The sequence below is a fragment of the Platalea leucorodia genome (assembly GCF_965183815.1).
Source record: "Platalea leucorodia genome assembly, chromosome: 1".
Taxonomy (NCBI): Eukaryota; Metazoa; Chordata; class Aves; order Pelecaniformes; family Threskiornithidae; genus Platalea; species Platalea leucorodia.
This window is the reverse complement of record NC_138823.1, coordinates 94,323,680-94,900,395: the sequence shown is the minus strand read 5'-3', so window position 1 is coordinate 94,900,395 and position 576,716 is coordinate 94,323,680. Positions and strand designations below refer to the sequence as shown.

General features: G+C 42.0%; 5 protein-coding genes across 7 annotated transcripts; 3 read left to right on the top strand and 2 right to left on the bottom strand.

The window, feature by feature from the left end:
- The first annotated feature begins 9,324 nt into the window (after positions 1 to 9,324).
- F13A1 (coagulation factor XIII A chain) lies at positions 9,325 to 70,043 on the top strand. Its single transcript, XM_082324779.1, has 15 exons — positions 9,325 to 9,465; positions 10,386 to 10,537; positions 16,305 to 16,493; positions 27,758 to 28,009; positions 34,696 to 34,814; positions 40,331 to 40,438; positions 42,922 to 43,096; positions 46,830 to 46,968; positions 53,522 to 53,625; positions 54,420 to 54,508; positions 55,465 to 55,618; positions 56,197 to 56,484; positions 60,537 to 60,697; positions 63,709 to 63,845; positions 67,814 to 70,043. Exons 2-15 carry the CDS (start codon positions 10,387 to 10,389, stop codon positions 67,956 to 67,958), a joined length of 2,211 nt encoding a protein of 736 aa, XP_082180905.1. The 5' UTR covers positions 9,325 to 9,465; position 10,386; the 3' UTR covers positions 67,959 to 70,043.
- A 42,617-nt stretch (positions 70,044 to 112,660) lies between these two features.
- On the top strand, positions 112,661 to 120,355 carry NRN1 (neuritin 1; the record flags this gene model as incomplete). Its single annotated transcript, XM_082307026.1, has 3 exons — positions 112,661 to 112,715; positions 116,809 to 116,953; positions 120,124 to 120,355. 3 exons carry the CDS (start codon positions 112,661 to 112,663, stop codon positions 120,353 to 120,355), a joined length of 432 nt encoding a protein of 143 aa, XP_082163152.1.
- An 89,043-nt stretch (positions 120,356 to 209,398) lies between these two features.
- Positions 209,399 to 460,082, bottom strand: FARS2 (phenylalanyl-tRNA synthetase 2, mitochondrial). 3 transcript variants are annotated; one of them, XM_082325108.1, is made up of 9 exons: positions 460,051 to 460,082; positions 454,284 to 454,350; positions 453,636 to 453,722; positions 401,315 to 401,950; positions 390,013 to 390,172; positions 383,104 to 383,235; positions 311,231 to 311,391; positions 288,517 to 288,668; positions 209,399 to 209,608 (listed from the first exon to the last, which is right to left on the bottom strand). In XM_082325108.1, the coding sequence occupies exons 4-9, from the start codon at positions 401,930 to 401,932 to the stop codon at positions 209,470 to 209,472; spliced, it is 1,362 nt and encodes a 453-aa protein (XP_082181234.1). In that variant the 5' UTR covers positions 401,933 to 401,950; positions 453,636 to 453,722; positions 454,284 to 454,350; positions 460,051 to 460,082; the 3' UTR covers positions 209,399 to 209,469. The 3 variants fall into 3 exon arrangements, with proteins under 3 accessions (XP_082181234.1, XP_082181235.1, XP_082181236.1); XM_082325109.1 differs by lacking the exon at positions 460,051 to 460,082 and adding an exon at positions 459,849 to 459,924; XM_082325110.1 differs by lacking the exons at positions 453,636 to 453,722; positions 454,284 to 454,350; positions 460,051 to 460,082 and adding an exon at positions 426,212 to 426,232.
- LYRM4 (LYR motif containing 4) lies at positions 459,855 to 560,019 on the top strand. Its single transcript, XM_082325136.1, is given in 5 exon segments — positions 459,855 to 460,322; positions 483,735 to 483,855; positions 554,907 to 554,957; positions 554,959 to 554,979; positions 554,982 to 560,019. Coding segments are annotated over 5 exon segments (342 nt in total). The 5' UTR covers positions 459,855 to 460,236; the 3' UTR covers positions 555,045 to 560,019.
- A 3,726-nt stretch (positions 560,020 to 563,745) lies between these two features.
- On the bottom strand, positions 563,746 to 564,643 carry PPP1R3G (protein phosphatase 1 regulatory subunit 3G; the record flags this gene model as incomplete). Its single annotated transcript, XM_082329237.1, has 1 exon — positions 563,746 to 564,643. Exon 1 carries the CDS (start codon positions 564,604 to 564,606, stop codon positions 563,746 to 563,748), a length of 861 nt encoding a protein of 286 aa, XP_082185363.1. The 5' UTR covers positions 564,607 to 564,643.
- Positions 564,644 to 576,716: the final 12,073 nt, after the last annotated feature.

Sequence of the window (576,716 nt, the reverse complement as noted above, 5' to 3'; positions counted from 1 at the left end):
CTCAACAAGCCCTGAAACATAGGAAGGAGAAGAAATCTGCACAAATGAAGAGGTGCCCAGCAGACCCTGCTGTCTTACTGGAGAATCCAGCGGTAAAAATTCTCCATAAAATTATAGGTATCTGCTTCTATGGGCTTATTTTTATTAGTGGAAGATTAGACGGGGTAAGGCAAGTAATCAGGGATTCCATAAATGACTACAAGTGTTTCCGTTGCCTGTTTGGCATTGTATTAGTTGTTACAACAAACAGCACAAGATGATGAAAAATGACCACCTTTCTACTCAGAAGATAAACTGCCTTTAAAAAGAAAGGAATGAAACCCAGCTCTATGACTTCTAGGATCCCAATTAATTAAAATGGAAACGACTGGAGACGTGTAAACACCTGAGCAGCTTTCAAGACATTTCTCCAGCATGTTCTTACTGACTCTGAGCCCTTATTTCCAACCACAGTGTCTGCTCATCCTGCAGCACCCTTCAAACCAGCCTCCCCCGAAGGATCCAGCAGACATGGTCTGAGAGAAGAGCTGAGCATAAGCTGGTAAGCATTCACTGCAGGGAGTTCCAAGTGCTGTGAGATTTAGTCAAACAGCAAAGTACAAGCTTCTACTGTGACTCATCTGGTGTAAAACTAGTGCTAAGTATTGTACATAATTAAGACAACATTATTACAGTGAGATAGCACTTCTTTTTTTGGCAGGTTAAAGTCTTGAAAATGTGTAATGTTTTCAGCCTTCAGAGCTGTGAAGAAGATGAAGAGTTCTGATGGGAGTTCATTCGAAAAGATATCATGGCTACAGTGAGTTTAGATCATAATTTGTGTTATTCCTGAAGCTCTGTCTGTATATTTCAGTCATCTTCATGAAAGGCTGTGGTTTTTGTGAGAATAAACACAACCTTAAAGTAGTATTCATTAGATAAGACTTGCAACAATGGCCTCTCTAGACATTCCAAGGGTTTGCTGATTTTTATGACCATAAATCATGTATTTTATTTTGAGCCACATTTCTTAAGGAGGTGCTATTGGTATTTCAAGTAACAGACACAAAAAATTATATTTATCATTGAATGCAATAGAAATTGTTAGCAACAGCGGTGTTAGAGAGCTATAGATTCAACATTTGAACACTGACTGTCAGCCGGTACAGAACAGAAGTATCAGTCAGCCAATGGCCCTACCAATAGGAAAAGTTAAACAAGTAGGTCATTACAATTTGCCTACTTGCCCCAGATTTTTCCTTCAGAGGTCCACAAATCAACTTTGTTTTTTATGAATGCAGGTTCTTGATTAAAATTTATTGTGCTGTAACGCAAACAAATTCAGCTTATTGGTTGCTCAAAAGCCATTTATTCAGGTTGCTTGCTTCTCATTATCCTTAACTAGTAACTGTTCTTTATGGTATTATGGTATTGTTTCTGTTCATTTATCAGCTGTCTGACTTGCAAGCAAGAGGTGGGAAATCAGACTACAAGATGGTAACATGGACCATTTTAAGGGACAGGACTTTGAATGAACCCATTTTCATCTGTGTATTCCAGTGGATGTCTTCAAAGCATGTTTATGCTCTTACTTGAAAATATATTGGCTACTTCTTCAACCTAATGTTACTGCCACTTTCCTTATAATTTCCTAACATGCTGCTTGTATCCCATTTTCATTCATATCTCCAAGGAATTATCCAAGTAAGTCACAGGGACTACAGAGTTTCAAGAGGAATCCCAGGCAGGCAAGGCACTTGGGTAAAGACATCCGAGTCACAGCCAGTGAGCCCCTTCTTTTTTGTATGAGTTGAACAAACTATAATTTTTTGCAAGTCTGAAGATTATGAATTCCAGGGACCTTTCTGACAAAATGATCGTGTAATATAAAAGACAGATCAATTCCTGTTTTGTTTGTACTGCTGTTTTCCGGATGAGTTTCTAATCTATTAGCGAAGTAGTAAATGCTCCCTCAGCAACCAACCGTTGATGTTTTGAAAGGAAATCAAAAGCAGTGTAAGAAAATGGCTTGAAAGGAAAAGAGTGAAAGATCATACCATTCCTATGACACCTGCAAAAGTTTGTGAAGATGATAACTGGGAGAGAGATGGGCCAGAGAGAGATCAATGAGTCAAAGAGAAGATATCTGCCTGCAGAGCTTTGTCCTACCGTGCCTTCTTGCAGGCTCACAGCCTAAAACTTTGTAGAGGTTGATCTGTTAGGGGCACACAACCAGAGGTGGAATTGCGGTAGAGGATGGATAAGCCTCAAATGGAGACAGCACCTGTTGACTGTGGTTATTACTTTGGACTTTGTACGGCTTTGACAGGATTTACACAGCTTCTGAACACGAGAGATCCTGTGTGCACCTATTCTTCATAACATAGCGTTTTAACATTAGCTGAGCAGCCAGGGACGATGCTGTGGGTGCGTGCTGGAGTTGCCATCCTGATGCAGTGTCTCCCAGCTGATCTGACTTTTGTCTTTACTCCAACCACGAGTTCACTACGAGCACAAAAGGAAAGGTATTTGTATTCCACTGTGCAGATTGACAGTAATTCTGTGGATGCAGCACAGCACTATAGAAAGAGACAGGTATGTGGAGCATTTAGAAGGCATTAATTTCTTCTTCATTTCTTCTTAAGTTCTTTTTCGAACCATACTGCAAAAAGTTACAATGGGAATAGCAAAGGAAAGAACTTGCAGACTTCACAAAAATCAAAGCCTACAGCTCGTGCTGGATGGGTATATTTGGCACACATCTGTGATTATGAAATGACTTTTAAATTGCTTTTGAACTTTATCTGGATAATGATTCATCCTTTCAATTTCCTTTGTCCTTCCAGAACATCCGCCATTAACAAACAAACCAGTTGCGATGTTTTACAATCCACATTTGAACCTACTTCTCAAAACATTGCACACTTCCTTAAAAAAGCAATTACTCAGCTCATTTGCACAAAGATAAGGTCGCTCTTGGGACTGAAAGACAGATCAACAACCCACTTTGGCAACCATCTTTGAAACGACTCAAGAAGCAGTTGCACTAGAGACTTGTTAAACTGCAACATCATGTTGCAGAAATGCACCATCAACAGGCAGCTTAAGTGTTTCTGTACAAACAGATATTGTACAGCCTTGATTTGGTTGAGCTGTACCCATTATAGGATTTAGGCATATGCCTAAAGATGGAATTACTTACACAACTGAAGTTAAGATGTGCTTAAGTGTTTTGTTGTGTATAGGCCTACACACTACATCTGTGTTTGTATTAAGAGGAAAAGCTGTTCTACAAGACACTTGAGCATTTCAAAACGTATTTTTGTTCTGAACTGGAACAGGAAGTTTTACCCTGAAATGAAATTTAGGAAATCTTTAGTTCCAGAAATCTTGTAATTGAGCGTACTTGAAACATTGTGTGTCAGTAATGTTGAAACGCTTTGTGACATTAAGATTGAAACATTGCATGTCCACATATGCTACTAAATTAATTAGAACCAACTGTCAGCTAAGCATGCTGGGATTGCCTGGGTTGTGTATTACACCCCCACCCCACCCCCCCCGGATGCAGGAAGAGCTCTGGTCTGATCTAGCTTCTTGGCTGAGGTGCTATGCTGCATAAACACTGTTGTTCAACCTAGCACTGAAAGAAGGATATTATCTGTGCATGATGTAGAGCTAGACCTACTAAACCCTGCTCAGCCCAAATGGCTTTTTGTAGGGATATCTCAAGTGTCTCGTACCAGGTCTTTGACACGAGTGCTTTAGGGACACAGGGCACAGATCCTGCGCCTGTACTTGTAGGTGGTTTGGGTCTTCTTTGGCTTGTCAGTTCTGTCTTGGATATATCCAAGATGACTCTACACTGTCTGGGAGCTGTGCTAGTTTGGGCACAGCACAGATGGATGACCCTCATTTGCATCTGATGCTGTATGTGGCAAGTAAGCCCCTCTGGAGCTGAGGGCTGTCGCTCTGCAGCAGTCTGGGTGCAGGACTGAGCTGCAACTATTTAAACTCAAGCTGGGTCTTTGCAGAAACTTTAAGGTTCCCTTCCCTGAGCTCCCCAAGCCTGTCCTGCTGTAGACAACCCAGCATCCAGGGCCTGGGGACTGCAACCTGGCTGCAAACTTAAAGAGTTGAAATGATCAAATCAAAGCTAAGTATGTTTTGGTGTCTTCTTACTAACTAGTTTACCACAATCAATTGTCATTTTCTTGCAAAATGTTTCAGTGTTGTGGAATCAGCATTCACTAAAAGGAGGCCGATGCATTGGAAAAAATTCAAGCAGCTCTGTGAGTATATAGCAAGAATGATAGAAAAAGTCTTACCAGACTTAATATATAGTTCTCTCTCCCTGTCTCTAGATGCAGTGGCTGTTCAAAAGGGAGTAGGTATCTGTCGGTAGTCTCTGAAAGGGGATCATACAAATCATCTGTTTCCCCTGCTCTTCAAGTACAGTCCCTCTTCTCAGTCTCATTGCCTGATGGACCAAGTATGGTTGATCCCTAGGCCAAGAGCTTCTCTTTGGGTATGCAGGATTGAGAAGACAAAGTGGTGCTGAAGTGGTTGCTTTAGAAAAGTCTCTTTCTTTGGCCCAAACATATGGTACATGTGGTGAAATTTATTCAAACAAATGGTTTGTCTAAAATGGCTTTCCCTGCTTAAGTTTCTAGATAGTTATGGCTTTGCTTTGATGTCCTGTCCTTTTTTTGGGGGTTGAAATAAAAATCTAAGGTCCACAGCCTTTGTGTCTCTATCAGCTTCTGGGTCAGCTGGCCACAGCACAGAAGTTGTCCACTCCCATTTTTGGTAGATGTTCTTTCGTCCTTTAGGGCCTCAACTCCAACAAAACATAAGCCAGTAAAGTTAGCTGGAGCCTGTGAATATCATGTCTTATGAAAGACCCCTTTGCCCTAGCTTGGCTTCTCTCTTACTCTTTCTGTGAGAAACTGGGGCAGCCCCTAGTACCAAACCAACTGAATGCTTTGGATTCAGATGTCAGGAAGAATAGGAGTGGGAACCTGGATTGTATGTTCATAACAGACAATACAATTTTTTTCTTATTTTGCTGCAGTGACTACATGTACAGTTATATTTCTGTCTGAGGAAGCAAAATGCCTTCACAGATGAGTACAAAAAGATGCATGTGTATTCCCAAGCCTGAAGTCATGAGCTTGTATGTGCTTTACTGTAATCTGACACTTACTGTAAGAAATACATTTTACATAATTGGCAGTGGCAGCCACATATTCTGAGAGAAAAAAGTGTATTGAACTGTATATTGTGTATCACCGATAATGATTTGCAGCAGTATCTTCCATGAAAGTATAGGATAATTTAGCACTTAGAAGCCAGGCCTCAAAACAAAAATAAAATCCTTTTCTTTTTCTGTGCCTAGGCTAGGATTTATCTCGCCTCACCGTAGACATTGGCAGTGTAGACACATATGGTGGGACCCATCACCCCAGGCCCTCTTTGCAGTCAATACAGGGAACAGGCACTTTTAGGCCATGATTCATCTGACCTATTTACGTGTCTGCTGTAGGAGGAGATGAATCACTGCCTAGACTAGATCTGTGTGGAGGATAAAGGGAGCCTAAGATGGCCAGCTCAGACGTGGATGCTTATATGGGTCCACAGTTTGAATTTAGACTTGCAGTTTGGAACAACAATTTTTCAGAGAAGAGTTAAATTTCCTAAGCCACATTTTCCTAGCAGAACGTGTGTACCTATATATATATATATATATGGTTTTTTTTCTTCCTGCAACAGAAACATTTGCAACAATATCTTTTGAAAACTGGCCCTATCTCCCCTTCTCCAAATGTTCCACCATCTGAAGAGCTGCCATTTTCTCTCTGTCTGTCTCTGCCCCTCTTTCACACATACAGACGTGTGTACACATGCCATGTTTCAGAGCTGGGCCTTCTGAATTTTCAGCATTAACTCAAAATATACTCCACTGTGTGTCGTAGCCAGAGCTGTTACACGCAGCGAGATATATTAGCTTGTTTTGTTATTTAAAAAGCCCAAAGCAAAATATGCAAACAAAACCACCAAATGAACATTTCTGAAATTTGCTTCTGTTTAAAAATAGAATTTTTTTTCATATTTTCTGTTAGAATCTGCTCTACTCTTCCTGCAGCCTTGGTGTGGCAGGGCATCGCAGGAAGAGGAACGTCAGTTTCTAGGAGACAAGTACTGATGCAGAGGGAGAGGGAAGCCAGACTTGATCATCTAAGAAAGGGTGCGAATTCCTGAGTGAAGCTCTGAGAAGACAAGAGAGAGGCAATGTTTTATTATTATGTATAGAAGATCAGAGTTGAAAGAGTCTGGGTTATGGGCAGTGAAGATGATGTCCTCGCAGGTATACTGGTGCACATGCTGTAGTATAATGTCCCAGTGCATCTGAACAGCTATCTAGACTGCAAATGGCATGAGGGTAATATTTAAAACAGAAAGAAAGGAAGTCACCCTGTTGCAGAGCTTTACAATGCTCAGCTGCTGCCAAGGAGTGCTTGGTGTAGCTACAGTAGTGGTAGGCAAAATATCCCTCCCATCCAGCCGTTGGCACGCAGCACAGCAACCCATTTATGTGAGCACCTGGTTGATCAGTTTGCTTGTGACAGATCTTGGCACGCCCTCTCCTCTGGCTGTAAAGCTTTACTGACTCTTGTGTTTTGAGGGATTTTTTCCCCGCAAACTCTTGTCTGGTATGGGAGGACTTGGAACAGAGTGACACTGGCTCTAGCGACTACAGGAAACTGCATTTTGGATAACCCTTTACAGTGCAAGCTTTCCAGCCATTTAAGGGCTTTTCTGTGGGGATCGGAAGGAAAGGCTGTCCATCATCCAAAGTCCATTGCAGTGGGAAGGGTGCCCGTGACCGCAAAGGTCTTTGGCAAAGGCCACGAGCATCTGAAGGCTGCCTCTGAGAAATGGGCACGGGCTCCTGCTTCCCCACAGGGTGCAGCGCAGAAGCGGCTTCAGGAAGAGAGAATGCTCTTTCACTGGTCACACCAGTGCATCATTCATTAAATATAAGGCCCTACAGGAAAACCAGGGCTTCGTGTTCTCCGTGCCCCCTCCTGCATCAGCCCTGACGTCAGTAGTTTCGAACCACGGAAGTTAAATTAAGGCCAGCGCAGTCTAATAGGCAAGGGAGAGCAAATGCTAAGAAGTCAAGGTAATGAGAAAATACCTGCCATCTGGAGCTGTCATAAGCACAAATTTACATCACTCCCCACAAAATAAATAAATTACAGCCTGCGGAACATTACTCTCCCTGGATGCAAAGCCCCACTCCTGCTGCCACCGCCAAAAATTTTGGCCTCCCCGCTTTCCGCGTGATTATCGGCTTCTGCCGAAAGCCCCGGAGAGGCGCGCATGGGCGCGGGGAGACATCTGCAACCGCTGGCTGTTTGAGCGCAATGGCTGGAGCGGGATCTGTTCAGCTGCATCCGCTCGCTCCCTTCCTCGCTCTGACGGAAAGTTTTCCTCCCGGCTCTGACAGCGCCGCAGCCACTCGGGGAAGCACATGACTTCCTCGGGAGACGGCGCTTCTTATTTGTGTTGCAGGCCTCCAGCAGGCATGGCACCGAGGCAGTATTTATATCAGTTTTTGTAACATCGTTGCAGCAGCTGCAATTTTGGGAAATGAAGCGCTGGCTGGAAGTGGAGAGAGAGGCATGCCATGTTGAAATCAGGGTGGAATGTAAAGAAAAAAAGAAAAAAAAAGAAAATCGGCAACCAGCCTCCTCCCTCAGAAAGCTCGTTGTGTTCCCGGGTGCCAGGGGTGCTGCTTGCCCTCCAGATGGTTACTGCAGGGCCCATCTGCCTGAAAGCGAGTCAATTGAAACTGCAGCTCAGGATGCCAGCGAGGGGACCAGATCTCTTCTTGCGGGGCGCCTGTGCTCCTGGGGGAGCAGGGCAGGTGAAGGGGAGTCCCCAGGCTCGGTGGCTTTCTATGCTACGTGCCTAACAGCCTGCTGGGGGAGGTGGGGGAGAGCTTGAGCCCTTTGGCTATGAGACAGCATAGCGCAACACTTGTGTGCAGATAGCAAGGCTGCCTCCAAAACCGCTGCAGCTTGGTGCCGTGCCTTGGCAATCAGCCCTAGCAGGCTCGTTAGCCTGGCTACAAGGCCATGCTGGTGCAGCCACACTGCTCCCCGGTCCCCAGCTGGCATCTCTGCCCCATGCTGTGCAGGTGTCCTGGCTTGGGTGGAGCTACCTTGCTGTGGCTGTGGCCTCTACTGGGAAATCCCCAGGGAACTGGGATGGGGGTCCTGTCTTCCAGATGATTTACTTGCTGCTTCCTGTTACAGGAATGTGACCCGATTCTCTCCTCTTCTGCCTCCTGGCTTGATTTCAGTGGTGTTAAGCCAGCAGAGGTTTGAGGCTTCACTGATATTAGGGGCCTGGAAGCCATAGCTGGCTGAAAGAGAGTGAAGTCCTCTGCTCTATATCTCCTTACTCTTTCGTTTACCCTGCAACTGAGGCAAATAAGTGCCCATGGCTTGTCCCATGTGTGTAAGAGGGGCTCTCCACTGCCCATCCACGCTCTTAGTAGGTGACTTATACCTTTACTACCAAACAGCAGCAGCTGGCAGGACAGTGGGACTGAATTCTTCCCTGTACACTGCTTTTTCTCTACGTAACTCTACTGGTCTGTGGAGTTATGTCTGACAGAGGAGGTGTCATACAGTCCCCAGTTATCTTAGAGCTTAGTGGAACCAAACAAAGTCGATGTGGAGCTAAAATGCTTCTACCAGGTATGGCCCCAGACACTGGTTGTTAGGTGATATGCATTTTGTCACGGACAAGAGCTGAAGGTCATTTGCCCCAAACATAGCTGTTTGGTGCAAAATACCTTCACTCTCCTGAGCTGCACCGGGTCTCAAGAAAAAGGTCCTCTCTGCTGGGCCACCAGCGAGCTCTCCATGTCCACGTTCCTGCCAGTCCTCTGAAAGGACTGCCGTGAGGCACCAAGCAGGGGAACCGTCAATGTATCTGCCTGGGAGTACTCTGAAAACCAGCACCTGAAGTTGCATTGCAGGCACCATGAGATAGAGACACCATTAAAGACTGGCAACATAGTGAGCACAGCTTTTTGGGCTGCATCCCTCAGAAAATCCTCTCCGGTCTCCCACTTTATATGCCCTTGTGCCACGAGCAGCTCTACTCCGTCTCACTAAGAACTGAAACTTCAGTACTCAAGCTGTTTCCTTAGCCCAAGTGCCCTGAAATTGTTGGGGTGAGACAGGCAGAGAGAGGGAGTGAGTAAGCAAAGACACGCCAGCAGCGGTGGTACATCCTCGGAGGTGGTGTGGGGAGGGCTTGGCAACTCTTTCAGTACTGTCCTATTGCAACAGGAGGGAGGAGGATATACAGAGGTTACTTAAAAGCCCCCAACTTTTTCCAGGCTTCTATTGCACTTCAGAAATTCTGCAAGGGAGAAGAAAAAAAAAAAGACTATCTGAAAAGAAGGTACCCTTGCTAACTAAAAATCTTCCTTTAAGAGCTTACTGCTATTAAGTTGCTACACTTTGAATTGCTGTTTTCAGGAGCTTTGGGAAGAAGTTCTGTTCTCAGCCACACGTATTTTCTTAGGAGGATGGTTTTGCTTTTTCACTGCTACATGCTTACACTGAAATAGATGTGAAAGCAGTTTTGACTAGCTCCAAGAGAAGTCTCTGATCAGCCTACATCTGAGATTTCCCTTAAGGTCATTAGTGGGAGAGAAATAAGTGGAGAAGTGCTCTTTTCTGTTCTTCCCCCCCCTTTTTTTTTTCCCTCTCCCTGTCTTTCTCAAAAGAGGATTTTCTGGGTGCAGGAGTTAGCCCTTTAGATACTGAGCGTTCGTGTGCATAGGGACAAAAATACAATTCTCCAGTAATCATCCATAGACTGTTGTAGGCTGTAGTATTTGGGATGATTGCAGTATAACTTAGAATGTCATTTTTATTAGGGAGAGGTAGTGTGTGATGCACTTTCTGGAAATATAATTTGCTATTTTGGATTCAATAATGCTGTTTTGGAGGGTGGGAGAGTGGATGATTTTCTAGTTCTTTTACCTGAAACTCCCTAATGTTTTTAATGCCCTGCTTCTCCTAGGCAAATACTTCTGTTAGACTTCCCTCTCCTTCTCCCGCCCCCCTTCTTCTCTTATTCATGTGTTTTGACAAACATAAAATGCCTTCCAATCCTTAGAGAGCTGTACTCCATCATTAGACTGATGTTTTCTGCCTCTCAGTTTTTATTTATGTGAGTTTAAAAATGTGTAGCTCGCTGGCACCCCACAATGTTTTTGGTTTCTCCCATCTTATATGTGCCACGCTGGCTCATGTTTGCTTTTTCCTTGTGCTCTTTTTTTTTTCTTTCATGGTATTACAATGTTTTTAACACAGGATGTCTGAAACAACAAACACCAACGAAGAGAAGAAGAAACCTCCTCTGAATGGGAGAAGAGCCCTCCCACCAAACAACTCTAATGATGAAGAAAATGAGGTCCCTGAGATGGAGGCTTTTGGATTGATACCTAGAGGATTTAATCCAAAAGGTACAGTGTACAATTAAGACATGAGTCTATTTTTATGTCTTCCATACTCACTTCTACCTAGGTCTGTGAATTAAAACCAAAACACTTTTTTCCTTACGTGTTTTGATCTTATGTAGCTTTTATTGCTGCTCATGAAAAAACTTGCTAAAAACACCCGTGTGCATGGAAATATTACCACAGGTTACAGGTAGGGAAAGTGAGGAGTGGAGAAGCTGAGTGACCAGTTTTCAGCTTGAACTGTGGGAATGGTTAGAAAAAGGCAAGAAAGGGTTTTCCCGGTTTGATCACAATCACAGAGCCACTTTAGGACCTGCTGGCTTCAGGCATGGCTGTGGCAGCACTTGGGTGAAGGGGGCAGGAGGAGCCTCCCCTCTTAATGGCCCTGCTGGTTTGTATGGCCTTAAACTGACTGTGAAACTACTGCAAAATTTCAGCTGGCAGGGAAAACTTTTGCTAGATGTTCAGCTCACTCATAAAAATGACTGCAAAACTAAAAGGAATCCCCATATTTTTAATTATTCTCCTGCAAAAAGTGTATCATTGTTTGGCTGGGGAGACAAAGCAATATCATGGTAAGGGATGGGCAAATCAAACCGCATTCTCAGTGCCAGCTTTTTGGAGTGAACCTGAAAAAAATAGGTAAGATTTGGTTTAAAAGAAATCAGGTTTGGTTCCTGAATGAGTCACCAACCAAATGACGTTAATTTTTTGGCCTGTTTGAAATGAGTAGCAGAACTTGTTGAACGTGGTAACTCAGGGTAGCCAGATGTAATAATACTTAATGCTCATATGGGGCTTTTCATCCAGGTTTGAAAGAACGCTTAATAAATGTGGATAAGCATTAATTACTGCATTTTACATATTGGGAAACAGGGAAAGAGATTTTAAGTGACAAATTGAAATTTTTATTGCAAAGCATTATTTCTGTAATCCTAATTATATGCCTTAGCCACACATCCCCCCCCCCCCCCCATTTTAATACACACATATTTCTTTAAAAAGCATTTATTTTAAAAAAAGCCTGAGCAAACCAACTGGCATGTTAAGACTGTAGAAACTTTGCTTGAACCTTTTCAACCAACCCTGTAGCTCTGGGGCAAGTATGTGTGTTTAAATTGTCAAATGTAATGCAATACAGGTCCTGACTAGATATTGTTTCAAACCCAATATGCTCATAGAAGCTGGAGAAGTGTAAGGGTGTGGGATATCTTAGAAGGAATGCAGCCTGTAGCTAAAGCCCACCAGTACCAGGAGAAAGATTCCTATTGCTTTTTGATGTGCTTCACATCAGGCTCTGAATAAAGTGCGGTGCTGGTGGGTGGGAGCCTCTTGCTTTTCAGAAATGCAATGGAAACTTAGGAATGTCAGGTCAAGTGAGTTGAGGCAGGAACCCAACATGTGCCTAAAGTGATGCTGCTGGTGAGAAAAACAGCCCTTGTCCAAAGCGAGAGTTTGTGTGGCCATAGGATAAACCTGGCTATGGGACTGGTATGGCTGAAAGATAAATTTGTGTGTAAGAGCAAAACTCTTTTTGTACAGCTCAATCAGCTCTGCTGTGCAGTTCAGCTCTGCAATGCTTGTAGCAACAACATGCAAGGGGTGACCTTGAAGGCAAGGGACTGCAGCAGTGCACATCAGCTGTGGTCTAAGCCTGTGACACCAGCTGATGGAAACGTGGTCCCTAGACACACTGCTTTGGGGCAGGATGCTTAAGTCACCTGTCAGACCGCATGAAAGGTTTATAGCCCAATGGAGCTCAGACTGGGACTTACATTCAGGAGCTGAGCCTGCCCAGAGCACTCGCAGAGTTGTGCTTGGGGGATAAAGTGAGGGATAAAGTCTGCAAGCAGAGCAGGAGCGGCAGAGTGCCACAGGGCTCTAGCACCGTGAGTACATCCTTGTGCCACCTCCTTCCCTTTCTCCTGCACACCTCTACGCTTCTGGGTTGTCCAAATTTTTTGTAGTGGTTCCCACATTTCATTGCCATAACACACTGAAAAAAACATGCAAATGCTTTTAACTCTGCTGTTACAACTGAGGTGTTTTCTAGCCCTTGGGGTAGGATTGGACACCTGCTATAAACATCTAAATGTCAGTGTCTTCACCTGTGCCAGATCATAGTCAACACAGAGCCATCCAGTGTGTAAAGGTGAGGGCACAGGCTGTCCAGAGAGGCAGCGGGTGTCACTTCCCAGATGATCTGTATCCTTCTCTCAGCTCCACTGGCAGCAGCAACTGGCCATAATAAGAGGTTACATATCAGGCTCACATCGTTTAGATGCCTAAATTTAACTGAATCTTGCCCTTCATCTGTGCAGCGTAGGTGTCTACAGCTGAGCTAGTCACCCTCGTTTCCCTTGACAGCCAACAGAGAGAAACAGGCATTTTTAGGGTGTGATTCATTTGACCTATTTTAGCTACTACTCTAGGATGAGGTAAAACCTTGTGCTTGACTAGCTCTCTGCTGACACCCACTTCTACTCTGCTGAATCACAGCCGGAGCAAGTGGCAGAGGCTGCCAGGGACGGCTGCCTCCCCAGCCCGGTCAGTGGGCTGCCTGCTGCGGGAGGAGATGCTCAGTGAGGAGGATGCGCAGCCCCCGAGTGTTTCTCCAGCAAGAAGCCTGTGTCTCCGTGAACACGCCTGTGCTGTGTCCTCCGCCTGGCTCTTCCTAGCCAGCTCATCTCACCGCCATGTGTTACGAGTGGGCCTGGCGCTTTCAGCCGCTCGGTGGGAGGACACAGCCCTGCGGCCCCACGGTCTGCAAGCTCCCCACGCACCCTCCTTTGCAAAGTTCGTCGACGCGCCAGGGAATCATGCTTCCCCTGTTAGCAGAGCGATGGGCGTCTTCTTTGGAAACTCACACTATTCCATTTGTAATCCAGAGCCCTCTCTAGTCCTGCACGAAAGCCTGATGTTTGAAGGTTATTCTTGTTATTCACAAAACAGCTCCAGCTTGTGCTTATTTATTTCCATGCAAGCTTAATGTTGCAAAAGCTTTAAGAAAACATCAGACTGCTGCCTCTCATGCAGCAAACCTGCTTGTACTAAACAGCAGACCAGGCTACAGGCAAACCATCAAATGGACCTGACTTCAAAGGAGCCCTCGATGGCCACCTGCCCCTCACAAAGAGATGAGCAGTGACATGCGCAGCGCCTGGACCTTTCCTTTTGATCGTACTCTGGTGGTGGCGTTAGCACATCCCGTTACCCTGCTCGTGTTTTGTCCTCCGTAATTACCATTGCTGTAATTAGCACAGGCTCGGTCACAGGTTATCTTCATCTGGCAAGCTCAATGTACGTTTTACCACTGACAGTGAAAGTGGAATGTGTTTTCTGCAGATGTGTATAGCTGTTTTGACAGGAGTAAGTCCTGAGATGAAATGAAGCAAACGCTGAACTGATGGCCCAGGGTGGCTTAGCTTTGCAGTTCCTTGAAGGGGCTAACATGTGAAGAAAGGGAAGGGTCACTGTTGCCTTTTATTTCAGAACATGAGATAAAAACACAACAAACCCTCAACTCCATTTTTTATGCCTCCTTGGAAGGAGGGAGAAGCTGAGCCAAACTTACTGGTAGCTTCGTCCCTCACAGAGCCCCAAGATATGCAGCTTTTACATGCAGTGCTTTCAGCCTGGGAGGTGTTGGGAGACATAACGGGAAAGACTCTTCCCCGCCCCTTCTTTACCCCCCCCCCAGGAAATTTCTACCTAGCGTAATTTAATTGTGAGCTTTGTCAGTATTATTGTGAGTGAGCATTGGTAAATTTTGCAGAAAGGAAGGCAAAGACATGCCTCACTTCACAGAGGGGCAATGAGAATGGTTTCTGAGCAAAATGCATTAAATATTTCACACAAAAACCATCTCTGTAACTTCAGCCAGTGCTAAAGCCAGTGGGGATCTACAGAAGTTACTCCAGAAGCCTGGCGAATTGAGAGGAGAATAACAATAACATTGCCATGGGACTTTAAGCCTGCCTTAGTATTGAACAGGGTATTCCAGCCTCTCCATGGATTAGGGTTAGCAGGAGGTGGATGGTATTGAGTTCAGTTGTCCAGGGCTTTTCCATCAAAGGATCCTTATCTTGCTGTGTCCTCGGACAGTTTCCTTTCCTTCTGTTTCGCTCAGGGCAGGGCTAGGCAGCTGGTGGCGACAATGCAATGCAGGAGTGGGACCTGCTCCTGCTGCCCTGATTTCCCCCTCTCCCGTTAGCTGTCACCCAGAGCCCAGTCTGGGTGGCTTGGCCAGGGCAGGAGAAGGGCCATGCTGGCACCTGGGGAGTTGCTGCCTGCGGGGCTCTGCTGGTGTCTTGAACACATCACTGTAGAAGGGCAGGGCTAATGCACACACCGTTGTAGTCTGGAGGCTACACACCCGAGAGGGAGCTGCTCTACTCCTTGTCCAGAGCCGGCCACTATGCGGTGTCTCCCTGCCTTCAAGGAAAAGCAGTGTGCGAAGCTGTTGTCTGAGCTTCTGTGAAATGGGCTGCATTCAGCCCTCAGTGACTTGAATATTTGACTCATTTGCTGAGCGCATCATTCCTGCTCACAGTGTACTCAGTAGCAGGCCAAATTAGCCACCATCGCGAGTACACACAGCTCCACCAGCTGCTGTAAATGTGCACCTCTTTTTGCCAAGCATGAGTTTGGCTCTGTCATTGTCAGTATAAAATGCAGAAATTAGCTAGTTTCTAACTGTCAGCACCTGGAAAGACAAGCTGAGAGCTGCAAGTCAAGCTTTACTCTTCTGTCTCTCCTGGTGGCAAGCAGTAATGGTCCTCCTGGCAGAGATTTCGTGACTATCTGCCCAAGCATGTAGGCGAAAGAATGATGTCCAGTTCGTTTTCATGTGGTTGTTCGTTGTGTGAGAAGACTCCCATTGTGAAGATTCCTGGTATGGTACAGTCACATAGCTTGTGGTGACTGCAATTGCCTTTGCCACCCCACACTGGTCATTAGCTGAGCAGACTAACTTCTAGCAGTGGTAGGCTATAACCCTTTAGACAGCCCTAATTTGAAGCGAGTGAAGCTTTGCCTGTGCATGTTATAGATACGTACTGCTGTTTGCCTATAACTCTATGCTGTAATTATATATTGTAATGTTATATTTAGTTTTCACAAGAAGACACTAATAGCAGTGGAGGTGTACTGAGAAGCTGAGTCTAGACACATACAGTACACCAAAACCTTATTTAATACAGACAATCCAAGTTCTCAGCTGAATGCAAGATCGTTTACTGCCTCTCAGGCTCTTCAGCGCTCGATAGCAGTAGCGCTTTGCAAACATTAATGTATTTAAGCATCACAAAACTCCTGTGAATTAGCATTTTACAAATGAAGGGCTGCAAGAATGGAGACAAGAAGCCACAGCCGTCAAAGGCCCACTGAGTGCACTGGTAAACTTGTGACAGCGATGCCCAGACTTGCAGAAAGCCAATGCCAAAGGGAAGATGGAGCCCAGCTCTCCTTGGGGACATTCAGCTTTCCACCCGTAGCAATCTGCTCTTTCTGCAATTGCTTTCACCATTCACCAGAAGCCTTGCAGCCTCTGTGAAAATGGCAGGTGAACAGAGAAGTGTCAGTCCATAAGTCCCTGCTCAGCCAGGAGGATGTAAGCCCCGAACAGATCCCGCATGCTCCATTACATGGTGTTCCTCGATGAGGCAACACTGGGGAAGTGGAGGATAGGGCCTCTAATGATGTTGATATTAATATTGATATTCTAACATACTGACTCCTTCCTTCTCTGTTCATTTACGTGTCTCTGCAGATTATCTCCGTGTTGTGGACATTCATATGTTCAAGGAGCCCCACGAGATTAACAAGCAGCAGCACCACACTGACAAGTACTACAGCCCCAAGCTGATAGTGCGCCGGGGACAGCCTTTCCAAATCCAGATTGACTTTAACCGACCCTACAAGCCAGAGACGGACCAATTCTGGCTGGAGTATTTGATAGGTAAGTGCCTGGCAAAGGCTGTGTCATATTAGCAAAGTAAGGTTGAAGAGTCTCATAAACAGGAACACAGCAGTACTTAATGGCTGGGCCTTTTCCTGTTACGATTGATAAACCATAAAAATAGGCTTAACCATAGGCAAGGAAGTGCTTTTCTAAACAGGGTCTGAATCCTTACTTGAGAAAGTCAGCAGAATTGCTTGTGAGAAAAGGAGTAGTACTTGGGGCTTTCTGTTTAGCAAGAAGCTGTACTTTATTGAGCTTTCAAAGTTCTCTCTGATTAATGCTGTATGGCAATGCTGAAAGGTAGGTGGAATGGGAAACACCTTTTATTAGTGTTTAGGAGATGCAGGGAGGAGGAGCCTGTTGTTGAAGGTGCGAGAGATGACTATGCATGAACTGGGATAACAAAACGTTGAGTACGCAAGGGGGAAAAATTACGCAGGGCGGAAGAACAGGAGGCCTTGCAGCTTTGCAGCCTGCATTTACAGCCAACCTGGTAACAAGCAAGAAGGTTCAGAGATTGTAGCTTTGGACCAGGGACTTGCTCAGGGCCACATCAGATGCTTTCTTGATTTACTGCAAAAAGAGCAAGAAAGCATTTTTCCTCTTACTGAGAGATCTTCATCAGAGACCCAGGTCCTAAGGTACTTCTTGGCTTATTGAAGGTACAGGGCTAGAGAAGGGGAAAGCAAACAACAGAGTGGGGCTTCTTGCTGTGCTCCAGAGGTGGCCCCACCAAACACTATTCCCTACATCACAGCTCTGGGAAAGCCCCAGCTTCATCTAGAGTGATCTGGGAGTTTCTGTGTTAAGATGTCAATGTTCCCTTTATAAACCCTTTAAAGTAGGTTTGAATTGATGTTTTAATTTACTTTCCTGAGAGATGCAGTTCCGAAATTTGTAACATTGATTTTTTTCCACCGTTGAATTATTATGATGTGGCCATTTATTAGATTTGTTGCCTTTTAAAGCTAGATGGGCGTTTATCTCTTAAACATATGTGCAGTGAAAAGGTTACTGTCTGCACATTTTTTTTCATGAGTCTCTTCTTTCTAATTTAAATTAGGGTTGGGAGGCATGTTATGACAGTCCAGTGAATGATTGGCTGAACTGCCACAAGTGCCTTTAAAAATTTAATATGCATAAATATCATTAGTTCTTTTGGGATTTAATTAAATTCAAGACTGTTCCCTTAATCTTTATATGTTTAAAACAAACAGCTGTAGCAAGAAGAAGTGGAAAATGGAACATTTGTTTTTTATTGCATTGTGTGCAGTTTGTATTTGTTTTAATCAGACATTCTATATTGGAAGAAGAAATTTAACACTTCTTTTGACGTTGCACAGTCCACTTAAGAGAACATATTCACTTATTTTCCTGTTTCTCTTTCCTAACACATCTGTCCATGATTTGTACCTTGAATCTCTAAGCATGGATAAAAATCCCTTCATCCTCAGCCATGGTAGGAATGGGGTTAAACGCAGCCCGAGCCAGGGGAGACTTTGCAACAAACTCAGCTCTGAATGATGACTTTGGAGTCAGCCTTGAATCTGTGGTTGACTTCCCTTCCCCGTTCTTCACTGTTGCTGTCCTTTCTGTGAAACGGGAATGGTAATGCTGATGTCCCATGTGTGGGGGCTGGCAGTCAGCTGAAGGAAATGCTATCGCCCTCCTCTGCTTTTTAAGTGTCTGCTGCTGTGAGCACCACTGCCCTCTTGCTACAAGGAATTTACCTCACGGAGATTCAACTGGGAGAAATGTTCAAGCTCCTCTTCTAGGAACCGGTTAATGCTCAGTGCTCCACAAATGTTTCTCTCTATGCACATGTGGTGAAAACACAGTACATTTGTTCTCAGAGCCTAGCAACAAAAACAGTCCACAAAGGAGAAGGAAATTATCCAGAGACAAGCTGCTTGACTCTTGTTACTTCTCCTTTTAGTGGCAAGTCCAAAGTTTAATGCCCTGAAGGGGAGAAAGAGGAGATTTTTTGTACTTGGGAAAGAGCACTGAGTGCTCAAGGTTTCAGTGCTGTGCTCTCCAACCGTTTGTCATAGGGAGACGTGGCCATTTACATCCAGTTTTTTTCTGTTCGTCTGGCGGAAGAGCAGGCATTCACCTCTCGTAATGCCAGCTGCCTGAAAACCAGAGCCCAGTCCAAAAGCTGTCGCCTAGGCTGCCTCTGTGAGCAGAGGAGGGAGGCAGGCTCCTCCAGGTGGCAGTTTAGCCCTGCTGTCTTAAAGTGGGATGAACTCTCTTCTGGGTTTTTTTGTCTTCCTCTGTTGACTCTCCCCGGTAGACCAGCTCTGACTTCAAGATCACCAAAGACAGGGGAGGCGAATCCTACGCTTTGGTACGGCCAGGCAGGAGCTACACCTAGGGACTGGCTCAGGCAATAGCCATACAGCAGAGGCAGCTTGAGCTCAGAGAAGCTTTTTGCACTGAAACAAGGGATATACCTCCTAGGAAAGTGCTGAGTTTGAGAGATTAAGTGATGGACACAAAGAAATATCAGCAGGTTGTTGTGAAATGACATTACCAAGGAGCTCTCTGTGTGCCTGAGCAGTGGATTTCAAATGCTGCAGCAGAACTGTAGAATAACCTAGGTTGGAGGGAAGTCCGTAGGTCTCACATCCAATCCCTTGCTCAAAGCAGGTCCAGCGTGCCCAGGTTGCTCAAGACCTTGCCCTGGGGACAGGCTTTGAGTATCTCCAAGGGTGGGAAGGTTACGCCAATCAGTGTTGACCAGGCTGTCCATGAGCTGTGGAATCTTTTGGGTGTTTCAAGGTGCTATTCTCATAAGGTGCAAAGACACTTTTGGTAGGGATGGCTGGCCTTGGCTCCCAGGGAATTCAGCTGGAGCTGGGAAAATTCAACATCTCTTTTTGTAGGGCTGTGCCTACAGTGAGGGCTGTTTATACAACAGCACCGTATAAAGCTATTCAGAAATTATTAGTTCCCAGCACTGGAAATTTCCCAGCATTGACATTAATCCATCACAGAATTTTTGTCCATTAAAGACTAATTTTGCTCCTGAAAAATGTGACAATGCTAATAACTTGATCCTCTGTGTGTGCAGAACTATTCTATTTCCTTTATTCCCTAAAATTTAGTTTTACTTCTCTTTTTTTTTTGCTCCTATTTTTGCTTCTTTTGCATCATTAAAAAGATGATTAATGAAGCAAGTAAAGCAAGGAGAGACTGCTTAATCCTTCTAATTGATAATGAATCAAGCGTACCTGGGACAAATGCTTCTTGCGTCATGTGAAACTAGGTCTGAAGCACTCACAGAACAATCTTTAGTAACAATTTTTTTTACTCCACAGTCCATTTAAAGACCATTCACACAGAGTCTAGAATTCATGGGCTAACTTGTATAAAAATATATATATATATATATATGTAAATATATAAAAAATTCGCCCCAATTTTACTGATATTCTTCTGAGATGGTTCCTTATGACTAAAGCCCTTTTTGCTTTAACAGACTGTTTTCCGTAGAGTCATCATCAGTGAAAATGGGTGAAGTGCTAACATGTGAATTATTATAATTCAGTTTTGCACGTTCATTAAATTAGGACCATACTTGTCTGCCAAAGTATGGAAAACAATGAATGTGCCAAAAATCCACATGGAAAAATATCCACTTATGAAGAGTAATGGGATGTTATTCCAGTTCTCGTGCTGGACTGCAGCCCTGCCTCAGTACCTGCGGTTTGGGAGCTGCTCCATCACCACATATTTCCTTCCTCGCAGCCCACTTCCCGGCTTTAATGAGAGGAAAGGTGAACATCACCCCTTGGGAAATATTCATTTTATTGGTCTGGGGTTGAGATGAAAGAGCCACCAGAGAAGTGTAGATGCTGTGCTTACACCCCATTCCCCATAGCAGGAACAATTTCAGTTTTCTTGGAGCCCCAGGGAGCCCAGAGGAGCCAATGACTCCTTCACCCATCTTGATCTCTCCTGACTACCGCCTTCGTGGTGATGGGGATACTTTGTGCTGCTCTTGACTTTCCACGGTGCGGGGCTCAGCCTACCTGAGCATGGCTCCTACACGTGGGGCAGCCAGTTTGGCATGAGGGCTGCAAAGTTTCCACAGTCACTGCTGCACTGGCAGTGATTTCTCTGAAAAGAAGATGTATGATTAGGTAGGCTTATACAGCCTTCAATCTTGCTTTTAGTAGTAGTTTCCTGTACATGGCTGTAAATCCTAGAGTGGTTGATGAGTTCATATGGTGCATCCTTACTCTAATAGTATATTTCCCCATACCCTCATAAATTGTTGTATATTTGTATTTTCCTTAAATGGCTTCATAAATCCATATATATTGATCTAGCCCTAAATATTATTATGAACGTTTTATTCATTGGCATACTTCTGGAATGATCATAAATCCCAGTCCTCCAGGCTACTATCACCTTTCCACATGTGTGCACGCGTGGACACCCACGCACCCGCCCATATGCACTCCTCAGGCTTCTATAAATCATTGGATTTTGGCCTGAGACAAGAGCAGAGACTTGCTGCTCCTTTTTTCTACAGTCTTCTCAGGCCTGCTCCAGAGGAATAGTTATAAACACATGAAAGCAGCTAAGAAAAACATGTTAGAGCTGATCCCATAGGGCTTATTTAGATGGCACGAAATTCCCACCTATAGTCAGAGGGATATCTGAGTACAACTAAATAACCAGGGGTGTGACGCAGGACCCACCCCAGAATCAGTGGAGCTCTTCATACTATCCTACAGTGTCCACAGCCTTTCCCTAATTTCACAGCAATGTTGGGACATGGGTTATTCCAGGAGGGTTGAGGTTTTGTCCCTTTTGTCAGACGGTAAATCTGTCTTAGTGGGAAGTATTGCTACCCCTGCTGTCACCTGTCCTCCTCAGCAGCCCTGGGGCAGGGCAGGTGGTAGCTAATGGAGTGGCCGGGACATGAGGTGTCACCCAGCACCTCGGATGGGATGTTGAGCTGAGTTCTGCCTCTTGGAAAAAGCTGGGTCTTGATTTTTTTATAGCCTTCTCAGCATTATACAAGAGAAACTAATGCTGGTACTGGGGACAAACTCTGTTGGTGCTGGTACATAACCCAGTGCTGAGAGTTTGTTAAATAACTATATCCACATTTAACAAAGAACTACAGAAATGGAACAAAGATACAGAAACACCGGATGGTCTGAAGATGGAGTCCCGTTTTGAGGAAGAATGAATAATGTATTAGTAGTGGAACACTTTTCCTAGAAATTGACTCCAGACAGAGAAGAGACCTGTTTGCCAGCTCTTAGCAAAGAACAACAAAATTCACTTTCTGAATGAAGGCATTGGGGTATTTTTTTTCCTCCCCTCTGGAATTCCCAGCCAGGCCCCGGAGAAGCAGAGGGGAGGGAGTCCCTCAAGGTGCTCCATGAATGCAATATTTCATGCAAAGGAATCTTTATCTTTATTATACTCTCCTTTTGCACTACTCCAGCAGCATCAAGTGGCACATAAACTCTCGCCATATTTTTTATTGGTTTTAATAGCTAAGGTGCGTGACTGCAATGTGTGGTTTATGACTGTAAAGGACTAGAAACATTCACTCCTGGGACAGAGTGGTCAGATGTTAAGGATTCCTAACTGGAGCCGTAAGCAAAAAATTATTTCAAGATATTTGGGTTTCCTATATTTCCAAGTTTGTATGCAGCTCTTCTGAAGGCAATGGGTTTTGAGGGTGGGAGGAACCCAGATGTGATATTAAAGCAGTGGCTTAAACACACTACTGTTTTTCACAAAAAATGATTTCTTGCTTCTTTTGCTTTTGTTTGGGATTTTATTAGAGCATCTCTCTTCTTTCTTTTCCTTTGTTTTACTTCTTTTCTTTCCCCTGTTGTTTTTTCTCCTCTCTTCCTTCCTTCTCTTCTCCTCCTCCTTCTTTCTCTTCTTCTTCTTTCCCTTTTTTCTTTTCCCTTTTTCCTTTTCCATTTTCCCTTTTTCCTTTTCTGATATGTGTTGTAGTTATTCATAGTGATTAATAAGACATGGTCCCAGTATGCTAACACCCATCCCCAGGCTGCTTGCTGCAATAAGGCTTACCTCTGCTACACAGCTACTGTATTTGTGGCTTCCAGCTCAAATTTATTTATCAACCTGTCACAATTACTATACTTCCAGGGCTGGCATTGAAATAGATCCTTTACCCTTTGTATGAAAGAGTGTATCTAGGTAAAACAAATGAACCTCACAGGAAAACAGTTACCCTTACTATGTGTCATGTATGTCCCAAAGGGAGACAGATTCCTCGACTCCTTTAAAAAACCAGTCTTCTAAGGAGGGTTCCTAAAAAGACTATTGAGAAATAGCTTTGTTCACCTCCTCTCTTCTGAGGTATCCTACTTCCATCAGGGAGGAAACGTCCTCTGAAGCTCACTATATCTCTAATCTCTGTGCTATTAAATTTTCCCTCCTCCCTGTCGAAAGTAAAACACCTACTCACTTGTGTAGGGCCTATCCAAGAGCACCCATCAGTCCCTCCGCTGGCTGTGCTAACACCACGGTGCTAACTCAGCAATGGCATTTAGGAGCTGTTTAATGTATGCACATGTACAGCAATGTGTATGTCCACTGGGGATCAAGGGAAAAACTAAACTAGGTGGAGACAGGGGCTTCCAGGCACTGGGCAGGGGAAGAGGAGGAGTGTGGTTTGAGCAAGGCCTGGTCCCTGTTAGGCACTTGGAAGGAACATCTGCAGACTTAGATAGCCGGAGGAGCAGCGCTCGTGTTCTGCTGACTGAACTTGCTGTACCTATCTCTCGCTCTCCCTCTGTTGCTGTAAATCCCTCTCTGCTGCGGCCATTTTACCCAGAATTAAACACAGCTTGCCTCTGTGCCTGACAGGCCCAGAGCTGACATGCTAAGGAGCTGAGGCGTATGTTAAAAATAACTCACTTTAAATGCATGTGTCTGTGGCCACATTTCCGTGTTTTAGGCGGCTCATTCTTGTGCTACTGCGTAAATAAGACTTTGGCAAGTTTTAACAAACACCGCACTCTGCTTTTGCCCCTGTAAAGTGTGTGTGGGTGTGGTGGGGGGCATCCCATACATGCCCACATTCACATATGCTTCAGTCATGATGCATGTCACCATGTAGACTTTCACTCATGCTTACTTACTTTCAAAGCCTTGTGATGCAGCACTGAGGGAGACCTGAGCTCCTTTAATAGCAACAACAGCTATTTTGCTCCTCTTTTCCTGGGTGCCTAGAAAGCCCAGGAGGTGTAGAGCAGAGCTGAGCTGCAACTGAAGTGAGCAGGAGCTTTAGGAGCCCAGCTTGGATAGCTACAGAAACCAAGGTGGGATAAGAAAGAAGTACCAAAGGGTTGCAGGCCTGTGCACTGTGAAGCAGGTGAAATAGATATGTTTGAGCCATTAAACCTTCTGTAAAAGGGAAGTTTCTGTAAAAATAACATCTTCTGGCAGTACCATAGCTCAGCACCTAGCAAAGAAATGCAGAGAGTTGGAGGCCCGTGAAAGAGGGCCACCGTGAATTCTCTCCTGTCTTCTCCTGCCTCGAAGGCAAGACAGTCAGCAGCCCCCATTCAGTGCCTCAGTGCCTTTATAGGCTGCAAAGGAAGCCTATAAAAAATACACCCTGTGCCTGGTGGTAACAGTGCAGCAGCCTCCAGGCTTTCTGAATTCTCAGGCTGGATTTTCCCATGTCCACGTGCTGTTAGAGAGAGCGGACAGGGACATCCCAACAGTGTGATGTCACACAATGACTTTGTCTTTCACAGAGCAATTGGCTGTGAAATGTCCTCGTGTGAGGGCCAGGGCCTCCTACGCCCAAAGCACACGTGAGCATCGGGGAGTGAGGCAACCACAAAGAACTGGCTGCAGAGCGTGGTTCAGGCTGCCAGCTCCTGGAGCAAATCAGAGTGAGAGGGATCCTGAGCCAGCTGATGCTGCTGGCAGAAGCACCCTTCTGTCAACATAAAAAGAGTTTCTCTTCTCTACATGGCTCCTGGTCCTGACATGCACCCAAACACCCTCCTGCCTCTCCGAGGGTTGGGTTAGCACCAGAGATCCTGTAGAGAGTGCTCTGCCAGGCGTTCACAGGCTTTTGGTAATGAGTCTTTGGATAACATTGAATCTTCTTCCTTAGAGACTCTAACCCAGAGAATGAAATCACCATTGCACATTATCCCTTCTGAGAAATGGCTGACATTACAGATTAACAACAACAACAAGAAAAAACACTGTATTTACATGTGGGCCTGCAGTAAATCACAGAATCTTAGAATCATAGAATCGTTATCCCAACCTGGAGCCAAAGTTAGCCCTACTTTTCTACTGCAGCCAGAAATGTGTGCTCAAGATGTAGATAAAAGTCAAATGGCCAAGTCATCCTGAGAGGACTTCCCTATGATATTGATAAACATAGTACTGAACCTACATAAGGATTGTTTTGCTAGCAACCTTAGCATGTAATGCCAAAGTTGCTCAGCTTTATAGTGCTCTAGTATCAAGACAACAGATGTGTGTAAATGAGACTAGTGTGGCTGGTGCTGTCAGGTGTCTAGATGTGTGATTACGATTCAGCTCCACAAGCTCCTGTCAGAAGTAACAATTCCCTTGCTCTTCCATTTGCATTTAGGGTTTTTTTTCAGAAGTTTAGGGAACCTGTCCTCTCTTCAAAGAAAACATCGGAAATTGCTCACTGTGCTCTTGAGGGCTCTGCCCATCTTCCCAGGCTTCCTTGTGGGTTCAGGATTTGTGCAACCATTAGTGAGCACCAAACCCTGCTCGTCTGTCAGAAGCAAACGATGTTCTCTTGTATTTACTGTTTATAACGTCTGCAAATTATCCTGACTTCTAGGACACCCCTTCCCTGGTATCCCTGCTACGTCTGCAGGGATGCAGACAATACCCTAGAGCACCTTCTCCTTATGGGTGAGGAAGATAGTGCTTACTGTGTGGGAGCAGCTGCATGGGTCATGCACAGGCTCTGGGCTGAAAGGACCTTGCATACTCCTCAACAGCAACTACAGGTGCTCCCTTGTCAAGTAATAGGTAGATTAGGGTGTCTTGTGGCTTTATATGCGAGAGGGATCTTTGGAAGGGCAAATGGAGTTGTGTGTGTTGAGATTTCAGAAAAGTGAGAATACCAGAGGCTTGGTGCTTTGCCAAAACTGCTGTGAGGTGCCAGTGAGGGGGTTTCCATACGGATGTCTTGCAAAGGCCCCGTGGCCTCTTGGGAATCCTATCTGGTTCCTATAGGCAGATTTACTGGGGAGTGATTCTGCAGCCTCCTCACGTGCACATGGCGCACAGCGACATGGTGGTGCAAAGTCTCCACCACAGCACAGCTTCCTCTGTCCCCAGTGAGCTCCTACACTGACGTGCAGCTTCCAGGGAAGATGACAGCGTCAGTTCCTAACCACGTTAAAATAGTAATCTCTTTCTGCTCCCAACTTCTGAAGGAGGTAAAGGAGGTATTTTAAAAAGTAGCACTTGTTAACAGTTTTCAAGGATGTCAGTTCAATTACTTGGTTTGCTCTGCTGCTTTGTTTGCGTGGACTGCTTTTTTAAAAAAACAATTATGTCAAAACTAGAAGCAAAATATCAACTGTAGAGGCAAGCTGGGTCATACCCAGTTGCACTACAAAGAACAAGAATATGTTCAGCTCTCAGATCGCAGTTGTTAGCAGGCACAAGACTCTCATCTCTGTTACCTCTATAGGCTCTTCTCTCTAGACTGGCTTTCCTTTGATGGCTTGTATTTGAAGTGTCCAGTGCTTTATCTTCTAGTGTTTTCTATTGATTTTGCTCTCTTATTCTAGTCCTTTTTTCTTCTGTAGGTCTTTCCCTTCTGGTGTGTCCCTCGCTGATCTGAATGGGTTTCATGGGTTACAGCATCCCTAGCCGACAGGGCAAAATGGGCTATTTATGTGCACTGAACATCTGCAAAATGGAAATTGATGTGCACCGAATAATCTCTTGGATGAAGCACAGTAGCCCAGATTTCTTAGAAACGCGGATGTCGTGGCAGCTCACAAGCTTCAGATTCAAAGATGGAGTTGTCCTTTCCCAGAATGTAGCAGTGTTCAGATCTAGGATTATTTCTACATCAGCTGTGTAAAAATAAGCAAGCAGGAAAATCAACGCCCTTGTGAGTTTAATTTTGAAGTTCTTAAATAGTAGGAATGAAAAATATAGAAGTCTGTCTCTCTGTCTGCCATCGTTGCTTTTCATTACCCTGTTTTTGAATGAGAGAGTCTGAATTTCAGCCTAAAATATAAAATGAAGAATAGATTTGAGAATGAGACAAGGAACTCAGCCTTCTCACAAGTGTCTTTTCTGTCTATGCTGCTGGTTGGCTTCCAGATATAGTTTGGCTCTACCTCAGGCTCAAAGGGTGGATCCTCACACAACTTTGAATCCTGGCAGTGTACATGTTTACATGTAGCCTATCTGTCTAGATGCTTTTTAAAGTTGGCAGACTAAAACAGACTTCTCTGGGGTGTGATTTGTCTTACTATGAGGTAGACTATCACGTGCGGTACTTTGGAGGCGTGTCATTCTTTGGAGGCATGTCATACTTTGGGACCCATTGCTTGCAGAGAAGGTTTGGCTATCCAGCCCAGATTTGCTCATCTATATTCTGGGTGTCCAGAGTTGGTTCCTACTCTGTCCGTGAGGAGTGGACGCTCAGGAGGAACTGAGCATTGGGTATCTGCTGGTGGACTGACTTGTATTTCCTCCATCTGCGCGGACTTGCATGAAAGAGCATTTGGTCTCTGCTTATCAGCGCAGTAGTGCCGTGAGAAGAACGAGGTTCTGCCCTGCTAAAAAGCCCCAAAGCCCAGAAGGGGCTCATCTAAACTTACCAACAGTGTAGCTGACACCAAGGCAAGGAGCAAGCTGGAGTGCAGCTTGCTGCATTAGGATAAGCAGTGGTGAGCAGGAAAGCCTGGCACAGCCCCTGCTCATGCTGCCAGACCTACACTCCTGTCAGTGCTTGAGCCAGCAAGGCTGAAGCTTGCTGGAGCGAGATGGGTGGGGGTGTCTGCACAGGCTGCCTGCTGGGAGGTGTTGCATGTGTTCGTGCGGCTGTACTGCCCAGTGACTGGTCACTCTGTGAAGCTCTAAGGGAGGTAGGTAGTTTCCACCCACTAAAACTTGCCGCCTCCGTTGAAAATAAACAAAAGGATAGAGAACCGCCAGGAAAATAAGAGACTGTCAAAACAAGGTGAACCTCTTCATGGAGTTATCTCCTCCTCTTTCTCCAGGTCGCTACCCACAGCAAAACAAAGGCACCTACATCCCGATCCTAGTAGGTGATGTGCTGCAACCTGGCAAATGGGGAGCCAAGATTACCCACAAGGAGAACAACTCCATTCGCCTGTCCATCATGTCCTCTGCCACCTGCATCGTTGGGAAGTTTCGCCTGTACGTTGCTGTCTGGACTCCCTTTGGCATCCTCCGGACACACAGAAACTCGACAACTGACACTTACATCCTGTTTAACCCCTGGTGCCAGCGTAAGTACCTTATCAGAGTCAAAGGTTCACCCTTTCTGCTGCCGGGCTCATCAGTTTTTGGGAGGGTGTGGTCCAGGAAGGGGAGCTTGGTACCAAGGTGGTTGGAGACAAGCCAGTTTGGGTTTGGAAATGACATAGTAACTCTGCTAAGAGGCAAGTCTTTCAGGCTGGGGAATAGCCCTGTGTCAGCGGGGCTCCATGCTGGAGACCTGTACCTGCGGTGTAGCTGCACTCTGCAGTTTTATGAGGCCAAGCCTGTGTTTACCAGCTTGGGCAGCGCGATGATGCTCTGTTTCTCGTGGTCAATACACCCCAAGACTTTGCTATGACTTTAGTAGGCATCAGCGTGAGCCTCCTGCCTGCCTGTGTGTGCCTTAAACTGAAGAGTCAATACGGGCATGTTTTTTCCAGGATTTGGTGTGGGGCAGGATCCCATACTCTGTTGAGCTACATCGCCGATTACCACATTTAGGATCAAACATCTGCAGCTGAAAGCCTGCAGGAATTCAATGGGAGCTGCTGCTCCTGCACAGGTTGGATGCAGCCAACCTGCTGTGGTATCGCTGGTGGTGCCTTCCCGCTGCTACACGACATTTGCCCTTATAACTTCCCCTTTAGTGGTGACTAATTACCAGTAACTGTCCTCTGTGAGGAACAGAGCATTTTGCAAATGAGCCTTTTTTATAATCCAGTGGGCTGAAGAACAATTTTTTTTTTTTTAATCTCCATGGATCCCACTTAAAATCAGCCCTTATGCTGACAGAATTGTATTTTACCTAATGAACTCCAAGTGTGGCTTTAAGGAGAGGGCAAGGAGGGCTAGAGAGGTTTGGCTCAGCCTTCTGACAGGCTATAGCACTGTGTCTCAGCTTCCGACACTTGTAAGGCTCCAAGTCTGGCATACATATCACTATGTATTTAGGTCACCGGTGAACTTTAATATTCTCCCGTCACCCTTCCTTCATCTTTCAATGTTTTTACCAGAGTATTTACATCAAATAATCCCGTACCAAACAAGGGCCATCCTACTGAGTGACGAGTAAGTTTAGTGTTATTAATAGAGTCCATTATTCAGCTGTACTACTGTCAGTACATCGAATGATTTGTGCTGAATTCATTACTTACCCCTGGTCCAAGGGAATATAAGCAATGATTAGCTTATGCATTATTTAGGAAGATATATGTTAATGCTGAGTAAAGCAGAGTTAGCTAAGCGGGAACAGGAGGGAAGGGCAGGGCCCAAGGTCCCATGACACCATGACATGCTTCTGAAAGCAGCGTAGAGGTAGATACCTCTTAGCAGCAAGCTACAGGTTTGTTCTGGGAGAGGAGGGAGAGTGTTGAACAGAAAGAGAGGAACGATTGCCAAAGTTATGACCCACTGTGAGCAGACAAAACTGCTCAAGGTTTGCGAAGGCATCATCAGCCTGTCACAGCTCCAGGTAGGGAGGTACAATTCTCCACCCCAAGGTAGAGCATCCCTTGGCTTTAGTCATGAGTGTCATAACAGCCAGTTTTTTAGCCAACGCGGTGACTATGCAGTGGCTCAGCACCTCCTTGAAAGGGATAAACCCCAAAGAACAAGCTTCTTAAATTACATCAGGTTGCCTCATGACTAGCATACAACCAGCTAGGGCTGCATGCAGCCATAATGTGGAGAAAAAATATCATGTGGGGGGCTTGGCTGGCCCACTGTGGTGTGACTGGGACCACACAGGCTGATTCAAGGTACTAGTCAGGGGGTGGAAGGGGAAAATCAATCCCTTCTTCTTACCTCTTTCCCCAACCAGCTCTGTGTGCTGACTGGTCCACATCTGTTCGTGGCACATGGGCGCTTTGCTTTCCTATGCCCTCCCTCCCTCACACCTGAGCTGAATGGGGCCAAAAGCCAGCAAGATTAAAACCACAGAGTGGGAACAAACCCGTAGGGAGCAAGACACGCAGCAGTTGCCTCCAGCGGCAGCCATTGGCAAAGCTGACAGAAAAGCTCTGCTTCAGGAAAGCAGAAAGAGTCTCCGGGCAGCAAGGATGTGCTGCGTGCCTTCAGACCCAGGGGAGGCAACTCGGGGTCACCCCTGGATGACCACATTTTCATCTCCCACTTACATGTTCAAGTGTGTCTCAATGACTTCAGGTCCTGTCCCTTGCTGACTATTGTAGTTTTCGTTTTCTGAATGTTTCATTTGGATTTGGATTTATTCTCATTTCTTACCCCTACTTTTACTCCTAGGTAGTTTGGACTAATTGGGTCCTATATCTGCCTTTTCCCCCTTGCCTTGTGTTAGAAAACCAGGGACTGTTTCTCCACGCTTTATCCCCTGGCTGGAAAAGATTGTTTAGTGGAATGACAAAAGGGTATAAAAACTCAGGCAGTTAAAGTACAGAGGAAACAATAGTTTGAAAATCTCCTAGACTTGTTTGCTGGGTTAATAGCAAAGCAGAAAAGTCTGAGTGAAAAGCCTCATTAAAAAGAGAGAAGACTGATGCCAGGAATGAATGGAGATTGTTATAATAGGAAGCAGAGTATGGGCTCTGTCAGTGTCTAGCACAGCTTTCCAACTCATCATTTTGGAGAAATATCAATGTGTTGGTATGAGCTTTTCTTTAAGACAGAGGCATTTGTGCCCTTTCTTATTACTCTTTTTCTCGCTGTAGTTCAGTTTTGACATATCTTCCCAGCCAGGGATGCGATTTTTTCCCTGCTGTTTCAGAACAAGTTTGAATACTTTACCAGCCAAGCTAGAGTACTTTGCTTCCAAAATCATCAGATGCTTTTATATGTTTTAATCTCCTTATCTACATTTAAAGCCGATCACCAAGAATAGTTTACAGATGCAGATGCAGGGCCTGATACTGCAAAATTATATACATCAACCCCAAACATCTGGGAATTCAGCAAGCTAGTGGATTGAGATTTCAGATACTCAGGTGAATTTGCATTACTTAATAAGCAAGGTAAAGCCTTCGAGGAGAGGCAGCATCCTTTCTTCAGCCAGCTGACATAGCTGGCAAAAACAGATGTGCTTTTGGGCATGCCGAGCCCTCAGATCTGAAACAGGAGATACAAATGGCAAGTAGTTAAGGATAACTTCTAGGAGTTTAACTTAATTCTTAGCAGTATCAGACTATGTGAAATCAGAGAAGGGCTCCTTTGATCTGAATACTGTGAGCTCTTTCCAAGGAGGTGCTGAGCCCCAGCAACTTACTGCTGAGGAGCATTCAGTGTTTATCAGGAAAAGACCTTGCGTTGACTTGTGTGGCGCTCTCACAGGTGGAGATGCATAGTGTATGTGAATAAGTTGCAGACTCTGTGGGCTGAGGGTGTGCATTTCATTCACCCAAGCCTTCTGCAAAGTACATTATATTTAAGCAATTAAATATATTGTAACTTTATTGAGTCAACTGCATATTTCTTCTGCTTATCTGTTTCAAGTGTCCTTACACAGTTTGAGGATTAGTAACATGTGGTTGACTTTGGACTCCTCTTATGTGTTATCTGTTAGCCAAATTTGACCCAATAATATTTTCTGGCATTTGTAGCTAGATCTTAAATTTGATCTCCTGTATCATAGATTCCACATGGGCAAAATTGACACAGGGCTTCCTCTCTCTGATACATTAATGTAGGCAAGCACTAGCGGTTGCAGGGCAGCATACTGAGCTTGGTCCTTGGTGGAGCAGGTTTTGCAGATAACTGTATTTAGGTCTTGCAACTCCATTTTTGCCACAGCACTGTCATCTTCCCAGCAAGAGCCCTGGGAGCTTTCTGGTTCCAGTGAAGCCCAGCCTTGCACTCCTGAGTTCCCACGGGAGTGCACTGAAGGGAGGCTGGGTGCTCAGGGCAAGCCTGCCGCCTCCACCTCCACCTGTCTGCTGGTGCTGCTGTGCTCAGCGGTCACTGTCTGCATGAAGAAATAGCATTTCCAACTCCAGCCAGTTGTGCTGGCGGAGGAGGTCCCCTTGTACTGGGTAGTGTCCTCCCATGACCAGTCACCTTCCCAAAGGGAAAGAGCTGCTCTGCACTCCTCATTTCTTTTATTACAGAGAACCTGTGTTCAGCGGGATTCCTCACCTGCAGTACTGTCTTCACATGGAGTGTATTTTCACCTTATCCATCTTCAAACAGAGAAGCATAGAGGCTAATTTGCTTCTTTGTAGCATTGCTAGTGTCTTAGTAATTTCCCAGGATAAAAGAAGTGAGTAAAAAAAACCCTAAACTGCTAGAGGAAAAGACCAAACAAACCCAGCACATTTCTGTGGAATTCTTCTGTTTGTCAGATGTGAGCCTCCACTTGCACAAAATAATTAGGAGTTGTACTATGTAGAGCACGCTTAGCATCAAAGTAGTCACAAATGCCTCGTATTTTCTTCTAAACAGTCTCAAGGGTAGTGAAAGCTGTCAAAAATCAAAGCAGCTGGCTTCTCTGTGAAACACAGAAGCCCTTTTGCCTTACCAAAAACCACAAATATTTTAAAATAATTGACAGAGAAGTTAATCAATTTTCATCTGATTTAGCAAAGATCACGCAGTCTCAAAATAACACAAGCATCTCAATTGATACCAACGAGATCAATATTGATATTTTTAATCCCTGAAAGAAAACAACAGCTGTCAGGAAGGCGTATGCGCACACTCCACTGAATGCGTAACTGTACAGAAGAAGGTGTGAGTTCTCCTTCTTTAAACATGTTCTATGTATGGAATTGTTTTAATAAAATCCAAAGCTCAGTGAGTGAATACATGTAAATGTTCAATCAGCAAATCAGGCAGATCCAGCCTAATGAAACAGCCTAGATGATCTGTAACATCTGCAATATTTTGGTGGGACGTTATGCAGAACTTGTTTAGAGCTGGGAGTTGGACCTCAAAAAAGTCACGTAATACACAGTTTCATAAGTACGAGAGTCCTTGCTGGCATAAATGACTACAGCTTTTTGATTCACTGTCAAGTTTTAACACTCTTTCACCTGGTAGCCTCTGGATATAATAAACCCATGATCTTCTGCTTTGTGCCTGGGTGCAGGTCGACTAGGTCATGGGTAGTGACAACCTTATAAAGAAACTTCTTGACGACCCAGCCCTTAGAAGCTGGGTGAATACCACCACCCCACCAAATGCAAGAGCGGGTCTCAGACCTGCCCGCCTTAGGGAAACCCCGATAAAACCTGCCACTTCCCCGCTTGCTCGGATTCGGATGTGGTCTGCAGAGCCCCTACAGCAATCCTGTCAAAAGCATAATGGCAAGCGCTGATCTCCTCAAATGCAACAAAGGCTTCTTATATCTAACACCTGCTTCCCTATCATTCCTCGCACACCAGTGTGGAGGTCATTATGTTACATATCTCTGCATAATCCCTTCTGTACATATAGGCATAGAAATATAATATATCTTCAGAGAAAACAAAACTTCCAGCAGGGTCAGGTGTGTAGACTAGCAAAACCCTTCACCTAGCTGAAGCCAGTGTGAGTTTTGCCATTGATTTTTTCAGAGGGCTCAGGTTTTAGCTTATTTTCAGCTAAATGGCAGTTTTATGGGCAAATGAAGAAGCTTTTGAGGATGAGGTTTACAAAGAAGTACAACTCCGATTTGCATTTCAACAAAATACAACAAATCAATAGGCTTTTAAAAGCGAAATGATCTTCTAGTAATTTGTAGTGGGATGCTGAAGAAATCCACGATGGCAGTAGTGAGTGGGAGTTTTGTACTCACCCATATCAAACTATCAATCAGAGGTTATTGCTTCCCTTTAATTTGCTATCTGGTACCACATTACTGATTTTCTCTAATTAATTAATTCCCATACTATTAATTGTTAAGCTGTATCTCTTAGTCTCAAAATACAAGCATTGGCACAGGAAAGAAATCCTTAACTATTCTAGCATCACAGAATCACAACCTGCTTCCTGCTTACCTGTGAACATCTAAATGGTTTCATGTCATTCAGGGTTATTTATGAATGTTAATAATGGGTTATTTACCTATGTGAATCATGTTTGCAGGGTGAGGGTCCACACATATGCTCTTGACTCTTAATATAAGATCAATCTAGGATATACCCTTTGTATATGTTTTGATAAAGATCTCTTCCAATTACTTCCAGTTTTCACTCGGACACTTGAATTTCTCCTCATATTAGCTGGTCAGTCAAGCTACACAGGGGAGGGACACTCCAGTCAATAACTTACATACAGAAAAAGCGATCAAACCCTTCTGTTAATACACTATAAAAACTGTATTCCAATTTTTTTAATGCACTACAGATTTTTCTTTAGATCTCTTGACTTGAGCTGTTTTCCATTAACATTAATATGTTTGAAATTGTTCTTTGATCTGTTTGTACAGATGCAGAATTGCGTCATCGTGCTCCAACTTTTAAATTAGTGGTACACAGTAATCATAAAATTCTTGATAAGATGTGACATTTTAATCGTACTTTACAGATCCTGAGAAAACAGGAAGGAGTTGCCAGCATTTTTGCATCTTGCGTGCTTTTGTGTGTCATATTCCTAACTGGGGTCACTACCTCCTTAGTCTTGTACTCTGTTGAAGCAAGTAATGCTTTGTTTGATGGAAGAGGGGTACTTTTCATCAAAGATGACTGTATTATATGCTAAGATTTTTTATCTGTCCTATATAAAAACTTAGGTGATTGTGTTAACATTTGTTTTCGGTAAACTGATGCAGAGGATGCCGTGTATCTGGATGACGAGAAGGAAAGGGAAGAATACGTCCTGAATGATGTTGGTATTGTTTTCCATGGAAACATCAACGAGATAAAATTAAGAAGCTGGAGTTACGGTCAGGTGAGCTATTTAGACCTTCTCTGGCTGCACCCAGCAGAACAGCAAGTGAATTTAATTGACGCCAGACTGTGGTTGAGACTGTGGGCTCTGGAATGCATTATTGGTCTCTCCTTCAGAAAGACAAGGGGCATAATTTTAAAATTGTATGAAGTGGGTATATGCCTAATCCAGAAAAGCAATGTTATAATAGCTAATATTTAAAGATCTTGTTTTAGGGGTATATTTCAGATACTAAGAGGCTGCCTGTTGAAAGTTATAGTCATTAGCTGAGGTTTCCATAGTGCAGGTGTATTTTTGCTGCTACGTTATTGCTTCAGGATCAAACTGATTTGGTGAAAGAGTAGAGAGATTTTTTTTTTTTTCATTTTTCAGCAACAGGTTTTATTGCTTTTTTACTCCTCCTTTTAGTTCTAGTGACTTGATGGAAATTATTCTCATTTGCTCAGAGGGGGATCAGCTTGTCACAGGGTTCCTATGGTAAACTGGGATGTAATCCCAGAGTTTTAAATTTCCTTGCCACAGTGACAAAGGCGGGGAACCTCTTCCTTTGCTGCCTGGACTTGACAACATCAGTCTCCAGTGGCCTCTTGCGGCCTGTGGGCAATACCCCCTGCCAGGCTGGTGTGCAGTATTGGTGTGCCTTCCATAACATCAGACTCCCATTGCTTGCTTGCCTATTTTACCTCAATCTGTTTTTAAGCACTAGCCAGCCTGAAAGTGCCTATGGGATGAAAGAGTTAAGCTATTGTTTGAGAAGAGGGAAAAGGCATTAATGACCAGAATCAAAACGAGCAAAACTAACCCTAGCTGTCACTCAGAGGGCCTCCAAAGGACAATTATTGGACATGGTGAACTCTGCTTATCTCACCTCCTGGATTTTCACAACAGCACGACTAAGAAAGTATTGAAGTATTTCCTTAATGCTATGGTGACGGACCCATTCAGTTTTTGTGGCACCTCCCCAGCACAGCCTTGCAGAAGGGGCCTTCTTGCTTTGCTTTCTTTCCCTCAGCCAAAGACAATCTCAAAGCTTGAGCTGGACGGATTGCCAGCGTACTCACCCTGGAGAGCTCTTTGAACTCACATCTCTCTTGTTTCCTTACTTAAGGGTACAATTTCATCTTTTTTTCCTGCGGCAGCACTGCCTTAGGGAGTTGCCTCTGCACTGTTCCTTTGGTTGTGTCAGCGCCGTTGTTCGCGGAGTCTGTCTGTCATCCTGACTGAGATAAAAATAACCCTTAAATAAGGGGGGGGGGGAGCAATTCCATAAGCTGGTGGTGCCTCTGATATAAAAGATGTGGAACCAGATCCTGAGGCCAAAGCTGGGTGTGCATTTAAGTTGACCAAAAATGCCCCCTCCTGGCCCTTCCTTCCCCCTGCAAGTGCTTGCACAGCGGTGCAGTGATTCAGAGTGGAGAGATGATCTAGCTGAATAAGCATCTCCTTGATTTTTTACTTTTTTTCCCCTGGGTTATTTTTGGGGCTTGCTCTATTCCTAGATTTGGGATTCACTCTGTGACAGATGTAAGGGGGAGGGAGAGAGGGAATGAGTGGCTGGAGGTGGACAGTGCTGCTTAAACCAACTGCTGGGTTTATGTCCTAAGATGCTAAATTTATGGCCTACGGTGGCTTGGCCTGAGGTGCTTATATTCTGCAAATCTGGCACCTTCCTGACACAAACAGCAGCCTCCCTAGAGAAACTGCATTATTTATTTGGTTTTGCTAGGAGGTAGTTCTGTCTGGGAGGTTAGGGCTGTTCCATATCCCTTTGTCACGTACTTTCATTCCTGTGTTGTCTGAAATCAGAGGACCTGATTTCCACACTGTGCTGTGGTCCACCTTTTGCTATCACTTGCCCATATGAAAACTAAGTGTGGCAGATGCATCTAAGGGGGCCCAAGACGAGTTTTAATGGGATCAATCATTTTGTATGGCTGTAACAGACATCTCAAAGTGCAAAGCAATGGAGAAACATTCTTCTGGTTCCCTCACTTTCAGTGAGATGGAGGAGGTAATGTTCCTGATCTTACCCTGACAATTTCCAGCCATTAAAAACATGCATCTTCCTCATTTTCCTCAATCCTGGGCCTTAAGAATAAGAGCATTGCTCTGAGTGAGTAAAAGTACTAGCAGCAAGGCCTGTATTATGGGTATATCATACATGTATGCCTCTTGTATTTATGACATATAGCCCTGTACAACAATGTAAGTAAAAAGCATAAGGCCACATACAGTGATAGAAGTGAAAGGTATTTGTTCATATATAAAAATACAGATAGACTCGTGCATGGTAATATTCTTAGGCTAAAAAATGGCTTTGAACAATGACAGCTGGAAGCTTTAACTCAGGTTGTAAATTAAAAAGGAACATACAGTTCAAAACTGGGTTACTGGTGGGAGATGATTCTCACAGCTGCTGTCTTTAATGAGCAGCACCAACATGAGAGGAGGAAAGGCAAGAAAAATGGACCAAGGAAGAAAAAACAACAGACCAGTTGAAATATGGTTATAATGCATGAGGATGGAGGTATTCCTTGTAACATGACTGTGATTCCTTTCTTCTAAGAAAGCATAAATAGCCAGTCATTCAGAAAAGCCCGCAGGGGATTCAGGTGAAATTTGGCTTTGGAAGAAATCTAGGAACATAGGAATTCTCTGGCTGAGCAATGACAGAAATTGGATGCTATATTAATCATTTAACGTTGCTTTTTTGTGAGAAAAATAAAATAAAACAGGTGGGCATAGAGTTCTTGTTGCCATCCTGAGTTGTCTCCTGTCCACACGTTAAGCTGCATTAGCTTTGCGGCCCACTGTGCACGTGTAATTTTACAGCACGTGCATTTGGTCAGATCAGACCACAGGCAATGTGAGATCACATCTGCCTGCAACTGACTGTGAGAAATACAGCCCTAATTCAACCAGTGCAAAAGGTGATACAGCCCCTCTTACTTTGATTTAAATGGAAGGTCATCTCTTAGAAACAGGTTAGCATGAGAGAGGAGGCCCACTGAAGGCCAGCCTGACTAAATGCACTGCTCTGTAACACAACGCATATCTGCATGCAGACAGAACCCCTTCGCCTATGTGCTTTCTCACGCCTTGTTTTCCATCTGCAGTCTTTCCCAGGTAGCTCTGCCAAAGTTCCTTGGTCCTGAATTTGGTTTATCTCCATTTCAGCTTGTGTTGAGCAGGCAGTGCCTGTGCCTGGCCCAAGTTCACTCACCTCTCCTGGCTACCTGCCGCTGCTCTGGTTCCTCTGACATTTCAGGGGTGTTCAGCCTTACAACTGCTATGTTTCTATTCCTTTTCCCTCTAGATAGCATCTTCATGCCAAGAGTGAGAGCAGGGAACTGATTTAGTTTGATTTAATGATTTTAAATCCCTGGATAGAGAAGAAGGGAAGAACTGGGTTTAGAGTTAAGGCTACACTGTATCCTGCACTACTGCAACAGTGTAAGGCAGCTAGACTTTACAGTTTGTCCTATCTCTTCTCCTGTTAATCCAGTTATTTCACAAACATTCATGTCATTTTGTAAATGCTAAGGTGGAAGGCAACAACCCTGATAGCAATTTCTTTCCTCTTTATTCTTCCTGTATATGCTGGCAAGATTGACAGTGTCTCATAAACTGTAGATGAGGAAGATTTAATTTGCAGGGTAAACTTCTTATTGATTTAACTCAGGTCTTAGGCACTGCTGATGACTTGAAGTGCAGAAAGCAGATTTTGATCCTGGTGAGAGTGATAAATCATTGGGCCAGACCAGAAGAAAATTGAACTTGAAGCAGGAAGGATGGCTATGAGTTTACATTATCTGTTGTGAGGATTCTTCTTGGGAAGGAGGGTCTCTACAGCGTGGTGATTCACCCGAGATTATTTACTTCACATACCAGTGGAGTGGACTGGAGACTCTACTGTGCAATTATTCAGCTTCCCAGGGATGATACAATATTAGGAATAGGTCCCTGGGAAACACTAATCTCTCTTTCCCTATTTGCCCAAACATTATGAATTCAGTTTTGCTCAGACTATAAGGTGTTACTCACTCGTGAACGTCTGCTCCAGAGAAAGTAATTCAATGCAGATGTGGGTGGTGATGAGAGAGGTGTGCTGCCTTGGAGGATGTTTGCTGAAAAGGATCCATACGGCAGTGGTACCCTGAGCAATGAGAACCAGGAGGCCCAAGGCAGAGGCAAAGAAAAGGACTTTCCTTGGCCAGGAAATGGCTGAGGGTAGTGAAACATGGTGGTGCTTCCACTTTCTTGGCTTATGCCAGAGCTTGGCTGCTGCCTGACATGCCCCCCCCCATACCTCCCATCTTCCCTGGAGCATCAGCAGCCCTCTTGACTCTTTGGGGCTTCCTTTTCAGCTGTCTGGCCTCACCCTTCCTTCTCCTCTGCCTCTCCCCGGGCTGCTGAAGAAACAGGTTGGCCTGGGCTCTTGCTCACTTTCTTCAGAAGGCAAAACTCAGATCGTCCTTATCTGCCAAGGAGCCCTAAGCCAGGCTGGAGACAGTTGCAAAATCAATCCAGCTCTAGCAGCAGCATGAGAGCAAAAACCCTGTTAGCATGAATAATATCTTTAAGAATGCAATCATTGAACATAAAGCCTAACACGGCAAGGGGAAGAAGGTCTGTGGACTTCCTGTAACAGCCTTGAATGTTAATACAAGATTGTGTATCTAGAAGATATTTGTTTCATTAATGTGCATTTCCGTCTCCTACCGTTTTCCAGGGGACAGAGGTATTTTCCTTTGCTATGCAGTTTCTCCTAAGGAAAATGAAATACATCACAGGGCAAGTTCTGTGACAAATGGTTTCTGGTCTATTTAGGCACCTCTGCCCTCAATTCATTCTTGTGCTTGTTCATGCTGGATTGAAGAAACTGTACCTTTTCACTCTATTTTTGAAGAAGACTACTTTAGGTCACTTGGTATTTTTGATGTCTAAGTTTCATAGACCAGGATTAATCTATAAAATCAGCTTTTGGCTTGTCAATTTTGAACATATTTAAAAATTAATTTTAAAATTTAAGTGTCTTCAAATTAATTTTGGCAAACCATTTATTGTTCAGCTTCCCAGCATTGCATTGGCTGGGTCAGAGAGGTCCTAAAATTAACAGGTCTGGAATCTGTGAAGGACATGAAGTCCTTTGCAAGCAGACTACCTTCTTGTAGTTATTATTATAATATCTTCCTATTATATACTTGTTAGCACTTAAAATTTTATGTCCTGTCAGAAAGGCTGTGTTGTCATTTTAACCTTCTGGAAACTGGACTGCAATTGAATTGAAAATGACAGTCTTGTTTCCCTCACAGCATCTCACATTTTTTTGCTATACATGGGTGATTATTCTAGAAGAAAACTTGTATTTTTAGCACAGAACTTTGCCTTGACCAGCTAATTTTGAAGCTGATCAGCTATTATAACAACAATGAAAGATAACTTTTCCTTTGCTTTCCAGAATAAAAAGTGACTCGATTTTCCCTCTGTTTCCTTTTTTATTTTCTTTTATCTAGTTTGAAGAGAACATTCTGGATGCTTGCCTGTTTCTGATGGACAAGGCAGAACTGGAGCTCTCTGGGCGCGGAAACCCGATCAAAATCTGCCGTGTTGCCTCTGCAGTGGTATGTAATGGATGCCTAAGATGTGTCAGAATCGACTCATAAATCAAAGCCAGGCTGGTTTAACGGGCCTTTGTGCCCTTGATGTATTCACTCCAAGGGGTGCCAGATCAATTGTCCATTCTGACCTCCGGGATCTGGCATTTTATTTTGCTCCACTAAAGGTGAAATATTTATGTCAGCTCATCACCTTTTCCTGAGAATGGTACCTCACTAGTAGGAAAGCCACTTTTAGACATTGCACTCCAGGCATGATAGCATTTCTTGTGACACTGTGCTCTCTTTCTGGTAGCTGAGATAACCGAGAAAGCTATTTCTGCCATGGATGGTAAGGTGGCCTGATGGGTGGAATTTGGGATGGAGAATTGAGAGACTTTATGTGGACTCCAGCACCAACCTCAAAGGGGTCTTAAGATACTGCCATGGTGGATGTCACTGTGTCTGATTTTTAAGCCTCAGATGGCCTAGTCAAGCTGGTGACATTTTCGTAAGATACCTTGGCCCCAGAAGTAAGCACTGTGAGAGCTGTGCTCTTAAACATGGGGCGCACAAAACTTACTGTATTCAGAATGCAGGTTCCTAAAATAATCGGAAGCAAAGAGTAAGCAGAAGACTTCCCACATCTCCGTTCTTACCAGCTGCTAGGCACCAGGAGTCATGCTGTGCGTACAACAGCAGTCCCACCGCTGGTATGCAAGGTAAAAGACTCATCCAGGATGTGGAAGACAGAGGCTGCATCCTCTCCTCTGCCTTATAGAGGTCTGAACAGATGCTTTCTGCTTCCCAGAAGAATACTCTAGTCATCGAGCTTGCGTCATTAGATGTTCTCCAAAGTCAACTACTAAAATAGACTGTCTGCAAAACGTGGCTGCTGGAGATGGATAATCCTCTAATCCACTTGTTGCAGCATTTGCCCAAGCTTTAAGAGAATGAGCTCTTTGTCTTAGACAACATTGAAATGGGATCTCCAGCCTCGCAGCGCCACACGCTGACTTTTGCATCCCACTTCTCTTTCTCTTTTAACCTTTTGGTTAGTTCTTTCACCACAGACATCAGAAATACGGCTTCAGACCTTCAGACAGAAGTAAGAATTGAATGTGGTTCCCTCATCACTGGGCTAGTAGACGTACAGGGTCCCTCATGCAGGGACCCTGGAAGCCCTGTGGGCAGAATAGCACAAAGTTTATGAACCCAAAGGGAGCTTGGATATTACTTAGGTTTTGAGCCACTCAATCATTTTAGGGAGGTGGAGAAGTTCACCATTGGAAATCCAGGAGTCAATGGACTTTAGGTCTAATCTGCAGGATTAGGCCATAGCTGGGTGGGAGTTTTGGCTGTCTGAAATCTGGACCTCAGTAAGAAGTGGCCAAGAGGTGTTGAAGTCCTGCCCATGTTTCTTACCCTCATTCTTGCTTAAGGTGTGATGTAGCGGAGCTGAGTTCATCTGAGGAGGTGCCTCATGCTGGGGTCCTTCTGAGGCTTCCTGACATTGCAGAGCAGGTAGAGTCGCCCCCTTCTTTGTCTCCTTACAGCCAGAGGAGAGCCTGAAGATCAACACGCTGCCCTGTCCTTGAAGTGCCTCTTTTCTTGGCGTGTTTCCCACAACAGTGAGATGGGCACAACCCCTTAACCCTTTGGCTATGACTCTGAATACTTATCTTTATTCAGTCCTAGGGTTCACAGGAAGTCGATTTCCTAATTATAAAACAGTAGTTAATCCAGCCAAAAGCTTTTAAATGAGAATTGTGATTTATTTGTCTGGCGTGTAGCTGTTCCACATTAGCATAATTAAAAGGTACAGAGCGAATGAGCTTTTTGCACAGCCTCAACTGGTTTGGTTCAAATTGCAGCTAGGAGATGTATTGCTCGTTAATGCCTATCAGTATAGCCATTAGTCAGCAAAACTCCTTGCTTTGTATAATCTTACCAGGGGAAAACTTATACAGCAAATTCCTTCTTGTTTTCATGTGTGCTGGACTGAAGAAATTAGTTTCTACTCTAAAAATAACAGTGGACTGGTTCTCTTCTCAAGCTGCTGTAAATCAGGAGTGATTTTATTAAAATCTCTGGGCTGATATGGACAGAAAAAACAGATGATGTTAAGAAAGAATCCAGCTTATTATTTCTGAGGCTTGATTATCAACTTATAACTGATCACATTTATTATAAATACATAGCAGTAAACATGTTTAATGTTAATAAAGCTTACTGACCAGGCAACATGGATACTCAGTGTGGTGATTTAATTTCGCTATGATTTTTAAGTGTCTGACCTTCATTCAAAATTGTTCAGTGATGGAGAATCCATGGCCTCTAGCAAGATTGTTCTATTCATCTCCTACCTTCATAATTAAACATTTCTGTCTTACTTCTAGCCTAAACTTGGGTATATTCAGTCTCTCCCATCCTATCTTTGTCTGCTGGGTTAAAGAGCTCTTTATTATTCAGTCTCTGACATCCCTAATGCTCATTTCCTTTGTCTTTAGATCAACTCCAGGGATGATAATGGTGTGATCGCTGGATCCTGGGACAATACGTACACTTACGGGGTTGCACCTTCAGCCTGGACGGGAAGCGTGGACATTCTCTTGGAGTATTACAGTTCTAAGCAACCAGTGCGATACGGCCAGTGCTGGGTCTTTGCCGGTGTCTTCAACACATGTAGGTATCAGTTAGAAAAGCTCCACCCTGCTATATGATTCTTGCGTAACAGAGAGAGCTTTTAGGTTAAACTACCTAAAATACTTCCTGGCTCTGTGGTGTTCAGGAGTAAATAGTAGAGATACTTAAAAATACACGGCTAAAATAGATGCTCTTTAAAGAAACTTTTGGCATCTCCTTCAGTTCTGCTGCTCTTGCACACAAATCTGTTAACTATTTATTTGTTCAGTAAAATGTATTCAGTAACTCACAGAGGGCAAGTTTGGGACAGAGGAAGTTAGTCTTTTGGCATACTTCACATTTCTGTTAGGAAATCTGAGACGAACAGGGGGCTTCTAATCTAGACCTGCAACATGAAACCATTACCCAATATGGGATATGTGACAGTGTCTCTGCTCCAGAAAGGCTAAATCTCACCTACTGAGGATTGTTCCTAGCAAGACTCATGTGCACTATCCCAGCACCTGTCTACTGAGCACTGTTAACATTTTCTATGGAGTTTGTGAGTGAGAACAATGAGGAAAATGCTGGCCTGGTCTATGAATTGTCTAGCATTATAAGGTTAAGCCTAAACACACTTGCTCAAACTAGAGTTCCAATGTTGCAGCAAATGGGGTGTTGAAGGTTGTAAACCCAGTAGGGAAAGTGGTGTTGGATAGGTCCCATTTTTTACTCTCTAGCACTTGCTAACAGCAGCATCCTAGATGAACACTACTAATACACTGGAACACACTGCAGTGTATTAGGAGTCAAGAAAGACTCTGGGAGTGTAAAAAATGTGCATTATACAGATAATGGGGACCAGACATTGGAAGCAATGCTTACGTCAAGTGCCAACGTAGAGCCAGTCAAGCAGTTCCTATGCTTATGGCACTGGCCAATAGAAGAAGCTGAACAGAAACTAAAAGTAAGTGTCTTAAGCCCAGATGATCTTCCTTAGAGGCACTTACAACATATGCATTTAAGTATCAAACTGGGAGGGACCAGATCAGCTTAGGACTAGGGGGACACAATGGGTGTTTCTGCAGGCTTGGTGCCTACTTTGCATCAAGTACTTTTCAGCCACGGCTGAAGGTCTGAGCTTTGGTCCTTATATTTAAGATGTGAAAAGGAAATTACAGAAAAACTCTCCGTGAAACCTTTCCCTTTTTCATCTCTCTCAATACAGTCACATGTTGCTGTCTCAAGGAATAGCATTATACTTCTCTTTACATTATACTTTTATCAAAAATGAAGGATATTAATCACCCATCTTCTGCAGCAAATATGGAAATTGAATAATTAATGACAAGTTACAAGACTGGTTCTTCGCCCTCAGGCAGCCCTGGACATCTCTGCATTTTCCACTTTGTTTTTGCCTGTTCTGTACGTGTATGTTTCACTTTGTACATAATTTTCCTCCAATCTGGATAATTGAATTTCGTAACTCACTTTGGTTACCTGACGTAGTTCAAACGCTATTCAAAATAGTAAGGACCTCGGAAATAAAGCTGTCTGCTGACCAACTAGCCTTCTGCTGGCACACGCTTCTCACAGCTGCGGTGGGAGAAGGAGTTTCAGGTTTCTCTGCTTCTCTGTCATATATCCGGAGAGGTTCCTGTTTTGATTTGGGGAGGCGCTGGCAGGTGCTCTGTCCTTCGACACATGAAATGGCTCATTTTATTCCTGGTGCAATGGGATAATCAGCAATTACCCACATCCAAAGAACCTGAGAGATGTCTACTTCCTTCACCGCCTGAGGTTGCATGGTCTGTACTTCATGCTCCTCAGCCTTTGCACAATGCAATGGGTTTGAAAAGGCACTTGCAAATGTTTCTTATGGATGAGGTTGCTCACAGTGGCTTCCACCTGTTGTCTCACCTGGATTTCTCTAGATCACAGACACACACACCAGCTCTCCCACCTTAACCCCCCACCCTGCACTGGCCCTGAATCATCACTACACAGTATTTTGCCTGCAGGCCACTGTGAAACTGGGGCAACGCAGTGTAGGCCTGGAGCCTGCCGGGTTAAATGGAGAGGCGTATTTATCTGGGGCAAAACTAGACTCAGTTTGCTGACTAAGTTAGGCAAGTCAGAGACCTGGTACTTCGTACTGCTGCAAGGATTGCTGAAGCATAAAGTTTGTTGAGCATTATGAAATGAAAATGTTGTCCAGTGGCTGATCTGATACATAGTCACTGACATGTCCAGCTGCTGACCGCTGCACAGAGAAGACAGCAAAGGACTGAGTAGCCATGTGCAACTAAAAGGGTTGTTTTGAGCTGATTTTGTGTCTTTCTCAGCTGCCAATGTTTTATCATTGTGACCAGTCCAGCTTTCCAAGGTTACTGTATTGTACACTCTGGAGACTCATCCGCTAAAAATGCTAAAACATTCTGAAAAATGGTCATTAATCTTGAAATTGTCAGACAAATTATTTTCAATGAGCCCTGATGGCTCATGTGCTGGAAGCCTGGGAGGGTGCTTGAATTAAGTTTAATCAATAGGTACATATGGTATTGGATGCATCCAGGTAATTTGTCATCCAGGAACTTGAAATGAATGTGCAGCGTTACACTTTATTGGGAGTCACAGTAGTGACACTAATGAATATACAAAACCCAGCAGTAGCAGCAAGGGTCATTCAACATTGCAGTATCAGAACTATTTTTAAATAAGATTTTCAATAAAAATGTTTTCCCTTTCCAGAAAAAAACCCTGTTTTCTGCAGAACCATGTTGGCTCCTAAATCAGAAAACAGGAACTTTTTTTGGCCAAGAGACAAAATATTTCATCTGGAGAAACTGAGATGATGTGTCACCCTGCAGCCCCACTCCCACCTCGGGGCCATGCTGCATGCCTATTTATCAGCCAGGGTGCACCACACACAGAAGCCTAATGATGCACATGGCCATAGATAGCATTTCCACATATCCCAAATTTACCACTTGTCAAATGGGAAGAAGAGCCGAAGAAGAGCCATCAGTGCTACATTGTGATGGTCTGAGATTTAGGGGTAGGGGCTGCTTTTTTTTTTTTTTTTTTTATTTTGGATGCTCCTTATAAGATCCTGTAAGGGAAGGGACTATTGACTCCAAAATACTATTGCTTAGCAATCAATACAAATTATGTAATGCATTTTGTTCAGACTCTCTAACTCTGACATTTCACTTGCAAATAATGCAGCTTTTCCCTCTTGTTAGCAATAATTTTCTGCCTTATTCTTTGTGTTCCTCAGATCCCTTCTGATGGCAAATGTCAAACAGGAAAACTCCAAATCAACCAAAAGGAGACACTTTCTATTAATTTTCTTTTTAGCACAGTCTCATGATTCTCCTGGGTACTAGGACGCTAGGATACTAGGAGACCTAATATATTTTGCATTTCTTGCAAGCTCAAACTTATTTTTCTTTATACCACCTTAGGTCATGCAGTGGACCCACTGCACCCAGATTTGCCCTGGAAAGCTACAGTGTGGTCACTATGCAAGACTATTCTAAAACTATCAGTAATCAGCTACTTAGGTTATAACCATTGTACCATTGCATATCTTGAATGCTCATTGTTTTGGGACCGAATAAAATATTTAACATATTCTATATAAAGGCAGATAGGAGGAATTATTTGGGTTGATTTAGCTGAGTTTTCCCATTTTATTCCAGTTATTAATAGTTTCTCCCTATTCATCCTGTCATCCATGAGCACAGTCTTCATATTTGTCCTTCTCATCACACTTATCTCTTTGCCACAGTTCTGAGGTGCTTGGGGATACCTGCAAGACTCGTTACCAACTATTCTTCTGCCCATGATAACAACGGCAATTTACAGTTGGACTTCTTTCTGGATGATGAAGGGAAAGTGGACACCAAACTTACAAAAGACTCTGTCTGGTGAGTTCTCCTGGCAAATGTCTTTAATGTGTCGACTATGTAAGTAGTAAAAAACATGACAGCAAAGCCTGTGGTTTATTTTTTTTTTCTGTGCATTAAAGAATACTGTTAGCTTATGTAAAACAGAATGAATGGGTTGTTAATAGGCTGACTAAGATGAAGTGCTTGTAAAGCGACATACCCTAGGGGATCCAACTACTAATGTTACCATTCTGTATAGTACACATTTAAGCACACTGGAGGAGAGCTGGAATGGGTTTGTGCTCCTTAGGGCCAGGCCATTTCTAAAAATGGAAAGGGGTAGGATGGGCACTTCCATCAGTCTGGAGCCAGGCTCAAAGGAATACCTCAAAATATATGGAAAAACACCCTTCTTGTCCTGCTTCTGCCCAGTCCCTTATGTTTGTAGGCTAGTTTTACGTTTTGTACATGAAGTCACTGTCACAAATAGGTACTTTCCAAAATAAATCCAGTTCAGCTGAAAAAGAAACAAGCTAAGGTATCATACAAGTTACTGAATTGCTATCACCAGATTTATAAAAAGAAAACTCCCTAGGAAGAAGAAATGCAGTCTAGGTATTCTTTTGGTGAAGACAGTGCTCTAATTTCCTCCTCGAACTCTTACTGTCTCCTGTCTGACAGGAGAAGTGTAGCATATATTGATTATATGCTCTGTTCAGTAGAAATTATGTGTGGGTTATTGGGCCTCAAGCTTCTCCTCCTCAGAGTGAAGCAGTGAATGTGACCTCTATATATATTCCTATATTCAGGAGGTACTTGTCCTATTCAGTGTTAATATACCTGATTTGTGTCAATGATATCTTCAACTCATCAGTGTAGCTGCTCATCAGCATGTTTCATTAACAACTTAGTCTCTGGAAGTCTTTATATTAAAACTGTAATAAACCCATTCTGTGGTGAAGAAAATGACTGAACCTGTTGCTGTAACCTTTTTTACGCAATTTCCATAATCTGCTACCAAGAGGGAATCTAAGGAAAACAATTAGATTCATTTATATCTGAAGCTTGTATCACAGCATCACAGAATAGTTGAGACTGGAAGGGACCCCTGGAAGTCATCCAACCCCCCTGCTCAAAGCAGGGTCAGCTAGAGAAGGTTGCTCAGGGCTGTGTTCAGTTCGGTTTTGAACATCTCCAAGGACGGACAGTCCACAACCTCTCTGGGAAACTTGTGCCAGTGCTCAACCACTCTCACAGTAAAAAAGTGTTTCCTGATGTTCAGACGGTATTTCCTGTGTTTTAGTTTGCGCCCATTTCTTCTTGTGCTGACACTGGGGGCCACTGAGAAGAGTCTGGCTCTGTCTTCTTCCCCCCCAACTCCCTAACCAGGCATTTATACACATGGATGAGATCCTGTTGAGCCTTCCCATCTTCAGGCTGAACAGTCCCAGCTCTCTCAGCCTCTCCTCATGTACAGCCTCTAGTGTATCAGCCATTCCTTCCAGTTTTCTATATCAGCAAACTTGCTGAGGGTGTAGTAGGTCTTGTCATCCAGGTCATTCATGAGGATGTTAAACGCTGTTGGACCCAGTATCGACCCCAGGGTACACAACTAGTGACTAGGCTCCAGCTGGACTTCACACCAGTGATCACAATCCTCTGATCCCAGCAGTTTAGCCAGTTTTCAATAAACCTTACTGTCCACTTATCTAGTCTATACTTCAATGGTTTGTCTATGAGGATGTTTGGGGAGATGGTGCTAAAGTCAAAAGAGAAAACAAACCCCATGTTCTGGTCTCCCCTTGCACACTTAGTCATTCATTTCATCACAGAAGGCTATCGGGTTGGTCAGGCATAGCTGGCCTCTTGTAAATCCATGCTGACTACTGCCAATCACCTTGTCCTTAATATGTTCGGAAATGTTTTTGAGAAGAATTTGCTCTATAACCTTCCCAGGGATCATAGAATCATAGAATCATTAAGGTTGGGAAACACCTCTGGGATCATCGAGTCCAACTGTTAACCTAACTGCCAGGTCCACCTCTAAACCATGTCCCTAAGCACCACACCCACACGTGGTTAAGGTGAGGCTGACAATTCTGTAGTTCTCTGGGTACTCCTTCTCTTTCTTGAAGAAAGGAGTGACACTTGCTTTCTTCCAGTCCTCAGGAACCTCCCCCAATCAGCATGACTTTTCGAAGATAGATATGAGTAGTCTTACAATGACATCAGCCAGCTCCCCCAGCACTTTTGGGTCCATCCCATCAGATCCATTGGAATTCTGTGTGTCCAGTTTGTTTAAATGTTCTCTAACTTGTTCCTCCTCTACAGATAGTAAATTTTCATTACTCCAAACTTCCACACTGGTCTCAAGGGTCATGATTCCGGAGGGCAAATATTAGTAGTAAAAAACAAGGCAAAGAAGACTTTGAATACTTTGGCCTTTTCTTAGTCCTTTGCCATCAGGTCCCCTGCCCCATTCAGCAGCAGATGCACATTTTCCATAGTCTTCCTTTTGATACTGATGTACTTGCCTTTCTTACTGCTCTTCAAGGCCCTTGATATACTCTGTTTGATCTGGGTTTTGGTTTTCCTAAACCTGTCTCTGTATGCTCAGACAATGTCTCTATATTCCTCCTGGCCACCTGTCCCTGCTTCCACCTCTTGTGCATTTTTTTTTTTTATGTTTGAGGTTAGTTGGGACCACCTTGTTCACCATGCGGGCCTTGTGCCACTTTCAGTTGATTTCCTGTGCATAGGGATGGAGCATTCTTAAGCTTGGAGGAGGTGACCTTTGAAAAACAACTAGTTCTCTTGGGCCCATCTTCTATTCAGAAATGCCTCCCATGGGATTCTTCCAAGCAGGACTTTAAATAGTCCAAAGCCTACTCTCCTGAAGTCCAGGGTTGTGGTCCTGCTATTTTCCTTGCTCCCTCCTGTTAGAATCCTTGGGGGTTCCCAGTTTGCTAAGCTGCATCTGGTCTATGTGACAGCAGGACCTCAGTACATCTCACGGGGGCAGGTGGCTGGTCCTTCTATGGCTCACAGAGCAGTAAAGGAAGAGTCACTCTTCTGAAACCTCCTCTGCCTATAAATAATGTGAAACAAGACTCAATGACTGGCCACCTCACTGCTCAGTCCACATACACCCAGTAATGGATCATTGCCATGCTTCAGACTTTCCACCATCTCATCTTTTCTCTCCTTCTCCGAACCTGATCTGTGAAATAACTTTCACCCACTTTTGACATTTCCTTTTACTTTCCTACCTCTCCTTTTCCCAGCTGTTTCCCTAGACTTCTTAATTCAGTCCTGTTTTTTTTTCCATTCTTTTGGGACAGGGCCAGATCATCCAAAATCATCCTTACTCCACTGAAATCTATATGCAACTTCACACTAGCATTTCATTCTCCCATCCTACGTTTGCTTTTCTTCAGCTTGATTACTTTTTGAGCTGCCTTGTTCATCCTTCCGTCCTCCTGGTGCATTTATTAGTACATGGTGCACATAACCCTTTGGGCATGACTTTAATATATTACACACTTCTTTTCATTTCTCCTCTGTGTCCTTTCTCTTCATTACTCTGTAACACTTCATGGTAGCCCGCATGCCGACTTTAAATGGCTTGTGTCTTAACCTTGATTTTATTTTTAATGTCTCTTTTATTTCTTTTATTTTCTTTTTTTTCTTTCTTTTTTTTTAAGAGGACAAGCTCAAGGTATTTATAATGATTTTTTAAAATGTATTTCTCACTTTTATTTATAATCTCCTGAAAACTGGAAGCAAAGCTCTTTTTCTTTATTAATATATCATTTCTATTGCCTTGTACTGCTGGAGCTGATCTGTCTTCAGGTTTTAAATACTCTCAGACTTCAGGGATACTTGGAGCCAGGATTTTTAGTCCAATCAATCTCTGAGTGTGGGGCTCCCTCTGAATGTTATCTGACGTTTATTTATTTTTATTAAAGATCATCTTCTCCCTCAGGATAGGAAACAACGACAACAACAGAACACATATACAAAATTACACAGACTTTGCAAAAAGTTATTTTTATAAACCTGGCCGGATTTGGGCCCATCAGTACTGCCTCTGTCCCCTTACTTTGTTCTCCTTGTCTTTCTTAATGATGATATAGAGACACTTAAAGAATATTTGTCTTGGATGGGAATCAAGACTCACTCTTACTGTGAGGTCCAAGCAGAACAATGTCAGTACATCAGCAGAAACTTGCTCAAAGTCACCTGGCCCCACAGGGGTTCATCCATGTCTAGGCCCACGGAGAAAGCTCTTCTGAGGCCTCTGCTCTCCCATTCACTTCCAGCTCACTTTTCTCTGATTTCTCAATAACGTTATCAGTGTCTCTCTCAACCCCAATGCCTGAGCTTATTAGCTAATGAAAGGGCAGAAGCTGTTTCCAGCATGTGCTTGTCTCATAAGCAATACGAAGTACCCGTCTTAAATTGTCTTCCAGGCATATAACCCACCTGATCATCTTTTATTAATTTCCCCATCGCTTTGTTTAGTCTATTCGTAATTATCTCTGTAAATATTTAATGGTCACTGCATTGATCTGTATAGCCATTCTTGCTTTCTTTAATGTCTCAGGCTTGCTGTAGAATACAAGAACTACAGAATCAGTTTAACAAATTATGGCTGGCAAGGCAGCGCCTCAGCTGTGCTCATTTCTACCACAGAGAAGTTTCTGCTACATTTTGGAGAAGGAAATGTTCCCCTCATCCTCCTTTCCTCAATGCTCATGTGCTTTACAAACAATGTATTTCTGTCCATTCACATTCCATATCCTTAAGTGTATTTGTTATTTGCATGGCAGCAGACCTAAAAAAATTGCCATCCTGTTGCGCCCAACACTACACCAATAGAAACCAGGAAGAAAGGTCCTGTCCCCTAGGATGAATATAGAAAAAAAAAAAAAATTAGAAAAAACCTGCATTACCTAATTACAGAATTGAAGCAGAGCTGCCATTTTCTGCGCTGTTATCCCCCACTTGGTTTTATCATCCTTTCCTCCTGCCTGCTCTTCAGGTTCTTCTTTCGCAGAACACAAAGCCAGTGACACATCTGAGTTTGATTCAAAGTGAATCAGTGAAGGTTTCAGGGCAGGGATTGTCTCTCTCACATATTGGCATAACAGTTTTCAAAAACCCACCTACCGCAAGTGCGTCCCCATTCTCTGGTAGCCTTCAGCAAAGCTCTGCGAGCATGATTCAGCATTGACTGCTCTCAGCAGCATCAAAAATTCTTTGAGTGTGCGTCATTTTCCTTCAATAATTCCTTTTTCTGTAGTGCTGCTTCATTAACTCTCCTAACTGACAAGTTTTACCCTGATTCAAGCTTTCATTTCCACTTTGAAACGTCTTGTTAGACAAGCCTCAGATCCTTCCGACTCTGCTCCATGGCTGGTTTTCACCTATTATTAATGAAACGGAAGAGTTTAACAATCCCCATTTTGGTTGCTAATATCATTGCATGTACTAGGGGCTATATCAGCAGCTACACAGATGTAATTTTATTCATATCTGCTGTAGGATATGTATAATTTGCAAGCAAAATTGCCCCTTTCTCTACTCCTTCCTTCCTTTATTTTTTACAGTAATGAAATTCAAACACTTTGCTGGCTTTATTGCAAGACCCTCTTCCTAGATTGTCGTCTTTTCTTGCTTGTGCTCTCCCTTGAGCGCCAGTAGCATTGCAGGAAGTTACAAGATCTGCCTTTCTTTTCTGCCCGTCTCCAAAACATTCTGGGCAGACTGTGATGGTGCTGTAGTGTTTTTTTCTTTTCCTGAGCATCCAAGCCAAGTGAGGGCATTTCAACCCTGAGCGCCTAGATGAACCACTCTCAGAAATTCACCTTTCAGCATATTGTCCGGGGCCCTAAAGGCAAGACTTGGCCCACAGTGGTTGTACGTGGGTTTTATGGAAAGCTGTCTGTTCTAGGAGATCTGACCTCCCTCACTGGTATGACACATTGGGAAGACCTCATAAGGAATCCACAATGAGGATAATCTTATATCTTATAGTCTTTTTCTCAACCAACATTGAAACCAGCTAAGCATGTTTGTTTTGAACCATGAAAACAAAGCTACACACTGTACATTGTAGAGCTGATCCTGAAATCTCTTCAGAAGAGGCACCAAAGCTTCAGTCTTAATAGTTATAAACCAGACCATGCTTCAATGGCTTGAAGAAGATTCAAAGCTTGCTTTAGCAGGCACACTTAAGTGGAAGTGTCTGGCAGGAAAGGCATTGTAGTTTGTGTAGCTCTTCATATACCCAACGATCTCCAAGCACTGGAAATTTTTCTGAGACATTTGCATTCAAAACACATTAGAAGAATCAAAAAGCTTCTTCAACTTGCAGTCAAGAAACTACAATGAAGGATTGTGGCCTTCAGGTTTTAACAGATAGGTAGCAAACTTTTAGACCTAAAAATCTGTTCTCTAGAACTATCCAACTTTTTCACCCCTAAATTGGCAAATGTTGTTATTGAAGCAATGGCAGGACATAAATATGCAGGTTTGTTTTTGTCTTCTTTCCAAGAATTTAATATTCTGGTCTCATCTCTTGTCTAAGGAACTATCATTGCTGGAATGAAGCGTGGATGACCAGACCTGATCTTCCTGTTGGTTTTGGAGGATGGCAGGTTGTTGATGGGACACCTCAAGAAACCAGTGATGGTAATATTGCCTGAAGTCCTCCTTAGCTCTCTTTCCAGCGCTTGGGTTCTGAGCTGATGATAGGTGAGCCAGTGGCACCATATAGCTGGTGACAAATTCCTGCACCAGATAACCACACTCACCTGTGCTCAGGGCCTTCTCCTGATTTGTTTTGAGCTCTGAAATAAATCTGTCCTTATTATAACACTGCTCATGATGCATGTGCACAAAATCCTGCATGAGAAGGGCCCTGCTTGGTACAGAAGAGGTGTAGTCCTGTTGCCAAAAGATGGCTTCTAAAATTTTAGAGAACCTATACCTGAGCCTGATGCAACTCTTTCTCCTTCGTTTTATGTCTGCAGTCCTTACTAAACTTCCTGAGCAAGCAGTAGGCAGGAGAGAAAAAGTGAAAAGTCACTATTGTTTCTTCCCAGTCCTTAATTTTCCAGTTCTTAAAAGACAGTCTTAGCAAATTTGCAGTGAGATCTCTCTCAGTCTGTGGTATAACTGAGACCTCCCAAAAATATCTGCTTTAACCAAAACCACCTGTAACTGTGTTTCAAGCACTTGAGACTTGCAGTGGACTTTACAGTGCCATTAAGGTACCAAACCATTAGGTTGTTTCAGACTTCAGTCTGTGTTGTTTAGAGGGCTGGTAACAGAAATAAAGCTTTTCACTTCTTGGTTAAGAGTTCCTGTAAACTATTAAAAGAGTTCACCAAACCCCAAGAATTCTTTTTCTTTGAGAAAATATAACGTTTTGACATGTTTTTTAATTAATTTGATTTCTCACTTTATCTCTCTTCTCCCTGTAGGTATGTACAGGTGTGGCCCAGCCTCAGTACAAGCCATTAAACATGGTCACGTTTGCTTCCAATTTGATGCTCCTTTTGTCTATGCTGAGGTACATACCTGAAAATTTTTAGTGCGTTGAGTGATATCAGTGGGACCACCGGTGAGACAGAAGATAAGGCTCCACTACCATTTATGGATTGAGAAGTTACTTCACATATACTCCACATCAAAGAAAAATCTCATAATTATATTTTGACATGCTGGCCAGTAGGTGTGATATGGCTCTAATGAATGACAGAGATTTCTGTAATGTCTGCTCACCAATATAATAAGCAGAAAAAGCTACTCTGGCTCTGATGAAACTTCAGGCTGTGGTCATTTATCCTTCCCAGATTCCAGCTATGCTGGCAAATGAGTCACTAGCTCTAGCGGCTCATCTTCATCCCTTGTTAGCTGTTACCTCCTTCTCAAGCTTGCCAGCAAAGCTGCTTATGTTAAGGCTCCCTTACTTATTTCCGTCAAAATGGATGCAGTGATTTTAAAGAGGCCTTTGCTCACCATGTTCATTTTGGCTGCGGTCGGTCAAGGAGAGCTCACATGGGTGGTTTGACTGGCAGATCTGAGAGGGAAATATCTCCATGAGGGGCGAGAGAGCCCTGTCTGGAGTTTTAACCTCTTGCACCACCAGAGGTGTGCCCAGAATTGCAGCAGCTGTAGAGCCAAGTCTCTCTCTAATTGAATTGTATATAGCTTAGGACAGAAAAGAATAAAGATATTCTATCAATGAAGCATTCCCCTCTCTGTAGTCTAAAGCTTTTTGTTGCAAGAAATGTGTAATCATGCTCCCCAAGTCCGAACAGTATCTCTGTAGCCTGCTCAAGTTTACACTGTCCTTTGTTCTGGAGCTGCAAATAGTAAAATTAACCTAGTCATTATTGTAGCATATGACTAATTTTAAACATGGGACTTCAAGTCAACATGTCATTGTTTTGAGGGGAGATAGGCTGGCTACCCTTCCTCTCTCTACTTCCATATGCCTCAATCCTTTTTCATTTAATTTTATAGGTGAATAGTGATATTGTTTACTCAAGAAGGGAGAAAAATGGAACCCAAGTGATAGAAAAAATTGACACAACGCACATTGGGCAGTTGATTGTGACCAAGGAAGTTGGGGGTGATGGAATGATGGAGATTACTGAGGAGTACAAGTTCCAAGAAGGTAACCTGAAATGGGGTAGGACCATACTGATGTAGGTTTACCTCAGTCAGATCTTGGATGGTGGATTTACAGACCTCTGGCACTGAAGGAGCTGCATGAAAAGCTGCCAAGGTGCCCTCTGGAATCCTTTATTTGTAACTCCATCTCAGAAACACTGCAGATGCCTTGATAACAACACAGACTTTGCTACTCAGAAATGCTTTGCACTGAGTAAGCTGTAGTGAAAACAAAGGGTAGTCATGGAGTAACTCAAAGCATTCAAAACAATTCAAGGCTTTTTGTGCAGCTGTTTAGACATTTCTTACTCAGGACCGATGTTTGCACAGAGTAAATCAGCATAGCTCCATTAATATCAGTTAAGCTAGGTCAATTTATCTGATATGGCTTGAATCTTTAAGACCAGCTCATTTGGAAGTTGTGAAGTTCTCGTAACATTAACTTCACCAGAGGAAGGTTTACTGTCCTCATCCATTCATTTCAGCTACCACAAACTATGGAAGATGCACCCTTGTGATAGGTGAGTGGGCTAATGCAGTACCCCTGTTTCTCTTCTAAATTTGATTTTCATTCATTTCTAGGCTCACAGGAGGAGAGACTGGCTCTTGAGACTGCTGTGATGTACGGCGTTGAAAAGCAAACTACCCAAAATATTGCATATCAGCCACAGACGGATGTTGACATGGACTTCCAAGTGCAAAAAGCAGTCCTTGGCAGTGACTTTAAAGTCACTATAACTTTCAGGAACAAAAGTCGCAACTACTACACTGCTACTACATACCTTTCAGGCAACATTGTGTTTTATACAGGAGTCACAAAAAATGAATTCAAGAAACACTCTTTCAGTGCAAAACTGGAACCCTCTTCATGTAAGAGTTGCATAGTTGTTTTCAAACCTGCTAGCTTTTTTTCTCTGTGTCATTAACTGTCACCAATGTCTCTACCCATGGGTAGAGCCAATTCTAGTAGCTAGGGATAGGATACTCTATTGGGTATCAGGAGGCTCCACTCCCAACTCTTGCCCTGCCACCTGTGTCATTTAGAGCTGAGGCTGTTTTCTTCAGGCTGTTACTCCCTGCATAATGCTCTCTTACACCAAGCTGCATGTTTGGGAACTGTTCATTTTTCTTATTTAGTACAAAAGAAAGCAAAGGAGTGCAGATATTAAGCTGCAAGGTATCATTTTTCATACCTTTAGTCTCCTAGCAGTATCTCAGCAAGTGAAGGAAAGTTCTGGTTCCCCAGGGTGTCATTTACAGGGACGAAAAGGTGCCTATCTTGCCTTACCTGAAAGAAGCTGACAAGCTCTGAGTGGGTCCAAGTGCACATCTGGCTTTGGAGGACTGGGTGGTTCAGGATTTTATATTCTCAGCAATCTAAAAAGTTGATCTGTGACTAGAATGTGCCACTATAGAGCAGGGGCATTTATCAGCTTGGCCAGCACCCAAAGGCGAGTTATCTCTACAGATACAGTGTTTGCTTTTCCTAGTGCCCTCTGGACTGCGGTGGGGAGATTCTGTCTCCCTCTTCTCATGAGAAAAGCGGTTCCTGGCAGCCTAGCTCACACGGCTGAGAGCAGGATTTTGCACTGCTCGAAGTAGGGAAGAGGAATGTTCTCTTTTTTTATTTTGGACATAATGAATTTATTTCCTGTCAGCCATGGCAGCCCCATTTGGAAAACACTCAGGAAGTGTTGAGGACCTGCTTTACTCCAAAGCACTATGGAGCAGGCTGGTTGCAGATCCCAGCAAGAACTGACTGCCAATCGCTTGTTCTTCTGACAGGCTTGTGCTCTTGGGTCAGTGCCTCCAGCTCAGCAAAAGTGATGAGAACATGCTGTTACGGAGGCTAAGTCAGAGGATCCTCTACTTGACTTCCCTATTGAGAAAGTCAGAAGCAATGATTTTTCCTTCTTGATGCTGCTACTGGGCAAAGGCAATCTCTGCTGAGTGCAGCAGGAGTGGCAGGACTTTGGGAGGCCAAAGGATGGGCTTCCTGATCCGGGTCTGGTGCTGAATCGCAGCAACCCTGGCTGACCTCAGAGCTTTCTCATCTGCCTTGTCTGTCTCATTCCAGCTCAGGAGACACTGTGAGCCCTCTCTCCTCAAAGAGGATAGGTTTTGTCTCAGTGAGAAGCCTCCATGAAATCACGGTTCCTGCCGTGCTGTGAAAAAAAATCCTCCAATTTGAGCATCATCTAAAACTGCACATTTTGATTTGAAGCTGATTAATCTCCATAAAGTAGGAGTCCAGTTACAGGGATCTACAGGTGAAGGTTAATAAAAATTCTATCTCCGGTCTATAACAAAGCCCTGACAGCTGCTTTCTGGCTCTTTCTAACTCCCTGACTCATTTGCAAGGGGTCTGGTAATGGGTTGACTCTGGGTTGCATTGGGTTGTTCCAACACAGCCTATCAAAACACAGTGTGGGTTTTTATATTGGCTTGCATCAGTTACTAAATAATTGATCTGAAATACTGCAAAACTTTTTGGAGATTTGGCTAGGTACAGTAAAAAAATCAATTTCAACTGCTCAGTCTAAAGTCTGTGCCACTTCTTTGACAAGGGAAAATTCAGTCTTACATCTGCTCTTGCATCAAAGGTCTGTGTAAGGTATTATTACCTGAAACACAGCTTCTGCAGTGCTTTGAGGCTCATCTATCTCTTCTGTGCAAGAAATGAAATGAATAGATGCTGTTTAAGCATCACTGAGCCTCATAATTCATTTTTTCTAAGTTAAGTAAATGGTTTGTAAAAAGCTTCTTGAAACAGTGCTGGAAACTCTGAATTGACTGATGGCGAGTAAACACAGACTAGAAAGAGAAGCACCAGAGAGAACAGGACATGAATTTTTTGCATGTGTACCAAAAGTGTGTCCCCATCACTGCTTCTGGTCAAGGAGACATGTTTTAAAGTATTACCACCTTTCAAAGTGGAAATTAGCTTATAGCTGAGCTATAGTCATCGACTTGTGGAGCACTTTGTCCCACAACAGGAAAAAAAAAACCTCACCACTTATGCCATCTCTGAAGGTGATACATAAAACTTGAACATTAATTCTTTCAGCTTTACCTTGGAAAGGAGTGTGCATGCAATCAGGAACGGTGTCTGAGCAGATGGGCAGTGTGAAAGGAGGCAGCGTGATCATTTGCAACAGTGTGAGAATACTCTGTCAGGGGTGTGATGGTAGCATACCTTCCAAGGCACTCAGGCAGAATTTGTAGGCTTTGTTCATGGCAAGAAGTGTATATATACATATATATGGAGGTAAGAAAAAATTACAATATAATACAGACGTATCAAAGGCATTCTTCCAGCTCATGCCACTGAAAGAATGAAACGAACTAAGTTTCCAAACAGGAAGTGAACGCATGATTTTCAGAATAATGATTAAAGGAATTGTGTGGGTTGAAAACATCTTTGAGGATTTGAATAGCTTAAACCTTCCAGTGCCTTCAAAGGTGCTCTTGCATCTACTAGGTTATATTTAGGGTTTTTTGGTTTTTTTTTTTTTTTTTTTGAACGGCTGTAAGGCAGCTTGGTGTTGTGTCTCCCTTGGCTTTCCCAGGTGCAGTAAGTGGTACTGGCAACTTCCCAGCACAGCCAGTGCTAAGGAAATGGAAGTCTATTATTCTTTTTTTTTCCTGTTGTTATTAAATTTAAACAGAAAAGTTCATCTTTCTTTCCACTGTAAAGTAAATTTCTCTTTGATTGTAACTAATTTGTTTATTTATTTACTTACTTTACACAGATGAGAAATACCTTGCCTGATGTGTAATTTGCAGTTTGGGGCATTATGGGAAATTCTTTTACAAGAGATGCAGAGTGAGAGGGAGGGAGGGAGGGGGAGCACATCAAGTAAATTTAAGGCTGGCCTGGTAAATCCAGGTCAGGTGGTCACCAAGGGAATAACTTGGAAACCAAATCAAGGAACTGGTTTTGATGTGAGCGGATCAAAAGAGTGAGAAGGGGTGAATGTCATTTACCCAACTGAGTTCAGTTATCTCAGTGTGTACAGTGTATATCACAAATACAATACAAATAATGGATAACAGTAATAACCATAATTAACAGATGGGAGATTTTGATATGTTTACTAGGGTTATAATGAATGTTTATAGAGGCAAGAGCTCCAGATCTATATATTCTGCCTGGTCATTTAGTTAGCAGGTCTGCTTCTCTGCATCACATTCTCACACCATTGTTGGCCTGGGAATTGCAGTTCAATACGGTTAAAATTAATGATTCCCTGCATCTCAACCATCTAGCTTACGGGGACTTGTTCCTTCCAATAATTATTGTCAGGGAGCACGTGAAATCTCTCTGGAGGGCATGCTGGTGACAGGAGGACCTTCTTGCTAAATTTTGCAGGCAAGTCCAGTCTAGGACAAAGGAAGATATCCAGATATACCCTGGAGAGCAGGTGGTCTCCCAGGTAGCCTGCATGGGCTCACAACCCCCAGTGGCTGCTCTGGTGGCATCCTTCTGCCAGAAAGAGAGGCAGAGAAAGCACAGGAATAAAGTGAAAGAGCAAACATTTACAGGGGTGACACTCAAAAGCTGGTTTGGACCTTTGTGCCCAATAGCTATTTATTGCCAGTCTTCCTTCTCACTTATTTTGTGGTAGTGCCTAGAAACCTTCAACAGTGACCTGGGCCCGTGCTGACGGGCGCTGGGCAGAGGCTGTGCACAAACCCAGCCCTTGCCCCAGGGAGCTCACAGCCTAAATGGAAAGAGGAAAGATATGAGGGGGAATGGTGAGGTAAGGAAATGAAGATAGTTTGGGCAAACAAATCATTCTTTGGTGGTGGGCCACCTTTTCTCCAAGGTGCTTGTGTAACTGGTGCTAGCCATGATGGGAGGAGCAATTAGCCATTAGATTGCTTCAGATGCCTTTTTCCTTTCCTGTTTCTCCCCTCAGCTACATCTTTTGATGTTGTGATCAAATCAAGCGAGTACCTGAGTGACCTGCTGGACCAAGCCTCCTTTCATTTCTTTGTGACGGCACGGATCAATGAAACGGGGAAGATTCTGGCCACACAGAAGGCGACAGTCCTGGAAATTCCCACCCTGAGGATCAAGGTAGCTCAGGGCTGGGGTGGAGGGGGAGCGACCACCATGCTGCATACAGGCTGTCACATTGACTTCTGGGATGGTGGGGTGTATCTGTGCGTGTGCATGTTAGACCTTCAGTCTAATGTGGACCTCATAAAGCAGCAGCTGGCTGGAGTGTATGAGGGTGTATAGGTATGTTAGGTATAGGTATGTTATATATTGTACTGAGCATCCCTACATTGAAGTCTGAGGCTGACAACATCACTGGTAGTAAAGTAGAGGGGAAAAGATCTGAGAAAGCTGGAGAAACTCAAAGAGTAAGAGAGATTACTCACTCAAGTCACTCAAGCCTTTAACTACTTCAGAAGTCTATTATATTTAAAGCAACACAGCACAGAGGCCTCTTGCTGAAGAATGAAGGACCCTGCTGTTGAGGTGAATTTGCTTGGAAAGCTCCTGCAGGTGTTGTGGGAAGTTTCTCCCAACTTGGATGGGCAGCATCCATTTGGGATGACGCTTTCAGGATTTCAGTGCTTTGCTGCCACTCTGTGAATGTACTGTTGGCGGAGTTCCCTGAAAGTTCAAGCATTTCTGCAGACGGTGGCATGATACCTATGAAAACGTAAAAGTGTAATGTTTTTGATAGGACAAGGACCCTATGTCATATGGCAAAGGCAGGGCTGAGATTGAGAGTTCTCAGTTCATACCTGGGCATCCAAATAAATTGCCTCCTTTTCAAAAGCGCTGAGCCTTCATCTGCTTTGAATGATGTCATTTGGATCTGCTTTTTTCCTAATACTAAAAAAAAAAATCAGAACACCTGTTCAGGAAGCTTTACATGAACATGAATGCAGCTCCCTAAAATTCAGGACCTTGAAAAAAATCTAAGTTTATAGACCTTTTCCTCCCTGTGTATTTATTTGAACCAATGTTCATGTTCCCATATAATAATATATGTAGTAAGCTGAAACAGCAGCCTTCTGCAGAAAAAGCTTTTTAAAAAATGTAGATCAAAACTACAGTGAAGTTTGGAAAATATTTCGTGGTCTGCAGAAATGTCACTATGATCTGATCAGTTTATTGGTATTTTCAAATAAAAGTTTTTTTGTTTTACTGAGCATTCTAGAGAGGAGGTAAACAAGACAGATAAAATCTACTTCAAACACCTGTCTTCAATAACCAAATTTTGAAAGTAGAGAGTTCTTTCAATTCAATACTTAAACAGAACATCTTATACAGGATCCCAAATTTCAGCTTCAAAATAGTTTATCCTCCCTGCTGTTATGAAGAAAGGATGTTTAGTATATGAGATAGGTTGTTGTCCAATAACCATGTCTTCTAGTAAAACTGAGTTTGTCTCTTCTCTGCTTCTTTGTGATGTGTAAAAATAAGCTGAAATTTTAATAGCTGGATTTTTTTTAAGAGCATGTGTGTGTGTGCGTGTGTATATACACCTATGTATTTATATAGGAAACTTTGTTTTATTGTTTTTTTTTAAGAAATCTAAAGAAGCTTATCTCCCTAGATTTCTTGTCAGATTTCTTCATTGAATTTGACTGGTAGATTGGAGTTCTTAATGTGAGAGTAAGGGAGAAGAATGAAAAAATATATTTCCCCTCTTGTCTTCAGATACACCTTTGATCTTTCTCTGTTGGTCTAAGGAGATTGCCAGAGTTAACAGTGTAGGAAATTACACCTTATTCGAATTTAGCTTGAGACAGGTTACAAAAATAAGCTCGGCAAATACAGGTCATGGTCTCAGTTGCATGTGTGGAAGTTCAGGATGATTTTGAGTCCCCCCATGTAACAGTGATCTTAAATGGGCAATTGAAATAAGAAGGAGATAAGACCTCTAATTGGGCTGGGAATTCTGAAAATGTCATCAATGTCTTTTTGCAAAGTCAGGTGGTCAAATGCTGTTGAGAGCTTAGCTGTGAGTATCTCATTCTTTATTCCAGTCAATATATTGGTATTTGGTGCAGAGTGATCCTTTAGACCAGAGTCTTTCCAGTTTTTTGTAACTGTCATACTCCTTAAAAATTTGCAGTAGAGCTGCAGACCCCAGCATAGCACTTTAAATGTATTGACAAGAGACTTGTTTTTCTTAGTTACCTTCCTCAAGGCCCTTTAAGTAGTCCATGGACCAGCTGGGATCTGCCAGCCATAAGTTGAAAACCCTTGCCTGAGCCTTTTATATTCTGTGAGAAATGTTGTGTTTCTAGGGGAAAAAAACCAAAATCCCCATGCATGTAGTCTTTTTTTAAAAACACATTCATTTGGAAGTGTTTTCCAGGCAGCTGTACTACCGGCGCTGATCTGAAGGGACAGACAGATCCCTTCAGCTGTGTACCATAACACACATGGAACTCAATGCGATCACTGTTCATTAGTCTCGCAGTTTAATATTTTCCAGTGCAAAATGTATTGCTTTTTTGCTATGTGAGGGTTTTGGAGGGCAACTGGCTCTCGGGTCTATGTAGAGCACGTGCACAGGGTTAGAAACCCTTCAGAGCACAAGAGGTGGTTGCAAGGCAGGAGGAAGACTGGCACAACACTTTTGGGGGGTGCAAGCAGTATGACCTGGTGTTTCTAATTTAGGGTAATAAGACCTGCCCTTCTCTTCCGGAGCTTACGTCTTGAGCAGGCCATGCACTTCAGTGCTGGTGGGGAGCGTGGGGAGGGGGGGAGAATCTGGGTGAGAGGCCCCCTCAGCTGGACTCGCCCTCAGTTGGACACTCAGCTTCAGGACTGTGCATGCAGATTTCTGTTTTTTGTGTGGAAATGAGGGCCTGCCTCTTGACCTGCCATGTGGCTTGAGGGAAAATTGCAATGGGTAGAAAAATCTGCAGTGGTACCTATGGACCCATCCAAGAATTTTCTTCTGACTAGGTTTTCTCTGCCTCATGCTGTTTTGCTGTGTGCTCCATTCCCCCTCCTCTCCTTCCTTGCAAGTACTGTGTGTTTAACCCTACGTCTTTCACCATGGGGCATTTTATTATTATCAGTTTGTGCAGCATTATCCTTTCCTTGTCTTGCAGACCCAAGGTGAGACGGTAGCTGGTAAAGAAATGTCTGTGACTGTGGAATTCACCAATCCTCTGAAACAAACCCTGGAGAATGTCACGCTCCGCCTTGAGGGACCCGGTGTGCTGAGAACGATGAAAAAGGAGTTCAGGTAGGGAAGAAAGCGCAACTGGCTGGGAGCTCATCCCTTGCTTGCTCACAGGAGCAAGCTCACAAGAGACACTTAACTAATGCTGCACTGAGTAATTCAATTCAGACACTCTGTCCTTACTTTAAAATTCAATCCACAGGGGAGCTATAGGTCTCAATAGTCAGAAGTCAGGCTGTCCAGAGAGACTGTGAGAGCATTTCATCTGTTCAGTACCAGTGTTGGAGGAAGGAGTAGTCGTCGTGGGTAGCTGCTAATGCAGCCTGAGTTTACTTTTTCACTGTATTACATTATTTTTAGCGCTTGACAATAGCACCTATGAGCCGCTACCACAGAAAGAAAGACAGATTTATCCTACACATGAAGTGTTTACGGCTACTTGCTCAGTATGTGCAAATCAAGTCCTGTGCTGTTTTTCAAAAAGGGCTTTTCTCCGCTCATGTTAATCATGATTATACAAGACATTCAGGTACCTCAGATGCTCTTTGCAAGCTTATATCAGGACACAAAATGTGTGTCGGATGCAGCAGAGCCCGCTGGGATGGCTGCAGCCGGTACGCGAGCACACAGCTCCCCCCGGTAGCACCTCTGCGTGGGGCTGCCCCGGCAGAGAGGCGTGTTCCCAACACAGGGTGCTCCCAAGCCTGAGGAAAAGGAAAGCCACCTTCATTATACTCAGACTTGCACCTCATGCTGACACAGTGGTACCTGTACACTAAGCAAGTTGTTTCCTAAACCCTCTTTTCATTTGAGTTCAGTGTTATAAGCTCAGCACTAGCCAGTTCCAGGATACATAACTGAGAGCCTTGGAATATTTTGCAGCCATTGCTTAGTCTTGGGCAGCCAAAGCAGTGTTATCTATCATTACCTGAGCTGATGGTCCCCAGGTGTGTGCAAAAGGAGTTTGAAAAATTGCCTGTGCTTCAGCAGCTGCATAAATTGTCAGCGTTATCTGCAGCTAGTAGGGGAGGTCTGAGCCTGATTGCACCTGGGGCAGGGATAAAAAGATCTAAAACCAGTCTCCAGAGTGGAGCTGGATAGAAAAATGACTGTGAAAGGGCATCATACTGTGCTTGCTTTGTGCATGTGGTATGTCACAGATGCTGCTGAACATGACTCAGCATAGTCCACATGACTTACACAAATTGTGGCAATAGCCCTCGTTGCTGCCCAGCCGTGCCAGCCTCCCCTGTTGTTCTGCATCCTTCTCAATCCAAAAGCTGCTGTGGGCTGCTCTCACCTTCAAGGATGCAGTTGTTGTCAGGTGCATCAAAGGCACAGGAGTTAGGGAGAAAAATGACTCACGGAACAGACGTCATTCTCCTTCAAGTCATCATGTTTTCCTCTTTTCAGTAGTGCTCCTGGCATCATTTAAAATGGAAATGGATCAGCTTAGTCATTTTAAGATTTAACTTCTCTGAGGTGAATGAAGACTGCAGGTTATACACACAGAGGACAGAGCAAGGGGCAGTTGTAGTTTATTTAAATAATAATCCCATTTGCCTCCATACATTCAGAGTGATAAATGGCTCCAGTGTGGTGATGGCTCAGCATATTACGCAGAACAATTCATCACTGAATTCTCTCCCAAGAAAATCAGATTAGGGTAGCTTTACTCCATTTGCAAAGGGAATTAAACCTATTCCAGGCTTTCCCCACCCTTCCACTGCTTCCCTGTCCACCAGGGACTGTCACATATGGGATGTGGCTTTTGCAGTTCTTTGTGGGGATGAGACTTTTGACCTCTCTGTATTTTTAAGGTAACTTTTCTGTATCACTTGGGTGACTCCACAAAACAAGTATGTGTGTTCCAGCTGATAAAACATTATTCTGGGAATGAAGTGGCTTAGGGACTTCAGTCTTGACCATTCATAAAGACTAGATAGATAGATAGATAGATAGATATTTAGCTATTAGCCTCAGACAGATGAGGAGCATGACTTATGGAAAAGCCTTTAGCAGCAGCAATTCCTACATCGCGCGTAGCCTTTGCATGACAAATGAGAATTAACCAGGCAGTGATGGATAGTGTTAAAAGGATTTTAGCCAAGCATGCGTTCACACTACCAGGTAAGTTGCTTTAGATGTTTCTACATGTCAAAGCTCAGCTAGTATTAGCATCTGTAGAGAGAAGCAAGTTGTTTCAGAAGTAGGACAGTAGAGAAACATGAAAAGGTGAGTTTGGTTTCCCAGCACAGCTGTTGTCTTGCTGCATACACACACACATATATATATAAATATATATACATGCAGAGATGATAGTACTATAAATCAGAGATGGTAGTGCTACCCTCTCTCACTGGGGCACTGTGAAGAAGTGGTCTGAAAACCTTCATCCTTGGAGAATCCGGCCCCCAAGTGATCAAGAAAGTAGACTGAACCTTGCTGCACAGCAGACTTGTATAATATCTTCTTCACTTCCCATACAGATAATCCGTTGCAGATCATTCCCATAAACTCTAAATTTAAAAAGGTGTTTAACCTTGTGCAGCAATTGAAGTCATTGCTTTATCATGTTACCACTTTAGTGGGCATTTGATGGAGCAGGCAGGCCACCTGAGGGGAACACAATATCTCTTATTAAGAACAAAGATAAAAAGAGGGAAAACACTTGCTGGAAGTGGTCTGCACATGCTCACACCAGAAATACGATCTTCCTCTGCTTTTTCTTTTCTAAAACTGGGTACATGCCCCAGGGTACCTATGACTGTATATGCAAAATGCAATGCAGTGCCACATAGAGATACCTAAGCTAACCTCTAAGGAGCTAGAATACCTCTCATTTTAGCAGGGGCAGACTTGCACTGAAAGAAATATTCAGGTGGGAGGATCCCAGGCTAGCTCATTTAGAGCTAATTAAGGTTTCTTGGCTTGTGGCAACTTGTGCTAAGCCTGGGCAGTCATTTCTATCCTGACCCTAGCACAGGACATGGCATCTGAGAGCCAAATCCTACCAGATGAGAATCTGAAACAGTGACTAAAGTTTAGCCTTACTTTACTCTCACTTTATTCGGTTGTTTGCAGAATATCATAGCCATGTGAGATAAGAACACTGGCTAAATTCATAATCATCTTGCTTAATGCTGAGGAAAAGAACATTCATTTTTACAAATAGCTCCCCACTATGCTACCTTCTCCATTGGTAGTTCCTTTGGAGCACCTGTATCCTGACATCCCCCAAACATAATCAATCAATTTCAGCCTTCAAAATCTGCACACATAACATAGTGAAAGCACTGAGAAAACACAGAAACCCAATATTTGTGGCTCTCCGTGCATCTTAATTGTAGCAAAAATTGAAAATCGAGAGTAGCACAGACTACAGTTGCTTTATAGTGTGAGTTATCAAGAGTCATACGTAACCTAAAAGAGTAACTGCTAACAGCAGGACTCCCAAGAACACTTTGACTTATTTGTATGGGCATGAAGAATTCATCTGATGTGGCCAATGAGGAGATCTGCTGATGTTACAACCATGGCAGGCTGGTTCAGGGTAGGAGCTTGCGGAGGGGCTCAGCATCTCAGCAGCACTGCATCGGGTTTGCATGGGAATGCCCTGGGCACTTCAAAACAAGGACTTCTCATTTAACCATTTCAGGAATCACCAACAGGCTATAGGCTATAATAAACAGGTAAAATGGAATTATAAAGTAGAAAATGTATATCTTAGCTATAAAGAAGATAATTCTGAAAGTGATCATGAGAGGAAGTGACAGGAGGCAGAAGAAAATGGATTAATTTTTGAAATTTAAAATTAGCCTGGAGGAAAGGCTAGAAAAGGCTTTGACAGAGTCAGTTCTGAGAGGCATAGAAGATGGAGGGAATAATTTATAGTACACTTACGAGAATGAGTGAAACATAAAAAATTTTAAACGTGTTATACTGTCCACCTTCAGTTTCTCCAGTTGTGGGTCAGGTTGAGAGCACTGGCTGACTGATCACAATATTGTTGCTTTCCTTTTTCCCTGCAGGCAAATCCCAACAAACTCTACCTTGATCTGGGAAGTAAAATGCATCCCAAAACGACCAGGGTTACGAAAGCTGATTGCAAGCCTGAATTGTGATGCTTTGAGGCATGTGTATGGTGAGCTGAATGTCCAGATTCAGAAACCATGAACCAAGGTGCTTCCTTCATCTCTCATTTAGCTATATTTGAAAATATCATGTTGTGGGGGTCGGGGGGGAAGAGGTAGAAATCTGCGTATTGTTATTTTGGTCATCCTTGTGCTGAACAAAATTTGATAAAGAAAACTAATTGGTAAGACTGGGGAGAGCATGAAAAAGCACCTGGATAGTGAATGATTTAACATTAGATACATGTAATTAAAGGCAATTTTAGGCCATATTATTCCTATAGTTCACTTGTATTTATGGTCTTTTACATTAGTGCTGCAAGAGAATCTGAAAAGCTCCATTCACCAAAGTAGTCTGAACTTTACTTTTAATTAAGACCTGATATTTCACTGAAAAGAGGAAAAAAAAAAAAAGAACTCAGTGTTATAAATTCTAAGACTGAATTACACAACCCTATGGTAAATCATTCAGGCTGCAATAAAAACAGGTATTTCTAGCTAAAGGGACTGCTTTACCTTACAATGTTATAATTGTCAAGTTCATGGAGAGTTTGCTTTGCTGGAAGCATCTCCCAGGATGTGTTATCTCCAGAATATTCCCAGCTCCTTGTTTCCTCTTGCTGCTTCCCTATGCTTTTTCTCCTACTCTTTCATGCGTGCAGGCACGCACACATACTCACTCTTGTATTTCATGCCCTCATCCCATCCCATATGCTGCTGATACACTGTTCCTCTCCTTTGCATGATGAAAATCCAGAGTTTTTCATGCCCCTGCTCAGAGTTCATCACACCAAACTTGCATTTCCTGGTCACATCTCTGGCGTATGATGTGTTCTCTCTTCATCCTCTTCTGCCTTTTCTTCTCTCCTGAACCCACCCTGCACCCCCATTTCCCACGTGTGTGTGTGTCGGCAGGGTTCGCTGCCCCAGAGCAGTCCAGGCTCTGCCAGCTGGTAAATGGGGTGAAAGAGAGAGGATCGGAGGGGGCAGCCTGAGAGTCATCTTCTGCCAGCCTCACAAGCCTAGCAAATATCCTGCGCTGGAGCTGGGGGTGAGTTTAGATTAAACACCTGAGGATGAGTTTAGATTAAACCATGCCTGAAAGTTCCCAGGAATCACGGCTACTGCAGAATGAAGTCCTGTTACATGAGCAACCCCAGAATACACAGGGACAGAAGCTCAGCTGGAAAAGGAATAAAGATGTATCCTGAGATTCAGAAACTCCACAAGCTGGATCTGCTTCCTGCCTTTCTCACAGCATATTCCTCTGTCAGGTGCAGTCCTCCTGCCCTGAGGGCATCGCTCTTCCCCTGAGGACCTTCTGGCCCAGAAGCTGCATTGAATATGTAGTTTCCATTAGTCTTCCATGCAGGGTACCACTCCACCCTAAGCCATGTACCCCATTGTGCTAGGGCAGCGGGGGCTGTGTGTGTTCATTTCTCATCTCCCCTGAAATCCTTCTTAGGATCTTTTTCCAAGAGGCAAAGATGCACATGCCACAAGCTGCAGGAACTGCTCTCCACTGGCGACAGTGTGTAAGAGCATGTCCCATACTAACAGCACAGGTGAGCTAATTGAGCTTCCAAAGAAGTTAAAAGGAGCCTCATGCTCATTAAAGACTGGGGCTTCATTGTGTTGTGTATGGCCATGTCATTTTGTGGTCTCATTAGTGAGAAAGCAAAGGAGATGACTTGCCTTCTGCTCCTCTTCTTGTCACACATTGCCTCCTGCAAAACCTGTGACCAGCTGTTAAATATAAGCAAGTCCTGGGAGGGGAGAAATGCAGGCTGCTCTTTTGCTAAAGGATGAGGAACAAAGCAAAGGCATCCAGGATCCTGGATCCAGGAACACCAGACTTTTGGGGGCTTTCACTTCAGGCATGGGCACACACTCATTTTGTACAGCTTATGTGACCACGTTAGAAACTCTGCAATGTCAAAGTCTCCCAAATAAGCCCTCTGGGGTACAAGGGACTGAACAGTGTGTTGTAAATGCAAGGTGACAATCATCTCTGTTAAGTAATAAAGCAGTCTTACCAGAGTCTACATCAGCTAACAAAATTAGCCATTTTTTGCTCTTGCATATAAACCTGCTTTCCATTCCAGACTTTTTATAACCACAGTGTAATAAGAATTTGAAATAAAGCATGTCTGATTGCACTTGTGTCTTGTGTTCTGTATTTCGATAAATCCCTTGTATGTAGTAACATTATAGACACCACCTGCTGCCTCTGAATTGTAAAAGTTAAAAAATTTGCTTCTAAGCCATGCTAATAAAGGTGCCTTTTTTGGTGCTGAGGCAAAAACCCTACCTTTATTACAAAAAAAAAAACCAAAACAAAACACAACCATTTACAGGCTCAGTTTAACTATTTGCCTTTGTTTTTTCTTTCTGTTTTAACAACTGACTACCTGATGCATTGGAAAAGGGGACAACTTCCAGAGCATATCACGGTGCCAGCAAAGAGAATTCCCAGATTCCCCTGGAAATTGCTTTAACATGTCAAATCCATTAAGTGGCTGGTATACTCCTAATGAAACTTCACCTACATCCCACTTCTGAAGTGTGTTTCTCTCGGCTAAATATTTCAAGGCATTTTACCAACAGTCATTAAGATGAACAATGTTCACTAGGAGATAGGAAATATTTTTATTGATAGTTTACAGAGGGATATATTGAAGTAAAGATAAGTTCAGTGATGACTAGGAATAGAGGCCAGGGATGTCAACAATCCTTGGCATCACCCACTGTATGGGATTGCTCACAAAAAACTAAGGACAAAATGAGGGTGGCCTTCAGGATTTCAGCCACTCATCACCCTGTGGGTGGGATCTCGCATGAATCATGGGTAAAATCTGACTGAAGAAGCAGTGAGTGCTGTGATAGCACTATACATACGCATAGGAAATAATCGATCAATAATACGGTCAGATTGGCAACCCCAGATCTGGAGGATCTTTGAACCTGAAAAGAGTTGGAGTTCAAACTCATCGGCTGAGCGTCTCTTTTGAGCGGGGTGAACTTGTGTCCTCAACGCAACCGTCACATCTCTGAGATGGACTGGGGTGGAAAAAGTCCAAAGCCAAACCCCTGCCTCTCCAGATCCCACACTGTGGCAGCTCAGAGAAGCCAAGCACAAACAAGTGCCTGCGCACTCCTGAAAGCACACCTTATTTGTTACCAGCTTGTTACCTTCAAGCTCCGGAGCAGGTTGCTTCAATTCCCAGCAATTTGTCAGTTTCAAAATATTGTTATGTGCAAAAGGAAACACACCTTACATGCAAACCTATGAAGAATACATTGTTAATCTTATTAAAAATAGTCTGATCAAAGAATTATTATTAGCTGAGATAATTAGGTGATGAGATTATATTCTTGTATTTTTCTTACAATGATACTAACACTTATAGTCCAAATTAGATCAGGTAAAACTGATACACATCATAAACTTTCTAGCATAATCCCCTTTCTCTGCTGTTGTGTGCACCACTACACTTCCCCTCTGATGTCTTCAGTCTGGGGTGGGAGCATGTGTAACAGCAAGTCATCAATGTCCCAGGTCCTCTATCAAGCAGAGTCTGACATCAGTGGGGAGAGTTTCTCTTCCTCTTTGCTGGGATAAGCACAACTGAAAATGTCTTCCTTTTCACTGTATGATCCACCAGAGGTCATTTCTACATGCTTACTACCACATTCTACATCTTGTTCTTTCTTCATTGGTTCACAACTGCACAGTAGATCCAAATTTGCTATATGTGGTGCATTTTAAATGTGTTGGGTACTCATTGTTTGTTCTCCTTTGTTACATCTAACATTTGTCTTACCCACCTGCTAAGGTTGCACCCTTTAATGACCAGTAATTAACCACTGGTGAGCTATTTCTAGCCTGGGGCCTCCAACATCATTCTACACCTGTACTGCCAGGGCCCCTGTTATCATCCGATGTTACTGATCCTTTATGCTGCATTTTATTTTGGGGTCATAAATAGTTCATTCTACACAGAATAACTAGCTGCTATTACTGTCTATTAGTTACAAAAAGTACATATAACAGTAAACATTTCACCATGCAATTGGATAAAGCAAAGCAAAAGCTAAAACAAAGTCAGTAGTAGACATCAGGTCATTAGATAATTGCTCTTGTAGCTAAACAAAGCACAGAAAAAGCTTGACGAGTCCTGATGCCTGTGCTGCTAGCTTATCAGCAAGCTGTGACCTTTCACAAGCAATGGCAGCATCTTATTTGTGGAACAGAATCAGAGAATGTGACTGAGCATTGGCTTTTCTAATGACTAGTGCTGCCAGTGATAATTTGTTTGAACTGAAACTAATCAATAAATGCTCTGCCAAATGGGTGACACCCCCAGCCCCCCACCCTTTTCTCCTGCTGGGGATTTATATACTGCCCTTTCCTCATTATATTGCTTTCATGTTTGTTTCCCCTGAGGAGGAAGTGGAGGCTACTGGTGCTAGCCTCTGAACTTGAGTGATGGTGCAATGGAGGAAGATGACCAGGTCAGAGGGGGTTGTTCAAACTAAAATTAATAGTCCCATTATGAAAGAGGAAAGTCAAAGTATATTGTGAGTCTTGATGGAAGGAGAGGGATTGCCCTCTATATCGGAGCTGGCATGATAACTGGTACTGAGTAGGGGTGTGATATGTACATTGGAGTAGCACCTGTAATGGAAGATAGTGCCTGAGAGAAGCTAGGAGGTTTTGACATGCAGGTGAGAGGGATTTACTCAGTGCTTTAAGGCAAAGTTGAAAAGGCCGAGTTGAAGATTGAAGAAAGAAAACAAGGACTGAATGCTAAAGAGGGGAAAACATGGCCAAAATGATGCAAAGGAAAGATTCCTGGTGGGGAGATGTGGGGGGGGAAGAGAAAGCTGTAAGAGAGAAAGGCCCCAAGGCTGTGTTGCCTAATGTAGGGAATCAACAGGTGAGACTGGCAGTGGTGGCAGAAGGCAGACCTCCTGGCAGTCACTGGAGCTGGATGTGGGCTGGCAGCACGTGGATTCACCCCCTCTGCAGGTGGGTCTGTAAGCCTATGCTGAGGGCCGGGGCTAAGCTCAGGAGCAAGCTTTGTCTGCAAGGCTGGTAAATCTTGGGGAAGGGAAAGTCAGAATGTGGGCTGGGTGCTGGAAACATGGGCACTGTGAGACAGTCAGCAGTTGCAAACCAACTGCATGGCTGAGTGTGCACTACGAGGAGATCCAGGCTGGGCTCGGCATTTTCCTTAAGTCACCCACAGCCCAGCCCAAACATGGTTGTATTTATCTGGCCTCTGCAGTATTAGTCTGGGAATAAAAGGGACCCCTTGCAACTGCTCACTCAACTCCTGCTCAGGTTTTGGCTAATATGCAGCTCATGCTAGGGTCTGACGTATGCTGGGAGCAGTGCCATTAGGTCAAAGCGAGAGCAACACGTAGGGAGGATAGTACGGACAGGGAGGGCTAGAGGTCATTATGCAGCTGTTATCACCTGCAGATTGCTGTCTCCTGCAGCCATAATCTTTGTGTATTCATTGTATGACAGTTTCTTCTGAATTCAGTAACTTATGGAAGTGGTGTAGATCAAACTTCCAAGCTGGAAGGTATAAATATGTCAGCTTACCCAAAAATCTTTTGAAGCAGATACAACAGTAGCCAGACTGCTGAAGCTTTCGTGCTTCCAGATGTGATACAGGGGACACCCACAAGGTGATGGAGGAGGAAGAGTGAGCACTCTCACTGTCAACTAGGTAACTACTTTGCTCATAGGTGCTTGAGTTGTGAGTTATGAATCAGAAAACTTGCAAGTTAGAAACATCGTGAATTAAGTGACGAATCAGTGAATTCATATGTTACACTAGTCTGTATAAAGGGAATCTAGCCCTTGTTTGAAGTGTTTGTTTTCTTTCCTAGTGTGTTCACAAAATAAAGTTTAATTTACAGAGTACATTGTCCTGTAAATTAGAGCGATCCAAATGGATCATAACACCCCTGATCATAAGAAATAGGAAATGTTTGGTCTAGTGAAAACTGTAGTAGCAATGAGTGGCATTGCAGATGCAGGTACTTTGTTTATGCTACAATAGCATCCTTATTGGGCCCAAAAGCAATGTGGTCTCTCTGTTTGGTAGCTTTGGTGGCTTTTTCTTTTGAGCTTTTGCAGCTTTGTTAGCTTTTGGCATCTACCACATGTTTGGGAAAGGAGTTCCCCAGGTGTGCTACCAACAGATATGAAGAACCATCTCATATTTAATTTGAATGTCATTCTCCTACTGACCTCCTTTGACACCATATATCTCTGGTACTGGAAGAGTCAGGGAAAACTTCTTCCCTCTCCAACATGCAGTCTATAATTTCATAGGCTTCTGTACTGTATTTCCCCCAAATAATTTCTTTTTTCAGACTTAGGAGTCCTACCTTAGCCACTTTCAGCATGGAAACTGTTCCACACCTGTGATCATTCTTGTTTCTCTCCTCTGGACTTCTCCTAATAGTACGTCATTTTAAGTGTCGTTTAAAAACAAAACAGCAGTTTTAAGCATCTGTATTTTGAAAGGACACTGTTAATGAGTGAATGGCCTACCTGTGCAGGGAGAATGTGGGTCTGTTGGGATCCAGGTTCATTATGTTAAACCTGGACTCAACTTCGGCTGAAACAAATAGATTCAAAACCTGCCCTGGTTGCAATCTCTGTATGGTCAAGGCTGGACACATTCTGTTGCATGGAGTATTTCATGAAATGCTCCACTGACTCATGCAACCACCGGTGTGACTGCCCTTGAAAAGACCATGGATCAGCTTTCTACAACAATTTAGTGATGAGTAGGGCATTAACATTTGAAAACCAGCTGATTTTTCATCACTGTGTAGATCCATAGGGTCCTGAGATGCTCTTAAATGTTATCTGCATTCTGCTCTTCTTCAAAGTACATGTCTCAGTATCACAGTGGTTATGTGTTGCCCTTCAGGTTGTTTTATCAGATTACAAAATTCCTCTGTTTGGAAATAGCCTGCCGAATACTAGTGAAACGCTGCTGTGAACTTCAGACAACTGAACAGCCAAAACCTTGTGGAGTGAGGGGTAAATCTAGTGAGCTGTAACTCAGTTTTAGTATTCTTCAGCTATATTTGCATAAGTAAGTTTAACAGGAGCAGATCTGTAGAGTGAAGCAGCTGGTGCCAAGTACCCAATAGCTGCACTGTATTTTGGAGGGTTCATATTGGACTTGCCCCTCCTGGTCCGAATGGCTATGGGCACTTGAAGAGCCTTTGGTGCACCCTTCAATCCCCTCTCTCAGACAAAACTGAGCTGAAAAAAATGTGTGCTCCAAGACCACTCTGATGCAAACCAAAGCACTGTAAGCTGTTGTTTCAAAAACATGTTCCTGGTCAGAAGTTGTGAAGGATGGCCAAGAGCTCAGCATCTGTGACAGCTGCATGGCAAATATCTGCTTGGGCAGTGTGATCTGAGAGCATCAAAGCAGTCAATATTTCCCTGTGTAGGTGTACTGGTACAAAAATACTCACACCACTACTGCTTACTCCTATAATAGGAGGCACAAACAGCATGTACGCTGTAAGAAACATTCAAAATGCACCTTCAAAAGTAATGGTATGAACTCTTAATAGCCCAACTTCAAGGAAAAATTCTCTAGTCTCTCACAGGTCTGGTTTCTTATCAGCAGGAATTCCTGGTGCCCTCTACAGAGTGGCACACTCTGATCCAGTTTGGCCATTGAAAGTATCTTTACACTAATCTAGCTGTATCTGTGCTTGTGATTGTACCAAGATGCATGTTTTGGGAGCTTGTACATTGCATTTGGTTAAAAGGAGACATCTTTAGTGATGTATGCTCACTCCAAATCCCCTTTGCAGCTGTAAAAGTTTACCCTGATGTTTGCTTAAAAGTTTGTTAGGTTTGTTGTCCTTTATAAAACAAACAACTTGAGCTAATTTAGGGACTGTTATAAAGATGATGTTCCAAAGCCTCTGCTGCCTAAACAGTTTAGTTTATCTTAGTAGAGGAAAATGTCTTATTGTAAGCTTTGCACAGGGTCATTATAAATCCCACTGCAACATGCTAGTGAATTATTTTCTGCCTTTCAACTGGTTAAGTAAGGTAGCCACAGTTTTTGCGTTATACAACAATACTTTGTGCTCCAATCAGCTGGCTCTGGTAGAGCTTTTAACTAATAAAACCTATTCCCAAAGCTCAGTTGGCCTCATCAGCATTACTGGTGCCCAAGAAAAAAATGCTTTTGCGTTCAGAGACACTTAGCATTCGGGAAATGTCATCATCAAACTGCAAATTAACTTGCATCCAACTGTGGTTACAATTGAAGGTGTGAGGTTAGGCAAATGGGAAAAGCCATCCTTTTGAGGAAAAGGAGAGGAAAAAAAAAAAAACAAAACAAAACAAAAAAACCCCACCAGACTTCAGACTGTGGGGGGTCAGCAATATAAGAAAGTAAAAAAGTAAAATAAATATTAAGTGTCTTATTGCTGTCTTTCTACTGAAATTCTGTAACATCAGGATGTTCTTATAAGCCATCAGTTTTTCTGGGAAACAACGTTTAGTTCAGCCTTTTGTTAGCTGGACTTCTAAAAACCCACTGAGCTAATGGACCAGGTTAAGACACTGCATTCATCTTTGCAGTACTTTGACTCCTTACTAGTGCAGACAAAGATACCAGCTTCTTCTCTCTCCCTCATCATGTTTTCCACAGCTCCCTTCATCTTTAGTTTGCCTCTTCAGAGTGACCCTGAGGCCACTCCAGTATTACGTGCCCTGTGCCATGTTTGCCCTGGAGCACAGTGGGCTGTGCATGCTGGGGGTGTCCTGGGTGCTAGTACACCTACCTACGCTTCCTCACACATTTTACAGCTATTCTTAGAGATGCATGACCTCAATGTCTCATAGAAGGAGATCCTTCTCGCGGCCTTTTTGTCAGCAATCAATTTCTGACTGTCACCACGTGCTAACCTATAGTCCCAACCAGATCCCTCCATGACCAGCCAATTATTAAAGTCCCAAGAAAATAGTTTGTGTTGTAGGCTAGTTGTTGACATGTATGTTTCTTGCATTTGGCAGTTTAGCTGTTTCGTCCTATAGGGCACAATGCTGAAAATCCCTGCATGTGATTTTTAAGTTTTAGACGCTGATTGCCAGAGAATACTTAGAACAACTAGGGACAATAATGAGGGAGAGGGGCAGAAGAGGCTATATCTAGAACAACATAGATATGCCAGCAGGCAAACTGGTTATGCAGTTTTCTTTCTGACATCTGTAATTCCTCTCACCGAGTGGGTCTTGGTTCCTTTATGCCACTGCTCAAGCAAACAGTGGTCAAATACCTCTCTCCCTGGAGCAGGAAAGGGACTTTATGGCTCACACGCCTTCTTGTGTGGCAAGAATATCTCTGTTGCCTTCTGCCCCATTCAGTCCATCCTTTCTTCAAAATGCTGTAATAAGTGCTTTATACAGATGACATTGTGGGTTTGGACTGGGAATGATGAGGAGCTCTGTCTTTCCCTCCAGTCTTCTGGAAATGCCTAGGAAGTTATCCACCCTGGCACTATCATTCTTCTCCTTGGTCAGAGCTGGAGCTCCCCTTTAAGGAGAGGTACTAGGCAGCTGCCAGGACAAAAGCTCTGATATTGGGAATTTATTGGATTCGTAATTCTAGTCATCAGTGTGGGAATTAGCTTCGATGGCTCTACAGTCATTGGAGCTGCCCAGACTCCTCTACAGAGATATTTTCCTCTCCTGGGAAGGGCTGGTATAGGTTCATTACAGCCAGAAGTGAGTTATGCTTTGGGAAGTCCCAAATCAGGCATCCAAGTTGCCAGCTGTGCAATATTTGGGACAGATGCAGAAATCCTATTTCACCCATTTCAGAAGATGCAACTTCTGGCCATCCTAAATTAAATGCAAATCTTTTAAGAACAATTTTCTCTAAGTAACTTGTATGGGGATGACTTGTATTAAGGTGAATGCTGTTTCATTTTATTTCAGGTTTTTTGTACTTTGTGTGGAACCAATGCCATAACAGTGACAATATTACAGCAGAGTAGCAAAACCCATGGAATGGGCTTGCTTTGCTTTCAAGCAGATCAGCTGCAAACTCTTGGGCAGATACCATTACCAATAGCTTAAGTATTTTAGTGTGTTAGAGCAGCATGAATTTGTTCTGTCACATCTTCCATATTGAACACGGGATGGATATTACCCGGCCTCTAAGCAAAAACTGCCAAGAGAGGCCACTCTGGCTTTTAGAGCAAGTGCAGCACTACACAATTAATGAGAAGCACACACAGCAGTACCTGCAGTATCGCATCTCAGTAGGTCAGTCTGGATTGAAAAGAAAGTGGAGTTTATTGTTCTTCTTTTGTCTATATGAATGCCTTTCCTTGACAACAATAATTTTACATAGCTTTTCTTTACCTACTTTTCATGATTCTAAGCAGGCCTGTGTTTGGGAACTTCTGTAACAAATTGTATAATTTCTGCTTCTGATTTTTTTTCTGGGTTTTCTGCTTCTGATCTGGTTTTGCCACTGTTTCAAAGAAACTGATGAGAGCCCAACTTGTACCTGCTGATCAGGATGCCACTGTGCAATTTACTCAGTGGGTTGATTTGTCAAATAAGCTGCTGCTTGATCAGATCCTGAACAATTATGCAATTATGAAAAGCAACATTTAATGGTATTTGAAGAAAGAATGAGCTAAGACCTCATAGAAAAAAATGAGTGTCTGGAGGAAAAGTATTGCATTTGACTTATTCGCTTTGATGGCACTGCTGTCTGAAACATTGTTCACATCTGTGTATCTCCCACTGTCCCAAAGGGCCTGATGCTATGAACACTACTCAACAGAAACACAGTAAACAGTATTTTTCCAAGCTGGACTGCAAGCCTTGGGAAAAGTGTTCTCCCTGAACGTGCTCATGGCAACTTAGAGCAGTGGTGGCCAAGATGGGAAGGTGACACATGTCCTTGCAGTGCCAGAGGAGGGCTGGGTACAAGGTGACCCCCCTCCTTCCCACACCACCCAAAAGCCTTCTGTCCTCTCCGCTGCCTCAGACGTGCTTCACATGAGCTTAGTGCCAGAACTGAAAAGCCTTGGAAAAGGTGATATTTGAAGAGGTTTTCAGCCACTACAAGTTATTCAGCCTGTAAGTCTCTTCTGCACAAAACTTGTCCCTAGAAAAGAGGCACTTAGAAACAAACCATGGACTAAAATGATAGTGCTGGTGGGCCACATACATGCTGCCCATTCAGCTGCAGGCTAAAGCTCCAATCTTTCCAAGATTTTAGCAGCTGTGTTCCCCCTGATTCTGTCTGGTTTGTGCACAGTTGGCAGCTCTGACCTGGCAGGTCCAAGCATATAAAGACAGTCTGCGGAATTTGCTCTTCCTAGGTACTTGCCTTAACCTACTCTTGCTGGGACTGCATAGAAGACATTAACAGGTCACAAAGTCAAGTGCTCAGAAACAGGAGTGCATGACTGATACTAAGTCAGCCCCTTTGCAGGGCAGTCATCACCATTATATACCAATTACACACTTTTTTCCACAAGAATAGTCCCTCCCTTGGCCAGAATGGATGGTGCGGTGGGGCAGGGAGGAGGCCTGTGAAGCGCGTGCAACCCCTGCCTGCTGGATCCTAGTCTCATCTCCTGCAGGAGTAGGGGAAAATGTAGTGGATAAAGGAAGGGATTAGCAGAAGAACAAGGTGAGGGTCATGACTGTTTAGGCTGTGTATGCCTTCACTGGCACCGCACTCCTCTGGTGGTGGGCTGGTGGGTCTGTCTGGGATGAGTGATTGATTGGTGTTTGCAGCTCTGGATGATTAATTGCAGGCACAGGGCTCCTGTGTGCAGAGGTAGCGTACTCATTGCTGCGGGAGAAGTTAATGAGGGTCACACACCGAATCCATAAAATGCGGCAGGAAGTTTAACTCCTCTCAAAAATCAGCTGTTAATTGAGTATCCCGATTTTCCAGGTAACTTTTGGCTTCTCACCGCTCTGTGCATTACAGGGCTTATCGGGAAAATGCAGTCATGGTGTACAACAGAAAGCCCGTAAAGAAAGAGTAAATATTCTCCCTGAGCAGGGCTTGAATAGCTGCTGGGGAGGAAAAGCAGGGCAAGCTCGGGCTTGTGGTGCCCCTTGACCCCTTCCCCCAGGCCTTGTTGAGGCTCCCTCTCTCCTTCCTTGGCCTTACTGAATTAAAGGGCAGAAACTTCAGACACATTGCAGTGCCCTCAAAGAACAAAAGGAAGGGGTGTCATAGAGCTGAAGGGCAGAAGGCAAAATTCCTGGCCAAGGTGCAGGGTATCTGGACATCGTACCGGTGGTGAGATACCCCCATTCAGCCCTCAAAGTCTGCAGCAACACATGCTTGGGGTAGGCTGGCTGTACTAGCAGCTTGAGAGTGGGAGTATCCCATGCTGCTTTCAGTGTGACAACAGTGGCTGAAATGATGGGCCGCTGTAATAACTAACTTTACAAGGACTTCATTGTCCAGTTCTTATGTTGTTTTTTTTTTTTATTTTAATGAGTTATTATATTAATTGATGTTACATATCCAGATAGTTGAACATTTTTATCTTCCAGTAGGATCAGGGCTTTCAGGCAAATCCCGGCCTGGTGACCTTCCCTAGGGAAAGTCATCACCAACAAGGCTGCTGGACTTGCATGGTCTGGATGAGCATGTGTGACACCATCCAGAGGCTGTCAGTTCTTCAGCTGCACAGTGAGCCTACTAGCTTGGGGCTTTGGTGCAACACAAACCCAGAGTGATGGAGTTGAAGCCTGAACTTAAAGGTTGATGTGACTGAGAGGTAACAGATTAGTTTGGCAAGTGCCTGTAGCAGTAGAGATCAGAAATCCGTTCCTCTCCCCTTTGCTTGGCCATGAAGACCCATCATAGTGATTGGTGAGGGGAGAGAGATATTTGACTTTGTGCTTCCCTCTCTGTCCCTTGAAAATAAAACAAGAAACATGTGAAAACACCAAATAGTTAAAAAACAACAGTGTTTCTCCTCTGCCATTTTTTATTTCTTGTGCTTCATGAATTTTGAGGCAAACTGTTGATAACTGGCTGTGCTACAGTAGATCCATTCACTATTGCAATCCACCCTGATTGATAGGCTCCTAGTAAAGGACATGGGGCGATGAAGTCAGCTCCAGGAGCAGCACTACTCTTCCTAGTCCACACCAGAAAAGATAAGCAATAGCACAAAGAATCATAGAAAGCTTTGGGATGAAAGGGACCTTTAAAGGTCATCTAGTCCATCCCCCCTGCAATTGGCAGGGACATCTACAACTAGATTGGGTTGCTCAGAGCCCCATCCAGCCTGGCCTTGAATGTTTCCAAGGATGGGGCATCTACCACCTCTCTGGGCAACCCGTTCCAGTATTTCACTACCCTCATTGTAAAAAATTTCTTCCTTATATGCAGTCTGAATCTACCCTCTTTTGGTTAAAAACCGTTACCCCTTGTCCTATCGCTACTGGCCCTGCTAAAAAGTCGATCCCCATCTTTCTTATAAGCCCCCTTTAAGTACTGAAAGGGTGCAATAAGGTCACCCTGCAGCCTTCTCTTCTCCAGGCTGAACAATCCCAGCTCTTTCAGCTTTTCCTCATAAGAAAGGTGTTCCATCCCTCTGATCATTTTTGTGGCCCTTCTCTGGACCCACTCCAACAGGTCTATGTCCTTCTTGTACTGAGAACCCCAGAGCTGGATGCAGTACTCCAGGTGGGGTTGGTGACCCCGACATGAAGAGCTGGTAAATCTTCTTCAGAAGTCTGGCTGTTGCTTCTCTTGTTGTCACATATATTGACTTCAGGGGATTTCCAAAAATTAACAGGAAAATCAAGGGGAATAATGGGAATAAAATCAGAGAACCTGAACAGGGACCATAGCTCTGGACTATAGGAAAGAACTGAACCCCCTGCTAAAGCCAGAGAAAGGAGGAAACATTTCTGCTGGTAAGTCATTTGCCAAGGGAGGCAATGAGGCCAACCAGACAGAGCTGAAAGGTGATTCAGGATAAATTAGCTCTGCAGCTGATTTTTGGGCATCCTTGTGCAAGTTGGTTCTCTGTTTCATGTCCTGGTTTCACAGCCGGGAAGGGGTCATACTACTTTCAAGCATTGCCTGGAGCCAAGGACCAATGCTGAGCCACAGGCTCCAGAAAGTGATCCTCAGAGCAACGACTGCTGTTTGTTTGTTTTTTTTTTTTTATAGAAACTTCACATTCGCAGGGAAACAAAAAATGGGGAGAAATAATAAGAATAAACAAACTTTTAAAGCATGGGCTAACTCCTACTTGGCTTCAAATGAAAAACTGTGTGATGGTCAGAAAGTTGCTTTTGTTTTTTCCCAAAGACTTACATGGGCTGTGGATTTTAAAAAGTCTTAGAAACATGGTATTATTACACTAGATCATTATAAATCCTGTATATAATTTAGAAGTAGGTAGCGGAGTTAAAGTTATCCTATATGTAACATCTCCAGCAACAAATGCCCCAGGTGGTTGCTTTTGGTGAGGGTTGATTTGCAGAGAGGTACAGGGCTGTTTTTTAAAGGTACTGAGTAAAAAGCGCTTGGCTCCCACTGACTTCAATGAAAGCACATGGCCCCTCTCAGGAAGAGATGTCTTACCAGAACACATACAAAAGCATTGATAATGTGCCAGCTTTTAAACGAATCAATATTAACTATGTTTTGTTGTGTTGTAAAGACAGGTAAAAGTAATAACAAAAACAGCTGTTGTGTCAGAGATGGACTAGCTTACATCAGGCCTTGGTTTGGCTTTGTGCTCTTTATTGACTAAGAGGTAGTATTTGATTGCAACAGAGAGATCTACTTTTAATTAGCCCAGGTTGGATGCTTGTATCCTGAGTCTTTGATAAATTTAATTTGATACTAGTGCAAACATTGAACTTGACACAGCTGTGTCACCTTTGACTCAGAAATTTCTCTTGAGAAGTACAACAATTGAGTATTGCTGTGTGACAAGCACAGCGAAACAACATCTCCATACTTCAGCCACGTTTTCTTTTTTCTTCAGACACCAAAATTTTTACTACTGTGTCAGCCTTGGAAACACTTTTTCACCTGTTTCCGCTCTCAACGCATTTGTAAGTCATCTTAAGTGTCTCAATACACTGAAGGCTGGTCCAGAGTGGCTCAGAGCGATATGGAGCAACACAGTAATACAATTTTTTTAGCACCCTAGAAGAACATCCAGTGATGTTCTGATGTCTTTCATTCAAAATTAGCCACAGCTATGTCTCCGTAAAAGCTTGTTTCATTCTATTGCTACAGCCTTGATGGTTTTCTACTGCCTTTGAGTCAGTCGCTTCAGCTGATATTGATTTTAAAGCATTACCAATTGTTTTCCCTTTAAACTGACCTACTGGTTTTTGAAATATTAACACATACAGACTGTTGACGTGAAAATGAATCAACTTTGTGGTGAAGTACGTTATATATCCTGTAGCTTCAATGTTAGCCTGGTCCACTGGAGGTTTGACAGGAAGATTTGTAATACCTTTGAACTCTGAGCCTGGCTCTGTTTGACTCAGTAGCCTTAAGTATGTTCTTGAGCTCCCAAACAGCTCAGAAATCAGGCACTGAGATGGGAGGGCAAGAGCACCAGAAGCCCAAGGGTCAGTGCTTCTCGCTTGCTGTCTGTCCCTTGCCAAAACTGTTTCCCTGCATTCATTTTATCTTTCTTAGGCAGTCTTTCAAGTCATTCTGGTTAAATGGTTGGACACCATCTACCAAAATGCCCTCAAGGTCTCCACACACATACAGTACGCATGCATACATGCCTGCCCATCTTCAGGCATCCCCGAAGCACTCAGATGTCCAGCAATGTTAAGCCCTGGCCTTTAGGATGTCTCAAGTTGGTAAGAAAGCAGCTTACTTTTTTTTTTTTTTTTTTTTTGTGTCTCTTCATGAACATGTAAAGGGCTATTCAAGAGCTACTGCTAAGAAATAATCTAATTTAACACATGGCAATAATCAGGCCAAGTGCTATTAGAAGCAATAACAGGATCTGACCACTTACTGCAGGGTTAAATTTATTCTGTTAACTCCAGTCTATACCACAAGCTTTGCTGATCATTCCTCCTCTTTCTCTGCAGTGCAATTGTCACAGAGGCCCCTGTCCAATCTTTCCATGTGGCCCCAGGGGTACACTTAAATACCCCTTGCATGATAATTATCATCTGGGATGGAGCTCTTTGGGTTTGGTGCTCATTTGCTGGATTTCCTGTGCTAGTGAATGTAAAATGCAGAATGCGTGCCTGTGTTTTAAAGACCTGCTTACATCTTAAAAATAACTTTTTAGAAAACAATTCCCCTTTACCTTCTCCCCTAAGCCAGACAATTCACTCACGTCCTGAGTTATATATATCACTTTTCCTCATGCTTTCCTAATAATGGCAATGGCATTTTTCTGGGAAAAGCTCCTTGCTTATTAACCATTCCTCTTCTCCTGCAGCTTATTTCCTCATTGGGATCATACTTCTCTGCAATATCTTCATTGATTTCTTCTGGAAATGTTAATAAAACTTAGTTCTTTATACACAGTGATCTGTAAATGTAAACTGTCAGGATTTTCGAGACTAGCAATTTTTGCAAGTTCAAACTGAGATGCTGCAAGAAAGCTTGTTTTTCCAGAGAATGTTCCTCTGCCTTCTGAAAATAAGTTTTGCCCCTCTAAAGTGGTTCAGGTTGGATGCCCATAATGAAGTGACCAAGAAAATGGATGCCTGATACCAAGTAACTACCACTCACTGGCCTATGGGCCTGACTGTGGAGCCTCGTGTCCAACTCAGCACATTGGAAATATCCACAGCGGTCTCTACCAAGGCTGTGCCCCCAGTCCCTTCCACTGCTGGAGTGATTGCTGCATGAGTCCTTGCAAGGCTACCACCCCAACCTGCCTCCCCCCACACACATCCACCTTCTCATCATCCCATACAAAGCTTTTAACACTTAACTTTCAGCCGGTGAACCTGCCAGCAAGGTTCCCAAACAGATGGCAAGTCTCGCACATGAGAAAAATTTCTATTTCTAGCCCCATTTTGCAGAACACAAGAGCTCTGGAAGAGGCTTGTTCACAGCCTTACGATGAAATCACAGAGCTGTGATGAGCAGCTTGGACCTCCTGAGCACCTTCCTCCAGCCTCAAGGCCAGGTTGAGACCTGCCTTCTTGCCAAGAGCACTGCTGCTCTTTCAACCACTGCTAGCCGGCTACCCCAGGAGCACAGGGCTTCGGGCAAGCCAATGGTCATGCCTTAAAAAATTGAGTGGCCATTGGCCATGAGAGATGAATTTTCAGGCTGTGTTTGACCTTCAAGCTCTGGGTTTCCTATCCCTGCATTAGACTACAAACATGCAGCGTAAAGGTATAAAGGGTGACTGGAGAGTACAACCAAGCACGTGTTGTCTGAAGTGGAGAGCTGGGCTCTCCTCAGATTTTCAGGTTTTTCTTTTGTTTTATTCTGGCTCTCTGAGACATTGAGAGGGTCTTGCTGTCAGGAGCAGTGGTCTCCTTCCCTCTTGGAAAGGGAAAGGTTGTGGGTACTGCACAGCAGGGTGACAGCTTCATGCTGTCTCCATTGCCTGGAAAGTTGTTTTGTGGGTGGAGCTGGGCAGGTGATGGTCAACTTTGACAGCCAGGCTGGAAACCAGTGAGAGGAGGTCCTTGGTCCAAGGTACCACTGAGACCCTCAAGAGAAAAGTTGATGTCCTTAGCCTCTCTGTACAGCCTGAGTGGGGTGAGAGAGAGGGAAATGCCACACCAGAGCTGGTAGACTGTCCTACAGACCAACTGAGACATCTTCCATTTCTTCAGACACAGAGCACAGCAATGTAGATCTGGAAAGGAGGGTGGATTTAGAGTTGCAGGTGCAAGAAGCTGCTGAGAGAGCCTAGGACTGAGCTGTTAAAGATCTGGGTAAGACACGCACACTGTTGATTGCTTTGGCCACCACAGGTGAATGGGTCTAATGGTTGGACAGTCCAAGCGTGGGAACTGTTCCCATGTGTGCAAAGCAACACACCTGTACCATGGTGGTTTTGAAGCAGGTGTCTCGTGGGAGTGGATCCTTCACAAATGAGTTTTTCCTAGGCTGTTTTAATAAATCAAGAAAGAAAGCATATTCTGACCAGCAATTCCTTGTTATTATTTCAGCTAACTGCGAACTCTGCTACTATTTTGGCTCAGCCACCTGCTCACAAAGCTTAGTTTGTTGCTAAGTGTCAAAATACCCTAAATCAGAACTGGTGTCTCAGCTAGCAACCAAGCAGCAGTAACACTAATGAGTCTGCAACATGATTTACATACAGGATCTCAGTGCTTACCACTATAAGAAGAGCAACTATAGAGACTAGTAGGTCTGCATGAGCATAGACTTAAAAATCTATCATGATTCTGGTCACTTTAAAAAAAAAAACCAAACAAAAACCCCAACATATTTAGGGGATTTAGAACATTTTTGCATCATATATCCCCTCCTCAATTACCGAAACTTTATATTCATGCTATGTCCTAACTCAAGTCAGTATTTTTCAGACATTTTTTCAGACATTAAACAGAAGTAGTTTTTGGACTTTGTAGGGTGTTTTATTTTTCTGGTTTTGACTAGAAATTAGTATTTTGACACAGGACAAAGCAAAGGTACAGGTAATTTTGAAGTATTTGACTCTAGAAATGTTACAGTCAGCAGGTCAGAATTTGGCTGTCAAGATGTTTGGATTATGGCAGCCTGCTACTTTGCTCCCGCTTGGTTTACTCTGCTTGGCTCTGGGTGTGCTCTAGTCAACCATGATTGGTTGTGAAGCTCATTAACATTGCTGAAAAATGTTCATGCACGCAAGGGGATGAGGCTCCAAACATCTGAATACTCATCAGCAGTGACTCAGAGACCAGAAGACATTAACTCATGACAACGCAAACCGTGAGGCTGATGCTCCCAAATGCAATTTGAAGCCTGGGGTGGCTGGGGGAATTCATTACATAAACTAGCCACAGTGGGCCAGCACCGCTGAGAGTTGAGCAGTGGGACCAGCAGGGTGCATGGGACATCCACAGATTCTCACCTGGGGTTCCTGTCCCTGGTGAGACTTGCTAATGAACACAGGAAACACCGGCATTCAGTTTTGACCTTCGCTATTTGAAAGCACAGAGGGAGAAGTGGGGGGAAAAAAATGAATAATAATCTCTTTCCCTTTCTTTTCCTTTTTAAACCAACAGGCTTGACCCAGCAGGCTGCCAAACAGTACAGGCCTGCTTTTCCTCTTCTCTCTCCGCCCCAGCGGGAACCATCAATACCTCAAACTGTGTCGTGGTGGGAGCCCTGTCTGGTAAGTCAGCTGCTCAGCAGTGGTGAAGTTGCAGGCATTTGCCACCAATGGGCCTGATTCAGAGAGGCTGGCAGAGCTGCAGGAGGCTGGCAGGATCAGGGCAGAAGGGGCAGAGGGTCTCAATCTAGGAAGGAGGGATGACAGATCAGAGCAGGGGAGAGTAATTTGCAGCACCCAGAATCGGCATGCTGGTACTCTAGCAGAGGGAAAACTACACTTCATAGGGACACTTGATGCTCCAGTTGTAAAACTACATCTGCTTCTAGTTCAGTAAAGCATGAGAGCACTCAGTGATGTCTACATATGAAGTAACCACATGCATGCCAACAAGGTGAAGCATGTTCATCACGCCGGTGTATACTGAAAAAGCAAGACCTCCTAGGAGGAAAACTTGACATCTCCAATAATGACTCTGCTATTTGCCTGCTGGATGGGAAAAGAAAGGGAAGAAAGGAAAGGAAGGAAGGAAGGAAGGGAGGGAGGGAAGGAGGGAGGGAGGAAAAGAAGGAAGGAAGGGAGGGAGGGAAGGAGGAAGGAAAAGAAAGAGAGAGAGAGAGAGAGGAAGGAAGAAAGGAAGGAAGGAAGAAAAAGGATTCCTTCCTTCCTTCCTTTGCAGTGGAAAAGCAGTTTCAAGAACTGGAAACAGTGTGACTTTCATCTGAGAATGGCTTTTGTGGAGGTTCTCCCAGTCTGAGATCATTTCCCACAAAGGAATCAAAAGAAGGCCAACACATTGTTTAAATCCATTAAAGGTGGTGGAAGTAAGCCACACATCAGTATTGCACTTACTCTCTGCACAGAGGAAAGGGAGATGCATAGCCGGGCAAATTAAAGCCTAGATGCAGTTTGTCTTCACGTTTAGGAAAGCAAAAAAACCCAAAACAATTAAACAAAAAAAAAAGGCCAAATCATAAAGCTGTGGAGGAGAAAAAGAAGGAAGGGGGAGAGAAACCTAGAGTCACTCTCCTAGGAAAGCTGCGTCCTTGCACAGAGCGCCCAGAAGGTTTAGCTCCTCTAAGCAGTACTGATCAACATAAGGAGATACTCAAGGAGAAATCCTGTTCCCACTGAAGTCAACTTCACTGCTGCTTTGGACTTCAATGATGCCACAATTTCATGTGTTCTGTTGCAAATGAAGTGCATGAAAACTCAGTGTATAAATCCTACCACAAAAGAATGGGCCAAGAGTATGGCGGGCCTATTCCTCAACCCTTTTTAAAACCGGGCACGCTCTGCACTGCAGAAACACAGATAAGCACATTTTTGGCATGGTGCTCAGAAAGATAGCTTCAGATATAGCTATCAGTGAAATAAAGAATATTAATAATGCCAACTCTCTTATCCATAAAAAGCCTTACTGTAAGAACAGGAAGCTAAATAAAATACATCTACTACCTCGTTTTTCCAGCACCACATGATGTACAGTACAAAGGCATTTAAAACAGCTATAATTGGATAGAGTGTAGCTTGAAAAGTCCTGAAAGGGCATAATTACAATAATCAATGCAATAATGTGGGATGAGACCTTGTATTATAACTAGACCTGCACCTTAATTCAAAGGATTTTCTCTCTAAAGCAGAGCCCTGAAATCCAGGTTGTTTTGCTTTCTGAAGCTATGGCTGATAAGCAAGTGAAGCAGCGGTTTCTCCATCACTGCTCCATTTCAGGTGTTGAAGTCTGCCTCCCTGTCAGACCCACACACAGCCTCATGTGTTCTGATGAGGAGCTGGAGAAAGTGCATGGACTTCCTCAACAGAGTACTGTTCATTCATAACAAAGTCATCTGTACTACCCACATCCATTAGACAGAGTTTGTAACACTAGGCAGAAAAGCAACTGCCTAAAATTTCCATGAACTGAGGTATTGGTCCTTGAGACATGAATGGAAAGAGAATCAGAAATGTGCTTGTGACAATGAGTCATGGGTTTAAAGGGATGCTGCCAGGTAAATATTTCTTTTCAGCCTTCCCCATTCTGTTACTGGCACAACAGCTTGTCTTGCTACACCTGTGAAAATATGCAGGGCTAGATCCTTGCCTGGTAAATGCCAGCTGAGTGCCCTAAGACACCATTCCCTGTTTAAGTGTTTTAAACAGGCAGAAGAGCCTCCCTGTTGCTCTCGGTCAGGCCCTGGTCCAGCCACATTGGTCAGCCATAGCGAGTCACCAGTCATCCTCACAGGACAGTCTTCAAGTTCTGGGGGAGTGAGGAAAGTGAGGCATTCACTGGCACAAAGCCTAAATGGTCACACCAGGATCGAGACCACAGCACTGCTTTTAATGAAAAGGATACTTCACCACCAGTCAAGTGGTGCTCAGCTGTTCTGGCCAGGCACACCATAGACTTTGTTCCAGTGGTGGCAGAAGGGCACCCATCCACCAGCTACCCAAAGACTGGATAACATGTAGGCATCATGGCCCATGAAGGGTGTGCATTTTAAAGAGGGACTTCTACATCAAAGCATGGGGTGGGCCTGCAAGCACTCGTCTCCTGGCATGAGCTTCTAGCAAAGCAAGGAATGCTTCAACAAAGGTCCAAAAGAGCAAATTACATGTAAAACTGCCAAGGTTTCTGGAAGTATCTGTATTAAAACATATACAGAAATCCATGCAATTGTCTAATCAGCTACCCACCAGTGATGGAGGCTATATGAAGGAGCCAAACTGCCCGGTTTCCTGCTCATCCTTATGCTAGAGTAGCTACATGAAGAGGACCAAACCTACATTTGGAAGTGTTGACTGGCGAGAGAGATCTTTGGATGTCCCAGTCAGTCAACAGTAAGAGCTTTCTAAAGGTGAGGCGATGTGTGATCCCCTAAGCTTAGTGCAATGAGAGTGCCGACAAGAAAGCTGCAGCTAACATTTCCTTTGTGGCCTGCAACGGCCAGAGGGACCTTCCTCCCACAACAAGTGCAGAGATCTTTAGAAATATCTCACCCCTCCCCTCATCGTGGCATCCGTGCAGGTCTTGATAGCAAACAAGTTTCATTATTTTGGAGTTCTGTGGTAATTCAAGGGAAAAGATTTTGTCGCACCCTTTGCATGAGTGCCGGTACCACTGTGTTCTCCAAAACATTGTGTATAGCTGTGTGAATGTCCAGCTATGTCCAGTTCAACAAACAATCCATTGAACAACATCATCTATGTGCTGGGCGCCACCAACGTTGTGTAGCATAAAGGCCTATTCTCTGAGAGTTGTTGGACCATGGCATGATCAAGGGACCCTGGGGCACTGTACAGCAGTCAGGCTGTGGCTGACAGGGGGACATGAGATTTACAAGGCTGCTACTTGAGTTAAACTGTGAAGACTCTGCTACAACTCACACCTGTCTCCAGACGATGCGCAGAAGATGGTAGAAAGTAGAAAAGCACATTAACTAGGGCTGCTGAGCAGGCCTTCAAATCTGGGAGGTATGTGAGGCAAGAATTTATATTCTATTATACTGTTGCTGAGCTAGTGCCTCCCCTCACCACATTCAGCCTTGATCAAGCCAAAAAAGCTCAGTTGTGACCTGATTATACCAGCTTGAGGTAGAAGGTCAGATCACATTTGATTATGTTTGGATGATTCAAGCAGATTCTGTCTCTCTTGACATGGACCTTTATGTGGCAGAGAAATACATCCAGATCATGGGAAACTGTAATGCATGTCCTCCAGGATGGGTACCATGAAGACTTTTTTGACGGAGTGTGAGGGAGGGGAGGACAGCTGGTCCTCACAGAGTGGAGCTACTCCTCCTGCTTCAGACAATTAAGAGTATGAAAGAGAATTAACATTTTTTTTCTCATAGAAGATTTCAGTGAGGGAAGCTGGCGAATCCAGACAGGTTGGTGGGGCAAGGACAGGAGAGTCTGCCACATGAAAAGAGAGGGGGCAGAGAAGGGAAACCTATTAGAAGGGATGGAGTTGGAAGTGACGGAAAGACAGAGTGGCATCTCAGGGGTAGGCAGTGGCATAGCTCTTACTAGTCATGGCGCAGAGTGACAGAGAAGGTTGTGGAGACAGAGGACTCTGCCAGTGTATGCACAGACAGCATCGTGTGCTGCTTGTCCCTTGTGGGAATTGCATTCACCAAGAGCAAGGGCCTGCTGGCTTCTGCTGCTTGGGTTGTCAGGCTCCCTACTACCTTGGCACAGATTGGGTGAAGGACCTGGATGGCCTCAGGAGTACTACTGGCCTCCTCCAACCTAGCATCAAGCCCACCATCAAGGTAGGCAGCACTGAGATACACCAAGGGTACGATGTGCATGGCCAGTATGGCCAAGGTGTGTGCATAAATTTCCTGCACCCATCAGTGGTGTCCCAGTGGGCGATGGAGGGGTGATCACCACTGCAGAGGACAGTGTGCCCCACTGGTGGTCCCAGCACAATGGGGTATGTCATACCTCCTGCATGCTGTAGTGTCACTCTAGACATCTTTAACAGCCACAACTTGTGGCTTGACCAGCCAGTGCAGGCTTTGCAGATCTCTGCAAAGTTCACCTGCCCTTGGACCCAGAAGAAGACAGGAACACACATACTTATTTCCCAAAGTGGAGACCACAAGAACCTCTGAAGGCAACCTTTCACATCCAGATATCAGTGGGCCACTGTTAGGACACATGCTGCTACAGATGCAAGGTACCTGTTACTGAATATCAGGGTGGCGTAGCAGGTGATAACCAAGGTCTAGATGCCCCCATGTCGTATCTCCAGCTGTGACCCACAGATGCCTAAGGAATGCATATTGCCAGGGCAAATGTATATGATATTTTCTACTGACACCTCCCCAGGATTCAACTATTTTTTGCTCATGGTCTTTCTGAGCTGGAGGTTTCTATGTGTATTCAGTAACTTCCAACAGTTATTAAATGGTTACCTCAATCTTTCATGAACCCATGTAAACCATAAGGAGCTTCAGTTTCCCTTGGCAGAGGGTCCCCCAGGTCTAGTCACTGTTGCATGAAGAACTGCCTCTGCTGCTTGGTTTGACTCTGATTCCCACCTGCTTCACTGGTGCATCCTCACATGTCTCAGGAGGAGTCTGCATGATGTAGGCACAAAGCTGTCAAGGTATGGAGGGTATCAGCCACCTAACGCCAAGCAGACACCATCCAGATGCCACATGTTACGGGTCCCTTCCAACTTGAAATATTCTATGTTTCTATGATTCTATATTAACACAGTGGTAGCAGTCGATGTGTTGAGGGGCAACATCCAGGCCCGGTACTATAGGGAGCTTTCCAGAGGTGGTGTAGCATAGGGCAGGGGCCTCCTCAGCAGGTGTATCTTGTGACGTGCAGCGTGGATGCACTTGGGGCAGACAGCTCATGAGGGGTGAGGACACAGGCAGAGTGGTGTCAGTGGGCAGCCCTGTGTAGCACAGTGTCAAGATGGTTACATTGACCCCTGTAGTCATTTAGTTCACTGTTCCCTGCCTGCCATCAATCATGCATTATCTCTCATCTTCTATTGAGACAGCAGGTTCCTGGGGTTGGGACTCCCTTCATGAACGGTAATTTGTTCAATATACAGCACTACCATGTTGTGGTCCTTCACTTCTTCCTGGGAAATGAGTGGAGTTGCAAGACTCCATCACTGAATGATAACTCAGCATAGACTAAGGGCCAGGACGGAGGAGAAGCATTTGAAAATATTGATGTCACAGCCCTCCCCTCTTCCTCAGGTTCCGTTTTCACTCTAGCTCCCTAATAAAAACATTAGTCTAAAAATAATATAATAAAGAAGCCTTCCACACTGACATGTGAAACAATCTTTGCTCAAAAGCTGCAAGATATCACCAGCTTGTGGAGCCTGTCAGCAGGTCAGCACTGTGACTGAAGTTTATTAGCAGGGCTGACAAGGTTGTGCCGGTCTGTCTGTGCCAGCAGCAAATCACAAGGTTTCTAATTCAGAGCCTCTTATTAACAACAGTCCCTGTTCCTTGTTTTTATTTGCAGGACGATTGAGGGCACTGTAAATCTGTAAGTGAGCAGTCCAAGGACTTGAGTTAGAGTCCGGGGGTCAGTCTCAGAGGAGAACAGCTTTATAAGTGTGTGCACTGCCTGTGATTCCCCTGGTTTACTGAGACAGAAGCTCCGATAAAAGGGGCATGCAAGCTAACACACAAGAGAAGTGGGTTGCCCACAAGTTACTGGTATTCTTATGCTTTCCTGCCTCTAGAGAGTGGCACTCTTGGAAATACACAGCTGTCATGCAGACCTTTTATCAGATAAAAGGCAGTTTGCCTGAAAAAAAAAAAAAAAAATTTGCTTTATTTATTGAATCCTGGTGCTTTGTACCAGATGACTCATTGTCACACTTCTTTTCCCTCTTCTCACTGAACTAGAATCGTGTAGCACGTTACTTTCATCCATTGTGGCTTGTTGATAAGATGAAAGGACAAATTTTACACTTTAAGATTTTTCTTATCCTATCAGAGATCTGGAACATTAAACTTTTCCCTCTGGTCAGCTGGTTGGGATTTGGAGCTGAGGAGTGCTGTTTAGTACTAGTGGCCTCATACATGAAATTTAAATATTTTATAGAGTTCTTTGCATTGGTTCTGGGACCTTCAAGGTGGGGGAATGAAGGTCGTTTGAAGTCACAAGCTCTGCTTGTTGGATTTTAGCCAAGGATGTTTGCATAAATATCTTACTTGGGTATGGTATTAAAAAAATCACACAAATTACAGTTTTGCCCATTGTTTCCTAGAGCCTGATCTAACTCTCTAGGAAGCTGGCAAGAGTATTCTTTGATTTTAATGAGAATTGGATAAAGACTCAAAGTACACTGGACCAGCTATTCATTTAGCGTGAAGTCAACAGAGCACAACTGGCGTCAATAAAGATGTGCCAATTTACAGCATGTGAGGAACTGGCAACATATTGTTCCTTAACAGCTAAAAAATACATTAACTTTACAATCACAGGTTGATGTCAGGATTTTGGTGTCAAAACATTTGGATTGGAGCCATTTGGGATGACAGGTGGGGTGAATAATGAAAACCAAGTGAATATTTTTTCTTAATAAGTCGTTCCACCTCTGTTATTCTTTCAGGTTAAGTGTCAAAATCCCAAATATTTGCATATGAGACATTTTGGTGTGTGCTAATCTGAAAGCAACACAATCTAGCACAGACCTTCTGGTAGAGCACATCCCTCAGCTTTTAGGCCAGAAGCAGTAATATAAGTGTATTTGGCGGATTATGAAAGCTAGGCAGACAAATAGACCAAGCCCTTAATTACCTGTCCTGGAGAATTTCTGGATCCTGTTAAATTGCTTTACTCTATTTTTACTAAATGAGAAAAAGGTCCACATGTGGGAGGCTGAATTTGTATAGAAATAAGATGGAAGATTAAGACAAGAGCACTACTTTATTACGTATAGATGTTTTCCTTATGAAAAAAATGTAATTAGTTAAATTAATTACTTTCATTATACAGACCCATTATAACAGCTTTTGATCATGTTAAATAATGACACAACGCTTATGAGGTAAAGTTCACCTAAGAAGAGTCAACACAGGTAGCCATTTGGGCTCAAAGGGGTAGCTGCAGTTGGCACACAGCAGGATTTTATGTAGATAGAATTAGGATAAAGAAAATTGATTTTTAACCAACCATGAGGACCACAGAAAGAAATTATAATGCTCCTTGAGGGAACAGAAGTGCAGTCACCCCATGGGAAAAAGAACTAGACTTCATTTCTCAATGAAGCTGAATTTCACCAAGATTCAGTAATTAAGCTGCTTTCTTTAACAGTCAGGATATTTGCAGCCAAATGAATGTTTCTTGCTGCTTAATTGATAGGAAGGCACATTTGCATTCAATGCTCGCCGGGGCTAAATTACAGCTGCATCATGCCATTGTCTACTTAGAGGCCGAAGACTGCAGAGCTGAATCTGAGCACTCAATAGAAGCCACAGGTCAAACCCCACCACCTCCACTCGTGTTGAACCCTAGTCCCTGTTCCTCAAACAACGCTGTTAATTTACAGAATTTACAGCATTCTCCAGGCTATCCAAAGGCAATCTCTTTGATGCTCCTTTCCTCCAGGTTTTAGGAATTAAAAATAGAGCAGGTCATTTGCACTGGGCTTTGCCCCGCCACTGCCACCAGTTGGCTTCTTCTGGGATACAAAGAAGTTGGTCCCAAAGGGGACACTGGCTGCAATGCCAAACACCACCTGGGGCTGGCTGGCATCCCCGGCTGCCAGCTGTGGCACCCTGAGCTCCCAGTGCAGAGCAGAGCCACTGGTTCAAGCCCTGCTTGCACCACACAACAGGGCTGATCATCCCACTGCTGACCACAAAGCAGATGCAACAGACCTTAAGGAGAGGAGGGAGGAGAGGTGAAACAGCAAAGGATGGGAAAGGAGTGAATCTGAGGAGAGAGAAAGAGAAGAGGAAGAAAAGGAAGGACGTGAGCCAGTTATTACAGCATTTCAGTGGATCGGTAAGGAGGAGAATAACTGTGTCTAGCAAGAATTACATTTGCTCAGTCCTTTCTAAATTAAGACTTGTAAGCTAAAGTGAAGAAAATAATTGGGGGAAACAAGATGCAGGTGCAAAGCAGGAGGCAAAGCGCAGCTGGTAATGAGAAGGAAGATTCTCCTTCGTCACGTGGAGGAAACGCCAGGGCAACGAGGGAAGCAGATGCTGCTTTCTGGCAGCTTGAGTAAAAGGTAATGTCAGGAAAGTCAGGAGGGGACAAGACTTGCCACTTTTTATGGTTTTTCAGTCCCCATAATGGCCTTTTTTATCAGATTACAAGATCATTTGAACTGGAGAAAAGAGTGAAAATGGATGTCTTGCTGCTTGTATGTGGAGGATAGCAGGGCAGCAGCCAAGTGGAGGGACTCTGATGGGACCCAACTGGAGACAAAAACACACTGGTGTGAGGAGAAACGCCAAATGCTCTCCCACAGCTTGTGTACAAGCAAAATTGCTCCTCACCTTCTCAAGACCCCTTGAAAATTTGAAACACTGGAAAATTATTTTCTGTAAAATAAACAAGGAGGCTAGTTCCCAAATGGGAATCTTCATGGAAACAGACTTTAGACAGCTGCTTAAGACAATGTTTCCTTCAAAACTTTAATTTATTATAAGATTATATGAAGGAATTGTAAGTTTTGTTATTCCTTCAGAAATGCCCTGAGCTGTGTGATGGGACTTGCAGCTCCCCTAGGTCTTCCTGCCCCAGATTCACATCTAATAAAGCAGTGATTGACAGATGTTATGATGAGAAGGCTGCTTTGTAGGCCCTGAGGGAACAGAGGTTTAGGTATTAGACAAACTGCAGTTGCAAAGCACCACCATGACACCTACTGGACCCATGGCTGGAATAGCCACCAATTGGTCTTGTCAATGAGAGGTGAAGCAGCTAACTTGTAGCTGCAAATTCAGACTCTCATGATGTCCTGTTGGTCCAGCTGCAAGAGCTTCCACACAGACTCAAGGCAGCTGCACGTACAGAGGTGGCAATTACTTTTGCATGAAAGTTGTCCAAAGCTTTTTTGTGGCAAAGCTTATATTGGAAAGCTTGCCATGGAGCTGCCTGTGTTCTCTCTCTGGGTTACTCATGATATTGCTGTGTAAGGGCAAACTCACTGATCTCCCTATTATTACTATAAACCACAAGGGAGATAGAGCTCACAGCCCAGCTTTGGGAAAGAACAACACTGACTTGTTGAACACAAATTGGATGAATCCTCAGGTCATGGAGGACTGACATTACCTGCAGACATCAAGATTATCTGCAGAAAAGAAGAACTTTATCATTGAAAAGGGGAGGCTGCAGAGCCATAACTCATCTTAAAATGCTGCATCTTTGGTTTTAGTCCGGGCCTTAATATATGCTCATGTCTAACACTGTCCTCTGTGGGATGTACGTGGGTGCATGCTTATGAAGAAGTCAGTGCTCAAAGTAATGAAAGTTAAGTTGAGTCTGATGATACATGACAATGCTTTAAAAAAATCAGTGGAGACAAAATGCACCAGTGTTAAGTGGACTTAGAAAGACACCACAGATCAGACAACACCCCCCTGAGCTTGCCAACGTCAGGGCTTGACATGAGTCAGAAACTCTGAATGTATGGATTGATTACATTAATGGGATGAAGCTGCAACACTTCTTGGAGGAGCATTATTTATTTCAAGGCCACTGAAAGGTACAGTGTGGCCTTCTCCAAGAAGCAAACATCACCACCCTGGCTGCATCTTCCAGCAGTCATCAAGACACAACTACATCAGGTTGGCAGCACCACCTGCAGCAGCAGCTAGAATATGGCTCAATGATTCCTGCAGCCACTCTCTCCCTCCTATGCCATTTTCATTTGCTGCCTTATTCCTCTTCCTTTATATATTGCTTTTTGTGCTTGTTAGCTAACAACCAGCTAAGACAAAGTCATCTTTTGTCATGAGTGATCCAAAAACCATCCTAAAAGTAATACCCAGAGCAGTGAAACATAGTTAGCAGCTTGCCAGATCCTGGAGCAGCTGTTACAAATCTGTGTTTCTCCAGGCAGGTTGTTAGAAAAAAACATCAGTGCTGAAGACAGTATCCTCCATGATGGGATTTACTCTGTTTTTTCTCACTTTGTATGTGGTTTGCATGTTGTGTCTTTAAAAGAGTAATCAGAATGATGAGCCACTTCCATAGGTCAGGAAGGATTCCCAACTCTTCCTCTCCCCCAAAGCAGGACAGTGCAAGACCACCCCTAAAATCATCAACAATATAACAAAATTTAAAATTTTCCCTCTAATTGGTAAGGGAGCAGGAAAAAAGATGTTGATACAATAACATTTACTGCCTTATATTTCAAGTGCTTTAACCACTTGCCCCTCCCTTTTTATGTCTTCAGTAAGAAGCTGAGAAGTTCTTTAATGGTGGCTGTTACTACAAAAGCAAGCCAACAGTTACTCGCAATAAAACCCTGAATCAAAGTTGATTGTTTAATCTTGTAGCAGTAAACCCAAGCCTTCACATGAGATGTAAACCTGATTACATCTTTAGCCCAAGACACTCCTTTATCATTAATGCATATGCATCAAAAGGCAAAATTTAGCCTGGAGTATATCTTCTTTTATGATCTTCCCTACACATATTACTTTTCTATCCCCTGAGGCCATCCAGATATCCTGAAGAAATTAGAGACAAAGTTAGAGCAATTCTCAGGTCGAGGGATTAAATCAGCTTGTTGGAAACCCAGGATCAAGGAAGAGCATTTCCTTCCTAACTCTCTGAGCTCCTGGTAGGCTCAGCTCTGGGGCAGGAATGAGCCACTACCCAAGTCCTTAATCACAACTCCTGAGAGGTGGCGTATGTGCTGTCTACTGCGTTGTGTAGTGGTACAGCTCCCAGTTACAAAAGTCCAGACTAGTTTTCTCCTGAGTTTATCAGACTAATTTGGATAGTGCTAATTTAGATCTCACTTTAAAAAAAAAAAAATGCACCCCTGTGTGTCATGACTTTACACGATTTTCCTCCCTTTAAGAAGAAAATGTATGTTAACAATTCAGCTGGTGCAAATTTCACTTAGTGTCTGAAATACCCAGAATGTATTTCAAAATAAATTGTTTATTTCTGCCTAATTTTCCCCAGACCTGAAGAATAATGAACAGTTTTATGTCCCCCACCAGCTCTGTGGCTCCTCAGTGGAATTCTTCTCTCCAACTTTCCAAGTTCAGTCACTTTCTCAGGATGCAATTTCAAGCTAATAAGACTAATAGTTCTGGGCCTAGCAGTCGTCTACAGTCAAGGACCTGGGAGAGGATACACAGGAGAGATGTTTGTTGGGGGAGAGTTTGCCTCTTGCAGCAAGTGCCATCATAGCCTCAGAATTTTCCTAAGTTTGTGAAACTGTTTCTGAGTTTTGTTACACTGCTGTCTTTTAAGTCTGTGCATCTATAGTATCTTCACCCTTATACACTTTGCGGAGCTCATTACGTTAATTATTTGACCTTTCCTATAATGAAGTGGATGTTCTGCTGCTCACATTACTGCCCTTTCTGTGTGACACTTCCAGATCTATGGTGGGAAAACAGATCCTGTTGGAAGAGCTATTAGGGAAGCTTTTAATCAAATGGAGTCCAGGATGGCGATAGATCCTACATGGATTCCTGTGAATAGTAGCAGATGCCCTGTTCTTGTCCAGTCAGCCCACATGTAAAAGGACATGAGGGACCTCTGATGGGTAGCAGCTGCTGCCATAAGGAAGCGTAATACAGTGAGTGAAGCTGAAGATGGTTCCTTAAAAACCTATAAGTGTCAAAAAACAATGAATAAATCATAAATACAGTCACAATTTTCAACACTACTAATTTAAAAAACATTGCTATGACTGATGTGAGATTGGAGTCTCTTGGCCTGAAAGTCACACTGGGTTTAGCAGAGCAGAGTTTAAGTTCCATCTTGGAGAGAGAGAGCTGAAACAACTTGGACCATCACCCAAAATATAGACTGCACACTGTGGCCAGTGAAAAGCCACATGATGTGGCTAGCAATGTTTTATAAAGTGCATTTTGATGAAGCACATATCTGTGAAGAGAAGCAGTAAGAAAACAGGAAGACGAAAGAAAGAATATAGCATAAGTGTTGGAAGAGAAGCACAGGAAAGAAAGGGGCATAAATAAGCAAACACCATTATTTTAAAGTAAATTTCTGAGTGGGGAAAAAAAGACCCAACACAGAGCAGAAAAACAAAAATATTATTTCCTGTTGGTTGATTGTTACTGTTCAAGGAAAAACAAGGTGTATTCTCACAGTGGATATCTGTTGGATCACATGAGAGAAACAACCAGCTCCATCAACCATTCTTCTAACAGGCTGAAATTTGGGATGAAGCAGGTAACAGAAAGAACCAGGGTGATATCCAGTGAGATCTGTTTTTTAAAGCCCAGGAGCTGCAAGGGCAAGAAATACAAGGTTAAATGTAGGCCAGCTGCAGAGCCAGAGGAGTCCCCAGTGAACAGAGCATGGGCTAGGATTTGAGAAATCTGATAGCACTTCAGATTTATCTTCCACTTCACTGTGCTGTGGTTTAGTCCCACTGATGTGAAACAAAGCCCTTTCCTACCTACCAGAGTAAGCAGTGAGAAATAAAGTAATTTAGCACTCTGGAGATACCGGTGTGGTTTGCTGTATATCAGTTGGGTGATGAGTTATCACATAAGTGACAAATCTAAAGAAACTGTCTTTTTCCAAGATCCGGGGGAAAAAAAAAAAAAAAGAAGACGACGACAAAATCCAGCCCCAAAAAAACAGTCTGAAATAATTTGCTGGTAGACTTTGGAAGCTGACGGTTAGACAACAGCTGAACACTGAGAAGGAAAGGCCAGGTAGGTCTTCATTTTATCTGGGACTTCTCTGCTTGGATAGCACCTGCAAACCTCCTGCCACTTAACAGCTCTTGAGGCCGAATACACCTGCAATGCCAGACCTGAGTCGCACCAGAGGTGTTAGGAGCGTGGTCACCTGGGCAGGCACTGAGATGAAATGAGCCATAAGGTGATGCTGGTGCTAATAGTGCCAAGCCCTCTCCAGCCCAGCACTGTGCCTGCATCAAAGGCTTCTAGCAACAGGCATGACAACCAATAAAATTTATAAATAAATTATATAGATAATATAAGTAATAGATAAACGATATAATTTATTACATAGATTATAATTAAATCTTTGTGAACTAGGAATTCCAGCATGCACATGAATTTGACTGTCCAAAGGAGCAGGGAAGGTCAACTCCCCTTCTCAGCCATGTCCCAGAAGCACCAAAGACACATCTCGTTCCTCACAGGTTTGAGGAGAGGGAGAGTTTCCTTAGTCATCCACAGCGAGGAGACAATGACATTTCCCCTGTGGTCTCTTCACGGGGAAGCCTGGCTGCATCTGACACAGGACCTCATGACAATCTGATGATAATAGCCCCAGCAACCCTCGCTGGCTGGCATCGTCCCACCATCAGCAACACTGAAAACACCAGCATCTCCCCTGCTCCTCCCATCTGACACAGTCCTGGCACGGGGGACACCCCCTAACCAGGCACACACCACTGAGGCTCTCAGCCATCGGTGACTACCTGTACCACCATATCTAGCAACGGCAGCCATACAAGAACATCTAGCAACCTGTTTAACTAGCAATAAACTACAGAAAGCAATAAGAGAAAGAAACAAATACAGATCTTCTAGGAGTTTTAAGCCGCTTGCCCAGCTTTCCCTCATTTGCTTAAGGTTTTCTTTTCATTCATAAAATTCTAGTATAGACAGAAGAGGGTTTCCCAGCTTGCTTTGCTTATAAAGGCACAGCACCTTAGCAGGTAGGTAGACTTTTTTTTTAAATAGGTTGTTGCTGACATGCAGCAGATTAAAAGCAGAGGGATGTGTTAAAACGATTACACTGCAGAATACTTTGAATTAAACAATGCCTTTGTTAAAATATTTATAGGAGAATAATTTTTCAGAGAAGAAAGCTAAATAATCACATTAAAGGCTTCCACACGTATTGAGTTTTGAGATAGGATGCTTTAAAATAAAATCTAAAAAAAAACTTGAAAATCCTGTACCAACAGGAAACCCTAGTCTCAATTTTCAGGCTCATATCTCTAAGATTCCTTGCCAGATTAACCTCAGACTTTACACACACAAAAATCCTCCTCTGGCTAGAGAAAATAATTGAAAAATTGCAAGGAGAAAGCAGCTTTTTTGCAGAAAGTCAGAAAAATGAGGCTTAGCATGTAAAGCTAGGCATAATCATCACAGTAGAATCACTGGAGGCTTCTTAATATATGAAATATCTTTGGTTTTAAGCTCTATACCTCATAGCCTCACTGTATTGTATTTATAGACTATCAGACTGCTAGACTTCCTATTGTTTTTCCTGATACTTTTTTTCTGTTTCGAGGCCTTCTTTTGAAGAACAGCAGAATCCCAAACCAATACAGCTGTAGTAGGTGAACAGCTGTCCACTTTTGAGATGCACGGTGCGGCTCTGTCTTCTAACGTGCTCAGTGCTGACTGATGCGAGACATTCCCCAGGTGCTCACATCCAACCTCCCGTCTCTCAGCAGCTTCGCCATTGGGGGACAAGGGCATCAGCTGTGGGACGGGGCTGGAGGGCCTGCAATAGCCTTCACCTGCTGGTCTGAAGGTTTTGCTGGCAAAAGATACACCGAGCCATTACCACTGCTATGAGCTGTGGTAAATGGCTCTGCTTTTGTTTACACAGAGAGAAGCCCAGTCCCACCCAGTTCTTCCCAATAGTTTGTGAGTATGGCTTCTGCTCTTGGCTGGCTTCTTCAACCTACTCAGCTGGTTAGAGGCTTCCCTTTATCAAAAGTGCAGAAAAATGTCACCTGTTCCCTTCCAATGTCAAAGCCAGCTTCTCGTTACTCTGGTGCAGGCTTGGCGGAGGTGAAATCCATGGCCTTCTCTGCCAAGCTCGGAGGTGACTTTGCAAAGCGTGGACAGTTAGCAGGAGAGGCGTGTCAAAGGTTTACCCAAGCAGGTCACAGGCATGCTAACCCAAAATATTGCCATTTCCTTGAGTTTCGTTTCTTGGGCTACCCAGCTCAGCCCCTGCTTTCGGTAACAGCAAGTCTTGGGTGCATTTTTCCCCATTAGACAAAGTGCTTGGATGCCAGTAACTTCGTTATATGTATCATATTGCAACACGACACACTGCTTTAGTTCTTGCACAACATTCAGCACTTTCATGATTTATATTGATTCTAGAAGAGTCTGATCCTGCTCTTATTGAAGTCAATGACAGGACTTCCATGAAACCCGATACATGCTCAGTATCCATTTAATCGCTCCTCAGAAAGCAATGAAAATATCAAGTGGCAAGAGGCAGGCGAGAGAAACGCGTTGCGCTGACTCTGCAGCGGCCAGGTCTTGAGATCAGCCCCAGCATTAAAGCTGATCACAGACCCAAAACGCTGTTTTGGCAGCCAGGATCAAGAGCATGGTGGGGGGTGCGGTGGCTGTGCTCCCTTCCCCGGGGACCCCTGGCAGCTCCCTGTGAAGGGTCGCCCCTTTCCACACCAGCAGGGATTTCAGGCAGGAGGTCAGCTTTGCCGTCCCCTCGCTCCGAGGCACAGCTCACAACGCAGAGGCAGCCAGCTCAGCAGGTAGTAAGAAGTCACCGCCCGCCAGCTGAACTAGCTGGCCTAACTCCGTTCATCCTCCCCTTCCATTTCCAACATAAGATCAAATTGACCTGGTGTCCAGTACCTGCTACTGGGGATACATGTTTATCAAGGGTAGAAGCTGATCTCACCGTGATAGATGGCATGCACTGCGCTACCTAGTGCCGTGCACCTAAATTTCCCTCAGCCATCCTTCCTCCCCTGCTCAGCCTGGCAATCTCAGCTAAAGAATTCCCTCAAGAACAAAACAAGCTGTGCATTGCAGGGAACCCAATTATGATACCGGAGCTAGGATCTGGGCACTGCCGAAGACCGCTAGCATGAATTTGCTAGAGAATTTCCCAGATACCTTTGTAACTTATTTTTCTGACATTTTGGGGGAAGTAGGGGGAGAAACACTGGAAAATACGCACACCCCTCGTACAGTTCTAAGTCAAATACCTGGATATGTTCACCGATATGTTTAACAGGTTATGTAGGAAATCGCTAGCTGTTCAAACATGTAATTATGTGTTAACATGCCTACCTAACAGGGCAAAAAATAGCAACGATTCAATAATTGGAGTATGGAATGCTTTTCTTCCTTGTTTCCCTGCAGATTGGAGGCAGCTTATGCACTTTTATCTGTCTAAGTTAAAAAAAAAAAAATAAAATGGCCTTTTAGGAGCCCTTCAGCAGCTTGGCAATTGTGTCATTCTAGTTCTTTCAACAATCAGATAAACTCAAGAACAATGTTATTTCCTGTCCAGGGGAGTAAAAAGTAAGCTATGGTTTCTCACATAACCTGCTTCCTTGTGCTCCTGAAACTCATACTGCACAGGCAATGCTTTTCCCTGATGACAATTCAAAGCCTAGAAAGCTTTGTTTTTTACCCTATTTAAAAATAAATACATGCTAATTATAGGACAAAAATAAAAAAATCTCCATTCCACTGCACTGTGCCATCCTGCTACTTGGCATGGGCAGAGGGTTCAGTGCACTGTTGCTGTGAGCAATGGGGAGGGCTGAAAAGGAAAAATCAATGCCATTTCTTGTTCAATTAAGTTCATTGTGATTCAGAACCACCTCCTCACACTGCAGAGGCTGCAAGAGATCAGTGCTGCAATCACTACCTTTTAGCAGCTTGCTTTCTCCGTCTGGACCTGCACAAGCCACTCACTGGCAGGGCAGCACACTTTGCTCTGAGAAAAAGAAAGAATGGGAAAAAAACCCAAACTGTCCTTACGGGACCCTCTGAAATACATTGTCATAAATCATGGGTCTTCAGGTGGGCACATCGCAGAGGGGGAGAGAGGGAAGTTTCCTCAATGACTCATTTTATTTAGATGTCAGAACTACCGCTGTCTTTTTACCCTTCAGTAAAAAAGTTCGCTCTCCTTGCTGCCTCGCCAAGAAATATCTGCAATACATATCTTGCTGCTTGGTCTCGCTCAGGCTAAGCAGTGTGACGGTCTGGCTCAAAGTCTTTTGGAAGTCAATAGAAAGATGCTGGCGGACTCTGCTGGACTACAGATCAGATCAGACACCCATATGCCCAGGAATCAGGGGTTAGTAGTCACGCCTATCAAGAGGTCATGACAAAGGATTTTTAGGGTCGCTCCCACCCCCTCGCCCACTTTAGCTATTCTATGGCAATTGTAAAACAATTTTTTGTTTTGCAGTAGAAGGGGGTAACATGGAATGTTTCTGACCCCGAGGCTCAGGCTGCTGAGGATGCCGAGGTCTACCATGGTGCACGGTGCCCCCTCAGTGCCAGCACCAGCACCAGCACCCCACAGGCCTGCTCAGCACCTCCCAAAAAAGGAGCCCAGGATGCTTGTGAGCATGTCTCACTCTAGTGACAGGACAGACAAACTACAACAGCCTGCCACTTTCCAGTCTGCCTTTAATGGCTACTGCCTGCTCCCCTGGTGGAGGGGGCTTGTCCAAGGCCCTTGGGGTTCAGTCCCAAATTACTAGGGTCTAGCAGAGCAAACAGTTCACTACAAAACCCAAAGGCAAGAATGATCAGGGATGGCACAGACAAAGAACAACATGAGAAAGAGGTGTAACTCCTTAATATTACTAGGCAAAGGCCTTTGATGCTCACAAAGGTGGTTTTAGATCCTGGATGTGAGTTAGCTAATGGCAATGGATAAGTGATGCATGAAACATCTTAGCCCACAGCTATCCACATCACTTTCCAGCTTCTTTATTGCACTGCTAGATCATGCCGAGGAACAAGACAAGTCCTCAAGGAGGCTGCCAGCTGTTTAGTTGCTCCACGCACCTATGAACAGCGGCCATGGAACTGCTCTTGACTTTTCCAGCTGCAATCACCTGCATGGCAGCTGACATGTGACAATGATATTTGAGTTAATTATGCCAATTGTGGCACACACAAATGTGGCCCAAACGTGGTTTCTGAAGAAGATTGGTTTTTAATGAATGTATACTTCTGATCAAGTCATGCCTTTGTGAAACTAGTTCCCAGTTCACATCAAGAAGAACATTTCTACTCAGATTCAGGGGACTTATCTCTCACCTTTCCCAGTTTCCAGTGTCATAAATATGTTCCTAAAGCTAATAGTGGAGAAGGAGGGGGATGAAGAAGTTGCATGTCCTCAGCACCTCTGCAAATCAGACTGCAGATGCATGTACAGATCCATCCTCCTTTTCCTTGTCACAGAGCCCTTTTCACCTTTGCATACATTCTTCCTCCCAGATTTCATCCTTCCCAGGAAAGTGAGATCTCGCTTGAAGTTCTTGCAATGCACATGTGACTGACAGAGCATCTGTCCTGGCAATGTTCTCATCAGCCCACAATTAATTAACACATCATTTTCCTGCTCCCTAAGTCCCCAAGTTCCCCTGAAACTTTGGTTTTCATGAATAAGGACTGATGAAGAAAAAATTGAAACATAGAAGTGGTATCTTCCCATGATAGCTAGAAAACGGATATGGCTGATTCTTTAAATATATGTTTTTTTTCTAGAACGAATCATAATGACTGTTATAAAGAAAACTCAGAGTGGTATTTCAGTTATTGAAGTCCTACTGTAACTGAAGGTTAATAGCTGCTGTGGCAGTAGATATTCTATAAATCAATGGGAGACACGCATGAATCAGAATATCACGCCACTGAGGAACGTCCCATCTCGTTGTGGTCAACATAAGTTGTGGTGCCGATGACCATGGAAGCAGGAAACATTCACGTGCCAGCAACTTTTAGGACTAGTTATCGATACACACTGAGGATAAAGGTTTTATGCAGCCGGTTTGTATTCTGGCAACAGTGGTGTTATTCCAGACTCAGGGGTTGGTGCTGAACCAAGATCCAGAACTTGGTTACTGGCATTTGCAACCAGAGAAACTGAAATTATCTTAATACCATGGGAGTGCATTCAAGGTTATTCTCACGCAATCAGGATGACTGGTATCTGGACCAAGGCGCCTATTAGGGATGTCAGAGGGTAACCAACAGCTCTGGCGTGATACATATGGCTCATCACGAACCTTCCAATTCCTTACGCAGTGTGGATTTCGCCATAACAAAGCAATCACTGGAACCTGCAGGAACCTGGTGGAGTCCCCAGCACTGGAGGTTTTCAAGACACAACTGGACAGGGTGCTAAATAATCTCATCTAGGCTCCCTTTTCCACGAAAGGTTGGACCAGAGGATCCCTGGAGGCCCCTTCCAACCTTGGCTGTTCTATGGTTCTGTGTTCTATGACAATAGTAAGTCTGGACGCCAGGAAATCCAGCAATATCAGCCTTTTAACAGCCATTTTCCAGGTCTATATACTTCCATCCAGCCTATGATGAAAAGTGTACAGACTGGCCCTAGGTTCATGTTTCTTGAAGGAAAATTTCAGTGGTAAAGATGCTAAGGATTGATACTGCTTTCTTCTGAGACTGCTTTACTGAAACCATCCTACTCTTTGAAACATCCACAGGCACCTTAAGCAAATCATGTGTTGCAAACATAATTGTAGTGGGTGTGAACTCCATCTGGCTAGAGCAGTGCAGGCTCACATACCTCCCCTCAGCTTGCCTGGGCTCAGCAGCAATGCCAGTGCCACAATCCGATATAAAGGGGTCATGCTAATAAGATGCAGAATTTCGAGTGCACACACAGGCACCCTCCTAAAAATATATCTCTGAGGAGTGCAGTTAAATGCAGACACTACTGTTTCTGTAATAGCGCTTTCCTTACTTGATTGGCTGGCATGAGCTGATCGTGGTCAAGTGACACCTTGTTTTTTTGAGACTGCTTTTTAAAAGAGAAAATTACTGAAGAATGAACACAGAGGCTGAGCTTTTCAAACGAACCTAGTGAAGTCTGGCGTTCTGGTTTTCCCCTTTGAAAATCCCAGAAGCTGAGACTGAAGATTGCATTATTCTAATCACTTTCTAAGTTTATATCAGATCATCGCTTTCTGTGTCAAATAGGTTACAAATACCTTACCCAGCATTTTCCATTTTTTAAAGATTTGGTATCAAGCAATCACATCCGTTTTACATCCACTCAGCCATATACTTTTTTCTTTCCCAGTTTTATATTTGGAACCACAGCAACAGTTTATATTTTCAGAAATATATTTTCACAGACATCAAATGACAATGATTTTCATGGTGAAGGACAAGCACTATTTTAGTACAATTTCTAGGCAGCTGTGGGGCAAAGTCTGGTCTCAGGTCTCACAACTTCAATTTTTTCTGCTTAGCTAAAGTCAGGCATATCCAGCCAGTAATGAAGCCAGATGTCTAATGAACAAGGCCACCCAAAAAAGCTTTAGGAGTCTGGCCGTTATCGAAAGGTATTTTTTTAAACCTACCTGTCACATTTTCAGTGTGTTTTCATTATTTTTCTACTTAAATAAAATCTTGGAGGATCATACTGTGAACAGCTATTCGTTTATCAGCTAGGTTTGATATTTGCATGTATTTTTCTGGCTGGGCACCTTCCTCTAGGGAAAGTAGCAGCTGAGGGCTGGAAGCCACAGCACAAGCAAGAACAGCCACCTGTGCAGGACTGTAAAGCTGTCAGTCTGTCCCCCCTTCTCGGAGGACCCGCCAGACAGGGGGGTATGCAGGCAGAAGTCACTGGCCTCTGTTTCATCTCAGCTTCGCTAGGGCAGGATCTCAGGCTGATCGTGAGGGAGAGTAGAAGCAAATAGTCACCTCCTGGTAGAGGCGATGTTACTGCAGGATGAGCTAAGAGCGAATATGTTTCTCACACACCCATAGGAGGGACTTTTAAATATCACCGTGATCACTGGACCCTCCCCTCCAACCTAAGCCGATGCTTAGAATAAATCAGCCTCTGACTGACAGCACCAAAGATTCAGTTTTTATCCCTATTACTAGCCCGCAGCCGTGAACTGAAGAGCCCATGGTGTGACCTGTTTGAAGAGATATTTTGCATTTAAAAAAAAAAAAAAAAAAGGATGAAGGGAAAAAGAAATGCAGAGACACAGACAGCTTTACCAGGGAAAGCAGCTCTCTCTGCTACCACGAGCAGGCTGCCTCTTTTGAGGTTCAGCCATGACAGTCAGCCGAAAGCTAAATGAGAAATACATCCGCTAAATGCAGTGGGTCCCCTTGTGGTAGATGGTTTAGATGGAGCTGAGCTCGCTTTATATCAGCTGCCCAGCACGCTGCTCTCCACCCAGCAGGGAGAGCGCAGGGCTGCCCACCCAAATACTTACCCAGCCACTCCGGCACACGGTGCAGCCCACGCCACCGCGGTGGCTACGGGCTTTGCTGCGCCGAGCAAGGCAGTTTTGCTATCTCTGGCAGAGCTATATCTGGCCAGCAGTCGTGGGCTCTCTCCGCCTGCCTCCGCCACGGCAGTGATCACACGCGGCTGTGGGATGACACTGCCGCCAACCCTAACAAGCGGAGCATGAGGCTGCCGCCAGGACGGAGCCCTTTTTTTAAAAAACAAGGGCAAAATCGTGCTGATGAGCAAATTGTCCTAACAGGCACTGAGCAAGGCACTGTCAGATGCTCCTTTCCTGAAACATACACAGATGTCTCTTAGAGGCGGGCTGACATTCAAGCACTTTCTGATACCATGTTGGGAAAAAAAAAAAAAGAAAAAAAAGGATAGTTTGATAAACAACTGTCCCCACTTCATCCTGCTCCCTGGCTCCCAGCAGAGCTGAGAGTGCTGCTATTTGAGATGGGCTGAAACCGCTGGCTTTTGTTCAGAATCTATAGCGCGACAGGCCCCTTCCTGGGGCAGGGAAGGTGGTAAGGCTGGAGCCGGGCTTGAATTTCAGACAGAGCTGGGCTGCCCCAACAGTCAAGAACATTTAGAGGAATTTGGCCAGGCCCTTTTTACCTCTGTAATTGATGCCTCTAGCTGTTAGGTCTTTTTTTGTTGTTGTTTGGCCAGAAATCCCCCAGAAATGCCCAATCTTATGAGATTTGTGGCCAGATTGCCAGAGGCTCCAGTCATTTCGGCAGTGATGGATGTACCAAAAGCCAGATATTAAACTCTTCCTGATTGTGCATTGGAAACTGCCCTGAAGTTCATTCCAAAGCAGATTTACATAGTGTAATGTCAAAATCATGTTCAATGCAAGCCTCTTGGAGCCAGCCCAACCTTTAACCTGAAGCTATAGCTTGTCTGCCCTCAGAAAAAAAAAGGAGCAGACAAAACCGTAGCAGATATGAATGTATAAATAAACCAATACAGTTATCAATAGGGCAGAGGAGTGAAATGAGAAATTCCTCTTGCTGCAGCCTCCACAACCTAGTGCTTCTGCAAGGGTGCCTTGTCCTTCTTAACAGCAAACACAGCCACAAGTGGCCGAGCTGCCAAGAGCTGGTAGGTCCCATGTTTATATCCATGTACTTCAACCCACACTCCTTTCAGCCTCTTCCTTTTTTATGCTGATAATGCACTGACTGTGAGACATAGAAGATCTTTTGGGCTATCTATCTAACCTATCCCTCCTGGGAAAAGGACAGGGCTCCACATTTTGATATCCACTTCAGTCTCTCCGTTGCATTACAAAAACACCCATTACCACAGCAGCAAAGAGCTGAGTAAAAGTGTTTTGCCTTAGCTCCAGCTTGAACTCAAACCTTTCATTCCTTTGAAAGAGAACATGGTGCACAGTCCGAAGCTTAGCCTTAGCCTCCTTGCTGCCACCAATGTCTCCAGGAGTGTGTAAAAGACAGCTCTACTCTGGGCTGCAGCTTCATGGCTGAGTAAATGGAAGGGCAAGCTGCCAGGGGACACGGCACCCACTGCCTGTGCTTTGCACTGCATTCACTACCACCATGTGTCCACATGCTGAGCTGGCTCTGGGAGCTGGCTGAAAATGAACTCTTTTTTTTTTTAATTCCTCAGGTTAATTTTCAGCCAGCTCTGTCCTCTAATCCGGCTCACCATCTGTAGTGGAGATCTATAAATAGGAAGATGAGGTGGAACAAAAAGGAATGGTGGGAAGGTGCAGAGGAGACAAGCCAGCATTTTTCATCTGCAGGCCCCAGCTGCCTGCTAGCATAGTTACTCAACATTATACCTGCTTTCCAGTTGAAGAAACAGAGGTTGGGTTTCATGACGGCTTTAAGAGGACGCACGTGCAGGCTGCCTCTGCACACATTAGGTAGACCTAAAGAGCCAATGCCATTCCCCAGCACTATTTTGTGAATGGAGCTCTCTCTCTCAGCAAGGAAGCTTTTCATCTTGCCCTCCAGTTTCCTTACTTCCAGTTGCACTGATTCATCTCATCACATGCAATTCCTGTCCTTGCCGGGTGGGCTTCAGGCATTTGCAGCCCACGGGGATCATGGGGACCCCACCTGGCAGCTGCTGGCCCTCTGTCATCGAGGTCTGAGGATTGTCACGGATGGTTTGCAAAAGAGAGGGACCAACTGGGGGCCAAGCTGGTCCAGGCCACCGCAGCACTGCCAGCACAGTGGGTTTGCAAAGAGTGGGGGACCTGGGACCGGGAGGAGCGAAGGTGAACAGTAGTTCTCCCTCCCACCAGTCCCCCTTTGGCTCCTGGAGATGCTACAGATGCTACAGGTGAAGGTCAGGGCTAAGCTGGGGAGGAACAACTTTGCAGTGGGAGAGCCCAGGGGGAAGGCTGTCGGATGGGGTTTTGGTTGGTTACTTTGCACCGGGAGAAGCCCATGCCGGCACCTTTAGGTTCCTCCCACGCTGCTCTCCAGGAGGGTCCCAGGAGGGCGTCAAGCTGCGGGAGCACCCCAGACCGAGCCCTGTCGCGGGCAGCGCCCCAGGTAGCCTCGGCCGGCCCCGTCCCCCCCACCCAGCCCTGCCACACCTGTGGCCTGTCCCCAGACCTCCTCCGGCCGGCCCCACTGCGGCTCCCCAGGGCTACCCCACGCGTGACCCCTTTCCCCACGCCACCCTCTGCGGTCCCACGGCAGGGCTGCTGCCACCGGGCTTGAGCACAGGCGGCAGGGCCGGGAGAGACCAGCTCCCCCCCCGCCCCGCTCCCCCCTCCACCTCAGCCTGGGGGTGACGTCATGGTGGGGGAGGGGCGGGCAGGGGGAGGGGACCCCCGCACCTCCCCTTCCTCCTCCCCGCTCCGCAGCGCGGGGGCCGGGCCGGCCAGCCCCGACGGGGCGGCCCGGGGGCGGGAGGGGGGGTTCTGCCGTGCTATCCCCACCCCCGGGGGGGCGGCTCCTCCGTCTGCGTGTCTCGGGGTGTGTGTGGTGTCTGTGTGCGTGTGTGTGCGTGTGTGTGTGCGTGTGCGCGTGTCCCCCCCCGCCCCCGCATCCCTCCCGCCCCGGGGGACGGTCCCGGCTGCCGCCCCTCCGCCGCCACTCGGGGCGGGAGGAGCGCGGGGGGGGGGGGGGGGGAGTTTCTCGGCGATTAATGGGGCGGGGGGACACGGGGAGAGCGGATAAATCCAGCCTGTGATGCCTATAAATGGCGTTTCTCTTCCAAGGTGCACATTTTTTCAAAAAAAAGAAGAAGAAGGGGGGAAAAAACCCCGGTCCGTGTCATCCCCCCGCGTCAGGGCCGGTGGTGGGCGTGAGGCTGTACTTCCTCCGCCCCCTCCTAATGGAGCGAACCATTCCCAGCTAGTCCTCCTCGCCCTCTCCCTCTGCCTCCCTCTTTCTCTCCTTCTCCTCTTGTCTCCCCCCCTTGTCTGCAAAGTCCTCCGCTGCTCGGAACTTGTTGGCAATGCCTATTTTTCAGCTTTCCCCCACGTTCTCCAAAGTAACTATTTAAAGATCTGCAGCCGCAAATGGTTTTACTAAATGTAGGATGGGACTTAAGTTGAACGGCAGATATATTTCTCTGATCCTTGCTGTACAGATAGGTAAGTGGACTGCCAAATTCGGTATCAAGTTGCGTGCACCAAAGCCCGGCTGATGCATGCAGAAGCGGAATGTCGGAATAACCTGCGCCGACGGCCGCGGTTCGGGGCGGCGGAGGGACCCCCGCTCCCTCTGCCTCCCTCCCGCCGGCATCTTCGCGGTTCCTCCGGCTCTCAAGACAGGGGTTCCGCAGGAAAGGGAGCCGATTTCTTATTCCTCTTAAATCACTTGTGTTGTTCGTTTTCCTAAATCAGTGCATGCTCATTCATACTCTGCTTTTTTCCTCCCCCCTCTTATTCTTCCTCCTTCCCCCCCCCCCCCCCCCGCCGTCCCCACGAACGACTGCATTTGTATTTGCTTTTCGGATATCCTCTGCATTCCTCATCATCGACAATTTGGGGACTCCAGTGCTAAGAAATCCCCTCTCTCCCCGAGGGACAGAGAAATAAGAACCGGCACAAAATGGCTTGCGAGAGATCTAGCTGGAAAGTTTTTTTTTGCAGAAAATCAGGGGGACAAGCGAAAGGCTCCCTTTGGGAACTTGGAGGCTTTCCCATTTGCAGAGCAGCCTACAAACAAACAAAACCCAACGCTAACTTAAAAAAAAAAAAAAAATCTACCGGAATGCGGGGATTAGACAAATAAAAATCATTGAGAAATCACGAAGTCCCACCGCCCGGTCGTTAATTTTGTGCTCGGAGAACCGCTGTCAAAAAACGAGCGGGTCCAAAAAATTTCTATATATGTTAAGTTGCTTAAAATAGAACAGGTTTCCCTCCACGCCAATATGTGTTTTTGTGTGCTCGTTGCTGGTTTTGTTTCATATCTTGGGTTTTTCGCTGGTTCTTTTTGTTGGTTTGCTCTCAGGATCATTTTATTCAACATTTCTTTGCTGAAAATTTTTCGAGTTACAAAGGTTAAACAGTCTCCAAGTTAATGACCACTTTGGTCCTGTACAGTCATATTTTAAAATTATATATTGAATATGTATATTCCCGAGCATGATCCAAAACTGAGCTTCAAGGAAAGGGCGATTAAAGCGCGTCTTTTATTATCCAGATTATCAGGTGTGAAGAGACCTTTGAAAATTTTTGCCTGCAAAGGAATTCTGCTACGATAGAAAAAATACTCAGCATTGCTATTTAGAGATCCTTTTGCTCGGTCACCCTCCTCTCCAGATAATCTCTGCAGCATTTTGTGGGGACCAAAAGAAAGAAGAGGGGAGAAAAAAAAAAAAAAAAAAAAAAGGAGGGAGAACAAGAAAGGGAGGAAAGCAGGAGGCAAAATGCCTTGAACGGTTTCCTCATCGAGAAAAGAAAAAAAAAAAAAGAAATATTGCGATGAAATGTTGACCTCTGGAAAATGTGGATAGACGATGCAAACCCCTCCGTTCGTATTACCATTCCATTTTAAATGAGGCTGAACTCTTCAGCAGGCCATTTTCTGTACTGTCAGAGAAAGAAGGGGGAAGGCGTTATTTGGATGCTATCCTTAATTTCAGTCTTGCATTTTTTTTTGTTTGTTTGTTCGTTTGGAGGAGGAGGATTTTTCTCTCATTCGTGTTTATTTGAATCACCCGAGGGAGGATTTTATTCACGGTGAAATTTCGAAAGGTGGCTGGAGTCGCTGGGACCCGCCGTCCCCGGGCTGGCGTGAGCATGAGCAGTCAGTTGGAAAGTTACCCCCAAATATCGCCGCACACCGCGGCGGCGGTGGCGGTGCGGTGGCTTTGCGGTGCCCTGGGAGAGGACGGCTTTGAAGCTCCTCTCTGCTCCTCCTTCGGTATTTCGGGTAACCTTCCCCCCCCCCCCCCGCCCCGTTCCCCTTCCTCCCTCCCCCGAAATCAGCTTCTGGTTGTCCCTGTGGGGTTTGCAAAGGGCCATTTGCCTTTGCCCCGTCCCCGGTTAATGGCTGGTACCAAATGGATCGCTTCGTTCCTAAAATGTCTATGCTTCCCGCAGCAGCACCAGGGCTTAAAAAAAAAATATTTATTTGTTTATTTGTTTATTTATTTGTTTATTTGTTTGTTTATTTATTTGGGCAGCGGGGAGGGGGAGCTGTCCGAAACCCCGGCCATTTCGGGAGGTGACCGAGCCCCCGCGAAGGCGCCCAGGGCCAGGCGGGGCGGCCCAGGCGCAGCTGAAGGGCGGGCGGGCTGGGGGGGGGGGGAGCGGGTTTGGGGAGGGGGCACGATCCGTTACGGGTGGCTCCTGCGGTCCTGCCGCACTGCAAACCGCTGCACACTCGTGTCTTTGAAGGACGGGGCGGGGGGGGGGGGGGGAGGTCGGGGCCACGGCAAAGCACAAGCGACCTAGTTCAAGAGAAACCCCGCTGTCGTTTGGCTGGGGAGGACCCTCGTCTCTCCCCTTTTGCTTTTTTGGTGGCGGTGGTGGTGGGATTTGGGGAGACTTTGGACCGGGGGTGCCCTGTGCGGGCACACAGCGCCAGGCCGCTCCCGGGAGGGGAGGGATGCTCTGAGCCCCGCTGGTCCCAAACCTGACCCTCCACCACCCTCCCTCCCCGGGCTCGAGGCAGGGCTCCCCTTCGGACCCCCTATTTTCAGTGCAGCCCGTCACGTTTTTGGAGAAATTCGTGGCAACTTGCCCTCCCCTCTCCCGCTGTAGCTGCCGGAGCGGGATGGCGCGGGTTTTATAGGAGATGGTTTTCCCCTCGGGATGGTCCTCAGTTCTTCTCTATTTGTTTGCCTGGCTTTTTTTCCTACCGTAGCCAATGTCTGTAGCCTGCTGGGGTTTTGATGTGACGGCTGGCGCTGGTGTGTGTGTAGAGGGGAGTGGCCACCAAGTCATGTTAGCGATGAATCAAACGGCAAGAGGGGGATCTGGGTTGAAACACTCTTTTGGAGTCCGCCATCCAGGTTGTAACCCGTGCCCGGCAAGGAAAGACACTCACACACCCCCCGCCACAGCCATGTCCTGGGGAGACAGATTGGGAGGGGATCCCTACCCGAACAACCCCCCTCCCGGCGGTGTGGGCGGACGGGGGCTCCTCCAAAAAGGGGGGGGGGGGGGGGCATCCCCCTCCCGCCCCCGCCGGCCGCAGCGGCATCGCATCTGCGCTGCCCGGGGTCCGGCCCGGGCCCAGGGACACCACGGCCTCCCCAGGCCCCGCCACTGGTAGGCTGGGGATCAGCATCCCCCCACCCGTGCCCGGGTACCCCAGCACGGCGGCTGCCACAGGCCGTGGCGTGCAGCAGCAGTGTCCCTGCGTGGGGCCCCGTCCCCCCGCGGGGCCCGGCCCGGCAGCCGCCGGCACCCGGCAGGAGCCATCTCAGGCTCGCCGTCATTCGCCTTCTTCCCCCCTTCGCAGCCGGGTGCTCTTGGGTTTGTTACTATTGTATTTGACCGAGCGCCGCTTCCCAGCGCAATCCCGAAGGATGCCGGGGGCAGCAGGTTTGGGGGAGCGGGATTCACCCCGGCCCCTTCCCGCCCCGCTGCCCCCAGCCACGGCAGCCCCGCGGCCGGCGCCCTGGCAGCTGCCTGCGTGGCTCTGGGGCACGCTTCTTTTCGTGTCTTTCCCTCAGCTCTTTCTAGTGATTTTTTTTTATTAGTATTTTTTTTCCCCCGCTGAGTCTGGCACGGTGTCTGCCGAGCGACCTGGGCGATCAGGGGCCGGGTGTGTGCCTGCGTGTGCGCCAGTGTTTGTACGGAGAAACGCGCCTGCCGCTTCCAGGCGGAATTTTCTAACAAAGGAGCAAGTCCGGGGAGAAGCAGGCAGCGCATCTTCACCTTGCCTGCCCCCCTCCTCGCCCCTCAGAACAAAAAAAGGAAAAAAAGAAAAAAAGATAAAAGACTGAAATCAACGCCGTTAATCCACGGGCACCGAAAACCCCGGTGCTAAAAAAGCCAAGGGCGAAAAGCCCCTGACTCGTGTCCCCGAGTGCCCGATGGCGACCCCGGCTCGCTCCCCCGCCCTCCTCCTGCCCCCAAACCCCCCCCGCCCGGCGGGGCGCGCCCGTAGCAATGGGGGGGGGGGGTGGTGTCGGAGGGGGGGCAAGGGACGAGGTGGGGGCAGCGGGGCGGGGGTCGGGGGCGGTGGGGGAGCCGGCGGAGCTGACCTGTGCCCCTGCCCCCCCAGCGTACCTGGTGCAGGCGGTGAGAGCGGCGGGGCGGTGCGATGCGGTCTTTAGGGGCTTCTCGGACTGTTTGCTGCGGCTGGGCGATAACATGGCCAACTACCCGCAGGACCTGGACGACAAGAGAAATCTCCAAACGATCTGCGCGTAGGTCTTTCCTCTCTCCTTCGGGGCCGCGGGGCGGGGGGGAGGGGGGAGACGGGGTCCCCGGGGCTGGGCGAGGGGGGCGAGGTTGGATGGTGGCGGTGGGAAGGGAAGGGACAGAAGTAGCGCGGGGTTTGGTGCTTCGGGGTTGGGTTCTCTGCTCCGGGGTCCCTCCAAGCGCGCTGCCGTGGGGACAGGCCGGGCTTGGGGAACGGTGAAGTCTGGAGGGAGTTTTTACAATGTCTTTTTTAGTTTTTCCTTCCGTGAATCTGGGTGTTTGGTTTTTTTTTTCTCCCCCCCCCCCCCCCCAGCTCTTCCCTTGTGTTCTTTCCCTTCTCCTGCTTTGCAGCGGGGTGCTGCCATGGCCTGCGCGGGGGTTGTTACCCCTTTCCCTGCCGCTGCCTTCGGGCCCCAGGCTCGCTGGCAGGCTCCGGGGTCCCCCCGGGCGCCCAAGGCCGAGGCAGGCCGGGGGGAGGCAGCTCACCCCGGCCGGGGACAGCCGGGGCTGGGGAGGCGATTCCTCAGAAAACAAAATAATTAGAAAGAGAAGAGCCCAGCCACGATATTAATCGCCCAGCGGCGGAGGGGGGGCCGGCCCAGGGGCAGCGCTCCTCCACCCCCCTGCGCCCCTCGGGGGCGTTTCTCCCCAGTTTCGCCCCGCTCCTGGAACAGAGGGGAGGAGAAGGAAGGGGCAACGATAAAGGCGAAAAATAATAATAATAAAAAGGAAGACAACAACAACAAATAATAAAGGGAGAAAAAGAGCTCTCCTTGCACAATCGGCTCCTGGTTCCCTCCTTCCCAATTCCTCTCCGCAGCTGGAGGAACTGGGACAGCTGGAGGAGCCCTAAATTTGGGGTAGTTTTCCCCAGAGCTCAGGGCAGCGGAAGGGAGGTGGGGAACCCGGGGCGGCTGCCGGGGGCCGGGGAGCCGCCAGCTCCGGCCTCGCCCGCCCCGCTTCGGGGTCTCCCGTCCCGGGCAGGGAGGCAGAAACAGGCATTTTCGATGCGTCTGGAAAAAAAAAAAAAAAAAAAAATATATATATATATATCCGGCTGCACAGGGTATTCTCCTGTCTCCCCCTTGCTGTTTTCCAGCACAAACTCCCCCCGTTGGAAAAAAAAAAAAAAAAAAACACCAAAAAACCAAAACAACAACCAAACAACAACAACAACAAATCATATTTAGAAACGAGATAAGGTCCTTAGACATAAATATATTTGGAACAGTTTTTTCCTGATTTTGCTCCGCGAAAATCAGAAAACGAAGGACGTTAAATGGGAAGGGGACATGGAAAGGAAAGGAAAGGAAAGGAAAGGAAAGGAAAGGAAAGGAAAGGAAAGGAAAGGAAAGGAAAGGAAAGGAAAGGAAAGGAAAGGGGAAAGGAAAGGGGAAAGGAAAGGGGAAAGGGGGAAGGGGAAAGGAAAAAGGAAATGAAAGAGAAGAGAAGAGAAGAGAAGAGAAGAGAAGAGAAGAGAAGAGAAGAGAAGAGAAGAGAGAAAAGAGAAGAAAAGAGAAGAAAAGAGAAGAAAAGAGAAGAAAAGAAAAAAGAAAAGAAAAGAAAAGAAAAGAAAAGAAAAGAAAAGAAAAGAGAAAAGAAAAGAGAAAAGAAAAGAGAAAAGAAAAGAGAAAAGAAAAGAGAAAAGAAAAGAAAGAGAAAGAAAAGACTCTGTAACCCTCCTCTCTTCTCTTTCTACCTAGAGATTTGTGAGACAAGCACCTACTAAGGCTGGCACCTCGCTGTAAATGCTGGCTTGTGGTTTACCTCGTGTCCTGCATGAGGAATAAATACCCAGGGGCAGCAGCGTCCTAATATGATGTCCTTTGGCCCTGGCGTGCCGGACCAGAGCTGATCGTGACCTATAAAATGTACCTCTTTTCCAAGCAAGACCCTTTCCCCGACCACCTCCCACCACCCGATTGCCTTCGCCCTGTGCCGGGATGTGTATTGAAAGAAGATGGGAAAAGATTTAATTTTCCTTTGGGAGATGCAATTACAGCAGAAATACTGCAGGAGAGGCACACTCTCAGACTCTGGCTTCTCAGTATCTCATTATTTATTACAAATGTAGCAAACATTGGGAGTCTACAACCAGCTTAGAGTGCTCATAAATTAGAGGCTGTAGGACTACTTTAAAAAAAAAAAAAGAAGAAGAAAATCAAGATCCAAATTTGCAAGCGCCTGCCTTGAGGAAAGGGGAAAATAAGAGAGAAAGGCAGATTCGGGGTGATTTTCGATAACCCAGAAGCGGAGAGAAAAGGTCCTCCCGTCCCCCCCAGGTGGCGGAGTGGAACGGGTCCTGCCCCGGTGGCAACCCCCGGTCCAGACCCAGTGAAGAAGGGTATTAAAAGAAAAAGGACAAACGTGTGGGAAGAGCTGGAAATTACCCTGGGGCAGGAGAACCCCTTGGCTGCACACAGACCCCTGGCAACGGACGGGGAGTCCCCCGCGCCGCGGGCCGGTGCGGGGCGCCCAGGAGGGTCCGGGAGGGGAAGATGCTCCTTCCTTCTCCTCCTTCTCTTCTCCTCTTCCTCCTCCTCCTCCTCTTCCTCCTCCTCCTCCTCCTTCTCCTCCCTTCCTGCCCCCGCTCCCGCCCCGGGGGATCCCTCCCGAGGGTTTCTTAACGTTGGACCGGGACCCTCTAGGATGCCGCCTCCGCCTGGGAAAAGGGGCGCCTTTCGCACCCCCATCTGCCCGCTCCCACTGGTGACGAAAAACCCTTGGGACGAGCCCCTGGGCTCCGAGGCTAGCGTTTGCCAGCCGAGGGGCGCACGTCCTCTCCTCCCCGCCAAGCAAAGATCCAGCAAAGCAATTTCTGCCGCATCCCGTCCAGCTGGGGCTGGTGCCGGAGGCAGGGTTGGGGAGGGGGCCCCCCGAAACCGCAGCCAGCGGCAGCCCCCTCGGGAGCTGGCAGGAGAGCCGCTGCTCAGCGCAAAGCGTGAGGCAGCCCGGGGAAGGCGAGGGGTCGGGGATCCCCCCACAAAACCGGTGTCTCGGGTGGGAGGGGTGGGGGGGCAGGGGCCGGGTTTTAGGGCTCCCCGGGCGCCAGCCCCCCCTTAAGCAATGCCCCCGCTCAGCTCGGCCGTCGGGGGGTCGGGAGGCCCGAGGGGGCGGCCCCCCGGGAAGGTGGGTGCCTGCCTGTTTTGATGCCGGCTGCTCTCCCCTCCTGCAGGTACTGGGATGATTTCCACGCCTGCACCCTCACAGCGCTCACCGATTGCCAGGAAGGAGCGACAGACCTCTGGGAGAAATTGAGACGGGAATCCAAAAACCTCGATTTCCAAGGCAGCTTATTTGAACTGTGCGGAGGCGGCAGCGGCGCGGCACCGTCCCTCCTCCCGCCGGCTGTGCCCCTGCTGCTGGCGGCTCTGTGGGCCGCCCTAGTGACCTGGCTGCCTTTCTAGGGGGGCGAGCACACCCACACCCACACCCTCTCCATGTGCTGGATCTATAGAGGAAGGGTCCATCCGTTGCTTTGGGGACGTTGTGCTTTTCTGTGGTTGATGATGATGGTGGTGGTGGTGGTGGCTGATGGTGGTGAAACACCCATGTAGGACTGTGGAAGCGTTCTCCCTTTATTTTTTTGTGTTTTATTTGCCAAATGTTACCAAACAGGCAGCGGCGCGCAGCCCAAATCGGACCTCAGCTTTACTATCGCTTCGAATCAAAAATAGAAAAAAAAAAAAAAAATAAAAACACAAACTCGAGCCCTCGTTGTGCAAAAGCAATCTCAGGAACGGCTCTGGGCCACCTAATGCTAAGGTTGTCAGCGGCCGGGGCACCTCCCGGCGGGCCGCGGGCTCCTCTAAAAACGTGGCAGTGTGCGAGGCGAGAACAAAAACGCAGGCAAAAAAAGGCACTGGCGAGGAATCCAAGGTAGATGTCCACGTGTGAAGCATATGGTGAATAATTCACAATCTCTCATCTTTCCTCCACAGTCGCTTGTTTTTTGGTCATTCCACTGCAAAAAAAAAAATAATAAAAATAAAAATAAAAAAGAGCATTTTTCCTCGAGTGGAAAAGAGAGAGAGAGAGAGAGAGGGAAACGAACAGTTAAGGAAGGAAGGAAAGAAGGAAGGAAGGGAAGAGCGAAAGAAAGAGATGTGTCTAAATGCCCGGAGGAGTGAAGGAATGCTGCTAACAGATCTCTGAGAGTTTACCTTTACTTGCTGTTCGAAGGCATCTTTCCGAATTCACTGCCTTTAATTTTTTCCTCCTCTTTGTTTTAGATGTTACACATACCAGTAAAATACCTGAATATCCAATCGTAGAGATCACAAAAAGGGGGCTTAAATGTAAACCTAAAGAAAAAAAAAAAAAAACACAACAGCAGCAAAATGATTTTGAAAAAAGAGCCTTGATTTTAAAAGAGAAGAAAAATGTAATTTAAACAAAAGTTTATTATAAAGTCAATTCAGCAAAAAAATAACAAAAAAAGATTTGCTACAAAGTATAGACAGAAGTATAAAATAAAAGTTATTGTTTGAAATGAGGGTGTCGTCCTTTTTATAAAATATGCCTAGAGTATCTTGAAAGGGACAGGGCTTTTAAGGCAAGGAAGGCTAAATCCCGAACCGGTCCCTCGATGAACGTGGCAAGTTCAGTTCAAACAAGGACAGGGCGGCTGAATTGGTTAGTCTCAGCCTTCCTTTTCTTTTTTTTTTTTCTTCTTTCTTTCTGAAAAAATACGCTATAAATCCTCCCACCCTCCTCCTCCACCTCCTCCTCCCGAGACCCAAACCCGCTGCTCCCCCGGTTTCCCCGCTGCCCGGAGCCGGCGAAGGAGCCGGGGCGCAGCGGCGTGGGGCGGGCGGCGCGGCGGTCCCGCGGGGGCGGGCGCGGAGCCCCGGCGGAGGGAGGGAGGGAGAGAGGGCAGCAACCACCATTAAGGAGGAGGCTGCGGAGCCGGAGCCGGGGCGCAGAGGAGCCCTTTCATAATTAATAAGGCAGCTCAGCCGAAGGAGCAAGGGGAAGGGGGGGACGGGGTATTGATTTCGCAGCAGAAGCTGCTCTAACCTCTGCTATTTATAGGCGCCTGATGCCTTTATAAAGAAATACGCATCAGAGAGTAAACACGTCCTTTTTGCCTACGAGAGCCCAGCTGGCGACCGGGGGTGGGTGGGCGAGTGGGTGACGGGGAGGTAGGGGCCGCGAATTGGTGTGAGGTGATTTATTCCGGTGGGGAGCCGTTGCCTGTGCAATAGCTCTCCTTTGCCAATGTGCAGGGTGGCAGGGTCTCTCTCTCTCCTTCGCCCCCTCTCCCTGCTCCCCTTCCTTCCCAAGGTCCGCAATGTAATGTGTGAGCAATAGCAAATGTAACAGTTCATAAATCAAACAGTGGGTCGCAAGCCAATCTGCATTTCCCAAACGGATTGAATCCCAGCAACGAATGCGCTCAGGAACTGGAGCCGGGCGCCTTTACCACTGGAAGCAATGTTGATTTTTTAATGATAAAATACATTATGTGTGTGTTAGGGGGGGCTTTGCAGGGCTCAGCCTCGCTTCGCCAGACACAGGTCTGCTTGCATTTGCTTTTCCTTTGCCCTCCCTCTAGATTTAATCCCCCCGCCACCAAAGCAAAAGGAAAACCCTGGAGAGCAAAGCTTTGTTTAAATGGTTTGGGTTATTTTCCCTCCCCACAGAGGATCTAGACCTAAATTGATTTTTCTGTGCACATCTCTGTATTCATGAGGTCAGGGACTGCTGGTACGATTTCCTGCAGCACGAAATGCCAGCTGCCGAGGAGAGCGGCGAGAGAGAGCCCTTGCTGGGGTGCGAGGGGCTCCGCACCCGGCTCTCTCGGCCCCTGGGCCCCGGGGCCCTTTCGCCGGGGGCAGGCAGCCCGCCTCGCCCCGGAGTGCCCGGGCGCCGGTCCCGCCCGCTGCCGGCAACCCCCGGCCCGGCGCCGGGATGCGGCCGGGCGCGCTCCCGCCGCCGCCCCCGTCCTCCCGGCTGCCGGACGGTGCCCGTCCGTCCGGCGGAGGACGGTGGGAGGGGAGCCTCCCAGCTTCTCCTCACCCCTCGGAAGAAAGCTGAAAATCCCTAATAAGGGGGCGATATCCAGTTATCTCGAGTTATCTTCGCGTGAGGTTGAATTACTAATGGCTAGTCTCTCCGTAATTAGCACATCCCCCAATTAGCCCTCCGTTGAGGCGAATGATAAAACGGTGACAAACCGGGGAAAAAAACAGCCGAGCGGGTCGGGAGGGGGCCGGCGGCCGTGCCCCTTCCCACCCCTCCCGCCGCCCCCCGGACACCTCCCAAAGAGCCTCCCGTTTCGGGCTCCTAATTGCCGGGCGCCCACCCCCGGGGCGCAGGCCGGCCACGGGGCATCCCGGGCCAGCCGGGGCGCAAGGAGGCATTTGCTGCTCAAAAACCTGCATTGCACCCCCGGGAGTTCCCGCACAGGCGGCAGGGTCGGCAGCAAACCCCGGTCCCGCCGGCTCAGCTCCCCCCAACCGGCAAGCGAGGCTCTCCCCGCCGGCAGCCCGGTGTTTTTTTCGGGGAACACGAGCAACCAACAAACTCCCTCCCCTCCTTCATCCCATTCATTTTATAAGAGCCCCTCTGTGCTCAAGGCATTGGTTCTTCCCCTTTCGGCCCCTTTCAGGTGTTATTCCTGAAGCCTGAGTGCAATGGTCGATTTTTTTTTTTTTTTTTTTTTTTAACCCAGGGATGATTGCTCCCTCTTGCCTTGTTTTGTGGCTCTCCCCCAAGTCCCGGAAAGGGACTGAGCGTACTCGGTTTGCCTTCTGTCGCCTTGCACCTGCAGGGCTTGTGAGGGCTGGCAGGAGAGGCTGTGGGGGGAGGCTGGGTGTCCCTTGCCGGGCTGGTCCCGCTGCCCCAGGCGGCGGCTGCTGTAGCAAAAGCTGGAGAGGTTCAAGCCTCTGAACACCCCTTAACTCCTGGGCAAATGTGAGCTGGTGAACAGAGGAGGGGAAAAATGCAACAGAAAAACATTTAAACATTGACAGTAACCACAGTAAAATTATCACCTACTTAAACAAAAAATACACACATACATCGAAAAAGAAAAAAAAAACAAACCCAGATCAACAGGGAAAAAATAACAATAAAGATAAAACAACCACAGCTGAAACAAAAGGCAAGCCAGTGCCTTTCTAGCTGGCTGGGTAATCGGGGAGGGTTGCAGCCATTGCGGCTCTGCCTGCCCTAATTCCTGTCCCCAGCTCCGACTGAGCAACCGCAGCCCCGCAGTCCCCGGAGGGCCGCAGAAAGCTGCCTCCTCCCTTCCCCGGCAGTGCTGGCTGAACCCGTGCTTGGAAATCGGCTGCTCTCTGCCAGCCTCCACCTTTTAGCAGCCTGGCTCGGCTCTGGCGGGAGGGCTGCGCCTTGCTGCCCGCTCGGGCTGCCCTCCCAGGCGGCGAGACTGCGCCAGCACGGGGCTGAGGTGATGCTGGTCGATTTTTTTGATTTAAGGGGGGGGAAAAAAAAAAGTCCCTTTCCCATCTTCTCCTGTTCAAAGGCTGTAATAGGGAGATGGAGCGGGCCTGTGCTGGGAGCAAAAGCTTGAGGCAGGACATACAAAAAAGAGGAAAAGCTGTCTGAATGGTAGTGAGGGCAAAGGGGCTGGTCCTTACGGAGGGAGCAGGGAGGGATGGTATGAAAGTAAGGTGTGGCACACATTTCTCGCAGGACTTTCTGGTGGCTACGTCTACGCCCCAGAAGAAGCAGCGAGATGCTGTTGGTCCCTGGCTGGTTTGCATAGTCCAGGGACAAATATATCTCTCCCAGCCCTCTTCCTTTCCAGGGCCCTGTTTAAATCTGTGCAGTTGCTTTCCTGCCCAGTGAAATCCAGTAGGCTCTGTGAAGGGCTGACAACCCAAGGAGAGAGAGGCTAGTTCACCCTTCCTGTTCATCAGGGTTGATTAATTAATAATTAGTGCCATTAGGTGCACTACAGCAGTGCCTGACGGCCCCCGTTACAGGAAAGTGAGCTTGTTAAACCCAGAGAGCCAGATTCTCCCTCCCTTACTCCTGCCTGATGCAGAGGTGGTGCCTCCAGGGTGGGCAGCAGGAATAGCCCTGGTTTTCTAGGTATGCAGCCTCTCTGCCTTCCCCCTCCCTCCTCCTCCTCCTCCAGCTTTTCCTTCTCCTTCCCCTCAGCTGCAGATCTGCAGCAGATCAAGGCCAGTGCAGGAGGCGGCTAGCAGGACTTGTGGGAGGAGGTGGCAAATCAGGTTATTTTTCAGAGCCACTTCATTCTTCATCACAGGGCAAAGAAGTGGGTTTGTTTTGGGTTTTTTTGTTTTGTTTTTTTTTTTTTGCAGGGAGGGGGAGGTGGGCAAAGTGACGGTGACTGCAGAGGAGTCTTACAAAATCAGATGCAATTTTAGCTGTCTGAAAGAGTTGCTTTAGGCTACAGGCAGCTGATAATCAATGGTGCTGTTGGCAAATACACTTCCAGCTGGCTGCTGTCTCTCCTGAGGGACAGACTCAACCCAAGGCCCATTGCAGTGGTGGCACAGCAAGGGGCTTTCGTTTGCTTTGGGCTAAGGACCTTCTGCTGCCCAGTTCCACCAGTGAGAAGAAAAGCTGGAGGTGATGTTGGAGAGAGACACAGCACTGTCATTGGTGAGTTATTGGCTGTTCCTTTCTCCTCAAATCCCCACGGTGGGTCTGTGTTAGAAGATCTTACTCAAAGCCCCATATTCCTGAGCTAAGGGTTTGCTAATGGCTGGGCAGGCTGTGCTGGCATAGGCTTTGCCCTTCAGGAGATACTGCAGAAATAGGTTTAAACGATTCAAATGATCAGAAACCTAGCCTGTGGCCTTTGCCCTAGCTTTTTAGTTTTTATTGTTTGTTTTATTTTGTTTGTTTGTTTGTTTATCTCCTAAGCTGATATGAAGGAAAGATGGAAACAGCCTGCTGAAGGTCAAGGTGAGACTGACCATCAGTTCAGCCGAGTGCTGGTATTCACCAGAAAGCCATGCCCACAGGTGCTGGAAGTCTCCTCAGCAAGAGAAACAGCATTGCTGCAGGGGACAAACAACTAGTCTTGGCCTTCTTTACACAGCACACAGCCCTTCTCTGGGAAAAAGTATCCCCTAAAGTCAATATACATTCTGCCTAGGTAAGGATTTTGAATGCTCAGTTTTGCCCCTGACAGGGATGCTATCCAAATATGAACTCCAGGTTCATGCCACCAAAATACGAAGTGCTTGTGTGTGCATCGTGCTTCGCACCTCCAGGTTTCTTGCCTATGATATCAATTTATTACGGACTGTGAAAAACTTACTAAATCTCTCAAGCATCAAAGATCAAATCTGCAGGCCACCTCTTTTGCTGTGAAGCTGCAGACTCAAGAGTGGATGGGCAGTGCATCCTTTAATACCACTTTAATACCACCAATTTTTGTAACACTTTGGAAACTACTGGATATTCAAACTGATGCTCCCTAAAGCAGGGAACAAAAAACAACCCCCAGCCAACCAATCTGAAAAAAAAAAATAGAAGAAGGAAGAAAATACAACAAAAAAGTAATCACCGACATTGATAGGAATTGTTTTAATCAGATTTATCCCTCTTAAACCACCTATTTTGCTGCAGAAACTATCAGTAAGTTAACTTCAGGACCAGCTAGGTACATGGTCTCATTCTGCCAAATGCACCTCTTCAAGAGTCAAATCATGTGCCTACTATAGCATCTCTCTTTGTCAGAACTTCTAATGGTAGTATCTTAAGTACAAGAAGTTTTGCAGTAAATTGATAGTTTGGTATTTATGCTCCTTTTAATGCCTTTTATTTTGACTGGGTAGTGAAAGAGGTCTTATCCATGCCTGTGCTCCTTTGGGGCACTTTCAATTTTCCAGTCCTCTGGCACAAGCTGCCTTTGCAAAGGAATGATTCCTGTAAAGCCACTACCCCGTTTTGTTTCCCGTATTCCAAGAAATCCCTAAGTTATGTTGTCAGATGAAAAATCCAGAACGTATTTTGTTAGTATGGAGCATTGGTCACATTAGTTTCACAACGCCTCATTTAAGGATCCAATAGGTCAGAAAATTGTCCTAAGCTTTGCTTTTTATTGAGGCTTAATAGGCACCCTTGTCCCTTTTACTAGACCTGTGATGCAAGACTTGGTTTTGTTCTGTTGCCAAGACATTTCATTTGGTCTCCCTCACCCTTACTTCCACTGTCTATTAAATGGGAGTAGCACTTAGAGATCTTTGGTGGGTGAAAAATGCTACGTGAGGAGGTAGGCATTGTTAATTAGAACGATCTTATTTTATCTTTTAGCTTTCATCAGAAGAAAAACGTCTGGATTGAAATGACAACAAAAAATAATAGGTAAAGGATGCTTCCCTGTGGCTTCATAGATCTGCTGTGTAACAGAAAACATTCAGCCCTGGGTGCACAAGAGTTGTGGTTCACATCTCCCTCCGAAGAACCCTCATTTTAAAGAATGTTTCACCATACCTACCTAATGCAGATGCTGCGCTGCAGGTGTTTTGGGCTGTGAATTTCAGCCTGTGCCCTTGGCTAGGCTGTCGAGGACAAGTTGCAATACCTGTCCTTCTTGCAGAGATCCCAGTCCTTCTTCGGCCATGTCACTCACTGCTGGTGAGCTCCCTGTTTTGCTGTGCATCAAAGGTTCATTTCATTCCCTTCCCTCCCTTTTCTTTAGGTGTCAGTGATTTGAGCTCTCTCCACCTAAATCAGAGATCTGGCACATCAATACTTAGAAGCCTTAGGAGAAGAAGAAAACATCAATATTTCACTGAACACACAAAGTTGCACAACTCCCCAGTCTCCATTTTAAGGTCAGCTGTGGTTAGTTTGGGTTTTTTTCCATAAGTTGAGTGATTTCAGCTTCTCTTTGAATCCCACCTGTGCGAATAGCTTGTTTTTCTCCATTGCTAGTGTTAATAAGGAACTGTGAGGAGTTTGTTCAGGCTCACTAGTCAGGCAGTCCTGAGGTGGCTGACTTTCTAGGAAAAGCCACAGCAGGAATAAGCGAGAGCCGGCCTATGCACCAGGCACAGCTTTTGCCGGTCTTTAGCTTATGCTCTGACTCATGCTCCTGTTAAACCAATTGCCATTAGCAACTGTAATATAGAAAAATGCAAAGAAAAATGAACTGGACGCTTAGTCATGGAGCTGCGCTTAGAAATGATGGGCCATTATAAGGCAGCTTCACCAACTACAGAGGAGCTGTGCCAGCTCATGGCAGTTTAGGACTTGCTCCACTTGTGTTAGTCCGTGGTCTGAAGTTTCCGATCTTGTCCTTTGTGTGAACTAGATCATGAGAACAGGGATATCGGAGTCACAGGGAAGTCGAGCAGAGTTCTGCATGAGTACCGGTGTGAGAAGGAGCAGCAATTACCTCTAAATTCACTCTGCCAGCCTGTCGTTTCTGAGCTCTCCCCCTGCTGCTCTGTAACTGGAAGCCTTACTCTCTAGAAGAAGGGGAGATGAACATTTTGCTCATGCTCATATTAATCAAGTCGTCTTGTGACCTGCTGAATCTGTGAAATTGTATCTCCTGTGGTGTTCAGTGGTAATAACTGTCTCTTATGTGGACTCTCTAGTGTCTAGTAATACAGTTGTGTTTCTGCAGTGGATGCACTCCCAGGGTTTTTTCTCCTCTGCCTGCCTACTTTCACAGCACTTGTAGGCAGCTCAAACCTTTGAGGCTTCCATCCCCTGTGAAGTTTGATCAAACTCAGCTCACAGGCTCAAAAAATTATTTAGGAGGGACTGACTGGCACTTGCACAGACAGTGTGATCTCATAAGATTCCTTTCCTTGGGAAACTAGGCTACCAACCTAGCAACGGGGGAAAAAAAATGCCATCCTGCTAGCAAAAAGGACCTAAACACTGGGAGGAAAGAGGGAAGGTGGGAGAGGAAAGTGAAGCTGTTTTGAAGGGGAAAAAAAATCACTGCCTTGTGGCTGCAGAGCTCTCACACACTTAAAGGGCCAATCTTGGAGAGGCATGCTGGAGAAAATATTCTCCAGGAGATGGCAAGATCTCTTGCAAAAATTAGTAGGGGAGAGGAATCACCTGGATTCATCTCACCACCAGGCATCCTAAATGGATATTTATATGGTAAGGATTGTCTCCGGTGGTACCCGTTTCTCTCTACTGACCAGAAGAAGACACAGACACTACTAGCATGCAACCCGTGTGCCTGCAGTATCTGAGGTGAGGTGGGTCCTATCGCAAAGGGAGTGATCCTCTTACCACTCTCTCCTTCAGACCAGAGTTTTCCATGGTGCTGCTGCAGGGTTTGTTACTCCGTGTACCATGTTTGTATTTTAGAAAAGCTGCTGTGTGTCTTAATAGCCACAGATGTATGCATGGTTTTACTGGGCATTTATAAGCACTTATCCTCTGTGCACTAAAACCTTTCCTGTCCTTGTAACTTACGGAATAAAATCCTTTAAGTGAGCTTTAATGATTCTAGTACTACTTCTTTACAAATTAGAGAGCTGTCATCCTGTTTTTATTTGATATCACACACTGTTTGAGGCTGTCAAAAGTATTATAGTGCATGCCCATATAAATTGATATTTAATTTCAGTAATTATGATGTCACTAATTGTATTTTTGCACCTGATGCAATTACTGACATTCAGCTTTTGAGCTGTGCTTTGTTCTTTCTAGATTTAGGTGTTCCTTACTCTTTAATCTTCCCCACCTACAGTAGATCGTACACACAATGAAACTTGGAAATAAAAGCTTCCCATCAATTGTTGTGTGCCAAATGCACAGGATGGTTTGAAACTCTGGGTGTACCCAGAGTGCAGGATATGCTCAAAACCCCACTCCCTACTACTGTGTCATTTTTATGAGGCTTAGAGGGCGTTATCCAAATGTTACAGAGTGCTTAAGTGCTTGTACTTGCCTATTGCTAAAGGCCTTCCATTTGCAATTTTTAGAGGGCTTTTTTGCTTGTAGCCCTTCATTTAACAAACCCTGGGGCTGCTGTGGTAGCCCCTTGGCCTGGTATCTCAATGCTCTTCTCCTCATGGCCTTGCACAGGTGCATTTGCTATGGCATAGTCCCCGAGACAGGGCTTGCTGCCCACGCCTCAGCCGTCCTTCTGTCCTCTTCTCCTCTACCTTCTCATTGCGTTGCTGTCGAGTTACAATCTCTAGTCTGCACTGAGGTTCCCATACCCTGTCCACTTTGTGCCTTCCAGACTGATGACTCCACATTAGAACAAATATGACAGGTAATGAGTAAATAATAGTAATTTTAATATAAGTATTACCTAATTACAGACTTGTGCAAGGCTTAGCAGCCAATTAGTGTGCAACATTTGTACCTAATTAAGCATAATCCGGTCAGTGCCAGTGTTGTCATCAGACAAAGATCACTGAAAGGCAACTTGAGCAGGCTTTAATGAAAGGTATAATTTTACCGGGGGGAAAATTACAGGGTGTGGTTTTTGATATGAGCATCATCCCCTGCTGCACTGGAGCAGACACCCAGGAGAGGACGTTCACCTGAGGACTCCTGAGTGCATATCTTCTTGGCTGGCCACTGGGTACAATTTTCCTTTTAACCTTGAATTTGATGTACAAAACCGGTGGATAAAGCATGTGCTTTGTGCCTGTCAACCAGCCTCACCTTTCTTTGTGGTAAAGCACAAAGTAAAAAATCATCTGGGCCATGGAATTCCTGCTCTGTTGCAGCAGAGTTTGAGGTCCATGATCCCTCTTCTCAAAGATATCTAAGACCCATTGGCCTCTGGGTTATAGTCCACACAGAAATTTGTTTTGGTTCAATTTCATTAATAGAAAACTTTTTGTGGACAGCACATCTTTATCATTATTGCCATATGTCAATATTATTGTCATCCATTATTTCACTTCAGGAGTGGCTTTTATTATTTTAGCTTGAAAACTGTTCCCAACTGTCTTAAACCAACATAAATTTAATTTAACCTGAAGGGAATGATTACCTCCCAGACAGACTGCTGTGCTTCTCTCTGCTGCTAGGAGTACGTGGTGCCACAAGGTTTTGTGTCCTATGACAGACCCATGGCTGCATCTGGGCTGGAGAGTCCCCATGGCAATGATCACTGACTTCACTCAGTCTTGCTGTTTTAGCTCAGCTGAAAAAACAAGCCCTTTGACTGAGTGACCAAAATCACCGCTTGGTACCAGTGTATATGCTCTATAGACCAGATCGTAACAGTGGGGCCTGAGCTGGGTGCCTGGTGAGTGATGAGGTACCACGACAGTGGATAGGTATTATGCAAACTGCTGCTTGTACGGTTTTGCATAAACCCTTATGTTTCAGCTTCTTTGGAGCAAAGACCAAGAGGTCTGCAGAGATGCTATCTTGGAAGAAAAAAACTGAGACAACAAGAAAAGATAATTTGCACCGAAGTGTCTGAAAACTCAACCTTAACAACAAGGTGAGTAACCTAAAAGAGGATCTACAGCCCTTAAAACAAACACATCTGAACAAAAAAAAAAATCAGCCTCCTTACATCAAGACACCCACTGTCCGGACATTCCAAGCAGTGTCTCCACAACAGGCATCCAGGCAGCCATCAGAAACATGGCTTATGTCTAGTGACTTAAAAATCACCAGCGAGGGTGATTCCATACCTCCTCAGCCTCTGTTGGTGCTGCACTTTCTTCACAAAGATATCTTTCTCCTAAGCCCAACCTGAATTTTCCAGCTTGAGAGGTGACTGTGAACAGGTTGGCCAAACATCTGTCAGGAGTGGCATGGACCAGACATGGACATCAGGATCTCTTGTGGGCTTCTCCAACCCTGTTTCATGACTTTCTAGAATTCCAGTATGATAAATGAACAGCTACAGGAAATACTTGTTCTTTTAAAATATTTACTCTTTGCAGTACATGTTCTTTTGATTAAATAAACAATATTATTTGGTCATCAACCATTACCACCACTGAATCTATGAAAATGTTTGCTGACCTGTATAAAACCAGGATGGGTCACCTTTTCTGAAGTCTTACTGGGGCAAAGACTTCCAAACAAATACATGAGGTTGCTCTTGCACTGAAAAGTCAGCATATGTTACTTTGGGATTGGTGAGATTAAAGAAGTCCCAAGACGTGAAGCTGTGTTGGACATCTGCGCACAGCTTGCTAAGTATGTAAAACAATCAACACTGAAACAGTTAGCAGTACTGTCATTTAAACTTGCCATCATTATGTTTCAGAGTTAACCCAACCTTAGATATAGCTATGCAGGGAGGGGGTTTACAAGGAAGCCAGTGACTGATCTTGCTGACTAAAGCCTGTCTAAAATTCCTGTTCCTCGGGACACCTTATGCTAGTTGGGAACAAGTGAAAACCATTTTCCACTGTTTAGGCTGGCATCCCCAGGCTGATGTCCAGGCAGGAGAAGCAGGGAGCTGGCATGCTCAGAGATGTGCAACGTGGGTGCCTCCTCCAGAGACATGCCAGCCGCTGGCTGCTGCTGGCTTATGGCAGAAGATAGAGTAGCAGAGACACCCATCCTGCTGGGCAGTCTGACACGTGCCAGGACTGACTGTGAAACATTTCTCTGCTGATAAGTGTTGAGAGCTTCCCTGTGTTTATGCAATGTTAGCAAATACTCCAATCTCTTATGTGCCAAGGGGGCCACCAAAAAAAAAGCTGCTATGGTATCACTTTAGGTACCAGCCATACAAGCATAGCCTCCCTCAGGCTCTGGCCCCCTTCTTGCCTGGCGGCATCCATTCTCTACAAGGTCAGAGAAATATCTCTCATCCAAGAGGACAAGTGGTTGGTCTCTCTCAGTTCCTGGCTTGGGCAGAAGGGAAGTCCTCTCAGTCGGATCCACCATGTCCTCAACTGGGCACCCTTCTCTCCCATGGCTTTTTTGCAGCACACCTTTCCCCAGCAGTTTTATAAACTATATTCCCCTCATCAGCCATAAATGTGGTCAGCTGAGACCTCCAAACGTCAAACCTTATACTAGGAATAGTGTCTCCTGGCAGCACATCCTGGAGAGCTGATGGGCTCCCAGCAAAGAGAGCAGATTATAAGGCAGTGGAGCTTTAGTATTACACTGTGACAGGCAAAATTCTGTATCTCGGGTTACTTACAGAAGCTGCTTCAGAAGATAAAGGTGTAGGAGGAAACACAGTCAAGAGGAAAAGGCTTACCCTGAATATTTCCATTCAGGGTACAGGAAAGCTGCTTGGTGACATGCAGAAGATGATTGCCACAATTTTCTATGTAAACAGCACTTGGCTTTAGCATGTGGATTCAGCACCTTGCTCGGAGGAGCTGGGGGTCAAAATTGACCTGCACGCACTCTGCATTTGGCACTGAGAAAAGAAAGTCCTTGGGGATGTGGAGCCCTGAGATGGAGATTTAAGTAAGTATTTAAAGGTCAGACAGCAGCTTTGGCAACTCATTTTAGCTCTTTTCCATTGACACATTCCTAAAATGGGCTTAGTCTCTGGATGCACCTGTTAAAAGAGCATAGTGCGAACAAAATCTTTTATGACCATAAAAGTAGAGTTCCAAGTCACATTATATCTTTGGAGAAACATAGCCTTGGAAGGCAAATTTAGAGCAAAAGAATACACTGACTGCAGCTGTGAGTATTGCGTTTAGTAACGGAGATGACCATGTGGAAGCTGTCTGAGGAATACACAGAGTATATATTCCATATATTATTTTCTAGGTCAGTGAAACTCCAAACACAAAATGCAACCATCAGGAAGTTTCCTTGGGTTTGTGGCACTGATGGAAATTCCGAGTCCCTCTGGGCTTGATTTTCAAAAGTACCAGGTTCTCTCAGTTCCCAGTATTATCAACTGGAGCTGTGGCTGCTGATCTTCAAGCTTAAGCAAAGGCTAAGTTACAGACTTCTAGACACTAATGAAATATTTCATTCTTAGCCTGCTGTGCAGGTATGGGTCAGCTGTAGCTTTTAGTCCTGTGTCTTAACTGCCTCAGGGTTGGATTGATGGGAAGGTTATTTTTGAAAGAAAAAAAAATTAATGATAATGTAGAAAAAAAAACTGTGAAAATAGTCTTAGGCCATTTTGGGTGGGCTTTGTGCTGTATCCCACCACCTTTACCTGTTCTCCCTGAAATGAAGGCTTGGTTGTATGCACTTGTATTCTCTGAAGCTAGTTTTTGTTCTCAGATTTAACCAGACTCCCTTAGGTAATGTTTTTTCACTTGCATTGTCAGGCAAATTCTGACACAGCTCTTCAGCAGGTGGAGGGCCTTGTTCTTAATCTCCCCTAAAATCAGCTGATGGGGCAATGCTAGATAATGCAGGTCCTCAAGCAAGTTTCAGATGCAGGGCTGCAAATTATTCCTCGAGAAGTTTATCCTCTTCTCCCTGCACTTGACTTCCCTGTGCTGATGCAGGTCTGGGTGGGACAAGCCCAGGTGTCCCCCGCAAGAACAGAACCCAGCCTGGCATTGCCTTCTGGAAGCACCTGCTTTTCTCTGAGCATCGACCGAGAAGTCTCTATAATCATCTCTGTAGATACCTGCCTAAAAGGAACAAAGTGGCCAGAGATGGCCTGAAAGCGTAAACAGTTCCCACAGGCACTTTAATCATGGCAAGGGTAGGGTGTTTTTCCACTCCTGCATATAAATTAGAGACCAGAGACCTAATTCCCTCTTGCCTTTCCTTAACAGGCTAGTAATTAACCTTTTTAAAGTGTTTTAGGTTAGGCTAAAGGCATGAAAAATACAGAGGAAAGCCAAATTCTGAGCTTTTGGGGTTTTTTTCTCCAGGGGTATCTTGCTGAAGAATGCGTGAGGAATGCCTGGTGCCCTCGGCTGCGTGAAGGGGGCAGGCACAAGTCAAAAGAGATGAACTGCTTTGCCAGTCGAGTATGAGGTTATGCAATGATAGATCCTCCCAGATGGCTTGTCAAGTACCTCTACTGAGCAGGGACAATTACAGAATAAGGGCAGCATCACTCAATAAAATTTGCAAAAGTGAAAGACAAGAAGAGAGCATTTGCAACCCGCTAAACGTTCCTTCTTAGCTTTGTTGCCTAACAACAACTTGGTTGAGCAGCAATACCATCACCAGTCACAGGCTCTTGTGGACAAGTCTCATCTAGCTCTGGGCTTTCATTTGCAGCTGGAACATTTTGTCAAATGCCTTTTAATTTGCTTGACTGCTAAAGGCAAACATACCAGCCTTTATTCTTAGCCATCCTTTAGCAAAGCAGATAGATAGCTCAACTAATATTAATGGTTTAAGGTAACTGCTGCTTACCTATTGCAAAGCATGGTACAGACTTCAACATGTACAGTATTAATTGAAATCATCAATAGAAGCTTCAGCAGCACTTGCCTGAAATGCTCTCTTGCTATTGGCAAGGGCAGCTGGAGCCCTCTGGGAGAGGTTTAAGCGAGTGTGGCTGATTCACCTACATCATGCCTCCGTGTTGAGTTGTTTCCAATCCTCTATTCCTGATTAGCACCCTGTGCGGATGCTGTTACTGCAAAATCAGAGTGCATTGTTCCTGCTTAACTCAACCCTTGAGCTGCTCTTAAGAAACAGCAATGGCACTTTATATTTGCGCCTTACCTTAATCAGTGCTAACTTTCAAGTGCAGGCAAGTCCTGGGATACATGATTCATTATCTTAGAGGAGTGAGAGCAATGTAATGAGTATGCTGAGCAGTCCTAAGGGAGGATCTTCTATCCAGCCAGCTCATGGAGAAGATCTGAAATGCATTTTACCTTGGAGGTTTTGGGAAAGAGAAACGGGGTTCTTTTTTTTTTGCTTGATCAGCAAAAACAAAGGAAATAAACCAAAGGAAACCAAACCAGTGTTTCGGTGGGTTACACTGTTTGCATTGTCCTTGCAGAACAAGTTGGGGAAAATACGTTTTCACTCTCGTGTAAATTGTCTCCTACAGATGTTGCTCACTGCAGAGTGCTGCCTGTTTTGGTGGCATCCGTGTCTATGGCAGCAGCACTCATGGAGAGCAGCCATCCATCAGACCTACAAATGAAGGAAGAAGATTGCCAAATTACTCAGGCTCTCATCAGTCAGACTTAAGGTGGGCAGTTAGATATTAACCCATGTATGAGAAATAAATTGCTCTGAATCAAATTTCTCATACCTCCAGTGAGGGACGAACACCCAAAGGAAACTTTGGTGCTTCTGGGAAGAGAAAAGAAGACCAATGCAATATGCTCCTTACACAAGTATGTGTGTGACTTGAGTCCCTGAGGACAGCTCCAAGCATCAGCCTTTCTCAGCCCTTTCCACACCAAATAAGCCGCACTGCTAATATCCTTATAGCCATCAGACAGCATTTTCTGGTGTTTGTCTCTCATTTTCTTCTCCACAGTGATATGACAGAGAAGCCAGTGCTATTCCTGCGAAGGCTGCAGAGTTGCAGAGGAGAGATCCTTTGTGCAAACAGACAAAGGCCATGGGTTGTGTGGGCTGGAGAAAGTCTGCTGCTCCTCAGTGCACCAGAGCAGGGTGAACAGTACAAAACCACTGGCATTTTGCAGGTGTTATTCCCTCTGTGCTCTGTTTTGTTCGCAAAAAGGAGCTGGGGGACTTCACGGCAGCCCAGATGATGAATTGTTTGCCTCTCTTGCTTTTTTGAGCTATGTGAGTGTCCATTTTTTATGGCTGTACTGGTTTCTGAGAGCAGACTCACATCTGGACCATTTTCTGACCTGTGTGGGACTCTCCATGGCAAGCTCCATGCTCCAAAAGAGCTAATGTCCTTATGTCCTCCTGCTATTGTGGCTGAGGGCTCCTCCCCACTACCCCAAAGTGGCCTTGTGCTGCAGCAGACTTCTCTTCTGAATATCGCTGTACTGCTGATGTAGCCTGAACACTTGAATGGAGAGCTCTAGTCCTTGTGCTCAGAGTGAGACTCAGTGCCCTAATTCATTCATCATTCCACTAAAAACCAGCCAGCCAGTCTGCAAGGTGAGTCTGGAAGGCCCTGTGATGGAAAAGCCCTTGGTCTGTGCTCAATCAGCAAATCCCAAACACTAGTGTGTGAAAGGACTCTGGCGACGAGACCTCAGGAGCAAACTGTAGGCTCAGTAAGATGGGTCAAGCCATAATAAATGAGTTGATCATTGACCTTGTCTCTTCTTCCTGTTTGTGAATTACCCAAGAATGTACTTGGTGTTTGCAAACGGCAGGTCAACTGGTTCTAACTAAAATTTGTGCTTTTTATTTTTGCTGGTTTTAATGCCTAGAAGGAAGAAACAGGGCAGTGGGAATAATAAAGCGGTATGACCACAAACACCACATAAAGCTCTAGTGAGGAATCATGGCAAAAGACACAGCAAAGGTCAAACTCCACCGTGCTTTTTTAAATCTAAACCAGGATTTTTGTGTGTGTTTTTAAATGACTTTTGTTTTTGGAATGATCCATTTTAGAAAAAAACCTGAGTGCACATTGGGCCCAAAAGCGCTGTCACTGTTCGCTCTTGTATGCCAGAAAGTCAATGGAAGTGGCCACTGCAAAACAGGGCATGGTGGGCTGTGGGCTGGTGGGGGCAGACGGGGGTGACAACACCAGCGTCACACATTGCCGGATCCTGCCATCCATCCCCACCCCCCTCATTTGTGCTGAGGTGAGTGCACCTTTGGGCTGATGACATTTGACTTTGCAGGTACAATGTCGCTACCTTGATTTACATCACAGCGTTGTCTAACAAGCAGTTTTTCAGCACAGCTGAGGAGGTGGACATGCATAGTAAAGCATGGAAACGGGTTTGGTACTGTCACTTGGGACAACATCTCACCAAGCTTTAACCATAGGGACTTTGCTCACAGAGGAGCCCACAGCTCCGTTCCCTAGATACTCTTTGATGGGACGTGCAATCTCGTTCCTTTTCCAGACACTACTCCCTCCCACACAGGCATACACACCACAGAAATGTAGGCAGGACTTCTAGACCATCTATGGCCACCTGCTTTGGGCTGCACTGTTAGGATCACCAGTTCAGAGAGGGCACCACAAACTGGAAACGTTTCCCTAGCAGAACAACAGGGTAATTTATGATGTCAGAAACAACTCACTGATCTTTTTCATAAAATATCCTGGATCCATATATGACATCTTTAATCTAGCAGATATCAGCTCTGTGCCACATGTTAAAATTTAGTTTGGCTATGCTTAGCTAGTTGGCATAAAGTAAATTAATTCTTGTTATTTAATAGTATGATGATGAAATATGGGTTACTCCAAACTTGACTCTGTGTCCTAGATAGTAACGCATGAATTTTTTAATAGGATCCACTTTCCTTATATTCAAAATCAGTCATGAGAGAGATAAATGAGGCTAATAATAAACAAACCTTGCAAAGGCCTTTGGGATCTCATGGAAACGAGGTTCAGATGGCTGCACAGTGATGGAGATTCCCCACAGCTCACATAGAGGAATGACTGCCAAGTGTTAGCAGTCACACAGCGGCAGCTCCCAGAGGGCATTTCTCCACGATGGCAAAACAACCTCAGCTGAGGGAAAGGTATGCAACATCCAGGTTAGGAAGTCCCAGAGCTTCTCATTGTTTGATATTAAGATGTTCTTTCATGAGAAAAATTACTCTACACATGCCTGATTTTCATATTCTCTCTCCCCATGACACTGCAATGGGCCATAGTTGAAGACAGACTACTGGGATTATTAGCCAGATCAGCTGCTGCTGCTACAACTATCAGATGAAATCAACAAGGCAGAATAGCAGTCTCCTCGTTTTTAAGGTAATTAGTGATGGAGAAGATTTATGGCTACTGCATTTATTGACTGTTTAATTTATTGGGCAAATAGCCCGGTGATGGAAACAAATGTAAACTGGGTAGAAGGATTCCAATGAAACATCAGGCTAGAAAATGTCTTTCAAATAGTGACTGGAAAATGTATCTTGCAAATATCTTGTTCACCACTTACCTCTGTAGTAGCTGATGGCATCCTACATGTCATATAACCCTGAGTCTGATTAGGCAGCCATAGATTACAGGGGGACTCTGGATCAGGTTTTAAGGCTTTAGTGCATACAAAAGGCTAAACTTTCTCCTCAGAAGTGATCAGGCAGCTCAGAGGGCAAAACTATACATCCCAAATCATTATAGATGTAGAGAAAATAAGGATCTAGAATTATTAGGGACCATTAATAATTATTATCAAGATCTCTTAAAAAATACAGATGCAAAGAGATCTCCTTCCCCAATCTACAGTGCTGCAATGCAGCATCCCTCCATCTCAGGTCTAGGGGAAAGCTGGGGGAAGGACAGGCTACTGGCTCCAGCCCCTTCAGGCTGTGGTCTGCCATGGTGTGATGAATGGAAATAGGGGGCAGATGTCTCCTCCTGTGGGTTTTTGCACGTCCCTTCCCACCAGCCCCTAGGGCTAAGATGGAGGGAGCATCACAGGAAGCTCACTCAGCAGCTGGCGCCTACTTGTGAGGAAGAAATGACATTTTAGAGCCAGGCATTTGGCAGTCTGGGATTTAAAAACATGAAGGGGTTATTGCAGGAAGTTCACAGGCACATGTCATATACAATGTGGAAAAGATGTCACAAGATTATCGATGAGGCTAGGTCATTAGCCAAGGGTGACATGTATTTCGGTAGATGATTGCCAACTGAAATGACCATCTGTGTCAAATCAAATGAAATTGGCCATCAGTACACTTGTCAGCTAAAAAAAAAAAAAATCAAGCAAGAAACACTTTATTTTCTGAACTGTCAGTTCAGTTCTACAGCCTTGAAAACCTGGGCTCACCAACAAGTAGGTGGTGAGTGCACACTTAACTTGCAGGATTCAGGCCATCTCTACAAGGTTAGGAGAGGCAATGGTGTGCTAAAAAATCAGAATAAATCTAAATGTCTTTGTTCGCAGTATGCTTGACAGTTGGCAAGATCAAAATCTCTCTGACTGTTTTTAATATCTAATTCACATCTGTGGATGAACCCAGTTAAAAATTGGTTTTGCAAGCAAGAGAAATGTTTTTCTTCTAAATTTGCTCATGAAAAAAAAATCATTACTCTCAATGCAAAATGTCCCACTCCTTTAAAAAAAAAAAAAAAGCTAAATGTTATTTTAGCAAAAGAAAAATCTGTTTGGGGGAGGTTTCTAATTTTCTTTGACAAAGACAGAGGACATATAGTTTTATATTGTTCTTTATGGAAAAAAAAAAAATCTCCCAACTACTCCTTTTTTGACTGAAGTTATTTCAGCTATGTCTACCTGAAAATGGCTTTTTCTGTGAGGAATGAAACTGGAGGATGAGGTGTGCCAGTCTAGTCCCTCAAGCATCATGCTGTTGTTTATTGCTTTGGCCAAGCAGAGGTGCTACGGAAAGGGAAAGACTGCATAGTTAATTTTTCCACCTGAAAGACAGGACTTCCCTATTGTATCTTGGCCCGAGGAGCTGCGCATGGTGCTCTTTCCTTTGTCTCATGCAGTAAGGACTCCCTACCCTATTTCAGTCTGCTGAACTCACCGCCTTTTCTTAGAGTGCTAGGATTAAAGTAGCTTAATGAATTTGCATATGTCAGCCAAACTTCCTTCAGTTACATTTAAGCTAATGTAATTTATCTCACAGTTGTTGTGGACTAATGCATAGGATCAGCTCCCGTTTCTCACCTTATGCTTGGTAATAGGCATTAAGTTGCTGCCATTGGATGCTGTGTCTCAGCCTTCAAGCCGTGGGGAAGCAGCCCCAGCTGCTGCACTGAAGCCAGTGTGTTGCCCATCTTGTACAATATTAATCTTGCCAAGAGTGGCCAGGTTGAATACCTCTGTGGAAAAAAACCCACCCAGAAACCTTAGGTATGACACAGGCTGCCTCTCCTACAGATCTCATCCTATTCTACTGAAGTTTACATCCTGAAACTTATGATCATCTGTTTTTCAATCTTCCTCTTCCATTTTTCAGGATTAAATTTTCTCAATCCAGATATTCTTTTCCATCCTGGAAATATGTCCTTCATTAATATCTCCAACCAAAGGAGAATATTTATGTGACACCCCTGAGAAATGTGGGCCATCTGTCCTTGGCCACCAACTAAGCCACTGTTTGGGCACTGCTGGCTTTCCCCAGGCTTTCCAGGGGTTTACTGATGTCTCAAGTTAAAACTTAGCCCTAAATTTTAAAAATGTGAACATCAACAGGTATGAGTGGAAACTCTGCCGACCTAGGTCACTCTGAAATCCTGGTGTTCTCCTGTCTGTCTTGGGTGAGTACATTTATTGACCCCTTTGATTCTCCTGACATTGGAGGTCTATCATTTTGGTGACCTGTGTGGGAACTGATGTCCTGGTAACATAGACCACATCTGTGGAAATTTCACTGGGGTTGCACTCCCTATAGCAAGTTGAATCCTGAATAACAACCACCTTCCCACATCTGTAAGTATTTGCTTTGGGCCTAAAAGGTTTCACACTTGGTGCAAACCCACATGCAGTTAGAAAAGTATAGGCAGCATTCCCACAAATACCCAATGGCAGTGTTCATTTTGTGCCAGCTCTGAGGATGAAAGCCTCTCTTCTGCAGAGGAGTAGTGCAACAGCAGCATGCCTCTTAACCTAGGAGGATTTAGGGAGTGTGCGAATTATGAAGTTCATTCTCTGAAGATACTCGGAAATATACTTCTGGGAGAGTACAGTGAAACATATTTTCACATAATGTCCATGAATATTTGCTGAAATTGGGTTTTGAATTGACTGTCAGAGTCAGCCAAAACGCCTAGTTCTTGGTGCCAATCCCATCCAGTCAGATAACACAAATGTAGCATTCAACTAGTGTTGGTCCATGCAGTTTGAAGTACAAATATACTTAAATGCTTGCAGAGCAATTAACATAAAAATATTCCTGAGCTAGGTGGGAGAGACTAATTTTCAAGAAGCTATTCATATGCTAAATGGTTAATTAAAAATTAGTCTACACCATCCAATCAAAAAATGTTTCTGTTTAGGGAGTCAAGAAAAGAAGAGAAGGGGAATAATTCTCATTACAATTATTGCAAGAAGACTTTGAATGATGATGCACTGAAAAACTTTACATGTAAAAATTAGTCTCACCTTTTCTCCCTGCTCTTTCATAATTTAAAACTCACTTGCTTTTAAAAGTTCAAGCCTGTCATGTAGTTAATCCTCACTGAGAGCTAGTGTAGATGACATGTTTGAAAATAATTGGGTTTAGGAATAAAAATGTTATCAGTGCTGAAATTCCCTGTCTTCTTCTAGTGGTATCCAACTCTTGCAACTGGATTTAGTAAAACACTGCTCAAAACGGTCCAGTTAAAATTTGACTAGAAAATCAACTCTTTTGTTATTGTTAGCTTTTATTACCTATCACTATCTAAACTTTCAGTTATCTTAGTGGCACAGCACCACTGATGAAAATCTCTTTTGATTGACCATTCTTGCAGCCACCTCAGCATTACTACAGTCAAACACCTCTCTATGTTAAAAGAACAGTAAGACTGAAAACTCAAGCACTCAAAAGTTAGAAAAGTTGAGGAAAAGTTAGAAACTGTATCTTCATGTTAGAATACAGGCTTCAATTATGTGGTGACACACTGTATTTTCAAAAAAAGTGTTATCTAAATACACCATTATTCAATATTTCTTTGAAGGTGTATAGGGTTTGCATGGCAAGGTTTTGGTAGTGGGGGGGCTACAGGGGTGGCTTCTGTGAGAAGCTACTAGAAGCTTCCCCCATGTCTGACAGAGCCAATGCCAGCCAGCTCCAAGAAGAGACCCGCTGCTTACCAAAGCTAAGCCTGTCAGCGACGGTGGTAGCGTCTCTGTGATAACGTATTTAAGAAGGGGAAAAAACTGCTGCACAACAGCCGCTGGGAGAGAGGAGTGAGAATATGTGAGAAAAACAACTCTGCAGACACCAAGGTCAGTGAAGAAGGAGGGGGAGGAGGAGCTCCAGGCGCCGGAGCAGAGATCCCCTGCAGCTCATGGTGAAGACCATGGTGAGGCAGGCTGTCCCCCTGCAGCCCATGGAGGTTAACAGTGGAGCAGATATCCCCCTGCAGCCTGTGGAAGACCCCACGCCAGAGCAGGTGGATGCCCGAAGGAGGCTGTGGCCCCATGGGAAGCCCACGCTGGAGCAGGCTCCTGGCAGGACCTGTGGACCCATGGAGAGAGGAGCCCAGGCTGGAGCAGGTTTCCTGGCGGGACTTGTGACCCCGTGGCAGATCCACGCTGGAGCAGTCTGTTCCTGAAGGACTGCTCCCCATGGAAGGGACCAGCACTGGACCAGTTCATTAAGAACTGCAGCCTGTGGGAAGGACTCAGGTTGGATAAGTTCATGGAGGACTGTCTCCCATGGGAGGGACCCCATGCTGGAGCAGGGGAAGAGTGTGAGGAGTCCTCCCTCTGAGGAAGAAGGAGCAGCAGAGGCAATGTGTGATGAACTGACCACAACCCCCATTCCCTGTCCCCCTGTGCCGCTGCGGGGAGGAGGTAGAGACTTCAGGAGTGAAGTTGAGACTGGGAAGAAGGAAGCGGTAGGGGGGAGGTGGTTTTAAGATTTGTTTTTTATTTCTCATTATCCTACTCTGATTTGACTGGTAATAAATTAAATTAATTTTTTTTTCCCAAGTTGAGTCTGTTTTGCCTGTGATGGTAATTGGCGAATGATCTCTCCCTGTCCTTACCTCAACCCATGAGCCTTTCGTTATATTTTCTCTCCCCTGTCCAGCTGAGGAAGGGGAGTGATAGAGCAGCTTTGGTGAGCACCTGGCATCCAGCCAGGGTCAACCCACCACAGAAGGAAAATAAAATATGCAGCACACATGATGAAACACCAGACAGAAGATTATCTAATTTTCTCCTGGATGTTTTTAACACACTCTTACCTTAATACTTGAGCAGAGCTAAAGCAATGATACATTTATTTCCACAGCATTGCTACAGAAAAGTGGTAGAGGCAGTAAAGCCTTGCTTGCGAATTAAGTGATTTTGAACACCCAAGATGAGATATCTACAACTTCAGTATTCACATATTGTGTCCCAGTTGTAGTTCTCATCTTAGAAATGCAGCCCTGAGAAGGACCTCTTAGGTCATGCAATGCAGGGTCCTGCACTTGCAGGCAATGACTTTGCAGGCTCCCTTTCATCAATTGCTCAAGCTTCACCTTAAAGCTAATTGCATTGTTTTGGCTTCACGGCACCCCATGGAAGCCTGTGTGAGGACTCATCGCTTTGATAGTAGCCAGACCTTCTCATTTCCAGTCTAGACTGACTCCCAGACATTTTAAAACCATTTGCTATCATGCTAAACTGACTTTTTTAGGAAACACTTTTTCTTCTCAGAGGTATTTGCAGATAGCAATTCTAGATTTTGTCAGCTTTTTCATTGCTAGGCTAAACAAGACAAATTCAGTCTTCTCTCAGAAGACAGCCAGTCCTCTCCCTCTGTTTCCACTGGTGTACCTGCTCTGCTCCTGTTCCAGTCGAAGTGCATTGCTCTGAAAATGAGGAAGACAGGTCTGGACCTGTGAGCTCATCATGGTCATCTTCCAAAAAATGTATTATGCTCAGGCTAAGTTATAAAGAAATGAAAACAGGAGTTTAGTGTGGAAAGGGTCAGATGGCCTCGAGGTGGCAGGACCAATTTCACAGGTAACACCAGCAGTTCCAGACCAAGGATGGAGCCCGAGTCTGTGCTTGTAGTGAGACTGGGCCACTGATCGGAGATGCGCAGAGACATCCAGTAGATCAAGGAGCCAACTCTGACCCCAGTTGAGGGGAAGGGATGAAATCTCCACTTTTCCTTTATGCTCTTGGTTCTTCCAAGTCAAATCAATCTGTCTGTGGATCTGGGTGGGAGAGCTGCTGCTGTTTGGGGCCTTTTTCTGTTGCCTACATAGGGTTCTTGACAGAGGAGATGTACAGGATGACTTATTGTATGGCACAGGGCATGAAAAATATCAGCTGAAGAGAAAAAAGCATTCCTAGATGTTACAGCCCTCTGGCCAGTCCTGTCTTTTTAGCATCATCCATACATTGAGTCAGTTCTCCAAGTAAGTAAATGCTTTACTCTCTCTGTGTTTCTTTCCCTTTCTACACTGCTTTTGTAATGTTGTTAAAAAAAGCAGTCAAGCTTTGGGGATGTTGGGAAAGCAGGGTAACACAGGCACAGATGCATCTGCTCCCACTATCTCTGTAAGGCCCCAGCAGCTTTTACAGCTCAGACAATTATCACAAGTTTGGCTGTTGCCAAAGCTTCTCTATTCATCATTTTCAGGATTTCAAACGAGAAATGCATCCAAGCAAACATAATATCCTCCAGGATATAGGTACACAACAATCAAAGATTACTTATAGGTAGCCAGGAAAACAAACCTTTCTGGAGATGCTGCTATGCAGAACAACACATAAACTCGGTTGAAACGTCTGACACAAATAAAAGTTTCCTGGAAAGAGTCCCAGGCGCTGATACAATTGCTATGGCCAAATCCCTTCTCTGAACATCTATTCATAAAAGTAGGTCCCCAGCTGCATGAATCGCTGCCCCAGGAAGTGAAAGGTGCACTGCAGAGATTTTGATCTGGGTAGGCTGTTGCTCACTCCCTCAGCATCATTCAGCGCTGTTAAAAATGCTCTGCTTCATCCTGGAGGTAGTGGATGAAAGAAATCCTGTGTCTATCATTTCCACATCAGCTGTTTATGAGTTTGAAACATATAGAGAGTCTCTTCTGAGTGTACATGTATAGGTATAAATATATATATATATAGGTCTTTGTATGTATGTGTGTATGTACACACACATAGACATATGTAGTATGCATTATAGACATGAGCCAAGTTTGTCATAAAAATTATGTGCAACAATTAACAGGGGAACTACAAGGAACTACAGGACTCTATATTAGACTGAGTAATGCCAAATAAATGTCAGTAATGCCAGTGCTGACAGATTGATTAAAATAAAGGTTTTTCAGTCACTGAACTGGACTTTCAAGTATCTACCCGACTATCTGTCTAGCTGTCTATCTAGATATGCACAAACTAAATAGGTCAACAAGCTACTTGCAGACCCTAAGAGCTCTAACATGGCAAGCATATGCTTGACAAATGCCTAATCAGGATACTTGCTGCTGTTTGAGTACACAGAAAGCATATGTTTTGTAGTCAATTAGTGAGAACACAATGCAATATATTAGAAAGTATACTACATACATTCTGTATATATGTATCAAATGTATGTATCCTACAAGGCATGACTCATAGTGTTTGGTTTCTAGCTGCTGGACAGTTAGACCTCACTGGTAATTTTTTGACCAGCAATATACCATGGTTCAACAGTTTTGATGCTTGCTACACTGCCTCTGTAAAAGAGACTTTACTAGCACCTCTGATGGTGAGCTGGATCTCTAGCCAGACAGGTCAGAAGGAGAGGCAGATCTTCGAGGAAGAGCCAGGCATAACCCTAAACACATTTCTCTTTTCTTTTCCTGCAGATGAGAGCAAGACTCCTGGGCAACATCAGCGCCCTTGAAAATGTTCTGGAGTTTTGCGGCACCCATGCCCCTCTGGTGCATGGGGTAGATGTAGAACAGCAGTGTGCTTGGGGAGACAGGACACCCAGAGCAAGGGCAGCTGAGGATTAGGACAGGCGAAGGAGTGGGAATTGTGAGCACCTTCCCCACAAGGGGATTTATCTTTCCAATCTGTGATTCTGCTTAGTTTTGGCAGGAAGTCTTGTAGCAAAGTGCACTGTGCATGGTAGTTGGATAAATGGCACAGATTTAGTTGCTTATAAACATTGCAGCGCTACCACGCTGGTGCGCATTTCAAACAAATGCAGCTGCTCTAGGAGTGACTTGGTGCCTCATAACTGTTGCATGCAACAACTCATAGCCATGGTAGGAATGCTGCCTGCTCCTGTCTGTATTGACAGACATGAGGACATCTAAGCACCCTGCGGAGTAGGCCTTTCACAGAGAAAATGTACAACTCCTTGCCTTTGCACAACTCTTAAACTCCCGCTCAGAACATTTAGGCATATGCTTAAGTGCTACCACAAATAGAAGATGTCCCCCAGACTGGGGCTTAACCATCTCCCCAAAAGCAGAAGAAACTAAAACTGGATTTTTAAACCTGCAGCTGCCTAGGAAATGGATCTACTGAAAGATGAGCTCTGACGTGTAGCTTCCCCTTCCCTTCCCTTCATTAGATCACTCATCATGTGTGTGTTAATGTGTGTCTACTCCAAGCCCAAGACATACCTGCAGCCACACACTCTCTGTCCAGCAGTTCAGAGCTGGACCTAGCACCCAACTTACCCTAAATTCAAGTGGAACAGCAGCTGTCCATCTGGTCCACCCCAGGACAGGCCTGGGAATCTGTGTGGTCGGGAAGGGCTGCCTCTGACTTTCCCCAAATGTGAGATATCCCGTGGAGGCAGCAGAGCCTGCAGGTGGCCTTTGCAGTATCATGCACACAGCTTTGCAGGCTGTGAGTGCATCGATGCAGTGTGATCACGTTTCAGCGACTCCCTTCTCATGGATCACCAAAGTTTCGGGACCTGGTGAGACAAATGCTGGTGCATTGGGTACCTGATGGGGCACCAGCAAGACAGCAGCAGTGGAGCAGTCAGTGCTGGCAAGTTACTTGCAGGAATACGCTACCAAAGAGGATAGTGTTGGATACAGGTCTGCCAACGCAGCTACACTTAGGCAAGTAGCACAGCCCTGCTCCCTGCGGGTAGGTGTTTGTAGAGCACTGCTCTAGCCTGTACGCTGGAGTTATTCTGCTGCTCCTTACCCCAGAGATGCAGGCTATGGGGATGGGGGAGAGGGGCAGAAAGATTTCACCTCCTGTTCTTATTGGGAGTTTGGTATCCCTGTTACTCACTGCGTTCCCATACAGCATAGCAAAAGGAACAGGTACTGATAATCTTCTCCTGCAAATCATGCAAGATGTATATTGTGCCTCAAAATCCATCGGGATAGACTTTGTGCCTCAGACAACAGATATCCTACCATGGCACCTCAGGGCAGCCTCTCAGACCACTTTCACCTCCTCAAGATATGTTTCCTTTCTACCAGAGCAGCCACAATATTTGTACTTGGTGAAAGACAGGGTAAAGGGCTGCAGATACCTGCTGATGGCTACATAAATTACGGCACAAAGCAAACTAATCAGAGTTATGCACAGCAGCTTCTATTTTCCCATCTGTGAGATGCACATTGGACTCCACAATCCTGTAAAAGAAAACATTAAAACCATCCACTATCTCTGGAAAATTACTGAATGACAGCATGGGGAAAAGGGGGTTTCTCATTGACAGGGCAGTCTACTAAATAAGAACTAGCTCCAGTCAATGTTACCTGTGCTAAACAAGAGTAGACAAGTTGACTATGTATGTGTTTGCAACCCCATGGTGAGTTGTAGCTCCTGGGCCCTGGTGCAAGGAAGAAAAAGGGATTCCCCTACCCAGCTGTCCCCTTACACCTTCCACCTTCAGCACAGCACCTGAGCTTCCCATGTCCCTAGGCCACCGTGCAGCTGAATATCTGATACTTGAGAGACATACTGCTGTTGTAGACATGCTACAGTAATCTGGTAAAATCAAGCATTTCACAAAATAACTGTCGTGCTTGGGCTTTTTGCCATCCAACCATTTTGCAAGTACCACTGCGATGTGCTAGAGCTGCTCTTCAAGGGCCTAATTTTTCAGAAAATGCAGAGCAGAGAGTACAAAGGCCTTGTTGTCCCAAAGTAGATGAACTCACCTTCCACAAATGAGTCCTCTGAAAAAAAAAGAGACTATGTTACCTCAGATCCTCAAATAAAACTACCATTTTGTGGAAGCCCTGATAACTTCAGTCATTTCAGGAGAAGCAGCACCTACGCGTATAAGCACACACATACACACCAGCCACTCTGTGTAGGTATATGTGTACACATGCATATGTAGAAACAGCTAGTGCATACATCTATACATTCATATCCTATAGATAGGTACAACGCCTACATACAGTCTCATAGTTAAATGAGCAATTTTTAATACACAGACGTATGTATGGATAGTACGTGTGTCTCCCTCCCACGGGCATTTGTAACTGTGCCTCTCTTCGCATGCATGCACAGCCTGTATCTGCATAAAAAGCCTAGAAGTCGGCATCGGCAGTGTTCTGCTCTTCCTGAAGGAAGAGCTGATGTGTGTAATGGCTCCAACCAGAGCAGGAGCGGGCAGCTCGTCCCAGCAGTACACTGCGGTTTCCTAGGTAACTGAACTTGAAATAAGGTGATGTCTGGAACCGGGTTTTATCAAATCAATCTGCTGAAGGTGCATACATGGGGGAAAAAAAAAAACCAAACCAAAACATGTAGGACCCTAGTCACTGTAAGAGCCAACAATATACCACTTATTTATTTTGGTAATTGAAGAGTTTGTTGTCTTTTAATGATCAGCAATGACATTTTCCTATTGAAGCCATCTGTGCGGGCAGGGACGTGTAGAAAATATGACTGTGCATGTTATGCATTATTTACACAAGGCCACAGCTATGTGCTTTGCAGACAAATGAAGAAAAGACAGACCCCTGCCCTGAGGAGGCTGCATGATGAGTACAGGTCCCGCCTTGCCTGTTTCTGCTACCTCATTTTACCCACGTGAGCAGCCCGAGAACAGCAGCCAGACTGATGCAGGCTAAGTTTCTTCCTCTGTCACAGACTTCCCACACAATGGTGGGCCACATGGTTGGGGCAAGGTCTACAAAAATATTTGTGTGCTTACCTAGAGTGTCTGGATGAAACTGAGATCAGTGGGAGGGAGGGCAGTATCTGTAGGAAAATGAGACCTAGCTTCTCTGGTTACACCTCTGCCCAAAAAAACTAAATGAGAAGAGGGCCTAGGATCCAGAGCACAGTTGCCTCTACTGTTAAATTACGTCCATCATGCTTTTGGCTTGTGCCAGGTAGCACTTAAGCAATTCCTAAGCACTGTCTGAGCATGGCATGGGCCAGGTAACGCAGGAAGCGATACAGAGTGTGCAACTTTGGTATGTCCTCCTGCAATGTCCTCCAGCAGAATTTCTCCTCATGCAACTCTCTTGCTCTAACACCAGTCCTCAAATCATTCTGAACTCAGCATCATCCTGCTGAAAAAACTCACTAGTAAGAGCTGCTTTTTGCCAATTTTTTTTTTCAGATGAGACAACTGCACTTGGTTGATAGCAGGATCATGGGAGGAATCAACATAGCTATTCTTATTGCAACCTAAGAGGGACCAAGCTGAGCAAGAATGGTGGAGTCTCTCACTGCCTGCCTTTAGACTGAGGGAAATGGAGGCAAGGCTTCCACAAGCCCATTGCCCAGAGTAGGGACAAAATAACCCAGCTAAACATGGCTTACATGAAAGTGTCCAGCCAGAACCACCTATTCACCAGGAATGCATCTGACACAAAACTGTACCATCTCTTTGAGAGAGGGACTGCCACCATGCCCCTTAGCAAACCTGGCCCAAGACCAGAGATCCTGCCCATCTGGGTTCAACCACCCCTCTTTGTAACGTATGTGAGGAATTGGAGCCCTCTACATCATGGGCGTGGATGCAGAGGATGCTGCACACAGCCTGCCATTTCCTCAACTGACGGTCTTCCACAGCAACTGCGTCAGACAAAACAGCAGTAGCCTGGGACCACATCTGCCCAACAACCCACTGTGTCACCAAGCTGGGAACCATCTCCCACCCATGCCCAGCATGTACATGGGGTAAATGGCATGTCTTTTTTGCTGGTTTTGGCTGGGGTACAGTTAATTTTCTTCATAGAAGGTAGTATGGGGCTATGCTTTGGATTTGTGCTGAAAAGAGCATTGATAATACAGGGATGTTTTAGTTACTGCTGAGCAGTGCTTACACAGAGTCAAGGCCTTTTCTGCTTCTCAGCCCACCCCACCAGCGAGGAGGCTGGGGGTGCACAAGAAGCTGGGAGGGGACACAGCTGGGACAGCTGACCCCAACTGACCAAAGGGATATTCCACACCATATGACGTGATGCTCAGCATATAAAGCTGGGGGAAGAGGAAGGAAGGGGAGGATGTTCAGAGTGATGGCATTTTGTCTTCCCAAGTAACTGTTACGCGTGATGGAGCCCTGCTTTCCTGGGGATGGCTGCACACCTGCCTGCCGATGGGAAGCAGTGAATGAATTCCTTGTTTTGCTGTGCTTGCGTTTGTGGCTTTTGCTTTACCTATTAAACTGTCTTTATCTCAACCTATGAGTTTTCTCATTTTTACTCTGGCAATTCTCTCCCTCATCCCACCAGGGGGGGAGTAAGTGAGCAGCTGTGTGGTGCTTAGTTGCTGGCTGGGATTAAACCATGACAGTTTTCCTCACTGAACATTGGGGAGAGTTTACCCTTTCCCTTTCCTTTTTTCTCTCTTGTTTTCATTTTCCCCAAAAAGTAACTTTCACAATGAGAACTGAGATATCCCCTCAGCTATGGACCCTGCTAATACATCTCTGTGCATGTGAATCTGTCTCAACATTCTTTGTTGCAACACCTGAGACATTGGGCTTTTACTGTTGCATGATGGTCAAGGCCATCCAAAGGAGATAGATACACTTTATCCTTCAGGCGATAACCTACCAACATGGGCAGCCAGTAAAGAGCAGAGCAGCCCAGCGTTCTTCAGTGTGGTCAGGCAGGAGCCTTCCACAGAGCAACTCGTGCTCCTCTGAAAGCATCCTCTGCTTGCTGGTTGGGCACTGATAGCAGCAGTAGGCACTTGTCATGGTTTAACCTCAGCACAGCCGCTCACTCACTCACTCACGTGAGAACCAGAAAAGGACTTGACTCTGTGTAAGCACTGCTCAGCAATAACGAAAACATCCCTGTATTATCAACACTGTTTTCAGCACAAATCCAAAACATAGCCCCATACTAGCTACTATGAAGAAAATTAACTATCCCAGCCCAAACCAGCACAGCACTATATCTCCTGTCTGTACAACACAGGCTGCAAACAACAAGAGCACAGTGACCTGTTCCAGGAAAGACAGTCTGGCTCCATCCCAGCCTCATCCTGAGACCAGTTAAGTGGCGCTGGGGGAAGAGGAAGAAAACCCAGAGCCTCATCGAAGGTATGCTCTGTGAGGATGCCCCACAAAGCGGTTGTGAGGGGGCAGTTTGTCCAACAGCCTCTGACTCCAGCACCCCACTCCAACCTCCCTGCTGACCCCAGACTGCTTGTACCTCATCAGAAGGAGCCGGAGATTGCCAGTTTACAGAGGTGGCATCTCTCTTCTCCACTGGGATGGGATTGATCTGATGTGGCCAGCTGTGCCTCCAGCCCAAAGGAGGCAGCTGTCCTCTTCCCCCTGGGCCTGGTGAAATAGCAAAGGCAGATGCAGCACCCACTTAACCAGAAACTGCTAAGCTGCGGGTGAAGCCTGCCGAACCCAGTTTCGGAGCCTGAGCATGTCATGGTGCCTCATGCATGGGGCAGGGGAGAAGGGACTGGGGGATGTGCAAGAGGCATGTGGCCTGCCCCATAGGACACAGTTCACGCCACAGCCTGTGCGTACTAACTTGTGGTCCCATTCAGGGGTGACCCTGTTAACCATCACAGCCCACATGGTGCTTCTGGCTTCGGGGCACAGACAGCCTGGGAATGTTTGTTACTATTATTAACACAGATGTGGTGTCTGTGCCCATCTGCAGCACTTCCCTTACCTCACTGGGGTGTCGTGAGGACAAGTACCTTAAAAGACTGAGTCAAATGGGGCAACAGAGTAATGGAGATCATAAGAGCACTGGTTATAACAGTAGAAGATGATGACATATCAATGCCTATCTTTCCATCATGTTTTGTTTAGTCTGATGTTTCTAATACCCATGACAGACCTGTGTCTAGGACAAAGGCCCCCTGAGGACGCTGGTACAGCAGCACCAGGAATGCTTTGTGTCATTGTCACTGCTGCATTCAAAGCGACACACGCAGGCTTTCAGTAGTCTGAACATCCCACTTTGGTCTGAATGCACTCTGCATTTAGCCTCTGCCTTTTCTTAGTGTGCCTGGCAGTGGTTTGGGGTGCAGAGCAGTGCTGCAGTTTGGGCTTTGGCAGCTGCAGGACTGAGGAACCTCCAGAACATCCCAGAGCATGGCCTACCCTGCATCCCATGCACTGTGTGCCCCATAACTGCCTGACAAAGTGGTTCCCACATGATGGCAGGCAAATTGCTGGCATGCTCTGATATAGGGTTCCCGGGTGCTCTGGGGGCCTTGCCCATTGTGCCTGCAGGTTCAGTGTCTCTACAGCCCTTGAGTCCTGTATTAAGGACAGACGACCTCAGAGCTTCCCTTAGCTTGCAGCATCCTGCAAAGCTACTCAACACCCCAGAGTGTAAGAAGTCTTTAAAAGACAGGACATTATCTGAGTTTATCCTGTGGCAAGGCAGACTGGAGCAGCTTAGCAATCTGCAGTGCCCATTAACAGAGACGCTATGTGATTTCCAAGGATGAATCCATGTTCCAACAACTTCTTCCAAACTAAATTAGCTTTGGGATATATGATTGCAAAACCGCAGCAATTAGCGGATGGCTCAGGATCAAGTCTGGGACCTGATGTGACCGCAGTCAAATCTGGAGCACGACTTCAGCTTCCAGTTTGGTACTGTGTCATCTTAATGCAAGTGGGGTTTTGGTTTTGCTTTTAACTGATGTCTAAACCAAAAAAGGAGGGATCTATTTTTATTTAGCAAGATATGCAGAAGCGTTATCAGCAAAAATATTGCCTGCAGTGTAGAGATGTTACATTTCATTTCAGGCAAATGCTGCTAGGGCTGCCTAGGATGTGACAAAACATCTGACTGATTGTTCTCCAAGTGCTGCTCTGTAGCCCTTGGAAAATCAACACATTAAGTTTTCACTATAGGCAAGCAATTAGGCACAGAACCATTCAAATGAAATCAAAATCAAATCTGGAGAGAAAACTGCAGAACATTTGCTTGTCGTTTTACCTCAGGAAGTTTCATTACCACTGTGCTCAGCACCAGCATGACTGGCCTTGGGACAGTGCATCTGGAGATGGGGTCCACAGGGCAAGGCTGAAACCCTGGAGAAGGCTCGGTGATGAGTCTGCAAAAATGTTCACAGGTTGCTGAGCATACGTTAGGGTGGGATATTCTGTGCATCCACCTAGATCACCTCAGGCACACATCCTGCAGTACATCGTAGGGTCCTCAGCCCCTTCCCATCCCCTTGGGGAGACAGGTAAAAGGGCTTTCTGCCCAGTCACTTCACCTGGGCTTTTCTGGTGCAGAAGCAGAGCACAGAGAGTCGCGGCAGTGGCAGGCTGTGTGCACCTCTGTGTGAAATCAGGTCACAGCCCAGGCACTCACCCAGAATCAAGAGTTAGAGAGCGCTCCTGGGTCTCCCGGTTCACCCATGGCTTTAGGGCTCAATGGAGTTAGTTAGCTTAATAAATGAAAAATCTATACAGTGCCTTTAGTGATGCTCAGAGTCTCATGCCCAGAGAACAGAGTTAGGATAACAGTGTGCCCCTCTAGCTAACATACCAGCATGAAATAAGTTAGATTGTCAGGAGCCAAACCAAGACAAATAAGAATGAGAAATGTATATTTAATAGAGAAGAAACAACTTACTGAGGGCAGTGGTGGATTCTCCCATTACATTCTCCCTCCAAGATCAAGTTAGGCAGTTTCTCTTGAGATACATGCTCTAGCTCGATCACAGCTCTTGCTCTGAAGTAGGAATTAGTTCAGTGAAGTCCTGAAGTCTGTGCTATGGGGGAAGTCTGACTGAACTGCCATAAAGGTCTCTTCTGGCCTTAAAAGTGAGTGGATCACTATGTTGTCCTTTCCCTTTCATCCAGCCTCATATTTCACTTTTGCTTCTTTTCAAGTAATTTTATGGCATTCACGAAATGTCTGAGTACCTCACAAGCTATGAATCACTTCTGATTCAGACTCCCTTAATGGAGTCTGCCATCCCTTTCTCTCACACGCACAACCAAATCCCTGAACATGCAAGTCCCAATTTGCACCAAAACTCTGGTTCGGAGATAAGGAGAAAACCTCAGCCCGTGCCATCGGCTCCTGCACCACCACCCTATCACTGTGCCTCCAAACCAACACACCTAACTTTGTTTTCACTTCTAAGAAGAAATTGCACTTGTTTTTTAATTGGGCAGTGTCTCTTCTTGCCTCTCTTTGCAACCTATTTGCCTGATCAGAGACTGCCCAGATGCCCATTTACCTCAGACAGGAATCAGAGAGAGAAGGCAGTTCTGCACTTTCTTTGCTTATCTCATTCCTGGACCTGAACAAAGGTTTAGAGGAAGAAGAGGGTGAACCCAGGGAAGTTGTGTGAAACATACATCATTTCTCCTAACAGCTCAAGGGAAGCTATTGCAAAGTAAGCAGAGATACCGGCTGTGTGGAGCCATCTTCCAGTAGACTGGTGCAGAAACCATGCCATAGTCACAGTCTGGGAAGCCCATTAAGTTCAAAGAAGGGACCCCTGTCTTGCAAGCATGGGAAGGAGATAAATGGTAGGCATAAAGGTGTAGACTGAAGCCAGCTGGACTTCCACTTGAGTAAAGCTGTGTTTGCCTTCATCACATTCAGCTGTGCCCCTGTGCTCCAGGTTTGTTTATATCCACCAGCTGCAGTGGTGCTCCTAGAAAGAGAGTTTTTCTATTTGTAGGCACCAGCAGTACCTCCCTCGCCTCTAGGACTGCAGAGTGGTCTGCACCCTCCAGCTTCTCCTGACAATTGCTTCTCCATCTGGGCCAGAGACACAGGCTCTCCTGCTTCCATGCCAAGAAAACAGAAAAGGATTTTGTTCCCAAGCCTCAGCCTCTATCCCTCTCTGCAGGAGGATAAGCCATAATGGTTATTTCTGTTGTCCTCTTTCTTGAACTTATGTGATTATACTTAATTTAACAAATAAACAACTATGAATGATATGCTGAAGTGCACTAATAGCTAATCAAGATGCTTAAAGCATATGGGAATATTTCATGTCTGCATTAAAAAAAAATTCTCCTGTAGAGCAAGGGGGCTCAGCCTGAGCTCCATACAGCTGAGTGATGTCAGGCTGGGCTAAGGTAGTTCCCATCTCAGGGTGTACATCTGCACTAAACTGGAACTGTCTTTCCACTTTTTTTACCCCTCACTCCTTTCCTGAGCAGTCACTGGGAGCATTCACTTAATTAAGTCCCACTTTAGCTCATTCTGAGGGACAAATACACACAGTTGATGTTTCTGAAAATCTTATTAAGGATCAAAGAAAAAAAAGCCTAGAAATGACCTTAATGGGTCATCTATTCCATCTACTACCTCATCACAAAACCTGTCCCAGTGCTTCATTGTCACCAACATTGGAAAGCTTTTTTCTTTTGTGTAATATTAATCTTCCTTGCTGCAATTTATGGCTATGACTTCTTGTCCTATCCACTACAGAGCTGATGAACAGATTATATGATGAAGAACTGATAAAGTACAGGCTAGAGAAGTGGACAGTGAGATGAACAGAAAACTGGCTGAACTGCCAGGCTCAAAGGATTGCAATCAGTGGCATGAAGTACAACTGGAGGCCAGTCACCAGTGGTGAGCCCCAGGGGCCGATGTAAGGGCCTGGACTGCTTAGCATCTTCATTAATCACCTCAATGCTGGGACAGAGTGTACCCTCAGCAAGTCTGCAGATGACACAAAACTGCAAGAAGCAGCTGATACACCAGAGGGTCATGCTGCCATCCAGAGGGTTCTCAACAGGCTGGAGAAATGGGCTGACAGGAATCACATGAAGTTCAACAAAAGGAAGAGCAAAATCCTGCCCCTGGGAAGTAATAACCCCATGCCCCAGTAGAGGCTGGGGGCTGACTGGATGGAAAGCAGCTTTGCAGAAAAGGACCTGGGGGTCTTGGTGGACACCAAGTTGACCTTGAGCCAGCAATGTGACTTTGCAGAAAAGAAAGCCAAAAGCCTCGTGGTCTGCATTAGGAAAGGCATTGCCAGCAGGTTGAGAGAGGTGATCCTTCACCTCTGCTCAGCCCTGGTGGGACATTTCTGGAGTGCTCTGTCCAGGTCTGGGCTTCCCAGTAAAAGAGAGGTGTGGACATTCTGGAGGAAGTCCAGTGATGGGCCACAAAGATGATTAAGGGATGGGAGCACCTGACATATGAGGAGAGGCTGAGAGAGATGGGCCCATTCAACCCGGAGAAGAGAAAGTTCAGAGGGATCTTCTCCATGTGTATAAATACCTGATGGGAAGGAGTAAAGAAGACAGAGCCAAACTCTTCTTAGTTGTGTCCGGTGACAGGACAAGAAGAAATGAAAACAAACAGAAATACAGGAGATTCCATTTAAATATAAGAAAAAAATCTTTCTAAGGGTGATTGAACACTGGCACAGGTTTTCCAGAAAGGTAGTGGTGTCTCCATCCTTGGAGATATTCAAAACCCAGCAGGACATGGCCCTGAGCAACCTGCTTTAGCTGACTGTACCTGTAACAGGGTCTTGTATTAGAGGGTCTCCAGAGCTCCCTGCCAATCTCAGCAATTCTGTGGTTCTGTGATTGTATTTCCTTCCCCTCACAGTAGCCTTTTACATTTGTGAAGACAATTATCATATATCCCCCGCAATTCCAGTTAGTTCAATCTTTCTTCAGAAGACATATCTCATTGCGGTCTCCTGGACCACCTTCTTTGCTCTTCGCAAAGTGCATTGTCCTACACAGGACACAGCCCTCTAGCTGGACCTGAATGACAACAGTAAGTTTCAGAGTTAACAGGCCACAGAGAGAATCAGGTGAGCAAACAGATCTGAAAGAGAGAGAAGAAAAGACCAACAAGCAGACAACAGCTGCTATTTACCCACTGAGTGCCAGCAGACAATTAAAAAAATTCTGTTCTAGGTATTATAGCTGAAATATCTTCAGAGATTTTCCAGAACTTTATATCTGTTTGTGAATGTGTTTGGTTTGGCTCCCCCTCCGCCCCCACCATTTATATTAAGTTCTTTAACTGTTAATTTTTTAAACAAGGGATTGAGCATCAGCCTTGGTTTTCCACATCTATTTTGTGCCATCCACTCCCTTGAAACACACAGTGGGAGTTGGCAGCCCTGCCACCTCACCTGAGACCTGATCCCTGCCGTGTGCCCAGCAGAGGACTAGCTTTTCAGAGGGCAGATGATGGTGGTGAGCTCCCCTGCGCCGTGCCTGTGAGCTTGGCAGGGGGTGGACTCTTCCCAGTACTCCAGAAGCCAGGATGGGAGCCAAGAACCAGGAGCAAGAGCAGCCAAAACAATCAACTTCAATGTACAGTACTCTAAAAAATATGAGCATGTGTCAAAGTAGGAAGGCGCACAACAAGGGGCTGTCTTGGGTTGGCTTGTTTATGATTTCATTCTTCACCCCTGCCTCCTTCTCCCTCATTTCTGTTGCCAAATGCAGGTACATAGCCCATTTCAAAATACAGTAGAAACTAAGGGAAGAAAAAATTCCTAAAGTCATACAAATATTAATTTCTCCCTCATAACGAAGGCCTCCCTCTTAGTACCCTGTCAGCTTATTACGCACTGACAGTTTTCACCCCTGCAGAGCAGGCACCAGATGGGTAAGGGAGGGAAGAAGTTGTGCTTTTCCTTGGCTAATATCTTTCTTCTGAAAACCTAAGGAGGTTGTTTTGAGCTGCTTGATGCTTTCTGCCGGCTATAGTACTAAAGGAAAGGCAGTGAACAGCACAAAAAGTATCAGGCCGACAGACTTCAAAACAGAGTCATAAACTGGGAGAAAGCAAGAGAGGATGCCGCCAGCAGAAGACGGCAGTAACCAGTGACTCCCAAGCACCCCAAGGGGTCACATTTACCTGTGAATAAACCTGTGCTGTTTCAGTATAGTCCAAAATCCTGCCATCCTATTTAACCCAGAGAAGGTTTTCAAGCCTTCTAGCCTGCTTGGGCAATATCCCCCTCAAACTTCAAAGAGGCCATTCCCCGAGCAGAGACAAAACCAGATATCTCATAGCTTAGAAACAATTTAGCAATATGTTTGCAAAATTAGGAAGGGGGGAAACCTTAACTGAAGTCTGATATGTATACTTTGATATTGCACATATCTTTGTTTCATGGCTGGTTTTAACTGCAGTCTTTCTCTGTGTATTTATTCTGAATGTAAAGATCTGGGTGTAGTACCAATGTGTACTCGTATAACACAAGAACATAAGATCTAAACACAATGTGGATATAGGAATCAAGAAAATATGTGTCATTATTTTGAGTGAAGCACAGTAACAAAATCAGAGTTTAAACCCTGTCTTCTTGTCCCAAGTATGAAATGAAGAATTAATTTTTAAAGCTTTTTCTTGCCTCCTTGATTTGACAGGCCTATTAGTGAGCAAGAAGACATCTGCTGATCTTTCATTAGAAGGGCTCTTACCTCTTCACCTGCTCAGCTGACGACAGTGACAGCACTTGAAGGGGGTGGGGGGTTGGCAGCACTCACTGTTGGGGATCTGAGGTGCTGGTAGAGACCTCTTGAGGTTTGTCCTGCAGAACAGATCATCAGTGGTGTCAGCCCTATTTGTTGATAAGGTAACAGACCTATGGATGTTTACTTCTGGTTCAAGCTTTAGTGGACGTTTATGGACATGTACTTTCTTGTTTAAGCTTTAGTGGACATTTATGGACATTTACTTTCTGGTTCAATCTTCCATCGCACTCCATAAAGCAAAAGATCACAGGGACCAACTCTAGTCTTCTGAATGGATCCAGGGCCCCGTCTTACAAGGATTATCACTCTGCTCTGCCTGCTGTAGAGGACAGGACCACCTCCTTGGCTTCTCCTCTAGGTGAGGTGATCTCTGTAGAGGCCCTGTAGGCGAGGCTCTGAATCTTCATCTTCCCTGAGAGCACTGGTGATCCTGCAGCTATTTTTTTTTCTACTAATCTTTCCCAGCTTTATTGAGATCTGAACTCTGAGAGACAGTGATAAATCTAATTCTGTCCTCCTCACTTTCCTTCCATTTTTACAGATTTCCGGCTAGGTACTCCTGAATAAGGATATCTATTTCCAGAATAGCAACAATGGATTTCAATCTCTGATGTGTTTAATGAGAAATTATAAATTAATAGTACTTCTTCACAGAAGATCTATGCTAAATCCATGTGGGAACCTTAAGAACTGCATAGTGAAAATAATTGACTGGCTGTACAGCCGTAATAAACACAATTTAATCTAGGAATAACAGGATGGTCTAAAATTTCGAAAAAGCACTAAAATCACATAGCAAAAGGGTTTAATGTGTCCTCAGTAGACCTGGCTATGCCAAATTTAATTAAGGAGTTCTCTTTCTGTCAATAAATTATCATCCAAGGTAAAATAAAAGTAATTCAATTTGTTAAAATTAAATTTTATTTAGGTGCACAATTAGTGGGTTTATCCTATTGCAAAATAATTCAGCCAAGAAATCAATTTTAGCACCAACAGAGTACAACTGAGTCTATAAACAGTCTTCCAATACTAACTGGATACAGCTATGGACAGAATGTTTTATATAAATGGCATATTTTTTCTTTCACATACACACACAGACAAATAGATATATCTGTAACCATTTCCTAAAAATCATTAGCTGAATGCTACTGTAATACTACTAAAACTAATAACAGTATTTTCTTACAGAAAGTGCTGAAGGCAGCTTCAGGAATGAGACAGTGTTCATAATCTTGTCTGTCTGCATCTCTCTTTTTTTTCAAAGGCGATGCCTTAGTCCTATGTTTGTTCTGTACTGTTTTCCAGTAAAATATGGATGAAATCAGATCAAGAAAATGCTACCAAGAACAAGTCTAAAGGACTCTTGCAAGTGACCTCTCCACCATCGCATTGCTGCAGCAAGGATGAAAATACATTTCCAGTGCTGCCAACTACACCAGGATGCCTGCTAACCTGTTGGTAGGAGAAGCCTGTTTGTGGAGGATGGGCAAGATGTGCGTGTGCATATTTTATCTAGGAGGCCTTGATAAACCCACCAAAAAGTGAATCACAGGCTGGAAAAATAATTGCTATCACTGGGAAATTGTCACATCGCCTAAACTGAGCCATCCAGTAGGTAATTAGGGTAGTAGCTGCCTAATGTGTCTGCTTTGGCAAATCAGGTCACTCCTCATTTTGCCCGGCTCCACTGATTACACATCCCGTATGCATGTTAGCTCCCTTTGGGAGTGAACATCCCGGAGGAAACTCAGGCGCCATGAGAGGACAGCGTCTCCCAGGGTCTGCAATGAGAGGGCACTTGGAAAGCAAGAAATTTGGCTGCCTCCAAAGGAGACACTCCTTCAACTCTGTCTCAGCAGACTTCACTCCCTAAACCTTTCTTCTCAGGGACAGGGAATGGCATACCCTTCCTGTTACAAAAAGCCCTTCTCTGAAGGCTAGAAGAAAAGCCATGTCATTAGTATAAGTATTTTGAACAGAGAAAACACCATGTATATGCATGTAAGTGCAAACATGTGAGCGCGCGTTTTTAATGTTTCATCTGCTGTGCAGGGAGGCTGTGATCAGTCCAGGGCTCACTAGGCTTGAGTGGTCAGCAATTAGCCCCTCCGCACCTCTTTGCCCCAGGATCTCTGCCTGATGCCATCCACAAAGACAATATACCTAGCAACATCTTTAAGCTGTCAGTTCACTGCAGGGTATGTCAGGACCCACAGATTTAGTAAATAGGATGATGTTTGTAAGTGTCATATTCTCTTTCACTGTGGTTATTAGGGTCTAAGGAGAGCTGGCGGTAGGATTTGGGTTTATGATACAGAAATATTCTAGCGCTCAACTTCTTTCTGGATTCTACAGAGCCCCCACAATTAGGCAGAAAGTTCGTATCAGGGACTAATTCCTTCTTTTGATTTTTATTGTGGTCCTCTTGCTACAATTAAGGATACAGTTGGGATTGGAATTAGGATGAGGACAGCAACTCTTTCTAGAGGCCAGTCTATTCTAGAGGGTGTAAAACACTAGGAAAAGGACTGGTGGTGCTGTGACCAGGGCCATAGGTTCTCTTTTCCCGTCAGGAGTGATCCCTTGCCTATCAGCAGGCGCAGGGGATGGGGTATACTTGGCTTCTGTAGTTCACTTTAATGATGCATACATCATTGTAGGGCCTTCAACAATGTAAGGACAGCTGGTGTCAGCATAGGTAACATTATGTGCTCCTTGAGGAAGGGGGGCTCACCTCCTGTCTGTGAATAACATTAGGGTTTGTGTTGGGATTATAGTTATAGCTTGGAGAATATAAAATGTCAGAAGCATAACTAATTCTTGCAATATGCAAGTGTCCTGGTTTTGGCTGGGATAGAGTCAATTTTCTTCCTAGTAGCTGGTATAGTGCTGTGTTTTGCATTTAGTATGAGAATAATGTTGATAACACACTGATGTTCTAGTCGTTGCTAAGCAGTGTTTACACTAGTCAAGGACTTTTCAGCTTCCCGTGCTCTGCCAGGTGCACCAGAAGCTGGGAGGGAGCATAGCAGGACGGCTGACCCAAACTGGCCAAAGGGCTATGCCATACCGTATGATGTCATGTTCAGTATATAAACTGGGGGAGTTGGCCAGGGGGCAGCGATCGCTGCTCGAGGACGGGCTGGGCATCGGTCGGCAGGTGGCGAGCAATTGCGTCGTGCATCACTTGCTTTGTATATTCTTTTTCTTGTTCTTATTATTTTACTTTATTTTATTTCAATTATTAAACTGTTCATATCTCAGCCCATGAGTTTTCTGACTTCTACTCTTCCAGTTCTCTCCCCCATCCCACCGGGGGCAGGGGAGTGAGCAGGTGGTTGTGTGGTGCTTACTTGCTGGCTGGGGTTAAACCACAACAGCAAGGCCTACAGACATAGTGAGAAGATTTGTGCTGAGACGAGGAAATTCTCTTCAAGCCCTTTTACAGCACAGATTCGTTCCCTGACTTATAACTGTGATCAGGGTTTGAAGAGTTTGGAAACCTTCATGAGCCCAGCATATTGCTGAATGCTACAGCATTTGTACAGCTACATAGAAGACAAAGGTTGGCAAAGGTCTTTTCTCCTGTACATGCTCTTTTACTGCAGGGATTGGTCCCCTGGCATCAGAATTAGGCTTGGGGATAGGGTCTGCAAATGTCAGCCACAAGTGCACCATATTACAACACTCTCCACTGCTTAGAGGTGGAAAGCAGCAGGTTTCAGCAATGATCCATACCCTTTCAGTGTAGGAAAAAGCGTAAAGCCTAAAGAATCAATGGACAAGCCTGTTCCCACATGTGGCAAGATGAGCTGAGGAAAAGAAACACTTTGGTATTGGCATGACTGGGCAGGGACAGGGGCTATTATGCTTTGCTCTCTTCTGCAGGGACCAATCACTTGGGGTAGCAATCATGTGAGACAACTTATATTTTTCAAGAGCCCTTTGTGTGTTGTGTGGCCCACAGTCACAGTAAGAGTAGAGACCAATGCTCTCTTTTACTCTGGGGATTGCTGCCCCGGGTACAATTAAGGTAAAGGTTTGAGCTGGGATTACCTTTTCTCTCGCCCCAGCCTGTTTCCGCTGCCTCCTGCAGCGCCTGTGTAGCAGTTCATTCCTTCTGGAGTAAATCAATCATCTCCCTCCCAGAGGAAATCTGAGCACAAGTGATGGGGGAACAGTGCAGACAGACATTGTGGCCACAGATGCCATCGTATTCAGCTCTTCCCTCCCAGGACAAGCCGCAGCAGTGTCCTAGCAAGCCTTGCAGCCTCCCGCCTTGTCCCTGGGGACAGATCACATGCCTGTCACACAGGAACCAACCAAGGAGTCTGTGACACAGCCATCCCCGGCACTTAAAGCACTTTGGATTAAAAACCCCCACACATACATAGTAGTGATCTCTATGTCTCAGAGTCACATGGGTTGCACAGTGGATCAGGGAAGACTTTGGTCACGGAGCATCCTGGCCACTCCATGTCAGGGGTGCAGCCCTGAGCACCACAGACATGAGCCACATCACACCAAGCAGCAACACTTCTCTCCATCACACCGTGCAGAGACAGCAGTGAGAAAGGAATTTGAACTGCTTAGAGAAAAGAAGCTCCAGAGGACTTCCCTCCTGCACCGACCACCGAGCCTACATTTAATGCTCAGTCAGGCGTTACAGATGTCTTTGTTCCCACAACACTTCATTCCTTCACACACTTCCCAATTTTGTTTTCTGGTCCACAGTTAGTTTTGCTGCAGCGTGACGCAAAGACATAGGACAGTCTATGTAATGGCAGGATAACTTGATCCAATAGAAAAGAGGGAAATAATATTACTACCCCCTCAAAAAAGAAGGAAGTGATTAAAGTTGTGACCTTATATTTACAATCATTTTCTAGTTAAAACAACTCAAAACATTTCTGTGCACTGAAAAAAATCTTCATTTTTACTGCCCCAAGTCTTCTGTATGCTTATCACACATGAAGCAAATCTCAACTCTTCACACCACCTCATCTGTAACACTGCATGACCCAGAACTACTAATATCAGGCATTTGTATAATTTTCCTCAGATGAGCAGTACCTTTTAACTCTTTAGGAACATACACCCATGAACAAGATCATAAAGATGCCTTGGGCTGAAATTCCAGCCATGGGTCAGAATCTCCTACTAACTGTAGTAGCTTCAGGATTTCACCTCATACCACAGACACAAAGCTGCAATGCAATAAACAATCCTGAGTCCAACAGACACAAACAAGTTTAGGATCTGTTAGACCAAGATATGAGGTTACTTACCAAAGCTCATGAAGGAAGCTGGTGGCACAACCTGAACACTGGTGGTGCATGTCTGACATTGACGTTTTGTGCTTCCCGCTCCCAAGCCACCCTTCCAATCGTTCCTCGACAGCTGTCTTCATCTGCATGGCAAATAACGGAAGAGTTACGGTTTATTCTGGTTGTAAACCAGTTCAGTCTTCTGTGGTGTTGGTGACACTGGTGAAGAGAAGCTGTCTTTGAACACCAAGGTAGCTTTGTGCATGCAAATATTCTTGATTATGAGGACCGGGAGGGGGGGAAGGAAGAGTAAAACCTTACCAGTTCATTCCTATTTAAACCAGCTCTCTTGCCACCCTACAACATAAATCAACCTAATCAGGAAAAGACAGAACATTTACCAAGCTTTACATCCAACCAACCTTTGTGTAATAGGTAGCTCCAATCCTTTAGACCTTACACAACTTTTTTCGACAGTGCTGGGCAGGAGAGGTCATCGCAGCAATCCAGCAACGGGTGCTGCCAAAGCAAGAATTTTTTTGTCTCTCATCTCCATAGACAACTGCTGCTTGGCTATGCAGAGAAGTTGCGTGCTTCACAACATTCAGTTGCATTCAAACTCCTTTAAAAGGACATTGGCATCTAAGACCAGAGCCAGTCTGGAGGAAGATTTCTGGTCACAAAAGCAGAGAGCATAGATATATTTTCTTTCTCGTTTAAACGCTGATTACCAGGAAGCAGAAGTGTTTTTAAATACCTTGGTTCCAGTGTCCTGAGGTTTTTAATGGAAAGTGAAAATGATGAAGGTCACGGATGAATATTTCATTGACCACCAGTCAGAACAGGTTGGCTGGCAAATGGGTGCCTTCCCACCTGCACAGAATTGCCATTGCCCTCCATTAAGGACGTGATTCCCATTAGCTTCTTCCAATTGATGGGGGGAAGGGGAACATGTTGTGCAGGCAGTGCTGGAATAGGGAATGAGATTTTTGCAACCTTTCATTTAAAAAAGAAATCCTTGGGGATCTATGAATGGCAGGTTGTACTGGTGATCTCTCAGAACCGCTCAGACCTAATGGCACAATGACACCAAAGCTAACCTTTCTTCACCAGCCTCCTCTATGTCAAGGATTGACATTGCTGATTTCAGAAAGCAATGATTGCTTCTCCTTTGGTTTATTCTGTTGAGGAAAAGGCTGGTCAGAAATCACTGTTTACTGTTTTGATTGAAGGCACCAGGACTCTGGATATTTCTTCTGTCTTTAAAGGCATACATTAGCATGTTGCCTATCTGGAGCTCACTATGGAAAATATTCTAGGTGGGGTGGACTGCCTGCCAGGAAAGACTGATGGTTTGCTTCAGTAAAGGAAATTAAACTAAAATAAGATCTGAATCTGAAGCTCTGGCCACAGTCTGAGTTGAGATATATTTGTGTTTCTAAAAAACTCCTAAAGAAACTTAATTTAATCCTAAAACCGAAAGAAAACATTTTATATTTGTGCTTATTTTTTTCTGATTCTGACTGAGAGCAGAACAAACAACATCCACAAAATGACAGTGGGAGATTTTTGCCTTAAAGGAAAGTTGGAAAAAATACTAGCTCTCTCCAAAACAATTGTGCTTATGAGACCGTTGGGCTAATTTTGCAGACATAAGAGCTGCAACTAATCACACTAGAATCAGACTGCCTGATGTGAATCCATTGCTACCTCAGACACATGTTGGGGCCTTGAAACCATAAGGGTAGGCACTTATCCAACCAGCAATGTTTTTCAAATAGAGTCAGGCACCTATGTGAAAATCATACATCCTTCTGGACCAGAGTCGCAGGAGTTTGTCCGAAGTTTGCTCCACTCAGCCCTCTCACAGCACTCTCTAGGTACCTTCCCCTGTCCTTGCAGTCTTTGCTTATGTTCTTGCAACCCTTTGGTAAGTTTTTATCCCTTTCCAGGAGTTCATCAGTTTGCTATGGTTCCATTCCCTCTTCCCAGCTTGCCCATATGCACTACCAGACAGCTTTTCCTCCTGTGAACATCCCTGGGCAGAGAAAAACATGGAAAAATTCTGCTTTCTGCAACATTACCTTCTAGGATTCATCCACATGATAAAGGTGTGGATGATGGCAAGTGGCAGATTGGAAGCTTTACATGGCTCCAGAGAAAACTGTGCCACAGAGAAAAGATACACTACAAAGGGCTAGATTTTCATAAGGAGACCCCCAAAATTACCATGCATTGTGTTATGAATCTTCACAATTGGGCAGTCCCTGCGATCTCCACAGATTAAACAAACAGTGCTTGAAGTGAGGAGTGCAGGCAGAGGATATTTTGCCTTAACATTGTCCCATGGCTTTTCTACAAAATACAGGTAAGCAATAAAACTTGCGCAACATTGCACAAGAATATTAGCACAGGGTTTTGGACAAAAAGTGGAAAATGTCTCCCACTTGACGCTCAAAAATCTCTCTCACTTGAAACTCAAAAGAGTACCTAGATCAGAAAAATAAGTCAGAAAAGTACATTTGCCCCAGAAAGCATTAACATCAGAACTGATTGTATTATTATTTTTTAAAGTAGATTAATAATTGGGTAGAAGGGAGAAAAAGGGCACAGCTTCTCAAACATCTTTAACGCCATAAAGTGAGGGAGATAGCAGAGGATTCATCCATCTAACTGTTAGGGAAACGGAAATGATGGAAAAAAATCTATAAAAGCTTTGTTTTTATTGTTTTCTAACCTCATTTCCAGTAGTCTTTCCATTACCTGCTCTGTTCAGAGAATAATTCTGCTGTTCCTTAAGATGTTTTTCCCCATGTTAGTTTGCATCATATATTTTTATTAAACCAATTACCATGTAATTTACATCATATTGCTTAATTAAGGGGAAATTGTTTTGTTGAGGAGCCTGTTGGAGGATGAATGGAATCAATCAACTTTAATATAAGACTAGCCTCTTCATAAAGCCATTCATTTCCAAGTTTAGTCCTTGGGAAACAATAAATGGAATGCTATTATACTGCCTAGAAAATATGACACTATGGTACATCTTAAATGTTTATGACAAGTCCACTGCACTAGGCTGGAACATTTTTGTCTTTTATAACTCAGGTAAAAAAAAAATTAAAAGGCCTATTTTAACAGGGGCTGGGATGCTAATAGGTGGCAATTCATTGTCCACAGATGATTAAGGGAAAAATGAGGCAGAAGAAAAAGTTTCCAGGCCATCACTTCTGCTGGGAGCATCAGGATTTCAAACACTAGTAGGAGTTAGAAGAGTGTATTGGTGAAATAAAAAGGTATTTTACTCATTTCCTTCCACTAAGATGTCTGCTCTGCTATACTTACTGCAGTACAGCAGTTGTGCTGGAAAACCGGTAATTATATTTCTACCAGTCCTCAGCATTTTACGAGAACCAAGCATAATTTGTTTCTGTGGCATCATGCAATGCTAGGCACTTGTAGATAAATGCATAGAGTGCTGCAGTTCTAATGTGCTTGTCATCTGCACTCTGGGGTACCCCAATGATAACTGCTTCCAGAAGAGGCATCATGCCTAATATTGCTGATTTACAAAGTGACGGAATAGCAGCTCTAAACCTGTTTTGGAGAGGGAGCTCAGAAAATCTTTGCATATTCCTCCCTTCCTTCATCCAAAATTCCTGTCTCCTCCTCTCTCCCCTTCTCTACCATGTACCCTATAGTAAAAACCTTGACAAGACTATTCCTTCTTACATTTAGAAAATGGGGAAAAAAGGATATTCCTCTGTTGTCTGTTTCCTGCCTCCACTCTGAAAGCTTAAGAGAGAAAACAATCAGTTTAGATGACCAGTTTGGCTCCACACTCCTGTGCATGAATTTTCTTGGTTCTGCTGGAATTGAAACTCATGATAAATGGCACAATACTATGTCCCTCTATTGTTCTCAAGGCAAAGGAGAGTGAAATGACACATGGCTAAAGGTAACCATGGTGTAAACGGTGTGGGCAGGTGTTCAAACCCATGCAAGTGTTTGGTGTTGAACCTGGGGATGGGACACTGCCTGGGGAGCAGCCTTTCTCGTCATCCTTCACACCACAGTTTTGTCTTAGTGGTTTCACTTACCTGTAAAACCTTTCCCATATGTTGTTTTTCTTCTTCTTTTCCTTCTTCTTTTCCACCCTCTCTCACCTTCAAAGCACTTATTTGCTGGAGTAGTGAGAGTGTTTGCTTAATGTCATGGAAAACAAGACTTTCTTTTTTGGCCTAATGACAAATAGCAATTGGTCTTCATTTTGAAGGCAATAAAAAGAAAAAAGGAAAGGTGAGTGAAGTCTCAGTAGCCAGTAATACCTCATAACCATTTTTCTTACTTTGATAAATTATCTTCAACAGGGACTTGACTAAAGCAGTCTGCAATCTGATTTTGTAGCTTCTGCCTGGTACCTTAACTAAGCATGGACAGCAGAACAAAGTACAGGCTATACTGAAAACAGACACTGTTGAATTATGCTCAGCTGAATATTGATAGAAACAGCACATCGTAAGTAATGTGGGGTTTGGTTTTACTTTGATTGGTTTCTTTTTACTTGGCTTCTTTGATTTCTCTGGGGCTTTATTGCTGAAAAGGAGACATTCCTGATTTTGTATCATTTGTATTTCAGTACATTGGGTTTTGATTTTGCAAAGACAAAATGGGAGTATTCAAGAATTTTCCTTGCCTTAACTAAACATCTCAGTTTCAGTATCTTGATCAGTTCTGGACACATTTTTTAATGTTTTATAATCATAAAGGAGAAGTTACATTTATCACAGCCTCCTATAGGGAGTATATAAAATCCATGCTAATCGTGTTTGCCTGAATTCCCTGAGCAGGAAAAGAAATAAGTAAATTAGCTTCCTGGAGCATCTGCCTCTCTCCTTGCCTGGAACTCCACCCATTGGCACACAACAGGTGAAGAGAAACTCCAGGACAGACTGTAGTGTCAGCCTGTGTACTGCTTTTTTGAGGAGGTCTGTGAGTGTTGCCACACATGCTTTGTGCTCTGGCAGGGAAGAGAATAGCAATGATAGCACATCTAATACCCAGCAAAAGGTTGCCTTTCAAAAGCCTGCCGTTTCCGCACCAGGTAGCTGGGAGATGCTGGAGCAAACAATAATTTGACATGATTAGGTCATGACCCAAAATTTCTCACCACCAGAGAATTTGACCACATGAAAACGGGTCTATGAGTGGCTCCAGGCACAAGGAGCAGGGAAGAAGACCATCACCTGCTGGTCGATGGAGTTGGCTTTGGGCACTCCTGGATGAGACGTTGCGTATGTAGTATTTCATGATTGCAATTGCTCACCTCTCTGTCATGAGAGAGACATATACACAGGATACGGAGAGTTAGGTAGATGCTGGCTCTGAGTTTCTGCATTTCCCAGCTTGAGGGGATTGGTTTGAGCTGACCTGTGCCTGCACATGACACTCCTCAAGCCAATGCTTCAGCTAGGAAGGGTATTAATTTCCCCCCCCCCCGACCTGCCAGGTGTTGTCTGACAAGATATATAAGGTAGTGAACCGTTCTCTTTTAAACCCTTGTAATGATCCAGCAGCCAAGCCAGATTCCACATTTTTGATGAGTGTGCTCTGCCAGGAGATGGATGACTTCAGAGGGAAAGCAAAGGCTTTTCCCTCTGGGGGAATATTGGAGTGAGCTGTTGGAGCGTACTGTGATATACTGAACCCAGGGCCGGGCTGCCCTAATCTAACGCTGCACTGAGTCAGTGGCAGGTGCTTCTCCCTGTTCCTACAGCAAGTACGTATGTTTTTAACACCTCATTTTCTTTTCGACAGGTGTTTAGGCAGGGAAAAGGAGGAGGAAGGAAGGGGAGAAAAGGAGAGAATACACACCCCCCACCCCACCCCCACCCCCAATGCTGGGAGACTCTGGAGTCACTTGTGTGAAAAGGAAAAATGCCAGTGAGGATGTCAGGTCACTGGCAGGCAGCAGAACAGCATGAGGAAGCATCTATCCAATGCCTCCAGTCAAAATGGGCAATGTTGAGGAGGTTTTAGTTTGCTTATGGGTGAGAGAGGAGAAGACAAGAAGGGCTCTTGTATCACTCATGGAAAGGGGCAGCAGCAACTGGGTTATTTGGGACTTTCCCAACTTTTACCTCCAGGCGTGGAAATTCCTTCCCCTTGTCATTACCATGCCAGCAATTTTCTAAAGAGTTTGAGTCATCTTCCCTGCTTCTTTTAAACTGCACAGGATAGGCAAGGTATGAAGTTGGACACCCATACTAAGTCTGAAAAACTGTATGAGGAAAATTTTGAAGGGTTAGATTTTTGGGTCAGTTACAATTCTTTCCTATTGTCATTAGGTGCTGGAAAGCTATGTGTTAGTGGGCCAGCAATTGTTTAGGTATTGGTCCTGTTGCTCAAAACTGAGCAGGCTTTGCAAAGGCTAAATCTGCTGCTAAAGACACAACACCTTGTTCTCGTCTAGGTAATCTGATTAGGCCTCAAATTTACAAAGGCTGAGGTATGTAACAGCATAATCATACACTAACTCAGGTAGAAGCGGATGTCCAGCCGTCATCCAACCCTATCCCCCTGCTCACAGCATGGCCAGCTTTAAAGTTAGGTCAGGCTACTCACGGCTTCAGCAAGCTGAGTTTTGAATATCTCTGAGGATGGAGATCCTGCAGTGTCTCTGGGTACTCATTCCAGTGTTTGACCAACCTTGTTGTGAAGTTTTTTTCCCTTAAGAGCTATCTGGAATTTCCCAAGTCCCAGCTTGTGTCTTGTGGCCTCCTGTCCTGTCACTGTGCACCTCTGGGAAGAGCCTGGCTCCATCTTCTCTACACCCTCCCATCAGGTAGCTGCAAACAGCAATAAAGTTCCCTTTCTGCCTTTTATTCTTAAGGCTGAATAAATCCCATCCCCTCAGAGATACAGCTGGAACAGGGCTGGGAAGGGTCTGCCAAAGGAAAGGCAGGAGCTTCAACTAACAGTCTCCTAGGCTGCATTAGGAGGAGCATTGCCAGCCGGTTGAGGAAGGTGATCCTTCCCCTCTCATCAGCACTGGTGAGGCCACACCTGGGATATTGTGTCCAGTCCTGTGCTGCCCAGTACAAGAGAGCTACTGGAGAGAGTCCACCAAAGGGCTGCAAAGAGGACTGGAGCATCTCTTATATGAGGAGAGGCTGGGAGAGCTGGGACTGTTCACTCTGGAAAAGAGAAGGCTCAGAGGGGCTCTCATCAGTGTGTACAAATACCTGAAGGGAGGGTGCAAAGACGGTGACGCCAGGCTCTTTTCACTGGTGCCCAGTGACAGGACCAGAGGTGATGGGCACAAACTGAAGCACAGGAGGGTCCCTCTGAACATCAGGAAACACTTTTTCACTGTGAGGGTGACCAAGCACTGGCACAGGTTGCCCAGAGTGGTGGTGGAGTCTCCCTACTTGGAGATACTCAAAAGCTGTCTGGACATGGTCCTGGGCAACCTGCTGTAGTTGGCCCTGCATGAGCAGGGAGTTGCACGAGATGAACTGCAGGCATCCCTTCCCACCTCAACCATCTTGTGATTTTATGAACTGTCCTCTGAGGCAAACTGAGGCTCAGGGTGGAGCAGAGTTTGCAGCCTATGTCAGGCAGCAGCAAGAGCAGGGCTGCTCCCTAAGGGACAGGAGAATTGAAAGCCCAGAGCTATGGTTATATGGGGGCTGGCAGGAGGACACAAAGAGAATGAAAGCCGGACAAAGCACCCTCTGCTGAGGAATGCTTAGTCTGTGGGAGGGCTGGGATGTTGTTTTCAGGGTTCAAACTATGGTGAGGGCCAAAGTAAAGGAAAAGTGAAAGCCTCCAGCCTACACTGAACGTGTCAGTGGGGCTGAAAGAAGATGCCCAAGGAAGTTGGGGGCTGATACCAGAATTCATCTCTGAGGAATACTGTGGATCTGGACAGTGGGGACCCTGTTTTATGGGTAAATAAGTCAGTGGTTAGGGTTGAGAAGTCAACAGTTAGGGCTGAGAGAGAGAGAAGAGAAAGCTCAGAGCTACACTTGGTGTGGTGCTGGGCAGGGGCTGGCACAGGAACCTGAGGGTGGCAAAAATAATCATCCCTGAGGAGCTTTTAGTTTTTGAGAGGATGGGATCCCTACTTTGAGGCCCAGAATAGGGTTAGCATTCATGTTAGGGTTGAGAGAAGGAAAAGATTTACTTTGCATGGAGCTGGAAAATTATGCCCCAAGTGAAACAGGCAGCTGATACTAGATGTCTATTCTCATTTAATTTACTTTGTGATTTACCACTGACATTTTTGCTGTATGCATGAGGCCCTAGTCAATGTAATCCTGCTTGAGATTTCTTACTGAAAATCTAGAATACCCCTGCTTCTACTCTCCAGGCAAAACTCACCTTCTCAGCCACCTGCTGCTGCAGGGAGGGTTGAGTCCTGGTGATGCTGGGACCTCCCTGTCTTCCTAGGCTCTATATTAGGCTCTCAGCTGTGCTGTTTGACATACAGAATAAAAAGAAAACATAAAGGAATCAAAACACTTTAAAACATCCCCTTAGGGCACTGATAGAGCATTTATACAATAGTATCTTAAGTCAGAACAAAACATTAAAATAAATATTAGGAGTGGGAACTGGAGACTCAAACCATATTTTTCTGCTAGCACGTACAGTGGTTGCTGCTGTCACCAGCTGTGTGCTTGGGGGATACACGGGTCCCTGACACTCTGAAACAGAGAGGCCTCAGCAACAAGGGACTGAAGCATCAGTGGCCTGGAGGCGAAAAATAATTTTAAGAGGTTTTATGAAGTTATAGGCCAACATTTTTTGAGTGTGGATCCCTCTATTGAGCACCTGAATTCAAATGGGGTGCTGGATCCTGCAAGTGCTTGCACACAAGAGTAGCTTTGTACAGGCAAGCAGGCTCACCAAACACCACGAATGCCCTCAGGCGGCCTGGGACCAGATGACCCTTGCAGCAGGGATGTGGTGACACCAGATGTTAGCAGCCCTCAGCTGTTTGTTAGTGCTCCAAGGGCTCTGCTGCTGTGCAGCGGTGGCTGTGGCATGGGAGGTTGGAGGTTTGGGTGTGTCCTCGTAACTTGGGTCATTTCAGTGACCAGGTTTCCAGCCTGGCTGGAGAGAAGTGCGGGGGCACTGGGAACAGCAGCAGAGGTGCCAGAAGGAAGGAAATATCCTGAACTGCTTTTCCCTCCAGGGAAATCTATCATACCACCACAACCTCAGCCCTCCCCCCTTCTGCTGGGGGCTTTTTTTCCTTACCTCACCCTCTTCTGCTTCTTGTTCAAGCTGTTTGGATGCCATCCAGTGACCAGGGATATTATGTCTTCCTCTGGCATTTAATCCTAATGACTCCTAAGCCACCAGGATGGGGCAAATCCACATGTAGTATTAATAATTAGTACAGATTAGCTCTATACTTGTCACACTGACTGTGAGCTATAACGTATTGTCAGGTAGATGTACCTCACTAACTAGCCTATTGCCCTTGGGATGGAAACAAGAGTGATGTCTAAGCAGAGAACTGCATTTCTGTGGGAGATCCTATAGCTTTCAGTGCTCCCCCTGTCCTGCAGAGCGGCTGCATTTGACTATCCCTGCTCCCAGCCACAACAGCGGCGCGTAGCTCCTACCTCAACAAAACTCAGCTGGGAAGCTCCTTCTTATCTGAGACGACCTTGGTGAAAGTTGGCTCCAGACTAGGATTTTCATAAGCCTGTACATCTCAAGAGAGCAAATGTCTGAATGGTGTTCAATAGGACCAGCAGCACTTTGCGGGCTGTTTCAGAGTCCCACCCTCTCCCCCCATGTTTCTTCCAGCTCTCTTGTGTTGGATCCAGAGACTCTGCAATTGCACTGGGATGACACCACTGGAAAATAAATCTGGGCAGAGGCGTGGGGGTGTGTTTTCAATCACTTCATCTCATTAGCAGTTGAATCATGGTTCAATTGGCAGAAAAGCAGCAGAGGGCCAAGGGGGAAGGAGGAGGACACAGCTGTCCTTTCCACAGCGGTTAGCAACTTGGTCAGATTAAGTACACCAGCAAACAGGACCCTAATTCACCTAAAAGTTTCTGAAAATCCTAACCACTCTTTTTTTATATATTTAAACTGATCACTCATTTTTTCAGGTCAAGCTCCTATTTACAACAGTCAAATGCCGACTCAGAGAAGGGTAAGTAAAATGTTGCCTTGAAACCCCACAACAGGTTTTTATGGATCCAGACTAGGAGGTTGTGTTTCGAGAAACGTGAGGGAAAGCCAAGCTGTCACGAACGTCAATTAATCTTTTCAAGGTCGCCTTTTACATCATTTTAATTATCTTCTATTGAGTGTTGATGTTCATCTTCTAAATGGAAATAAGTTCACTAGCACACTTATCAAATACTCCTGCTACGCCATCACTGAAGGCTGTTAAACGGCAAGGACCCTGAGCCCAAGCTCTGAGTGGGGCTGTCACAAAGAGCTCTGCTGGCAGGTGGGTGCCTGCCTCACCTCTCCAAACCTTTCTCAATTACCTGTGCCTGGGCTAATGTTCGGCAATGCATCTCCAAGGAGAAATGTTTCTCAGCTGGAGCTATAAACCCTGCAGAGAAGGACTTTTTTTTTAAACAGTGGGTTCATACTGCACTGGGCAGAATGAGATTTAAAATTAAGCCTTGTTATTAGAGCAGCACCAAGCATTAAAATAAATCGTACAAATTTACTTGGTCTATTACCATACTGAGCAGTTACTGAGCAGGGTAGAAGAGCCAGGCTGGTGGGGAGAAGCAGGCTTTGCTGCAGCATCTTCCAGGGTTGGTAGCTTCCAGCCCTCTCCATGACCTGTGTGAGAGCATGCCATTAAAATGCAGCCTTTCACACTGAAGCCTCAGAGATTCATGCTGGGAGGTGACTTAAAGATGGGGAATTGCCAGTGACCATATCAGCCCCATGTCAACAAGCTGTGCCCTCAGGGGCACTTAAAATCATCCATCTTCTAAATTTCAGAGAAGTGATGTGCACTTTTCACCACAGAGGTCACAGAAAACAGATCAGGCACAAGCAGCAGGCAAAAAGATGTTTGGGGAACTTCTCTCCAAAGCTCACTGCAGGGTGATCCAGGGACTTGGGTTAGATTTCAACATGCAGGGCACCTGCTAGTGTCTTCCACCACTAATTGTTCTCTGCTCTTCCTCTGCAGCCCCTTGAAGCTTTGTGCACCTGGTCTTCAAAGGAGAAGGGACAGCTGGCCTGTGGCAGCAGGACAGCCAGGACTGGAGAGGCCTCTTGGCCTCCCAGATGAGAAGGAACGACCTGGCTGAGATTTCCTCTGATGAGTTGGAGGCTGAATGCACTCGGCTGGGACCAGGGGCTCCAGCAGGGCTAAGCCTGGAGCTGCTGGTTGAGCTCCACTGATGAAGGGTGATAGGGAGTGCAGGGACCAAGTGGGCTTCCCTAGACTGCACCAGGGACATGGCATAGCCCTGGGCCACCCTCTTCTTGAGAATGGCTGGTACGATTTATCTGGGGCTAAGCACCAGGGCAGGAATGCAGGTAAGGTGGATTATCTGAAGTGGTAAAGTCATGCCATGCAGAAGATCCCATCAAAAGTGCCTTCAGGAGAATATAAGGCAATTTGATTTTCCATTGCACTACTAGAGAGTATTAACCTCTAAGTTTGCCATGTACATCTGAGGTGACAAAATAGAAAGTTTCTTGAAAGCCAAAAGTTCCTCAGAGCCCCAAAGACTGAACGAAAATGACTGGCATTTTCTCATACTGTCTGTCATGCACTTGACAAAAGCAGCATAATGCAATCACCTTTACCTGGTATCAGGAGAGAAAGAATAGCCTGTATAATAAGAAGATAAAGAAAACCTGAAGGACTTACAAAGGACACTGGTGAATCCTGAAAACCAGACAGTGTTCATTATCAGTGCATCAAGATGCTTTTGAGACACACATCCTCGAAGGGGGGACATTACGAACGCTGTTGGGAATGATGAAATTCACCCTGATTTAAAAATACCTTGCAAGAGTTTGGGGAGGTTGTGTCTTTTTGTTTTGATTTGCAAGAAGAGACCAATGAAGTTATGAATCAAGAGTTGCAAGGCTTACCTTGATTAAGTAATATCAAGTGGTTGTGTGACCTGATATTCTTAGCTGATGTTTTCAGTTCTCCCAGCAATGACAGCTCCAAAGTCCCAGAAAATTCATATCTCCTCTTCTTGACTGTGTGAATTCATCTGAAGGAACATTGAAATGACTGCAAAAGTCTCATTCAGGCATGAACAAAAAAAGATGCTAAACTCTGTGCCTTTGTGGATGGATCATGTTACCTAAAGATACTTCTTGCAAACTAGTTTTGCCATCCAGGCCTTACTTTTGTCCATTGTTTGATACTGCCTGAATAAAATTGTATGAATCCCCTATTCCAACATGAATTAGCCACCTGCTTGCTTTCCAAGGAATATTCCAGCATACCTTATCACTAACTACTTCATACTATCCTAAATTAAATTAAATGAAAATAAATTTATTCATCCAGGCTGCACACTTGTATAAACTAACCAAAAATATCAGATTTGGAAATTTTACCTACAGGAAAAAAGTTATTTTTATTTTATATCTGAGGAAATCCTACTGGATTCAATTCCTAAACCTGCCCCAACTGAAGTCAGTGGGAGTTTTTCTGTGTCATTTAAAGAGCCTTTAATTACTCTTCCATTCCATAGGACTTCCCTGTAAGCATAAGGAGGTTAATTACTTCCTGAGTAGTATCTGCTTCATATTATTATTAATTATTTAGCAATTAATTATGAGGCATTGCCTCTCAGGGATGTGTGTGAGCTATAATAGGCACCAATAAAGACAGCCTCTGCCCCAAGGAATTTCCAATCTGTTCTTTCTATTTGCATGACCAACAAGATGTAGCTTCGTTTACATAGTAGCTTGACCAAAACAAATGGAAAAAATAGCAATGTGTCTAAGACTGAGGAACCAGTGGTTTACAGGATTCATGACATATGAGCTTTTTACATCTAGATGACATGTTCACACCCCGGAGCCTGGGAGCAACTACAAATATTCAACCTCTGATGACTCTTCTCTGAGAAATACACACCTGGCGTTTGTTCACAAAATCTGACTCCCCAGGAGGCTGCCCTAAAGGGAATGCCCAGGTGGCACAAGTGGAACTGAACATGGGGACCAAAAACCAGACCTCTCCAGACTGAGACCGAAAGATGCTAGCAGGGAAAATTGCTGTCCATCCTACATTCCTGCTACAGTTCTGGATGTGAGCTCTGACTGCTGCAAGGCTGTTAAAAATATATCTCATTCTGAGGCGATATAACAGAAATAGCTTCCAACTATTCTTCAGCTCCTGCCAGTCTGTGCTGCAGTCACACAGGGAGCTTCCGAGCGGGGGCTCTGCTCCACCGCCTACTAATGTCGCACCCTGATAAACGCAGAGGGTAAGTAGCATTCCCACTATCAGGCTGCACCCTGAATTACAAAGAAGAGGCATCCCAAGGGCTGTTCTTCTACCTCAGAAACTGGTAGTGAGGAGAGGGGAGCTCAGATGTATCAGAGCAAGACAGTATGAAGCAGACTGTCAGACTTGACACTAGGTAGGGATTTCACTGTTTAAATCCCAATTTCAGATTCAATCTGTGCAGCAACAGGCTGAAAATGAAGCAGCAGGCAGCTTTTTTCCAAATACTTCCAAAGTCCAGGTACCCAGCTGTCACACCCACTTGCTGGTCTTCCCTATTTTTTCTTCTGTGCAGCAGACAAGCAATTGAAAACAGCATCACAGCTTAAAAGCTTCTGTGTAAAAACAAATCTGCTCTTCTGCACAATTAGGAATTCACTAAATCAAAGTCACACAATCATGAGTCTGGTGCCCTTTTAGAGGGTCTAGCGATGCTACTCCCAGGTTCAGTGTCCCTGCAAAGCAGAGACTTTTCCTTGGCATCACGACGTATGCAAAGCGGCGAGCAGCCTCCTGTGCAAACACAAGGCTGCCCTACTTTCTGCAAACGACTGCCCCTCAACCATCTTCACTACACAGTCTGATTATGTTTCTCATATTGCAACACAGCTGTTCATAACTTGTCATCTGCACCAAGAACACTGGCCAAGTATTCCAGCTGTATAATAGCTTTTTATTGTTGATTGAAGAGTCTCAGTACAAATTGCTTTCCTTTATATCCCTGGAAATCACACAAACATTGCACAAGGCAGAGAGTGATGCATTTAGCACCACCTCTGCGAAGTGCCACAGCAATGTTTTAACAAGGGTTGTCTTCCTCCAAACGCTTAGCAGCTCCCATTTGCCAGAGCTCCTTTTGCTGAGAAGATACATGAGAGATGCTGTTGATGCACCATTGCTGGGCACACTTTTGGATTTGGAGGGTCCTGCTCTCCTGGTTGGGAATCCATGACAAAAGGCGTTATTTTGTGATGACTTGATGCCTTTAATTCTAAAATCAGCAATGCTGAGTACAAGGAGATTGGTGGGAACACAGAAGAACCTGGAAAAACAGCAACAGAAGAAACAGATGCCTTTGTAAGGGGTAGGGATTGGTTAGTCATTGTCCCTCCCAGGATTAGAAGCAGGGGACATTAAGCAAAGCTGGCAGGTTCAAAACAAACATGAGGGAATAGTTTTCACCCAGTGCCTAATGAGGCTGTAGAATTCCTTGCCATGAAATGCTGTGGATTCTAATTTTTACATGGTTCAAAAAGGACCGGGTGGCTACTTGGAAGAAAAATGTTAAACACAAAGACAATACATCTGCCTTAGCAAACATCTGACCTGCAATTTGTTGGATCCTGGGATTGCATCCCTATATGTTTTCTCTGTTTGTCCACTGTTTCCACATTATCCTCTGTTGGCCACTGTCAGGAATGGGATAGCAGAACAGCTGCACCTTTCTTTCAACCCTGAATAGCAATAGTTTTTGTTCTTAATGTGGATAAATGCAGTGAACATTAAAAAAAAATGAGATTAGCATAATGCCTAGCTTCACTTAAATCTATGGTGCTTACAATGGTGATAGGATCCACTGTGCATTTCTTCTTACAATCTATAACCACCGAGAAATAAAGTACAGTTGCTGGGGCTGGCTCTGATGCCATTTGCTGAACTCCTGGCAGATCACACTGCCAGCAATGTGATTATGTCCATCACCAGGGACTGATTTCCTCAGCTCTAAGAAGAGTTTGCTTTGCATTTCTGCTCTGTGAAAGCAATACCTGTGGAAATACAGGAGCTCCCCCAGAAACATCTACCATGCAACTGGCCCAAACTTTTCCCAGAAATCCCCTTGGGATTGAAACACTCCCTAGCAACATGCCAGAGAGCTGCTTGGGCACAGTGATTTTAGCCATTAAAGATATTTTGATAATGATGTTTTATATAGTTCACAAGGATTCTGCAAAATGTGTGGCTGCACATTTTTCTTTTGTTGGCAGGCCAAGCTGGGATGGAGGAAACAAAGATCTTTTCCAATTCACTCTTCTTCAGTAGCTTTCCCACCACTGAAAGCTGAAGGCTTATTTCGCTAGCCAGGATGAGACAAGAGTATATACTGTTATCCAGCGCACTAATAATTAAGATATTGTGTATCCTACCACCTACCCTGTTTGAGCAAGCCAATAAGCATGTTCTTACTGCAAATTTTTAGACTTATTTCCTAAGGAAACTAGGTCCACTACTAAGCTCATTGATCACACGTCTGTGTTTCTGTCACAGACAGTCCATTCCACAAACACTTTTGAAGCCGTTGTCCAGTTGACAGAGTGGGAAAGATTTAAAAAATCTGAAGTTCCTATATAATTAACAAATAAAAGTCACTGAGTAGTGAAAACAAACATTATTAATCATCTCACCGAGGGGAAAACAGCAGTGTCAATACAGCCCTTACTAGACAGCAGAGTTCAATCTCTAGACAGGTCCTTAGGAAACTACATCTCGTTGCTTCTGCTGCTTATGGACGTACTTTTTATGACTTAAAGATAGTGCATTTCACTGCCTGCAATCCAAATGAAAAAGACCCCACCAGCCCCTGATTAATATTCCCCACTGATTGTATGATGAAATGAGAAAGTATCAGCAAGGCTAGATCAGGGAATAAGCAGGGAGAGGCAGTTCTCACTGCTGTACAGAAGACAGAAAATTATTTTGCCCTGAAAAGCTTAATAACATCTTAAGTGAAACACTGGAGGACAGCTAATAAGAAAGAAATCTGACAGAGTGGGAGTGATTGAAGCAGCTAATTTAACCCGGGTAGAGTAGGACGATTGGGATAAGATAATTAATGATAACTCCGCCAATTGTAGCTAAAGCCTAGAGTAACCTGTGCTAAACAGAGTGTTGCTGAGACATGTACCTGTTGTATATGACCTGGTCAGCTTTTCCCTGGGTCATGACATGCGCCAGAGACTCTGATGCTTTGTCTCTGATATGGATCATGGCATAAGACCTCCTGTCTAGCCTTTCATCACTGCTTACCTCTGCAAGTCCTGCACATTTGCCTGTCCAACCTGTGGGTCCCCGTTCAGTTGCAGTACACATAGTTGCTTGGCCACTGGTGGATGACAGAAGAAATGGGGCTTTCATCACCCACAGTGCTATTTCTTACCCCTCTCTCTGTGGAACAGGTGTCTGGCAGAATAAAAACAGGCCATCAGTCACACAAATCTTGCCAAAACAAAATGGCTTGAAAATGCTGACATTTTGCTCCTGGTGTTGCTCCTTCTCAGGCAGGAGGACTCACTGTAACCACCCCAGGGAGGCAGGAACATGTTTGGGTAGGACTTCTCCCTGGTGGCACACATCACCCCAGCAATGCCTTCCTCCCCCAGCTGCAGACAAGAGGTATCCCTCTTTTGTTCCTACCAGATGTTTGATACAAGTATAAAGGCAAGGTCTTTACACCTCACTTCCATGGCTTTGGTGTCAATTTTTCAGATTTTTTAAAGTCTTTGCCTTAAAATGTGCTCTGGTTTATCTGCAGTTTTCAAAAAAAGGTAATTCAACTAATGGGTTTAGGTGTCATCCCACTTCACTCCTGTGAGACTCAGATTTTTTTTCCGCAATGAAATTTCTTCTTCCTCAGGCCAGTAGTGTTGGGATAAGGACTCAACAAACCTGTCCAGCAATCACCCACTGGCTGTAATATACTCTCCACTTAAAGGGTACAGTCTTCCCCTTGTTTTAACTCCCTCGTGGATATAAAAGATAAACTTCCCCACAATGAAAGTAGGCACGTTTGCGGCACCTTGGCTAGTTTTACACTGGATTAACCCCTTGAACAGGGATGATCGAATTCTGATTACACTGGTGGAAGATCCAAACCAAAGTCTTTCACCCTGTATACTTCAGTGCAGCAAATTTGAGCACCTTTACCCCCTCATTTATGCAGTATGGTGCAGTCCGGAGACTCACTATTGTCCTTTGGAGTCAGATGCAGCCCCAAGCCTTGATTAATAAGACTTGCCTCTCAGACAAGCTAGTTCAGTCTTGGCTGCCACAAGCACTCCACTTTCAGTTCCTGAGGTACCTTAAGGGGTTTTGCCCCTCACCCTGCTGTCTCCAGGAGCTTTGTTGGCTGTGCAAGGGGTCCCTGGCAATTCTAGGGACACCATGTATTTATGGCTGGATGTTTCAATGATTAATTCATCCAGGTGTGACAGAGGAAAATGAAGCCAAAACTTGAAAGAATTCCTGGACAGACACAACAGAGGGATGAGAGAAGAAAAGGGTACATCCAGGGCCATTTACCCCAGAGAACAGAACTGATAATCAGGGCTGAAATAAAGGAAAAAATATTTTGTAAGTCAGCCAATTGAGTCTTTCGAAAAGGTGGTGCTGTCAGAGGAAAATAGAAGACTTCAGGTGCAGGTGAACCTATTTGCAAAGAATCCATTAGTCCTAAAGCTCAGTCAAGCTTAGAAGGGGTGTCATGAAGTCATCAGGGAGTCTTCTCAAACCAAAATGCATCTCTCTGCTTTCCCTAGTTCCTGTGTTTCTGGACACACATTTACTGCCTTTCACTGACAAATATTTTCTCCTAACCCCCTGTCACATTTGTATTTGCAGTCCTCTCCAGACTTCAATGTTGAGCCCACATCCCCTATCTGCTTCGTGAAAAACTTCATTTCCGTGGTCCCTGGAAGTACCTCATTTATGATGAAATCAGACCCTTTGTACAGAAGATGGTGTGCGGCTACCTCTGTGTAGCTGCATTTTTAGTCCCAAGCTTTGACTGGTTGGCATAAAGTAATTTGTAAAAGGACAATAACAAGCATGATGAATTCTAATGCTCTGTGTGTCACGGTGCTTAGAAAGCTCATAGATAACTACATCACCAATATTTCACAAAGCTGCAGCAACTCGACTCTCTTCTTTAAAAAAAATACCCTCACAAAAACAACACTTTATCATAATATTCGTGGACAGGTACCAAAAAAATCAATGGTTGAGGATCTACATCTATCACAACTTGCAGAAAACCCTCTGCTAATATTGGGTCAAGGGAAGCTGCTCTAATTGTGTGGATTCCTGTGTCAGCTCATATTCACCTGACAACACTCACTGGCATTAAAATAGATTTTCAGGCCCCTGCTTCATGCATCATAGGCAGCATAGAAAATAAATCAGCCCTTTTGGAGATAGTGTTCATGACAATGAAGCTGATGCCACAGCTGATGCCACCTCATTAGCTGTCTCCCCTGCACCAACTGCATTTCAAGTCCTTTGGGGGTCTTGATGATGCCAGAAGGACCAAGGCACCCTGGGAGGTTGGGCAGGCCCTGGTAACACACCCCAATATCACTGACATCCTGATATTCATTCCTTCCCTTCCAGTCCAGGAAGGTATCATGTCCTACAAGGTTCTGAGGTGTTGAACTGCACTGTAAGAGAATATTTGCCAATGGACATAAGTCAACCTCAGCACAGGGAAGTCACTGAGTGCAACAGAAAACCAAGGGTTAAATAAGAACTTATATGAAATATAAACATTATTATAACTAACATTATCGTAACTAATATATCTCTTTATAAGGGCAGATAGCGATAGGACAAGGGGCAATGGTTTCAGACTGAAAGAGGAGAGATTTAGATTAGATGTTAGGAAAAAATTCTTTACTCGGAGGGTGGTGAGGCACTGGAACAGGTTGCCTGGAGAGGTTGTGGATGCCCTGTCCCTGGCAGTGTTCAGGGCCAGGTTGGACGGGGCCCTGAGCAACCTGGTCTAGTGGGTGGTGTCCAAGCCCATTGGAATTAGATGATCTTTAAAGTCCCTTCCAGCCCAAGCCGTTCTATGATTCTATGATTGCACTAAACTATAATAATTTAGTAATCACAATAAGTACATATAACAAACAATGATAATAGTATAATAGAGACTCCTCAGTGGTCCTCTGTCTGTGGTGAGTGGTGCCTGCTAAGTAAAACAGCCAGTGAAAAGGGAAGGCCTCCCGTACTCTAGAACTAATAATACCTCAGGCACATAAAGCATCCAATATTTAGTAGATGCTGAGAAAAATTTCTGTCAGTAAAAAGAGGACCACAGGTCCAAATGTGTCAGACCTTGGAAGAGGAGCAGATTTGTAGCTAGTGGCAGCAGCTTTACCCTGCTGTGATGATATATTCACTAGCCTAGTTCCTACTGAAAATTGTGAGGTAGTTCGGCCTCGGTCTTTTCACTCTAAAGGAGACTGAACTGTGGTAATGACAGGGTGAACGCAAGAGGAGCCACCCTGTGTTAGATCAGACATCCATCTACCCAAGTCTCCCCCAGTGACCGAAACCAAATGCCCAGGAAGGAGCATAAAAATGAGTCAATCATAGAGTGATGCTACCTCAAATATTTTCTAAGCCTTCAGTCACTTGCAGTTCAGGGGATTCTCTCAGAGACATAGCCTTTGTATGTAATAACTCTCAATGGATTTCTCTTCTGTGACCATGCTTCATGATCCCTTGAACCCACATAAACCTCCAGCACCTGCACCCTCCTGTGGCAAGGAGTTCCTACAGCCTAGCTCTCTGGTGTGAAGAACTACCTCCTTGTGTAGGCATTTGAGCCTGCCACATGCTAGCTTATGTGTATGGCCCATAGTCTGAAGGAAAGAGTAAGGAACTGTCTGAAACTGTTGCAGCTCTCCCCTCCACACCATTCAGGCTCCAGCAAGCCTCCACCCTACCTCCTTTCAGTCGCAGAGGCTGAAGACTCCCAATCTATTTATTTGCTTCTGTTGAAGAAGCCGGTCCATACCTCTGGTCATCCTTGTCCTTGCTGTGGTGGCCAGTCCTCAGTGTCTGGAGCCAGGACACATCCTCTGGGAAGGAAAATGGAGAGGGAAATCAGCTAAGACACACTCTGGTAAAGGGCTGGCGCACAGACAGCCAGGGACCAGCTCACGTCGAAGGCAAAGAGCAGAACAAAGACCGTAGCAAACAGCTTTCATCCTCTGGGATGGACATGGTGGAAAAATCCACATCTGAATTTGAAAGAAAGTGCAGGAGACCGATGGAGGAGAATTAAAGCGTGCATTAGGACTCTCAAACATGTCACCACAAGTGCTCCATTGACAAGTGCTGTCATGCTCAGCTCAAACAATGCTTCAGGGAAGCCAGGGCACACTTCTGAGGAAGTGCATGAGAGCCCTGTGAGATCCCTCTGTTTAATACATCACAATGAATAGTTAATGACAGGGCACTTGCAATAAATGGCAATACCCACTTCACTGCGAAGTGTCCCGTGGCGCAGAGGGAATCCATTGTCTCCCCGGCAATCTCACCTGGCTCCCCGCTTTGTTCCTCCCGTGGAGAGAGACACCTCACGCCGCAGAAGGTGCTGCTGGAAGACAACGCTCATTCAGTAGTCACGTAAAGGCAGTTCTTCATGAAATATCTCATTTGCCTATTAAAAAGCAGCAAGGCTCTAACCTCAGGTGGTTTCACCCCTGCAATCTGAAAGCTAATTTTAACCTACAAAGATTTTTATTTTTCCTCCCAGAAAATCTAGGCACTTACTTCTATCTCGAGGTGCTCTCTGCTTAATAAATAGCTTTTTACAGAGAATGCTTAACATCTCAGCACATACTCTGGGTGAAGACTATTTTAGCAGTGGAATGAGGTGATAATGTACTAGCAGCACCAAAAGCTGCTGCCCCCCAATACAGTTCGTCTGGCTAATCTTTCCCTAGTAGATATGCCATTAAGCAGGAGGGACATTTACTAGGGCATAGAAAATGGAGAAAGGATTGAAATTCCAAAACTTTCTCAACCGATAAAATGCCCACAAACAAAGGTACGCAGAGCTAACGGTGTCTCAAAGCATTAAAGTCCCTACCATTTTTTAACCTTCCTTGCGGTGCAGCTCACTGTCCCTGCAGCTCAGCTGTCCGTGAATCACAAGATCATTTCTTGCCCACTTTCATGCCAAGTCTTCTCGGTTATTTAAATCACCATCAGACACGTCTTACCTGTCTTTGCGCTGGGTTATTAAGGGTGCTCACACAGTCTGCTAATGGACTGTCGCTGCTGGGAGCAGGATGGTCTAGCTGGCTAGAAGCAGCTGCTGGTATGGGGGGCTACAGCCCCCGGCCCCCATCGCTGGTACACCCATGTCTGCAACATAATAGTCCAAAGGTCTAGGCTTTTCCAGTTGGTTTGCCAGTAATTACAGGTATCTCATCTGATACTCCTCTAGCCGCAGGACACTGAATAGGCCATCCTCACTCATTTTCCCTTCTGCATTTGAGTGTCAAGAGCACCAGGTAGGTACGGCTTTTGCTCTCTTGGCAGACCCCTGGCCAGAGGAAAAACTGGCAGCGGCAGTAGAAAGCTGTGAGCAGATTTAGGGGCAGTGCCATCAACCATAGGGATGTGCTTTTTCTTCTCTCTCTTTTTTGCTGCTCAGTGTTGATTACACTTCTGTCACCATGAATTTTCCTAGGCTTCTTTTCGTCCTGTAGCAGTAAGTGCATTAACTAATTATAAGCACGAAGAGCTGAGCCGAGCTCCTGTTCAGCCGGGCCCAGAGTTAGAGAGTTGCCTGGAGTCAATCCTGAAGTCGCTGTAGCGAAACTTTGAAGGATGGCACCACAGGGCTTTGTAAGTGTCCCTGAGTTATGCGATGCTCCTTGCCCATGAATCAGAGGATCATAAAGGACATTGCTCCTAAGTACCCAGATGATGACTCGTAGCCTCTCTCACTTAGCAGGCTACGCTCCAGGTATCGGGGGCTCCCATCACTCACCCGGGCAGCCTTCTGCCAGCACATGCGAATTGCCTCAGCCTGGCTGCTGAGTCTTAAATTAAGCTCACGCTCTTTAAGAAAAGTCTGATATCACTCATCTAAATGTTTGCTTAGCAATGCAGAGTCCTCCCGGCTTACTGAGTGCTTCTCTCGCTGTAATGCGCATCCAGACACACACGTACACACTCTTGCAGAAGTGCAAGAGGACCAAGGATGAGCTGAGGGAAGAGCAAACTTTCCTTCCTTCCCTGATGGTCACTTATTACGTGTTGCAGCTTTCCAATATTTTTTGGCAGAGGGGTAGAGCGTTTTCCGATATCTCATCTCTGGTTGTCACTTGTAGCGCCAAACTAAACCCCGTGCCTTGGCTCCATCCTCACTCTGCGTTCAAAGGTCAGGGCTTACCTGCTTCTGGAAGAAGGAAAAAAGTGAACTTTCAGAGGTTGAACTGCAGCCTTAGCTTTATACCTCCTCCCACGGGAGTTGATATAAAATTATTCCGGGTTTGCCGAAAGGAGGGCACAGAGCGGCCGGTCGACTCGGGGCTGCAGAGGGAGGGTGTCACAGCTGCACGGCTCGTTTGGAAGCAGGGGAGACGCCAGCTTCACCGGCACCTCTGCCTTCCTCCCGCACACTGACACCGCCTGCATATTGATCGGAAAGGATTTGCAGTGAAGTGGGTGAAAACTGCTGGTGTAAAACCCCCTGCAGCCTGGTGAGAATAAATCCCTCCCTCCTCCCCTCCTCTTTCACAGCCAGGAACCATGTTAAGACTGTGGGACCGAGGATTTCCAGATTTCAAACATTAAAGTATTTTAATTGCACTTTAGGGTAATTCAGCATGGAGCACATGAAACATTACAGGCAGAGAAAATAGCTACTCTGGAAAATGTCTATAATTTTCAGGGATTCCATTTATTGTTGACTGCATCCAAATATTTTTGCCCTTGACTAAGTGCTCCCCGTTCCCCTGCATCTCTTAGCAGTCCCTGCAGCGACTGAACAGAATAGCACTAGAAAGAATAAACAGCCAAAGCACGAACATAAAATCTCTCAGTTAATGAAGGGGGCTTCTCTGCTCGCTAATTTAGTACAAACAGGGCTCCTACCACGGGCTCGGCAGGGCTGGCTGCCTGCATGTGCTGAATTGCAACAAGGACATGGAGTTCAGGGGAGAAATGCCACTAATGCAACCTCTGGCCTCCCGCTCCAGATTTCCTCCCTTACGGCTTTCACGCCTCTAAGGGAAGTCACTGCTCAGTCTGACTGTTGTTATTCATTATTTATGGAGTGATGCAAACATGTCGAATGCAAGGATTATTATTTTTTTTCCCTAGCACATTAGGGGCTGTCAGAAGCAGAAGCAACCAGAAACTAATTCCCCTTCAGATTTCCCTCCCTCCTCCTACACGCTAGGCAGGTGCGGATGCAGCCCTTCACTTGCCGAGGCTCATACACTGCTTTTCCTAGTGCCATTCGGAGGTTGCCTTCTCAAGCTGGGTGACTGGGCTCTCACTTCAACAGGTTAAAATGTCCGTAAACATTGGTCTGGGCTCTTTCTAAATGTTTGTGTTACAGACATTTGACATTTATTTTAGACTGACCCCAAGGTTTGATTCAAATCTTTGTAGCATGGTAGCTTTCAGCTCTGTCCTCCTTGAGACAACAAGGATGACTTTTGATACAGGTTGACTCATGGGTTAATCCTTGTGTAGCTGGGGTAGTTTATACTGTAGCTGGCAGTGGCTGGATAAAGCAAACCCAGAGGGCCAGGCAAGGCTTATCTCAGCTGGCTGATGCATCTTAGGGACATGGTTTGTCTTTTCCATACAAAGATGTACATATCTGCTAACAACACCTTCCATCTCAGAGAAGACAAAGTTTACGTGGCCACTAGATTACTCCTGCAATCACCCTGATGACCCTAAGTATGTGACAATTAATGAACTAAAGCTTACGTGCGCATGCACACACACACACATGCATGTGCACCCTCTTAAGATTTACCCCGAGGAGGTTGCCAACCAAACAGCATTCAGAAGAGGAAAAGGGGACATCCCCAGGCCAGCCTCTTTCCGGTATGGGCCCGCAGACATCGCCAAATGCACAGAGGTGTACGTAGTGCCCTCTAGGTAGCAAAGGGAATTATTTGTGGCATGATTTCCTTTACACTAAAATTAGCCCTGGGACTAATGATTTTTCCACAGTACACGAGGCGACGTGGCTCTGAATGCTGGAGCTGGGTTTCTCTGAAGCCCAGCCGTGCCCCTTACTGACAGACATCGTCCTGCAACAAGACACAGATGGATGGAGAGCTCCTGACACGGGGGAGAACTACAGGGGATGTCCAGCCATCCCCACATGCCAGGGCAGGATTAATATATCTGACCTGTCTCTGGCAGACCTTCATACGCTGTGTTTGAGGAATATTATTACATTTCCCCTGCCCACGGCTGTATCTTGCCTTTTCTGCACTAAACAAACACTTACCAGAACCTTTTCTTCTCTGTCAAGTTTACGAAACTGTTAAACCGATGACGTACTCTTCTTTCCCATACCTACCAGGCTTGTCCTTCCCCCCGTTGTTTCTAAGTAAGTGAGTTGTAGTCTGAGCTATTTATTGGATGCTTCTAGCCTTGGAGCCAAGGAGAGGAAAGCTCACATCCGTATCGGTCCTTTGGGGCAGCTCTCATCACAGTGAAAATGGAGCCCTAGACTTCCCCGCCGGCTTCCCGCAGCCATTCATCAGACGATGGGAGGCTGGATTACGTTACTCCATTGTTTATTGCTCACAGGGTTCACATCATTCTCACAGTGCTGTGGTTTGGTTTGTAGTTTTTGGGTTTTTTTTTTGTTTTGTTTTGTTTTTTTCAACAGAAAAGGAAGTACAGGCTACTAAAGGACACGGAGGACTCCTAGCTCCAGTCTTGACCCATGTCAAGGCAGGTGATTTCAGCCTTAGGATGGCAATAAGGCATCCAAGCAAAGAGGAGCTGGGGGCTCTGAGCTGCAAGGAGGGGAAGACAGGGAGGGTTGCAGTAATAAAAAAATAATAAACGGATTTCTCCTCTGTATCCATTCAGTAAGCTCATCATGAACAAAATCAGGCAAAATCCTTCCTCTCTAAGCCCATGTCCATCATAGTGCACAGTCCATTGTGTTCTATGCATATAAAACATATGTTTATATACACGTGTGTGCAGGTATATGTACGTACCTACACCCATGCATAAGAAAATAGGTCCTTCATGGCATCTCCTGTTAAGTGGTGATACAGAAATCCTGTTGCTACCACCATGTTTGATTTGCTCTTCATCCAGTCAGGTTTGCACCCAGTCAGATGCACAGGGCTAGGATGCCTACTTCTGGCTTGTTTTGTCATGTAAGATTAGAAAATGTTTAATAGAAATTATTGCATCTAGCTGCTTGCAAGAAAGCACTTACACTGCAAGTTCCCAGCCATTTTCCCTTCTTACCTTTGCAACGCCTTCCCTCCTAGAAGAGCTGAGTACCAGGAGTTTGTTGCATGCCATGGAAGAAGGTCCTAAAGCTGGAAATAGGAGATTTGGCTTGTGTTCCTCCCTCTGTTACTAATTTCCTATATCACCTTAGGCAAGCCATTTAATGGATCTGTAGCATACTTTGCCCACCTGGAAAGGAGCTACAGTAAGAACATCTGTACAGCCCTTTGAGAACGATTGATGAAATACACTACTGAGCCTAAAAATAAGAAGAGAAATATATAAGAAATGTCTGACTGGCCCGGAGCAATGGTCCATGCAGAGAAGTGCTCTGCCTCTTACAGTGGCAGTAGAAAACACTATCTAGTGAGAGCTGGTCAGCCCAGCCACCATCTGTGGCCCATTATCCCTATCCATCCCCAGCATCTACAGTCATCGGACCAGAGGGGTTGGAGGGCACATCTCTGCCTATTCCGTCTAGGAACTATTTATAGCTATATTGCCCACAAATGTGTGCCATGCGGAGAGCTGGCAGAGCTGCTTTAACGGAACACGTTGCCACAGACCTGAGACGTGTTTCATCCAACGTCCTTCTTCCTCATCGTGGTCTGTACCTTGCTTTCCTCACATTCACTGCACCAGGTAGAGGCAGGAAAAACTCTTGGCTGTGCTGAGGATAAGTGGAAATCTCAAAGAGGGTCATGGGTTTAAGAAACCAAATAAGTAGTAATTAAAAATAAGTGGGCAGAGGTTGTACATTCCCTTGCCCCACCTGGAAATGTAGTGGTGGATTTAGTATGCCAATATTGACATTTTAATTAATCACCGCTTTTAAAATGCTTTGTGGATGAAAGCCTAACACAGTCAAAATTATTATTAATAATAATACTTGTAGTAGCATTTCACTTTTTATTATTACATTATCATGCATTAATATTATAGATGATAATTAATAATGACAATAGTCTGTCCCTTAATATGGGAAGGGGCATCTTTAGCTCTTTCTGGAATAAAACCACCAGCACTACTTATTAAAGGCTTTCCCTATAGTTTAGCCAATAGTCACTTTTTAATTTTATCATTGAAATTAACCACATAGTCACAGGTTGGGGCAGACATAATTAACAACAACAACAGAAAAAGAAATACAATGCACTCCAGTAAACAGAAGCAGCCCCCTTCTCCCCCCGCCCCCCCAAATGGTGCAAAATACATAGGGGACCCTGTTGTCATAGTAACTGGCATTACAGCCTGCTTTCGATAATTAATGGAGGGCTTTGCTATTACAGTATTCTTGAAATTTCACTTTCCCCTGTGCTGCACTGCAGAATGCAGTATCATTTCCCCATTCATAAATATTTCATTACCACAGTCTGCTGTGTTTCATCATCACTGATAACACTCAGCCTAATCCACCCATTGCTGAATTCATGTAGCCCTGTCGGTAGAGCAACTTTCATTTCTTCCTTCCACTTCTGCAGTCTTCATTTTTCCTGTTCAGTGTTCTCCTGCTGCAAGACTGTCATCGTAGGCTAACTACAGAGACCTTTATTTTTCTTACTCCAAAAAATAAACATGAGCGGTAAAAGCTCTGCCCAAGTAAACAGCATACGGACACATGCACGCGCAATGTTTGTATCACAGATGTAGTTTGTATGTATCACTGAACAGAGATATTTAGATCAGCGATGGAGAGGAGAATTGCAATATGTTACTGTGGAAGGAAACTCGGAATCTGATTCAGCAAAATATAGGGGTACCTTTAGACACAAGCGTTGCTCCTCTGATGACAGCTGTAAGCAACAGAAGCGATGCTCTCATCCAGAGGACCGGTTGGGGCATAATCTATTTTTTAAATAACATACTAGTAAAGAATACCCAAAGCCAGTGGGGCAAACAGCTGCGGTAATACAGATGGCAAGGAGAGAAGAAATAGAGAAATAGTTTAATTTTTTTGCTTAGTATCAAAACTCTCGATCAAATTAACCCCAACGTGCTTACGTACACAGTTTCTACTGCTATCCATGCACAGAGCACTTGAGTTTCCTTGTTGAGCCTCACTTGACTTATTTTTCTTCTTTTTAAAAATACTTTTGCCTTTTATGCTGCTATCCTTTTGAAACAAGCTGATAGCTAAAGACTGAAAGACCTTAAAGAGTGCTGGCCTCTCTAATGCCGATTGCAAGGTCTCCCTCCTACAACTCTGAGATAGACGTGCCTTAGACTGCCTTTGCAGAGGAGGAGACTAGGGAGGCCAAAGGGAAGGAAAATGCCATGTGTAACCTGTTAGACAGAATGTGGCACAGAATCTGGCCTGTCTTGTAAGAGGTATCACAGATGTGATGTAGTTTTCCTCTGGGAGGGGTTAAATCCTGGATAAGGAATCATGGCATAAATAAGCATTAGTGGAGATCACTGCATGCATCTCTTGACAGGCACTATATAAATGTACAAGGAAAATTTGTTTCATCTATTCTGCATGTAGCAGAAGTAGCTAGGTAAAAAATTGCACAGCCCATGCAATAAATAGCAGTTATTTGCCTATGCCATGCAATCTGCAAGACCTGCTAGGATGGCATTTATGTTGACACATTTAAAGAGAGAAGCTCTGCAAATCCATTTTCTTCCAAGCATCATAAAAAAACCCTACATTTTTTTCACGTGTTTTCAATTCAGACCCAGTAGTTTCATGTAGCGAGAAGGGAATGCTGGAAGTGGATTGAGGGAATCTTGGGTATTATTTAGCCTTTTGCAAAATAAAAATAAAATAAAGTAAAATAAAGTAAAATAAAGTAAAGTAAAATAAAATAAAATAAAATAAAATAAAATAAAATAAAATAAAATAAAATAAATTAAAATCTGCTAATACAAATTCCATTCCTTGCCAGGAACCATAATGATCTTCTCTTGCATAGTATAAGTTGCCGACCATCAGCCAGGAATGAATACACAGAATAGAGGAATCCACAACAGTCCAGGGATTTTTTTACCCTCTGCATGGGACATGAGTCTGATGAACAAACTTCATTCTTAAATGAGCTGGTGGAGTCTTCACCCAAGCGTGCTGGGATGAAGAGTCTCATGGAGCCAAACAAACATCAGTCAAAACCAAGAGGGCCTGTGCCAATACCCAGCAGGGAAGTTTATGGTATCAGTTAAATACAGGACAAAGACCCAAAGAGCCTGCAGTCTGCTGTGTGAATCTTCAAGCGTACGTTAAGAGATCATCCCTGGAAAGGGACAGTCCAAGCAGGCTTAGCGTGGGCCCAAGTTTTTGCTCATGTAATCCAGGCAAACTATGCAGACCTCACCTGAGAGTACGATGGCCCCGTCTCCCCAGAGACACACAGAGTTCAGCCTTCTGAGCACAGTATTACTGCTATCATCAACAGCGTGGAGGGACGGCACAAGTTTAAACCCTGCTGGCAGCCACCCATCTTCATCCTGCTGCATAAAACCACTGTGCAGCCTATACAACCAAAAGACATCAGTTTTGTGGGGCGTCCTACCCCCAGGCAAGAGCAGCCAGCAGGTTATTTGCAACAATGCTCTCTGCAGGCTGAACACGAGGGGTGGGAAACCCCCCAGCTTGCAAAGCATTTCGGGAGTAAAACATGCAGCGGAGCTGCAGCCAGGTTCCCTAACATCCCCAAATGGAAAGGGGCATGGGCTAAAAGCCATTCCTGTGAGGAAAAGTGAGCCCTGGTTGCCCACACAGTCACGCTGCTGCCTCCTGTTGCATTACTGGCATACAAATAGTTGTGTTCAGCCTTCATCCATCCAAGAGCCGTCAGCATGTAGCTCTTCAGCTTCACAGTTCACAGGGGCTTTTTTCTTTGTTTTGTTCAGGTTTGAAAAGCAAAAAGCAGGCGGATGAGTTTTGTGCAATATATCCCCCTGCTCTGAGAATTTGTTGGTAGTGACACGTGAAGAGAAATTACTCTTGACAATAAAGAGTACTCTTTTCCCTACTATTTCGGACAGAAAGATGTGCTTGAGTGCGTGGGTGTAAGAGAGAAAGCAAGAGAGCGAGTGCATGCGTGGGTTTATATGCAATTGCCATTTTATCTTGTTTTTCTTTTAAGCTTCCCTATGCTTTCCCTAATTTTCAAAGAGATTTCCTAGACCCCTGTCTTCTTCCTCCCATCTTCAGAAGCTCATTCGTACTTTCACCAGCAAGTGTGGCCCACCCGGCATTTTTCACCGTTTCCTTTATAAAATCTATGGCCCCCACCCTACAACCATGTCCAACTGTATGATGCTTCATCAGCAGGAAAGTTCTCACCAGTTTTTCCTCCGAACTATAAAATAAAAGCCGCAGAGAGCAAGGAAGTTCATGTCTCTTTAACATGGCACCCTCCAACTGTCAACCACTCGGCCCTCTCCCCATCTCCAAAGTGACCCTTTCTTACACCTTCCAGCTTTCCTTGAAGAAATTTTTAGCATCTGCCTCTCACCAGCTCTGTCACTGCCAGCAGACCATTCGGTGCATTCTTCCAGGCAAGATGCCAGTCACACAGTCCCCGGCCACCAAGGAAAAGGCTTCACGTGCCCATCAGGATGTGGCACCGAATGACCACTGCATCTCCCTAACCACTGCCGCTGCCTGGAGAACCCGCTCCCGGCGACCGACTGCAGGCGATCCTGAAAACAGCAGAGATCACCCAAGAACGGGGCCCACGTGTAAGATGCTGACACGGCACTGTGGGCCAAGGAAGTCACACCTGATGGCACGGCAGAGACACACAGCCGCAGCGAGATGCTGTGACGCGGAGGCTTCTCAGAGCCTCTCCAGTGGTGAGCGTCTGTTGCGCTGGGCGCGTGGGCTTCAGGCACTTCACCGTAATGGTAACATTCATGTTAAGAACGTTCAGCACAGAAGGGCAGCGACTAAAAGTTACCCATGCAGCACCCACGCCGAGAGGAGCAGCTGAATTACCTGGACCCTTTAGCAGCCAGTTATTAGGCAGCAATTCATCATGTTGAGCTGGTTCTGGCATGAAGTTTCCTTGGTTACTGCTGCATGTTTCAACAGGCCTTTGGCAGCCGAGGCACTGCTGTTTCCAATCCTTCCTCAGTGCAGAGGCACCTGATTTCGGCTCTGCACAGCCAAGTTGGCTCCCCCCCGCCTGTTTTTAAGGCCCTGGCTAAAGACGATGAAACCTTTAATGCACACTGTGCTATGGACGTCAAGGTACTGCCCCCCTTCCTTTGCAAAGCTCACTCAGAGAAACATGGACAACGTGAATGGGCCCCTCTGGGGTGGTGTCAGCTCTTGCTAGTCCTCTCCCCAAGGGCGTCCTCCCATCGCGTCAGATGCTTGCTGCAAAACCCACCGTGAGGGTTTGGGACCAGGCCCCCACAGGGCATGGTGATGCCAGAGCCCACTGCAGGGTGCAGACTAAAAGCCTCTCTCCATCTGAGGAGACTGAACCATGAGGGCATCCCTCCTTGCTCTCTGCTCAAGGCTCTGAGGGTGACTGGTGCCCCTGGGGATGGCTGGAGGAAAAGTCCTTGCACTAGAAATGTACGTGACCCAGGGGCTAAAGGAGCACCTGGCAGCTGCATGTATGAAATGATGGACAGAAAGTAGGCCAGCAGATGGTATTCTTCATCTCTCGGTACCAAGTCCTTGCAGAAGGGCTTCAGAGATTCAGAATTCCCTTCCACCCACCCTATCAACTAAAATGCCAAGGGAAAGCTACCCTGCAGTTCTCTCACTATCGTGACTTTCCATTTTTTGGCCCACGTTTGTTCATTGTAGATGTGCTGGAAAAGAGGATTCAGGGAGAGTAAATCCCAGAGCTCAGCAATGTGTCCTGCAAGCCCAGACCCAGAAAACCCGAGATATTTCAAAGTGCAGCCTTGATGCCATAAGTTATCCTTAACAGAATATATCGCTTTTCTCTTTTCTTGCTGTGCTAAGCTGTTCTGTCGCCATGGCGACCAGCTGAAGTTCGGGGACCGTTTCTGAGTAGCCTTTCTCACTGTACTGCACCAGATACTGTAGACGGTCCCTGTACGATGGGGATGTGCTGCAATGTAAATGCAAACATCGTCTCATTAAATACCCTGTAAGCAGGCTTACACAGTGTGTTACTTCTGGAGGTCTCAAAATGTGGGGCAAAGGAAAACTGGCATCATCATTCCCATTTTACGGACTGGCAAACTAAGGGAAGTGAATTCTTCATGGTCTGACTGGTCAGTGCTACTGAAGGAAATAAAAAGCAGAGCCCCCTCCACTCCCTTTTCAGTCAATCACATCATTTATCATGGTACTTAGACCTCCTTGACTGGTCAGGATCTGCCCTGTGCCTGGATTTTGGAATCACATCCCTCCTTTTACCTAATATGAATTTAGCATTTAAGTAGGAAACAACGATCTCTGACTCCCTGATGCCGTGGTTTTGCTGCTAGATCCCAGATGAGGTCCCTTCCCATCCTTTTCCAGCCTCCTCATGCCAGCAGCCACCAAGCAAACAGAGGGAAGGGATCTACAGCCTCTTGCCAGAGGCCATCCTTCTCCTAAAACAAGACAGTATACCCAGACCGAATGTTATATAGGTGTCGTGGTTTAACCCCAGCCAGCAACTAAGCACCACACAGCCGCTCGCTCACTCCCCCCCGGTGGGATGGGGGAGAGAATCGGAAGAGTAAAAGTGAGAAAACTCACGGGTTGAGATGAAGACAGTTTAATAGGTAAAGCAAAAGCCGCACGCACAAGCAAAGCAAAGCAAGGAATTCATTCACTACTTCCCATGGGCAGGCAGGTGTTCAGCCATCCCCAGGAAAGCAGGGCTCCATCACGCGTAACGGTGACTTGGGAAGACAAGCGCCATCACTCCAAACGTCCCCCCCTTCCTTCTTCTTCCCCCAGCTTATATACTGAGCATGATGTCATATGGTATGGAATAGCCCTTTGGCCAGTCTGGTCAGCTGGTCAGCTGTCCTAGCTATGCTCCCTCCCAGCTTCTTATGCACCTGGCAGAGCACAAGAAGCTAAAAAGTCCTTGACTAGTGTAAACTCTACTCAGCAAGAACCAAAACATCAGTGTCTCATCAACATTATTCTCATCCTAAATCCAAAACACAGCACTCTACCAGCTACTAAAAAGAAAATTAACTCTATCCCAGCTGAAACCAGGACAATAGGTAACAACAGCTGATGAACAACCCACAAGTTCAGAGATTTTCTACCATATTCTTAAGAAAGGTAGGATTGCTAACATGCCTAAATGAAAAAGGAATATAAGTCCCATTCACAAAAAAAGAAGTCTAGAAACATGTGTCCTGCTGAAAGTCAAATACTAATCTACAGTCTAGGTCCTGGGACTAGTTGAAAGTTTTTAGACAGAGAAATTTTCTGTAAGATGATCCAGAAAAAAAAAATGATGATCCATTTCAGAGGAACCTTGCAATTTTGGCAGCTCATGTGGTGGAAGTTGTTGGTGCAGCCGTTTTGTCAGCTGCCATAACACTAAGAACCTGCAAGCCCTGGGAACCCCAGATCATGAAGGTTTACAGTGGCTTTCAAGCTAACTTCTCACCAGCACATAAGGAAGCACCAGGTCCTGTAATGTCTCTGAATGCCTCATCAATCTGGAAAAAAAAAAAAAAGACTATCACATCAGTCATTTTAAAATAAATATTTTTTGGGGGTCTGATATTTTGGAAGCATGAGAGTGCAAGGATTTTGTCCCAGGCTTGAATTTTTTTTTTTTTTGAAATGCTAAAATTTCTGGTGGGTAAAGTGAGAACTCTGACTCTAACCAACCCCTATGAATAACAAAAACATTGAAAAGAAAATTTTGACTGATTTATGCATGACTAGCTAACAGCCAAAAGAACTAAATCTGTAGTGACTATTGAACAAAAATCTTGAATATTCGATAAATCTGTCTAAAAAATAGAGGTAGTCAAACTATACAGCACCTCAGCTATTCAGTAGCCAATGGCACTTTATACAGGAACATTTACCACCTTCATTAACAAACGGATAGCGTTTGATTAACTGTGAAGCTAACAAACATTACGTTAAACATAGTGTTGCAGATAGCATAAATGAGAACAAACAATTTTTAATGTCATGTGAGTCAGTTCCATGGTGAGCATGTGGCTCCAGAAGGATGAGATGTTCAACATGCAAGTTCTCACCTAGCTCATTTCCTTCCTCTTTCAACTGAACTGACTCTTCAAGGCTGTTGTCTAAGAAAGTCTAATTTTGTGGGGGATAAACAATGCAGAACACCTGTATTCTGGCCACTTTCTAACTCTTAGATTTGTGACTGCCTATTTAAAAAAAAAAAAAAAAAAAAAAAAGGAAAAAAGAAGAGTGTTCTCCACGTGAATGATAACCAACACAGTTCACTTTAAAATGACACTATTAAAACCAGTTAACAATATATTTCAGCTTTTCCAAATTGCCTTTTCTGGTTCCATACACAGACCTTACTATTTCACGTTTTCATAATTCTCTTTTCCAATAGGGCTTCCTTTTTGTCTTTGCTAAAATAAATGAGAGTCCTCCAGGAATTCAGAGCCTGGAAGTCAGGACTCACAAGAAGGAGATAAAACCTGCACAAAGAGGCAGCCTTTGCCTATAGCAGCCACATTCAGACATCAGGCCCAGAGCAAGATGTTACTACATGAACCGAACGTCTAGGGCCAACAGCCTGGAAAATACAGCATCTGCAAGAAACCCTTCTTGAAAAGCATCCAGGAGGTAAGAGCGTCAGGGTGACATGGGCCAAGAAAACCAGCGATGTCATGACCAGCAACCAGTGACCTCATGCCCATCCTTGATGCCAGTCCAAGGTGGCTCAGCTCAGGGTCTTGCTAGTTCAGAAGACTTCTCCCTGCCCACCCAAAAGCAACCAGGAAAGTCAGGTCAATATTGCCAGACCCTGCTGCCTTAAAAGCAAAGACATGGGGAAAGGCAGTTGCAAAAGAAACTCCTGCCTAGATAATTCGTCAGTTAATGAAATTCTGCCAAACCAAAACAATTCTCTTATAGTTTCAATTACAGGAGTTATTCTTTATATCCCATCTTAAACTGCTGCCCTGTGTTGCTGTCTGCCATTAAAACAGGTTGTTTCAGTCCAGTGGTTGCTACGCTTCAGTGTCAGCTGCAGCGATTTTCCCATGACATGGATGCACACGTGCACACCCCCAATCTGAAACGTGCTCTTGGATCCTTCTGGACTACCAGGGCTCTATAAAAATAAGTCACTACCATGATCATTACCAGTGTATCAGTCTTCACTTTCCCATTTGCAATGCTATTTTCGAATAGCACCATTGGCCTAAGGAACTCTCAATCTGGCACTTTCCATGACTATTAAATAAACCTACAGGTTTTTTCTTAGTTCTTATTGTTAATCTTTTCATTCAGCTTTATCTCCCTGTCACCCTCTGAGCCTAAAACCAGTCAAAACTCGTTACAGAGAACATCATATCATAGGAGCTAGAAACGGAGAGGACCTATTAGATCCCCAGTTCGTCCTCCTGCCAATTAACGCTTGCTCTCTGAGGTACCTTTCCTAATGCTTTGTCCGGTCTGGCTTTAAAAAGGACGGAGCAGTGGGGCTCCTGCCTCTTCCCTCAGGAGACTGTTCCACAGCAAAATATATCTCACTGTCAGGAAATTTTACCTTACATTCAGCCTGACCGTCACACTATTAGCCCTTGTTATATCCCTGCGTGTCACGCTAAAAATTCCTCTCTTGCGCTCGGGGGAGTGGGAGGGTGTTTGTACTCATCAGAGCGCTACATGTCTCACAAACCACACATTTGTTAGTCATTCCTGAGCTAAACTCTGCATCGTTTTCAATTTGAACTCATCTACCTGTACTTCCACCTCTCCTGATCAGCTTTGTCACTCTCTTCCAAAAATTTTCCAGATTTATTAGTACGTCGCTGGTTATCGAGGGCCTGGTGTTGACTGTACCAGTTATTTTGGGATTTGGGACACCAGACGAAGCTAGATGGCAGGTTGAAACCAATCCAAAGCATGCTTTCTTTTTAACACAGCTTAGTTAAACTGAACTCCCTGCCATAGGAAGCGAATGACAGAAGTTTGCATGGGTACAAAGCGAAACAGAATAAGTTAACGGAAGGAAAATAATGCACTGAGAGCTCCTACATACGTGATCTTGCATTTAAGTGCCTGGACTGCGAAGCTATGCTCATCATATTGAGACAAGAACAACAAAATGCTATTCGATAACATGATTAAATGCTTCCAAGTATGCTTACCAGTCTTTCACAAGAGGCAATGTGTTTCAGTCACCACCATGTGAGCCTTAGCTCTCATGGCACCCTGTGAAGATGTGTCTGAGTTAAGTTGCCCTGATGCAAGCATCTGTGGCGCGCGCTGGCCTTGGTGCAGGGCAGGACCAGAGGGAAGAGAAGCACTGCAGTTCTCTGCACCATCGTGTCTGGAGTGATGCGAGCGAGCGGCTGTGTAGCGCTTAGTTGCTGGCTGCGGTTAAACCTCGACAGTCCTTTTTGGTGCCCAATGTGGGGCATAAAGGGTTGAGATAATGACAAATCTGACCAGAGTGTGTTAAAACAAACTTGTGATAAACATCCATTATATTAGTTCAATATATTATATTAGTTTAATAGCTAGCCTCTTCCCTAGCAGCATGTAATAGTTGCCACCTGAATGCAGGACCAACTGTCTCATGTGGATCATCTCTCACCTACTCACCACTGGGAAATTTCAGTACTTTTCTTCCTGTTCATCATGTCTCCATTGAAACACCAGTGCTACAAGAGGCACCACTGTGCCTGGACAACCTCTCCTCCAGCTGATCTCCTTCATAGCCCAGAAGAAAGTGGTAGCAATCAACAGGCCCTGCAAGTCAAAAGCCACTTTCCCATCTGTTGCCCCGTCCTCTGCAGAGCCTTTTCCTCTTGGCAGGTATAAAGGTTCCTTTCAAGGACGTAACTGATACATCTTACAGTGGCTCTCCTGGAACGCACTGAACCCAAGGCAGGAATTTCTCCTCCCTGTCCCAACCACGTGTTGTCGTCCTTGGCCTTAAAATGGATCTCCTTCCAGGTGTTACGGGCAGCCCCGCCGACCGTCTGGGCAGAAATGCGCTCACAGATGCACTGGTTCCTGCTCAGCTTGGCAAACCCATGCCCATGCACAAGAGCCCTCCAGAAGTCTGTGTTGCTCCTGCAGAACAAGCTCCGAGCTGCAGGCTGGGCTGCCTGGGCAAGGTGGCTGGGCTGGTGGCTGCCCTGGCTGCACAGGAGCAAGCGAGTAACGCGGAGGGCATCCTAGGAGCTGGGTGTCTTTGAAGTCCTGACTCCCCTGGTGATACATTTCACAGTAGCCCTAAGGATGCTTAACAACTCCAACACTGTGAACAGTCAAGGAATTCAATCTATAAAGTACCATAGAAGGTGCTAGGGAATAAGCAGAGAAGGTGCAGCCGACGACTCCAGATGTGTGACCAAATAGAAAGGAAGCCAGAAAACTACCAAGCCATTTTCCAAACATGAATGAAAGAGCCTTCAGTGGCAAAGCTGTCCTCTGTTGGAGCCTCATGGGCTGCACTGATGTGGAAATGTTACCACTGCACAAGCCTGCCCTCTAGTAAAGATCAAAACAAACTGTTATTAATAACTTTTCAGAGGCTAGGATTTTTTTTTTTTTTCATTAGGGCAGGACATTTAAGTAGTTCAAATTTCTTTTATAAAGCTGGCCTTTCTATTAAGTCACCTTTCTTCCCACAAGGCAGAAAAAGACCTGCATTGTCACCAGCAGCAGGTGTTTCACCGGAGCCTAAAACAGATGCCAGAAAGTCTTTCAGGCTGAAAGGAAAACGTCTCAAGTGGGAAAGGGAGTTCTCTGCCCAAAATTCGATTGCTCTTTGAAGGGAGAGTGCTCAGAAGAGTGTTGGCTCTCTGACAGCAGGAGGCATCAGAAAGTATTGAATTTTTCTTGGAAAAAGGTGATTTTCTGTGTATTGGAGCAAAGCAGCAGAAGAGAAAAGTCTCTAATCACACAGAGTATGGGGAACAACAACTCTGCTTTTGTATCCGCAGCACAGCAATAAGGCTCACATCACCCACTCCAACCGATTTCGTATGTATGTGTGTGTGCAGCACATGAATAACATAATTTGGCAAGGTGCTGAAGATCTCCTCAGAAATGCTGGGCAGCCCTTGTTCAAAAATATCAGGTAATGCTGCAAGACCAGGAACAACAGGAAATCATTTCATTCTTAACCAAATACACATTTTTCAGTTTCTAGCAAGCAGAAGGGAATGAAAAGTGATGCAGACTATATAGCACAATAACATAGCAGCTTGTAAACACACACAGAGGGCTGCTGTTGTTATTTATCAAAAATACATTTGTAATCATTTTCAGAAAGTACATGCAGGGGACCATGCAGGGCATCAGGTTCTTACTAATGTGCTGTCTCCCCTGTCTGAACTTTCAGTCAGGATACACTTATTTATGATGACAACCTTCATTACAGCCCTGCTATTTCTCTGTCTCATTTTCCTAAGGAACCAAAGGTGTGCGCAATAGTGATGGTGTCCATCCTTCTGCTGTCAGTGACCTTCGCTGACTTTTGAACCCACTGGAATAATCCCATCCATGCTGGACTTCAAGGTGAGGGTCTCCAAGGCATGATGTCCTGGCAAACTTTGTGAAAAACAGCAGCTGTGCTGAGAGGAGAGACCCAAACATTAACGCATGTGCATAGGGGTCATCAATTCGGTCTGCTTGGCCCCTTGGCCAGCCAACGTGAAAGCCCTCCAAGCAAGCATCTGGCAAGGCACCAGGCACTGAGCAGGGCACTGCGTTAGAAAGGGGTGAGGAGCTGAGGTTTAGGGACAGGGAAGGGAGCCTAAATAGCACTTGGGAGACTGTAGAAGCAAGGAAGCATTTCAGGGGAGGGCACAAGGAGGTAGGCTTACGTGTATTGTGAGGACAGAAATTTGAAGGTAATTAGGCTCCACCGGTGTTGCTGTGCAAGGCACAGTGTGTGCTCAGAGCCCTCAGTGCCCAGTCAAGGGCTTTGGTGATGGAGACTGGTCAGACGTCTCTGGAGAGCTGTTTGGTGATCTCAGATGGCCCCATCCCTCCTGAAAGCACCCGCCAAGCTGCTGAACACCCAACAAAAAGGATCTTGGAGTGGGTACATGAGGTTAGACCTTCAACTGAGTTAAACTTCTGTCAATCCCCTCATGATGGGGAAGACACAAACCAACCTACAGACCTGCACTTCCATTCCCACACTGTTTTATTCAATTCCTATGCTGAGATCTGTCAATAAGGACGCTGTGAGTGACTATTAGTTTCTCTACCACCAGTGAGTAAAGATTTGGCATGAGAATCAATAATCCCTTAAATTAATCATCAGTTACAACAATAACTGATGACCAAAAAGCCTGGCTGTGCATGCTAATTATTTACTATGTGCCTATGCAAAGGCAGGCAGCCAAACTCACATCCGTGCCTGCTGGTAGCATAGTGGGAGGGAGGGTAATTCAGCGCTTTGAGCCCAGGACATCAGACGACAGCTCCTCCCGCCTTGCTGCTCAGCTACCGTGTGATCTCTCGCTAAACCTGCTCCCCTCTCCCAAAACGACACCAGCATCAGCACGGTCACTGAGCGCCGGGTTACGAGTGACTAAGCATTTGGACAGATGCCTAGTGGGACTTTCAAACCCGCACAAACACCGACAAAATCCCACAAGCCGTTATCTGTACCTGTTGGGGTCTAATAATTTTTTAATCCTGACCCTTGGTCTCAACGCACCTCACATCTGTAGATGAAGATGGTTATAGCCACTCACGAGCCCACAGCGATTCCACTGAAAAATGGCCACACAGGCTCCACATCATGAGACGCATCTAATTGATGCTTAGCTGCAGCAAATACCAACACAGCGCTTCTGGCTGTACCATACTGTGATACAAGTGAAGCTGCAGACACTAAAATGAAAAGAGAACAATCTACTGCCCATTTAAGTGGCAGATGCTCTGGATGACTGCGGTGCTGCCCAGCAAATTACCGAGCAGGCAGAGGCACAATTCCCTGGACTGCGTGTTAATCACCTGCATCCAGAGGGTGAGCACAGAGAGACCCGGCAGTAATGCGGCGTGGGAGCACAGGCTTTAGGCTGTGGTATAATAAATCTCCCTGCCTACAGCCTGACACTGTTTCTTCCCCAAAGTTATACCAAACTTGAACAGCAAGGAGTGTAAGAGAAGGTAAGCAAAACTGAAATGAGAAAGCTAGGTCATGGCAGAAGTCATTTTAGGCACAGTTTTCCAAGTATAAAAGGCAGACTAAAGCAGACCCTACTTAGTTAACAGTGGGCATAAATAGAGGCCATCTGACAAAAGCACAAAAGCACGAAAACTGCCAAACATGCGAGTGCATCAGATGTTAATGATGATCAAACCTTATACAACAGATTCTGGAGAAGTCAGTGCCTTCACCCAGCATATGCCCGCCGCTCTGTGTTGCACTGCAATCATCTCCTCTGAAATACTCAGCTTAAAATTCAGATGTAATTGCAGTCATGTTTAAAAGCAGGTAAAAAGTGCCAATGACTGGTTTCTTGTGTCCCCTACAAATTTGTTCAAGGCCCTCACAAGATTGCTTCAGTTCTGGTGGCCCTCCAAAGACAACGCTCACATATCTTAAAATCTGATCAGGATGCGTGTAATTAGTCAGTATGGCTTGGTCTACACAGAAAGCAAATCCGTTTTACATAAACAGTCTTCTCTTAGCAAAGACGCACAGAAGACAATATCAGAAGAGAGCTCTGAGCTTTAAAAATACGGCTACTTATTTCAGCGCTGAAGTACAAACCCATTTTCTCTCCCAGATGGTAACAATTCTGATGGAGCTAGTTCAGCAACACCAACCAGCAGGCCTCAAGGACCCAGCACAACCAGTTTATGTGCTCGCACTGAATTCGACAGAACTTCCTTGTCCATAAAACTACTTCTGTGTGTGTTTGGGGTCGTGACGGCAAGATACAGAGCGCTTTCTGACCTTGGCTTAACTAATGAGCACCAGCCAACCTTCAGTCAACCCACAGTGAAGACAAGGTTCTTTAGTTTTGCCCAAATAGGAACTCAATGAGACGGACATAATTCTGCTTTTTGGGGTGAGACTCCCCATGTTTACTTCAGTGGACCCCCAAAGAGTCCTGTCTTGGCTGTGAGTTTTACCCGGGACAGCTGAAATGCATTAGTCACTTCAGATAAAAAACTATCAAACAAACAAAAAGCCCGTAACATATTTTTTCCCCCATGTAAAACAAAAAGCTAACCCCTACATGAAATTATTCAAGGGCTGAGACCAATTTGTCAATACTTGTGAAAATCAGTACAGTTGCACAGAGTAAAAGGCTGATAAATTCAGTGCTGACGTATGGCCACCAACCTGCAGAAGGGACAGGAGCTTGCCTTCTCAATGGATGGCAAATGACCACCACCAGTGGTTTACTAATCTAGTGTGGGTTCTCAGTACAAAGCTGCTTTCAGATTTGTGCAACTGTGTGATCGTGTCTGGCAATACTATGGCAGAGGTCACTGAAGCCTCAAGGGTATAAACACACAGCAATTTACTGCTTATCTAGCTCACAACACTTTTCCATTGCAGTGCCTTTAACGAGAACATCAAAAACAGGTAAGTCTCAGTGCGCCGTAAATTTGCTGCCAGTTTACTGGGAAGATCCCAAACTGGGTGTTAAAGCAAAATCTTTAGTCTTCCAGGAATCACAGCTAGCTTGAAAACCAGTGGCAACTAGGAACAAAACCAGCACCCAGAACATTAAAACAGTACACACTGTTCAGTCATAGAAATCCCCAGCCAGTTCTCCTGGGGATGTGTAGCTTCTTTTGCTACAATTGATTTTTTTACTCTTCTATTAAAGGATGCTGATATAAAACCCAGCGGCACACAAAAATAAACACAGGCAGTTGATAAAAACAAGAAGCCGGGCCCTGTGCCTGCCACTACACTAGTCAGTCAGCACGCACACCAATTACTCAAACGCTGCTCCCCTTAATATTTCCACACAGCATGGTATCACTTTGATGTTCAGGAACTCATCCATCTTTGCTAGACTTGTAGCCCATCCAAGACTGAGGGATGTTCATGAGACAGACTGTAGGGCAGCAGAGATTACCAAGTGAACTTACCTTGGTAGCTATGTTGTTCTTGGTCTTTAAGCTAGTTTACCTACCTTTGTGCTAAATATGTCTTAAGAAAAGCCAAGTGACAGCCAAGGTTAGCCCTTTCTTTGACAGAGTTGGTCAGTGTTTGTACCGAGGGCCTTCCCGACTCAGGTTCTCTATACTCCCACCAAGGATCAGCCCAGCTCCTGAGATATTGGTAGCATTATGTGTTTCTAATCAGTGGCAAATCATGGCTATTACACCTTTAGATTCCCATGGGCTCTCTGTCGGTATCCACAAGGGGCCATATGGTTTGAGATTCTACAATTGCCCATAGCAAATTTCCCCAGTAAAATTAAGGCCAGGCTTTGAAGGGAAAGTCTTATTTTCCAAAGGACAGCAGCATAAAAATGCAACTCTGATGTGTTTTGATCTGAGGTCTGCTTTACTAGTAGTGGTGAATCTTTGCCAGAACAATAGATCTTCAGAGCAGACTAATCCTAGAATATATATGAAAAAGGCTTACCTAATCTAAACATACCCAAGTACTCTCACCATGCTTACAGCCAGCCCATCTCATTTTACAGGCCTTAAAATCCTTCATATAAGTGAACCGTACTTGCTCCTGAAGAAGCTGTGTTTTGGTGTTTTTTTAATCTTAATGGTTCACATTTTTGTCTGAAAGTTGCTGCTATGAAAACATCTACTCCAGAAGATGATCCCATGGTGTCAGGTCAACTTCAGGGAAAGCTTTGCATTTCCCCTTTATCCTGTTAGCCCATGAGGTTAGTCTAGGTTTCAAAGAACAACGCCACTCCACCAAGACCTGGCTGTTGCAAGGAGTCCCTCCTCACCAGAGTGCAGACAGCTCACAGCCAGACACGCCAAACACAACTGGTGTTAGTGGCTGGAGACTGGCCGATTCAAGGACACCCAAGTTTCCTTGCAAAGCCAGTCGTGTCAGTCTGTGGCCACAGTGACTATGGCTCATTGTCCAATTTTCTCCTCCTTGCTTTCCCCAAATTTCTACGCCTCCAAAACTGGCTGATCAGAATGAGAGACGAACTGAAGGATTTGGAGAGCAGGAAATGGAAACTCCACTAATCAATAAATTAGAAGGGGAATCTTGCAATCTACTCTACCCCAGAGAATACCTTGTTTTTCCAAGAGACCTAGTTCTTCCATACAGCAGGCAGGTTCTAGTACTCTTTCCATATGCAATCCCATCAATTAACATCCACATAATTTGCTGCCCTATGTGGAAGCATTGATCAAGCCTTGTCTTGGAACAATTACTGCTCAGTGCAGTTCAGGGGAGTGCTCCTCCTCTTCAGTGGTCCTCACTGAGAATCGTGAAAAGGCAAAGGATGAAGGAGACAGAGAAACATCAAATGGGCTAAGCTATATTTATGGATCTTAGTAGATCACGGTTTAAAAATAACCGAGTAGGTTTTTCTGTTGCCTAAATGGCACCCATTCTTTTTGCCTTGTAGAAAGTCTAGCATATTGTTTTCATAATCAAGTTATTTGGATAACACAACAGCGATTTAGATTAGGATTTGTTTACACAGCTAAATATGTTGAGTAATTGAGAAATTAAAATGAGCTCTCTGCTTCTGTCACATCTGCAACAGTAACTGGCTTCTTATGGTTGAGTACAAGCCTGCTGCACAGATGTTTCTTGATAAGGTATAAATCAGTGTTAGATGCTGTTTATTGCAGCGCTTTTACTGCCTTCTTCCCTGAAGGAGGGAATGCTGCCTGCACAGCAACCAGATGTGACCTGCAAGACTGTATGAAATACCATTACAAGCAAAAACAGGTCCCATATTCCACATCAGCATCTGCAATGGCTCATCAAGTATTTATCAGACCATTTGAACACTTCCACAGGTCCTAGCATCATACCACTGCCAGAATTTACTTATTATAACCTGCAATGAAAAAGCCAAGCATCCTGTAAAGTGACTGGTGCCTGAAATAGTAGGAGATCCCATTTTAGTTTGGTTTCCTGCCTCAAAGGTCAAACTTCTGAGCAGACACTGCTGCTAGAAAGTAAGATACTGTGAGAGATCAAGGCAGCTGCTTTTCAGGGCATTGTAGGGAAGAGTTTCTCTTTTCTGCCATCCTGCCCCATGCGATATCAATCCTTTGATGGTGACAGAGGAACAGACTTATCTTGCACTGGTGCCTATCTCAGGAGAACTGAGACAAGGGAGCTCTTCACCTGGGGAAGGCAGCACAGCTCAGAGCGCCTCGCTAAGCGGCTCTGCTCAGCTCCGTGGGAGCAGGGGGATCCAACAGGGAAGACTCACCAATAGACCCAGCATTTGAAGAGAGCCAAGCCTGGCCCCAGAGCCACACTGGCTCCTTCTCTGTAGCAGGTGAAAGCAATACACATGGGCTCTGAAGGCAGGAGAACCAAACTTCGCAAGATGTACTTCTTGGAAGGATTCTTGAAGCAAAATGTGACATTTCTTATTTAAAAAAGAGGGAGGGATGGGTTTTTCTTCCCTGAGCTGATCTGTGTCTCTGATTTGCTTCACTCGTTACACGGACAGAAGATCCTGTCAACACAGAAATAATGCCAAGTATTTACAGTCTAATGGAACCCAGGGACCAATTAACAACACAGAAAACCACCAGGCAGTGTATTTCTTATTGTAACAGGAGGGAGATCTTACATTACTGCTGTTCCTCCATTTCTTAAAATAAAGCGCCAGTGCTTTGTCAATGATTTCTCAGTAGTAATGTTTATTATCTGGTAGTTTTACCATTGCCCATTTATCAATCGTTTTCCATGTGCTAGGTTCAGTCACAAAACCTCTCTCTTTACTTGTACCCCCCCAACCCCAAAAAGAAAAAAAAATAGAGAAATAAAAAAAAAAAAAAGGAAAAAGCAACTGTCATTAGGGCTTCAGACCAGCGATGCTAGAACCTGCCCTCAACCCCAAGTTCTCGAACTGCTGATTCTTCAATAGCTTGATGGACGCGATGCACCTCGTCCTGTGTTAAAGTCCTCTCCGGGTGGCGGTAAATGATACGGTAGCAATGGCTGACCTTCTTTGTCCTACAAAATACAAACCAAAAGAGGACTCATAAATACACGTGCCTACAAATGCAAATACACGAGGCCAAACACTTACCCTCTGGATCATTTTTTATTTGTGGTCTAATTTTGTTCCTGTTGCTTGAAAATCACCTTAATGCTAAAATACACAGTCCAGAGAGGTGGGACTGAGCTGAATTTTAATTTTGGCAGAGGACTTTGCTGAAGTCCACCTTATACCTCAACTTGTATTGCGGTGTGGTAGCTTCTTACCAGAGCAAACAAGCCCAGGAGGAGGGCTACGCTAACACCTCTAAACTGCTGCTGACACAACAGCTCTCTCATTTTGGTGCTAGTGGGGCTACCTCGAGGGAGCACTGTGCACACATACCCCCCTCAGACCAGTGGGGCTGGTGGCGATGGGCATAAGGAAAATACTGTGCAACCTCTGTGCGCTGGAGAGCACCGTTGCTAGCTAATGCGGGGCGTCTCACAAGCCTCGCCATCCAGGCTCCAGCCTGGGGCAGGAGACCAAACACACAGCTGCAAAACAGAATAAAACATTTATTTTTTAATTCAGGTGACTACTTTGCCTTTGCTGGAACTTAGAAACAAGGGCAAACTGCATTTTGCACAAAAAGTCTCCATTTGTGGGAGAAGGACAGAGATGCAGGATGAGGGCAGCTGTCACTCCCAAAGCAGAGCACGAAACAGCAGCACCTGGGCACCGGCCGTGCTGCAGCCGAGGTGCAGGAGCAGCCCAGCAAACTCGGGAAGAAATGGGGTGAGACATGACAGCAGGCACACATGAAAAAATTTCTTACCCCTTGCTGTGGAAAGGAAAAGGCCAAGAGAACAGGGAAAAGGAATAGAGAAGAGGGAATGATGGGTAAAAAAAAATTATTTAAGAGTTGCTAAGTTAGGCAAAGACAAGTTAACTCAAAACCAGGAGCCAACCAGTAAGTTGAATAAAAGAGCAAAGAATCTTCTTGCTCTCCATCAAAACCAGGCTGGAGTACATAGCTCTTGCAAGGGCATCTCTACAATCGCAGTGCTTGTATTACTGAATTTAAATGGCAGTTGTGGCATCCTCTTTATTTTTAGTTTCAAATGGAGCCCACACAGCTGCTTCTTTCAAAGGTAAACACTCAATTCAGTGAAAGAAGGAAAATCTGGGGGGAAAAATAACGGGAAATCAGAGATCAAATACTAGACAGAAGGATCTCCCAGAGTGGCAGAACTCTGCATTTAATGGCGCACACAGGCATTCAGCGAGCTTCGGGTCATCTCTCTCCTGAAAATTGTTTCATGTTAGAAACCATGTTTATTATGACTATTTGATTAAAACTAAGGTTATATGTGTTCATACACAAAGATAACTCTCAAGATACTCATTTCAACCTCAAATCCTACTAGAAACAGGCACAGGTATTTTTTATCTCAGAACAGCTATTTGATACCAACTTTGTCCCACCCAACATGGGTGGGAAGCTTGCCCTGCTCCCACTGGCAGTTTACAACAAAAAGGTTATTTCAAATTAAAGCACTCCTCCTTTTTTGTGTGCTCTGAAGATAAAGCAAGTTAAATCTGACTAGCATAGGAAAGGGCAAACTGCATTTCATAGAGCATTAAGCTGACTGCAGTTAACTGCTAAAACCCAGCCAAGAGCTTTCCCCGGGGCGCAGGTTAAACGCTGTAGAAAAGTGATCTTCGAGAAAAGAGGGGGAGGTGTAACTGCGGTGAAGGTGTTGCTCTGCTCTGCTCCACCTCTGCAAAGCAGTCGAGAGGACAGACCTGGGAGAAGCAAGTAAATGGAATAACAAGGGTTTGGTCAGCTGCTACACTGCAAGAGAGAAATTTGAATGAGAGAGAGGGATAATGAATTGGGGCTCAACAGAAACAATTTTCAAAACCAGGCTGGCAAATACCATTACAGCTGGTAGTATTTCAGCTTTTAACGGTGCTACAGCAACCCACCTGATCAAAAACATTTGCAAATTGCTTTGCCTGAAAATCTGCTTAGAAGATGTATAGTCACAGGCTTGATCCTGAAGTCTTAGAATCATAGACTGTCCTGAGTTGGAAGGGACCCACAAGGATCATCCAGTCCAACTCCCGAATATAGTCTTGTATATACTGGGAATATATCCCATGATGGAAAGCTCAATACCACCATTCAATGTGATGGAAACCCAAGTTTGCTTAACGTATTTAAGCTGTGGTAGGGGTAGCTACAGCACTGTTCCTTCACTGGTCGTGGTTAACTGAAGGTAACGATTTCCCTTGACCCAGGTGTTTGTGTATCCCTCCCTCTATCCTAGTGAGCAGTTCATTCATGAGGCAAATTAAATAGGTCAGAATAGGACGCAATAGTTTCTTGTGGGTGTTGTGGAAAACCAGCATCTTTAAGAGGCATTTCAATTAGGAGAGGGTAGAGGTCTTACAGAGCAGCACTGGACTAGAGTTCTGTTAGCTGCAGCTGAAGTTAAGCATTGGTGCAGGAGAAATAAAGCAGGGATTGCATTAAATGTAATTAATCTAATTTAATTATAGCCAAAAAATGATGTAACTACTAATACACATGACTGGCTATGCATAACTCACATTGTTGGTATGTTACATTTTTCTCCCACATTTTAGCTAGCTTTATTTGCATCTTTGTTACTAATTAGAAAGGAGGAGTATAATGGTTCAATGCCATTTCAATAAAAGACACACTGCAAGTTTCAAAACCTTAAGTGTTGTTTTCAGAACAGTATTAGCTAACTTTTCAAGGGAGATGGGGAAGAGTCCTTCTTGGCTCTTCCCTCCCCCTAATACTTACCCCTCTGCCCCCAAATAAAATACTAAGACAACGTGATTAATCACTGCCATCAGCTGCAACTGGAAACAATTATGGCCAGCAAATAATACATGTTTGCTGATTCCCTTTCTTGCTTTCCTTTTGTTCTGCAGAGTCACAGAGTGTTTGCCTACCTTAAAGATGGCTCTGCTAATGCATAATGAACTTTCTGCTGCATGTCATGCTGCAGCCTGACGATACAGAAGCAGTAGCTCTCTATCCTGAGCAACAGAAAATTTGAGGCCAAAACCTAGAACAGCAGCTTCACCAGGTAAAAAAAAAAAAAAAAAAAAAAAAAATTAGAGAATTAGAGGCTTAACAGTGAGCGCATTGGGCTTTATTTACCTAAACTGCACCGCCAGACAGGTCCATGCGGTTCGCAGTCACGCGGACTCCTCTCCCATTAGGCTTCAGCTGATCTTAGTGTCACAAGTCTCCTCTGCACCAGCCTGCGGCTTTCAGGTAATGAAAAGGCAGTGAATACAGTGAAGCACTGCTCAAAGGGGAAAGGAAGACAGGGATTTATTCTGGCGCCACAGGAGGAAACAAGAATACGGTCCGTGAACAAACACTGGAGTGAAACAATGCCTGATGCTCTTCCACACGTTTTTGGGAGGAAACAGCTTTGCCTTGTGATTTTCAGGAATTGGCACGCAGCCGCCTCCACGTGCTAGGGAGCTGCTCGCTACCAGGTCAGACTCACTGCATGGGGCCAACCTGAAGGTCAGTGTACATGTTTCGATATTTCAGCCTGATATCTGAGTACAGCAAGAAATTAAGGGGCCTTAGTCACCACTAGTCTAATCAAACAAACATGAAAGCAACCTGACACTGGGACCAGCACTAGAATGAAAGGGTATGTTAGGCAATAAAAATTAATATCTATGTGTTAGCTTTCCCTGCATGGAAGTCCACCGAAGGATGTTTTAAATACAACTTGGCTAGAAAGCTGATCCCAGAAGCTACCCACAGCAAACAACCTAAACATACTGGGGAATCTGTCTCAGTGGTTAAATAAGACTCAGGGTCATTTAGTAACCAAAATGTTGCCTAAAGAATAAATGCCTGATATTGGTATTTGTCTCATCCACATGCAATACCGTAACACATATGAAAATTTCTCCATCCTGTATCGAAGAGGGAGATAAAAGGGGCAGCAGTGAGTGGGGAAAAAAAACACTTTTTAACTGTGTTCTACTTTCCATCTGTCTTAAATAAAGCATGGAAGCACAGAGACTTCTGTAGGGAGGTTGCCCCTGCTCTTATGTGGTGAGTACAAGACAGAACCAGACATTTTTCTAGAAAGCTGGATTTACTTTGAGGAACGGAAAAGCAGAGATGACAATCTCCCACAGCATCAAGGAGCGAAAAAGAGTACCACCTCTTCTGTACTCTGAGCAGTGCACTAAGCAGTACTACTCACCACCATACCTATATTGCACCTTTTCCTACAGAATATTATTTAAAATGAAAGATCTACGCACATGGTAAGGCAAGTATTTGAGCTTATTTTCTCTCTGTTCAGTGAGTTGTGTTAATGAGGTTCTTTGAAGGTCTCCCAGTTCCTGCCATAGCAGTTTGTATCCTATATCCCCCCAAAAGATTCACCGTGTAATTACCTTACGTAAACACAGTACTCAATGACCACTACACAGAGATCATGTCATGCTCTGAGTATGCATGGAATGACCTCAGGGAAAAGAAAGGCTTGTTTTGTTTGAAGCAGTGTCCTGAAAGGGATGATGATGGGAAGAAACGAAAATACTGTCTCATGTTACTAGCATCATAGTTGCCAAAGCCATGCGGAAAGCACAGCCTTGGTTCTGCTTTGTGGCTCCAGCAGTTCCAGAATGGTTCACGTTGTAAGTGGAAATGGGGAGGAATACTAAATTGCAAGAAGAAGAAGAAGAAGAAGAAGAGGATATAATTACTTTTTCCTTTTTGTTTCATGCTTTCAAACCACATCCACCACTATGATAGTAGGCACAACTGCTAAATGTCATACTATAAATTTTAAATTGACAAATAGCACTCTTTGCTAGGAACCACATCAAGGAAAATGGCAAAAGGCTTGTGCTATATGCCTTACTGTCAATGGCAAATAATTCAATTACCATGGTGATATGCACGTAGAATATAGCAGTAATTCTCTGAACAAAGGCCTTTCCCAAAGATGCATTCTCATCAGTCCTTTCAAATGCTAATACTCCATTTCTCTGGAAGAGCGTATTGTATACAACAGCATATTTTAAAAAATGGACATGCTTTTGTTTAAGGTGATTTTCATGCTAGTGAAAGGCACTAGATCACCTCCAGAAGAAAGAATTCTTTTAAACCCACAGGAAGCAGGGAATGGTCATTTCTTTTGCACACCTTTTCCAGCTGACACCCGGCAGAAGGATGGTTCAGCTTCAAAGATAGCTCAGGTCAACATCACCACGTTGAGACTGTCAACATTATTCGACCGCTGTGGAATTTTTTGGTGGTCACTTTAAAACAGATCCATGTTCACTGACAGATGGTTGGACCAAAATATTGTTCTTCTATTTCACAAAATTGAGACAGTAAAAGACTTTTTCTTCTTTTCTAATTGGACTTGGTAAAATTTGTATCTGAATACCAAACCCTGAACCTGCTCGGCCTTTTCATTCTTTCCTTCTTTAATATTAATTCCATTTTAAGCTTTTCTCTTAATGTAGAAAAAAAAGTCAAAATTCTGTTAATAGCCAGCTTATTGAGAGAGATAAAGAGCACAGTATGGGATGCAGGGGCAAAGGATATAAATAACACCTACTAGTTAAGATAATGAAAGGCAGATGAAAAATGAAAGCACTGGGAAACTTTTCAGCTTCTCAGTCACTGGGGCACTGTTAAATAGCCATAAATAAGATCTAAGCCATTGTCATGTATCTGAAAACATTGAACTGGTTAGAAAGTTTTGATCATGATTTTCCTATTCTACCTAAATCTATCACCTAATTTCTTACATGCAGGAAGAGATACAAATAGATGTATACTGAAAAAAAGAATTCATAAGCATCACCTGGAAGAGAAAGTCTTCTGGCTGTTAGATGTACTCACTAAATGTTTAGTGAAACAATTCAAGCAATTACTTGTGCTTTGGCCCAGCACTTTGGCCCCTAACGACCTTTTCTCATTTCAACAGACCACCTTGGTTTGTTGATACATGCCAGCAAAAGAAGAACTAACGTGAGCAGCGCAGGGCTCTTTTCCGCTAGCTTCCAAGCAGAAGGAACTCTTGTAAACAGACCGAGTTACACATGAAACGGAGAGAGTATTTCCCTTGTGCACTGTTACAGTCGTCTCAGTAACCAGCCAACGATACAGTCAACCCCTCTCAGATCCAAGCACTTCCCATTAAAAAGCTCTTAAGCCTCACAGCATCAAAAGTAATGGAATCCATTACATGCAGGCAACAATGAAATATCACTAGGGTAAAGAATAAGGAGAAAAATATCATTCTCCATTATACCAAAAGAAAATCCAAAGTCCCCACAGGATCATAAGGTAACTGTGACACAGACTTTTGCCGCTATGGAAGGCCAGAAAAAACCTGCAAAACCTTGGGGTTTGGGATTGTGTTTTTTTGTTTTTAATACAATGACTCACTGATTCCTTGAAGAAAGCAATGATCAATAGTTGTAAAGCAGGTATGAAACCAGTTCTCAAGGGGATGGATTCCAGCATCAGTAATCACTGCTTGTCCTCCAATCTCCCTCTCTTTGGAAAAATCATCTATCAAGCACAGGTGACAGAATTCTCATCATATCTGATCTATGCCAATACTGAGGAATCCATTCCACATGGATTTAAACTTGGATGTGACTGAGAGTTGTCCCTCTTGTAAGACAAACTTTGTGCTCTTGGTTCACACTGGGCCTCCTCAGTTTTTAGGGGCTCAGCACTCCATCTAGTGAGTCAGTTCAAAATCCTGCTCTAAATCCAGGAAGACTCAAGAGTAGGCTAAAAGCTGAATATCTTCAAGACTTGCCTTGCTGTCAGCATAGTAACCCTGGAGCACTCATCATGCCAGACAGATGCAACATTATGCACTTTTAATGGAATAAGTATCTCAACTTACCAAGGCTGAGCCTTTCAGGAATAAAAGCAAGCCATGCAGCGGGCATGCACACAAAGATCAGAACGTATGGAAGCCTGTGAGGCTCAGGATAGGGTATGAAAAGCTACTTTTTCTTTAGGGTTATCACTATGACAGACACAAGGACTGCACAGGTGGAATAAAAATAGAAGAAGCAAACTTTCCAATACAAACACACATATACAAAATCCAGTGAAATAACTTCTACCCATTGCAGTGGCAAACGAGAGAAGGTTGTTTGGTAAAATACTTGAGACACATCATTTTATGTACTAAACAGAGAAAAATAATTGGATGCTGAAAATAAGAGAGAAAAAGCGATAGTCTCAGCTTCAGACAGGACAGAATATCTGATCTGTGTACAGCACAGGGTTTTATTTCACTTCACTTTCCCTAGGTTTGACTGAAAAGGTTCCGTGTCAAATGCTTTTCAAAGTCTAATTGTGTTTTCACCAAAACAAAATGCAGGGGCTAATACTTTTTGCTATTTGTTGTTTAAAAATTGACCACTAGAGGCTTAAACATTCTCCAACCCAGCAAACAGAAGAACGAAATAACTCGATTTGGATATTGTCTCTCATGGGAACTGCCATCTAAGCTCCTTGGCTTTCTCCTTCCCTGCGTAGTTCAGAACCCATGGCAGCACTACATTTCCCATGAGAGGCCAAGGCAAAAAATTCCTATGATGGATCACCTCCTCTCTCTGGAAAAATCTTGGCTGACATAGCTGATGAGGAATCAGAGCATACTGAGGAGAACAGAAGCATGCAATACCTGGAAGTCCTGGCAGCACTGGCAGCTGAAGTGTTTTGGCTGCTAGCCAGAAAATTCTTACAAAAAAATTTACATTTTCAGTGAGTAAAACCAAAACAGATCAACATATTTTCTGTCATTGCTGGCTCTCCCACTTTTTCCACATTTCTCTTGACCTCCTAAATCCCTAGTAATTTAATGGTAGAATAAGTCAGCTGCAGCAGCAACAGGCTCTGTGGGTCTGGCAGAACTTCATAACTTAGATATCTCCCCTTATGCCCTTCCAGGGCAACTGGCTAGGACTGGAGTGGGTCAGGGACACAACCTGTTTGCAAAGAGTAACTCTGGAAGACACACTGTGTTTGCAGAGTTGTTGTGCTTCTTGTGCAAAGACATTATATTCATCTCCCTCTGAGCCACACTGTACAAGTAAAAGGACGGAAGACGCTCTGGTTCTACTTCTGTCAAACAGCAATATTAACGATTCCATCACTGGTCATTAGCCACAACAGTATCGCTCAAAAGTTTCCAACCATTGGCAACTGAAATGCCATCTGGAAGCACTGAAGAGTGACAACCTACCTCAATAATCCCAACAAATCCAACAGGAGAGGTGAATTTGGACTCTTTCAAATGCTATCTAAAATATTTATAGTAAAAATGTTAAGTGTGATACCTTTTCAGTTCTTCTGAGTGAAAGATCAAAGAAGAGAAGTATAAATATTTAGCAGTTTTTTCCCCCAACTGGATGTTAATACTAAAGGCTACAAAAAGTATTACTAAAAATAACATCGCTGTCAAATTAAAACATATTTCATAATCAAGTAAAAAGGGAATTTATATGAGAATTTAAAACAATTCATTCTCCTAAGAAATGAAGATGGATGGAGGTGACAGCTGGTTCAGACGTATCTCCACTGAGTACTAGCAGAAATCAGGGTCTACAAAGTTAGATGGCAGACAAGTGCACGGGAAGGACTGAATGCTGTTTCAGGTACTTGTACAGATTTCACCACGGAGATTAGTGGTTTTGCCCTCACCATGCCCAGCAGCCAGCTGTTTGAGTTCCCTTTACGCTTGCTGAGAGTTCAGGTAAAGAGGCACTTGGCTCTGGACTCAGATCAAGAACCTAAATGATTTTTCCAAGGTCACACAGCAAATCGATGAGAGAGGGGGGACTTGGATAAATGCAGGCACAGACCCTTTCAGTTACCCTTCTTTCAAGTTGCTCTTCACCCACACACACACTTCCAGTCACCCTTCTTTTCTGCAAATTGTACAGCAGCCCTGCAAAAACAAACCTGGCTACAGCAGGAAAAAGCAACTCATCCCATATACAATGGACAGGGCAGGGAAAAGTGCAGAGCCAGCATCAGGATAATCGAATGTGCTGTTTGTTAAGTGAAAAACTAATCCCAAACCAGGAGAAAACAGGATGGGGAGAAGGAGGAGGGAGCAGGAAGAGATGAGTTAACCTGAGACCAGAAGACAGGAGGGACTTCAAAACTGAAAGCAGAGGTTAAAAGAAATCACTTGCTCTTTTTTGTGTAAAAGCAACACATTAAAAGCGCCTGCCCCCCTGGGCAGCCTGCAGCACTAGAAGGCAACTGAAAAACATTGGTACCTCTCTGTATGCAAATATAGGGGGGTTCTCAATGGGGCTGCTTACAATATCTGTTAAACCTGGCGACAATTCTGCATCCTCTTGCACAATGAAGTGTTCTTTACTATCTCCTTCCAGTCCATACATTATTTTTCCTCTCAGAATTGTCAGGTTTTACAAGCCTTAATCCGGCTAACTGGATTTGTTTTGGAGATGCAGAAATTCCCCACTTTCCCTCCCCAAGGGTAGTGTGGTTCCACACAGACAGTCACAAGAAACCTGTTCTCATTGCTTTTCTGACAGTTGCTGCCTTGGGAAGATAACTCAGAAAAAGTCCTTAAAGTAAGGATAACTGCTGGCCAGCAGATTAAACAACTGTTAACACACAGGAAAACGGTCTGGCTGTTAAACATTTCTCTTGCTGGGGCCCATTTGCACAGATAATACATTTGGACCATGATGATGGACAAACAGCCTGTGTCTTCTAGGTGAGGCTTGCCTGGTTAGTTTGAATATAATGATGGGGTAAATGTCACAGCACCATTGAAACTAGCCAAATGATGACAACACATACGATCAGGTGCACTGGCCAGAACTTTTACGGCTGTCAAAATCAGCATTAGTTTGGCAAACTCTAACTGCCATGTTTGGCATGCTGCCCCCTTAATATTATGGCTACTCTTTATGAAAAGACAAATGAAAATTGTGAATGTGACAGGATGTATGGATAGTGAACACCTCCTATGGTAAGATGACACAAGCATCATGCAATAAAACACCATGTGTTTTATTGACTAAAGGTCAGGGCACAAAATGAGATGCATCATACTGTAAGTACAATGAAATTATTGGTCTGCCACTCAAGAAAGGCAACAAAGCCATTGAGACATTACACTAGGAAGATCAAAATACCATTTTTGCTAAGACTTTACTAAAAAAGGCCAGCTGATCCTTTCACTAGGAGGAATTAATACCAGCAAAGAAGGGATAAGATTTCAGCCCAGAACGGGGAATACACAGGGAGCACTAGAGTAAATCAAATGTTCTCAAATTGTCCAAGAGATGAACTTTGCCCTAAGATACTTTAGGAATGAGCAGAAGAAGTCTCAGAGCTGTTATCAGTTGTCTTTGAGAGTTCATGGAGGACAAGTAAGGTACCAAATGTTTGGAAAAGGTCAAACAGAGTGCTTATTTTTGAAAATGGAAAAAGAAGCTAGGAAGCCATAGGAGCTATAGACCATTTGCTTTTACTTTAAATTCCCAGAAAGACTCTGTTACAGATAATCAAACCAATTGTAAGCACACAATAGAAAGAAAAAAGACAAAAAATAGAAAACATGGATGTATTGAGCAAATCTAGTCAAAAACAATCTAATTTCCCTCTATAAAGGGCTAACGGGCTAATAAATCAATAATCAATAAATGAAACAATAAATTGCAGGAAGTAGCAAGCACCATGGGGGGCGGGTGCGTGTGTAGGGGTGTGTATGTGCACATGGCACGTATCTTCACAGTTTGCTAAACCAGGTAAGAAAAAATGGTCTGAGATCAATATGCTACAAAATATGGATCCATTGGCAGTTGCAAGCAGTTTCAGACAAAGTTGAAAAATCTTAGGAAAAATTTTTTGAAGTTACAAGAAAAAGTGAAAAAAAAGAAGAAAAATACTAAATCCAGTTCATAAAATTAGGTAGTACAAAATCTGTCTTCCTAAATGTTTCACCTTGGAGGGAGCTGCATGAAGGTAGATGAGAAAACTGGTGATCAATATGATTACAATAAAAGGTGATATTCCAAATAGCTGGAGTAGCTGCCAATAATTTGTTGTTTCTGGAAGCAGTTATCTACAGTTCATAGCCAAATCTGAAGGATCATTCTTGTCGGGTTCTTCATCTTGGCTCCCGGACGATGGAATATTCTCATTAATGGAATAGGTGATGCAGCAGGAGTGTTTTTTAACTGGCAAATTACGTTAAGCTGGGTAAAACAGTAGGTATAACTGAGGACAAGATTAGAATAATCTTGACAAACTGGAAAAGCTGAAGGATACAATTCAACCAGGACAAGTGTAAGCTTCTGTATTTAGCCAAGAACAACTAGCTGTATGCCCAGAGGATGGGGAACAACTGGACATACAGCAGTGCTGCACAAAGCATCTAAGGACCGCACAGAGTCATGAACTGAAGGTGAACCTGTGATGTTGTTTTGCTGCTTTAAGCTAAGCGAGCACCACTCCGGGACAAACTGCTGGAATGCAGCTGGAGTGACATCCTTCTGCCCTACTCAACACTGCTACTGGCTCAGCTGAGGTATCTTCTCCACATCTCAAGAAAGATGTGAGGCAACTGGAGGCAGATCACTGGGGAGCAATGAGAACAAGCAGATGTCTGGATAACACAAATTATAAGGACAGACTGGGAGAACACAGGTTGCTCAGCCCAAAGAAGAAAGAGCACGAAAACACCCTTCAAATACATAAAATCCTGCTGCACGGAGTTAGGTAATAATCTGTTCATCAACATTCACAAGCAGCAGGAGACGAAAGTAATGAGCTCATATTGCAGAAATGTTCAGCTTGAAAATTCACTTGGAAAGGCGGTGGGGTCCCCATTGCTGGAAATCTTTAAGGACTGGTTATACAAGTGTCTGTCAGGAATGCTATAAGTAGAGCTGATCCTGTTTTGGAGTAGGAGGATGAACTAGGTGGCAGTACTCTTCAACTCTTTAGCATAAAATAATGTAATGGTCTTTAAAATGCGGAAAGTTACTTGCGTAGCAAAGATAGCTCCTTGTAGCTCCAACTTAATAGACATCATGTATTTGTTTATCCCATTGCATTAAAAGGAGATGAGGAAAAAAGCCCGGTTCAGGAAGCCACGGAGGTAGGAAATACAAACCATTGCTGCTATACCTGGCAAAAGAGCTCTGTGTTACCAACACTAGATTCCCAGGAAATAAAGAAAACAGGGGAAAACTTTTGAAGGGAAACAGCAGAGACCAACAGACTGAGAGGGGAAAGGAATCCCCTGACAACGACGTAACCTCTTTAGGCCAGCAACCCTTTCATTAGCTTTATAGGCCGATGTTAAAATACAGCAGATGGGAAAGCAAAGTGCTGCTGAGTTACCTTTCACTGCCTAAAGCCAATAAAAAAAACAAACAAAAAACTCAGAAAAGTCCACTCTGTAAGACAGCATCCCAAAGGGAGAATGTCACTCAGCTGCTTGTCCCCTTTGCTTCAGGGCTGAGAGATGCCTTAGGAAAGCTCTAAGGAACAGCCACAGAGGAAGCTGCATATCCTTGATAGGCTGAACTTCATCTTTCCCTTTTACGCTTTTCTGAGTTTGTATCAAGAGGTTAACCCTTTGCTTTTAGCTTTCCACGTTCACGTTCAACCCTAGGCAATCTTGAAATAAGGACAAAGTCTTTCTTCTAACAAAACAATGTTGCAAGCAAGCCTGTTGGAAATCTACACCCCAAGGCAACCTGGGGAAGTCCAGGGACTAGGAGACATCTGAGACACCAGTCTTTGAATGAAGGCTAGTTGGCCCTGAGGAGGACAACAACTCTGGGGAATATGGCCTTTTGACATAGAAGCTGATTAACTTTATGTCCTGTTGCAGGTAGAGAGACTGAAGAATATAGAGGTAATGACATGTCCAAGGACATACTGCAGATCAGTGAATCTCATAACAGAAATACATAGAAATATAATAGAAATCTCATCTTATGGAGCCTCAGTATAATGCTCTGAATAACCAGCCACGGTCCCCTTGTATTCGTACATGTTATCCTGGCCTCCCCATTCTCACTCGCTGTTCTGCATTCGCTTATTGTACCTCTTCTTTATCTATACAATAGCTGCAAGGAAGGAGCTGCCTTTCATTTTATCTGCCTACACCACCTTTTGCAGCAGAGAATGAGAGGCCACAACTCTGCTACATGGAAAAAGAACCCCACGTACTTGTATAAGAATATGTATATATAGGTGTATATATACATTCATGGCCATTGCCGCAAAGGCTAGTTTTTTTATCAACCTTTGCAAGTTTGCTTGGACTGATAAGATTACCAGTTTTGGGGAAATCTTGATGTTTACTAAATCTTTTTCAGGGATTAAGTGTTGATCTCATGAAAGTTCCATTGCATAGGTGTTCTTTCGTTCTTACATGAAATATGAAGTTGCCAAGGAACAAATAAACTATTTATGACTTATGCCTGTACAGTAACGAGGAATGGCTTAATGGGGGCACGTACTACTTTGAAAGTACTGCAGTCTGTTGTTCCTGAACTGGAGAGCCTCTTAAACAGGTTTAAGACGTATACTGTCTTTTCTCCTCAAAAAAAAGATCAAATTCTTGACATGATTGTCTAATTCATAGCAGAAAGATTCATACGTGCCACAGGCTCCTGAACGACGGTCCCACATACCCACCTTACTTGTAGGTAATTCAGTGTAGGTTGCATACGGCTGCACCCAGACAGAAACTATTAATCCAGATAGCTAACTGAAATGAACTCAAGTTATTCTTACATTACTGACTTTAGAGTTATAGAAGAGGAGACTGGTATTTATTATACATCAGATGCAGCAATTTGGTGGCATGACCTTAAACACCATCTTCTTCATTTGAACTACAGTAAGAAACAAGGAAGGAGATGCTCCTTCTGAGATCACAGGTAGCTACACCTGAACAGTCACCTTGTCAAGTGTCACCGGGAGGTGACACCATTAAGATCAGCAGTTTGTTCTCTACTTTGCCTAATTCTTGTCACACCTAGCCAGGATGGCTGGTGTTCTAAATTGTGTTTTGAAACATACACAGTACCAAAGAATATGAAAATTATTAGGCACTCACTGCTGAGAGGATTAAAATGCTACTCATGCTGCCTTCTGAATCACTGGCATCCACCGTGTCTCTCCACTGCACTCACATGCACAAGCTCTTCTCCCCAGCCAGTGACACCATCTCTCTTCAGAGACGGCTAAACAAACACAGGTGCTGGGCGTGTGGATTCAGTGAGGGACTATACCTCCTTAACATGGAAGAGATGACAGAGGAAACACTGCAGCCCCTAAAGAGGAAGAAGAGGGAGACTACAATATTCCTGTGACATTTTGCACCGTAGTCTCTACCAAAAGGTGAAGCCACAGGGACACAGTTTGCACAACCCAATAAGATCAGATCGCTGAGCAGCATGAAGCAGATAAAGGGAGAGAGACATCTGCAGATCTCACTCCTGAAACCCACACACTTTTCATCCACAGGATTTCATCAGTATCATGATACTTGATGCTATTGCAATTTTACTTTAGCATCCATATGAGGAAAGGTTAAAACGATCTCACCCTTCACTAGGATAAACCCATCACAGAAGTTGAAGCGTCAGTCCAAAGCATGGGTTGCATGGGACTTGGACAGTTATAGGACAGTCAAAACATCTATAAGCACTTCTAAGCTGGATGAGAGCTTTCTAATATTGCTAGCACATCTGCACTGGCAGGGACAAGCTTAGCCTCTTGTACCTCAACAGATCTCAGTTCTGATTCTGAATATCCCACAATATATCAGAGAAACTCCATAGGAAAATAATGAAAGAATCTGGATCAGGCCCAGCATTCACCTACAAAGCCCATGCTTAGATCCATACCGTGTTGGATCAATCCTTGAGTCTTTTTTTCTTTTTTCTTTTTTTTTTTTTAAGGTTGAGCTTGTATCTATTTTCTTTTCCCCAAATACTGGGTGAGCGTTTCAGTAGCACACAGGTGAGTCAATAAAACTGAGCAGCAGTGCTGTTTGCACAGATCCTTCCCCAATCCTGTCTCCAGGTGCTTCTACCTGCTTCTCAGATCTGCCTTACTGTACTAAACCAGCGCATCTGCCTGAGTGGCTGCATGTGCGATGAACCACACTAGCAAGCTGATGTGGTTGAAAAATGACCAGGTGGAAAAAGAAAAAAAGACTTAGATTCCCAATCTGGTGCACTGAATAGCCACACCAGTCACTGTGCCAGCTCAGTACAGGGGTGAGAACAGCACAAACCAAGATTTGTGCTGACAGGAGAAACAGGGGCTAAGTTCACAAGCTGGTAATTCACTGAATCCACATAAGCACTAAAGCACATCCTCCTTTTTTTTCCTTAAGTTCATGTAAAAATGTGTTATACATTATGTTCAAAATGAGACCCAGATATAAGGGGGAGGGAAAAAAAAAACCATCTGGCTGTCCCCAAATGCTGCTGAGTCCAATCTCCCAACCTATTCCCACTGAAGGCAATGGGATGACATCTCTTTCTGCCAAGTGAAGATTCAGCTGACGTTTTACAAAACAAGAGGGACAGGTCCCTGGGTAGCAATGTTTTTAAAACTGATCAGCAGAAGCAGCCAGTCGGATTCTCTTCTTAAAAATGATGATACACCAGTTTAGTTAGGAAATGCATTAATGTGCTCAGGACAGCATGAGAAGAGGTAAACGAAAACAGCTATAACAGCTGAACTTTGCAACAGTGCAAACCCTTTTGCCACCAGTTAAGCCTGAGGTCAGTGGTCTGAGCAGACCTCGTGTGTAGGGTCCTTCGTAGGGCCTCTGCTCTAGCACAAACTTGATTCTATGCAAGCGAAGTTCTCCCTTCTGGCAAACGTAATACGGATCCTGGGAAGAGAGACCTGTGCTTGTAAGCTCACTCTTTCAGTATTTCATCAAATATAGCATCAATGCTTAAGAAGTTACTGCCATTAAAGATGAATCTGTTCAAGATCATTGCCTTTAACTGCTCCCCTGTATTGCGGGACATCAGCCCAAGCTGAGTGTTTGGCTTTCAGACATTAAGAAGCAAGGCTGGACAGAAGTAGGGTGTGGGGATCAAGAGAAAGAAATACTAACAGTGAATCACTCCTTTGCTGGTAAAAGGCATGGTTGCCTTTAATGAACAGTTACATGGAGGATGTGAGATAATCTAAGTGGGACTGTTATGAAACTTAACTATGAGATACTTTGAATAACGATCTATAAAGCTGCTAACTGGATTCAGTAAGTTGTTGAGTCATTACCATAGAAGACTGGGTTGCTCTGAATGGCATATGAAATCCATATGGCTAGAGATGTTGAGTGGTTTGCTTTTGGTTAGAGAAGAAGATGGAAACAAGCATACATGTACATGGATTTTTCAAGAATAAAAAATTCATAATAAAAAAAATAATTAGCTGCAATTAAGTACCATCCACACTAACATTATTTTGTCATTTATCTTTTAATTAAAGATGTCCTGTGATTGAGAATTAGCAGGCATGTAATTAGCATGGATTTTTAATGTTTTGGGAAAAAAATACAGTATGTTCTCTGCACTGATGTATCTGTTATGACATCAACTCAAAGTAAAATGAGGACTGGGCAGAAGGATGCTGGGTACTATATATAAATCACTGATCTTTCACCTCTTAGAATACTTTCACATTCAAATTGAGATGTTAAATGAGCTGAGCGCTTAAGACAAAAAGGAGAAGAACTTACAAAACCACCCCTATGGATATAATTCATTCTGGAGTAACTACTCAAGCAAAGATGCAGGGCTGAGCTAGTCAGACAACTCTATTACCTTTCAACTGAAGAAAGTGTGATTAGTGGCGGAAATGTCACATTTACACTTAAAAATTGTTTCAAAGACAACTTGTATCTTTTGGCACAACTCCGCCATTTTAAAAATATTGTGAGAGAGAGAGGCAGAGACAGCAAAGAGCACTCCTTTTTATGATTTCTCACCCTTGTATTAAGCCGCTGAGTTTAGCTTGAATATTCAGTATCTCAGCAGTCGGCACTTCCCAGGCAGCGGTGCTGAACTGCCCTCCACTGATCCTCAGGGATGCAGTGCTGGGGGTCTTGGAGACGAAGGCTCCCCGCACAGTGCCTGTGCAGCGCCTACTGCCCCGTGTAGCATCAGCCGGCGGTGCAGCACAGAGCGGCAGGACAAGGAGCAAGGGGGAACTGCATCTTCTTCACTCCCTCTGCTGTGAAGGGGGAGAGGTGGTCTCTGCAGCTACTCTATCGCATGCGGGAAGGGGACAAAGACAGTCAAACTGGATGGGGGAGGAACATTTACTAACAAATAAGCTTCTCTGGTGATTTTCCTCAAAGGTGACATTCACAGCATTGCATATAAAATGAGCGTCTCTTCTGAAGACGTCCTTGCAACACTCGCCACAAGAAGAATCAGAGCATTACTCCCAATTGCAGCGTTTTCTTGAGCAGTGCAACATTCATGACCATTACATGTGGTCACTCTACAGCCCTTATGGGTTTTGTGGTTGGGTTGGGTTTTTTTGGTGTTTTTTGTTTTGTTTTGTTTTTTTAACGGCAACTACTCTCAGTCTTCTTTTTCTGGCTTTTCACTCTTTTTTTTTTTTCCTTCTACTTTCTTTTTGGCTTGGCATTTGCTGGCACTGAGCTGTGAATCCTGTACATAGAGCCAACTGAAGTTACTTGGGAAATTCAAAGGAAAGGAGCTGCAAAAACTGCCCGAAAACCACTTTTTACTTTCAGCACAGAGGTACCAACTTCATGGTCACCCTCACTTGTAACCCCCTGGAAACACCACGCAAACCACAGAAGCATAGGACACACTTGGAGAGGATTCACAATTCCATCTCTCTGCTGTGTTTGTACTTGGCACCTCTCTTTCAGCTTCATATCAATAGCACCTTCGATGTGCCTTTGTTTTACTTTCCAACCCTTTTAAGGACCCTTGATAAAGGGCACATTTTTTCCTCCATTATATCTATCTCAAACAGAATACCACAAAAGACCAACTTGAGCTAGATGAACTTGATCCATCCATACTGATGGCAAATGATCATAATTCTGATGGCAAATGATCATAACAGTTAAATTTCGCTTATGGCATAAACCCCCGCCCTGCATCACTGGGCTACAGACATCCCAGTTGAAGCATTGTGTGGCTTGCAAAGATTACCACTAAAAGAATGAATGGACCAGCATGAAATTGTAGAGATTTGTTTTAACCAGAAAATGAACCAAACTTGTGCCTGGCTGAAAATTTACCCTCTCTAGTGTTATAAACATACCTATGCACACAGAGCAGCCGTGACGTTCACTAGCTTTGCCCTTTCTATGCTGGACAAGCACGCCTGCCTTCTCTCTGCTTTCTCCAGTGAGCAGAAACTAGGCTTGTTTTTAAGAGGTAGAAGGCAGCACTGAAAGCAGGCTCAAGGAAGCAAAGCACCGACAGAAAGAATTAGCTGGTCTTTTGCTCGAAACGAAGAAGAGTATCTCAAGAATTACGGACAATGCCAAAATGAAATTTAAGTGTACTCACATACTGTGATGCTTGAGCTACAGAGAATTACCCTTCATCAGCTGAACTGGTGAAAGCAACCATGTCCATGTTTCTATCCATACCAGACATACAATAAAATATATTAGCTTGAACAGCTCCAGTAAAAAATATGTAGGAATGTGAAAACTTCCAGCCTATGCAGATGAGCAGAGAGGTGGCAATTCATTCAGCTACAAAAATGGGATCAATTCCAATTACAAGTTCATACCTTATTTATAGCAGCCTGGCCTGCCTAAACTAACATGTTCGTCTCTGACAAACATCAGACATCTCTGACCATGGCAGGATGTCAGAAAGGAAAGCAGGGCTGAGAACGACAGTGAGTGACAAGGACTTGCTGAATGTCATTCAATGAATCATTTAACCTCTTTGCATGGGAAGAGGAATGCAGGCACCTCACTTAGCCTTCCTAAGAAGCTCAATTCAGTAGAAGCTCCTGTCCAAATAAAGGGCTCTGAAATCCTTGAAGAATGAAATATAAGCATTTGACATACTTGGATTTCATGTGCGGGACCATCTCTGTGAATACCTGTAGTCCTGCTGCAGGACTGCTCAACCATTACATGAGACAACGTGGCTTCTTAGAGGTAATCTGGCAGTGCGGAGTGGCAACACATGCTAAGACAAAACTCCTACTATGAACCTTGGAAAATAAGGAGGGTAAAACTTTGTGCATAAATGCTTTACAATATATTTATTGACGTAATATCTTATCTGTTTAAATTTCTTCTTCATCAGATATTTCAATAGGGAAAAAAGCAGTCTATTATGAAACATCTGAGCAGACTAAACGGGCGGTTTATGAGACTTGAGAGCAATGACTACCAGTTGATCTCTCACCCTCAAGCTTAACAGGTAAAAAAGAGTCTGTTTCCCCTCATCCATCATGGTGAGGAAAGCAGTAGGTGCAAACACAAATATGATTAGTCTAAACTGCAATCTTTGATGTGGCAATGGCTGCAAAGGTTACCTGCAAAACTGAAAGGCAGTAACCAACTATTTTTGCATGAAAAGGACAGTCTCCAAGAGAAGGTAAAGGGCATCTGTGTGACGTCTCTGCTAGACATCCTCCAAAGCCACGGATTATTCTCTTTCCACAGCAAATACCACAGCCTCTTCCTCTGGAAAGAGCAGGCAGCAAGGTCTTCAACAGCAACAGCAGCTGAAGCAGCCCTTGCCCTGCTCACTCCTGTTGGCAGCACCAGCCCTGCTTTGTGGCCACACAGCCGGTTGTGCAGGCAAATGATACCCACGTGGCTGAAGGACAACCCTCCCTCCCTGCTTTTTTTTTGGAGGACAGGTTTTCAGCTAGATCAGTCCCCTGATTTAGTTCACTGATTTGGATGCCATAACACAGGGGATGGCGCAAGTGCAGGAGTGAAGACCAGGAACAGTTAATCAAAATACAAGTGTTTGCCACAGCCTAAAATCACAGTTCCAGGACCAAACCCAGAGAACCTGCCAGCTCAGCTCCTACCTGCTTTGGGCTCTCATAAGCAATTGCCAATGCAAGATGTGATATCTTCAGTGGGTACCACCTAGGACCAATGCTTGAAAGTCTTAACCTGGCCTTTCTTAAGTTTGACTGAAAACATCCTTCATATCCCTCCGACTTCAGGGTGAGTTATTGCAATGTAAATGATACTGCTTGCTTGTAACCCGTATGAGAATCGAGAGAACACTGAAGTGGGTTCACCTTGCAATATATTCATTTTGTAAGCAAATTTTTTTCTGTTCCTCATAGTAGCAGAGATTCATGGGAGAGCAAGTAGAGGCTTGTGGGATTTGGGATGTTTGTCTAGCTGGAGGCAGAAGAGAATCTGATTAATTTGTGTTTCCCTTCAGAAATGCGACAGTCATCAAACAATCACAAAATAGAGCCACGATTAAACAACTGATCACAGGCGAGCAGGGGGATGCCCACACACAGTAAACCTGCCTTGCTTCCTGGGAAAGTCTGCAGCCCGCGCCGGGTTCTGTACTGCTGTGTTAGACTGCTCCCTGTCCTCAAACTAGCTCATGCACAGGCTTTCTAAAAGCAAGGCGAGCCTTTTATTTATGTCTTCCATTTGCATTTACAGTTTTAAAGAGACAACTGTGATTTTCCAAATAACTAATTAAAAGAGCACAAAGAAACCATATAAATATTGAAATTTAATTTGGGGGAAACAACTACGTATCTTGGTTTAACTTTCATACTGGTAGATCTTTATACTGAAAAGCAAAGTCAGTGTAATTGGGAAGATGGAAATACAGTTCCAACTGATGTGTGTAATTTAGTACATATATTCTACAATACGACTATATCTTGTTATATTTAGCAAAACAGCTCTCAAGTAGCATTCAGGAAGAAAAAAAACCCAACTACTTCCAATGCTTTTGTGTTAGCTGAAAATTGCCAATAATTTTTGTTGCAAAAACATTTTCCTTGCACTTTCAACGTTCCTCTGAGACAAGAACAAAAATACTTTAACTGTGAAAATGATCCATTTTACAGGCGTCAAACTATTTTTAAACCCTACTCTTCAGTCTGCTCCTCTATGCCTAGATCATCAGTAATTTATTTGTGAAATTCCCTGAGGAAGGGAATTTGGAAAGGAAAGGTAGGTGGGAAGCAAAAAAAGCCCTACACACACACACACATACATTTATATTCCCTAGAGGGGAAGTTACTAGGTGCCAAATTCTGACACCTGACACAAAACAAATATGACCTTACTATTAGCATGGTTCTGTTGAAGATGCCAAGTGCTACCATGAAAAGCAGAACCAAAATCTAATGCTGAACTTTCAGAATATGGAGGGAGCAGTAGACCTAGCAGTGTCGGATCCATCTATCCCATGACATAAATCACTGTCAGGTCACAAGAAAATCAGACAAGGTGTAAGTAGGAGGGTATATTCCCTGACTCCACTTGAGAGGAAAAGGAGTTAAACCACAAAATTTGAAGGTGGAAGTAGGTAAACTGATAAGGGAGATGTGGGATGGCATGAAAGAGATCGCTTGAAGTACTCCCTGAAGCTGGTAACCAATATGCGCTTAAGTCTTAACTTGGGAGCAAATCCAAGAGGTATATGCTTGGAGTCCTGGACTGGGGTCCTCCCCTATCCAACAGAGCAACATCAGGTGATATTGCAAACTTTCCTTTGCTGTCAGTGGAGGAATGACTGACAGATTTCAAAAGCTGCAACCCCACCAGGCTTCGCTCCTTCCGTGAACCTCTCTTTCTTTCTGGTGTACTGAGAGAGCGGGCAGCCTTACAGCTTTCCTCCTGCTCCTTTACAGTGGGGCAGTGCTGCAGGCAGTATCCTTTGTGATGAAGAATTAAACATGTACTCCTTCAAAAGGCACAAAACTACTACAGGATCAATAGCTTAAAGACAACTAATGTATCTTCTTTAATTTTTTTTTTTTACTGGGAGACTTCTGCAGCTATGACACTATATACAGTTACAAAACAAGTAAACTGCACTTCTGAACACCTGAAAGACTCCAGGTACACCTATTCTATGCCAAATGTGGGTGTTGCAGGACTTGTTAAGAATTCCTGCCTGCATAAGGTGTTTCCCAAAACCCAGAAGGAAAATATTCTTTTAGTGCAATACAAGTCCAAGCTCACATTTACAGCAGGGATTGTTGATCCCAGTTCAACGAAGCAGCAGATTTTCATTACGTGGAGTACAGAAGAAGGAAATACTTCTCAGATATGTCCTCGGAAAAATCGCTTACAGGAACGTGTCTGTGTGCACATAGAGGAAGGGCCTATTTTTGGGAAAAGAGTGTCCCCTGAAGGTTTCATACATCTGTTTTGATGAACTGCCCTGGAGATTTTCTGTATTGGTTTTCCAGAAGAGGAGGTTGTACAAAGCACTGCAAAGCTTGCCTTTCTGCAAAGGCTGCTACCTCTACTGGAAAGAGACACGCACTGAATGCACATTTTAATGTTACACAAGACACAGTTTAAACTACGGCACCAAGAAAGGCAGGGAGACAGACATTTCAAAGCCCGTGCTATCCTTTACAAAGGCAAAAACCAAACCAAAAAACTGAAGAGCCACCCCTGCTGAGTTCTCCTGCAACGTGAATTGCAGCTCTTCTGTTGGTGCCTAACAGAACAAGGTATGAAACCCAAAATCAAAGCAAACAGACCTGTTGAGAAAAGCCAGGGAGAAGAAAAGTGCCCGCGTGGCGACTTAGCCAGCTCTCCGACTCCAAAAAGAAACTTAAACCATCTTCCTTCCACCTGTGAAACTGTCAAAATCCCAGTCCAGGGTTTAAGGTCTGGCCTTTGGGGAATGCTGAGCCCAGAGCTTTGCACCCACACAGTGTCTAGAGGAGCCTTGTCTCAAAACATGAGTAAAAGCAACTTCCAGTCATGCCCTCTTCACATGAAATTCACCCAGGCAAATAAGTCACCACCCTCCCATCCACCTCAGGCAGCGAGTTACAGTGCTGGCAGTAAGCGCCATTTCACATTTTTCTGTGTTCCTCCTGCAACTAGCTCTCTAACAGCCTGCTGTTTTACAATGCTCTCTTTGTGAAGATCGTATCTTTTTCTTTTAGAAGATCACCAGAAAGACTTTTCCACAGTTTGCTGTGGAGACAGAGGACAGAGGGGAAATGGAGAGTTAATGTGAGAATATCACCTGCTGTTTGGATGGGCTTAGCACACATCAGGATATAAAGTTTAGGCACGAACTTGTGGTCGTTGCTTCCAGCACTCCAGCTCATCCACTTAAGCTTGTAGACATAAGAACATATTTACATGGATGTCCAACACCTGCATGCTTTTCTCTCTGCCTGCCATCTATCCCAAAGCCGTTTTGTTGGCTCTGATGACATAACCTTCCTACTTAGGCATGCAAGGAAGCACACAGGTTACAAAATTGACTTTCACTGCTGGTTTGGATTCTTCTGCTAATACATACGGTTTTTAATTCCATGCCCTTTAGGTCTATAATAAATATCACCCTTGATAAGTCGGAGCAAGAATTAAGCTAATATTGAAAGAATCTGTCGGACTACTTATTTATTGTTTTAATTTTATGACTGTCTTGATGTAAATCCTATCAGACATTGGCTAGGTCTAAACAGAAATCACTAAATCACCCAATGTACTAATTCAATGGAAAAGCAGAAAAAGTAGTATATTAAGTATGTTACAAATGAAGTTGTTAAATCATTCATTGCTCACTGGTTTTGAAATGTTTTTTGTTGAGTAAGGAATAAAGCAAAAATCCTATCCAATAATGCAATATATATTTTTCAGGAGAATTACTATGTCGTATGTTGGACTTACCTTCTGCACAATGGAAGCGTTCATTTATTAGCACTTAGATAAAGCTTATCTAACATTTTCCATGCTGCAATGTCTTTGTTAAACACTTAGTTGAAGAAACAGAATTGTATTCGTATTCGGGAAGAATTTACTTTGTGTGAGTATGGAATTTACTTTCATTGTGGACACTCTGCATAAGAATGTGATTTGCAACTTGCAATCGTCTTTATCTCCCTCTACGTTCACTAAGAGCTGAATGCATGTATCAGCTCACAGGATCAGACCTAGAGCTGGACTTGGAAAATTGTTAAGTGTTTTTATTTTGTTATGATTTAATGCAGCAAACCCCCAATATTTTAATTTGTAAAACAAAAATTTCCTAGGGGAAAATTTTCTTTGCAAAGATGAAATTGTGTGAATTCAAGTGGATTTATTGAATTCAATTACAGATGATATTTCTGATTAGCCAGTTCACCATCCTATGAACCCAACCAGGAGCAAAGAGCTAAGGAAGGAAAATAGATAAGGCTGCAGGTTGCATTTTAAATGCTCATCTGCTATAGCTATTGATATTAAGAATGTCCATTTGATGAGGTCAGCATTTATGAAAACTCTGTAGTCATATTTATACGCTAGTCAAAGCTGAACTGCATTGGTAACATTTAATCTCTGAGGGAAGTGTCTTTTCTCTTGAACGCTTTCATGACACTGAAAAACACCATGTTAACACACATAAGAAGGAAAGAAGGAACAAAAGAAGGAAGGAAAGAAGGAAAGAAAGAAGGACCCTTCAAAATGCCCGAGCTTTTTTCATAAGTCTCTTTTCGCTACCTAACACAGAAACAGTGGCCAATCCCTGTTGCAGCTGGACCAAGGGGAACCCCCCAACAGGAGACTCAACTTTCATCTTTAAAGAAGAAAAAAAAGAAAAAGAGGAAAAAGGCACCTAGAAACTTTATCTTTGTAATCAAAAGAGGAAAGCTATACTGTGATCTATTAATACCTCTGTCCTCCTGGAGAGAGGATAAAAAGTTATTGAAGATGTTTTAAAACTTCTCTTTCACTGTTGCACTGGGGATCACATGCTCCAGCTTCGCTGGCAGTCCCTTCAGGGGAAAAAAGGAAAGTTCATCCTATCATGTCCTTGATGGCATGCTGTTCTCAGAAGGAAAGGACAGCACAGGATTCCAGTCTAAAAATACAGACCTAGATTTTCTGCTTTCCAGATAATACCCGGACACACGCTTTCAAAAATGGACTTAATCGTGGGAGAACCCTTTCACTGGGAAGCACCAGCAGCGAAGATACTTTTTAAGACTCCAGGACCGAACGTGACAGGGGTTAAGAGGCACAGGTAACCTCTGCCGTATTACTGGCCTTCACAGAGGCCAGTAATGGCATGAGCAACAGCATTACTTAGTGCAGCTGTCCCTATTGGCCTCGCTAACCCCACAGCAATGTCAGAGGAGCAGAGGTAACGCTGAAGAGGAGGCAGCTGCAGCACTGAGGCTGGGAACTCCCAATTTAAAACACTCTCGAGGTTGCTCTAGTTTACACTAGCTCCCTTCCTCAGCCTGAACAACCCCAGCTGCTCATGCACCATGTGCTCAAGACCCCTGACCATCTTCGTGGCCCTTTGTGGGACTTGGTTTGTCAACGTCTTTCTTTTACTGTCAAAAATCAAAGTATTTGATTGAGCCTGCCTTCCTGTGAAAAGGTATTTTAGGTTGGAAAAAAAAAACAGATTCTGCTTTTCATTTCCATGCAGCAGATGCTTCTGTATTTGAAAATCCTATTTGGCCTTTATGAGGGATTCCATTCTTTCCTGCTGCAGTGGGGTGCCTTTAGGCTCTGACTAAATTCAGAATAACATGTGAGCTGTGGTTGCGTTTCCTTCAATTTGTATCCTTGCGCTGTCCACTATTTTCACATCACATTAATCTTTGGTTCCATATCACCTTAACTATGCAACAAAATGCCAGCACTGTAATTTGCTACTTCTGTAACTGCTATTCATCCAACAGCTTTTAATTCAGTATAAAAATAGCTTCTTCCTGAACAAGCTCAACCTAGCTAGTGTTTCTGGTAATTTTATTGACTACTGCAAAGTTACCCAAAGATAAATCTAGCTCTCCGAGTTAAATTTCAAATAAGAATTGTGTGCTGCTTTGATCTGGAGGTAGTCATCTGCAAGTGGTAACTCCCTGTTAAAAAAATTAGTGTTTTGCTAACCCACAGAAAAAAAAACCTCAAACAGCAAGAGGTGAAATATGGGAACTGAGCCTTAAACAACTTACAGTAACAGAAGGATTAGGGCTGTAAGATGGATCAAGAGCCCTCTGGTCCTTTCAAGCACCCAGTACCAGCGAACTGAGAAAGCAGTCCCATGCCCAATAAAGAACATTTCTCTGATAACACGCTAATGGAGGAAGATTTTTCTCATCCATTAATGACCAGGCTTATATACCAAAGCAGAAAGATTTCATTCATACGTTAGTCTAATCTTATTACATACCCACTGGAGCTCTTTTGCTCAAGAGATTCTTGTGCCAGCGATTATTTATGCGCTTTTGTCATAAAAGATTTCCTTTTAACTGTTTTGAATGTGGTGCCTTCTAACTGCATTGGATGTTCTTGTTATATCTGCATATCAGTAAGTACGAGCATGCAGCCAGCCTTCTCTGCACTATTCATTATTTTTACATTCCGCTATCATGTCACCTGTCATCTGTTTCCTCCCCAACCTAAGCAGTTCTAATACATTTCATTCATCCTCATGTCTTGTGCATTTTCACATCTCAGACAACTTCCGCTGCCTGGATATTTTTTTCCTGATGTTTCTCAAGGTGCAAGGACCAGCTATGAACACACCTTCTCATAAGGGGGACAGGCCCACAATTTATATAATAGCATCATAATATTTACAGCCACATGCAACCATGTTTCACTTCATTTCCTTTAATGAGAAGAAGGAACAATCAAATGGATAGGAAATTAAACCAAAATGCAGGATATATGACTTCATCTTCAGCTGAGAAATAGTTCTCCTTAAGGACTGCCAGTAAGTTGAAAAGACTAATCCCTCCTACATCAGCAGAACTACCTACACATACAAGCACTTACAGTGTTATGTAGCATCCTTCTGTATGTCAAAGTCATAAATTACAGCAATCCTACTCCCAAGGCCATCAACAATTTGTTCCTAAAGTTACTCTGTATATTTAAAATTCATCAACATCTGCAAGAACTACGAATTACTCCTTTCTGATAGGCATTTATTCCTCTTTAGCAGTGTTCCCCAATAGATTTTATTGTTGTCATTGCTCTTCTTCCCCGCAATGAGCTTAGCTCATTCTAAAATAAGGCTTAAGGGCTTGTAGGTTGCACAGGAGCTGAATTTCACAAGGGATTATATATTTTCGTTATCGGCACAGTCACTTTATTCGGTCTGAGATACCTTCAAAAATCCTGGCAACTTGCTGCAATTTACAGGCTCATATTGCTCCAACCTCCTTCCTTCTCAAACACTTTTAAGCTTTATTACCCCTCCCAGAGCTACTGTTTGCAGGTATCTTTCTGATAGATGGCACATCTGCACTAGAGACAGCAGAGCAGTGCAGCGGTGTCTGAGCTAGCATTATTAGACCTACGTTTGAAGCAGAAGCTATCCAGCTGCAACAGCACGGTGCCTGGCGCAGGACAATTTACCCTACCTCTTCGTAGGCAGATCAACCTCCACGTACCACGGTCTTTGGTGGCTAGGCTATTTCCAGAACAAGGTGACTCATTTAAACCTGGCTGAGGTACCTGAGGGACTCCAAAGCTGACTGAGTCGGATCTCGCACGAGCAAATCAGTTAGCTGTTCTGAAATATCCAAGGCATCCTTAATGTCTCCCTGCTTTGATGGCTTACAAAATTTCAGGGGCTTTTTGTATTTTCACCACTCTTACTAACACTGCATGTACGTATTCAGACACTCATTCTTCAAAGCCTCTGTCATGCTCTCCCTGCTGTCAGCAGACATCAGAGGTGAAACGTCAATCTTGTTGAAGTCGACAGCGAACTGCTGCTGACTTCTCTGGGGCCCATATTTCATCCCGTAAGGTCAGAAAATTGTTCAGACTCGTGATGGTACCGGTTCTAACAGCTCTCCCCCAGAGACTAATGGGGGATATGAAGACATGGGTATGAAGCGGGTTTGAAAATCAAAGCATCCAAGACACCATCCAGCATCCTCAGAGCCTGTAACCAGCAAGAGAGTCATGGGGAGGGCTGGTGCTCATTAATGCAGAGGCTGTGATTTCCATTGGCCCCGCAGAAATTTCACCCAGGAAATTTTTATTGCTATTTGTAGTAGCCAACATAGCTCAGCTTCTTCTGTAAGAGCAAGACAGACAGTACTTTTGAAGACAGCACATGTTGCCTCTTCTTAAGTGCCCTTTTCACATAAATTTAAAAAATGGACCAAGCTGGCAGCTTCAGGTCAAACTCTGCAGTTCCTTCAAAATCCAGGAAGACTAACGCATGCCACACACACAGCTACTATAATTCCCCAGGCTGGCACTTAGCCCTATCAGTCAAAGCTACTCTCGCAGCACAGAAGTAGATTTCTTTCCCCTCCATTGCTCTCTAATGTTATTGAAATAAAAATAGATGGAACTGTGATTTTTCATATCTGATGTTGAATCCTTCTCTAAGCACTAAACTTTGGCTTCTTTCAGAAGATGTGTCTTCTATAAAAATACACTATATCTGTGCTGGAGCTTTCTTCATAATTCAAGCACAAGTTAGCAGCTGTTACAGCCCGCTACACACACACTGACCTACTTCATGCCACTTACCCCAATGAAAGGTTCATTCACACCCTGTATTTGCTTTATGAAATAGGCTCAAATTCTTTTGCCAACAGCAACAATCGTTTTGAACAAGCCAGTCTTTCTTCCACAGTCATACATTTTAGCTTAAAAAAGTACCCACACTTTGAAACTTGTCTCCCCACACAGGGGAGACACTAGGGGACATGAGCAGCTGCAATGCTCAAAAACCTCTCTGATTCTTCTAGCATTACCTGTTCTGCAAGGCATCCAAGTTTCATTATGTACAACATAGAACATGACAGGTTTGTTGGGAAAAAAATATATATAATGGGGAATGATTCTGGACTTAGTGAAAATGGGTCCATTTTCAGAAGGCCCTTTAAGAGCTTAGGAACATCAGGTCTGCTTTCAAGGAGCCTGAGGTCCAGAGGCACAGGAACATGCAAGTGCCTACACCCAGATCACTTCAGAAGCATGAATACCATCGCTGACCTAAGCTGACGGTAAAGTCACTTTGGAAAATTTTAGTCAATATCTCAAATGTAATTATTCCTTCACAACATCATTTGCTTCCAAGCAGGTCAAGTACACAATTCAGTAACCTACACTGAAGTTGTTCAAAACCAGTACATCAAATAGAAAAATCACTTAGCTTAGATGCTATTACTAATGCAACAACTTTATGAATTCTGCAGTGAAAAATAAAGTTTTGGCAACTTTTTCATAAATTTAAATAACTTTTTGAGAAAATGTGGTGTTTATGATCATATGGGAATAATAAAAATAAATACATAAATAAAGCTTTGGCTTATAAATAAATTAAATTTAAATCAACAAATAATATTTAGGGATCATAAATAAATAAATAAACCCCTAATGTTTAGGTTTCAGTTGAAATTTGCTCTAAGCTGTTTTGGGTTTCCTTTTTTGCACAAGACCCAGGAGATATGGACCCATGTGAATGGGAACAAGCTTTACATGACTCCCCATGATCCAAAACCACCATGTTTTATTCAGTGTAATAAATACTGGCAATATTAATGTTTTGCCTGGTAGACACATTTACAATACTACAAGGATTTTATGAAATCATATCACTTTTGCCTAACTGCTGATGCTTAACGTTCTGTCTCAAAAATGCATTACCTTGTATTCCTTGAGTTTCCCTCATAGCCAATGATTTTTCCTCTTCATTGTTGCCGGTTCAATCTGTGAATTTAATTTGTACTGGCTACTATACTGACACACTTCATTTTAATTTTACAGGTACGTGTAAAGAGTTATTGGTTGGAGGCAGTTTGTCATACAAGCGTATGAAAGCATTCCGTGAAATGCTACAGGCGTTCAGGAGAGAAACACAGCCAGATACAGTGGCTTTTCCTCTGTATGACCCGAGGGATCACAATTCAGCCAGCATCTACTACAAGGACATCTTGCAAGATCATGTTGAAAGTTGACAGACCGATATTCTGACACAGCACCTCCCATGGTAAGGTAAAGCAGCACCTGTGTACGTTGTAGAAAACCAAACCACTCTTGCCTTGTATGTGCTTCATTTAGTTTATTAATTTTAACATCTGCTGTCTGTCCGTTCTCCTTTTTCTCAGGGATGCATCAACCTAGTCTGCCTTGGTCTTTGTGAGGCCCAAACCATCACCTTCTCTTAATTAGGTTTCTGCTTCTCATACTGTAGATTTCTTTACACCTCAGTTTCTACTTGAACTGGCTGCTTACAGCTGCACAGTTGATTTCTGCATCAGAAGGCTGCCATGGCAGACACTTGTACAGGTGGTAACATTCTGGCTTGCCGAATAAAATCTCACCCTAAGTTACTTCAAGTGCACCTCTTTGGCTCAACTTCTTGTTCATTTGCTCATTGACAGGAGCATTTTAATTAAGATGCGAGAAAAAAAGAGCAAGGCCAAAGCCGTGTGCATTGAAAACACTAACTGCAGTTTCCAGGCTGGGAAATCTGGCACTTCCAAGGTTTCTGATACCATATGTTGTAAATGCTAAAGAAACAAAGATCGTTAATTATGTTGAGCCCCTGGTAGCCAGGACCTTAATACTCCATGGGTCTGCAATGTTCCAGCCTCATATTTTTCTATCACCAACAGGACCGCGTAAAGTCCAGTCCATTTCCCTTGTCTTCTTATTACCTAAAGCTAGAGATTCCCCATCTTTCCTCCTGTCTACACCTTTTTGCCCATGTGCCCTCCGTCCATTTTGACGTTTGCACAATTTATCTCACAATGAAGACCTGCTCTTCAACATCCATCTGTAGATGTTATCACAACACCATTTACCTCCATGGCCTGGACAAGAGAACCAAACTCTCCCTCTGTGGAGTTCCTGATCGAGGGAGGGATCCTCATTCAACTGAACTGCCATCCTAAGACCTATCAAAGACTTCCCCACATGCAAGCAAACACTCAGTAAAAGCTGCACAGAATGAATACGTGACGGCGGATGGTGTGATATCAAGTCTTTGTCCACATGGGGTTGGTACACAGAGTCTGAGCCTGGCGTGTTCCCACAGGAACACAGGGAGAACATTCAACGCCCTGAGAATGAATAGCTCAACAAATGAGTTATTAAGAATTTAACTACACAAGTCCCAAGAGAAAACCATTGAAGCCTATTAAAAATGAAATTTAAATTGCTCCTTTATACGGAAAAGACACTAAGCGCCAATGTTGCAGGACCTCCCTGGATTAGGAGAACATGTTTATGGTCTGCTGGGAAGTTTCTATTCCAGGAAGCCTGAGACAGCACTACTGAAAGAAGAATCCACTCCGCCTTCAGGGGCAAGTGCCAGACTTGGAGCAACGCCCCCTGAAGTAATCCACCATCAGCCAAGTTCTTCTGGGTTTAAACTGATCTTACTAACATCAAAATCTGCCCCATAATAAGCCACAGTTTAAGCAGCTCAGGAGCCAGATCAACTTCTCTGATTCTGGAAGCAGTGCTTGCCGGCCAAGCCAATCCACTTGGGGTTACTGCTGTGTGTCAGCCTTGGGAGATGCCAGACATCTTGGGGCTGAAAAAGTTGATGATGCCAAGTGCATGGTGTACTGTCTGGTCCCTGGCACACTGCTTGGTATGTAGGCATCTGCAGAGGTACACAAAAACCTAGCCCACGCCTTCAAAGACAGCTTTTCTGTAGAAATAGAATGAAAACACCTACACTATACATGGCGCTTCTCTCCAGCTAATGTTTTCTGGGAGAATACGTCATCTGCATACAAGCACTGCACTTAGTTTTCCAACCTCTACTTTTTCTTTCACCTCAAAATAGTTCTGCTTGAAAATGGTCTGATTACAGGAAACGCCTAATTACTTTCTGCCACTACACGGAAGACCAAGGCAATCGCTCTCTGTGGAGTGGACTTCGTGCCCTCTGTGTCACTGTCAATGCCTTTCTCTCTTGAACAACCCACCTCTGGGACTCAAGGATCATCGTGGGGTTTGCTTTGCCTTTGGAGTGGCTCAGGCTGTGATGGACTTCGGTATCTTACAACAGCTTCCTGAGCAAGACACCTAGGTCCCCTCACAAAGTTCTTTCTCTGTCCATTTTAAAGAATGCAAGTGGAAGAGCGCAGTGTCCCGTACTGTATTTTTCAGGAACAATGTGCAGACATTTCCAGCAAGTGCTCTTAATGGAGGCTTCTTTGCCAAATATTGCCTCCTGCCCTACTTGTGGTTTTGAGAAAGCACATTTGTTCGCAACGGGGAACAGCAGATCAGAACTTTCAGTCCTGTACACTTAATCACTGTATCCCCTGGTAGATGAACTAGAAGGGCTTCTTTTTTCCCCATAGGGTCTACACATGTAAACATTTAATACTCAGGAGTCAGGATGGTAAGATACAGTGAAATTCAAATCAAAATCATTGAAAGTGATAGCACTAGACCCAGCAAGTTAAAATCCAAGGCCAAAGAGATTTAAGTGCGGCAGAATCACTTCTAAAAACACAGGAAGAGCAAGATGGAGCAAGCGACAGAGGGGTTAAAATTGTAAGATGATCAGAATATAGGAAGCAGAAAAAAGTGAAGCTCCCAGCCAGATTCCAGAGCAGACTTTAAAATGGCCTGTGCTGCTGAACAAAAGATAGGCCATTTATTTATTTACCCAACTCATATTGATTTGGAAAACTAGCAAGAGTATTGCAAAATAAAAACAGCATTAGAAAAGCCTACATTTTGATTAGCTTGTGCTGCCATAATTTGCAGAAGGGCATTGACATTATGTGTGATGGAACTCAATAAACAAAATTAATATAACATGGCTACCACTCAACATTTCCATAACATTTTATGCCTTCACACTGCTTTGCAATATAAACTTAATAAATTAATCTCCATAAGGTAGGCAAATCTGATTAGCCCTGTTTTACAGATGAGTTAACTGAGGCTCGGCAGAAGTGATGTCACCCAAAGTAGCACAGACAGTTGAGGGGAAAGAGTAGCAATTAGCAGAGCAGTTTGGGGCCACAGAGACCTTGCCATTCCTTCTGGCCAATTATTGTGCAGGACTCTCTCATTCCTACCGCAGTGTAAAATGTAGAGATCTGCCCATCTGTCTGTTAGCATTTCCATGTTCCCTCAAAGCATTATTAACAAAGAAACACACGCACACAATCTGACTGAGGGACCTGGTTTCTGCGGAACAAACCCACACCAGACCCTGCAACCCTCTAGCTTAGTCTGCCAAGTTAACCTGGACAGAGGAAGAGGTCTCCTGACCTGCTCCAGCCAGTAGAAATCTAGGCAGTCCCAAAGACATAAAAGTGAATAATCCCCAGATGAGAAGAGAAACGGTACCAGCAGCAACCCATCTCCTGCAGACCTTCCTTGTGTCAGACATCAGGGTGGACATGCCCTCCTTCACCGGAGGCACTTGCACGTGTTCCCCTCTCACTGCTTGACTCTCCCACTGAAAAGCGTTTTTGAAACCATGACACCTGCTTTGCCAGCCTTCTACCCAACTGCTGTGGAGCCACTGCTTTCTGGATTCATGAAGGTGTTTCAGTTTTCCCTGAAAGATTTGTTTTGCCATTGGCATTTATTTTGACTGAATATCATGTCACATCAGTTCAGTGGAAAGGAGAAGAGAGGATTCGTCTTAGCAATGGCATTTCTATTATGCTAGAACAGCTGTTAAGGGGAAGCTACATCCAAAGGGAAAAAGGGGGTCTTTCTAACAGGCATTCAAAACACCTAAATTAGTAGTGACGTAGAATGACTTACCCCCATCCAAATACACATTTCCAGATTTACACCTTTTTCTACAGGTACTAAAATTCTCTACAAGCCTTCAGGATATAAAAATGTCAACCACTATTACATTAGTCCAAAAATGTGACAGATGCGTCACTCAGGAAGTAGAGGTAAAAAACCTGCAAGGAACAGGGTTTGTGAACAAGCACGACATAGACAAATACAACCTGAGTGCACCTCACAAAACTGGCTTGTCTGCTGGCTGTACAACACAAACCATAGCAGGTGGATAGTCAAGTAAGCACACAACTATCTGCAGTATCATCATTCAGAAAAGCAAACAAGAAATAAGAACATGGTCCTGAATTTTGTTTTTCTGTCCTTTTTCCCCCTCCTAAAATTTACTGCATTCTGTTATACCAACACCTCTTTCAAGGGCTGCATTGGAGGCAGGGAAATTGTATGTTGCACACTAGTGCGGTAAAGGTGACTTCTAAGAGCACAAGAACACTAAAACATTTGTTTTGCCTAGATTTCCCTCTACTCATATCCCAGGTCATCTGGTTTTGTGACATTTTAATGGTAGTCACATAAGATTGCGGCTTTACCTATATCCCCAAGGGAGAAAATGGAAAGAAGTAGATCCAAAATCTTCCTCTGTTTGAAAGACCCCTGCTTTAGGTAGAGCAGGTGATTTACTGGAGAACTGATAGACCTTGTGGACAGAGGAATGGGGTATTTGCACATGCAACAGTGATAAAATACCACTATAAAACCTAAGCTTACTTCCACCCGATCTCCTCTCTAGATTTGGCTGCTGACATTGGTACAAAACAGTATGTATTTGACAAAGACCATGTATTTGGTCATGGAATCTCACTGGAAGGATCCTAAATGAAGAAAAAGGTTACTGGAGAAATGCCAGTAGACTGTTACTATTGCTGATACACTTCATACATACACCCAGACAAATATACATTAGCCTAGAGCAGACAACCACCACTGTCACTTTTTGAACATGTTAAAATCTAAAGTAGGAGCTTAGGGGTAGCCTGCAATCATGGTATGCAATATGTATTATAAAATTCCCTTCTAGTATCTTCAATATGAAAAAGTCAGAACTGAAAAGTTGTATTACAGATAGAGTGGACTACGGACAGACCGGGCCATTTATTGCACACTTGAAGCAAAGGTCACTGCAAAAGAGAATTTACTTCATCAGAGCCCAAAGTGAATAAGTATAAATGGCTGGGACTAGCAAAGCAACGGAAAAAAGAACAGATTGGATCAGCTACCCCCATGGGAAAGAGCTTATCTCAAAACATCTCATTTGCTGGAAGTGCTCTGATCTGGAAAGAAACTGCTCCACTCAGACCTAGGAGACCAGACCACCACTCACACGACTGACTGCTGAGAAGAGCTTACCCATTGACCTTAGGTCAACCATCTCAATAAAGAAGCAAAGGCAGTCTCCGAGTCTAGAGCTGGTATTCAGCTACATAAGTTACTGTCAAACAGGTTTAGGGAGACACTTTGCTTGGCCAGTACGATTTTTTAATTTCACAGAGATTAGTCCAATTCAGAGGATCAGGAACTGGTCATTAGGTGTCAGGCCAGTCCAGTTATTCTTTTATCTTTCTGCAAATTTTGGAATCTGCACTCCTCATTTTTTTCAGACCATGGTAGAGTTTCGTTTGAGCTAATCTCTAGGACAGCCCTTTTGCTCTTCCATAGTCCCCCATAACATTCAGGGGCCTTGTTTATTTATTTGCTTTGATTTTTCTCTGTCCCTGGAAGCCAACAACAGTTCCCAGATGATCAGCTGAGAGGCATTACTGGCCCTCAAAATGCTGGGAGAAGGACTGGTTTGGTTTTTCTACATGTTGAAACACAAAAACAATAAAGGTTTGAAGTTTGCCTGTTAGGATAATCTTTTCTTGAGGAGCTTATGGCATTAAGGACACACGCACTCAAACAGCATTTCAAATGTCTATTCACAACCTGCAGCAATTTTTAACATTCTAAAGCAATTTATGACTTAAAGCTATAGCAAGCAAAAATGCCTTGAGTGAACTGAAAACATATCAAAACAGCCTGCTCTTCCCTTCAGCCTAAAAGAAACTTACCCCGTAGCATATTGGTAGATTGGAAAGGTGCCGCCAGATGACTTGAAAACAAACCCAAACCAGTGCTTAGTGCTTTGTTGAATCTTTTGATGCAGACCTTACTTGACATGAGAAGTGCTTTATGTCTTCAAAGTGGCAGTGCAAACTAAGTAATTAATCCTCACAATGTGGGACAGGTCAATAGTATCACACTGAGACAGACAGGTTAACATTAAAACTTGAAACTACCTCAGTGCCTCAAATGGCATCCTGGGACCTCCTGTCCATGTCTTAAAGGCTTCAAAATCAAATGCTCTCATTTTGCATGTAATAAAATTATTTGATTTTGCATTTTAAAAGCAGCTCTAAAAATCTCTGAGTGGGCTTTGGACTGCTTTCTTCTTTTTGTATATCCATCCTGCTAATCAAAGCTATGGAAGTCATAACATTTGTCTTGCTACTCTGTTTTCAGATTATATTCTCAACACAACTTGACCCGCCCAACTTTTGAAACTTAGCAGTCTTGAACACCAGGCCACCTATTTCTGAAGGCTGAAAATTGCAACTGACAGTTTATTGTAAATGAGAAATTTGCGCCAGGCAATTATGGGATGAACATTTTTCCTTTTAACTCACAACAGGGTTTTTTTTTCACTCCCTTCAGGCAAAGTGTTAAAGTGCTGCTCTGCTCCTACCACCAACTCTGAAGTGACACTGCAGGATTCCAGTGTTGATTCCATCATTTATTAATTTGTCAGTTTGCAAAGAAAGACATTTTGCTAAATGCCAGGCTCCTCCTGGAGCCTCTTCAACATTTGTATTATCTTTTCACATATCTTTCCCAACAATCCTGCCACTAGAGGATGGCACTGCTGACAGTGCACAACAGACTCCAGTTCATCTTCCCATAGCTGTGCCACCTCTGCAGCGCTCGCCACATTCAAACGAAATTCACTGCAACGTCAAGTCTGGGCCAATCCACCGGTGAGGAAAGTGCTGCTTTCAGACAGCTCAATACCAACCCAGGCCAGGGGAAAGAGCTGCAGAAGTGGCTGAGCGAGCGCATACTGCACTGGAAGAGAAAGCATAAAATTCTAAAGCAGTAAATTCTGCAGAAAACTAAGACTGACGTGGTATCTCTGGATTGACTGCAGGGAAGGGAGAACAAAGCCAAGGACTCGATCCAAGAGAAACTGCTGCAGAAGCTGCTAAAACAGGGCCCTTGGGGAATTCAGAAAATTTCCTACAGTTCTGCCTGGACCATCTTTCCCTGAACTTGTTGGCTCCTGGCTCTTCACTCTGTGCTTTTTTCACCTCACCTTCACTCTGCCTCAGAGTGCTTTAAGTCATTTTAGTGTTTGTCATCTTCTCATGTGCTTGGCCTTTAGAAAGCTTTTTCAAGCACACTTTTTTTTTTTTTTTTTTTTGCAACAACTGCTGTCATAATGGGGCCCTGCTCTCGGTTGCTCTTCAGGCATTATCATGTTACGTATAGTCAATCATCAACATGGGTACTGATAACATAATTTTTACAAATGCATTTTTAAGTGTTAAAAACACAAAGAATGGCATAAATTAAAAGACAGCACTAAATGCTAAAGATGGTCTCATGTCAGCCAGGGCGTTGGCCAAGATGTTCCTGGACTGTACCTTCTCTCAGTATTGCTTGTGCAACCATGCATATGCTGAAAGCAAAGGGAGCATCCTGGGATGAGACTCCTTGGAAAGGCAGTGGTGCAGTCACCGTCTGCCTGTCTGCTAGGGAGAACTGCACATCCAGTTTGGTAGGCCTGTTCATTATGGGGGACAGCATCGCTTGAAAGAGACCTTTTCTTTCATCCTATTTCTTGCTTTAGGTTAAAGACTGTTAGCTGGTGTCCCAGACACCTGCTCAGATTCCCTCACCCTACTGCAGAGTGAGGGAAAGGGTTGTGCCAAATACCCCAAATTCATGTTTTTAAGCATTGATCATACTCTAGAAATAGTAAAAGATAACTCAGTCAGGAGATTGACAGTGGGACTATGATTTTTTTGGCTCATTCAGGTACTGACACAGTATGTCTTCAGCAAGGATGCTGAACCAGCTTGGTTATCATGGTTCTTCAGCCCAGCAGAATTGCTTCAAAACCGAGCCCTGGAGGTAGCTTCTGAGGAAGGGGAAAACTGGCGTTGGCTGAGCTGAGTATGGCATTTTGAGTGCCTCCTGAATTGCCTTGCCTGACAGAGGCTGAAGGTCTTTCACATTCCCACGTTACTGGCCCACTGCTGATCTTTAGTGTGTCATGCAACCTCCTTCATAGCTATTACTACCCGTCTGTTTTGATGTGGTGCATCAAATCTTTGAGGCTGTGGATTCAGATCTACTGATGTGCATAGTTTACTTATTCTCTGTTCAGCCCATTTGTCGGCCTAAAAAGACATCTCTCTCAAAAAAAAAACCGAACAACAAATGGAAACATTATTACTGATCTTTTGCATTACAAAGCCTAAATTTCCAGCTAAATTGCAGGTGGCCATTTTATTTCAGGAGAAATTTTCCATATGGTACAAAACTGAGCTGAATGGTTCAACATAGACAGTGATTATTAAAAAAAAAAAAAAAAAGCAACCACATTAATTCCAATTTAGACTTGGCAAACATAAAACAACCAGAAAGATTTATGTGGATCCACATATGTAGACTAATGCACATTATCCTCTTTGGCCTCCATCCTCTCACATGCACTATTTGCTCTGGGATTTACTGAATCTCTGCTTTCCACATCTTGGTGAAAGCAGAGGTATAATTTTTAACCTCTGATACAACGCTTAGTGAAGCTCTTCCCAAGGTTACATTCACCATTTTCACACTATAGCCATCCAGTGATTTTCATTAACTGATTAGACAAACACGCTCATTTGCTTAGTCCTTGTCATTTCCACCCATTTAAGTATCTCTTCTTCTTAGGATATATCACCTTACAAACAGTGCTACCATCTAACCTAGTAGATTGATTCCGTTCTATTTTAAGTTCCTGTTACCAGAATACCTTTTTGCCAACTGTCTGGTACCAGTAACCGCTAACCAACTCTGATATAACCAGTCTCCTCGCACCACTATCCTCTCTGACACCACCAGTGCACCAAGCAATGTAAAATCCTAATGAGAATGGAGCAACAGGTGAGAGAAAAGTAAAGATACTGACAGCTCCCTGTGGGGATGCTCCTACGTATAGGTACAACATTACATTGAGAATATTAATGACATATATGTGTTTTTATATATAAATGCTAAAAAATAAAATGGAGTTGAAAAACCACAGGACATCAGAGAATTCATTCTGAATGTGAATAATTTTATGCTCCATAGAAATCTGAAGTTATAAACTCTGTACATAGGCTGAAACTGTGACTTCAAAGAATTGCTACAAATTCTGTCTCTGACAGCACACTTGGTTTCCAAATCTGGGTAATGCCACCGTGCAGTTCATTCTTCAACAGATAATGAAAAGAGTGGGTTTTTATCAGCAAAAGCAACATCATCCTACAGTGCTGGAGCTAGGCACATGCTGCTAACTCAAGACAGGGTATTGACAGGCAACTGCTGCGACAGATTTGTTTCCCCAAGCAAATATGACAACAAGGTGATGATATCAAGCACTGTCTGATGCAGCGGAGTACAGAAAACAAGGGGAAGAAAAAAAAAAACAAAAACCAACAACCCAAGAACAAGTCCAAAGACTTGGGAAGTGTTCCCAGGCTCCACCACCTTTTCTATTTTAGGCATGTCTGTTTGGTTTTTTAATTTGCTTTTATTCCTCAGAAGGCTTTGGTTACAGCTAAGATTGCTTTACTCAGCACTCATTATATTTCTTCTTCTTTCATCTGAGGATGAAAAATTCTGCAGCAAATGCATTGAAGGATTTAACTCTAATGCAGCTTCTGCCATTACTGCTTCAAACTCTTCTGAATGCTGGCTTGTAGTTTTTCCTGATGATCCTCTCCACTGTAGATCAGGGGAATTGTCCCTACCACTTCCCTGTTTCTGATGCTGGGGTTCCCCCTTCCACTCAGTCAGGATTCTCCTCCTCATCCTTACCCTACTTAACAAGTCCCAGCCTGAGGGCCCGGAGCTAGAGGGATGCTCCTCTCCCATAGGGAATAAAAACCAGCTCCACTAATTATGCAAAATAAGTCAGAACCAAAACGCACAGACAAGTACAGGCCTTTTGTGCATGAAACAAGATCATGACCCATGAGATCAACTAATCTGGGCTGCAGAAATGCCTAAACTGGGCCATACAAGCAGACACAGTAATTAGCAATTCGCTCAGTCCAAAAGCTGAGGAGGCAGATGGTACAGTTGAAATCGGAGGATCCCAAGAAGAAGTGGGGCCACAAGTTAACTGTGCCACAGATGGAGAGACATCAGAGCTGGCCCCACGTCAGCAGCTCAGGCCCGGATGGATTTATTCGCTCAGAAACAAGACTGCTGAATGCAACTTCGCTGCTTCCAGGGCCAGGTCGGCCGTCTCAGGCAGCACTGAGTGTTAACAAGCCCTTCCAGACCTGAGCTGGCTCTGCTCTGCACAGCAGTCCCCAGCGAGTCTTGGCATCAGCCCCTATCACCCACAGGGTGATCAGAAATCGTCTACTGTTTGAGATGCTTCTGTCTCCAGAGCCACAAGTTACAGAGAGCTGGTTATATACTCAGTTCATGGCATTGCTCCCTCTCCTAAACAGCTCGACCAATGAGCAGAAATGCTCCTGACCACAGAGGAGGTTACTATCGCTCTTATAACCCTTTCTTCAAGGTTCTTTAAATATTTTTAAAGCACCATTTTAAAATAAAAGTATATACAGCAATATAACTTTGAAAAATGGTCAAAATGTGACTACAAGCACTCCTACTCTGCTCTATGCTTTGAAAGCACCAGAGCGATAAACATGCTTGTACCATGTCTTCAGCAAACTAGCAGCTGGGAGGAGTGCACATATTGAACAGCAGAGCCCAAACCCTCCTGCTCTTAACCCTTTTTGAAGGCATCCTGTAGAATAGGTCCAAGGGTGAAATTAGCCCAGCTGTCTGGGCAGATGAAATGCCATCTGTGCCATGAAACTAAACCTTTCGTGCCTGGGGCTAATAGCTTGAGTAGTAAGTAATGGCTGTGCAGAGCAGGAGAGCTTCCTGCCTAGAAATTTTGTGCTTACCGTAATGTGGAGCCTGCCTTCCCTCCTTGCACACATGATTTATATTCCACCTTGGAAAAGGGAGGTCTTGTTCCTTCCCGAGAAATAACTACACCTTTCTACATCTTTGATAGACTCGCATTAATCACACAGCTTAGGGTTTTCTGACAGTAACACGTGAAAAATAATTACATGCCCGCAGGCCAGGTGAAAATAAAAGGAATTAGTGGGCATTATCTGCCCCCTGGGCTGTGTATTTACTTTTCCTGCTCTGCCCAAACAAAACACTGAATCGCTCAGATTCATGCACATGGAAGAGTGAGACTATAGCTAAATAAATAACTTAGTTTTTCATAATCACAAAAAGGTGCCAATACAGTTTATAAAAGTAAGTAAATGCAGAAAACATAAAATATAAACATACTTCATACACCAAATATTTATTTGTTCTAATTTGACCATTCCAGGTTTCTTACTGGTTGACTTCCAAGTTCAACTTCACTATGGTTCAGCCACAAAGATTTCAAGTGCAGAAGCATCAACAGGCCCCATATTGCAAATGCTTGGGTTAATTGAAAACAAAGCTTGCCATCCTCTGGAGAAAATCGATCACTCCTTTCTGTCCCTTCAGACCTAGAGGCTCAGATTAAAGTCTGTCTTCCCTTGCTCAAAATACTAAAATACATGTTACTAAACTAAGAGAAAAACATTTTGAAAATGAAAGCAAATTAAATCTGCCGAGGGACAGATCTATTTTGCACTCTGGCAATTTTCCTGAGGTTTTACTTTTAATGTTTATTGTTTAACTTCATAAAATTGAGTAACTAGCATAACAGCACCTCAAAGGCTTGGGAGAAACAGCCCATTAAAATATGAAGCATCTTGTTAATAAAATACTCTCGTCAGAACGCACCACAATTCCCCATAAGCTTGTGTAGTTTTAAGGCTAGTAAACTTTTCTAATGATCATCAGCAAACCTGAGTTTTCTTCAATGGTCCGTTACATCACTTCTCTCAAAAAAAGGTCTTGACATCACAGTTGAGCAAAAAAGCAAAACAGAGAACTTCAAATATGGCCAATTTGTTTCATAACCTTCCAGGGGTTTGTAGAGTGAAGACGCAAGAAAATCTCGGCCATAACACCATGGTCTCCCACCTCTCATTGACGCCAGCTTCTGCTGTGCCAGCCTGGGAGGCACAGGCAGGAGAGTTTCGTCAAGCGCAAGGCAGAATGGGAGAAATGCACAGTTTAAAAGAGAAAACAGGCATCTCCATTTTAGATGATATGCCCAGCTACTGGTGAACCTTTTGAAAAAAAAAAAAGGGACAAAATACACTAAAAAGCATAATTTTTTTTTCCTCTGCTTGGTTATCTCCAGATCTGACAAGCAGCACCAATGAGATGAGAAAAATTCTTACCTGTACCACGTCTATGATGGACCAAGAAGACCAGGATAGATGCTGTTAGTTTCTTTTAGGTTAGCAGCTTCATCAGTTCACCATCACAGATTAATCCAGCAGACTGAAAACTTTGTCTCCAATGAAAACACACTACCAAACATTTCATTTTTATTGCTGTATAGCAAATGTCTGCTAAAGATGAGGAATTGACCACAATTCCCATTTTCAGGACACTACATCTTCACAGTCATCAGACAGATGGCTTTTTTTCCTCACAGGTTTCCAAGGAACAATATTGTGCAGGGCACCAGCAGAGCACAGAAAAATAAATCACATGTACTCACTGCAAATTTAAGATACTAGACCCAGAGAAGGAGAAATCTAGCCTCTTCAGCTGACCAAAGACATAGGGTGAAATGTCTCTAATATCAAGGCCCAGAAGTGAAGCATTTCATCAAAAGATTGTCAAGACTAATTAACAGATTCCCTGCATGTCTTTGGTTTGGATGTCAAAACTGACGTTCTTTTTAAAGGTCTTAATTGTCAGAGGTCTCCTGCTCCTCAGCCTTCTGGGGAAAAAAGAAACCACTCTTTTTAGTGTCAGCAGTATTTAACAAGTTAAGTTACAAGCTGGTTCCCGAGGTTTAGAAAACATGAGTCCTACTCATTATTGATCTCCCTGTAGAAAGTTATTTCTTTTTCTTCTTTCTGGTTTATTTTATAGAGAGATTGCTACAATTGCTTTTATTATTCCTCCTGGAGTCATTTCAGGTTAATTCACTTTACTGGTTACACTTGCTTAAATACAGCTCACATTTGAAGGTCTTCTTTGAACATGGGCTGGACAGAGAAATTCAGGACGAAAAGAGCAAAACTTCAGAAAGTTTTGGATTCAGAATAGGTTGTCTTAGCAACAAGGTAATTGTTTTTCTGAAAATGACAATCTTGATTTGTGGGATCTGTAGTTAATTGCAAGAGCAACCTCAGCTAAGCCTCATTTGTTTTATGCATCGCGCTCTAATTTTTCTAAAATATGCCATTTCTCCATCTCAAAGTCACTTTTCAGCAAAATGACCTTGACTTTAAATCTGATCTTCAAATTAAGAAAACTTTTATTTAAAGAATTCACACGCAATAGTGTAAATGGCCAGTAAGTCTCCTCACAGAAAACTAGGTAGCTTCTCAAGAATAATCTCTAACTCAGTATAGCTTTTCCATAATCCGTTTGGCTAGGACTCTTTTTGTAATCCACAAAATTTGTTTGAGCATTCAGGATAATGTTTTGGGTCCATTTCTGAACAAGTACTAAATGTGAAAATTAATGATACATTTCAGGGACATTATCATCTCCCATCTAGAATTCACCCTGAAATTAACCAGGGACTTTATATTTGAAGTTTGCAAGTGAATGTAAATCAGGTTCAGTGTGAGTATGATATTAAAATGATGATTTAAAGACACTTCAAAGGATAATTGAAAGCTGATTAATCAAAATTTTGTTTCATGTCTTTTTCCTTTGTGCACTGAAAGCCATCACAGCTTCCTGCAGTTGCTGCTACATGAGTGTTTTTCAAGAACATATTTCTCTTAGCTAAATTTTGCCATTAAAAACAACATAATTACACAAGTAGTATAAAGTAGTATAGGCCGTTGCAAGTCGTCTCTTCCAGACATACTTGCAGTTTACAACCAGCGCAGTTTAAGACAGATTTACCAGTAATATCCTATTCTCTGTCCATCTCTGCAGCCCTCTCACCACCATAGGCATGCTCCAGCCATTTGAGAGAGAAGTTCAATATAGTATAGCCCCATCCTGCACATTGCCTACATCGCCAGCTATGCTTCCTCATTAGAAAAGCTTTTCTGATTAGGTCAGGAGGCTTTAGAGCACTATCCATCCTACACACAGTTGTTCATAAGGGTGTATTTCATAAGCCTTAAGTCCAAAACCACCATCCTGGAGTCCTTGTCTGTTCTCCATCCACAGCACAGACAACAGAATTTCACCCACTGGTAACTTGCTTTGAAATCACTGACTTAATGGGTTATACCAAAACATTATCTTTCAGATAATATCCAAATTTGGGTAACAAATCTTTTCTCTCTGCTAAGCTTATCTTAAAATACGTAGTTGCCCTTTTCCTTTCTCCTTGTCCAGTTGCTTGTTACCGGATACAGGAACTTTACCAACTTGCCACTGCCTACAACAGCTTTTAAAAAAAAAACTGGCCACATAAGATCTGTTTTTCTGATTTAATTAACAAAGGTAATAAATCTGTAGGGTTGCATTGGCTTTGGATTCTCTTCTGTTAGAGGGAAGTGTGCTACCCAGTACTTCAGGGACTCTACAACAAAAAGATGGAAGCTTGAGTAGAGTTTTTTTCCTGCTCTGCTACGTTTTCAGAAGTCTGTGCTGCTCCAGGTGCCATCCAGAGTCCTGCGCTGTACAGTTAAGTGTGCAAAGGGTAATTTTAGCATGTGCCTTCTATTCACTAACTGATCACATAACAAGTGGTGTGTTTCAGAGAGGCCACGAGAGCTCCCTGAGCGGCAGGGTTGAGTGTTCGCACACAGCTACACCATGCGTAACACCAGTGAACATCATGTCAGTTGTCCAATTTTTACAGATACTGCAGCTGAAGGCTAAAAAGGGAGTCAAGAAATCACCTGCTTTTGTTTGCAATTTACACACACATAGGTACACACAAATACAGTACACAGGCTAGCAGTCAATAAAATAAATATATCGTATAGCAATGCAAAGTGCAGAGCAGGCCACATGAGTCAAATCATTACCATTTAAAATGTTTCCATCCTCAAAAGGATCTGAAAGAAGCAGAATGCAGTAAGACTTTACTAATGGGATAAGTTCCCCCAATACAGAAGGCTTTTCTTTGCTCCAGCTTCTTTCTTTATTAGTGCTGAAGCATCCAAGCACTTGGTCAGCTGTATCACATTTTTGACTGCGTGTGGTTTTTAGCAATTTGCATCACCTCCAGCTACCAATAAGCCGCCTGACCAGATGTGCATTGTCAGTCCATCTTTATTCCCTCGTTCCCTGCCCCAATTCTTCTGCAAAGGTTACCTGAGCAGCAGAAAACATTTAAGCAGGACACTGTCTGCAGTTTAAAATAATCACTGTCTAGTTCCTGCAATGCCAAGACAGCAGAGTAACATAATACTCATTTGTAAATGAAAATTGCACCCTATATTGCCCTCTTAGCACAGAATAATGGCAATCTTGGTGCTTTTCCCAGCAGGACTGTATGACAGAAGCAGAGGCAGAAGCAGATCACAGCACTGAGCACCTAGAAGAGAATTTAGATGGGATGGGGCAGAACCAGCAAGCAACTGCTATTGAGAAGAATAATACAAATTGACATGTCACCCATATTTATGCATCTCACTATCTTCTGCAGATCAACAAAACCCACATAGTTAGAATCCATACACAGTGCTTACTGAATATATAGCATGTGGAATTTACAACTCTGATCCACTTTATAAGATGCCTGTGAAAAAATATTTAAAATTTATTTTAAAAGCAAATGATTATTTCAACAGCAGGATTTTGTATGGAGTCTCGAAAAAAATTTTTTTTGACAAACTGCTGTATTCCTCCACAGCAAATTACTTAGGCTTTATTTCAGTAGAGGCTATTTCACGAATGCAAAGAATAAATGAATCCCAAAAGCATTGCAAAACTTCCGCTGTAAAAATGTAAATGGATTATCCCTCCATTAATATCTCACTAAACAGCAACACTTTAGAAGCAATCATTCTTCTGTTGCTCACAACATAAAAGCCAAATGATATTTTCTCCATAAATCATCTGGCTATTACAAGATTAGTGTAAAAGGGGGTTGGGTCTAAGACCATAAAGTCTTTAGATCATCTTGCAAGCAGGTTTACAAATGCTACACTGGTGTTTTCATCTATTCTACGCTGGAAGTAACGTCCAACATTTGTTCATGTGACTGTTTTAGAGAAGAGGAGATTTCTGCACTAGATTTTAAGTGCTACCACCAGCTTGTGTCTACTTGATTTTCATGTAATAGCAATTGAAAATACAAAGTAACTTTTAATATTCTTCTATTACAGCTGTCCTGTAGCACGTCTTTCTGGGGGTGTTGGGCCTCCTACTAGAGTGGAACCAAGCTTCAGGGCCAGTAAAGAGAGAATGAAGAATAACAGAGTTTTAATACATATTTGTGACTCTCTGTAATGAAATTTGTCTTGGTGCTGGCCTCAGAAGCATCAGTTCCAGCAAACAAGAGTTGTCTCCTTAAACAATAAAACCCCTCAGTGGACAGGCAGATGTTTATTTCTAGGACTAGACCAAACTATGTGCCCCTCCAATGTTTTTTTTTCCCCCCACAGTGAAATGAAAAGGGCAATCTCTTTTTTTCTTATTTAATTGATGTAGTTTATTTCTGATCACCCACTTTCCACTTCAGTAGTATTTTTTCACACCTGTGTCCAAAATGAAGACACACGTTTTGTGTTTACTTTGAATTGCATTAACCATCTGATTTGTATACACTGTGTCCTCTTCTCCTTTTATTCTGGGGTAATGCATTGGACTTCACACCCATGTTGTATCGCTAGGCTCAAAATTCACCTCACTCATAACAAAAGCATTACTTTCCATAAAATTGTGGCTGACACGAGGCTGTTTAAACATGCATCACTTCACTCACATTTGTCTATCTACAAACAGCCAATTAATAGGCACAGACACAAGTGTGCAGAAGCCTCTGCCTCCACTGGGAACTGTCGCCTTTCTTTGGTTTTCTGGATTTTCACAATCCTCAGCTCTACCTTCCCATGCAGCAATTAAAAGACGTAAAGTATTTCAGGATCTAACTACTTGGAGAGAAGCCATAAGGCTTATTAATTACATCAGTATCCAGCTGAGGTCTGTGCGCATTCAGTGCTACAGAAGCATCAACACGATCACCTCAACTCCAGCACCACAGATATAGGTCCTCTGCTGTAATTACTGCAAAGTGGCTCAGAGTCAGTCTGTTGAGGGATGAGGGACCAATGCTGGCCCTTGGCCACCTGGGCACCCATCCAGTCATGGCCTAACTGTGCCTGGATCCAGTCTCCCAACATATGTTAGAGTGCCATGGATACTGCTCTGACTTGCATGAGCAAGCAGGAATCAGCAGAACTAGGGAAACCTAAGCTAAGCTCTCTCCCCTTATTCATCCTTTTAACACAAGCCATGGGAAGAGGAACGTGTCCCAGACATGATGACAGAGGCTCTACACTATCAGGGAAGTTGCATAGGGGTAATATAATGGAGCAACCTCCTAGGAGCTGACAATGCCATAACATATTTGTTATTTGATTCCGGTGTTTCCCCAGCGGCACACTTAAAATACTAAACACTTCAAGATGCCAATCTCTCTTGTTTATAATTTCTTTATAGCCAGAGAAGTATAGTCTTGCCCAATACTAAGCAGTATCTTGCCACGTAATATAAAACTGCTGATCATATCTATTTACTAGGTCAAGAAAGCTAAGTTACTCCTGCTACAAACGCAGCAGTAAATCAGCCATACGACGTTATAGTCGTATCTTCATCTGCTTTTATGTATCCATCAAAAAACTGTTTGCAAAGTTCTGAGTACAAAATATTTGCTGATAACGATGCTCAAAAAGAGGAAGAAAGCACATGTTGATTTTAGATCACAGGTTGACTGTGCAGCATAGGGAATTAGAAATTGTCTCTTCCTTTCAAGTATAAACTGAGCAAATTTGATACGCAAGTCATTGAGAAAGAACCTTACAATGTCAGTTTTACAGTCACTATCTCCTGACTCACTTTCATTGGACAACAACTGCAATTCTCTTTATACCATATGATCTTTCAGATCAAGTTTGTGTATTTGGAACTCTCTTCTCCTTGGAAACTTATGTTTCAGATCCTTGAAACTGCAAACTTTTCCTAGATTACTCTTCTTACTAATGTTTCTGGGCTATCTGTGCCTATTCTCAAAACCATGCTCTTCTAGAGATGCGTTCTGATGCTCCTACTCATGCGGAATAATTCTTTATGCATCAGTGGCCTAGGGTATTCATTCAGTGAGGAAAGTTAAGGCACCAGTGTCTGACCTTCAGTTGCCCCTAATACTTAACTGATCATCACATCTTTGCATTCCGAGGTTCACGTGATGAAGCAACAAAAATTTCCATTTTGAGCACTGATTTTTTAATGGTGCAGGTTCAAAACAGGTAAGTGCTTTCAAAATGCAACTGCCTCCTTACTGATAAAGAAAATTGCACCTCCTCATCCCCATAGTGCTCTCAGCCATTACTGGATCTGAACTGGTAATCTCAAAATGAATGTTTTTCTGCCAGTTGACCAACTGATTGGTGTGGTTCCTTGCAGCGCTGATCAGGTCACGAGGCTGCTCCTCTGACTCCCACTTAATGACAAACTTTGAAAAATATCAAATATAGAGAGACTCCCTAAATTTTAAGAGAATTGCTATTCAAGCATCTCAAAACAATCTGAGCACTATAAAGACAAGCTGACCTGCTGTTTAGAAACCTGGTGTTATATGAGGGTAGTAGGCTGATAAGAAGTAACAGATAGTCTAGTCCAATTCTGTCTGGAAAGAGAGGCCTGGACACAGACACACTAATTGGAAATGTTTCAATATACAGTCTCTCCTGAGACTACGATAGACCTGTGCAGTCTGCCTCTGCTTAAACATACCTCAGTGCCCTCCCTGAATCTTCAGTTCTAATACTAAGCCACAACCCTTTCCATACTTTAGTATCACACTAGGTACCCTAGTTTCTCTTCTAGAAAAAAGGGATTTCTCTCTTAGACAATACATAACTAAGCCTTTATCAGTTAAAGGTGTACCCAGCTGCATAGCAGGTCAACCATTTTGCAATACTCTACTCCGCACACTGTACACAGCGAGTCAACAGTATGCAGACTACCCTGCATAATTTTTGGGAGACTCTTTCCTTCTAACGTGCTTCCTCAAGCCACCAGGCTTCTGCAATCTGGACTCCAATTCCGCCATTCTCAGTGAGACGTCCATGAAGTCACAGTTGGAGTGACTAGTTTCCTACAGGCTTAGGCTGGTACTCTTACAAAGGACGAGGACAGCAGGAAAGAAGATGGTCTTTCCCAGATCTGCTCTAGCAAAGATGCCCAGCCATTAGCTCAACCTGGCAACTCCATGTGCCAGCAATGGATTATTTCCATTCTGTTGAGGGCTGCTGTAACACAGGCAATTAGAAAATAACATCACGTCCCTTCTTCATTAGCTTCAGTGGACCTTCTAGTGCACGTTACCTTTATTCACCCTAGTCAGGCACCCTGTCTCGTACCACCACACAAGCTCTGTTACACACATTGCCACTTTACTCCTTGCTCTACCCTAGAAGCAACATTGATCCAACACCCAAAATAGGTTGGCCATAGATTGGATCCCAAGGGAACAGCAACCAGGAGCACACTACACAAGTCTAGCAGCTGGCAACATGCACATAAAATTAAACAGCAGACCTGATCTCTACCCCATGCCTCAAAGGAACCATTCCCTTCCCTCTATTCTCTCTAGACACAGAAAAGGTCACCTTAGATGTACGATATGATATAGTTGCAGGTAGTGCCTATTACACAGCAGATGGATACAATTTAATTTTGTATTCTTCTGAATACATGCCCATGTACATCTACATATATCCTCTGTTTGCTTTGCTTTATTTTTCATGGTACAGATTTTAGCATCAGCAGCCTGGATTGCATGTTCGAGACAGAAAATCTAGCTCTTTAGTACAGACCACTTTGGTTTCATGTAAACAAGTAACATGATTTGGGTGTCATGACAGGCAAACATCTATCTAAGGTGAATGATCAGCATTAACATTTAGACCGTATTTGGCTACCTGCAAGCCCGCCAGTGCTGACTGGAGGAAACCACAGATTTACCAGAATACAGGACATAGTGATGTTCAGTGTTCAAAGACTCAATCACCCAGGCCAGCTGGAGTATGTAATTTTTAATGGGATCTTTGGGTTAATAAGAGCTTCCCTTGTTACTGAAGACTAAATCCACAGACTAAATCAGATTAAGTGCCTCTAAAGAATTCAACAGACAATTTAGCGAAATGAGAGTTTCATATTCAGAAGTGAAGTTTCAGCTAGAATATTTTTGTATATCCTAAAACATTTCCTGTAAAACTATGCACTAAATCACCTAATGCATGGTAATAAAGCTTATAATGTACAGGTCATTCTGGCACACAGGCCTATGCAGGCATCCCAATATTACTAGCTACGTACCTTTGAGCTGCTTTATTCATCGATTTCTGAAATAAGGCAAACTTAAGAATGTTGGACTGTGTGAAACTACATGTGAAATGCCACCTGTATGCATGATTTTTGTAAAAGTGGATGCAAAAGTGACAACTGTGCATAGACACTTAGATCTGCTTCACAGAAAGCCTGTGAGTACCCCCAAGGACTATCCATGCCACTAAAGGTACCATGTGCAGAAGTCTGCAGATCGGAGCCACAGCATCTAGTTGTACTGAGTGAGCCTACTGCTTTCTGCATATAGCAAGTTTTAGACTAGCAGAGCTCCACTTCATTTGGGCATCGCTCCTCACCCCCCTGGGACTCCTACTTGGCAGCTGGGAAGGAGGTTCAGCAGCCCCAGGCAAAGGCATCACTGCAGCTCCCCTCAGAGTCCTTCAGACACCAACTGCCAAGTAAGTGCTGCATATATAAATCTCAGCTAGCTCAGGAGTAGGAAAGTCAGTTTAGGTAAGACTGAAACATAACAGCCAATGATATTGCCACATGCATTGCCTTTTTTTTTTTTCCCCCAAATTCTACGTTATTTAAAATTTTGAATAGGTGATTTGGTAAAGAAAACAGATTGTAATTATCTGATGAGGCATTTCCAAGTCAGAAGCAGATATAAAATGAAAAGTGTATTCTACACTGTTTGCCAAATGAAGGCGCACATAATTCTTCCTAGACTGTCTACTGCAATTTTTATTAAGAAACTCCCAAGACTAATTGGTATAATTTCTAAATGAAAGTTTAAATTTGCCATAATGAAAGAGTTGTGAAGTTTAAAAATAACAAAGAAAGGAGTACATTTAACACTTGCTGAAGGAATATATGCCATTAAGCAGCTGCAGAATAATAATCTTTGTTTTTACAAAATTGGTAAGCGTGTGACAGGATGAATCAAATCTTGATTACATCTTTATCAACAAAGATTCTCCCTAAGTCCTGATGAAAATGTTTGCAGTCTAACACCTCAAGGAAAAAAAAAGGCTGAACTTGGAAACTTCAGTTATTTTTATGGAACACAAGTCAGACAAACAGTGAGCCAAGTTTTTAGAAAATGGATTCTGTACTTTCACACTTAGAATTTTAAAACTGGCAAGACTTTCAAAAAACACATGCTAAGTTTGGATGGCCGTAGTAAAAGAGCTCTGGAAAAAAAAAATAATCTGCTGATAAAACTGGCTGGCAAATTATGCCATGTAGGAAATCTCCTGTGAAAGCGGAGATTAAACCTTCAGAGTAAAGAAATAACCTTCTCTGAACATGACTTGATTTCGTCTAATGCCTACCATTGTCTACAGAACAAGGGAAAGTGAAATTTTGAGGTCGGAATCTCTCTGGTGCCTCACGGATGCACAGCAGGGAGCAGAAGCTTGTTTTAGCGCATACCTGTACCAGTGGAAAGAACAGCAAGGCAAGTGAAAGGTGAAGGAGCACCAAGCCTTCTGACTTCTGCCTTTCCTTTTTTTTTCCTGAACCATACATGAAATCTGCAACTGAGGCACAGCAAGATGGTTTTAAATCCATAGTACTGCATGATTTTCAAACAGGTTGTCAGGACCGAGTCTCTGTCTGAGTAACTATGAGCTGTCTTAGGCCAAGAACTGGGAAATATCTGTCCAAAGAAATACAGGAAACAGACACTGATGCTAGCCGCAGTATCGAAAGAAGTTCTAGAGGCACAAACCACTGCAGCAGACTGTGAGCTGTACAGACCTTTTTTGTTTTTCCTTGTAACAGGAAACGTGTGGAATAAATCTATTCCTTCCTTGGCCATCTTCCTAAAAAAGGGAGGTTTTGCAGGTGAGAAACAGAACTAGCAGTCCCATCCCTGGAAGTCTGCACTACAGACTGTCCCCAGCAGTGCATGTCCTGCAGTAGAATAGTTTCCAAATTTATAATCTGATTTGGACAGAGCTGCAATGGATTAACATTAAAATGATTCTGTGCATCACTGTTCAACCATTAAAGGTATGTAAGTGAGAAGAGAAGAAGGTTTCTTAAAAAAATCAAATGCAGAACCAAAGTTCCATTCGAAGTAATAACAATAATCACAGAATCACACCTGGGAGTCTAATTTGCCCCTGAATTCATAAATAAAATTATAATTTTTTCATTTAGTGCTAATCTTTATTAAATACCACCATTTACAATTAAAAGCACCATTGTAACTGAAGAGAAAAAGAGCTTTAAAGTAAGATCTGGAGATAAAGTGTTATTCAAAGGTTGTGAGGGGGGAAAAGCAGTAAGAGGAACTTCTGATAGCTGAAGAGCCTGATTAAACAAACCCACTGTCACAGTGAGGAAGGGGAAACCAAGAGGAGAAAGGAAAGTGTGAGCTGGTAGTGGAGTAGGGCCACGCTGGGTCAGCAAGATAGTAGGAAAAATGCATAAAGAATTTTGAAGAGAATTTTATTAATCCTTCACAAGTTAGGTGTGTTCGTTAGAAACTGACTAAAATAGGGTGATATGTAATGGAAAAGATTGTATTTCAATAGTTTTGACAGGCTGCTGCATAAGCAATATATCCATTAATTATTTGAGCACTTTCGATCAGAGATTTTATGCATGAAATAACAGAGTTTACATGGTTCACAGAAACAAAGATATGCCTAGGCAGATGCTGAATACAAAATACAAAAAACGCACCAGAGAAACCTCAGCATTGTGAGTGAGTCACCAATTCACATGCTGTCACTTTAAAGGTGCTTAAAGCCTCCTTCCCCACGCCATGAAAGGATTTCGCGGAGTGATTCTGCAGTAGTTCAGCTTAATTTCTTGCAAGATCAAGTCCTTTGCCAATAAAGTATACCCATATCAGTACTAACTCAATAATCATTCTTCTTAGTAGAGCAGTAAGTATATTTTCATCTTCTGCTAACTACACTGCCTACATAACCAAACCTCCATTCAGTCATGCGGACGGGTGCTAAATAAAGTTGAGAACTTGACAAAAATTGCAATAGCTTCTCCTAGGTTTGAGACTGGAGTTGAGCATGAGGGGTGGGTATGGTCAGAAGCCTGAAAGGAGAGAACTCAACCAAAATTCAAACCGCAACCCAGAAAGCCTGGGGACTTCTGCTCTAGAGAGCGCTATGGTTTATGCCTCCCTTCCTTGCACAGGAAGACAGGTGGACTCACACACACGTACATTCCTTTTATGTAGCGATCTATTGCGTAACCATTTATGGGTCATTCTGAAGTACGTTTTGATCTTATCTCAAGATCATTCATCTTCATAGAAGAAAGAAATTTTTTACATTGAGAACAATCATTTACTGGAATAACTTCCCCAGGGATGTGGTAGAGCCCCCACTGTAGGTTTTCAAGATGCGATTGAACAGCTTGCTGGATAACTTCATCTAGGCTCCCTTTCCCACAAAACATTGGACCAGATGATCTTTCAAGGTCTTTTCCAACCTAGGCTGCTCCATGATTTTTGGCAAAACCGGAAATTTGCAAAATTAGAATGATAAAAGACGTTTTTGCAAAGGTGAAGTGTAATAATTCTGGGCTAAGAAAGATGTATAGTATGATCAACACAACCTGCTACAGGACTTTGAGTTAAAAACATACTATTTCTACCTCTTGTTGAGCTCTCCATTTGAAGCAGTCATTATTCTCATTTAATATACTATGAGGATTAGAATAATGTTGATAGCTATCTCTCTCACAGGATGTTGTGAAGACTGATTTGTACACATACATTATTTCAAAAACATAAGACAGAAGAATAATGTTATGCATTATTAGCACTGGTAGAATAGTAATACAGTTTCTTATTAACTCAGCATTCCACATACAGCTAGTAAATCGCTACTCAAAAGGTCTCCTCTCCTTCCAACGTTCCTCCCAGATTTCTTCCAACTCCCAAGCTGGTTATTTAGCATGTTGTAATGTCATTTTAAAAGACTAACAGGCTTCCCTCGGGGAAGAAAAATCTGAAGACAAAACACCACAAGCAAGTTCTCCCATTAAAACACTTCTGTGCAGAGATACTTAGCAAAGCTGAAACAAAATGACAGTAGAGACAATGGTGTTTCTCGCACATTCTCGACTGTGCTTAAAATGTCCAAGGAATGTAACCCTATATAATAAAAGAAGCCAGCTTCACAAGACTGTCTCCTGATTGAATTAAAAAATACATTGGCCTGCTAATGGAAATCTACAAAATTGCAAAAATTATTTCCTCCCCTCACATAACATATTTTTCAAGTAGAAAACACAAGAAATCATGTGCCATTAAAACTGTCACTGTGATAGGTAATTACCTGAGCATCATAACCAATAGACTCCTCTGTGTCATCAAGAGAAACAGAAGACAAAATTAAACCGACCATCTAGCTATAATTTAGTGCTTCATGATGAAATTTATTGAGCCCTTTTTCACACTTGATTGATATACCTTGATTTCACAATTAAACAAAATTAAATTATTTGAAATGCTAAGCCATTTTCTCCACTGGAGTAAACTGGCGTTGTCACCCTGTTTATTGTCACCCTGTTCAGGCTGGTAGAGAATTTGTGCTATGGATTTCCTGATCCACCTGCATCCTTCTAGTCCTTGAATAAAACTGCAGCCTTATGGAGAAACAATCAAACACGTGTGCCTTCAGGTCTCATACAACAGTTCAACCCCTCATTTTTAAGCCAGCTAGGCTCCTGTTTCATTTTAATCACCACCACCTCCTCCAGCTATGGTGAAACCAGAACACAGATGACCCCATGCCCAAACGAAACAAACTCTTCCAAAACCAGGACTGTCTTCTGGCCAAGTCTTTTATTTACATCCCATTAAACTAATAGGCATTTCGGTTCCCATTCGGTTCTCCCCAGTTTTTAAGGTGGTGCACTGTGCTGGTAACGCTAGTGGTTCCGTTCAGCTTGCTGATCGAGCCAGCAGTGCCACTGCTCCCCTCCACCTGGTGCCACAGGTTTGAAACACCACAGAAGTGTTGTCTTTAGCCACAAAAGTCCCAGATCATGCTCTCTGTAATGACGGACTGATCTGACTGATCAAAAATGTTGACTGCAGAGAAAAATCCTCAGGTAACTGGACACAGAGATCAGCACCAAAGGCACAAAAATATATAGAAATAAAGATAAACTAGGTAGTGATGGGGAACGCAAGGAAGATGGAGGCTGGAGCACAGGCCCTGTGAGGACGGGCTGTGGAGCCTTGCTGGAGGGAGACACAGCTTGGGGGACCTAATAGCTACCCTCTAGTACCTACAAGGAGGTTATGGAAAAGAAAGTCAGTCTCTTTACAGCAGTGCACAGCAGGAGGGTGAGTGACAACAGTAAATCAAGATTAACTGAGGTTCAGATCGGATATTTGGAAAGACTTTTTCACCATGAGGACAGCCAAGCTGTGGAGCAGGCTGCCCAGAGACGCTGTGTGATCTCCACCCTTGGCGGTTTCCAAGAGCAGACTGGATAAAACCTTGAGTGACACAGTCTGAAGTCAGTGTCCACTGTGCTTTTAGCAGAAGGTTGGACGACAGAACCAAAATCAGGAATGTTTTCCCTCAGGGCATGGGAATGGCTGGAAAACGAGCCAGGCAGGGGCACAAGTATGTGCCTCCTGCAGCAACGTACCTTCTGGAAACAGGGATTTTATCTAGGTTTGAAGGAGTACGAAGAGAGGAACCTTGCATAATCAGTTTGAATTGTTTAAACAACTTTAAAGGCAATACTAGGCAATACAATTCTAAGCACTAAGAAATAATCTTGAATTCTTTAGAATTTTATTAGGTACAAAAATAATCAAGTTATAGAAATGTATCAATGTTCAAAGATAATCACTTTAAAGAGTCCACAGTTTAATAAAAAATGTAATACAAAAGTTTACTATACAATTTAAAGTCATTATGTATAAGTCTGGTTTTTTGCTGTCTAAGTTCTACCTAAAAAAATTATTTTGTCTAGACAATTTTATAGGAACTGTACAGAAAAATCTCCTTCAGCCATGTTTTTTTTCCAGAACCATGACTGGCTAACTTGCACTCACACAACAGTGTCCGTTTCAAAAACAGACCCACCAAATTTTCCAGGTATCAGAGACGGCTCTTTGGTTTTCTGTGCAATAGTGCTACACTGGAAGTTATTAATCAGCATCATCACACATAGACTGCGGCTAAGGTGGTGACATAAACAGCTTGCTTTCAGATTGAAAGCATCAAACAGTGGAATGCTCATCTGTGAAGTGGTGGTTAAAACAGTAAGAGGATACTGCCCAAAGTGAAGCAAAAAGTTAAGTCAAGCCATAGACTAAGGGGCTTCCTTAGTTTGGGTTGATTCTAGTTCGGTGGAGCGGTTGCAGCTCTTTGGATCCTCTATAAGAAAAGTTACCAGAAAACCAGCAGCTTTTGAGAAACCATAGTGAATATGGAGCTGAGAGACCACATGGACAACAGTCAGGGGAACACAGTTCCCACTGGGAAGACAGGTCCAGAAAACACAAGCAAAGAAACTGCCTCTGTCTCTTTGTCCCTACCGCATTGAAACTGAACTCCGCAGACCACTGCAGGAAGAAAGGTCTGGAACAGAGCCTGGGGCATCTTTCTAGGATAAACGACTCAGCAAGGTCCCCGAAGTCCCCCTCTTTCAGTCCAAAAAGAGGCAATACAAAAAATGACCCAATTCTAAAATGTTTATCTTACCAATTATAAGAAGTTTATCTCAAATTCTGAAAGCTGTAGGTTTACTCAATGCTTGAAGAAGCCAGTAAACTTTTTCCTGGAGTCCATTTTTGTCCAGTGCCAGTACCGATATCCTCAGCTCCTCAGGAATGTTGGGATATGAATCATTCATAATTTAAGGGAGAAGGAGGAATTTTGTCAGATAAAGCAGGGGGAAAAGCCCCACTGATTCACTCATTTTATTACGTTCAAGAAATGCACAAGTCCATTTGCATGTTTAGAAGAAAACTGCAATGGAAAGCGATCCTTTAAAAAAAAAAAATGGATTTCCAGTTACGTTTAAAATACAATCTACGCCATTTCATCTTTTTTCATAGGTGCTACTGCATCACTGAACAACAGGAGTGCAATGGGGAGTTAAGTGTCGGGGAGGAAAAGGGGACAGTGTAGGGACAACTACTCACTGTTACGACAGCTATTGATCTTGAGAACACAGGCATGACAGGTGCATACAGTGGTTTTGGGGCGATGTAGTTCATCCATCATTTACTCCTCAATCTGATCTCCAAACATACTGCCATTACCCAATTCCCATCAAGCTGTGCTAAATGACTCTTTCCGCAGAAGCTTACAGGGCACGACCTGCTCCTCCTCTGCCGGCACCACAGATGCGTCTCTGTCTGTCTGTAGCCCTGACAGCTTTCTACAGCCATCCTTAGCATCCTTTCAGACCAAATTCTTTCTGCCTCTTTTGGAATTGCAGGACAGGCAGACAACAGGGAAGTGGGAAGATGCTAATTGCAAATTAGTTGTGCTGCAGGTCTTCCCTGCCTCACTTTTATCTCATCAGTACCTTCTCACCCCTTGCTTTTCTGGCTGCACTAGACTGTGTCTTGATTGAATTCAAAAAAATGCTTGGAACCATTACTGGTGTGACAGACAAACAGCAACCATGTTCTTGGCTTGAAAAAGCAATTTTAAGTTTCTGTGTCCTAGGCATTTCTCAATTAAAGGAGCACAAAGTGGATTTAAACACTCTCATTACAGCACCAGATTATAATGCAATCAGGTTTCAGAAGATGTTTTTTAAAAATCAAACAACTGATAGCAAATATGGGGATACAGGGAAAAAAGGGCAATACCTTGCAGCAAAAATGCCCAGGTTTCAAAGCCCTGGGGAAAAAAAAAAAAAATCTCAAGTTACTGAATTACACCATACAAGAACACATGAACAGCTCTTTCGGACCAGACCAGAGGTCTATATAGCCCTGTCTGGTCTGCAACAAAAATATCCCCCACACACACAAACCCAGACACACAGTTAAACAGTCTCAAAAAGTGGATGCCTTAAGTTAAAAACAAAGCCAATGTGAGTGTGTATCAGCACAAGCCTCTAATACTCTCCTGGGCTCCAATCCCTTTTCAACACAAAGCATTTCTGAGATGCACGCCGCTTCTATGTATTTTTCATGTCTCAGTACATTCCTCGGCATTAACTCATCCAGTCTCCCCACATGAACTTTTGCCATTTATGTTATCCTCCTGCAAAGAGTTCCTGCCTGCTGTGAAGCTGGTTCCTAGTAGTTTCATTTGAAGCCTGCTGCCTTCTGTACTAGAAGCCATGAAACCATCCCTCTCTACCCATCGTCTCCGACACACCAATGATTTTCTACATCTCTATCATATTCATCCACCGCATCATCTCTACCAGAAGTGTTTTTCTCAATCATTTCCTTGCTCTGATTATTCCTGTCAATTTTCTCTGAACTTTCTACATATCCTTGTTGAAATGGAAATCCTAGACTGTGCGCAGCTTTCAGCCTACATACAAAAGGGAGCATGAAAGCCCACAGCTTCATCTCCCTTCCCACGGGCCATCCAAGGACTGGTAAGGCGGCAGCAGCATGGTTGAGGCACAGCTTCCTATTCTTGCCACTGAGTATCAACTTTCCAAAGATGAGAGCGGAAACAACACAAGGCTTACGGCACATTCACGTCAAGAGCAGCACGGAGTAAACAATTCCTTTTACAGGTCTCAAGGGGACCCAGCGGGCATTTGGGACTGTCCTCCAGCCCTGCCTCTCCTGTGCTAACCTGCCCCAAGGCACCAGAAGTGCCATGCATGCTCTGCAAATGCATCTCTGTTCCAGGGATAGGGCTGTAGGCACGCATCTCTCTCTCCCTGACTATGCATCCAGATCTGTCTATAGATCAAAAATCATGTTTATTTATTTCAAATGAGAATTCCAATTATAGCACCAAATTATTCCGAGGGGGTAACAACAAAGATGCTGCTTTTGGTCCAAAATGGATTTATTTCAAAGCGATTTCCAACATGCTGCTAAGCAGCAGAAGTTGTAGGATTGTACAACACAAGGCGGGCTGCCAACACTGAGCTCTGCTGCAGCTGAGCAGGCAGAAGTTCAACATAAACAAAAATAACTGAAAACGAAAACTGGGGGGAGAGGGAGGGAAGGGGGCTAGACAGACAAACAGGCGAATGCCAATGCTGAGAAAGAAAACCCTAAAAACCACAAAAACATTCTCAGCAAGGAGGAAGTATACCCCCTATTTAAAACACACTGCAAAGCAGCATCCCAAAATGGGCTTGTCCCAGCACTGCTAGGAATCGTGAGAGCCAGTAGACAATTTTAGATTCAGCTGCTGCTCAGAGGAGCTACTCTACAGGCTTAGAAATTGCCCACACATTTTCAGAAGGTAGGAGCAAAACCATCACTGTGGCTGAAACCAAGGCCCTCCAGAAAGCAGGAGCAGAATTAATAGCGTATTTCTAATTATTATTAAAAGAACAGCATTTAGCTCACAGAGCTAATTGCTTAAAAGTTATGAGAAACTATTTAGTCATCTCTGCAACTTTGACTCTGGCCTCTCAGGTGTCTGTGCCACTCACTGGGAAAGGCTGCGGAACTGTAATTGCAGAGAGACTTCGGAATGACAAACTCGTGTGATCCACACCTATAAAGTGGCAAACTACCGTTGAACAGGCTGGGCTGTGCAGACAATTCACTTGGTTTATTTACTTTGAAAACATCTGCTCTGTTGAAACTGTAGTCAAGGCTAACAAAACAAGCATTCACTAGAGACTGCTCCGCGGTGGGTTCTGTAGCCACAGCCCAAGGAGCAGCGCTGGAGGATCAGCTGCTGGAAATGATGGAGAGATGGAGTCTTTAGGCTAACACTGGGACCAAGGGCTGATCTAGGGAGGTTACAAAGTACCAAGCTCTCTTTAATGCTCCCAGGCCAGTAGAATAACTGCTTTGGTAACTATAGGGCAGTTTTTACTGGGCTGTTATCATTAGTTGCTATTTTGTAGTGTTAAAGCATTGCACCTCAGCAGAAGTTCAATGGAATTTCAGGGAAAAGGCACCTAAAAAGGCACTACTGCAACTGAGGAGCCAGGCTGAGCTCAGCGAGCGCTGGAATTAAAGGTCTCAGGTTGCCTTGAGGAGCTGTCAGGAATTTCTCTTAAAAAGGCAAATATATTTTATTACAGCTTTGCTACCAGTTCCATGTATGATTTAGAAAGTGCTTCTCAGCCTGTTGCCCACAGACCACTGAAATGACCAGAGGAAAAAAAAAAATTTGCTTACTTCTACACACACAGAAACAAAGCGTGGGGGAAAAAAAAAAAAAAGCACTCAGTTGAGCATTCAAAGACTAGTCCAAATATTTGTTCACTATAAATGAAAAAACACTTGAGGCAACAATACCCAAGATGAATGGTGGCTTCATCTTTTCTTCCCATCTCCTGATCCCAACATCTAGTCTATCCTTTGACTAAGAGTACACAAGAAAGACTGGTAAGAAAGATACGGTAAATAACCAGATTACAAAATTTACTGCTGAAAAAAATAGGTAGAAATAAAATCCAGCAACGTAATACAGAGTTCATTGCAGGAAAACCCATCACACCATTCCCCCAAAAGATCAAGAAATTTGCTCAGCACAAACATGGTAAACAAAAGCTAGAATCTTCCCAAAGGAACAAGAAAACCAAAACACTTAAAATATTATAATGCTAGCATAAAATTCAATGTCATGTGCTCACCTTGTATACAGGCTCACTCTGATCTCCACATCCGAAAAATATATGGAGGTAATAAAGGGTCCTAGAGTCAGGCAGCAAAAGTTATTAGTCAAAGACAGACAACTGAACTAGGAATGACTGACAAGATCAGGGCTGTTTATCTGAAAGATAACAACAGGACTGAATAAATAACAAAATATAGTGAAAGTTAATTAGGAAGTATTTTTTACTTGCCCTCCTAATACAAAGTCAAACAGAATTAACTCATATGTCAAATTGATACTTTGTTTTAAAAACAATGGATGGATAACCTGTGGAACTCATTGCCACAAAATACTAGCGATGCCAAGAATCAAGAGGATTAAACGGCAATTGGATACGTATACGAATAATCCCCGCAGCTCCACTATAAGCGATCACTAACAGAGGGAAATTAGGGAGACATTCTGTGATGGAGATACACTTTCCTAACAGTTTAGGGAAGAATTTCATACACCACCCTCTGTAGCATCCTAGACTTGCTACTGCTGGCTACATGACACCCAACTAGAGGGACGCTCCTCGGATTACTCCAGCGCTCCCTGGGTTTCCAGGTCTGTTCTCCTACCACAACTGTTCAGTAGCAGCAGGTACTAGGTGCATGCCAGATTTTACATCTGAAAGGATGTGCGTATCCTTTAAGGCATCTTTGGGCTGTTATTAAGCAGCCTTGATTAGAAAAGTCAAACTTCTGCAGTTAAGGTAAACTTTTTGTAATCTCGCTTACAGCCCTTCCTAATGCTTAAGCAAACAAGTCCTCACTCTTTAGTCTTCTGAGAGTTTATTTTCCATTCTATCATTACATCTTTTAATTTCATGTAAAAGTTATTAATCTTGTTATTTTTTTTGAGACCCAGGAACAGACTGTAGATAAGAACAAAACCAAGAATAGGACACCTCGATCACATCTTTGTGACACCACATACGCAAACTCACAGAGCGTCTTCCAGAGCAAGTATCTTCCTTTTTAAGACAGGCTGGCCTAAAGGTACTAAGATTCTTTGTAAAGAGGGTATCCTTCAGTAACGGAAATGCCGATAGCCCTGTCAGCACCCCTAAATGCCTGTCAATGGCAAACAATAAACCAAACAACATGATGAAGGAACCTGTTTCCTAGCCAGACAAACCAGGCATGATTGCAATAATAAACTGAAAGTTCGGCTTGGCAAAGTCAAAGTCAGCAATGGCTAGTGACCTCTTCCCTCCCTTCCTAGCTGCAGGCTTGCAAGCGTTGACATTGTCATATCTAGGAAAAAAAGCCATTCTTAGTTACAGCCTTAGTTGCTCTTTCATGTTCTATAACTGGTTGGTCTCTTGCTACAATATAAGAAAATCTGATAATGAATCTGTATTTTTATTTGTCCTTAATAAAGTTGGGGATGCTTGTTTTTTTCAGTCAGAAGTGACCAGTTTTCACAACGCATAAAAATGTGGCTAAGCAGAGTATAAGTGTACTGCTACAACACCTAGGTGCCTTCTGTAGCTCAAAAATACCAGAAAACTGGAAGGACTTCTGAACGCAATGGTAGTGCAAATCTCATTATTAACTACCACTTTACCCTACTGAGCAAATATCAGCATGTCCCTCCTGAATAACAAGAGTATTTCTAGCATCAGTCATCGTATTTCTTAATGGAGAACTGAATTCGCTGGCGATAAAGTCCAGGTTCCCGGAAGAGAAATGACTCTCTGTTCTCTGTTGACAGATTGAGTTTTAATGAGCAAAGGAAACACACGGGGCCTGATCCTAATCCCATTTAAGTCAACGGGCTTTGGATGGAGCTCTGAGGTCCTGATTTTGTACCTGTCACACTCCCAGCGTCGCTGAGACCAGCAGGGAGTTTCAGTGTCACTCTGAGAAGAACGGTTCTTTGACAACTAATACTACCACTTCTTCCAACATGGAAATTCCCCCATTATAAGCAGGGGGGGGGAAACAAAAAAAAAGTCAATTGCTGAGAATTTCAGATTGCATTTTCAAAAAAAAAAAAAACAAAAAAAAAACAAAAACAAAAAAAAAAAAAAAAAAAAAAAAAAAAAAAAAAAAAACAAAAAACACTTTGTGGGATGACACTCAGTAGGCTCATTTTGTGCCAACCCTGATTGTGAAGAAAGTGCAGTTAAGTGCTCCAAATGTATTATAATCTTTTCCACTATCACTTACAGGTGCCTTGCTGACAGCATATTTTATTTTCAAGTCTACTTATTTTAGTAATCGTGTTTTCGAGCACCGGAATGATCTGTTCATGTGGAACTGGTGGAATGTGTTGGGACAAAGTAACACACTGGAATAGTAACTTACCACGGATGACAGGTAACACAGGACTTTTTAATTTACAATCTATACTATACAGGTTAAAAGACACAGCTTTTTCCCTCCTGTTTGGTATTTTTCTTTCTACTGTAGTGATTTGCAAGCCATTACTTCAGTGTATGCCTGACCTACTCATCAAGTAAGCTCTTTAATGACCTTAATAAATTACATGTAAACTTTGAGTTAAGGACACCATTCATAGGATCATAGAATACCAGGTTGGAAGGGACCCCAAGGATCACCTGGTCCAACCTTTCTTGGCAAAACTCTTCATTTAAAACTAATAGTCATGATTGCAGCATCTCTCTATGGTGCTGCTGCACCCTGTTGGCAGTACACTATGCAAACACAGCTGGGGTCAACAAACAAGTGCTCTTCAGAACTGTTGCACAGCATTTCCTCCATTTGATACTCTGCCCAGTCACAGATTTTAGCTCTTGTCCATCGAACTTGCAACAGCTTTGGCTACTTGGTTATCACAGAATATGTGCATCTATATTCTTTTCCTGTACATGCTTCTTTTTATTCATAATTACAATGAAAATGACAAGCAAACAGGAGATATTCTCCATAACAGGATTAACAAATAAGTCCAATTAGTTTGAATTTATAAGTCAAAGCAGATTTATTTTATATATAGGACTCCTGCCAAAAATAATCAATAAATAAAAGAATAAGAGGGTCGGAGACTAACACATGTTAACTTCAAACTGCTACAGTCTCCAGCCCCAGAAACCTTCAGTACTGTCACACTGAAATCCATAGCAGAACTCCTGATTTAAGGAGTAAGAATTATCCCCTCTGAGCTAGAGCACATTCTGTTGTGTAGCATTCCGCTCGACAAGACTGCTCACCTGCTGCAAGTTGCTCCACTGAAGAGAGGAACGAAGCACAGAACAGGGAATACCTGGGGAGGCAGCAGCTCTGCAGGGACAGAGGTGGCACCTGAACACATTTGGAAGTCTAATTACATAGCAAAAATAATGTGCTTGAATTGTGGTTGCCGTTATTTCTCATATGCACATTATTTAAACTCTCAGCCAAGATTTTCAAACCATATAGGTGTTTGGTGAATTCTTTTTTGGTCTCATTTTCAGAAGTGCTAAACATCAACTTCTGAGAATCATGGCCCTTTAAAGCTTCTTAATTCAGTTATACAGAAAAGTCATCAGTCATGTTTGAAGATATTGGTCTTTTTCAGTTACAGTGCTTTTTCCCTGTGTCTTTTTTTTCACCTTTGCTTTCCTTCAGCTTTCATTCCTGTCTTGCCCAATGCTCCAAGCAGAACTCAATAGTGGCAGAAATACTGCTTTTAAGGCAAGAAATTTCACCCTGTGAACACACTGCCATACTCAAAAACAAAACTGCAAGTTGAAAGGCAGTGGAGAACCATTCTGAATCCCTGAATTATCCTGAGGCTTCAGCTAGCTTGCATTAGTGGATAGGATCATTTGGTTTTTTGGACCTTTAAAAAATTAATACCGTTAGTAACAAGAGAACCTCTTTCCTTTAACTTCTTTCACATACGGACATTGTTGCTTCAGCTAGAAATCAGCCATATTACACCCTGCTTTCTGTGTGCTGCTACAAGGATTGCAGATGAGGAAAACAACAGAAAGAGAATAGATGTTGAAACTGAATGTAGAAAAAAAAAAAAAGAGTGGAAGAAAGAAAAGAGGGGGAAAGAGGGGGAAGAAATACTAATTACACAGAAGATAAGTTTAAAGCAGGTACTGAATCCATATTATATATCGATTTTCCATTCTGTATTTGCCTAGGTTGATAGTTCTCCCTCTAGTATACAGAAATGTTCTTTTCTCCAGAGAGATAACATATTGTGTATGATGGAATTGACCTCATGTGATAGACGGAAGATTAAAGAGGAAATAAGTATGGGGTCCAAGTAGATTTCAAATCCAGTAGATTCACAACATATATAAAACTAGCACAATTATACACTAGTGAAGGACATTAATTTACTTGTACCAAAACAGCTTAGAAACTTATCCCTAAAATATTCTCCACTGAGCTGAAAGTGGATTTACTTCAAAGTCAACACAAGGAACTGGGTTAGTAATCAGGAGAGTAGAAGACCTTGAATTTGTAATGTTAAACATCTACCACTTTAGAATTGCGTAAACACACATTCAACTTGGTGGCCCATAATGGCTATTATCATGATCTATTAGGTTAATATTCAATTTCACAACTGGCATATAACTGTAATTCCTATTTAGAAAATGGACTGTAAAAGCCCAAAAGGACCCACTGAGCAAACTACTGTATAAAAAGGGAAGTTTGAGATCATATAGCTATTCTATATATTTAAACATACAGAAAATACATATTGCTATACTAAGGTATAAGAAGACACCATTTAATCTAGTATCCTGCTGATAGAATTGTCTAGTAACAGATGTTTCAGGGCTGTATAAAATACAACAGTGATTTTATAAATACTGCAGGTCCATAATTCATACTGGGATTTCATCATGACCCCAGGCAGATGTCACTTATGTTCTGAAGCACAAGAATTGACAGTCTTTGCAATTTTTGTGCAACCACAGAAGTTTATTTGCATGAAAGATATCCAGTCCCGCAGACTTATTACAGACCATGCTGCACATTTTAGTTAGCTTTTTGAATGTTTCCTCTTGGACTAATACAATGGAGAAGGATGGTCCTGCTGGTTTCTTCCATCACCTTCAATTTTGTAAACACCTCTCATGTATTCTCTTCCCTTTTTTCAAATGAAATTACATTACGCTCAATGACCCTTTTTCTTCTCATATCAGAGTATCATCTTCCTCCAAAAGATGCATATTGAAATACTCACATATCTTCACCTCTTAAAACACTTTGAACAGGAGGATTGGCATTATGATCAAAAATAGCTAAAAACACACAAAAGATGTGAAGGTCAAATTTTCATCGTGTCCCATTAAATTGCAGGCATTTTGGTTTTCTGGATACTCTATGAACAACAGCAAGGGCATGGTTTTGAAAGGTTTAGTAGGTTCCCACAGTACCCAGTGATTTCAGTGGGAGTTGCTAACACTCAGAAGCTGTGAAAATAAGGACTCATTTCATAAAGCCAGACCCAGGAATACCTGCATTAGCAGACACTAAGAAAAATGTCTGCCTAGGTGACACAACCCACAGTTAAACACCTGGCTTTCCATAACTGAGCCTAGCCATTTACTTCAAGAAAAACTTGAATCCGCTGCACCATCCTAGTGATTTTCACTTGTTCAATACACATCTCATCTACCCAACACAACTGAAGGCAACGTTCTGACTAAACTGTTAAATTTCCATTGTGGCTTGTCAGACTTGTCACTTAATACTGCGGCCTCCTCTGTTTTGCTGGTCCACAGGATGAGGGTGACAATATCGCAGCTAAGAACTATGAGACCTTCATATATAAAGGTAATAAAAAAAACCCACAAGAACAACCGTAAATCAGTCTTCATCTATCTCCTTTCTGGTGTTCATTCACAAAGTACGAACACAAACTATTCAAATGTTACAAGTATGAACAGTCATTCATTTCCTTACTATCCATCTGTCCCACACATGTACTAACAGGTATGAAAATACTAAACATAAATCTTTTCTTCATTCTCAGAATAATTTTTAAAATGCACCCTTCCCTTGCATTTTTGTGTGATGCCTGATAAATAATGGATCAGTTGCATGGTGTTAGTGTTAATATTAATGTTAGCAGACAGCGTTTGAGAGAAGCAGGACAGAAACTTGAATTGCAGAGGAATTTGGAATGGCAGCAGTCACCATCCAGATGTACGTTTTGCAGCTCAGGTCCATCTCTGTAATATACAGCTCTTATGGGGTGCATAGTCCCATTAATTTCTATTCAATTTACCCAGAGATGAGGATGCTTAGCACTTGATAGAACTTTGCAACAATTTTCTTAAACAAATTATTTAAAGTTAACTGGTAGGTTAAAACAAAATATCCATCAAGCACAAAACAAACAATGAGAAGATGCTGTGATCTGTTTCAGGAATGCTGACATTTGTTTGTTCTGAAATTAAAGAAAACCTTGTTTCCTCAGCCTAAACGTTGACATTTTCCAGCATAGAGATAAATAACCTTTGAGCTGCTTAATGCTTTGACTCAGTTTCAAGAAATCCTAGCTAGCTATAGGGTTTTCTCCCCTATAAAAATGTGTTCTGGATCCATAAAATATAAAGAGCAGAATTAATTATTTAGTGCTAAATCCATCTCTCTTCTGTGCAGTAACACTAGGAAGCAAAAAGGGCCATATAAAGACTTTTTCCTCTCATCTCCCATCTTGGCAGCTTTACAGGATGTATGTTTGGCTGAATCTAGCCTAAAAATTAGTGGCCTGGCCACCATATTACCAGCCTCAACAGAGTTCTGTGAAGGCCTTGTCAAGAGATGAGTGCAAATGTCTGCAGGAACCGCACCCATGCAATTCTCAACACACAGAGGATAGCGATGTCCTTCATCATCCTAAGAAATGCTTGGTGTGTCTTTCTCAGTACTGTGGCCACTTTCTGTGGCTAGAAAGATTCTTGTAAGAGATAAACAAACGGTACCATCTCTACCTTCTCAGGCAGATCTCCATTCAAGAATTCAAGAGAATTTGAGACAAACTCAGGATCAGCTACAGACGTGTTGCTTCTTCACACTGCTAGGACACTACAGAAAACAAACACACCATACTTTCATGCTAAAGTTCATTTAAAAGCTGATTAAGGAGGAGTAGGACAAAAGTTATACAAAGGATGTGTCTATTTTTTTAAAGAAAAAATAGTTTCAGGCACAGATCTGAGACCTAGCCAAAACATTTCCCTCCCTCACCCATATTCTCTTGCAGAGATTCCCAGCCTGCAGCACAGGCATCCATCACTGCTGGCCTAGACAGGACTGGTCCACCTTGACTTCCTAGCCTGCTGGGGTAGGATGGCCAGCTATGGTGTTATTGTGGGAGAATGGATAGGGCAGGGGTAGAGACCAAGAAAAGAAAGGAGGGGTACTGCATCCCACCTTCAGGCAGAGAGCAGAGCAGAGTGATCAGTGTCCCACGCAGCGGCAGGCAGAGACAGAGAAAACCCTTTCAATATGAAGTAGAGAGGGAGGGACAAAGCACCGGGTGAAAAGGACTCTTCACCTCTTACATGTAGTGAATTCTTCCCCCATTCTAGCTGCTGAGTAGAGCACTTTCAAAAGGCACTGCAAGATTAAACTGATTTCAAGCTCTTCAGAGAACACCGTATTTGCCATCTAATGAACATGATTAGAAAAGCTTTCACTCTGTCTCTGATGTATTCACAGCCATTGCAATGCTTCTCAAACTGTAATATGCTCACAATTACATACTACGAAAAACAGCTTTGCACAGAAGTAGTCTCAACCTCTGGTCTACAAGGACAGTGATTCACTAGGATTTCTCTGAACTCAGAAGCACTCACAAGCCTACTGCTATCCTCCCGTGCATCCTGTGGCAGCCGACTCCTTTAGCCATTTTTCACCGGCCCACTGCTTGTCAATAAATCACTGTGCTAATTCCTGCGATGCCTCCTGTGAAGTGCTTTGGGAATTGTGGCAAAGATTTCTGGGCTGCATCTGAGAACTGGTGGTGAATGGCTGACTCCAGGTTGACATGATGAAGAAAGGTTAAGCTCTTCAGCCGAGCAGCCTCTTAGAAAGATTCATTGTGACTCCAGCTATCCCTTTTCTATACAGCAAGGCTATCCTCTGCATCTGCCTGAATACATAAGGGAGTTGACATTTGTCTTCTGTGTGGCTTGCGTACTTAAGTTTTCCTCTCTTCTCATTACCCGTGAAGGGTGATTACATTTCCTATGGAATATCACTGGTGATACATCACACTTCAGGGCTGTGTTTCCTGCCGCCCCCCCCCAATGGGAACCTGTGGTTACTTCACCTTTTTCCTTCCTTGAATACCAATCCTCCCCACAAGCTTGTGTGTTAGCCACCAGCCTCCCACCAAAGAAGAATAATGGGACTCCTACTGAAGCTCATTAATAGTAAATTATTTTCAGTTAGTGAAGACAATTTTCTCGGTGAAGTCTCTGAAGAGCCAGGGACAGCACAGCAGAACACTGTCTGCCCCACAATTGATTTGAATACAGTGGTTTGAAGGAAACCTCAGCCTTCAATAGCGAGCCATTAAGAACAGCTATTTGTATGGTGCCTGTCTGAACACTGAGGATAGGAGGGAAGGTAGAGACTGTCTTTCCTGATCAGTTGATTATTCCCGCCCCCCCCCGCCCCAGATTGTCTTCAAGTAGACACCAGCATCAGAGCTCTGAACTGGCAGTGACAAGCTGTGTAAAAAGCCGTAAGTCACAGAACTTACACTTTATTGTATAAAGCAAGGATTTTTTTTTTAAATGTTGGGGGTTTTTGTTTTGGTTTTTTTTGTTTGTTGGTTTGGTTTGGTTTTTTTGTAAAACAAAGTCAAGGCATTTACTAGTATTTTTCAAGTCCATCCTTCTGGCAGATGAAGCAAGAGATGCCCAGCATAAGCAGATGCCGAACAGTTCAAGGGCACACTGTTTCTAAAGGACAGACTTCCCTGTCCCTCCTCTCATAGTTCTTTATGATACTCTTAGATTTGGGCAGGGAACTGCTATTTGGGGGACTTCCAAAGGAACCCAAGGGAATTAGGTATCTGAATCCACACTGGAATTCAAAAGCTCTAGGTCAAGCATTTAAAAACCTTTGAAGAAGATGCTTAACGAAAATAGGCAGACAGATTCTAAGTCTAAACATGTATACATAATAAATATAGCACTGAAAAGGTCTACTTCCATATCAAATAATACTTTCTGGCTTGTGCTATAAAAGTGCATGTTCATTTCTTCTATCTCTGACTTCACCCAGTAGGTTCTATAAAGAAGCAGGAACAGAGCTGGTTGAAATTCAGAACTTCTAAAATGTCTGAAAAAGTCTTTTTTTGAACAAAAATACGTGCATATTTACTCAATTAATTCTCTATATTCATTTCAATCTGGAATGTTTTTGCTGGGGAGGGAAAGGAGGAATGAAAAGCTTTTCAGTTCAATTTTCTCAAAAATAAAAACCGGCAGATGTCCGTGAATGCCCCTGCTACTGCGCTGGATATGTGGGAAAGCTAAACTCTGACAGCCTCAGTCCTGGTGGGGGACAGCAGGGCATCAAGATTGCTAGAAAGTGGGAAGCGCAAGACACCCTGGAGCCATGTAGCAATCAGCATGGCAGGGTCACCTTGTAATTACAGACACGGAGCCCAAGTCCAGGCTCCTTTAAACCTCTAGGCAGCCGGGATGAAAACCTCATCACCTCAGCCCTCAGGTGGCAGATTGTCCAGGCTCTGGTTGGACATGACCAAAACCCATACATCTTCATAAAGCATCTCTCTCTGGGCAGCACAGTCTTTAAACGAGTTTGGTCAGAAAGTCCCTGACCACCTCTAAGCAGGAGCTGCTATGAGAACGGAGCTGCCATTTCTACACAGCTGCTTTTCAAAGGAGAAAAAGCAGGGAAGAAGCAGCCAAAGAATAGTTGGGGCCACTCTGACTGTGAATCAAGCAAACACTACTGGCCGTCAGGTTGGCCTGGGGCACAGGGGAACGCCTGACACGCACACACCAGGAGGGAAATGGACTCACAAGTATGCAACATCCATTACAGGTTATGTTTTCTAAGCTGAAGCCCATAAAGCAAAAGAAGGAACAGAAAAGGTTCTCATTCATGACAGAAAACAGGTGGCACTAATCCTGGGTGGGACAGGAGAGGGAAAAGAGAAGAGGGACCGGGGGTATTGCTGTAGTGCATTTAACTAGCCACTATATAGTCATGCTCTACTGCGACAGCTGAAGAAAGGCTCAGAAGTCAACCAGTATCCACTGACAGAGCCTCCTATAAACAGTTAATATATTGCAAAAATATTAGTCTTCGACTCAGTTGAGAGAAAAAAAATCCAGAGCTGGAGAACACAGTTTATTAATAAGAAACTGATCCTCTGCTAGCTACTGTCAAAAGCAGCTTCTAGGTTGCTTTTTTCTACAGAGAAGCCGCTGCTGGGACTTTGCCAGTTCGGCAGTTAAAGGTAATCTCAAAGAATCCCTCAGCAAATTGTAAAGTGCTCAGGCTGAAGAACAACAAGGTGTTCAGGGACTGAACTGATTGTTTTAATTTGCGTAATACTAGCAGCAAGCAGCGCTTCAGAATTATTCTGCTTAATTCACCCGCTCCAGAAGCAAGACAAAACCAAGCCAGCTTCAATAAATAACCCCATCTAGAAGTATTTGACTTGATCTCCATCTAGATAAGGAAAAGTGCAACAAATCTGGCAATAAAAACGAAAACGGTGTTATTACATTGTTTCTTCTATACAATAACAAGGAGCTAGGGGTTTGCATTGACACAACACAGCAGTCAATAGGATCTGACTCTTTCACTGTCAGATCTGTTCCTTTTACTACTTGGGAAAGAATAGACACAGGTCATCTGAGTATTCCCCAAGTCTCTAAAGATGGTGCCACAGTGCACCTACCTTCCTCCTTCACAGCAGCCAATACATTTCCTCTCCCTTCGCTTAACAGACTGTTACAAATGGGCAGATCTCACCCCAGAAGTGTACAAGTAATTCACTCAAACGCAAGAATAAAGCCTTTCTTACCTATTCCCCACTTACATTTTTAACAGCCATCAAAACGCAGCAAATCAATTTTTTCCCCTTTACTGTCTCCGTACTGCCTTTTCAGGGTATTTTCAGTGTTCTGATTAAAAATTTACCTCTTAAGTACCACTGAGGACACAGGGCATTTCTTGATTACAGCTTTGTATACTTTTTTCAGCCTAACTACCTATTTACCTCACAAAGGAAGATGTGGAGTCATATCCTTCTTTCCTTCCCTTCTCTTTCTAACAAAAAAGTAATTTTAGTATCAAAATTTAAAAAAATCAGGTCCCAGACCAGTAGGAAAACCACCTCTCTGCAAAACGCAGAAGATACTTTTTCAGAATAAGGATGTGAGGCCATCCCACCTGACAGGATGATGTAAGGTACCTAGAAGAGACACAGCATGCTAAGCTGAAAAACACATTGCAGGGCTCGCCCAAAGCAAAGATAAACAGCCCCAGCATTTCCAGGTTCTCTTTGTGGTGCTGCATTGTAGGGGACAGGCATTCACCCCCGGACTCTTCTCTCTGTCTGTCCTCTTCATCAGGGACAATTCAGGTCAAAAACGTATTCTGTCACTTCTACCACATATTTTACCATGTGTGATTAGCCAGTATTTCCTCTACTACTTTGGACAGGTATGCTTTCATTACCATCTCTGGAATTCCATGTGTATGCGGTCGCAATACTTACCTGAATGTCTCAGAAATGCAGGATGCTGTTCTTACTGGGATTCTCTGCAAGGCAGCAGTTTTGATTTGCTTATTTGTAGTGGGCAGAGACCTTTTTACCTTTTGACTGCTATTCAGCCTGCCTTTCTTTATCCCTGTGAAACCTGTTTCCTTTCTGAAACTGGGGAAGTCTTGACCACTGCAAAGGAGATTGCTTTCTGATTTAACTTCTGAAGGTCATTCATGTTGATTAGATAGCTTAGACAAGTTGAGTAGTAGAAGGCCTGAACTTAAAGACACGCAGGGTGCAACAGCCATTGCAAAAAGTAAGGAAAAAACTCCTGACTTTCTTTTCTCCCTTCAGTATCAATATAGCCCAAAATATTCTCTTTGTTTTTGCAAATGTTTGTTCACTAAAATGTTCCAAAGGGAAAAATGTCAGCCACAAATCCTCACTCATCATGTATTTGCACAGCAATGCTTAAAGGTCCTTAAAGATCTCCAAGGATTTGAAACAAATAATTCAGTCAGGTAGCAGAAACAGTGCCACTGCCTTCCGGTGGCTGGTCACACAGCTCATGCAGCATACGACAACTCGAGGCAAGTCACAGTGAACTGATTTTACAGACCATGTACAGAAAAATACATTCCACAAACCAAATGTATGAAAATCTAAATGTTTGCAGCTAATGCATCAAGCAAAGAGAGCTTAAATCCACAAGATGGACTGTGGAAAATTTTGCTCACTGCAAAGGGACATTTCTTCTCTGTTCTGCTTGCCTGACAGATACTCCACTCCTGTTCTTGCCATAACCACCACAGTTTCACTCAGTTTCCTTGGCCTTTCAGCAAAGTCATGACTTTTTCTTTGTATCTGCTGACTTATTCTTTACACGCCTGAATAATGGGTGTGTTACAGCCACGTTTTGCATTATTCTTCTTGGATGAAGTTACACCCTGACTGTGTTAGCAGGACAAGCATGATACAACATTTAGATTCCAAGAATATCCTAAAAATCATGTGACAGCGGGTCTTACTTTCCCATCCCCATTTGGTTGTACAGGTCTGTGATGGCCCTTTACGCTATGGGCAATGGGAAGGTATCGACAGCCGACAGGATTATCCTCTGACCTGTTCAGTCTCATGTACTACTTGCTCCCACCCCCAGACGCATGTTCTGAACGTAAAGAGCCATATCTCACACAGGGGATGCTCCTCTCTTGTTCAAGGATCTCCTGTTCCCAGATTTCCCAGTCTAACTGCAAATTCAAACCCCCTGAGCAGCTGCCTAGGGTCCCAAGTGCTGTTTGGCAGCTGAGATCCACAGGTCATCTCCTCTCACGCAATACCTTGTGCAGACACACCTCTGTAATGCCAAGAGGCGTGTGGGGATTGCAGACACTTGAAAAGTCCATGTTCTCCTTTTAGTTTGACACTTTTGACTCAAAAGGAGCGTTTGGGGCAGGTGAACCTGTTTGGAATCGCTGGGATAAAAGCCAAGGGAGGAAGTTCTTGTGGATCAGAGGACTCTTGCTGAGCATCCCTACAGTTATCCTGGTTTCCAGAATCACTTTATGCAAAAACTATCTACCTCGACGTAGTTGCTAAAACTCAGTTCTCTGCTTAGAACAGAGCACATGGATTTCTTTGCTCTGTGAGGTCTAACTGTTGCACTGGTGAACAGGAATTTAGAGAAATGACAAAATTCAAGAGAGGTAAATACAGAAATGTCTACATGTCCTAACTACTGCTAGTACATTATTTTCTAATACGAAATGCTTCTTTTGCCACCTCAAAGTAACATGTGACTGCAGTATGAAATACCTTTCTGCTTGAAACATTTTACAATTGATCTAGCCCCACTAGGCTGGCATCTGTTACAATTAGTTTCAGCTGTAAGGGAAAGAAAATAAATTTTTTGCAGACTAAGCTGAACCAAAAAGTTTATTTTCTGGAAAGCCTTCTTCACACATCGCACATTACTCAGTTTACCTCAATGCTGTGTCTTGTTTAGTTAAGTTTACCTACGATGCATTTAGGCTGGAACAGTTCTTAATTACCCTAGTACATTCTCTTAAATTTGTGCTTTTCAGCAATGAGACTTCTTCCTGCTCTATCTTTTAATTGCCTGTGCTTTCCTGGAAGATGTCTCAACGTTACCATCTTACAAAGCGGATAATCAAGATTTACTTTTCTTTCCAGACATCTCTTCCTTGTTTAAACAATTACTTGTCTCAATGTTTTTTTCCCCCCTTTCCTTTTCCCTGTAGAGGAATACATTTTCACTGCTAATACACACTGCAATTGCAATGTACTGGAGCATGGTTATCAGTCCGAAGCTCAGTGGAACCTTGAAAGGTTTCTGAACCTCAGAAAAGTCTGTAAGGTAACAACACAGTATCACACAGACAGCCTCTATAAAGGATTTTAATTAAAAGACCTCTTTCTGTGTTCTTAATTAGTTTTATTTGCATAGCATTTTCTGTTTTCTGATCTTTATAGTCTTATAACTAAGAAAGGTAGTTTAAGAAGGAAAATAAGACTGCCAAATATCCTAATTTGTCATGAAACTGGTATTTTTAAAGATGAAAAAGTCCAAATTTTAAATTCTAGAAGTGATTAATTACGATCATTAACTTATTAAGCTGCTTTTAAGTAACTAACATTCAAGACAGCATCACTGCAGGCTTCCCTATCCTATACACTTCTCTCCCATCCTCCGCATCAGAATCACTACAAATTCAAGACAATGATTACAAGCATCTAGATCTGTAACATACAGATCCATAGCAACACTGAGGATCTCTTATGTTAATTTCTGTGCCCAGAGGCTCTTCTGCAACACTGAATTAAAAAAGCCACTGTATCATTCCTGTAGCAAGACAATTATCTTGGAATTAAGACTAAGCAGAACACTCTTTTCAAAGAGTCAGTCTTCCAAAGGCTTCAGAGAACAGAAAAAATGACTTATATGGCTTACATCATCGGTCTGCAAAAGTTACATGTCTGCACACATCCTGTTCTAAGAAGAAAGGACAAAGTAACCATTATGTTATAGTCTTTATCTAGAATTCTTTTCTTTAAATGAGGTAATCTCATTGGAATTACTGATTTTTAATGAGGCATTTTAAAAGATTTCTTTTATTGTTGTTGCAGTTGAACAAACGAAGAGGACTGCAACATCACTTACCAACAATCCATTAGTGTCACCAGCCAAATTCTTCAGACATGAAGGTGAGAAATGTTTCCTCCTTGCAGTGTCAAAACATATTTGGATGTCTGCTGAGCGAGGGTTTAATGGCTTTAGAGGACAATACTAGGAAAGTCCTAAATCTGTGTGACAATTCTCAGCGAGGAGCCATCCTTCCCATCTATTTGCAGAAGTCACAGAGGGAACCAGAGGTGTATTCCTTGCGGAGGAAGGAACGATCTTGCACTGAACAACTGTCACCCCTGCTATATGTTTCAGGATGTGTCAAAGCATATCAAAGGAGAAAACACATATAGTAGAAATCCCGAGTAGTGAATCCTGTCCCTACCTCACCACTCTACCAGTATGGAAGATAAAATTCTCACTAAAGAGAAGCATGACCCGTGAGCTGAGCTGTGACCGATGCAGTGCTGCTGGTGAGGCCCTCCCAATGCACATGGATTCCTCCAGTGAACTGCAAGAGTAATCACAGAATAACACTGCCTCTGTTTGAGGGAGCGGGGAACAAGATTTCTCCAAACCTTCAGCCTTGGAAGAGCTGCTTATACTACACACAGGATTTTCCCCCAAGAGAAGACGTAACAACAAAGATGATTGCATGTTTGGTATTACCAGGAAGAATGTAGACAAAAAGTGGCAATGAACACAGAGGTGTTATACATATTATAAACATTCAGCATGAATGAATGGAAAGGGCCAGTTCCAAAAACGGGTCCAACATCCCAATTTTTACAAAAAATGTTGATTGTATGGTATCAGAATCATCATGATAGAAGACAATTATATATATTTTCAGCAGGATCCGTGTGAGCAGCCTTCAATGTCTATGCACTTGTGCTAACTGATACTACGGTACAGTGCAAGTGACAATAAGAAGTTATCCATACCCGCAACAAACTTGCTTTTGAGTTTCTCTGTAAGATACAGTCTTGTTTTTCTTTACAATGAATAGTACTTATTATCTTATCCTAGCCTATATTCCTCTATTGGACACACCGTTTTAGGTATAGGGTTAAGATCCTTTTGCATGAATTGCATGTGAGGACCACTCAAGAATTAATGACTCAAAGCTTTCAGATACCCACACAAATTCCATTGGCATTTCTGTTTCTTCACACAGCAGAAACAGTCTCTCATAACACCACACAAAAAGAGTAAAAAGGAAAAAAAAAAACAAGTAAGTATTAATCCACTGAACCACAATGAAAACTAGGTCATAGAATAATCTATCCATCTGGTCTGCAACACACATCAAATTCAAAAGAACAATAGGGTAAAATACCTGGATGTAGAAAGGAAAAAAAAAAAAAAAAATCTATAGGTGTTGGAGCACAACACTAAGCATTTTCCTATCATCTTCAAAAACCACTGCAGTTAGGTTTACTACCTGCCTTTCTACAGCACCAAAAAAAAAGTCCCAAAGAAGAAAAACTATTTTAAACCCCAGTTTTAGAAAGTTGGGCAGCCAGCAGCATATTTACTTTTTGATTTGGAAACAGCAAATTGAAAAATGGTGCATATGTAACAGCTGATACTTGTCAGTTTTTGAGACGACTGATAGTATCAGTCGGACAAGTAACCCATGCACCCAATGATTGTGTCAGTGCTGCTATATCCATAAGAAGGTATTCTGAAGCCTGAGAGATTGTTCAACAGCGTAAATAAGTGCCAGAAAGAAAGGAATAAAGTCCATTTTTTTTCTCCTTGTTGAACACCAACAATAGTATTCTGCAACAAATCATTATTAGCCCTGACATTCATAGTCAAGGTCTACTAGTGAATCAGGACTAGAAAAAGAAAGGAAGAGAACAAGGAGGCAAATACCAGTCACTCAGCAAAGAGCAGGACTAGAATATCAGACGCCTTACGGATAACAGTGTCACACACTGGCAGATGTATTGAGGAAGGCAGTTATTCACTGCTGCTGTGATTAACTGAGCACAACATAGAATCATTAAGGTTGGAAAGGACCTCTGAGATCATTGGGCCCAACTGTTAACCTAACTGCCAGGTCCACCTCTAAACCATGTCCCTAAGCACTGCAACCACATGTTTTTTTGAATACTTCCAGGGACTGTGACTGTACCACTTCCCTGGGCAGTCTGTTCCAATGAGGTCTGAATACCAGAAGCTCAGTACTAGTACAAAACTGAAATATAAGATAATGTTTTTAAGTAAAAATATTTATTCTTGAAAGTGTTGTAAAAATGTTTTGGAGCTAAAAAATGAAATGTGCGAACACTGTAACAATCAAGAATTTCTTGGTATACAGAACTAAAATATTTCTATTCTGATCACAGGAAGAACATTTTAAAAGTTTTACTTACTTTGGATGGGTAAATTCATCCACTAGGACAACCTTTTCTATCAGGTCTCCACCAACGGTTCGAGCCAAATCATAGAAATCATTCTTAGAGTATGTCTCAGAAGGCAGCCAAAAGGAGATGTCATTGATCAAAGGTGGGTATCTGCTGAGTGGCTAAAAAAAATAAAAAAACCATACCTTTGTAAGTGGCTGGACTTGGTAGGTATACCTACAACTGTTTTGAACTTGTGTAACACACACAGCACACATTTTAGCAGCTTTCTGAAATGCATTTTGAAGTGCAAACTGACCTCATAAACAACTGAGATGCAAGATTTTATACTAGAAAATGTCTTTTAAAGATCCCCTCATAATCACTTTGATTCATTCATTCAGAAGAAAAAACTTGTTTTGTTTGCTGAAATCAGCATTTATGAGCCTGAATACACTTTTGGATCAGAGCTGTTTAAAAGGAAGAGATCATTTTAACATGACTATTCACAGGGCAGAATTGCACTTTTTAAAAGCATTTTTCAGATGTTTTACAGATTCAAAAATTCTTATCACATTCATGTACAAAATTTATATGTATTTTATAACATTCTTATATAACACGATAAGTTTATTATTTGTACTGTCCAATTTCTAAGAAAGTCTTATCAATAGGCACCTTCTTATTAAAAGGTTACAATAAGAAACAGACTTTGGCTTAAAAAGAGGGCTCAGTTCACTTCCCAGGGGTTTTTACAGACATCTAAATATCCACAACAACAAAAAAAGTATCACTGTTAGCATAATTATTAATTCCACAAGTACCGCAACAGACTCTTAAACATAAAGGGGCATCTTTGCTGCAGACAGAAAGAGCTCATCTTATGGTCAGAACAGTGTAACTTGCTATTTGCAAAAACAGGAAGAGAAAGAGAAACAAAACAAGACAATTATTAATTTTTCAGTTTTGATGAAATTTCCCTGGAGTCAATGGGTTTCAGATCTCGCCTTTGCTGAGATGTTTCCCCCTTTGAAGAAAAGAAAATGGTAATGCTCTTCTCTCATGCCCTCTAGGTCATGCAATATCTTACTTCTGCTTTCCATTAATGCACTGCAGTTGAAATAAGTACTTTTGCACAAGATTGTTGGGGTCTGCAGGAGAAAACATCTTATTTTGCTTATATGTATATATGACAGCTGACTTGGTCTGTATTATCTCGCTCAAAAACGTATTCCATGCCTGGGAATGTTTTATGATGGAGCAGTGAAATCCTAAGTGAATACCTGCTAAAGCAATAAACCTGTTAAAAAGTAAAATTTACAGCATGCTGATTTACTCAAATCCTGTTCTGTACAGTGTAAACCAGTCAATAAATATCTGATAAGGAATACAGTGCAAGTTAAATTAATAACCCCCCCCAGTGAATAAAATTGTGAATCACAAATGATTATCCAACTTGTTAAAGGAATAAACTTGTCCAATGAATTCATATCCTGCACACCAAATTAAAAAAAAAACTTGCACAATAAATCCATCACACAAGAGCTTTTGATAAAACACTAATGAATGAAATGTAAACGTCTCCTCTGCTATACAAAAGTCACAGCTGCAAATGCTGGAGATACTCCTCAGTCACTAATTCAGTGTTAGTGTAAATAAAGACATAATCCTGCAGCAGACCTCTATATTCTCACCTCACCCCTATCTACCACTCTCTTTACCACTGCTATATTTCAGCAACCTACTGAACACGCTTCAAAGCTTGTGGGGAGTAAGCCAAAACTCACTGAACTCCCAGCTTCAGGACATTTAATTATTCGACCGGAAGACGTGGATCACGAACCTAAGCATGACCGCTCCATTTGGGCAGGTGCCTACTTTCATTCCCACAGGTACAAGGACACTAAAGAAGAATAATTACGTGTTCAAGTAACTCAGTAGTATCCTAAACCCCAAAAGGAGCAGAGTACCCACAATTCATAGTGAGTGAGTATTTGCTATCAATTTCAAAAGAAGCAGGATTATGTCAGGCACATGAAAACAGCACTCTCTTTCCCCACTTAAAATGAGATGTACACAAGGACCCAATGCAGTCAGATCTTGCAAACGTGCCTGGAACAGTCTGACTTACATTATCAGTGTCATCAAATTCCACGTGAGCAAAGTTACTCAAAGATGTAATAAACTGGAGGGTCTGGCCCTTCTGGATTATCAAGTCTATAGGAAAACTGCTTCTTTGACTCAATCCATGGTGTTACTAGCCTAGATAGAAAATTGTTGTAATTTTGTGTGTGTATGCTTGTGTGTGTTACAAAGACTGGAAGGACAAATGCTTAATATGGTAAGTGTGACTTTTTTATTATTAGGTACTAACCTTTTCTCAGAGCCTTATAATGCAGAAAAATCTTTTATGGTAAAAGGCAAGACAATAATCCCGTATTATACGGTCCCTTCACCACCTGGCTGCAGTCAATATCATTGCAGTAAGTATTATATCAACACTAAAGTTAGTATAAGGATAAAATTCCTAGTTCTCAAACATATTGATCTGTTTGTTGTAGAGCTACATGAGCTACATAATTGTTTATTAGCTACACCTAAAACATGAAGAGGACAGGACAAGAATCTCCAACTGGCAAGTCAAAATGAAGTTACTAAGTTTGTATTCAGGCACCCCAGCAAATACAGACTGTGGCCCAACAGATCCCATTGCCATCACTGTCCTCCTTTCTAAACTCTCCTGCCCTTTAACAACAGAGCAATCTAAAGTCCATTGACTTTGATCCCTTTCCAGGTTCAAGGCAAATGGCAGCCCCAAAGACTGTTTCCTTATGAATTTACAGACATTTTAGAGGCTCCCCTTGAGAGCAATGTGTTCTTCCCACTACATTTTTGGCTATGCTGTCACCTCCAGCCACCACTCCCAGCAGTCCTCTTCGCCACTTAGGTCTGCTCAGCACAATGCTCGGAGAAGCTAACAGGACACTGGCTGGCTCCGCTGCCTGCGCGTTGGCCGACTCCTAGCACGCTGCCCAAGCCTGGAAGCCCTGCCATCCCTCCTTCCACTGCCTGACCACCCCCATTAGGCTTCTGGGGAACTGAAAAGAGGTTTAGGACGAGGTAGAACTGATCCCACCTGCAGAGCACTGCTGCAAGGAGCTGGCCATGCCTGGCAGACAGCACTGCCGGTGCACAGACAACTCTGCACCACTTCTTTGGTCCCATCAGAGCTTTGTCACTACAGCGCTACTTTAAATGTTCTATTTACTTTCCATTTCAAACACTGCTGTGCACTATCTTTGACATTTTTCAACAGCCTTGGAAGACAAGAGTGCTTTCCCAGTAATTACACTATCTATAGGACTCCACTGAGCCCACGTTGTAGGGAATATTGCAAATAATGACAGTGCATTTTCAATCACCCAAGGTGAAAGCATTTAGGAGTACTGAATTACTATAATTTTTTCTTAATAATAAAACGGAAGCTTATGATGATCCACACTCAATGATACATGTTTACTAGTCATTAGTCACACTTCCTTCTCTGGTTAATAAATAAGCCAAGTGCTTACTAAAAGTGTAAGCTTTTCCCTCTCAGGGTGCTAATTTTAGTGTAGAAATAAGTAGTAGCTGGACACCAGTGCTGCACCCTGCTCTGCCAGCCTGCCTCACCCGTGCTCAGATGTACCCGAGGAGCGCATCACTGAAAACTCAGGGCTGTGACTCTTCCACATGGGTTCGTGGTAGTTTAAGGCATTCCTCATCCCCAGCCCTCTGCTCTACCTTTCTGTCCGAGATTACTGCCCCTGCAGCAGCTGATAAAACAAACATGTGCCTGTTCCTCCACCACTGCAGTTCACAGTCCGCTCTAGCCAGGTGAAAATTGCCTCTCGGTGGTTTATGCTAATATACGCTGGATGAAGTATTGAAGCAGCTTGAGGCATTGGGGGACAGCTGTCTTAAGCAGCAACAGGATCCACCAGAACTCATCTGTCAGCATAAAATAGCAAATACTTGGGCTCTGCGTACGTTGCCACACCAGGGCACTACTCTGGACACCTTGGCAGCAGGAATCATGTAGTCACCATACGAGTAGTCTCTCTTTGTCCACACACAACAAAGGATCATCGGCTACTGTGGATCCAGATACCTCATAGCTGCACAGGAAAGAAAATACAATACATGGCAGAAGCCCCAACCTCTGGAGGAAAACCAGCTGGGGGTAATGCAAAGCCAGTGCCAGCAAATAAGCGGGCGCAAGGCCACAGAGTGTCTTTAGCCCAAAGTCCCGAGAAACGAGGTGAACCTCAGCACTCTCCACAAATATTTGGCATTAGGAAAAAAAACAAAACAAAACCAAAAACCAAACCAACCAGCGTTTTCCCAGATGCAGTAACTGAGTGCAACATGCCGAGGGGACAGGAGAAGTTTTGTGCTGTGGCTGTTCCTTGGTTCCCTCCTGGCTGCAGATGGGGGGACACAACGAACGAGTGACAAACACGGTGGAGGAAAAAGCTGTACTTGTATTTTGACAATGGCGACACAAACACAAGGTTAACAACAACACATACCAAAAACTGGGTTAGCAACTCCACAGCAGCCAAACTATTAAAAAGCCAGCCAAGCTTTACTGCCATCACCAGTCTAAGTCAGAAAAATATGAGACTTTGCAGCATCTCGGCTGTCAAGCTTTAACAGTCCTGCATTGCCCATGTTTCGGAGAAATATGTACATAAACTATAGAGTTTTAATGCAACGTCATATTCTTATCGAAATGAAAGCTACAGTCCTGTAATAGCTCAGCCTTTCTTAATATATTCCACGGTGAAACTACATTAATTCAGTGTTATCATAGGAAATTTAAACACGTAACAGGCATGAAATTCAAATTTGCAAATTTACAACTGTAACTTAGCCCCCTTGCACATAATGAAGTTTCCTGTATTAGTATGTATGCTCCTAGATTTACACTTGCGTATTTATGACCAGCGTGGACAAATTACGGTTGCTGCAGGAAACATAATTTTGAATTTCTTGGCTGTCACAGCTTAAAATTCGCAGTCACAATGTTCCATTATGATAAGTTTCCTACCCTTGCCTTCACCAAAACAACTTTTTCCTTAGTTATACATAGCAAATTCTATATGTTCGTACATGTATACACACACACCACACCCCCTCCAAAGGAGGGAATGGAGAAATTTCAACCAAGAACTTCTATAAAGTCTGATAAGCAGATATACAAATATGTTCTCGGATTAAGCTCTTACAACCAAAGCAAATGGACCAGTTTGGGCTCGATGAACTGCTCTGTCCCCCTGCGGGGAACGGCAGAAGGGCGTCAGTCTCCAGTGGTGCTCCGAGCTTTCCGGGGAACGAACAAGTATGATCAGCCCTTTTTGGATGACAGTCTGCTTCCCCCAACAGCGCTCTTCACCTCTGCAAGCTCACATACAGGTACAGGGAACACGTATGTGTCCATGGGAACATCATGTGCTCCCTGGATTTCGGGCACTCTGCTTGTACATGGACCATTTTGAGCAGAAGAGGGTTTCTTCGCGCATGGGTGGGAACGCTCTGTCCTTGGTTTAAGTATCATGTGAGTGCCTTTGAGTGTCCCAAATTGCTTCAAACCATTAATTCATTCAATGTGGAAAGGGAAACACCCTTCACTATTTCTCACAGAAGCAAGGGAAAAAGAGGAGAGAGAGCAAGGGAGGCACCAGGTTTTCCAATGGACTAAAGAGTGCATTTTTTCCACACTGCGCATACCGTAACTAAGGACCTGTTACATGGAACCAAAAGGGACTAAACAAATTCATGGTGGACAGATCCTCTAGTCACTATTAAACACAGCGATCCAACTGCATTCTTGGTTCAGCAGCTCTCTCGTGGCTTTAAACAGGATCAGTAAAAGTAGAGAAGGATCACACTGTTTTCATACTCGCTCTGATGTTCTGCTGTTCTCCAAGCACTTGCTGTTTGCCGTCATGGGAGACGGCATACTTCAGCTGGATGGTTAGGTACAGCATAACAGGTCTTTTCTTTCTAAGAAAACTGCTTCTTTCATGGCATTCTGGTAATGACAATATCATCAAAGCAAATCTCCTTTCCTTCTCTAGTTTAGTGATTTCTCATCTTAAAGCAAGTATGAAGGACAGCATTGAGACATTAAGCTACTGAAGAGAACTGGGTGTACACCACCTTAGATACAACCCCTCTTAGGCATGGCAGCAGTACTATGCAATCAAGTCTTCTAGGGGCTCCAGGGCTGGGGGAAGGCGAAGGATTGCCCAAACATTCCCACAGCCATCCCCATTTTCCTCCCTTTTTACTTTCTAACCAGCCTGGTTCCTTTCCATTCCTAAAGGTTTTAATTTGTCATGGTTGACAGAAATGTTTGATTTCTAAGCTGTGTTTAGGGACCCTGTTTCCGACCCTGCTCTTTTGTTTGCGACGAGAATCCAAACGAACGCTACTACCGGCCACAAGGAGCACCGGCCTACAGATACTGCAGCTGACTGGACTTGCCAACACACACCCGCAGGTCGAATCAATCAAATAATATCCCAGTTTCCACGCCAACTAGTGCAGTTCACAGCCCTTCACGGGGGTGAAAAAGGAGGAGGGATGTCAGACTCCCCTCTAGAGATCAATACCTTGAAGAAAATCATACATTTGGGAGAAAGACCAGCTTGCTTGTCAGCGGCAGCCTGCACAATTAAAACAGCATTGGGTTACGAGCCATTGCTGTTCCTCATCTCGGCAAAGCACTGTCTTTGCCTTTACCTCCCTCATCCCTGGGGAAAAACAATCATGGAATTATGGAAATACAGGAAGTACCTTGCGGAAAATATAAGAAAGAAAACAAGGTTATGAAGAAACACAGTAAATTAAACTGTTCTCAAACGTGAAACACCCATTCTAGATCCAGACTGAGCAGGGAGGTGCCACGGGGCACAGACCGTCTTTCTAACTAAGTCTCAGCCTTCAATGTGGGATGAAGCGGCTGCAGCCCCTTGGCAGGAGCTGCAGCTTTGTGCCTGGCCAAATCTGTGGACCAGATCCCTCTCTGCTGTGTGGTCCACGCCACCATTCGAGCTCTGTCCTCTTCCCACCTAAGCTAAGCCCTAAGGGGTCTTGTTGAAGATAAGAGTTTTGCTCTTGAGACATATTACAGGTTCCCTGAAGGTGCAAAACAAGAAAAAGTTTAATTGCTTACATTCTGCCTAAGTGGTCACCAGGTAGCTCTTCATATCACTTTGTCACCTTTCCCAGTGCTAGTGAAGCACCTTTGAATAGAAAAAAACAACCCCGAAGAATCATCACAAATGCACACACACGTGCACATGCACAAGAACAAATACAACCTTTCTTGCACACTAAAAGTTACAGTTATTATAGAAGAGTCTGTCTGACAAAGGAAAGTCGATACCTAATATGACACTGAAAAATTAAGATGGGTAACGGCCAATGAAATGATTAAACTTCTTAGATAGCTGCTCCACCTTTTCCAAGCACCAGGAGGAATACACAAGAGGACTGCTGCTGTGGCAGAATGAGTGAGTAGAAAGCTTGCCGTTAAACACGTTCATCCAAAAGTAATGATAGTTATTAAGCCTCTGTGGTCCCACCAGAAAGGGACACTGTGTCCCACGCACAACATTATTTTAAATGGCAAGCATTTTATTTTAAAGTCAAACTCATATAAATTTGTCATGGACAATGCTCCAAGTTTAAAGCCACAATAAACTTCTCTGAGTGCAAATATGTATTTTAAACTGACCTGTGGTCAAAAAACTGAGAAACAACACATGACTTTTGAGATGCTTTCCAGACACAAAAGGATCACTTCTATTGCCACTGAAAAGGTTATTTTTATATGATCAGTAAGGAATTGAAAAAGTGCAGGAAAGACATAAAAAAAATGGAAGGATTGATCTAATCCTATTAAAAGCAGGGTTGTTGCAGTGCACACAGCAGAGAGATGTTTCCAGATACCCATGCACTTAGGCATTTGGATATGCCTTGCCACTTGTGATCCAATTATAAAAACAACCAAAAGATAAATATAAATGATTCCTAAATAGCGGTGCTGGACTCTCTGCTCTGTGCTTGACTGGTCAAAACTAATTCCTCATTCCCATAGAACAGATAGGACTCACAGGGAGAACCACCAAAAGGGATGTCTCTCTACTACTCACTCCCACATCTCAGCTTCTTACAGCCCCTTTTTGAAAGCACGAGGGTGAAGAAGAGATTAGCCTGACGAGTTCCTATAGGAGTTCTAGGTCTACTGTGGAAAAATATGCATTTTCCTCGTGATTCTTCCCCAACCTCCCAGTTGATGGCCTACCGAGCTAGCTGGGTTTCACGGCACTAATCTCCCATTTCAAACACACATATATCACTGCAAAACAACTAAAAGCCAAGAAATCCTTGTTCTGGCATCACTTTTCCATTTGAGCAGTTGCTACCAGAGAATTGTTGTGACACAAAGGGGAACAGATGGGACAACCTATTTATTATGTTGTGGTGTCATCTATAGAAAACGAGCAAGCTTGTGTCCTGGGGAAGGACTCACCAAAACGGTAAAGTGGATTCTCACATCAAACCTAATAATCAACACTTAGGACTGCCTTTTGCACAGGCTATCCATATTGTGTCTGTTCTTCCTACCCAAATCTCCCACCCCACAGGCAGATTCACTCTATCAGGTTTTTTGTAGTGGGGTAAAAAGGGCAGAGAAAACAAACTGTCAACGAATAAAGACTGTATATACCAATCCTGCACTTTTCTAAAAAAACATCTACCATGCCTGCAAGGAACAGGTGATAAACTGGTATAAGTCAGCAGAAACCCAACTTCTCAGCAGATACTAATCATTTCTTCTTCAGCAGTGCCGAGCACCTGCAATTCCTGCAGAAGGCATTGGTTGCTGTAGGCATTCAGTGTTTGCCACACTCAGAAGTCAGGTTTCCTCCTTTCTGATGGTTTGGTTTGTATGTTTTTTCTCATTATGCTTAATAATAATGCCGAGATAAATAGCTCTGTGGGGTAAAATACTGCACACATCAACAATTCATATAAAAGATTTATATCTAAATAAAGAATGCAAGTATTTGGAAAGAGACCACAGCAATATGATGATGTATTTCTTCCAAATACATAGCATAACAATGGAAACAAATTGCAGCCAACATTTTATTTCAGCTTAGACGAAAAAATCTCATATAAAGCACTGTTGATTATATTTCCTTTTCTGCTCATTAAATCCACCATTCTGGAGAGTTATTGTTTAAATAGCAGAATCTCCAGAACACCTGAATATGACTTAGACCAAAATAAGCTGGCATCACAAATCTCACAGGCACATGCAACACCTGAAAAAGTCCTTCTTCCCACCTAACAAGCTGTATTTTTTTTTTTTCTCTCCCTCCTAAAAAGTATAGAGATTTCCAAGACCAGGGCAATGGTGCTTTATATTTCTTGGCCAGGTACAACTTCACATAATGCCCTGGACATTGCTACGCTACAAAGGAATGTCATCTTTCTACACTTCTCAGACTTATGAGTTGATCTGTATTGTCTGGGAAACACTACTGTAGATACTGCATCATAAAACTCTATGCTCCCTAGGAAATTAAAAGATCTCAATTGCCACGTACAGTAATTTACCTGAGCAGATTACTAGTGGTTTTGAAATATTCTTCATGATTTCCAGTGCCACTAAAATAGCTGGGTTTCCTTCTTCACTTGGGGAAACTGCCCGAGTTGCAACGATTCTTGGCGAAATCCAGTACTTTAGTTTCCAGAGTAGTCAACTTCACTTTTTTCACCCTTAAGTACTAAATTCATACAAATCATATCCTCCAAAGTGCAAAACCAATAATAAAACACCAGGGCAGTGTAGCAAGCTAAAAGTAGTATCTAAAGAACAGTAGGTAAGCTAAAGAGAAACAGAAATGAAAGGATTCACTTACTTGTCCAATACTCAGAAGAGGGAGAAAAGCCTTTAATTTTTCCTTTCAGGCAGACCCTGAGCATTCCTAAAGCTATGCTCTTGTTAAAGAGTAATAACACTTACAAACAGAAAACTACAGAGAAGCCATAAGCTGAGAACAGACGAAGCACAAAAAGCACACTAAGCATTTAAGTATGCAATGACAAAATGTAAAGAACATTTAAATTTCTACAAGCAGAATCCTTGTGCAGAACAGGTATTTCTTTAATGCCTTTCCTTATTTTACAAGAATCAGAAAATGGGTTCACTCTTGCTGATTTAGGAGAACAGGTTACATGTGGGAATAATTATGCAAACAGGATTTAACACATGTGCAGGAGCAGGAGGATGCAAGCAATCCTCAAAAGAGGTGATTTCTTCCCATTATTAATTTTTAGAAAATTGCAAAAGCAAATCCTCTGCAGCATCTGCACCCCAAAGCATTATTTACTTGTCACATTTTGGTTTAGGCTGTCACTACTGTGGTCCATGTGTCTCTCACACTAGCAAGATGAAGGAAATTCAGGACGGGTATGATAAGAATAATACGGTTCTTCCCAACTGTGCCTTCTGTTGTTTGGCTATTCTCTGTAGCCTAATTCATATTCCGATCAGAGAAGTGGTAGCTGAAAATCAGGGTTTTTTTATTAACACCACTTACTACAAAAGGTGCTCCTGTTCACACACACACACACCCCCAGACTGTTCTCCCAAGCCCTCATTTTCTAGGGACGCTCTACAGCTGAGCTGTAATGGCTAATCATGATGCAGATGATGACTGTAGGGGTTTAGGCATGATTTTAGAGACCACTTTATCAAAAGCTCTTTGCAAGATATATTTTTTGTGTGTAAAACATTGGCACAAATGTTAAAACAGCTATCAAGTAAATTCATCTGTGACAAAACCCATCCTTTTATCCAAAACTGGTAAAAAGAATTAGAGCGTGTTTTCTACGGGTTTCAAGATCTTTTTTTCTTCCCCCCTCGCCCCCGCTTTATATTTCTGTGATTGTGTGTGCATACCAATACATACCTGTATCTCTGAAGACACATACTTGCACAGCGTAAGTGCTTAGGCACAATTTAAACAGGAGTTTACTCTTACATCAAATGCATAATGTACACTCACAAAGATGTATTTAACCCTGCTGTAGGCATGCAGATATTCAGATTGTGATAATTACCTAGGACTGCCAGTCAGAAACCAGGGTCCCATTAGGTAGATGGAGCACAAAACGATAGCCCCTGTCCTGAAGAATTTTCTGTCCTAGGATAGTATTGGAGAAGACATGCTGAGGCAGGAGGTACAAGACAACTACAACTGTAGAGAGCATGGAAAACAGAATTATTGAGTAGGGAAACTGAGTCACTTCTCAGGTCAGGGCCAAAGACTAAAGTCAAGATAGTTACTGTGCCATCCTCCTAGCCAGAATTCTATTCACCCCTCTGTAATTAAACCAATATTGGAAAAATATTGGCAGAAGTGTAAGGGTCACTCTCCTTACTAGCTCCATACTTTTGTAGACAATAAGACTGAAAGCTCTGAACATCTGTGGATTCCTGCCGAAACCACCAGCAGCTGGTTCTCATAGCTTCACATAACCAATACGAAATCTATTGTTATTTTAGATTTCCAGGTTTACTCCTTCACTTAATATTAATTTAATGTGTGTTTCAGCATATATATCACTGCTGGAAATTGCTCCATGGCTTATTTAAGCACTTTATATAACCATTATACTTCATCATTTGGGATGCAATAAAGATCGGTTGATATATTCAGCAGCAGAATTACTCATTTGTGAGCTATTTGTTTTAAAGAGCCTCAACCAGTCAAACTGCAAATATATGAGGTTTAGAGATCAGAGCAAACCACAGTAACACATGCTTTTTGAAGCTTATTGCACTTTTTGCTAAGTAGTCATTTAAATAGTATCAGGTGTACTTTGACGGGGTTGCACTGGCTTTTGCCTACAAAAAAAAAATAGACATCAGCAGCAAAATGATTCTACTGACAATAACTGTACATTGCAGCAGCATTCGTAACTGGAAATTCATTTTTTATTTACATCATGTTGGGTCAGCTCAAAATTCAGTCAAGGCTACAGTTGCTCCTTTTTGTTTAAAACCTAATTGGAAGGAAGTCCTTGATGGTCTGTTCCCAGTTGCTGGGAATCTCTTTCACTTGTATTGATGACACAGCTGCTGAGTATACCACATTCTCTACATATTCACCCATCATCCTCTAAACTAACAACATGGTCTAAATTCAGCCACACCTGAGAGGGATATTCTTCAGGCACTATTTTTTTTCTTTTACTTGTGCCAAAGCCTTTCATGGGATACGGTGTGAATGTTATCACTCTTGAAGACTTGTGAGGCTGGGTTTCTGCCATTTTGTTCCAACTTTCAAGATTACAGAGAGGCAGAAAAAAGAAGTGATCTTGACTCCTTCATTTATTTTTGAACAGGTAACATTCCTTTTTTATGTGAAAGTATTTTTACATTAATTGCATGCAAGGACAATGGAAAACACCTGTTTGGGAAGATACGGAGAGCCCAATTTGAAATCCATGGGACACATCTACAGACTCAGTAGCCTTTGGATCTTGTGAGCATTGCACAGTTGTTTCACTCGGGATGTCACCATTGGAATCTAAATGACAAAAAACTTTCAACAAGAACAGCTGTATGTCTTCATCCAAGTTACAATGTCCTTTCTTCTCTAGTCCTTGACTTTTCTTTCAATTACTTCTGGACTCCTTCCTTCTTCCCTCCAGGACTGAGGTTCTGGATGTCCAAGGTACATGGAAGGAAAAGGTAGAAGACTCCCAGCTAGCAAAGACTCCTCTTTCCACCCAGGCTGCTCACTTCCCTCACTGAGCCATGACCTTTCCCCTGTGCCACTTACGCATGCAGGCCACAGTGCTGTGGCACACTATCCAGTGGCAAAGCTACCTGACAGGTTTTTTGCCCTCCCATCTTTCCCCCAGTCACTTCTGGTTTTATCCTGCCTCCAAAAAAAGAAAAGTGCTGTCTCCTCAGTTGTGCTGAGGGCATGGGGCAACACTGAGAAGTGGATCAGGGAACCGATATGGCTTTAAGGCACCGCAGAGGCAAAAGGGTCCCTGATCCACCTCAGTGTAGCCACAGAAGTAGCTGCTGTGGCAGAACTGGAACAGCAGAACAGAGCAGTACATGGGAACAGGGGGACCTGGGAAAGAACAAAAATTTGCTTCTCATCCTGATACTGTGAGAACCAAGGCTCTGGGAACAAGTGGTACAGAGCAGTCACAAAACCGCCAAAATCCTTCAAACGGAGAGAAGTTTCAAGTGCTGTCTCTGACTGGACCTGCTGTCAAAAGAGAAGACATCTTCCAGGTGGACACACTGGTATTTCACATTGCAAGCTTCCAAAAACCCCCGTGGCACTCTCTAGGTTTGTTAGTAAAGCCGCGGACCTCCCACATAGCTGAGAGTTTGAGGAAACACATAATTCCATCCAGGTTTTAGAATTATCTGCCATGTCATTAAAAACTCTATTGGTCATTTAACTGTGTGTTAGCATAGAAAACAAAGTAAGGACAAAATATTTTGCTCTTTGTACATATATATACATATACACACATACTCCATGCACTCTAAACAAATTCCAACTGGGACAGTTGTGTATAAAGCAGAAAACTCAGAACATCCAGAAAGAAGAGCTCAAACCAGCTATTTTGCTTCAAGTCACCACCAGCAAGACCAAATCTGCTATTGGCATGCAACAACTTAACAGAGGTGAACAGGAGAGTTTTCAAATATTCCAAGAGTGTGAAAACAACCTAGAATTACTTAAAGTATTTTCAAGGAACATAGGTAAAGGAGAGGAAAAGAGCTATTTTTTTGCTAATGAATATCATAGACTTCCCTGTACATCTGACTATTATCAAGGTGGCTGCTAGATGGATGACATGGATTTGCTTTGCCCTTTGGTGCTCCAGCAGACAACAGATGGAGATATTATGTAAGATAAATATCACTAACTAATCTAAGCACAAAGGGCTATTGACTTTTTTTCAAGTACAAGCGGAAAGGAATTAAACTATTGCTGATTTGTCCAGGTTCAATGGAAGGCTATCTGTAAGACTAGATTGCAGTTTGTGGGTGGAGGGATGGAAACAGGGTATGTGTGAAAACCTGTATCATTGGTATTACCCCAAGGGTAGCAGCCGGATTGCTGGATACCACATCCCCTGTCAGTGGTTACTTTTAGCAAGAGTTTCAGTAATATCATCTCAGTGCAGCCTGAGTCACGGGCCTGGGTTCCAGCACACTAAGTGTTTCACAAATCCAGAATCAAAATGTGGAGTCCAGTGATGGTTCTTGCCCCGAAAAGCTGATGTGCTAACTGTATGACAAATGACAACAAGCAGATCAAGGCTGGAGGTAGAGTCCACTAGAACCATGAAATGAAACTCAAAAATGACAGACAGGTCTCTCAGCTCTTCATTACCTCGGACATCTACTGCCAGTAGGCATTGCAAGCAACCGGGAGTTTGTGAAGGAGAGGTTTGAAAGAGAACAGGAAAGTGGATATCAGACAGAGCTCCTCCCTAGTGTGAGAAGCGATATCAGAGAAAACCCAAAATGCTCACAAGGGCATTTAACAAGTGGAAATAAATGTTCAAATCACTGTCCAGTTTGATACAGGCATCAGTTTCTGCATAAGGACTAAGAGCTGCTAGGTGAGAACAGGCTATGAAGAGTCTTGACAGTGAAGAAAAGCAACGTCTCCTTGATAACCCACAGAAGGGATAACAAGAAAACATGCAAAGAGAAGAACTTATCTCTGCTGAGAAGGACCTGGGGCCTCCTGGCGGACAGTGAGTGGGCATGAGTGCACCCTGCAGCAAAGAAGGCCAAGAGCATCCTGGGCTGTATCAACAGGAGCACAGCCAGCAGCTCAAGGGGAGTGATTATTCCTCTTTACTCAGTGCTTGCTAGACCACATCTAGAGTACTGCATCCAGTTTTACCACCCCCAAGACAGGAAAGACATTGACAAACTGGAGCAATTTCAGCAATGGGCCACCAAGATCAGGGGGCTGAAACGCCTGCCCTCTGAGAAAAAGCTGAGAGAGCTGGGTTTGTTCAGCCTGGAGAAGAGACAGCTTCAGGGGAACCTAACACCAATCTGCAAATACATATAAGGAGGTCATCAACAAGATAGACCCAGGCTTTTCACTCCCATGCATGGTGGGAGGATGAGAGGCAATGGATGTAAGTCAAAACAAGAGAATTTCAGAATGGATATAAGCAAAAACTTTTTCACCATGAGGACAGTCAAGCAGTGGAACAGGTTGCCCAAAAAGCTTGTGCAGTTTCCATCTTCAGAGGTTTTCAAGATCCAACTGGATAATGTCCTGAGCAACCTGGCCTGACCTCAGAGCTGACCCTACTTTGAGAAGGTGGGCCTATAGATCTCCTGAGGTCCCTTCCAACCTGAATTAGCCTTAGATCCTAAGACTATGAAGATGAATGAAAGCCAAGGTAAAGATGTGGTGGGAAGATAAGACAGGGTACTCCTTTGATTCCCATATTGCTGTTCCTAGCACACTGAACTAATACAGGTAACACTCTTCAACACCTTCCCATATCTGCACTTCTGTACAGTGTCAGACAAAACCTCTCTTTTAAACAAGAGACAGTCTACAGAACCAGTAGCTGTGATAAGTATCCTCACTGAGGTTTTGCTTGGGGAAATAAAAAGCTAAGAATAGTCAGAGAAAGAAAGCACTGAATGTGTTCAGCAAATTCATTACCTTGAAAGGCTGAGCACACAGGGTCAGTTGTGCTCCAGTGAAATTGCATGTGTGTCTGAGCATCTGTTTACTATATCATATGATGGAAAAGCCACTATATTACTCATTTGCGGTTCACTGGTATGTAAGCGGCTCATTTTTTAGGCTTGGACTTAAAAGTCCACAAAATTAAATTAGGATAGGATAGCATTGGATACACCAGTTTTCATCACTCCTCTTCTGTTTTTGAGGTATGCCTGAATTTTGGAGAGCTGCTATAAATGTTTCAATCATTACTCTTAGACAACACATTCCTTGCTTTCAACACCACCCCCTATCCCCACTCTAAGACTGATAATAATACTTTAAAGTACAGAATTGCTCTGATGGCTTGTGGTCATAATTTTTGTGGTCACTCATACGTCTTGATTTTTCAAAAGGAGATCAAGACTAGATGTGTACAGTCCAAAGTCTGGGAAGACTTTCTGATTGATTTAGAAGAAGACTTTTGCAGCAGTCTCAACAGTTTTTTTTTTTTTCCCTTAAATCTACTCTTCTTTTCTCTGTCTTTCTCCTTTTCCCGCCCTGCCCCCCCATCTTGTTTAAACTTTCTCTGTTTGCCCCCAGACTTTTTCATATTGCCCCCAATGCCCAAAATACAGCTCTTCTCTCTTCTACCTTCCTCTTTGTCTTATCTCAGTGTTTGTTTTTTTCTTGTATCTAGTCTCATGTGACTTTCCATCCACAGTCTCCTCATTTCTGAGCCCCTATTTTCTCCTTTCCTTCCTGTGTTTTCAGCCAATTGTCTTTCATTGAGAATGGGAATTCAAGCCCTGTTTACTTTCCAGATGCTTACTTGTTGTCCTTCTTTACCCAAGTGCTGATCAGTAAAACTGGCTTAGAGCAAAGATTTTGCAAATTAAGTTTGTGATTTGTCAGATTAATCTCTAATTGCTTATAACAGCCATTTTGAAACTTTCCTCTGCTTCAGCCCTGCAAGGCACTGATCAATCTCAGCTGGACCCCAGGAAGTACGGAGATCTCTGACCTGAAACTCTTTAGGAATTTAGGTTATGCTTGACTGCACACAGGAACTACCCCATTGATTTAAATGGGACTACTCGCAAGTTTAAAGCTCAGCATGTGCTTCAGTACTTTGCCTGACTGGGGCCAGAGGGCTCAGGTTCCTAGAGCTTCAATACCAGCACTAGCTACAAACGATACGAGATACAACATCCTGATGAGAGCAGACTTGATGACAAGTGATTTCTAATCCAATCATGCAGCTTAGTGCAGCATCTCCATAATGAAGAAGATATTTTTGCCTTCTTTCCATGGCTATCGAACACTAAAAAAAAGGAGTTTCACAATGTTCTGCAGAGTATACAGACAAACCTGAGATGATATACAGCACTGTAAAGGTTTTACTGACGTTCATTTAGAGATGATCTACGTAAGTCACTCATAAGAAATTCAACCTTCGCAAAGTCATGCCAATAAAATGTTTATGCTACACCCTCATCTACTCTGTTGTACCTCCACATGCATACACACACATTCTATATCTTCAATTACAGTAAAACTAATTAGACAATAAATCACAGTTGAGCCTGTACCTCATTTGTTCAGACATTCAAGTTAAATTTACATACTAATGGTTACATATTTGCCTTTAATAGATGCACTATTAGAAAGTAAACATAATAAATGAATAACCATTTAAGCATGGAGTTACCTAATCTTGATGAAAAATATCTGAAAATGTAGCAGCCAGTGAATCTATTTACTTTTTTATTGGAAAATAAAGCTAATCACAGACTAAGAAGATAAATATAAATTATATGGAGTAGCATACTAATGATGGATCGGACAGACCCACCCTGTGCAGTGCATATAATAAGATCAAACTGCTTGAAATGGCTGGCTTATACATTAGATGCTCTCCTTCTCAAGCATGGAATAAAGGATATAGACTAAGATGGTTTAATTTGCAAAAGTTTCCCCTTGGACCTGCCAGTGCATTTTATTTTCAGCATCTTGTAAAGCTGCAGGACAAGCTATGCGTCTCCCAGCAACAATCAGGTATGTGCCCAGGAAAGATGCACAGGAATGATGACTGCCTCAGAAAACTGAAAAGTGCACAGTAAGGTAAAAAAGTTGTACTGTGTAACTGAGCGAATAGTGCAAATAGTGCAAAACGGGCTACTGGATAAATCCTTTGTCATTAGAATAGGGGCTTAATTCCTGTGGCACACTCAGCGAAGGCAACTGGGAGTGAGAGAGGCCCAGCCTCTGCTACCTTGCACAGGAGAAAGATGAGCCGACTCTGATTTCCTTTCCCATACAGTGAATCACTTCTTTCCACACAACTACAGCTTTCTGAAGATATACTTTTTCTCATCTCTGCGAACCTTGACTGTTCACTTTTCAAAGTAGAGACAGTCTCCTAGGTTAGGGCCACATCCACCGTTCTGGCTACAGCTGTGCGGGAGGTGAACAGTGTCAATTCAAGCTGCTTGTCACCTCTCCTCACCCCACTGCCAAAGGTTACTAGCCCCTCAGGTCTCCCAGCAGAGCTGCTCTGGGAGCTTTGTCTATCCTGGCACCATCAGAATGATCCTGGCTAGAAAGTCTGTTATTTTGAGCATTGAAGCTAACAGGTTATTATGAAGGAACTGAGTTTGGAGAGACTGCATGTGCCAAGCAGACACAAGGAAGGAGCAGTCCCTGGAGATGATGGAAGGGAGTGGTAAAAAGTTGGTGGTGCTAGGCTTATTGCAGATATTGCAGAAATGAGGAACAGAAGAAGAAAGCAACTCCCATAACCTCACAGAGGGAGTCTGCAGTTAAGCTAGGAATCTGATCTAGATTTCCTCTGTACCAGTGAGTGTTTCCCTTAGAACAGCATAAATATGCTTCTGCTTGACCTCAGTCCAGGCCACAAGGCTCATCTGCAATTGAAACAAATAATTATTTAAAACAGCAGCAGCCACGGCCGCCAGCAGCATCAAATGAAAGTGACTTTGCGAGGAGAGAATGCATCAGCAGTCAATTGACATGACATGCCGCTTGCTTGCTGTGGCAGCAAAATGATGGAGGTTCCAGGAACCATCCTGCCGCCACAGCCAATTCGTCTTAATCAACACCTCTGGGCACACCGCACTTCATCTGAACTGAGAGTGCCTTCCTTCCCTAAATGTCATTTCATTTTTGTACCTTTTCTTGAGAGCTGTCAGCCCACAGACACATCTTTTTTTTGTAAGAATGCTGGCTCAGCATGAACCAGAAAGCGATTACATGCAACTATGCTCAGAGCCCTGACGAACACAGATGTAACACAGTGTACTAGATCCAAGCCATTTGTTTTATTACATTACACCTTGCAGGTGCTTAGTCTTTCCTGCCCTGTCCGTCCTCAGCCTTTCATTTCACAGCCTGAGCAGAAGCCCTACACAAGTGATTGAAGGCAAGTTACCAGCCTCTGATCCCCCGCACTGCTGTGACTTGTGTCAAATTATAGCTAAAGCGATTTGGTAATCCACATCAATGCAATAATCTGATCTGTGGAGAGCAGCACTCTAACGCTGCTGTGCTGAGTGGCCACAACGGTACAAGCACTGTCAGCTTTTCCCAGCAGCTTTTTGACCTGCCGAAGCCTGCACGCGTATATTGAGCAACTGATGACACAGGGAAAAATCTGACACATTCAGGCTGTTAAAAGGCACAAAACACATACTTTAAGTCCCAATAAAACACTCCAATTAAATTCCATTTTTGAACACAAGTATATTTAGCCCAGCTATTATTAAAGGTTACTGCTATGTAGCGTGGACTTCATGTATTTGAAGAACATTTTAATGAACAGAAAGAAAATATTTATGTGGGTAGATAATACTCAGATTATAAGAAAGGATAGGGAGAGTATCCAAAGGCTGAGAGGTCCATCCCAGTTAAGCACATAAAGGATGGACATTTACCCAGGCCTTCTGAGGCTGCAGGATTCAATTTGTGTAATGAAAGGCTCTCAAAACACCTGGTCTGTCTTGGTTCAGTTCAGTCAGGCTGAAAAGTACTGCATGGCCTTTGCATGCAGAGAATCTGACACTTTTTTAATCTCCATTGAGATTTCGTACAACATCAACACTGGAAGACAGGCTAAAAGTTTTCTTTCAAATATGATATGAATAAATCATGTAATTCATTAATTATGACTCTTTAGAAAGTAGCAGGTGCAGAAGGTCTGCTAACTTGGTTTTACAACATACCTGAAAAATAAGACAGAACAGAAAGAAAGAAAAACTGGCTTACTAACTCCCATCACTTGAGATCCTATGGTAGCACCAAAGATTATTTCACAGTATTCTCATTTAAAGGGTCATTAACTCTTTAAAAAGCAATGCCAGTATGTAGTAGAAGTATGTACAGAATTGAGCTTGAAAAAGCTCAATGTAAGATACCAGATGAAAGCTGGATACAGACGTCCTTTTAAATAAAAAAAAAAAAAAAAAAAAAAAAAAGCTTGCCTCTAGTCTCTTATATTCAGAAACAGAGTTGAAAAATATAAACTAAGAGTTAGGGAGAATTATTCTACCAAAACTGAAGATGGGACATCCAAGTGGGGGTGGGGGTGTATGTGTTAAAAGGGAAAGGGAAAAAAAGGAAAAAAAATTAAATAGGTCCCTAAGAAGAGCTTGACACCAGAGCAAACAATCTGTTTCTAAAGCATTGGCCATATCCTTTCTTTAGAAGAGAGAAAGAAAAGATTGAAAATAATCCGTCTTTCCACCTCTGCTGCCCCTCTCCCATACCCCTCATTCTCCCAATCTGTATACTTTTCATTGGCCTATCTGTTGGGATACAACAACTGCCAACACATTAATGTGATAAAGCAGTATGTAACGGCCCGGTAATATTACTCCAGTCTTTTCCTTTGGTCCAAGTTGGAGCACAGTGGCATCTGACAATTTCTCTTCCTTCAAGTCCCCCACTTATTGCACCAAACCTCCTGATTCATGTTATTACTTCAAAATGTATTTCAGTCAGCAAGCCTCAACTTGACTCTACAACATCAGTTCTAGGTTGTATAACTTTTCTCCTTGTTCCAAGTTGAACCAATGCCAGCTGAAACCAACGCTGCTCAGCAAGAAGAAATGCTTAAAGACCTACCAAGACCTTGTCACCACTCTCCTATTGACGACACAGACAGCTACCCAGCAAAACAGTGCAAAACCATGTGCTCCCAATGACTCCTGCTCAGCTAAGGTTACCAAACAGCACCAAATAAAGAAAAAAGAGAAAAAAAAAAGAAAAAAAGAAAAAGACATTTCTTTCACTTTTAGCCTCCTAGAAACTGTGTCCTTTCCTCTGAGCCTATCCACAGTAACCTATGCCTCTGTCATCTTCAGATTGGTTCACTACACCTGACTTTATCTGAAGCTGAACATGAAAATGATAGGCAACTTAGAGAAGCCAGACACCCAGACCTCTCTTTGGCTCACCTTCAATATCAGACCATATCATTCTGACTATCTGGGCCTTTCCCCAAAAACCCAATCTACTGCTAATATCAGTTTGAGGCGTGGATCCACAATTTTAAAGAAAGCAAGAAATCTCGTCTTAATTCCATCAGAGATCAAATTGCAATCTATAAACCAAGCCACAACCTGTGCTCCTCAGGAGCAATGCCCATCAGAAAGATATGGGCTGAAAAGAAGGAGACTTGAGCACTCCTTATTGAAAAGAACAACAAACATTCTGTAGGAGATCAGGGAAACCTATAGGCAGACCCACCTTCAGGAACACTAGCAAAAACCTGTCTTCTTTCTGTAAGTGATAACTACAATCTGAATACCCCGATGTCAGTACCATGAAAAAAAAAAAAAACAACCCAAAACAAACAAACAAAAAAACCCAACCGAAAATCTCAACCCACTCCCCAAACCTATCCAAACGCCATTTTGACTTTTTAACTCTACCAGAGAAGATGTGCCAGAATTGCCATGAATTAAAAAATGGATGCTGCTACTGATTTGATGTGGAGACTGCTCACATATCATCTGAGCATTATCACTGTTGATTTTCCCTTTTATATTTTCAATTCAAAAGACATAATCAAGCTGTTCACAAACAAAGCATGGAAAATGGTAAAAGGCAGCAGCAAAAAGCGTTTTGCTGCTTCAGTACTTCAGACTTTGTCAAGCATCTACACAGCTATGTCAGCTCAACTCCTCCAAAGACCAGTGATACCAGCTGACTTGAACCTTCCCGTGCTCATGCTGAAGAATATTATTGAAGTAGCATTTCCACTGAATCCAGTTATGCTTCATTACTCCGCAACTACGAAAAGTAAGACAAGGTTTCCAACTACAAAAATCACCTCAGCAGAGGAGTTACAAAAGAAATACGAGCTGAGCCTGCACTGTCCCCCTACTATCACCTGGAGGAAAGAGCTGACACACTGAAGATGGCGAGGCACATTCACAAAGCATTTTGCCAAAGTTTGACAACGCAATTCTCGTTGACTTCAATGAACGTAGAGTGAAAACAATGGGAAAAATTGGGAACGTATTACAACATTTGAATGCTCAGCATCAAACACATTTTTATAATGAAACAGAATTATGGACACAATTCAAGAACATACCCAAAGCAGACACAGGCCTAAATCAGTCCCTATTATGGATAAATTTAAAAGTTAAATATATGCTTAAGTATGACTCAGAACAGAGATATTCACTGGGTATCAGCAGCAACTCACAACATTATCTGGCTGAAAAAAATGTTATCATCAAAAGCTGGATTTTTATTGCAGTATATCAGAGAATCATGATAGCTGGAAAGCTGTTGCTTTAAAACTTAATCTGTTAACGGCACAGAATTTTAATTACGTGATATTCTGTAGGGCTACACACACTTCTTACTGACATAAAATTATCATCATACATATATTAATTTACCTGGAATTTTATTTTTTGCCAAATGTGAGGCACAATAAACTGCTTCAGGAAGCGTTCATCTTCACTCCAGAACAGTCGGATGTCAGGGATATCGTACAGGATCATGGCCAGCCTCTCCAAACCCAAGCCAAATGCCCAGCCAATTTTATCCTGTGCACCAGCTGCAATAAATAAACAAACAAGAAAAAAGTCAAGAGCTTAAGTTCACAACACAAAAAATTGATGATAAAATGTTCACGTATTTACCAAGAAAAAAAAAAAAAAAAAAAAGAGGTGAAGTGGCAAGATGGAAAAGCCTACAAGTAACTGCCAAATGAGAGATCTAAAGGCTACAGGACAGATCCTACTTCCATCAAAAACTGCAGCAAGACTGGGCATATCACCGAGGCCAGGAACCAAAAGTGGTAATAAAATAAAACTGCACCCTTGGCAATTTGTGTCCAAAGTTTCAGACAGACTTTGAGAAATGCTGCATAACGCTATACACCGCTTGCCTTTACTATCCTTAGAGCTGAGCACTTCACACCTGACTCAGTTGTGTTTTATAAGACAGAAACATGAATTTCCTGTTCAGAATATTTCACCTGGGCTGATAGACCAGGCCAAGCCTATGCAGCATTAACATCATTACCAACATTTGAGATGATCAAAATTGCCTCTTTCGAGGCATCTAGAAGAAACAGAGCAATGGGATGCGAGGCAGTTTCATTAGCATGAAACCTCCAACCAGGGAGCTCCTGGGGTGCCACCCCTGGGACAAGCCGCTGCTCCCACATACACAAGTCTCTTTTATGCAGCACTAAATATAAAAATACAAGAATATTTAATACAGTAGAGCTGTACAGATATTAATGATGCAACATTTCTCTCAGGAAAGTAAATATTCATACCTTCCTTCATTTACAGGGCAGGAGCACTGAGTCATTAACCAGGGATTTTTTCACCACCAGGAACCAGCTCCATGTTTAGCCATCATCCTACTGATTTGGAAACAAGCTGAGAGCCCAGCAGCTCTGACAAAGGCTCAGAGCTTTTTAAAACTTAAACAAATGCCTAAATAAACACACTTAGGCTGAAAGGATGCATGCATATGTGACAGACTTGACTCTTCACCATCAGCACTGGCAGTGTGCTCCTGACTCATACCACTGTACATCTCACAGCCACCCAGCTAGACCAAGGCCATACCTGCCTCCCCCAGTATTAATTTAAACTCTGATTTTTTTGAAACTTTGAACTCAGCAGCTTCCCCACCATCATGCAGGGGGCTGGAGGCAGAACTCTTCTTTCTGACCCGTCTCTGCTATCAGAAAGGAGACAACTCCTGTTATGTGGGCGTTGATGACATCCTGAGGTATGCTGTCACGTTCAATGCTGAGATGAAACAGTCGAGAGTCCTGTTTAAATAGAGGCAGGCTTAACAAGCTTGGGAAAAGAGACAGAGTCATCACTTTGTTTCTTTTAATTAATTTGAACCTGCCTATTTACCTGGAATACTAAGTCCCCAGCAGAACCCATCCATGCCTCATCTGCTATCTCAGCAGTATTCCACTGCCACAGGAATTTGGTCAACTTCGTAATGGTATTCCCCAGAGGAGTATGGATATTTTGCCTTGTCCCTTCTTGTGTTCTCATAGGCAAGATTTTGCACTTTCTGACCTTTGAAAGCAGACAGTTCATCAACTGAACTGTGGAAGTCCTAAGAAACAGAGGCCTGGGTGTGATCTCAAAAGGTACCTCATGGCAGAGCTGCTCAAACTAGTGTGCTTAGACTAAGCAACAGACTTTGAGCTAACCTGACCTTGGAAACCTACAATCCATGCTACATTACATGAAGGAACTGTATGATTTGCTGCTGCTGAGTTATTTTTAGAGAAAAGATAGTGACTACATAGAATGTATTGAAATTTCTGTTTGGGAAAGATTTTGAGCTTCCACTTTAAGTGTACACTATAAACTGTTTCTTTTCCAAGCTGAAAGTACTATTTCTCTCCATACTCCAGTATATAAAAGTAATTATATTTTTATGGCTATGAAGAAGGGAATATAATTCATTGCAATGGTTTTACTTCCCCAAACTTCCAGCTTGTCTTTCTTAAATTATCAACTCCTGCCTCCGTAGCAAAACTCCTATTCATTTCAAAAGTCCCAGACTTTCATATACACGCGGACATTTCTGTAGACTGACTAACACAATCCACCCCCTTCTCCAGAGGTAAAGTCGAGCACATGGAGCAATGTCCATGAGGGTTCTGAGGGGCCACTGCTTAATCTCAACAGAGGCATTAAACCTGAAACCTAAAGATGCCAGGTTAATCATCAGTGTTAATTAATTCACTGATGCTCATTTAAGTATACATGATAGGGGATGATGATCCTCCTTCCCCCCATTCCTGATGATTACTGATAGATCGGACAGGAAAAAAAAAAAATGGATGTGACAGAAGATCAGCAGAATGAGTGTATATTCTGATAGGCAGAGCTTCACATTTAAGATTTGTGCTTTTTTATTATTTTGATAGAAGAATGGTTTTCGTTGCAACTCTCTGCTCACACTTTGAGGTTAATGTACAATATTTATGCCTAACTGATTTGCCATGCATTTTAATTCTGCAATGAATGCCTTTATTTTATATCAGCAATTTCTTTTTTTTTTTTTTTTTTAAGGACTGGGACACATGACACTTTTTTGCACTATGTAGTAGACAAAAAATTATTCACCCAGCTATCTGCCTAACAACTCAGAGAATTGTCATCTGAACTATGAATAAACACGTAGTTGCAGAACTGGTCTTTTGGATGATCCTCGTACAATTATAAGCCTTCAGACCACAAACTTCTCAAGTGTCTGCAGTCAAAGCCATACCAGTGAAGAATTACCTCTATGGGAGGGAGCGGGGGGGGGGGGCGGGAAGAAAAAGGAAAATGCAGATAACTAGAATTCCTACTCAAATCAGCACTGGCAAATCTCCACTGCACTCCACATCTTCATTTATTTTGTCTCTGACCTCTTCTCCAACTTCCTTTTTGTAAAGCTCCAAGCCAATGCAGCATTTAAAGGTATGACTGACTTAAAGCATTGGAAGAATTACCTTGGGGAACTCAACAAGACTAAAGCACACTCCTAAACTTATTTCTGACTGGAAATGACCAGATGGCTTAGAAGTTAAACGTGCAGCTAACCACTCTGTTGAGTGAGAGCAACCCAAAGCTTTTCACAGCACATATACATGTTTAAATACACTGAATTTTGGCAAGTAGTATGCAAAGAAGTCAATTGAATGAACAAACACATAATAGCTTTAAACGTGGCAAAAACCAGGTTGAGGTTCTGACGAGGAGACCTGGCCAAAGGGGCAGATTCCAGGGACCTGGTGGGGCAATCATAGCATCACTGCTTGAAATAACACAGCCCAATGGATAAAGCTTTCCTGACGCACGAGCTTTCCCCAACTGGCCCTCAAAGGTTTCTACGCTGCCAGGCTCCTGCTGTCTCACGTGAAAAACTTGACTACCCACCAGGAGAAAATTGCTGGAAGCTTTGCATGTCAGAGAGCCAAAGATGGAAAAGGAAAGGATAAAACAGTTTGACTGGCTTCCCACACTGGGGGCTGACAGTCCAATCTGACTCCAGCAGAAGGTTGCATCATCGCAGCTGTGTCTTACAGGGGAGCTCAAGAGTCCTTATCATCCTTGAGAAGTCATATCTATCTGTCCTGCTCTTAAGCTTCCAGCCCGGATGAATCAGTTTACACTTAAATGTAGACCAACCAAGCCATTCTCCAAAAAAAGTTATTAAATGAAAGCTAAATTTGATCAGCCAGGATGGGAAGCTTCGTAAGTACTCACTGAGGCATATATAATGACCTGCCAGAACTCATGGATTCCCACTGAAACCTCAGAAATACCCACAGATAGAAACGTTTACCTTCTCAAGGAGCGTGAGGCAACATTTTGCACTGTACAAGATTTTTAAGACATATTTTGCAACGTAATGTTAGGAACAGCTTGCCAAAACTTTTTTGTTATACACTTCAGTCACGCTTGTTTTTATATCTATGCTGGCTTTTATTTAATAATTTTCGCTACTCCTGTAAAACTGCCAATAAAGAAATCTTTCTTTCAATAGAGCCTAAATTGGTTCTTCAGATTGTTATACTCAGCAGTTACTGAGAAGCAAAAGAAATTAAATTTTGATCTTGGATTGAGGCAAAGTCAGGAGCATACAACAGCCTGCATACAAGGTGTTCTTCGCAAAATGATCAAAAATGAATATACGCAAACCGTGTGTAGCTGAAAGCTGGGACGAGTTCCAGAAGCAAAGACTTGAATTTGACCTCCTGCTTTCAGTCCAAACCATGGCTGTTAATGGAGCAAATTCAGGAACTAAAATGGTGGGAAGAGGGGTGAGCAGATTCTCAAGGATACACAGACTACACATCATGTTTTATAAAATAAAGCAGTGCTTTAAACTGTGTAGAAAGTAAGTTATAGACATAATGAACATGTGACTTGACACAAAACATCAGAAATTCCTGAAGCAAAGACCTATCCCCACATTTGAGGTCTATGTGATTAATGGACAGCTTATGAACAAGGCTTTGAAAAACAGCTTCTGTTAAATAAATACTTACTTATCGCTAGAGACCAGGAATGCATATTCTACATGAGGGCCACAGGAATGAGGTAAACCATGTTCACTCATGTTAAAAATAAGCCATTTTAAATTATTTCCTACTTCAGATAAAATTTCCGTATGTTGGGAGTCAAAGGTTTTACATGAAAAAAAAAAAAAAAAAAAAACTAAGGTGTCAGTCTAATACAGAAGAGCTTCTGAAAGTGCAAGGTCAGGTGTCTGGGATGCTAAGCAACTGAGGCCAAAAAGCTTACTGAAGTTTCCTTCTGAACTGCTCTCTTCAGCAAAAGCAAAAATCAAAACTGTCATATTATTCTCTAACTCTGTTAAATTGATGCATTCAGGCTCCCGTGCGCAATTCAGTTTAAATTACCTCCTAAAATAAGGACTTGGCTTTCAGACTATGCATGCTAAGTAAGCCACTCCTCAAGAACTCAAGAGAAGAAGTAAACATTCAATTATGCCTATTCTGTGGAAAAAGAACTTATCTTTCTAAATCTCATATGTGGAATAATTTTCTAACAATAATAGTCACTTTGAGACCACAGCTTTGTCTCCTGGGTCAGACTGATCTGTTCTGTTTGCTCCACTTGAAAACTAAGCAAAAGAACTTTAAAGGCTTTGATTGAGTTTTTAATATGTATGTTTATTTTTGTTCTATAATCAAAATAGCTGGGTACATGCTAAAGGAACAGCCTATTTAAAAATTTTCTACTCAAGGAAGCCATCCACCAGACTCAACTTTCTTCTAATATGTAATTAACATACATTCTACCATTTTGCCACTATTTCACCAGGCCAAATAGCTGGGAGGAAAACATTTCTGATAGTGAGAAATGGATGACCAGAGCAAAAGAGGACAGGAAAGCAAGATTAGCAAGAAGAGGAAAGAGCGAACCAAAGTAATGACAAGGAGGAACTTTATTTTTCCCCACCTCGGACTGATACTTTTTGTTTCCAGTTCTTTTCTTTCTGCTTCTGAAGTTAGGAATTCCTCAGTCCTCCTCCCCTGCTCCTTTCTATCTTCCTATCTTTGCCCAAGTCCACTTCTCCCATTCCCACAAGCCTTCCTAAGCATTCACAACAAAATCAATGACAAAACCACCATTAAACAGAATCTTACGTAAAACTTCATGTATTTTTTCAAAGTTCATAACCATACACTGCAATAACATTCAATCTTTCAAATTATATAAGATAAAGTAGCCGCTTAAGTCCAAAGCGCAATACAAGATATTAGTCATTAACTACACTCTTATGGTATACGGTCTTCCTTTTGGTCTGTATTTCAGCCTACATATCTGAACAAATGGCTTGCTTAGTTTTTGAGGGTTTTTTCCTTCACCCCTGGATATCTCAAGACTGGACATTCTTCATGGAGGACAGTGCAATTTGCTGTCCTAATTTATGTCACAGATCAAAAAATGAATTGGCTCCTTGGGTCTATTTCCCCTGGCTCTGCCTGCAGTCTCCAGTACCGCTCTTTTTGTTAAAAGCAAATTCTGATTCCTTTCATAAAGTTTTGTGCATTCAGGCAAAGTTGGATTTTGAGGTTTTGGGTATTTTAATATCTTTTAATAGTTAAATCTCCCTAGACATTGGGGCTATGTAGATTTGAAAAAATAAAAGCTATAAAGAAACATACGAGGGGCTGCCACTTGGCAGAACGACCAAGTCTACAGTACAGTTCAAAAATTCAATTATGAATCTCTTTTTTTAAGGGTATACATACAGCTGGACAAATTCACTGCATATATATTAATTGCCCCCAGATGCAACTTTCTTGGCAAAATTTCACCAATACCAAAGTTGACTGTTTAGTGTCTTACAAAATGGTCTTTTCTTCAAAAACAACAGGCAGAGCAAGGAACAAGAACACAAAGACCATCACAATGTGATACAATCTTCAAGAGATTAAGACATCCTCAAAAAAATACAGAGGCAGTAGTTTACTTATCATAGCACAGGATTCTATTAGCATCTGTTTGATATTCCTGTTCAAAAATCAGAACGGCCAGAACACCTGTATATATTAAAAGGTTAAAAACTGTGTTCAGCTGATAGCAGCACAGTTTCATGGTTACTCTGAAAGCCTGACACTGCACCGTAAATTCAACTTCTACAGGCAGGGACTGACACCACATTTTGTGTTTCGACAGCACCTACCATAAAGAAGCCTTGGGCTCATGACTGGGGTTCCTTGGCTCTACAATATATAAAAATAACAGACAGATAAGGTTTACGATTTAACAACTACACTCTTCTGCTACAAACTCATTCTTTGGAAGAAACTCATGAAAAACCTCATGATCATGTAAGCATCACTTGCCTTATAACTGGGCTTGGGATAATAGTCCTTCCTGTCCTAGAATGATTTATGTAAGACACATAATAAATGTAAAATATTATGTTTCAAAATCTTTCTGTCAATAGTAGTTCAGGATTCTGATGGTAAAGCTATGAGAAGATTTCTTACTGAAGTGCAGCATATATACTCCAACACAATGAATTCCAACATAATCCCACTACAGTGTTTCATAGCAGTTCTGACAAGGTTCCAGGTGCACACAATTAATTTATTTCAAAAACTCACAACATGAAAGGCCCAGGTGTACCTAAACGTATTGTCACATAGCACAGGCTGGGGGGGGGGGGGGGGGAAATCTTTGTTCAGAAGCACTATCCCCAGTTTTACTTTCTTCTTACTAGGTAACTACTCCGCCAGTCCTGTGCTACAACGGTCTGAACGGCCTCACTTTTGTTCTCAAAGGGCTCTTCAAAGTATGACTGGCTTCCCAAGCCATGCCTGCTTATTGATCTATCAAAAAAAATTCTACCATTGCGTATTCCTGGGCAAAACAACTTCTGTCAATAGGTCTGACGCTATTCAAAGACATGGATATGTTTTAAATATATAATTACAGGAAGTAAGTACTATATAAGATCAGACACTACCAAGTGGGGTTTGCAGACAATGTCACAAAAAGATCTTCTTGCATTTGTCTCTACATTGTTCTTAAGTATAGTGTTTCCAGTTGGCATTTGTCAACCTGGCCACCTGCAAATATCTTTATCTGCACCTATAATATACCTAGGGATGCTCCGCTAGTCTCCTGGTACATTTTGTACACAAAGCACACATAAAAGGGAAAGTATACAGCTGTAGCATTAACGGACACCTCAGGAAACTCAATTCTGCGCTGCAGGAAAAGGCATACTAAGCCATGACCTGTTCTTCTGCCTGGGCCTAAAATCTCCCCCATTTCCTCTCTCGTGCTCATGTTCCCAAGAACACCAAGGTGGAGCAAAACCTGAACTTACAAATGAGTTTCTTTAGTTTGTAGTGCACCGCTTGACTTTTATGCAGCCACGACCCTTTGAACTCCATCACCTGGGAAAGGACTCGAGTTGTGCCTAACCCTGCGCCTGCTCAGTGACACTGTGGAACGGCACTGCCGTGCCCAGCACTCCTCTGTGGCAGGAGCTGAAGGGTTTCACTCAAGGCAAAAGAGTTCTCCCTCCTACTCAGTTCATCTTTTGAAATTGTGCCTGGTTATTAACAACTTGATGGCTATTTATGTATTCTCTTTGGATTCTGGAAGGCTTCCAAGTGGAAGCAGAGATATCTGCAAGAAGATGCTGAGCAGAAGCCTAATTCTGGGGGACGCCGTTGGCTACTTCACCACTACACATTGCTAGGTATCTGGTCTAAGCCAGTCCCTTCAGCTCTACTGTAAATGGGGAGAGAGAACCACAAATAATTGTTCACTCTATCGTAAGACATGTACAGACAAAACACTTAACTTTTAGACAGGTAAATCAGATTAGATGAATTTGACTTTATGTGCCCATTTCAGCTTCAATTTTTATCATGAAATAAGCATTCCTATATAATTACAAGGAAGAGAACAAAAATCTTTCATCTCAGAGTAATCACCACACATTAATTTCTCTTTTGGATTTCTTTCTCAGATTTCTTTTAATTAGTTTCATCATTTCTAGTAACCTCTCTCATGATTTAGGAACTCATATGACACAAATACAATGGAAATTATGTTTTGAGTACTCTCCTGTCCTTATCTCCCTCTTCCTGCACTGCACAAAGTGCCTATAGCCACTTTTTTTAATTTATAATTTATTCCATTTGTTTCAACTCATCTTATTCACCAGTATTACTACGGGATCACAGCCAGACCTTCATGCTCTTCTTGCTTACATGTAGACCATTTAGTTAGCGACTATTTTTAAAATTAACCCACCATCTCCATATGAAGCAGGGGGACAATAAAATATTGAAAAGGAAGTCATTGTTCCTTAAAGTTCAAATTAACTGTTCTTCCTCTACTTTCTAATTTGTATGAAATTCCTGAGTTCTGGCAGCAGAGCGTTTACTCCTGAAAAATAATGATTTCTTAAGAAGTAACAAATTGTATTGCAATTTGGCATAAAGTGGTTGAAGGAGTTTCACACAATACAGTATCAGCAGCTTCTACGCTACTGCAGCTAGAAGAAATATAACATTGTGAAGTCCCGTATAAACTATACAAGTAAAGCTTCGGAAAAGACACAAGGAGAGGTTTTGCTTGAAGTCCTTGAAATAATTTGTGGAAGCACCTTAGTTGCATGTTTTGCAGAGGCTTCTTGCCCACTCTTGCCACGCAGCTGACAAGGCATGTAAAAGATGATGGAAACAGATGCAGAAGCAATAAAATATACAAGTGAAACAGATTATGCTCTGCAATTCTTTCTAGCAAAATGGCATGACTACAACAACCCTACAGTAAATGAAATCAATAGAAAAGGAAAAGGATCCTACAGAACTTGCTTTTCCCTCAGGGACTAATATCTTGGCAAGATATCATTGTTATTTTATATGTTCAAAATTAAGTTTATATGCAGTCTTTCAATGTACACTTTTAAATCCCCCCTTTATGCTATCTATCTTTAATGACATTTCCTAGCAAAGTGTATCAAGAGCAAAATGTCCCATTTTACATGCAAGGCTGATTTCCCAGGTATGATGGGCATCCAGGGAAGTACATGCTTTGCTAAAATGAAAACCAAAATATTACCTTATTAGATAACAGCAATGTGTCCCCAACAGAGTGAACTGGTAAAACTTGTTTTTCTTTGGAAAGCTTGAAGAGATTCTTCTTAACAATGTACATTTTCATCAGCAAAAGGTCTGTGTCAGCACAATTCCAGCAGCAAGAAGTTGGTTCTGCTGGTATGAAGTACATCTACAGCACACCTACACTGGCCGGCATCTCCTACACTGGGCTGGGGAGTGACACTCACACACAAGGTGCGTGTTACACTAGATTATGTGGTACACTAAGGTATTGATGCACTGATGACGTCCAGCTGGTGCTGTACACATAAGCTTAGGTAAACATGTTAGTATCCCACAGACAACCTCTCAATGTATTACTGGAGTTACAGCTGGCGAGTAGAGTTATACCACTAAGAGCCAGAAACGAAGGGAATGCTCATTGCAAAAGGATGGGCTGCAGGATAACCGTGTAACTACCCTCTCCCTAGGTAGATGTATTGTACAGAACAGTTCACTCCCTTACACAGGGAGCAACAGCACAATACAGAACAGCTTTATTTACCTTTGAAGGAGGAGGGAATTTCCTCAGAAAAGACATTCAAAGAAGGCAAAGACTGCCACATAAAGCACTCCAAGTTCCACAGCTGCTTGAAAAAAAATCGTGATTCTCCCACTATGTTCATATAAACTCTCAATTATATCTAATATTTTGTATGTGTAATAATTATGGAGGTATATACACAGAGAATTACTCTACAAAGCTTGTAATTGTATTACACTGATGACTCATAAGAATGTGATGATATACAACAGAATATATCCATTTTTCAGTTTTCAATTTAAAACAACCAGGAAATGGCCCACAAAAGTGAGCCTTAATACAACACTTGGTGTTTCAATGAAACATTCAGATATTCTGAAATACTAGAATTAAGGTTGCCTGAGGAACACTAAGATGCTCTCACCTTAGAAATACATTACGATGCAGTCTTCAATGAGACAAACACACATTAATCTTTCCACAAGACTTTGTTCTGTTCAGCACAGAGAAGAGGCAATGGTTAATGATCCCTGCTTGCGTTGCTTGCAGCTGAACATGTACCCCAAGTGCCTTACACACTGAGCAATATTCAACCAGAGCTCTGAAGACACATTCATTCTTTTATGAGCTTCCCAATGAAGCATTCAGTTCCACAGTATTTAAATGCTTGAAAAATATTAAGGACTTTTTTTTTTTTTCCCCCACATGTCTCGGTGAGTTGAGAAAGTATTGCTGTCTACTGTATTGCAGACTGGGAACTTGGGCACAGAGACTTTAAGATCAAAAGCATCTATTAATTTTGCTCCCAGTCGGAGATACCTGGGACCTGATGTTTCTAAGCACCAACAATTACACGGTGTTTAATATGTTCAGAGTACAGCTCCCTATTACTACAGCTGCAGCTGTGAGTCCTCAACACTTCTGCAAATCAGACCTCAGGGTCTCAAGTCAGGCACTGAGACAACAAAAAGCACACAGTGGCCACATTCAAAATTTTGAGTTAGGTGATGTTCCTACACTCAACTAGGAACTTTTTCGCTCAGGAAGGAAGAGAAGGCAGAGAGCACTGTTCAAGTGCACAGACTGTCCTTTGCTGCTGTCATTAAAGGCACCCATTTCATGCTTTCTGACTACTACCTTAGGGAGGCAGAGGCTTGCAAGAGCAGCGTCCTCAACCCAGCAGTCCCAATTCATCCACAGAGGAATGATCATCCTGGAAACTGAATCAGATAGCAGTCCTTCACAGGAGAAGTAGTAAACTTAGCAATGTCCTTTGTCTCCTAAACTGCCCCCCACCCTCCACCCTGCTCCCCCCAGGACTCCAGCCTTCCTCTCTCTCTCTGTCTTGCTGGGATGCAGCACACAGGTTTCGAGGGAGTGAGCCTCCTGTGTCCTGGAAAGGTGCTGATGGATGCCTACAGCCCTGGACTGAACCGCAGAGAGCCTGACAGCCTGCGCCCAGCTCAGGGTGAACGCTGGATGAGTTCAGCTCAGTCATGGTACCACTGAGCCCGCACTAACTACGAGTTTCCAGAGGAAGCCAGAACTAAACAAACTCCTGTGGATAAATGGGTCTGAACCCTTCACCCAAGTAGTGCTCCATCTTACTCACAGGCACCACCTCTGAGAAAGTGAGTACTATTTACTGAACACAGGTACGTACCTCTTGTATGCCTTTTTTTCCCCGTGCCAAAACAATGGCCTCCTTCAATGAGCAGTCAAAACTGCAAATAAGGTGGGCTAAAGATGTAATTAGACTTGACTAGAAGTTGACTGAAAAGTACAGGAGTACATAATCTGAAGCCTACTGAAGACAACAGGCCAAAAAAAAACCCCAACAACAAAAAAACCCCACAGACTTCAGTAAGGCACAGAAAAATTCCTTCCTCATCAAATACCACCTTATCATAGAATCATAGAATCGTTAAGGTTGGAAAAGACCCTTAAGATCATCGAGTCCAACCATTAACCTAGCACTGCCAAGTCCACCACTAAATCATGTCCTCAAGCACCACATCTGCCCGTCTTTTAAATACCTCCAGGGATGGGGACTCAACCACTTCCCTGGGCAGCCTGTGCCAGTGCCTGACCACCCTTTCGGTGAAGAAGTTTTTCCTAATATCCAACCTAAACTTCCCCTGGTGCAGCTTGAGGCCATTTCCTCTTGTCCTGTCACTCGTTACTAGGGAGAAGAGACCGACCCCCACCTCGCTACAACCTCCTGTCAGGTAGAGAGCAATAAGGTCTCCCCTCAGCCTCCTCTTCTCCAGGCTAAACAACCCCAGCTCCCTCAGCCGCTCCCCATAAGACTTGTGCTCCAGACCCTTCACCAGCTTCGTTGCCCTCCTCTGGCCACGCTCCAGCACCTCCATGTCCTTCTTGTAGTGAGGGGCCCAAAACTGAACACAGCACTCGAGGTGCGGCCTCACCAGTGCCGAGTACAGGGCAGGGGCACGGAAGACAGACCGCTGTTGTGGCGAGGAAAGAGAGACGTGCTCAGGTGTGTAATCGGGGGGTGGGGTGGGGGGTGTGTGTGCGAGTATCACAGCACCTCAGTGGGAAAGATCTGAGCTTCAGTCAGTGAGTGTTGTATCTTCCTCATGGACTGTATGAATGCAAATATTCTGATACACATACAACATAAATGAAAGGTTACTGCTTTGATTACATGGTATTTTAATTCACTGTTAAAATATTTGAATGAATTAACAGAGAAGACTATTAATCTGCTTTTTTTTTCTGGAGGAGTGAATATATTAAGAAAAATCATTTTCCTTGCTCAGTTGAAAAACTGTGATTTAAACCCCCTTATTAAAGAGATTCCTTTGTCAAAAAAAGTCACTAGTTCTCTAACTAATGTTCCTTTTTCACAGTTGGTAATTAACCTGTTATCCACCAAACTTAATTTTGGAAAGGTAACACCACTGATGCTTAAAGAAATGAATGATAAAAGAAATGTTAGAGCCCCTAATCCTGTAATTCCTATGTAATGACAATTAGTGAGATACTATTTTCCACTAGGAATTTTTTTCACTACTAGATAAAGGGGCTGCTGTGCTTTTAGGATTTACTCTCATGATCAAATTGTGTCTCTTATAGCTATCGGAAATATAATTAAAAGAAGACTCTTCCTAGAAAATAAACCTACAGATAGTTTTTAATTACATCTTGTTTCCTTTACAGTTTGAAAGTTGACAGCAATTGCGATAGAAACTCATAACTGTGTCTGGTAATTTTTGCCCTGCGCTCATTTAGAGAAGTCCATGTTGAATATCAGTCCCACTTGTCAATAGAGGAGAATCTGAAATATATTAACATTTAGTTTTACAGGACAGATACTAATTGGGTTGTTATTTTGTCTCTGTGTAAATTTTCAGTGACCTTTCCAAAAAAGAAATAACAACAAGTCAATAGAAACTGTTCCTTCTTGACTTTCTCCATCCCCTTTTAAATATTTTTTTAAATAGCCATCTGAAGTTTCTTAATCCCTTTCCAGCTACATACAATTTTTTTTTTTTTTTTTTTTTTTTTTAAGGTAGAAAGGATAAGTAAGGTGGTTTTGTTCTTTTTTTAACTTTGCATTTTACTTTAATGGAGGTTTTCTAAGTTGTTATCTCAACTAACATATTCTGTATTTACAGCAAATAACATCAGTTTTCCAGCACAAAGTATCCTAAGAACTCATTTCCCTCCTCACCCTCTCCCAGGAAACGGTAAAAGAAAACACAACCAAACGACAACACAGAGGGGCCAGCTTTCAGCAGTTGATGCACGTTTGTGCATCTTGTAAAGAAATATCTGAACACACATAATCAGTTTATCTACATATACCCACTGAACTTACTGAATAACGGTATTTGTAAATATATCAGCAGAGCAGTGGATAGAGATTGAATCAGTCCAAATACTATTATACTTGCTCTGCACTCAGCCACCACATGCTTGACACCCTTCCCTCTGGTGGGCAAGGGGTCTTGCTAATATTAAAATCAATGCAAACCCATAGCCATTTTAAAGGGTGGCATGGCCAGCTCCAGGAATACTCTGCCTCCCTCCTGAAAGTAAAAGAAGATTGAACACAAATGCACTCAGCATGGGAAAGAAACAGGAGAAATTAAAAGTCTAAGCGCAGTTGCAGAGGCGTGACCTCACCAGGATTACAAACATGGTGGGACAGCTTGCTTGACTGGGGTGATGGATGGGTACAGTTTTTTTGAGGAGAGATTTAAAACCTGACTGAACAAAGCCCTGGGCAACCTGTTCTGCCTGGACTTGCTTTGATCAGAGGGTTGGACTACAGAGCTCTGCAGGTCCCTTCCGATCTACACGATTCTGTGATTGTGGCTTTGCATGTGTGTATACATGTAATTCTTTGTAGGAAAATCAGGCTCAATCTTTGCTAAGAAGAAATTTTCAGCTAGGAAAAAGCCCAAAATACTAATCTCAACAGAAAACTTCATACAGAAAACGCTTGGACTCAATGATCTTAAAGGTCTTTTATAAGCTAAATGATTCTATGATATATAGCTACTATACGCGATTTCAGTGGGCTTAAAAAGGAGCCTGAAAGACTGTATCGTAACATTGCCAAAAAAGATGGAGGTAAAACATGACGGTGTGATCTTCTTTCTCAGTAGATTACATTTTAAACTAACACACTCTGAGGTCATTTACATGCAAACTCCCTGTCAATTCTTTCCACAGTGAATGGTTAAGCGTGTAATTTTGGGCAGATAAACTGCATGCTTGCTACATGGCAACATTTTAAGTAGCGTCTTTGGCTTACCCTCCTCGTGAAACCACAATCAGAAGAACTTCTATAAATGTCATTTATGGAGCGCTTCATCATTTCAAGGCATGGCGGACAAACTAGTTAATATTTAACACAGCTCTTGGGATTATGGCACCATTTCACAGACGAGAAAGAGAGGGGCTCCAGCATCCCCTTTCAGAAGAAATGCCTGAGTTCTGGGTGCCCATCCCTGGGCTTCAGGGGATTGAGAGACCTAACAAGGTCCTGCCATACAGGATATGTAAACTGGCTATTAATTTATGATACGGTCGAAGAACTTAATCCTGCAACCCATCACTCAATAGGATCATCGTTTTTTTAAATGAAAACAAAACTCCACACATGCACTCACAAAGCCCTTTAAGAATATTGCAGTGGGATGCTTACAGTTAATGAAATAAAACCAGGAGATTTTAGGGGTTCCAACAAGTTACTAAAGATACAAGATGTCCAGTTACAAGAGACACTAAATTTTGCATAGGATTAGCTAACGCGGTGAACTGCTGAGCTTCACGTCCTATAAAATCTATGCAAGCCCTGCAAATCACATTAAGTAGTATTTTTTACCTTCTTTCCTTAGATGTTTACAAATAATTATTTGGATTTTACTTTAATATTTTGGAAAGCGGAAACCTCTGCCAGGAATACAATATTTCACGTCATAATCCTGATATAAATCATCATAAATCAAATAGATTCTGATGAAAACAAACAAAAAATCCAGGTCCTCTCAGTTGTTCAGCAACCACTGCCTTGACTTTGATACTACAATTTCATTAATGTTCTAGTTCTGAAGCTCTCACTGACAGGAGCTAGATTTCTACTACCAAAAAAATAAGCATAAAAGGATATGTACTAACATATATTAAAAAATCAAATTAGAGATCTTTGGAAGATGCCTTACCAAAAAAGACAAAGCAATGCACGCTTTTGTGGTTAAATTCCCTTGACATTTCTATAATCTTGTTATTACAGTCTGTAAGAAAAAAGAAAAAAATCCTATAAAGGTACCCAAATACTAATTAGCAATGCCATGTTTAAGTATCTGTTTGTTACTTGGAAGTTGGCCATTTCTGTACTGTGCGGTGAGTTTGGATTGACATTAAATATAAGAAATAGTAGGAATTTTCAAATCAACACACAGGTACGTAAAACCATCTAGACCAAAGGCGATTACATGCTGCAACTCCTCCATTACTAATAAGGGATTGGAAAATTGATAATGCCAAGCAGAAAACTCCCCTACAAGGAGACCTCACCATATGGCTTATCTCAAACCCAAAGGGAATTGAACAATAAAAGAGAATAATTTTCCAAGAGTGATGCAGCAGTGCAGAGTGGAGGACAAGAACCAGCCACAGCCTAGAGACTAATGCTTATGAAGCATTTTTATAACACGGTTCTTTATATTTTCTTGCAAACATCAAGCCTTAGGGAAGTACTACAATTAATCCTGTCTTAGAAATGATGAAATTTGAAGCTTACTAGTTATTTCCTCAAAGAAACCAAATCATTAACTAAGTGAACAACACAGCTCAGAATTATTGATTTCTAGAATTGATGTCTGAATCATGAAAATACACTTCAACAGAAGTTTCTGAACTCTGCTCCAACTTCTCAAAGCTTTTGAACTTCCAAACATATTAAATTCTACATGACGATGCTGCATTAACAGAATCTTAATTATACAGTTCTAAATTACTTCATCGAATCAATTACCTACTCACACTGTTTGTGAGGAATTTGTTATAACAAACTGAAAACAAGTAAGAATCCAGGACGTGCGTTTAAAATTCTTAAATAGTGCATTTTATCAGAAGTCACTGAGACTGTAAAACTTCTTTACTCTATACCTCAAGATTAGCCATATATGAAAAAGCTACACTTAAAATATATGATTGTGAGTGTGCAGTATACTGTATATATCGGAAAATAAGCATCATCAAGTTTTGCCTTGTCAGCTAACTGCTAAGCACTCCTGTCTAGAAAGAAATATATGCAATATTTGGTTATACACTTGTTCACGGGAGGTTTTTCCCACATGTTTCTCTGATACAAATATTACTGGCCATGAGACAGAACAGCAAGAGGGACTACTGCTCAGCTGGAACATAGAACTTGCTAACCTTCCTTTCATCATCTCTTTTTCATTAACATACTTTTAAAATATGCATACCTCTAAGAATGCAAACCACAAAATACTATGAAATCATTATAGTTGCACAGGCATGACTTGGTATTAAAATATTATAAACTCAACAGAATCATCACAATTTCATTTTCCTTGTCAGTTCCTAGGATGTATTGTGCACCAGTTGCACATAATAGTAAGAGGGTTTTAGCTTCTGAGCACTGTTTTCATTATGGTTGTCTGCTTTCCTGAACAATTTAAAATGTCATCAGCCATTAAGAAACAACCAGATTAATCAAGGGGTCCTTGGATAAGTATCATAAACATGAAGTTTGCACATGTGTTAGCATAAGCTTTCTTTCTACAAAATGTATGTAATTCCCCCAAGTCAGATAAGATAGGATATGCTCTAAGGCATAGCGATGCTAGAATGAATGTAAATCCTTCCTACTTTTTGTCGTCACAATAGAAACAAAAGTTTTTCTGCTGAACTCTAAGAAAAATCACCATCAGCAGTGGATTTCAGTACATATTCAAGTCCTCAAAAATAAAATGAAATAAATAGGGCTTGCCTACCCAGACATGTATTCAGCCATTACAATTAATTTGTCTTTTTTGTAGGGGAAAAAAAAAAAGCTATAGAAAGTACAGATCCTCATTTTGGATTTAAAATAAATCCTCTACATACCTATGCAACCTAGAATCAAAACTAACAGGCTTCTAGATTCATGTAAAGAAGCTCTACTCTGAAATAGGCTTGTAGTTTATGTGCAGTCCATTGGCCAGAGCTGGAACTTGCACTTGAGAGGCAGAAGAAAAGATCACCAAGCACAAGATGGAAAACAGAAGGAGAAGTAAAAAGAAAAAAAAAAAAACACCCCACATTTGCACAGACTGGACTGCATAACATGCTCAGCTGGTGTGAATTAGTATAAAAGCTCCTCCAACATCAGTGAAGCTGTGCCAATTTAGACCAGATGAGATCTAAGCTGTCATTAGCCAAATGGCAAAAGAAAAAAAAAAGTTGGCCCAGTTCTTATTCATTCCAATTTCCATGCAAGTGCACATGAAAATATATCATTGGCTTCACTGCTGTTACTCCTAGTTTCCTGCAGCATAAGTTGGAGAAGAATCAGAAGTATTGTGTTTCCACAGGCTTCCTCATAAACATCTATTGACTGAACAACTGCTTCAGCTATCCAACACCATCCTATAACAACATTTCAGATCAGATTAAATTCACCTTATTTCAGATTTCATAAAAAAAAAAAAAAACACCAGAACGGGAAGCCAGGCAAAGCAGGAGGATTCCTGCCAAGCTGTAATTTTTATTAGAAGCCATATGACTAGCTTTGGAAAACTTCACCCTCAAAGATGTCAAAAAAATTCAAGGGTTTTAAGCACACAGAGCAAACCAAGAGCAGAAACAGGCCAGTGCCAACCCCCTCCCCAACACGGGGAGATGGAAGAAAGTTTGGACCAGCATCTGCCCTTCGTCACTCTCCAACTTCTCAACGGACAGAGGGACCAGCCATTACGCAGTTCTGCACGGCTGATATTAAGCTAATCACAGGACAGAAAGGAAGCTGAATTCAGTAGAATTGCTAGTCACATTGTTCATGCCTTGATTCAGCTTTAGTCAATATTTACAATACGTTTAGGCAATCCTTTCAGACAAACAAAATAGCCCTTTCCTCTCCCTGTTTTGCTGCCAGAGAAACTGCAAGGATGTCTATGCGGCACACAAAGGCTAAAGGTACACAGGCCACTTCTTGAACGAGCTAATTCAGCTGCCAATTCTGGTCTAGTCAGGTCAATAGGAAGCTCCAAGAAGAACAATTTATCCCACTTCTTTCTTACTGAGGTAAGCTATCCAGCTCTGCTACAGCTAGGCTGTTTGTGGCAAACATATCTTGAGGATTTACTCATCTGCCAAGATTGCAGAATGCACCTGCCTCTTCCAGTGACCCAAAAACTGGTGTGCTGTTCCCCAGTCTTCTGCTCCTACCACTAATCTCAAGATAAACTCATCACTACATCAGTTTTATTAGACCAGCTTAAATTGGCAAATCTGCCAGCTATTACCAGAGAATCACAATTGTGTACTGATCCTCACAAATTTTTGATCTCAAAGTTCACATAGTCACACAGACATGCTATGATAGGAAAACTGCAAAGTCTGCCTCTATCGATCTTTCCCCTCTTTCAATCCACATAGTTCAAGTAAGAAAGGAAGGTGAATTTGCACAACTGCACTTCAAGTAATGCACACAAATAATTATGGAGATGTACTGTGCTCTGCCCTTAAACTGCTCTGTATTCTATGACTGTGAAGACTGCCAGAAAAACTCACAGACTACCAGAGTAAAATCCGGACAAAAAACTTCCAAGAGACTACCTGCAAACATCTCCCACTCCTCCCAGCTACCACTGAAAAGAGAAGGTACAAATTCTGTGTTTCATCTGCATTGTAAAGTTACTCTGCTTGCCCTTATGTGCCAAAAAGGAACACGGTACTAGGAGATGATTAGAGGAAAAAGAATATTATGTTGCAGGAAGAGCGCTGGTGATATGAAGTTTGACACTGTTTGATTGAGCCAAGAAACATACACTTGGGTCCTCAATATCACTGGGGAGCTCTTCTATGTGTTTGCCATGGTTGATACATTTGCTTTAACACTTCTACAAATTTGATCTAAAAGATTAATAAAAAGTAAGACAAGTGAAAATGATCGATAAAGATTTAAAAGTATCCCAAAAGCTTACAGTGGTCTCTTAAGGTAGCATAAGCATAGGTTTCACTGGTGAAATAAAGGCACAAGGCTATCACTCAGGTTGTTAAATGGTGCCTGTCAAAAAAACCGCCAGGTCTGATTATTTCAGCGATAGCAGCCAAATCCATCTGGTGCTCAGTGACCATCCAGAAAGCACTTACAAGCTTCAAAGGACTGAGTTACTATGGCACATCTTCAAGATACATACATGAAATCATTACTAATCAATTTTTATTTCGTAAGAAGTTTTCTTTGGCCTTCTACCTTAAAGCTCAGTTGAGTCCTGTGAATATTACTGGTATTTGTGTCTGCCCCATAAGAATTTAGTGGCTCTTTTTTTCCCCCTTCTCATCCTTTGCTGCCTTGAAAACAGCTTACCGTTGAGCAGCAAGATTGTCACGCTAAACGACAGCACTCCCTTCCCCTTCTCCTTCCTTGTTTCAATGATCTGTTGGTGAATTCAGAGCAAAATGGCACTAGGAGGGTACTTCTGAAGCCAAGGGTAAACACTCTGCACCCAGAGCCATCCTGGTTCTAATTTTGCGAGATTTGATTTTACCGTTCAACAAAGCGTCTTCCAAAAGCTGTGCTTTGGGGGAGCACAGACACAACAAAAAGCAGCTGCACATTGCAGCAGCTCTGGTTTCATATGTCTGATCATTTCAAAATTCAGCAAATGTTTACTATTGGGCATCAGCTCAGCTACAGTCCTGCAAATACAAGTGCCCAGCAACTGGGCATCACTGAAACTGATGATGCTCTGAGAAGGGTAAATGCAGAGACCTTGCAGGAGTAGGACTATAATGATTTAATTATCACACACAATAGCAGAACCAATTACAGTGGAACATACAAATATCACGGCACCAAAGGAAAGAATTCTCTGAAGAACCTCTTTGCAACACACAAAATCGGAGAATGGTTGAGGTGGGAAGGGACCTCTTGAGATCATCTAGTCCAATTTCAATCCTCCTGGTTCATGCAGGGACAGCTAGAGTTGGTTATCCAGGATTGAGTCCAACCAGGTTTTGAGTATCTCTGCAGATGGAGTGACCCAGGTCAGTAATCTCCAGCTGAACTGACTAGGACACCTTGTCTTCCTTTTTTTTTTTTTCTTTTTCTTTTTCCTTTTCCTTCATTTTTTTGTTTTTTTTTTTTTTTTTTTTTTTGGTTTTTTTTTTTGTTTGTTTGTTTGTTTTTTAAGTAGCAGTAAATAAGCGAAAAAATTAAAAAGCTTAAAAAAAGACTGCATTTTATATGCTCATTGAAAACCATAAGCTTCACAGAACAATTCTTGCCTTCTGAAAATGAGCTGGGAAAATATATCCACACAAGCTACCACACTGGATCGTAGCAACCACAATGGACAAGCAATTTGAAACTAATGAATGGCAACGTAAAAAGCAAGAAAATTGACTTCCCCAAGTAAGGCACAAACACTGTTGGAGAAAGCCTCAAATCCTTTCCAAGGATCTTCAGCTGTTTGGGATTCCAGCTGGACAAGACAAAGTGATTAGTCCTCTCCATGGATGCTGTCTGACATCTTAAGATTTTCATCTTTAAGAAAAGATCCTTTAAGGAATAAAAAGGCCTGTAACACCTTCATTATTTAGGAACTCTGAAAAACATTCCAATAGGAGGGCAACACAAAAATTTTTATCTTTATGAAAGACCTCAATGGCAGCCAAAAGCAAAGTATTACTCTACACGACTCCCAGCTGCTCTTGCATATCAGCACAAAAGAAGAGAAGAGAATATTTTTGATCTATCCTTCCTGGCAGAAAACACACAAGCTAATGTTTCAAAAGAATAAACAACATCTGTTTTGGAAGGGGTAGATGGAGAAAAAAATCATGAGCCAACCTGCAGATAACCTAAGTGCATGGATTTATAAGAGATCATGATAAATGTGTGTTGATTATTTGCTTAATACATCTGGAATGTATTTCCTCATTTATGCAATAGGATGGTGGGGGTTTTTTTCCCCACAAAGAAAGATACTCCCCTGGGACTCATAAAGGCAGTGATCTTTTAGGAAGTTACTATTACACTAAGAATAGTAGAGATTGTCTTGCATTTTCTTGTTCACAGCTTTATAATTAACAAAGTAAAAATGTAGGCTGTTATGTTTGATGGAAGTTTCCCCAGAGAGACCAAATAATCTAAAGCAGCAACAGCTTTCTATAATTCTGAATATAATTATAAGAGTGAATTTCTTTTTATGGTGTAAACAGTCATAGTTAAGTAGATGGGTCTTAGCGGTTGCCACTTGCATTCCTAAGGGCACCTGCAAGAAAGTCAAGTTGCTCTCTGCCACATCTTAGGGCAGTTACTAAAGTATTACTGTTAATTCATGCCATATTAACAAATGTATGTTTATAGGTAGGGGCACTTTATCATTGACATTACAATGCGGAATCTGGAATCAATGCTGCAAATTTAAGGGCAGATCATCAGAATAACAAGGACTAAACAAATGCCTCTCCACAGAAGCACAGGTTTTCCAAAATTTGGTCCTTCTTACTGTAAAAAGAAAAAAAAAAACAAAACAACAAAAAAACCCCAACTCTGCCATGCTTAGTGGAGTTGACTGTGTGATCACATATACACAACAATGCACATTTATATATTTACATAGAGACAGATAGATGTGTATACACCACACAAAGACACACCATCTTTCAGAACTAATATTTTCGGAGTTATAAAGAAAAAGCTTTTTTAGCCCAAATGGCTGACAAGAACTAAGCGTGCTGATGAACCACACAACTTCCACTTGAGGGCAAGGCTTAGTAGAGATACCCTAGAAAATAACAGTACAGTACAATAGCTGGAAGGAGAAGCCTGAAGTATAATGCCAAGAGAGGAGAGACAACATGCATCTCCTGGTGGCCTAAAAGAATGCTAAACCAGATCATGCCACAAGCCTTCAAGGCATGAATTGTGGACGCTACTAAGCAAGAAAGTAGTGCCAGCATTTCTCCCTCAGTGCTGCAGGGGCATATGCTCCTACAACACACAGGACCAACATCAAAGATGCCCAACATCTGCTATGGTTGCAGATACCACAGAAGCTCCTCTCAGCCTGTAGCTCCTCAAGGAGATTAAATTTTCTGTCTTAGCCATACACAGCTGAAAAGCTCTTTCTTTCACCACTACAACTCCCTCTCACAGAGAAAAATCTCCCTACACAAATAATTTCTATGCTCTGAACACCCTTCCACCTTGAAATTTCATCACCTGCCCTTCTGCTGACTCCTGCACGTTCTCTCTCAGGATCCACCTCACCTAAACCCAAACCGCTATCTGGAGAAAGGTGGTGGCTGTTAGCAGCATGTGTTGGAAGCATGAGCATTAGATAACCGTACATTAACATTTCTCATTTTGCTTGGTCCCTCTACTCTTTGGCAACCAGCTACAATGATGAAATTGCGGATGGATTGTTAGCTTACTTCTTTTTGATGATGTAACATGACAGCTATTGAGACCTCCAAGATTTTCAAACATATACAAACCTTTCTTCACGCACTCCATTATACATTATCCCCACAAACATGCACACAGCTTAGCAGTACACTCTTTAAAATGTATTACAACATCTAGATACATGATCAGATTTCAAAAAAAAGATAAAACACCTCTTGTTCACATTGTTTTCAAAGGAAGTTTTGGTATCTGGCCCCTCAGAAAGAAGAATCTTTTCATTATGGGCACCAGCAGTAGGAATCAGAGGCTCAAAAGCATGGCCCTCTGATCTCTACCTCTTTTAAGTACCAATACCTACAAAATCAAGAGCACATACAAATGAGATGGTACCGTAGGCTTCCAGCTACATGTGTCCAATAACGTCCAATGCGGTTGCACTGCCATTAGCACTAAGACAGTTACTCATTACTCATTTTCACTACTCAAGATTATCATCACACAACAGACACAAAATGCAAGTTATGCCATGAGTTTCTTCTGTTGGGAATGAAGGAAACATGTATGGTTCTGTTCATTTTTCCTTCTGTGATTCTTGTTTGGGAAGCAGCTGTAAAAGCACGACTGCCTCAATGCTCCCTCATGATTTAACCAGCTTTTAGCAGAATTTTATGATATGCCTAAATATAAACATTTCTGATACAGTTAGGTATGGAGCAATCCAGACCAGAAGAGAGGCAGGGGAAAACCCTGGAAAACAGTAATGATATTGGGCAGAAAAATCAGAGAAGACAGTAAAGCAAGGCAGTCTGATTCTACCTTGAGCTTACTCTTGGGACCGAATGCCATGGGTAAGGAGAATAAAGGGCTATGCTTCCATAAGCATCACCTTACTTGCTCTCTTTTTCTGTAACATAAACCCTCTGTTGTCCCCCGAGATTCAGTCAAGACAGTGCCCACAGAGGAGGGTGCAGCTATCAGGCAAAGGAGTACTGTGTTTGCAAACAGTCTTTTGTGGATCCCATAGATCACATATATTCAAGGGTTTCTGCTCCCCAGGTACTCTAGAAGAAATACATTGAAGTTTCAGATACTGTTTTGTTCTGCTTAATGTACTTAGAGGAGGGGGGGCGGGGGGGGAAGGCAACTAAGATATGTGATCATCAGGTTTGCCCTTCTTTTATTTAAAAGGGAATGTCTGTGGGCAAAACTTTTGACTATGGTACAATGTTCTTGCACCATGTGTGAACGTGTCACTGCATGCAGTTACGCTTCTGAAACAGCATGAATAAGGAACACAAGAGGAGAACAGAGTATTCAGCAAACACCTAAGGAGACCATCACATTAAATTCTGATTCATCTGGGAAGGAACTATGTTACACTGAAAAGCATAATTATGCATTTTGTCTTAATTGAATATGCTCTTAATAGTATAACAGAAAGTGTCTATGCTCTTTTCTTGGCAGTGGCTGTGCACATAATACAGAGCTTAGAACTACTGTGCCCTACCTGCCAAGTATAAAGTTCAGTACATTTTGGTCTTTTTGTTAACCTGTTATTCACAACTATGCTGGTTTTGAAGCATTTACCATGTAATAAATGCAGCAGCTGAAAAGTACCCAGAATCCGCGGTCATTCATACATTCAGTCATCCAACAACTTGAGCACGTTCAGCAGAATACATGAATGTGCACGTGTATTTAATAAGAATGGGCACCACAAGTTTTGTATATAAAGAATTGCTAAGAGGGGAATTGAAATCTTTCTGAAACCTTCAGGGCTTTTTTCCACCCTGAGACTATAACGTAGCTAATTTATTATACATATTTCATCCAATATTTATGTGAAAAACTGACATGCCATCTTGGCAGGATTCAAGAAACAATTTTGCTGTTCCAGCGTCGTATAAAACTGTCATACAATACCAATTCTGTCAATCAACAGTGTCAAATTTTGAAAGTGTCTCTTTGTTCTGACTGGTTAGTACTACTGCGTTTTACAGAAAAAGGTTAGCCAGGTCAGATTTCAAAGATGACCAGCTCTTAAGATAATCTGAAACTTCAAGCAGCAGAGAACAGAGACCGTTAAAGAGTGTAGCCTGCGAAATAAAATCCTTTGTTGAGAATTCAAAGCCTTTTTTCAGTAGGAAAAAAATACAAAAGCATACATTCTTTAAATATACATTTAGCCTCTTGGCCTTACTCCACAAAGCTGCTCTTCAGCACCAAGAGCACAGCCAATAATTTGTTGTTACAGCCTGACTTTCCTGATACCATTTTACTTTTGAACTTCTAAAAGGGTTTTAAATTCCCAAATACTCTAGTCCCACTTCTTGCAGCCTGTTCCATTTTTGGAACATAATTACTAAAAATAGCCTTAATTAGCATTATATAACAACGGGGGGGGCGGGGGGGGAACCAATCAAAAATTCAAAGGAAACAGCTCTGTAAATTTTGGGCACTGACTGAGAAACGGTGCAGCTGATCCATCAATGATGTCTGAAGCAAACTGCCTGGAGAGAAATATCAATTTCAGAATCAATCGGAAACTGTTTTTGTAATTATGCATAATCATGAACATGTAACTACCAACACTCTGAATACAGAGGTATGGCCAGCTAGGGAACAGAAAGATAAGGGGGGGAAGAAAAAAAAAAAAAAAAAAAGAATTAACCAATTAGCATCAAGGTAGAACATTTCTTTCTCCCTTTTCCATCAAATATCCATGCTGTGTTGCCTTCTCTGAAAGTTGAGAACAATGTATCCAAGCCATTTTCATGCTTTCTTAATTAACATTGCCTAAACGCTTAATTTCTAGCCCTGACAAAGTGCTGTTTAAATTACTTGTCAACTGGATAGAAACGATGAGACCTATCGCATTTGAAGGTCCGTATCTGCTTGCACTCCCTCTACCAGGTATGTACACCACAGCAGGTCTGCCTAAGTATTCCTCAGTCCATAACGGGGAAACATCTCCCCAGTGCCAGGAACTATCATTTAGGAACAAAAGAACTTGCAAGCCACCAGAATTTACTCTATTTGTTGTAAATTATGACTGTCACTTTTATTTATATAGATAGATAAAATGAAATAAAACTGTGCCGAAGTGATAGGTTACTTTGAACAACTATTCTTATCTGGTCCTCTACTAAAATCTTAACCATTAATAGCTGCTATAAGTTAATTGCCACAATGTGGGCCAGCACTCCACTAAACTCCTCCTTTGAAGGCTGGTAGAGAAATGGGTCATCCTTCCTTTTTCTTTTCCTTTTTTTCCCCTGCTACTATCAACTTTTTTCCTGCTAGTATCACCCACCTTTATCTCCAGAAATACATCTTGCAAAATTGAGGACGGTGGTTAAACATCTTCCAGTCAACCCACTTCCAAGCCTGAAACTAAGACTGAATGCAATTTGACTGATTAAAATCAGAACTCTGGGAGTGCTGAAAAAGCTGGAGTTCAAATAAGACCTAAAGAGCACCTCTGTGAGCAGATAGATCACACATGTGGTACCCGGGGATCCCTTCCTATTTCAGATATTCCTGAGTGAAAAGTATTAAACGGATATTCTCTGTTCCTCAATACAGTCTCCTTCACAGAATGGCTGCAGTGGGAAGAGACCTCTGGAGATTGTCTATTCCAACTCTTCCTGCTCAAACCAGGGTCAATTAGAGCAGGTTACTCAGGCCCGTGTCATACAGTTGGGTTTTTAATAGCTCTAAGGATGGAGACATCACAACACTGCCAGGCAAGCTGTTCTAGTGTTCAAACACCCCCACAGCAAAAAGGTTTTTTTATGTTTAAATGGAATTTCCTGCATTTCAGTTTGCTCCCACTGCATCTCCTCCTGTCACTGTGTTCCACTGAGAAGAGTCTGGCTCCGTCTTCCTTACTCCTCCCCATCAGGTATTTATATACATGGAGATGATCCCCCTGAGCATTCTTTCTTCCCAAGGTTCTCCCCCCATGTAACAGATGCTCCAAGTCCTTAATCACCTCTGTGGCCCTTCGCTGGACTCACTCCAGCATGTCCATCTCTCTCTCGTACTAGGGAGCCCAGGACTGGACACATATCTCCAGATGTGTCTCACCAGTGCTGAGCAGAGGACAAGGATCATCTCCATTGACCTGCTGGCAACACCCTTTTTAATGCAGCCCAGGAAGCTGTTGAACTTCTTTGCAGCAAGGGTGCCATTGCTGGCTCACAGACAGCATGTTGTCCACATTTTTGGACAATAAACAGACAACCCAAGTTGCAAACTGTATCTTTCCCTGTCCCTGCTGCAACTGGTTTCATCCTTTCTCTCAAAGACCTTGTGTGCATTTCAAACAAAATGAAGTGCTGCATTTCTCCAAGCAGATTTTGCTGCATGTGGAGCTGGATGGTACTCTTTATTCCTTCCTAAATGAACGTAACCTGAAATATCTCTGGTCTTTGGTCTGTAATTTCTAATAGCTGGGACCGCTCTTGGTGTAGCACTCGTATAATGAGACTGAGCTAGCAGTCATGCAAAACCAAAAGATGGCCCTAGACAGATTTGTGATGGTTCTTCAGTCAAAGTGTTTCACATATTTCCTACACTCAACACCTGTCAGGAATGTAACAGAAGACTCACTTTGCCAAGACTACTTACTTTTCCATAATACACTATACAGTCAACACAGAAAATGCAAGACAGGATACAAAGAAGAAAGTCAGAATCTGACACTGCCTGCGACATGCAAAACCAGAAGCTGTCGTCTTCCAGCGTGAAGCTTGAGAAAGAGGTCCTGATTATTGCTTACTGGTGGAGGCTTTTCTCCACAAATGTCGCGTCACATATTAACATCCTAAACTGCTCCCAGCAGTTTGGCAGAAGGCATGCCTACCAGTGCATGAAATCATCACAACTTGGGCTGGATCAAGGAGACACCCCAAAAGTATGCTAGCCCACTGTGAAGAATAGGCTGCTTGGAATTGCTACTGGGTCAACTCAGGAGAGATAAAAATACAAGGATTAATAAAGAGAATAATCTATGCTCTCTAGGTACAGGCAGAAGCACTGGAACAGGAAGGAGCAGAATTGTAAATAGGTGGAACAATAACACAGACTCAATTCTGTCTGACAACTCAACTTAATTTTTTCGTGTCAGAACAAGATTTCTCCTGTACTCCTAGAGCTGAGGGTTCATTCTGGCAAGTGTTCCTACTGATGGAATACTGCTTCAGAAAACCATGCCTTGTTCTGGTTATAGTCGATGATTTATGCCTTTATTGAAGGAACTATGGAAAACAAATAGAAGATCAAAGGAAATCTTTGACGTCTTTATGATTGTCTTTCGAGTTTCAGAGCATGCCTCCCTTAATTCCCTACTAACTTTGGAAACCTCTTAATGTAATGGTTTTGCTGATGGCAGCATGTGTGAAACTATATTAAACTTGAAAATACATCTCTTTGATGAATGAAAGTAGACCCTGAAGTGCTAATTCCTCCAGCATTCTTTTCTTCTCATTTACCTTTCTTCAAGAAGCTGACTGAACAGTAGCTAGGAAAAACTGAGTTGTATCACTCTGCAATTCACATTCAGGAAGAGGTTGTGGGATAACAGCTTGCTTTACACATTCTGATTGTTTTATTAACATAAACTTTTTAGAAGTTAAGTATGGCCATTAGAACTCAGTTTCCCTTTTCACCATTTCCTGAATCTAGTTACAAAATATAAGTGCTGTTTGTGGGCTCTCTTCGGTCTTTGCAACTCCAGTCCTTTGCCAGTACAAAGGTAACTTCTTTTGCTTGTGGCAACGCTTTATAAAGCACGCCATCTGGAAAACTGAAAGTTGCACCCACCACTTTGTATCATTATTACACTTGCGAGTTCTGGGATACAAAAAGACCAAGACCAGTTCATAAGAATTACAAAAATGGGAGGGAAGAGTGCAGTGTCAGTCCCAAACTTGGTTTTGCTCATCACCGAGACAAAGTCCAATCTAGCACAGCAAGATTCAAACAAACAGCAGCTACTGAGCATTCTTTCTTTGAGAGATAAGACGACTATTCCAGCCTCCTCTGCTCAACGGCTACATAAATCTAAGCCATTAAGGAGGTAAGAAGATCCCTTTCTGTAGCAGTTTGTAGTTTTGGTTCTCTTTGGTAAAGAAAAAAGAAAACTCTAGAACAGGCAGATCCAAACCAGGAAACCTCAGTCCCTTCATTTCTGAGGGGAGAGAACAAGAATAGGAAGGGGGGGGGGGGGGGGGGAATAAAAAAAAATAAAAAATCAAAACAATCACCTGAAAAGACACTAGTCATCATTTGAAATGAAACAGCCCCTCTATGTCCAGCGAATTCATCACAGCTTACCTGCTCTAACTGTCTATCTAGAGATGGCAACCTTCTTTTAACCAGGAAGCTAAAAGGACCCTGCTTGTTAAGTCCTCCTAACAACATATTCCTTGTCCTTATTTACTATAACCATAGCCCAGAATGACAATTTCGGATGCAGGACTTGCATTAAAACTCACCTCGCAGCACATACCCACAGGTTCATGCACATGGCTCAGGCTTTACTGCTTCACAGCTTTTATTCTGGGGATTGAGCTTTGCTTCTAAGAAGCAAAGGATCTAGGATGAACTGACTAAGCTGTTTCAAATCTCTAATCCAGAAAAAAGAGAAAATGGCTTTCCATGCTGCCAGCTCTCTTAGTTTCACCAAGTCTTTCCATATTTAGCAGATTTGTTTGTTTTCCCCCCCCAGATTCTGACATGAGAATCTACAGCTTTCAGAGGTTTAAAAAGTAATGTTTAACTCTTGTGGCAGTGTAAAAATATGGCTTAGAAGCAGAAGCAAAACCAAACCCACGCCTAGCATTTTTAAGCATCTTTTTTTAAATGCTTGCTATCATCTGTGATGTCTTCAACTAGAACTAGCATTGCTTCTAGTGAGAGTGAAATCACAGCAAGGAGCTGGAAGCAGCTGTATCACCCAGACATTAAGCTTCACTTGACAAGTTTCCTCCAAATTCTAAAAATTCAACAGAAAACTTTTCAGTACCAAGTGGCAGTAGTGAGCAAATTCAGAAACATTTGACATACATTAATAATGAACAACGTGGAAGCTGTATGAAATTTAGCATTAAATACAGCCAGCTTTTTAGGTTTTGAAATAAGGGACTAGCAGGGCCACAGAGTTCTCTGCACTGAACTGAGGTTTTGAAAACATTAGAGCTGGCTAAATTGCATGCTTGGCAAATGGAGAAGGGAGCAAAGAGCAATACACAGAAACACACAGAGCTGTGAAGCTACTCCAGGTCACGCCATAGACATCACTTCAACGCAGCGGCTGGAATAAGAGCCCCTTGCCTCTCCCAAAGGCCTGTCACCGGAATATTTTCTCAAGAGAAGGGACTTTAAGCACACACATGTGACAGTGCAACTTAGTTGCTTGAGGCAGCTCCGGAGAAAATGCTAAATGGCTCTCAAGTGAGCCCAGACATTACCTTCCCTGCTGCTGCAACACTCAGACCACATAAAGTAAATATCACATATGCTTTGCTAAAAACTGTTTAAGAAAATCCAGATACTGCAGGCAGTTCTGATTGTCTTTATTACTGCGATGGCCTGGTTGAAAGAGATGTCCCATATGGGACTGCAGACCCATCTTCCTGAGCACTCCATAAAAAAACGCTGAGCACTCCGACGAGGTTACAGCCTAAATAGATGAGAGGAAAGAAGCATTCTTAATCCCAGTTTTCAGATAAATCATAAAGTGATATAACACACGGTCCACAAAGACGGTCAGGCCCTTTCTATGTGCCTATGCGATACTCGACAATCCACAAAGGACCATTTCTCTCTTGGTGTTCCACCATCCTCAGCTTTTTAAAAGTGCCTAGGAACCAAATTTCCCTCCCTTTACAGGACCAAAACGGCTCCCATGGCTCCAGGGAACCAACTCCGTCAGGCGCTGAGCATGACAACACTCAAATACCTCTGGACAACTTGCCCTAAATGACCTAGACATAGTCACAGAAGAAGGCAACAGCAGATCCAAGACTTCCCAATTCTCTTTCCACAACACTGCTGTTTTTTGTGCTATTTCATGGGTAATGTTTTTCACTCTTGCTATATATGTTAAAAATTACCTAGTAAGCTGAGAGAGGACACAGGATATTGAAGATGCCATCACTTGGATGAGGGACAAATCAAAGTACTGTTTGTATAATTTAAAGATGGTGCATTTCAAAAAATGTTACGATAGTATAAAGAAAATTTCACTTTTGCAGCATTACCTTCTGCTTTATTCTTTTGTCATTCTGCATTTGTCCCACACCATTGACATGTCCTGTTAAACAGCTTCAACATTGCCAAAACATAGCCACAATCAGCAATCTAAGAAAAAAAACCCCTTGTACTTAGAGAGCATTTTAAGATCAAACGACCTCTTTACTTATTTCTGTAGCTTTGCTGATTTCTCTGCATGGAAAGATAGAAAAATTTCTAAAATAAATATTTCAAAACCAAGTTGAATTTAAGAGTTAAGCATGAAATGTTTTACATTTCAGTTTGTTGTTTTGGAGCTACTTATGCTGAGGGTTAACATCCATAAACTTCAGTAGAATTACTGCTGATTTCCATGCATGCAAATCAAATGGGTACATTCAAGATCACCTTTGATCCCTCTGTTACTAAACATGACTACCATCTTCATCAAGAACACAAGATATTCTGGATGCCATTCTGATAGTAGTTTTAACTGCTTACAACCCCAGGGAAAAAAAAAAAAATCAGAAAAATCAGAAAGATAGCAAATTTGCTTTTTGAAAACCAAGCTGCAGTAATTAGGCATATTATTTCTAAATTGGAGTCAACTTTGGCAAGGAATGGGGAAATAGAAGGAAGAAAAGTAATTCAATTCCAAATGCAGCAACGTGGAGTAAATTATTGGGTGGACAGAACTCTAAATACTGCATTAAAATGTTTATTAATTCTCTATTCTTGGGAAATATACAATGTAGCAACAAAAAAGTTTTCTGAATATTTTTTTTTTTAAGAACATATAATTCCTCACATCCAAAACTTAGACAGATTGGTACATTATGCTGAGCATTTAAGAGATATTAAGGGAATTTAAAGAATTTTCAGTGATGCTAGTGACATTCATTTTCAATGTTAATAACCTATTTACCATGATAGCAGCTTAATAAGCTTTTAACTGGCAGAAATGAAATTATACTGCAATATGGCATTATTATGAAGAAAAAAACCCCACAGTTCCTTGCCCTCATCATTCGGATATTTTTATTCTATATTTCAGGGAGATCATTAGGGGATATTTTCTCTCCTGTTTCCACCAATGCAGAAAAATTCCAATCCCAAGTGTTGGGATCTAAAATCTACTTGGGCATTACAACATTTGCAACCTATCATCTTTGCAAACCTAGGTTCCAGAGTAGCCTTTTCTGTCTTTCTTTCACTCTGCACAAAACCACAAATACTAAATATCACTGTTACAGTTTATTCACCATATAGGAAGCTCAAGCTATACAAAATAACAAGTCTAACCCTCTCCACTGGAATTAAAGGGTTCAATTCCTGCTAGGTAAAAAGTGCACCTATCTTTGAAATCCTGATCTATGTAACATGGCTGGATCCAGTCTCCACTTTTCTTGTGTGGCTTGCTCTTATTGCCTTATAAATCTTGTTGCAAAACATGAAACCACAAATAGCATCTCCCTAAGACACTACCACTGTCTACTTCGCCAACACGGACAGAATGCTCCATTTTACTGTAGGCAACCTATCGTCTCCGCCAACTGTCTAAAACATCTCTGCCACGAAGAGAAACCACTATATAGAAACCACTGTATAAATTGCTTCCTTTCTTCATGTGATCAAAAACATCTCCTCCCCCTACTTGTTTTGTAGGTGTAACTCAGTGCACATACCCTGCAGTGAATGCTTGAGGCGTTGTATGCTAAACGCTTCCTTAAACTGAAAAAGAAACATCTTTCCTTGTCCCATAAGTGCAGTCACTTCATTTCACAAAGATTTTTGGTGTGTACTTCAGGAGAGAACTAACACGGGTTCATTCAAACTGAAATTTCAGTTGCCATAACTTAAAATAAGAAATGTCAATCCAGACAGCTTTAAAATGTTTGTGCATTAAACATTTGTATATCCTACCCACCTGTGCATTATATTATTTTAATAATAGCTTAGAGTATTTCTAATTTTTTTTCCTTGAAGTTTTACAGCATGTTACCATAATAAGTAAGGACATGATGAAAATTTCCTACTTGGTGAAGCTTGATGTAGAATGTTTTCTAATTGTTCTGCATCAGAGATTGTTTCTGAACATATTTTAAATGACCAACATTATTAATAAAAGGTACTTGGCCACCAAACTCCCTTCATCAAGACCACCTGCATATTGCAGAGAGCCCATACATCTGAGACAGGCACAATGAGAGCTTCTGGCATCACTCCGTTCTTGGGGTGCTGCTTCTACAAGAAGGGGCTTGCTTTGGTTTTGGCCTCCCTGAGGAAGACACCAAGGGTATCGATCACTGCCAATTGTTCCCAGGGGACTGGCGATATACCCAGCCTGCAAATACAAATCTATTTTGCACAGGTCACTGAGCAGCAACCAGACAGTGATTTTTGGTCGCTACCAACCTGGGCCAGATGCAGAATGGTGACCTGAAGGTGAAAGGCTCTGAACCCAATTACTAATCCCCCCAAGCCACTGACTCCCCTGGCTCCTTATTTGTCATAACCCTGATATTTATCAGAAAATTGAGAGGCATCAGTACAAACAAAAAAAGGTGTTGATATTTCCAATTCCATTTTTAATTACAGAAAGACTCTGGCAAGGTTTTAAGCCCTTTTTGCGCCATAACAAACTGTTACTCCTCTAGTGCTTAAATTCACACTGAGGAAAGAAAACAAATACAATCAAGTCAGTGACTTTTGATTACACAGAAAATGAAAAAGACACATGCCACAGCACAGACAATTAGATACTGTAGCTTTGCACCTTGCATAGATACACTGCACTGGATCTAAAGGAGTAATGGAAACTCTCTGGGGCATTAGAGTTCTTCACTCCTACCACCTATGCTACTCCTTGTCCAACCAGATGTCAGGTTTTCCCAGTTTCCTGATGGAAGAAGGTCTATGGCACCTTCTAGAGTAATCTACATTACTCTGCCAAGTCAGAGCTCTATAAAACTCTGCAAGCTACCATTGAGAAAATCAAAACAGGCCCTCAGCTGAGCTACGATTTAAATCTTTCCTAACTGCGATAGAATTATTCCAATGATCTATGAAGAGGTATACTATATACCTATGACAAGATAGTTAAACTACCACAAAACCATTACTAGAGATGTAGGAACAGTAAGGGCAGGCTTAGGAAAATGAGCCTAGGACTAAATCTACAGCAAGACACTGCTCAGGAGTCCAAAGAACTTGTCAGTTGCCTCATGGTGAACCTGCAACAACTTCATGCCTTTTAACCCAGGAGGTCCTGATCCCCTGGGGCTCATGGTGGGTTCTGGCAGGACCCCCAGACCTTCATGAAGAGGTGCTCGCCAACCCAACCTCGGTTTCATTTGCCTCCTGTTCAAAGAAAGTGGAAGTCAAAGCTCTCTTCTTGAGAAGAGATGAGCACTGCCTGCACATTGCCAGCACCCCAAAGAAGGTAAGTGATGCGTCAGTCCTCTTACTTCCCCACCCACTCAGTGAGCATAGATGACTCTTGTTAGGCAGAAGAGAAGGGTCCTGCTACACTGCTTAGACTCACCTCAGAGCAAACAAGCTGAGCAAGGCATCAAAATGACCTGCACAGGAAGAGCATCAGGAATTCAGAATTTTTTTTTTTGGAGGTGAGTCTGAAGCTTCTCTTTTATGGCACTGGAAACTTTCCCCAGTACCATAGGAAAACAATACTAGTTCAGACCAGGAATGAAAGATAAAGAAAAAAAAAAACGCAGCAGAAAATGAAAGGCTATGAAAGTTGTGGCACAGACAGGGAATGAGGAAAGTATCATAGCACCTGAGACGAGATGAACTAGCAATAATGTGAAAGGGCAGACATAAAAAGGTACCATAAGAGAAGCTAGCACAGCAGGAGGCAACGATGCAAATGAATGGATGGGGACAATCAACGGATGTCTAATTGGATTGTCAATCTCCTATTACAGAGATGGGATATGTTATATAAGGCCCTACACATAAAGTGTTTAAAACTTTAAGACAGAAAGATACCTAGTAGAGCGATATGCCACAGTTTCAGGCACTCTGGGTAAAAAAGAAAAAATATTTCACCACTAAACAAATTACATAAGCATAAAGTTGCAACAAAGAAAAATGTATTAACATAAATTGGTTTAGCTGTACAAGATTTATCAAGTTAGAATAAAGTATGTTTTCAGGCTACATTCATTCGGGCTTCAATTATATTGAGAAAGGCACTGAAATAATCAAATTATGAAGCCCCAAAAGCATTTAATAATCACAAAAATGAAGCAGATGCACTAATAAAATTAACACTAATAAACTAGGTCAACACTGAGAAAAAGAAAAGAGTGATGGAGGAGGAAGAGAGCTCCACCCAGAGATGCTCCTCCAGGGTGCCGGCTTTGGCGCTGCACTCCCCACACAGCGCTGCGCAGTAATGACTACAGATGATGCAGCTCTTTGACCTCTTTAACACAGACATTGCTCACACTGTCTCTGTAGAATCTCTGCTTGCTGCAGCTAGCATCCAAATGGCTCCTTAATATAGCAACCTGTGAGGAAATGCTCTTTTACCAGTAGTTTATCAACCATCAGTTTAGGAAAGAGGGCCTTTAAGCCTCACAGGCTTATCTGCAGTGCAGCAGGAGTCTGGAGAGGCGAGCAGAGGACAGTCAGGAACTCACCGGCTCTCGAGTCACCCCACAATCTGCGGCTCAGGAAGGTAATTTCAGCACTAGGTCTCAGCTTTCCTCACTCCGAGTATAAACACCACCTGCTCACCTTGCCTAAAATGATTAGAGGGAGAACGAACCTGAATCCAGCTGTGTCGCCTCTACTCTGCTGCCCCTTCCCGAAGCTGGGCAACCTTTTGTGCTGAGAACAATTCCACAAAAATCAAAAAAACAGAAGGTAGTCCTCAAATCCACAAAACTTTGGCTCCCAGTGGTTTGACACATAAAACACTATGTACAATAAACACCAAAGAGTGATGACGAGTGCTAGCCAAACCAGCAAGCGCAGTGGAGAGCCAGAACTGCTCTGCTCCATCTCGGAATCTGACCCACTCCTGTTACAAAACAGATGCATAAATGATTACAGTGATTATGCAGGGGAGTGAGATTATGCAAGTGCTAAGCACTGCTGTTATAATACAGATACATAAACGAGCATAAAGGGGCCTAGGGATGTGGCATTTCTCTTTAGCTTTCTTAGGAAGGCAAAGAAAGAATGAGAAAGAGGGGGCTGGATAAATGCAGTCAGAGGGAATTATTTAGGCAGGAATGACAGAAATCCTGTCTTTCTGCCAGGCACTCCCTTGCTCACACAGGGAAAGCTCCAGCACAGCAGCAGAACAGCAGAGGCAGAAGCGCAAAGGCAAAGAACTAAACTGTTCATTAAAACTCAGGATTGGAAAGAGCTGACAAGCATTATAGTGCCGCAGAAGATCATTCTTCTCAACTTTCTGGCACAGAAAAATCAGGAACAACTGCCATTAGAAAAAAAAAAAAGAAGAAAAAAAAAATCAAGGACGAAGAAACAAGGTCACAGGCCAATTCTGAAGAGCAGGGAGTGGTAGCAGAGATGCAAAAAGGCTGCACATTTAAGTGCTGTGAATTTAGAAGCTTTCTTAAAAGAAAGTCCGACTGTTACTACAAATGCTGACACTAAACCAGCTACTTTTAAATCCCGCTCCTCCAATGAAGGTTAACACAAGACTGCAAAGACTCTAAGACATTTTTGGATGCAAAAGCAGGGCATTTACTGATGGGCACAGAGGATAAAGCACTAGCAGAAGCTCTGGCAAGTAATTCCAGAAACCAGGCTGGCTGCAGGCAGGTCTGCCATTTCATACTATTGTGTGCCAGTACAAAGAGAAAAGGTCAGTACAATCATACAAGAACCTTAAAAAAAAAAAAAAAAAAAAAAAAAAAAAGTAGTCAAGATCATTTAATTGTAATTCGTTCCAAAGCTGTTTATCAGAAAACTCACAAATGCAAACATTCAGCCTCAGGAATGAGAGCAAGCTCAGCAGCAGCCCTTTGTCAGGGACGCTCCATCCTCCCCACCCTGTGCCCAGACCCTCCTCAGCTACCCCCTCGGCCCCCAGGGAGCACGAAAGAAGCTGGCACGCACCCAAGCGGCGGCCTTCACCTCCTACCTGTGAGCTTCTGGTCAGGGAGTTGCACTGGAGAGATCAGGAGGCCTAAGTTCCCTCCGCCTTCTGGACTCGGGTGTCCCTTCTGCTCCGTGGCCGAGGCGGAAGAGGGGGTGGCTGCCCCTCAGTCGCTCGTCACAGCCTTCCCCCCGCAGGCGCCTCCAGCGCAGGGTACCTCCTGCTCTGCCCCCGGGTCTGCCAGCACAACTCTCTGGGTGCCTCGCCCTTAACCAAGCTCCACCAGCTTGGTCCAGTTGGCAAAACGGACAGCTACTGCCTCACGCATCCCAGCCGGGCCACGGACCGGCTTGAAGGAAAGGAAAAGCCCAGCAAGGAAAGAAAACAAACCGCTGGGGGGTCAGGGACCATCTCAGCGAGCACAAGTCGGCCTCGTAGCAGGACGTATCACCAGAGCCTTCAGCCAAAATGTCCCTGAAACTCTCAGGGCAGGAATCGCCTCGGTCCTGTGCCAAAGCGGCCTGTGGGGCCCAGCTCTCACATGGGTGTTTAGCAAGAGAAGAAGATCCCTCTCCCTTCTCTCTTTTCATTATGAGTATCGACAGGTTTTAGGAGAAAGAAATCACTAAGACACTACCCAAAGATTACACAGTATTTATTGGAATTACAGCAAGTTGCCTCAAAGGGATATGAACCTATTCAGGCAACATAACAGAAGATTAGGAAGATATATTTTAATCCTCACCCAATATTTTCAGTGCTGCTGCTCTTGATAGCACATACTCCTTGCACCTTACAGACTGCACAGTCTTAGTCCAATATGCCATTATTATATATTCACATTTTCAGCTCATGTTTTTCCCCAGTTTGATGAATGGTTTTAAAGCATGCTTAAAATAGCACGTTTAATGTTATACTGTACGCAAAGTCAAATTAAGACACTTGCACATGACTTTGCTAAGTTAGAAAAAATGGCTTTCCTGTTCTATGAGAATTGCCAAAATCCCGCAATACTTCCTATCTTGAATCTCCCCGTCCCCTGTAGCCTGAGCCTCCAGCACAACTGACTATTGCTGTGACAGAAACCCTCCTCTGTAGACATTTTCTCTATTAAAGAAAAATTTCATGGGTAAATTAAGAATCAAAGGCAATACATTTAACACAAACTCCTACAGTACTGCTTTTACTCAAGCTTTTGAAGATTTCCTTCCCATTCCTCAACTTTCCCTACCAACCAAAAGGTTTGAAAAATTAATGTGACCAAAGACTTTCCCTAACTGATGTTGAATGCCAGAAGCAAAGCCTGAGGTGAAATACAGATATATGGAAAGACTAGTTTGGACAGGCTTTATTATGGCCAGTTTGGTATATCTCAATTTACTGCTCACACCTTTCTTGCTTTTTTTCCTCATAGTGATGGCTTACATGCCTTGGCTCCAATGACTACCAAAGATGCATGTATAAATATACCTGTAGGCCACTATGGGCTAGTTTTCTGGATTTTTTTAGAGGATTGCATCCTGTTAGTAGATCATTCATATATCTATTTTTATACTGCAAAGTCTTCAGAGAATCTGATTGTCATTTGAGACCGTGTGGTAAGCGCCTAGCAAGGAGTGGGTGCCACCAGAAATTTACTAATGTGTCATTATGCATCACTGTCATTATTTATTGTCCTTGCTTCTAAAACTTCAAATAACATCTTGTGTGTAGGACAATGCATTTAGTTCAATTAAAAATCACTAAATTTTTTTTATTAAGTTTTCAGCTGCCAGGAGTATCAATGGATTTTAGAACATCCGCTCCTCTTAAAAGGACATCTCAGGTTGAACCTAAAAAGGATACATCAGATTTCCTGCATGTGAAAACTCTGGAGATAAACTTCACACATTCCTTCACCAGGGGAAAAAAGAACATTTCCCCCACCTCCCCTCTGTTAAATTAAACTTCTACAAATATTTTTGGTCCATGGAGGAGCAAACAGATTGACAAGGCAGTATCCTTGGCAGATCACCCAACCGAATGGATGATCAAAAAAACCCCCTAACCTAATAAAATATAGCGATCATTTAACCCAAAGGGAGGAAGAGTTACAAATGGTTTAAGTGGTGAGAGTGTACATGTCAGGGACTGACTGACCTCTGGGCATTTTTCACTAATACTCTCATATCAATACAAAAAGTGCTGGTTTTCATGCTCCTTAAGAGCTCAACAGCCCGAAACTCCTATCAGTTTGGAACCTGGGGGATTTTTAAATTACACAGGTCATCAGTGAAAACAAAAGCCTCAAACGGGCTTTTCAAAACTGAGGTAAAAAGCAAAATTAAACATTATTTTCAATGTGCTGGTGCAGCGAGCAGAGGAAGACCCTTGGGCAATTCCTGTATATACAATTCTATGGTATAGTCAATGGGAAAGCCAGCCAGAATATGGGAGAGCACTGTTGTATTTTGTAAGTAAGGACAGTTTAGCCAAATCAATCAAGTAAGTATGTGCTAGATGCAAAAACTGAACGCCATACTTCTATATCAATTAACTGATCTGCAAATAGCAATTCTTCTTCTCCACTTTTTTTTATTAAAGCTACTATCCTTTTCCATTTTTAAAGATATTAAGTGCAGCTCTCTTGATTCATTCATATCTTACAAAGGGCTCAGCTGCAGAGCTACATCTTCTCTAATACTTGCACCTCATCTCTTTTGTCTAGCAACTTCAGCCCCCAAGCAGATGGATATGTATCTTCCCAAAGCCATTAATACACAATACACCTGACGTCTCAAAGCATCCCCTCCTTTTCTTGTTCAAGTTTGACAGAATTTTTTGCTGCCCAGCTCTTTTGTTTGCTTTTTTTACATTGAAGCGTCCAGTGCTTTGGTATAATGTCACAGTACTCTGGGTCAGATCACAGTATTTTACAGCAACTCCTTGAGACTGTCCCAGTAAGCACCCAGAAAACACAGGAGCAGAAAAGAAGCCTTGTCCTCATATACTCTCACATAGGATGATAAAATCGTTTAGGATGGACGGGACCTCAAGAGGTCATCTACTCCAACCGTATGACCACTTAGATACTACTGTTTCTCTTGGGCTGCTCCTCCAAACAGTGGTACAAAATCTGACCTTCAATTCATAGTAAAGTCAGTTTTTAAAAGCTTTTTTCAGGATGTTTTAGAAACAACATTCAGGAAATGTGATATTTCACCCCTCAGTATGGCTTACGATGAAAAAAAAAAAATTAAACATTTCACGTCAAAAAGTGTCAAAATGGATAAAACAGATATTTCTGGAACAATTTATCACAAAAGTTTTCTCAGAAATCAACCAGGTTCTTTTTACAGGTTTCAATTTTGAGTAAGAATAACTTTTTCAGCTCAAAACAACATTTTAATGAGAAAATCCCTTAGCAGTCCTAAACCTTGTCCTGTCAACTAGTGTTTTCACCTAGTGGAAGCTGTGCATGCTTGGATGCATAGCTGTTTCTGCTGATGTTTAGTAGCAGCAAAGCCCTCTGGGGGCCACTTATTCTCCTGTACTTGGCCCTTCTGGCATCACTACTTCTGCCAATCCAAAAATCAAAGTGGAGTCTGGCTGCCGAGCAATCAAGAGCATGTGCACACAGACACAGACTAATCGATACAGCTCCGACTGTAATTCCTTTATGAACAAAAGTAAAATACTAATTTACTTAAAAACTAAGGCCACAGAATATTCTCCCTCATGAGCTGACCTTTTTTCTCTTACGCCTGCCTGGCCTCCTTAGGCTGAACAAATATTTGTAGCTGATAGCTCAATGAATTATCACAGGGCAAGTAACGTTGTAACAGCTACCTGAATATGATGTTAAAAAGGATGAGAGACGTAACAGACAGACCTGTAATCTTCAAAGCAGTTTTACATGGGAGCAAACTAAAGCATCCAGGCCACTCATGACTTGTCAGCTAATAATGCAATCACTTCTTGATCTAATACTGTGCTGTAGTACAAGCCAATCATTTATTCCGTGAGTCTCCTAGCAAAACTGCATAAACAACAATAACCCTCCTCCAAACATGACATTTTTATTTCATGCTGTACGGGAATTAATTGAAATTCAAATTCAAATGCTTTCTGCATGCACAGTCGGAAGCTTGTCCTGTCTCTTAGCGAAGCATGTGTTCTAGCAACCAAATGCTACCATGCTAAGTTGTCTGATAAGCTAGGAAGGAAATTCCAAATAGATTATTTTCAAGGCACTGTCTTTATTTTAAACAAGCAAGAAGTATTTATGCATTGAGTCCTTAGCTACAGACAAGCCTTCTTATGAAGGAAGAACTCATTCCAACATACAGCTTCATTTATTTCTAGATATGAAAAAAAGAAAAAATGCATAATGGAAATAATGTTTTCCACCTGAAGCTGCTATAAGGCCATATAATAATACACGGGCTGTAGTGTGACATTACCATTACACTGTGCCAAAAGTTTATTTCAATATGTTCTACCCACCTCTACTCTAAATGCCAACAAAGCTGGAGGGGAAGGCAAAGTTGCTACTGGTGTGGGAGGTAAATCTGTTCCACCAGTACAGGGAAAGCTGAGCTGGGGCTACTGGAGGAGGTCCTTCTGCCTGCTGGGGGAACATGAAGGGCAGAGATAGATAGGGGAAAAGCAGAAATGTAGGCTAGATTTTTCTTTTCTATATTGCAAGCACAAATCAGAGCTGGAGGAAACAATCATGATGAGAAGGGAGGGCTGCAAACCTACTCCTCCTTCATGTGACGAGAACATATACTGCACTTAATGGTACGAATAGGGATGAGATTGTCATCCCCTTTTAATCTCCCCCTGCCCCCCATAAGTCTGTCCATCAGCATCAAGGAATCTAGTTTTAGAACAACTGTTTGCTAACCTGTTACAATCAACCTGCAGCAAGCAGACAGGCCTGAAAAAGGAAATGAATGACTACATATTTAAATTAAGAATGAAATCTTTACCTAGGCAACACTTGGCAAAATATTGCGTTAACTGTCAGAAACAGCAGAAATACCAACCATTGCCCTTCTTACTATTGTGAATCGATTTGAGAGGACATTTCCCAAGAATAAGGAGTCAAATAAAACAGTTAGCAACTTAATCTCCTGTTTAATGTTGCATTTATTTTTGTCCTTAGCCTGCGAGGCATGGAGTACCTGGGAGCACAACTGAGAAGGTGTGGCTGGACAAAGAATCTGGAGGTTGCACAAACTGAATACTCGGTGAGGACCAAACTGCAAGACCATAATGATGAAATGGAAGCTCTCAGAGGAAAGAGAAAGAACTTATTCCTACAGGAAGATTAAGATTTTAAAAGTCAATTAACAGTCAACTGTAAATTATCCATCCTCAATAAAAATCACAAAAAAATTAATTAACTAATTACCTCATGTATTTCCAGCAAGCTGACTTTAAACTACTTCCTTGTGGAAGTATTTTTAAAACACTACCGTATCACACACACAGAACTTGTGTTCCCTGCAAAACATTTGAAAAATGTCATTTGCACTTATACCACGAGAGATACAAACAGCACTAGTATTGTTGCATGCTCCATGTTCCACTAACTCACTTGTTCAGTTAACCAGGGATGGTGCTGGATAGGGTGCGTTTGCATATGCTTAGACACTGCAAAATGCTGAGAGGAGAGCAAATAAGAAGGCAGACGTTCAGCTTGTGCAACATGTCAGCTGGGTTCATGACAACCTGCACCAACTGAAGATCTCTCCTCACACGTTTAGACATCCTTTAAACATTTGCCTTGTGCAATACAGGGTAACGGAGGAGATGAATGACATCTGCATCTTCTTGTCAGCTATGACGGGTTGTGACATTTCAGTCTGGAAAGTTTTTACAGACTGGAGATGAAGTATTAGATCTCTGAGTAACATAACCTTGAGGGGAAAATCTACAAGGGACAGCAAAAAAACCCCAGATGCTTCTCATGCAGCTGCCAGCGAATTCCTGGGGTAAGTGATGTAAATAAAGTTTCAGCAGAGATGGAACTACGAGGCAGAACACAAGTCATACGCTTGCAGATGCAGCATACGTATATGTAATGTTATACGTATTACATGTTACTTTGTAATATAAAAATATCATGCACCTTTGCCCATGGCTCTGCCATTCATTTCTCCTATGTGCAGTTCTGTCCATTGGTCTTACCGACACATCTGCACGCTTTTCAAGCCTACACAATGTCTGTACACAGAGACAGAACTCTCAATTTATCATGAAAAGCAAAACCAGAGACTACCAAAATGACCTCCCTTGTTCTCCCAGAGAAACGCATGCCCCACAACCTATTTCAAAGCACACAGAAAATCACCAGTTTCTACCCCACCACCTACAAAGGATGATAATTAAGGTGTCAAAATCAGGTAGGAGCCTTCTTGCAGGTTATCAGTCTGATAGCAAAATGATTTTTCTTTTTCTTAAACAAAAAAATAATAGAAACATTTAAAACATAACATGACTTTTAGCAGATGAAAACTGTCTCAGCTTTGGTCCCTTCTGGGATATTTTTTTCCTTTGTAGAGAAGAAAGTGAGCTAGTAATTACAACATGCAGCTCTCAGACCAATTAACAATCTGCAACATGCCCCACTTCTTTTATCCTCCACTGGTAATGCTACAGGCAGCATTAACTGTCTAATAAATAGGTGAGCACTGCTTAACACTTTGCAAGGTTTCAGCATTTCTCTTCACCCCTGGCATCAATTCTCTCTTTCCCTTGGCTATTAGCAGATCAGTCTGGCAGTATGCAGATGCTATTCTGTGGTGTGCTCCAAGACACACGTTGCCTTTAGGCTCCCCTGGGCTATGAAAGGCAGGTGGCGTATTCACGTTCTGAAAAGAGAGCTTCACTAATGACCTCGCAAAGGTCTCCAAGAGATTTTTTTTTTTTTTTTTTTTTTTTCCCCCTAGCTAATCAGCCGGACAAAGAATTTACTTCTGCTTAGGAAGGGTGCATGTTTGTAAGCCAGCTATGAGTGGTAAAGGGCAAATCTTAAAAGTATTTTTAATATCTTTCCATTTCCTGAAGGCTAAATAGTTCCATGCACAGTACAATGCACTGTAAGGAAATATCGTAAGTGCATGCACTCCGTGTTCGGGGACCAAGTACACGAGCATTGGTCATATACCAATGCCTGAACTGGATTAGCAACTGTAATTCGTTATGCCTCAAATATACATGCCCAGCACCTTTTTAAAGGCTGTAGTACTTGGGTTCTTTTAAAGCCAAGGTGGGGAGTAATTAGGGAAGTGCACAGCTAGTACAGAAGCATGCAGGTGAATTACCTAGCGCTCACTGGTACGACAGGACACTGCTGCTAGCAGGAAAGGCTGTAAAGGCAGATCTGTTTCTTCTAAGATTCCTGCTGGGCAATATATGAGCAAGCACGACATATATATTTTCTTTGCCTGTAATAAACAATTCATACCAACACAAAATTGACTAGCTCGTTGTCAGTGTGACGGAGAGCACAAAAAGAGTCTATCAAACAGCATATCCCCTGAAAACCTGCATCCTATTTATCAATGTCTTCAGAAAGTTGTAGCATACACAAATTAAGAATCGAAAGTATATACTGACTTTTATATTATATGCTCCTAGAAAATTTAATAATAGTAGTTTCTCTGTAATAAAACCACATATGAATAAGCAAGGCTTCTCAGTCAAATACATTAGTTGGTCATGCACATGAACATAAGTGAAAACAAAGAGATAGCTTTCAAGAAATCATTTCTCTTTCCTCTCTACTTCTTTAGTCATCTGATTCCACACACGCATTTTAAGAAAGGCTAGTACTAACACCCACAGTCTTTATTTGGATTTTATCTGTAGAAAATGTTCCTGGTACTTTGAAAAAATTGGAAGAGTTTGTGTGTGCATGTGTGTGTGTTCTAAAATATATAAACATACATAGAGACACATAAATAAACACACATTTACATACTCTTTATATATTGTCTGCTTTTTCACAACTGTTTCAGAGAAATAAAATACAATAACTTTGCTCTCAATTTTCCTGAGTAGCATCATTATTGAAAGAAAGATCAGGTTTTGGCTGTTTTGTCTAGAATCTGCTCTCTTTCTCTCTTGGCTAAAGAAAAGAGAACTGTATGAAAGTCACTAGCTGAGAACCTGGTCCTTTACCTCTTTGTTAGCTTACTACATCCTGAAAGTATCACGAGTGCACCATGAAACCATGGAGTAAAACTTGATACTCTGCCTTTTCATTCACCCCATCTCCACCCTTGTAGATCGTGTTCTACACTTCTAGGTACAGTAATGTCCACAGATCATGAAATCTGTCCAAGTGATGGTCTAAACTCTTATAAATAGAACTTAGATAAAATAAAGACCATATGAAATTGTTTTGCACTGCCCCAAAGGAACAGCAATATCATCCTTTAGTCTTTGTTTCACATGGCAAAAAATTGCTTTAATTACCACCAACTTGTTGTCCAAAAGAAGATAAAAAAGCAACCTTCTCCAAAAAGAGAAACCTCCTACGTCTCCCACTTCTTCCCCAGCTCAAATTCTCCTCAAATTAATAAAAATACTCCAGCAACCCAAATTCCAGAAAGACAGAACTTACTGGCAGAGGCACTGCCAAATGCTAATATGTCTTACTACCTTCCAGACTGGAGTTGGCTTGCAGCTACCGGTAAGTGCACAGCCAAAGCTAACGCACCACTGTCAAAGATGGGCAGCCATATTTGGGTCAATATATACAGTCCTCTCCATTACTCTTCATAGGATGGCCAAGCTAGAGGTGCATTAATAATGCAAAAGAGCCTTTTGAATTCTTATGCATATATTGCATAAAAGAACTATTAACACTGCACCAACAGAAGCACAGTATTTACTCCATACATTCAATCCAGTGCTTATTCTTGTCACTTTACTTTTATTTGACCCTCTGAGAAGAATATTTAACATTCAGGTGGGGACTCAGGTAGCGTTTTGTTGCCAAAACACAAAGAGAAGAAATGAAAAAGGAAAATTTTGGTTCAGTAGGAGGGAGGGGGGAAAGAACAGGATGTGAATGCTCTATCAACAGTTTTAATTCCAAAGTTCTGGGGCCTTTTGTGCACCGCTTCCCCTTGTGCTGATTCAGAAGGAGGCTTGGATTAATACATTCTCTTTGCCACTGAATTACCTTAAGTAATTCTATTCTCACAGCCACACTGAGATATTTTTAGCACTTGAGGTGTTACGTTGTTCTCATCCAGTTCCATGTATGCAAAGGGAAATGAAAAACACACATGGGGCAGGGGGGAAATAAAAAAAAGAATTGTCCCTCTGCAGACCACGGCTTCAACGTGGTCCAGGGAGGAAACATCCCCATTGGAAAGATCAGAATAATCACCTCAGTGGTTCAGGTTTAGTACGAGGGAGTTCACCATATCACCCTCAAGTTCTGTGTACTCAAAACATTTACTCTCCTGTTGGCAGGCCTCTTACCTCGTCTCCATTTCAAGCTCGTCTCTTCTGCCAGTGAGCAAACATGTTGTTGATTTGTACATTGATCCAAGCAATCAACATATGCACACACTCCACCCAGCTCCTTGAGCCCAACACCCACACGCAAACTGCTTAACGACGCATTCGTTCACAGGTTTGACATGGGTTGCAAGCACTGTCACATGCGAAGCATCCACTTGTAACTTTAAGTGTGGCAATAGCACTTACTGATGTTGTAACTGCACAATAAAGCTCAATTCTTCTTAACCAAACTTAAGCCAAGTCATTCTCACTCTATTTATAATGCAGGCACAGCAAATCAGTCTGATGAATCTTAATTAAATTTAAATAAACTTTGATTGGTGTAAAATGTAATGCGCATTTGGCCAATGGACCATCCAGTGTAAGAAGCCCCAAGCAATAACGTTTTAATGCATCATACCCCTGTGATTTGAAGTCTCAGAGGAAATGAAACAAAGTTTGCTTAAAAAATGCATCTCAAACCATCTCATGCTTTCTTCCTACTAATGTGCTCAACTATTGGTGTTATGTTAATAAAGACTACATAAATGTTCTCCTAATCACTTGATAAATTGCTTAATAAAGAAGTAACTTCCATAGTTGTCAATTAGTTATGTAATCAGCAAGCATTTGCTATCCATCAAACAGCAGCAGCAAATTCAACTGCAAAACACCAGACTATATCAGGGGAATGGGGGTGCAGGAAGAAGAGAAGAAATTAAATTCATATTGTTAGCATTTCATGTCACCTGTACAGACAGTATTTTGATATTGATGTAAAGTCAGTTTTATCCCTGCTGCCCAGCAGAGCTAGCGATCCTCTGCTACAAGTTTGTAATACACTCAACTCCTCTTCTGAGCTACCAGAAGATACAAGAGGATCAGAACCTAAACCCAATCTCACCACGTGACAAAAGAAATAAAAAAAGAACTCCAGACCAACAGCAACAAGAAAACCCAAAAGAAACTCTTTTACTATTGCTTTGGACATTTTGAGAATCAAACTATTGCCAGATCAGCCCTAATATCCACTACTTACTACACATCTATGAGAACCCAGCATCAGCATTTCGGGAGATGTGGATTTAAACCCTCCCCACTAAAAATATTTTTGGTTGTTATTTCCCTGGAGATTTTCAATGAAGGGGGAAAAAAAAAAAAAAAAAAAAAAAAAAAAAAAAAGAGTAATTACAACCAAATCCAGATGGACCTCAGATGCAGAAAGATATAAAGTGGGAGAAATGACTGAAAGACATAATGAAAGCAGCAGCTCTGACTCAAATTTGGCTTTATTTGGGCTACGATGTCCAACACTAGCGCTGAACGCGAAACTGAGATTCTGGTAAGAACCTACTGCAAATTTTCTGGCGTTCTAGAGGTACCTGGGCCAGTTTCTTTTGACTTTCACTTAGGACGTACTATTCTATCGGTGAATAGGATATCCACTCTATCCACGTTGCAATGTGCTACCTTTGCACGCAAATAGGCACAAAAAGCAAAATTCACATCCTCTAGCTTCATGCACCCACCCCTGAACCACCTTTTGAAAGCTACATTGTCAACAGAAAGACAAGGTTCCTTTGGGCGCTGAATTACACATCAAGGTCATTGATACCTTTATTGCCCACTGACTTCACAGGACTTGCTCATTTCTTTGTGGTTAAGCCCACAGGTCAGAGCAGGAGTACAGACTGTGTTCTCTGGCAACAAGAGGACAAGAACTATCACTCTAGAAGAAGATGGTTCAGCTATACTTCATTTTGTGTTTTCAAGTTACTGGTAGATAAATAGAGGACTCTGGAGAAAAACCTTGACATTTTAAACCAGCAGGGATTTTACTAGTCATTTCAACGGAAACACTTATGCCTTTAAGTTTCCTTGCTTAAGAACACAGTTAAATATCTCCAATGTTTTCACTGGCATTTTAAAAGCCAGGAAAGGTATGACACTTAGACTAGCAATCTGAACGCTTAAAATAATGTTAAGCATTGCAGACCACAGCAGTAATATGCTGCAGTAAAACTGAATCTTTACAGCATACCTAGATGCATCTCTTGAGTCAACCTGAATTCAAAGTTAAAACATCTTCTTTAGAGACTACAAAATAAAAACAAGAAAGAAAGGATGGGAAGAGAAGAAAGAAGAGAGCGGTCTGCAGTAGCTACAGGTGAAATGAAGCTGCGGGTAGTCCAGTCCATTAAACGGCACTCGCCACTTTGTGAACAGGAGACTTGTCAGGGAGCAGGCACCGCAACAGCGTAGTAAGCAAACTAACTTTACTGTGCTAGAAAGGGCACACCGTTGGCTAGTTTGAGCAGATTGTCTACTGATACACAGTTTCTCTTTCAAAACTTCAGCAGTGTCTGGCAAACATCAGCGCTTCTTTTCCTTTAAAAGTCTTAATCTTTTAAAAATCTTATGCCAGATCATCTATACCTGCCCTCTCCGGTTCCTGCACCAGACCTTCTTCCATTTCCAGTCTGAATCTGCTTAGTAACATAACATCTAAACGTTATAAAAGGGTTGCTTTTGGTCCCTCAAAATAAAATCATGAGCACAATGAGAATCACCAATGAACACGCACCAAATTTTACCTAAGGGCAACATAAATGCACAAGCAAAGCATTACTTGTGTGTCTGCACGTCTGTCTGGTTGGACAGACAAGCAGTACTAGAACTACCCAGTGAGAAGACTGGGTGAACAAATATTTATTGAGAGTTACTCAGCTGTGATACAGAAGGGGATTCATGGCATGGTGCATCTGGACTCTGCTCATTTTTTATGAGATAATTGCACCACGGACTACCTCAAACATGGCATGACTGAAGGATTTGCCTTTTAAATTTAAAAACATGGAACGGACAGGAATTAAATCCGTCATGCCTCCGTGTAGCACACAAAGGAAAAAGAATATAAATAAACAGGCAACCAGAACGGCGCAATAAGAACAGGATTAATCCAAGTGTGATTAATTCAGTGTCAGATTAAAATTGATAGTGCCAGCTGCATCGGGTCCATTCTGCCGCATTATTCTCGCCTGTCATTTTTTTTGTCCATCTTCTTCCCATCTCCTTGGTGGATAAACCTGCAGGAGAGTTAATTGTCACATACATGGGTTTAATCATATTGTCCACAGCGTTTGGGGGCCTTGCCTTCAGCGATCCATGACTAATTGTTGTGGTAATTTTTCAATCATTAACAGCATCGCATATGCTGCAAACAAATCCCATGGCACCCACTAAAACCCCAGTGGCAAGTGGTGCACACTCCTTGATGAAAGCCTCGTGCCCCGTCCCCCTCCCCTCTTCCCCATTACACAGCCATCAATATGCTGCCCCTGGCCTTTGGGAGGCGAGGAGAGAGGCAGAGCTGGCTGTGCGCTGGCAGCTCAGGCGCTTGATATTACTGCCTTCAAGGAAGGAGCACTGCGAAAGGGGCGGGGGGAGAGGAAGGAAATTAAAACTCCATCTGGGACGGCTGACGGGGGTCCTGTCCTCCATTCAGCCTCCATCGAGCTGGTGTGCTGCATCGAGTGCCCTTTCTCCGCGTCTCAGCTGTATTAGCGATCTCCATGGCAACGGCTGGTCCTCATCTGCCGCAGCGGGCTGCAGCCCCGCTCCCGCCCGTGTCAGGCGGGCCAGGGATGCGCTGGTGGGACGAGACCTGCCCTGGGGGAATCCTCCGGCTGATTGAGGCATCGCTCTAACCACCTCATCAACACCAGCGAACCAGATCGTATAAACCCATTCGCTTTTCCCGACTCCGATAATTACACGCATTTAACAAAAAATAAAAAGGCAAGCCAAAAGCTTCTCTCTTGCTTCAAAGCCAAACAAAAAATCCAAACAAACAAATTGCTGCACCAGCAGCCCTGCAGCAGCAGAAAGGATTAGTGCCACAGTGGTTTGGAGGGAGCCGTGAGGATTACACAAAAGTGCCGTTGCCCATCCAAGCTAAATGAACCAACTGACCCTCCAGCTCAGCTGGCAAAAAGCTTGCCTGGGGAATGAGGAGGCTGGCATTCCCAAGCACCTTTCTGACTTCTTGTTCACGGATTAATTTATTCACCGGCATGCAAGCCAGCCTGCACTGACTGAGGTGTACAACACCCTCCAATGGTGTACGCCTGGGTGCCTGGGAAAACAGTATTCGGTTTGCAGCTTTGAATGGACCGATTGGATAATGGCATGCTCTCACCCTCCCTCACCACCCCATTTCCTAACACGTTAACCTATCAAGCTGTTTTATGCGACTGCTTATAGACCATGCATATCAGCATCCTCAAAGATGGCTTGAATGGGAGAAAGAAAAAACACAGATGAGATTCTGCAGCATCTCTGCTTTGAAGGGACCACTTTAAAACAAGGTGGCATTTCAGCAATCAGCCAGGTGGCTTTAGAAAACGCTCACAAAACATTTAATTATTGAAAGCCATGGTAGCAGCCATAGTGAGTATCAAAATGTAAATGCAGGCAAAGGAGAAAAAAGAAAGAAAAGAAGAAAAATCAGAACTAAGAGAAAATCAAGGCAGGATTAAACAAAAGCAGGAGCCGCCTTGCTCCCTCAGAGTGGGGGGAGAGAGAACCCCCAGCTACGCAGAGGAATAAACAGCAGCATCTGAGACTTAGCTCCTGATTCAAGCCATAAGGAAGCAGAGGGAGGGAAAATTCCCGTCCTTCCCGCGTGTTTTTGACAGTCACGGCACCGGCACTCTTATGCAACCGTTACATAAGTTGTGCCGGGACCAGCGCCTTCACCTCTCCCAGCACCCAGGGCTCCCGCTGCCTCCCCAGCCGCTGCGCAGGGAGGTCACACTCTCCTCTGCTCGCCCCTGGGTAGCAGACGGGGTGCGATACACATACACGTAATAATCCTTTGCACTTTTATTATTTTTGACAGCTCTCTCCCACCATCCATGAGTTGCTTTCTGTGAGGGTGGGGGAACGCTTAGTGGCACACAATTGAAATAATCTTTCTTGCCTTTTTTCCCCCCGCTTTATCACAGAGAATGCTGTCCTCTCAAGGCCAAAAGAAAAGGTGACAACACGTAAATAGTTTCTTAATTTCTGCATAGCTGTATCGCTGTTATTACCATGCTGCATCGAGTCGGTGCCACTGACAGAAGAGCCACATGAAGTTTATGGAACCGCGTAGAGCCTACCATACATGACAAAAGATCCCAAGCAATGGCAGATGGCATGTGAATCACTGTAAAGGCAATTAGCAGCTAGCTGCCGGATTTTGACGTGCTGGGGAGGACAGAGGGGGTTTTCTCTGCTCCGAGCAGTTCTCACCAGAGGGGCTGGAAATAGGCATTAGTCTCACTTTGCCCCCACAGAGTCTTTGCAACCAGCGTTGCTGGCTTTGAGGCTGCTGTATTGCTAGGTACCTATAAGCACCCAGTGCAGAAAGATTTGCAGCAGTAATAAAAATGCTGTCTTTTTACCTTGATGGGCACAAGTCACAGCTGTTGCAAGCGGAGTGTTTCAAGCAGAATAAAAAAAAAAACACACCACTACCAAAAAACACCTATGCAGCAAAGGACCGCAGCCACCAAGCCAAGTGCCGTGAAAACATTATAGAGTGCTGTAAGCAGTGATTGAAAATGCATCAAAACCATCGAATGCTTCTAAGCAACAATGACAAATGGATTCTGGAACTGTTCAAGTTGGATACCTCTCAAAATGAGTTTGTACGGTAGACAACGGTCCTAAATTTTGATCAGAGAGCTAAAGCAGAACTCTTCAGCATGAGCCTTGTCAGCATATATCTTCAAGCCAGTAAAAAGAATAACATAAAAATGTACTAGTAAAATAATGCTCGGCAAAGGTCTCATTTGTGTGGCTGCAGCGCAGACCTTGGACAACACTGAAGCAGGGACACTATTGTGGGCAGTGTGACTGACAGCACTGTGACCAGTAAGGTTCAGAAGGCTACCAGCTTAGTTAGGAAGCCCAAGCTGACAACTTACACCAGTTTTTCCCACACTTGCTAGTTTGTTTGCTCATTACTTGCCAGGTCGGTGCTAGTTTTTGTGACCTCTGCAGTAGGGATTCTTTTGTACTTTTTATTTGCTCAGTGTATGCTCAAGAGCAATAATCCCTTTTTTGGGGGCTCTTTGGCACTGATGTAATTAATTGCATTAACTACAGAACCCCACAGCCTCACAGCACAGGTGCACTGCCTCTGGAAGCACAGCATCTACTAACCCTTTTTGCTGGAGGAGAAGCTCTATCAACTATCACCAATACCTGGACGAAGCAAGGCTGTCTACTTAAGAAGGGCAGCATACCAGTTTGTATTTTTCCATCCCAAACTAAGCGTGCTAGTAGCTATTCAGCAGAGGCTGGATGATGCTACCTTTCAAAGAGACAAGAGGCTGTCAGTAACCCTCTCATCAACAACTCGCTTCCACATCAGACAGCTCTTCCTATGGCCTGCTCAGTTTTGCATTTCCCAGGAGCCAGAGGCTGTGCCTCTCTCAGCAGTCCGTACTCCCAACGTTATGCCAGCCCCACTGCACACCATTCGGCATCTGCTTACAAGCTACCACTGGCATCCGTGCCATGGGTTGCTTACTCCTCACTAAAATCCAAGGCTGGGCAACTCTAGATCTACCAACTACTGCACTTACTGACTCCCAGGCTACTTTGCACTTGCTGATTGACTTCCATCGATAGGTATGACAGCATTTTGCAACTACTAATCAAGTCTGAAACAACAGTGAAAAGTCAATAGGTTATCATCTCCACTTTGTACACAGGTAAATTGAAGAAGACTGTGAATGCAACAGAGATGTTAAGTTCAAGCAAATGCTACTGAATAGTTTTAATATAGACATCAGTCCTTCCATACAGTTAACTATGCAACTTTTGTGCAGAAAGCAAACACCAAATCAAATAAAACACTTTTTAGCAGTAAGCATCTAATTCAATGCAGAAAGAGTGCTACATACTGTATATGTCCGTAATTATTAATCGCCAGGACAGAGACAAATGACATATTACTATATGAAATTGCGTACCATTCTGCAGATAGAACCAAGACTACAAGTATATTTAGAAAAAATCCAAATGTTTGAGAACTGATTTGAAAAGCTAGCAATTTTATCATATATAGGAATCTTCTACAATAGGATCAGCCCTAAGGATCTGACTGCTTTGGTATTTTGCCAGCTACAGAAACCAGAAGCTGTAATTATGCAATAACATGGCTACAGGTGATGTTTCAGCAGCTATAACTCAAGTAGTTAGTGATCATCTTGACTCATGAAGATTGATACCCCATGTACATTTTAATCTTGCCTAGTTTGACAGCATCTAATCATATTAACTATAATGTAGCATGTGGAGTTTGAGTACCATTGAATTCCAGAGAAATTGTTAACGTGCAGTTTTGGAGGGTTTTCCAAACCTTTTCTAATGCATCAGTCCAAGTGCACCAAGCCAATCACGTTACATGAAAGGAAAAAAACCCTTGCAAAAATAAAATTTATGGCTATTAAGAAAAGCCTTATGAATCTCAGGGAGCCCTCACATAACACCAGAACATATTTTACTTAATGTTTGTTTTGCTTCCTCCAGCTCAGAGCTCTTCAGGTGAAAAGAAAACCAAAAGAAAAGCCCAGCACTAGCAAACTTTTTGAGCCAGAGATCAAGCTTAAAATATTCAGAAAAGGTGGTTGCAATAAAAAAAGCACATAAAAAGAAAACACATGATGTGAAGAGTTACTTTCCGAGTGGAAGGGGACAAGGTAGCAGTAATGCTGCCCCTACTGGGGACAGACAACCAAAGAGGGCCAGTCCCCAAGTAGATGGCAAGGTGACATTGGACACGTCACTACACTGAGCTGTGTCATAGTCTCCCCTTCTGTAAAACATGTCTAACAATACAGCTTTTATAAAACCTGTTAAGGCACGCCGCTGAAAAGCGCTACATTAGCAGCACGATTTTTATTACCATCCAACAGAGGGCATCTAAGCAGAACAACAAAAATTGGCCATGTTTCTTTCACTGAGGACAGTCAGGGGCAGTGTTGCTCTCAATTATGGTTTCTCCACATACCTTAAAAAGCAAACAAAAAAAACAATAAAACAACCAACCACCACCAAAAAACCCAGAGGTTTCAGACAGATGCACTTCAGCAGCTGAAGTGGACACAGTGCTAGCATACCTACACATTAATACTTTCTCAAAGCTATGACACCTACAACAAGTGATCCAAGTCTGGATTGGTGCCAAAGCATCACGTCTTAAAGGTATTTGCATGATGGCCAACAGTGAGTGAGGAGTTTTCAGTAAGGTAGGACTCCACTACAGGAAGTCTAAAATCTAGTAAGGCTAAGGAATAGTGGAAGAAGAATGCATGGTCTTGGGAAAACATTGGTCTTCCATAGACACCTTTCAAACCATCAGACTCTACAGCTTATCTTGAGGTTTTTCACTTGACATGTCCTTAAAAGAACAAAACCAAAACCCCCTCTAATTTAATTTAGGACAAAACAAACAAACAAAAATAAAAAGGGCAGTGTGATTCCTCAGACCTTTTCTCTGTCCCAGTTACAGCTGCTACTGTGTCTTAAACTTCAGCTGTAAAGAAACAGCTATTCCATCTTTTTTATTCCCCATTTTCACCAATGGGTGAAAATTTTCACTCTACTCCTCATACTTATTCCTAATACAGCATTTTACTCCAATCCCACCCTTCGCCTCACCATGACTCCTCCTCATGCTTTTCTGCTCTCCCAGAGGAAGACTTCAGCTTCCATTTCACACCTCTGCAGACACGGCAAGCAACTCCGTACCCCAGATTATCCAAACTAAAACTGGCATTCTAGAAGAACAGGCTGGAACCTGAGCAAGAAAATCAAAGTCAATGGACCAGGTCACAGGCCCTCAACAGAGGCCTTCAATCACCTGTCAAACACCTTTCCTGTTCAAGGCATGGGTCCAGAACCAGGAGTAAAGCAATGCCTGGGACAAATCCTAGCCCCCCAAATTCAGTGTCTTGCACAGGACTTCCACAGGTAGCGGAGAACAGAGCTGACAAGCTCATGCAGGTGTCTCCCCTGCTGTCACACTGCCCTGACACAGTTTCCTCAGCTGTGGTTTGAAAATCATCTTGGGGTTGTCCTTCAGCTGCCAGTATACTTGCTGCAATTACTCCCTTCTGCTACTAAGCCTTTTGGGTGTCTCCAGGGAGCCCATGAAAGCCCTGCCAGCTCTGTATTGCACAAATGTGTGGAACACATAAAAGAAATTACAGATTCAGTGGCCCCTTAGTTCACCTTCCTTAAACTCCACCCGTGAATTGTACAGTCACAGAGCTTTTCCCTAACTTAAGGTATATGCATTTTTCTTCAAGTCCCATGAGAAGAGAGATAATGAAAGGGAGATGGGAGTAAAGCAGCAAAAAGGTCACTGTAGGGGAGCTCTAGCTTTTCAAATTTGAGCCTTTCAAGGCAAGATTTGCTGATTTTCTCTTCCTGCAGAGTATCAGAAGGCAACAAGAAGGTCATTGCAGGGGAACACTGGCTTTTTCAAAGTTGAGCCTTTCAAGGAAAGAATTAATGATTTTCTTACTGCTGAGTATCACACCTGCAGGTGTGCTGGAAAGCACATAAGACAAGAGGCTGTCAGTTGAAAATAAGCGAAGTAAAGGATCTGCATTTTTTTTTGATTATTGCGACTGTGTTTCCACCTCTAAGAACGATTATGTTAATTTAGTCTATGAAAACAATGCCAACCTGATCTCATGCTCTGAGCATGCCTGTTGCACGTGGCTGCTGTTCCTTCCCTTCCTCTGAAAACTTTTAAACCCGATGGCCAGTTTAGTGAAGAACACCAGAAGGGGGGAGGTCTCTGATGGCTGTTAAAAAAATTTGATCTACTTACTGACCCATGAAGAAGAGGCAAGACTGTGAGCCCATTCTCTGTCCAACATCAGAAGGCCCGCAGAGGTCTACAGGAAGTGACTGGTTGCACTACTCCTATACTTGGTTTGGGATAACCCCCAGTTTCCATCTGTCTCATCTTCTAACTGCACTCCTTCTTGCTTTTAAATACCATTTTCTTTAAAGTACCCACTAGAAAACTCCAGGGCGACACCAGTGTTTATGAATGGTCTGTAACCTGACAGTAAAAAAAAAAAAAAAAAAAAAAAAAATCAGTTACCAGTCACATGTATGTAAATATTATGCCCACTGATGATCTTTCATACTCCCCTACTCTCCCTCCCCTGTTTTTAAGATTTAGTGCTTCTGTGACAGCCACAAAGATTACAAATACAGAACTACTGATGGGGCACCACAAAAAACACTTTATTTGCTTTTCACTGAATTACAGTCATACAATATTGAGTGCTTCTTTCTCTCCATCTCAGGATCTACAGGTTTGCTTCTACTGAGATTATTTTGTATTGATTAACAGTAGAGAAGCAGAAACAGCACAAATGATACTTTTTTGAGCTAGAAGCAACTCCGCTCAGCATCACATGCTGCCAAAACAAAGCAGCAGCTTGTTCCTTGTCCCACTAGGACAGCAGCTCATAGGGTCACATTTAAAGAAACGCAGACACTCACCAGTTCACCACTCTCGTCACCTGGGTACTATTATAAAACCAAAACACCACATACATGGCATAGAACAACTTAGGAAATCTACAGAGAATACTACAACATTTGTCTACTGTTTGCTTACAGCTCCTCCAATCAGCCATATGCAGAACATGGCAAATGCTTACGTGCAGTCTGCTCCACTTCACTATTGATGCGTGAAAGCTGATAGCAACATATGAAAATAACTTTTGTTTAAAACTACTGTATGATTAAGTGCATCTTCAGATGGCTTAAGTGAACTCCAGCCTCCTGTTCTGGAGTGGCTCTAAGAAAATGCCCACTTTCTTTGTTCCTATTGCTCGTGTGCCTATGATGTGCAAAAGCTGCAATCCAGCCAAGTTATTAAACCTCTGAACATGGCCAGAACCTCAGATGGCAAGGAATCATACAAATAAATAACTAACCACAAGAGGGCAGACACAGGACATCCACCCCTTGTAAGCAGAGAACGCTAGAGAAAATAACCTCTCCTTTACAAGATGAACTGCCAGCTCTTATTAAATAAAGAAAAATAGCAGCAGCAAGTGCCAATACAGGTAGAGTACAGTTTTCCTTTCTAAGATTACTGGCTTTTATTCAATAAGAATAGAAAGCAATTTAGCACTTGTAAAAGTGAGTAATTCTGCCCATCTTGATTGTGATACAATGGGTTCTAACACAGTAGCAGAGATATCTTGGCAATTACAGTTTCCGCTGTGAGCCATGCAGTAGTATTGTATTAAGAATACATTTCCCTTAGATGAAAAAAGGAGTCCAAGACAGGAGTTTACCTTTGTCACTTTTGAAACATGCTAAGCAAGTCTAAACTAATATGGGAAAAGGATTCCCCTCACTGTACTACTTCTGGAATAATTCATTAGCTAAATACTTTCCAACCCATACAGTCAAAGATTAAGTCCTAACTAGTGTCTCTTGCCTTATTTAAATGGATCCTACTAACTTTTTTGCTATTATAATCCCCACTGCTATTTTGCATCAATCACTGTTCTGAAAGAAAACTCAGTAAATCCACTTTAATTATTTTTTTTAAAACGGAAAAAGCTCTGAATTACAATGTCAGTGACAATCTCTGTCATTAGCATAAATAAGACTGGTACTTTTGAATGAGTGACTCAAACTTCAGGGCTGGAAAAAACATTCTTCTGTTACTTTTTCCCATCCTCTCACAATTTTAAGATAAAGAGGAGATAAAAGTTACTGCTCATTGCAGTGTGAGGAGATGAAGAGCTCTAAAACTGTAGCCACCAGCTTATGCACTTTTTGCTGGGATTTTTTTTTTCTTCTTTTTTTCCTGATAAAGCCAACATTTTGACCCAGAGAATACAGAACCTGCCAAGATTTTTAAAAATTCAGCTAAAGTTTTTAAATAATCCAAATGCCCTCAAAAGCAAGGAAACAAACAAGCCCTTTCCCCCCTCCACTCTCCATTTCGCCAAAAAGAAAATAGGTACAAGATGACTTCCACAACTGCCTCTTAAATTCCATTTGTTGCTACATACAAAAGTCTCCTGGGACTCTGCCAGAATATTTAGGATCAAACTTATTACTGACGCTCACCACACAGTCATCAGACTACATAATTTATGGCATCCGTTCCGTTCAGGAAAAAGGAGACATTGCTTTAATATCTATTAGTAATTTGTCACTGTTATTTAAATGGGGGAAAAGTGTTAATAAAGGCTGGCATTTTTCCCTGATTCATTTCAGGTGCAGCAGCAGATCCCACTCAAAACTGGCTGGTATGCTGCCTGGAACGGGCTGTCTCCTCTCCGTAGCTGTGCTGCGGATGCCTTCCAACAGCACAGAGGTGCCAAACCTCTTCTAGACTCTTGCCTTCCTTCTGGAAACATGATTATCCTTCACAGCATAATCACCTCTTCCTGAAATACCTTTTTATTCACATGTTGTAGGTTTTATCCCCTCTACTGCTCGTAGACTATGCCTGTTTATGAATGCTGAAGAGGAAAGCAAATCTGGGTATCTGAAGATGAAGCCCAAGCAAAATTGAAGCTAAGCTATTCTTTGTAACACAAGCCAAAACGGCACCAATGGAGCTGACTTATATACTTTTACAAAGCTAGAGTTTATAACAACATGAAACTGCCTGTTGGCAGGCAGTAATGACAGAGAAGCGGTGGCCAAACTCCGGCTCTTGAGCTGTTCTGTGTTTGCTTACACACAATTCAAACAACAGTCCCCAGCCAAGGCTCGCCTGCCTGGTCAGCAGTGGATTAGTAGGCACTGGCACACCGACAGCTGGGCGATCCGATCTTCTCAGCCTCCGGCCAACATGAGCCATGAGAGGCTGGTGCCACTGGCTCAGCCTGGACTGTTGCCACAACTGGGCCATCATCACTGGAAAGGCACTGCTCTCTCCCAACTATGCGACATGCTCAGGTTTCCCTTCCCCGCTTGTCGCCCTCTAAAGACATGTGCCTCACGACTCAACTGGAGACTCTGATAAATGGTATGGAGTTGGGAAGGCTGACCACCCATACACTACCACTGGTTTGTTATTTTCTTAATACAATAGCAGAGCAGAGAGGGGAAGAGGCGCGCGTTCAGCCTCCAGCAGTCATGCAGGCGACCTGTGTTCGCCCATTCCTCTCACCAACTAGAAATCTGAAAGACAAGAAATGACGTGCAACAGAAATATCCTAACCAAAGCCTCCCCTGCCCCAAATGAGAAATCATGTTTGCATTTGCAATCTAGTGAAAAGAAATACTTTGCAAAATACTTGATCTAATCTCAGCTGAAACTATCTCAACTGAGCTTTGTACAGCAGAGTCAGGAACAGTTACAGACATGCCTGTAAAATCTCTTCTCCACCCTCAGCTGGGTAGTCCTGATAAATGTCCTGGGAACAGCAAAAATGAATATTGCAACGCAACAAAAAAACCTGCATGGTATCCTAGCCTGGTGAAGAATTATATTAGGCTCACTGGACCAACTCCTGGCTGATTAAAAACATTCAGCATTCATCACATAACAGTGTAGTAATTCAATAGTATTATTTAGCTGTATTTTCATTTGCATAAATAAAGCCAAGGGAAACACCTTCTCTGTGCTATAAATTGTTGCTCTTCAAGGTTTTTGAGAGTAGCACTTTCTTTTACTTGGGAGCTGCTTAATAAACTACATCCATCATTATTTAGCCTTCTCTTGTGTGTGGTGCTCTAGTCCTCCTGCTGGATCCCAAGGAGACAAATCATAGTGAATTACTAAACCTGTAATTTACTTTTGATCCAAAAAAACTGAAGGGAAGGAGAGGTAATACATACACATGGGCAAAGTGCTTCGAAGGCAATAGAAACTTTGGAAGGTGCAACCGTGCTTTCTGCCACCTCTTCTTTTCTTTTTTATATTCCAAATGGACTAAAATCAGCCTCAGGTATGCTAGGGAGAAGCCTTCATTCGCTGGATGGAAAGACATACCACGTACCAGTCAGTCAAATAACCACTCTTGCTAGTGTTAGACTGAGTTAACCCTTTTTCACAGCCATTTTTGTGCAGGAGAAAATGAAGCATGAAGACAAAGTAGTTTCCTAAATTGTGAAGATAAGGAACATAAATTCCAACTAAAAATGTGGTCTTGCACCATGAAAGGGAAATTATCCTCTAAATCCATTGACAGTACTACTCTAACACTCAGCTGGCAAAATCATATGGGGCTACAAACTCAAACGGCCATGCAAGTTCTCTAATAACGACTTACTTCAAGATTCAATCCTATACTTATTCTCCCACAAAATACCCCTGTAAATAACTAACACATTTCCCAGAAATAGGTGTAATAGAATTGTCATAAAATGGAATACTGTATTTGTTCATTCTACACAAACACATACAGATTGAGAGTAAGCTTCTATTAATTCTGTTGAAGAACACCAACTCTAACATACATAATGAATCTGTCAAAGGTAATAAAATCAGAGAAAGCAACATTTCAAAAATTTTATGGGTTCCTTCTGGATGAAAAACTTGATGAAAAACCAGTTTTAAAAATAGAGCTCTAAATTAAGTAGGAGACAACAGGCAAATTATATTGACAAGGAAAAGGGAAGGGTGGAGGAAAGGTATAACTTTATAACACAACACACACATCAGACCTGGTGGTGTAGCCACGGGTAACAGAACAAGAGAAACAAATAACAAATAAAATAATGTGCCCTTTGATTGACTGGAGCATCACCCCTGTGCAACTCACTTGCGTGTTTTGGTTTTCTTATCAAGGTAAGACCAAGTCTTACTTCCAGTCAGTTCAAAAGAAACCAAAACAAAATGAAACCCAAAAGGCAATCTTCATCCAAAAGCAGGAAATAAACTCTCTCCAATTTCTTCTTCGAGTGGGATGAAAGGATATAGAAGAAATAGCTTTTCTATAGAAGAGTCATCAGAATTTAAAAATAATGCTTATAAGAAACTTGAACCTGCAAAGTCCTGAGAGTCCAGATCTAATCCTGCAAAATCTTAAAAGCACAAGCTACGTCCCAGCTCACGTCCAAATATGTAGCAGTGCTGTATCTATTCCTTTTGCTGAACTGGGATGCCTCACAAACGATTACTTAGGTTCGCGATCATGAAGGAGGCTGGCACTAACCGTTAGCCTGAAGATGCTGAGAAAGCAACTGATATTTCTGCTGTCGCTGACTACGGGCAATTCCTTTTCATCCAAGAGGTGTGGTAATCAACTAAGGACAGCTAACTGTCCCCCCCCACCCCTCAGCTTACATGTCTGGGCCTTTATATGAACTATTCAAAGGTTAAAAGTCAAGCACATGCTTAACTTTTGCTGGTAGCCACCCAGGTGACTACAATCACAGCTCCTCTCCTTGTACAGACAGGCTGGATCACCACAGATTCTTAGGGAAAATCAGGTCCTCTGCCCTGTTACTTATTTCCTTTTAAACTTGTCAGCACTGTCTTAGGTACACACTTCTCTGGATGCACCATGTACATACATTTGTGGGTATCTATATGAAATGCTGCAGAATACAGATAAAAATTCAATCACATCTTTCTATAAAAGCCTACAACTTCACACCAGCTCCATGTTTGACTGGCCAAAGCAAAATTTCAGTGGCTGCCAGCTCAACAGAGTGTCTCTCAAATTAGGCAGCTGTGACAATCAGTTTTTCTGTTTACACTCTGTGTGTGTGTGTATAGAAAAACCACGCACACAAAAATCCAAACAGGCCAAATTTGTCTCATTCTGTATTTATTTGGTCACTGATTTGTCTTATTTGTCTCACTCTGTTTATTTTTATACATGTACACACACATATATATGGATATGTATGTATGTGCAAATGTAAATCACTAAGATGAATTGAGACAAAGGTGACCCAGGAACTGAGATATGAAGCTTGGATTCAACTCCCGTTTCTGCCACAGGCAACTTCTGAGACCCTTGGGAAGTCACTCAAACTCAGATGCTTCCTAATTTCCCATTAATTTAATTCAATCTGAGACATTGTGTCTTTGTGGGGTATTCACTTTACCTTCAGGTACCTGCCTAAACTAGGAGACCAGGCTCCCCCTGCAGCCAGTCATAGAAAGAGGCTGCCCAGCAGACTGATCCAGAAAACAAGCTCCATACATTCAAAATACACTGGAAGACCTTCTTTCTCTATTGAGTATATAAGGAACGTAGGAAAGCTAACTTTAACTAAGGCAGTTAAAGTTTTTGTCTGCAGTGTGCATGTGTGTCAGACTCCTGTGCACTTTAGTTCCGGCCCATAAAAGAGGAACGACGACACTTCGCTCTCTCATTAACAGCCTCGGGAGAGTAAGCACAGGAAAGGCTGGGAGACATCAAGGTACTGCGGTGATGTGGTCACATAGGAGACAGATAGTGACCTAAAAAGAACAGATTTTAACCCCTGAGAGGTTTATGATAGGGACCTGTGAAGCTTACGCAGCAGACTTGAATCGCTTCGGATGTACTATATGGGAAAAACCAGCCCATCCAAGAGTTTTACCTCATGTTCTTGGGAGGCCCCAGGTGCTCAAGACATCAATACCTCTGTAACTTTAATTTCACCTTGAAGAGTTGCAGGAATGTATTTTAAATGCATTATATTTACCCTTTTACACTATATCCATATAGACACATACAGCGTTAACTATTTCAAGGCCCCCGCAGAGAGCTGTTGGCATAGGCAGAACATGGGTCTGCATACTATTAAAGCCACATGCACCATCTGCTCCAACATTTTAATGTAATTTACCAGGCAAGAGCTGAGCAGGAAAAAAACCTGCTAGATGAAAGATATTAAATTTCCCCTTCCCCAAAACACCCCCTGCTGCTTGATGTATGAACCTAGCTCACCCATAACTAAAATCTGATTTAAGAACATATTCATAAATTAAAAAAAAAAAAAAAAAAAAAAAAAAAAAGTCCTGTGTCTGCAAGGTAATATTGACATAATTTTTCTGTTAACTACTAATCTGCTGCCCATGGAGAACTGTCCAAACTGATAATCCTTTTGCCAAAAGCAAAACAAAAAGGAGCGGACACGTTAAGAACTTAAAATTGTTACCTCCCCTCAGACAGCAATTTTTATGATCTTCAATAAATGAGTAAAGATTTATTTATTTACTGCAGCATTGAAACCAAACAAGTTCTACATGTTAAGACTTGTATCTGGCTGAAGGTGGCAGCCCTGGGCCAAGTACTATTTAAATTTTGGAAATAAGTCTTGCAACTGATCGTAAAAGGGCCTCCAAATGGGAAGGACTTACACTTCAAGAATCAGGTTTCACCAAGTAGTACACTCATGACAAATAAGCTTCCACTTTTTAAAACAAAAGCAATGATATGCAGAAGTTATGACAAACTCCTTTTGTCACACTCAACAGTATTCATGAAGATGTTTAGACAAGGTTAGCAATTTTTTCTCCATTAGAAGTACACACAAAATTAACAAGAAATACCGTACTAGGAAAACTACCTTTGCTATAAATACAGGATATCACATACAATTGGAAGACTAAGACTGCCCAGCAGCTTTTAAAACAATAATTGTATTCAAACTGTTGACAAAAAGTTCCCTCCATAGTCTTAGAATCATAGAATAGTTTGGGCTGGAAAGGACCTTTAAAGGTCATCTAGTCCAACCTGCCCTGCAACAAGCAGGGACATCTTTAACTAGATCAGGTTGCTCAGAGCCTTGTCCAACCTGACCTTGAATGTTTCCAGGGATGGGGCACCTACCACTTCTCAGGGAAGCCTGTTCCACTGTTTCACCACCCTCATCGTAAAAAATTTCTTCCTTCTAGATTCTAGTCTGAATCTACCCTCTTTTAGGTTAAAACCGTTACCCCTTGTCCTATTGCAACAGGCCCTACTAAAAAGTCCGTCCCCATTCTTCTTATAAGCCTTCTTTAAGCATTGAAAGGTTGCAATAACGTCTCCCCACACCCTTCTCTTCTCCATGTTGAACAATCTCAAACTGGGGTTCAGCCTTACTGAAAGCCCAGTGCCTGCTCATTTCCTTGCTCATGCCATGACAATCTCCTACTGTTCATTCCGGAAAGCTGACATTTCCTCTTCCAAACCCCTACACCATTCCTTACTACATTCAAGCTGACAAGCAAAAACAAATAAAAAACAAAACAAAACAAACAAAAAAAAAGGGTTTCTTAAGACTGTAAATATCAATGTTGCTTTCTGATGTGGAAGACAGAAAAATCTACATACAGCAGGAAAGTCTTACCAACTCAGTCCTCTTACTGGTAGCCTAAATACAGCTGCCTTCATGATTCATAATCTTAGGAAACGAGACCTCAACCTGAGCTCCCACCCAGCGCTGAATGGGCGACTGTATGCCAGGATGTTTCAAACCACCAGCCAGTGATCAAAAGCAATCATCTCCAGCAGTCATCATACCAAAACCTCCCTTCATTTTTCAACTCAAGGCTCATTAAAGGTCAACAGAGCAAAGGAAAAGAGAAAGCAAAGTCTTTATGCCAGTGTACAAAATCACTGCATGCCCACAGCTTGAATATTACCCACTGACCTCCTAAAGCAGAAACCTGGAGAAGATGCAGGTAGGAGTGATCATGACTATTGGAACGTATGGATCAGCTCCCATGCAGGGAGCAACTGACTGACTGTCTAGGACACTTTGGCTTGGAAAGAAATTAGTGACAAGAGTTACAACTGAGATCTAAACAAATCCTGAGTGGCTTAAACAAGGAAAAAAAAGCAGCTACTCACCATCTCTTCTTGCATGAGAGAGGAGCTCTAACAGTAACTCTAACTTGTTGGTTAAAACAAAAAGGAAGTGATTCCTCAGGCAAGTTAAGTTATGCAGTTTCTTGCTACAAGACACTGCGGATAGTAAAGGTTTACTGGGACTCAAGAAACACTGACAAATGAATGGAAGAAAATTCCACAATGACTACTGAAAACAAACATACCATTTTCAGCTCAGGAAATGGAGAGCTGCAGGAGCGTTATCAGGGAAGGATCAGCATAACCTTGCCTGTTCTACTCATCTTTGGGCACCTGCTTGGGATGCCATCATGATACAGGGATACAGGAATGTCCTGGACTTTGGTTTGATATGGTGTGCCACCCTTAGATTATTTTCTTGCATACCTCAGGAGTTCAAAAACATCACAAGAAGTCTTACCAAAAAATTATGGAATTCTCTTTTATAGTTTTTTGTTTGTGAGTTTGGGGTTTGGGTTTGGGGGGGGGGGGCATGTTTGGGTTTTGTTTTGTTTTTAAATGATTAGGGTTTATAGCCTCTTAGTTTTGGGGTAAACTGTAGTCCAATCTTCTTGCTTCCATCCCCAGCTAACATGTTCTGCAACATTGAGCACTAAGAACATTGCCATTGATTTCAATCAGCAAAGGATCACACCTTAACTGCTTCCAATTTCACAGGTACTAAGCAACACTATGTGATTGCAGCCTCTGAGTAAGTAACGTCCTGTATTCAAAGGTTTGAATCATATAACTCCATACAGACCTGGGAACTTCGGCACCTACCAATGAACACCAGCTTTGTAAATCTTGGAAAACAAACTCTTGAAGCACAGAAATAAATACCTTACATGCTGTTAATTGATACTAGTTCTACTGAACCATAAGATTTCCTTGTACCATTGACCTAAAACTGAGAGCACTTGCTACTATAGTGTAAAGTTTCTATATTTTTCCCAGTGTTAACCAGAATAAAAATAACATTTCTTGATATCAAAATTCATATATAACATTCCTATTAAAGTTATGTATTCAGGTACAGTTTAAGATGAAAACCAAAGCACACAAAAATGGAAACTTAAACAGTACAATAAGATTTTATACTTCTTATTGAACATTGATTGTAACAGTGATCTTCTGTGTTCACATTATACCAAATAATTGCTCTAGTTTAGCACCATCAGCCTTAGGGGAACATGTAACATCATTCCTTATAATTCAGTGCATCTTTGCAGTAGTGCATATTTTTTCAACAATTATATAAAAACACTGCCATAGGGTATAAGTTTTTCTTTTAAAAATAGCAGCTATCACTGTTAGAAAAATATTCTTGATTTTGTTAGTAGCAGGAGACTTTCCTGAATGCAAACAACTCTTAAAAAATATTCAAAAGCTGGAACGGCTTTAATGGAAAAGGTACTTATATATTATACATACTTACTTACCAAATTTTATTTGCTTATCCACACACCAAGACAACAGAAACCTTGCTTGCTGTTAACACAGAAAATCTGAATGGTTCAGAAGACTGGATCATCCCCACTACCCAATGAATGACTACGAATGAGCCTGGCTATCCCTCCCTGGGCAAATCCTGATCTGGTTTAACATTTTAAGAATGTGAAATTTCAAGGGTGAGATAAAGCACTATGGAAGTCCATGCACAATAAAGCAATTAGTTGCCACAAAAAGTATGTTTTGTTCTGTTGCCTCTTGTATCTGGGTTCTTTATCACACCTGTGCTGTGGAGATCTGTGTCAGAAACTAGAATTCTAGTTGGGGGGGGGGGGGGGGGGGGGGGGGAGGGGGAGAAGGCGACAGAGACTCTTCATAGACCTCAAAAACAAAAAAAGAGCAGAGTAAGAAAGCAGCTGATGAAGAGTACTATCAATACATTTGAACATATTTGACAATTTTTCCCTATAACCAATGCATTTCTATTTACATGTGCTACATATCCGTATCATGTTCTATTTAGAAGTGGCTGAAATCAAAGAAAGACTCCTTCCAAAACATAAGAAGGCATCAGAAAAATTCAATAGGATATTGTCTTTCAGAAAATAACAATGTAACAAATTTAATGCTGATTGCATGGGGCATTAGAGCTGCAATAGAATTCTTCAGTCAAGACTAAAAAAAAAAAAAAAAAAAAAAATCTTAATATGATCTGTCAATACCATCAAAATTTGCTGCATGAGGAGGCTAACCTCCAAGGAACTAGAGTGAGGTTATTTTGGGCAGGGAGTTGTCATAAGACCTGCCCGTCCAATAGAAACTTCTGCCAACATAAAGAGACAGCTACATAGGGCTAATGTCCTGGGCCCTTTGCGGCACGGACCTTGCCTTTTCTTCCCTCCACAAGGCTTCTTCAGTTCTTCTGCATTTTTGTTGTGTTTCATATATATTCATATATGAATACATATATTTTCAACAAAACAAAAATGAAAAGAAAAAAAAAAAAAAATCTGTGCTGAAGCATCCTGACTGTTTACATTATAACCACCGTGGATAACCAGGCACATTCAACTTCTGCTCCGAGTGACTGTTTCTGATTGCCTCACAAACCAGTCTTTCGTATTCAACCCATAACACACAAAACAAAAGGACTTCAGAATTTTGAAGGTAAAAGCTCTCTTCCTTTCCCTTAGGGAAATATTGTCTTGCAGAAGGAAACGCAATGCTTGCCAGCAAACATTACATTTCAGAAATACATATTTTAATAGTCAATATCAAGCAAAAAATACCCATAAAACAAAAATCCCAAACTGCAAGATACTAGAAATGTTATAGACTATAGATAAAAAAAAAAACAACACAATTTCTTCAGAGTCATCAGTTTCTTCTCCAGCTTTTAATCAGCAAGCTGTGCAGTACACCATGAAAGGATCTTTCTGCATTTGCCTGGTGAACTGGCACACCAAGAGTGAAATATTTCTTCAGCACCAGCTTAGCCACCCAAAAAATGAGTAACATTTCTCTTTTTCATTCAGTCCTACTGAGTTGTTTTCTGGTAGAGCCCTTGAAGAGATTGAGACAGGAATGGGAAGCTTGCAGTGCCTATTCTAGACACCTGACAAAGAAGAGAGACATAGCATCTAGGTTTAGGCACCAGTGTTTACTCCCTCATCAGAGGGCATAGGTCTCTGGTGTGAGTCAGTGCTCTGAGGTTAGATGCTTTCACTCACCTGTAGTTAAGGAATTCCATTATCAGTGAACAAATGGTGGAGATAAAAAAAAAAACCTAAACAAAAAAAAACCCCAAACCCACAACCTAGTGGTTTTCTGAGTAGTTTACCTCAATTTCTTTTGCCTGGAAATCTCCATTGACTGAAAATAACATTGACTCCCACAAAGATGAACAGGCAGTATTTGGATCAAAAGGCACAAGGACAGAGCTATTGGGAAGTCACAGGCCTCCTTCCCAAGTTTGACAGAGATCCTATTCCTTGCTGATCTGCACTGGTTTAAAATGGAAGGCTTTAAAAATGAAACTTTGGTGTTTCAAAGAAATTTAGGGGCATGGGACCAGAGTAATAAGTAATATCCATTGATTGTGGGTACTGGAGGCATTAAGGATATTGTAAAGGTAAAAAAAAGCAACTATTAAAAAATTACCGCTGTCCAAATATGGGGTAGCTTAGGAAGGCACTTGAGTTCTGCTAGCAAAAAAACGATGAAGGAGATAGGAAAGAAAATTTTCACCTTCATCCTTCTCCACAGAGAATCTCCTTTCTGGACTTGTGGATTTTCAATTCTGGGCAAAAGCAGCTTGCTGCCATAACACACTCGAAAAAAAAAAAAAAAAATCTATGGGTTAGTAATAGCAAACTTGGCTTCACAATAAATAGATGCAAGTTGGCATGCCAGGAACCTACTGGGGTTTTAAATCATTGCAAAACAGGATTAAAGAGGAGAATACTCAGAGTAGTAGTAGGCAGGGAAGACTGGTGTTTGACTTCTTACCTGACTGAAAATGTAAACTACCTTGTCCTCATTGTTACTTTAAACCAAATACGCTAATTGCTAGCCAACATAATTATTAGCCACATTTTTTCCTCACTTGTGGTAAACAGATTCCAGTGCTTCAATAAAATCACATTGAGGTACATTAGACTCAGCTTTTGTAGACAACTGTTTTTGCAGAGCTACGGGAGGGAGCAGAAAAACAAAACTGTAGCTACATAAAGTGCAATTCTCTCTAAATGAAGTGAAAAATGATTGGCACTTCCATAACTGAGTTTGCACCCTCTACAAATATCGTGCTAAAGTGAAAGAATCTTGTTTTTTGTTTGTTTGTTTTAATAATAGAAGTCTAAAAGTCATTCAAAAGCTAGACTCGAGTTACTAAATTCATGGAGTTCTTCAAGATTAGAATTACAATGAATTAACTATTCAGAGAGTTTTGGTGCAGAATGGTTGTATTTTGAAGAGTGTAATTCAGAGAGGTGAAAAAGAGCTGAGGCAGAGTAAATTGAAAACTTTGACTGCTGCAGAAACCATTGGTGTTTTGTGCACATTCACACACACACACACACACACACAGAGTAATTGTTTTCAGGCCACAGTTTAGCTCTTCTCACACATATTAAAGGAACCTAAACATAAGAACTGAGCAACATGAACACTTTTCAAGAAGAGAGCCTGGCCATTGGTGTGTTACATCTGATAGAAATAATATTGCACAGTAGTCTTTCACTTCCGAGGCTGATCAGAAGCTGTATTATATTTACTACACCATGAAATAATAACCTGAGAAGGAACATTAGCATAAACCATTAACCCATTGCGGAGAAACTCTGGAAGAGGATTTATCTTTTTAAAAGGAAAACATGATCACATTAAAATACATGCAAACTTTGAGGAAAACAAGCAGTGCCAAGTAACTGGGGCCAAAACAGAGCCACTCATAGTTGTGGTACTTGGACTTCAGAAGAAAGAATTTCGAGCACATGAAAATAAAACAGTGGCTTAGGAAACAAATGGCAAAAACAATCAACTGAGTGTAACTTGGCTATCTGAAAGCACACTTGCGAGAATTAAATGGATCATATTCCAAAAGGCTCCAATACCTAATAAACAGTACTGGAAGTCACTGAATGACAGAGGTCTGAGCACACGCAATCCACCCTGCGCTTACGAAGAATTGCCTATTCTCAGCTAATGAAAAAACAAGCATGTAAAGTTCTCTATATAAAAATAATCAGGAAAAAACCCACCAATTTCTCCTCTCCTTCTTTTGTACTCATGTAAGTTTTAGAAAGCAAAATTTTCAGGTGACATTGCTCTGTAATAATTTCAATTAAAATAAATGATGTTGCTCTTAATGCAGTTTACAACCTCATAAATAACCAACCTGAGGAGAAAAGAAAACAAAACCAAAAAGCAACCTACCATTTACCAAGCGACCAAATAGCAATATGAAAGGTATACTCTTTCTATACTTTAGAGATACAGGAGCACTCCGATATTCCAAATATTAGGGGATGCTATTTGCTTATGGTACTTTTAAATTGTAACTATGAATGCACTTGACATCTCTTGGAAGAGACAAAACATGCACACCCTAATTCATCAGCTTCTCTTTTAAAGCTGACATCCGCCTGTCTCCTTACTGCACAAAATAAAAGGCAAGCTTTCCATTTGCAAGCTCCAGATCACTGCCTCAATTGCTACACTCGAATCACAGCAGGCAAGGGCTGCGTTCCACCTGAGCACTATTTGTGGCGGCTGCCACGAACAGAGATGTTTTCGCTCACCGGGGGAGAAGGGGGCATTTCAGACCGTGAAGCTGATTGCGCTGGAAGTGTTTGCTAATAGAGATGTCAATGAAGTAAAGGGGTTCCAGTACCTGAGTTAACTAGCTGCTGCTCCATGACCCCGCAGCCCAGGACCTCCATCCATTCTCCTTGGAAGTTGATCTCCATCTCAAAGGAAGGGTGAGTAAACGGGAAGTAGCAGTCTACCCATCTGACCTGCAGTCCTGTAACAGTGTTTAAAAAAAATAAATAAATATGAAGGGTGTATGCTTAAAAGGCCATCCCTCCAACCATCTGTAAAACTTGCCCTTCAATTAATGACACCAATTACAGCAATCCAGAGAAAATAAATAGCAAACAAACTAATTTACAACATTTGTGCAAGGTGATAAATCTTAAAACTTGTGGAAAAAAAATGACCATGTCTTTTCTAATATGAAAAACGCTTTGTGCAACTCAAGCACCCTTTGAAACCAAATCAATCATTTGTCAAACTGTGGCAACCACCTGGCATTGAACAAAAATGAGCCAAGATCATGGGAAAGTCAGTAATTTTGTTATTCTTTGCACCAGGAAATGACTAACAGGAAAAGATGTGTCTTTAATTTTTACTTTGTATTTTAAATAGGCTCTGATGGAAAAAAATTACTTACCTAGCTGATCCATAAAATACTAAGCTATTCTTTCTGTGTATATTTAAATACGAAAGTTAAAAATAGATATTAATAAACACAAATATAAATATATATACACAGAATTGTACGTTATTGAGGTATGCTATATACCAACACACACAGAGTACTCTGGACGCAGGAGACAAGAGTTTAACTTTGTGTGGATGTGAAGCATAAGAGAAAGGCGCCAGTGGGTAACTCCCCCTCCTCCCCAGCTCGGCCCCCCTGAAGTACCACTGCGCAGAGCCAGGAGACCCCTGGCACTGAAGAACAGCGGAGCCAGAAGAGGGCAAGGTCTACAGTGCTGCCAAAAGCAGAGGTGTTGTCAAGGCCCGCGTTATATTTGATGAGTTTTAGTTCTTGTAATCATTTACACAAGCTTTCTTTCACTAAAGAAGTTTTTCTAGCCTTTAGGTGTCAGGAAAAAAAAAGTCTCGGAAATATGAACCGTAAAAACTTGAAATAGAATTGAACTGTGAATTCTGTGGGCTAATGCCTTAACCCCAAGCCCACCTTTCCCTTCAGTTAAGCCAAATGCTAATCAGCATTAGGATCATTAACAACCAAGCAGGTACAGTTTTGAAAATAAAGGGCACAGCAGGGGTTGTTTGGGTGATGGTAAGTGTTAACACCTCTGGTTTGATTTTCGGGCTTTTTTGGTTTTGTTTCATAAAAGGAACTTAAAACATGAAATCGCATGATTTATACTGAGAGTTTTTCAGATTAAAAGATTTTGGGTGGCCTCAAGGATTAGATTTCCTTTGATTACATCTGAAACATTAGATGTGGCTACAGAAACTGAAACAATAAGTTACAAGAAAAGCATACATACATAGCCAAAACATAAAATACCGAATAGTTACAGAGAACTTTTCTTGATACTATGAACTTTCAAAGGGAGAGGCAGGTTTCAAAGGAAACACATAGGTAACTCTAGATTTTCTCTTCTCTCTTAAAAAACCACCTCAGGAAGTTATACAAATGATAAAAAAGCATTTTGATAATTTTACACACAGAAATCAAAACTGGAAGTATTAGCAATTATATCATTCATAACTGTACTGACTTACAGCAATCACTTCATTGTTTTTTTTGTTTGCATAACAAATAAAAAATTACATAGATGAAAAAAGTCCTGTGTATACAACAGCATGGTATGTGGAAAACATTTTTTTAATTTCCCAATGTTGGTACAAATGCCTTTCTAGTCCTCGGGCTGTACAACTCTGCCTTCACTCTAAAGCCATACACAAATAAAGTATCTTCATTTAGCTAGCAAAATTTGCAACTGCAGCAAGAATGACATTGAATATTCAAGTAGTTTTGTGTTGAGTAACAACATTTGGATAATGGTTTCTTTTTAACCCTCTGATTACTTCAAAATGAAGCTCTGGGAAAAAAGGATTTCTTTGCTTTTTGTTCTTAATTAAAATAAATTTTAAAAGGTAAAAAAATCAATTGAAAGCTCTTTTTTAATTTTGAATTTTAATGCATATTAGTACTTAAGAGGCATTTGTTTTAAATGCAAATAAGCAAACAAACAAAAATCTGAATAAACCTAAACAAATTCACAATGAAGAAACAACTGTCACCTTCATTCTGTTCTCTAAATTAATAGTTAATCCCATATACCACAATAATTCTATTCATACAGTAGCCAGGACAATTGGGAATGCCTCTGTATTTTACATTCAAGTGTTCTTTCAGACTTTTGGCTCTGGAAGACTTTACTGAAAAGCAGAGGGTGCTCAGCCTTCAGCAAGATTAAGCCTTCTAACTGCATTTCTACAGACTGTCACAGAATAAATGGGTACATTTATTATTTAGATACAAAATATTGTCTTGGCGCTCAATATATTCCCAAGGAATAAAGGGCATTGCTCACACTCAGCAAATTAAACCACTAAAGACTTAAAAGGATTATGAAGATTAGGCTTTCTGTAGTACTATATAAGTTACCTGATTAGGCCCAATTTATTTCTTTACATACAGCCTATGAAATGCTGGCAAAAATTATCTTTTCTACAAATTTTAGGAGGCCAAGAAATGCTTATCTGTCTTAAAACACAGAGGCACTTAAAAGAGCACAATGCTGAATCTAACCGAAGACGGATGACTAGATACAAACTCAGTAGTTTCCCTAGTTCAAAGAGGTGATTTGTGTTAGCAGAGGACACCTGCTCGTTTCACAGCCTCACAGTGTGCACAGGAGTCCTTCCAGGGGGTACACAGCTGTTAGCAACTCACGTGTCGCATCTCCAATGAGTAAGGAAAAAGTGAATAGTTATTGTTATTTCCGAGTACTGAATCCAGGTAAGGAATCGGTCATAGCCGGCACTCAAAAGTAATGGTGTTATCAGTTATTAAGCTAACCAAGTATCTGTCAGTGCTAGTCTAATTGAGCATCATAATGAAAAAGGCTTGACCAAAGGCACTAAAAAAGAAAGAAAAGAAAAGAAAAGAAAAAAAAAAAGCCAAGACATTATAGCAGCCTATTGCTACGCTAGAGCACAGAAGCAACAAAGCCAGAGACCCAGATGGTCTTCACTGACCAGAAATTCTCTTTGTTGCTGTGAGGATTATTTTCAGAGTTGTCGTCTATGGGAGAAAAAGGAGAGGGGCACGGGGGGGTGCTAGGGAGCACAGAAGGTATCGAGCCGAGGCCACTTGAGGGGTGCGTCGATTCTTAAGTGCTCTGCACCTCATTGCTTCAGCTAATTCATCTCACTTGCAGCAGACAGGAGCTGGCTGCCTATAAACCCATGCTAGCTCACATTATTAGCCAGACCATTCTGTCCTCAATAAATGATTTTTTTTTTTTAACTCCTTACGCTCATAGATCTCCATGCACTCAGTACAACAGAATTAAGAAGAAGAAAGAGCAGAACAATGTGTTTGATTTAAAAGACACCCAGTGGCTGTTCAGTCAGAACCACCAGCGGCAGAGCCATCAGTCACAGCACAGCATTACTCACCCTCCTGCCTTCTTTTACCAGTGCCTAGGAACTGGGTAGATATATATGGGACAGCAGTGAATTTTGGGCCATTTAGTGTAAAGCAACAAACGACAGAACCAGAACACAGTCATTCTTTTCTATTTGCTATAGTAAGATTACTTCTGAATCTCTCAGGCTCCAGAAAGCGTTTGGCAAACTACAGAAGGGTTAGAGAAAGAACTGGAGTTGGGAAAGACTGACTGACTAACTTTATGAGGAAACCTAAGACAGCTATAACCTTGGAAAGCCTCATTAGAAGGTAACTAAAACGAGACAGAAAAGACTTCCTACATTGACAGATCTGCATGTGGAGATGGAGGTGTAAGTTAAATTAGTGGATTTTAAGTATGCACTGTATCTGGAGGTAACAGACGAAAACTAAGAAAGGTGATCTCTAGGCGTAATATTTGAAATAGCTTCCTGACAGCAAAATCTCATGACAGAAACTGAAAGAGCATCACTTGTAGAACGCAAAATCAGACAAGGCATACCACTAGAAAATGTCATAAAAAGAACTATTTTACATTGTCAAGTATTTAAGACAATTGATTGCATGCTCCAGATCTTTCCCTTCCTCTAATATCCATTGTTCCTTTGCCTGTTGGCAAAGACAGGAAGAAATAAAAAGACAAACCTTGGGAATAAATGTAGGTGCAGATTTTTATGAAGTCTATGACCTTTCTTATGACAACCTAGTGATCTTTAAGCAACTTTTGTTATATTGTTTACTGGCATGTGCATTCAACACTAAAGTATCCAGATAGTGTGGGTGTCAGGTAAACCAAAACTGGCTCGTTAAATATTACATAAACTAATGTAGTGCAATACATATCTGAAATGCAACCAGAAAAAAAAAAAAAAAAATCTACAGCGGAGATCCTCAATCTATCATCATCCTGAGCTGGTAAATTCACAGAGAAGCACTGCAGAAGCACAGCTATCCAAGTCTAGGATGTCAGGCCTAAGCTAGCTTATGCAGAACTAAATTGCATGTCTGTGCATTCATGGTAGACTTAACCTGCAATCCCAACAACCTGCCTGTGAATAGCAGTTGACTGCATAACAATGCAACATTTCAGTAGCTTACTGCAGCTACTATCACGCTACCCTGCTAGAAAAGACGTGCAACTTCACTGCAATATTCTGCTGACTGCACAGGCTGTAAAGAATACAACTGATGTGACGTATAAAAGGAATGAAATTTTTGCTTTTAACAAAACGTGAGGCCTTATGGAATATCAACACAAAGGAAAAATATAGAATTTTTCCAAGAGCAATAAATGCGGTAAAATAAATTTTTAAGTTAAAACCTACAGAAGTTGAGACAAAAAAACCATTACAAGTATTGTGTAAAGTGAAGAGTAAAATGAAAGTTAAAAGATGACAGCTGTCAAAAGAAATTTAATTATGTGTGCCCCAGGTCACTTGCACTGCACCCATCTCGTATGTCTTGTGCCTAGCACAAAGTTTGCTTCTTTGAATATTACCTTCCTGTTTGTATTGACAGCTTACAAGAACATCAAGAAGGTGACAGGGAGAAAGCTTAATATTTCAATGAATGGGGGGACGGCGGGGGGAACATAAAATTAAATTTACATCACTAACTAGATCTTGTCTTTGTATTTCAGGAAAAATATTTGGGTCATAGAAATAGAAAATCCCTACAGTAAGAAGGCAGTACCTAATGTCTGTACGTTTACAATCATTTAAGAATATATTTTTTAATGTCCTTCTAGCTACTGTGTGGACTGTAGAAGAACTACTAATAGCCAACATACTGACGTGTAAAGTGCAGCATCTGTCAATGGTTAGAGAAGGATGTCATTGCAGTTTCAGATATCACTAACAACTCTTAAAAATTGCTCATTTTAAACAACATCCTCAGCACCTGAGGTTGACCTAAAAATATCATTCTCTTACTCACTTTGATCCTAATTTTGTCTGTTTCAAAAGGCCACTGTTAAGTAAAATACAACCACAAGAAAAATCTGAACTCAGGAACTTAAAAAAATTTTGTCCAGGTGGGATAGAACAAAAACTGGTAAAAGTTTTGCTTGCTGTAAATTCAACCTTAGAATTTCAGAAAAATATTCAGGAAGTCATATAGGACTTACTACCATTATCAATTCACTCTTGGAACTACTGTTCTAAATGCAGTGGGCATCTTAAAAGAGCTTTGAAAGTAGCCAGGATACCCCATGCATTCTAATACTATCCAGTATTTCCTCAACAGAAAAATGAATCAGTTCAGAAGAGCAGCCTCCTTGCCAGGAAACAGCATTAAGGTAGCAATTTTGACTCAGGCCATTTATAAATTCAGCTCCTGAAACTGAAAGCAGGTATTTCCAAAGAGAGGATATTTCATTCGTATACACATACATTCATTACCCTTCCTCATTCCACTCTAAGTACCAAAAAACAATTATTTTTTAGCTTGGTGCGAGCTCAGCAAACACCATCTCCCCTCAGCTACAAGGTTTAATTTATTTGCACAAGCGAAATGCTCAAGGCACTCAGTGCGCGTATGCAGCAAAGCAGCACGTGCACATACGTACCCCTTCCCTTCTCCTGTCAATCTCCATGCTGCCGGTGCGAGATGTGATCATTGCCCTGCACCCTCCCCAGCAGCGCCCAAGCTCTGATGCATCCCCAGATGTGATGCTGCAGCCACACTCTGTCCCTCTGGGGACACGGGAGGCCCACGAGGGCAAAGCGGAGGGCGTCCTGCACAGCTTTGTGCTGAAGCTGGAGTTGCCTCTCCTCACAGGACCCACACCGACAGGTACACTGCGTTTACTCTCACACATGGCTTCTGCCAGACAAGTCCCTGTAGTTAGGTCTGGCATGTGTCCCTATCTGTATTCATGCCCACTACCTTATCCTGACATGCTGCATACCAAAACATTTTCACAAAAACCTGATGATGCGCAGTGTTGTGTGCACCAGTATTTAGGAAAACGAAGAGAGGAGTGTGCGTGGCCTCCTGGTTTGTGCTTAATAATTTTATACGGTGTGGATATCACAGTATTAAAGATCAATAACATGTAAATACAGGTTACAGCTGAAAGGCCAATCAATATCCAGTTACACTGACATTAAAAGACACTAGGATAGAACTCTGACCAAACTTAAGACAAAAATGTAATAGTAAAGAATATGAATGAAGACTCCTAAAATTACTGTAACTCTCATTAGAGACATGGCTGTTTCAGTGTACCAGCTGTCAACATCACCTCTAAGCCTCCTGCTTTTATTATGCAGCAAGATATTTCTCAAAAGTCTGGATGCCTACAGCCATCAGCAGTCCAGGAAAAAAGGTGCAAAAACCTACCATCACCAAAAATATGACTCATGAGCTTTGTCAGCACTTGCTTCAGGTTGAACTCCACCAGCCTCACTGCCTCCATGGTGTGACACTCTTGCTTGTGTGCAGTGCGATGACCTTGCTCAAACAACTGTAAGCCTTCACCGTCTTCAATGTTGGAGAACAACTAGAACAAAACCACAAAAACACCAGTGTTTTGCATCAATGACTTTCTAAACAAAAACAGAGAATGAACTTTTATTGATTTAAGTGGGAATCTTACCTGCTAAGTCTGCACCATGAAAAACACACGTAAAGACTGTGCTTTTATACAAATTCTGTTCACTAAACACAGAGATAAATCATCACAAGAACAGAAATATTCAAACAATAAGATTTGCTTTATTTCTGTACCATATCTTCAAATAATATGATTAGCTACAGGAAAATATTAACTTATAACAGAAACATCTCTTTTTTTCCTGATTCTTTTACTTAGAAAGTTAACAAGCAGAACAAAGTACACTGTACAGTATATGTAAATTATATCCCCAAAACTACAATACACAATGGTATTTATCACAGCTCAACTTTTTTTAGTAATTGAATGATGTAAAAGAAATACCAAAACCCCAACACTTTTTAAAAAAAACTGCAATCAAATGAACTTTAAAAAAACAAACACACACACACAAAAAAAAAAAAACAAACAAAAAAAAAAAACAAAAAAAAAAAACAAAAAACAAAAAACAAACGACAAACCCCAAAAAAGCCTGGCAGTTTATGAGACCTTAAGCTGCTTATATTTGATTCATCTTGCGTACAGTTTATTCGTTTAAGGACCACCATTTTCCCACACACAGCACCTTTCTGTATACAGGAATTTTGTCTATGGGGCATTAAAGGATTCCTGGTCTTGGTCTGGGGTTTCCAGACAAATTACAAAGCACAGAGGCAGGCTGTATTTGGGATGTGACAGATTTGCTCTTCATGCAAAGGCCGCTCTCCACCACATCCACTGCAATGTGAAGATTTCTGTTTCCTGTACATGCCCATACGTTGCTGGGCAGGCGATCCCGGCCAGATACGTACCAGCAAATCTACAGAGAGACCAGTAAAACACTCTCGCTAGGCCACATCGTTGGAGGCTCTGTGTCTTGGGGAGACAAGCAGGCGGTTTTACACTTTAAAGAGAATTTTTGTTGGAAATCCTTACAGCCGTACAAAACCTAACTCTGTTAGATCTGGAGGGTAGGAAGAGCTAATTTTGAAAGTGTTTCTAGTGCCCTTTCCTACCCTTCCTCCTCCACCTTCACATAGTCAACCAAGCACACACAGAGGGGAAAAAGCACGCATTAAGATTTTCTTCACATTAAGCCTCACAGCATAACTAGCTCTTACTCAGGAGATGCCACGAACAGTGTGTAACCTTAACAACTCAGGATGCCCACAGAAGTTGTTTTAATTGCAGTTTGATGCCTTCAGTGCGCTAAATGCTCTAAAAAAAGTTCAAGTGAACCTCTGGTAGCCTACAAATGCTGGGCACAATTAATTAGGACTAGCCTCTAGCACGTTTCATACAGACACAATGCATGCAGAAGGAGTCTGAGTTTAGACAGCACGCAAACTAGCAGCAAAATGGATTGAGGGAATAAAAAAAAAAAAAAATCCCATCAGTAGCATTTAACTTCATATTGCTAGTCAGAAGGAGATTTAGCTGGCAGATTGAGAAAACACCTCTCAAGTTAATCTCCTTAGTACGCTGCAGGAAAATACAAAATAAAAAAGGAAAAAGAGAAACACCGAATAAAACAATTATCCATCAGTCTAACAAAAATGCCTTTACTAATCAAAAGGCAGCAGCTTGACAAAACTGGGTATTACACTTTTAAATAACAGATTCTTTATTCAAATGCTCACCTGAAAGATTAAACCCCCTTCTTCCTACTGGCGTCATTTCTGCACTGGCTGGAAGAAGCAGACGATACCCACCCTATAACTAATTTACTGTCAACAGGGCAGATCAGTCATCCAGCATGTGGTTTTGAAAGCCATGGGATATTCACAGAGGCCAGCATTAGCCTAGGGAGGTTAATCGTCTTAGGCTCACTGGGTGGTCAATGGACAGACACAGGCTCCCTCACGCAGGAACCTGGAGTAGCTAAATTAGGTTCCTGCTCTGAACTACCCTCTACAGGTAGCTATTTTTTCTTTCTATTGACTGAAGAGACTACCCTCAGTAAGCCAGAAACACCCTTCAGGCCACAGAGATTTTCCCCCTTTGGACTAGAATACACTGTATTTACACAGTAGAAGATGTGTTTGTTATTTTCCCCATCAGCAGCATTTTAGGACATGAAACTCTCTTCTTCCTTTTCCCCTTCATTTCTCCCCTAACCCACCCAGCTTAAAACTGGTTCCTCAGACTGCTGCAAGAAACAGATAGTCTGGACACTGCCTTTAAAGTACAGCATTTGTATTAACGAGTACAGAGAAGTACTTTTCCTTACCATTGTATTATTCTTAAAATGTTGATACTGCAATTACTATCTGAAGCCAAAGTCTATTTTAGTAGATTGTATCAGATGTGGCAATAAAATATGTGCAAGAACCATTAGAGTAAATACATTTAGTCACACCCCAGCCCTCTGAACCCGATGGCCTCTTCATCCTGCCAAACCAGCCACATGCACCATCTCCTCCTCTGTGCCAGGACAAGTGTCCATGCAGCAATGCACTGAGCCAGACTAGGAGGTAGATTGGGATGAGAAGTAACCCAGGAGAAAGGAAGAAACTGAGGGATGTGAAAACGGTTAAATTCAGCTCGGTAATCAAGCATCAGCATACTGGCAGCACCAAGAAACGCGCTGGCACATGGGAGGGGGCTGGGTCGCTTTTGGCACAGGCGTGAATCAACGCCAGTTCACACAGGCTGTGGAAGCACAGCCTTAGGGGAGTCCCCCGAAAGGCAGGCAGTGGCAAGGAAACAGCCCCCCTTACAGGCAGGCACCGAGAGGCACTTTGGTATTCTCCATAGAGGCTCCATCAGCTCCTGTCAACTCCAGCACAGCTGCAGACAGGGTTATACTGAGGGGAAAAAAAGATGCCTTACAGTTGTACTAATATTTATTCCCTTCTTTCCATTCACCGACATAGCTATGTCAATATGAGCAGCTTTAAACTGATACACCAATTTCACTATTACAATGATTGAACTGTGCTAAGTATATGTCTTGGATTAGAAACACTTCAACATTTCTATATACATAAAGCCAGGAAAGTCAAAGCTTGAATAAAATGAAGAATCACCTACAGTCACTCCTTTGTGATGTCAATTCTTCTCAAGCACATATCTGAGCAAATGGGGGGGAACCTAACAGCCTTGCATAAAACACTGACACATCCAAGACGCCACAATTTCATGTACACCTATTCCTTCAGTGCAGGCTAAAATAAAATACTCTATTTTACTTATCGAATATGATCAGTCATTACTACTACCAGAAAAGAAATTTCCTGTAGCCATAAGTCGAGCACCTATGTCTGTCTAGTGTAAGGACAAGAAGTTTTTTCTTTAAGTGAAGGTGTGCAAAACATTAAATATTGTGTCATCATGCAGAAGTAAAAAAAATTAATAATCACCAGGATTTATCAGCATATCTATCTGAGGATACATTACAAAGGAGAAGGCAGAAAGGAATTGAAGCGACCTTACCATGTGGCATGGAATTTACTCACAATTTCGCTCATAATAAGAATGAAGTCAAATTTGGTAATGTGTAATGGCCAGAAGACATTGGGCTTTAATTGGACAAACTCAAAGAGAGCTATGCTCCTTTAAAAGCACTTCACGGTATTTCTCAGCCTGGCACGGAGCGCAGAAGTCATGTGTGTGATTTCAATAAAGACCCCAACATTTCTTCAGTCACTTGACAGACTTTTTTTAATCTCACATCACTTCATTATCCATACATTTAGGATCCAGTCCAAGATTAAGTGTCTCTTTACAGGATGGCATTCATAGTAGGTCTCAGATGAGAAAGATCTGGAACTACATTCAGTTTTTCCACAATGCAGTCGTGTATTCCTCCTGCCAGTCATGTATACACCAGTAATTAAGATAATGAATACATAATGCTCATGTACTTATACTGAGAGACAAACCGGCACTTAAGACCAGCTCTACATGCGGATCTGCATGTGGCAACACTCAACCTTGCCACACTGAATGCATTTTGACTCACTGGCCCTGATAAATATCCCTATAAATAAACAAACAGCTGCACTCTAAATCCACTTACAAATAGCAAACCATTTCCACAACATTTTAAATGTGCTGTAACACTCAACCAATGGATCAGGAATGATGAAGATGATGCCACTTGAAGATGGCTCATCAAAAAGAAAAGCTAATGCCAGTCCCAATCAGCCTCCAAGACGATAAAACTTGTAAACCTGCACCCCCATCCAGGCAGTTTCAGGTGCCAGAGAGAGACACACTGTCCATCGTCCACACAACAAAATGCTCTTTACTGCGTATTGATAAGCATTTGTTTTGGGAGAAAACGGCAAAAATCACTTCAAACAACAAGCTTGCAGGTGGTCACCTTAATTTCTGGGTCCTTCCGTTTTCAGTCGTCCAATTACAGTGAAGAAAAGTTTTTTCTATTTGTTTTGTTTTGGTTTTGTTTGTTTGGTTTTTTTTTCAACCTAATCAAAGTGTTTCTGAAAAAAAACCAAAATCATTGCCACATTTAAGGGAAAACCATACAGATGTTTTTGAACAGCAAAGAAACAACACTGCTACACAAATCTGTTATAATGAGACATATATGATAGGACTCAGACTTTTGTTCCTGTGGCAATAGAAATTCATTTATTTTTAAGCACCCTAGACTTCCCAAATACACTTGTAGACATTTTGCTCTTTTTTTTTTTCCCTGCACAACTTAAATATCACATTGAATAGATTTAACTGCTTTATTTTGAAAAGCATTGTTGGATTTTTTTTTTTTTTAGCTGGGTAAGACAAAGTAAGACAAAGTTTGAAGAAATATTTTATGTAAAATCTTTGCAATAAAAGATGCACTAGTGGCTTCCAAACTTTCTAGACCATGGACCACTATGAAAATCTCACAGACCTTCTGATGCCCTTCGCTGTCAAGTTTTCAACTAAAAATAACAAAGAATACAATGTGGGTCCTCGGACCAGTGAAGCTCTATTTATTATGGCATGATTTATACACCACAACTTGGAAAATACTGAATAATACAACATTCACAACTCGGGTAGACATCCACAAGAATGAAGTCAGTTACACCTGAACTAGCCAGGCCTGTTACTCCTACCACTTAGCCAAATTGTAGCTTCAGGAATAAATTAACCTCCGAATATTCTAGCAAAGTAACACTGCTCCTCTTTTTCTTAACATGGTGGATCTAGTTCAGGTGTCGCTGCTCCTGTACTCTCCTCCCTGCTCCCCGAGAGAAGGAGGGCCATCTCTCAGGCTCCTTGGGACTAATGCACTGCTCTCAACCAACATCTCAAATACCATCCCAGAGGCAGCAGCATCTTTAACTTGATGTGATGCACACTGCTTATTGAGCTGGGTGTCTCACCAAATGCATGCAGCCTGCACCACTTCCCATGCCTGGATGTGCTTAAGATGCGGGTACAGCAACTGCTGGCACGCAGTGGTGTTATCAAGAAAGGCATGGATCCATGCAGGGAGATATGTGGTAAATGTCCACTGGGGCCGGGGGCAATTTATTTCATCGTTTGCCACCTACAGAAGAAAGCTGCATGGATCTCCACTTCAATACTATTACCTCAAAGCATCCAGGAGATTCCCGTTTCCCTCTGACTCATACATGCTATTACATGATAGGAGATAAATGCCCTCAGTCAGAGGGACTGACACACCAAGCCATGACTCTCCATGTCCTTCTCATCTGGCTACAGAGTCACTTGACTCCTTCTCACACGAGCATTCATCTTCACTGGCTGAGGCACTGAAGAGCATCACCCAAATCAGAAGAAACGCATGGAAAAGGGGAATTCCAGAGGCTGATTTCAGGGTCTTGTATCACCCCGGATGAGCCTCTCCCTATCCTCAAGTTGCAGAGGGCTAAGAAGCATACCTTTCCTAGGCCACTTAAGCCTTTTTAAATATTTGCTCCTCGGGGCCCAGGCAAACGTTTCTATTATGACTCCCAGTTACATACACAAATATTCTCCCACATACTGTAAATGCTCCAAATCACTCTATATAATAGGCTGATCCCTGGAACACTATAAATTTATTTAAATTCCTTTACAGGTGAGGAGAAAAAAAAGTGACTGAAGACAGGAAGGGGCTTTCCTTTGATACTATGTGAGAACAGAAGCCAAGTGTCCAAAGCTGCAGTAACACACAGGATTTTGGACAAGTCAAACCTAATGACACTAATCTTGCAAGTGAAAACCTAGGATAGCATGCATTGATTTAAAAAAAAAGAAAAAGTAAAAAAAGTGGAAAAAAAAAAAAAGAGACGTAGGTCAATCAGGTGTTCACACCTACCCCAGAGCATAAGGAAAAGGTTAAAAGCAACTTTTTTTTTTTTTTTTTTAAAAAAACAATACACAAAGAATATGGCCAAGGTACACAAGTATGAAAAGATGAGGAAAGGAGTGTGTATTTATACGAATAAGAGAAAATCTACACTTCTATTAACTGGGAAGAGAGTCTTTGCATTTCAGGATATAAGCACTATGAAGTTACAATATGGAAATGTTTTTTTGCAATTATATGTACTGCTTTGAGAGGCAGCCCTTATTTTTAACTGGAATATTTACAGTTTTCCATTGTGTCCTAAGAAAAAAGTTGCCATTTCCACCAAAAACATTTCAAAGGAGAATAAAGATGTATCCCTAGTACTTCTTCACACTCTCCCTAATTAGAATTTTCAGATGTTAGCACAAACGAGCCTGATGAGAGCATCATTTCTCCATCTGAACAATCTGGTATTGGCCTCCATTGGAACAAGGTTACTAAATTAGAGAGCAATTCCTATGTTTTCACATCTGTTCCCGTTAAAATTTATGTATAATTCAGTACAGACTATAAAACACCTTATGAAGTCTCCTTCCAATGTGTAAACATTATTTGTTGTCAACTGAAAAATGTTCTGTGATTACCATTGGGTTTATGTTGGCTCCCTCTGCTGACTAAAATGCACAAAGTGTAATTTAGTCGAGATTTTTTTTTTTCCTCTTCTCCATAAATCGTGTTAAGTAAAGAACTGCACCAAAGACTGCTACATAACACAGAAATAACTTTTTTTTTTATAATCCACCCAGGAAAGTTTGCCAGTTCAAACCTCACTACAGCAGTATCAATATTGCCAACCCAAAGGATTAAAAAAAAAAAAAAAAAAAAAAAAAAAAGAGCCACACACTATAGAAGGAAAATAAAAAAAAATATCTATATGCACTTTAGAAGGAAAACGGGCATGCTGGTGGAAGAGAATTGTCCTGGTTTCAGCTGGGATAGAGTTAATTTTCTTCTTAATAGCTGGTAGAGTGCTGTGTTTTGGATTTAGGATGAGAATAATGTTGATAACACACTGATGTTTTGGTTGTTGCTGAGTAGTGCTTACACCAGTCAAGGACTTTTCAGCTTCCCATGCTCTGCCCGGTGCACCAGAAGCTGGGAGGGGGCACAGCCAGGGGGGCTGACCCAGACTGGCCAAAGGGCTATGCCACACCATATGGCATCACGCTCAGTGTATAAACTGGGGGAAGAAGAAGGAAGGGGGGGGACGTTTGGAGTGATGGCGTTTGTCTTCCCAAGTAACTGTCAATGTGTGATGGAGCCCTGCTTTCCTGGGGATGGCTGAACACCTGCCTGCCCATGGGAAGTAGTGAATGAATTCCTTGCTTTGCTTTGCTTGCGCGCGCAGCTTTTGCTTTACCTATTAAACTGTCTTTATCTCAACCCACGAGTTTTCTGACTTCTACTCTTCTCATTCTCTCCCCCATCCCACTGGGGGAGGGAGCGAGCAAGCAGCTGGGTGGTGCTTAGTTGCTGGCTGGGGTTAAACCACAACAAGAATACAAAACAAATACCATTTGGGGGTACTATTTAAGAAGACCAATTCACTTTATGTCCAGAATTTTGAAGCAGATTTGGGAAGCTATTTTGGCACTGGTTTTAACTATTTCTGTTAATTAGTTTCTAACTCTTCTATATATTACGTTCAGGTAATAATTACCTCAAATATTTTTAAATATGCTGAAAACATGTCTAAATAGATTTTCAGATGTTCTTGAATAGCAGTCCAAGGCCATTTTTAAAAAGTTTATGGGAAATTCCAGCATGAATTACTCTAACTTTTAGCAATGAGTTAGTTTGGAAGATGGGAATTTCTTTTGTACTTTAATATCTGCACTCATACAAAGCTGCAGAACAGCATCAGTTACCTGCCCATCTTCAAATAATAGATTACTTTTCTCTTACAAAAATAATCAACCAACCATCATGAAAAATAGTATAGCCAAAGAAGCAAATAACTCACAAGTACCTCAGAGTAAAACAGTGTCAAATTGCCAAACTATGATTTGTTTTTCCAGCTCTTACTTCCAACGTATTGATTTTAACTTTGATATGAAGAACAATTATACTAAAGGTTTCAGTCACAGGGCAGAAGTTTTAGCCTAGCCTTGACTACAGAATTTGGTATTTGTAAAGGAGAGACACTTTTCTACATCTTCTACATCATTCTTATCCTGCCTGAAATTTCAGCTGAGGATGAACTGACCTTCTTTTTCCACCCTCCCAAACTGAGATGAGACATCAAATTCCTCTAAATTCAAGTTCTTATAAAAATCACTCTAGGTTTTCGGTTTTGTTCTCCTCCCCCCAGTTCTGTGGTCACTTTCACTGAGAAAATGACAAATTATAAATGTATAAATCAAAAGAACAAAGTAGAGCAGTAAACCGACTACAGCATATAAAATTATTGTATTGGCCACAAGAGGAAATGTACCTAGGGCTTATAGCTAAGAGCAGTTTTTCCCTTAGTTCCAAAGATTCTTATCCTCAGTACTGTGCAAATTTCCTCTTGCCAGAGATTGCAGTCTGGTTATGAATGAAAAGTCTGAGATGAAGGTAACAGGCCCTGCCAGTCACACATTTCTGCTCAGTGGGTTACAACTTAAACATGGGTATAAATAAATGAATATAAAAATACAAAAATATTTCTCTCATGTAGTATTACCTCCATTGAGTCTTTGTTCCACTCAGACATTTCCTTCTGGAATTATTTAAATTTGGTTTATTTTGAACAGTCAACCAGAATATAAAACACAGAAACAGTCCCCAGTGAAATTTTAGAATTACACATTCCATTTTTTCCACAAGGCTCTTGTGATGATGACTGTAAGAAGTTTTACGTATTGCAAGTCTATCAGTATTTAATCTGCAACTAAAGCAAAAAAGGGTGCTTTAGATCATGCTCAGGTTTAGAATTTAGGCATGTTGCCCAATAAACAAGACTTTACACATTGTACACCATAACACTATTCTTTCTTCATCAATATAGAAAGTCAACTGGACTTTCATTCTTTAGAGAGACAGACATTTTCCAGCACATAGCTAACTTCAAATTCACCAGCTATTAACATTCTCCAGTAACATCTCAATCATTTCCTTGGGGAAAAAGAAAGAAGAGAAAAAGAAACAAGCAATCTACAGTGCAATGAATCAGATCATTGCACACTGTGTATTTCTAGATAGAAGATATCAGTGAATGTTTCTGTAACTTTCTTCCCAGTTATTAAAATCCTATTATTACTGTTATTCCTATTATTAAATTTGTAGAGAAGAAAGAAATAGTTTGTCATTAGGACCAAAATTTCTTAAGGGGCATATTCATTAACAATAATTTCAATAATTAGGTCAATCACACTTAAGTTTGCAGAAATTCCACCCAGAAAGAGTGTCGATGTTAGAATTTTGTGGCAGATAAAATCTTTCCCTCTGAATGCCTGAACTCCTGCTCAAGTAAAAAAATTTCTCATGAACATAAAACATTAAGAAATGGCATTTTCTTAATGTAGTATCGTACATTTTTCTCTTGCATTATACCCTGATTGTATTCATAAACAGGCCTACAGGAAAAAGAACAGCAAACAAACAAGACTGGATAAATCTGCAAGATTTCCATTTCCTGGTTACCAAAGAAGTGATTGCAAGCTGTATTTGACACCACGTAGCTCACAGGACATCTGCAGAGGCAGGTATGTTTTCCAAGTGGAAGCAGCACTGACAGCGTGGGGCAGGAAACACCAGTGCAGCCAGCACGAACCCTTTCCACCAGTGAGAAAAGCAGTGCTCTATGATTACCCTAGTTTTCCCTCAGGCATCCAAACCCATCAGGCTTCCCTGCCAAGCTCCTGTCACCCACTGGGAACCACGTTAAGAACGGTCTACATCTCAGTATTATTAGAATAAGCTAGTTTTAGTTATAGAAATGTGAATTTGGCAGTATTGTTACAAGCACACACAAATTACAGAAATCAATTACTATTGTGAAAACAAACTGGCTTATATTTACCACTGATCAATGATACAGCAGAATACTTAATGACACACAAGCATTGCAGAACATGCAAGCTGTGCCAACAAAATATATAAACCCAAGAGTCTTGGACATCTACCTAGAGCTCTTTAGCTGCTGCCTCTGGACTCTGGGTTTACTGTGTAGATATCACACACCCATAACCATCAGCTGCAACAGATGAATCCTTCAATGCAGCTTTAGGATGAGATGAAGAATGGAACAATTCATTACAAAAGACATTCATTTACATAAGGTTGGAGCTATTAAAAGAAAAAAGATGACAGAATAAAAACTGCACTCTGGATGTAGCTGCAACAACTCACATCCATGAGTCCTTCAAGTATTAATATGACAAAGTTTTTGGTAAAGTGACCTCACCAGAAGAGACTTGTGATAGAACTAGAATTGAATCATGCAGATCATTAGCTGAACAAGCTGTTTCCTTTCAGATAATGTTTTCTTTTGCTAGCTTTCAAGAATATTGTCTTTCCATTTTTTCCACATTTTTCTGGGGAAGTTTATAGTTGTTTTCCAATTCAACATTTTCCACCTGTATTTTTCCCAAATTAAAAGTATTCCTACATGATCAATCACTTGATCTTTATCAATTTACAGCATAACACACGTGCTGCTGCAACATGTTTAAGTGCAGGCACTTTGCTCACAGCAAATACAAGATCATGCAACTTACCCAAAACTTCTTTCACCCCAACTAGAGAATTCCTACCTCATGACAGGAGAAGAGATGAACTCCTTCCATCTGGTGGAAGACTGGGTAGTGAGTGTTATCAATTGTATCACGGCGGTAGACATCTCCCACTGCCAGAAAGGCATCTAGGCCAGAGCGTATCAAGTCCCACTGATGAGCTGATGTATGTGCTCTTAGCATGTGATCACGATTCAAGTAATAGTTATCCTCTTTCCTTCTGCTGGCATGGTTTTGCGGGATAAGCAAACTATCAAAATTCTGCTGTACTGTAACCACTGGAGAAAGACTGTCATAGACAGAAAAGAGCGGAGTCCCACGGCGTCCTATATATTGTTTGTAAAAGTGGTCCTTCACCTGCTCCTTGATTAGCCATAAAGGGTGATGCTTTTTGTTGTGCAAGTTCTTCCCCACCTTGGAAAGAATCTTCTCTGTGACATTGGTGTAGTCATCTTGAGGATAAGCTTTACCAAGAAGTTCCACAGTATTTGAGCATGGTGCGTTGGCAGCAAAATCTGAAGGTACAGACTTGGATGAAGAATGCCTTGAATGGGTGGGAATTCCTCTTACCTTTACTTTTGGTGATAAAGCTGTTTTAGAATACTTAGTTACTCTCGTGAATTTCCAGAACATTGCCATTGCAAACTCTTTTATGATCTAGATAAAGAAAAAAAAAAAAATTAAAAAAATTGAGTTAGGAACTTCAGTCTTGCTGCAGGAATTGCTAGCATCTCAGGGATAAGTGAAATCCAAATGTCTGCTTGATTAATATGAGAAAGTTCCATTACAAACCACTATTTTTGACTTCAGAGGAGGGAAAATACCCTTGTGATCAAATTTCAGCTAGGATATGTTATTCAATTATCAGTCTTCTGCATCACTGCCTCAGTATTAATGACTCTAGACCTAGCCTTAACCCCATTCTAGATACTGCTACTCTTTACAGCTGAATAAACATCAGGCCTTCTTTGAAACAGTATTTTTCATCTGGCTAAAATACAAGGCAATAACTGAATACTACTGATGAGAAAGTCAGAAATTTAACAACGCCCATCGGCAGTCAGGGACTTGCTTATAATAAAACCCCAAGCATTAACTTATTGCTCTACCATCTCCCCCAATTAGCAGAAGCTAGGGAAGGCGTTCCACACCAACCAGATGCATGTTGCACACACTATGCAATCATTGCTAGTTCTTACTTAATGCCAAACAAAACCAGTTTAACCTTTCAAACCGCTGAACCACTGTGAAAAAACAGATGGCCAGACCACACGGCGTATATTTATATATAAACAGCATATTAAGTTCACATATGAGTATTGCACAAGATTCACAATAAAGGCTCCACATAGTCAGAACCAATGTTAGCATTTTGGGGTGAGCACAAAACTGCTTTTCCGTATGTTCCCAGAATTTTTCACGGCTTCCACCGCTGTACTGAGCAGGGAGGCTTGCCAAATATCAGGAAGGTGAACGAAGTGATGAGATTCTGAAAGATGTCTGAACTAACAACTCGTTTCCTATCAAAGGGCCATCTTTACACATCCGCCCTGTTTACAAACAGGCTTTGTGCTTCACGTGTACACAGCTGCATTACTCTCTAATGTTCAAAGAGATCATTCCAAAACCACAGAGTTTTGAGGATCACGAGCCCTTCAGTCACTCCAAATGCATAAGCCCATTCTGAGATGCAAAATCACTTGAAAATCTGTACTTGGGCTTCACAAATATTAGCATAGGTGCCAGTAAAATCATTAAGAATTACAATTCGCTTATTATGGAATGCAAAAACAGAGGCATTAGAAGTTAAGTGACTGGGGAAAGGCATCTGCTCCAAACAACAAACTGGCTTGCATTTCTCTGTGAACCAAGAAATCCAGGGCCACAGGTTTCCCAGGTGAAAGAATTTCCCGTGAAAGTCGTCTTAAAGAAATGGGGTAAGAAAGGACACAAGCAATGAACAAACCACAGTCTTCAAGGGATAGCTTTCCATCTTTACGCTAGGATTACAGTATCTGGCTAGCTTTCCACGGGAACGTAAGAGAAACAAGTGTAAAAAAAGAACAAACAAGCTAGGATTATTTTTCATACTTTTAAGTTCCAAAAATACATAGGCAAATAGAATAGACACATTCTAGAATACAGAGTCCCCAAAAAACAGATCTATAAAAGATAACGGGTATGTTCACACTTGGCTTGCTTTCTTCTGGCTTATGCCTGGATGCTCTCTGTAGGTCTATTTCCTGAAGTAATTGTATCTCCATAAATCAAAATAAAGGCAAGTTGGGTAGTCAGAAATTAAATTTGGCAGGGCAGCATAAGATTACTAAATACTTTGTTTAATCCTTTTTCTGGTTGAATATCTTAAGAAAAAAGAGCAGCTACAACTTTTATCTAGTTTTGAAACTTTTAAGAACAACTGGTTTTTTGGGGGGTGCAGGGGTTGGTTTGTTTGTTTTAAGAGTTTGCAAAACTATTTCACCAAATTAGTTCTTGGCCATTACTGATAAGGTTCTTTCATAAATGAATTCACACGCACACACCCCAGAAACCCCTCTGACATAGACTAAATGAGGAATAGCCTTACGTTTTGGAAAGAGGCTCCATTTTCCCCAAACATACGTTCTCCTTCATGGAAAGTGAGTTCTCATTTTCAAACAGCTGCTTGAAATACCCAGTTCTAGTCAGATAATGAATTCAGCTTCCCTTAAGTAAATACCACCATCTGCCCATACATTTATTTTTCTAAAAAATTCAATTCAAATCTTATACATAACTGTAATGTATGAAAAACTCTCGTGACTTTATCGCGAGTCTCGTGATGTTTGCTGCCTTCCTAAATACCATTCCTCTGAGAATCAGACAACCATATGAGAAGTTTAACTTTCACATAAACAGTTCTTCTCATGATTGTAACTTTATGGAAAAAGAAATTAGAACATGAACCATAAGTGTTGGGAGGGGCGGGAGGGGGGAAGGGACTTTTGTTTGTTTATTTTAAGACTCATGATTTTTAAGGGAGACTAACATATACATCACATGCTTGTGCCCTATACAGTTAAATTGCATTACTATCTGCACTATTATTCCAATCTAAAGCAAAATCTACTGTGAGCAGTAAGAAAAAAAAGTTAGTTATCCAATGCTACCCAATGAGTTATCCAATGTCCAAGTACTGCAAACAACAGCAAACAAGCAGTAAAAGAGCCACTGACATAGTATCACACAAGATCTCCAGAAACGTTGAAGTCCTTCACCAACACTCTTCTGCTCCCCTCTCCCACCACAGACTCGTGTATGCTGCTTCCAAGATCATTACAGAAAAATGGTATTGGACTTAGTTCAACTCAACTGGTGATAACTTATATTTGGGGAGAGAAGCCATAGAGAAGGAAGGAAAAAGCCATGTTTACACTCATTACACCGTACAAGAAACCTTCAAATCAAAGAAATGTTTACCAGGGCGGGGAGCAACAATGGAAAATAAAGAGATCTCTAGCCTTCTGCTAGCAATAAGTAACTGATGTTAAGGATACACTAATTACTTATGTTCACTTGTAATAAATAAACAGTTATTTCTAGTAGACATCTATCTAAAGGCCTGAAAAAGCACAGTTTAAATTTATGATTTTCTTCCTTCATTTCTACCATGCCTATTATTTGGCAGTAAAACAAAACTGGTTTCTGCGCACACTGACAAAACCTGAATCCCACAGCAAAGACTGCCAGCCAGCTAACAACCACAGCAAGCCAAACAGCAGCTGTAGGTCCTGTAGCTGAAAACAAATACATAAATGAGAAATAAACATTGGACAACCACCACTGGCATCCACAATCCAAAGATGGCAAAGCGCTCCACCAGCATCACCAGTGGGTCACGTGCTCTGGGCTTGACAGTGGCTCTGACTCACAGCTGGGAGCCAACAGAGAGTTTTGGAAGGAGGCTGCCCCACCAGCAGCTCCCAGTGGGGCTTCTCAAAGCACTGGAGGTGGATGTGCAAGCACCAGGCCCACCATCTCCTATTAAACAGCTCCTTGACACTGACACTGCCACATTCCCGGGTCCCTCAGCAGCTCCTCTGAAGCTCCATGGGCCTGTCCCTGTCCCTCAACCTCCATACTGAAATGTCTAATACAACTGGAAGAACTCGGATTTTTTTTATAGAGATGATATCATACATTGTGTTTTGGCAATACATTTGGAACCATCCCTGCGCACGGGTATGAGCTTTTGAGCAGCTTCAAGGTAGAGCAGAGGGCAAGGAGGTGGCACCCAGGGATGAAGGCATCAGAAGAACCCTGTCCGTGCTGCGGATAGGCCAGGCACAGATGTGACTGCACTTGCCAATGTCAGTCCTCTGCCACAGACCTCGTGCCATTTCTACAGCAGTTTCAGTTGATGGGCAAGGCTCCTTCATCCCCCACAGAAAACCAACCATCCCCCATGCAGCAGCATAGTAGACATTACACATGCAGAACTACACCACAGTCAGGAGCTTAACAACAGGGAAACAGCAGACAGAATACCAAAAAAAAAAAAAAAAAAAAAAAAAAAAAATCAAATCGTGTTTTTGAAGCATATGTAAAAGGCAGTTTGATGTGATAAGGGATCATATTGCTGTACTGTTAAGGCATGTCCTTTCATGTCTAAATCCAGGTTTCCACGTCACAGTGCAGCAAGGATTAAGACAGTATGATTACAGCTGCAGTGGAATTTGTCACAAGCCCCCTCTACTCCACTGAGGTTTAGGAAAGAACGGTAGACTCAGTGAAATTCCTCCTTACACCTTCCTTGAAAAAGGAGGATAAAAGAGGGGTACTTTAGCAGCTCACAATGAAAAGAAAAAGGCCTGTGCGCCAGCGTTGTTTTATTCACCCACCTCTCCTAGAAAAGTGGGAGAGAGAGAACGCTTTTGTCCGAGCAAATTAGAGCCCACCAGCGAACCAAACAGGCCTGCTTTCAGGGCCATTTGCTAGGTATTTATCTCCGTGAAGCAAGGGCACCCTCATTCTCGCTGTCCACTTTTCTGTATGCCCTGTGCTTTTTACTGTTTATGGCTGCAGAAACACAGATGGGCTACTGCATACATAAACTGAAGTACATGACGGGTTTGAAACCAAAATTCTACAAAAATGAGAGTCTGTCTCCTATCCAAGAATAGCTAATTAATGCAAGACTCTGAAGTGCCATGGAAAATGTTAGAGAAGTTGGGCTGCCACCATTTTGTGATGTGACAGCTTTTATCTACCGTATGTGTGGGGAGGGGAGTTCAACCAACATAGCATATGTTAAAACAAAAATTATAAACATATGTTAGGCTGCTAAAATTGGACATTTACCAGTCTGCTTAGCAATTTAGCTAAGCATTGAATTTTAGTTTTGAAAACTATGTAGGCATACAGCAGCAAATATCATTGTATTGCCATGACCATATCTACATTGCATAGGATATAACAGAAATTATTTTGCATGCAATACTAATAATGAGCTCAGATTTTTTCCAAGATCATTTCAAAATACGGATATATTGTTGCACACCAGAACAGACTTTCACTCTTACTGAGCATGCTGAATTTATGTTACACACACAGACCTCTGAAATAGCCTTACAGACAACTTAGAATGGATCTATTTTAGAACTTGACCTTCCAAGGGCAGAACATTTTCAGATGTCCCTGATGATGGCTAAATACCCAATGAAACAAAGTATTGCATGCACTACAAAGCACCAGGCAAGATAACATAGCCTTCAAGTATTCGGCTATTAATTTTTTCATGTACTTGGAGTTCATCTAGTTAATAATCCATCAGCAAGTTCCAAGAAACATACAGAATAACTTTTTTTTTGTTATTTTTCTTAACTGAAGCAAAAATGTGTCACAAGCTGGCTTGCTGTCTGCTCTCTAATAGTGGTACATTAATCATGATGCCACCTTCAGCAACATTTTGAGGCTTGCAATATTGAGAGAGAAAATTAAAAAGCCTTTTCTGGGATAAGGCATGACTATGCTTTCTCTCAGTGTTACATGTAAGGCCTTCTTAAATATGAAATAAAAGGTATGAACAACCATGTATCTTTTTCACTGATCCAGAAGATGCCTATTGGCATGAAATACTGGCCTTTGTTCAGATGTTTTACATACATGAGCACCTGAAGGCAAGCACAGAAAACATGGTCCATACTTCTGAGGCACACCTTCAACCACCTTCACCATTCTTTAGGACTGCAGATGGGCTAAGCTAGTCACAGTGGGCAGCAGGTCTTTGGAGAGGGGAGCACACTTCTGCAAGGACCTCTGGGCAAGCACCAGTTTTAAAATGTTTTTTATCATCACTTGAGTACGCTTGCCATTCAGTTTCAGGTTAGATATTGCAAATGATGACAAGTGTCGTATTCACATCACACTGCAACAAGTTTCAGTTCCCCATGCGGTCCTCCAAAGGCTGCTACAGGCACTACTTTCCCCCGCTACACAGTGTCACTCCAAGATTGTCCAGGTTTATCCATAGGTTTCCCACTGATTAAAAGAATAACACTTCTCAAGACAGATGATTCAAGACAGGTAAAATGTGTTTCAATAGTCAAAATACTTCTAAACTCCGTAGCTGTGCTCCCTAGCTGGTATAAGACTGTTTCAAAGACTGACATAATCAGTTTCAGGACAACCTGTAGTGAATTTGGTTTAAGCGGTTCAGGAGTACCCACACACTGGAATTTGTGATCAGCAAGCTAATCAAGTACATCAAACTGCTGAATTATTCAGACAGTATATAATTTCTTTAAAAGAGAAAAGTATACAGCACAGTTGCATTAGAAGTTAAAGACCAAAGGGAAATGAATTCAGACTTCTGGTTCTAGAAGATGGGAAGACACCAAACTCTAACATGCAAAATACAGAAGTTTAAGGTGAGCAGTCCAACCATACCATTTTAAGTTGAACAGAAAAAAAAAAAAAACCAAACAGATGAATAAAAACAAAATAAAAAAATAGAGTAAAGAAACTATCAGTGGAAAAAAAAAAAAAAGGGAGGGATGTTATGTTACATATATATATATATATATACACACACACACGACAGTAGATTAAATTAAGGAAAATCACCCCTGCTCAGAAACAGTATCTAATTTTCTTTCATTTATACCTTAATTATTTCTTGATTTTCTTTTTCACAAACTAAAACAGAGTTTGTTTTTTACTGAAGAAATGTCAAGTAAGCCCTTTAGTGGAAACTTTCAAGGGTGTGCAATGACTAAGGCACACAAAACTCTACTGAAAATTAAGCAGCTGTGACCTGAGCTCCTACTGACATACCTGTGCTCTTCCTTCCCACCACAATGAGACAAATAGCTAATAGTCAATTCCATATTTTAAGGGAAAATCCTCATTACACAAACATATTTTGAATGCATTACATTACAAATTACAGACTGCAAAAAGGCAATGAAGAAATTCTTAAATATTCTCAAATGTGTCTCCTGCTTTTAAATACATCCATTTTTTAAGGGATGCAATCTGAAAAAACACTGCCTTTGTCTGCTGAGGGAATTTTATTTTTCCAATACCTTGAAAATGTTGCCAACCCACTTTCTTCCTCAGAAGACATTGTAAATAACTGCCAGATGAAAGGGACAGAGACTTTTAAATACCTATAAAATCTTCACTGCAGTCAAGATTACCACTTTCTCTTCTGCCTTCTTTTTTCCACCAATATCTGCAACTTGATTATCTGTATTTTTCTGTAGAGGTATATGCCATCAAGGATTTTACTCCTATGGAATTTTATCTGGGTAAAAATTAATTTGTTTAGAAATCACATAGTAGCAGTATTTATGTGTAGTGGTATACATTCTTAGTTCTCACTTATTAACGACACCATTTGGACAAAATAAAACCATAGAGACCTCATCCTGCCTTAAGAGGAGGAGGGAGTAATAATTTTTTTGCACTAAGTTATTAAATGCCAAGAATGGGACACGTGCAGACTTGGTAACAGTGCAAAGGACAGCAGAAGAAGTAACTAGTTTTAAGTATTAATAGTTTCCATAATAGTAATCCAAAACACTACACCATAAACCAATGTCTCCACAGCGGGGGGGAATAAACGTGGTACATGCTGCACTCCTGAAACAGCAGAACCTCCTGAACTTCAGCACTGCTTCTCACATAGAGAAAGTCACCTATAGGTGCATTGCCATGTGCCAGTGGTCTCTGTGGGATGAAGACACACACCGCAATACACTGCAGAAAAGCATAAAGCTACAGGAATATGTTTTATTTTTACGATTTAAGGCAGAATGGCTCAACCGCAGCCACCAGAAGTGCTGCACCACCCTGGCAACGGCAGTGGCAGGAGCAGCCCAGCCCTCTGGAGATGCTGTGCTAGATAAAGAAGATACCCTTCAACTCAAAAGGCATCATTCACTGATCAAATAATGACTGCCTGCCTCTTCCAGGGAAAAGGCAGAAAGAAACACAGCAACATCTTACATACCAGATTCAACACACGCTACCTAATGGGCAACATTTAACCTTCATCTGCAAAATATTCAACATGCCTAAATACTCAAGTTTCAGACACCTCATATGGCACAGTGAAAAATTAAACTTGAGAAACAAACCCAGCCCACCCAATACTCAGAAAACCAAATGACTTAGATGGGTCATACCAGAGGAGGCGGCTAACATGAATCACTCAGTTCATCCCCAGACTAAGAGAAGTCTTCAGCTTTACCTGCTATCTCCCAGTAGTATTCTGATTCCCACCATCTCCTTCCATTCTTGAGGAGAACTGGGGAAATCCATGACTCTGAGATCTCCAGATGCCCTTCTTAGTAATACCCTAGACATCATGCTGTAGTTTAAAAGAATAATCTTAATAGGAAATAATAAATATAATGAATATTTTAAAGCAGGGAGTTATTTTATGGTTTTAATATGTATGTAATCAACATTTAAATCAAACTAGCCTTTCTTACCACGTTTCAACCCTAAGTGGTGGTGGTGGGGTATTTTCAGTTTTGTGTCATACCAATTTTCTGTCACACCAAGCTCTAAAGAGATCAGTTTCACATATTTGCTATCATCTTGAGCCAAAATACCACCAGAGATCCACACCTCAGACCTAGCTGTGATGTGAACTTGATCTCAGCTCAAACTCTAACTCAGCTGCAGTATCATGCCTTGGTCTGCCACTGTTACAGAAATAACAAAGTCTGTGAACAGACAGAGCCTTTACCAGGACTATGTATATTTCAACAGCCAATCAAAAAAAGACAGACAGAGACAAACTTCTCTATGGATTTTACTTCAGAATCAATAAGTCTCATGGACTTCAGCATGGATAAAGAGAAAATGTAGATGTTTTGCAGCAGAGACTCTACTGCAGTCCAACGCCTCCCAGTTCGGAAATGTATGATCATGCGTGTACAAAGAAGTCATCTCTAGTTTGAACTGCACCATCTTCATTTATCTGTCACGGGCTCTGACAAAGTGTTTAAGGAAAAGATGAGAAGCCTCCTAAGGAAGGAACTACATTTTCCTGCCTGGGGCATACCACTTCTCTGAGGTTGGTAGGAACAGGGCTGAAATATTAATGAGTAAGCCATTTGTCAAGAAAATTATGCAAGAAACCTTGGCAGCCACACAAAGAGGCTAGCAATAAGATACCAAGCTAGGGCAGTACAAACCAAGCAGTTAAAAGAGAAAAGGGGAAGAGGAAAAAAAAGAAAAAAAAAAAACAACAAAACACACTTTCATTTGCTTGTCCACACTCATAAGCTTTGGAAGAAAACAATAAATGAATGAATGGGAATATTTAAAGATAAAAATTCATCAGACTCAGAATCAGTAATAACAGGTACTAACTTCTAAAAGGGACTATGAGCCACTGTAAGATCTAGAATTCAAGTTTTCAAGTCTTGATTCCTCCAAGAGATTACTTCTAGTGATATTCTTTGCAAATACACTAGCTTACCATGTAGTATGTGAGCTAAAAGGTGCTGTCATGACAGAAGCCACTTAATTATTGAAAATTTACATAAACAAAAATGAAAAAATACACTCTTCCTGAGGTTTCCTCACAAATCATAATGAAGAAAGACAAAATTGTAACCACTATGTCAAATCAGATGTTAAAATCTATATTCCCTAAAAATACCTACGAACTAAATCAGTTCCAGGAGTTTCCAAGTATTATTTCTTCATAAGAGGAACTTGCAAAAGAAAAAGGTTACGAAAAGATTCAGTCAGACTCCATGTTCCTACCACTTATTTTCACATATTATATTTACTCATAATTTTTGATACAATTTTAATACATTTATTAAATATAATTCTTATAATAATTATAAGTATGCTTTTAGGGCCAGGTATACTATAATTTTATGTAGTACTCTTTACATAATAAATTTGAAAACTTAGTTTTTAAAGGGACATTGCTAATTTTTAGTGTAAGCAAATTTGAAAAGCACACAAAGCATCATCATATATTAAAAAGAAAAGTAAGGTAAAACTTTCATTAAAGAAGATTGGCAAATAAAGCAAATTATTAATGTATGTTTATTTACCAAAACATAGCTACAGTCACCTTGCTAGATGTTAAACGTGTCCAACAATGTGATCCATGGGTTTGAACACCATTGAAACCAGTTGGACATACTGACACATATACAGAACAGTGTTATACAGCAGCATTTAGACTTTCACCAAGCAGCACTCTGCTCTTACATAGCATATCTCTACATAGGATCTCAAAGTGCTTTTCAGCCATTAACCAATTAAGCTCTACAATACCCCCACAGGAAAAGTATTGCATTATTTATACCCATTAGTGCGGCAGCTCCCAATTCAAAAGCGCTGTACTTCAACATCTTGGCCTACGCTTATTTTTTCTTTCCAAATTGTTTTGATTATATTACGATTTTTTCTCCATGTTCAGAATTTTTTTGTTGTTCGCAATATAATTTTATCAACAATTTAACAAAGTATAAGGGCTACTGTGAATAGAATCAAAACGCTTTGAAAACAGCTTGCCAAAAATCGCCTGTTAGGAATCATGCCCAACGCTTCAGAAATACCGAGCTATTACCATTGAAACAACCTTCTCCCTGAATGTGCAGATTTTAAGGCTCAGCCGTACATTCCTTGAGCAAGAAGCACAGTCATTGCTCTGTTTGCATTGTGTCTCAAGTTTCACAGGCCTTAATGTTATTGTAATTATAGTTACCTACTTAGTACAATCAGGAGAGATCAACTGGAGAGGCAGAAGACATTTAGGGGAGATGGGAAGGTAAATAAATGAAGTGTTGTTGAGGCAAACAGGTATATGAAAGAAGAAAGTAGCAAACTGGGTGAAGTGGCCTGGGACAGACCATTGCCGCTGTATCGGCTCCATAGCAGGGCTGGCCTGCAAACCAGCATGGCATTCACAAATCGTCATCTTTTAACTAGGATTTCACCTCTGATCACCACATTTACCAAAACCAAAGGCAGCATTTACTTTGATGTGGAAGTTATATGTTTGTTAGGGGCCCCTTTTGGGGAAGTTTCACCTTATACCTCACCCCACTGCTGCTCTTGCAGCAGATGATGCAGAGTGAATCACGTCAGCCTGCCAGTCCAACCAGGAGAGAGGGTATTACGTGGCGGGTTGTCTCTCCTGCATCTGTTGTGAGAACTGACAGAGTCACCTGAGATTCAAATAAACACAATACATACCGAGATCCAAGGCAGGCAATAAAGATAAGAATCTTTTAATCACGTTTACCAGTGAAAACCTAGCCAAAAGCAACAGCACACCATCAGCCTTAGGACTTGGTTCCGCTGGGGCCAAAGCAGCTGGGTGCTGGCCTGGCACAGCAGTCGGCATTTGCTGAAGAGTTTTGCAGAACCGTGGCCCAAGAGCCCAGCAGAGCTCACACAAAGGCCATGACAACTTCAGAGTAAAGGAAAAGGAAAGCAAATCTAACCAGTGTCACAAAACAGCAGAGGATGCCTCCTACACCATATGTTACTACCATGGTAGTAGCCCCCTGAAGCCAGACAGACCACATACGAAATATGAAGATACAGCACCGAGAAAGGAAAATTGTCAGGCCAGGTGCCGCCAGTGTAGGCAATCGGAAAGAAGTGCAAGGTCAGTCGTGACAGCTACCACATATTAGCGCTAAATAATTCTAAATTATGATCTTCGCCACAACCAGAGGGCAGAAGCGAATCCACAGTGGGATTTAAAAGCATTACAGAATGCTTTGAAACCAAATCCTAACTGATAGAAGGGGGGGAGGTGCAGGTCTAGAAGTGTGCAAGAAGGTAGGAAACGCTGACTTGGTGAGACCAGAATCAGCTACATGGGCCCTGAGAAGGTCACAATGAGTTACCTTTAAGATAAAAGGCATGGCCACAATCCCTCTCCCTTAAATGCATAAAAAACAATGGACTATTGCTATAATGAACTGCTACGAAAGGAAAGGGCAATCAAGTCTCACTCAGCAAAGAAAAATGTAACCAGCACCTACACAACATCAAACTGGGACAGTCAAGATTTATAATGTGTATTAACATTTTTTCAGTATGAACCTTTCATATTAAATTCCTGGAGTTCCAGGGACCACCACCCAGAGCTATTAAATAAAAAAATGATGGGTTAGACTTGTTTTATTCTCTACACCTGCTAGCTAATTTCACAGTTACAATTTCCCAAGTATAGGCTATCATGTAACCAATATAGTGATTTTTTTTTTTTTATTTTCTCTGAAGTTATTATTACCTTACTGGGTCTTTAAAAAAAATAATTCATTTCATTTTCCTGCTGCTACTCTATGTATACTCAAAGAACCAAAAGAATTACAGGAAATTTGTCCAGCTTCCTATCTGATATAACAAAATCTGGCCGAGCATGGCACATCACCTCATTTTCTAGACAACATTAAAATATGAATATTGACTTTACTTTCAAGGCTGAGTAGACAAAATCATATTCATCATGTCTGATGAACCTGATTTATCTACAAATCTACTGAATGCTCAAATGTGAACTGGCAATTTATTCAAAAACATGTACGCAAAACTGCAAAGATCTATATGCATAACTGTAAACATCCAGCTTCTGTAGGTATGAAATAAATCTGCATGTGGTAATTTCATATTTATAAATTACAACTAAGCATTTCTAGTTGCTTATGTGTTCCTACCGCCACCCCCCTCCAGCCACACCAAGATGTGTGCTCAGCTGGATGACGTGCATTTGCAGGATTCTGTTCTGTTCTTACCTCATACCACACGAGAGCCCAAATTTTTTCTAAAACTGTTTTGGGCTTCGTTCTCAGCTAAGCCAGACTGAACACCATACACTGCTTAGAAAAAATTACTCACGTGAAGCTAAAAACATTATTTCAGTGAATAACATAAGAGCTAAAAATCATTCCCTAAATTACCAGATCCATTATCATTAAGCCTAAATTATTTGGCATTGTTTTTTTGTTGTTTGGTTGTTGTTTGGGGCAGGGGGAGGCAGTGTTGGTGTTTGTTGTTTGGGTTTTTTTTGATTAAAAAAAAAAATTCTGTCACCCCACCATACAAAGCTGCATGCCCAATTGCTGCCTTTGACATTTATTTAAACATGGTAGAACAATTGAATTTTGTTGGGAAATATTTCCATAAAATCCATCAGGTAACTAAGCCAAGGATGAAAAGTGCCAGGATGAAATTTTTTGAATTCTTAAAGTTAAAGCTGCTATCCTGGACCTTTATGTCATTTAATTTTCTGCCATTCTAATACATGCATTGGCATCTGGGCTGAAAACTCTCGTTTTCTATTCCTTCTTTCTGTCATCTGCTGGGAGGTAGAGTGGAATAATTAGATTGACTCAAGCAGTTGCTGATTACTTTCAGTGTGTAGTTCATTCCTTGACACGACAGAGAGAAGTCTTGCTAAATAAGGAGCAATAGACTGGATAGGAATGTTTAAATTTTCTTCAACAAAGCTGAAGAGCAATGCCATGAAAAATGAACTTTTTTTTAAGGCAAGTTATTTGGGAACAAAAAGAAAACAACAAACAAAAAAAAATTGAGTGAGTTTACAGCATAGCAAAGTTTACAAGAGAGATGTGAAGAACAGAATTTAAGCAGAATGAAACTGAAGTCTGTCTTTTCAGTTCCCATTTACTTCTTACTACAGAGCTACCAAGAAACACAGCTCAAAGGAAAAGAAAGCAATCAAGGCATGATGTTAACATTTCAACATCCGTTAAAGAAGAATTGCATCCAGTGAAGGGGCCTTCAATCAGAGTATTGCAAAATCACGTATAAAATACACCATTACAATCAGCACCTCTGTTCATAATTACAGGAAAAGATCAAATACTGTATACAGGCAGTCAGAAAGAATAAAAAAATAATAATGACAACCTCTTGCTTCCAGGCTGATGCTATTTAATTAAGACAGAAGCAGTGGAAAGATAGTTTCCTGCATTATCATTGCTAGCGTAGACCTGTTGTGGGCATTCAGTCTTCTTTAGCACTACATGAATTTAAAATAAAATAACTATAAAGCACTCAATAACACTTTTTTTTTCCTTGAAGTCGTAAAGCCAGCTTCTTCTCACAACAAAGTAGCAAACTATGGAAAGCTCTTTTACTGTCTCTACTCCTTTATACTTTCAAATGACTTCTCTGCTCTAATGTATATTTTGATACCATGTGGAGTGGGTAAAGCAAAATGTTTCATGAGAAAAAAAAAAAAGAGCTACATTTCAGTGCTCTTTTAACCTGCTGAATTTTTTGTTGCACTTTTGCCAAGTTTGCTGTAAATTGAGAAATAAACGATAGAAAGATACCTCCTGGTGTACCCGAAGATAACATATACTCACACTTACAGCTGAAATCCACCACTTTGCAGAGGGGTGGCACCCAACTCATTGCCAGGTAAGCCTTATAAAAATAACTACAAAATCATGTACAGTTCTGATGCCCGAATCCTGCACTAGATGTATCTCACACAGCAGGAATTCGCAGCTTAAGGCCTGAACTCAAATCTGTTTATTGAGAACTTTAGAACATGGCCTTCTGACATACTGGGTACACTCAAAAATATTTTGTGTAAGTAACATTACATCTCTGTCTGAATGTCCCGCATTCAACTGTTCAAATAATTACCATGTTAATCTCCATGCTAATGGTATCCACACTTTATTTAGTTTAATTTCAATGAGCATCAAATTTAGTGCAGTCAGTACATCTGTCATGCCAACTTCTACCATCTCTCTCAAAAATCACAAGTTTATTATTAGCAACCTGTGGGCAATTAGTGTAATTATCAGCAGACTTGGATTCATCTTAGTCAGTGTTTGTTTCAATTCCACAGGCAAACAAGACATCACCAGTCATCACTACACTAAGAATATCAATGACTTTACATCTAGCTATAGTCATGCTGCTGTGTTTGGCCCTCTCTCTCTGCAAAAAAAATTTACATTAAATTCTACGTATTTTTCAGTGTATCACATAATGCCTTCATGACATAAAATTTAGCTCATGATGTATTTCCTTCTATAGATACAAATGTCAAATAAATTATGAGTATATTCCATGACACTAAGTATACACCAGTAAAGAAGGTGAAATGTAAGTTCTGAACACAAAAAAAATATTTTTTGATATTTGAAAGGATATTTTCATATTTGTCTCTTCTCTAGCAACTGGAATCTGCATTGCTACAAGCATCCAGTAATTACAGGAGTCCAACCTGAGAAAACAGGCCTGACTATCAAAACTACTAAACCAGCCACAGAATATCCTGATCTGATCATCCAACTATCAACAAACATGTAGCTACTACTATACAAACAAGCACCTCCACCTTTTCTTTTTGTTCTATGAGATCATTTCTCAACAGTAAAGTCCTACTTTGCACATAGCAATAACTAGTCCTATTTCTTATGCACCATCAGATCATTAAAAATGTCAACTTTTATTCTATTCCACTGAGAAACAGTGGGGAAAAGATATCACAGGCCAGAAACCAGGAGATTCCCAATTCCCCTTTTATGCTTTCCAGCTTGTATTACCAAAGAAAAGGCAGATGACTCCCTCACATATCTTTTCTTACAAGCAGGTATTTTCTAGAGGAGATTACTAGTGAATGAAGGCAAAATTTGTTGATTACATGACCCCCCCAAAAATTGTTAATAGCTCACTATCAAAAACAAAAAGGCGTATGAGTGGGTTTTTGCAAGGATCTGATCTTGGTCTAGTTTCAGGGAGTATTTTCATTAGCAACCTACATAACTGAACAGAGGACACACTTAAATCTGCTGACCATCGAGAGGCGACACTGCAGGTATGCTGGGTAACAGGGCTGGAATATCAAATTTATTCCGTCAAACTAGAGAAGTAGTCGGAAAAATAACAGAACAGTTCAGCAGAGGCAAGTGCAAATTTCTATACTTTGGCACAGTCAGCTGCATACCTACAGCATAGCAAGTAAGCGGGTAGATGGCAGCTTCTTCAGAAGTGGATCGGGGTTGTAATAGACCATGAGCTGAATACAAGTTCAAAATGTGATTAAAAAAACCGACAACAACAACAAAAAAAACCAACACACCATCATACAGGAATATAAACAGGAGTATATACTCCATAAAATAGGAAGCACTTCTGTCATTCTGTTTAGCAGGAAGGAATAAAAGAGTAAAATTTTTGGCATAACATTTATAAAAAATGTCAAGCAACTGGAAGGAATCCAAAGATAGTAACAGAAATTACCAGAAGTCTCAAAGGAGGAACTATTTAGAAAGAGTGAATATAATAGAACTTTTTAGACCAGAGAGGAAAAAAATTAAAGGTATTTTCATCATCATCAGATCTGAAAGAAAGTTGCACACCCTATGGAACAACCCTGTCTCCGCTGTACCCTGGCGAGGACAAGCAGCAATCCACCTACCGAAACCAGTGTCAGAAAAATTTGTATCAGTTATTAGGAGAAGTCTTCCTGCAAACAGAGTGACACATTATATGAGAGGGCTTGTGCAGACCCCATCGTAGTTTTATTATTTCATGCAGATTTCTAAACAGCTGTACTAAAAAAACAGGTATAAAATTCAGCCTGCTTTGGGGGCCAAAGAACAGAATAGTCAGTACCTCAAGGTCCTTCCAGTCTCATTTAAGTTTCTTATGCTATAATTTCTATGATCATTATCACAAATTTTTTAATGAAATATATAATAGGGGATTATCCCTTAGAGGTCTAGCCAAGTCTGTCTTTCAGTAGCAGTTTAATGGTGCTTATGGCTGTATGCCAGTTATATTGCTGAAAGCTTAGCAGGTGATATATTTGCTTATAGGCACTGTCATATTTTATCCATCTCCGCATCTATTTAGTAAGTACTTTAACATTCTAGAATATGGCAGGTGCTATATAAAACACAGCATTATTTTCCACATTTTATTCCCCTTGTTGACATTCTAACTCTCAGATTAACTGGCAAGAGTACAAACATTCACAGCAATTTTAAAAAAGAAAGTTTGAGTGCTCACTGACAGCCATAGTTAGCTGTGTACTATCAGTAAACAAAACACAACACAACAATGTTCCTTTCCCATTACAACAAAATTTCACAGCAATTTTTTGTATAGAAGGAATTATGACGGTAGGCAAACTGCAGTGGTCATTCAAACAGACACCACCTGCTAATTGTATGCTACAACAACGGTACCTGATTTACTTAAAATGTATTATGGTTGTGTTTCAATTAGTCCCTTCATCTTGTTCCGTGGCATAGGATAGGCAGAAAAATCCATTTGGATTATGCTTTTCCATTCATAATTTCATCCTACTCGTGTTTAAGATTTCTAGGTGATCTAGATACAAACTCCCACTGAAATTAACGGAAAGACACCAGAAACGTCTGTGGAAATCATGTTGAGTTGGCAAGATACTATTTTTACTCCAATCTTCAAACTCCAGTCATACATATTGCAATTTTTTTAAAACTTTTTTTTTTTAGTATTCCTTCATACAGAAGTCATCATTTCCAACACTTAGGTTCTTGAGTAACTTCTACTGCTTTCTCTTTGATCTCTCTTTTTAGAGAATAAGGGGACTGAAATTGAATACAATATTCAAGATTCAATATTTTAACTGATATCACTGAAACATACAATGACCTTCCCAAAGTTATCTCCTTCTCACATCCCAACAGTTTTCGTTTCTTTACTTATATTACATTGGCTGCACTCTTGCCTACGGTGAGATTAAGCACTAAGCACAATATGAACCTGTACGATGCCTGTGACTTTACTGATTGAAGGACTTGAAAATAAAATACTTCTCCCTTCTTAAAGCAACAAGTTTTTAATCTGTGGCTTGTTATTCCAACACCCCTAAGCAGATTCAAACAGAAGTGCAAGGTACATGTTTGACCTTTATTCACAAAACTTTCACTTTTTTCCATCACTATAAAATACGAAAAACAGTGTCTCCTAACTAGCTACATCTGATGTGCACACCCCGGCGATTCAGAAATGATGCTTCACTGTCAATACTGTTTTATTTCATGGCAAAAGAAGAAGGTCACACAGGTGAACACTGACAAAAGCAGAGGTAAAAAAACATAGTAGTTTTTCCTCTATCTATCCTGTGGTATCTGCAAAAACTTCTTTTTTTAATGATATGTCACTTCAGTAACAGCTGCTTCCTATTCAAAAATGCTCATAAGTGTGGAAAAGTCATGCAAGATGTCAGATATATAGTATGTGCCAATGCGATTAATGTTTTTATGTGTTTCAAAGACATACAAAGTAAAAAACAAATTTTAAGCAGAACAACTGTGTGCCGTGTTGCTCTGCTTCTAGTGAGTCTAAGACTCAAGCACAGGTCTCCTAGGGGGATGTTTTTTGAGTAGCCCTGAACACAAACTGGGGATTTAATGCTTTTTCAGGACAGAGCCTTCACTTGGGACAAAAAAAAAAAAAAAAAAAAAAAAAAAAGTGCGGAACACAGAAATCACTGATAGTCAATTCAAACATATTAGCAGCAAGGTGCCATCCAGTCCCGCAAGACAGCACGCCAGAAAAGACTGTGGATGCCCTGTGTAGAAAAATCAGATACAATTTTCTTGTAAAGAAAGGATGGGACCTTGCGCACAGCACACTAACCACAGCCTTGACACAATGGAGATGTACTGTCTCCGGAGATCTGACCGTCCGATGAAGCGCTCCACCTAATGTAACAAGTAAATATCACATTTGTGTTTCTCCCTGCCCTTACAGATCTGATGGCTCTTTTGTAGTCCTGAGGTGCAGCCTCATCAGGCCTCGCTTCCACTGCTGCCCCTGAGCAAAGTGGTTACTTGCAGGTACGCAATGTCTGGGCAGTCAAAAGCAAACACTGAGCAGGAATTAGGGGGTATTTGGGTTGGAGGAATATGTTATATTCCAGACCATGCTTAATACTGCTCTGAGTAACCCCTGTAGTCATTTTTTTATTTTTTAAACTTTACTAATGCTCAACTGGCTTAAATTACACCAAGTAAGTAATCCAAGAAACCTATTTTAAAGCTGAGAAGCAGAGGAAATACATAAACTGACAATGCTCTTGATATTTTTAAACTAATTTCCCACCCAAGTACAGATCTGAAGTGAATGTGTGACTTCGCCATTAGGTAATTTCAGGTGAGACCTCCTACATGCTTTGTATAACAGGAGTTTCTGAAAGTCCTATTCATCCACCTTTCTAGAACATCTTTATTCTACAGAGTAGGTAGGCTATGACTCTTGTAAACCAACTAAACCTATAATATTTCCAAATCCTCTTAGATGTTCAAACTACTTCAAATAAAGTTCATCTGACTGTGGTATAACTAAAGTAATCATATTCTGTAAATATCTTGACCAGATAGCCACTCCTCACTTAAAAACCAAAAAAACCAACCAAACAAAAAAACCCAACAAACCACAAACCCACACACACAGAAAAATTAATGCTTTCCTCTTCCAGAATTATTCTGACTTTTGGAGCAGGACAGGCAACATTACATTATAAATCATGAGCCTGTTAAAAATCTCATGTTTTTCATACAGGAAAAGGTGGATTATCACCTTTCATCTGCTACAGAGCACATGTTTTTATTTCCTATAAAGTTTCAAGGTACTAAATCTTAGGAGCACTTTGTTTAGATACTGAATTTTACAACAAGTAATTCTTACAGGCTTCTTATATGTGTATTAAAATACCTTCCTTTCTCAACTATATACAGCAATGAAATAACTAAAGAGTAGATTTACAGATGAGGGAAATGAAAACTACCTACAATAAAAATGTAAAATCCTCTAAACTGTTAGTAAATAAACTCCTTTTCTGTAAAACATTTTTGGTGTACTGTATATCAAACACAAAGGGGAGTGTATAGCATAAAAATTTTACTGACATGATCTTAAGATTACCACTTGTGACTCACAAGCAACAATAGTTGTCATACTAATACAAACTACCGTACAGAAGCGATGGTAAAACTTTTATACCTTACGACACAAGCCATCACTATTTTGATGCCTAAAATCTTAAATGTCTTATTTCCATTGATTATACAATTAATAAAAGCCCATAGACATTTGGGGATATTTGCATTAAAATTTAACTCTGCACTGCCCCACATATGTAATGCTGGGGCATTTGCTCGCAGGTCATACAGGGTCTCAAATCTTCCTCCTCTGCCAAGTCTTTCTCGGCATCAGCTTAGACCCTGCTTTTCACTCTTTCCATTAAAATCATAAACTCACTCAGCTCTGCTCAGCATCTCAATGCACAAGGCCCTTACCTGGGCTTGCAGAGTGTACCAACACAGGGTTAAAATGAAGCTAATTATGTCCTTGAGAAAAATGAGGCTTTAGCAGTAGAATCTGCAAACTTACTGAAACCCCAAAGAAGTTAAGACTTGCCCCGAAGTCTTGTTATCTCACAGTCTTTCAACTGTATTTTAATTACTGGACTTTGGCTTAGACTTATGCTTGATTCCACTGGAATTCAAGCACAAGCACGAACTTGTAGCTAGCCAAGTGCCGTCTAATCCACCACACTTCACTGAATCCTTTTCTGGAGCTGTAAGCATGTGCATAATCCAGTGGAAATGAACAGTCATTCACATCCTCAAATGCCATGTTGCACAACAACTTAAGCCATATGATTTGGCTGCAAAGCAAGAATTTCATGTCAATAGAAAAGGGTGAGGGGGGGAACACTCCACTGATTTTAAATTAAAATAGATTTTTCTCACAATTTTAAGTATATCTGAAACCCTTCATTTCCTCTGCACATTAGGACAATGCCAACTTGCAAAATAATTGTCCATGCTTGAAGTAACTACAACGGGGTTTGCGGAAAATGGGAAAAGCTGTTTTCATCCGTGAATACCAATCCATGACTACAGCAATCTAAAGTGAAAAAGACTTTTAGCAGACCTCCTAAAGCATTTCCCCTTTTAAAGGGGGGCTCTATGGAGCAATGGATACTCCCAGACAAAACTTGCCACTTTGTGGAATGAAGCTAATGTTGCAGAGGGATCTTCTCTTGAAAGAAGAAATCATCTTGTGGCAATTTTTTGCCTTAAGTGATGTACAGGGGTTTTGGGGTTTTCTTTTGGACCTCTGCCTGGTTAATTCCCGTAAAAATTGCATAACAATTCAATAGTTCAAAGTTCGATGAAAATCCTTCTTTTGCCAATTCTTAAAGTAAATTTCAGTACAATAAGGACAAGAATCTGGAGGGAAAGAAGGGAAAGTGACCGGCCTTCATTTGACGGAACAATCACATGCGCCTTCTCCTCCTCTTGCATCTTCTCCTTTATTTCTGTAAATGAACTGCGCAGAGCAGCCACATTGACTTTAGCAGCACTACTGAGACTGAAGAGACCTGGCCCCCAAAAGACCTACTGACAGATGATGAAGCAGCAGTAATAATAACAATTTACATTAAAAGATGAAAAACTACTTGTTCAATAAAAATGTTCATTTCCTTTTTCAAGCACTTGTTGAAAACTGCCAGAGCAGAGTTTAGAACGGTCTTTTACCGTCTGAATGGCATCTGTTCATTTAATCAGCTCAGTTCTTCCTGCACGTCAGATTTGGCCACACTAGTATCATCAGTATTGAATACGTCTGTACAAGACGTACCTGTTTTAAAGCATATCTGTTAATGGCTTAATTAAAGTACTCAGCAAGGCCGAAGGCTTTCTGCTTGTAGAGAAAGCGAAATAAACAGGTCCTATATAATGTTGTCAGCCACATGTCCAGAAATTTCTAAGAATCACTTCCCAAAGCAAGTCCTCATTCCCCTCAGGGTCTCCATCATTCAAGCATGCAGGCATGAATGCCAACTGGTATGTTCCTACACACACATGGACACAGAGTCATTCAAAAGTCATCTTGAAAGGATAATGATTTTACTGGTTTTGGGAATGATAATTCTTTTTTTCTGACAAAAAAACCTTTTCACAAAAATCTCCAATTTAAAAAATTATAAACTTCACAGGTTCAGGTAAAGAAGGTGCCTTCAGGCAGAAGTGGAAAACTTAGTAACTGCAGAATCATCTTCTCCTTTCTGGCAACTAATGACTCACTGGCTGTTTCATTCAATTCTGACCAAAAGCGCTAAGTAACAAAGGTGCAAAATATTTTTTCTTTTAACATTGAAGTTGAAATGTTCAGAGTGCAGATTAGAGAAATGTATTTTCAAACCACAGCAAGCTACTTCTAAGCAGAAGATAAACACTGCCAAGGTAACAAAAAACTTCCACCTGCACATATGTAACAGCTTTGGCCAGAGCTGGAAGATGCTGCAGGCACCACCACCACTGCAAAACAAACAAAAAACAAAAAACAAAAAAACAAGGCTGGGAAACCTTGTAATTTAAGGTATCTTTGATGAACCAGACTCCCTAAACATAAGCATGTAATAATCATGCTGTTTTAGCAAATACTATTGCATGCTGCTATTAAATAGATTTAAAGGTTACAGGGCTCCTGTAGCCAACGCCAAATACCACACATTTTGCCTCTTCAAACATCTTAATTTTACTTGCATGTTGAATTCACCAAAATACAGAAATGGGATTTTTTTCAGTTAGCAATGTAAGTTTGCACCTATCTCTTAGAAGCCACTTTAGTATGTGAGCTGTCAGCACTTACATTAACTATTACATAATTATATTAACCTTTCAGAAACTACATATTCTGAGGCAGATTTATAGAGTCATACATTTATACTTGATTCCATTATTCTTTATTTGCCCCTATGCATCCTAGGCCTAATTCATCGTCAGAATAAGGCAGCAGAACAGCACTGAAGGCAATCATGTTGCAACAGTCATAGCAACCATTTGCTTCAGTCATTACCGATTCCTCCTGACAGCCGGATCATCTCGGGGTTTGACTGCACGCAATGCAGATCTACTGCACTGGTCTAAATTTCAGATGGCGTGAAGTCTGAGGTAGCCTGCGCTTTCTCCTGATGTAATGGGAAGAGATGATCCGGCAGGCTTTTTCCTGCCATGTGTCCAGGCAGGCTGGGGGATGAGCCCCTCAGACCTGACAGGAGAGACCTGCTGGCCCAGGCATCCCAGACCCAAATATAAAGGTGTCTCCTTACTTGAGGAGAGCAGACAAGGTGGAATTTAAATAAAAATTTGTCTGAAGCATGTTAAGAAATTTCTGTTCCTCCCTTCACTTTGAGCAAATTATTATTATTATTATTGGAATGGAGGAAGCCCAGATCGAACCCTGGGTTGAAGCTTGAACTATATTCTAAGCTCTGCACATACATACACAGTCCTTATCTCATACAACCCACAATCAAACAGAAAGGCGCAAAACCAAGAAACAGGTATTTCATGGAAAGGGTTTTTTTTTTGTTGCTGTTTTTGTTTTTTTTTCTTTTTTTTTTGTCAAAGTGAGTAAGATCTGAAAAAAATTGACACACTCAATTCTTAAATCCATCAACAAAGCAAAGTTGTATAAAGAACAAAGCTGGGGGACACTAACTTTCTCCATAGTAAAACAAGCACCTGTTAACATCTGGGAATACTCAATTATTGTAATAAACCATAGATCAGAATAACTCCCTAAAAAAAAAAAAAAAACATGGAAGATAATATAAACACCTTTTTGCCACTTCAAAAATCATATGTGACCATATTCCATGCATAACTTTTCCAGAAGAAAATCATAACGGGCTTGTCAGACCAAAGCCACCTGTACCTTTCCCTTCTCAAGATGATATCCATTAATTATAAAAACTAGAAGACCATGATATCCAGAAACAATCTGCTTCATTCAATAAAGATATTGCCTTTGTTTAGTCTACTCTACTAATTTAAATCTGGAATATGTTTTGTGGGAAAAGTGTATAATGCTAGGTTTCTGTATTTTTAATTGAATTCAAGTTTCCATCCAAAAGCAACTGTACATGTCCCAAATCAAAATTAATCATTAGCTGGTAAACAGGAAGTATACCAAGCATTATTTTATAAAATAAGAATGTGAAAATATTAAGAATCTAACTATATTTGTGTTAGGTTGTATAATTGCTTAAAACTGCACAGTCAATACTTTAGCATAAAGGACTAACAGCATTTACCAAACAACTTATTTCACTTTTTGCCAGCCAGTGAGAACCAAGCATTTTCAAGGAAAACAACATAAAATGCACAAAAGCTTCCCTACTCCTTTAAAGAATCCATTTTTAATTATGATTTAAATCAATTCAGCTTGACTGATGTCCTGCTTTGCTCCCACCAATCTGCAAGCTTCCCCCTTCCATGTCTAAAAATGAATGTTGCTAAGTTTCATACCGATGGGTAGGGAGCTGCTAGCTCGCATAAATGATTTCTCCTGTGCATCAAAGGAAGGCCTTTACGAGTGCCTTACCTAGCAATCTCCTCATGATGCTCTCAGGAAAACTGATTATTCTCTAAGATGGTAGTCTGGAATAGAGTTCCCACTCTCAATTAACCTGGGCTGGTTCCAGCTAATGAAGTGGAAGGGAAGAAACAAAATTAACAAGATATATTAGACTACTTTTAGCATACAACCTTATTTATATTCAGTACAAATGTAACCTGCTTCCAACTGTAAGGCAAAGATTTGATCAACATATAGTAAAGTTAAATTTGGTGAACAGTGTTATTTTATTCGCAGTGTCTAAATTAAAAGTGTCCTTACAAAAATAACAAGCAAGTTACATCAAGAAAAGGCAACCGTTATCTAAAGGTCTTCTCTAGATAAGTTTAGCTGAAAACAGAGGTGGGAGAAAACATGTCAGTCCTATCTTCCAAGAATGTTGAGAAGGAGGATCTGGGGAACTACAGGCCAGTCAGCCTCACCTCAATCACTGGGAAGGTGGTAGAGCAACTAATCCTGGAAATAACTTCCAAAACATGTGAAGGTGATTAGGAGCTGTTAGCATGGATTTATGAAGGGGAAAATCATGTCTGATCAACCCATTAGCCTTCTACAAAGAGATTACTGGCTTGGAAGATGAGAGGAGAGCAGTGGATGTGTTCATCTTGAGTTTAGTAAGGCTTTTGACACTGTCTCCCATAACATCTTCATAAACAAACTGATGAAGTACAGACTAGATAAGCGGACAGTAGGTGGACTGAAAACTGGCTGAACTGTCAGGCTCAAAAGATTGTTATCAGCTGCAAAAAGTCCAGCTGGAGGTTGGTCACCAGCAGCATGCCCCAGGGGTCAATACAGGGTCCAGTACTGTTTAACGTCTCCATTCATCACCTAGACGATGGGATAGAGCGCATCCTCAGCAAATTCACAGATGATACAAAACTGGAAAGAGTGGTTCATACGCCAGATGAACATGCTGCCATTCAGAGGGACCACAACAGACTGGATAAATGGCTTGCAGGAACCTCATCAAGTTTCACAAAGAGAAGAGCAAAATCCTGCTCCTGGGGAGGAACAACCCCCCGTGCATCAGTAAATGCTGGGGCCTGACTGGCAGGAAAGCAGTTTTGCAGGAAAGGACAACAATAGATAACAAGTTGATCACAAGCCAGTCTCATGTGACAAAGAAGGTCAACAGCATCCTGGGCTGCATTAGGAGGAGTGTTGCCAGCAGGTCAATGGAGGTGATCCTTCCCCTCTGCTCCGTACTGGTAAGGCCACACCTGGAGTATGGTGTCCTGCTCTGGGCTTCCCAGTGAAGCCCAGGGAGGGGCCACAAAGATGATAAAGAGATTGCAGCATCACAGTGCTGTCCTGTGAAAATATGGGAATAATGATGCAATAATCAGGTTTCAATCCCTTTTCGTTGCCACTATTTCCTCTAATGCATAGTTAACCTTAAGCCTGTGCAACAATAGCATATTTAATATACTCCACAGAAAGCAAAGCAGTATTTCCCCACCACAGAAAAATGATTAAAGAGATAACACCACATGTTTTGTGTCCTGCACAATGTTTTAAAATGGATGACTACTCAGCTTCTGTCCTTTCAGTATTTTTAAAAGTAATTTAAGATTTGTGTTTTCTTTGAAAACACAGAAAAGGAAAAACCCCAACCAAACATTAACACCGTGACTTCTATTCTTACATATGACAAGCCAAAAATACTCTTGCAATGGCACTCCATTTCTGCCAGCAGGTATGTGGGGGGTGATGGGCTGTTTAGTTTTTCCAAACAACACAGCAGCTGTAACTACTTGCAGATCACACGAAAGAATGTTGTAATTTCCTTAAGGACTCTGTTCATTCCACTTTACCGGAAAGCAGAGGCAGTGGCTCTTAGCTGTGCTAAGAAAAGGAAACGGCAGAGCTCTGAAACTGTGCCCTCACGTAGAGAAACACAGGCATGCGACCCAAAGAAAAGCCAAATCAAAACTTACATAATCCCCACCAGAGATGAGTTCCCTAGAAACACTTTGCTGTATGCTCCTAACCCCTTATGAAAAAAACGGCTACAGTATCTATGCAATGTTTTAAATAAAGGATAACAGACCATTTTCTTCATGACTGTATTTGATTTCCTCATCTAAATGTTTAAATCTACACTGGCTCAAACACCACCTACAATTATGCCAACACTTTGTCAAAAATAACTTTATATATTAAAAAAAAAAAAAAAAAACCTCTCAGCCCACAACCACTACATATCTATCCTAACTCATGGAGGTAAGAGAAACTCGGCATGCCAGTATCCCCCAACACCATCTAGAGGGTGTTAGCAGACAGTGCAGGGAGGTGTGAATAGGAAGGGATGAAGACACCACCATTGGAAAAGCAGAGAAAGTCTTCACTTACTTCTGTCAGAATTCCTGCAGCATATAAAACACTTTCTGTTTCACCTTCTTTTTAACCCACTCTATCTCCCCTATATATTTATTACACATTTTCAATGTCCTATAACTCTGTTTTTTGCATTCTTTTCCCCTAGAGCATTTTGCCAATATTCCAAAAACTGTATTAAGTTTTACAACTTTCTCTTGTGTCATTGTTTCTTCTCGACCTTTTAATCTGATTGAGGTATGCTCCATATTTTATTTTCTTCCCTCTCAACGCAGCAAGCTCATACAAAGCCATAGCCATATGCGAGCACACTCTCCTCCTTTACAACCTCCTTCTGCTCTTTGTGAATATCTTACCTTCTCTAGCCACAGTCTTTCATTATTTATTTACAATAAAGGTTCTTTCCCACTCCTTTAATCTTCCTCTAGCTCCCCACCTGTAAGTTGCTGTGTGATCTGACACGAACCCAGCATTTATACTTTTCAATGGCTTCATAATGCTTTAAACTCAACACCTATTACTGCTTCAGCAGATCAGTAGATCAGAGCAGAATATTCAGCATCCTGAAGAACTCAAGTTTTCCTTCTATCAACTAAATATAAGATTTTTTTTCACTTGAGGCACCTGCTCCGAATCACTCCCTGGAGAAGCTTCTCTCTCACACACAATACATTGAACTAACTTTAAGAAAGAAAGAAAAAAAAAAAAAAAAAAAAATCTAAGATTATAAACACCAGAACAAAACCACAAGGCTGTTCTTGCCCCATCATCCCACAGTACCCAAAGATTTAATCCTTCTGTTTTTTTGGCCTCAGATTAACCTGTAATGCACGATCAACCAGAATAAGTATTATCTTGGTACATCTATTTTCTAGTATCATGATACTTATCTCTATTTATTGCAGTAGTCTTCATGCAGGTCCTGGTTAATTATTGTTCTTCCCTTTATTTAGGAGTCTATCACCCACAAGTAACTAGTAATTTCATTCCCAAAGCATTAAGAAAACAGAATGATTTTCCTGCTTAAATACTACCCATCTCTAATGAGCAGGTTACCATTTCTTCACCTCTCACAAGGCAGGAACAATAGTTGTAATGCTTTAATCCTTCAAGTTAATTGAAAATCTTACAAACTTTTATCTACACACCATAAACTTTGATAGAATTGTCTTCCATCATAATTCACAGGTTGAAGTAGCTATGCACTTGTCCCTTAAACTCGTGCTGATTACTTCCGAGAGTCTATAAAGTTTTAGAAGGAACAGACAGTGATAACACATTGGCATAAAATGGAATAATTGTAGAGATTAAAAAAAAAGAAGAAAAGAAAGAAAATCAGCTGAATTTTTGTTGTTGATTGGTTTGTTTACGGTTGGGGAGGGAGGAGTATTTCTTTGTGATATTTGGAGGGGAAAAAAACCAAACCTCACATTTTCTTCCATTGGAGGTATTTTTTTCTTGTCACCCCTAGAAAACCAAATAGTCAGAAGACAGGCATGTAAAAGTAAGTTTGTCTCTTCCTGGTTTTTGAGACTATTTTAGTGATGCACAGACAGCAAAACTGCTTAGCTCTAAAGGCTAATTTAGAATAGCCTCCCAATTCAGAAAACAAAGTCAAAAAATAAAGCAGAGGTCTCCATCCATGCTTGTCCTTCCATTATCATATTTTTATAGAGCATCTCATATCCCTTGGCATTCTACTTCATGTCTCCAGCTTCTGGAATGGAGGATGAGAGCAGAAACCGAGCTTTCATTTTATAAGCATACACCCCTAACGGAAGAAGCTTAGAAATGTGAATTTATAATTTTCCAAGCGCAGAACAACAAAGATGGCTGGCAACTGCAACCACCACCATAAAGACTTTGTTTCAAATACATAGAAAAATAAATCATGGTTTGAAACTATCAGCGTATAATTTAATCAGTTTTACCACACTAATTAAAGAGCAAGCTCTGACAATAGGAAACACAATTAAACTCTTTACGTTTCTTGCAAATGAAGCATGTATTGTTTGTAATCTTGGTTTGAATATATGGGAGCACTCTGATCACTTTCAACATCTGTGAGGAAAGAAAAAAAGGTGAGAAAAGACCAAGCCACACATCCTGTGGAAATGGACAGATCTAGAAAGGAAACACACTAGTTTGGGTAAAGTTAAGGTAGGAAGCAGTGTTGAGATAGAACTATTCCTCAGTCTATCAACAGGCCTTGATTTGGGATAGATCCTATCCAGGAGCTGGTAACAAATTTGCTGCAGTGGATAATCATTCACGTCAGTGCCATTTACATATGTGTGCGTACATGTACATACATGCAAATTACATATATGTATTTGATTACAAGCTGTTACTTGTTTATGGTTTTCTCTAGTTGACTGAGGAACGCTACTATTCCATCTCTCTTTCTCTTTGAAATTACCTGGGAACAGGTGCGATATAATTTCCATTAACTGAAGCATTTACACTGAGACTGAGCATCTCTCTGAAAGATATGCCCTGTCCTAGCCAGAAGTTATTGGAAAGAATAGATGAAATCCCTCTGACCGTCCCACTCACACTATCAATCTAGATAATATAATGCTCCTTCCTACTTTCACATCAGTAATGGCTGAACTTTGGTATTTTATATTAAAAACAAGAACAAGGAGGAGAAAACCATATATATTAAGTACCTATAGAACTGAAGGTTCATGTGCAGTCCCTCTACTTACGCCCTCTCTAGATGACCTTCCTTAAGGTGAATTTCCAAGCAGAGTGAAGTTTAAAATATTTAGTAGTCGTCCATTTATTTATTATTTTCACCTCTCCTTTTCAAAAAGATGTGAGTTTTATACAAAGACCTCCCACATCAGCATGCCATCCCCTCTCCACCATGCTGCAATTCTTCTGTAGATGATAATATCAGTGTCTAAGTCCTTTATGAGAGCAAAAAACAAAACATTGACCTATGGGTCAGATGCTTCATGTAGCTGTACTGGTTTAACTGACAGTAGGATTGAGCCCAGTTGCTTAATAAAAGCATCATCTAGAAGATCAGCAGTAAAGGAGAACACTTTAAACATAAAGATGTGCAACAGCAGCAAGGGAAATTTAGAACTGACAGACACTCTCTTTCAAATTTGCCTCAATTTGAAGGGCTCGTTTGCCTCAAGTGAGGCAAACGAGCAAGTTTCACCACAATAACTGTTAAAAATGCTCACTCACAAAGCATTTTGGTTAATACCTACACTTTCACCATACTGTTTTATTACTCCCTTAAAACACTTTTATTTCTACATTATTAAATACACAAATGCAGGAATGCCTGAGTATTATTAGCTACATCTGTCAGACTTGATTCAAGGAAATAATTTGTTATATATGCCTTGCATTATATCCTGGGCCATTTGTACCATGATTTAAAGTGGAAGGGACGCACCTGTTATCAATCACTGCTTTGGGATCTATGCTTTCAATCTTCTTCCAAAAGATGGCCTATTTTATACCCGCTAGGCAGGTTTCTCTACAGGTTCAAGTTGGAATAGAAAATGAATTGTGAGAAATGAAGTGGAATGAGAAACACACATGGTCCTTAGCGGTCATGTTCACTCAGGGGTTTTTTTGCATTGAAATCTAATTGTTCTTTACCAAGAACAATCGATTCTGTGACTCAAGTGCTGCCTCATTTCAGAGGTTAGTGGAAAGCCACAGAAAGTGACTCCAAACCTGTCCATACCAGCAGTATACCTTGAACTTGAGATCGGGGACTTAAACTACTGAAATAAAACCAATATGGACTCCAGTGATGAAAACATGCATAGGTTCTCTCTCAAGCAGTTCTGACTGACACAGACTGAATACCTATCACTGCTCACTGGTCCAGATCATCAATGTCAAAAGCCAGATGCATAGGTTGACTCCCTTTTGTCTAGAAATCCCTCCTGAAAACACAAAGATCAGGTTTTTTGTACTGACACGGGGGGGGCAGGGAGGAATCACTGAGGTCAAACTAAATTCAACTATGTTGACATGGTTCTCCATCACAAATGACAAACTACTGCTATCATCACTTCAGTCTGTTTACTGTAGTTTAAAGCTCAATAGTACAGAAACGCAAAGTCATCAAACAGAATAATTGTGCAGAGAAAAACACAGTTACTAAGAGTTCAAAGCCATGGATAAAATATGTCATTCACCAGAGGCAAACTGTCATGCAGAAAAGTTGCAAGAACACAGTACGAACTCTGTAAAAATGTAAATATATGTAAATACCTATAAATTTCACTCTTGATCACCCAGTAGCTTTATCACTGTGGATTACATCAGTTCTCAGTGGTCTCAAGCCATTGCTGATTGAACTGATTACAGTAATTTATTATTTGTATAAATCCCAGAATAGATATTACACTACCACTCAGAAAAATAAACTATAAAACCTCACACCAACAAAACAAAAACCCTAATCTGCAGAACTTCACTCTCTACCTCCCAAAATCTATTATCTGTCATTTATCTCTGTCCTTTCTGTATCACTGACAATGGCTATTTATTAAAACAGCAGAGCAAGAATAGACATAAGGACAGGGAACGAGAAAATAATCGTAACGAGGATAATGGGGTGCTCAGACATTTCCTTAAATAGATGGGTGGCAAGAGAAATTCTTTCAACAGCTACATATAATAAAATACAGTACAGGGTAGGGGGAATCATACAACAAATAAGAGGGAGCGGAAAAGGGCAGGGGGAAGCCAAGAAATGAGAAAGATCTGGTAATATTCAGTGTCCCAATAGAAAGAGCTGGGAGCGAGAGCTGCAAAAGGATGTGCTGACAGTACGATGTCTGGAGCGGAAAGGAGGAAAAGACATCCCAGATGTTTGCAAGGAAAAACATTTTTATTGTTTTCTAATAAACATATTCAAGAAAGAGAAATTGGAACTGAAACTCAAACTGCATACTCTTTATGGTACTGCCACTAGGCAGCAAGATCAGGTATATTGGTGCTCCAAAACCTTAAGAGCAACATGATACAATAACCTTAATAACTAGCAAGTAATAAACAAGTAATTCTGAGTTCAATATGATCAAATTTCTCAGTTTTTCCTATATCTGTGGCCATACATATTACATACCTAAACATTTCAGGTTAAGCTGTATGTTCATCTATACTGACTTTTCTTCTAGTGTTGCCTATATCAGTTCTAATAACATATTAGAGAATAAAATTTGCAACCACAAATGGAAACCTGGGAACAAGGTCCAATAGCTTAGTACTGCCTCTCCACAGGGACAGGGAAGCTGAGCTCTCTCAGAAGCTGCTTACGAGTACTGCTTATGAGTTTATCTCTGTGGTTCCCATCAGAGCAGTTTTACACACACCAAGCAACAGCTCCTCACTCCACAAGAACATCCACTGATTTCAATAGGATCCACCCAGGAATAAGGCTGGACACAACAGCAAGATGAGTGGAAGAGAGTGGCTCTGTGACAAGCACGCGTTCAACAAAAGAGAGCAGAGAAGTCACGGCCTGCATGTACCACGTTACCCTCCAGGGGACTTCCCACTCCCCACCCACACCAAAGCAGCTTTGCCCTCCAAGGCAAGGGAAGGAGGATGAGTTTGCAAGGGAGAAGGAAAGAAGAGTAGGAAAGCACAGGGAAACAGAGCCATGAAACAGTGGCCTGGCCTTTCAGCCAGAGAAGTTGTTTAGTCTGGTATCAAGTATATGCCTTTTGTTGATCCCATTCTCAAATCCAACCAGGTGATACATTTTAAACTAATACACAGGAAAACTGCATATATTCAAAAGACTTGCTAAGAAAATGGAGCATATTTACCATAATGAAAATATCCAAGTGAGGAGACTTCAACATGAATAGTGAGGAGCAAGTGGGGAAGAGAAGCTACTGGCCTACTTCAGAGACACATGCTCATGATAGGTGTGGGTTAGTCCTACACAGTTAGCTCTAAACACAGTCTAGACAGTCTCACACACTCACAATAAAAGGGTTTGCATTTTAGAAGCATGTTCCCTATCTCATGTCTTCAAAGAAGAAATAAATTCTTGATTAAACTTTTAAAAAGTTATTTTTATATAGATAAAGCTTGTATTTTAATCAAATTTCTGTTCCTCTTCTCTCTTGTGATGAGAAAAAAAATGCAACAGAGGATGGATTCTCAATAGCTCTTCACTGTTTTAATATTTCAACATAAAAAATAGAACTGCTATATTAATAATGAAAAATGGTGGACTAGTCCATTAAGGACAAGCATAATTCAGTGTTGCATGGATTACTTCATAAGGACAGGCAGGGGAAAATAAAACTCACAAACTGGCTACAGGGAAGATAACAAAAAGAAGACATCCTCAAGCCCAATACTCAGCAAACATAAAAAGACTTTGCATCAGCCCCTATTGGGGATCCTTGGTGACTTTAGAATAGAGAACAACTGAAGAATAGAAGCAAAAAAATCCAGCAGATGGCTCTGAGTGAGGAGAACAGAGACAGGTGACTCACTAGTCTGAGAGAAATAAAAATAAAATGGGAGCTGTGCCACAGTGTTATCATTTTTGTTGAGCCACCTGGAGAGGTAGCAGGCTTATCAATGAATGCCAAAAATGAGTAGTGCCCATCTGCTCACCCTAATAAATATCCCTTACTAGAAAAAATATAAAAGAATACAATTCCCTCAGCACTATTCACATGCTTTCAGCAGACCTGTTTGTTTAAAATATTTATTTGGGTCTTACAAGGCTTAACAACTACCTGCTGTGAACACAATAATGCTTTAAGATGACCCTTGGAAGTACATGGCAAGTCAGTAGCTGTAAGAATTCACAACAACAGAAAGCTTCAACAACTACCTTTTAAATAAGGAAAAGCTCTGTAATTATCACTGCCTTCAAAATGTCTTTAGAAAAATACCTCTGGCCAACTGAATGGACCGATGGTAAAACCTTAAATGAGAGGGGTAGTTAAAAATTCAAAAAGTTAGTACTCCTCTGGAGATAACAGCAGCGGAAAGTATCTCCATTCAAAAAGAAGTATAAGAACCATGGTACAAGCTCAGTTTACCTCTTCTGCTGGCCTCCCAAAATGGCGATGAGTACCATCCTTCTTCTGATTCTAAATGTGGATTGAGAAAGGAGGTTAGAGCTGGCAGAAGGTGAAATGAAGAATGCTCAGGTCTCTCAAAAGTACCTCTAGAAAAAAAAAAAAAATAGGATGGAAGAGAAGACTAAAGTATACAGGTTGGTTTGCCTTCTTGAGTGTGAAAGCCAAATGCCTTTTCTTTAGCACTAACCTTTATCAGCTCCAAACATTGTTTTTGCAATGAATGAAGGCATAAGCGTGGAGCAGAAATTCAAACTTGCTAAGACTGAGCTATTTCCAAGCTGGCCTTTTGATTCAGAGGTATATTTGTTTTTCGTAGATGACATACTGGTGGGGAAAAAAACAAACCACCTCTGTTCTGTTTAACATCATCAATTCTACTACCTCAATAAAAGCAATTCAATCACATAAAACTGTCTGGAGTCACACAAAGTTATCCAGAATAGGACAGGCCTTTATATGTTCACTACCATCTTTGCAAATACAAAGTTATCTTACTACTTGTGCATAAGTTTTGCACTCAATTTTGCCTTTCATATGGCAAAAATGTGACAGAATTAAACTTCAGACATGCTTATATAAACATGTATGAAGAGAAAGGAGAATACAAGAAGCACTTTTGAGGAGATACAAACCACAAAACATGAGCAAACATGTATCCACACACACCAGAGTTCTGTAAGTGTCTGTATGCATGAGGTCAGAGTTCCTTCATAGTTACTACAACATATTTTTAAAAACTTCCAAACAGCAGTTTTAAAAACTGCCCATACTAAAATGAAGCAAACAGATGCTGCACTGGGTGCAACACAGAAAAGCTATGCACCACTGAAAGTTTAGTTCTCTGTTCAATTCAATACTCGGGAAACTAATTTCTTCAAAATTAAAGTTATTTTGATTGTGTAAATTCCTTTAGACTTGGTTGTCTTCAAAATTTTGTATCTCAACAAAAGCTACAAAAAGTCTGACCAAGTGTTGCCAGGACTGAAGCAAGACACTTGGTTCCTAAAGTCTCAAGCACCTTTACCAAGTACCAGTTGCAAAACCCAGCTCTTCCAGCTGAAGCACAAAAGACAACACTGGAGCCATGCACATTATTTCCACTGTTTCGTATTCCCCGCATTAGCATGAACCCACGGTCAAGTAATAAAAAACAGCTAATGTGTTTTGGTTTGTCCATGAACCGGCCCACACTTTTTGAAATCACATGGGTTAAGAGTTGGAACTCTCAGATACAATGCCAAACAGAAGACTCTGTTTAAATCCAAATGAACAAAGCCTTCCACCAAAGCAAATAAACTCTCAAGGCTGGGTTACAGGTTTTTAACTATAGCATTATTCACATGACATCCCCTTTCTAGTCCAATAAAAAAAGCTGTTTGTCTTTTTTTAAATAAATATTTTTATGAAACAGTTGGAGCAAAGCCTCCATCACTAAAAATCTGCATGCGAAACAGACGTCCTTAATTTTAAAACTTCTATTATAAAAATGCATCAGAGGAAAATTTAAAGTTCCTCTGATGTTAATCATCCAATATTAGTAACAAAATACTCCTTCTATTCCCTCCTTTAGCTTATTGCATCTTATTTTTAAATCATCTGTGTTTCAAGACGGTATGATTAAGGTACATTGCTGTGGCAGACAGATCTTGCCGATGCTACAAGAAAGAACAGAAGCAGCTACTGCCCACAGCCAAATAATTTTTAAAAGTCCTTGGATATGGCTTTACACCCACTGTTGAAGGCTTCTCATATTTCTGAGAACAGTACAAACCAAAAATTATTTAAAGATACATGTTCTCATTTTATCAAGCATTAAATTGTTCTCATTATGAAAAGGAAAAAAGCACACCCATAAATGGTATCACTGAGCTATAGTTACACGGCCCACTGAGACCATTCCGCATCCTTTTATAATGGTCTTGTGGGGTCAGGATTCATCCCAGAGCACAGCATCCTGACTCTAGTGTGCATAACACTCCTAATTTATTTAAGAAGAAACTGTAATCACCTAAGCAGATACATTCCTAAACTTTAACCTTCAAAAACATTTCACTTTGCTAAAAACCTGCTCCAAAAAAAAACACAACAGTTTTTTTTAAAGAAAATGCTGAAACAGATGTGCACGACAGCAACAAAACTTGACTCAATTCTCCACGTCTTAATTTTACACTGCATTTTACTTTTCTAATCTGTCTTGCGTTCACATTTGATAAAATACAGCTAGCTAGTAAGAATTACTCTACTCAGACCTGAAAATATTTTAGCATTTTAGAATTTGGGCTCAAAAATCTTCCTAGGAAGAAACAGTTCTATTTGTGTCAGCGGAAGCAGGTTCAGCTTTTGATCTCTCATGATTTCTCTTAGAGATGAAATTTTACTCTACATAGTGACCAGAAATTGTTACAGCTTTGTTCAACAGATATTTTTCTTGAATATCCAGAATTATTCGGTATCTGTTCACCACAATGCAAAAGCAGGGTTTTTCTTTGCTTTCCTTTCCTTTCCATCCAGATTACCAGACTTAATAACGGTTAGTGCCAGCCTCCCTGAAAATAAAGAACTTGGTTACTAGCCCACCCGTAACAATTATACTTCTGGAAACCATCATTTATAGAAGTACAACCAGCAAAAGGATCCATTCTAATTTAAATAGCTGAATCAGAGCCTGACAGGCCAGTAGCTTGAAAAAAAGTATTACTTTCATATAAACAGAACGATCAACCGGGAATCAGTGACACAATAATTACAGAACCTCAGTTTTGTCATGTACCACTGAGGGTTTTGGTTTTTTTTTTTTAATAAGCTCATTTTGGCTTATTTCTATGCACAAATACAGATATTCCATGGAAAATGGCTTTAAAGGTACAATACTTACCATTTAAAAAGATTCCTTCCTAAGAGAGTGGACCTCTGAAATGGAATTATTTTAGCCACATTGGAAGAACAAATTAAATGCATGAAATCTTTGCTAATGCTGGCACCAGGTTACTTCAGCTCCCACTCTGCCTCAGGAACATCAGAGTCCTTCTAGGACAACAGTCCTAGTGTTGGCAAAGTGCAGCCACCCTACCATCAGACAGGTGAACTCTGGTCTCTGTCCTCCTATACCAGAAAACAACTTGCATCAGCTGAATTGGGGCAGGGGGTTAAGTTGTTCTGTGTATCCACTCTAAGGGTATTAATCTAATTATTTGGCCTTATCGTAGTGTGCTAGAGGGAGTTTTGTTTAAATAATTCTGCTGGTTTTCCTGGCTGGCTTGGAAAATGAGGAAACTTCTATAAGCAAAGCAAACAAATGAGCAAAACAAACCAGATGCTCCTTCTGGTGCACAGTAGATGAAAGTTTTCAGCTACCCAGACATCCTTAATTATTTTCAGCAAATAAGTCATCTGGGTAAAGTTGCTCATTGTAGTAAAGGTTTTGCATTCCTCTGTTGAGTTAATCTCATCTTGGAGCACTCAGCATTTCATTGAGAAAATAAATAGAGCTTTTTTTTTTTCTTGCAACAACCAAAAAGAGAGTAAAGGCATGAAGTGAACTTAATAATATCTTTTTCTACGGCATCTAGAGAAGTCAAGAAAGGGAGGTTTTCAGTTTTTTATGCCACTTGTAACATATCCTGATGCTCCTAAGCAATGGCAGAGAGCCATCTTAACTGCAACAGTTGGCCCAGAGCCTTTACCCTGAATATTCAAGAATCATCTTTTCAAAATTGTTTATATTATTTATTACCTTATATAAGAAGAAATGATGATGAAGACTAGAAGACGCAAGCATCACTTGCATGACACAGCATTCATCAGTGCCTGGAGCACATTCATTCCACATGGTGTGGTTTATTTGTATCTAGGATTTTTGTTCAGAATTAACTGAGGACCCTCAAGAATTACCATAAACAGCTTTCTACAGAAATGATGCTTCACATCTTGCTCTGTTTATGCACTGGCTTCCTACAAGGGTAAAAGCTAGAAAGCCTAGTTCCAAATGCAAATCACAGATTATAAATATCAAAAGGTGCTGGCCAGGCCATTGGAAGGGAAGCTTTATTAGCAATCATCAGTAGAAAATATCACCACAGTTTTCTAAAAATTTTGTATTTACTTCTGGAGATGAGATCTTTATAAAAACATCATCAGTGGCGCTCTCAACGGATACAGTTTGACAGCTGCAAATCTTAGGTACTACATGATATCACACTTTAAGAGTGATGTATAATAAGATACCATTTCACAATGTAAATATATTAGCTAATATATGCTTGGTAGACCAGCATCTTGAAGGAGAGTCTGTAAAAATACTACTAGCTTTGTCTTTTTTTTTTTTTTTTTTTATATATATATATATATATATATATAGCACTTCATATTTTAAGCAATGGAAAGCAATTCAACTTGAAATCACTAGCATTCTTTTTTTAAATCAAATTACTTTGAGTATTTTCAGTAACAGAGTAAGGTCACTTAAGTCCAGATTCTGGCTTGACCATGCACACTTGAGGCGTGACCTCCAAAAGGCAGGCTGTTTGGTTGCAAAGACAGGAGTGGGTGTGTGTTTCTGCATGTACACACATAGGGAACGGGGACTGGAAAAATACATCCTCCTTTGTCAAACCACTTCAAGTTGCATAGAGGATTTTTCCATGTACTATGGTGCTCATACAATCAAATTGTCATCAGATGGCCCACTGTACTAATTGTTCAAGCATACACTGGGATATTGCCACTGCTCCAGAAAACTTCAACAGAAGCAATGGGAAAGGGATACAGAAAATACAGTGAGAGCTGCATTTCTCCACCACTTTTTGGAATTGCATTAATTTCCTCTGGTCTGGGAAAAATGCATACCTCCAATTCTCAAGATAGGTAATTAACTGCTGCTGTTACTTGTGGCTTCCTCTCACTGGTGAGAAGTACCACAAAGGAACAGTTTCTCAGTACAAACAGAAGATTAGAGAAAAATGAAGTTTTAAGCACTCTTCCAAAACTGCAGGGCTAAGCAAATGAGCACTATAAGGAAAAGAGGTTTCAACTTAGTCCACTCCAGAAAGAAGTTTGAGCTCCAGGATAACATGATCCAGATACAGAGCCAAATGGTTTAGCAACTGGAATTCTCCTCCACACCCTAGTCACTCACAGCATTGCACGCTCTTGTTTAAAATCTCACTTATAAGTCCTTGTGGTGGGTTGACCCTGGCTGGGCACCAGGTGCTCACCAAAGCCACTCTATCACTCCCCCTCCTCAGCTAGACAGGGGACAGAAAATACAACAAAAGGCTCATGGGTTGAGATAAGGACAGGGAGATCATCCACCAAATACTGTCACAGGCAAAACAAACTCAACTTGGGGAAATCAATTCAATTTATTACCAATCAAAATCAGAGTAGGGTAATGAGAAATAAAACCAAATCTTAAAACACCTTCCTCTCACCCCTCCCTTCTTCCCAGGCTCAACTTCACTCCCGATTTTCTCTACCTCCTCCCCTCCAGGGGCACAGGAGGACAAGGAATGGGGGTTGTGGTCAGTTCATCACACATTGCCTCTGCTGCTCCTTCTTCCTCAGGGGGAGGACTCCTCACACTCTTCCCCTGCTCCAGCATGGGGTCCCTCCCATGGGAGACAGTCCTCCATGAACTTATCCAACCTGAGTCCTTCCCACAGGCTGCAGTTCTTCATGAACTGGTCCAGTGCTGGTCCCTTCCATGGGGAGCAGTCCTTCAGGAACAGACTGCTCCAGCGTGGATCTGCCACGGGGTCACACTGCCAGAAAACCTCCTCCAGCATGGGCTCCTCTCTCCATGGGTCCACAGGTCCTGCCAGGAGCCTGCTCCAGCACAGACTTCCCACAGGGTCACAGCCTCCTTCGGGCATCCACCTGCTCCGGCGTGGGGTCTTCCACAGGCTGCAGGGGGATATCTGCTCCACTGTTAACCTCCATGGGCTACAGGGGGACAGCCTGCCTCACCATGGTCTTCACCATGGGCTGCAGGGGATCTCTGCTCCGGTGCCTGGAGCTCCTCCTCCCCCTCCTTCTTCACTGACCTTGGTGTCTGCAGAGTTGTTTCACTCACATATTCTCACTCCTCTCTTCCAGTTGCTGCTGCTGCCCAGTTTTTTGCCCCCACCTTCTCCAATATGTTATCCAAGAGGCGCTACTGCCATTGCTGATGGGCTCGGCTTTGGCCAGCGGCAGGTCCGTCTTGGAGACAGCTGGCATTGGCTCTATTGGACATAGGGGAAGCTTCTAGCAGGTTCTCACAGAAGCCACCCCTGTAGCCCCCCCCGCTACCAAAACTTGCCATGCAATCCCAATACAGTCCTCCACAGAATTAATGTGTCAGTTATGATGAGGGTCTATCTCCCACTTTCTAACTTCTCATGACTATTACTCTCCTGAGGAACAAAACTGCCCACAAGGAAAGCAAAGCCTAATGACAGCAAGAGATGGACAGTCACAGAGCTCAGCTTAGGGATGACAGGAATTCACACCTGCTAAAAGATAACAATAACCCCAGGACCAGCCTCCTTTAGAAGCAAATACAAACTTTACTTCTGTAATTCATAGAATTACAGAATAATAGAGTAATTTAGGTTCAAAGAGACCACTGGAGGTGGTCTAGTCCAACACCCTGTTCAAAGCACGTCGCTCAGGGGCTTCTCTAGTTGGGTTTGAATGTCTCCAGGGACGGAGTTTCTACAACCTCTCTGGGCAACCTAATTATAGTAATTTGAATTTAATGCTTTCCCCCATGAGTTCCTCATACAGAGAGACCCGCAAAATCCATTTGCTTGCTAACACACAAGACCAAACCTATAGTTGAGCTAACTCATATTTTAAAAGAGGGAGAATGGGCAGAGACTACACGTGCAAAACTTGGGAAAGATGCAAAGGCGCGCAAGTATCTTGACAAGTCACACAAAGAAATTTCACATTTATATATCCACTTCTCAGGTCATAGAAACCCCATTTACTATCTACCTTGTCTATGCCTGACCTGAAGTGCATGATGTACTACAAATGCCTTACCTTTTCTTTCTGCATCTAGCTACTAACACAATATACTGACGGACTTTGGAACTCTAAGGTGAAGACAACATAATTCTCCTGCAGAGCTGCTTATCCACAGCACTGAGAAAAAAAAAAAAAAAAAATGCTGGAAGAATACACTGTGATTTCCATCAACAACCAGAATTAAAAAAGAAGTCAAAGATTAATTTATTTCTTGGACTTCTGTTTGTAAAATGATTTTTCTTAGTTTTGGATTTATATTTCAAACATCTAGAATATTTCTACTTTAGAATTCAGTTGTGGCAAGGAGGGTTAAAACCACAAAATGATAACAGCTTTCATTTAAAAATAATTAATTTAAGATTTCATACATCACCAACAGAGATGTTCAGCTGAGGAGGAAAGTTGATACATGTATGACAAGCTATTGTGTACTTTTCCAGATGATGGCAACATGCTGACAGCTTTAGAAGAAGTAGACATGTTGTAAGGTTTATTGTCTAAGCAGCCGCCTCCCTCTGCAGCAATCTAACAGCTTACACTTACAGTTGATTATAATGTCTATGAAATTCCAACATTTGCTAATGATATCCAAGACTGGGAAAAATAGCATCTTCTGTCTCAAACCTTCTCCTGTAGACACACTATTCTTCTAAAATAGTCTGAAAAACAACACATGCACTTCTTTTTCATAAAGCATCCATTTGCAGTTCTTTTAAAATATTTCAGACAGCACTATTCTCTTTTTCCACTTCTGTAAGATGTGGAAGACAGTGGAACATAGTTCATCCTCAGGGAAAGCAGTTTAGAGTAAGCTTTTCTGGCAAGCAGCAGAACCAGCAAAACTTTATTTCCTCTATGCCTAGAGGCAAAGCTTGTTTGCAGATTCAATGGTAAGGGACAAATTCATCCTGCTACCTCTGCTTTAGCTGAGGCATTAAAATGGTCTCTCTCCTTTATTAAGCCCTTTATTCTCACACACCACCTGCAACTTGCTGTCTTTGGCGATCACAGAATCATAGAATCATTAAGGTTGGAAAAGACCCTTAAGATCATCGAGTCCAACTGTTAACCTAGCACTGCCAAGTCCACCACTAAACCATGTCCTCAAGCACCACATCTACCCGTCTTTTAAATACCTCCCGGGATGGGGACTCAACCACTTCCCTGGGCAGCCTGTTCCAGTGCCTGACTACCCTTTCGGTGAAGAAGTTTTTCTTAATATCCAACCTAAACTTCCCCTGGCGCAGCTTGAGGCCATTTCTTCTTGTCCTATCACTTGCTACCTGGGAGAAGAGACCCACCCCCACCTCACTACAACCTCCTTTCAGGTAGCTGCAGAGAGCGATAAGGTCTCCCCTCAGCCTCCTTTTTCTCCAGCCTAAACAACCCCAGCTCCCTCAGCTGCTCCTCATAGGACTTGTGCTCCAGGCCCTTCACCAGCTTCGTTGCCCTTCTCTGGCCACGCTCCAGCACCTCGATGTCCTTTTTGTAGTGAGGGGCCCAAAACTGAACACAGCACTCGAGGTGCGGCCTCACCAGTGCCGAGTGCAGGGGCACTATCACCTCCCTGGTCCTGCTGGCCACACTATTCCTGATACAAGCCAGGATGCTATTGGCTGCCTTGGCCACCTGAGCACACTGCTGGCTCATGTTCAGGCAGCTGTCAACCAACAGCCCCAGGTCCTTTTCTGCCAGGCAGCTCTCCAGCCACTCCTCCCCCAGCCTGTAGCATTGCATGGGGTTGCTGTGACCCAAGTGCAGGACCCGGCACTGAGCCTTGTTGAACCTCATACAGTTGGCCCCGGCCCATCGATCCAGCCTGTCCAGGTCCCTCTGCAGGGCCTTCCTACCCTCCAGCAGATCAACACTTCCACCCAACTTGGTGTCGTCTGCAAACTTACTGAGGGTGCACTCAATCCCCTCATCCAGATCATCAATGAAGATATTGAACAGGACCGGCTCCAACACCAAGCCCTGGGGAACACCAGTTGTGACTGGCCACCAGCTGGATTTGACTCCATCTGGACACCCTTTGTGAAATTTGACTGAAGATAAGTGGACAACGGAGGGCTGACAACAGATGTACAATACCATCTTGCAGCCATCATCTCCTTAGGAATCTATGCTTAAAAACTGGAATTTTTAAGAAAAACATTAAACTCAACCCAACAGTGTCTTCAAAAAGCAACAGCAAAACATAGCACCCAGCAACAGCTTAACTGAAAGCAGCACTCTGGTTCTCAAAAATGATACAACTTTATTCTCACTGATAAAGGTCATTGCTAAAGAATACACAGGCAATCTGCCTCTGGGGACAGATTACACTTAAATACATCCATTTTGCTTATTTCATACCATTCATCCAGGATACTCACTGCTTTCAATGGGTTGCAACACATTTAAGTGTGAACAGATTGACTAACATCCAGAAATCTGAAACATGCTGCCATTGCATTTCACTGTAGATGGACAGGGATTACGAGAGAGACTTTGCAGAGTCAAACTATACATGCATAGAGAGTCTGTGCAACACAAACTGCACATTTCTCTGTGGGTGATCCTGGGCAGAAGAACGAGAGTCACTGCTTTTTAAAGGTCTGCTTTTTCAAAGGAGTTGGGAGGTATGACAGCAACGATGATAATGTTTTGAAACAGTAGACTACACAGAAACAATAATCTACATCAGAGCCAGAGGTGATGAACTGACATTCAAACACAAGAAACCAAATCCCAATTCCTAATCAGCAGAGGTCAGATAACTATTCTCTAATTATATCCGTGAAAATCTTGTGGCAGTCAAAGAGCAGGTTTGTGACAGAGCAAGAGAAGTTTTCTGGACTTGTACAATAATACCCTGATCATTTACCCATGCTGTTTCAATATATATAGCAAGCGAGATACGACATCTTGCTTCACAATACAGTAATTAAATACTATTTTTCTGCTTTTATTCCTGTTTGACACCAAAAGAGTAGACCATGTATACATTTTCATTCTCAAATACAAATGCAGAAGTAGCAATATAAGCTCATCAATCAGCAGCTAGAGACAACAAAAAACAAAAAACCAAAACACAAACCTACTTAGATCACCTACTCCACTCCTTCTCCGAACTCTGGATCACTCCATAAAGCATACAGAGATCCTCTTGTAATACATGTCCCCCAGCATGGTTGTAGATGATACACAATCACACATCAGCATAGCATGTGTCAGCATAGCACGAGCATGTGTCGTGCTTATTTAGGAAGGTAATGTCTGCCTCAAAAGTAGCATATGTCCTGTGCTATGTTGCAGTCGCTACGGAAACTTTTTCTTGTAAAGCAACAGAGAAAATACCACCTAAAATCTCAGCATCTTGTTGGTATAATATTTAACGTTGCTTCAGTAACTCTTAAATGCCTCTGCAAAAAATTCGAGGCTTCATTTAATAGTTTTTGACTGACACAGACCTAGGTTTTTTTTAGGCTAGCTTTCATTGACAGGTATGCTGCTGACACCTTAGAGAATCCCTATTTATTGTGCTAAAAATTGGGTGCAAACTATGAAAAGTATAAGCAAACACAAGTGACAGATTAATGGCTAGTTACATGACTGCTAAACTGAGAAAGGCTTATAAGCTAACACACAAATAGTTGGCATTTATACCTACCATTCCTACTTATGCTACTAATACATAAAAAGCCTGGTAACTTTCATAAACTGTAAACCATTCAGACTCGCAAGGGGGTCTGCCAATATTTGCAAAGCAAACACAGGACACACCTACATGGATTCAGTGTCAATGCCCACAGCCAGCCCCCACCACCCTTCCTCACTCGCCCCAAACAGCATCTTAACTTCGTGAACTGCCACAGCTAAGGCATTGGGGCAGCTCACCTAATAAGGTACAACACAGCATGGATTAATGCGATAGAAATCTGGTAAAGGGTAAAAACGTTTCAAATGCTCAGATGAGACATTTGGTCATTCTGAACTATGACTGTGCAATGGCTTTGCCTACAAACCTGCTGCAAACTTGCCTTTATGCAAAGAGTTTTCCTCTGGTTGCCCCTCAAACTCACTCAAAATGTAAAGCTTCCCAACATGAAGCTACACTGCTTTACAAAATTTAAAAACAAACAAACAAACAAAAAACAAACAAAAAAAAAAAAAAAAAAAAAAAACAAACAAACCAAAAAGCACCCCACACAACCAACACCAAAATGACAGTATTACTAGAGATACCTTCAACATGATCCACGATGAAAACATACTTTATTGGACAACTAAACATTTGACATTAGAGAACCTCCTTTTTGCTCTCAGGCGAAGACAACTTATCAAAAGCTTACATTTTTAACCCTCCATGTTAAATATAACTTAAGGGGTTTTTTGGATGTGGTTAAAAAGTAGACATACAATAAAGTTACAGTCTGCTCCCTTTTTCAGCATAAAAATATTTTCAATGACATAGAAGTAGATCTGTTTAATGTGTAATATAAGATGATCAGATATGACGTTATAATTAGCAAGAAAGAAAAAGAGGTTTAGCAGTAAAATGTCTAGCTTTTAAATGAAGGTCCAGCACTAGGCAAGCCAACTGTAGGTACTTGTGTACTTGCCTTATCATAGATATACAATATATTGGTTTATGTAATTACCATCTCAGTAGGTAAGATACTAGAAAAGCCAACATACCAGCTTTTCCCAGGCTGTCTACTAATTAAATTATATGCATACAGGTTCAATCCAAGGATGAAAAAAATTCCCATTTAATTCAATGAGCTGTGGATTAGTTCCAGACAGCTAGCTGCTACTCTATCCTCTTTCTTCTTTATCAAAAGCGCTCCAACAGTGTGAAAGTGAAGAGGACTCCATATGAGTCTACACATTTCGTATCTCCCCTCAGATCTGAATTTCAAATTAATTATTTGACAGTTGACTACATTACATACAATTAGAGTAATCTTTTCCATAAAGCTATATTAGAGGCTACTCCAGGTTTTCAAGGAAAACAGACTACTACTATTATTGTTACATCAATAGCTTTAAAAGATTTCAACTATTTCTTTCACATACAGGTTTACCCTCATTATAAATTTATTTATGTGCCACATTGTTCACCACTATGGCAATATATTGCTATATCTAAGCACGGAAAATGCCAGCCCCCTGTTCTGGAAACAGAGCACTAAATTTAAAATGCTTCCTAAGATTAACAGAAAGATAATCTGAAGTCACCTAAAGCCAAAGAAATAAAGAATGAACGTTCAGATCAAATAACTATTTAATTACATTTGAAATGCAATGTCACAATTGTCAGACAACTTCAGTAAACTGGACATTTCATTTATGAAACCCATCTGAATAGCCTTTGATTCAATTCTTGTTAACAATGCTTTTTCACATTTTATTCACTAAATGTTTGTATTAAAAATGGGAACTTAATTTCAGCACCTCAAAACTCAGATCCCAGTGCTGCACAGATGCTTAGTTCTGTCTCTTCCTAATCAGGGTTTCAGCAGGTCTCCATTCAGATCAGCCTAAAGGCTCTCATTCATTTAAAGCAGAGCCGGAAAGGAGTTACTCTAAAATCTTTATTTGGGAATCCAATATATGCATCACTGCTATTAGCCATCACGTAAACAATATCTCAAATCTAATGTGCATTGCATAGGAAATTAAATAATAAAAAATAATCTTTCCTGTTCAAGGATCAGCAGCCAGTTAAATGAAAACTGAAGCTGTCAGCTTTCAGCAGGGAAAGTGGTACCTATGCCCAAAACTTCACATTCCATCTATACAGGGACACAAGCATAAATCAACTAGATATGGTTTCAATAAAAAAACTTGAGTATGCAATGCTGCCTACTTGGCCACCTTACATCCTTCCTATTCTAAGACAGATTTTAAGCATTTCTTGTTGGAAAAGGCATTTTCTTTGATCAATTCCATCACAGCCAAGTTCAAAAAGTTTTGCAGGTATAACCAAAGAGGTCTACTCTTAGCACCTCCTTCTATTTCATGTTAGAGAACCACATTAAAAACAATGGAAAGGGAACGGCGTTACTACAGCCTTTATTACCACACCTCAGATCTCCTTTGCTGTAGTGACTCAGAAGCCCCAAATGGCCCTGCTGCACCACTGGGAACCTTGTGACCAGGGAGTCAGAGCAGCGTGATTTTATTCCCATGCAGTGCAAAAACATCCCTCGCGGAGCCCTGAAATCCAGAACCGGAATGTGAAATGACCTCCCAGTCGGCTTGCCCCTTCTCACTCAACCCCTGTCTGACACTAAAGAGAGATGTCAGAAAATAACTGAAATTCCTACCATCTTTCTTCTGCTTTGCCAGAGAAGATTTCTGTTGGATGCCTAGAAGTGGCTCAATTAAAAACAATGCTAGCAGGTTTTTTTGACTGGGTCCAGACATGTAATAAATGGTTCTAAACTCAGCTCTTGACGGAGTACAGACATAGCTGCAGAATAACATAGACTATTATAGTTTAAGATACAATGAGTAAAAACTGATTCCTATAAATTTACCCAGGCGCTAATACCACTCTTGAAAAACACTTGAGAGACTTTCTTCTACTTTAAAACACTGCTGTCAGCTCACTCTCCTTAATAAGGGTCCATTATCTCTGAAATGTGTAAATGGGACATACGAGTTGTACTAAGAAGTAAATTCTATTTACTCCAACACTTCTTTTAATTAATGCAAAAGCCTTTATTACTTTGGTATGATTCCCTATCACTGAAGCTCTTTTCTGTTGACTGAGTGAAATAGAAATCAATGACCAGATTATTTTTTTTTATTCTTCCATTTCTGTGCTAGTGATTCAGGCTGTTGTGTTCCCCTACTGTTAATGGTGTTTAGAAGCAGAAGACTCCTTTATGTCTCAAGAATTATTAACCCAAAGTCTTAGGCTAGAATTGCAAATATATACTATGTTACAGCAAATAAAATCTGTCTAGAAACTGTATCATCATTTACATTCAAACCCAAATCACATGGGTTGCAAATACTAATAAAGCAGTAAAAAATAAAACAAAAGTACAGGAAAAAGCAGCTAGCCTACACAGAGTGCAGTATTGAGTGGCATATTGTAAAAGGAAAAAAAAAAAAAAAAAACAAAAAACCACAACCCACCACATAAGTTTCTAAATGACACAGTTCATTCCAACCCATTTAACCTCCACAAAGTGCTGGATGCACACGAACAGCGGGATTTGCAAAGAATAGAGACAGCTCTGCCAGCAATCTCACACAATCACAGTATCTGTCTCAATATAGTTGGTCTCACAGCAATATACATTTCAGAAGGTAAAACAAAAATGAAGTAAGATTGCACTGCTAAACATTTTCAGTTTGGTTTCCTTTACCCTGGTCTTTTTAGCAAACTTATTTACTATATATACATATTCATTTCTTAACTACTCTGGTGTTATTTTCTTGATTCCAGCACTAAAATTTACCACAGGTGGATGGATAATGTATTTCTTCAAAATCCCACATGACTTTATCAAGCCTCTGTGCTGCCTCATCAGTCTTCCAACACATTGCTGGGCTGCAAGATGAAAGACTTACTTTGCTCTTTTAAGAACAAGTGTACTCAAGAAGACTCACAAGAATTAACTGCCTAGCCAACCTCCATTAACAAGCTTAAAAATTTTACTTTGTATATTCTACAGTTATCTTTTAGGTTACCAAAAGACAAAATATTCTACTTATATTATGAAACTTTTTTTGTAACTGTAGCTAAAGAAATGCATTAACTATGTTTAAAGCCTAAGGGTAAAAAAGTGTAATCTTTTTCCTTAAAAATACTTTTAACTGCAAAAAGTGATACTGAATTATAGACATGTTGCTGAAAAACAATCATGAGAAATTTTATAATAAGATCCCTCAATTTAAAGTTCTGTCTATTCAAATAAATACAAGTGAAATTTAAAATGGATTTGCTTAATCCTGTTCTAATTTCCTGATACAACTGTGCTCTGGTTCTGTTAAAGTTTATGGCTAGGATTAATTTAGTCAGTGATACTTTGCATGTATTCAGGCACACCTACCTTGTAAAACTGTATTCGATTACATCTGAACACTACTACGTTTACAGTGTTCAAGAGGTGTTGACATCTCCTATAACTTGTTAAAGGAGAATTAGTTCCAAGATATTCTGTAGCAAGCAGAGCAAGGTAAGTATGACTCAAAATATAGGTTTAAATTGTCTCCATCCAGTCCTGCTACCACAGGATTAAAAAAAAAAGTTTGAGTGTTACAGTAGAAGGAACAAGACTAGTATCACTAACTTCTTTCTTTGTCATTAATGCTAGAAAACGGGACATATTTGAGTCCACAGCTCACAGCATCCTAGGATAATGGGCTCCCAAGCAGCTTCATGCTTTATTATCTTTAATGTTACCAGGTAATATCCCGTATAAGGCTTGCTAATGTTGATACGCTTACTCCAGATAAAGCACAGCACAAAGAACAAAAGAAAACTTTTGTTTGAAAGGCCTTGAGAAAGCCATATATTTTGATTATGTTAGAGAACCCTTCTGTGGCACCAGATACTTGAAAGTCACACTTCTCTCCAGAGCAAGCCTCAGTGAAAGAAAACATAGTCAAGAGCTCAGGATACACATCTTGCACTACAGCACACAGAAGTATTTCTCCATGAAGTCTTTAGATAACAAAGGCAACATCCCCTCCTCTTGCATTTTGAGCCAAGATATACACACTGACTGGGCGGGAGAAGCTATACAAGTCAGGGGTTAAAAAAGAAAACAATAACATGAAAGAATCAAATCTTTATCATTAATGAAGTGTTATTATAGCTCAAGGTCACATATGACAAAACAATCTTCAGCTAATGCCACGTCGTTTGTGTACTGAATCAAAATTAAAACATAATAAATCATTTGTAGAATTGCAACTTGCAACATGTTGAAAGATCAAGTTCCGCACAGGCCCAGCAGGCTCTGTCACTCAGGGTCTGGAATGAGAGCAGTCAGGGGACACTGGGTCAAATGAACTCCTAATATCAGGTGAGGAAATATGATTTGGTAGAACCTGCAATATCTTTTAAATGGTGTTTGTAAAAAAAAAAAAAAAAAAAATCATTTAAAAAACAATACAGGGAGTCTGATAAAAGAAACTAGACTAAGCATGGTGTGCCCACATACTTAGTTCAAGTATTCACCTATCCAGCAGAGTGTCTGTTTGTAGAACGAATACTATATTAAGAATATAACCTACCACAAGAAAATGGCGGGAAAAAATGTCAGTATCAGAGTAAGATACATTAGGAGTGGAAGGGTGGTGGAATAAGAAACACAATCTGTGCAGGGAGGGAGAGGGACAGAAAACGACAAAGCTAACCTTTACCAAGCAACATCTCCCTAGCTGTTTAGAACAACTTTCTTACATAAAACTTGACAAAGTTAATGTGCCAACATAAAAAGCAAGTAGCTCTTCTAAGTTCAACAAATCCATATACAGCTGATATTTAATTACCGCTTCAATATCTGATAATTTTACATGTGCAATACTGTATTTGTCCATTTTAGAACATTATCTTCCCAAGGGAAGAGCTGGTATAACGCACTATGCAATTTTTCACCCTGAAAGTAATTAGTATAATAAAATAAAATTTAAAATAAATGTTGCGAAAAAAGCTATGTTTACAGCCAAAGTAAAGAAAACAATGAAAAGATTATGATAATACTCCCCAAAATAAGAACACTCTCAATTAATGTCTTGAACACTGTCTTGAAAGTCAAACCAATTTTGAAATCCTACACAAAAAAAAAAAATTTAAAAGAAGCACTGTTGAATCTCTGTGAGGACCCTGATAATTTGCTCTGTTTATCTGTTTTTCTCCATTTTAGATGCAGCATACATACTTCACCAGGAATCATTTCCAAAAAAAGGCAAAAGTTAAATAATTATGAAAATCACCTGCATAAAAATAAATGCAAGGAAACAAAGCATGTATAGTGCCAGGGGAAAACAAAAACAAAAACCAAAAACCCCCACACTGATCTTGGGCAAAACTGATCCTAGGCTACAAAGCATACCTGAAAAAGCTAATTAGAGAAATTCTACAACAGGGAGATACTTAAATTCAGGACTCCAGACAGACAAACTCTCATAAATCTTGCCAGAACAGTACTTCAAACTATTTCTTCCCCCATTCCTCTTTCCTGCCTTTCTGCAGAAAGTTAAACCCATCCCTAGAGGAAAGCTGGCAGCTCCATTTCATAGGCCTGCATGTCCACCTAAATCCACCCTCATCCCCAGTTTGAGTGAAGACACAAAACTTCATGAAGAGACACGGACACACATTGCCTTTAGCTTATTCTGCCATGGGGACAGGAACATAACAGACTGGAAGGTTAACAGTGGGATTTGTAAGGCCATAACTACTGCCTCTCCCAAGATCTCACTGAGCTCACTCCCCATTCACCAGAGCATCCTATGCTGGATTCTAACTTGTATCAATTATAAGTTGCTTGTAAAGTAAGGAGAACCTAATTCTGCCACCTGTTCTCACATTGAACAGCAACTTACTGCTTATGTAGTTAGACAGATCTCAAAGGGATTACATTCAAAGATATGGACATACTCCAACATAAAGATGATAGAATTTGTCCTTCAGAACATTATCATCTTCTACCTATCCACCTACTACTATTATCTACCTATCTTTATACCTTAAGTCTTACTATTTTCTTTGTATTAGGAGTAAGAAAATGCATGAATTCTATATGGAAAGTAAAGTTAAATAGTCAGCATACCTAGTCATCGTAGCTGTCATTAACAGTTGATGAAGAAAGGTTTTTTATTATTATTAATTAAAATGGAGAAGGACTGAAAACTTGTTAATACCTAAAAAGGCTGGCAGTGCTAGTGTCAAAGACAGATTCAGAAAGCTAAATTTATTTGTAATTACTTACCTGCAAGCAGAGATAATCTTTCCTCAGCTCTGCTTCCTTTGCCTGTTAGCTTTAGTCAGTGCTTTGTTTCTTCTCTCCAGGGACTGGCTGAAAGACAAATTTTGGCACAGTCACCCCAGACATAAAAAAACTGAAACAGAAATAAAATAAAAAGAAAGTTCTGTCTAGAAGTGTGAAGGCATGTAAGGAAATATTGACAGTTCATCTTATCTTACAAATGCATCAGAAGCATGATATATTTAGAAACACATCCCTAATGCACTACCATGAATGCCGGCCAGAGCTCTGGGTACATAAAACTGATAGTGACACAAGATGAAAGATCAAAAATGTCAAGGATCATGCAAAATTAAGTTAACTCTACCATTACTACAATTTGCTAATACAGGCATATTGTTTTCCTCATTTAAATGAAAACACTGCTCCACAGTCCCTTTCCGCTCCAGAAATATTCTCTTTACATTTCTTTGCTTCAGCTTCATATTTAAACTGTTGGGGTTTTTTTCTGGACCAAAAGTCCAAGCTACCAGAACAAAAAGTCATATGGATGCATAGCATCATATAAAATGAAAATGCATTACAAGTGGAAAACCATATTCCCCCTCCCCTCATCACACAGTCAGAAAACTAAACATATAGCTTACTTACAATCCACTTAATCCTTGTTGCTTTACACATCCATTGTAAACCACAGTTTTGCTTAACCTTTCTTTCCCTAAAAAAAATAAAAATATTAGTGTCTTCCACACATCCCATTCTCAGAGGCCACACCTCTTCCCAATAACAGCTTTTCAACCTGTTATACAAGAACTTTCCACTTCTGTTTCACCTTAGATAACGTTTTCTTACAACAGCTCCACTCTACCTTATAGTAACATGATACTTCTACCCCCACTGATACTTTGCTCTAGGAATTGCTTCCAGGAAAGAATCACAAAAGAAGTATTTATAAGAAAATGCTCAGTGAAGTGGATTTTCAGGGAAGGATTTAAGCCTGAGTGGAGCTAGCCCCCTAGTATCATCTGACAAGAGGGCCCATGCCCACAATGCAGGGAACAGGAGAAGAATCAGGACGCATCCAAGCAACATGTTATCTTTAATTTCCCATACCTAGGATATAGGACCACGTAACCAGGAGGGAAATAAAAGAACAAACAAACAAACAAAAAACCCAACAAAAACAAACAAACAAACAAACAAACAAACAAAAAAAAACAAACAAAACCCACACAGCACTGTGCTAGCTGTGCACAAATCCCCAACACTGCAGCATGGAGAATCTGAGATGAACAGCATAACCTTCACCTTTACCACCACCACATGACTGTGCGCATGCTTTTATATGTATCCACACATGCCTTTATACATATCCACATACACATCCATATAGGACAAAAATAAACTTAATAAATCCTGTCCTTCCCACTTCTCATGATTAGGTTTCTCAGTAAGATTTCAGTATAACAACCAACCATACAGCACAAAATATGTTCATTTGTTGTTGGGTTCTTGTCTTGAAAAATACCTTGGATTTCATCAGCATTAAGGTTGGAAGTGACATTCACATTTGATGCAACTATTACACACTGAACTATTTAAACATTATTCATAATTTTAATCCCCTATTACTTATCTCTTGCTTATTACTGTAACACAATTTAATTCTGGACTTCTATAGCATTTTTATTTCAGGCATTTCAAAGTACTTTACCAACATATGTCCACTATCAACATCTTTCAAAATCAATATGGTATATATCAACATTGCATGTCATTGATCCAGATGTTATCCCATGATTGCTGACCTGTCCAGGTGCTTAATATGATACATAATTAGCAGGCAACGTGATGCCCATGAAATCCACTGGTGTTGCACATGGCCACAGGAAATAAGAACATTAAAACTGAGGCCAACAAGGAAAAGAGAATTCAGCATTTCTTTCAGTTAGACACTTGCAACACAAGACATCACGAACCACCAAAGGTTTTTAGAGCAGCAGTAAAACAGGTATCCCCTTACACAACGGAGCATTGCAACAGAAAACCAGGGTGGCGAGGCACTGCAATAGGTTGCCCAGAGAGGTTGTGGACGCCCCGTCCCTGGCAGTGTTCAAGGCCAGGTTGGACGGGGCCCTGAGCAACCTGGTCTAGTGGGTGGCGTCCCTGCCCATAGCAGGGGGGCTGGAGTTAGATGATCTTTAAGGTCCCTTCCAGCCCAAACCATTCTATGATACTATAATTCTGTGAAAATCCACTACTGTGGGTTTTTTTTTTTTTTCCCCTATTATTACTATTCTTACAGTCTTATTCTAAACAATACACGACATTCTGCAATTCAGTTCAGAAAGAGACGGGGTAACTCAAAAAAAGTGGCCAAGAGCTTTGTCCTGGTTATTTCTTCCCCCTGAACTCTTAGGTAGAACTTTCCAAAATGCACAAATCATTTAGGAGCATAGCTGAATTTGAAACATGTAAGCCTCTACTCCTGATTAAAAATGTTCCTTTCTATAGGGCAGCCAAATAAATATATATATTTTTTTAAAAAAAGCAGAGTTATTCAAGGCCTCCTTTTGATACTGTGGAAATCTTCCTCACTATAGGGAATGGTTAAGTTATAGTTTGCTACATTTGTGACTGAAATACCAAAATTCTCGTGATTTATAGTCCTTATTTTAAAGGTCCTACTTGGTAGGATCTCACTGTGAACGACATTGTCCATCAAGAACTAAGAGCAGGGACGAAGAGAGACAAACCGCACCAAAGCAGCAGGGAAAAGTTAGCACATTTTCACAAACTGAAAAACAACAATTAAAAGAGATGATAATATCATGACAATCAATTATCATTCTGACCCCCAATGAAAAATAATGAACATGAACAGCAGCATACCAGGAAAGCACACACTCTGTTAAAGTGTTGAGTGCCATATCATAAAGCTGAAATAGTGTACCACAAGGAACAATTCGGCAACGCACAAGAAAACACCCAATATGTACCAGAGAATATAACAGCTGTTTCCTTTCACACCAGCCCACAGTCTCTGCAGGTATTTCATCCAAATTCCCCCCCTCCTTCTTCTTTAGGAGCTACATATTTAAAATATTAGTAACTATTCCAGATACTGATACTATTATATCATTCTCAAAGTGCTTATTTATCCCAATAGATGCAGAAAGGCAAGGCACAGGCCACATTCCTTCCTCAGGCCAAATGTCAGAAGCAAAGACTTCTGTATAAATGAACACCCACCAACCCCCTTCAACAATGATTATATGTATCACTGCAATTAAGAAAAACATATCTCTAGCCCCATCCCCATAAAATGTAACAATAAAACAGCACTGAGTTTTAAACCAGAGAAGCTTGGGGGTAAAAAAAAAAAAAAATTAAAAAAAAAAATCATCTGCCCATGTCTTGATTGATCCTGGTTCGGTGTCTAGATTAAATTCAGGTGTGGATTTCCCCTAGGGAATGAGGAGGCAGTTAATGAAGTGACCATTACTGCTTCCCCATACCTAGGCTCCAGTGTCACAGGACACAACGGTGGTCGTTTGGACTGCGTCTGTCCTTCAAATTCTCTGTGGGCTTGCAGTGATGCATGTACACAGAAGACCAGCAGAAACACGTGTACGCCAGTCATAGCAGAGGCAATGCCCACTTACAGTAGAATGACAGGACTTCTGAGACCATAATCCATTGCTTCCAAGAAAACATAATAATAAAATACATAAGAAAATAATTAATTTTTCCAGTCAACAGCACCAAGCCAACTGCACAAAGATGACAAGTTTCTTCAAAAAATTGTTCCTCTCTCCCTGAATGTAATAAAGGTTAAACCAGGAAAGGGAGACAAGAGGAAACTCTTTTTTCCTTTGATATGTTTACTTTGCATTTGACAGTACATTGCATGTGCTTATTGCTTATTCTAAGCATATGAGCTTTCCATGCTTCTTTAAAAGAAAAACACAGTTCTCTAAAAAAAAAAAAAAAAAAAATTAAAAAAAAAAAATCATTAAAATTGTCAGGGAGATTCAGTAACATGGCTATTTCAAAATCATTTATAATTACTTTACAAATATTAAATCAATAATGTTCTTGTAAACAAAATTTACTTAATGTTTTGCTTTCTTCCCAATTACTCTCTCATCTTTTAGAGCTGAAGACTGTAGCATCAAAACTTTATTTCTCACAACAACAAAGAGGGCTGCTGTAAAATTAGACAGAATAAGGGCCACACTCATCTACAGAACAATTTCACATAACTTTACTGAACTCTCAATGCTAGATTTTGCTCTGTACATGACAGACCTGTATCTTTTAAGCTGTCTGAAGCCCATGATCAAAACAAAGGGCAAGGTTGCCACTGCTGCTTTAAGGGAAGATGGTAAATTTCCAGACACAAAGCAAGAGTTCTGCTTTAACATATATTAACCACCCCAGCCACCAACAGCTGCAAAGATGGGGGAGCACCAGCACCTCAGATGGACTCCACTTCTGGCATGGCAATCTGTGTCAACAACATGGCTTGGGCTATAACAAGAATTTGGTCCCACAGACAACTAAAAAGCATGCTTGCTTTACATTTTTCTGTTTGGGGTTCCCGAATGACAAAAGCTAGTCCAAAACACATTGTTTTGTAACTTACAAGGGAAGGCCTCAAAAGCATGATATTTATCACGGAGTCTCAGTTGCTTACATTTTTCTACAAAAATGCACCATTTCCTCTAACATTTCTTGCTTTGGTTTTGATAAAGAGAATATCCAAGAAATTTGCTATGTATGGGGGGAAAAAAAAAAAAAAAAAATCTCTGTTTCCCAAAGGCTAAAAGGGCTGTTAAAACATAGCATACTTGTAAAAATGAACTTGAGATAAATCCATGCATGTCTATACTATTTATATCCAAAAGCACAGAACTATTTTAGTTCTGTGCAATGAACTGTATATTGCATCAGATGTACAACTGGCACAAATAATAATACTCAAAGCGCATATACAATAAAATATGAGTTCAATCAGCAGCAGCAATTGAAGCACTTTTGCTAGAGACATGTAGAATGTATATAAACATCTACTACATACAAAACATACTGTGGAAAAAGTAGGAACCCTGCAATGATTATAAATAAATCATACTATTGATAATATTTAAACACTATTAAATATAGCTGGGGCATCATACCTGTAAGTTACAAAGTCAAGTTTATTCTGCAGCGGCAAAACTTTCAGCAGAAGAGGATGCTAGGTATGTGCTGTTTCCAGCAACAAAAGGATCAGGATGCCTCCGGTATAAACAATAAAAGAAGTGCTTAAGTAGAAAAATGGCTCTAGCTTCACAGCAGAAAGGAATAAAGACCAAGATTTAGTAAATAAACAAGCAGAACCTACTTTTTAAATGGTTCAGGTAACCTGTTGTGCTGTGGACTGTACAATACATAGGTACTGTGTACCCTGGTCCCTGCCTGGGTACTGCCCTCTTCAGGGCCAGTTTCAACACACGTGGGTTTGTGCGTTAAATTCACCTAAAGATTAACACAGTTATTCGCTTTCTAAAAAATCTGCACAAATGCAGAACCTTAGAGGAGGACACTGATAAAACCCATGAGGTCATTTCACAGGGCTGGGGGAAAAAAAAAAAAGCATAAAAAACAGTAAGTAAATAGAGATTTCCCATTGAAAAGAAAAGTGCAGAGGCAGGAAACCCTTACTAACCTCCTTCAGAGACTCTCACTACTTAAACACTACCTGAACTATAACTACACAAGTCAAGTTAGTTCAAATAACAGAATTCAACTTAAAACGGGATACTTAGAGAGGAACAACTCACACATCACGGTACCACATCAGGCCCTGTTACTCTAGCACAGGTGAGCTGCAAACTTACATAGCGATTTGATGCAATGCCCCAACACACATACCTGTTGCTCGTTTCCAGGCCCTTTACCAACCCCACCTTGCCAGCACCCACCTCCCCGTACAACACGCCAACAAAACACGCGTGGGTGCACGCAACCACGCTGCTATCACCGGCCAGTTTATTTCAACGCTGGTTTTCCTTTCCCTATCGCTTGGGCCTTCCCCTCCCTCCCTCCCTCCCCGCCCTGCCAGCGCTCGGGCCGTTCACAGCCGCACCGACCGAGCCCGCGGGGAAGCGGCGGCGGCGCTTCAGGGCAGGCCGAGGCTTGAGCGGTGGCCTCCCGGCGGAGCTACCGCACCTGCGGCGCCGGCCCGGGCCGGCCCGGCGGAACCGCCCGGGCCTGGGACCGGCCCCGAGCCCTCTGCGCGGAAACGCCGCCCCTCAGGGCCGCCTCAGCCCGGGAAGAGCCTTTCCCCCCGCAGCCTCTCCCCGCTCCGCCCCGGGCCTTGCGCTGGGCCCAGGCCGAGCCGCGGCCGCTGCCCCCCCGCTCCGCCGCTCACCGCCAGGCCGTGCGCTCCCGCTCCTGCCGCCGCCGCGGCTGCCCCCGCCCCCGCCTGCCCGCCGCGGAGGCGCGCAGAGAGGCCGGCGCGGGTGGCGGGAGGCGGCTCCGGGGGCCGGCGCGGCCCCGGGCGCTGCGGGCGGGGAAAGGGGCCTCGCCGCGGGAGGACCCGCCTGGCGTCGGCAACATGGCAGTGTCCAGCCGGGCCCAGGTGCTCCGGTTGTACCGAGCCCTGCTGCGGGAGAGCCAGCGCTTCAGCGGCTACAACTACAGGTGCGCTCCCGGCCCGGGCGGGGGCGAGCAGCGGCCCCGACCCCGCTTCTCCCCGGGAAGGCGTCGGGGTAACGGGGGCGGGGGAATGCCGGCGTTGTTCGGGGCTGGGCAGGGGCCGGTTTTGGCGGGCGCCGGGGAGCTGTGACCTCGGGGGACCCCGCGGAGGAGCGGGCGGCCGCCCAGGCCGAGCCGTGCCCTGGGGGCGGGAGCGACAGCGGGCCCGGCCGCGGCGGCCTGCCCGGGCCTGGGCCTCGGCCCGGCTCGGGGCGCAGGGGAAGGCCAGCCCCCGGCCCCTGTGCCTGGCCCCGGGCTGCCTCAGAAGCACCAGGTATGGGCCCTGCCTGCTGTAGGAGGAAGGGAGAAGACAGAGGTTTTCCCAGCCCGAAAAAGCTGGTGTCTGGTCTGGATGCTGCCCTTCTGGCGGGGGAGAGCCGGGGCCAGGTTGCAGCCCTGGTTGTGGTGGAGAAGGCTGGCTTCCCTGCCAAAGCCTGGTACCGTCTGCTGTGCCCAAGGTACAGTACAAGTACGTTGCTGTGTGCGGTGAGGGAGCAGGGTTCACTCGTCCCGCTGCACAGGATGCCACGCTGCATGGCTGGCTGCCTTCTCTGGCTGTTGGCGAAAGACATACTCGCTACAAGAAGGACATGGAGGTGCTGGAGTGTGTCCAAAGAAGGGCAACGAAGCTGGTGAAGGGTCTGGAGGACAAGTCTTATGAGGAGCAGCTGAGGGAGCTGGGGTTGTTTAGTCTGGAGAAGAGGAGGTTGAGAGGAGACCTTATCGTGCTCTATAACTGCCTGAAAGGACGTTGTAGCGAGGTGGGGGTTGGTCTCTTCTCCCAGGTAGCAAGCAACAGAACAAGAGGAAGCAGCCTCAAGTTATGCTAGGGCATATTTAGATTAGCTATTAGGAAAAATCTCTTCATGGAGAGAGTAGTTAGGCATTGGAACAGACTGCCCAGGGATGTGGTACAATCACAGTCCCTGGAAGTATTGAAAAAATGTGTGGATGTGGTGCTTAAGGACATGGTTTAGAGGTGGACCTGGCAGTTCGGTTAGCGGTTGGACTCGATGATCTCAGAGGTCCTTTCCAACCTTAACGGTTCTGTGATTCTATACACTGGTTTTTGCATGCTACAGGCATAGGCCTGGTCTCCGTTAGATCTCTGCTGCGTTCACAGGGGATGCTTCCCACCAGTACTGGCAAATTTGTATTACCCACTGGTAGTTTATTCACTTTACCACTCAGTTGGACCACGGGCAGAGACATGTGAGCTGCCTTTGCTGCGAGTCTTCTTCAATTTGGCAAGCATTGAGAATTGAAGCCTTTGAACTTGCATAACCATGTTGAGCTCTGCACTCTTCAAGGCATAAGTATTCCACAAACCTCATGTGTGAAGGAGTGCCCTGAGAAGAAAGGCTGTGGGGCTGAAACTGAGCTGGAGCCAATAAACTTTCATGGCTAACTCCATGCAGCGGCATGCGAGTGCATCATGTTCCCGTCCTTCTTCTTTGGTTCCCCTGCTTTCAAGGCTTCCCCCTGCTCTTTGCTATCCTCAGTATCCCAGCTTGCCATTTTTCTGGCTAACAAAGGGAGGATTGTATGTAATGGGGATGGTTTGAGGCCTGTGAGATGTGCAGTTGGTGAACAGTTGAATGTAGCTCCTGTCTGGGCCACGGCATGTTTTCAGCAATGGGTTTGTGCTGTGGGGTGATCAGTGAGGAAGCTGAGTCCACAGCAGTGGGAGGAAGCAAGCTACCGCTGCCTCGCAGTGGTTGCACCAGCAATTGGGGGGCACCAGCCTCACAGACCACATGTAGGCCCCCCTCTGCCCAGCCCCTTGCTGATGGAGCACAGGGGACTTGGGAAATTGTTGTTATCTCTTCTCTCTAAACCACACTTGAAGTCCAACTCTGCCTCCCCAGGTCCCCCGAAAATGAAGTATGTACCTGGGGGGGGGGAGGGGGTCTTGGCTGTATGGAAATTTTGGCATGCAGCTCAAAGGCAAGGCTAACTATCATACAACAATAGGTGCACCCATGAGTTTTCTGCTTAACACAATGTAAAACTTTCCACTCTGTTTCTTTTAGTGTTTTTATACTAGCAAATTTTGAAGGATAGAAATTGCAAGATATGTGTTTACCTTGGATATCTGATTTTTTGACACCATATCACGGTGCAAGTTTTCCCTTTCCTTAAAGGAAAGATCTCGGTTTTTGATGGGCCTGTCTTTAGATACTATAAAATCAGCAAATGTGTAAAGTCTTGCAGTGTATACGCATTTGTGAGCACTAAAAGTAATCACAGTTTCTAGCAAGAAACGATCAGCAGCTATTACATGTAGAGATCTGCTGGGACCACAACAACAATTCTGCGTTGGTGTTTATGCCGTACCCATAGCTAAAATGGACGCCCCGCTAGCTTCTTCCATGCCAAGATAAGCAGTCCTGCTGTGTCCTCAGGGCTGCTGTGATGTGATATGGTAATACCCTGGAGTAAACCTAATGACTTTGTAAAGAACCAACTCGTAGCAAAGTAGAAAGTATTAAAGATTCATCTTATTGATTCATTATTTCAGTTGGAGAATTTCTGAATATTTTATTATTGCACACAGTGCGTATTTGTAAGTGTACATCTGGAGTATGATCAGCTGGTTATTGTGTCCTTATTTGCGTGCTGTGCTTTTTCTCTTAAATGTGTACATATAGATTGTGATGGAAAAGTCAATATTTTTGTTCTGTGACTTTCTTAGTAAATACATTCTATATGTCATCTGGTAGTATCAAATTTTCTTCTACCACCCAAAAGAACTTTTAGTGCTGTAACTGTGAAGAATAACATTCATGTCTTAAAGTAAATGAGGTCACCATTGGCGGCCTTCAGAATAACAACACACAGGACCATCTCCAGAGTCCTACAGTAAATGTTATGGAGTGTTTGGAGGCCCAGATGCATAGGCCAGGTTTTAACAGCAGGGAGAGAGAATTTAGTAGACTGTAAGTAATTTCATGTCTGCCCTTCTGCCCTGTTACCCATGCGGACAGTCTGAGGAAGGCAAGAGTGATTTGTACCGGAGGAAAATCGATATGCGAAGAGGGAAGCTGTTGGGTTTTGAGTCAAAAAGGTGGTTCTTAATGAGTGTACTGTTTTCTTCTGCTTGGTTGACAAAAAGTAGATCCTCTGATGGTTTATAACATGTTGGATTACAGTCTCAACTAAATTGATATAAGGGATAATTTCTAAATAGAATTTCTTTTGTGATTTAAATAATGGCTTTATGTGGGGCCTCTTTTTTTGGTAGAGATAACAAAAGAATTTATAAACTTGTGAAAGCTGTTAAAACACATCTGGTTGCAAATGAGGATAACCTGAACTTTAAAGTTTCTTGTTTGTTTAACATGACTGAAGCTCAGTGGTCAAAATGCATGGGAACCCAGTGGAAGAGGGTTTTCTCCAGAAGGGTAGCTCAGGACTGGAGCAGGTTACTCCGAGACATTTTGACATCTCCATTTTTGAAGGTTTTCATGACAGGTTTAACCGAACAGCACCATGGCTGAGCTGACCTTGTTGCGGGTAGGCCTACTTCCAGTGGGAGGCTGGCTTGGATAAGCGCCAGAGATTCTAGCTAACCAACCTTACTATGATTCTCAGGTCCCCAGCCTTCCTTGGCCTATAAAGATGCTAACACTGGCTAATAAGTTCCGGGAAACATCATATGACATGCTTCCATCTGGTCTCCTTTCTAATTCTTTAATTTCTTGTAGTTATGAGCAATGTCAGAAGCTTTAAGTCTCTCTGTTGGAATTTTTCTGCAAATAAATTATGGGTTTTTTAAGGTATTTCTTGATTTATTGTGTATTTATTTCAGTTATTCATTATGTTCTCTGTTAACTGGTGGATGTTGTGGTTTTATTTATAGATATATTTTTTTCTTGTCTGTGTAAATCGCATTTTAATGGAATTTGATTTTTCTATTAGAATGTGCAATGTTATTTGATTAATTAATAAAATACCCAGAATATAGAAGAATCAGGAAAGGAAATTTGTCAAAACAGGTTTTACATTGGAAACAAGTTAATTGAATGCATGCAGTTTCATCTGAGACATGTCCTTCAAGATTTTAAAACTAGTAAATATGATTTTTGCAAATCTCTGCTAACCTAAGAACAAAACCAAGCAAGGGAAGTTATACTGTTTTTTCAGTGCCAATTGCTTTTTCTGTCTTGAATGACATAGTTGTTAATCTGATTTTAGGGAGTCATAGAACCATAGAACAGCCCAGGTTGGAAAGGGTCTTCAAAGATCATCTGGTCCAACCTTTTGTGGGAAAGGGAGCCTAGGTGAGATTATCTAACACCCTGTCCGGTCGCATCTTGAAAACCTCTCTATCACGTCCCTGGGGAGGTTGTTCCATGAGATCGTGTTCTTAAGGTGTGTATAGTCTTTTGACATTAAAGCTGTTCTTCTGGGGGCGGGGGGGGGGGGGGAAGTATATGATTCCTGTGTTTCTGCACTAAGCTTAATAGCTGAATTTAATGTAAAAGTTTGGTGAGACAAAGTTTTAACATTAGAACTTACATTTCTACAGTTTGAGGTCTTCTACATGCATGAAATCAGAGTAAAGAACAATGATAATCACTAAAAATGCTTATGTATTTTTTCTTCATGGCAGTGAGTTGCTGCTCCCATAAGTCCAGATGGGTCTGAAAAAGTCTCTTGTTCATAGTCAGTGTCATTAAGTTTGGCATGCATGGCCAGGTATACTGTATGTGTAGAGGTGGTAACTCTTACTGATATACATAAAAAATAAGCTGATCTGTGTTTAAGAAAATGTTTCAGCTGATGATCGTTGCTGCGTATGCAAGATTTAGTCTGCTTTTTGCAAATAGAAAAATGGAAGAAGGAACGATGTCGGATGCCAGCTGCTGTTATGTAAAGATTGATTGTGGCTCCCGATTAAACACAAATATAAATGAAGAGCCATCCTTGAACATTTGGACGAGGGATCTGGTTTAGCAGTGCCCCATTTCTCATTGTTTCTGTTGCTGTTCCACTAATGTCAGTCTTTTCCATTTTGAGACTTTGTGCTGACTGCTACCCAAATTGAAGTCTTGCTCAAATAGTGAGTGTGCTGATCAACTTTTTAGGCTAAGGTGAGGAATTGGGACACAGCAGTATATTGACGTACACTTTGTTATTTTAATTTTTCTGCATGCTTAATGGCAAGATTCTTAGATACTACACTCTGGAGAAAGATGTGAAACAGCTATAGGATACCCTTTGAACATAAATTTAACACGAGATACTAAAAAAAAAAAAATCTAAGTGTGTTCATTCTCTCATTTCCCAGATGGAATTCCAATTCTTTAATTTTTAAGAAGCAGCGTGAAAAATCATTTCATGTCTCTATTAAATCCTACCTCAGCTTTCTGCCGCCTTTGTTTTATCTATCTTCCAGGTATTTACATTTTTCTTACCAGCTCAATTTATTGCCCTCTGTAATGTCAGAGTTGTTTGAGAGTTGTTATTAGTTGTTTGAGAATGAATGCAACTTTTTCTTCCTCCTTGGCAGCTAGGCACAAATGCTGCCTCTAGCCCCTTAATACATTGTATCACTTGGAAGGAAATGGACTTTTGGTGGAGCATGAATGCACAATCGGTGTATTACGGTTGTTCCTTGATTCTGTTCTTACGTATAGGACCTGGAAGCTTTCTTAAATGTTGCAACTTAATTCAATATATAGGACCTTTGTTGGTCCTCTTGCGGCGTACCTGATGTAGAAACTTGTAAGAGTGGTTATATGAGGTAAAAATCATTGTCCGTAGATGAAATTTCGTGTTGTCAATTTAACAGACTAACTTTTCTCATGTTGCTTTGCACATCAGTCTAGCCTATAGTCCATTCCTTTGGGAAAGAGGGCTGCTAAGAGCCGATCAAGTAGGTCAGCTTGGCAGGCTGCAAGGGCTTTCTGCTCATGGGCTATGGGCTGAGGGGTTTATGCTCTTGGATTTCAACAAAGGCTTCTTCTGGTCGTGCCAAATGAGCCCAAGCAGAGGAGGGGAGCTGTGCAGAAGGTGCCTTCTCCTACTGCTGCAACAGTAGGAAAGAGGATGTCCAGGAATAAGTCACTGCCATAGCGATTCAGGCTGTCTGCTTCTGCGTGGTGCCTGTCTCGATGGTTCCTCGAACCAGGGAAGGAGCAGGCTGTGGGAACAGTCGGGTACACGTGGGCGCCAGTTCGGAGCATTCACGAGAGCAGCTGGATTTTTACACAAGTATAGGTTGAGTTGACCTGTACTTGCATAACGGCTTGTTCTTCAAGGAGGCATAAATCTTTTACAATTGTGCTAACAACTCTTTCGACAGCATAATTCACACCAAATAAAATTTTTAAAAAATATGCTTTTTCAAAAATGGGTTTCTTTTCCTCCCAACATACCTTATTTGGTCACTTTAATTGAAAAGTCTTACTTTGCTTTTAGTCCCTGGTATATAGAGTCTGGTCACTGGTTCTTTTTGCACTTTTATCACTCAGGTAATTTAACAACCATGTTAAAATTTACATGTGACAGTTATCCAAGCTGAGTAAGCCTTTTTCTCGCTGGTTGTCCTAATGAAGTTTGTGATTGACAACATCTGCCAGCAGATTATCAGCTCTTGGGTTATCATGTTTCTCTGTGTTTGGGAGGAAAAAAAGACTGAATGGTGATTTAAAAAAAAAAAAAAAAATCCAAAACAATAACGAGAAAACAGAAACATGCCATGTTAGAGAAAGTACTGTGTTCTCTCCAAAGTGGTAGTTTGTAGCTGAGGTAAGAAATACAGGAAAAAATAAAACTGCTAGTTCTGTCCAGCAGAGCTGCCTGCCTTCTTTGTAGGAGTAAGGTGACCGAACTGCAGCTTTACAATATCTTTTTTTTTTTTTTTCCTTGTCTGTGTACAGAAAGTGGGTAACTTATTTTTCTTTCTCTCTACATAATTGCTGGCTGTGTTCGGAGTGATGATAAACTTTAGGAGTTTGAGTTAATTTCCCACATGATGAGTACATGGCTATCTCTGTAATCTACCTGAAAGTATAAAAAAAGTCAGGGCTGCAAGCAGGTGTGGTATTCCTGAGCTCGGGATGTGGAGTGGTTTCCATCCTATGCTGTTGCAGACACTTCTTTTGGCCTGGCAGCTGCATGACCCAAAATCATGGGCAAACAGGCACTGCACGTTTGCAGATCAGTTTTGTAGAGCACTCACACAGATTTGTGGTTGGCCTTATTAATATCTTTTTCTGTGGGGAGTTAAATTTTGGCCATTATTTCAGCGACCACATACCATGCAGATATTTTGCTGTTATGTTATTGTAGGGTCTTTTATGTATATTGCCTTATTCTATCAGAATCATGTATGCTTGCATAGAGATGTTGGTATTTTAAGAGCTCTGGATGGTGCTCAATCCGTTGATTAGGGTGGGAACTATGGAAAGGACTGAGATGATTACACTCTGAACACTAAAACATGGAAATGCATACACTTCTGAGGAAAATCCAGCAGCATAAGAACATGATTTTGGATTGTCAGACTTTGGGTCTGATAGCATTGAAGTATTTCCATTTCACTTCAGTATTCTATATATAAAACATTTTGGAAAGACAATTAAAGCATTCTGTTCCAAAAATGTCAAAACATAATCGTTAGGTACCATCAGAACATATTTCTCTGAAATAAAATTTTAAACCAATTGGAAACAATTTTGCCAAATGTTTTTCCTTTTTTGATAGTAACATTTCCCAACTGAAAATCATTCCATCGAAGTTGTGTTGATCATGTTCATTAGGAGTTGCTTTCTTGGATTTAAAGGTACAATGGTGATTGTCATTTTTCAAATACATTCACTTTACCCTTGTAAAATTATGTTCTTCCTCAACAATAAAGGGTATCTACACAGCGGTTTCGATGTAATTTTCTTGACTTCACTTTTTTGTTTTGGTAGAGGAGAGTTTTGAATGGTAATAACTTGGAGGGAGAGTTTGGAGCACATATATGGCATACAGAGTTCTGGAAAAATTCAAATTTTGTAGTTGGAAGACAAATGAGTGGGGACTTCCTCAAAAGACTGATTAATGGACTTTGTTATTTTAGTAAAGGCACCCAAATTGAGTAAAGCTGATGTGTTTGTTTTCAGAGACATTTTTGTGTTCTTTGTATAGCACAATAGAGCAGGGACATTTTTCTTTTTACGTAAGATTTAATTACCAGTAGAATTTGTTAGAGAACTAATGAGAGTAATAGAAAAATTACTGCCTCTGGCAGTGATTCATGCCAATAGACATATGCATATGATTTCTGGTAAATGAAAAACACTTTGTTATGTAGTAAGAGTTTTTAAGTATTGAAATGCTGTCCTAGCTCACCTCCTCCTTTCCTTAGTCTTGGATGTGGCTTTAACATTTAGTTCCTCACTGTATCCGTCTGTATACTGCCCGTGATGGAAAGATGCTGACCTCGTAACACCGAGACTTATTCAAGACACTGTAGACAGACTATTATTTCAAGTATTCTTTAGAAGATCAGCATTCTGGATTTTAAAAAAATCAAAGTAATTTTGCAAAAAAAGAAACCGCAGTTGATCGAGCAATGTTTAGAACGACTTGCTGCAGCAACAGGTAGCAAGGATGCTGTCTGAACTACCTCTTTGATAAAACTCTTCCAATGTGTTTTTGGGTTTGCTGACCAAGAAAGTACAGTCCTAGATTGTACATAGTTGTCTGCTTTTCCAAGAAAAATGGGCATGAAAAGAAAACTTTCTTGATTGTTTTCTTGCATGTGTGAATAGTTGGGCCAGCTGTTCCATGACTTTTGCACACAACTCAATACAGAGGATGTCCACAGTGAGGAATACTTTCTGGGATTCTTCCTGATATTGTAGTTCTTTCTCAAGAATGAAGATGCCACAAATCATTCAGACAGTATTCTGGCTAGGATGGCATTATGGAAAATGGCCTTTTTTCCCTTACTTTTTTTCTACTTTTTATTCTATTCCTTTTCACCTGATCTCTGTATAAATTTCTAACATTTTTCTCAGGATGCAACACACAACTGAACGTTTAATATGATAATAGTGAAAGAATTCAGTTGTGTTCAGATGCTGTCTTCCTTAACAGAATGTGTATGAAATAAAATTTTTAAGTTATTCTTCAGGAAAATTTGAAGGTCCTGTGCTGTGAATGGCTTGACTGGTATTCAGAGACTCATAATACTTAGGACTAGACTTTTTTTCAGCATCATGTTTGTTACAAAATCTTCAGAAAAGCTGCTGCTTAGATATATTTTTCTAACTTTTAAAATAAATAGCAGTTGGTTAAATCACATTTAAGTCTTCTAAAGAAAAGAAGCCTATGCACAAAGTAAATACTACATGTGTGTATGCATGTATGAATGTATTGGTATCAAGAGGTCAGGGATTTGCTTCTGCTCCATCCCAGTAATCCTTTTTCAAAAATCCCTGTTTAAAGCAAGTTGTGAAGCCATTGTGGAAGCTAGAGGAAGTATGATAGGTGTGTTAGTCTTCTGACAAATGAATCTCCATTGAATTGCAGTGCTTTTTTTTTTTTTCTTTTTTCTTGAACCCGATAGCATTTAGGTCAAAAGATGTTTAACTTAAATTTAGAAAATGCTGATATGTAAGTTGACATAATTAACTGTATTTTGTTATATACTTTGCAAGAAATTGCCAGGTCTTGACAGTCCTTCTGAGTCTGCTTGTCTTGACATATCCTGGTCTGGAACCATTGGAGACCTGTTTCTAAATTATTAGCTTGTATAAAAGTAAGATTATTTTGGCTGCCAGAGAAAGTATGTGTTTAAAGAAAAAAAAAATGAAAATCTTTCCCTGAAACTATAATCTGTTCTAATATATTGGCAATAAACACTAATCCGTTATGGTATTGAAGCTTATATAATTGAACTTGGTTCTGTGACTATGAGAATAATTTATTGTGTACTGTGAGGTCAGTTTTTACAGACTTGTCTCCATCTTTCTCTTGCACAGCATGTGATTTCTGCTATCTAGTATTTGCTTGCAGAATACATGGTATTTTTGCTTGGTAGTATCTATTTACTGGCATTATTTGTTTCTCCAACAAACATGCATATAATCACAATGCTCAGTTGCAGTCACAGGCAGATGTAAACATCTGTATCATTTGCATAAGCAGGAAAAATGTGGACACATGTTTCCTCAGAGCCTTGGTGTTGGAGAAAATCGGTTTATCTTGTGGATAGCCACCACTGGTGGTTACATGTTCAGTGAATGTTAAGCACTTTTCTGCAAACTATGTTAGAATAGCAGTGAAAGAGTTAAATGTAGTGGTGGGGGAGGGGGTTCAGAAACCATCATTTATTTTGCATTGTTAATCACAGTATAAGAACAGGGGAGCTGAGAGTGGAAAGGGCTAGGTACAAGCCATCGCATTTTGTGAAGTTTTGGATTGAATCACTAATAGAATTCTTTGTGAAACAGTAATTCATTCATGCATCAAAATGTGCCTCTCCTTGTAATCAATGTTTTTATTTATTTAAATAACATCAGACTGCTTCCTTCTCAGGGAAATGTTTTGAAGTCAATACAGCTCAAATGAAGTGCTTAAGACATAGTACAAGCCGCAGTACATCCTAGAAGTTTATAGCTTGAATTATGTTCTGGATGTCAAATAGAAGTGTGCTGTGTTGCCTTGAAACTAACCTGCTACTAAGTTCCAGAAAACATCTTTGACTCATCTAAAATATTACAGCTTTTTTTCTGGTCCAATAAGTTAGCAAATAGGTTTTCAACTTAATGGTCTTCGTATGTAAACTAGTTTTGAAGGGAGGAACATTTATTGATTGATTTAAGTAGTTTTATCACTGTCCAAAGTAAATTAGATGCCTCACTCATCATGGTTTTTCCCTGACCTGACTAATTTACAATATGAAAATAAATGTTCAAGTGTTTTGTTTACAAAACAGTAAGAAGAAATGTATTTTGTGTAGACCTCTAAATAGGTTTCCTGATTTCCAGAGCTAATGAGCACATTTTTTACTAAATTTGTTAATTTATTATTTTCAGTTTGTAATTTATACCAAAAAATTGCTGCCTATTACTTGCAGATTTTGAATGTGAAGCTGAATATTTATCAAACTGATGGCGGCGACTTCGCCATCACCTCCAAAAGCAATGGCAGCATAGGATGAACATAGTTCTACCAGCTACAGTGATGCAGTGTTGGGTAAATAAGTATACCATGCTTACACAGAACTCCTCGTGCTGTGAACTAGTGGCAGTGCGTACTAACCTATGTGGATTTTGAGGCTTGATTGTGGGGTGTTACTTCCCAACAATTTGTTGGAATCCTTGAAGGAGAAATTCTCTATCAGTGCGAGTTATTGCTGCCATTAGGTAGGGACCTGGTGCTTCTGCAACTTCTGTGGGTAATTTGTTCTGAGATTGGAAACCTTTTCTGCTACCCTGGGGAATGAAAGGTCATGTTGTGTGTCAAAGGGAACGTAATCTGCCCTGGTCATAAAATGTTATACTGAAAACATTGTTATGATAAATAGACCACTATTCATACCTCTTTTCCTCTCCTAATATATCATGTGGTAACCTTAGCCAGTATTCGTCCGAGTTACTGAGTTTTAAGCCAGATGTTAATTCCACATTTAGAGTAATTGTTATCTGAGAAGAACTTCTCCTTACAGCTATGTGCTTATGGGAGGGAAAGGAGTTGGTATTTGCTGTATGGTTTTGGGTTTTTGTCTTACTCGTAAAGGACAAAAAGTGCTACTATCACTGATGTGAGTGAATATTGTGACTTTAAATTAGCTATTAAGTACTATCTAGGTTTTTTGGTAACACATTTTTGGCTTGAAATGCAGAACCTTTTGTGATATATAAATGTACCAGTCTGAACTTACTCTTGTTCAATAGAATATATAGATAGATAGATATTATAGAAATAGAATAAGGTGATTTTTTTTTTCCTTCATAGTGTAAGCCTCTAAGAGAGAGTGTTAAGAGGTTGACTGGAAAACTCTTTAAAACTACTGACCTTTCCCTTAGCTTTATCTTCACCTTTAAATTTTAACATCTGAACTTAACATGCTTAGGCTTGACTAGATTAAAAGACAATACTTTGTCAATATTTCTCTTCTTGGAGAAAGAAAAAATCTCTCTCTTTGTCTTTCTGAATATTTCTGATCTCCCTTTCTGTTACAGTGGTTAAACTGCTTCAGTGCACAGATCTGTCGGCAGGTTTGTTCAATGACTTCTGTTTGCTGGAATAGTATAGCTTAAGTCTTAAATTTAATCTCATTAAATTATATATGGTCTGATTGGATCAAAGTATTGCACTGTATGCTGGGATCTACAGTTTGGAGAGTAAGAGTGTACGCACCACAATTTTAGAGGTGGAGGCCATACAAAGCACAAAAAAACCATTTTGGCTGGTAGATGCTCTTAGTTTCATAATTGGCAGATAGATCATCCATCCTACATTGATTTTTTTAGAGTAACTGTGGGAAAAATAATATGAAAATATTTTTTCTTTTATGTGAAGTAGCTTTCAAGAATGTTGTATTACTTCACTTAGGGTTTAGTATTACTTGGATTCATGTGTTACTTCTGGACTCCAGAAAGATATGTAGGGCATATAGGTCCTGAGAAGCTGAATTTATTTTACTGGAGCTAGCGGAGGTCTCGGGTATGCCTTAGCTGATCATCGTTATGCTCCAAAGATCAAGAGCTGTGGGCATGTTGTTCCATAACTGGCCTGCAAAGGGACTGGCTTTTTTCAGTGTTTGTTTGTGCTGATAGCACCTGGGAGGTACAAGGAGTGGAGAGCCATACAGTGTGGAAAGTGGTGGTGGACAGTTCTGGTGCATAGAGGTATAGAGGTTCTGTGTAGTTTATGTGGATGAAGATCAGCTGTGCCTGCCTCAAACCCTCAAATCTGCCTCTTTGACACGGTCTGTGAGTGAACCAGTCACTCAGCTTTGCCAAGCAAGATATTCTTTTCCCTTCAGACCTTGCCTCTGTTCACCCATGGTTCCTTCTGCTCTTTTATCGTGAAAGAAGCTGCCTCTGATTTCCCGTGGGGATGAAGTGACACCCAGAGTTTGTACCCATTGTATTTGAGTTACTGTTCCACTTTTGGCTGAGGCTGAGGTTTTCAGCCCCCATTTCCTTTGTGCTAGTGTTATCATCTGTAAAGCTTGTGAAGACTTCCATATCCTGTAACGAATTAAATAGAAAAAATACAAAAGGAAAGATGTAGTTCACTTGATTTTTCTGTGCCTTAGGTAACATTCATAGTGTACAAAACAACCTGCATTTATTTTTTTTTTCTGAGCCTCTGGTAACATAATCACAGTAGTCTGTATCTGAGCTTCCTGAAACATTTCATGTATTGTCCAAAGGCACTATATTTACAATCCCAAATGTCTAAAAATAATATTTAGTACTCTGTTGTATGCACAAAGTAGGATGGTGATTTTGTGTTATGCATTCCAAATTGATTTTTTTAGGCTCTAGATTTGACTAATAAGCTTTGCATATATTAGAATTTTCTATGCTGCTAAGTATTAGATTGTAATTTCAAATATCCATCATTGTTGTCAAAATTGATGTTGCAGATTTGCTAAACTAAACATGCAGTGCTTTGCTATAAATGAGGGAAGGTCATTGAGCCATATGGTGATGGGAGGTCCAGTGGGGGATGTTTGTCACTACTATCTGAGTTATAAGAAACAAAGATTTTTTGGATAAGCTGTAAAGCTGACAGAAATGGATGAGAGGATAAAGTTTGGAGAATAACTCCTATATTCCAAATCCTGTAACTTCTAGTGTGTTGTCTATAAGCAGACAGAATGGGTGGTCTGTCGCTTCATATGGATTGTTTAATAAATTATATTTGTGGTTTATTGTTGTCTTTGTCATGAGATGACTGGATCCTATCTAATTTCAATGTAATTCTTTTCCTAGATTCATTTTGGACCTGTGATGCTTAAATTCTTCTTTCTCAAAAAGTGCAGGTTTACTCGAGCAAAAATGAAGAGGCAAAATTAATTGTCTTTATTACTAGAATCCAAGGATTGCTTTTGCAAAGTAAAACTTTGTTAGGAGTCTGTTCTGTACGCTCAAAATTACTAGCCTGTCAAAATGACCAACAAAGCTTCACCTCAGATAACCTTTAGAGAACTGTTTCTTGAAGTCTTTCGTAAGTCAAAATATCTTGGTTATTATTTTAAAACTGTATGCTTTCAACATACTTCTGGTACTCAATCCCTCTTCTAAGGAATTGGCATTTTTGTTATTTCCATATTAAAAGAATAATATGGGTACTGTAACTAGATATTTAGTAAATCTAAATCTTTAGTTTCAGAAATAATGCTGTGCTTCAGAAACATCCTATCAAAATCTCATCATCATCCAGACCAACCACACTGCAGTCTAAGAAGTTAGAATATCCCAAGGCTTTATACCTTGCTGCTTAATTAAAAAAAAACTAGGCGCTATTGTTTCATCAAAGACAAATCATTTTCCATTGACAAGTGGGAAATACTTGCATCCAGCAAGGCTGCTTAGCACCCAGTGGGTTTCTAAATAAACAGTTACCATCCCCAAGAGGCGGAATACCTCTGGGGATAGCCATCTTCAGGGTACCCAAGTCACAAGCTAAACTAAGTCTCTTCTTAGAATGGAAGGTAACGGCTAGCCATGCTGAAGAGAGAAATTTTGGCCACAGCTTTGGACTAAAACTCTAATCTTTCCAGAAAAGTATAATGGAATTTGTAATGGTAATTCACAGCAGGCCAGGCCTTTTTTAAGAACTGTTCAGAAATAGCAGCACAGCAAATGGAACGGTATATATCTGCCTCAAAAGGAAGAAGAGAGAAATCAGCCTTGTCAGGATTTGAACTTGTGGTTTCAAGGCATTCCCCACCTGGTAATTGGAGTGCTGAGCTACCCGAGTGTCCTGGTGAGCAGTTGGCAGGGTCTTCGCAGTGAAAGCTTAGAAGAGAGCTATTTGTCATTTCAGACCATCAGGACACTTTTCATCTGTGGCAAATTCCGTTTCTAGTTCCTGCAGCACATCCTTGCCCAGTACCTCGTTAACTGAACAACTTGTTCGATTGGGTCCTTCACTGGTAACCCTCTTTTTTAACCTCTTCTGCAATATAACATTGCAGTTGCAACTCCAATTAAGATTAAAAGAATGCTTTCATTTGGACATCTTTCCTTTTTTCTTTTAACCCTGACCTTCTGAAAAGCAATCCCTTCTGCAGAGATTCTTTACACTTAGAATTAAGCCAATAACTGTTTTTAGAAGTATAGCAACAAAAATGTATGTTTCAAAGAACTGCAGAAATAATCAGTTAACTATGAATAGCACTGGTAGTGTTCTGGGAACATGAAGATGATGATGTTTGGGAACAGAGGGTAAATCATACCTGATTAACAATATTGCCTGGATTTGTGAACAAGGGGAGAGCAGTGGATGTTGCTTACCTCTACTTCAGGGAGGCTTTCAACACTCCCACAACATTCTTGTATCCAAGTTAGGGTCTTACGGTCTGGATGGGTGGACAACCATGCGCAGGATGCCGGGACTTAGAGGATGGTAGTTAACAGGTCTTCAGGGGTTAATCCTGGGGCTCATCCTGTTTCACATCTTTATCAATGACCCAGAGGAAGTAATAGTGCTTGCTTATTAAGTTTGCAGATGGCACCAAATTGGGGAGCCAGTGTGCTCAAGGGCAGGGCTACAGTCCAGAGGGGCCTCAGAAGCCTGAAGGAAAAGGCCAACAACAACCTTGTGAAATTCGGTAAGGACAAGTGCAATGTCCTACACCTGGGAAGGAGATGCCCCAGTCACACAACAGGCTGGGGACTGACTGGCCAGGGAGCAGCTCTGCCGAAAAGGGGCTAGGGATCCCAGCAGACAGCCAGCTGTGTGCCCTGGCAGCAAGGAAGGCCAAGAGCATTCTGAGATGTATCAACAGTTGCTCAGCCAGCAGACTGAGGGTTTATCCCCCTCTACTCAGTGCTTGTTAGACCACATCTGGAGTACTGGATCCAATCTTGACCTCACCCCACCCTCCATAGAGGAAAGACATGGATAACCTCAAGCAAGCTCAGCAGAAACCACCAAGGTGGTTGGGGGCTGAAGCACTTGCCCTGTGAGACAAGGCTGAGGAAGCTGGGCTGGTTCAGCCTTGAGAAGAAACAACATTGAGGGAACCTAATAGCAGCCAGTACCTCAACGCATCCAGAGGTGTCTGTCGGGAGAACAAGAGGCAGCAGATGTAAAGTGAAGGAAGAGAGGGTTTCAGACTGGCTTTAAGGAAAAGCTTTTTCCCCACAAGGACAGCCAAGCAATTGAGCATGTTTCCCAGAGAGCTGGTCCGGTCACCGTCCTGGTTTTCCAGACCTGACTGAGCAAAGCTGTGAGTAGCCTGGTCTGATCCCATCGCTGACACTCCTTTGCGCAGGAGATGGGGCTGGAGACCTCCCAAGCTGCTTTCCAACATGAATCTTTCTGTGATCCTGTTGATCAGGTGGTCATCCATGCTCTCTTCTTTGAAATCAGTAGAAGTACAAACTGATGAAAGGATACAGTCAGGAAAAAAAAGCCCTTTCCTAAAAACAGCCACAAGTCTCTCTCTCTCTCTCTCTCTCTCTCTCTCTCTCTCAAAATGTGGGGAGGCATTTTCAGTTTTTAGATTGATTAAAGAAAATGAAAGCAAACTCTTTTGAAATAGACACGCATATTAGAAGCTTTTTCTCTTTCTCATCTAGGGCAGCTTGTGGGAGAATGCTGAAGGTTTTATTTGAAGTTTGAGATATCGGACACAAAGTAGCAAGATTTGCTTTAGAAATAAGTTACAAATCCTTGTATCTGATTATACAGCCTGTATGGTATGCACTGGGTCACAGTCACCAGCTCTCGAGTGTGTTTTCTAATGTTCATCAATTTTTATCCCTCTCCTCTCTTCTTTTGGCATAATCCTCTCTCATAAAGTACCTGTAGTGCTCTTCTCTTCCTGACGTATTTCTTGTCAATTCCACTGGAACTCATATTTTGTATATTAGCAGAGGAACCAAGTAGTGGCTTGTGGGTTTCATTCTATAGGCTTTTTGTGAAGACTGTCTAGGGACTCTGATTAGAAAATTCAAGGAAATAATAATGGGTTAACCAACAATGTAATTGTTCTGTTTCTTTACTCTTCTCTCCTCCCCTCCTATCTTCCAGCCACCACCTCCACTCCCCCAAGCAAATCCTAGTTCCAGGAATAGGCTTTGCTTTGATTTTGGAAAACAGGCAGGTGTCGTTGTTGTTGTGCTGTAACTTGAGGTGGCAGTGCTGCTGATAAAACATTGCATCCACACCCTTCTGTTGGTCCTGTGTTTAATTAGACAAGTCACAGCTACTTCCCTATGAAGTTCTTACCTCTCAGTCTCATACACATATCTGTTGCCAAATGTTTCTTTTTTTAGTATTAAATGGTAATTGCATGCAGCTTTTGCCTCACCTTTATTGGTGTCTTTTAATGAGACCTTTATAGAGGAAAAAATAATGTAAATACATACATATATATGGAAATATGTATGTCTAAGCATAGATATATAAATAATAATTCCCTCTGAAGTAACTCAATACATGGAGACATTCTCACTAACGCTAATAAAAGATGAAGGTAAGCTAAAATGATTTTTCTGCAGATATTTTTTATTATAAAAACTTTCCATTTTTAAATTATATGTAATTCTGAAAATTCAGTTAGACAAACCTCATCTGGTGCACATTTTGCTAGTCATAGTGGGAAATTCTGAAAATTCATGCTGTTGTTACCGTAAGTTAGTAGATGTTAATTGGAAGGGAGAAGTGGTAGGAAAATATAGTTAGTGAAAGGAAATGATGACCTTTTATAAAAAGGATCCCTCACTTGGTATAATATTACTGTATTGTAAATCAATATCTCACTTTTGCATGTTGTGTCATTAAATAAAAGCGTCATATACTTCATTTCAGAATTATTAACCACAGTGGGCTTCCTAGAGGTTGGCTACTGATCACTTGCCTTAATTTATTAAATAAACTTAAGCTAAGAAGGAAAAATGCATTTTACTTTATACCTTTTTTGAAAGTCTTGAATATTTTAACCTGCTGGCCTCTTCCCTTGTAACGTGTTTTGCTTGCACAGGTTGTATACCACAATCCTCCTCTTCTATCTTTGCATACATGCTCAATGACTTACAATTTGTAATAGCTGTTATGTTTTGCAGTACGTTGCCTATAACTGTCATGTGATACGTTAATACATTGTATTTGTTCACAATCGCAAAGACAAGATGCCAACATGTTTGTAAAGCTGTCTTGGAAAGATGACGTAAACCTTTCGCATGTTTTGATACTGGTAAATGCAAAGTGGTGCTGAGAAAAACATTGCTTAGCCAGGTTTATTTTGAAGGCATAGTACTGTGTACTTAAAAGCAAGTACGTCTGTGTGGTGTTCCAGCTTCTTTTCTTACACTCTAGTTCAGCAGAGCACAAAGATATGAGAGTGAAGACTTGAAAAGGAAACGGATTTTTTTTATTTTCATAAGTAAACATTTTGAAATAAAAGTATCTAAATCCCCAAGCAGCTATTATTTTCTGAAGTACCGCTATTGTGATTTCATTTTCCCTTGACCTGGCAGGCAGGTAAATACCACACAGCCGTTTGCTTGCTTCCCCTGCCCAGTGGGATGGGGGAGAGAAAATCGGAAAAAAGATAAAACTCGTGGGTTGAGATAAAGACAATTTAATAGGACAGAAAAGAAAGGGAAAATAATGATAAAAGAATATAAAAAACAAGTGATGCACAATGCAATTGCTCATCACCTGCTGACTGATGCCCAGTCAGTTCCCAAGCAGCAGCCCTGCCGCCCCAGCCAGCCTCACCAGTTTTTTGTTCAGCATGACATCATACGGTACGGCATAGCCCTTTGGCCAGTTTGGGTCAGCTGTCCTGGCTGTGTCCCCTCGCAGCTTCTGGTGCACCTCCAGCCTCCTTGCTGGCAGGGCAATGTGAGAAGCTGAAAAGTCCTTGACTAGTGTAAGCACTGCTCAGCAACAGCTAAACCATCAGTTTGTTATCAACATTATTCTCATACTAAATCCAAAACCCAGCACTATACCAGCTACTAGGAAGAAAATTAACTCTATCCCAGCTAAACCCAGGACAAGCCATTGTGTCAGACTTCACTTCTTGTAGGCTTCATTTTTTATGAGCACATATGTTAGGTTTTCAGTTGTGCTTCAGGGAAGGAAAAAGATGAATTCTTTGAAGGTAGAGATGAATGACTGAGTATTAGGAAAAAGACTGTTTTCTAACTGTAGTTCTGTATTTTTTACTGTTATTTGGGGGCATTGTTGTCTCTTAACATTAGCAGGTAGTGCCCATTCCCTGTGAGTCTGTGGTAATGTTTTGGCCCCAGCGTTGTTCTCACATTAACCCCCAACCACGCTTTCTGTTTTCTACTGATGTGCATCTGTTACCTTGCATAGCCATCCACCTGCAACGGCTTTGGTTTGGAGCCATCACACTGAGTCTGTTACGCATTGAGTACATACTTTTGATTTAATTGGGAGTTAACTGTGTGACAGATGCACGTAAGTAGGGATCACGAAAAGTGTTTTGAGTGTGCATAAGGAAGAGAGTGCTGAGTGAAAATATTCAACTGTACACTCTTGCTTGGGTCCTGCTGTCACTAGCTCGCTAGAAGGTCTTTGCAGAAGACAAAATCAAAGGTGTTATCTGTTAAAATTTCAGTGTGCTTGGATGACAAAAAGAAAAGAAAATGCCTCGTTGCATCTTTCAGCCATTTTTTAGTATCTGTTTCCAAAGAATGGTGAGAAAAATAGTAGATTGTGAAATGCAACTTGAGTTTTCATTTGCAATGATGTTTCTTAATGAACACTGTTGCATTCCTAGGACCTTTCCCGGAGGTCTATAGGAGCTGTTTGAATGTACTGCATGCAGAATTGCTTTCCCACTCTGTTTCTCTGGAGAGCTTGCTTGGTACCTTCTCGCTGAAGAGTCCACTTTCCTCATGCGACTTGCTTGGCCTCTCTGAGTGAGGTCTGTCGCAAACTGTATCCATCTAAATCAGTACTGCTGTATTCCCTCCTCCTCAGTGCTAATGCTCATCCACTCCCACGCAGAGCCGATGGAGCTTGCTAATCCAGAAAAATCTCAAAACAACAAAAAAAAGAAGTTAACTCTTTTAGTAGGTTGGCCTTCTGTCAGGTTACCAAGTCGGACTGGCTCACCACAGGGCCAAATATCAGACTGGCTGTGCTGGTCTGAAGGAGGCAGAGGGAGGGTTTGTGCCTACCAGGGATGGTGGCAAAATTGCAGCAGCTCCACTTCACTTGCATTGGCTTAAACTTGTTGCAGTGCTGTATGGCCTCAGTTCCTTTGTGCCAGCTTGGGTAAATAATCATCCGTAAGGTACAGCAACCATTTCACTTGCCAGTATGTTTTTTATCTGTCACTCTGTCTTCACATAGTGCTTCTTTTAGGTTAATGTTGCAAAGTTTTATGAAGATAGCCTTATATTCTCTGCCACTGACATTTCAAGCTGTGCCTTCAAATGGTACATGATTGGTTTTGGTGTTTATGCTTATTGAACTGAAAAAACACACCATTAGAGTAGCTGATCAGCTGACCAGTCTGTTCATCAGCCAGAAGATCTTTGGAGTAGTGCTCTAAAAAAAAAAAACAAAAGATATGTGTGTGAAGGAACATGTTCTTTTCATAGCACATGTATCTTTACTATATGTTGCTACACGTTACTGTACTTTCAAAAGAGATCAGTTGTTCGTGGACTTGCAGCAATATCGCAGCCGTAATGTTAGTATTAGCTTTTAGTACATACTCAGTTCAGAAACTCTCAAAGTGTGGAGAGTATTGAGGTTTGGAATTCACACTGCTCACAACTGTTGTTGCATATAAAAAGCTGTTCTTTAAAAAACAAACAAACAAACAAACAAAAAAAACCCCAAAACTGCCTGTTTATATCTTGACTTAACACTTTTTACGTAATTTTGAAAGAATTTGAGTATTGGAGAAATGTTCCCCTTGCATCTCTCAGTGGGGAAGAAAGGATGTTTTACAGTCATAGTATTGGGTTTGAGCTTTGAGTTCAGCTCATCCTTATTTTAAGTGATATATTGAATTTCAATGTAACCTTATTAAAGAGTAGTACTAGGATATAGAGCTAGTCTTTGAAGCGTGTTTAGAGAATACTGGAGATGTATTGATTGAGCTGTAGAATTAAGATTGTGTTAAAGCCTATGTAAAATAACTTCATCTGGGTGTTAATGTTCATAAAGGTTTAAAGAAATTGTAAAAGGAAAAAACAGTGCAACCTTCTGACTACAGGTAAAAACTGGTCTGATGATGTTTTCTAAGTACATATCTTTTCTTTCTCAACAACTGTTGGGTGTAAGGAGAGGAAGAGAGAGAAAATGGAACAATTAATGCACAATATGTACAAAACAAAAAAACCAGTCTGTAGGTGTTATACTGAACAAGAGTTTGTTTTAGTCCCATCTATCTTTTTTATGTAGATAGCATTTACTCATTTGTATTGCATTTTGAAAGACTTGTAGCCAATAATGGGTACTTGATGTTTGTTGTTGTTGTTTTTTCTTTTAAGCTAAAAAAAAAAAATATATATATATATATATATATATTAGGTCTTTGTATCTTTTGGAAACCCTTCCTTTCTTGAAGAAAATATTACATGTTTCTGCACGGTTTAACCCTATGTATGTGTCTGGGGTGATTTGAAATCCATCTGTTATCAAGCAACAAAATTACACTGCATCTTAATGATTTGGGGTTGTTTCTTTTCTAGAAGAAATAAGCAGCTTCCCCTTCAAATCTTGCTAGGACAGCAGCTGCAGATGAGAATGAGCTTACATATTTAATACATTCTATTAACTTCACACATACAAACGCACACTCACTCGCTCACGCACCCCAGTGTCACATTATAGGTGAACAGGCCCTAATTAAAAGCACGCACCATCTGCCAGTGTGCGGCAGCAGGGTGGCACTCCATAACCATCCTGATTCCTGAGACTGAAATGTATTATTTATGAGCTCAAAGAGAAAATATGCCGCTTGGCTGGTGGAGGCTGCATTAGGAGCTGGATAGCACCATCTAATGGTACGGAGTGCCGCTGGCTATTCATCTTTCCTCTTTTACTTCTCCCCTCCTCAGTCTCCTCCCCCAATATTTTCATTTTTCAACATCGTCTTTGGAGTTTTTTATGATCGTGTTTCAGACAATTTTGTGTCTCGTGTTTCACTTTTATACGAGATTGAAAAAGGTTGTTGAAATATTACACTATTTGTGGTGTTTGCAGCAGCCTTGTTTTTCCTTCCAGTGCTGCACATAGGGTTTTACTTTCTGTAGTAAAAATGATACTGATATGATGTGGTGGTAGAGAAGTGGGACACTATCAAGATAGCTGAGCAGGATCAGTTTACTGCCATTTCTCCTTCTCCCAAGCACGTGTGTAGTGAAAGTATCTACTGCTCGGTCTGAAAATTATATTTTAATATTGAAATTGGCCCTATTTTTTATTGAGCAGTACAGTACAGACTGCATAAAGGTTCTTTACTGGGTTGAAAAGAAAGGGGGGAGATTCGGAGACAGCTGCAGCTTTGGACCTTCCTCTCTGAAAGCAGAGATCATAACCTCTTCCTGCTTGCAGAGATCGTGTCTGGTTATTGCTTCGTAGTGGGGAAATGGATGAGGAGGTATTGGACTGAGGACTTTGTCAGGAGAGGGAAGGGGTGCCAGGGAAGGAGCCCTTTTTGTTGTGGTTGGACGATAGGTCTACCTTTGTTGACTGCTAGATTACAAAGTCAGAACTAGTAATAATGTATAATGTATTTAGTGGTTAGCTCAATGACATTTAGAATATGCAGAATAAGAATAGTGGCATGATTCAGAATAATTTGGGGGATGATTGTTTTTGTCCTTGGGCTCTTTGTTATGTTCTTGAGCTTTGCAGTATCCATGCCAGACATCCAACAGTATGTTTAGAGCAATAACAAGCAGTAAGGACTGGACTGATGTGTGAAATATGAAATTGTTCTACAATAACTTCTAATAAAACCACTTTTTTAGTTAAAGAATTTGGCCACTGTTTCAACTCAGGCAAGACAAGACTCTGAATAAAAAGATATATGCATAAAACTGGGCAAAATATATATGTATGTGTATGTATATTTATTTTTAAAGATCAACGTGTTTTAAAGAATGTTGAAATGTCGTAAACTGTGGCACATCTATGAATACACATTTCCTTATTGTTTGTGTTTAGAACGTATGCCATCAGAAGGATAAGAGATGCCTTCAGAGAAAACAAGAATGTAAAGGATTCTGAAAAAATAGAAGAACTAGTGAATAAAGCCAAAGCAAACCTAGAGGTTATTCATCGGCAGGTATGTTTATTATCATTTTATCTAAGAGTTGTACACTCCTCAGTTAACTGTCTTATGCCACTACAGATGGAAAAAATAGATCCTTGCTCAAAACATCTCTGGATGAAGAGTAACTATTTGTATGTGAGTTTGAGAGGGTGGGAAACGTCCGTTTATCCATGATGGTTGCAATAGGGAAATTAAGGATGTTTGTTCCATTAACTGGAACAGGCCTTGCTGTCAAAAGTTTATATGCTCTTCTGGTACCTTTTCTGCTGTTTGTTTTACTATCTCTTCACTATGCTTCTCTGTTCTGCCCTCATTTTCCTTTGAATCTGTTTCCTCTAGCTCATGTGTATTAGATTCCTTTCCTCATGCTTTCCTCCTTTCATCCTAGGTTTAGAAGAGTGGCTGTGACACACACACTGAATAGTCTTGCCTTCTGTGTTTGTTTTTCCCCACCTCCAGATACAGTGTTAGAACAGTAGCAGAACAAGAAAATCCTAAAGTGAATTAAGTAAATGCTGGCTAAATGTGTCCAAGCAGAGTGATAGATTTTTCTTTGGAAAAAGTTGAGTCGCTGGCAATATTTTTCTCTGACCTTGTCTGAGTAGCAATTATAGCATCTCTGTTCCTTCCACTGGGTACCTTATTATTTAGAAATGAATTATACTTTGTCAAACATTCAATGAAGTTGAAGTACTTTGTACTTCTCATACATAGCCACTGTCTATCTACACTGACCACTGGAAATTTGAAGAAAGCAAGCTTCTATGCCTGAACTCTCCAAGGGCACTTGCAATGCTTAAGCTGTCCCTCCTTGCAAAATCTGCACTTACTGACACCGGTCAGAGCTCAGTAGTACTTGTATCAAATATCGAATTAATATGTGCACCTGTTTCTCCATGATCTGTTTTAACATGAATCTTTTAACAACCAGCAGGTCAGTTAGCTGGATTCTTATTTCAGTAGGAAGCTGGGCCCTTTGATTTGGGAATTAAGTATGAATATTTTGGTGTAAGCTAAATAATTTCTTTGGAATGTCTTCTCCCAGGAACAGGTGTTGTTTTGTGCTACCATAGCTTTGCTATCTTTTTTTAACCCAAATACTGCTATGTTTGTATTTTAAAAGTGTTTCTTGAAGAAGCAATTCTGATTGGATTGATTCAATGCAATTATATTTAAATGTTGGGGTGTTTTTTCTCATATCTGTAGGTGATGAGTAGCATTTTCAGCTCTTCTTTTTGAGGTTTCATCTTGGAGAGCCTTGATATCCAATATTCTCCAGGGAAGTATTAGAGGCTGGAAAAGATAATGAAGGAGAGGATATCACAGGAGAAGAGTCTGAGATCACTCAGACAGATCTGACCTAGTACTTAGTTTATTGAGTTCTAATCACTAAATTTAGGTATGTGAAATATTTAATAAGTACAGATGGATTGGTGGTCAATACTCTGCTATTTTCTACACTTAAAGTTAGTATGGGATACAAAGATTATCGCTTGAGCTCACTATATGTATCTTAAATGTTACATGCATGCAAAAAATGTCACTTACCAACCCATTGATGTGTGGTGTCAGGTAAGGGGTCTCAGCCTCGAGGGTAACCTTGAGAGGCATCCCTACTCAAGGGGAGATCACCGCCACGCAGCCAGCTGCTGTGGAGGAAATGCTCAATGGACCCTGATGGCTGCAGATATTTATAGCATAAAGTGGTTGATTTGTAGTCAGATTTTCTGCTGTGTTAATGCAATTTCGGCCACTTATCAGCCCAGTCTCCAGCCAAACTGGTTTGGGTTTGTTTGGTTTTTTTTTTTTTGCTTTGGTGCTGGGTTCTCACTGATAGCCTCACACAATAGGACTAACTTCGGTTAGGCCTGCTTGCTGAGCGTCTGCCTGGACCAAAGTTCTGTTACTTTGAACAGGAGGAGTGCATCCATCACAGGGGGTGGCAAAAGACAAGAATGCACAGGGTCAAATTCTGCCACTTACAGAAACCTGCATCAAAGAAGTAACAATTTGTGGACGTGGGATCTCCAGTATTAAAATGCTACAGAAAATCTCTTCCAGATTGTGGCTAAGATAAATTCCTGTCAGCATGTCAGAAAATGCTCTGTGATGGTTGTAAGAAAGAATGTAAACATTATATCTTTGATAAATCAGGAAAACATTAGTGAGGCTACCACAGTAACTGTTTTGCCATGAAATGGATGACTGAAGTATGCTAAATTTATTTTTGTTATTTTAAAATATCTTAACTAGGACCTACTTGGCACAACTCTTTTATAATAGCAAGTACTTCCTTTTTCTGAAAAGAGTTCAATTTCAAAGTATCGAAGCTCTTGAAATAGGTGGGAGATATTGTTCTGGCTTTATAAATATGTATCTGGGATGCTAAAATGAGAACACTGATTTGTAGTATCTTAATGTTTGGGGTACCCTGACTTGATGTGGGTAGGATTTGGCTCTTGCTGGTTCTATGAGCCTAAATAATAAAAGGCAGTTCTAAGTCAGATGGTGGTTACATCTTGTTAAAATAAAAGCTTTCCAGCTTTTCTTTCAACAAAACATGGTTCTACTGACTCATCTGACCCATAATAGGTCTGAAACAGATTTTAAAATAAAACTTCTCTCACCTGTCTGAGTCCTGTGAACACCCAGATTACCTTGTTACTGTAGACCCTGAAAAAAGATAACATTTCTCTAAACCAGACTCTTGACAGGGCAGACTCTCTTCCTTCTAGGGTGTAGGTCTTGCCTTGCAAATTTTATGAAGTTTTCTTTTAGCATCAGATAGTTTTCTCAGCATCAGATAGGTCTTTCAGCTGCCTTGGGAAGAGAAGGAAGAGCAGGCCGGCTTGGTTAATCTCTGACTGGTATACCCACTCACTCTCCTTTGTAAAGGAGTAATTGGGCTTAAGGACATTTTGCATTCATTGGTTGCTAGTGAACATTTTGATCGTACATAAACATACACGTGCCTGTACGTACACAAGTATCTCTTACAAGCTTGTACGTGAACAATAGGTAACTGTTTCATATACTGGCCTGTATTTTGCACTGGTAAAATGTTGTGAATTTAATTCTTCGTTCAAGAAAATGACAGCAATAAAAAGTTAGACAAGATTTATTATTTTCTCTTAGCATGGATTCTGCTTTTTTCATTACACCAGCGGAACCGTTTTAATCTGCTACTTTTTTTTTTTCCATTTTGCTACTTTGTAGTAATGGCAAAGAAATTTTATAAGAAATCTTTCTTGATTCAAGATTGAGAGAAGTCATTAAGAGTCACATTTCGCTTTACCACATAATGCATACATCTTGCTTTAAATTTTTTTGTATATAGGTGTGAATTTTTCAGCCGGGAAGATGTTCAGAAGCAAAAAGGGCATGTAGGGTTCTAGTTCCCTGGAATAACACTGCTTGAATTTTCAGAATATGAAAATCTCTCCCCATATGTTTTAGTTTTGCAAACATAGAAAACTAGTGTTTGATACAAATATCTTAAATATATTATAATTAAACTGTTGTCAAACAAACGACATTAAGTACCTATCTTTCTGTTATGCATTTGTTACTTGGAAGGTATCTTTGTCACTGGGACATAGCAGAATAATGCAGAATGGCCTCAGTTATTGCTAAAGCTGCAGGGTTTTCCTTGCTTGTTTGTTGTTTCAAATCTCAGCTATTTAAGGGGTTTCTCCCACCAATCTGCTAAAGCTAAAGTAGTTTTAAAGTAGTTTTAAATTGGATCGCATTTTGATATCATGCCATGTAAGAATTTCAGGAAAAATATGCTTGAAAAGTAAGGAATATTAAAGAGTCTGACACAACTTCCCATTTTTAACGCTGCTAAAAGAGAGAAACTTACGTTGAAGTCTCTCTTATGTGTCACACTTCTAGAACTTTTCCAGACAAAGTATAATCGTGCTGCATTCAGTTTTGGAAGGGTGTATGTGTTTATCTTATATGTTTGCAGGAGTAACAGACAGTAACACACATAGTAACATAATAGACAACGGAACTTTTTAACAGAAGATAATCTGATAAAAGAAAATTAGTTTATCAAGATAATTTTTTGACGCGTGAGTCCCTGCAAGACCTGATGTTTGGGTAATAAGGATTAATTTTTTCTGAGTCATTCCTCCCCACCCCCCAAAAAAAAAAAGTTTTTCTAAAAAATTGAGAACTGTTGTTCTTTGCAGAATTTCTATTATGTTTCAGTGTCATCTCACTTTCAGCTGTAAAGCAAGAGATAAATATTGGAAAAATAGCAACGCTGTCTTAAAAGTAAGCTTTTCATCAGGACTATTAAAAACCTTAGCATCTAAATTCATATTAATATTTACTTCCTGTCAAATTTAATCATGCTCTGTGGAAAAAAAAATTCATTCTTGCTCCCTGTTTAATTGAAGATCTAACTAATGAAGTCATCTGACATTATTAAGACTTTATATTTAAAACTAACCAAGCATAATATAAAGTGCTTTTATTTATAAATGCAGAAGCACTGAAGCAAACATGAGATCTAGTGTAAATTTTTTTTCTAAGTTTGGGGTTTATTATGATGTAGCACATCTTGGTATTGCTGACTTTTTCATAGTGTGTCGATAGAAATTAAATAATATCCCACTTTGCTGACAATTTGTTGTTACTCTAAAATCAAATTTATATTCACTTTACATTCTAATTTATGGTTTAGTCATCAAAGTGACCATTGAAGTGTAAGGTTCATAAATAAGTATTTGAATCAGCCTAGTGGGAAATGTGAAATAGTGACAGATTACTGTCATTTTGTTCATGTCAGTCACTGTACAATTTGCTTGAATGTTATAAAAGTAGCTTTATAAAGCTGAAAAGCATGGAGGAACATTAATCTCTGCCTTAGTCCTCCTCTGCTTGTTACTGGTTTTGATTTAAATAGTCTCACTAAAGGAAGTAACAACTCTGATTCTTTTCTCAACACTGTTTGTGAAGATGGTTTTTGTGTGTTTACTGTGTAAACAGCACAATTTGTGGTGTCTTCCCTATAAAGAAGGGCGTTGTGAGAAATGCATTGTCACAAGTAAGTTTGAAATGGAAAGTTTTAAAAAGTTTTGAGGCTAAGTCTTGAGGTCCTTTGCGGATTATTGTAACAGCCATTACCCAGCTATGCTAATATGGCTTAATTTGTGAGTTTCCATCACTATTGGAATATGTTAGCGGTAGGAGAATTTGCCCTGAAAATGTTACTGCTGTTGCTGAGGTTTAAGATTTATAGAAGATTTATAGAAGCCAGTTTGAAGATAGGATAATTCTGAGTGTTCTGAAGTATTCACTAGTTTTCTTTGTGGCATGCTGTCTCTCAAGTTTTGAACTGAAAATATAAAAGTGAAATTCAAAAAGCTATATTAGACCCATGTGCTCTGATTAAATCCCTGTTTTAATTTATAGGACATCTCATTTTTACGTATTCCTCCACAGTACTTTCTTCTCAGTTTTAGATTGTAGCTGGAAACTACCAGTGATCATCTTGTCCAGCAAAGAAGGATTACTTTGATTTTCCTGGCAGCTTTAGTATCGATTGTACTATTTTTGGCATCACACAACTGCAGTACTCTTCAGTAAAACAGTTTTGATATTTCACAGCCTTTGTTTGTCCCTTTAAATAATCCAAACTGATGAGAATCATGGTTTGCACAAACCTTTAGCAGGGAGACAAGAGATGCACCGCGAGCAGTTAGACAGTCAGGACGCATGGATCTACTTCCTTTACAGCTTGCTGGTCGTTGGCGTTTTCTAAGGGAACAGATGAACTTTTCTTTTTCTTTTGAGTTGTTCTTCCTCGGGCTTGACCTCTCTTACTGTTCCCTTCAGATGTGTAGAAGAATGAAGGAACGTGGTTTTGAAGTATGAGAACTCTATTAAAAAGGTTCCACTGACAATGATAAATATTGAGTACTTGCAGCATTTTTCATGTTTGCAGCATGTTGTAAGTCCATTCTAATCCTTGCAATATTCATTGATTAGAGTAACTTCAGCTCCATTTCTTTTAATTAAATGCTTCATGACTATGCCTTGATAAAAACCCATGTCATACTTAGTGTGAGATTTCAGTCTGATATTCTTGTGTTTCTCCATATTTGCCATTTCTAGTTAAAATTATTAGTATGGTCTTGTTTGGAAATTTGTGTAAAATAGGAACAGTTGAACAGTTCTTCTGGGTCTTTTTTTCTAGCAAGCCAAGTTGCCAGTGCAGCTGTGTGTAGCCAAGTATTGCACCTTCTTGAGGTGTTCGTTAGCAGTATCTTGTCTTAGCAATATCATAGATTCAAGTAACAGTTGAATGGAAGTGGAAATGATACTGAATGAATGTACTAATACAGCATTCATATTATTATGAACTGGTAATAATATAGCCATAGCATAAGGAAGCATATTTCCGATAATCAAAATAGTACAAATATTAAAGCATGTTTAATAAATATTAGCAAGACAAGCAATTTCAATTATAGTTACTCTAAAAAACAAAAGGTGGAAGCACCTTAGTTTACTGCACCTGCTTTGGATTTTATTGCTCATCCTTTGTGGCTTTCTCAGCAAATACTCCCACTGTTTTCCATAGTTCAGTTCTAGTAATCCTGTGATTGATTTGCAGCAATGGCAGGTAAATTCGTAAATGCCAAGGTGTATGTATTTCTGGACTGAAAGCATACTGGTGAGCATTCAGGAGACTGATACCAATCTACATAGTTGTGAGTGACATTGGAATTGACTGTCTCAAGGAACTTCTCAACCTTCAAGAAATATTCTGTGTATCTGAAGATACCTGTGTTTATACTGCAAAGCACTGTAGGCTGGATGCCCTTAGCAGGAGAAGATTCATTATGAAAATTCCTATTAGTAGTTTGAGTTTCAGGCAACAAGTCATATTTCTGTCTAATTTTTATGGGTATGTAAGAAAGTTGCAAAATACTGTATAGTGTACTTGATTATGTTAGCAGCAGATTTGAAGCCAAGAAGAAAGAATAGCTGGAAAAGCTCTTTAAGCCCTCTGAGTACAGGGTACAGCACCCACGCTACTGTTCAGGAACGTATATGATATTGGCAAGTCACGTTTTCCTGCTGGCAGCCAGTTATGTTGGAGTTCTAATATGGTTTCCTCTTTTCAAGTTTGTCACTGCAAGGAAGTTTTAAAATCACAGATTAATTTAATGCTTTTCTTGAGAAGTTCCTTGAATTTTACTTAAATTTTTTTTCAGCTTCACAATGGCAAATACCTCTTTTTCTACAAAAATTTATAGACTTACAGTTCTTATCTAAGAGGAATGTCCTTGGAAGTTTGCTGCTTTTTTACTTAGTGTCATATATTTCTTTTTATTACAGTTGCACCTACACGTTCCAACCAGGATAGAGCCAACACTATGCACAGAGCAAGCTATTCCTACTTCTCGAGCCATTTAGTTTGTTAAAGCAAGTGTAGACGCAGGAAAGAGTTTTCAAATGCCTCATTCACAGAAGGAGAGCAGGAGGTGAATGGCATAATCAAACAAAGATCCTGTTAAAACAGTTTTGTCAAGTCACTGCACGGGATCAGTTTTTGAAGGTAATCAAGCATCTATACACTTCTAAATACTTGCAGTGGCATCTAGAATTTAGCAACTGGTTGGCATGAGTGTCTTGCTCCTAGCCTATTGCAATACTGGTAGGCAGTTTTTAATTGCTTTAGCAGGTCATGAGTTCTCACTTGATTGGTTCCCTACATGCATTTACCAAAGTTATGCTGGAAGCTTGTGGTAAAGCCAAACACTGAATTTAAATCAGCTGACTTTGGTTTTTAGAAGGCATTGAGGGGATTTTTCTGTAGATTTTTTTTTTTAAAATTCCGAAGTTCTTTGGGGTGATATTTTTAGATTATTTTTTTTTCCTCAAGGTCATGTAAATCCTATTTGTTATGTTCAAGTTGCACTTACTTTCTGTGTGATTTGAAAACATAACTCAAGAAATATACATTTCTGTATTTCTTCTTTTATAACAGTAGTCTACAAGGAAGAATATGATTAAGAAAGCAACAGAAATCCTTAACATACCTTAAGTTTCAGTGCTCTTTACTTGAAAAGAGACACGGATGCAGGTAGAGGAAGATATAACATAGGATGGATAATACCTGTAAACAAGAGAAAACTTGAAACTGAAATTGAAATGGCGAGGCATTAAATTCAGAGCTATACTGGCTTTGTAGTCCAGTATGAGAGCAAATGCGTTTTATGTCCAGTAAATATCCATAAGGTTGGGGGGGGGAAGAAGGGAGGAGGAACAAAGAAAAAAATGTAATAGGGGTGACTTTGAAAAAGGTTTGGTAAATTTGAACAGAAACCCAGGTGACTCAGAACTTGGCCCTTTGTCGGACGTGTTAGCAGTGAGGTCCACTTCAGCCAGCCTTTTCAAATAGCATTTTCATCTTGGCATGTGGGATAGCTTTGGAGCTATGCAATATTTTAACAGATGCCAAAAGCCCAGAGCTGTCATATCAGCTTAATTTGTCGCATCTGAATGCTCAGGAGGTATAACAGACATTTACCCGTCTTCAGGTGGCATGGCTCTCCAGGTTACACCTGTGTGAGTCTCCAGAGCAGTGTTACTCCTTAGGCTTTCATTTAACTCTCCTGATGGAGAGCAAGATTGTATTTTCACAAGTGATTTGCTGCTGTTTGCCCTGCTGACTAAATTACAAGTGGCAGGTTCTGCCTGCAATGTTAAATACTAAAGTAGACCCTGCATTGAAAGTAACCTTTAGGCTACTAGCAAAAGCGATTCAGAGGTAGAATGAGGCTTTGTCTTTCTGATCTAAGAGCCTTAGTGTAAAACACAGCATTTGATGTATGCAATAATCTTTCCTAAAAAAAAAAAAAATATACTGTTGAGTGTTGGCAGCTGCTTTTAAAATACTTTAATTATCTGTCATAAAGAGCTGTCATTATTTTTGTTACATGTATTTAGTGGCTAATCCAGTGAGGTCGGGGCCTTATCATAAATAATAAGTAGTTATGTAATGCATCCAGAGCACCTGATGTTGTGCACAGAGGAGGGCTGTCTGAAGGACAGAAGAAGGACTTACTTTCTAGTGAACAATTTGGCGTGGCAGTATGTCACATCCAATCAAGTAAATGCTAGGTGTAAAGTTCTACTTGGAAAAGAGTAAGTTTCATCAGCCTGTCAGGTCAGTAGCTTCTTGAAACAGTTAGCAGCACTGATTGAACCAGTCTGTGCTGAAGGAAGCTCCAGAAGCAAGGAAAGCTCCTGTTTTCAGGGAGATGTGTTCATCTGCCACTCGTCCCTTCATGCTTTCTGCTTTCCTGTTTGGTGTCTCAAGGGCTTCTGCCCAGTGTGTAAATTAATGTGGTTTATAGGGGTGGCTGTTGCAACACAACTTCAAGGGGGCTTCCTCCAAGTGAGGTGAGTAACAGCAAGTGCATGTACGTCCTAGTATAAATATAAAATATTGCCAAGAGAGGGAAGGTGGAAATAAGTGCTGGTAGTTTTGATCACAGCTCAAATGACTTCTGGCATGTTTCTAATCTGACTGTATGATCGTGAGTCGATGCCTGCCAATCTGGTTCATAGCGGTGCCCGTTGAGGGAGGGTTTGAAGACTGAGTTTCTAGCATTAAAGTATATTAACCTTTGAGCAACTTTCTGTCTTTCTTGCTGTGTGATGTCTGCTGCAGAGCAGAACATTTGTGGAGAATCTCTTTTTCACTGAATAGGAAAAAGAGAAGCATGGCAGTTTTGTGTGTTATTTATGAAATGTATAACCTTGTAAAATCTTTGCATATGTATTGTGACTTATGTTCACATCAGAACATAGATCTCTCCTGAGCATCCCTTTTCAGTGGTGTTGTCATGGGGTACACCAGTTTTAAGTAGAGCTAAACCTTGAAGAAATGAAAAGGATTGCTGTTGCGAGGACTTCTGAAAAAAGTAAGAGAGACAACAGTGCTGTTATTACAACAGTGATCTCTGTTTTGATCTCCCGTAGTTTGTTGGTTACTTTTTAATCTGTTGTTTTATTTCACTTTCCTTGCTGAGAAAACTTTCCTTCCTGGTTTTGTACTGCTTTTTGAAAGGAGACAGTGTCAAGTTCAATAGCCCCGCGACTGAGCAGGCACTCTCCCTCCAGGAGGAGCTTTGGCACCTTTGTCTGTGCCTCAGATCCCTAGGACTGTGTTCTGCTGCCCTTCAACTGCAGTCTGTAATTCAGGATGATGATGTTGGTGTTGACGCCCTCACAATCCGACAAGTCACCTAGTCCTGTAACTGTGGTACAGTGTTTTTTTAATGCCATTTTCTCCCCTCATGCTCAGTCATCACTCTCTCAGCATATTACAGTTACAGTTTTTCCCTTTATAGCTAACAAAGGGAAGAGGGAGCATTTTAGCTCCTCTTTAAGCTGCTTGCATTCTTTTCTGGACTTTCAGATAGCCATGCTTCTCCCCTCAGCACACTGAAAATACGGTATGTAACATCTTCCCCTGTCACTCTAAATCAGGTGCCTTTTTTTGTTTCTTCCACAGATAGTTTGTCAAGTCTAAAGAATTTATTCTCATCTTCATTCTCAGCATAAGGCCAGCCTGCAAAGAGCTTTATTTGTCCTGTTTGCTCCAAGAATCTGGCTTCATGAGTGCTTTTTTTATTTCCCCATCTTATTATCTTCATGCTGCTTCTGTTGGTTCAGTCACTAAAACTCTTCCATTATCCCAGTTGCAAGGGTGCCAGTTATTTTAACAAGCAGTTTTAAAATAAGAAGACGAAACCTGTTTATAAACCCCACCAATGTTAACTGTCATTTAATAAAAATCCGAAAAAAGTTTCTTAAAAAGAAGCCTTCTTCACGGTCCTCTGTGTCTGGTGTGTCTGCATGTATTGTAATCTTCCGGGGTCCATTTAATACCCCTGTGGTTTAGCATAGAACCAAACATGGGCTCTGTCACTAATATCATTTGAATTTGCAGCCAGGTAAATTCACAGTGGTCTAGTTTTATTTTGTCAATAAACATGAACATACGTGTGGCCTTCACGTAAAGCTCTTTCAAACAAAGAAGGTTTATCATTGATGTGTTTTGTTTCCATTTTATCTTTTTTGCAGTAATTTGGGCTCTGGCTAGTGTCTCTGTAGTAAGCTGCTTGTATTTGAGGGAAATGTGTTTGATCCATGAAGTTGTGATGAAGGCCAAGCTTTAGGGAAGAAAGTTGCTAGACTCCAATATCAGCACGTCTGCTCCAGCCCTTGGAAGTTTAAGCAGGGAAAACTGTTTTCTAGACAAGAGTGTAGAGAGAAGTTTAATTAGTGTTTACGCAGTCTCCTTGGTACTGGTGCATTGCTGCTGTCTTTAGCTCTGTGCTTTCTGAGGTGAGCCTGGGGTTTTTTTTGACCATTAAAAGCTATAGCCGCAGTGCCCTTCATCTTGGTGACAGGCATTATGCCAGTACATTAATTCTGAAAGCAAGTAAAAAGAAGAAGAAAAAAGGAGCCCAAACTCTTCCAGTCACATTTAAATCACAGATTAACTGATTCCTGTTGTTATTCTCTCTGGGGTATGTCAGCTGTATGCTTCCCCCTTTCGAGGTATGGACTGCCTGAATGCCCTTCCTAGGTTGTTTCCTTTACAGGAGGTGAACCATGACTAAGCAGAGTTTTGAGCTCACCTTTATAATTTGGTTACCTGTAGGATGTACATAAATTCATACTTTGAAACAAAGATCTGCTGTTTATCCTGTAAACAAGGTTTTGTCCCTCACCAGGGCAGTTATGAATATTGCAGTGTAGTGGCTAAATAATACGTTCATAGTCTTTCTCCTATGAGCATAATTCGCTTGCTGAGCAGTTGCTTTGGTAATTTTTAACCATATTTTCATCCGAGTGCATGGTTAATGAGAACATTATGTGACCTAATCACTTAGCCTTTCACGTTAATACAGATCTTGTTTGTAATTCTCTTGATTTTGTTGTTGACCCAATGCTTTGGTTATGTGTTCAAATGATCTTAATTTTAATTGAAGGTACTTTTTGTCTCTCAGCAGTCTAATTTCTATGCACATTTGTCAGTAGTGAATACTTATTGGGGGTGATTACTCTCTAACTGCTTGTGCCAGTATACCTCTGGGAGGTTAATCAATCTTGTGCTTTTTAATTGACATCAATAATGTGTTTACATTTGTCAATATTTCTTAATTGTCAAATTATAACAGTGGAACTTCAATAATAAATCATGCCAATGGTTAACTTCATACGTTAGATTTTTAAGGGTCTCCTTAAGCAGTTTGACATGTTGTAAATTGCTTTTAAATGATTTGTATGTATGCTCACGGGGGAAGAGGAGAAAAAATTGGTATGCAAAGTCATGCTGTAGAATAACACTGAAGAACTAACCCATTGACAGTAAAATACCTTTGCCACATGTATGGTATGCTTTATGGGTAAAAAAGGAAGTAAGTCTTTTCAAAGTGCTAGTTTTATTACTAATAATTTTGTGGGTATGACAGTACACGTACATTTGTTGTGCCATCCCAAGGGACTTGTCAGGGCTGGGACTGTTTCCTTTCTCTCAGCTGTACAAGCAAGGCAGAGGGCAGAGAGAATTACTAGTACTACTGCTCCTTTACAGAAGTAGGAGCGAGCTCTGGGAGGTCAAGGCACCCTGATGTTAACTGTGCATTTCACCACATGCCTGTCCTTAAGATATTGAGGTAGAAACGAAGGAGGCTACTTCTGTTTAAATTTAAGCATATATTTAAAGACCTTGATGCATAGGGAACTAAATTATTTGCCCAGGTTCCCAAAATATGTGTACAGCAGGAATTAAAGCATGATATTCCAAGTCTTACAACACTGTCTATCTCAGTAGGTATCCCTTTATCATCTACCTCGCTCTCTTCTCTGTCCCCGTTAGATCCAAGTAGCAGTAGACTGGAGAAGAAAATCTGCTTAGACAGAAAGCTGGCAGGATGCTGACCACATTGTTTGTATCAGTCTTACCAATGTTTTATGGGCCACACCAAAGACAATATAAGAAATAAAAACCCTGCCTAATGAGCAGTGAAGAAAGACTTAGTAGTTAATGCTGTTATTATCTATTTAGGTATTGAACACCAGGATAGGAAAAGAGAGAAGTAGGGAAGCATCTATTTGTGGGTTTTGCAATTTTACTTGTCTTTTTAATTGAGCTCCTAAAGGTAAACTGCAGTGTTTCAAGTAAACATACATATACATACAAAAATTCAGATAAAAGTCAGTAATGTTGTTAAACTCAAATATGATATAAAATTAATTATTTTAATATCTTACTGTGTAGGGCCTAATTTTACAATGCTACTTGTAGAAGGAACTGTTGACTAAATTAGTTATCTGAAATGCTGTAGAATTAAATGGTATTTTACATAGAGTTAGAGATACACCGTTTGCTTAAGCTGAAAATGAGATTAGAAAAATAAATGCTTATTTTGGGAAAGAACAACAGGTGAGGAGTTGGAAGAGCTGGAAAATGAATATGACTAACCTCTTTAATCAGTTGAAACAGTAGGAAGAGAATATTTATATACCTAATGATAACAAACCCCCTTTATCAAGGGGTGAGTAAAAAATTCACCAGGGTCTCAGTCCTGGGAAACAAAAGGACTGATTTAAACATCCAAATCTTGATGCAGGTAGCAAAGTTGTCTGTCATTTGAGCAATTCATGATCAGTCATGTCTGCATTCCCGTTCCTCTTGCCTTTCTTGTTCTCCATCCCGGCTCCATCCTCACATAGTACTCTAGCTTAGTACTCTAAAATACTATATTTCTCTGTATTTCCAATAAGATACTGTTAGTTGAAAACTATTCTTAATAGATTGATAGTTTTTATTTCATTTCTTTGAACTTGTATGAGATAAAAATGGCTGGCAAACAGGTGAGTTAAACACTAGTATGAAGCCTGATGCCATCCTACCCAGTGTCACGATTGAAATGTCTATTTCTGTAATTCCTATGCTGTTCTTACTAACTGAAGAAATCATGTGTTGCCCAGGTCCTAAAAAAAAAAAAAAAAAAAAAAATCAGACCCAGAGATTTTGTTGTCAGTGTACAAAATTGTGTCTGTATGCTAACATCGAGGCTAGCTCTTATATGAAAAGACAAAATATTAAATGTTTCCATTTTAGTCTAGCAGCCATTTTGTTGACTTCTTGTAAATGTTAAAAGTAATAAATTAAGCCTCCACCTCCTTTTTTGACTGAGACAAGACTGATAAGACACAGCTATCTAATGAACAAAATTACAGTGGTTACCAAATCAAATCACATTAAAGCAAGGATGTGCAATCAATCTCTTTGTGAAGGGTAAAGCAATTCAGACAACAAAACCATCAACACTTTCTTTAGCATGGCAGGTTAAGTACATTCATGTTGCATGTAGAGGGCTTTGCAGTAGGGTGCTTGTGAGAATAAGCTATATTTAGTTTCAAAAGCGAGCATCCTGGGGTGCAGCTGATATGGCACGTCAGCCCAGACACTGCTGCACAGGTTCTGAGCTAGAGGTCATTTGCATCCATGTCTAGAAGGGTAAGCTTGGGTCGGCGTATGAGTGTGTGAACACAAGTCTTTAAGAAGTGGTAACCTTTCAGTGGCATTCAAATTGTATTTGCCCTTTTGGTTTCAAACCTGCCAAGATACCCGAGACGTACATGAAACTAAATTTAGTTTGGCTGTTAGCATGAAGAATGTAAAATCTTGTGTGAATTAAGTTCAGAAAAGATTATTTTCATGCACTGTCCTCCAAAAATATGTTTAATGTCAGCATAGCCTGAACGGTAGGTTAAACTAGTTCAATTGCCAGGTTTTCCAGCACTTCTAGGAAGACTGAAATTGCTGCTACGAGGTCATCAGGTAGGATATATTTTGAAACCTAAGTGAGCCTGGTACAGGAAACTTGTCTTTTAACCTTCTTCCTTTCCTCAGACATCCTACATCGAGTGGCTAATGAGGCTACTGAGAAAGTAAGGAGTGTAATGAATATCCATAATGTATATTCTCGTAGGCTGAAAAGAGAGGATGGCTCTTTTGTACAGAGGGTACCTGAGCAGATTGGTAGCAAGGATCCAGACTTGCGTTCACACATTTATGCTGACTAATATGGGCATTTAAGAGCTCAAGGTATTCTGGAATTCACTAGAATGTAACCTCCAAAATGACATAAGCATACGAGAACATGAGCTTTTTCTCTCTAATACAGTTTCATATTTGAAAAAAATCAATACAGTGTAAAAGTAGAACTTCTGGTCTTTTTCATCCTTTGGTAAAGGACAGGCTATCTATTTTCTATTTCTTTCCTAAATCTTCAGCTAAAAGAAGAGTAACTTCACGTAGCTATCCTGCAAATCTGTGGGGAGAACTTCCTTCAGGAAGTAATTCATGAGCTACGCAGTGCACTTTATATTTTTCACAGGTGCTTAGCATGTACGTCTCCTGTTGTAAAGCTGAAAGCTCTGGGTAGGGGAATGATGGGGCTTGAAGAAGTACCCAGTAACCAGTGCCACCATTGTGCTTGCTGACGTACAAGCAGGGAGCCTTTGAAGCTCAGCTGGTCAGACTTCAGTGATGGTACTTCCAATTTCAAAGGTTTGCAATGTTCTAGAGTTAAGAATTTGTTTTTTAAAAACACTGCACAGCTTTTACCATTCTGTACAAGTCAGTAGTCAGTTCATACCTGACTCCCCTGTCATGATGACAGTCGATCTGGAAGTAGTGGCAGATAATTCAGTGAAGATCATGTTACATGTTTTGTATATCCATGTAAGATGACAAAACATCACTTTTGTCAGTGCTCCTTGATTTTGGTTTTCATTTTCAACTTCTCATTTAAGAGAAGATTGGAGTTCTTTATTTGACTTGCTGGCTAAGGCTTTTTAAAATTTAAATAGCAGTCTTGTCACTCTAATACAGGGTGCTGCAAAGCTGAGAGAAGGAGAGTTTGACCTACTCTTACGAAAGAAAACAAAACTGAGAAAGGGTGGAACATAGGAACAGAGAGATTCAAGGTTTCCCACTGTATAGTAATGGATATGACCTTTAATATTGAGGCCTTTGGATCAAATTTAAGTTGGCATTAAAATTTTCTAATAAATTCCCTGCTGAATCTCAGAGGTTTTTTTCCTCAGATTTAATTCAATAAGGTCACAATAAAGCAAGTGCTGTCTGTGCTATTGTAATTGCTCTCAGCAGGCTGATAATATTATTGCAGAGAAGTGCCAGCTACTGTGCTTTTATTTTTTTCTTCAAGCACTCTCCTTCCTACATGCTTGCTCCCCTTGCTCTCAGGTCTACCCTAAGTAGGAAGTGAGGCTGTTTTAAATGCCATTTGCTTCTCATTTTAACATGTTTTTATAGTAATGCTTTCCTGAGTCTCTTCAACAAAGGGAATAAAAGCATAACCTCTCTTATTGAAGAATAATTGGGGGCTTTTATTTCCTTTCCTTAATTCTCATCCAACCTTTATGCATTAGATTCAGCCTCTAAGTTCTTAAAACTTGATATTCCTAAACACACAATGCTTAGTTCATTTTGGCTCGGTGCTTTTAGGGTTATGGAATAGATGTACAGCTAAAGGAGTTTCTCTTAGGCATGTGGGGAGAGACACTGAATACCCACTGTCCTATGTTTCATGAAAAAATGACAAATTGCAGCTCACCACAGTGAGGCATATGTATTTGGGGTCCTGCACTTGTAGATTAATACCACATTTTCTTTTGCAACATGACTTTCGGAACAGCATTGTAACTGTGACGTTTCTTGTATGAATGCAAACTTTTGCTTAGCATGCTACTGGTAGATCTGTTACTACTGTATTGGAAATAGATCAGTACAGTAAATAAATGCAAATGCAGAGCGCTGTGATCATGATTCCCCCTATCATTCCATGTGACTATGAGAGAGTCAGTGCAGCTTCAGTATCATAGAACAGAATCACAGAATCGTTTAGGTTGGAAAAGACCTTTAAGATCATCAAGTCCAACCGTTAACCTAGCACTGCCAAGTCCACCACTAAACCATGTCCCTAAGCACTACATCTACCCTTAAATGTCTCCAGGGATGGAGACTCAACACTGTATCGACTCTGTGTAAGCTGCACTAGCTGTACACTAAGTTTCTCGATGCAACTTCCTCCTTTTTCCAGTCAGACCTGCTGTCTATAAAACGTCGAGTTTCTGTTTGTAGTGGTGGCGTGTTAGGAGCTGTGTACATCATGGCTCGTCCTTTTTAGCAAATGAAGAGGTATTTTAAAACATTGTAACTAGATCACATGATTAGTATTTTGAGGTGAGCATGGACCAGTCTTTTAGGTCTGGGGCTAGATAGGTTTTTCTTGATTGTGGATGCAAAGTAATAATTCATACACCTTACCTCAGCCTAACTGGTGGCTCAGGCCTTTGCAGTGTCAAAGGACCAACCTGGCCATAGCTGAATGCTCCTGCCTGGTGTCCACATCTGGCTTCCTGCACCCTAACTGGCTTCACACTTGCCCATCTTCACCCTCCTGGTCCATCGTCTTCCCCTTGTGCTCTGTCTTTCCTTGGGGCCCAGAATTTCTTACCTAAAGTGTCACGCACAGAGTATTTTTTGTGTATCTCCAGCCACATGCAGACGTTTACAGTTCTCTGCCCATGGCATTCATTGCTGCCAAACAAGCCAGTCTCTGTACAGAAGAAAGTTACTGGCATGGATATTCAGCTGCTTATTTGCATACTCAGCTGACATATGTACAGTGTGATATGTCCTCTTGCCCGCATGTGATTGATTGGAAACGAGGAGCAACAAAAGATGTTTTACAAAGGCAATTCCAGTTCTGAAATGCATGCAGCTGTATTCTGCCCACCTTCAGCCTCCACAGCAAGCAGAATTGATCAGGGCTACCCCCGGCATGCAGGCAGTTTTGATATTGCGTAGTGTTGCTTGCATACCTGTGCTAAGTCTACTTCAGTAATTAAAAAACAACAGGTGGTGATGTTCAGTCGTTATGTTTCACCCACTTTCTTATTGCTCATCATTTTTTTAATTTTTTTTTTAATTGCTCTCTATGTCTACTCCTAGCCATGCATCGTATGGTGCTGGTAGGATGTATACCACAGTGCCAGCACACTTGATGAACTTCAGTGATAGAAACCATCACTTCTGCAAAGTGTGGAGTTTCTCCCGGCCAATGTGCAAGCATGTGGAGAGAGGTCACTCCTGATCAATAACTTCTCATTGCTTTTTACTTATGGCATACACATTTCAATTTATATTTCCTGCTGCTGCCGGAGGGAACTAATTTCTGGCACCAGAGATGCAACACAGCTACTTTAAAGCAGAATGGTCCTGAGATGAAATGATGTTACTGACCTGAAACACTTCAAAAAGCTTGATTCTGAAGCCTGCTGTGGTTTGAGCTTGCAGTTTCTGAGATAGGTTAACATTGCTCTGAATCATTGCGAGACATGATCAGATTGTTGCTTTGTAAATTAAATAATAAAGCATTTGTGTGTGAGAGTTCCTACTATAATTAGTAGTTAGGCTGTGCTTTGAAAAGATCAGAATCTACATCACATGATGGTAGGATCTGGAATTTGTTTTCCAAACTTGACTTTCAGTCAGAGAGACATGAAGTCTTCCAAGATCCAGGTTTGATTTATAATACTTTGTGTATTAACTGTAGAAACATGACTGACTAATCAAGTAGCCCTTTGGGTAGCATGATTTTTTTCAACTAAACTAATAATCTAGCTTGAGTTATTTAGAGAAAGGCTCCTGTGGTTGAGATGACCTTTCCCTTAGTTCTCCTGTAGATCTCAGCTGTGAAGTAGTGGTAAGTGTCTTTGAAGGATTTTGGTAAAGCGGCAAAAATAAAACCTAGCATTCTTGGCGATTCTTGCAATTTACATGTATGAATTGCTATTAGCCTGAAGCTTCTGAAGTACTGTACAAATTGTAATAGCACTTGTGAATCAGTCTGCTTTCAGAGCTGTGAAATGGCATATATTTAACACTTATTAGCCTAGGTACAACATTTTAAAACCCTGCCACTCTTGCAAAAATTTCAATCCCACGTAACAATTTTGCCCTAGCTATTACAATCATCAAACTATGCAACATGGGATGTGGGATATCCCGATGTTGGATGTGGATGCAACAGTTAAGCAAACTCACTAAAGTCAACATCTGGGGTTTTTTGGAATATGGAGATAGAAATTTAGCATTTTTTTAAATTTCTAGGCAGAATGTCCCTCATTGTAGTAAGTAATAGAAAGTTTCATCTCTTTTCCTTGCACAGAAAGTAAGAGTTGAATAGATTTGAATATGGTATTAGAAGACTTGGTGTTTCAACCTGACATTTTAACCTGTGGTATTGTTACTTATTTTTAAATGTTCCTCTTTTCACTACTCTCTATCTCTTAAGAATGGTGTTGAACAGCTTACTACTGTGAACCCATCAGGTCAGAATGCTTCTGTAGTAAAAAACATGAAATACTTCCCAGTCCCATCTAAAATTTTTGCAAGAACTGAAGGCTTGATCTCCTGATTTAACACAAAGACCCTTTCAGTGCCATTTCTTCAGAGTAATAATGGGGGCATTTCAGATTTCTATTTGTTTTCTTTTTTATAGTATTGGATAAGCGGGGCAGTTGGTAGAAATCACATTGAGGGGGACAATGTAAATTCTGTGTCACCGAGATCCATTTAAGCAATATCTGTTCTGGAAATAATCCTATATTAAAAGAATCAATTGCAGACATTTCTGATTTGGAAATGCTAGGGTTTGGGGCAGATATGGGAAGACTATCATCTTGTGTCATATGATCAACTGGACATTTATCTTTGGTTTCATAGCATGATTGTTAATCCCAGGATCAATCGGAAGCTAAAAAGCAAAGCAAGCTGTAAACATTTCATGTGCTTTTTGTGCACTCAGTGCTCATCATGAAGACGACTGTACGCAGAGGTTTTACCTCCACTGAAGTTGCTCTTGCAATTCTGCTCCTATCTTAAATGGCTCTGGGTAGCCTGTCCTTATTTAGGTACTGTGCTCTGCTCGCCTTTCTTTTGGGTGCTCCATGTATGTGCTCATCCACCTCCAGATGATGTTAAAACTTAATCTTAAACCTTATTATCCTTCAATCCAAGTTTGAAAAGAAAAGAAAAAAAGAAACAAAACAAAACAAAACCACATAGAAGAGCAGCTTGTGGTCAAAAGAATGTTTCTGTGAGAGGCAGGGCTATAAGTCCTGAAATATGAAGCCACATCTGCCCTGATCCAAATGGCTGTTCTGCCCGTCTGTGTCTCCGGGTCACATTTGTATTGGTTTTGGATCAAGTAAGGTAACAACATGCTTCAGGTGCCAGAAAACCTGAGAAGAGGAGAAGGAGTTGATGACATTTCTTGCATTAATGTTCCTGTTCTCTATTATCACATTCATGAGGCTGTGACTAAAATGATGCTGAAATGCTGTTTCCAATATCCCATTGAGAAAAACTCACACCTTTAGTAAAAATCTGTGCTGTAGTATGTTGATATATTGGGCCATTTTTAGAAACATGTTTATTGCAAAAATTTTCCACTGGGTTTCAGCTGAGATTCAGGTTTTGGAGGTATTGGCCTGTTTGAAAATTCGGTGTCATTGTTTATCTGTGGTTGTGAAAGCATCAGGAGATTGTGGGATGGCAGGAATGGAAAGATCACTTTTCAAAGATTTGCTTGGATTCTGATACTATATATTTAGAATTAAGCATTTTGTTGCTATTGTAGTAAGTACAAAAATGCACTAAACTTCTGGTTTCTAGGAACATTTAGTCTGTTCTTTTTAGCAGACTGTCCTCCTGTGCTGTAGGTATCAACACACAGTTATTTTGGCTTGTTTCTACTGCTTGTTACTAACTGAACTAAAATGCAAGAAGCTTACAGTTCTGTAGCAGAAGGTAAGACTACCAAGATAGGCAGCAAACCAATTGCAACTTTATGTGACACTGAACGATAACCCAAGTTATGAGGCAGTGACTCTACACAATTTGGGGTGCTGCTCAGCCCACCTGGACAATGTTTCTGCTTCTCTGCCCCGCAGGAGGCTGCGCTCCTGTCCTGGTCCCGCACCTGCCCTCTCCAGCGCTTCTCTGGAGGGGAGGAGGAGCAAGGAGTTACAGCTGGAGCCAGTGAGGGTCTCTGTATCCCAGGGCTTGGGCATGGGATGCAGAAGCCCTGTGCCATGCACAGGTGGGAAGGGTGAAGAGGGTGCTGGTACCACCTTGTATTTTGCAGATGGACTGCCCTTCCTTGATTCCCTGTGAGATGAACTTCTGGTTCCCACAGAGGGAGGAATCCACATCAGAGGGAGGAAGGAACTCCCCCCTCATGACTGCTCTGCCTTGCAGCCTCCGTGAGACCTAGAACCACAAGTCCAAAATAGTCCTACAGTGTTTAGTGATTTCATGATAGATTTTTTTTTTTTTGGTAGGAGTATTGTGGAAGATTCAGATAATCTTTTCTATCTAAAACATGTGGTAGGGGTCTTTTTTGTGGTTGTTGTTGTTTTCAGTATTTTGTGGGTTTGGGGTTTTTTTAATAAGATCTTTACGAATTTTTAGTGCTAGTATTTGATTCTTTTAACCATTAGCTAAACTCAGACTTTCTTTTCATCAAAAGTCTTTTGCAAAACAATGACTAAGGCATGTAATGCATTCTTCTCCCCAGAATTTTCAAAGGCATTGTAAGAGAGAGTTATGTGATTGCTGTATAGCCCTTTCTCATGGGAACACATTTCTTTCAAAGCTGTCTTTGACCACTTTTTATAAGGCAGCAAAAAGGTGCTGTTGCAACATGCCTCTTAATAAACAATTTGAGATTTTTCCCCTGTGGTAGAAATAGTTGTTGGCATAGTCTTTTCATTTTAAATATTGAAACCCACAAGTAAGGACCATACTCCTGTGACACAACTTTAGATTGATTATAGATGTTTCTGCAGTAACCTATACTAAATGGTAGTCACCAAAAAGAGGATGCATGGAGGGCAACGCCGTGGCTAAAGAATGAATGTGAAAAACATGATGCTCAGCCTCTCCTGAGATGAAAGAAAACGTTTAAGCAGTATTAATGAAACTTTGCAAGGGTAAAATAATGCAATCCCTTTGTCCTATAGCTGAGTGGGAAAGTGGTGTATATTTATCGTTGTTCTTTTTTGGATATCTAAAAAACTTGCAAAGGCTGTGAGATAATGAAGTGTTTAGTGTCAAGGAACAGAAGTTTAGAAAAGTCACCTTTTAATTCTGGTTCTGCCACAAACTTTGGTGGTGTAGAACATCATTTATCCTTTTTATCTTTACCTCTTGTCTTGGATTCTCTCTTTTTAAAACAGGTAATTCTTCAGTTGTATATATGACAAGGATGGTTTAAGACTCGCTTAATATGAAGATGCTTTTTGGTGTTGGGTGATGTAAACGTATTTTTCTTTTAGGAAATGTCTTTTAGATTTTCAACTTTGCTTTAGAGAGCTTACAGTGGTTTGGATTTAAAAGTTCATGCGAGTTTTGAATTTGTTCTCCAGGGTCCTAAAGAGTTTGTTCTAGTACCTATGTAATCTGTGAAGAAATTCATTGTCCTTCCTTAGTTTTGAGTTCTGCTCCCATTAAGCTTCTGGAGATGGAAACCCTAATAAGCAATAGACACCTAGCAAATTATTCTAAAAACTTGTGAGCATTAGTAATGAATTTCCTGATTATCGTTAAAAAGCACCAAATGCAGAAAAATTTTGGCCAGACATTACAGAGACACAGTGGGGGTTTTCTGGTTGTTTAATACTGAGTAATATTTTATTCTTAATTCTGTTGTGAATTTGTGTGGGATTGTGTATGAGCCTAAAGTTCAGCCTTAGTTATTTCACTGGCACATATCTTTGCAAAACTGGATTTCATGCAGGAGTCGAGAAATGTTAACTGGAATACTGTGTAATGTCACAGGAAAATATATTGCTATAGTCTACTCCAAAAAACAACTAACCCAATTTTACATGATAGAGGTCTGTTTATTTGGATTGGAGATACTGGGAATAAGAAGGAAATTAAAGCTTTGTAAACCATACTGTTATTTTGGAAAAATCAACAGTATCTTACAATCACCACTGCACAGATTGTGTCAGGCTAGAAATGTTATTCATTTTCTTATTTATCTTACATGTAAAGCTAGCTTTCAGCTGACCTCGGTCAGAAGGTGGCTGAATTTTGCCTCCATACAATGTTCTGTACCTGAGGTTTCTTTACAGCTTACCAAAGGATGCTGTAGACTCGGGCATTAGGTATCTGTCTGGCCTGATTACTGAGTACAAGTATGTTATACCTCTGCAGAAATTTAAACCTACTTCTTCCCACCAATTCGTCTTTCATTGCACTAAGAGGATTTTAGAGTGCTCACTGTTATTTTATATATCAGTATTTCAGTAAGTCTCTGTATTGTGTGTATGTAAAAGGTAAGTGATTTTTATTTTTTTAAACAAAATTTTATTGATAGCACACTGCAATTTAGTCTTCTGGAATTTGGTAGGGTGTTTTGGTTGCTTTTGTTAGGGTGTTGTTTGTTTGTTTTTTGTCCTGCCCTTTATAAGTCATGTTTTCATTAATTTTACTTGTGCTGTGTCAAGACACCTGCAGGCCTGGTGCATTCTCTAAATCCAAGGGTTTTTTTATTCTTACTATATGAGCCTGACTGAACACTTCAGCAGTGTTATAAAGCTGCAGTAGATTTTTTATAGTTTTAGAAACAATTGCTTTGGTTATTGACAATAATTTTCTGTGTCTGGCTATGAAATTCCTCCAACTTCTTTACCCTTGTTCCTGCCCCTGAACATGGTTTAAATAGACTTAGAAAGTGCTGTATGTATTAGAGTTATCTTTATTTATCAACAAGAAACCAGGTTTAGGAAAAATTAGTGGGTCTCTTCTGAAGGAATATAGAAATGGTATGTGGAGTGGCAGAAACACCTGTGAAAGAGTGGCAGAAAGTGGCACAAACACCTTCTGTTTCATTGGAAGGAAAACTTAAATGGTTGGCTTAACAGAAAAATTAATATCTTCTGGTTTTCCCTCTAGAGAAGCAAAAACCCTTTGTAATTTTTTTTAGGCTACATGGCATTCTTCGTTGTCAAAAGACTGACTCTTTGCTCTCCTATGACATCCCAATATTTAGCATACTAGTGAGACTCTGAATTCTTGTAGACCAAATTATGGCAAGTCAGGTAAGTGGCATTTTTCTTTATTATATTGCACAGGTTTTAAGTTATACACAGTCGGTGTACAGATACATTGTAAAACTTACGTAGGAGAAATGCGCAATATAATAATATTAAAAAGCCACTTACCCACCTTACTGTTTGTGCAGCCAGTTCCACGGCCCAATATTCGTTGTATGGTGGGCGTGAAGTCCCCTGTACAGTGCATACGGGGGCACGCAGCTGGTTAAGAATTAAGTCTGTCTTTCTCTTGTGTACCTGATACACAAAAGGACAAACACAAAGGGCAGCTGTTACTCAGCTTGTGAGCAAGGGGAACAAAGTGAGATCCAGTGGTGGTTCTTTTTGGTGGTATTTGACCATCGCTGTTCAAATTTGTTTTTTCTTAAGGTTGAAGGCCAGGAAGGACAGTTGGCATAGGTTGGAAATCGCTGCAAACCTATCCTGAATTGCTAGTGCTAATACTATTTTCTACTACCATATTAACAAGCATCAGCTGTGACTCATTTAGTTTACAGAATTAAAAGCTACTCTTAACAGTAGTGTGTTAAGGACTTTATTTTTGGTTTTGTTCTTTTGCCTGTGTACTCAATTCTTTTACGCAGGAACTGGTAACAAAGAAACTTTACAACAATTGCTACAGCGAACTAAGGATAACGTTATTCTATAGATACACAAAGAGCAAGGGAACTTGAGCAGGAGTAGTGTTACATTATTTTTGTTGTTATATAAACAGATTCTAAATGCCAATATTGTTTAAAAAGCAAATTCAGTATATGTAAATTATGCAAAGCAGAAAAGCAATGTTTAATTTGATCATGGTGTATGCTTGTCAAACCTGTAATTTCCATTGTTCCCTCTTAAAAGTAATCATATGACTGCTCTCTGGTATATGTGCTATAGATTATTTTTGGTGTAGAAAGTGACATTTAAGTAGTACTTAGCAGAGATTTCTCTCTGTGTCAGCTTTCAGATTTTAAGCATATTTGTTTCAGCCTTATTTCTTAAGATCAAAATATTTAAAATATTTTTAAAATCAAAAGAAAGTTTTTAATTTATGGGTCTTTACTGTATTCTCTAGTGGATCTGGGAAGGATCTTGCTCTTACTTCGTGGGAGAAAATACTACTTTGGGAATAGATAAACACTGGAATTTCAATCAACAGCATGAATTTTTCTGAAAACTTTTGCAGGGTGAGAATGGGAATTTGACTAAAACAGCTCCTTAGTCTTAGCTGTTGTAGAATCCAGCACTTGCCATAAGAAATCAAAAATAAAGTTGTGTGCATAAAACAGCAGTGGATCCATAAGATTATACCTGAAGCCAAAGCTGTAATTCATAAGTCATTTCCACAAAACTCTCCTTGTTCGTTTGTTCGTTTGTTCGTTTGTTCGTTTGTTTTTCCCCCAATAGAAGTAGAAGTTAAGATGTACTTTTGAACTTCACTTTCTGGAAAGCTATGCATGTTTCATCCCAGTTGCAGGGACAGCTTTGACAAGGCAAGAAAAGTGTTTTAATATCACCTTCAATGCCACCCTTGCCTGTCGTAATGAGAAAGATGCCTGTTTGGTGACTGCTTTTTCCCAGCCCAAGCCAGCTGCCTCCAGCTAGACCTTTCTTTGGGAAGATCAATCACAAAATTGCATATATATCTCTTGGGAAATTCAGTATGTGTGAGCAATAAGCACAAACACCAGTGGAAATTCCCTATTTCAAATTTTTCACTGAGTTTGAAAGATTTCCTAGTGATCCTGGTAATATTTGACAACCATAAATAAAGAGCACTCTTTATAACTTAAATAAACAGCAAAGCATTTTTACTAATTATTAGGCATGAAAACAAATCTCTCATATCTAAGATTGGTCCTCCAGATAAGGTTATAAGTATGTTGTCCTGACAATGTAGGTAATTTATGATACAGCCAGAGGTGTAATTGTTCTGTGAATAAAAAGAGGCTTTTAGCTTCCAGGGATATAAAGTATTTTTCATGAATATTAAGTAAACTCTAATGATTGAAGAAAAGAGCAAAGTGGAGGACAGTCGTTTATATCCTGTCTAAACTGGCCTACAGCCACATTAATGTTTATAACAGATTTAAAGTATAGCTAAAACAACAGTAAGGATTTCCTCCTCTTTTTCCATACCCTTTTCACCACTTTTTAAACATACATGTAACTAAAGGGGTGAAGGCTATCTGCTTATTTACTATAATTTACAGGAGACATTAAAGAAAAATGGAAAGTAACTGTAATCGGTGCTGTTTGAGAAGTAGTGATAGATTGCAATTGTATGGTTTGAGGCTATTAATTGCAGTGAGATTATACTAGTTCAGATACCTCAGATGTCGGATGCTTGAAGTATTAGTTATTTCAAAGACAAATTGGATTATAAATTATTAGTAAATGTGTACCAAGGTGATTAAGCCCACTTGTAAACTGTCGAACATGGGTACTATTTCAACTTGTAGTTTAGTCACTGGTACGCTGGAAAGGGAGTTAGGAATTCAATTTAGGGGTTATATGGGAATATGTGGAGTGACTGAGTTACTTTTGAGACTGGGCGTTTCCTGTGCTTTCTACGCTCTTAATGAATTTTTGTTCAGCTTTAAAGTTTTCCTAGTCCACCACGAGCCTTTTCATCCGACTCTGTAGAAGATGGTCTAGAGACAGAGGAAGCTGCTTCTCTAAGGTGGACTTACAAACTCGCTTGACCACTTGGGGGAGATAAAAACCAGCAGATCTATGCAGCCCTCACAGGTCACAAATACAGTAATGGCATCCTCGAATTTCCACTCTGAGGGTCTACCATTGCTAGACAGTACTGTTCTCAGTAAAAGAATATTTTTTTTCCAGTAGGATGGATAAAATATATTGCACTGCATGGGTCTTCTTGGTAATAGCATCCCGTGTCATTCTTCTTATCGTTACTCAAATGTTGGTTATTGAGGCAGATAGAGAATTGCTTAATGGTTTAGTATTGGATTTATTGAATTTTAAGGAATGAGAAATCGAAACAGTAGAAGCTGAGGAATAGCTTAAAAGTCCTATTAACTTGTTTGTGTAGCTACTGAATTTCACTGTGTGTTCACACTCTCACATGCACACATAAACACTTAGAGGATTCCAGTCCCCTGCACAAAATAATTAAACAAAGCTCAAAGGCCTGACAGTGTGTACGTCCAAAGCAGTGAAAGGGAAAAAAACCAAGAGACATCTTTTTGCATTTATTTTCTCCCATCAATGTTGTTTCATTCAAGCTTGAAGATTTCTCACTGATACGTTGTCTGTGGCATGTGGATATTTGCAGGAGGGTGTTAAGCAGAGTTACAGGCATTTTGGATGACTATTTTTTATTCTTCAATTTTTTGCGTAAGACGTTTGTTGTGGTCATTACAAAACTTGGCATTCTAGATATTCTGTTATATGTACTATTTAAAGTGCAATCATCCATGGGAAATATTCCGCAGCAATGTCCTGTTGGTAACTATAATAATAAACAGATGTAGTTTATACAAAGCAAAACTTCTGTGATGGGCATTGCAGTTCCTCTCAAGTGCCCTGGGCTGGAGCTAGGGTTTTGAGGCAGGGGGACTCCTGTTTTTCTTCTGCTCTGATTTTTCTTCTGTGATCTTTCAGTTTCTATTCCTTTTCAGCCATTTCTTGGAGTTGAGGAGCAATTCTCTCCTCCTCACTCCTTCTGTGTATGTGATGTTAGGTCTCTGCTCAAACACTGCTCCCTTGCCAGAAGTACCTCCTGCAGGCTCATTCTCAGACGTGTTCGTGCTGGTTACCAAGATGACAGGGCTGGTATTTTCTTAAGTGACGTTGCATCCGCCTATGCTGGAGTGAGTCTTGGTCTACTGAGATGGATCCCAAGAATGGGTTTTTCCTTCCTGGCCTTGCTTTGAGACTTCATGGCCCTGCAAGCTGCCTTATGAGGCTCATAAGCCTTGAGGCCAATTGAGATCTTACCTGCGCTGAGTCGGTTCTAATAAGGAAATTCAAGGACCAGAGGTCTTGTCACTCTCCCAGCTCACTTCCAGCTTGATGAGCAGGACCAGGACCACTGCAGGATCTTGTTCCTTTCTTCCATCTGTCAGCATTGTTCTCCCTCTTTGTTCCTGCCAGCTGGTGCTGAATAGCTCTGTCATGCCCAGAGGAGATGGAGCTAGAGCTAGAACAGTTCTGTCAGTCAGTCCTGCTGGACTTACCATTAGTACAACTCCTTGCACCATCAGTGCACAAAATGTTGATCTGCCCTATTAGAGCTGCAGCAGTTTGCTCCAGTTTTTTTCACTTCACAGATTGCTTCTCTGTCAGTGCTCAAAATGTGGTCCTCTTCTGGCATTGTGACTTGTGGCCTACAGTGACTTCTTCCCTTCCTCCCTGGGGTCCAACATGAGTCTTTCCTCTGCTGCTTGTAACAGGCAAGATCACCTGGCTCCTTGCTGGGAATATCCGAAGCACGCACAGGACGTGCTGGTTCCTTGTCCAGAGATCACAGGCATCAAACCGCTACAGCATCACAGAGCTGTCTGTGGGTGATGCCACAGTTAGCAAACTTGTCCTACAGATGCTGTTTGCCTGGAAACTCCAAGATCCCCCTTCCACATAAGCTGCTTCCTCAGGTTGCCCACTGCAAATGCATGTAGGGCAAGTTATTGAAAAGAAAAAGATTGTTTGTCAGTCTGTGGTGTTCATAGAGATGTGATGTCCATAAAAAAAATTCATAACCCACCCTCATTCCTCTGTTCGTTAGAGAACCTGTAGCATATATTTCAGTCATATGGTGAAACTAGTCATCTCTTCAAAGGACTAAACTTTCCAGTTATTTCAGATAGTTCTCTCAACTAGGAAAATAAATGTTAGCTCTATGAAGTGTTGTGTTATTTATACATGCTTTTAAAAACAAAGAAATTATTCATAAGTAGATGCAACTGAAATATTTCACATCTCTTTATCCAAAAAGCCAAGTGTCGCACATTTCACATAATGTATGAATATTACTTTCAGACATTTTGAGAGGTGATTTGTTTCACAATATGACTGTAATGGAATTAATAGAATACTGTGCCCATATGATTTGTTATGAGGATGGGTTTTGGTTTGTTTTTAAACTTTATAAATAGCCATATAAATGCACTTGTTAGGTATTTTTACATTTTTAAAAATATTCCACTACCCCCAAACTCAGAAGGTAAAAGAGTTAAAACTTCACATCCTCAGTACAGACTTAACATCCTCAGCCTTGTTTTGGCTTCTAATTCCTTCTAATTGTTTTGCTTTCTTCTTTGCTTATTTGGATCTTCAGTTTTCCACTCACATATTTTCTGACTTTTAATATTGTCTGAGAGTCAAACATAAAATACCATACTGATAATTCTAATGGCAACAGGTATTAGAGCTGGTAAGGTAACCCTTCATCCTTCAGTGTTGTTCTGTTCCAAGTTTCCAGCACACATTTAGCATCTGTGCTGTGCAGGAGTTCAGCTGCCTTATACTGTGGAGGGGAGATAATCCATTCAGCAGAAGTAGTTATAGAATACAGAATATTAAATATAGACTATTGAATATAGAATATTTAGTTTCTTGAATCCCCTGTAGCCCTAGATACCTGTAGCAGAGCAGAGCGTGGCTGCTTGTGATGGGAAGGAAGAAAGGACAAACTGACATACTCTACATTCAATACTGGTTATACTCCAGTGCCTGCCTTCAGAGGGTGCGGCATCTGGCTGTTGCCTCTCTCTTTTTTCAGAAGGAATTCAAGCGTTTCATGTCACTTTTACTTGCTCCATCACAGAAACCTCTGGTTGCATCCTCACTCCAGAATCTTTTAAGCTGGTGAGGAAGCATCAATCATCATTCATACCTTTACAGTCTGGTATTTAGGTGGAAGAGCGATGTTGCTGGAAGCTGCAGCATTTTGCCAGTGCTCAGCTCAGGAAGGGGCATCAGAATTTCATCGCTTCCTTTTTAATCTTGGTCACATTTTCCTTAATGCTGTACAAAAATTCCTCTCTCTCATTATGCTCAGCTCTGAAGTATGTAGTATAGATGACATTTCAGTTAGGGAAGGACATGTTGGAACATTGTGGTTGATTCAAGTGAGTAATAACACTACATATGATTTGAATGTCTTTTCTTGTGGGTGAGGGAAGAGCTTTTGGCTTTTTAATGTCTTGTTCTTTTAAATAAAAAAAAAAAAGTTCATTCCCAAAGCCACAAGAAGAATTATAATAGGTTTGCTGCTACCCTGCTATATGTTTTGCATGTGCACCTACCCCTGTTTGAAGTGGGTGTAACGGGCTGTCTCACTGTAGGTGAAGAGTTCTGAATCAGCAGCATTTCTGCAGGCACTTTGTGCTTGCTCAAGACTCAGTAATGTAAGGTGTGGCTGTAAATATAGCCAGGCAGGGAAGGGCGAAGCTGGCTGAGAATTTTAGTCTAATGTAAATCTCCTTTCCCCATAGCACACCATTTTGTCACTTAGGAAGCAGTTGAAGGCTAAACTAGGAATGAAAAGTCATATTCCAAAATAAATACGTAGAGGGGAAAATAGAGTGTATGTCATTCTTACCATGTGAGGAAAGTAATCACAGCCATGCTTTTGTTTTCTAAAAATGGGTTTGAAGGGTGCCTCCTTCGCATTAAGCAATTCCCTGAATGATCGCTTTGAGTCTATTTTTGCACTTCTGCAAAGAAGCAAAATATTGTTCCTTGTATATGTAGAAAGCATAACTGTTTGTTCCAGTACACAAGACAGTCAGCTAGTTCTGCACACCTCTTCAGAAAGCTTTGATGTAGAATAAGGAAGATAGCACAGGTTATACGTAGTTCTTTCAGTGAATCCTGACAAATGCTTGCTGACCTTGTGATGACTGGTATATAAGAGAAATTTGTTGTATTTATTATCTCCTGTGGAATGACTGTCACATAGGTCATGTCCACACAGGCAGGTATTCCTCATGATGCCCAGGCTGTTGCATCACCTCTTGGGTGGCAGATCCTTTGAAGAATGGGGAGAGCTGTGTGGTTCTTCACCAACCTCTTGTTCGTTGCTGTTATCTGGCATCTGTTGAGAGCTTCGGCAACACTGAGCCCCTAGCTGATGGTCACACAAGTTTTTAATAGGTGTGCAAGCCATCTATAGTTGTTACACCACAGGTATTGATGTTGCATTATCTGCTGCCACCGCCACGTATATCCCCAGTGACCCTTATAGAAGTAGGGTCACTTTCTCCAGAAAAATATTTGTATCTTTTGCAGTGGGTTATTGTGTGTGTGTGCATTTGTTTTTGTAGTACTGCAAGAACATTTGTGTTTCACTTCACAGATAGCTAGTCCTACACCTGCTGTGTTTAGGTCTCAATTTTGCTTAGAGAATCTCCTGCATCCTCTACATGTAGTAACAGTGGCCTGCCTTCTGCTTTATAGAGTAAACAGCAGTTTTCAATAAAGCTTCCCAGTCTACCCCATTCTCTTTATTATTATGAACAAAATTTGAATGCGTCATAGCCCAATGAATACATACATGCCGTTTTAAGTCAGCTTTACCTTCTGCAATAGAGTTGTATTAACCCTTAATGAAATCTGAGAAAACGCCTGTTAATGGAGCTATAATGTGGCTCTTGGCAACCTATGCTAAAAGGTTTCTGCAGGCTGAAACAAAATATGCTTCAAACTTGAATGGGAACAAGTTCAGAGATCTGGTGTGGCATTATAAGATGCCTACAGTGAAACCTGTGATTATTTCTGATTGTCAATTAATGGCGAATTCTTCACAGTAATGGTCACTGCGTTGGCATAGCAGTGCTGCTGTGGCAGTGAATTGTGGTTTTTAAGAACCATAATGTTACATCAAGAGGATCATTACAGCTGAACAATCCAACCAAAATGCCCTGAACAAATGAAACTGCTTGTTTAACAGCACTCTGTCAATCAGTGCTGTATAACTACTTCATGGTTTCAGTCTGGAAAGGCGTCTCTCAGGACCAAGGAATTAGGCAGAGAAGTAACGTAAGAGAAAGACTCAATCTAATAGTTACTGGACAATGTAGGTAATGTAAAACCCAACCTGATGCAGTTGTTTTGTTTTCTGCCTGACTAACAAATTATTTTAACATCACTGTTACGTAAAGTGAGAAAGCAATAAAGGTTCATTTCATGGGATTGTACCCGTACTGATAGGGACAATATTCAGTAATTATCTGTACTGTTTTTTTTAAATTCCTAAACAGAGCAATCCCTTTTGTGGAAGACATGCCAGTGTATAAAGAGGTTTTTCTTCTCTTTTGAGGTTGTATGTTTACCGCTAAAACAAAGTTCATGCAAAGAACAATTGATTTATAAGAATTTGACTTACTCTTCATTATCTTTAGTATGAGATTACATTGTATTAGTTGATGTTACCATGACGCTAGCAAAAATATTAGATTGAAAATTAGAAGTAAGAAAAAGGTACTGCCTCTAAGTTTGGTGCTCGACTTTGCTCCTGGTGGTAAAATAATTCAGTTACTACAAAATGACTTAATAAAGTATAAATTTGCCCTCTGATTCATATTCACTTTCTGTATTTTTGTAGGAGACTTCTGGCTTTTTTTAAGTTAAGCAACAAAAAAAGGCTGGGCAGGATACTTTCTTTTCCAAATAAACAGCAGGAATACAGGTAAACAACAGGAATAGCTAATACACCCGTTGCAGTGGATTTATTTTTCTTTAATCCCCTGAAAGTATATTGCTAAAGCCTGCCGTTTGTGGCTGGGTCTCCTTTGGTCCTTTGTTATTGAAAGTTTACATCAGTGCCCACAGGTCTGTGGGATCACTCACTGTTGAAACTTTTGGGGGAAACTATGATGTGTTCAAGCTACTGTTATAGCTGAGGGTAGCCCAGTCAGTATCTTCATACTGGGTTGTAAGATGATGAATTGAACATACGGGAGGAGGAAATTGGAGGAATCTTCAGAATCTTCCTTATGCAAATATTTGGACATTATCATGTTTCTATCGTTTTCTCCTGCAAACCACTTTGAAGGAGTGGGGGAGGGGAAGTAGCCGGTGTATATAGTTACCAGGCAGTCTGAATAGCAGCAATCTGTATTCCTATCTTATTTTGCAGTCAGAGCTTCCCTGAATGTTAGAAGGGAACAAGGGATCCCATACAAAGACAGAACATGGCAGAAAATTCTGGGCAGAGTGCAGAACAATTTGGGGGAAATATTCTGATGTATTTAATTCTTGCTGTAATTAAATGGTCCTTCAGAGCAATGATTAATGTGAAATCCAGAGGTTCACTGTGGGAACTGTTTCTTTCACGTTTATACAGAAGTAATTAATTGAAACTGAATTATATTTATATGACAGAAGGTCGAAAAATACAAAATGTGCTGTAAGCCCTGTGTAATTCAGCAGATAAATGTCAAGTCATCTTTTGTGTCTTTGGTTATGCATTTTTAACGTTGTTTTAACATGTTGGCATTATGTATTTTATTCTCGGGGAAAAAAAGAAAAGAGGGGCTTCCTGGGCTTGTGAATTTTATATTGCTAGAATCGGAAATCTCTGATCTCTTGGGGCTTCTAATTATGATTTTTTTTTAAGTCTTTACTGAGCTAGTATTTGAGGCAATACAGAATTTAGAAATGCAGCCCATCAGCAGTTTGCTGGATTCTAGGTTCTGCATGCAGAATATTAAGGAAGTATGAATGAAGGTTAATAAAATACATCGAGGCATTATGCAACTATATACTGATGCCACAAAAATATTACAAGTATTTTGTAGAAAATTAAAGGCTATCATCCTATTGACATGAAATAAAATCTGTCTTAAAATTCATAAACAAAATCTAATTATGAATGCCAATATATGGAATTAAAGGAAGGAAGTAGTAGGATGCAGTTTTTCAGTGCATCCTTTTTAGTGGTTTTGCCATACAAGAAGTACAAAGGGAAAGGCAGCATTAGAAGATGCAAGGCAGAGTCTCGCCTAGGTCTCCTTTGTTCTCCAGCACCTCTCCAAGGCTCTTACATGTTCTGCTGAGACAGGCTGGTGCGTGCCCGCTTCATGGAGGAAGCTCGTTTGGGAAATGAGACGCTAAAAGGAAGTAGTTCACAGCTGCTGCTTTTGGAGAGGAGGAAGCCCAGTTAATAGGAGAAACGATGAAAGGAAGAGAAGACTTAAGGGCAGGAGGGTTAAGGATGAATTAACGGATAGAATGAAGCAGGGTAGGAAAGGAAAAATGAGTATTAGTTGTTACTGCATTCCCCCAACTACTTAAGAATTTTAGTTCCCTGGTATTATTTATGTGGGTTTGACCACCATTACATACGAACAAAAACCAGAGGGATGCAAGTCTTTCCCAATTAGTGTCTCCCTAAGAAATAACCTGCTTCTTAATTACATCTCTATTTCTTCTAGCTTACTGTCCCGAATCTGTCAGCTTTTACCACCTCCTTTGTAAATTTTATGCCCTGATGTCAGGCAAAAAAATTTAACCTGTTTTATAGCTGATGATTTGATACAGATACAGAATCACACCAGTGTTAGAGACATTTTTCGACCTGTGGTAGTTACATCTATTCTGCCCATCCGACTGTTGTACAAGACGTGTTAAATCAGAGCAGGTTCTTTAAGAAACACTTTCGTGTTTCTGCTTGAAGATGTGTGTTAATCTGGTACATAGGTGAAATGAAAAAGAAAGACCCCCACCAGGGTTTTCCTGTGCTTTCCCCTGGGGTAATTAAAGTCTTGTGTTGATTTCACAGTTCAGCATATTGGTGTTGGTCAATGACACTAACTCGGTTAGAAACCAAGGGAAATTGGAGACCTTTTTTTTTCCTTTTTAAATTAAATTGTTTGGCTGAAGTGTCCAATTAGCACTAGTCCAATTACAAGATACCCTGGTGAAGGAAAGCAGGAAGCAATACATCTTGCTTCCTAAGTAGAAACTTCATTTTATTTTTAATCAGTGCTATTAAGGAAGACTTCCTTGGGAGTAGGCTTCACTGAGGGTTTGTTCATTATCAGCTCAAGGTGAAGCCAAAGGGAACCTTTCTGATTTCATACCAGAATTGATTTAAAAAAAAATAAATAACAAGTGCATGCACAGGGGGTTGGTGCATGTATTTAGAAGTGGAGTTGCCATTGGTAACACAGCTGATTTCCTTTGTTGGAAAAGTCATTGTTCATTACTTACCTGAAGTGAAAGGTTAATGGCCTGTAGCGATCTGAAGAAACCCCTACAAAAATGCACAGCAAGGATCTAATGTTGTTATACAATAGTGCTTTCCACATACTTTTCCTCAGGTAAGACAGACATAGAAGATAGCTGTTGCTGTTCTAATAAATGTATTTGATGTAAAGTAGACCCAGTATACTGGAAAAAGAAAAGGCTCCTGCTACTGTCAAACGGACAGCTGTCACCAAAGGCACAAATTTTGCTTTCTTTATTGATGTTTGCAAAACATGCTGGCTATACTTTGTATAGAACTGCTGCACTTTTTTTCCTTAAAAAGCATCTTTGTTGTAGTAGAAGTAACTTATTTTGTAGTGTGGCTGTTGCTTTAATTGCTTTCTCGATAGCTTAAAACTGTTACTTTTGGCACATTTTTTTCTTCTTGCAGTTCGAACGCAATTAAAAGCGAGATCTTGTGTAGTACGTTTGATATTGAGGTATTCCGAAGAATTTTGTTGGCTCTCAAGCAGAAACTTGAACACTTCAGAGAGATCAATTAGTCGCCTCACTGAGACGCGCCTGTGATGGAGGATTAAGCCAAGTCACTCAGCAGCTCAGGGAAGAAAATGCAGGATATGTTTCAAACCAAAGAAGAATTTCATGGGGATAGACTGCAACCATCAGTCTGTAGTTGAAGAAAAGCTTTAAGCTGGCACTGCCTCTGGAAACGACAGTCCTGCCTGGTCCCTTGTGTTATGGGTATAAGTAGTTGGTGTGGTAGATGGGAAGGGGGATCAGCCTGACTAGGAAGCAGTTTTTTCCAGGCAGGTACCAGAGTGGTGTTGGTGGTTAGCCTGGCCACTTTCCCAGTCACTTCACCAAACACCTGTACAGATGTTGGTGTCAGCAGGAGCAGAGTGGGGAGGAGAAAATGCAGGAAGGGGCATGACTGCTTTTTTTGAGTGACAGTGATAGCCGGTAACAGGATAAAGCATGCATCAAATGACAGCCACTGATTTTTAAAAGCTGTGTAATAACATCCCTCATCTTCTGAAAGACGCAACTGGAGCTTAATCGAAGGTATACAAAGAGCATCTTTCAGCAGTAGGGCTGGTATAAGTAGTTCCACCTTAGAGAAACAGGAGGTTGGTTTCCCAGTGAAGGCGTCTAGGCAGCCCTCAGGCCGGAGAGGATCAGTCACTTACAAGCGGCTCATGGCAGAGTCAAGCAGCAGAGGAGGGGCCCATCGTAGACTGCGCTGCTACAGAGAGAAACGTCAACCAGCTTCAGGGCCATTGCTTCTCAGCATTTAAGGATATCAACAGGCAAGTGCCCTCAGTGCTTCTGAGTCACAATTCTGCCAGGACTAACTTGAAATAAGTGATGCCACATATTAAATCATTAGAAACCTTTCTTGCAGCGCTCAGGTTTTCCTCTCATGCTAACCATTCTCAGCTGGGCCATAGCTTGAGAGGAGATAACATAGCATATTAAATATCTATCAGCAGCTGCAATTTATTTAGTGCCAGATGCTGCCAAAATGTCTTTTTTGTCAATGATATTAGCACAGGTATTGGAATACTGTGTGAAATTTCTTTTTAATCTGCCCCTGCAAACCGATAGCTGAATGTTACCATAGATCACAGTCTGCTGAACCTAAAATTATTGCTTTAGTCTAACTTTTCCACATTGAGTAAAAACTTCTAGAAAGCACAGATCTTTACCTTGATTTACTTGAGTGATATTTGATGAACTTGCAAATTTTTACCATGTTGGTTAATAGAGATGTATTTTCCTGCCATAATGGAGAAGTTTTGAACCCAGTTGTCTTCCTCCTTTTTTGCACTTGCCTCCCTCCTCAGTCTTCTTCCTTCCCCAGCACCCTCATTTCACTTACTATGAAGTGTTCCCTTCTTCATGTTTGCTAGTTACAGCTTAATTAGTTATAGAACACATGCTACACATGTAAACTTTGTTGCTGTACTGAATGAGAGGTGGGGCTGGGAAAGAGCTTTGAGAGTATAGCTGAAGGAGAGCAGCTGAGCTAGGTTTGGTGGAGCAGATCCTTCTGCTGAAAGGTGCTGCTACCTCAGCTGAGGTGCTGTAACCAGCTGCGGGTACATCCCTAGCCTGCTGCAGTGCGAATAAAAACTCCTGGTACCTAAGTAAGCTTACTTCATTTTGCATCATGGTAGACTGGGAGTGCAGGTGCAGTCAGGCGCTGTACCTCAGCTGAAAGGTTAGAATTTCTTATGCCACTCTGATGTGTACTTACAGTTGTCAGGCCACGTGCTGTGCTGGAAATGCTCCTTGGGAAGGAATGTGTGAAAAACAGCTTGTAAATTAGCTTTGGGAGAAGTCCTCTGTGACAAAGCTTGTGTGGTGAAACTGATTGCCCTAAGGCAGGGGGAAAAAAAAAGTACACATCTTACCCAGGGAGTTGTGAGGAAAACTGCAGGCTTGCTCAGCACCATTGCAGCTCACAAATACATCTCTACCAAAGCAATGAAATACACCATTTGTGTGTGACAGTTGCATGGTACAGAATTGCCCTTCAGCTGTATGTATTAGTTCTGTTTTTAGCTGCCATTCTTTAAAGGAACAGCATAAAAGGGAAGAACAAATCACTTTATTTTCCATACGTATCTTTAAGTCTTTTCCTTTGAAGTAATCCTTTTCTACTGCAGTGAATAATTTGTCGATCCCATTGCTGCTACCTGTGAGTTAGCCTTCTTTTGACTTGTCAGTTTGCAGCAGCCTTTCTCTAATTATGTATGCAAATAAATTTGGGTACACTACCTCAGATAATACCGCTTATCTGCATAAAGATGTTTGCTTTCTGGTTTTTCCCTTATTTAGTTTACATGCTATTCATTTTGCTCAACTGGTGAGGAATGCAGGGAAGGGAGGGAAAATAGTAGTGTATCACTAAGTAGAACAAGAGTTGACAGCAGGTTACATATTAATAGAGAATAATAATTTTGAACCACAAGGACCTGTTCCAAAGAGAAACCTCTACAAGGTTTTGTGAATCTTTCTGAAAGCGTTGCTGGTTGAACTGTTACTTGTCACTCTGAACTTGCAGGTTGTATATTGTGCCCCTGCTTTTTGTGCTAGTAATTAGAATAGTCTCTATTGTGAATAGATTAAATATTGTAAATATTCTAAATGTAACTTTCCTGTCTGTTTTGGAAGGTTTTGTGGCACTTCTATGTCTGTGCTTCAGGCCGTAGTTTGGTTAACATGTTTTCAGGGTCAAAATAAGCAGCTCCTCAGCTTTTTTGTGATAGCATCTCAATTTGTGAAGCCAAAGCAGTGATCTAGATCAACAAAGCTGATCCAGCTGAAGAGTAACTTGTTTTATCGTGGTGGAAGAGGAGAGGTGTCATTCGCTCACCAGTTTATTTTTTAGTGTTTGTTAGAAAGTTATCTTGCTCACCTCATGGCCATGAAAATATTTATTCTTATCATTAAGGAATAACAGGTGGGGACAGAAGGACCTGCTGAAGTTGGTACGAGCAGCACGACCACCAAGTGGGTGTGGACTCAAACATCACCATCCCCAAAAGATAGAGTCTATCTGGGGAGCTGAAAAAATTGAGACAATGCCCGCATTAATGCATAGAGCAGATCTGTAGAAACATATTAGTAATGCAAAATACTTTGTGTCAAGAACCTGATGTCTGCATTGTACATTCTTTAGGTTTTAGTTTTTACTGTGGACTAGCTCTTGTCTAGTCCTGACGGCTTAATGCTCAGTTACTGCCGGAGCACACTCAGTGTGGTTCTGGAGATCTCCCAGGCGGTTTAGTTGGAGCAGAATCCAGCCCATGTGCTCCAAGATGCTGGGCCACGATGTGGAGCAAAGCATGGAGGATGAAGAAATTCACTTTACAAGTGCGCTCCATGTACAAAGTAAAACCTCAGCGTAGATGCACTCTGAAAGACTTACTTGTCCACTGTGACAAGAGTGTGTGGTCAGACAAGGAATTAGTGATGGCCTTCTGAGTCCTATCATTGTGTTATAACTTCTAGGCAAGCTTCTTTCTGAATTCCCTTTGTTACTGAGAGAAACCTTAGAGTAGAATAGGAGGATGGCTTAATAATTAGCAGGCTCTAGCTATATACACAACTAAAGCATGCTTCTGCCAGTGTGAGAGTTCAGCAGTTAGTACCTGTGACACCAGTGGTATGTTTAATTGGTGTATTGATACTAAGAAGCATGTGATGGCATAAAGCACAGGGACTTTCATTACAGTTTTGGCAAACCTGAGCTGAAAGAAAAAACAGCACAGATGGCTGAAAATAGTAGTAAAATATTCCATTTCATGTCTGCAGAAATCATTAGACAGTGGTGAAAGAGGTGTTATTAATGTGTCAGATTCACTTGGGGAGTTATGTTTCTGTAATGTCCACTAAAACAATGATACTTCTATTTTTGTTTTTAAGTGGAGCCCTTGCCAAGTGCAGACGTGTTTCTCTGCAGCCATGAAATGGATTTATCGACAGTAAAGAAGATGCAGATTCGCTCAGTGGCTTCTGTTTTACTTCTGCCAGCTCAGCACAGTAAGCAAGCAGTAGCATGGCTGTAGTTTTCTGTCCGCTGTTGCCAAAATTCATTCTTATCAGTCATATGGATTTATAACAAAAGTAGCATGTTGATTTCATGCTGACAGTAAATGAAGATGACAATTTTTATATGATAAATCAGAAGATCAAAATGTGACCTACTTATCATGACACGTTGTAACACGCAACCAGCTTAAATGTGACATTTCATAGTAAATGAACCTTTGAAACTTTCTGCAGAACTTAGGGGGACTCTGGGCTATACAACACTTTGATCAAGACTGTTTTCAGAGCACAGCACATATGATTAGCCAATGTTTCATCATGGGTGCCGAATGCTTCTTACCTTGCTGCAAGAAACGAGGCAAAAATCTCTCAACTTTTTTGTCTGCAGAGTTAAAAAGCATGGCTTTACCACAGTGTGTGACAAAGTTGCGCAGCACTGATCAGCCCTGTAATCACATCTTCTCTGGAATGCTAACAAAATCCTTTACAAGCATCACTGGAGTAATACAGGGCCATTTATTGATCTTTAGTCTCCATGAAAAAAATGCGGTTTTACTGATTCATCTACCATTTACAAGCCTCTATCTTGCTCTTAAAACCCCTCTTTATTGGTACAGTTTGGTAGTTTCTGTTTTGTTTATAGGTGTATTTCCTCATTCCTCAGTGGCAGAGAGGTAAACAGATGTGAATAGGTAAGCTTATAAATCTGGAAATTTCCATGTGAATTCAGTCTCTCCAATTAAATATATTTTCTGGATACATGCATACTTTTGAGCTTGCTGAGGCAGACAGTTTGTCTTGAGCTGAAGCAGCCTCTGTGTTTCTAGAAAATCTAAGATAAAAGAGTTTGAATTATCTCTTTTTAAAATCCTTTTGTCTCTTCAGTTTAATCAAAATATCATACAACCAAATGAAAAAATTATCCCATAAACAAAGTTTGATCCCACCTAAAGCACATGGGAATTTTGCTAATGGATTCAGCAAGAACAAGATTTAACTTCCAGCTTTTCCCCCACTAAGTCTGTAGAACAAGGCTCTTCCTGAAAAGTACATCCTTTATAATAACAAATACACAGATCCATGAATTCAGGGTTTGGTAGGGCTAAACCACCACTGTTAGCTGTTCTTATTTGTCCTATAAAATATTGTGCTTTTCCTGCTAAGCTGTACTGCTCTTATTTTTGCCCACGACGAGCGCGCTGGAATCTTGGCCGTGCAGCTGCAGCTCCATTTATATATTTTATCTGGCAGGTTTCAGCACCAGCGGCTGTGTGATGAGACCTTGGTAACTAGAAATAAACTGAGCTAATGCTACGCCTTGTACCTCCTAGGACAGAAACGCTGTGGTTTTCCTCAGTTTGGATGAATGCATTGTGTGTTTCTTGTTTTATAAAGAGCATGCTAGGAGAAAGAAAAATAAGAGCTCCTGGGAAGATTTGTATGTTAGTCCCTCTGTATAGGCCTTGGGTAAAATACATGCTGAGTTTCAGTCGAAGGCTTACTCGTATTTGGTGTGAATTTCAGTCTGTTTCTAATGGATGCAAATGTGAGTAGGCAGTTTTCTCGAATAGTCTCAGGAGTTTGAGAGTAGTGTTTGTGGTAGTAAAGGCTGAAACACAACTTTTGAATTTTTACATTGCTCCAAAGGACACTTGCATGTTGATTCTTAGGCATTTTAAATAAGCAGTGTGTTGAGAGATGAGCATCTGAATTTCAAAATTATTGTACCTGAAAAGCTCTGTCGTCTCTTTCACTTACTGTCATTTATCTCAGCAAGTGGCAAACTTTGAATATTTTTAGATGTTTTGGAAAGCATTGTCACCAGTTTGGCCTGGATGCCTTACACCCACGCTTTGGAAAGTGTCAGTATCACTGTTGAGGGTGCACTTTCTTATAAAGAGACTGGTTTACAGTTACTCATGTTTCAGAAATATGTATGTTCATCCTCTGGTATGAAGTAATTTTTTACTACGGTTATGTTGCCCTTGCAAAAAATATATATATTATTCAAATCATCCTGGGGGATTAGATTCCTATTTGCTAACTAGTACAAGCTTCAAACAAGCCTTAGCTTTTTTCCCCCATAGTTAAAACAACTGTGTTGCATTTGCAAATCAGTGGCTTTAAATCTTTTTGAAGAGCAGATCCATGGGAGATGCTTCAATGTTTTGTTTAAGTTGCTGCCTTTTGTGCAGTATCGAAGCTGATGCTTTACAGGTACGGGCTGGCAATCAGTAACTGCAACGTTGCTGTTCTGGGAGTGTCAAATTCTAGCAGATTCTGTGCATCATTGTCCAGCAACTCTTTTTACTTTAATTTGGTTCTGGATAAGGGATTTACATTGTAAGTGAAGAGCTTAGAATGGTACTTGTAGTTTTTATATTGACTCACTTGTCAATTTGCCAAGTACCTTCCTCTCCACTACCCTCTCCTCAGTATCTGCTTTTCAGTATTCACAAGTGAAAGTTTTATACATTGGTCCACTTGTAAATAAATAGTTTATAATTTCATTTCACTAGCAGTGTCCACATTTTCTGGGTAGTCAAAACAAGAGAAAAACAACTTGTGCAGCCAATTCCCACTGTAAACACTCTACACTAAGCAACTTTTGGAGGAGCAGGGGTGGTGAGCCCGTCTTTTTGAACTCCACAGCACTTGCAGGCGGTTCAGGCATGACTCACGTCATGCAACCAGCAGCACATTTTGTCAAAACCAGGGATGCTGGGTGGACCAATAAACCCCCAGGACTTGTGAAGCTTGTTCAGGGATGCAGCTGAACTTGCAGCTCTGTCTCCATCTTTCTCTGTGCAGCCCGGTATGCAGTGTGTGTGTCTACCAGCTCTTTAGCTTGTAAGACTGAGCACATTGGCTACCATGCCTGTACCAAATGCCCAGCTTTCTGAAGCTGCTTGGATTCTAGCGAACTGAGTGTCTTCGTCATAGCTGGAGAGATGTGTAAACAAAAATATGAGCAGTCAGTAATAGCTGATAACATCCTACTTTCAGGTAATCTGTGATTCTCTGTACTTCTTCCAGTAACATTTATGTGTTTTTCGTTTTTTCTATACATACTCTTCTAAATTTTCACAGTTCACAAGTTGATATTCACATGATTAAGGGGGAAATTTCCAGTGGATACTTGCAAAATATTTCAAGTGACATAGAAATGGTAAACAAAAAACAACCAACCTATTTCTTTCCCCCGTCAGCCCAGAAAACTGCTTCTTGAATATGAAGCAATTAGTACCGTCAAGATGCCCAGAGACAATATCACCATTCCCACAGTATTTTTTTCTTCCTTGTCTTTGGGACCTTCTGCATGTCACTTCGTAATCTTCTATCACAAGTTTTTTAAGTGCAGGGATTACGTCAGTACATTTTTCTACTCCCTTTGTTCTAGTGTCGTCTTCCCAAATATCTTCTGCTAGCTTATGTCTGTGAATATAGTCTAATGTGAAGGTCTGTTCTGCATATTCTACATCTGATCCAGTTTGTATCACCTAGTCCTCATTTTCCAATACTCATCTGATCAATGCCCAGCTGTTATTCAGTTTCTAGTTTCTGCTGTGAAACCCAAAAATGGACAAGCTGTTTCTGTGCTTTACTTAGAGAAGTTTACAGAAATTGGCCAGTAGGCAAGTACAATAGTGAATTCCCTTTTCCTTCTCCTTTTCTTCCAGGATAGTTTCAGTCCAAAGGGAAGTAAAAACCACTATGAAGAGCGTTGCTATTTTTGTGGTTGTACAGGATTTACAATCTGATAGTTGGATGCCATTATAAAAGAAGGTGAAAAACAAAGCAAGGAATGGGCATCAGTGGGGATTGGTTGCTTGGTTAGGGGTTTCTGGGTTTTATGGAAAAGCTTGTCAAACTATAGGAAGTCCCCAAACTCCACTGGATAATTTTTAAAAATGTAAGGTACTTGATTTTTCTGTCTTTAACATTTCTACTTTTGAAGTATTAAGACAACAGTGACTACAATCTTGTCCTTTCTTTCTTTCCTATTTGTTGTAATTCTTGGTCAGAAACGTCAAGTGTTCAAAAACTGGTCTGTCTATGTGCATTTCTTGCGTGATCCTTTCAAGGACAAGAATGAAATTCACAGCACTTTTGCCAAGATGGGTTTCCACTGAGAATGTGGATCAGAGCCCAGCAAATAACAATCCACATAAACAAGCTTTCTGTCTTTGTAAGAACCAGGCTTTAACCATGAAGACAGTAATAGCCATTTTGCTATTAACTTTGTGTACGATACAAAGGCTCAGCACCAAAAAACCTAGAAATCAGCCTCCCCAAAGGCAGGTATGTTTTATGCTGTCTTCCACTGTTAACACTAACAAATGTTGCTTCTGGGTTTCTATATGGTAGAAATCTTCCTATTTCGCCTACGTATCTCTCAAGAATGGGTGAAATTCACTGTCAGCAAACGAAAGCACCAGCAGTCATTATGAATTCAGTTCATTTCAGAAAGGTACTTCTCACTTAAATAAATACCACTGAACATTACATTCAACCATGTTGTGAAACTGGATGATAATAATTCTTTGTTCAGTCATATAAAAGCTCCCTGTTCCCTCTACTTAACAGGGTCAACCACAGAGTCAGAGAAGAACAGGATGTGATCTTGATGGATCTTGAAGAATCATAACTGTTATGCACGAACAAGTTTTTTTCTAAATTGACTAGGTACTCCAAAGTAGTGGGACCTAGAATGTAATGGTATTATTATATAAGCTGTCCTGTATAAGACCACAACAACAGATCCTCTTCCACACTAACATGTTTATTATTTAGAGGCTACAGTGGTAGGTAATTTATGTATCCTAATTTTTGGTGGTGCGGATGGAAAGGTGTAGTCATTTAGGCCTGCACGATGTTAGGTATATCGGAGAGAAAAGTACAGACAGAATCACAGCTTATGTCCTAATATGCCCCTTATTTTCTCATAAGAAAATACCTTGTAATGCTTCTAAATCCTGCTGCTAATTCTACTGTAGAGCAGTGGAACATAGTACAGTGTGCATCCAAACAAGCTCGAAATGAAGCGTGCTAATTTTAGTCAGTGGCGGCTCACAAGGTCAAATCTTAGCAATAATGTATAGAAGAGCACCCACTCACCACCACCTCTTCTTCTCCCCTATGAAAACATTTTTTAGATGAGGTTCTGTTGTGCTCTTTAATACACAAAGTGGAGTTCATAATTTGAATATGTGCAGAATTAGTTTGTTGTCATAGATCACAAATGTTTTTAATAAATATTCCAGGCTTGATATTGCTGGCGAGTGTTTTTACCATATACTTTATGTTGGGGAGTTGCCTAGCAAGTTCAATGAAGTGAAAATATTTGCTCTGGCATGCAAGCAAGTTCTAAAAGAGCTTAGGCAATATTTCTCCTGCAGAAAATGTCGATTTAGACCTGCCCAAGTTCTGCTCTAACTTGTGAATTTGATTTTTCTAAAATAAATTAAAGTTGTTCAGTTGTTCCTTGCTTCTCCTTCTGTGCTGAATTAGGATTCTTTTATCAGATATGCTGTATGGTTCTATGTTTTATTGCTTTGTTGTGGGTTGTGGGGTTTTTTTTCTTATTTCAAGGCTACTTTATGCTTACTCAGAAAATACAGCAGGAAAATAACCTCAGGAATTTGAGCTGTGTGTTAAAAATCACCTATTAAATGTAACCTGGTTTAAGTTACTTGATTATTTAACATACACAAGAAGTAGATTGGTGATTCTATTTTGCATCTTAGTTTATGTGGTCAGAGAAGAACCTGTACGGATATTTGTACCTTCTGCAGCCACGGTCTCATGGCTATCAAGGCCAGTAAGGTGGGGGGACCTAATGGAGTCAGAGCCCTGCATTTCCTTTACAAAGGTTAAGAAGATTAGTGCATTTATCAATACAGCATTATTCTTAATACATTTGGCATGAAATACTAGTATTTTACAGGGTGAATTTTGTTCAGTTTTGCATAATAAAATGCTGCTAGATTTCAGGGCACCAACATTTGTAATGCATTTGACACACAATATAAAAGTTAGAAGTTAATATATTAAGTTATGCTTTGCTGAAGAGAGAGAGATTGGATATCATTCATTGCACAGAGATGGGGTGAGTGGATGTGTTCCCAGTCATGAACCAGTTGTAAAAGCTAAGGTACTTTGTCAGGAAGGGGGAACATGGGCAAAGGCTGGAAACCTGTCTGCCCTCTTGTAAGGAAAGGAAAAGGTGAGGCGAAGGAGGAAGAGAGGTATCTTTGATGTAACCTACCTCAGTGTAGATAGGTTAATTGTGGTTTTTCTTTTATTTCCACACCTGAGTCTTTAATAAATGTTCGATGTTGCCAGTTTTGAATTTTATGAATGAATAACTGTATGTCCACTTTATTGTAATTTGGATTGATGCTGGATAACAGCAAAGCATAAAGTGAATCTGTAGACCAGGAGCATAGAACACTTCACACGTCCTTGTCCTCCAGCATATTTTTCATTATACCCAAAGATTAACAACAGGGAAACCATTTGAGCCTCTTCAGCTGTACGGTGAGTTGGCACTGCAAGAACTAGCTGAGGCAGCAGAGGTTTCTTCTGCCATCTGTTGGTTACATTCCTGACATGGATCAATGTGTTAGCGTACACACTTGAACACCAAAGATTGTGAGGAAAGTAACACTGTAAAGTTGTGTTCACTTGGGTTTTTGTCTCTCACAACCTGAGAGACGGCTGGAAGGTTGTATCAGTACATTACAACTGAGAGAAACAGATTTGGGTTTTTATGACAAATAATGGCAGTAGTTCCACTTGACTCTAAGTTGTGTTTTTGAACCATCAGTCTCATGCTTAAGAACTTGACCGTGCAAGAAAATCTAGTCATTAGATACCTACCTGCTCGCCTGGGATAATACCATATGGAATAATGCATGCTTTGAGAGGCCGGAGATTTCTAAGAACAAATGCAGTCATTTTCCCATTTCCTGTCCACAATATATCGTCCTTTAACAGCTGCAGTTTGGAGAAATCGGTGGGGGTACGTAGTCTCCTCAGACATGCACAGCTGCTGGCTGCCAGTGTAGGTGTATAACTCGGCAGCCATGCTTGAAGTCTTGAGACAAATCTGGAGATGTTAGTTTTGTTTTGTGTGGTTTAACTTCTTTCATGGTTAGAAGAGGAGATCTGAAAGGACTGTGTGCCTTGGAAGGTCCACGTCTAAGCTGTTTCCTTCCTGCAGACACCACCAGTCATTTTTACTTGATGCTTGCTTTTGCAAGGCCTTTGTATTCGTGTTATTGCAGTCATGGTTGTACTACAAGAGAACATTTCTAAGTTGCTCTGCAGCTGCAAGAAAATACTGTTTAAGGAGCTTCTTGCTGGCATTCTTAAAAGCTCTCCTAAGTATGCCCATCTTCTTACAACGTTCAGTAACAGGGCAATGATAATGGAGTAGTGACCTGACCAGATCACTGTCTTTGATTTTTCAGTTGTAAATCATCATCCATATTAGAAATTATCAGCCTCTGCCTTGTTCTCTTGCTCTCTTTGGATCAGGAACTTATGTCAACAGAAAAATCTGTAAGGACAAAAGTTATAATTGATAATGAATATTTTAGACAAAATAGTAACATTTCACCTTCATTTGTGCGCCACTTGGGTCCTCTGATTCACTTTTCTCAAATTTTATCCATTCACCCTCTGTAACCTGACTCAGAGACAGCAGCATGGATCTGATCAGCAGGAACTAAAAGTAGCTTGTGAGTGCTGACGACATTCTTCTCAATGTCAAGCAGACCTGACGGCTGAAAAATCATTTTTTGTTAGCATGCAAATACTCGTTTTCTACCAGAAAGTCTAACCATATAGGGGTTAAAAAAAGGTGGGTTTATTGCATTACATCACAGCAAACTTGTGAAATTTAACTGATCCATTTGGAAAAATGTTTTGAATTACCTATGATGAAATGTGCTGTCACAGAACTGAACATATTTTTTTCAAATTACTGATCTAAGAAAAAGTTTGCAGTGCTGAAAATGCTACGCAATGTTTAGTACAAAACACTAAAAAAGTGAGAATCGGAAGATGTAGTAACAGGTAGAAATCAGTACCCAGTCCATTTCAGTTGTTAAAATTGCACCGATTATGACCTAAAACCTGCTTGCTCTATAGGAATCTATTTACCTAATTATTTTTAAGTAGATAATATTTTATTTCTGTTTACATTATTTGCTGCCTTATTAATTAAGTCCATGCATCTACCTGTCCTGTGTATTAATTTCTCAGTAAATTCTAGTAATTAAGGAACATAAGTCAAGATTTTTCTAGTAAATAGCTAAGATCAGTACAAGCAGCATGCTGCATCCATTAAAATAAAGCATTTAGGAGTTTTATTAGCAGCCTTAAGGACTCTATTGCCAGGTCCTAGATGAACTTTGAAGGTACCATTCCCATACAGAAGCAAGTTCCGATAGATCTGGTTTTCATCATTAATCTTCTCAATAAAGTCAATGAAAGGAAAACAAGAACATACCTAAAGCTAAAACAATCTGAAGGAAAACTTTGAAACAGCTCGTTGAAAGCTTCAGCTGCTACAACGTTGCTCGCTTGCAACCCAGCGCTAGCATCTGTAGGAAGCCTACGGGGTGACTGTAGTTGCGTACCTAGTCTAGCCTAGAGCCGTCACCCAGAAACTCCCCAAACCAGCTGCCCTCTGGCTGCCATTCTCACAGTTGCCTGTTGTAGACAACAGGGAGAGACTTCGCGTGTATCAGCTCTTGACTGATGCTGACAGTCCATACAACTCTTCATTAAACGTCTTTTAGTGCAGGTCTGCTCGGGGTTGTGCGTATGCTGGCCATCCCCCCAGTTTACCTTTTGCATTGGGACTTAGAGCAGCTGTTCTGACATAGGTGGAACTGAAGGGGCATGGGCAGCCATAAGAAAACTTCCTTAGACCACCTCTTGTTCATATACAGTCATAGGAGGGTTTTAATACCTTCCGTAGCCTGCCTCTCTAGTTGGTTTTGACTGTGTTTGTGACACGTTTTTCTGGAGAAGCAAAGGAGTCAAGATCCGGAGTCTTGGTTATTGCAAGTGGGAAGGAAATACGCCAGTGTACGCTCTGCCTGTGGTTCCGTTTTAGAGTCCCAGTTGTGTTGCATTGTGTATGTGACTCATAACCAGCGTTACGGACGTGCCAGCGCACCCGCAGCACCATCTGATAACCCTGAGCATCAGGGAGCGGCAGGCGCGGAGCCGCTCCGCATGGGCTCCCTCCCAGCAGCGGTGCCCCAGGCCCCAAGGCTGCCGCTCTCCAGCAGCGGGGAGGGGGCCTGCTCCAGCACCCAACACTCAGAACCGGCTGCTAACACCCACGGTGCCAAAAAGCTCTTTACAAAGAAAAGGGGGGAAGAAAAAAAAAAAAAAAAGAGAGTTCCCAAGTTGATGTTTAGACAAACATAATTTGTTAAATGGGCTGAACCTTAGTAGGTCTCGCTGCCTACCACACCTCAGAACGCTTGAGAATTAAGGTACTCGCTTAGATGCTGAAATAGGAACTAAAGCCTCTTTTACACACACGTTTCTGGTAATGCTGATGCCACTGCTTGCTGTTGTCCTGTTGATCTTTTTTGTTGTTGCTGTTACACAGGCTGTTGGTTTTTAATCTCTTCGACAGCTGACATACTGTTTTACCATTTAATCATTCTGTCACTGTCCTTGCAGACCTCAGTGTTTCCGTAAGGCAGCAGCTGTCAAATATTAGCCAGGATTTAGTTATTTACTTTAGTTCTTTACATAAGGACTTACTTACAGCTAAGACATGCTTTTTATCTCTCCTGAAAGATACATTTACTTTCAAGGAAGAATGGATTAAAATGTGTTCTTTTTACTTAAAAACCATTTGCTCCTTCCTTTTCTATGAGTGCTGACCTAGCGATGTAGGTTGGTCCTTTAAAGAAATGAGGAAGGGGGGTGAGGTGTCTATTTTTTTACAAAAACATATGAAGTGACAAGAGTCTTCCACTAAATGATCGTTCTGGGCACTTAATTAGAGTGTTTAATCTTTTATTACAGAAGGCAGCTAACATTTTATTTCAAATACACTTGTGCAAATGCAGAATTTAAAAGAAGTGAACGTTCTGTAGCTTAAATAGTTACAGCTTTATCTCGGGAATTACTGGCAGTACTGTGGCTGCTTTAAAACAGAAGGTAACATTGATATATTATGCTTGTCCTTTCAGACTTAAAAGTCTATCTGTTAGAGTTAATGTTATGAAAAGTAAAGTTCTTTTTGCTATTTTAAACATATGTCCATTGACTGTAACTATGCTATGTTTTCTAAGACTGAAAAGATGCTCAGAATTTACAATTCCTATAAAAGAGAAAGTTTATTTTTATTAGACAGAAATCTGGAAAAAAATTGTTGACAGGATATTTTTTGTATGCTGAATGCAAAAGCACTAACTTTCTGTCATTCTTTTTAAAAACTGAATTTGGACCAGGTGGCTTTTCTCCTTGATAGGAAAAGCTTGTCAGCTAGACCTTTGGCACCGTTTGCTTTGTGCTATGACTCTTATTATACTTCAGGGAGAATATTTTGAACCAGACAGTACGTTGTGGCAACAGTACAATCACATCCTCTCAAGGAGCACTTGGTGACTTGCTTGGCAGGGCAGCACTCCATAAATGATTGCCTCAGCAGGATTCACACTAAAATTATTTAAAACGTTATCTACTGCAACTCAATTTAGATGCAGGAGGACATTTTCCCTTTGTTACAATTTTATTACTATATCAGTTTAATTTTTTATTATTCAGGTCTGGGTTTATCGGCTCATATTTCTTAAGCTTGTAGGACTGAACGTTGTAAAATCAATATTTCTGCTAATTAAGGTGTTTTTTGGGAGTGGGTAATCAAACAGTATAGGGAATCATTAAAAACTTAGATGCTAATATTGACTAGCATTATTGGCACAGAGAGACCAAATCTCTATGCCAGGGACTTTTTTCCTTCTTATATTTTTAAAGCAGAAGCAAAACACGTTCAGTCAAATTGATGTTCTCAGCATTTAACAGTGTAGAGATGGTCCTTTATGGATAAAAGCAAATGCAGTGTGTTAAAATTCTGGGCACTCATATGTAGCATTTTCTTTCCCATCATTTAACTTAGCAGTAAATGGTGTCTGTCAAGGGGTCTTAGTATGTTTTGAAGCAGATGGAAAGCTCCTGCCTCCTGAAAATAAAGATCATTTCTAATTTATTGCCAGTTTTGTCAGTATCTTTTTACCCTCCAAAAGATGGTTTCTTCTTGTCTGACATTGACTAATGTTTGGTTTTGATTTTGTTTTATTTGTTTACATTAGCTGTGGCCTGCTAGTACTTGTTTCTGGCCTTCTCAACTTCTAAACAGACCTGTAAGTGATGATTTGCTATCACACTAAGAACTAGCTTCCCTTCCCCCAGTTCCCTTACCATGAAACCAGTGACTGCAGGTGGGACACTGGATGCTATTGAACACCATCATTTTATTCTATGCATTTAACTGACTTTTGCCTTAGAAACCTGTACTCAAGAGCGTAGACTCCGCTGTCAGATCCAGAGCGACCTGACTTTGCTTTCCTCCTGGGCTGTATTCTTGCATGAACTAACTGCTCAAGACCCTTTTTGTAAGGGTGATGCCTCTTTGGCAGGGTTACTTCAGGCCTGTATCGTGTGCAGGGGCTGCACCTTTTTTTAAGGAAAGTAGACTAAGACAAAGACTGAAAATATATTCATTCACTTTTCAGGTATAAAAGCATAAAGTAGAAAACTCATTAATCTAACATGAGCCAAGCCAAACATTGCATCTGCTCAGACTATTTTGCTCTGCACTTTTTTAACTAGACCACGGCTTAAGGAGTTGTTCTGCAGTCCTTCATTGCCTTTGTAATGAAAGGAAACTTGGCATCACTGTAGAACTAAGGCATCAGAGTTTAGCCGGGTGGTGGGAAGGGGGGCCCTAAGAAGAAATTATGTCAAATATCATCTGAGCCACAGAAAATGATAAATGTCTTATCACTGTATTTCCTGAGAGAGTTTCTCCCTAAAATGATAAATACATTATTATTGTGTAATGAGAAGTTCAAAGGAAAAACATTTTTTGATGAAAGCACAGTATTTATCATTCTTGTTTCTAAGATTAACTTCTTCAGTTTGCATGGGAAGTTTTGTAACACTTTCATAGTGACTCAGGCAGGCTGTAGTAATTAGGGCAAGTTTTAGTCTGTCTCTTGCAATATTCTTTAACAATTCAACATTTCCCTCTGTGACTGAAAAAGATTGAATTTATGTCCCTTAACATCAGCTGGGACAAAGTAACACAGTGAGATACGAGCTCTTGTGGTGGGTGCTTCCAATTTATAGATGTTAGAGGGTTTGTATCTAAACTAGAGAGAGATGGGCAGGTATTTGCCACCCCGTGGGACAGTGTGAGTCTGCAGGAAAGGAGTGACCTCAGTTTGCGACCATCGCATTGCGTGGCTTTTGCCCTGCGTTCAGCAGAAGGTAGTTTTAGCTGGCACTGGAAGTGGGGACTGGTAATGAAAGGTAGGTGAGGAGGTACCTAGCCACTGCGTGGGGAGGAACACCTAGGAGTCAGTGGTGACTCTGAATATACCTTCCCTTATTTGGTGGTAGCTTGCTGGTCTGTCCTGTCTGAACTTTAAAAAGACTGTTTGTGGACATGTGAATTTAGGAAATCTGTTTTTCTGTGTTGTTGGGTCTTATCGCTCAATTATCGTGGTTCTCTCATCACTTAAAAGGTCTTGTGTGAGCTCACCCTATAGTTCAAACATTTACACCTTCCCTCTCCCAGTTGATTCTCTGGTGGCTAAACAGAGACTTGCACTTAAGCTGTAGCCTTTCCTCCAGAGAAGCTATTAATTTGGTTTTCTCCTGTAGGTGGTTGCCAGGTATCCGCAGGAACTTGTGAGAACTTAATACCTTTACTCCACTGTAAAAGTGAGCTGGCAGCTTCAGAAGTTGCTACCAGCACAAATGCAGACAATATAACCATAAAAGCCTACTAGGCTTAGGAAAATGGTTTAAATGTTCCTTGAAGGAATTTTCCTATAACTAATTATGCAGTTAAAGAATGAGTTTATGGAGGGAAGAATATACATGCTCAAAAATTAATATTAGAAAATTTTAACTTATTAGTTAAATTTGATTTGCATGCTTGCAGTTTAACGAAATTCCTCATTGGCTGACTCGGACTTCTTTGTATTTTTTCCTTGCTGGTATATTTTAATGTAACTATTGATTGGATTGTGAGCTTGCAACAAAATGAGAAATATTAGTCTATAAATGCTGATTTGTACAGAAGATCCTGTGCACCAGTTTGTAAGGTTTTTGTTGTTTGTTTGTTTGGTTGGTTGGTTTTTTTAAGAAACATAATTCTTGCTGAGTTGAGAGATTTTTCTTTTACTTGTGAGCAGTAGATATTATTGTCGTCATGTAGATTTGCTGTAGGCAGTGTCAGACTGCCTGGAAAAATCTGTCAAACTGCTTTCAGAAATGGCAAGAAGTTGTCAGTTAACCCTGGAATTGTACGGCAAATTAGCAAATGTAGTATCTTGAGGATAATACATTTTCTGTCATAGTGAAAGTGCATAGAGAGCCCCAGTGATTAAGCCCAATGTTTAGGACCAAGAACTATTGTCGCATAATTAACTCTTTAATTTACCCAGGGGATTTTATCAGCCTGTTTTAAATCTGCCCAAGTGACTGCTGTAAAGAACATCAGGTCAGGTGGGCAGAAAAGTCTGGAGAAGTTGGCCATCTGTTTGTTCTTCTGGACAGATGTTGTCAGTGGGGAGCCTCCAACCTGAGGGAACTGTAAGACTGAGCTCCCTGCCTGGTCCAGATGCTCCGTGGTTGTAGGTGGGTATGGCTTAGGAAGTTGCTCTTTCACAAATAGTTACCAGTCCTATAAGCAGAGGAACAACAGGGGAAAACTTCAGAGACTATGTTAGCGTGAAGTCTACCACAAATCTTCCCTGTGTCTGTGCAAGTAAGGGCAGGTATTTTTTTTCTGACTATAATTTTGGTCTGGAAGAGCAATGAAAGCCTGTGGCACAACCACAGTTGTCACCATTTTTTAGTATCTGAGAAAATCCCCTTTGACTGGTGCTGGGTTAAACAATGGCCTCAGCTCTGGCAAATCAGCACCAAGCCCATTTAAAAAAAATTCAAAAGTAATTTATACCAATTGTTTACAATGTGGATTTTGAAGCAATAGTCATCTTCAAAAAAATCTCTTGTCTTCAGGGTTAGCTATAATTGCCATTCTCTAAAACAAACAAATACTAGATATAGCATGAGTTGTTTAGTAGCAGCTGGCCACTACACCCGGAGCCACTGAATGGGTTGAGAAAATACCACCTGGCATGGTCAGAGTATGAATACTTTTGCATATACTCCAACTCTGATTCTGTTGAAGCACTGGCTGCAGAAGAATTGACATTTACGAGTATGCCAAAGGACAAAAAGTTCAAGCACTTGGATGTGTTTGGGAGGAGATCAGGTTTCGTGGATTCCGTTGCAAGGGCAAAACGGCCAAATCTTGCCACAAAAAGTGTCTGTCTTATATGGGTCAGGCTGTCTTCCTCATAGCACTCTCGTGATAGCAGAGGGTAACCGATGAACAGAAGAAAATAACCAAATTTCTCTTCTCACTGACACATAAGTGGTGTGCCCTGGAAATCACAGGTCAATGCAGGCCAGACAGGCCTGTAACAATTTTAAGTTGCATGTGAATTTCCTGGAAGGAGAAACCATCAGGTGAGCCAGTATCGTCTTCCTGCTGGTTCTGTGGCAGTCCCCAGCACTGAGCCTCACAGGATACAGGACCAAATACACATCATAAATAAGATGGTGAAGGATGCTTTCCTTTGCCTGTGAGCCACCACACCCTGGCGTTCACCACACAAGGTCACACTGTATTTATTCCAACGGTCCCCTCCAATAGAATAGACTTTCTGAAACCAGTGTGGTAACTAGACACAGCTGGGCACTCTGAAAGACTCTGCCTTAATAGTAGTAAGAGCAGGCAGTCAGGTTGCCTTTTCCTACTTGAACCGGTTTCTGCTGTCAGATCGGTTGCAGGTGTCAAGGTGCTCTCCCAGCCTGTTCAGATACGATGTCAGTTATTAGTCCCGCTTTCCCTGCTCCTGACCGCATGGATGTCAGCTGGTTGAGTGCTTCTGGTGTAGGCTGTTATCCTCCTTCCTGGTACCTGGGTATTTGTACACAAAGGAAGGAATCTTTCCATGAGGAACTTATCACTTGAAAGCTCTCCCAAGAGGAAAATATTTCCGAGGAAAATAAAAATAGAGTGACATTTTTTTAGTGGTTTTACTGTTTTACAAGGTCTAAGCAAAATGATCAGCCATCAAGCTCAAGAGTTCAAACGAAGTACAAACTGCACAGTTACATGGTAGAACTCATTGCCACAGCATGCTGGGGAGGCCAATAGGTAGATGAGTTCAAACAGGGAGCAGACAAATTAATCAAGCCTGTTAAAATGGTGGTATGGTTGTAGCTACATGGCCCTGAAGTTGTCAAAAAGTTGTGGTCACTGGAAGCAGAGGAGGCATTCCAGCAGAAGGGTGTACGTGTGTGTCACATTCGTGCTCCCTTTCCCTGAGGAACTGCTGGTGGCTGGTGGTGGGGACAACATACTGGAAAAGATGGATCCTTGAATTGATCTGGTACCACAGTGGTTATGTTCTCCTCTCTCTCTTACGCCATTCTTTTCTCTTTGAAATGCTTTGGGGTTTGTGACACTTGTCATCTGCCTCTACAGATGGGATCACTTAGAAAGAAGTGATGATACGAGGAAGGAACTGTTTCCCCTATTCTCCTGGGTGCTCCAATCCAACCTGACCACCTCCATTCCAGAAAGCAGGCATTCATTTTTAATATTTAGACATTCGCAGTGATGCTCGTAACTTCATAAGGGGATGGAAGAAACATTTTTCTTGTATTCTTCTGCATCTTTAAAAGCTACTTACAATTAAAAGAAGGGAATTTCCACATATAAAAAACAGCCTTGTTCAAGTGAGCATGATGTTTTTGCACATATTAAATTTGCAAAAATTATTATTTTAATTTGTGGATGACTTTTTGGTTGCTTGTTTCTTAATCCAAGTATTAACCTATCAGGCAATGGAGACCTGAAGTTGAAATTCTCCATCAGAAAAACTAGACTGCTTTAATTTGCTCTAGTAGAAGTGACATGGAAAAGACGTGAATACATTCAGCCAGACACTTAGAGTGCACTATTGAATTTAATTAAGAGCTCTTAAGGTAGGCGGATTCAATTACACTATCTCGAAAGGTTTTTGTTATGATACAAGGATTTTTAGAAACTCCTGACAAAATGAATACTGCAGTGAAACTAGACCTTTTGTTAAAGACTAATAGCATGAGGAGCATTGATAGGTAAGTCTCACAGAATACCTGAGACGGGAATGGGCCTCTGGAGGTCTCTGGTCCAACCCCCTGCTCAGAGCTGGTCAAGGTAAAGCAGGTTTACCTATAAAGTAGCATGCAGATAAACTACTGATAAGTGCAACTCTAACTTCAGTTTAAATAAGTTTGCCTGTGTATGGAATATAATTCCTAAAGTAAATTCCTGAGTTTTTCTGTACATTGAGTTCTGCAAAATGGTTTAAAGTTTTTGTGGTTTTAGCAATACAGAGAACTGCTGTGTTGCACAAGAAACTGGTGGGTTGCTACAATCTTCTCATCCCTGGCTGTGAGGGCATATCAGCAGTTTAATTGAAAGAAAATGGGAGTATTCATAAAATACTCCAGAAATTTATTTTTAAGGGATAGTACCTATTCCGCAGTAGTTTCTGTATGGCAGGAAATAGTATCATCTGCATTGGTTGCAAGATCTTGTGTACAATTACTTTTTAGGAAATATTTTTGAACTAATCACATCCTTCCTGGTATCCCCTTGATGGCCATGGATCACAGGACATTAGTCATTAAATAAGGATCATCTTTTCAAGTCTGGGATTGTAAATCTAGCATACAGAGCTGATTGGATTTGGGAACCAGAGCAGAGAAGATTTGTTTCAGGGCTAGTATGACAGTGCAGCTACATCGTGTGGGTTTGTTTATTCAGTTGTGCATGTGTAGCATTGAGCAGGGGCAAAAATACTGCATTGGTTAAGCAGTAAGTGGTTAAACACAGTACTTAGGCTTGCATGTTTTTTAAGGGGAATTTTCTGGAATGTCTTTTGAAGGGCCACAATGCCATCTACTGGCTCACTTCTCTGTGTTTTTTCCCAAAGGGGGTTTTCTTTTGTATACAGGCTTACATGTAAAGGTTTATACGGTATTTTTAAATAGCAAAATAAACAAGCTGGCATAAAATGAGCTAGATATTTTTTGGATGCATACGTATGTTAAATCCATTACATATATTAAAGAATCACTTCTAATCGCTTGCCAGTTAATCTTGCTCTCCTTTTATTGAAAGTAACTCTGAGATGATTAGTACTAGCAGAAAGATAATGGGGGAACCTCTGCTTACTGTTTACGTCCCTCGTAGTAGCTATTGTGCAAGTAGCTTCACTGTTTTCTGTCTGTAGTCAGTCAGTTTCCCTTTTTGTTTCAATGTTTTTATACAGGCAAATAGAAAGAAAACAAAGAAATATGTAAGCTGTCAAGCCACAAAAACAGGCAAGTGTTTTATTAGAAATTATTTCTGACAGGATTCTTCACTGACAAATTCCTAGATTCAATATATTCCCCTTAATTGGCTCCTTTTTTTTTTTTTTTTTCTTCCCCCAACATGTGTTTAAACAGTCTTTTCAAGATTCGTCAACAACCTTCCAAGGACCAAAATTCCATAGGCTTTCTAACAACTGTTACGGAGAGGCATGTATTAGAAAATACTATTCTCGGTATCAGGCTGCTCATACTGTAAATGAGCAGTGGGCAGTTATAAGAAGTTTTGATTCATTCTTGTTATTAATCAGTCTGCCTAATATTATCTATAGGAGTAACCCTCTGTCTTCTGCTTGCCAAAAGAAATGAATAGGCAAATACCAAAATAATTTCCTGAAAAAACAGGAACTGTAGATACAGGTAAACACTGTTATTTGCAGCTTCACAGCCTGCTTTTTCTTGAAGATAGCTAGTGAGTTTCCTCATTAATTGGTTATTTTGTTTGTCTTCATAAAATACTCCTTCAGTTTTAATTTGTTTTTCCCCGGCACATCCGGTTTTTCCTAACGGAATTTTTTCATAATCCTGCCTTTCTTCAGTCTAGTTAGGAGCAAGAGAAACATTGGTAATGGCTTGTAACACTTTGGATTGTTTTTGAAATAGATTTGTAACTCACTCAAGTACAGCTCCAGAGTCATCATTCAAAACAAAAACAGCTAGAAAAAATTGCCAGCTGTTTCCTAAATGGCCTCTAATGACGGTAAATACAAACATCTGTGCCCTTCCTGGCCTTTCACCCTCTATCTCACTGACATTCACAAGGTCAAGTGGACCTTGCAAGCCCAGTTTTTATCTGGTAGGAGCTATGTCTTGCTGACAGCTGCGGAGCGTTTGCACGTCCGTGCGTGTGCTGGTGGAAGAGCCCGCCTGCTTTTGGCCGGCTCGTATGGAACGGAAGGTGTCTGTGTGTTAAAGTTAGCGCCTGTTCGCGGCAGTGGGTTATTACACTGCCGTCGGCGTGCGCTGTACGCTGGGAGCAGTGAAGCTGAAATGATTGTACTTGGCACCCGTGTTGTTTTTTGTCATATAAATGATCCGTGTCAGAGAGGTGGCACTGGGGAGCGAGTCTCGTTAGCAGCTCAGGCTTCCCAGTCCTTGCTAAACAAGCCACCCACAAGCCGTATGGTGGCCCCGCTGAGGGGAAAGCCCTCTGTGGCGCTCCCATCGCTGTGCTGTTTGGTTTTGGCCGGGGTGTTTTGTTTGAGGAATGCTCTGCTCCATCCTGTGCAGAGGAACAGAGGTTGCTCCCTGCCTGCACTTGGAATAAGTGCTAACCTCTCACTCCTAATTGCCATCTGTGCTGGGAAATACCAGGGCAAGGCCCCATTTAGTGTGACATTAAATAAGGGAGAATTGGCAAAACCAGAAGAGCAAACAGGATTATTTTATACCACATCTTCTGTTACAATCTATCCTTTTTTTTCTTCTGCAAACTGTCCTGTGATACTGCAAAGAAGGAAGAACTAATTAAGCCAGTTGCTGAAAGTGTTTTGCCACCCACACTACTGAAAAGAACTCTTTGTACAGAATTAGCTGTTACCAGCTGTGCTAAACCCAGTAATTTATCTTTGCCAAAAAAAAGAAAAAAGTACTGCTATAGTTTATTCCAATTAAACAAGTTAATGTAAGCTATACCCTATATCCACACAAACACAGATATCTCCTGCTCAAAAGCTGGAGGGTTTGCAAATAATTATTTTCTCCCTCGTTAATTCTTCTTAGTGTTTGTAAAAAGGGCTGGGCTGAGGAGCACTGGGAAATTAACTCATTTGTGTGGGGAACTGGAAGAGCGTGAGCTCGCCGGCTGGAGAGCGAGCAGTTGGATGGCAGGACACTGGCCTAAACTTGGGCGGGTTCAAGCGTGAGGGCTTGGATTCAGCTCAGTGCGGTGCTGCAAGCGGCGTTTGCCTCAGTGCTGAGAGGCAGAGGTAGCGATGCCTGCCCCGGGAGAGAGGCTGTAGGAAGACAGGAGTCCACCCACCTTCACCTGGAGTATCTTCAAGACGGACAGAGTGGTTCACTGTATTTGCAGCTACGGCTCTGTGGAGACTGCTTAATAAAGTAGACCAGAGTCGTGGTTTTTGACTGGGGTGTTGGTTTGGAAACTGAGCTGAACCAGAGAATTGATCTCAGGGTGTCCGTGGTCCAATGGATGGCAAGTGACAACTCACAGTCATAAACGTTGACTGAAATTCAACAAATCCATCCTTAGCCCTAAAACATCTCATCTGCTCCCTACTCAGGTTTTTGAAGAGTGTAGACAGTCCAGGCAACGCTTTTTCCAGCTGGAATTCCAAATGCTGAAGCCTTTGATTCCCAAGAGCTCAAGGGACTACCTGTGTTCCCCTGAGGGTGTGAGAACAAGGATGGTGTGTTTTGTACAGCTTTCACCAGAACTCTTCCAAAAGAGGGAGGGGGGAAGAAAAAAGTTCTTTGAAGCTTGGGTCACTTTCAGGTGTGGGATTTGGAGATACTAAACCAAGAATGATGGCTGAGCAAGAAAAAAGAAATCCTTGGATACCCTCCATCAGAAAAAGTCAGATAAACAAGGAAATTATGTTTGTGATTCTGTCAGGAACAGATGACTGTAGTTTAGTAATCTGTTAGAATTTTGCCAAAAAAGGAAGTCTTGTTAATGCAGAAAAATAAAAACTCTTGTTCCTTTCCTTATACGCTTACAGATCAGCTAAACACTGCAATAGGGACTTGACATGTAAGTAGTTACATAGATGAGGTGCTCCTTTCTGGGTGAAGATACAGATTGAATAAAAAACATCCAATACAAAATTTATCTTTGGAAATACAGATAGATTTTTCTAAAGATAAATTCAGTTAGTTATTTCTGCTCTTTCAAATTTAATTTTGTAATTTGAATGTGCACAGAGAAAAGCTCAGCCTGTAATCATGCCTGAGGTACGTGTGAGGTAACATCAGGGCAGAGAAAGAGACCTATTGGAATCTTAAAGTAAGTTGTTCCTCATATGAAATTAAGTTTGATTCTTGCTTTTAGCCTTCTTGAAGGACAAGAAAAAAAGGAGTTTCTCTGTGTCTTATGTCTTGGAAAACTATATATGTTACAGGATTTACTTTTTTTTTTCCCCCCCAAAAAAAACACTTAAAGGCCTTGTTACTTTAAAATTGTATTAAAGCACCTGGAAGTTTTACGAAATGCAGTGTACCTGGTGCTATCCTGTAACCAGCACTAGGAATCTCAGTAAGGACAGTCTGGAGTCTTGAAGCAGATGTATCACCACCAAATAATTAAACTGTGGCTAGCATACATTCATGTAAAAATTCAGCATCTTACTGTGTCTTTCACCTCCCAAAATATAACGTCAGTAGCAGATTAAAATGCCTTTTTTTTTTTTTTTTTTTTTTAATATCCTTATGGCTCAAAGGCTATTAACAAAACAGAAAATTCAAATTGCTAGGTTAAACAGTATTACAGTTTTGGGTCACCTGAACTTTTCCCTTTTCCGTTTGGTGTATTGGATAAGATTCAGAATAAATAAAAGAACAAATCCAAGTTTATTTAGTTAAATACTGTATTGCCTTACCAGATGTACACAAGTATGTTCTGCTTGAAAGGAGAAATATTTGCCTTATTTGGTGCATCTTTCTGTAGCAGATGATTGTGCCAACCTGTCTTAATTGCTGCAGTTTTCCTACTAATTACAGTTAATTCTTTTGTTCAAACAGCTAATCTAAGGTCTGAGCTGTGAGAGTAATTATACCTCTCTGCACTTCTGCTACCTGTATACTTTCCGTAAAATATTGGGCAGGATCCTACAAGGAGCGGTGTCCCCTCAGCTCTCACTGGCCAGTCCTCAAGCATAATATGTGTTGTGTACTTGTTTACCATTTTTCTCATGGTGTTATTACTGCAGGTGTACCTGCAGTCACATGCTTTGGTACTGCAGATACTGTGAAAACTTCTTGTTTATAAAAATCAAAGTGGAAGTGCAGCGAATGTGCATGGGTGACTATTGTGCCATATAAGATACTACAGGTATGAACTCTGAATGGAAGCAAGCGCAGGCCCAGCTGGGATCAGAATAGTTACTGGCTTCAAAGGCAACAGGTGACCAAGGTTTTCCATGCTGCCAAGCCAAACACATTTTCTAGAGCAATCTGCATTGCCTTGTGCCACTGCACTGACAGCATTTTCTTCATTGAAGAATCATCAACTTTGGCTGTTCTCACCACGCTGGGCTTGCACGCTCCTGAACTACTTTTGATTTGGGTGACTCCGACGTCTTCTCTGGCATGTTTCTTGTACGTAGACCCTCGGATGCATTTTCCCAGATCTACAGCCAGCCAGTCTTGCTTTTCAGTCCTTAATTCCGTAGTACCTGCTGTCTCAAGATGTCTTAGATCCTGAAGTTCAGCCTTTCCCAATGCATGTACTTTTATGCCTTGCACTTACTTTATGTATCGTTCATTTAAAAATATGGTGAAGATAAAGCATGCAAGCTTTTCAAGGCTTTAGACATCAGCATTTAGACAGGGAAATCTTAGTTACAAACACAGGAAGTCCATGTGCCATTCGCTGTCTGAAATTTTCTCAAAGTTCCAGTGGTTTGGGACAAAATCAGAAAATTTGCAGGAATTTTCTGGAACTGGGAGGGAGGATAAATGCAGAAGTTGATGTGCTGTATTAAAAAAAGGGGAGGGGGCACAGGTGGCTAAGTAATTTTCTGAAAGACATTAACCTACAAGCATGACAGGTACATCCTTGGGTAACTGTTTTGCAGCTCTTCCCAGCAGCGACTTTCCCCAGTTTATGTGAGAAGTAAGGCTAGAGTTGATTCTTTCAGTACATTGCATTTCTAGCACCTGACTTCAAATACAAACGCTGTAAAAGAAGGTCTTTGAATTTTTGTTGAGTGTAAAGTGGCAGCTCATTTTAGTTCTGCAGTAGTGCACAGTATGAAAGCCTATTAGTGCTACGAAATTACTTTATCAGACTTCTCAGTAAGCATATTTATAATTTGTTTATACCTGTCCAAAAGGACTAAATTTTCTTCAGTGTTTCATTCCAAAAGTCTCTCCCAATTAGTGAACCAAGAGGACACTGAAGAGAGAAATATTTTCTTTTTATAATGACAATATAGTCTTTGTATGTATTGTGGAGTTAGTTTATCTGCGATACACAAACATTACAGTATTTTCCTGGACGTAGTGCAGAATGTGTGTTTTGTGACAGTGGCTGTTGTATTATACTACTGACAAAAGTAAGGCAGGCAGTCCCACTGGCTTTGATGAATTCTGCTTATGTAGTTGCTACAAAACATAGGGTCCTCTGTGAATGGTTTGGGCATTTACATACCAAATGTCTCAGCATTACTGGAGTACCTGTTATACCACACTCAGCACAATGTTATCCAGGTCTTTGTCTCTGTATTTTCAAGTACTAATGTTTTTATTCCTTTCCTTGCCACCTCAGCATCTTAACTGAGTGATTTTTCTGTTCCGCATGCTATGTTGAGAAAAGATCAGCCTATATTAAGTTTCTCCCTCACACGGGACTAACTCTTTAGAAGACCTGCTTTTTCTGTGTTTGGCTTTCCGAAAAGTTTGAGCTGCTCTGTGGAGGCAGAGGTTTTATATGTAAACGAGAGAAAAAAGGCAAGATGCTGAAATACGTTAGCAGGTAACAAGTAGGAAGCGAGGAGAGGGGTGAGCCTGGAGATTGCCAGGACGCTGAAAGCATACAGCGATCGCAGCGGGTCAGAGTGTGACCTCTGCAGATCTGCTTCTGCCTCGGATGTGAGTTCTGTCCAGCCTTCACCTGGCTGTTGAAGCCCAAAATCAGTCACTGCTTGCTTTCCTGTGACCCGCTGTCTGACACCTTTGTAAGGTTGCCTTCGCAGCAGCAGAGGGATGCTTCTTCCCCTTTGCAGCAGGCTGCTGCCCCTGCCATCTGCTGTTGGGCCCTGCATACTTTTAAGACAGCATTTTCCTTGTCATGCTCCTTTTTTCTGTAGGCCGAGAGGCTTGCAGGAAAGGAGAGAAGCGAAACAGTGTGACTTTACTGAAGGACCACATGGTCTTGTCCACTTGGCTTTCCAATGTTTTCCCTTCTCTGTTGAGGACCCTTACTTGTTACAAGCTATATCAAGTGTGTAGCTATTTGGAGCAAAGGCCATGTCTGGTTATCTGTAAGGATAGTAGCACGTTTGTGTAATTTAAAAAAAAAAGAGGCTCTGTTAACTGAGAAATAATCAGCATTTACAAAGAAGAATCCCTTGCTATTGTAGATCATCATATACAAATACACATGAGTGTATATGTTTACAGTATTTTATGTGTTAATCATTGCTGGATTAGATATGATTCTCTGCTCTTTTCACTGAAGAGTATCTCTTCAGGGAGACCCACAGAATAAATTAATAAGAGCATTAAATAAATACGTCATCCTGCTATGATAGGCTAAATAAAGGTGTACCAAGATGAAGTGCATATGGTTCTAACAAAATTACATAATTTATCATTATTAAGAGAAACAACTCTCGGATAAATTCTCACCTATTAGCTGGTTTACTTTACTTCACACCTTCCTACTTAGTGAAAGCCGGACAAATGATAGCTATAAATTAATTTTTCCTGCCTTTTCAAAAGCAGCATGTAGCAGAGGCTGTAGAAGATGTTTTGGCGCAAAGGAACAAAGAAAACAATGTTTGCAAAACACAGGCAGAAGTGAAATATGCAATAGTTCAAACTTCTCACCTCCGTGCTTTCCTTCACTTCCTTTCCCATTTCTGTGTAGACAAATGGCATCACTGAAAATACGGGAATGTCTCCAAAATCATACAGTTTTTTCCATAGTGATTCCAGCTCCGATGAACTGGAATAACCTATGCATTTAAGGAGCCAAATGCAGTTTTTCAACATTCTTTGCTAAGCAAAAATAAATAAGGCTGCTGGTACAGCATTTAATAGCAACACAAAGATTTGGCAAAGCACTGAACAGTTATTGATGAGTTCTTGGTTCTGTTTGAGTTTTTTAAATTACTATATACCACATTGGTGTGTTTATTATTGCAATACAAGATCATTTCAAAAATTGCTGTCCATATTAATTTAAAAAAACATTAAACTGGCTTTAGTTAATATGAAAAATATTTCTGATAAAGCGTGCTGTGTATAGCCTATCTGACTTTGGACGTGGGGAAAAAAAGATAATGCTTCTTAAAAACAATAACCACTTCACTTATATTTGCAATAGGCTTGCAAATTGGTTGGCATCATCCAACAGGAAAGACAGTAGGTAAACAACTTGTAATGCTGTTGCCAGCTCTTAAAAGTAATCATTATTCTTGTGCATTTCTGTTCGTGTCAGCATTCACTTAATATGCATTTTATAATCATAGTGCAAGAAAATAGGTACAGGCAACTTCTTCATATGGTGTTAGAGGCCAAGATTAGCAGCAGTATATGCAATATGACTGCGGTATCATTGGGGATTTTTCTTCCTAGTTAAGATGCAGCAGTGTGCCTGTGAGATACACCTGTCAACTTTTCAGGTGCAACAGGACAAACCAATCGGATTTTAAAAATATGTATGTGTGTGTCTGTGTATGGTATAGATACATTAATAAACGTGAGTTTTTCCTTTTTCTCCATAATAAAGAACCATGAAAATGCGTATATTTATATGTGATCCCTGGCTGTAATAATGTAACCATTTCTTCCCTGCAAGCAAATTCGCAATAAAAAAGAGGGCTATGTTCATATAGAGATTGGGTTTTTAATATATTTTTCTGTCTATTTATGCATGTATATATAAAACAACCTATATATATTTTTATATATGTAAATGTGTTTAATATGTAAAACCATCTGTAGTGCATCAACTTTAGTTATCATCTGCGTTCCTTTAAGAAAAACAAGAAACATTTTTTACTTCTCCTGTGATGAACCTCTCGGGAAATCAATTTTTAAATAATTGAAAGCTAAAGGAATTGCTGTCTTATGATGTTTCCATACTCCTATACTGCAGTGACACTTTTACATGTTTAGGCCTTGTCTTCACCAATAAGATGATTCTGCGTGGAGTAAGAGTGTTGCACGATCTCCTGTTTTTGTCTGCCATCGAAAAATAAAACATGGCATGAAAAATCCCTGGGGTTGGTTTGTCTTTGAGGGAAGAAAATTGTTCCCTAGAGATTACTTCAGAAACTATATTTAAGTTAGGGGGGAGTTATTAAATAAACAAACACTGATTGTTAGTTTTGTTAGTTGTGTTACAAATGGGGTGAGACATAGAAGGGACAGCTTAGAAAGCGACGGTAAAAGTACCATTGTGAGGGTCTGTGTAGTCATATCGCATTGATTTACCTAAGAGCATACCCTGACTGCAATTAGGAAGATGATGTTTCTATGTGCTGGGGAACTCAATCAAGATATGTCACCCGCTGTGCAAGGTGCTAAGATGCCTTCAAGGGCTGAGACCTAAATTGTTGTCTTTCCTTCTCGTGTGTCCATCCTGCTAAGAGATACTACAAGCCAGATGTCTTGTCATTTTGACTTTGCATTTGGTTACGGAAGCTGTGAACATCCTTCTTCAGCTCCACCCCTGTGGGTGTACGCTTTGGCTGCACATTGCCACTTCCTTTTGGACATCGCCTTTCCTCAGGTCTGCCGCCTAGCTACTTACCTGAGTAATTTTAGGGCATTCACATTGAAATTTGTCAGCGAGACCTCACCCAAGCAGGTAGCTAGTAGTTTGGAGATTGTCAGGTTGGGAAGGAAGATAATGATGAGTCGTTCAGTGACAGTGAGAAAAAGTATCTCCATCAGGGCTCAGCAGGATTTGTTAGAGCTCACAGGTTATTCACCATGCAATTACAATTCTGTAAAGTACATGGGGAAAAGAGGTGCCTGGCCAGCTTTGTACTGCAGAGCCAACACAATTAAGGAGGGGAAAAATGTGGTGGTTATTAAAGTGGACAGACATTCTGAATATATACAGAGCTGTCAAGGAAAGATGCCATCATACTTTTCAGAGCAGAACCACTCACTCTAAAATGACTGAGGCAAATGAGAAAAAATTTTAAAACCTGGTCATCTTATTTTCAGCCCTGCAGAAACAGGAGCAGTCACTTCTACCTCACCTCTGAGCTGCAAAGTAAAATCTTCATATGGATAAAAACCCCAAGACATGCCACATACCTTCAAAAGCTGAAGAAGATGATCTAGTAGTATTTTGCAAGCAGTGGCAATGGGTCTGCAGGGTCTGCTCCACTACCTGTGTCAGATAGGAGGGCAGCCCCTGGGATTCAGGCTGCCTCCCAGTTCACCACGGTCCCACTGCAGTGGTATCTCTTGCGTGGCTTGGCATGGAAGCTACACGTAACCTGCTCACCAGCCACGGGTGTCCCCGAGAGTCAGGCACTGACCATTTGAGAGGACAGAGTTCAGAGCTGGCAATTTGACTGGATTTGTTGAATTTCTGAGGTGACAGCATGTTCTTCTAATGTCTTCAGGACATCAGTTTTGGGGGTTTTTTTCCATATTTAATTCTACTTCTTTAATTCTTCTTACTTAATTCTACTATTTAATTCTTACTGCACCTCCCCATACACATCTCTGATCTTCTGTTATCTGGGGAAAACCTCTCCTAGTTGCTTTTTTCGCAATAGCGGTGAAGGATTCCATGAAGCAACTTCTCCCCGTGATTGCTGCTGCCAGGCATGGACACAGAAAAGTACTGTTTCCGTATGAACACACAAACACCTCATAACCAGAGAATGGTTGGGTTACAGGACGGACCAGTGCTTACTGTTCAGTAACTTCTTTTTCCCCATGTATTGGGTCTGGCTGAGATGGAGTTAATTTTCCCCATAGCAGCCCTCATAGTGCTGTGCTTTCTATTGGTAGCTAGAAAGGTGCTGATAACACACCCGTGTTTCAGCTACTGCTGAGCAGTGCCTGCACAGCGTCCAGGCTGTCTCTTCAACATTTCCCCCCCTTACCAGTAGGCTGGGGGTGGACAAGAGCTTGGGAGGGGACACAGCCAGGACAGCCGACCCAAACTGACCAAAGGGATATTCCATACCATAGGACATCCACTCGGCAATAAAAGCTGGGGGGGGGGGGGGGGGGCAGGCAGCATTCGTTATTTATGACATTTGTCTTCTGGAGCAACCACTACCTATACTGAAGCTCTGCTTCCTGGGAAGTGGCTGGACGTCACCTGCTGATGGGAAGTAGAGAATAAAACCTTTGTTTTCCTTTTGCTTCCGCGCATGGCCTTCGCTTTTGCTTTTATTAAGCTGCCTTTATCTTGATCCACAAGTTTGGGGTTTTTTTCCCCATCTCATTTTCTCCACCCACCCCGTCCTGCTGAGGAGGGGATTGATAGCGTACCTTGGTGGCACCTGGCATCCAGCCCAGGTCAACCCACCACACCCCATTTTTTGTCTCACATCTGCTGGTAAGTCCCATTCTGAAACCCTGAGTCTCATCCTGGATTCAGATGGAAGGCAAGATTAAGTTTTTCAAGTTCATAAGAAAAAGCTGACTGTATAGACTTGTACTAGATCTTTGAACAAGGACAAATTGTCAGGTTTTGAGGGTTGGACTTGTCAGACTTATGTTTAAAGTACATAATTTTGCAGGCAGAATTTAAACATCAAATAATTCAGTAAGATCTGAAAACCAGCCTTTATATTTCTATTTATTGTCTTCTCCTGATGACAAAGTGGTTGTTTATTGTGCATTCTTTCCTGCAGAATTTAATTGCAATGTGTTACCTTACAGAGGTAAATAAAATTCTGGGTAACAAAGCTGCTGAGCAAATGGTAGAGCCTTTTTCCACAAAAGCTTCCTGTGATTAATGAAAATACCCTGACACTGACCTCTGCACTGGCTTCCAGCCACCCACCAGAAGAGTAAATGGCATGCAGTGTACAAGCTACAAACACGCATGATGAGAAAAGAACACAGCAGATAGATAGCCACTGAAGTCTTTAATTTGGGAGACTGATCCACAGCGATGCTTGCTGCTTAAGTGCTTTCTTTAGTCTTAGCGTAGGTGAGGACACTGTAAGAACGTTGTTTGGATTCAGAGGGTTAATGAGTGTCAGTGTGTAAATACTGGTGCAGTCTTTCTGCTGAGGCAGTGGATGTTTATGGATGTGAATTTTTCAGCAGCTATAAAGGGAAGGTCTATTTGTTTTGTCCAAAGTGCATGGGAAAGGCTTGATCATAATGTGAGAAATTCAAGGCTAAGAGTTTAAAAAAATCCTTATGTTTCAAAGTTCAGCTCAAAATGTCATGGCATCGTTTCTGGAAGGGAAGCACCAGAGCAGGCAAGCTGGAGCAGCCCAGCAAAGGCAGACAGCACGGCACTGGTGACTGTGCTCGCTGAAATGCGTGCACGCCTGTGGTTTTCTAAGGAAGCAGCTCAACACACACATCTTTGATTGCATTGCGTTCGAGTCAAGACGTACAGCAGTAGATAATATCACCCTTTGGCACAGAAACAGCAAACAGCAGCTCGTACCTTTCTCCTACAAAGCCATCTGCCCCAGCTGAATATGATTGACTGAGAAGTCACGTACTCAGCCTCATCTATCTCCCCAGTTGGTGGAGAAAAAAAAAATGCAATTCAGGTTTCAGCATTTTTGTAATCCCTCTGAGCCTCCCATTAAATTTGCTCTACTGTGTGGGAAAGGATTAAAGATTCTTTGGGCTCCAAAACACAATATACAAAAATTAAGTAGTACAGCATGGTTTGTGGTAAGGCAGCAACTAAAGTGTATAGCCAGCCACATAACCCAGAGCAGCAAGTTCTCTTTGATAAGTAACACTTGTTGACAGCTTAACATTTCTGTTGGTAGCACATGCCGCAGTTGTGTACGGCCTATGTTTTAAATATTCTGTATGCAACATACTTCATAAGTAACTTCAAAAATAATCAGAGTTGTTCATATGCTGTTACCGACTTACTTCTGAGTGCCAAAAGAGGGGAATATTTGCTGGCAAGGAGAACTTCTGTTCCTTTAAGAATGGCTCATAAATCCTCCCTTGTAATAAATATTTCAAGATTAAAATCAATGCATTACAAGTTTCAGACAAGGCTGTTTATCAAGATGAAATAGTTCATTTCCTAAAAGGCAATATTATTTACATTTTATGTGAGTGTGGGCATAGATGAGAAATTTTTATTTAAGAGCTGCCAGGATTTTTTCCCCTCAAAAATGGTAAATGAAAAATGCTGAAAAATTTCTTTCCCTAATTTTTTACTACTTTGAGAGCCTGACTTGCCGTCAGGCTTAGTTTGTGCAGTATTAAATTCTACTAAATATATTGTGCTTAGTGTAATTAAGCATCTAGCCTTTTTTGTCCTAATTCCATAATTAAATATATGAACTTTTTTTTTGTGTGAAAAGGACACAGAGCTACTGTGTACCCAGGCCTTGGGGAGAAAGTAGGGGTGAGAAAGGCCATCACAGATATTAAAAATTAGACTCCAAATTTCATACTTTTAAAATAAATGTTGTCTTCTTCTGCTTGTATTAGTCTACTTGCATGAAACTTCTTCGTTCCACATCTCAACTGTTAAGCGAAGGGCTGTGTGTGACTATCGCCCACTGCGCATCTGACTACAATTTACCAATGTTACGATGCAGACTAGAAAGTACCAAAGAACAAGAAGAATCAAAGCATCGTGTTGCATTTTTATCGTTTTTCATTTCCTCGTTGCACTAGAAAGCACAAATACATGAGGTGTGAATACCATCTCATGAACAAGGGGTCAGTTCCAGTCTGTGTAAAATCTTACTGGTTAACTAACTATGTAACTGTTTTCACCATTTGTAGGGCAAATTAAATTAGGGTTCCAAAGGAACTGGAAAACAATACCATACCATACAATTTATATCTAGGCTCTCCACCCAAAAACTATATATATATAGCTGACTATATCCATCTTTTTATTTTTCATTATATTCATCTTTTCATTTTTCTAAACATACAGCCTGTTTGCTTTTCCTCTGTAGTAACTTCTAATGTTAACTTTTAATATTAAGAGACTTTGAACAGTATTCCTCAATGTCATTATTTCAAGATTTTATATATGCAGGTATTTTAGGCGTTGGTTATTTTTCTTACGGTTTAGGCTGATGACAGTATTATTCACCAAAAATGCTTATAGGAAGAAAAATGTCATTATGAAAAACCTTAATATACGGGCTACTCAGTTGTTAGTTTGTGTTTAATCTCTCTTGTGAAGCTGAAATTATGACCTGTTTACTTTCCAGTTTCAGCTTTCTGATATTTTGGTTTGATTTCAGGTTACTATTGGCCAACTGTATTCCACGCAGAAATTGGTTATTGAGAGTCCAGGAAACACATAGCTATAAGACGACTCTGATCCTGAAGCAACACTGGACCATCTTCAGCATCCTACAGTGCCGCATACAGATGCGTAAACTCACTGCACATGTCTGAGCTTTTCTGTTCAGCAAAACAAATGTCTGAGAGACTCAGTTTTTGGCAACCAAAGTACTATTTTCTAATGGTTCACATGTTCTAAAATATATTGCTGTGATTTATAATAGCATGTAAGGTAGTCTTGAAATCTGTTTGCTTGTATGTCCCATGTGATGAAATAGCTCCTGCCCTACTTTGACAATAAAACTTCATTAAGCTACCCATAACCAGATACAGGATTCTGCTGCTGACCTTTTCTCTCACCGAGCACGAAAGATGTGTTAGATTTAAAACCCCTCACCCAGTTACTAAGTTCTTATTGATCCTGTTTCATTTAAAAATATACAGCATCTTAATTAAATGACTAAATACATAGTTCATTTTAAATATTAACACCAGAGATGAACAGAGTTCTCGTCTCCTGGCCCTTGATACTTAAGAAGTATCACAAGCTGCATTGTGTGGTTTATTTAAAGGGCATCCCTTGACATTTCAGGAGATGACATAAAATTTCACTAGTTCTTTCGTTTGATTCCAAGCATTAATAACCAGTCTCATCCTACCTTTAACAATTAACAGATCAGAATAGCAGAATGTAAGACTTGCATCACCGAGGCTTGGGAGCTTTAAAATATATTTTCACTACCGAGTCCTTTTCTAAATTTGTTGAGTTTCAGCTATTAGCAGAAAGCACCACATCACTTCATGCAAGGTCTCCCTTTTTCACAAAGCTCCTGAATTTTGCAGGAGAAAAAGAACCTAACTATGACGATAATTCAAGTGCTGTAAGTCATGAATTTGCAGCCAGCTTTGCCTAGCAAAAGTGGAACACTCAGTATAGCGTTTTATTGCTTTTTATTAAATCTGTAGAATAATCAACACTTTTAAGACAATATGTTAAAAAAAGGCAAGCAAAAATTTTTATCAGGTTCTGTTCAAGTCATTCCTGTGCTTAAATTTGTTTTCTGTTAGAAATTTGCAGAAAAATTAAGCAGTGCAAAGCTTTTTTAATGGCATACAGAAAAAAGCTTCCTTTTTTTTCAGGGGACTGTTGTGGGTTTTTTTTAAGAAGAGAAACAGAAACTCAAAACTAGTTCCATGACACTGTGGCCTTTAAAAACCTCCCCTTATTTTTATTGCCTCCCAAAATTCATCTTTGTTTAGAACTTCTGTTGTTTTGCGTTGTTCATGCTCTGTGATAATATTATTAAAGCAGAGGATAGACAAAGTGTCTAATTTAGAACAAACTCCCATTCCTCACTACCATTTAAAGTGTATTTTATAATTTTGTACAGTTAGATTGAAATGTATAGTAATGCATTCCATTAACAATATCATGTACAGAATAAGATACTGTGACTACCCGAGACTACAAACGTAGCCTCCATTCTCACTTTCAAATAAAAGGCAAATACAGTAATAATTCTCCTCGTATTAGGTAAGTATTGCAATGTAAATTGCTTTTAGTGAACATTTTATTAAAATTGAATTTAATTATTCTAATACACTAGAATAATTAAATACATTAGATCTTGTATTTTAGATCTCCACATTCACAACTGGTTAATTAAGTGCACTTAAGTTAATGGCGAAAGTGTAGGGGAAGAAAGGTTTGATTACCATTTAAGCTTCCAGTGAACTCAAAGAAATGTAATAACATCTTACACTTTTAGAGGACACAGGCTTGGAAGGGCTGCCAGTTTTATACTCTAAGGAACTTGGTCCCTAAAAGAGTACATGCAAAATTCTTGTTTAAAAGAGCTTAATTACTGGAACAAGCACTGCATACCATTTCAGGATCTGAGAATGTATACTAGGAAACAAAATAAACATCCTTATAAATAGTGTGGCCCTAATTTATAAAGAGGGACAACTCCATCAGTAACATTTTTACTATTTAAATCTAAGTTTTCACCATGTTTACAAAAAAAAAGAGTTTGTTTTCAAATAGAGACCCTTTAAATACATAATCATTTCTTCCAAGATACCAGTACCTTTCTAGTGAAGTTCCTTATTGTTTAGTTTCCACCACGAATACAGATGTAGATGGTACATGCTGTCTTACAGGCGTGCAGTCACGGGAATGTGACATTTTTTATTAATTCCCTTAAAAGTATGAAGGAGATTTCTTCTCCATTAATGCCTGAAAATTCCGTTGTTAAGTTTTGGTGGTAGATACAATACCACTGCTCTCTGAATTCATGCCATCTGCTCCTACTTTCTGTCTCAAGGTTGCAACTCGGATTATCTATACCTTAGTCATTTATGCCTGCAAAGGAGCACTAGTAACCTTCAGGATATATTCTACAGAGAGGATCCATCAAGAAAAATATAAATAAAATCCAGGCTCTATAATCTCCCTCTCTCCCCAGTCTGTAGTGCAGAGGTTAAGACAGCTCACTTTCTCAGTCAAGGAAAAATTAGTTCTTAATTGCAAATTAACCATCAGCTTACCACAAAGTATTTATACATTACTTATTAGAAGTAACATTAAGAAAACTGCTTCTAAGGACCAAAAGCCTGTGTAATACTATCTAACTTGTTAACAAAAGTCCAAAGCTAGCAAAGGTATTAGCATTTACTACTCAAACCCCACACAATCACTGCATTTTAGATGTCTGTTCCCTCTCTGTTTCAGATTCCTTTCCTCACTAACACACATGTAAGTTCACCCTCCATTAGTGTTAGTTATGTGCCTATCAGTTGTATGTGACTGTAAAATAACTAGAAATATTTTTCTTTTCCTTTCCTAATGTCCATTTCAAGTAATTTTGTCATAACATAGCCGGTTTGTGTAAAAACATAGCTTATGGAATGCTGTATCGAGATCCTACACGGAAAATACTTAGAGACCGTATCTGGATTAGGAAGTCCAGCGCAGATATAATATTTGTAGGCTGGGATTACTTTAGTATTATACTTGTGTCCACTTGCCCTGTTCTGACTCTTGGCTAGGCATCTGCTCATGGTCCCTGATGGAGACAGCATACTGGAGAGCTGGCAGCGTGGTCCAGCCTCGGAGCTGCTGCGCTCTTACGGCTGCACCTTCTGTGCTTCACCAGTTCCGTTTACGTTGCAATACTCATTAAATCTCTCTCTTGGCACACTGTCAGGAGCTTTGTTGGATTTTGTCAAAGCAGTGTAAACAACAGGAATAGTTAAAACACAAAGGAAGGGTCCCATGACTTATGGACAATGTCCACTATTATAAAAAGTATATCCTTTTTCCTTAGAATACAAGGGAGCTTAATAAATATCTTTACTAAAGATGCAATGTCTTAGCAAAACAAGCTTGCTTTTGTATTATATTAAAAATGTTTGTCTGTTCCTGATCTCAACACTGCAGCAAACTATTAACCTCAGCAGTATGCACCAAAATTTGAATGTTTACGTATAATGAAGTTTGTCATGACTTTTACAGTATAAACTTGGAAACGGCGCTCTGAAAGAACAAAAAAGAACAATTTGTTTAATGTCAGTAACTGTTTAAAGGACAGGCATTTCTGTTGTGTGTTGCAACTTCTCAGGAGATTTTACTGCAATGCCAAGCTCAATTTCAAAATGCCCAGACCTATCAGAGGTACAGCTGTCCTGGAGGAAAGCAACCCGAGAGAGTAGCATGTGAACACTTACATACAACGTTAAAATAGGCCAAGAAGGATTTTAACTTGGGACTCACGTTTCTAGAAAGGGATTTCTACATAAAACTTCACCAAGTTTCCAGGCATTAAAATCATTACTTTCACCCTCTAACATCAGCGGGTAGAAGAATAATTTTGTGGAGAAAGACAAGCCCTTCAACTCACTTTCTGCAATGCAACATAAATGCATCTCTCCAGATATCCAGCAAGTACCATACGTACACGTAAACAGAGTCATGAAAGAGCTGTGCACTGACTGTTTTCCTGAGTTTTCCATAATGATCTACAGTGAAATCCTGCCATTATTCAAGTCAGGAGTATACCGATCGCTTTGTTCCACGGTTCTTAACACAGGCATAATTGAATTTCATACTCTTAGGAATGTTTTGCTTGATGACCTTTATAAAAAAAGAAGGAAGGTGTGTAGCTCTTTTACTGAGAGTTTACCTTCTTTCTTTTTGCAGTATTTTAGAATATCAGAATACTGCATGAGCCCTTAATGTGGAAGCAGAAAAAAAAGAGAGAGAAGCCAGTAATTCTTCCAACGCTGTGTATTTTCTACAACTGCAAAAGGAAAAAGTTTGGAAGTCCCAAACCTGTTTCACAAGCACATGCACCTTCAAAGGATTCTGCAGCTTACACAGGAAATTAAATATCATCAATGGGTTGCAGGAGATGCTTCTTTCTAAACTACTTACCTTTTTTACTGTTAAGCCCAGTATCTACTGAAGCTTTACGAGGGGGGGAAGTGATGGTAAGTAGTCCATCCAAATGATTATTCTTCTGTGTTCAGGGTACGAGAACTATGGAGACCTGTGAAGAATGTACAGGCTTTCTATTGAAAGAGTGCACCACATAAATATTTATACCAGTCTTTGGCAATATGCTAATCCAAGGCAAGTAATTTTCCCTCTTAAAAAGAATCATGAAAAACAATTAAGGTGATTTAATTACTGCCACCCATAGACAGCAGATTTTGAACTCCTGACAGATGAACATTCATCACAGTGCCGTGTTATGCTAACCCCACAGCACAAGACTCTGAACAGAATAGAGAATTAAACCTAGATCATTTCCCCTACCTTCCTGCAGTACTTTGGGCTGGATCCAAATCCCAGGGAAGCCAATGGGAGCAGAAGCCAGGCTTTTGAAGTCCTGACTGAAAGCCCCAGCTTTAAATAAAACAGAAGTATTTTGCATGCAAGTTTGCAGTTCTTCATGACACCGGAGTAAATTTAGCTTCACAGTCCTTTTCTGAATCATTTGAATTTAAATGTAAGTGTAAGCTGCAAAAAATTGCTTAAGGAAGATTTAACTTTCATGTCCTTCACAGTTACCCACTGTAGAGGTTCAACTATATTAAACTTTTTGGTTTTATATACACCTATAAAACCATTTGGCAGCTATTTCTCCCCTAAGCCCTTATCCGGGGGGGGGGGGGGGGGGGCGGGGGCGGGACAGACCAGACGGGACGGATGGACACACAGAATCTGCATAAAATGAAAATCTTTGGAGCTGGAGTTTTTCCGAGAGTGCTAACAAATCTTTATCATTTCTTAAGTTAGGGGAGGGAGGGTGTTTATGAGCACATCCTCCAAAAGTTATGCTCTGAATCTCTATAAAAACTACATTGACAGTAATGCAACCAAACAAGAAGAGTGCTTCACTTAACTTTTTACTCTATTGGGCCTTTTGAATTTATAGAATTAGAACTACTTCATTTTGAATATATTTCTTTGAGAATAAAGTTGCAATTATGCCATTTATCTCAACGTGTGCTTTGCTGATGCAGGCTTGCTAGCATTCAGTACACACATGATCCAGTTCTGATTTTTACACTGCCGCCCAAGGTAATCTTTGGTAAGGCCTTGCATTTCTACAGCCCTCAGTAACCTCATCTATGAAAATACAGAGAACTCTGCGTAGGCAGTCTTTGAAACCTGCTTTGGAAATCTATGCTTCTCTAACATCGTAGAAGTATAAAAATGGAGGACCTATTAAACAGTGAGTATCTTTGATTCTCGTCTGGGAGAGGTTCCCCCTTTTCTTTCATAAAAAGTAATTCTTAATAATAAATAAAAGCACTTTACCTGTTATCAAAACACAAAAATGTTGTGCTTTAATTATCACAATTTGCAGAATTTTAGATTGGCACCAATTTTCTGAAGCACTCAAAAGCATTTTGCTGTTTAGTCTCAGCAAATACTTTCTTGTGTTTTCAATTTCAGATCACACGTCTGAAAAGAACACATAAATGTTACACTTTCTGATGTGGGTGTTTTAAGAGCCCTTGCCCATAGTTTACAGCATACCAGAGAACATTTCTAGCCCTCCATCAGTAAGCGCAGCTAGCTGGGATTCTTCAAGCCGCCAGCTCTGCACCTCTGCCCAGACACAGCCATCAGAATACAGCTACTCCTTTAAATTCTGTTTAAGAAGAGATCCCTCCCCTCCCTTTCTTTGGCCAAGTTTCCTTCTCCTCTGAAGCAATTAATAAACAAAACACAGAATAAGGAATGGGCTCCAGAAGCCCCAAATATTACACTGTACTTAAATGAAGACTCAATGCTGTTAGCATCATGTATCGGCTTAAGAGCACGCTAGTTCATTGATGCAACTATCTGAAGAAAGGCTAATTCATACCAGATTATTACATGTAATATCCTGTAATCCTGTAACGCACGATAGTTTTAAAACAAACTTGCCTAGGGAAGTAGTAGAGCTCTCTATTCTCCTTTAAAACCCTTCATGCTTTTGGCGGGAGTTTACGTGGATCTTGGAAAACAACAGTAAGAGCTTCTGTTTGGGCGCATGGAGCTTTTACTCTCTGCGTTTTCAGAGCGACTGGTGGTAGGCTAACAGCACGATGCTTTCTGAAGGAATTGAACACCCCTTTATACCCGGCCGTATTCTCTACGCTATGGTTTATGTACAGGTTTTTTAGGGGGGAGGGAGGGCAGGCTGTGTTGCGGCAGCAGTGCGCGCGTGGGCAAAACCGCAGGAACTGCAGGAACTGAAGCTCCCTCTGCTTCACGTCTTCTCCCCAGGAAGCCCCCTGCTTCTAGCTCCGATTTTGGACCAGCTCTCTGAAGAGGCAGGTTAGCTGAAGACTTATTTTCAAGTATGGGGAATTTTATAGAGGTGCAAAATTTTCTAAGGTGCTCATAATGGGCTTTAAGATGTTTTCTGTCTTCAGAGGAAATGAAGACCTGAGAAAACTCACAGTATGCTGTTTTAAAAAGGAAAATAAGTTTCCACGGTCTTGCTGAAGAACATACATCCATATCCTAACATCTTCTGCATTCTGACAATGTCTTATCTACTTACTTTTTCATCCAAAAAACTAACCCGTATTTTGGGATACCGTATCAGAAGAAACCAAGTAGAGTCAAAGCCGCAGAAGAGACAGAACAAAATTTGACTGAAACCTAGCTATTTTCCGCCCCTGCTAGTAAAGCTTCCTCACACCACAGCTCTGCACAAGATGCCCGTTACAAGAGCATACCGAGCCGTCAGGCACGCGCAGGGCGATCTGCCTCGTGGCTCTGGCAGGACCACCGTCATTTTCAGCGTACAGCCCGCAATGCCTCTTAGGGACGGGCAACGCTCCTGGTTACGGCGAGGCACAGCTTGATCCCCTCTGCACCGCACACCTTAGGGTAGGGGCACAACCAGGTTGCAAAACTGAGAAGTATCCTGTTACATTTTGCTCTACAGAAAAAAAGATCTGTCATGGTGAGCTTTTTAACTTTTTTTAAGCTTTTTTTATTCTTACAAACCCATTTTCCTTGGTACTTTTTGCTTAATTTCAAGACCTGGGACATCAGTAGTAGTCAACCTCTAGGCTGACAATGCAAGAGTGAAGACTGTAGAAATCATTTCAAGTGTCCAGTGCTATAAAGTCCAACGGTGTGCTCAATAAAACCCTTCCCAACAACATTCAAATACTGAAAAATATGTAGCAAAATAAGCTGAATAAATTATAAATACTTGAGAAATGTGGTGCAAAATGTAAGATAAGGAGAGCTGAACTAAGGCACTTGTTTTCATTCATTACTGAGGACACTCTCTCTCTCTCTCTCCTCAGCGAGAAGGTCATCCAAATCAGTCCCTGCTCCCCAGATCTGAAAATACAGAACCGTGTGTGAGACAGACACCATCTTTTGCTTTACAGTGCATTACTCAAAGGCGTTACCAAAGTTCTCCTGATAAACCCAGCATCAGCAAATATTTTAACTCCTCCTTTGTCCCGGTTTTAGACTTGTCAATTGCGTGAAAAGAAGTCACCAGTCTATTTTAAACACATTTTTGCAGAAGTCCCTGTTGGCTGCTATTAGCCAGACGGGACCTACACACAAGCCTGGGGAAGGCAGGGAGCGGTATCGAAGTGTGCTGCATGACAAAAACCAGAGCAGCCCAGTCCAGCCCCGGATCCAGCCCCAAAACAGACTGCCTGTTGTTCCGAGCCGCCACAGGCACGGCCAAGGTGGGACGGGCACACGAGCCTGTCATGAGTTTGACAGGTGATCGCAGCAGTGAACTGTATTGTTATGGAGTCCATTGAACAAAAAAAAATCATTAAAAAAAAGAAAACACACCATTGCTGTTGCAGTACTCTGTCTCTGAAATGGATGTGAGAACGGGAAGACTGGGATGCTACGTTAAATCCGTAGAGAACACGCCATTAAGTTTTCACACAAGTGCTCCGTGCATCTCTGACTAGTTGGGTAAGCGAAGTCAAGCCCAAATCAAGACCTCAAAAATTCACTTCAGGAGGGGAAGAGCAAAGCCCACACTACTCAGTCTCCTTCTCCTCTCCACAAAAAAAACGGAAAACGATTCCACAAGCCACAGCAATGCGAGCCTACGCACGCCCACGTCTGGCCGGCAAAACCGAAGCGCCCGCTGAGAGACCACCGGACGGGGGCAGCCCCCGGGCCGCAGCCTCGGCGCCCGCCCTCCGCCGCCCTCCCGGGCCGGGCCCGAGGGTGCGGGGCCGCGGCGGCCGCCCCCCGCCCTCCCCGGCGCGGCGCGGCGCGGCGCCCCTCGCCCGGCGGCCTCAGGAGCGGGGGGCGGCGGGGGGCGGCGGGGGGCCGGCCCCGGGGGATCCGCAGCAGCGCAGCGTGTAGTTGCGGCCGCCGTTGTTGTCCCAGTACTCGCCCTGCGGGCTGCGGTAGCGGATGGCGAAGTGGAGGGCCGAGCCCTCCCGCAGGCTCGGCGGGACGCAGAGGCTGAAGCCGTAGCGCTCGGCCGGCGGGTCGCCGGCGGCCGCCGGGGCCGGGGGCAGGGGGGCGGCCGGGACGTCCAGGAAGGAGAGCCACTCGTTGAAGGTGTAGCGCACCGTCACCTCCCGGGGGCCGGGGCAGCCCAGCACTTGCAGCGTGCCCCGCACGTCGGTGGGCGCCGGGGGCCGCGCCAGCCGCTCCAGGCAGACGCGCTGCCGCCGCAGCCGCTCGGCGCTGGGCTCCCCGCCGTCGGGGAAGTCGGGCACCAGGCGCAGGGCCGGCGCCGGGGGGTCCCCGCCGGGCGGCGGCGGGTCCGGCTCCTCGGCGGGCGGGCTCTGCAGGCGGGACAGGGCGGCGGGCGGCACTTGCGGCTCCTCGGCCTCGCTGAAGTGCTTGACGCTGGCGAGGCTCAGCCCCAGCGAGTCGGCGAACTGCACCCGCTTCTTGCACTTGCTGCAACAGCCTTCGCCCGCCGCCGCTTCCTCCTCCTCCTCCTCTTCCTTCTCCTCCCCCTCCTCCCGCCGCTCGCCGGGGCCGGGGGACGGCGGTCGCCCACAGCGGCGCAGCTCCAGCAGCAGCAGCCGCTGCTCCCCCGCCGCCTCCCGCTTGGCGTCGCGGGGCAGCGTCGGGGCCACGCCGCGGAGCCGCCGCTCCTCCGCCGCCAGCTCCTGCCGCGGGCGTGCGGGGCTCGCCATGGCGGGGCGCCCCGCTGGGCCCCTCCCGGCCGCCCCTCTGGCGGCAGGCGGACCGGCCGGCACCGCTTTATCCGGCGCCCCCGCCGCAGGCCCCGGGCGGGGGGCGCGCCCCCCCGCCGGGCCCGGAGCCTCCCCGCGGGGCCGGGGCCGGGGCTGGGGCGGCCGCGGCGCTGCGGGCGGGGGCGGGACCTGCCGGGACGGGCGGTGCGGAGGCGGCCGGGGCCGCGACGGGCGGCCACGCACGTCCTCCCGCCCGCGGCCCGGCGTTACCGCGGCGCGGAGGAGGGAGCTGCGTTTTATGGGCTCCGGAGGGGAGACGGGGAGAAACGACGGGCGCTCCCGCGGAGCCGGCTGTGCCCGCGGGTGTCCCCCCGCTGCCGCCGCGGCTCCGCGCCCCGCAGAGCCAGGCCGGGGGGAAAGGCGGGGTCGTGGGCTGCTGGAGCAGGCTTCAGCGTTATTATAATTAATTATCATCGCCGTCGTTGTTCAGGCTTCCACCCACCGGAGAGACCCCGAAGAAGAAGCCCAGAGGCTCAGGGTGAAGCAGGACGTCGCCCAGCCCCACGGCGGAGCTGCAGCCGCGGCCCTGGGGCAAGGGCGGCGGGAGGCCGAGCCGCCCCCCGGGGCCGGGGCCGGGGCCGGGGCCGGGCCTCCCCGCTCCCGCCGGCCCGGGCGCCCGTAGCGCCGGGTCCTGCCCCTCTGCCCTGCTCGTCGCCAAATGTCCGTCTGCTGCAGCCGAGAGTCTGTGAGACCCCCCCGCAGCTTTTATGTTTAAATTGGTTTCCACCCATCCTAACCGCAGAGAAAAGCTTTGAGACCTGAACTCGAGGGCAAAACCCCAAAGGTAGAAGGAACACTGAAGGCATTCGCTTTTTAAAGTATGATACAGTTTGTAGGCAAATCTCTCTGACCATTTTTGTACTCACACTTGGTACCAGCAGTACTCTGCTCGTGGACAATAAAGTCCAGAGGGTGAGGAGGCTCGCACGTGTGCGCACGCAGCCTTTCTGAAGGTCAGACTGTCTTCAAAGGTTCCGCTTAACCACAAGAAAAAGAATCCAGGAGGCAAAGCAAAATACAGGCTTTACCTTTTAAACAAATAAAGAGAATTAGAATCCTCATTTTTATTTTCTGAGTATGATGTACAGTAAACAACATCCTCCAAGATACTTTTATTGGTGTGGTGAGACCCATTTCTAAGAATTTTCCAAACTTCATTCTATACTTTGTGCCTGCCAGTGCTATTGTCTGGGGGTGATTTGCACGGATGATTGCAAAAATACTATATTATTAAACTTCCCTCCATTCTTTTTCTCATGGAAGAGACACTAAAAAGCAAATAACACCGTACTTTCTGAAGCAATACACTCCCGCTATGGATTCATCAGAGGGTTTTTTTGTTTGTTTTGCATAGTTTGTTTTATTTTTAGCATCAGCCTGGTTGCCAAAAAGCAGCCTCCCAACGTGAGTGAATCCAGGGCAGTTCAACTGAGCGTGCGGTCTGGGTCTCGCTGCGGAACGAATGTCAAAGCAGCAGAAACATCGCTAAACAGTTTCCTTAGCAGGCGCTGCTGTGAGGATCTTCTTACTGCACCCTGACCAAAGAGCTGAGCAGCAAACGGTCACTTCAAAGTGCCAAATATTCTGATTCCTCTGGCTTCTGGCCGGGCACTCGACGTTTGTTGGTAGTTCGGTTTAGAGCATTGTAAGAAGAGGAAGGCAGGACAGACGTTCTCGCTGGCACCAGCTGTACTCATGGAAAACATGACGAACACCAGTTCGCCGTCAACTGCTCGTCACCACCACTCCGCTGCAAGCTGCCGCCTTCGCCAGGCTGTTGGCTGAGCTGCTCGGAGGCGCGCTCCTTTGCCTCCTCCCGCCCGAGCGAGCCCGGGTGCTGCCGTTTAAGCTCTTCGAGCTAAGCAGCCCCAACTTAATGGTATTAAACCACAGAGCACGCTCCTGAGTTACTCAGCTGAGGTCTGCGATGCAGCGCAAGAAGGAGGGGAACAGTTGTCGCCTTGCCCCACACGACTGTTGGCAGGGAAGGCACCGCTTTCACCTGCCTTCACCGTCGCTCTCGACCTGCCGGTGGCTGTAACAGAGCAGTGGACGACAACGTTGGGCCACTCTCCTGTTAGCATCCACTTTGATGGAAACAGGTTGCCATGCAGGTGCTTTCTCACCTGCGCCTGGAAATGAGACCTCATGACCCACCTATCCGAGGCTTGTGGCACCTCAAATTACCAAGTTGGAAAGAAGAAAGATGAACAGGTGATGTGTAGGTAACGGTGCTTACTACTTTTACAATATTGTCAAGATTCCTTAGATAAAATAAAACACTACTACTTTACTCTCTCAAAGTAGTATCTGTTTCATGATGAGGAAAACAGAAATGAAGAAACCAGCCCTTAACTTCCTCATGTGGTGTTTATTCCGCTAACGCTTGCTTCCTCAGCTTGCCAAATCGTTAACAAATGTTTTAGGCAGCAAAGGGAAAAAATGTGCCATTTGCTGATAAGGCAAAACCATTTGGACTAATAGAAATTACAGAGAAATGTGAAAGGTTCAAGCAAAATAAGGGACAGAAAGGAGAGAAACTTACTGTAAATACTGATAAAAGTTAAGTGATATTGTAGCAATTAATATACTTTTCTTACATATTCCATAACTCTGGGAGACAGGCCTGCAAAAAGGCCTGCTGTTCACAGAAATTAAGCAAAAGCAGTTACGGCAACAGGACTCCATATTGCATGGAAAGAATTAAGATCCGGCAATTAACGGCATACAAAAGGAAGTTGGATTTTTAGTGGTAATCAATTGCTACCATTCTGAAAGGGAGTAATTTGAAATCAGATAAACCTTTACAACAGATGTTCAGCGCATGTGACAAACTATGCCAGTGGACATTCGTTAAGGAGGCATTTAGCGTTGTCTCTTTAAGTATTTCAAAATGGATTCTCTTAAAAGAACAGGGCAACCAGGGTCTCAGGCTTCTAAGTACTATTTACTTCATTTGTTATTAAAGAAAGTGTTGAGATAAAAGCGGAGCGATTTCCTAGTAAAAGACAAGACAGCAGATTTGCAGTCACGAGGCTTTTTGGCATTCCCTAAGCTTTGACCAGTTATGTTTAAGGTCATATTGCTCTCTACAGCTACCTGAAAGGAGGTTGTAGTGAGGTGGGGGTCGGTCTCTTCTCCCTAGTAACGAGTGATAGAACGAGAGGAAACAGCCTCAAGCTGCGCCAGGGGAGGTTTAGGTTGGATATTAGGAAACACTTCTTCACCGAGAGGGTGGTCAAACACTGGAACAGGCTGCCCAGGGCAGTGGTTGAGTCCCCATCCCTGGAGGTATTTAAAGAACGGATAGATACGGTGCTTGAAGACATGGTATAGATGGACTTGGCAGTGATAGGTTAACAGTTGGACTTGATGATCTTAAGGGTCTTTTCCAACCTTGACGATTCTATGATTCTATAAACTACATAGGGGATCAACACAGCACCTTCTTCTTTAATTTCCCCCCTCCTTGCTTCCCAGCTACCCACCTTGTTCCTCTAATCCCCACCCTGCATTCAACACACACACATCTTGCAGGAGCATCTGCAACCTGAAATGGCTGCTGAATGGCATAAAAGAAAAATGAATGCGCAAATCACTGGTAAGCGAGTCATGATATTGCCTTCTCAATTCTGACTATAAGTGCCTGGTTATGTATTTCTCAGGACTTGTTAGATCAGAGAGTTTGGTTTGCTGCTTTGGTTTGGAGCTCTATTGGATGTGCAGTTTAATAAATTGGTCAAGCTGCTTGGATAAACTATTGTCTTCATTTGGACACAAAATGGGCATGAAAATACTTGTTTGCAGACACCCAGACTCAAGTAACTGGGGGATTCTGTTGATTCAACTCAACCACACAATTTAATCCAGAAGCCCATTCAAACAGTGCTCGTAATTTCTTTTTCTGCTCTTTTAATAGTAGCTTCAACCTTCAAACCCCAAACTAGCAGATTTTCTAGTTAGTCCAAGAGGAAAGTATTCATTCCATACTTATGGATGTACCTAGTTCAAATATGCCAAATCTCTCCAATTCCCCACTCGAGACTTTCTAAGAAAATCTCCCATGGCAATAGCTTTCCAGAAGACGTGAATGACTAATAACTACAAAGCAATATTACACAATTTACAGGGATTTAGAAATATGCAGGGATTATCTCAAATTCTAGCAGCACTCGTTCTTAATGATCTTCTTGCTTCACTTTGAAAATCATGTAGTTCTTCATTCCAATTTTAAGTTATATTGCTTGTATAAAAATGGCAGGGAAGATACTAATAGCCTCCTCAGTTATTTAAAAAAAATGTTCCCTATCCCATGGGAAATTCTAGCTTCTCTGTATTTTTAATAAGGATAGGATTTCAGTTTACTATGTTTGTGAGGATGGTCAAACCCTGAATGAAAGACTCAGTGGCTCTACACAGTCTGACTAGAAATTATTCAGAAGTTAGATTACTAGACCTAATTTTCTTCCTTATGCAGGAAAACCAAGCAGCTGTTCTCCGAACAGGCATGCATTACATCTGTAATGGAAAAAGTACTGAAATGGAAACACATATTTGGAAGTGATTATTTTAGTTTCCAAATCTGAAATCCAAAGATTTAAACCTAATTTCTGCAGGATGCTCAGCAAGCAAAATCCTTTAGAGCTTTTGAGTCTTTCAGACAATCACTTTGAGAGATGTCTGCTGTATATTTTGGCTTGTCTCTCAGCAGACTTGCATCTGGCATTCCTTAGGGGAAGTAGAGACTACTTTAAATATATGAAAATGTATTTATTCTGTTTTCGCAAATCACAGCAATGGTGTGTTTCCCATAATGATGTGGAATATCCTTTTCAATGACTTATAGCTGGTATTTGGCAATAAGGCAAGGAAGATCCCTTCATTTGGGTGAAATGCTAACCTCTTCAAAGGTGGAGTTTTGTAATTGATTTCAGTAGGTCCAAGATTCCTCTGCATCTGGTATAAAAGCAAGCTCATTCTTTGTCACAAGCAAATATATAGCAACGGCACAAAGGATTAATCTTTTTTCTTTTACTTTCTGTTTTGCCAAAATTGTATGGAAAAGTTTCCAAGTGCTCGAACAAACACTAAATTCAGACTAGAGTTTGCATTAACTGTGACAAAACCACATTGCACAAAAAGCTTGCCATTTACTAAGATTTCAGAAGTGTTGCTTGGTTCTTGTGACTCTTAGAGGTGTCAAGTTTTGTTTTAATACCTGTGATTTATAAGATATTTACCTAAACTGTTTATATTCATGTGGTACACTGTCTTAAGTCGTTTGTCAAACTTTGATTCAGTAAATCATATTATGATAAAAAACCTATATACAAGCTGCTATCCTAATAGAAAGACTTATTGTTGCATTTCAACAATTTGACCCAAACAGACAGTCTTTGAAAGGGGAAGCTCAGGTTATCAGTGAGAAAAATTGTTCCAGCTTCCAGAATTTATTCACAGCATAGGAGCTGAAAAGGGTTTGGTTTTATGGTTTTTGTTTGGTTTAATGTGGATCTCCAGAAAGCTGCAGAACCACATCTCTTCCAACGGTTTCTGATGAACACTAGGATCCAGGTTCTCGCATATAAAACCTCTGTGTTTATGTGTATTTTTTATTTAGCGATCTAGGAAAAACATGATTTGGATCAAACTGTTGCCCTGCATTACGCTTTGATGTTGCTAGGGACTTCAGTGAGAAAGAAGCTCCATCTTATTCATAGTCTGCTATAAAGCGCATTCTACCCCCAAAACTGTTTCTGGCTACTAAAATAATATTTTTTTTTCTCGATGTCTCTTAAAATGCTGGATTTTGCTCCTGCCCTGCCACCTAGCAGACTGCCTCTGGAAAACAAAAACCAATGTCTCCTTAAAACTCTGTCAGGAAACTTATTCGGACAGAAGATGTGTTTACAGCTTGACTAAGGACACTGCAAAATTCCAAATGCTTGAAATACCCTGCAAAATGAACTCCTAGGAAGTATATAAAACATATGTGGCAAAACAACACATCTCTAAAACAGTTTTTTGAGCTGTTAGCACATGAACATTAGATGTCCAAGGCATTAGATTTTTTTCCCCTTTTTTTCCCCTCTAAGGCATTAGATTTTTGCCCACTGGAAATGAGACATGAAAATGGAAAATGACATGAACTCGTACCCACATTAATTCTGTTTTGTATTTTTGTGTTTGTCTTTTTCACAAGCAGCAAGGCATGTAGCTGACTGAAAATCAATAGCAGCATGAACTCATTTGGACTCTCTGAGGGCAACAGAATTGGCCAGCTAGTCAGAAGGACCTTCATGACGTCGGCTGGCAAAGCCTCCACTGGTCTTTAGAGTCGTGTTTGACATGGCATAATTGAATGGTAACCTGACCTCATCAGCTCAGATACCTCCCTGTCTTTTGGGAAAATAGAGTTGTGCAATATAGCCTGTTCTAGCAGCTCCTGGCAAATGCAGGCCAACCTTTTCAGTCCAGCAGTCACAACCGGATAAGTTGTACGTCAGTCTCATTTCTTTCACTTGGGTTAAAACACAGGGATAGGCTTTCCAAGTAACCTTGCTGTATAAATCCTATGTTAAAAATTGTTTGCTTGAATGTGGAGTTTTCCAAACCACCAAAAAAGGAAGAAATGCAACCCTGTCTCTTTGCAGTTCCCCAGAACTGCCTCAGTTAGTTTGTTCTCAATTGCTGAGCTATGATAGTAGATAGCTAAACAGCTACCTGCTAGAAGATATTGTAAGAGAGAGAATGTTTATCCCAGTAATTTATATTGATTCTCATGACTTATGAACATTGTAACTTCAGTTAATGTACATACATACCAGCAACTAGGTATCTGTAACACAGTACAATACTGCTAAAAGCACAAAAGAAGACTTCAGAGTTGAATTTCAGGGAATAAAATATATTGTGTAGTGGTCTGAACAGAGCGAGATTTGCATTTCTAAAGAATGTTAATAGTTTTTACAGTAGGAAAAAAAAGCAGAAATACATTCTGCTTTAATATTACTGTGCCATTCTAAGAAGTAAGCCTATACTTGAAAACTCTCAAGTGCACGAACAAGAAACAGGAGTGCATGTCACAGCCTAACCCTGCAAAAGCAAAGGACTGGCATAATAGCTATTGTTAGCAGCATACAAATAAAAATCACTGAAACAGCCATATGTGAATGCAGGGATGCTCAGTCCTGCATCACCAGAAGTAACAAAAGAGCGTGTTCTATTTCATTGACTGTAAATACAGTTAAGTCCCACAGTCCCAGTGAATTCAGTCCCACAGTTTCAGCACCTTCAGCAGGAAAGGCAGAAAAGCAGCTCCATCTGGTGGTGTGGTTGATTGTAATTACTTTTAAATGTCATTTAATTGCAAATATGTTCTTCTCCAGCAACAAAATGAAAAATTGAAGTAACGTGTAAAGGATCCCCTGTCCTGCAAACTGAACCAGCATTGCCTAACACTTTAAAATCAGAAAACACTTTAAAATCAGGACCTTCTTCTGTTTAAAGCAAACCGGATTTGAAGCCTTTCAATGCAAGGCACACGTGATCCTGCCAGGGTACCAATCTAGGACAGAAGCAGACCATCAAGCAAAACCGAAAGGGTATGTTAGCACACTTCAAGAGGTAACCTGCTGCAGCTTGGGGTGGGGGAAGCGAAGGCAGGAATCGTTGGCTAGGGGATGAAGGAGGAGGAGGCGTGTGAATGGGAAGTCAGGGTTGCTGCTGAACCTGTCATATAAAAGTTTATGGAAAGTTTACAGAGGTATTAAAAAAATATTGCTGTGTCTCATAGTAAGGAAAAAAAAACGTTCTTCAGGTAGTTGTTTTTATAAGGAACTAACTTTCTTCAATGAACAAATGTCAGTTTTGTTGGAAAAGACACTGTTTCCTGTCTTCAAAAAATCTTGAACTGTTCTGGCTGTAACAGATTTGCAACATCTTCTTAAGAAAACTAAAGCAGATGCTTTAATCACTTCTTTGTGTAATAAAAAGACTACATTTTAGGAAGCTGCTTTCTTCTTCCCTGCTCCCACTATGCTCTTATCGCCTGAGCTGTGAAAATGGTAGACTTCTTGAATGCATCAACAAATGCAATAGAGGAACCTGAATGCACAGAACAGCTTAGAAAAAATAATGATCAGGCTGACCAGTACCTGTACTAGATATTTGCAAAGAATTGCTGAACAAACTGCAGCGATGATGATGGTCAAAGAAAATAATTTGACCTAAGCCTACAAATCAATTTAGCAAGTATTCAATTGCAAATATATGTGTAGATGCAATATCTGTGTAATTTCAGCGAAGTCACTGCTTTGCAGGATTGGAAGATATGTTCCCCCAAGCTGATGTTATAAAAAGTTACAAGCATGATAAAATACAAAACTAATGAGCGAAATAATCTATTGAAGGTCTATGACTAGTTTCATGTACAAACTCATTTCTGCTACTGCTCACTGAAGAACGCATGGCAATTTCTTTCAAGTCCCAGTAGCCAAAGTTTGTGCTGAAGAAGAGCAGTCTCAAATAGAGATAAGCCTTGTCCTGCAAACTTAGGGGAATAAAGTATACTTTGTCTAGTCTTTTGTAGTGCCCACATTTCAATGGGGGTATATGCTGCATTTCCTCAAATCAATGCATCATTTCTTTTTCTAAAGAGTAGAGCAGAGCTTAGTATTAACTACCCACAAAAAAATCCATGTTAAAAGAATGTTGAGCATACAGACTCAAGCACCCATATCCTAGAAATTGCCCAAAGTCACATTGCCTTTGTAACCTTAATGCAGCCTTTTTTGGGTGTATCATTTAGGTTACAGCCTTTAATTATGCATTTGTAGGCCATTTTTCCCTCAGGACTGTCTCATTAAGCACACAAGATAGACAGCTACTCAATGCTGGTGTCATTGCTTTTCTCCACATTGCTCAATATATAGCTGTATGCCTTGCTTATGGAACAGTATTCCAGTCCTGCTCTGGAGATGTGATCGGATTTCTTCACGGGATCCTCCATAGTGCTCAGGACCACAATATCTTCCAAGTGCCTCAGAAATAGTAGACTACTATGAGATTAAGCATTCCTGATTTTACTACTAGAGAGCTGAGCTATGGAGAGGTAAAGGTGAAAGGTGTCCCTTTATTCTAAGCGCTCATTTTGGATGTGTGCAACTTGATTTTTGGGGTTGCTTATTAGTATGTAAGATTTTACAGGGGTTCAGACCATCGCTCCTTTTGATTTCAGCTAGAACTGTAAGTGCTCAGTACCTCAGAAATCTGACTGCTTGGACTCTCAGAGTAGAAAGTTAGCAACATGCAATAGGTAACTAAGTTAGTTGAAGCAATTTGCTTAGCATTGCTAGGTGCTTGATGTCAGGAGCAGCAATAAAATTCAGTCCCTCCAGGCTAGAAATCACTTGCCTCCATGGTAGGACCATCCTTTCCCTTCCTGCCTTCTTTGCAATTTGAAGCAAATAAAGTCCAAGTCCTCCACCCATGTTAGTATGTGATCATGGCATTAAACTCTTACTAAGAAATTATGATTCATATCTACAGGAATTGAGACTACAACCTTAATAAAGTTCTTTTAGGCTCCTTGTTCCCAGTACTGGCTTGGCACAATTCAGGGCAGTTCCATTTATCTGCAGATAAAACTTAGTTGACATTATCATACAGTAAATATTTAAGAATAACTTTAGCTAAATATGGCTCTTTTGCTGGTATCTGGACTACTAATCTGCTATAACTCTGCTTCTGTCCCCATTTTCATATCCAACTAAAACAAAAAGACAAATCCCACGTCTCCTATTTCTTTTCGCTCCCAAACTGATGAGACCTTCAAAGGCTGCTACTTCTGTGATTCAGTACATCATTTCTAATGTCTCTATAATATGATAGACTGTAAATGCAACCTAATGGCGCCAAAACTGAGTTGTTTATCTTTTTACTTGGTGAAGCAGAAGGGCTCAACTCACTTCAGTTAGAAAACGTTTCCAGAAGCAACCACACTGTAAGGAGTTCAAAAACAATCCAGTTGAAAAAAGACACTTCTCTTTGGAAACAAAGATGTTCATGAATAAGAAGCATTGCCATTCACGCCCTGCAGGAGCACAATTAAAGTGAACAGAAAGTTTTTACTGCTCTACATTATTCTGTTCCCAACAGCAGTAAGTAGGTCACTGTCAACTCACATTGGACATGTTGCTTTATACCATGAATAACTTTGCTGACGTTAAGGGCGTAATTCCAAACTTACACTGCTGTAAGTGACTGCAGGATATAAATTTGAATCTTTTAAGTAAATCACAGACTGTAGAGTCTCAATTATGAATTGATATCTGGTAACTAGTGTCCCTCTCCCCTATGTACCTCTATTTCCTAATCATATACCCAGATCCTTTCAAACCGAGCATCTTACTTGCAGACATCAGGATCACTCAACAAGATCAAGAGTAGCCAGGCCAGTCTTAGGGAACGAAAATTTGGAGCCCTTCGTTATCTTGTGGAGTGATTTAGTAATCAGACTGGAGTCATGGGGAGGAGCAGCTTGAGAACCAAGGGGGAAGAATGAACTAATGAACTGAGCAAGAGTTTAAGAGCAATGGATTCATTTTTATTCTGAATATTGAATGGATTCAGTGATTCAGTTAAGTCAAAGGACCTCAAAGGCCTACTTCAAGAGTAATTTTCTCTCCTTCCCAATTTTCCTTTTTTACCCATTGTCCTGAAAATTCTACTTAATTTCACTTAATTTTACATGCTCTTTTCTACTTATCCCTCCAAGTGAAGAAAAAATGGCATTCCTTACTCCTCCCACAAGGACACATCCGTTTCCCAACAGAAGTCCCTTCCTTCTTACTCCAAGAACAAAAGGTTTATCTTGGCCAAATGCAGAGCATTTTTATTTAACTGTGAAGCCTGTCTTACTTTCAGATTTGAAGATTAATGACTCTATGTAAAATTCTATGTCTCTTTCCTCCCATATGTTCAGGGGGTGTCTTGTCATTATGGTTTACGACTGAATCCATGTAGTCATTTCTCGATTCATATTACAGAACAGGAAGACCCATAAAGTGTTGGCACTGAACTGCAACAAGATGCAAGTCACTTTATTTTTCACATTTAAGTGCAGTGGATAAAAGCAGTGAGGGGGTGACCTTTCAGTATGTTCTGCAGAGAGCTCTGTTCCTCCAGGCAACCAGTGAAGTCTAAAAGCTTATTTGAGATGCTGTGTCTTCACACTGATCCAATTTTTGCTGTTTTCTTGATTGAATGGATGGTGCAGTTTCTTGTCTGGATTTTTCGTCTAAAACAAAATTGCAGGCAGGTACAAAGGCTTGCCTGTTCTCTCGGCCAGAAGCGGTAGCAGCAACTTTGGCAAGAAGATCATCTGAACACAAACTGCTAGCAGGCAGAATACAAGGACACAAGCTTTAAAGATAAAATTAATTTTCCTTCCCATCATGGCAATTAGCAACTGGTTTGCTGTGAATGGGTTGTGTATCAAATGATGCAAAAGCTCCTTGGACCTCAGGTCAAGAGCTGACCTGTAGTGGCAGAGCTTTTATTCAAATTTTTTTCTTTATGCATGAAAAAATAATGGATGAAATTTCACATTTTCCCAGCTTTTTGGATAAAATTGCCTTTATAGGAAACACAATTGTTTTCAATTCACCAGAATTTAAATTTAAACCAAAAATCACAGATTGCTTGTCTTTCAAAGTGGCATTTTTAATATTCCATTCAAAATATGGATTTAAAACAAGAAACAGAAAGACCTTAAAGTCATTCTGCAAAAAAACAGAAGGGGAAAAAAAAACAACGGTAAATGAGACTGCGTGTATGAACAGGGAAGAATGAGAGAAAAAGGAAAGCAGACTAGAACAGTCTGCTCACCTAACATCTTACTGGGCACTCCATCTTGGAAAGGTGCTTGGGAGACTTCCAGTCTTAAAAATCACGGGGACCAGAGGAAAAAGATAATGTCACATGTGTAGTTATGGGCTTCCACTCATAGATATCTACACATGTGTATGTTTATAATCTTATATACGCTT

What these genes read in the sequence shown, in the direction of transcription:
- FARS2 (XM_082325108.1), bottom strand. Translation starts at nt 401,932, where the DNA reads ATGGCAATGTTCTGGAAATTCACGAGAGTAACTAAGTATTCTAAAACA. An exon ending in GAGTCATATTTTTGGTGATG is followed by an intron (nt 383,236 to 390,012) that starts GTAGGTTTTTGC and finishes ACACTGTTACAG; the next exon opens with GACTGCAGGTCAGATGGGTA. An exon ending in GGCAAAAAATAAAATTCCAG is followed by an intron (nt 288,669 to 311,230) that starts GTAAATTAATAT and finishes TATTTTTTTTAG; the next exon opens with CCACTCAGCAGATACCCACC.
- F13A1 (XM_082324779.1), top strand. Translation starts at nt 10,387, where the DNA reads ATGTCTGAAACAACAAACACCAACGAAGAGAAGAAGAAACCTCCTCTG. An exon ending in TAGAGGATTTAATCCAAAAG is followed by an intron (nt 10,538 to 16,304) that starts GTACAGTGTACA and finishes GTGTCTCTGCAG; the next exon opens with ATTATCTCCGTGTTGTGGAC. An exon ending in AAAACTGGAACCCTCTTCAT is followed by an intron (nt 56,485 to 60,536) that starts GTAAGAGTTGCA and finishes TTCTCCCCTCAG; the next exon opens with CTACATCTTTTGATGTTGTG.